The sequence below is a fragment of the Giraffa tippelskirchi genome, chromosome 8 (genome assembly GCF_054371585.1).
Source record: "Giraffa tippelskirchi isolate mGirTip1 chromosome 8, T2T-mGirTip1v1.2.pri, whole genome shotgun sequence".
In the NCBI taxonomy this organism is placed as follows: Eukaryota; Metazoa; Chordata; class Mammalia; order Artiodactyla; family Giraffidae; genus Giraffa; species Giraffa tippelskirchi.
Window position 1 is genome coordinate 17,747,505 of NC_137282.1, and position 564,467 is coordinate 18,311,971.

Genomic DNA, 564,467 nt, shown 5'->3' on the forward strand with positions numbered 1-564,467 from the left:
TTTTTTGATACAAATTTACAGTAGTGTTGTGCCATCCAACTTAAGGATTCTTTTTTTTTACTTAAATCGGTCATTAGACCAATAATTTTATAATTTTTGAAACTTTATATAATTCACAAGTCTGTGTCTAATATGACAAATACCTTTAATTTCAATATTTTCTGATTTTAACTGGCAAAATGTATTTTAACAGAGAACTAGGTTTGAGTATTTTCAGTGTTTGTCCTTGAGTAGAGACTTTAAAAATTTTTATGTTTGAAGCAGTTTTAGATCATGATATTGAAATTTAAAGCACATTGACACCTTTTTCCAGAAGAGCCCTTTCTACCAGATTCTTTTTTATTTGTATTTTACAATTGAAACGGCTCTTCTAGTGATTTTATAGCAAATAATGGGAATAATGTCTTTAGCTTGTGCCATTAGTTGAGTTATATTTCAGTAGTTAAATAATGCAACACAAATACAAGTTTTTTTATGGTGTGATCATAGATTTTTTCTTTCCTTTTCAACATTCCATGAAAGTAAAACTTATCTGAGTAATAATCATCGTTTAAACAACAGGGTTTAGTGTGTTCAGCAAGTGCTCTGCCCACCAGCAACCGTTCCCTGTTCCTGTAAGATCCAAGTCAGAAAGATCCCTCACAACCGGATAGACTTTCCTGAGTCTGAAAGTCAAAGTGTTAGTCGCCCAGTTTCGTCCCTTTGCTACCCCATGGACAGTAGCCCACCAGGCTACTGTCTGTGGAATTCACCAGGCAAGAATACTTGCAGTGGGTAGCCATTCAATTCTCCAGGGGCTCTTCCCCACCCAGGGAGCAAACCCATGTCTCCCACATTGTAGGCAGATTCTTTACTATCTGAGCCACCAGGGAAGCCCCTTTCCAAGTCTGCTGCTGCTAAGCCGCTTCAGCCGTGCCCGACTCTGTGCGACCCCATAGACGGCAGCCCACCAGGCTCCACCGTCCCTGGGATTCTCCTGGCAAGAGCACTGGAGTGGGTTGCCATTTCCTTCTCCAATGCATGAAAGTGAAAAGCGAAAGTGAAGTGGCTCAGTAGTGTCGGACTCTTAGCGACCCCGTGGACTGCAGCCTACCAGGCTCCTCCATCCGTGGGATTTTTCAGGCAAGAGTACTGGAATGGGTTGCCATTGCCTTCTCCCTTCCCAAGTCTAGTGGGCTGCCAAGTCTAGTGGGCCCTAAAATGTATTTTGCATTGGCTAAATCTAAATGACTAGCAAAGCTAAAGTGTTGTTGCAACTTTTTTTTCGCAACCTTTTTATGTTAGCTCACTTTTTATGTTATCTAGTATAGGTATCCAAAGAGAGTGTGATTCAGCCAAATTTATTGTAGAGTAGCTAATTTTTCAGTTTAGAAAAACACTTAAGATCTTCCAGGGTAAGTCTCATTAGTCACATTAACCAAATAAGATGGAATTCAGAGTATTTTAGGGTTCTTCTTTAACAAATAGATTTTAAAAGGGGAAAGTCAAGCAGTTCTTTGCTTGACTACAACTGAAACAGGAATTAGAAAAATACTTTAGAATTAAAGCAGTACAAAAATAACATAAACGTTTTGCCCAGATAATCAATATATTTGGAAAAATTGTGTACAACAAATCAGAACTCCTGAAAAGGTATTAAAGCAATAATATCAGCTGTTTTTCAAAGAATGACTTTGCCTTTGCCATTTGTTTAACGTTTGGTTAGGGAAAGATGTTGCAGATTTATTATTAAAATTTTTTCTGTTAGGTTAATCAAAAATTCAGTATTCTGATTAAAGATGCTTTCTTTAAACAACTCGCAGATTTTGTTGAATACTGGCTTTGTGATATTTTTATTTCATGAGTTTTAATTTCTTGCAAAAAAGGTAATAAAAAAACCTTATAAGTATTGAGTTGCATTTTAAAACCTGCACTTTGAAACAGAACATGAAAAAATAGAGCATTTTTTCCCCTCAAGTTTGTATTTTGGCTCTAAAAATAAAAATAGAACAAATTAAAATTTGAGCAAGCATTATTAACAAAAAACTGCTTGTCTATAAATATTATTGTCTTGGAACTTGAAGAATTATATGAATAAACTGAATTCCTTCTAGTCCTTCTAGTTTCATGGTTTTTTTTCCCCCTTTGTGTTTCTTGACTAATATGGAAATATATGGATGATCTTTGGTTTGTACATATGCTCATTGCAAGAAAAAGAGCCCACAGGTTGCTGACCGAAGGAGATTAAATAAGCTGTTGGGCATCCTTCTACTCCAGCTGCTTCTGCCTTCACCTCCTCTTTCCCTTTCCCAACTCTGACAAACTTCCTTCCTGCCCAGATTTCACAGAACCAGCCCAAGTCCCTGCCCTCATGCCATTCTCACTCCAGTCAAGACAGCCAAGTATCAATAAATATGTAAGTAATTTATCTCATATTGTGAGAATTGACACATACACAATAAAGTAATGCAGTAGAGCATGACTGGATGACCCATAAGCTGAGATGTCCAGGGGGGCCTCTTTGATGAGGTAATCAAATTAACTGCATATTCATATATTTTAATTCTGTCACTGCCTCCTGTTAATATACCTAGTGTAAAAGTGCTTCTAAAACTTGAATTCGGAATCTAGCCAAATGTAAGGCTATACTTTGATTTCTCTGATGAGAGAATTCCTCAAAAAAGTTTTTTGGTAAACTTAAATATATAAACTTTTAGAGATATGTATGTTTAAATGTCAATTGTGTGTTATATTAAAATGCATTAACTCATAAACAGATGTATTCAGAGTCCTCATGCATATTTGGGACTTCCCTGGTGGCTCAGACAGTAAAGCGTCTGCCTACAATGCAGGAGACCCGAGTTCAATTTCTGGGTGGGGAAGATCTGGAGAAGGAAATGGCAACCCCACTCCAGTACTCTTGCCTGGAAAATCCCATGGATGGAGGAGCCTGGTAGGCTACAGTCCCTGGGGTCGCAAAGAGTCGGAAACGACTGAGCGACTTCACTTTCACTTTCACTTTTTATGCGCATTTGACATCGTCAGATCCTTTTGGAGCCCTATTACAGAGCTTTCCAAAGCATATCATCCTCACTTCTAAATTCTTTGAGATATATGCTTTTTAAACCTGGATATGTATCTATAATTGCTTTTGGTTGAAGTCATTTCAAGTTAATTTCCTTCCCAAAGACCTTCCTTAAAGTAACGGTTGAAGTCTTCGAAATAAAGTAAGCCTCCATATTCTTCTCAATGGGTGTAATTTTAGGAGAAAAATGGACTTGCATTCAAGTATATGTGGTATTTTAAAGCTATTAAACTTTTTTACAGGCATAGTTTGATTTCAGTTCTTACCATATTGATATTGCTTGAGTAGCGTGATTAACATCCAGTTATCAATGCAGTTTGAAAAAAAGCATTGTGGAGGAAGAAAATTATTTTTACAAGACAAGTATTCCTTAACTTAGATCTGATGGACACAGTTCTAAGAGGAGTGACTGCAGATTCTTAGTAGAGCTGATGAAGAGAGACTGGGAAGTAAAGTGTTGATTAGTAATGCAATGTGGGAAGAAGATACAAGAACTCCTTAGACAGAGATTAAGATAGGAAAATTTTGTGATGATATAAATTATACTCATTCCTTGAAGTATAAGATCTGTTGTCTGCTTTATTGTTAGCATCATATTTCTGAATCTTTTAACCATTAAAGAATCCCTCTGGTATTTATAAGAAGTCTCCTTTAAACTACCCTGTGGAAGCCTTTAAACACACTGCATTGTTACTTGTCACAGGAAACTGCATTTATCTTAGGATTTATAAGTCTGTATTTAAGTCTGTTTTCCTTGGTTAGGTAAGAATAATTTAGATCTATGACAGATTCATTTCTTTTTCTTAAATGTGAGAATCTATGTTTTGACCTGGTATAGTCAGTTGAGCATGTTTGGTTATTTGAGGGTGTGTTCAGTCAGCAGTTATAGAACATCTGATTTGTGCTTAAAGTATGCTGTTCTGCTTGTGTGCGTGCATCAACTAATCTTTATATCAGCCCCATAAAGGCAAATGTTATTCCCTTATTTTATAAACGCATTCATGCAGAAGGCCCTTCAAGATATTTTGCCCCTCAAGTCTTCTTTGTGAACATCAGTTAATAGTCTTCAGTATTGTTGGTTTGAAAAGAATATAAGACCTATCTCAATGTTACTTGCTTTCTAATTCCAGTCATCAGCTTGTTAACCTGATACATATAATCCCTTGAAAATTTTGAATACACAGTGTGCAAAGAGCAATACAGTAACTTGAGATTCTTCACACTTGATTAAGAAACAATTACTCTGTGTGCATACAAATCTAGTCCCTTGGCAAAAATCATTTTAGTTATATTGAGAAGTGAATTATTTTTCATATTGAGAGTTATGCTAAACCAAGTAACTAATAACTCCTAATCCACTGATTCCCAACCAAGGTGTTTACAACTACATCTGAATATTAATGAAAACAATTTCCTCAAAATTGTCTGTGTTCCCACTTTGTCTCTTCAAATGCTATCCTGAAGATTATCCTCCAGTAAGCTTTGGTGAAAGGCAGACTCTCTACTTTCCATCCCTCCCTCCTTGTTTTCAGAACTAACCCAAGACCGTTCACTTCTGTGACAGTTTCTTAAAGATACACCCACCCTCTTAACCTTTCTTACAGGTCAGTCATTTTCAGTCAGTTTCAGATAAGTCATCTATTGAAAATGAACACAGAACCTGCTGAGTCAGCTACGTTACTTTTGTGGTCTTCCACCAATTTTTCAGGGCAAAATATTAGGACAGACTAAAGACTAATTTTATTGCCTGGCTTTCTGGTTCTTGACCCAGGAACCTGCAATAATGAAAAAATTTTTCTTACAACCTCTACTGGTATCCATCAAATGACAAAGTAAAAATACTCTGTTAATGAATAATATTTCATCATGAGTGTTTCTTTTGGATCAAACCCTCCCAGCACATCCGTGTGTTCACTAACTTGGGAGCTCCACAGAGAGTGAGTGAACGGAGTTTTTATTGGAATTTAATTACATGAACGTGTAGTTACATCCTCGGTCACACAAATGAGTTCAGTCCCCAGCCCTATGCCCTCCCCTAAGGTCAGGCTGGCCCAAAGTTGGCTGGCCTGACATGGGGTTGATCTTTCTGGTGACCAGCCCCTATCCTGAGTCACCTCATCAGTATCACAGATACTCCCCTCACTCCAAATATGAAGGATTTTGGCCACTCTGTGCCAGGTGATGGTTTAGTTGCTAAGTCTAGTCTGACTTTTGTGACCCCACAGACTGTAGCCTGCCAGGCTCCTCTGTCCATAGAATTTTCCAGGTAAGAATACTGAAGTGGGTTCCAGGAACCAGGGACAAAGGCCAGATATATTCCTTATTATGGCATTGCTGCTTATAAAAGACATAAATGGAGAGATGAACCTTACACTTGAATATTGGACAGAGATTCACCAGTTGTCTTGCAGAAAAGAAAACTGATGATAATACTAATAAAGATACATTAAGGAAAAATTTGAGAGCAATTATTTATAAAGTTAATATTACTATGAATACATAATATGTTAATATATTACACAGAATATTAAAGTGTAGTTCAAAATTGGAAAAAAATTTGCAAAAATATTTTAGAAACCCAGAAATGGACAAATAGGATTATTATGGGAGATTTTTCACCTTATTGACCTGTGACAGTAGATTGAGTAAAGCCATAGAAAAAATGACAATATATACAAATAGGCTTAGAGGAACTTTTGTCATTCTAGCATTTCAGCGTTACGATCAATGGGCTCATGTGCAAAAACATGGAGCAGTTTCAGGTGATTTACTCTCAGTATCTGTTGACTCATAGATATTGCTGGATACTCCTCTCAAATGTTCTCCATGTTTTTGCTTTATGTATCTCCCCAGAAACAGCTGTCAAAATCTCAAGCGATACATTAAGAGAAATAGTTCGCTTTTGCCTGTACTTAATGTATTTCCTGTTTTTAATTCTTAGCCACGCCATCTTGCTTTATGGTGCTCACAGTTGTAAACAGAATCACATGTCACTGTCCTCCCCTTTGGTTATCACTTTTTGGTGATTTGTATCCATGTTTCTGTTTGATCACTCTTGAGGTCTTTCTGGTTTCCAGTTTCCAGTAACTCTTAGCCTTCAGATCTTAATTTTCAAAGTGTATCTCAAGCCTAATTTTTAAACAACAATTTTATTATTTTTAAGGGAATAATAACCATTTAGTTTTGACATTTACTTCCTACCTTGCCAGTCCATTTTAGCATTTATAAATGTAGCAGGATGTTTCCTAATTACTCACTGGATTTTGGCATCTTCATTTCCTTGAGAGGTCAGGTGAGAACACCTGTGTGTTTGTGGTACACTGTTCTTCACCTCCCCATCAGCCATTATCCTTAGTCACAAACGGATTCTTTCCTGGATCTTACTGAGATTTGAATTTTTAAAAAAAAATTTTAAATTTAAGTTATTTTATAGTTATAAAATGACTTTGTACTCATTGTAAAAATTTCACCAATACAGTAGAGAATTCCAATACAGTAGAGAATAAAAATCTGACAAAACCTCTGCATCTCTCCCAAGAAATAGCATTTATTCATGTTTAGAGGAATATCCTTCTAGTCATTGTCTCTGTGGCATATGTGTGTCTGTGTGCGGTTTTACAGGAATGAGACCGTGCTATTTGGGCAGTCTCTTTTTTACTATTTAATATGACATAGAGATCTTTTAATAGCAATACATACAAGTCAATATATATTTTGATACCCATCTGGAATTTCAACAAATGTATTCCTTGGCTGTTAACCAAACCCTGATTTCAGATACTGGAAGAAGAGTGCTTGAAATTAGGGGGCGATACATCCCTGCTCCAGACCTAGGGAATTATTGGCGAATGAATAATAGTCATAGTAATCTAGTTTAGAAAAAATGAAAAAAGCAAAAATGTGAATTAAAAATACACTGAGATACCATTTCTCACCTATCATATTGGTTCTGATTCAAAGCTGGACCATGTTCTCTGTTGGAGATGATGTGTGGGAACAGGCCCGCTTCATGCTGCCTGTGGGAATGGAAACAGGTACAACATCTGAAGACGGTTTTCAGTATCTAATGAAACTACATATGCCTGTGACCCAGGAACCTTGCTTCCAGGGATTTACCCTGATGATAACTCTCCACTAATGTAAAAATATAAATGTATTACTTATAATTGGAAAATCTTGGAAATTATCAAAATGCCCAAACAAGACATTGATTGAAGAAACTGTTACACACACCAATGGAAGACCAGGAATTTGTAAACAGAAAATGAACAATCCATGTGAACCATTAAGGAGTGTTTTCTGTGAAATATTTAATATTTTTGATACAAAAGAATACATAAAATGTATTACCTGTTGCATAAGAAGAGATATATATGCATATTTTTGCATAAAATAACACAGTAAAAATGGAAAATAGTGAAATTGATTACTACAAAGAGTAAAGGAGAAGAGAGTGAAAGGGGTATAAGAAAAAAGTTTTCTGAATTCTCCTTTTTGTATATACTTTGAGAAGTTCCTGTAATGTTCTACAGACCAAAAACAAAAATCAATAAGAAGGGGAGTAAAACTATATGCAAGCAAAAATAAATTAGCCATTAAATGGCTCCTATAACCACACTGAAATGAGAGGGGAGAGACCATACTTGACCACACTCAAGTTACTAAAGTAACTTGAACACAGTCCTTGGGCCATAAACCCTCATTCTAAGGGGATTTGATTGAATCTCAGATGTCATTGGTTGTAGGGTGGGACTCAATTTCAGAGATATTAAGCTGCGAGAAAATGGAATCTTATATGGGAAAATGAAAATTAGAATTCAATCAATAGTCCAGATAATTCAAGGGTATCCAAACAGGACTTCCCTGCTGGTCTAGTGGTTGACTCTGTGGACCCCTAGTCGGGGAACTAAGATCCCACCTGTCAAGTGGCCAAAGAGGGGGGAAATTTTTTAAAAAGTATCAGAATAGGAATGCAAGTTGCATTTCCCTTGCATTCCTACACACTAACAATGAGAAGACACAAAGAGAAATTAAGGAAACAGTTCCATTCACCATTGCAACGAAAAGAATAAAATAGTTAGGAATAAATAAACAAAAGACCTATATATAGAAAACTATAAAACACTGATGAAAGAAAGATGACCCAAATAGCTGGAGAAATATACCATGTTCATGGATCAGAAGAATCAATATAGTGAAAATGAGTATACTACCCAAAGCAATCTATAGATTCAATGCAATTCCTATCAAGTTACCAATGGTATTTTTCAGAGAATTAGAACAAATAATTTCACAATTTGTATGGAAATACAAAAAAACCTCAAATAGCCAAAGCAATCTTGAGAAGAATGGAACTTGAGGAATCAACCTGCCTGACTTCAGACTATACTACAAATCTACAGTCATTAAGACAGTATGTTACTGGCACAAAGACAGAAATATAGATCAATGGAACAAAATAGAAAGCCCAGAGATAAATCCATGAACCTATGGAAACCTTATCTTTGACAAAGGAGGCAAGAATATACAATGGAGAAAAGACAATCTCTTTAACAAGTGGTGCTGGGAAAACTGGTCAACCACTTGTGAAAAAATGAAACTAGAACACTTTCTAACACCATACACAAAATTAAACTCAAAATGGATTAAAGATCTAAACGTAAGACCAGAAACTATAAAACTCCTAGAGGAGAACATAGGCAAAACACTCTCTGACATAAATCACAGCAGGATCCTCTATGACCCACCTCCCAGAGGAATGGAAATAAAAGCAAAAGTAAACAAATGGGACCTAATTAAACTTAAAAGCTTTTGGACAATGAAGGAAACTATAAGCAAGGTGAAAAGACAGCCTTCAGAATGGGAGAAAATAATAGCAAATGAAGCAACTGAAAGAGTTAATCTCAAAAATATACAAGCAGCTCATGCAGCTCAATTCCAGAAAAATAAGTGACCCAATCAAAAAATGGGCCAAAGAACTGAACAGACATTTCTCCAAAGAAGACATACAGATGGCTAACAAACACATGAAAAGAGGCACAACATCACTCACTATCAGAGAAATGCAAATCAAAACCACAATGAGGTACCATCTCACACCGGTCAGAATGGCTGATATCCAAAAGTCTACAAACAATAAATGCTGGAGAGGGTGTGGAGAAAAGGGAACCCTCTTACACAGTTGGTGGGAATGCAAACTAGTCCAGCCACTATGGAGAACAGTGTGGAGATTCCTTAAAAAACTGGAAAAGAACTGCCATATGACCCACCAATCCCACTGCTGGGCATACACACCGAGGAAACCAGAATTGAAAGAGACACGTGTACCCCAGTGTTCATTGCAGCACTGTTTACAACAGCCAGGACATGGAAACAACCTAGATGTCCATCGGCAGACAAAAGGATAAGAAAGCTGTGGTACATATACACAATGGAATATTACTCAGCTATTAAAAAGAATGCATTTGAATCAGTTCTAATGAGGTGGATGAAACTGGAGCCTATTATACAGAGTGAAGTAAGTCAGAAAGAAAAACACCAATACATTATATTAATGTATATATATGGAATTTAGAAAGATGGTAATGATGACCCTATATACAAGACAGCAAAAGAGACACAGATGCATATAGAACAGACTTTTGGACTCTGTGGGAGAAGCCAAGGGTGGGATGATTTGAGAGAATAGTGTTGAAGCATGTATATTATCATGTGTAAAATAGATCACCAGTCCAGGCTCGATGCGTGAGACAGAGCACTCAGGGCCAGTGCACTGGGATGACCCTGAGGGATGGGATGGGGAGGGTGGCGGGAAGGGGGTTCAGGATGGGGAACACATGTACACCCATGGCTGATTCATGTCAATGTATGGCAAAAACCACTACACTATTGTAAAGTAATTAGCCTCCAATTAAAATGAATTAAATTTTTTTTTTAAAAGTATCAGAGTAAATGCCAAGAAGCGCTTGTCAGGGTAAAGGCTCTTCTGATATTATAAGTAATATAGAAAAGTATGTGTGTGTTAGGGGAAATAGTAGATGATTGTTTACTCAGTACAGAGTTTCTGTTTCGGATGATGAAAAAGTTCTTGAAATGATTGTTGTGAGGGTTGCTCAACATTGTGAGTGTTCCTAATGCTATTGAATTATATGCTTAAAAACGGTTAAAATGGTAAATATATTTTACCACAATTCAAAAGTTCCCCCAAAAAAATTATTGTAAGGAAATTTTAGTAGAAAATTTAGAGTAAACCCTGTGTGTCATTTATACATGTATATAAAATACATAATAAGATATCCATGTAATCTTGAGGCAGAGGAGACATTTTAAATCTCCTTAAGAGTTATTGACCAGACTGATGGCAGAGCATAACAGACCATGGCCCTGGCTACCTGGGTTCATTTCCCAGCTCCAAATGTTTGGGCTCAGGCCACTCATTTATTTTCTCTACCTCAGTACCCTCATTTAATTAATTGAAACTATAATGATAGCACCTACTTCATAAGGTTGTAGTGACACAACTAAATGAGGTCACAATCTAAGAAGTCAGAATACTGCCTGACATAATAAATACTCTTATTATGAATGGCAAGACTCTTATAAACAAACAGAAAATCCAAGTAACACACTGTGTGAAATATTGAAACAAGTATGTCAAACAGCCTAGAAGTCAATAATAAGGATGTGAAAAAGCTAGTAAACACTCAATTCACATACACAGTATAGATGTCCAAAAAATATGAAAAACAATCATAATTTTTCACCTAATTATTTAGTCAATGCTAAAAATCAGTAGTATCTGAATTTATTATTCAGGCTTGTGCCTAGATGTCAGTAACAAAATCCCCAAAAGTGGCTTAAACAAATTATGAGTTTTCTTTTTCACTCATTTCTGAAGCATCATCCTCACAAACTCAGCTCCCTACTCTCAGTTTTAAGAGCATTCTCTCACATTAATCTCAAACACATTTGCTTGTATGTCAAGGACCTCCCTCTCTAAACACAATCTGTCCTTCCCATTTCTCCTCAAGGTACATTTTTTGTTCTCAACCCATCTTCTCTAGGAGCTCCAAAAATACTCTCATTTTCATTCTGAGCTTGCCAGGTTTAGCTGAAACTCAACTTCCTTTCAACCTTTATAGACGAACCTCCTCGGAGACCGCAAATCTCCTGAATCATGCAGGTACCTGGTTTGTTCAGTACTGCTTCGCCGTCTTTTCACATTCTGTCCTTCAACTGGCTTTGCTGCTATTTACAAGGCACTTGGGAACAGGAGCTTTCCAGCCATATTTCCCCATCAGACTGACTTCTGATGCTAGGAGTATTTATAGCTTACCAAACAGACCTTAGTCTTTCACACATTTGTCCTCTGCCACCGTCCAAAAAACAAATCTGTGTAATTTCTTTCCTCTTCTCCAGGCAACTTTAAGGTTTTGCCCCGGGGAGAAAAGCTTTCAGTAGCTGTTGCCTAGTAGGGATAATAAGGCAAAGAACATGCCTTCCATTCTGTTCTATTGGATAAGCTCTTGTAGAATTTAATCTTCGCAACTTGAAAAGGTAGATCTTACCGCACCCTTGTAACAAATGAAGACTCAGAGCCTGGGGGCAATGCGGGCATTGTCCAAGGACACAGGGAGGAGGCTGGCAATGCCCAGAGGGGGACCCTTGCCTTCTGATAAAGGATGCTGCCTGCCGCCACTTGTCTAGTAGAGGAGTATGCTTGGTGACCACCTGCTCTCCAGGATATCTGGCAGTTAGCAGTTGCTCGATGAACATTTGCTGAGTGAACAAATCATTAGAACTCGGTAAACACTGCATAAATGTGGTGAAGAATGCTGGAGCTGGAAGGGACACTGATTGATAATCACAGAATAATTGACTCGTTTTTCTGATGCTGAAAGGGAGGATTCCAGATGTCGGTGCCCTACAGCTGGTTAAAGACAGAGCTAAGACATGGAAGAATTTACGTACGTATTCAATAGATAATGAACGCCTGCTACCGGAGAGTACTCGAGTCTGGAGAGACTATGGTCAAGGAGAAGCACAAGCTTCCCAATTCCCTCTCCAGAGCGCTAAAAAAAAAAAAAGAAGAAGAAGAAGAAGAAGAAAAAAAAAATTCCCAGAGGAAAGGACGTAAAGGAAGAGCGAGGAGAGACTGATCTGGACCCCAGTGGAGAAGTACGATAGAAAAGGGAAAAGCGAAGACAGCGGCGCGCCCCTCGGCCTGTTTCTCCGCCGCTCCACAAGGGGGCGCTGCATGCCTTCTCGCATCCCGGGCCCGGCGGCGCCGCCCGCTCCCCTTTTTTCCCAGCGGAAATGCCCGGGCGATGACGGAAAGCCGGAGGGAGGGGAGAGAAAGAGCGAGAGAGAAGGAGTAAGGGAGGCGAGAGAGGCCGGCGGGCGGCAGGCGGCGGGTGCCCATCCTCCGGCTGCAGCTGCGCGGAAGCCCCGCACCTCCCCCCGTCCTTCACCGACTCCCGGGGCGCGCGGGCCGGCGGGCCGGGGCGGGCGGGGGTCTCCCGGAGGCCGCGCGCTCGTGGCCGCCCGAGGGGCTTGGGCGGGGCGGGGCGCGGGGTCCTCAGTGCCCGGCTCCTCCCTCCCCCGCCGGGAGCTGGCGGCGGCGGCGGCGGCGGCGGCGGCGGCGGGGGGCTAGGGGAGCGGCGCCCGGGGCGGGGGCGCGCGGGGGGCGGGAGGCGGCGGCGGCGGAGGGGCGGGGGCCGCCATGGACGACAAGGCGTTCACTAAGGACCTGGACCAGTGGGTCGAGCAGCTGAACGAGTGTAAACAGCTCAACGAGAACCAAGTCCGGACGCTGTGTGAAAAGGTGAGCGAGAAGAGGGGCGAGGTGCGGCCGGGGAGCCTTGGCTGTGTGGGGGCGGTGCGGGGACCCCTCTTACTCCCCCGCCCGCCTTCATCCCGGGCCGGGTCCAGGCACCCGCCGAGCTGCGTCTCCCGCTCCGGCATCAAGCCCCTGGGCGGGGCCGGGCCTTTCCAGGACCCCTCTCGGGGCACAGCCTTTTGGTTAGGCCCGGACCCCCCCCCCACCGCCCCGGATCCAGACCCAAGGCGTCCGGGTTGGGTGGGCGGGGGCTCCGTGGCACCTGGAATTCATCACCCGAGTGTGATTGTGGGGTGACCGGCGCTTTAGTGCGGATTGCTGACAACCCCAGCATTAACCCGGGCGGACTGGCAATCCCGGAGCTTCAGCCGCCAGGCAGATTAATCTCCTGCAGCCTCGTAATGGAAAAATGCACCGAAATGAGCCTGGGTGTTGTGAATTATCTACGCGCCTGGTGATAAACAGAGGCTTTTTCTCAGGTGACTCGGCCCTGCAAACATCGCTAATACTTGGTAATGCGTCAGGCATTTGTTTGTAGAGAGGTGGGTGTGATGGCAGACTGTGATCTTTTAAAATAGAAGTTCAGTCTAGTTGAGACAGATGGTGGCTGGTCTTCACGTTGAGAGGCTCTTTGGAAGCAAAAATGTTTGATTTTTCAGAAACAAGACGGCAAGTCTTAAGTTTGGCAACAGTGCTTACCTGAAATGATAAGTGGGGTATGTGTTTCTCCTGCAGGGTAGCACTTTTCAGAAGGTTATTTCTGTTTCTGTTACATGTAAGGTTTTTTTTCATTTCTAAAAAGTAATAAAATATGCAGATGGTTTACTGTTTTCAGTCTTTCTTGATTGTGTGATCGTAGACAATCTTCTGTATCCATTTTTTTCTTAACCATTGGAATTATTTTGGACTTTACATTTTTTCTCATTCATCTTTTATAGCCTAGACTATTTTTATGTAAAAAGGTCTCATATGAAGGAGTAACAAAATTATTCTTTAATGCTTTTGAATTGTTATGTATTTTTAAGCCATAATCCCTAAGACTTTCTTGATTTTGTTTGGAAGGCAAGATGCCTCAGAAAAGCATTGAAGGAAAGATTTTATTAATATTATTTATAGAGTACCCTTAAAATTAAATGTCTTAGAAATGGAAGAGTTAATACTAAGTTTAAAATAGTGTTTTGTTTTTTAAATTAAGTGTAACATTGTTTAGGGTCTTTATGTATTAACATTTTTTTTGAAGTACAGTGTTGCATTTAAGTGTTCAACAAACTTATTCAGCTATAAACATACAACATTCTTTTTCAGGTTCTTTTTCATTATAGGTTATTACATGACATTGGGTATAGTTCCCTGTGCTATACAGAAGATCCTTGTTGTTTCTTTTACATAAAGTAGTGTGTATATGTTAATCGCAAACTGCTGATTTATCCCCTCCCCATCCCCTTTTGGTAACCCTTAGTTTGTTTTCTATGTCTGTGAGTCTACTAAATAACCATTTATTGATACAGGAGGATGTATTTCTGTAAAGAGAACTGCCAAGCAAGTGGTATTTTTGTGTTTCTGAGACAAATTGTTTATGGACCGCTTCAAGTTCTGGCCGTATTCAATTTTCCTGTGTGATAACCTGTCATTTCACGTTTTAGAATTTATGTTTTCGATCGCTGCCTCTCTCCGGCTCTAGTGTCGGGTGAAATACCCAGCTCTGAAATTAGCCGAGTCAGTTAACCTCACTGGGAACAGTAGACGTAGACTTTAAGTGGTGGGCAAAGTTGGTCGTTGAATCAGTTTTTCCCTCCGACTGTCTAATAATTTTAAGATGTCTTTCCGGAGAATAGTGCACCCCTCCTCCATCACACATGATCCTTAATCACCTGAGCAAGCTTTCTGAATTTGTCCAGAGAGATTATTTTGACTTTAGCTCCTAAATAAATTGGACTGCCAATCCCTAGGATCTTTGAGGTATATTGAAGCTTATATCTTACCCAGTTTTTTCTTTGAATATTTGTACTTTTCCACCAAGCATGAATTTTTAAGTGGCAGTCCTCTGTCATTTATGTTTATCCTCCACTTTTGACGGGGATGTGGAGGCTGGAGAAGAGTGGTGTCCCCCCCCACCCCCCACCCCGCCCTTCTCAGCAGTGCTTGGTGCGGAGCCCCTTTGCGGCATCTGTGGCGAACCTTTTTGTGGTGTTGATTTTCTGTCATCTAACCTTAGAGTTCCATTTTACTTCCCTACCTCTGCCCTCCATTTTCCTACTGAGCACAGCATTTGTTTATAATGGAATCTCGGGGCCAGCCTGGCTCCACAGCTTGATGGCTGCCCAGCCCTGCCCCTCCTACTCCTTATCTCTAAGGCTGGGGTGATCGACGACCTCCTGGTTTGCTGACCTCCTGGGGCAGTTGTATTAAGACTCCACTGGGGTGAAGTCTTGACAAGAAATTTGCAGTAGATACTAAATGAAGAAAATCTAAAAAAAAAAAAAAAGCTGTTCTATCTTCTTTTAAGTGTCATCCTATTTTCTTTTGGAGGAAAATGCAAAATAAATAGGTGTGTCGATATGACTTCTCAGTGGAGAATATGCTTCGATAGGTTTTCCATCTAGTGGCTCTGCTGCTGCTGCTGCTGCTAAGTCGCTTCAGCCGTGTCCGACTCTGTGCGACCCCATAGACGGCAGCCCACCAGGCTCCGCCGTCCCTGGGATTCTCCAGGCAAGAATACTGGAGTGGGTTGCCATTTCCTGGCTCTAGAACTCTGAAAAATACAGTTTCGTTATTTCTTGTGGTCCCTGTTACCTGAAGCACAAACTGCTGGGATTAGTAGTAATTTTAGTAGTAGTTCCTCACTTGGTCTACGTAATATTTGTTCTCCCCTTCCAGGTCAAGAATGGCAGGCATATAGAAAGGATATAAGGGAAAATAAAAAGCCTAACTGTAAAAATCATCTTTTTGTGACTAGATTTTAGTTTTTTTAATAACATGATTTTTTGAGAGTCTATTAGAAATATTATTCTATAGAAAGTTACATCATAGGATGGTGATTTCTCCCTCAAAATTAAATTTCTATTCTAACTCAGATTGCCTAAATCACAAAGGAATCAGCTGAAATTAAAGACCAGAGTGATACTGGGAAATAGCCCTGTTTTGAGGTAGTGGCAGAATAAAATCCATCCAAATGCCAATTGGAGAATAACTACTGATACAAAAAAAAATATGGGTATGAATGATACGGTATGTCTGGCCTTCAAGGTTAGTTTCTGTCTAGAGAAAAACTGTTTGCATAAAATAGTTAAGGCATGTCTTCCAAGAAGATGACTAACTCTTAACATGCACTTAAATTAGCAGTCCAGGGGCTTCCCTGGTGGTCCAGTGGTTAAGAATCCACCTTGCAGTGCAGGAGACCTAGAGTCAGTCCCTGATCTGGGTCCCACGCGCCACGACTTACGAACCCACGTGCTGCAGCCAATGAAGCCTGCACGCTCTAGGGCCCGCACTCCACAACAAGGGGAAGCCCATGTGAAGCAGCGAAGACCCAGCACAGCCAAAAATTAAATTAAAAAAATTTTTAATTATAAAAAAAAATTAGCAGTCCAACTTTGGGGCCAGTTGCACATTTTGCCCCTCTTAGTGTGTCGAGAGGTTGCTTCTGCCGATTGTTCCTTCAACAGCAGCGTGCATGGCGATTTATAAAGATAGGGTGCCTGGAGAGCCAGCCTGGCACAGTTGAGGACATTCTGTGACTAGAACTATATTTAACGTTTGGTAGAGTCTCAGGAAGAGACATTTTTAGGCTCTTCGACCTGATAAACTTTTATTCTGTAGAACCTTGGTGATGATATTCTAAACAGGGAGGGAATTTTAGCCAGTGTGTGTGCGAGCAGAGCTTTATGCTGATGATTATACAGTGGCTACTTAGAAACAATTTGAGGTTTGTGTAGATAAATATGTAAATTCTATATTGGTCTAATGGATATGTTCCTGGGTCCTGGCCTGAGCCTTGAAAGAAGCAGAATTCCCTGTAAAATATTACTTCACTGATGTGAAATAGCACGTGTAAATTCCTGAATGCCTAAAACCATCTTAAAGAAAATTAGATCCTGGTAGAAATGATTTTTCTGAGTCGAGAAAAGCTCTCGAATAGTTTTCTTTAACAGCTTGTACCTAAAAGTGATGGTGTTAACAGCCAAAAAGCCTATTACTTTCATTTTAACTTCCCCTGAGCAAGTCTCAGTGCCAGCTCTGGTGGCCCATTGATACAGTTTAAAATGCAGTGATGTGGAGGACTTCCCTGGCGGTCCGTTGATTGAGCACCTGCCTTCCAGTTCAGGGTCGCAGTTTTGGTCCCTGGTCAGGGAGCGAAGATCGCACGTGTCGCAGCGAAACTGAGCCCCCGGGCCGCAGCTGCTGAGCTCCCCACAGCCAAGACCGGACACAGCCAGACACAAATGAGTAATTTTTAAAATTCAGTCATAGAGATAGAAAGTAGCTTGTTTCTTTCTTACTGTAACAAAAAATAGCATAACTACGGTGAAATATGAGGTTAAAACCCAGTATTACCAACGGAACAAATCATTTTCCGTGCTTATCGAAGCCATCCTTCATGTCGGACAAGTAAAGAAACTAGACTAGAGTAGCATGAACTACTGCTTACGGTGCGAAAGCAGCCTTTTTTAAAATCAGTTCATCATTTCTCAGTTGTCCATAGGATGTGTAAAATCATGTTCACAGATGAAATGAAGATACATTATAAACTACTTTCACATGGAGTAGTTTTATTTGCAACATATGTCATTTATTCTACTTTGAAGATCTTGCAGAGATTTTTCCTTCACTTTTTTTTCAGGATGAATGCCATGAAGGACTTGGTGGATGAAGTCCTCTTTGATTAAAGGAAATCAAAATGCCATTTTGACATTGAAGTGAAGCTAAAATTAATACCAAAACAGTCACTGCATTTTAGACTATATAAACTATGTGTATTTCCTGAACTTAGTTTTTCTAAGAAAAATTGCATTAAAATCAGTCGTCCTTTCCTGGCAGTCCAGTGGTGAGGACGCCACGCTTTCATTGCAGGGGATGCCAGCTGAGTCCCTGGTCAGGGAGCTAGGATCCCGTGTGCTGTGTGCTGCTGCCAAAAAATTAAATTAAAAAAAAAAGATCCTTGTCATCTTTCCAAGAAGGCTAGTTCAGAGCCACAGCAGTGTTTCACATTTAGGTTTGGGCTTTCCTCATATGTTTAAATTGAGATACAATTTACATACTATAAACGTTTGCCCCATAAAGTGTAGAACTCAGTGGTTTTAGTATATTCATAGTTTTGCAGTCATCCCTACCATATAATTCCAGAACATTTTCATCACCTCAGAAAGTAAACCTTGTGCCCACTAGCAGTCACTCCTCATTCTTCTTTCTCCATCCCCTGGCAGCCACTGATGGACTTCTGTCTCTATGAATTTGCCTGTTCCAGACGTTTTATATCAGCGTCATCACAAGATACGTAAAGTTTTGTGTCTGGCTAAAGATTCCACGTTGTAGCATGTGTCAGTACTTCATTCTGTTTTGCGGCTGAATGAAATTCCCTTATATGAATATAGCACTGTGGTGGTTTTTATGATTAGGTTATTGCCATGTAGAATTTGTTTCGAAGTTCAAAATGTTATTGTTTCACATTGAAAAAGTGTTTAATCACTAAGTCGTGTCCTACTCTTTGCTACCCCACGGACTGTAGCCCGCCAGCCTCTTCTGTCCATGGGTGTTCTCCAGGCAAGATTACTGAAGTGGGCTGCATGCCCTCCTCCAGGGGATCTTCCCCACCCAGGCATCAAACTTAGATCTCCTGCATTGCAGGACTCTTTACTGTCTGAGCCATCAGGAAAGCCCATTGAAAAAGTAATACATTTTTTTTTTTTAATTTAAACATCTCAAAAATTAGGGAAAGAAACCAACGCGCTCCACTGTTAAACCCACCTTCCCCTCCCATTACTGTCCTACCTCAGAGACAAACCTGAGGTTGTTTTCCAGGCCTTTGTTCTCTGTGTGCAAATAGCATGTGTTTTGTGGGCTAGGGAGGATGTTTGTGGTGTACTGTTTTTATTAAAATGGAATCACAGTTATCCTAAAACCTTTTTAACCAAACAGTGTCTTAGTCTGTGTACATATGCATGCCTCATTCTTTCTTAATTTTAACAAGAGTATATGGTTTTTTCTTACGTGTGTTTCCAAGCTTGATATTACTTGGCATATAGACACTTGACTGTCGTTGAACTGCAAGAAAAAGTTTGTTTCCTTTAAAAAAAAAAAAAGTCAATTCTCGTTTATGGAAGAAGCCTTGTAACTGCAGGAGGACGACAGGCCACCATACTTACATTAACCTTGCCCTATAGGATTTAGAGGGCTTCCCTTGTGGCTCAGCTGGTAGAGAATCCACCTGCAATGCGGGAAACCTGGGTTCAATTCCTGGGTTGGGAAGATCCCCTGGAGAAGAGAAAGGCTACCCACTCCAGTATTTTGGCCTGGAGAATTCCATGGACTATATAGTTCCTGGGGTCACAAAGAGTCGGGCACGACTGAGTGACTTTCACTTTCATAGAATTTAGAAGTTATTTAATCTCATCTTTTTCAGAGGTCACTCTGTTCTTTGGCTTTCTTTAGATGAATATGCCTAGGAGTAAGAGGTAACCACTTTTGAATAGATTATTTATGTGTAAATAGAGGGGAAAGGAATTTGTACGCTGGCTCTCCTGAAACCGAATGCAGTAGCTTTGTGCTATTTTGGCTCTGGTGATGGGCACCAGCACAGCGACAGAGAGAGAGTGTCGCCTGTTGAGGAGCTGGGGAGACTTGACATTTACATTCTCTGTCTTCTTAAAACATGGGTAGAGTGAAAATAAATAATTATATGTGAATTTACAAACTTTTATTTTCTCAGTTCTGTTTATAGATTTGACTTGATAGCAACAAGAAAGAATGTTTTAATTGGGTGAGAAAGGAAACAAGTTTGAATGGATAGGAATACAGCAGTGCATGCAGTAAGAACAGCTGTCTGCCTGGAGGCCCAAGGGGCATTTTCCATCACCACAGTCTTTCACTTCACAGTTTTAACTTGGTCTTATCAGAGTCTTGGGGATGGTCTTAATCACTGCCTCCTGTACAATGTCACAAACCTCCATTCATAGTTCTTTAGGTACTGTCTATCAGATCTAATCCCTTGAGTCTACTTTCACTTCCACTGTATAATCGTAAGGGATTTGATTTAGGTCATACCTGGTGAAGTGATCAAGACCATCCCCAAGAAAAAGAAATGCAAAAAGGCAAAATGATTGTCTGAGGAAGTCTTACAAATAGCTATGAAAAGAAGAGAAGCGAAAGCCAAAGGAGAAAAGGAAAGGTATACCCATTTGAATGCAGAGTTCCAAGGAATAGCAAGGAGAGATAAGAAAGCCTTCCTCAGTGATCAGTACAAAGAAACAGAGGAAAACAATAGAATGGGAAAGACTAGAGATCTCTTCAAGAAAATTAGAGATACCAAGGGGACTTTTCATGCAGGATGGGCACAATAAAGGATAGGAATGGTATGGACCTAACAGAAGCAGAAGATACTAAGAAGAGGTGGCAAGAATACACAGAAGAACTATACAAAAAAGATCTTCACAACCCAGATAATCACGATGGTGTGATCACTCACCTAGTGTCAGACATCCTGGAATGTGAAGTCAAGTGGGCCTTAGGAAGTATCACTACGAACAAAGCTAGTGGAGGTGATGGAATTCCAGTTGAGCTATTTCAAATCCTAAAAGATGATGCTGTGAAAGTGCTGCACTCAATATGCCAGCAAATTTGGAAGACTCAGTAGTGGCCACAGGACTGGAAAAGGTCAGTTTTCATTACAATTCCAAACAAAGGCAATGCCAAAGGATGCTCAAACTATGGCACAGTTGCACTCATCTCACAGGCTAGCAAAGTAATGCTCAAAGATCTCCAAGCCAGGCTTCAACAGTACCTGAACTGTGAACTTCGAGATGTTCAAGCTGGATTTAGAAAAGGTAGAGGAACCAGATGCCAAATTGCCAACATCTGCTGGATCATTGAAAAAGCAAGAGAGTTCCAAAAACATCTACTTCTGCTTTATTAACTATGCCAAAGCCTTTGACTGTGTGGATCACAACAAACTGGCCTCCTGAGAAACCTGTATGCAGGTCAAGAAGCAGCAGTTAGAACTGGACGTGGAACAACAGACTGGTTCCAAATAGGGAAAGGAGTACGTCAAGGCTGTGTATTGTCACCCTGCTTATTTAACTTATGTGCAGAGTACACCATGAGAAATGCTGGACTGGATGAAGCACAAGCTGGAATCAAGATTGCTGGGAGAAATATCACCAACCTCAGATATGCAGATGACACCACCCTTATGGCAGAAAGTGAAGAAGAACTAAAGAGCCTCTTGATGAAAGTGAAAGAGGAGAGTGAAAAAGTTAGCTTAAAACTCAACATTCAGAAAACTTAAGATCCTGGCATCTGGTCCCATCACTTCATGGCAAATAGATGGGCAAACAGTGGAAACAATGAGAGACTTTATTTTTTTTGGACTCCAAAATCACTGCAGATGGTGACTGCAGCCATGAAATTAAAAGATGCTTGCTCCTTGGAAGAAAAGTTATGACCAACCTAGATAGCATATTAAAAAGCAGAGACATTACTTTGCCAACAAAGGTCCATCTGGTCAAAGCTATGGTTTTTCCAGTGGTCATGTATGGATGTGAGAGTTGGACTATAAAGAAAGCTGAGCACTGAAGAATTGATGCTTTCAACTGTGGCATTGGAGAAGACTCTTGAGAGTCCCTTGAACTGCAAGGAGATCCAACCAGTCCATCCTAAAGGAAATCAGTCCTGGGTGTTCATTGGAAGGACTGATGTTGAAGCTGAAACTCCAATACTTTGGCCACCTGATGTGAAGAGCTGACTCATTTGAAAAGACCCTTTTGCTGGGAAAGATTGAAGGCGGGAGAAGGGGACGACAAAGGATGAGATGGTTGGATGGCATCACCAACTCAGTGGACATGAGTTTCAGTAAATTCCGGGAGTTGGTGATGGACAGGGAGACCCAGCGTGCTGCAGTCCATGGGGTCGCAAAGAGTCGGACATGACTGAGCAGCTGAACTGGACCGAACTATCAGAGTCTTCATGCATGTTCAGTCATGTCCAGCTCTTTGCTCCCTCATGGACTATAGCTTGCTAGCTTCCTCTGTCCATTGGATTTCCCAGGTAAGGGTACTGAAGCAGGTTGCTATTTCCTTCTCCAGTGGATCTTCCCTACGCAGGACTAGAAGCCAAGTCTCCTGTGTCTCCTGCATTGGCAGGCGGATTCTTGACCACTGAGCCACCAGGGATGCCCCTGTCAGAGTCTTAGAGATAATTAAACTTTGGGTCCTAAGTCACATCAAAGAAACACTCATGAGAATTACATGCAGAGTTACACAGTGTACAGAAAAGAGTTGGCACAGCAGCCCCGAGACCACTGTCTTTTTAAAGGCTGGGTGTCAAGGTTGCCTTTGGTGTCTCGAAACTTGGATTTGGGGAGGCTTCCCACCATTCCCTGTTGAGAATGGCTCACTGTGCCTAAACTATTCATGCAAACAGTGTGATTTATGCTGGACACGTGCTTTTCTTTGGACGTCTAGTCCTTTGGTACATCATAGAGGGACCCGCTCCCCGTCTGGGCGCTGAGTCCGAAGAGCTTGCCTGTAACTGGCAGGTCGCACAGAGGCGTCAGGTGCATTCTGTGCAGCTCCACCAGGAGAGGACTCGTGAATCCTGCCCTTGATGTGCTCAGGGCCGTGCCTCTGCGCCTTTTCCTTTTGCTGACTGTGCTGTGTCTGTTTTTACTGTCGTAAGTCATAACCGTGAGTACACCTGTGTGCTGAGTTCTGTGGATTGTCTTTTGTGAATCACCAGCAAACCTGGGGTGCTTTTGGGGACCCCTGACACACAGAGGTTTGTACATAGAGAATTCCAGCTATCAGGTGAACTGTATACTTAACTTCTGCCAGGCCAGCACACCCTTTGCTTGAAGGGACGCCAGAGTGATCGCAAATAAGAGGACTTTACGATAAAGGATGTGAATTATAAATCATTTAGGAACATCAGGGATCTATACCGTAAAGATAAAAATTTGGCCTGCTCAAGTACTTCACTGCCATGTAGATAAAAGCTCAGGAAGTATTGCTGTTATTATAAAGTAAACACACACTGTGAATCATATCTCTTAACTCACCTTCATAGTTTTATGAAACCTGTGCTGGGTTAAGATAACCACATGTACTTAAAAGAACAGTTGAGTTGGATAATATTTACATTTTGGTGCTTTTTATTTCCATATTTAAAGTAAGAAGGTACTGAAGATAGTGTTTGTATATGAAAGAGATTTCCTCTTTAGATTCGGAACCATCAGCTGAATGTTGAGGTTTTATTCCCAATAATAATAATAAATAGAAGGCATCAGGTCCAGGGACTTCCTTGGTGGTCCAGTGGTTGAGCATCCACTTTCCAGTGCAGGGGACGTGGGTTCAATCTCTGGTTGAGGAACTAAGGTCCCGCATGCCCCGCGGCAGCTCAGCCTGTGCACCACAAAGAGCCGGCACAGCCAAAAAAAAAAAACAAGACATCAGGTCCAACTGAACTCTGATGATTTATGTTCCTCAGTTTGATTTTTTTTTTTTTCCTGAACAAAATTAGGAAGCTCTTTTTATGGACTAAACTTGATAAAAATGCTGTTTCATTTGTGAACTTGAACATTTCTGAGCCATTTGTCAGACCTCATAGGAGATACTTGATAATCTCTAAAGTCCCCTTCAGTGCTAATCGCAGTTACACCTTGTAGCCGCTCTGCCCTCCTCCTTGCCCCGTCCCAGTGACTGGCGGGGCAGCAGGGAGCTTGTGTCTCGGTTGGTACATATACTTTTACCATATCTGCTCATTACTTCAGAGGATTTTTTCATTTACTTTCTGATTCTGGGCTCTTATTAGGAAAAGTTGTTAGATAAGTGAGGTGTCATGAACTTGAACTTGGTCAATATATTTAATTTGTCACTTTTTATATAAATTCTGTACTTTAGGGCCTCTGAACAGTAACTTGACTTATTAAATACAGATTAGTTGAAATAAAGAAGTTGAAAATTGTCCTATGAGTTGGTGTAAGGTGTTTGTTTGTGAAAGAACTTGAATAATTGTGACTTTTTCTTTAATATTGATATTTGTAACCTATAAATAATATTGTTCATTTAAAAAAAACAGCTTTGAGATGAAATTTCTATATCGTACAAGTCACTGATTTTGAGTGTTCAGTTCACTGGCTTTTAGTACATTGATAGATATGTGCACCCATCACTGCACTATTAGAATATTTTCATTACCCAGAAGAAATCTCATACCCCTTAGTTATTACCCCCCTCAGCCCTAGGCAGCCCTGATGTTCTGTCTCTGTAGATTTGTCTGTTCTGAACATTTCACATCAATGGAGTCATCCAGTATGACCATTTGTGACTGTCTTTCACTTAGTATGTTTTCAAAGTTAATAGTGTGTATCAGTCTTTCATTCCTTTTCTTTATTATCGAATAATACTCCATTGAACAAATAATACCATTATTTATTCATTAATTAATGGACTTTGAGGTGGTTTCCACTTTTTGTCCATTGTGAGTAATGCTGCCATGAACATGTGTCAGCTGAAGTTTTCATTTCTCGAGTGTCTGTCTAGGGATGAAATTGGTGGATCACATGGTAGTTGTGTGTGTAACGTTGGGAGGAACTGCCGGACTGTTCTCCACAGCAGGTGTACCATTCTAGATTCCCGCCAACACTGTGAGAACGTTCCCAGTTTCTCCACATCCTCAAAAACACTTCTAACTCTTTGTAATTGAGCCATCCTACGAAGTGTAAGGTAGTATCTTGTTGTGGTTTTAGTTTTATGATTTTATAGTGTACATTTCAGTTGGTTTTCTTCCTCCACATTTTCTTAAATAGACAAGAAATGATGCCTTCAGATTTGTGAGGGAATCTTTTTTTTAATTGTTGATTTCATTTCTTTAACAGGCTAAGGAAATTTTAACAAAAGAATCAAATGTGCAAGAGGTCCGTTGTCCTGTTACCGTTTGTGGAGATGTGCATGGTCAATTCCATGATCTTATGGAACTCTTCAGAATCGGTGGGAAGTCACCAGATACAAACTATCTGTTCATGGGTGACTATGTAGACAGAGGTTATTATTCTGTGGAGACGGTGACTCTTCTTGTGGCATTAAAGGTATGACTAATGAAATTCATTTTGTTTTTCCAAGCTTTAAATCAGCAAAAGACAAAGAGTGGGCATTGCTTATCATAATGTTCTAGTTTATGATCCATTCATTTTATAGCCCCTTAAAGTAATAGTTGATTTTACATCTTTTGGGAGAAAGATATGAAAATGATGCATTAAACATCTCTTGCCTACTTCTGGTAAATTATTGCTATAGGTAGTAATCCATAGGTGAAGTCTTGGAATCATTTTTAGTCAACTTATCCTGCATATGTAGTTAATTGATACTGTATTTTTAAAATTCTTACTTTGAGAAATGTTACTCCTGTGTTTTTTCTGTTTTTACTGTCATTTAATGTATATCTTCATTACGTCACTTTAATTAATACAATAATGTGGTAACCTACATTTCTGTCTCCAAAACCTGACCCCTCCAAATCTACCTTGCGTATGCTGCCAGATTAAATCTCTCATTTAACTTTCATCTTACTTCAGTGTTCCCAGCTCTTCAGTGATTTCATGTTACCTGTAGAATCAAGCTTTCGCTCCTTGATTGATCCTCTACTGTCTAGCCTGAATTTGCTGCTCAGAGTTGGTAGCATAAACTTTTTGCTTCAAATCAAGAGAGTTTAAATGTGCTGTCTATCTCCAAATATTTCCTTATCTGATTTCCTCAAAAGATTATTCTCTCTTATTTCTTACCCCTCTGCCAAAACTTAGCTCAAGTCCTACTGCTTCCATTTTAGCTTTCCTCTTTCTACTCGAGATTATCGTAAAACTTAATCTCACATCCCTTACTTACGTCAGGTAGTGGTTTATTGCCTTGTTTTATTTCTCCTACTTCCTTAAGTGAAATGAGTCCCCACCCAGCAGAATTCATGTATTATATTTCTGTGAAACTGGCCTCTAGCTTTGAACTCTGGGCTCAGTGTTGGACACACAGTGGCTGCTTAGTAAATACATGTGAAGTACGCACTTGCGGCTCTTTGGTTTACAGAGTCTGATGCTTTTCATACTTCTTATCAGACACATTCCTAACTAAAAATTATGCCATGAAGTACATCTCTATGTTCTGTCATGGAAAGGAAGCTATAAATACATCTGAAATCTTGCCCAGATTGTTCAGGGCCTGTTTTTGTGTTTTGTTGGCAAATACATTCTTCCTGTGGGAAATAAAAAGGAGGAAGAGCCTGTAGAGTTATCTCAAGTCCAGATCTCTGGTCTTTGTCCACTGAGCATTAAAAAGTCATAGTGTTCTGGAAAGCCTGGGAAGACTAATGATAATTTGAGTATGAAAAAAATGTTAGTGACAAAGAATCAGGTACAATTATCAGTTAAATAAGGAATTCCAGTGAGGGGAGTATGAGTACATATAGTAATGAAGAAAGATGACCATAAAAAAATATTTCAAAGTAATCGAGAGGGGACCTGGTGATGAATAGACAGTTTTTTATTCTGAAGAAGAATTAACATTTAATGTACTGGCCATTAAATGAAGTGGGTCAGAGGTTAATGTGCTTAACTAACACTAGTAACTCCCAGGTATACCATGGGTTCCTTTTCCTTTCTCTCCAGGTGCGTTATCCAGAACGCATTACAATACTGAGAGGAAACCACGAAAGCCGGCAAATTACCCAAGTATATGGCTTTTATGACGAATGTCTGCGAAAGTACGGAAATGCCAATGTTTGGAAATATTTTACAGATCTCTTTGATTATCTGCCACTTACAGCTTTAGTAGATGGACAGGTATGTATGTGGGGGTGGATAAAAGATTTTTTATTAGTAATTTAGGGTCTAGATTTCTGTGACATTCTTTTTGCATCTCCCTGGCCTTTTCTGTGTCTTTCCCTTAAAGTTTCAGAACAGGGCGTTGGGTAAATTTTATGTGCAACAGCAAATCCTTTTTTTCATCCTTCTTCACCTTCCTGCTTCCCTTTCCATCTATTGATCCATCTATTTATACACCATGCGTTAAGTGACAGTCTGATTCTAAGTAATAGGACAAATCTCCCTCCTTGGAAACTTGCACAGTCTTCTACTAACACTCATAGGGTAAAAATTATTTCCAGATAACCAAGTGGAAGTATGGTGCAAACTGAAACTTTTAGATGTAGTAAGGGATGCAATGCAAGGAAATGCGTTTATTTATAAATCACATTTTATCTGTAGAAAAATAGAAAAGAAATGTAAAATAAACATTTAATTCAAAGAATGAAACAGTAAATAAATTTAAAGGGTTAATTAAAAATAAAGCAGATGTGGGTACCAACAAATACAGAGTTGATGAATATAGCCAAAAGCAAGTTTTGAAAAGTCTGTTTGGGAAACCTATTAGTAAAAACTGATCCAGAAAAAGAGGAGGAGGTCACATAAAACACTGGGATTGAAAAATAAAGCATTACTCTTAAGTATGGAGGTACTTGCATATCACAGGTATAGCTTTACTTCAATAAACTTGAAAAGATAGGTGAAATTTATTATGGCAGAATATTATTAAACTGCTTTGAAGAATTTAGACCAATGTAAATAACTACCAGGCTAAGAAAAAACTGAAGAGTAACCAGATCTAGATAGTTTTATAGGCAAATTCTACCATACCTTTAAGAAATACAACATTTCCATGTTTTAGAGCTTAGGAAAAGATGGAGAGCTTAAAACTCACTCTGTAAAGCTAGTATATCCCCAATATAATGTCAGACATGGCAAGCACAGAAAGATAAAATCAGACCAAAACCATTTGAATGACGTGCTGTATCTTTGAAGCTCAATTAAGGAGTAAAATAGCATTAATTGTATTAAAAAAAAAAAAAAAAAAACACTGACTATACTTATCAGCAAAACATCAGAAACCTCTTCAAAATCTGGAGGAAAGTGTCCTCTAAAACTTTATTATTATCCCTAACTAAGAATCCCTGGAGGCTGGACCTGAGTACTGTCTCCCTTCTCTCCCACAAAATCTTTTTATTTTTCAATTTTGTTTTTGGAAGTCCTAGCCAATGCACTGAGCAGTAAAAAGAACTAAAGGTATAAACATTGAAAAGTAAAAGTGAAAGTCGCTCAGTCGTGTCCAACTCTTTGTGTCCCCCATGGACTATACAGTCCATGGAATTCTCTAGGCCAGAATACTAGAGTGAGTAGCCTTTCCCTTCACCAGGGGATCTTCCCAAGCCAGGGATCGAACCCAGGTCTCCCGCATTGCAGGCAGATTCTTTACCAGCTGAGCCACAAGGGAAGCCCAAACATTTGAGAAGAAAATAGCAAAAATATATTTGAAGGCAACATGATTATGTTCTTAGAAAACTGACAAGCTATTATATTAGAATCATTAATGGGCATCAGTAGGATCTTTGCTGTAAGAGAAATTTTAAGTTTTTATCTATCAGCAGTAACCAACAGAAAAGGTGGGTGGTCACAAACACAGAAATTGCATTCTAGAGACAGCAGAAACACACTCCATAAAATACCTAGGATTACAAAGAAAAAAGAAGAAATATATTTAAATATTTACTGCTTTCTCTGATAATGCTTTCTGGTTTTTTTCCATGGTATTTTATAAAATTTTCCACTATGAACATTATGAAAGATTATTTTAAAAAGAAAAGCTACTAAGGTTGACGTTAGTAAGTGTTATTTACTCTCTATTGACTTTCAGTGTTTAATAAAACAAGTTCATTTTCTTTTTAAATTCCTAAACAGATATTCTGCCTCCACGGTGGCCTCTCTCCATCCATAGATACACTGGATCATATAAGAGCCCTGGATCGTTTACAAGAAGTTCCACATGAGGTAAACTTAAACTTAGTTTTAATGAAAAAGAAAGAAGTATAACCACATTGTGGTAACCCTGGATTAGTCCCATATGAGTGCTAATAATGTATGTTATATACTCCATTTTCTTTGCCAGGGCCCAATGTGTGATCTGTTATGGTCAGATCCAGATGATCGCGGTGGGTGGGGTATTTCACCACGTGGTGCTGGCTACACATTTGGACAAGATATTTCTGAAACGTTTAACCATGCTAATGGTCTGACACTGGTTTCTCGTGCTCACCAACTTGTGATGGAGGTATGTCCTTCTCCTATAGGATGATGATCTCTGTTTCCAGTAAGTGTTTCTCTAGTAAGGCTTCATGACTTAGAATGTCAGAAACATCCCTTCGCATTACCTAGAGGAAAGGAGAAAAAACTTGGCTGGTTTTAGCACGTAAGGAAAATATTGTTGGCCAGAGCAAAATTGTCACTCACTTTAAGACTTAGAGAAAAGTTGCAAAAATAATAGTAACAAAAAAAATCCTTTGTCTCCTACTCTGCGATTCCTTGAGTATACTTTAATGTTTGCCTCATCATTCGGTCTCTCCCTTCCTGTTCCCCTTTCCCCTGACTTTCTTTGAACTGTTTGAATGTCAGTTGCAGGTGAGATGCTCCTTTACATCCAGATTTCCATGTGTATTTTGTAAGAATAAGTACTTTCTCCTAAATAACCACGGTATAGTTATCACAGTCCGGAAATTTTCGTTGAGAAAGTACTATTATCTAAATACTTTGTTCAAATTTTTATTATCTCCCCAGTGTCCTTTTATAGCTAAATTTTTTATAGCAAATGTAACTGTACGTGTGCGTGTGTAGTCTAATCAGTCTAATCCAGCCTCATGCTGCATTCAGTCCCCTTCGACGTGGACGTAACTCCTCAGATTTTCTGTTCTGGATAACCTTGACGTTTTTAAAGACTAGAAGCATTTTACTTTGGAGAAATAGCCTTCGTTTGTGGTTTGGCTGATGTTTCCTTATGACTCAGGACAAGCATTTTTGGCGGGCGTATCACAGTATGATATGACGCTTGTGTCCTTCTCGGCACATCATAGCGGGTCATGAGATCCGTCCCACTGCTGGTGGCATTAACTTGGATCACTTAGTTAAGGTGGTGCCTGCCAGATTTCTCTACCATGATGTTACTCTTTTTTTAAACACTAAAGGAATATAAATAGAATATAATCCTTCCAAACCAGTAGGGAGTGGCTTCAGGATGTTAGAGAAAACGTCACTAATCCAATAGAGGCAGGTAGGGTAACAGCATGGTAAATAAAGAACATGAATTCATGTGGTAAAGATAAACCTAATTCTGTCAGTCATCAAAGGGATGTGAATGGATGAAAATTTGTACTTCCCTAAAATACTGAGACCTTCAGACTGGATACATAATCAAACTTCATCTGTTATTTGGGATTTATCTAAAACATAGTGATACCACAGACCAGAAATAGAGAGATGGAAAATGGTGTGTCAATATGTCAATTAGATAATTATCCAAAGTATAGCTAATAATATGAACAAGGCTTTAGATGCTTAAAAAGAAGTCTTCACTGATGAAAACTGATCTGGTTCTACAGGAGGGAATAATTCTGAATTTTAATTTACCTAGTAATAGAGTCAAAATTCATAAAGCAAAAGTTGCCATAATTTATGAGGAGGAATTGAGACCTCTTCCGTCACTGTGGGAAAAATCTGAATACATATCCTAGCTGTGATCTCAAACGTAGACTAAGCAGAAAAAGGTACTGAGCTCTAAGTAACAGTACCCTGTGATTACTGTCCACAGCTGAGCCTCAGTGCAGATGTCTAATATAAAAGATGGACACCACATCGGGTGACACATCGAATACTTGTAACCTTCGTGTTTTTGTTTTCTGAACTTAACCTCTGTCAGCATCACAATTTTATGGTGAAATGCTGATTTTGATGGGTGGTTTTTTGTTGGTTTTTTTTTAATGTTGCAGGGATACAATTGGTGTCATGATCGGAACGTGGTTACAATTTTCAGTGCACCCAATTACTGTTATCGTTGTGGGAACCAGGCTGCTATCATGGAATTAGATGACACTTTGAAATATTCCTTGTAAGTACCTTTAAATTTTAATTGTATGGAATCACTTTTAGAAGGAGAACTATAATGTAGATTATGAAAATTAGAGGTAGAAGATTTCTGGGTTTGGATTAGTGGACCAAGAAACATAGCAGACCCTTTCCCCAACAGAAACCACCATTGGACTGAGAATGTTACTTTAAACTGTTATTTCATGTTTTTGAGATTTGTCCTAAATGTATACAGCAAATGTAGAAACACTGATTCCAGATCCGCTGACTCTCAGCATAACAACAGAGTCTGTGGAATTTGAGTCACAGTGTGTTCCCTCTCTCCCCGTTTCCAGATCCCTGGTACAGAAGCTACTCTGTAGGTGTGGTCAAGAAGACAGGGCTGCTCCCCCCACTTGCACCCCCTGCCCCAGTTACCAATCTGGGACTGGTTTCTTCCCCACACAGGCAGATGCCAGCATATCTCAGCCTCCCCAGTCCAGTTCTGTTAATACTCTTTGTGGGTACAGTCAGTCAGGCTGAGACTCCCTTCCCCTACCTGGTCCTAGGGTGGCGGCTTTATTCCAGTTGTACACGTTAGGAGTAGAGAATGCTGTATCCCTGGTTCTTAGCAGCACCTGCTCTAGAATAGGGGATGCCACTAAGAAGTGGGCCTTCATACCTGCCTGCATCTCTTAACAATGACATAAAAGTTCTGTTCAGAAAGATGCAGAAAAAAAGTTCCTCACCTCTGCCTGAGGGGACTGACCTTACTTAGAACAGAGGGTCAAGAATTGCAAGCCTACGTATTGTGTTGAAGACAGTGGATAATATGGTGGAGACCAATGAAGAAGGCTCTCATAGCTCCCACAATGTTAGTAGCAATAAACCAAAGAGGAAAGCAAGGAGAACTTTAACAGATAAAACCAGGAAAAAAGAAGAAGAGCTTTCCTGAGATCATCACAGTCAACTCTGGGAGAAAAGAAGGCTGTACACAGTTACTAGGCTGTATGAACACAGGAGTAGTCAGACACATCATGGTCAAAATGCTGAGAGTCTAAAAGAAGAAATCCTGGCGACAGTAAGAGAAAAATGACTTACAAAAGCGAACCTCAATAGAGTAATCAGCTGACATCTCCTCAGAAAGGCAATGAGACATTCTTAAAGTGCTAAAAATAAAAAAAATCCAGGTCATATCCAGCACAACTTCGAAACGAATGCAAAAAGAAGGGCATACTCAGATAAACAAAAATGGAGAGAATTCACTGCTAGCAGACCTGCCATACAAGATATACTTTCAGCACTTCAGGCTGAAAGCAAGTGACACCAGACAGTAAGTCTGCTACACACAGAAAATAGTAATTGCACCTTCTTAATGAATTTTAAAATCAGTTGCATGACACAGTATGGATGTATTTGTAGTATAGCTGAACTTATAAGAAATGGAATATACAGAAATGTAGATTTGAAAGTAACAGCACAGAAGAGGTCGGTGGGAACAAAGCTGTACTCATCTAGTCAAAGAAGGGAACTTTCCCATCCTGATAAAGGTCATCTACAAAAACCCCACAGCTAATTTCATCATTCTTAATAGTGAAAGACTGAATGCTTTTCCCTTAAAATCTAAAACAAGCATGTGTGCTCTCATTGCTTCCATTCAACTGATGATAATATTACAGACCTTTTATGTCAGACATGAGCCAGACAGCTTGTTAGCTTAAATCTTCACTGTAGCTCAGAGAACGCCTGCAGTGACCTACCCAGGGTCATAACACAGAAAAGGTGGGAGACGAGTACTGCTCTCTCTGCCTCAATGTCTTGTTCTTAATTGATTTGTTTGCCTGCAAAGTCAAAACCTGTAACCATTTGCTTTCTCTGTTTGTTTGTTGTTGTTTTTTTTGCCATTTATAGCCTTCAATTTGACCCAGCACCTCGTCGTGGAGAGCCTCATGTGACCCGGCGCACCCCAGACTACTTCCTGTAAATTGCTCTTGGGAAAACCTGCCTTTGTATGTGGAAGTATATCTGGCTTTTTAAAATATATATATATATATATTTAAAAACAAAACAACAAAAAAAGCAACAGTAATCTATGTGTTTCTGTAACAAATTGGGATCTGTCTTGGCATTAAACCACATCATGGACCAAAATGTGCCGTACTAATGATGAGCATTCAGCACAATTTGAGACTGAAATTAGTTCAACACTATGTTCTAGATCGGTCGGTCTTAACAGTTTGCCTGCTGTATTTGTAGTAACCATTTTCCTTGGGACTGTTCAAGCAAAAAAGGTAACTAACTCCATCTCTTGCACTTACTGGGAAATTTTAGTTAAGAGTGTTTAACTGGCATGGATTAATAGGGTTGGATTTTTAAGAAAAATTCACAAGCTAACTTCCACTTAATTCATTACCATTTATTTTATTGAAATGTATAATTAACTGAAAAAAGGATTCTTGGGAGTACGTTGTCATAACATTTAAAGAGATTTCCCTTCTTTAAAACTAAATTACTGTTTTATGTTGATCTGCATATTTCTGTATATTTGTCATGGTAGTGCTTGCATTCTACTTGGTGTACTGAGCAAATAAACTTTCTGTTTTAAACAAAAATGTGTTGAGTTACTGTGGTATACTTTAAATGAACATTTTACTCACTTGAAATTTCATAGAAGATTTCTGACCTGTAATAAATAGTTGTGTTGAGGTACTTTAAATGTGGTGTTCTTTGTATACATAGGACTTATTTTCAGAAGAAAAAAATTTTGATAGTACCTGATAACTTTTAGGCCATAAAAGATTATTATTTGTAAACATCATCTCATTAGGTAATTTGTATTATGCACATTTTTTAAAGTCTTTATTGAATTTGTTACAATATTGTTTCTGTTTTATGTTTTGGTTATTTGGCCACAAGCTATGTAGGATTTTAGTTCCTGGGTGAACCTGCAGCCCCTGCATTCGAAGGCAAAGTCTTAACCACTGGACCACCAGGGAAGTCCCCCTGTTATTCACATTTTAAACTATGGATTATATGCTAAAACTGTAGGATGACATATGGCTGGGTAGACTCTCTTAAATACCAAAATATGTTATTTTATCTTTACCTTTTAATCTAGAAATGAGAATAAGCTCCAGATAAACTTTAGTACAACTGGTAGGACCATTTAAGTGTATATAGTATAAATCCAAAGTAGTAGAAAGGAAAATACCGAGTCATTATGTGGTATGAGGGAGGAAGAAGGGGGGGGGACTTGAATTTTTTCATCTTTATATAAGAAAAAGACATGGTAAACATAGGTATAAACATCTCAAAATTATAACCAATGTGAATGAACTATATTTTCTAGTTGAAAGACAAAGGGTCAAGTTTGATTTTTTAGAAAATCCAGCTATATAACTGATACAAGACACATACCAATAGCAAATGATTTGGATAGGTTGAAATTAAAGATAGATTAGACCAAGAAAAGATGCTAAACAAGGGAAATCTGGAGTAGCTATATAAATATTAAAACAGACTTGGAGACAATTTTAAGAGTATAAGATCAATACAAATGGAGTTAACACATAATTTAAACTTTTATGCACATGCCAAAATAGCCTCAAATATGTTAAAAAGCCTTAGAAATGCAAAGAAAGATTGACAAGTTTGCATTACAGTGGCAGATTTCAACTCACTTCTCTGTTTATTATACAGTAAAACATAAACTGTGGAAGATTCGAAAACTTGAATAAAATTGATAGAATAGAAAATATATACATCTCTGTATCCCAATAGAGAATACACAGTCTTGTCAAATTTATATAAGAACTGATACATGACACCAAATCCTGACTGCAGTGCAGTTAATTTAGAGGTTAATAGTGAAATTAAAAAAAATAAGAGTCAAAGATGAATTAAAGGAAATTTAAAATTCTATAAAATAGAATTTATAAAAACTGGTTATGAAAACACATAAAATTATGTAAATAAAATGCCTAATTTTTTCTTTTTTGACCTCACCTTGGAGCACATGGGGTCAATAGTGCCCCAACCAGGGACTGAACCCACGCCCCTACATTGGAAGCCCGGAGTCTTACCCACTGGACCACCAGGAAAGTGTGGATGAAATATCTAGAACAGCCAAAACAATTTTGAGAAACAAGAACAAAGAGTACATTTTCTTCCCTATGTCAGAATTTACAGTTTTCAAGACAGTGTAGTTTAGGAGTAAGGATGAACATATAGATCAATGAACAGGATTGAAAGTCCAGAAATAAATCCTTCTGTTTATAGTCAACAAAAGTAGCAAGGCAATTCATTAAGGGAAGAATTGTTGAACAAATGGTGCTGGGAAAGTGATGTCCACGTGCAAAAGGGTGAACTGAGGTGCTTAACCTATCATACACAAAAATTGAGTAACAATGGATCAAACAAATTTAAGAAGAAAATACAGAACTCCTTTGAGAATGGGTTAGGTCAAGATTTTGTAAATAATACCAGAATAGTACATAAAATTTTTAAGTTGATAAACGACCTCTAGAATTCAAAACTTGTGTGCTTCAAAGGACAGAATTAAAAGAGACTAGAAGATTGCATCACATATCTAATAAGGTACTTGTACCCAGATTTTAAAAGAACTCTTACCACTCAGTAAGATAACCCAGTTAGAACATGGGCAGAATATGTGAATAGACATTTCACTAAAGAAGATACACAAATAGCCAACAAATAGCTAATAAGTACATGAAAAGATCAACATCATTTGTCATTAGGGAAATACAAACTAAAAGCACAATTGAGATTTCACACTCATCAGAAAAATTATAATGACTTCCTTATTTATTCACAAATAACAAATATTGGTGAGAATGTGGAGAAATCAGAGCCCTCATACATTGCTATCAAGTAATTTAAAAAGGTGCAGCCACTTTGGAAAACTTGACAACTTCATAAACATAAATTAACTATGCCCCAGCAATTCTATTCATTCATATCTTCCCAAGAGAAAATACATGTTCACACCAAAACATGCAGGCAAATGTTCATTAATTATAGCCCCAAACTGGAAACATTCTAAACATTAACTGCTCAGTGGATAGACAAAAATGTTACAAAGTGGTAAACCACCACCAATAGAACTTAACTGAAACATACAACATGGATGAACTTCAAAACATGCTAATGAAAGAAGCCAGCCATGAGACACTACACGTATTTCATTCCTAGGAGATGCCTAAAAAAGGCAAACTTATGAAGACAGAAGTAGATTAGTGGTTGCCTAGCCAGTGGGGATGGGAATTAACTGTAAATGGTCACAAAGGTACCTGTTAGAATGAAGAAAATGTTCTAAAACTGGTTTATGGTCATAATTGCTCCTTTTGGTAAATTTGCAAAAAATCTTTACCCTTGAAATGAGAAAATTCCATACGTAAAATATACCTCAATGAAGCTGTTCACAGAAATAAAACTTGTGCAATGCAACCAAACCAGGCTCTACAGGGAAATTTATAATTAAATGCTTGTAATAGAGGAACAGCTAAAAATTAATTGAGCTGTGTTTACTATTCCATAAAAGAAGAGTAAGAGCAAATATAAAAAATTTTTTTTAATTAAGAGCAAATATCAAAAGACTCAAAATATCAACAGAATGAAATTCAGTACTTCAAAAGATAAAATGAAGGAAAGCATTCAGGGAGCACCAAAAACATGAATTTTCAAAAGAAATGATTAAAACATTTAGATGGTAGTATGAATAATACTTGCCAATAACTTGGTTGGATGGCATCACTGACTCAATGGACATGAATTTGAGGAAGCCTGGAGATAGTGATGGACAGAGAAGCCTGGCATGTTGCAGTTCATGGGGTCACAAAGTGTTGGACATGACTGAGCGACTGAACAACAACAATGATAAATTTGAAAACAGAAGTAATGAGCAAATGACTAGGATATTTTGACCTTATCAAACTGACTCAAGAATAAATGAGTCTACACAGACATAAAGAACAGACCTGTGGCTTCCAAGGGAAATGGGGGGGTGGGAGAGAGGTGGCCTGGAAGTTTGAGACTAGCAGATGCAAACTATTATATATAGAATGGATAAACAGGTCCTATTGTATATTCAATATACTATAATAAGCCATAATGGAAAAGAAAAAAATGCAACCTACTGTTACTATTAAAGAAATTGAATCACTCATTTAAATCTTACAAAGAATACACGAGGTACCAAAGTTCTTAGTAGCATTATTCACAATAGCCAAAAAGTGGAAATAACCCAAAGGTCCATCAGCTGGCAAAAAAAAAAAATAAAGAAAATATGGTGTATTCAACCGTAGAAAGGACAGATTCTGACACATACTGCAACACAGATGACCCTAAAAGACATGCTAAGTGCAACAAACCAGGCACAAAAAAACAAAATGTTGTTTTAATTCCACTTATATGAGGTACCTGGAATTGGCAAATTCATAGATACAGAAAGTAGAACAGAGATTCCCAGGGACTGGGGAAGAAGGGAATGGGGAGTTACTTTTTAATGCCTGGTGTGTTTGGGATGATGAAAATATTCTGGAAATAGATGGTGGCACACCATGATGAATGTACTTAATGCCACCGAATTGTACACTTTAAAATACTAAATTCTGTTATGTATATTTTACAACAATCAAAAAAATTTTTTTTAGAATCAGCTTTTATAGTTATACATGCAGAAGAAAAAAAAAAAACACCTGCTAGGATTTTGACCAGGACTGCAGTATCTATCACTGGGAGAGAATAGATGCTTTCACATAGAGTCTTCCAGTTCATGGAGATGGCACATACCCCCTTTAAGTCTTAGTTTCTCTCAGCATCATACTATACTATTTGGTGTATAAATCTTGCCATCTAACATTGTTTTTTTGTGTATCTTTTTGTCCCTCAACAACCTCAACATTTGGAATCCTACACATGTGGGAACCAGGAGAAACTTTAAAAATCATCTAGCTATCTCCTTCCTTCCACCTTTTCCAGACTGGTTGATTGTGGTCCAATTTTTATTTATTTGCCAACAGTTTCAATCTTTTGTCTCCAGCCACAGTTTGTCCTCTGAACTCCAGACTGCTTCTGCAGTCCCTCAGCCAGGATGCCCCACGGTCCCTGAGTCTGAGCACGTCCAGGACTGGGCTCAGCACCTCCCCAACCTCGTCCTCCTCCAGGCTCCCCTGACCAGGTGAAGCACATCACCACCAGCCCCTGCTGCAAGGGCCACAGTTTGGAGAGGCCCCTTGCCACCTCCTACAGCCTCCCACCACCACCTCAAACATCACTGTTGGTAGTTTCTACTGCCTAATTCACAAAACCTTTCCAAGTCCCCTTTGCCTCCTTAGTTTAACTGTCTCATAGCTCTCAATGGACCCCTTGCAAAAGTCTCCTTATTAAACCCCCAAGTCTGTTCTTTCCTTGTTCCAATCTGCAGCTAGAACGACCTTTAAAAAAATGCTACTTTCTGATTTATAGTATCTCCTTTCCTGACAGCCTTCCAACAGTTCTCCACTTTGAAAAAACAAATTACTGTTGTTATTATAGTTAACACTTATAGAAAATTTATTATGTCCCAGGACCTGTTCTATGGACTTTATACATAGTAACTCAGTTAATCCTCATAACTCTAAATATTCCCATTATACAGATAAGAAAGCTGAGGCTCAGAGAACCACCTCCAAGGTTTTTGCATCAGCTCTTGCCCCACCCTGTTTCTTTTAGGCAGCATACAGTTGGGCACTAATTTTTTAAATCCAATTTAACACTCTGTCTTTAACTGGGAATACTGAGAGTATTTACATTTCATTGGGATTATCAGTACAGTTAGGTTTATGTCTGTCATCTTGCTATTTGTTTTCTATTTGTCCCATAATTTCTTTTTTTCTTAATTCTTCTGGATTAACAGAAAATTTTTTATTCCATTTATCATTTTAGTGGCTTATAGCTTATAGTTTTGTTACTCTGTTAGCTTTAGGATTTGTGGTATGCCTTTAACTTAAAACAATGTCTTCAAATAGTATTACACCATGCCACATACAGAATTAGAACCTTATAATATTTCTGTTTATCCCGGCCCAAACTTTGTACCTATTGTCATACATTTTTTTTGGGGGTACATATTAGAAATCATATATAATAATATTACTTTTATTTAGACAATAGAGTATTATTTGCTGCTGCTGCTGGTACTAAGTCACTTCAGTTGTGTCCAACTCTGTGCGATCCCATAGTCAGCAGCCTACCAGGCTCCTCTGTCCATGGGATTTTCCAGGCAAGAGTACTGGAGCGGGTTGCCATTGCCTTCTCCGGATTATTTAAAGAGATATAAATAATAATGTTTAAGACTTTTATATATGCATTTGCTTGTTTAAGTGTAGACTATTTCCGGGACTCCTCATACCTTTGTTTAGGTTCATATTTCCCTTTGGTATAATTATTCTTCTACCCTAAAGACTTACTTGTAGTGCAAGTCTGCTGGTGAGCAATTCCTTCAGCTTTTGTATGTCTTAAAAAGTATCCCGTGATTCTTTTATTTATTTATTTATTTTTGTGACCGTGCCTTGCAGCCCGTGGGATCTTAGTTCCCTAACCGGGGATCGAAACGGGGATCGAACCTGGGCCATCGGCAGTGAAAGCACCGAGCCCTAACTGCTGGACCACCAGGGAATTCCCTTATGATTCATTTTTTGAAAGATATTTTCACCAGGTATAGACTTCTATTACTCAAAGTCCCAGGGCCCATAGGCCTCAAATTCCATTAATGGTGGACAGGCTGCTGTCCCCTTGTGCTCAGGGTAGGGGCTGGGTGTCAGGTTTTCTAGGGACCCTGCACCCTCCTCAGCTTGCCATCGTCCCTATATACGCGCATCAGAGAGTCTCTCTCCAGGCTCTGATGCCGTCCCTGGTTGTCCACAGCTGTTGCTTGTGACTCGGGTGCTAAGCTCACGGTAGGACCAGGTGAGATGTGTTTTGTCCCAATTCAGCCTCAAATCTCAGGCAGGCCCTTTGCACTTTGGCTGCAGGGGTGAGGTTTTCCTGGCATTCCTGTTCCTCCTGCCTGTGGCCTCCAAATGCTGCCTTGTAACTGCGGTGGTCTGGGGTGGTTGTTTTCCACACACACACACCCCCCCCCCCCCAGGAGAGCAATCACCCAGTATCTGTACCTGCCCCCCCACCAGGAGCAGACTTCCGGCTTCTACCCTCCCCCTGGGGCAACAAGTCTTTGCCCGCGTTCTAGGAGAGGCAGATGGATTTTACTTCTGCTGCTTCTCCAGAAAGTACCATCCCCAGCACGTTATGACTAGGGCTCTGCAGAGGAGAGGGAATCCGGGAAGCTAGTGGGGCTTTGAGCTTGTTCCTCCACAGCCACCAGTCACCTCCTCAGTCCTCCAGAGCCCCCAATCACCTCCTTCACAGCCACCAGTCACCTCCTCAGTCCTCCACAGCCACCAATCACCTCAGCCCTCCACAGGAACCAATCACCTCCTCAGTCCTCCACAGGCACCAATCACCTTCACAGCCACCAGTCATCACCTTCACAACCACCAATCACCTCCGCGTTTGCAAGGGAGGTCAGCACCGCACTCTCTCCTCCTCAGGGACGCCTGGTGAAGGCGGAGGGCGAAGAGCTCTCAGGTAAGTGAGAACTCCCTTTGTGTCTGAGGACCGGCTTCAAGGTACATGATCTGTTGTGCATCACAGAGAGCCCACACTTTGAAGGTCCTTGCAGCTGCTTTCAGGCTCTGCCATCACCATCCTGAATTCTTTATTTTTGAGCAAAAGTTCTCATATTTTCCTTTTTCACTAAGACCCACAGATGAAGTAGCCAGTCCTGTTCCAAAGTGATGTGGTAGCCCATGCTTGGCCTTTACAGATGCTAGAATCTTTGCTGAGCTTTTCTTATCGACTTCTAGAGCAGTTACCTTTTGTCTCATCCATGTGAAATGGAAAAGTCTGTCCTGTCTCTCCTCCCAGTGGGTTATCTTTAGAGTTCAGTTTCTGTGGTTGCCTTGCAGCCTCTGAGGGCTCAAAAACGTTGCCATTGTGTCTTTCATCAAGCTGTTTTTAGGGTAGGAGAAACATGTTTTGCAGGTTTCTAAGGGAATTTTTTTCACATCCTAAGTGGAAGTCCAAAACTGCTGTATGGTTCAAAACTTGCTCTTTTCAGGATCTCAAAATTTCAGCCAACAGAACAATTATCTGATTAAGGCTAGTCTTCCCTCTCCCACCCTGGCTCCCCACCCCATCCCCCTACCTTAAAAGGAAATATCACATTTCTTTTAAAATTTCCTACAGAGAAAAGATGGTTTTGTTTTTTATTTTCTCTTCTGCCCACAACAAAATATGTGTTAGTGTCACTGTCAATAGTAGAACAACCTGAAATGACAATTGCAGTATTTTGATAATAAGCAGCTATGGTATCATTAAACCCAATTACTCAACTGATCTCCCCCATTAGCTCAAAACAGAGAGGGAGAAAGTTACAAAGTGAAGTATGAACAGAGAGGAGGAGTAATAAAATTAGGGGGAATTCTCTAAATAAGGATATATGGCTTGTGTGCTAGAGATAAATAGGTTATACAGTACACATATTGACTGCACACTCTTTTTAAATACTTGTGCCAGCTACAAATTGGCATGTGCCATCTACCTCCACAAGGATTAAATCATGAGCTGCTGCAGCTGCTGACCTTCAACACCCCCTGAAAAGAGCTCAGGGTGAAAACAGGTATGACCCACTCTGTGTTCTGGGAAAAAACTGGCAGAACAGGTCTTCAAATAGATATCTTCAGAAGATTTTATGAGCCCATCTTGCATCTCTTCATAATTAGAAAAATGCTGACATCATTAGTGGTGACACCTGCTCCCCATGACTAGCAGCAAGCCTCTGACAAAATATGAGCTTGACTGCACTGAGCCCTTCACTGAATCATATATTTCACTGACCTTCCCCCCTGCCTCTTGTTAGCGATTTCTCAGCGCAATTTGAAATGCTGTCTCCTGGGCTTTAGTCCTCATTTTGCCCCCAAATAAAAACATAACCCACAACTCTCATGTTGTGCTTTTTTTTCAGTTGACACTCAGACTCTTCGTTAGTATACTAAAGATGAATGTCTTCTAAATTTTTCAATATCGCTCCTTCACTGAAGGATATTATTCAAAACAATAATACATAGGCTAAGTTTCAAGTTAGTTTTCCCTCAGGCTATTCTTTTTTAAAAAATCTAAAGCATTTTAAGTGACACTTCTCTTATAAATCACTTGACAAGTTACAAGTCTGCTTCTTTTTTTGTCTTAAGCTGGTGATATCTTTAAACATTTTATCATGGAAAATTAAACAAAAGTAGAAATAAGAGTATAAGGTGCCTCAGTGTATCTTTTACTTAAATTTAATATTTATTCATCTATATCCCTACCTACTGTCCCCCTCTGATTATTTTGAAGCAGATTTTGACCATAATTCCTATCATATTGTAGTATGTATCTTTAAAGGCTTTCTTTTTTTCTCACCTAACCACAATACCATCACATCTAGAAAAAAATGAGTCCTTAATCATATGTTTCTAATTTTTCCAACTCATTGGAAGAAGACTACAGTATAAGAGAATGGTATTATTAACCAAGAATCAAGATTTAAGGCATCTGCAGTTTCCCTAAATTAAGAAGAATTAGCTTTTATCACCAAGGTAACAATTAACCATCTATTTTTAGCACTTTAGCTGTACATGCAACTCACAGTGTTTTTTCTTTGTGTTAAAAACAAATGTATTACCAGGCAAAGAAATGGCCTTAACATTTTTATGTTAGAAATCGGGGATTGGAGGAATATTTATCCCACAAATTTTAGGACCTATTTGTTAATGTCTGGAATTTTAGCTTTAAAAAAAAAAAACACAGATCTTTTTAAAATGGTAATAATTCTTTTCTGCAGCCAATATCCTTGGAAATGGATGTGGATGGACAACTGAAAATAGAACCTGTGATCAGAACAGGTAAATATGGAAATGTTTGGATTTTTTTTCTTTTGCATTTCTCTTTGCATTTGAATCTATTTCAAAGAATAATGGAAGCTTCCCGAGTCTTTGAAAGGGATCCTGATTAAGAGATATCAACAGCTAGAGGAACCAAAGAATCCAGAAAAATAAAAAGTCATTCCTAAGGATGAAGGTCTTTATATTGCTGGGGACAATGCCCTCAATATTGCTTGTACTAGTTAGTTATTGCCACATGACAAATTTCCCCAAAACAGTATAGCTTAAAACAATGTGTATTCTCTCTTCCACCATATCTGTGAGTCTGGAATCCCGGAGCACCTTAGCTGAGTGGTTCTGGCTCAGGGTCTCTGATTAGGCCGCAGTCAAGGTGTCAGCCAGGCCTGCAGTCTCTGGATAAAATTGAAGCTGGAGGATTCTCCCCAAGCTCGCTTACAGAGCTGTTGGCGAGAGGCTCCCATTGCCTGATCCATGGTCATCTCCATTAGGCTGCAAACAGTATGATTCCATCAGAGTAACTGATGAGACAAAGCCAGGGAGAGAAGCAGCTGTCTTTTATCATCTAAGGTGAGAAGGGACACAGCATTACTTCTAGTTCATCCTATTGGGCCTATGATCCACCCTGGTACATTGTGGGCGGAAACAGTACAGAAATGTGAATACCAGGACAGAGGGACCACTGGGGCCACTTGGGAGGCTGGCTCCTACAGCCTACCCCCTCCCAAGGAATATAAAAGTCTCCACCCATTCCGGCATCAGCTCGGCATCAGTCCAGAATCTTATCAGGTCCAGGTGCAGATGGAGCTATGAGGATGTATGCAGCACTTAAGCACAGTTGCTCTCGCTCTGTAGGCCTGTGAGTAGCAATGGTATTCCCCCTCCCCATGCCCAGTACACATGCTCATCAGACAGGATGATTCCTGCTCAGAAAGACAGAAAATGAGCAGCACACAGAAGTTACTGGTCTGTGAGCAGTTCTGAAATCCAGCTGGGCAAGTGTTAGAAATTCCTTGACCAGAACTCAGTCTTCCTGCCAGGAAATGACTTTCAAATGGCTCTTGACTTTGGCCCTCGGAGGCTTTGGCCTCATCTTCTGAGTCATCCTTTTACATGAAAGGTTTACAGGGGAGCCATTTTCTCAGCTTGCTTCCCACCAGTAGAATCTTCGGGGTCCAAAGGCCTCCCTGTATTTTCACTTCTCTGTCTCTTTCGGTCCAAGTTGACCAGGTTCCTGCTGATATATTTTTAAAACTTTGAACCTTCTTTGAGTCTTTTTCTGAGGCATCATTTTTGATCTTTTTTCAGATCTTAACAAATGACTTTACAGTTGTACTGTTGTGCTTTCCTGAGAGTGTTAGCTTCCATGATGGCTGAGAAGGTAAAGAATCTGCCAGCAGTGCAGGAAACTTGGGTTTGATCCTTGGGTCTGGAAGATCCCCTGGAGAAGGGAATGGCAACCCATCCAGTATTCTTGCCTGGGAAATCACATGGACAGAAGAGCCTGGTGGGCTACAGTCCATGGGGTCGCAAAGAGTCAGACACAACTGAGCAACTAACACTTTGACACTTCTGAGAGTGTCCTTGATTTAACTTTGCTCTGAAGCCATTTCGTTTGGCATTATTTGGGATCTTCCAAACCAGTGAACCCTGGTTCCTTTTTAAGTCCTTTCTTGAACTTCTCTTTCTTCTCAGTTTACTATAAGCAGCAAGAAGAAACAGGCTGATGTTTTCAGTACTCTGGTTGGAAATAGATTTAGCTAGATTTCTTAATTTGTTAGCTGCATTTTCCAATTCCCACATAACTGCACAAGCTCCTTACCCTTGCTGTTGGCTTCACTTCCTTGCCACACAGGCCTCTCCATGAGGCCACCCACAGTATGACTTCTTTCTCCATTTGAGTGACCAGAGACAACCCATGACAGAAGCCACAGTCTTTCATAACCTAATCTCAGAGTGACACACACCACTTCTGTTGAATTTTATTGACCACACAGACCACCCCTGGTACAATGTAGGAAACCACACAGTGTGACGGCCAGGGGGCAGGGATCATTGGGGACCACCATGGAGCCGCTCCCACATTTCCTAAGCAGCATCATTACTTGGTAGGTTTTACAATAATCATTTTTTCCAGAAGGTCTAAAAATATGAGGTCTTGTTTTTTTAATCTATGGCACGTAAGTACAGAAAAGTCTGGCAGGACCTACAGAATCGCAACGTCAGTCATACTTATTTCTGGTATTGAGATTATGCGTGATTTTACTTTTGTTTTTGTAACTTTGTTTCCAAATGCTTTTATAATTAATTTACAATCAGAAAACATTGTTCTTTTTTTTTTTTTCCAATGTGGAATATTCCAGGGAAAAAGAAGTTAAAGGTTGGGACAATTTATTATTTTCAAACATTCTGTATTAAGCACTACTAGACACTAGGTACTTCTGAAGGGAAAGGATGTAATCCTTGTTTTTAAGAAATTATGTATTTGGGAAAATATAGCTATAATACAGTGTAATAAATTCTACAGAAGAGGAATGAAAGCAGCTTAAATAAAGGGCAATACACAGAGGAGCCAAGTTAAACTGACCCCTTAAGATAGCATGTGGGGACTTCCCTGGTGGTCCAGTGGTTAAGACTTCCAATGCTGGGAGCATGGGTTTGACCTCTGATAGGGGAACTAAGATCTACATGCCTTGGGGCATGGCCAATCAAACAAACAAAAAAAACTTAAAAAAAAAAGTGATAGCATAGCAAAAGGAGTGGCTGGAATAGACAGTGTTTACACCATCCTTTGGAGAAGGCAATGGCACCCCACTCCAGTCCTCTTGCCTGGAAAATCCCATGGATGGAGGAGCCTGGTAGGCTGCAGTCCATGGGGTCGCTAAGAGTCAGTTGCTACTGAGCAACTTCACTTTCACTTTTCACTTTCATGCATTGGAGAAGGAAATGGCAACCCACTCCAGTGTTCTTGCCTGGAGAATCCCAGGGATGGAGGAGCCTGGTGGGCTGCCATCTGTGGGGTCGCACAGAGTCGGACACGACTGAGGTGACTTAGCAGCAACACCATCCTTGGAGTTTGAACTTGTTAATATAGTGTGTGAATACACCATTATAGAAGTCTAAGCAGGGAAATGAAGTGCCCAGATATATTTTTAAAACTCACCTTCATTTTGTTTTCATTGTTTTATCTTTAAAATACTGATCCACCTGGAATGTTGTAAATGTTACAATAAAGTGCAAGGCAAAATAAAATAAATCTCAAACATTACTTAAGTAAACATGAATACAATGTTTACTATCAAAAAGAGCTTTGAAACATTTTCAAAGTTTAATTTCTAGAAGTACAGCAGACTAAACATTCCTACTTAGAAGACCTTAAAGAGTTTGAATGGTGAAATGTTCACTATGGCAAGGCTCACTGAAAGGAGAAACTGATAAATGGCATCAGCTGGGGAAAATACAAATTAATGAGCACCTTACTGTATACATCTCTATCTCATCCTCATTTGGTACGTTGTAATATGGCACACTCCCAAAATTATTATATGTAGAGAGCAATCCTTTTCTAATACTTTATGTGCATACATTTCCACGGAGATCAACATTGAAATGTTTGCGGCCTTGAGCTCAATCAACGTATGGCATGATTTTAATGTGAATCCTCTATTGTCCTGTAAGGTCATGGTGTAACTGATTTCATGTAAAACAGGTTTCATGTAAAACTGACTTCATGTAAAACAGCTAGTTGGCATTTCTTAACTAGCTGCTCTGCTCTTTCTCTTCCACGTTGAGTACAGTATCCACAGTTATTCCAATGTCCTGCAGTGACCAGCCTCCCTCTACTTCCAGAGGCCTTCTGGGAAAGGAAGTAGAAAGGCTGTAAAGGGATGTGCGATACCCAATCTTCATCATCCAGTCAAATAAGACCTAGAAGAGAAAAAGCTTCGTTAAAAATACTGCACACAATTGTGTCCCTCATGATAATTTATGATCTCTCATTGTTAAATCATGCCCCTAGGAGTCATGAAACAGAACTTTCATGTCTTTCAAAGGAACTTTCCAGTGTTTAAAGCAAAACAGCATGCCATGAATTTTGAGATGTGAATGACCCTTGATACCTTTTGTTTCAAAGAAGGCCTAGGGACTACTGACACCTACAGGCAGCAGAAGCATTTAACAGTTAGGAAAGCTCCAATCATAGGGCATGGGGAGATTATTCACTAAAAAGGTTAAGAACAAAAGGTTAGCATTTGGGAAAAAAGTCATTTAGATTACAATCAAAGCCAATAGTCCACATCAAAATCACCCAGGAACAGTCAAGACAGACATGTTCACGTGCCAGAGACTCTGCCTTTTGATAATAGGCCATCCCTATGAATGTATTGCATTTCCTATCATAAAGATTCCCACTGTAATCGTCCAAATTTCCACTAAAACTCCTGCTAAAGGATGGTGTGTTGCTTTAGGAAGAAAGCTGAATGACGGAATGTTCTCAGGGGATGCTGGTATCAATTATACTTATATCAACTTATATACTTATATCAATAATTATACTTTATATAAAAGTGATACTTATATCAATTATAAGTAACCCCTGACTTCTACCACCTCCACGTACCTATTGATATTCCATGTAATAAATGTGCATTATGTCATACAATGCCATAATTTTACAATATATGAATGTGCCTTAGTTTAACCAATGGCTACATAAGCACTTATATTATTACCTTTGATCATTTGTCATTATTTCCAAAGAATAAATTCTCATAAATTACTGGGCCAAAAGATATATTTTTCAATATATACTGATAAATTATCCCACAAGAACAGCAGTCTAAATTACATTTACATGAACAATGTGAATGTAATATAATAAGAATCCCTGTTTTCTGCACACACTGCCCAAAACTGGTTACTCTTCTTTTTAATCTTTGACAATTTGATAGATAGAAAATGGTATCCATTTTAATATGCACTTCTCTGATTCTGAAACCAAACATTTTTTTCATGTTTATCACTTGGTTTTTAATTTTTCAAATTTTTTTAGCTAGCATAATCATCATTACTTTATAAATATTTATTAAATTGTTGTTGTTTAGTTGCTAAGTCATGTCCGACTCTTGCAACCCCATGGACCCCCACCAGGCTCCTCTGTCCATGGGATTTCCCAGGCAATTTTTTTTTTCTATAGCTAGCATAATCATTGCTTTATAAATAATTACTAAATTGTTGCTGCCAAATTTTTAACTTGATGAGCTTTATAGAATTTACACTTTTTATGTAGTCTAACCTACTAGTATTTCCTATTGTAGTTTATAGTAGTCTAGACATGGAGAAGGCAATGGCATCCCACTCCAGTACTCTAGCCTGAAAAATCCCATGGATGGAGGAGCCTGGTAGGCTGCAGTCCATGGGGTCGCTACGAGTTGGACATGACTGAGCGGCTTCACTTTCACTTTTCACTTTCATGCATTGGAGAAGGGAATGGCAACCCACTCCAGTACTCTTGCCTGGAAAATCCCATGGACGGAGGAGCCTGGTAGGCTGCAGTCCACGGGGTCACTAAGAGTCGGATACGACTGAGCGACTTCACTTTCACTTTTCACTTTTATGCATTGGAGAAGGAAATGGCAACCCACTCCAGTGTTCTTGCCTGGAGAATCCCAGGGACGGGGGAGCCTGGTGGGCTGCCGTCTATGGGGTCGCACAGAGTCGGACACGACTGAAGCGACTTACCAGTCTAGACATAGAAGGTTAAATGCAACAATAAAGAGAAAATTATTTAGACAATTACTTAGATTTTTAATGCATGCATAATGATAAATTCAAATGTACTTAAAATCAGAAATACCCCAACATATTAGTACTTGGCTTTGGTGTCAGATGGCAAATCAAAATTGTTTTTCACTCTAGTTTTCTATATTTTCCAAATCATTGCTAGTGAACACAATATTGTTTTTAAAAGAAAAAAAAAAGTCTATTCGAACAAAAAGAAACAAGCTTTAGAGAATTATCTGAAAACATATACAAGCAGTGGGGCTTCTTAGATTAATAATCCATTAGGGATAATAAGCATAGAGTTAATAACAGCTGCTTCCTAAAGATTTGAAAGCATCTTACCACAGAGCTGTGAAAATATAATTAAAAAACAAATTAAAAAAAAGGAGGAACTGAAAAAAATCTGAATGCAGAAATCACAATTCAAGGAGGCTCAGCATGCCTAATTCTCCAAATTTCTGTCATGTAAAGTGTACATAAATCCCATTTATCCTCACCTGATGGTAGTGCAGACAACAGAGAACACATTCTTCCAGCATGAGAATAAACTATTGCCAAATTCAACACAGATATTTCTCCAAATATGATTTTTCCTCACCTGTGAACTGCAAGACTTAAAAAACCTTCTCCTCAGCACACGCCCAGTTGGACAGCGGAGAGCTACAGTCACGACCTGAGGAAAAAAGTGTTCAGATGGGAATTCCAACCACCGCTCTTTGTAATTCCAAAATCACTACTCCTGTGAAACACCTGTACCTCATTCTAGGCACTCATGTGGGGTTTTGTAGAAATTTAGCTCTCAGAGTTGTACGCCAACATTAAGTTCCAGAGAAAATTCATCTTAAACACAGAAATAATTCTTCTGAACCGGAAAAATATCTTCCCAGTGCTTGAGGAGACCAGTGACAGAGTCTTCCAGAGAGGGCGCCAGAGACGCGAGGCTTCTGTCTGCCCAGACAATATCAAGACTGCAGCTGGGCTTTGAAAGAGGCCTTACCAAGCCAAGATGATCCAGGGCCACCTCAGAGTCTGCAGGCAAGACAAACACTGGACTGGAAGGAAACAAAACGTTACCCAGGCCACCCCATCATTGTAGGCTGGGCACCATGTCTACCTCATGGGAACAAGAGATGAGCCTGGAGTTAGTCCTGGCTGCTGGGGGTCTAGGAGACCCCCTGTTCCTGGGAGCAGCTTTGTTCTACATATTGAGTTCCCCCACAATTTTTCCTCTGATAAAAGTGTTAAATAGCTAAAAAGAGCTTGCAACATGCTAGTATTTTAAAGAACATTCTAAAAAAGAAAAGAGTGGGAAAGATCTAGAGATGATCATACTAATAAGCAAACTAAGTCAGAAAGAGAAAGACAAATACCATATGGTATCATTTATGTGGGGAATCTAAAAACAGATGCAAATGAACTTATTTACAAAACTGAAATAGACTCACAGACATAGAAAACAAACTTACAGTTACCAAAGTGGAGGGCTAAATTAGGGGTTTGGGATCAGTAGATACAAGCTACTATATATAAAATAGATGAACAACAAGGTCCTACTTATATAGCACAAGGAACTATACTCAATATCCTGTAATAAACCACAATGAAAAAGAATATGTATATATGTATAACTGAATGACTGCTGTCCACCAGAAACTAACACAACATTGTAAATCAACTATACTTCAATTTTAAAAAAAGATGACAACCCAGAGGGATGGGATGGGGAGGGAGGTGGGCGGGGGGTCCAGGAAGGGGAACACATGTAAACCCAGGGCTGATTCATGTCAATGTATGGCAAAAACTATTACAATATTGTAACGTCATTAGCCCCCAACGAAAATAAATAAATTTATAAAAATAAATAAATAAATAAATAAATAAATAAAGATGACAAATCAGTCATTAATTCTGACATTCATTATTCACCCTCAGGAAACCCTTTCTGATGGTCCTATGGAAAATGTTTTAACCCTTTCTTATGGGTAAGAAAGGCACACTTCGCAGACGAGGATGCTATCTTTTTCTTGTTTTTAACTTTTATGAATGTTATCCTAACTGTCCTGAGAGTTTTGTTGGCAGCACAGTTACAGAAATGGTGGAAATGGTGGTTTTATAGCAGCACCCACCTGCTTCAGGAAAGCCACGTTAGCAAATATTTCCATGCAAGAAGGTAGGGTGTTTGCTTCACATCCAGATTGGTGCAGTGTTGAGCTCTGTTACTACTTCTACTAAAGGAGAGTTTTATAATAAAACACAAACTAACAATCAGAAATTAAAAGCCAATTTTGCTTATTTGTAGAACAATAAAACCTAACTTTTACAGTGAGGTTTTGTCCAAACTTTAATGATCTGAGAGGAGAATTAAAGCCAAATCCTTTCAAAGAAACTAAGGTTAAAATATAGTGACTTAATGTTTACCATTATGATTAGATAAATACTTAAGAGAACAATCGTTGTTTGAAACCTAGTTACTGATTTATTTTTACAATTACTGTGAAAGGTGGGTCTGTAATTTCTCCTAAGATTACTAACAGTCTAGTGGACTGACCTATGAACAGGTCAAAGGCCTGGATCACAATCCAAATTGTAAAGTCAATCTCTGTCCCAAACACAGACTTTTAAATGAAATCTAAATGAAAAGGAGCAGCACTAATTAAAATTTGGCTCCCCTTAAAATGAAATAAGATAGCATACAATAATGAAAATAGTTGCTATGGTATTATGGTAATTACATGATGATTTACAAAACGCTTTTCAAATTATCTTAAATGCTACAGTTATTGTCTTTTCGGTTATTGTCTTTTCAGTTTAAAAGTAGAACAGTAACATGTGGTGACTATTCTATTGTGAATTCTAGACTACCATGAGTTAGTTCCTCCTCTCATTTAAAATATCTTACCAAATTATTTTATAACTCTTTCGATAGTTGTAATATGAAATACATAACAGGCACTTAAATCAGGGTATAAGGCTTAAGAATGGCATTGTTTCAGATTCCACCCCCCCTTTCAGAAATCCACGTCAGCCATTAGTTCACTCATCTATTAGTCTGCTCCTAAGTCCAAGGATGCTTCCACTATAACAGGAAATTTCTCATACAGCTATTGTAAAGCCTACAGAGCCACAGCTACTACATATACAGAATACACACAAACACAGTGAAAACTTCATACTGTTCTGATAACCTTTAAAACGAATGTTAGTCCCTTCCCTGAGCAACAAAGATTTATTAAGATGTCCCTCTATTCTGTGGGTGGCACCATACACTTAAAGGGCCTAACTTTAATAAGAAAATAGAGAATGTCCTGAAAATTAAAATCTCCAGTATTCCTAAAGGTGAAATCATTTTTTTATATATGGACTCATGAAACAGTTATGTGGCTTAGGGATTAAAATATATTAGTTATGATGGGCAAGCTTTATGTATGCTGATAGATCATGATCAGAGCAAAGCTTCAAAGTTGACAAAATACAAAATGGTACTTTGCAGAAAGCCAGAAACAAGTATGACTATGTGACTGACAAAGACAAACATCTTAAAATCTGGGGTAACTGTGGCATAGTGCTCATTGCCAACTCCAGGTGTGCCTTTTTAACTTTGAAAGCACTTTTTTAGGGTGATGGAGTGAAGGATAGGTAGGAAAGGCACACTCTCCAAACTAGAATGCTTCTTTTTTCTTGGTTTTAACTTTTATCATGATGATGACATTCCATGCCTAAGGTCTACTTTCATTATTATTAAACAGTCCAACTACAACAGAGGGGAAAGGTCAGGCAGACACCTGGAGGGATCAGGCTAATTGCTCAGAAACAGCTCATTAGATCAAAGAGTAGGGTGACCAAGTCAAGGAGAATAAACTGGAACACCCAGAGTCATCCCGGGAGGTAAAAATAAGGGCTGATGAATGGCTAGCAGGGAATTAGGAATTTACCCTTTGAATTCTAAGAAATCTATATGCAGTAGCAGCTGCACAGGTGGAAAATGCCTTGCCCAGTGATGATTCTGACAGAATCAAAATCTTCCAAAATTTATTTTCTTTTCTTGATTAGTGTAGAATAGAATACACTGGACAAGTATCAAGTGGTGTTAACTATACATTAGCAGCATTCTTCACAAAACTTTATTATATAATTTAAAATTGCTTATACCTGATTGATACTATGTATATATGTGTGTATACACATTTTACATGTGATCCTCAGGCAATAATTTTTTAACCTTAATTTTGTTGACTTTATTAGCCAAAAACAGCAAAGAGGACCAAAAATCAGAGCAAAGCCAGAGGAGAAGCAAATAGGAGCAAGGAGAAGCAAATAGGGATAGTATTGCTTCTAGGGTAAACAAGGCAGTTAAGGCAAGAGGTTTCACACAGCCAGAGGGCCTGGGCTCCCCTAGGAGGGACCTCAAAATCTTGCCTGTGGCTTCAGCCTCAAGTTGAGATGGGATGAGACATGATTGAGGTTCATCCCAGCTCTAAAACTCCACTACTGTGACGGACACTTTAATGAGCGTGGCACAGAAAGTCATCTGTCAAGTATGGGAAAAGAGCAGAAAAGAAACAAAACAAATAACTCTTGTAAAGTGGAGAGCAACACCGACTGCCTCCGGCTGGAGGTATCTTGACCTTTTTAGGGTTACAGACCTAAGATTCTGAACAAGAAGATCGTCCTTCCACCTGTAGTCGCAAAAAGGTACAGTTTCGAAGGATTTACTGACCACCTGACATCTATCATCACCTTTGGTGAGAGACTGGTGTTCTGTAGGAGTAAGGTCATGCGCTTTAAAGCCAGAGTAGATGGTGATTGCAGCCATGAAATTAAAAGATGCTTACTCCTTGGAAGGAAGGTTATGGCCAACCTAGACAGAATATTTAAAAGCAGAGACATTACTTTGCCAACAAAAGTCAGTCTAGTCAAGGCTATGGTTTTTCCGTGGTCATGTAGGGATGTGAGAGTTGGACGGTGAAGAAAGCTGAGTGCCAAAGAATTGATGCTTTTGAACTGTGGTGTTGGAGAAGACTCTTGAGAGTCCCTTGGACTGCAAGGAGATCCAGTCAATCCATCCTAAAGGAGATCAATCCTGGGTGTTCATTGGAAGGTCTGATGTTGAAGCTGAAACTCCAATACTTTGGCCACCTCATGCGAAGAGTTGACTCATTGGAAAAGACCCTAATGCTGGGAAGAATTAGGAGCAGGAGGAGAAGGGGATGACAGAGGATGAGATGGTTGGATGGCATCACTGACTCTATGGACATGGGTTTGGGTAAACTCTGGGAGTTGGTGATGGACAGGGAGGCCTGGCGTGCTGCAATTCATGGGGTTGCAAAGAGTCAGACATGACTGAGCGACTGAACTGAAATTCTTAAAAGGCATTCCCTGTCAACCTGAGCTGTACTTAGTTACTCCCATATTATAAGTGGTTGTCACAGATACCAACCCCGAGCTTGAGGAGAGGTGAGGATGTAGGAGGGTCAGGACAGACTATCATGGGTTTGGATGTGATAGGTGTTAACAGGGACGAATTAGACCTTTGGTTTTTCCTTAAACTGTGTTTCTCCTGGGACTGATTACACACTTCATTGTCTCTTTCTGTAAGGCTTTCAGAAGTTTCCTCAGTATTTTAGTATCCAAAATACTAAACTTATGTGCTGCAAATGTGCTGGCAAAAATGAGACCCTCCAGCGCATTCATGGCTGCCTCAGAAATGGTTTTCAGGGAGTATAACAGTCGCTGAGAGTCAAGAAATGGAAAACTATCCAGCTTTCCTTTGCCTATGCCATTTCACGGCTTTAAAGATGTACTTCTGTACATTAGAGACTGAGTGAAACTGAGCTGGGCAGCCGCCACAGATTATGGCAAAGCAGTCAGGCAGAGGACACAATGCAGAGTTGGGGTTCAGTCCAACTCTGACCCCAAACAGCAAACCATCTTTCAATTCAAACACCTACAAAGTAGCTACATCCTCCATTTTCTCTTTTTTAATGGGAAAACTACAATTTGAAGTCACCTGCCTATTCTGATTCTATTTTAATAGGCAACTCATTTGATGACCTAACATTCTGGGAAAGACCACATATCCAATCTCTGCCCGATGAAGTGGGAGGGCTTTAAAACACAAGCTCAGAAAACAGTAGGCTTCCAAAATAGTGCTTGACTGAAGCATTTGATACCACCCCATATTTGAAACAAGACCTAATCGTGGTGCAAACACATAAACACTGTACTATTTTTTCTTTCTAAACCCAAATGTAGGTAAGATGTACTTAACTTGATGTTAAAGAAAATTAAAAATACATTGATTTTCAAAGAAAAAAAAGATAAGCTTACTTCTTCAGCTGTTTCAGGAGGTTCTTCAGGTAAATCAAGAACCTAAAGAAAGTTAAGTATTTAGTAACAGGAATGTAAACGGAATAAGAAGAAAATAACCTTGAAGAGAAGAGTTCCTTTCAACATGGAGTTTGGACATATCTATGCTTAATGAAATCTTTTCTTTTAATATACATTTATAAAATGCTTACAAAGAGAATGAGACTCAATAAACATTTTCAGATAAGCAACTCTGTGCTAACAATACATCATAAAAACAGGATTTGAAAAAAAAACAGATCTCAGATGACAGCTGCTAATCTATACACATTTAAAGAATGTTGTGTTTATGCTGTTCTAAGATATTACATAAAAATGTACTACTAAAAAACAGAGGATAAAAATTAAGTTCAGTAAAACCCCGCAATTATTTAGGTTCACACATATATGCGTCAGGATGAGTACATATATATTTCTCTTCACTGGCGCCTTCTAAAGGGCTGGAAAACCACCATTCACTTTGGTTGCTTTCATGATTTATCCGTGTTTCCCTATTTCTGTTACTCTATTAAAAAAACAGATGTATACAGCATTTTCTCTCACTAAAACACTGTACAACAATTTCACCTTCAAGGGATGCTTTTTATTTTTTAATACCATAGATTCCATATTTTATAACATTTTATCTAACAAACATTCATTGCATTTATTAAATAATTTGTTTTTATTTGGTATCAAAAACATGTGACGGTCAATTAGAATTTACCATCAGCATGAGATAATCTATGCTATTAACAAATAGCTAAGAATCTTACAAATGTAATGAGTCCATGTAGCTCTCTAGATCTTTTTCAAATGTTAGGAACAGTTCAAAGACCCAGTTCCTACCCTCAAGCTCCATGAAGGGACCAGGAAACCTCAGACTGAGAAGCAACACATTGGAAACTACTTTTAGGGAACACATAGCTTAGCAGCTTTCCCTAACTCAATAGAAACACACTTATTTCAACCTTAGCCAGCTCCAAATCACAGTCTTCTTAGGGATTAAAGATTTGAAAGAAAAGAAGGAGTAATAAACCTGGACATCACTTTAGAGTGAATGGTTGCTAACTCATTCCCTAAAAGGGGCACTGAGGACAATGATATATTCATGTTAATAACGTTAGCCACTCAACTAAGCTCCAATACTTTGGCCACCTGATGTAAAGAGCCGATTCATTGGAAAAGACCCTGATGCTGGGAATGACTGAAGGGAAAAGGAGAAGCGGACGGCAGAAGAAAAGATGGTTGGAAGGCATCACTGACTCAATGAACATTAGTTTGAGCAAACTCTGGGAGATAATGGAGGACAGAGGAACCTGGCATGCTGTAGTCCATGGGGTCACAAAGAGTTAGACACAACTGAGGGACTCAACAACAAAATATATGACTTCATTGTATCTTAGCTGCCCAAAGGAATGTCTCCCTTAGTAAATATTGCATTTTTTGTTTCTACATAATTAAATTACTTCCTTAAAAAGAACTATTTACTAAATGTGCTATCATTTACCTTCCTGGATTCCTTGTAAGTTTGGCTCAGAATGCTAGTATTTTAACAAGAAAAGTGATTCTTAATGAAGACACCATCTGGATTCCCTCAATATACCACTTCCACCCAAAGAACAATATCCCTACTGTACGCAGATACAGCTCAGTGAACAGGTATTAAGTAATGGACCTCCTTCTTCGTGGGCTGCTCAGCGGGTGGTGAAACTTTGGTTACAGGCTTAGGCAAGTTCCGTCTCTTCGCTGCTTCTCTGTTTGCTGTTTCAAAAGATGTCGGACTCTCACTATTAAGCCCCAAATCTTCATCACCCTGGTCAAAAGCAAACTCAATTCAGAAGTGAAGTCACTACATAAAGCAGTTGCATTTTATCTTGCCATCTTTCACATTACCTTTCTTACCAACCCTTGATGGTTTCATGACATATTTACCATTATGAAATGGATACAAACATTTTGCTTCACTGTCAGAATCCTGTTTACCCCTACTGGATCCTCTTCTTTATGGGATGATGAAAGGTACAGTGTAAACAGAAAGCAAAAAAAAGTCTTTGGGACAGAAAGGATCTTACACAAAAAAATCTACAGCCAGTTCCTCTAAAAATGAATTTCTTTATAAATATCCTTTTTTCTCTGAAAGAAAACTTAACATTGTAAACTTCCACTTGCAAATGACAAAATTCATACTCAGTGCCAAAGAAAGAGAGTCAAAGGTCAATTTGGCTTCACAAAAACAGAGCTAAACAGAATGAATATAATGTGAGCTTATAATACCCAAGAGATTTGGATGCCCTCATATAAAAGGTGTGATTTAGTCAACAGTTTTCTCAAAGACTGTCTTAAGTTAGAACTTCTCAGGGATCTAAGTTATATGCTCTTTAGGCACCAAAAGCCACTTAAACATTTGACATACAAATATGATCAATAAAAACTAAATATATATATATATAACTGATATATAAGCATTATTAATAAAGACTCCTAAAAATAGACTGGAATAATAATTTGCAATTTTTTAAAAAATTAGTATATGTTAAAGGAAGCATACACAATAGCAGAATTCAAAATATGAAATGAGAATATTTTCTAACCCCAAGTTTATGACCATTGCTTAACTTCCAGGTTTCACCCGTCATCTGATAAAAGCGTTCTTCCAGCTTTTTCAATTTCATTTCCTGGCTAGGTTTTAGAACATTCTCTATGTATCTGCTGACCTGTTGCATAAAAAAAAAAAAAAATCAGGTGGCATTACTATATATTAACACCCCTAAGATTTTATTTACATTGTCTATAAAGTTGTAAATAAGAAGCAGGTAAGAAATGGTGTTTTAACACTAACTCAGTTTTGCCAAAAAAGCTACATCCCCCACTGTTGCATCACTCTCTAAAAATCTGCACATAATGCAAAGAAAAACAAATGTTCTGTACTTCTGCTTGTATGGCAGTGTGCCTATATATCCTTTAATGGGTTTTCAGTGCAACAAAAACTTACTGGGGGTTGGAGATATAAGTATGCCCAAGTGCTACCTGGCATTTCAAGGTCATGAAAATAACTGTTAGATGATCATCCATGGTAAATGCAACTTCTAGTTAGCAAAACCAATCTTGGATAGGATGAAGCAAAAGCAGTGCTCAGAGGTAAAGTTATAGCTGTAAATATCTAATTAAAGAAGAAGAAAAGATATCAAATCATTAACTTTACATCTTAAAAATCTTGAAAAAGAACAAGTTAAACACAAAGCTGGCACACGAAAGCAAATAATAAAGAAGACATAAAAACAGAGAATAGAATAGAAAAACAACAGAACCAGTGAAACCAAAAAGTAGTTCTTTGAAAAAAAATTAACAAACCTTTAACTTGACTAAGAAAAAGAGATGACAACCAAAATCGGAAATGAATGTAGAGAAAATGAGACCCTCAGAAACTGTTGGTGGACATACAAAATGGTATAGCCAGTGTGGAAAATAGTTTGGCAGTTCCTCAAGAAGTTAATATATAGAATGACCATATGACCCAGCAATTCCATTTCTATGTATATACCCCCAAAGAATTGAAAATAAGTTCTCAAATATTTGCACACAAATATTCACAGCAGCACTATCCACAGTAGTCCAAAGGTGGAAGCAACCTAACTGTCCATCAGTGAACAGATAAATTCTGATACATCCATACAGTGGAATATGACTCAGTCATAGAAGGAATGAAGTGCTGATTTATGCTATATGGATGAACCCTGGAAAACATTAGGCAAGGGAAAGAAGTCAGACAAAAAAAGTCACATGTTATATGATTTCACTTGTATGAAACATTCAGACAGATCCATACAAACAGAAAGCAGATTGCTGGTTGCCAGAGGATGGAAGGAGTGAGGAGTGGGGAAATAACTGTTTAATGGGTGTGGGGTTTTCTCCTGGGGTGAAGAAAATGTTTTGGAACTAGACAGAGGTAGTGGTTGTACAACACTGTGAATATTCTAAATGCCACCAAATTCGGGCTTCCGTGGTAGCTCAGCTGATAAAGAATCTGCCTGCAATGCAGGAGACCTGGGTTTGATTCCTGGGTTGGGAAGATCCCCGGGAGAGGGGAACGGCTACCCACTCCAGTATTCTGGCCTGGAGAATTCCAGGGACTGTATAGTCCATGGGGGTCACAAAGAGTTGTACACGACTGAGCGACTTTCACTTTCACTTCTCAATATTTATACCTTTTAATTCTTTTAGATGGGCTAAAAGGGTGATAGGCAGTAAGGCCAGGCGTGAAGTCTGAAGACGGCTCTCTGAAGTGAAGTAAAAGTCACTCAGTTGTGACTTAAATTTGAAATTCCCCCAGATATTTTTGTATTTTCTCTATATACTTTCCAAAAAGTAGGCTTTACCTTTTCACCCTGTGTCTCTTGTTGTTTTTTCCTCACAAGTTTTTGCCTTTTCTCATTCTTCTCTTCTTCTTCTAAGATATTAAAACATATAAGTGCTTTTTAATTCCCATGTATCAGTAAGTTGAATGTTATTTTCTCTGAAAATCATCTGTAGATCTTCACATTTGGGGAGAGAAAAGTCTTCAAAAAACGGACTTATTTTTCAAATAGTAAAGATAAGATAGACACAGACAGTTTAAACAAAGAAATCTGCAAGAAATTTCTTTCTGTAATGCCGGAGTCCAGCTCCAGCAGCCAGGGAAACGCTCTGAAGGGATGAATGGTGTCAGCGGAGAGAATGATGCAGCCTCTCACTCAAAGCACTGGACTGCATGTTTATTTTAAGCATCAGGTTTTCCTTTATACTTTTACAAAAGCATTAGGTCAGAGGTATGACATCTTCAGTTTCCCCTCACCCAGATTTACTGTTTCCATAAATCATTGTTGTCCTTCAGAGTTCCCTCTTAAGTGTCCTTGTGGTAACATTGTAACTCAAGTTTGTCTCTGGGCTGCATACCACATTCCTCAGTTTATTTATCTTTCTAAATCCTGCTATCCCCTAGTAACTTAAGCTCATTATCTCCTAAAAAGGCTTTTAGCTATTAGTATCTCTAAAATTCCTAGTTTCTATAAGCTATAGTAAAATATGCCAACACTACAACATACCTTAAACTTTTAGCTTCTAACTATTCTTAATTATTCCTAAATCCTAAACTCAGCAAACTACTTTTGCCATAAACATTTCCCTTACAAGCAGGTTTCAGATAACAATGTTTCCCATGGCCTCAAGCTGCCGCCTATGTGCTCATCCTGGAACATTCTTTGTAAAGGTCCTTGAACAAATGTAACTTTATGGATTATTTCCTGGGCAACTGCAGAAGGCTTTGTGCTTTCTCATGCAAGAACAATAAGCACCTTAACATACTTTCCAGCCAACTCAACCGAAGGAAGGAAAGGACAAGTCAGAATCACAAGACCTAACTCCTTCATCCTGGGACCGTGCCTGCGGGATGAGGAGAGGGGGTTGGGGCCATGCCTCCATTTTGTCAGTAATGCCTAACGTGGCTCCCAACACTGTAAGAAATGTCAGTCTGTAGGAAAAGGTCTGTTCTGAAACAAAAACTTTCTGACATGTATTAATATTGCATATTACAGTTTTGGTTGGGAGACTTCAAGAATAATGGGTTTTTTTTCTGCAGGTCCGGATAGGGTTTTGGCAGCTCTACAGAAGCCCATTGCCACACATGAGGTGTAGAATACTGTGCTGCATCCATTCGGTCACCCTTGGACATGATAGTAAAAGCAATATACCTAGATTCTCAACGTGGGATGTGAGTGGCAACCCTTGCAGTGACTTAACCAATATTAGATTATAAGCCACTGAATGTCAAGAGAAGGGATCTCTGCTATTGTATAGACCTTTTGAAGTTTGGGTTAGAAATGATATAGTTTCAGACATATACAAGAAAAAAGAACAATTTCTCATAAAAATATTGAGGTATAGCCCAATCAAAATTGTTAACTAAAGTTGTAAGTATTACTTTACCATAAAATTACACAGCACAAATTAATGGTAAAATGATTCTTATTGTGCAAAATTTCTAGAATAAAGGAAAGAAATTTCTGTAGAAAAGTATAAAAGGGTAGTATAAACAATAAACTTACCTTTCAGATAAACTTGGGAAGGTTTAAACGACTTAACCCATGAGGTAGTCACAGAAATAATTAATGTAAGAAGAGCAAGCAGTAGGAAAATCCGGCCACACAGCAAAATTAGATCTTTGATTCCTTATAAAGGTTAAAAAAAATTACAATTACAATTCAAACATCTTTCTTGATACTAATAATAAGTACTATAATACATTAGAAGATTATCTGTTCTAGAAAAGTACAGTAAAAGTTAAGGTATGTAACTGTCTTAAGATTTTTCATATAGTCTCCTTTGGGCAACAAAATTCATCATGACTGTCATTACCAAAACAAGTTTTTATAAAACAATTCTAGAACATCTTATCGAGAGATAAGGAGAAGGAATTTAAGTATAATCTGAGTGACTGGCTACATTATAAACATATGACTATCAATAATGCATAAATTCTGGTTTCCTTTCTGCTCAGAGAAGGAAAGAAAATAATCCACATAATTGGGAATTAAATTGTGATAGTATCATCTGATCAGATTCTAGTTCTATTTAAAAACAGCCACTCCCACTGAAACACCAAATTCTTCTCACAGGTAAATTATGCAATTCTGTACTTCTCTATTGCTCAATATTTACTTCATCATTTGTAAATAAATTTACTAGATACACGTTTGCCTAGAAAAAATTAAAATTTCAGTACTTGATTTTTATTATTTTAAGAACCAAATGAAAATTAATCAGCAAAAATGTAACAAGTACCTACTTTGTGTAATACACTTTGCCAAATGGTAGGGAGTGTACGTATAAAGTTGGATTAAAAATGGTTTCCACCCTCCACGAATTTCTAGTTTTGTTTTGTAATTCTCAAAAGTTACCAGGCAAAAGTATAGAGGAACCATCTTACCAGTGTGATGGGGGCTGGCAGTTAGTCAATTAACTAAGAATTAACAAAGGAATCATATATACAGACTTAAATATTTTATTTTTAACTGAAAACAGATACACACATACATATATATATATATATATATACACACACACATATTATATATCATCCTTAAAAAAATAAGCAATTTAAATTTGTTTAAAGTTTTTTTGTTTTCTTTTGCATTACAGCCCCTCCAACCTTTGCCAGCATTAACTACTGATTCAGGCATTGTTCAATATGACATGTAATTAACTCTAGAGTAACTATGAGCATTTCAAAAGTAATTTGACACCTAGAGTATATATATTTAGAGAAACAAATGCTTTATGGAATTTATGTTCCATAACACTGCTTTTTGTTCTAACAAGCAAGCAATTTCAAATGGGAATACAAAAGAACTAGATTTATGTGTACACCTCTCAACTAAGAAATTTTTAAATTAAGCTGAGATGTTTTGTTTATACTATGCTCAAGAGCCCATATGCAGGACACTTCAAAGGATAACAAATGTGATGAACCAGCATTAAAACACTTAGCTTAAGTATAAGTTAAAATGTATCAGCAATGAATGCTTTTACAGAGTAGAAAAAAAACACGGATCATTTCTCAATATATGTCCAAAAATATAGCACAGGTGAATGAATATGTCTGAATTCTCTTTGGTAATTCAACTAGCAGCTCCAGCTAAAAGAAGCAGGATCTCTAAGTCCTGGTCCAAACATAACTAGCCCTGCAGCTGTTGCACTGAGATGTATGATTTTTAAAATAGACTAAAATACTGTTACTGGATATTTGCAGAACTAGTAACAACAAACCAAAGTAGACAACCACCAGTTCACAGTTGTGAGAGGATTCTAGAAGAAAGGAGTTAAGTGAAAATGTATAAAACTAAATGGAAAGGCTACCAGGAGCCCAGTTGCATTTTCTAGAATTTTTTACTTTTATTAAATTAGATATTGTGATAAGTGATGGGAATACAAAAAAAGAAGAAGGGGGGGTCTCTGTCCTCAAGAAGTATGTTATCCTGTGGTCAGAGCTTATCGTGTGAACATCTTCCGCAACCCTGAGTAACTACCTTCTCACTGACTAGTGGCTAAAATAATAGTGCAAAGTAGATTACAGATGAGCAGAGTAATGGTGAATTCTGTAAGGTAAGGAAGCAGGTAGATTCTGGAATAAGTATGAATTTAACATTTCTGTCTATGATTTAGATAGAGGTCTTGTTAGATTCCAATATGGCTAGAAACTTCTAGAGAATGTAGATTTTTTTTAAAGGCATTTCAGTTTAATTTTTTATTTCAAGCAACGTTCTGGGTACCTGACTTCTTGGGGGTAGGGGTAAAGAGAGGAAATATACAAAGTTAAACTTCATCATGGTCTCTAATTCCCTTCCTCCCTCTCTCTTTCCCTCTCATCCATTCATTGATTTATGCATGCATGCAGCAAGTAGAGATTGAACCCCTGCCTTCCACAGTGAGAGTGCAAGTCCTAACCAATTCCCGAGAATTCTCACAGTGACCAATTTTAGAAGTGAGTTTAATAAGGGAGGCAGACATGTAAACAGATCATTAATATGTCAAAAAATGAACGGATTCTCTACCAGTCCACGTTTCCTTTCATTTTTCCTTTTATCACTGGTACCACTAACTGCTTGAAGTTGTTCTCTGCCACATGTTGGAATCATCCTTGAATCTGTCCTTTCCCTCACCAAAGTCATTAATCCATCAACAACCCTGCTGATTCTACTTGGCTAAAATCCCAAATCTGTGCACATTTCACCTCCTCTGTTATCCTAGTCCAGGCCAACTGTCATCATGACTTCCCTACTTCAGAAGCCTAACATGCCTCACTGCTTCTGCTGTAGCATCCTTGCAAAACATTCTCCACACAGAACCCAGTGACCTCTAAAAAGCCTTAAGGAAATCCCTTAACCTCACTATATCTCAGTTTCTGCCACTCTAATGACAGAAAGCAAAGAGGAACTAAAGAGCTTCCTGATGAGCGTGAAAGAAGAGAGTGAAAAAGCTGGCTCAAAATTCAACATTCAAACAACTAAGACCATGGCATCCAATCCCATCACTTCATGGCAAATACATGGGGGAAAGTGGAAACAGTGACAAATTTTATTTTCTTGGGCTCCAAAGTCACTGCAGATGGTGACTGCAGCCATGAAATTAAGACACTTGCACCTTGGAAGAAAAGCTATGACAAACCTAGACAATGTATTAAAAAGCAAAGACACCACTTGGCAGACAAAAGTCTGTATGGTCAAAGCTATGGTTTTTCCAGTAGTTGTGTACAGATGTGAGAGATGGACCATAAAGAAGGCTAAGGATAAGAAGAGTTGATGCTTTCCAGTTGTGGTGCTGAAAAAGACTGTGGAGAGTCCCTCGGAATGCAGGGGAAGCAAACCAGTCAATCCTAAAGGAAATCAAACCTGAATGTTCATTGGAAGGACTGATGCTGAAGCTGAAGCTCCAATACTTTGGCCACCTGATGCGAAGAACTGACTCACTGGAAAAGACCCTGATGCTGGGAAAGATTGAAGGCAGGAGGAGAAGGGGGTGACAGAAGATGTCATAGTTGGATGGCATCACCGACTCAATAGACATGAGTTTGAGCAAACTCCAGGAGATAGTAAAGAAGAAGCCTAGTGTGCTGAAGTCCATGGGGTTGCTGTCAACAAGTTGGACACCACTTAGCGACTGAACAACAAAAATAGGGATTATAACAGTACCCATCTTTTTGCCTTTTCATACTGATTGTAAAGAGGATTAGATGAGATAATAAATGAACAGCATTTAGAATTTGGTGCTAAATGAATGTTACTGATACTATCTTGCGCCAATCTCCCTGTATGTCTCCTTGATCTAGCCTCAATGGTCTTCATCCTTTTCCTCCAACGAGTCACAATTCCTTTGTCTGAAATGTTTTCCAGCTTTTCAAAGGGTTGATTCCTTATCATTTAAATCTCGGCTTAAATTCCTCAGCAGGTTTACCTTACGTCAGTTTGTTTCTTTCTGAGCATTCAACACAATTTGAAAGTCATGTATATGTTTGTTCCTGTGCTTTCTGGCTCTGTTCCCTTACACGCAACACCTCACCATATCTAGGGCGACTTTTTCAGCCACCGAGAGTCAACTTTCTCAGTGCAGCCTTGCTTTCCCTCTACCAGACTCCTACCCGGACCCCAACCCAGACGTGGATCCGGAAGAGGGAGGCCGGCGCGGTGCAACCTGGGAGTCGTAGTCAAAGCCGCCCAGAGGCCTCGCGGCTGGGAAACGGAAATTCAACGCAGTGTTCATGGGGCCGTTACCCGAGTTTCAGGGTCAAAAGGGAAAAGCCAACACTTACCCAGATCTGGGATCCCACGCCGGAGCTCCAGACACAAGAGGGGGAGAGCAGAGAGTAGAAAAATACCAACAACCCCACGAGAAGCCATAGTGACGGGAGCCCCGCTTCCGGGCGGAAGGCCCGCCCCTTCCGGGTGCGCCTCCCTGGCAAAGCGGAGTGGAGACATTGTTAAGGGAGGAATTTGGGGAGACAGCTAGACCCTGAAGCTGGGTCGTTGGTCAGATTGAGATGAGCCCAGGTTTTTGAACTCATAATCCCATTTGTAGCGTTAGAACAAATGCAGGACACCTCACGTCACGTGGGCGGTGAGACGGCCTCGCTGGCGCCCGCCTAGCCAAGTCCTGTCAAACGTGCGCTCTGTCAAGTCAAAAGTGGGCTCTGGCGAGGCTGGCCGCACCTGGGTTCCGGAGACTGTGAGAAAGAGTTGTCAAGAGTAAAATGAGGCGTAATAGAAAGGGTACGGGCAGTTGACTCTGTGAGGAGGAAGCCTGGCCCTTTGGCCGTGTGTCCGTAGAGGGTGCTTGTGGACTTTTGGGTCGGAGCAACTGAGCGCCACTCCGCCGAAGCACCTTCTTCATCGCCTTGGCGCTCTCTGGCCCATTTCGTGGTCTCTGGTTTTTGTGTAAAGATGATTCAAAAGTGGGTCCTGGCACCTAATCCTGGAGACCCGCTAGCCCTTCTCCACTCCTGGTCAGTTTTGCCAGCAGGGTTATTGTTAAGGACTTAACCCTGCCTCACAGTTCTGTGACCTCATTGCCATCCCGTGACTCACCTCCATGGCGCTTCTGCCAGCCTACAGCGCAATTAAGCTAGGGAGATCCTTGCAGTTTACAAGCTTTCATGCTTTGAAAGTTCATTTTCTGACCTAGCCATCAGTTTTCCCACCCTGGCATTTAGTTCAGCTAACATTTATTGAGCCCCACAGTCTGGTGCCCGGAGGGTTTATGAGACTCAAATACGTGTAAGTTAGTGAATTTGCCCTCAGGAAGCTCAGAAACTCAGTTTAGTAGCGCTGTAAACAGATAAATACAGTCAGTGCTTGAGTGTTGTGATAGGATGGGCACAGGGGGCTGTAGAACCCTATCCCCAGCGAGGACTTGAAGGCTTTCCCGAAGGAAATCATGCCTAAATTGTGTCCTAAAGGTTAGGAATTGGACAAGAGGAAGAGTGGGATTTCAAATTTAGTAAATTGAATGCAGAAAAGCCAGGAATTGAAATGTTGCAGTTTCAAGTTTGAGTGGAGGTGCCTGGAGGTAAGTTGCAGTTAGGACCACACAGGGCTTGGCTTTGTAGGCTAAGCACTCTATCCTGGAAGTGAAGGTGCAAAGTAGGAGGGTACAATCTCAAAATCAGTCTAGATGAAGTGTTACAAATTTTCATATGGCGTACCAATGAAGTAATTAACTATATTGACTCAGAGCTTCTTATTTGTTGTCTACATGAAGAAAGGAAAGAAAAGAAGTTCCACACTTAACTGTCTTCATTTTGGTGTGATTTCCTTGTTTAGGCATTTTTCTTCCTCTCTCTTTATTCCTAGTATAATCTGTTGATGACAGCAATGAGTCTCTGTTAGAACAGTAAAGTGGAGCTTCCCACATACTCTAAGATTTGCATGAGGTCGTAACACATTTCCCAAACTTTGTTGATTGTGAAGTCTCTTCACTGCAGTTATTGACTTCCATCCACCCCTTCCTTCCACCAGACCACTAAACTGACCTATTCAACTAAAACCAAGTTTCTCACTTACTCCATTAAGGGAGAACACTGATGTATCATAATCTTTGCGGTGTCTTAGAAGGGAAGTCAAAGATGATTTTTATAAGGCTTTTCAAATCTAGATTGGAATGGTTTAAGGTGGTCTTTTTGATATGGAGATCTTACTGGGATTGGACATAGTACATGGTAGAGCGGTTTAGTTCTGGTGGACATAGTAAGATGCAGGACTTGAAGGCAGATGTGGCCTCTTTTTGATAAGAACAGGAATTTGCCCAGTTGTGTGATCAATTCAGCTTCTTAGTACATGAGAGGGAAGCTTTTTACCCAGATGAGTAATCTGTTGTTCACATAATTAGATTTTCACGAAGTTTATAAAGCTAATAATGAAGACAATTAAGTTATATGCTGATTTACAGCTATCCTTGTTGGCAAGAATTTCCTGGAACAAATAGGAAAGTCATGTTGATTGATGTAAGGTCACAGTTCTCAGCGATCATAATTAAGCTATGATTTATAGGTGTTTCAGTTCTTGCACGGAGAAGGCAATGGCACCCCACTCCAGTACTCTTGCCTGGAAAGTCCCATGGACAGAGGAGCCTGGTAGGCTACAGTCCATGGGGTCGCTAAGAGTCGGACACGACTGAGCGACTTCACTTTTACTTTTCCCTTTCATGCACTGGAAAAGGAAATGGCAACCCACTCCAGTATTCTTGCCTGGAGAATCCTAGGGACGGCGGAGCCTGGTGAGCTGCCGTCCATGAGGTCGCACAGAGTCGGACACGACTGAAGCGACTTAGCAGCAGCAGCAGCAGCAGCAGTTCTTGCAATGTTCAGTTCTTGCAAGTTCTTATATGAACACTTTGAGTATTGTATAAGAGGAAGAAATGATGTATTAGTTGCTCGGTCATGTCCAACTCTTTGTGACTCCATGTACTGTAGCCCACCAGGCTCCTCTCTCTCTGGGATTTTCCAGGCATGGATACTGGAGTGTGTTGCCATTCCCTTCTCCAGGGGAATCTTCCTGACCTAGGATTGAATCAGGGTTTCCTGCATTGCAGTCTGATTGTTTACCATCTGAGCTACCAGGGAAACCCTGGTATAAGAGGAAGGGACTTTTAAATCTTGATAGTTTATATTAAGTCATTCTCTATTAACATTCTTAAAACACAAATTTCACATTTTTTATATTTTAGAAGTGATGCTACCAGTTTTCTTTATGTGTAAAAAAGTACGATTGTCGAGACTTCTGTGGTGGTCCAGTGGCTGGGACTCTAATCCCAGGGGCTGGGACTCTAAATCCCACATGCCACAGCTAGGAGTTTACGTCCTGCAACTAAGGATCTTGTGTTCCATAGCTGGGACCTGGTGCAGCCAAATAAATTTTTAAAAAAATTTTAAGTAGGATTGCCATCACATTTTAAAATCGAATCATATTTGGTTGGGGTGGGGGGAATGTGTATTAACATGTAGCCCGAATTGTATGTATTAAGAGTATCCACACTCCAGAAGATGGTGAAGGACAGGGAAGCCTGGTGTGCTACAAAGAGTCAGACACGACTGAGTGACTGAATAACAACAACAAAACTGCTTATGTGACCTAATATTTGGAATTTTTGTATTAAAAAAGAAATCAACTAGTTAAGTTTTTCGATAGCTGATGAAAATTTTCAGACAAAAAAGTTGAAAAAATTTACAATGACTATCCATATAGCCACATTTTATTATGTTGTTTGTTGTTTAACTGCTAAGTCATGTATGACTCTACGACCCCATGGACTGTAGCCTGCGAGGCTCCTCTGTCCATGGGGTTTTCCAGGCCAGAATACTGGAGTGGGTTGGCATTTCCTTCATCAGAGGATCTTCCCGATCCAAGGATCAAACCTGTATCCTTTTGTCTCCTGGTTTGGCAGGTGGGTTCTTTACCTCTGAGCCACCCTGGAAGCCCACATTTTATTATACATATTATCATATATCTGTCAATGTATCCATTCATCAATAGGTCTTATTTTGATGCATTTCATAGTTGGAGACTTTAGTACATTTCCCCCAAGATACTTCAGTGTGCGTATCATTAACTATATCATATGTGTCTGCATACTTCGGAAAATATATATACTTCAGCATGCATTTCATTAACTACATTGAAAAGCTCACATCTTAACCCTGCCCTTCCTTGGGTTCCAACATAATCGTTGTTAAAAGATAAACTGAAACATGTTAAAAATTTCGAGAGTCTGAGCAAAAGTTGATTCAAATCTTCTATCCTGATAGAAAGGAGCTCTGGGGAGCTGAGAAAATAAAGGACTTTACTAGCCAAAAGGGAACAGGAACATGGAAGTTATTTTAGGCAAAACAGCAGGTTGGTTATTGCAAGGCTATTTTAGAGGATGGCAGGGGTCCAAGAAGTAAATTCCCTAACTAGTGCTGATCAGGTGATTCCATTTCCGGGAGAGCTGAAGCTGTAAGTAAATTATGCATTTGGTGGTGTGGGGATTCGCATAGTCAATCCATTTTAGGCCTGTTGTCTTGTTTCTTAACCTCATATACTAGTGCAAGATACAAGATTTTTCCCAGAGTAACCATTGTTTTGATTTTTTTTTCTACTGTAGATTAGCTTTGTCTCTTTTAAAACATCTAAAATCCCATGGACAGAGAAGCCTGGCAGGCTATAGCCCATGGGGTTGCAAAGAGTGGGACACAACTGAGCAACTGAGCACACACACAGGACTTCCATAAACGGAATGATACAAAATGTGCTGTTAGGATTAAGCTTTGTACACACATCATAATTTTTTAAATTTTTTATTTTGAGATAATTATAGGTTCTGCTGCTGCTGCTGCTAAGTCGCTTCAGTTGTGTCCGACTCTGTGCGGCCCCATAGATGGCAGCCCACCAGGCTCCGCCGTCCCTGGGATTCTCCAGGCAAGAACACTGGAGTGGAATTATAGGTACACATACAGTTATAAGAAATAATACACAGGGAGCACATGCATTCTTTACTCAGTTTCCTCACTGGCAAATTCATTCATAATTATAGTACAGGATTTATATAAACAGGAAATTTATATTGACACAATCTATCAAGCTTATTCAGATCTTACTGGTTTTACGTACACTTATTTGTGGGTGGGTATTTAGCTGTATACAATGGTATTGCCTGTGTTGTTTCCTGTGATCACCACTACTCGAGATACATGACACATAATAGCTCCATCACTATCTCTTGCCCTACCTTTTTATAGCCACAGGCACTTCATTTTCTATCTTTCATCATCACCATACCCCAGGGAACCAGTAATCTGTTCTCCATCTTTTTAAGTTTGTCGTTTCAAGAATATTATGCAAAGTGAAATTGTACAGCACTCATTGAAGTGAAGTGAAAGTCATCTCAGTTGTGTCTGACTCTTTGAGACCCTATGGGCTATACAGTCCATGGCATTCTTCAGGTCCTTCTAGTCAAAGCTGTGGTTTTTCCAGTAGTCATGTATGGATGTGAGAGTTGGACTATAAAGAAAACTGAGCCCCGAAGAATTGATGCTTTTGAACTGGGGTGCTGGAGAAGACTCTTGAGAGTCCCTTGGACTGCAAGGAGATCCAACCAGTTCAGTTCAGTTCAGTTCAGTCGCTCAGTTGTGTCCGACTCTTTGCGACCCCATGAATCGCAGCACGCAAGGCCTCCCTGTCCATCACCAACTCCCAGAATTTACCGAAACTCATGTCCATCGAGTCTGTGATGCCATACAGCCATCTCATCCTCTGTCGTCCTCTTCTCCTGCTGCCCCCAATACTTCCCAGCATCAGGGTCTTTTCCAATGAGTCAACTCTTCGCATGAGGTGGCCAAAGAATTGGAGTTTCAGCTTCAACATCAGTCCTTCCAATGAACACCCGGGATTGATCTCCTTTAGGATGGACTGGTTGGATCTCCTTGCAGTCCAAGGGACTCTCAAGAGTCTTCTCCAACACCACAGTTCAAAAGCATCAGTTCTTCGGAGCTCAGCTTTCTTCACAGTCCAAATCTCACATCCACATACGACTACTGGAAAAACCATAGCCTTGACTAGACAGACCTTTGTTGGCAAAGTAATGTCTCTGCTTTTTAACATGCTGTCTAGGTTGGTCATAACTTTCCTTCCAAGGAGTAAGTGTCTTTTAATTTCATGGCTGCAATCACCATCTGCAGTGATTTTGGAGCCCCCCAAAATAAAGTCAGCCACTGTTTCCACTGTTTCTCCATCTATTTCCCATGAAGTAATGGGACCAGATGCCATGATCTTAGTTTTCTGAAGGTTGAGCTTTAAGCCAACTTTTTCACTCTCCTCTTTCACTTTCATCAAGAAGCTTTTTAGTTCCTCTTCACTTTCTGCCATAAGGGTGGTGTCATCTGCTTATCTGAGGTTATTGATATTTCTCCTGGCAACCTTGATTCCAGCTTGTGTTTCTTCCAGCCCAGTGTTTCTCATGATGTACTCTGCATATAAGTTAAATAAGCAGGGTGATGATATACAGCCTTGACGTACTCCTTTTCCTATTTGGAACCAGTCTGTTGTTCCATGTCCAGTTCTAACTGTTGCTTCCTGATCTGCATACAGGTTTCTCAAGAGACAGGTCAGGTGGTCTGGTATTCCATCTCTTTCAGAATCTTCCACAGTTTATTGTGATCCACACAGTCAAAGTCTTTGGCATAGTCACTAAAGCAGAAATAGATGTTTTTCTGGAACTCTCTTGCTTTTTCGATGATCCAGTGGATGTTGACAATTTGATCTCTGGTTCCTCTGCCTTTTCTAAAACCAGCTTGAACATCTGGAAGTTCACGGTTCACATATTGCTGAAGCCTGGCTTGGAGAATTTTGAGCATTACTTTACCAGCATGTGAGATGAGTGCAATTGTGCAGTAGTTTGAGCATTCTTTGGCATTGCCTTTCTTTGGGATTGGAATGAAAACTGACCTTTTCCAGGCCTGTGGCCACTGCTGAGTTTTCCAAATTTGCTGGCATATCGAGTGCAGCACTTTCACAGCATCATCTTTCAGGATTTGAAATAGCTCAACTGGAATTCCATCACCTCCACTAGCTTTGTTCGCAGTGATGCTTTTTGAGGCCCACTGACTTCACATTCCAGGATGTCTGGCTCTAGGTGAGTGATCACACCATCGTGATTATCTGGGTTGTGAAGATCTTTTTTGTACAGTTCTTCTGTGTATTCTTGCCACCTCTTCTTAATATTTTCTGCTTCTGTTAGGTCCATACCATTTCTGTCCTTTATCGAGCCCGTCTTTGCATGAAATGTTCCCTTGGTATCTCTAATTTTCTTGAAGAGATCTCTAGTCTTTCCCAATCTGTTGTTTTCCTCTATTTCTTTGCACTCATCACTGAGGAAGGCTTTCTTATTTCTCCTTGCTATTCTTTGGAACTCTGCATTCAAATGGGAATATCTTTCCTTTTCTCCTTTGCTTTTCACTTCTCTTCTTTTCACAGTTATTTGTAAGGCCCCCTCAGACAGCCATTTTGCTTTTTTGCATTTCTTTTCCATGGGAATGTTCTTGATCCCTGTCTCCTGTACAATGTCACGAACCTTCGTCCATAGTTCATCAGCTGCTCTGTCTATCAGATCTAGTCCCTTAAATATATTTCTCACTTCCACTGTATAATCACAGGGGATTTGATTTAGGTCATACCTGAATGGTCTAGTGGTTTTCGCTACTTTCTTCAATTTAAGTCTGAATTTGGCAATGAGGAGTTCATGATCTGAGCCACAGTCAGCTCCCGGTGTTGTCTTTGCTGACTGTATAGAGCTTCTCCATCTTTGGCTGCAAAGAATATAATCAATCTGATTTCGGTGTTGACCATCTGGTGATGTCCATGTGTAGAGTATTCTCTTGTGTTGTTGGAAGAGGGTGTTTGCTATGACCAGTGCGTTCTCTTGGCAAAATTCTATTAGCCTTTGCCCTGCTTCATTCTGTACTCCAAGGCCAAATTTGCCTGTTACTCCAGGTGTTTCTTGACTTCCTACTTTTGCATTCCAGTCCCCTATAATGAAAAGGACATCTTTTTTGGGTGTTAGTTCTAAAAGGTCTTGTAGGTCTTCATGGAACTGTTCAACTTCAGCTTCTTCAGCGTTACTGGTTGGGGCATAGGCTTGGATTACCGTGATATTGAATGGTTTGCTTTGGAAACGAACAGAGATCATTCTGTCGTTTTTGAGATTGCATCCAAGTACTGCATTTTGGACTCTTTTGTTGACCGTGATGGCTACTCCATTTCTTCCAAGGGATTTCTTCCCACGGTAGTAGATATAATGGTCATCTGAGTTAAATTCACCCATTCCAGTCCATCTTAGTTCGCTGATTCCTAGAATGTCGACGTTCACTCTTGCCATCTCCTGTTTGACCACTTCCAATTTCCCTTGATTCATGGACCTAACATTCCAGGTTCCTATGCAATATTGCTCTTTACAGCATCGGACCTTTCTTCTATCACCAGTCACATCCACAACTGGATATTGTTTTTGCTTTGGCTCCATCCCTTCATTCTTTCTGTAGTTATTTCTCCACTGATCTCCAGTAGCATATTGAGCACCTACTGACCTGAGGAGTTCCTCTTTCAGTATCCTATCATTTTGCCTTTTCATACTGTTCATGGGGTTCTCAAGGCAAGTATACTGAAGTGGTTTGCCATTCCCTTCTCCAGTGGACCACATTCTGTCAGACCTGTCCACCATGACCCCTCTGTCTTGGGTGGCCCCACATGGCATGGCAGTCCATTCTAAAGGAAATCAGTCCTGAATATTCATTGGAAGGACTGATGCTGAAGCTGAAACTCCAATACTTTGGCCACCTGATACGAAGAAATGACTCACTGGAAAAGACCCTTATGCTGGGAAAGATTGAAGGTGGGAGGAGAATTGGACGACAGAGGATGAGATGGTTGGATGGCATCACTGATGCGATGGACATGAGTTTGAGTAGGCTCCGGGAGTTGGTGATGGACAAGAAAGCTTGGCTTATTGCAGTCCATGGGGTCACAAAGAATTGGACACGGCTGAGTGACTGAACTGAACTGATAGTAAACACATTTTTAGTTTTGTAAGAAAATGCCATATTTATTTTTCAGAGTGACTCCAGAAATCTACTTGGGACCCTAAGCTCCACCTGTGGAGGGAGAACCTCCACAAGGGCAGGCAAAGACAGATCAGGGAGCTGTAAGGTGTTGAATCATACAGCTCACGTAGGTAAGGAAACATTTAGACTCCAACCGACCAGCATGGAAGTCCCCCCTCTAGGAGCGGAATAAACAAACATTTTATATAAAGGACCAAATAGTGGTCATTTTTATAAATGAGTAGATAGCAAATATTTTAAGCTTTGCAGATCATGTAGTCTCTATCTCAAATACTTAGCTCTACTATTGTGGCATAAAGGCAGCCTTTCATAATAAATAATCAAATGGTTATGGCTGTGTTCAATGAAACTTTATTTACAAAAACAGGCCATGGGCTAGATTTGGCCTATAGACCATAGTTTTCTGACTGTTCTGTGAGGCATTTATGAGACCACAAGAGAGTTTTACTTATAGGCTTCTTTAGAACTGCTCTAAAAAAACCTTCGAAAAGAAGTCACAAAAGGATCAAGTTGATCCATAAGTAACACTTTGTGCAAAAACAAAGAGCAACACTTTTTAAAGAAAAAGAACAAAATTCAGATATTCAATATCATGTCAACCGTTAAATTTTTAAAAACACTTTTTTTCTTTTTTTGGCTGTGGCAGCTTTTTTGGCTCTTGCAGCATGTGGGATCTAGTTCCATGACCAGGGATCAAACCTGGGCCTCCTGAATTGGGAGTCTGGAGTCTTAACACTGGACCACCAGGGAAGTCCCTCAGCCATTAAATTAAAAAATTACTAGGCATGACAAGAAGCAGGAGAAGGTGACACATAAGCAGAAAAAAATCAGGGGAAACAGACTCAGAAATTACATAGATGATTGAATTAGCAGACATGACTTTAAAATAGGCCAACAAGGAAAATGGCTACATCAGAGTGGTGAAATTATGGATGATTTTTTAAAATTTCAAGTTTCAAATGTTAGCATATTATATAACTCTAAGTAAAATAATATTGTTTTGAATACTTTAATATATTCTTTTCTCATTTAATGTTATGTTAAATTGTTCAAAGTTAATTTGTATAGCCCTAATTTATTTTCATTTATGCATAGTATTCCAATATAAGAACATGGATGTCTGTTTTTCTGATGATGGACATTTAATTCCAAGAAAAGATAAGTGTTAAATACCCAGTTCAGTATACTGATTATCTCTGAGGAGAGGAAGGAGGATAGAAAGGGATGAATATTTGGAGCTATACAGTGTGGTAAAACTTCATTTCTTAAGCCAAAATGTGTGGATGTTCACTGTATTGTTCTTTTTTCCCTTTTAAAACAATTGAAAAAAGGATAAATAAAAAAATTGAGATATAGTTGAGGTACAATATTATATAAATTATAGGTGTACAACATAGTGATTGACAATTTTTGAAGATTATACTCCACTTATAGTTATTAATAAATATTAGCAATATTCCCTGTGTTGTACAATATATCCTTGTAGCTTATTTATTGAATACCTAACAGTGTACATGTATTTGTACCTGTTAATCCCCTATTCATATCTTGCCTCTTCTTACTTCTCTCTCCCCACTAGTAACTGGTAATTTGTTCTCTATATCTGTGAGTCCTTTTTGTTATATACACTAGTTTGTTTTATTTTAGATTCCATATATAAGTGATATCATACAGTATTTGTCTTTTTTAAAAATATATTTTAAATTGAAAGATAGTAATTGCTTTATAATATTGTGTTAGTTTCTGCCATACATCAACATGAATCAACCATATGTCCTCTCCTTCTTGAACCTCCCTCCCACATCCCACCTCTTATTTCAATTAGCATAATACCTTTCAAGTCCATCCATGTTGTTACAAATGGCAAAATTTCATCATTTTTTATGACTGAATAGTATTTCACTGCGTGTATGTGTATATATATATATATATATAGTATACAGAACTAATTATATATATGTATATAGTTCTAACAGTTTTTTTGGTGGCATCTTTAGGATTTTCTAAATATAGTATAATCTGCAAACAGTGACAGATTTACTTCTTCCTTTCCAATTTGAATTGTTCTTATTTCTTTTTCTTGTCTGATTCTTAAATTACTGATTCAGTTTCCTTACTGGTAATTAGTCTGTTCATATTTTGTAAGTTTTACTGGTTCAGTTTTGGGATATTGCATATTTCTAGGAATTTGTCCATTCCTTCTAGGTTGCTCATTTTATTGGTGTATAATTGGTCACAGTATTCTCTTATGATCCTTTATATTTCTATGGTGTCAACTGCAATGTCTTTTTTCATTTCTGATTTTATCAATTTGGGCCTGCTCTTTTTTTTTTTTCTTGATGGATCTGGGTAAAAGTTTATCTGCTTTTTTAGTTTTATTCAGTCTTTTCAAAGAGCCAGCTCTTAGTTTCATTGATCTTTCCAAATGTTTCTTTAGGTCTCTATTTAATTTATTTCTGCTCTGATCTTTCTTATTTCTTTCCTTCTATTAACTTTGGGTATTGTTTGTTCTTATTTTTCTAGTTCCTGTAGGTATAAGGTAGGTTACTTATTTGAGATTTTTCTTGTTTCCTGAAGTAGGCTTGTATTGCTATAAAATTCCCTCCTTAGAGCTTCTTTTACTGCACCTCATAGATTTGGCTCAGGGGTAAAGAATCCGCCTTCGATGCAGGAGATGCAGCAGGGGCTGCAGGTTCAATCCCTGGGTTGAGAAGGTCCCCTGGAGAAGGCAACCCACTCCAGTATTTTTGCCTGGAAAATTCCATAGGCACAGGAGCCTGGTGGGCTCTAGTCCATGCGATTGCAAAGGGTCAGACATCACTTAGTGATTAAATAGCAACAGCAATAGATTCTGAATCATTGTGTTTCCATTTTCACATGTCTCTAGGTATTTTAAAAATTTATTCTTTGATTTATTCATTGACCCATTAGTTGTTTAGTAGCATATTGTTTAGCCTTCCATGTATTTGTGCTATTTTGCAGTTTTTTATTAACTTATAAAAGTTACATAAAAGCTCAGTTGTGTCTGACTCTTTGTGACCCCATGGAATAGTCCATGGAATTCTCCAGGCCAGAATACTGGAGTGGGTAGCCGTTCCCTTCTCGAGGGAATCGTCACAATCCAGGTCTCCCATATTGCAGGCGGATTCTTTACCAGCTGAGCTACCAGGGAAGGCCATTAACTTATAGTTGATTTCTAGTCTCATAGCGTTGTGGTAGGAGAAGATGCTTGATATGATTTCAGTCTTCTTAAATTTCTTGAGACTTGTTTTGTGGCTAGCATGTTATGTATCCTGGAGAATGTTCCATGTGTATTTGAAAAAAGAACGTATTCCACTGCTTTTGGAAGGAGTGTTATATGTATCCATCTGATCTAATGTGTTGTGTAAGGCCAGTGTTTCCTTATTGCTTTTCTGTCTGGATGATCTGTCCAGATATATCTGACATAATATCCAAAATATACAAAGAACTCCAACAACTCAACATCAAAGAAAACCAAACAACCTGATTTGAAAATGGGAGAGGATCTGAATGGACATTCTCCAAAGAAGAGATACAGATGGCCAACAGATACATGAAAAGATGCTCAACATCACTAATCATCAGGGTGATGTAAATCAAAACCACAATGAGATATCACCTCACACCTGTGAGTGGCTATTATCAAAAAGACAACAAAAACAGGTGTTGGTGATGATGTGAAGAAAAGAGAACACTTGTGTACTGTTGATGGAAATATAAATTGGTACAGTGACTGTGGAAAACAGTGTGGAATTTCCTCTAGAAATTAAAAATACGATGACCCTATGATCCAGCAATTCCACTTCTGGATATTTTCCCAAAGAAAACAAAAACACTAATTTGAAAAGGTATATGCACCCATAAGTTCATTTCAGTCTTATTCAAATAACCAAAATAAGAAAGCAACCTAAGTGCCCATGGATAGATGAATGGATAAAGAATGAAATGGAATACTACCCAGTCATAAAAAAGAATGCAATATTGTCATTTGTGATAACATGGATGAAACTAGAGGGTACGGTGCTATGTGAAATAAGCCAGACAAAGAAAAACAAATAATGTATGATTTTACTTATATGTGGAATCTAGAAAGCAAAACAAATGACACTCAAAACAGAAACCGTCATATACACAGAGAGGAAACAGGTGGCTGCTGGAGTGGGAGGTGATGGGTAGATGAATGAGCAGGTGAGGGAGATTAAGAGGCATAAACTTACAAAACAAGTAAGTCATGGGGATGAAATATACATTGTAAAAAAAGAAGTGATTACAGAAATAATAAAACACATGTTTAGATTCAGAACAGGTATATGTGTTATTTCTAAAGCTTTTTAATAATCTTCCCCACCCATATTCTTTGAAAATACATCAGTAAAACAATTAGAGATCAAAAGAGTGAAAAAGGTAATCAGTACATATATGATTTCTCTCTAGCTATATCTTCTGAGGGAGTGGCCCATTTTCCAACAAAGGAGCCTTGCTATTTCCCTTGGGAAAATTCCTTCCTCTTATTGTACAACTTGCTTTTTGTTAATCTCACATTCAATTATAGTTATTGTTCTCTGTCTCTTCAGTATTTATTCGTTTTCTCAATATGAAGCAATGAAATTGTGTAATCCTTATATTATTTTTCTCATTATTTCTATCCTTCTTATAAGTAACTAATTATTTTCACATATGCATCATGAGAAATTTATATTTCATTGAGCAACTGGGATGTGCAAGCTTCTTTGTGTACTACTATTTCCTATACAGGCTTCTCAGATTGTTTATTGAAGTACCATTTCTTCCTTCCTTCTAACAATAGCTCTTGACCTATTACATTAAAAGAAGACAGAGTTGTAATATAAATGTCACTTATGAGTCACGAATACATTTCCTATAAATTACACTTCAGAAAAAAATGCATAGGGAGAGAGAGAGGCTACAATTTTTTTAATTTATTTTTTTGGTTTTTTTTTTTTCATTTTAACAGTTTTTAATGAAAGCTGTAGACAAGATGACTTTATTCCTGCATCTTCTCAATTGTTTCTTCCTTATATTTGCCATTTTCCTTTCCTACTTGGCGAGGTTTGGCTTTACAAAGTTCAAGGATCTTTTTGCAGTCTTTGTCCAGTTTTAGTCTGGTGATAACCACCTTGCTGGGGTGAATGTCCACATGGACAGTCATCCCATTAGCCTTCTCCCACTGCACCCGTTCAATGTAGATGACATATTTCTTCCTGTAAATCTGAACTACTTTGCCAATTTGCTCCCCTCTGTAGTGCCCTCATACAACCTAAACTTCATCATCCTTCCGGATGGGCACAGATTGAACGTTGTACTTCTGTCTTAGCTCTTTAGAAAGAGGAGAAGACATAATCTTCCTGCAAATGTGGGAAGGCACATAGAAATGCCTTTTTCAGTTCTTGCTTCGGTCAGAAGTCACAAAGGGATTGAACTTCATTTTGGCCGATAGTGCTTCAGCGATGGCCACAGAAGGGAATAGCAGTTTTTAAAATTTATTTATTTATTGGTTGCACTGGGTCTTCGTTGCTGTGTGAGGGCTTTCTCTAGTTGTGGTGAGCAGGGGCTACTCTCTAGTTGCAGTGCTTGCGCTTCTCAATGTGGTGGCTCCTCTTGTTGTAGACCATGGGCTCTAGGCGCATAGGCTTCAGTAGTTGTGGTGCATGGGCTTAGTTGCCCTGAGGCATGTGGGATCTTCCCAGACCAGGGAGCGAACCAGTGTCTTCTGCATTGGCGGGCAGATTCTTAACCAGTGTACTACCAGGGAAATATGAGGTGACAAGTTCTTTTAACAAAATAAAAAGCGATATTCAACATTTTCTCCTACAAAACACACAAAAAAACACTTGAGAAAAACTTAGATCTTGTATTTTCACTGAGACAATACCTTTGATGATTTCTTTCCAGTAATGGTTAAGAAAATATGGTTTAGAGTCGGGCCTCCAGGATCTGAATCCCAGCTCTGCCATTCACCAACTGTGTCATCTTATTCAAGTTAAGGCATTTACTCTCCTTGCACCTCAGTCTCTATTTCCAAAATGGAGATGATAATATTATTTATTGCTTGGGTTCAGGAAGGGATAACAGGAAGCTCTTACCATCATGCCTAATAAAGCTATTTTTAAAATATATATATATATTTATTGATTGATTTGGTTGTGTCAGGTCTTATTTGTGGCATGTGGGATCTTCAATCTTCATTGCAGCTTGTGGGATCTTTAGTTGCAGCATGCGGGATCTAGTTCCCTGACCAGGGATCGAACCCAGCCCCCCTGCATTGGGAGCATGGAATCTTAGCCACTGGATCACCAGAGAAGTCCCTAAGAAAGCTCTTCAGGACAGTCCTTGGTTCAATCCATATTAATCACTGGCGAAATGGCAACCCACTCCAATATTCTTACCTGGAGAATCCCATGGACAGAGGAGCCTGGTGTGCTACAGTCCATGGGGTCACAAAGATTCAGACACAACTGAGTGACTAACTTTCACTTGCACTTTATTATTTTGACAAATATTTCACAGTGTCTTTGTGGAAATCACCTAAAATTGTCTAGTGGTCAAAAAGAAAACACTAATGATGAAATTATTAAAACATGAAATAGATACTTTCCTCTGGTGTTCCTTACAAATTATGGTAGATTATAACAATGTCATAAGACTGCCACACTTGAATAACTTGGTTGATTTTCATTCTAAGCATCCTGAAACTACCTCTTATTAGCTACATTTACTAAATTTTTTCTTTAACTGACATTTCTTTGCTTGAAGAAGAGAAAGTTTAGGTACAGTCTGAAATCTTCAAGTGCTGGGGATAAGGCTACCTGTTCCTTCCCACCTAAGTCAGAAGTTCAAAAAGGAAAAACATTTACATGAACATATTTTTAAAAATATTTTTATTTATTTATTTATTTGCCTGCACTGGGTCCTTAGCTGCATGTAGTATCTTCCATCTTAGTTGCAGCATGTGGGATCTAGTTCCTGGACTAGGGATCGAACCCGGGTCCCCTGCATTGAGAGTATGGAGTCTCAGCCATTGGACCACCAGGGAAGTCCTGAACATAAAATATTTTAGATTCAAATAATACATTATGAATCTTTGTTTAACATATTGCATGGGATTATGTACTTAGGTGATGGAAAGTTTTCCATGTAGGCCTTGACCTTCTTTCATCATCTTTATGTTTGGTTTATGGCATCGTTGTCCTCCGATATTTCCTGGTTCAAGACTTGTCACTTTTGACTCTTTTGCCCTCTCCCCAATCTGTCAATTTCACTTTCTTAGTTTGTCCAATCTGTTCCTTCCTGTGTGTTCTCAATACTGCCACCTATTAGCTTTGCCTCCTACACTGCCAGTTTCACCATTTCCAATCCATTTCATCTATTTCCAGGGAAAGACACCTTTGAGAAATCTCCAGAGACTACTGCCTGTGGAATAATGTCTACACACCTTAGCCTGGTTATTAGCAAGGCTTTCCAGAACTCTTCCACCCATCTCCCATCGCCCCCTTCAAGCTGCCTACAGTTCAACCAATCAGCACTGCTCTGCTTACTACTTCCTCTTACTGCTAGCTCACTTCCTCCACTCGAAGTTATTTTCTTTGTTTGACATGCCTGCCTTCTTTCGGTCAGCGTTCCTACTTCACACATGAAGAAAATGACTCTCAGAGGGATTAAGTGACTATGATAGTGCCTCTGGGGAGAGGGGTGTTGAGACAGATATGAAACCAAGTTTCTCTGACTCAGACTCTTCACTCCTAAGTACTTGCGCATATTTCTTAGGAACAAGTATATTCTCTTATTTAGCCACAGTACAAGTCTCAAACTCAGGAAACTTAACATCGATGTAGTATTATTGTATATTATACAGGCCATATTCAAATTTCACCAATCATCCTTTACAGGCAAATTTCCCCATCCAGAATCCAATCTAGGATCAAACTTTGCCCTTCATTCTCTTAGTTCTTCCATCTTCTTTAACTTGGAATAGTTCCTGAGCTTGCTTTGTTTTTAAGACACTGATAGCTTTTAAAGAGTACAGGCCAGTTACTTGTACAATGTCCCACCCTGTGGCTTTTTCTGAATAGATTCGGGTTATGGATTTTTAGCAGGAATACTACATAAGTGAGGTTGTATTCTTCTTCCTGCATTGCATCGCCAGGCACACAATGAGAGCTGTCCCACTATATTCACCTTTGACCACTGGAATAAGGTGGTGTGTGGACTACTGTAAAGCCACCAGTTTCCCCTTTGTGATCAGTAAGCAATCTTTGGGGACATATTCTGACTGTGTAAATAACTTTTTCCTCCTCAAACTTTCACCCAGTGGTTTAATGTTTAATGACACAGTGATCACTATGATGGTTGTAAAATGATTTTTTTTTTTTTAACTCAACAGTTTCATCTACATTTACTACATGGCAGTCTAGTGAAAGGAGGAACTTTCCCATTTTGTCCTCTATTCCTTTTTAATCAGGAAAAGAAAACAAAAATAATCCAAACAAAAACTTGAAGAATTGGATACTAGTCTAACTGGAGTGCGGTTGATGCTCCTTCCCCTTGCACATGAGGGACCTAAGCTTCTCTGAGACCGGACCTTTACTCCTCTGCCTACAAGGCTCTCGGCCTTGTGAGTGACGGGCGCTGGCCACACAAAGTGGTGTGGAGTTGAGAGTCTCCAGATATTCTAAAATGACACCCCAGTCTCTACAGCCTGGGAGGAAATGCCTTTGTGTGTCCACCTCTACTCTATGCTTCAACTTTTGAACACAAAAACATTTGTTCCAAAGCCTCCCAAACCGTGCTTAAAGTATCATCTGATGGTGGTGATGGGGGCTGGGTGGTGGGTTTAAAATGTAGATTGCTCGGGTCCTGCTCCAAAGGTTCCGATTTAGTAGATCTGCGTTAGGGTCCAGGGATCAGGTAGTCTGCGGATTAAACCTTGAGAAACATCACTCTCAAAATGATTGTGGGCAAGTCTCCTTTCCTGGAGAAGTCGGGCGCCACTGGCAACTCTCAAGGGGCCCGCTCAGAAAAGGCTAGGGGAACAAAAAGGGGCATTCATCCTTCCTCCACCTATCCGACTTCAGAAACCTACACCCGGCTGATGCCACTCGGGTGCTGGGAGCCAGGTGCTGGGGAGAACACGTAGGCAGCGAGATCGGGAAAGACACCCCTCTTTGGAGCAGGGCTTGGAGCAGGGCGAGCTGGCTCGCGGGCACGAGGGGACGCAGAGGGGTCGACACCGCCCCTTGGCGCCTATCCGCCCGAGTGCAGCCGAGCCCGAGGGCTCCACCCCCACCTCGCGCCGCGGCTGAGTGCTTAGTCACGGTGAGGCTGCGCCGGCCCCGGGGCCCACACGCCCCCCTCCTTCCCCGGGCCCGCCCCCAGCCGCACCCTCAGGGCGCGCACTTCCGCGCGCATGGCCCTGCTGCCCGGGACTCTAATCGCGAGCGCGGGACACGGCTGGCTGCGGGCGGCGCGCGCCTTCCCCAGCTCCGCGCCACCTCTGGCCTGGCCAGCCCGCGCCTTCTCCCGCGCCATGGCGTGCAAGCAGGAGCCGCAGCCGCCGTGCCCGCCGCCTGGCGCCGGCGCCGAGATCTCCTACGACTACCTGGTGATCGGCGGCGGCTCGGGCGGGCTGGCCAGTGCGCGCCGGGCGGCCGAGCTGGGCGCCCGGGCGGCCGTGGTGGAGAGACACAAGCTGGGAGGCACATGCGTGAGTATCCCTGTTCCTGGCGCTTCTCCTCGTGCCTCGGTCCCTGCCGAGCAGCGTTCCCGAAGCCCCGCTTTGTGTCCGCCGCTCTCTGCAGGAACAGCCTCTGTTCTTCCCTAGTGCGACCCACCCCCACCCCCGCCCCAGGATGGACCCCCCAGCCCCCCCATCAGCGCAGCGCTTTCCGCTTCGCCACCCCGGTCGGAGTCAGGATCCCAGGGGTGTAGAGGAAGGAAGTTTAAAAGGACTTATCCACGACCCCCGAAGCTAAGCCTGCATCCTTTCTGGCGCAGGTGTCATCCTAACGGTGGCCCGAGGTGATTAAATTTAACAGAACTTTCCTACATCCTCACTCCTCTGGGTGGAAGGGTATTATTGTATTCCATGCTGGATCTCAACACCAGACCCTTGAAACATAAAACTGCGTGGGGAATAATTGCCGCTCGCCCGCGTCTCTTTGGGGGGGGGGGGAAGGAAAGATGGAGCGTGTGCAGTTCACTGGGGATCCTGGGGCTCTCCCTTCAGTTTCAAGGGCAGAATGAGTTACAGCAGCGGTTCTCTCTCTTGGCTACACATTCAAGTCACCTGAGGAGTTGAAAAAAATTCTGCTTAACCCGGGTGCAACCTCGGCTTTGGTGATTCTGAATTGCAGCCAAGGTTGAGAATCACCAACTGCAGTTTACGTGGATGTAGGATTTACTATTAAATGATTTTACAGATCTTTCGTTTGGGGAGGGGGGAGGGGGCAGGATTTTAAAACTACCTCTCCGCCAAAGAGGGTTGTAAATACAGCGATTCAGAAACTATTCATTTAAAAAACAAGTTTAGTTTCCAAGTTATTGATGAGGGCTTTTCTTTCGCAGGACTTGGGTGAGGTACTTGCTGTTGGTATTAAAATGCTGTATCCCAGGGACTTTGCTGGCGCTTCAGTGGTAACACTCCACGATTCCGTTGCAGGCGTCGATTCCGTTGCAGGTGTCGTGAGCTCGATCCCAGGTCGGGGAATTAAGATCCCGCGTGCCCTACATGCGGCCAAAAAAAAATAAAAGTTGTATCTCAAGAGTTCCTTGGCTTGGAAATGGGTTCTTGAAGTTCCTTTGGAGAGAGATGCTTAAATGACACTACATTGGGAACTCCTTAAAGGCAGAAACGGATTTGTATGTTTTCAGCCTCTTATCACTTTAACAAAGTCCCTGCTCAGTAACCATGTGTGAATGAAACTCAAAATTAACAGCTGTGAAAGGTTAAAGGAGACAGAACACTGTCTCCAGTGTCCAGTGATCCTTTTTGAAGTTCAAAACGGAAGTGGGAACGATGAAAGGAAAAATCCCGGTTTAATGATCACCTTGCACCTTGAGACCTTAGTCCAGACAGAGCCTCAGAGAAGTCTGACGGCAGAAAGCAGATGGAGGGGTGCCAGTAGGAAGCCCCCCGGACAGCCGGTGACATCACTTGATAGCTGCCCATCTTAGTCCCTCTCTGCTTTTCTGTTTTCCTTCTTCCTCGTGAATGTCCTAATCAGCCTGTGGCATCCTTTATCACTGCCTTGATTAATTGGTATTAATCAAGAAGGGGATGCCCCCATTTTTAGATTCCTATTAGAAATGTAAATAGATGAATTAAGAGATCAGCTACTTCCAATTAAAAAAAAAAAGATGAACTACTTCAGAGAGCTAGCAAAGGACAGCTTAGAAGTTAGCCACTCTCTGCTTCCTTATAAAGAACCTGGCTTTGCTTATCTCGGACTTCCCTGGTGGCTCAGACGGTAAAGCGTCTGCCTACAATGCGGGAGACTCGGGTTCAATCCCTGGGTTGGGAAGATCTCCTGGAGAAGGAAATAGCAACTCACTCCAGTATTCTTGCCTGGAAAATCCCATGGACAGAGGAACCTGGTAGGTTATAGTCAATGGGGTCGCAAAGAGTCGGACACGACTGAGTGGGTTCACTTTCACTTTACTTATCTCATTCTGCTACCACAACTTAGTTTTCAGTAAACACTGATCTTTTGGGGAAAATACCCTATTTCATATTTTTATGATGTGCCATTTGGGCTTGTATCAAACTGGATTTGGTTTTGAAATGCCAGGAAGGGTGTAGTATGCCTTGACTATCAGAGGAGATAACTAATTGATAAAATGTGAGTTTAGATTTGTCCTGGGATTCTCGTTATCTGGGTTATCTGCAGTTGCCGTAACAAACTCCTTACGTGCAGTGATTTCCAAACAGGTGTAGGGAAAATTGAAACGCATTTCATTTGCTCCTGTCTTCACTTCACTTCTCTTAAGTGCGAAGTATTTGGACTGGAGGTGGTTGAGAGAAAAGGGTAGATACCAAGGTTTGTAGACAAAGGTATCTTCCCTCTAGAAATTTACAGTATGATAGGGGAGCAAAATGTATTGTAAACATTCAGGGACAACAGAGGATGAGATGGCTGGATGGCATCACCGACTTGATGGACATGGGTTTGGGTAGACTCAGGGAGTTGGTGATGGACAAGGAGTCCTGGCTTGCTGTGCTTCATGGGGTCGCAAAGAGTCGGACACGACTAAGCAACTGAACTGAACCCCAGAGTGCGGTGGCACCAGAGTAAGGTTCCCTTAGGGTAGTTGAGAAATGATCACTTCTGCTTGGGCACATTGGATAGTTTGGGGATAGAGATAATAATATCTTTGTGAACTTGAACTGGATGTATATCATTTTTTGACAGGGTAGGTCAGGGGCAGAGGCACAGAGGCAGGGTGTAAGTTGTGTAATCAAATTTGACTAGAGCAGAGCAGAGGTGTCTCCAATGAGAGATAGAAGCTGATGGGCAGGTGGTAGTAAACATATAGTGTTTCTGGAAGCACAGTTAACTATGGAAGGATTTTGAGCAGGAAAAGGACAATGTAAAAGTGGTTTTATGGTCAAGGTATCAATACTGTTGAGAGATGTCCCTTGGGAAATTGACATAGAAGTTTCTTTACTTTTGACTCTCCAACCATTTTTTTTCTTAAATATATAAATCTAGGGACTTCTCTGGTGGCACAGTGGATGAGAATCCTTCTGCCAGTGCAGGGGCATGGGTTCGATTCCTGGTCCAGAAATCCCACATGCCATGGATCAAGCAACTTAGCCCGTGCACCACAGCTACTGAGCCACGTGCTGCAACGACTGGAGCCCTGGTGCCTAGACCCTGTGCTCTGTAACAAGAGAAGCCACCACAGTGAGAAGTCTGCATGCGCAGCAACAAAGACCCAGAACAGCCAAGAATAATAAATAAATAAAAAATTCTTAAGAGCGTAAACTTTAAAAAATATATAGATCTCAAGCTTGGTGGATTTTTAAATTTTTTGCTGTGGGTGAATTCACACAGAAGTTTCAAGTTAGAGCCTTCTAGTGGTGGTGGTGATTTACAGGGAGTGCAATTACGTTTTGTTTTTAATTGTTTCATTATTATTTGCTTGTTTATTAGTATACCAGGTATATAGGTACATTTTTAGATGCTGTGGTCATAGCAACAGACAAAGCAGATAAAAATCCCCATCCTCATGGAGCTTACATTATGATCATTATATGTAATTTCTAAATTTTCCATGTGGTTTTTAACAAATAAAAAAATATACATTTTTGTTTTTAGCCTTCCTTCATGAAAGCTTAGACTCAAGGATTGATGGAGTTGGAAATGATTTTGGAGCTCTACTAATTCAGTCTTACTATAGTTTTTTTTTTTTTTAAATAGGAAGCACTAACATAAGCTTGCTGACTTAATTTTTTTTAATTACCACTTGAAAAAATTGTATTACTATCATTTTTATCAAGAATTTTTTCTATTAAAAATAGGAAGCTTATAATTTCAAGTAAAGGACAGTTCTTTCTTTATTTTTTTGGCCATGCTGTGCAGCTTATGAGATCTTAGTTTCCTGCCCAGGGATCAATCCCGTGCCCCCTGCAGTGGAAATGCGGAGCCCTAACCATTAGACTGCCAGGGAGGCCCTGACATTCCTTTAAATTAAATGCTTTTAGCTTTATGAAAATGGGGCATGGGCCTTGTTGTTTTCATTTCATTAAGGATCAGACTCACATAGAACCTTATAGGAATTTAGAAGCATTGTTCTAGCCTAGGACCCTCATTTTTACCAAGGAGCAAATCGAGTGTCAGCTAAAATGTGGTTGAAAACAAGCCAAGCATAAAATAATCTATGGAATTAGCAGCCCAGCCATCAGAAGCTATGGCATTGGTGTCATTGTGTGGAGTAATTTATGACTTGATCAACATTTTTAGTCATTCTTCTCAGCTACACAGAAGGAAACAACTTCTTCCTCTTAGGAACCAGTCATCATTTTGTGGCTAAAACTCTACTCTCCCAGTGTGGGGATCCTGGGTTCGATCCCAGGTCAGGGAACTAGATCCCACCTTCCAAAACTAAAGAGCCTGCATGCCACAATGAAGATCCTGCAACTAAGACCTGGTGCAGCCAAATTAAAAAACAAAGCAAAACAAAAAATGCTTGCTTTGGAATTTACCAGGTGGGTGTCCACTTCAGAGCTCCTGATTTAGCAGGTCTGGAGTGAACCCCAGCAGGTGTATTTTTATGAAGAGCCTGATTCTGATTCTAGTGTACTCGAGCCTGACACAATGCTGCAGGCTTCGTGGAAAGCAGGAATGTGCGAAGACTGAATTCAACCCCATGGAAGCACAAGAATGAATCTGGTGAACCCTGCACAGTTGTTGGGGTCAGATGATAATGAGTTTGGTCCAAGAGTCATTTCCTGGTTTCATAATTTCATGCTTCCGGAGTAAATGCCTTCCATGGGTGTATATGTGGTGTGACTGCTTGCCACATATACAGTTTTCCTTTTCCTGGATGCTTTTTGTCCCTTCTGTGATACAGTGGGGTCGGCCCCTTCCAAAGAGAAGATATTTTCAGGATGAGTGACCTGTGTTGGTATACTGAGAGTTCACTTTTCTTTCATGGAGTTTATCACTTTCAGCTATTAAGAAGCTCAGGTTTGAGATGACTGTGTCCCATACTGTGTTCTGTAGGGAAGGAAAAACGTTTTCTCCACCCTTTTATGTTCAGTAGCTGGGGCCTGCAAATTAAACTTGACAGTGGGCAGATTAATGGGAGAAAAGGTTTATTTCACATGCACACAGGAGTGTCACAGAAAGAATTGGGGAAAAAAGGAACTCATAGACCTGGAATCTTAATACAAATTAACAGAGGGTGACAAATTGTGGAAAAGTAACCAAAGGAAAGGGGATTTGGACATCTAGAGGCAATCAGTTGTGGAAAGGTAAATATATAGGGGGAAACTAATGGAAGAGAAGGGTTACTTTAGTAAGGTTTTGTGTCTGTGTGTGTGTGTGTGTGCAGATTCTTCTCATTGCTACCTTTCCATCTGCAGTGATAAGGGTTTTTCTCCTGCTGGTATAGGATGGGGCGAGAAACACCGTCACCAAGGGAAACAGTCGCTTTGCTTTTCAGCAGAAAGGTGGGGAGATCAGAGTTCCTCCTGTCTGCTGTTTCTAAATTGTCTTCACCTCAAAATAATGCCAGAGGAGTGGCATGGGCAATAGGGTGGCCCACTATTTGGTGGCAGCACATTATGTTGCCCTCAAATTCAATGTGGAAATAAGCAATGAAGGCTAGTACTGCTACTAAACATCTAGTGGACGAACTAGGTACAAAGGCTTGTGTAGCTCTAATAACATGAGTCCACTCTTAAATTAGTCTTTATTTTCCTGGTTCAGGTTAGACATTAAAAATGGGAAGCTGAAAGAAATCATGTTTCTCCCTAGGATTCAATTAGAAGTAAGTAATTTGTATTACCTATTGCAAGTCATTCATTTCTGAGGGCTGGAGAATACATGAGATAATTTTTGAGTTCATTTGGTGGAGTCTCCGAAAAGGTAAATAGGGACGTAACTCGTTTTGTAGCACTTTACAGATTCTGTGTTTGTTTTTCCTCTTTTACAAACTGCAGGCTTGTGGCTGCCCTGCGTTGCCCACATCTCCTTGTGCCATTTTTGCAGCAGCATTTGGTCACTTCGTGTCTCTGTGTCAAATTTTTTTAACTTCCGTGGTATTTCAGAGTTTTTCTTTATTATTATATCTGTTATGGTGGTCTACCATCAGCGATCGTTGGTTTTAACTACACGATTTCGTGAAGACTCCGATGATGGTTAGCATTTTTTAGCAATAAAGTGTTTCTTAGTTTTGTGCTTTTTTTCTCAGACAACGCTGTTACACACTTGACTACAGTGTGATGTAAACATAACTGTTGTATGAACTAGGAAACCAAAAACATTCACGTGACTCTTGGGGTACTCACTTTATTTCGGTGGCCTGGAGCCAAACCCGAAATATCTCCGAGGCCTGCCTGTATCATGCTTCTCTCATGATCAAGCGCAAACCGAGGGAAAATGCAGAGATTGCCCAAAGCCAAGGTGAACTAGAGCCTTCTGGGAGCTTAGGCACTGTGGTTCAAGGCCCTTCAGTTCTCTGCCCACGCAGATGTGGGAAGAGTAAGCTTGAGGAAAACGTTCTTTCTGACTTACTATTCCCTTGCCCCAGGGCCTGCAGGAGGACATATTCCAGTGTTCTTGCTGAGTGTACTGATGCAGTGATACAGACTAACCCAGTTTTTGTGTATCAGCTTGGGGTTCTTAACCAATGAGAGTTAGGGAGTAAGAGTTGATCCCTGGACAAAAAGTCTTTTTTTTAAATATATTACTTTCAGATAATTTGATATTTGTATATATTGTGAAATGGTCACCACCATAAATGTAGTTAACATCTGTCACAATACAGAATTACAAGTTTTTCTTGTGAACTTTTTTTTTTCTCTTTAAAATTTATTTTAATTAATTTATTTGACTGAGCTAGGTCCTAGTTGTGGTATGCAAACTCCGCTGTGGCTTGTGGGATCTTAGTTCCCCAACCAGGGATAGAACCTTGGCCCCCTGCATTGGGAGTGTGGAGCCTTAGCCACTGGACTGCCAGGGAAGTCCCCTCTTGTAAACTTTTAAGGTCTGTCCTCTTAGCAGCTTTCAAATAGTGATATTAACTGTAGTCACCATGCTGTATGTAGTTAACATCCCTGTGACTTACTTACTTTATAATGGAAAATTTGTACCTAGCAAAGTCTTTTTGATCATTAATGTCACAGTGAGCTGTGCTGTACACATCAGTGGGAGAGGCCAGCAGGAGGAGTGGAGGTTTGAAAAAAGGCCTGAGAAACAGCCATCTGGTAAATTGTTCTCTGTATTCATCTCGGCTGTATACAGGGCTTCCCTGGTGGCTCAGATGGTAAAGAATCTGCCGCCGGTCGGGAAGATCCCCTGGAGAAGGAAATGGTAGCCCACTCCAGTATTCTTGCCTGGAGAATCCCATGGACAGAGAAGCCTGGTGGTCTACAGTTCATGAGGTCGCAGAGAGTCATACATGACTAAGCAACTAACACTTCTTCACTTCAGGCCGCAAATAATTACATAGTAACAGGTAAATCATACACTAACTTGGAGGTTACTACCTCCAAGTACTACCATGTGCTTTGGTATTATAGTATCTATAGCTCCAGTAGGCTGAACATGCATATTTTTTAATGGTAAGAATACTTAACATGTAATCTACCCTCTTAACAAAATTTTAAGTGTACAGTACCGTATCACTGACTCAATGGACATAAATTTCAGCAAGCTCTGGGAGTTGGTGATGGACAGGGAGGAGGCCTGGCATGCTGCAGTCCATGGAGTCGCAAAGAGTCAGACACGACTGAGCGACTGAACAACAGTATTGCTGACTGTAGGTACAGTGTTGTACGACAGATCTCTAAAACTCATCCTGCTTATCGAGATTTGGAGCCCGTTAACTGGTAAATCCACATTGCCCTCTCCCACCCCCAGCCCTGGCAACCACCATTCCACTGTTTGATTCTGTGAATTTGACTGTCTTAGATCCCTCATGTAAATGGAATCATGCAATAACTATCTTTCTGTGACTGTCGTATTTCACTTATTTTAGTACATTGTTCCAAGGTTGGCTTCCCTGGTCACTCAGATTGTAAAGAATCTGCCTGCAATGTAGGAGACCCAGGTTCGATCCCTGGGTCAGGAAGAGCCCCTGGAGATGGAAATGGCAACCCACTCCAGTATTCTTGCCTGGAGAATTCCATGGACAGAGGAGCCTGGCAGCCTATACAGTCCATGGGGTTGCAAAGAGTCGGACACGACTGAGCAACTAACACTTTCCCAAGGTAGAACATGCATTTTTAAATGAACATTTAAGGAGAGCTCAGTTTAGAGAATCTTGCAATTAGCTCTGGAGAAGGCAATGGCACCCCACTCCAGTACTCTTGCCTGGAAAATCCCATGGACGGAGGAGCCCGGTAGGCTACAGTCCGTGGGGTCACTAAGAGTTGGACACGACTGAGCGACTTCACTTTCACTTTTCCCTTTCATGCACTGGAGAAGGAAATGGCAACCCACTCCAGTATTCTTGCCTGGAGAATCCTAGGGACGGCGGAGCCTGGTGGGCTGCCGTCTATGGGGTCGCACAGAGTCGGACACGACTGAAGCGACTTAGCAGCAGCAGCAGCCATTAGTTCCTTCAGTATTGACAAAGATCCCTCAAAAACAGAAAATAATCCTGATTGTTTCATGAGTTGAGAATGAGGCACACCTACGTTCATAAGTGCCAAAGAAAGGAGTGATCAGAAAGGGTGGGGTTAGTTGAAGCAGGCAAATCCTATTATTGAAGTCTTTCGATTTACCTGTTGATTGTTTAATCTTTTGCAACAGTCTTAGTAATGTTGCTTTGCCATCCACCTCAGAACCCACTTAATTTGCAAGGCCAGTAAAAGAAAGGCTGCCTCTTAATCCTTCAGAGTTCCTGCTTGCTTGTAAAAGGTATCTTGCACAAGTAACAACAGAGTTTTTCTGGTTGAGTGGAATTAAATAATTTTATGGAAATATGAGTGACCTTCGCATTTCTAAGCAGATTTCACACAGTCACAATTAATAACCATTTATTCACTGAGTGTTGCAACATGAGATATTAAATAGGATATGGCATCCTAGATCCTTTCTCTTTTGGGGGTGAGCAAGAGATGTGGGGCCAGATACCACTCAGTGGGTATCAGGTGGTAGAGAAAAGTGACACCCTAGAGGAGCTGGTCTCACATAGCTGAATCTGGTTTCCCCTGGTTGCCCCAGAGTAGCAGTTCATTTATGTTTGATCCCTGGGACTGGGAGATTGCATATTAATCTAAGGATCCACTAAAATAAGAATTGAGCTCAAACAATTTTAGTTCTGACATTTGACTACCTCTTATATAAGTTCATTTTCTTGCTTTAGATTCTGTTTTACGTAGAATACCTCTACTCTTCTTTCAAGCTAGATGCCTTCCCAGACTAACTTTCATCTGAAATTTGAAGGTAGAAGACATGGATATTGAGTATTTAATATGTGCCAGGGTGTGATAATTGGATTTATAATAAGAAATACGTATTTGATCTTTGTTCCCATTTCTGGCACAGAGCTCCTAAAACCTTTGGAATTTACTATATGATGAGTGATAAAGGTGCCTTGACATTCAGCCTCACCTGGGTTTATGTTAATGAGGTGTCTGATGGAAAGAACATAAGCATAGGTGCTGGTTGGCAAAAGAATCAGCCTAACCCCCTGACCTTGGGAAGGCAAGGACAAGGGTTTGGAGGTCGAATAACACCAGTGGCCAATGATTTAGTCAACCCTGACTGTGTAACGGAAGCTTTCAGAGAAAACCAAAAGGACAGGGTTCAGAGAGCTTCTGGGTTGATGAACACTTGGAGATTCGAGGAGAGTGGCATGTGTGCCCAGAGAGGGCATGAGGGCTCCACACCCCTTCCTGCATAGCTTACCCTCTGCATCTCTTCCATTGGTCTGCTCCTGAGTTACGTTATAGCTTTTTATAATAAACTGGTAATCTCGTGAGTAAAATGTTTCATCACACATTTCTCTAGGTCCTGTGAGCCACTCTAGCAAATTAATCAAACCCAAGAAACGGCGGTGGGAGGTGGGGTCATTGGAACCTTGGATCTGTAGCACGTTGGTCAGAAGCACAGCCGACAATCTGGACTTGTGTTGGGTGACTGACATGGGGGATGGGACAGTCTTGTAGGACTGAGCCCTTCACCTCTGAGATCTGATCCTGTCTCCAATGGATGCTGTCAGAATGGAGCTAAATTGTGGAGGAATAAAACACACATCGGGAGTGGTCAGAATTGTGAAGGGACGTGGGTAAGTGGTGTCCAGGGGCTTATTAGCTGTGGGTGTAAAGCTGGTGACACTCGCCAAAGACAGAGATGTTTATCTCTTCGGGTCATCAACACTAAGCCCCTAGAACAATGTCTTGTACAATACGATTGAAAGTTGTGCTGCAAGAAGCTGTTGATGAACCGATAGAGTTTTGCTTAGTGAATGACAATTTGTCATTTGCTAAGTGCTCCTGCCTCAGACCAGTCCTGAACTAGATTTTAGGCTGTGAAAAAGGAAAACAGATGGAAGAAACCATAGGCAACTCGTGATGGGAAACAGTAAGGGGGAAACCAGAGGAAGGAAGCTTACAGTTACTTAAGCACCAGTGACATTCTTGACCCGTGAGATTGCAGTTTAGCCAAGCTAATGTGGTTTTTACTTGTCTGGGCAGAATTGCAGGTTAGAAGGCCATACCTTGGTTAAATTGTGAAGCTCGTGAACTTGCCACAGGTATCATCAGACTCTCAGACTTCCCAGGTGGCTCAGTGGTAAGGAGTCTGCCGGCCAATGCCAGAAACACGGGTTCGATCCCTGGGTCGGGAAGATCCCCTGGAGGAGGAAATGGCAACCCACTCCAGTATTCTTGCCTGGAGAATCCCATGGGCAGAGGAACCTGGCAGGCTATAGTCTGTGAGGTCGCAGAGTTGGGCACAACTGAGCGACTAAGACACATACTTTTCCGTATGGCTTTTCTACACCGGAAGAGCCGGCAGACTGCAGAAATAATTCAGAGAGGTCAGTGGCATCATCAGAACTATCATGAATTAGAAAATAGGTGCTTTACATACATCATCTCTGATCATCTCAAAACTTCTACAATATAAGTATTATCAGTCCGATTCTATGGGATAGGAAACCGAGCTCAGAAGGGTTTAGAAACTTACCCCCAACAGCCAGCAAGTAGAGGATTCAAGCTCCTGTCTGTCTGACTCTACGTCTGTGCTCAACCTCAGCTAGCGAGTGGGAAGGAGGCTTGACCAGGGCTGCATAGAGCTCTCCACCCCGGCTTCCTCAGCTTTGTAGGTAACGAATCATCTTCTCTTCTTCCACGTTAAAGAGGCATCTGATAGTTGTGTTGCGCTGAAGTGTTCGAGGTTTCAGAAACCAGTAGAAACCCCTGGAGGCCTGTCACTAGGAGCCACCAAAATAGGAGGAGCAGTACTTCAAGGTCATGGGTTTCCATTCAGCCCTAGCCCCAGGTTCCAAAGTGTGCTAGACAGATTCTCTGGCTCCTAAAGCTCATAATTTTCTACCAGCTTCCTCCTCTGACTTCGGGCCCAAGAGTCTGTGATTTTAGGGAATATGGGTCATTCTGCTGCTGCCTCTGGAGTCGGCTTCTTGGACAGGCCAAGCACCTCCTTCTGGTCAGGACCATGGCTCCATGAGAGCAGAGTCTGTGTCCATTTAATGCTCTGTTTTGCATCATTTCTGGCATTAGTGAGTGAGCACTTAATCAGTACTTCTGAATGAATAAATGGTTAAATTTCTAAAAAATAAACTACTCGAAAGTCATACACTTGGCCTCAGACCTGTCTTGTTTAGGCATCCAGAGAGCCCGCCTAGTTCTCTGTGGTCGTGGTCACCAGAGCTTATGAGCACCTGGTATAAATTATTCCAATATAACAAGTGTTTCCATGTAAAAGAAAAATAATTGTATAGTAGAAAATACCGAAAATAGCTAAGAGTGATCAAAGAATCAACCATCTAAATTCCACTACCCAGATAAAATCATTTTGGTTTATTTTTTTGTCTAAATGAATTACACAAGTAAGGAATGACATTATAGAAAGTATATGGAGTAAAATATGAACATTTTCTCCCTCCCCAGAGATGACTACTGTAATAACATGTGCTCAAACAGTTTAATTGTATGTGCACATTTGCAAATATATATAAATGTAAATTGGAATATACAGAACAAATTGTTCTGCAACTTTCTTTTTGTCACTTAATATTCTAAGAATCCCTTCTGCAACAGTAAATAGAAATCACTGTGGCCTCGTGTCCGACTCTTAGCGACCCCATGGACTGCAGCCTACCAGGCTCCTCCGTCCATGGGATTTTCCAGGCAAGAGTACTGGAGTGGGGTGCCATTGCCTTCTCCGTGTGGCCTTTTAAAGGACTACAAAGTATTCTATAGGCTCAATGTACAGTAATTTCCCTATAATATTGGTTCCCTACTGATGGATAGTTACCTTGTTTCCTGTTAATCCCCATGACAGTGAATGCACATCCTTCTCTATGTATCTTTGGATGCTGGAATGTAATATGTGTCCGTTTAAGTGTAATAGAGTCCTAAATTTAGAATTGCTAAGCTCTAATGGTGTGTGCCAAACAGTATGTGCAGTTTTAATGGCTTACTCTTTAAAAAAAAATGCATATTTGTAATTGAATAAGTTTGATGTGTAACGTTGTGTAAGTTTAAGGTGTATAGCCTGTCACTTTGATGTATTTGTTGTTTATGATTGCCTAATGTAGGGATGTTTATCATGTTACATAATTATAGTACAATATTGCCACCTAAATACTAATTATCTTACTCTTAGCCACAGTTTTTTTCAAGTTATGAACTTTAGGATGGGATCAAAAGGAAATAAACAAATGTGCACAAAAATGTGTGTGTAAACATATACATCACAATTTACAAGGACTGTTGGGAGGAATTTCTCTCTAAGGAGTTTGAATAGTTATATTTTTTAATGATAAATAGTATACTTTTAAACAACTGGCTGGTTTTTTACTGAAATCTTACAGCTGTTTGTGGTCTCCTTTGTATTGGCTGCTAGAAGGCTAAGAGTCAAGTTTGTGGTCTGTTTCTAATATATAAACATATAGGTTTGTATATATACATGTATATAAGCATATATATAGTGTATTATCTCCATGTATATAAGCATAGAGAGAGATAATGGATGAACTTTGTTGCTTGATTCATCATCATACTTTGATCTTGAAAAAAAATGTAATTTTCTGCTATAGATTTTCTCAGAGGAGACATTCTGGGTGTTTTACCCAGCATAATAAATTTCTCAGAAATCCTCTAGGACAGCTGCTCCAATGGTTCCGTTGCCTTTATTCAGCTGGTGGGTCCTCTCACCGCTGCACTGCTCTTTTTCTTCGGCTTTGTCCCTCTTGGCTTGTGCAAGCTCTGACCTTGGCCACCTCCTGATCTATATCATCCCTGAAGTGCCTCCCTCCCCGCTGCCCTGCCTCAGAAGTGGAATTGTTCCCCCCTGCAACCCACTGCTTTTCTTGAGAAAATGCTGATAAGTAAAATTCTCTGCCTTCTCACACAAGGGAAGTATCGTTCATATCTTTTTCAACTCAGTACTAGAAAAAAGGGAGTAAATCTCCTGGGTGGATGCTTGGGTTTCATCTTTCGTGGGTTTCTTTGATGGTTTTGAATTGAATATTCCTAAAATATGTCCCTCTTATTTTTTTTCTAGGTGAATGTCGGATGTGTACCCAAAAAGGTAGAACTTTTGTTTCTCCTTCCTTTCATTCCCCTTGGACATATTTGGTGAATCATGATCAGAATAAGATTATTTTCAGATGTACCAGCTAAAATCTTTGCTGCAAAAAAGAGCTGAGAAACCTACTAATGGTGGCTTAAACCACAGGATAGTTTTTATTTGTGTTTTTAAATATCATTTGGGCTTCCCTGGTGGCTTGGTTGTGAAGAATCCACCTGCAATGCAGGAGATTAGGGTTCGATCCCTGGATCAGGACGATCCCCTGGAGAAGAGCATGGCAACCCACTCCAGTATTTGTGCCTGGAAAATCCACATGGACAGAGGAGCCTGGTGGCCTACAGTCCAGGGGGTCACAAAGAGTTGAACACAACTAAGCGACTGAGCATGGACAAATAACATTTATTAAGAAGCCTGGAGGGGGAGAAAAGATGCCTGGGGATAGAATATCTGAAAGACCCCTGGCTTCTCTCCATCTTTCCTCTCTGGTATCCTCGGTATATGATCAGTAGTATCATGCCCCGTCCCCTCAAGGCCACAGGATAGCTGGTGGAGCTCCAGGCGGGATGTCCTCACCCAGCACTTGCCCTGCAGATGGCTTTAGATTCTCCTGGCCAGGGCAAGCTACCCCTGCAGAGGAGACTGGGCAAGTGAGTAGCAGATTCAGCCTGGAAAAAGGGACGGAGGGGCTGCTGGAGAGAGAACCACAGACATATTAGCTCCTGGATACTAACTGCATCATACAGACAAAGGAAATTCATCCTGGCCATTCACCTTGTGGTTAAGTTTTCACAGTGACCAAGTTCCTTTGGGGACACAGTGGGGAGATAACCAGGAATAGGACACAGTGTCTGGTCTCCAACTTCTGATGATCTAGAAGGAACAAAGGCCAACGAAGTATCTATAGTCATGACATCAAAGAAAAGCATTATCTGTCTGCACAGGATAACCTTTTCTCAATAGGGAGGTCCAGCCAGGAAATAAAAACGATTATATCCAACTCTACATCCAGCTATAAGCCCAAGTGCCGAAATGACCAAGACCTAGTAGATGAGGGTGGCAAATGGATGGGTGTGCCACACACATGTGGCTTCAGTTAACACCTGGAACCCTCAGTGACTTTGCACAGGGTGGGGTGTTTGCCTCAATCCATCTGGTCTTTCACCTGCTCCAGTGCAGCTCTGATTTTTTTTCCAGGGAGACTAGAACAGTTTTTCTCCTGGAAAGATGTGTCAAGACTGTTGGTTTTGTTTGTTTGTTTGTTTTATCTTGATGTTGATAGTTTTTGTTTTTCAGCAGAAATCTATTGCCCTGTAAATTATCCATGTTAAAACCATGTGTCATGTGACTTGGGGTATCTCCTGACCATTCTAAAATTGAATTTCTCAAGTTGCTTGAATAATGTTTCTGAGGATAGTATTTGGATGCCACGGTGGGAAGCAGTTGATGGAACTGCTCCTCAGTTAAAGAGTCCAGCAGAGTCATCAGTTTATTCTTTTTGAGGCACACAGGGAGAAAAGCATAAAGAAGGTATCAAAGGCTTGTTAAAAGTGGAGTCTCGGGCATGTCTGACCAATAAAATGGCAGTTTGCCATCTAGACTTCTGGATGCCAGTTTTAATTCAGTTATCATGACAGTCAATTGGTATAAAAAGCTTTTACAGATTATAGGCTACATCCCAGTCAAATCTTGTGAGTTCCAGGTGTCTGATTACATATATCCTTACAAAGACATGTTTGTAGTTACCGAATATATAGTAGGAGTCTGGTCTTGTAAAATTTCCAGTGCTCAATTTTATCTCACCGTTTCCTTCTAAATCACTTTAAAGTTATAGATGCAAAAGCTTAAAGAAATCTGAAACGTAAAACGAATGTAAGCAGTAGTAAACAGAACTGTGAGGCATATACGATTCTGCTTTTATAGAGCTTGTAAACTAGGGAATGAATTCAAGAGCAGAAGTCATTTCCCCCAACATTTCAGAAGCCTCACTAGAAAATCTATCTGGTCATATTTCTGAACTTCTCTTTAAAAATGTTTAGTTTTATTTGTAATTTATTTATTTGTTTATTTAACTTATGGTTGATTTGTAATTTAAATATCAGTATTTTTATCTATTATTACATAGTTACCTTTCTATAGGAAAAAATTTCTCTTTTCTCTCAAGACTCATGCACCACTTTTTTTTTTTTTGATATAGGTAATGTGGAACACTGCTGTCCACTCTGAATTCATGCATGACCACGTTGATTATGGCTTTCAGAGTTGTGAAAGTAAATTCAATTGGCGGTAAGTATAAATGCTAAGATGGTTCTGTTTATAAGTGCAAATTTTTTCTTTCATAATGAAGTGAACCATGAACTTTTGGGGGCATATTATTTATTATGGTAAACAGTATATAACAAATGCTTGGAGGTGATGGATATGTTTATGGCATTGACTGCAGTGATAATTTCAGACATGTGTACTTATCTCGAAACTCATCGAGTTGTATACATTAAATATGTACAGCTTTTTGTATCTCAATCATACCTTGATAGAGTGGTTTTAAAATACATATACAACTTACAAGGTCCGTGTTAGCTATTTTAAAGTTGTTGATTCAGTGGCATTCATTAGCTATATTCATAGTGTTGCGCAGCCATCACTAACGTCCATTTCCAGAACTTTTCCAGCCTCCCAAGCAGAAACAGTGTACCTGTTAAACAGTCTTCCCTCCCACACGCAAACCCCTGGTATCTCTACTCTATCTTCTGCCTCTATGAATTTGCCTATTCTAGGTACCTTACACAATATCTGTCCTTTTGTGCCTGGCTTATTTTACTTAGCCTAACATTTTTAGAGTTCATCCATGCTGTGGCATGTGTCAGAATTTCATTCCTTGTAAGGCTGAGGGATAGTTCCTAATGTTTATATACTGTGTTGTATTTATCCATCCTTCAATGGACTCCTGGGTTTTTTCCATCTTTTGTCTGTTGTGAATAATGACGTTATGAACATCGGTCTGCAAGTCCTGTTTTCAGTTCTTTTGGGTCTACACCTAGAAGTAAAATCGCCAAGTCTTGTGACAGTTTATATTTTAACTTTTTTGGGGAGCTTTTATACCTTTTATTTAATTTTTATAGAAGTATAGTTGGCATACAATATTATATAAGTTTCAGATGTAGATCATAGTGATTCACAGCTTTTAAAGGTTATAATACATTTGTAGTTATTATAAATCATTGGCTGTATTCCCTGTGCTGTCCAATGTATCTTTGTAGCTTATTTTATACATAATAATTTGAACCTCTTAATCCCTCATGTTTAACTTTTAAAGGAACTGCCATAAACTCTTTTTTGGTCTCTTTTTGGCTGCGTCTTGCAGCATGCAGGATCTTAGTTCTCCAAGGGATTGACGCATGCCCTCTGCAGTGGAAATGGGGAGTCCTAACCTCTGTACTGCCAGAGAATTCCCTCATATAAATGTCTTTGAAGCCATACATTTAAAAAGTTAGCTTATTTATTCATTTATTGAGAAAATAATGAGTGGCCACGACATACTAGACTTTGTGCCAAAGCAGCACTCCTTGCTTTTTGTGCAGAAAGAGATTTATGAATGGTTTGGGTTAACTGAACGTTTTCCCTAGAGTAGATTAAGGTTTCTCTGCGTGCATACGGAAAGCAGACAGACACAGGGGAAGGGGCACCTGCCTTTAGAGACACTCACCCCCAGGGCTCTCGTGGACAATCTGAGTCTCTGCTCTGGGGTGTTCGGGGTCAGAGGCCCTAGTTACCACTGAGCAAGGAGACTCTGGATCCTCAGTACTGACTCTAGTTCATTGCAGGATTATAAAGGAAAAGCGGGATGCCTACGTGAGCCGCCTGAACACCATCTATCAAAATAATCTAACCAAGGTGAGTGTGTCGGGCTTTGAACTTTGAGAAGGAGCTGTTCTCTGCTGGAGAACTGAATCTGGCCAGACTGAAACACAGCCTTTACATTTATCTCTTTTCTTTCTTTGTGATTAATGGTTTTGATGTTGATCTGTCAGAGCATAAGTTGGACTCGGTAGATCAATCTTGTTTCTATTTCTGTGGCAAGATGGTGGTATGTGCCAGGTCTCACCGAATACCTGCCTGCACCTGTCTGACCCACCACTCAGTTCCAGAAACCAAGCACCAAAGAGCCTGATTTATGTAACAGTGTGCCAGTTTGTGGATTAAATTCAGGACCATTATCTGGCTGGAACGCTGCCACTGCTGACCTGCTTGGAACACCCTCGTCCTTGGCTGGATCCACTCAGCACATGCTGTGGTTCAGAAGGACATTTTTGTCAACGTAGTTCGGTCAACAAAATTAGGCAGACGTAAACTGGGCTCTAGATGTGCTCATTGCTACTACAGTGCTGTTGGTTTTAGGCCCTCTTGGCCAATGAAGAAAGGAAATACATGTGTTTATATTTATCTCTGTATATATTAATAAACATATCTATGAAGAGTCTAAAAGGAAAAAAGAAAATTAGGCAGAGGCATGTTTGCTTTCAGCACACTGTGCTGTTCTCTGCTATCCTGAGGCCTTTCCCGCTTTGTCTTTTACCGCCTGAGCCACCAGGGAAACCCCGCCTTTGTGCGTTCTGTCACACCTCTTCCACTGTACTGTTCCGGAGACATCGATGAACTGAGCACCATGAACCATCCAACTCTCCTTCTTATTATTTATTTATTTATTCTAAATTAATTTATTTTGGGCCACACGACTTGCGGGATCCTAGTTCCCCGACCGGGGATTGAACCCACACCCTCAGGCATTGAAACCTCAGAGTCCTAACCACTGAACCAGCAGGGAATTCCCAATTCTCTTGACAGCGTGACTCTCACCATCCTTCGCTGGTCTTCGTGGTCGCACTCTGCAGCTTCTAAGACGTCAGCATAGCTTAGGTTGTGTTAGATCACTATACTTGGGGTTATATTTGGGCCACTGTAATCTCCTTAGCAGCACGTTTATAAACCACTTTTAGGGTGAGTTACTTCTCTAGATGGCTAAACCTTATATATTTTTATATTACTTCTTATCATTCATTAGGTTTATTTTTGAGAAGGTGATATTTTCTGACCTTAAGCCCAGTTCAAGGGGAACATATTTGGTCTTCAGATCCCTGTGCACTGAGTTCACGGGATATTAAGGCTGCTAGATATGAATGTGAGATGCCATTTGCTATACTAAGACACCCAAGTTAAAAAAAATTTTTTTAATGGAACTTGTTTAAAATACTTTTGCAAAAGAGAATGGAAAATTACTCAGGAAATAACATTTTTTAATACTCACAAATCTTGGTGTGTAGCAGAATTTCCATGACCTCATATGGGAAAGGAACCATGGGTCATCCAGAAATTGAGAATAGGAAACTTTGTGTTAAATATCCTAGGAAATGAAAATTAAAATTTCATCAGTTTCTTTCCTAAATAATTACCTATATTTATTGCCACTCGACTCACTCCCTTTTTTGTCTAACACCGCATAGGAAATCATTACCTCATGAAGAAAGGTGTTTTGGGAGCCTTGTGGCTTTTGGCATCAGTCTTGTTTCACCTTGATTAAGCAGGGCATCTGCAGAACAGGCCTGGAGGGCTGATTAGAAAGGAGGAAATAGCTCAATTTAGAACCAGGTGTGCTCTAAACTTAAAACGTCCTGTTCTGTGATCGTGCTTACAGGATTCCAGTGTCCTTGTGGGTTGCCTGCATTTTTTGCCCATGCATGTATCACGCTGGCAGAAACTTGCTGGCAGTTCAGACTCAGTCCTAGGAATGGAGGCTGCCAGTGAGAGCAAATCAAATCTGAGTTCTCAACACCTTCTGGGTAAAACTTCACAGTCACGTAATTCTGATGTTCTTCCCCTCTTCGTTTGAGAAAAGAGAAGGATGGCATTTCCCCTGCTTGGCCAGAGTATTTCCTTTTGCCTCAGCTCCCTGCACCTTTATTCTTTTTGTTTTTCTCAGGCTTCTTTCCTCCAGACACATCATTCTTCAGTGTGTTTTCATTCCAAGTGAGGAATTCCAAGGTGAATTCCTTCACCTCTTGGGAACAAGCATGTAATCTTCTTCCTCATGGGATGAAGAGGACATATATATTTATGCACATATATATTTATGCACATATATATAATTATGCACATATATTTTTTTAGTTTCTGGGTTTTCACCCAAGATTCCGTCTTTATTTCTTCTTACTGTATACTTCAGCAGCAATGGCAACCCCCAACCTAACTATCAGTCAACAGGTAGAAGTTCTGCAGAAACTCGGACATCAGAGAGTTGTCTCGGCATCAGCAAAGCCATAAATCAAAATCCTCAGTAGAGACTGGAAAAAATCTGAAATTGCTGCAAGTTTTGTTTTGCTTTTGTTTTTTGGGGTGTTTTTTTTTTTGGCTCTGCCGTGCAGCTTAAGGAATCTCAGTTCCCCGACCAGGGATCAAATCCTGGCTCTGGCTGTGAAAACATCGAGTCCTAACCACTGGATCACTGGGGAATTCCCTTGTTTTATTTTTTTAGTCTTTTTATTTTTTCTCTTTTTAAAAAAAAAGTTTATTTAAGTATAGTTGATTTACAATGCTCTGTTAATTTCTGCTATAATGCAAAGTAACTCAGTTATACATATATTTTTTTTTCATATTATTTTCCATTGCAGTTTATCACAGGATATTGAATATAGCTCCCTGTGCTATACAGTAGGACCTTGTTGTTTTATCCATCCAAAATATAATAGTTTGCATCTGCTAACCCCAAACACCCAATACTTCCCTCCCCCACACCCTTGTTTTTCGGTCCTACAAACAGGCTAACGTTACCGTGTTTCCTTCTCCAGTCCCACATAGACATCATCCGTGGCCACGCAGCATTCACGTGCGATCCCCAGCCCACAGTGGAGGTCAACGGGAAAAAATACACTGCTCCTCACATCCTGATCGCCACAGGCGGCGTGCCCTCGGTTCCTCAGGAGAGCCAGATCCCCGGTGAGTCTTCCAAAGGCATCTACTTGTTAATAACAGTCAGACAGCACTTACCATTGTTTCCCACCATACACGCCACACCAGGGCACCTGCCTCTTGCCAGTTCTTTGTCTTGGACACATGAGAGGTTCTCTGCAGAACCTGAATGTAACTGGCATAAGTGGTGCCTAAGTGACAGGGCAGGGCTTCCCCGGTGGCTCAGATGGTAAAGAATCTACCTGCTATGAGGGAGACTTGGGTTCGATCCCTGTGTTGGGAAGATCCACTGGAGAAGGGAATGGCTTGCCCACTCATTTTCTTGTCTGGAAAGTTCCATGGACAGAGGCTCAGTGCATGGGGTCACAGAGAGTTGGACACAACTGAGCGACTAACACTTTGACTTTTCAGTGACAGGGCAAAGAAAGATATATTTCATCCAGCTCCAGGCTACAGGTCACACAGGAGGAAACATCAGCAAGTGCCCCATCCTTCCCCTCTCGGCACAGTGGAGGCTGTGTCCAGCCTCAGTTTGTTGTGAGATATTTACTGTTTTGTTTAAAGGAGAGAAATCTTGTATAGATGTAACTTCATCAGCTAATTAAGCCTTCTTATAGGCATATTTTTCTCTCATGTAAAGAATTAGAAATTATAGCAGTAAGGAATCTCTGATAGTCATCTGCCTTTGCTTTGTATACACAGAGATGAATCATAAGGTACTGCTTTGTTCTCTCATAGGAAATACTGTCTGTATCTTTTTCCCCAACTGGTTATAAGCTCTTTGTATTTAATAGATGATGATTGTGGTTTATACAACTTTTATATTCTCCATGGATTAGCTTTTTTTTTTTTTTGGCCATGCCATGTAGCACATGGGATCTTAGTTCCCTGACTAGGGATAGAACCCAGGTCCCCTGCATTGGGTGCACAGTCTTAACCACTGGACCACCAGGGAAGTCTCTCCATGGATTGGCTTCTGAAGACCCACAACCAACCTGAACTGATATGGAAAATTTTGAGTTTCTATGCATGTAGGTATTTCTTTCTCTCTTGAGAGGGAATCCGTAAAATTTCATGAGCTTTTAAAAGGGATTCGTGGCCCAAAAGCTAAAGAACAACTAGTGTAAAAAAAAAAAAGTTGAAGATACTGTTGTCAAATAGCTTAAAATTTAGTTGGTGAGATGGGATATAAACATCCTGTTAGGGAACAACTTTCAAAATGGATTGTTTAGAGAAAGAAAGCAATGTGCAGAACAATGTGTATAATATGCTACAGTTTGTGTCTTTTTAAAAAGGCAGGGAGACTGCAGATGCACTGGGGTCTCAAAGGGCACACAAAATCCTATAATGCCCACTCCCCCCTAGGAGAGGACCGGAGCTCTGGGTGGGAAAGCGACCTGCTTTTCACACAGTGGTCTGTGGTGCTTTTTGAGTTTTTTAAAATATACATTTGTTAAAAATGTAATAAAAATAAATGCAGAGAAATGTAAATATTCCAAGGTGATTGCCAGACAGTGAGCATTGGGTCGCTCAAAGGTGGGATGGATTACTATGAGCTAGCTAGCATGGACCAAAAAGACTTCCTGGGAGAAGGGCTTACAGATTTGAGTATTATGTGCTGAAGAAAAAAAAGGCCAGAAGAACCAGTGGGTGATAAATAGGTCTTTAAGGGACATTCAGTCAATTCAACCAGTTTTCTAGCAGTGAAATCTGGAAGCAAATACATTGAACTGGGACTTCCCTGGTGATCCAGTAAGACTCTGCCCTCCCAACGCAGGGGGCTCAGGTTCGATCCCTGGTCAGGGAACTCTGATCCCATATGCCACATGGTACAGCAAAAAAGCCCCCCAAAATACATTGAACTGAAACTGGAAGAAGCTTAGGGCCAAATTGTGAAGACTTATAAAGTCAGATTAAGGAGTCTCTGTCATTCATGAAAACCAAGTATTAATAGCTTATAAATGGGGTAGTGACAAGATCTAAGTGGTAATTTTAGAAACCTAATCTGACAGTGACTTACAGAGGAGGAAGTCCAGTTAGAAAGTTCTTACAGTAGAATGTGCAGGAAATGATAATAGGTTCTGAACTACAGTGTTAGTGTCTGAAATGTGGTGGAAGAACTCAGTTCAGCTCTGCAGACAGTTACTGAGCCACTGCTCTATGCCTGGAGAAGAGGGCAGACAGGAAACACAGAAGGAAAAGTCAGCTCCTGACTTTTTCCTGAAATCATTGATTCCAAGACACATTTTTTTTTTTTTAAATATTCAACACCTCTGAAAATCAAGATGTGTCCTTAACCACTGTGCATTAAATTTGGCAAAATGCAGTATTTTTAATAACTGATGAGATAGTTGTTGAAAGAAGGAATCACAGATTGAGAACTCAAGACTTTGGATTATTTATTTTCTTAAATTATTTTTGGCTGTGCTGAGTCTTCGTTGCTGTTGGGGAGAGCGGGGGCTACTCTCTACTTGTGGTACGAGGGCTTCTCATTGCGGTGGCTTTTCTTGTTGCAGAGCACGGGCTCTAGGGCACATGCGCTCAGTAGTTTTAGCTCCTGGGCTCTAGAGCACAGGCTCAATCAATAGTTGTGGTGCACGGGCTTAGTTGTTGTGGGGCGTGTGAGAATCTTCAGGATCAGGGATCAAACCCATTGTCTTCTGCATTGGCAGGTGGATTCTTTACCACTGAGCCACCAGGGAAGCTCGAGACTTTGGATTATTGATGGAAGGTGGTCTTTTTAACTGAAGTGGTAAATGAGAAAGGGATATAGTTTGGGAGATATGATAAAACTAAGGTTCAATTTGGAAAATACCAAATTTGAAGCAGAGTAGAATCTCATAGCCGGACAGTCAGAAATATGGAACTGGAGCCTGGGGAGAAGGTCAAAACTGAAACTATGCATTTGGAAGTCTCCCCCTAATGAAGGGAGAGTTGGTTAAAACCTTTGAAGGAAAAAAGGTAGAAGAGAACCAAGATAGTGAGCCATTTGGGGGTGGACCTGAGATCTTAATTTCTCAAAGAAATTTAATAGTTATTTCATCATCACAGCAGAGGAAATTAAAATGTTGACTTTGGGGAGATTTGATTGGAAGCTTCCAAGTGGAGACTCTAACAAGACTCATCAAAACAGTGATGAGCTGAGAAGGTGTTTGGTTCATGCATAGAATATGATTGTTTACAAGAGAAATCTCCATTGGTGTGACCTATATTGCCTTTCCTTACATAGGTGCCAGCCTAGGAATAACCAGTGATGGGTTTTTTCAGCTGGAAGAGTTGCCTCGGTAAGATGCTTTCCTCCGTGACCTCCATGTTCATTCTTCCTCAGTCTCCTAACATTTCTTCTTCTTCCTCTTCCCAGATGTTATGTGTAGGCATTTCCTGGATTCTCTTCTCCCACCTCTTTTCTTTTGATGACCCTGGGTCTCTCATCCATGAGCGCCCCTCAGTAAACGACTCAAATCTTTTCATGCTTTCAGTCCGAGGCTGTGGTAAGATGTTTAGGGCCCGACTCAAATGCAGGGGGGTTTTGAAAATAAGCGCTGAAATCCTAAAACTGTCTTCTCTCTTCAGCATGACAGAGCATCTGTTGATAATGTGTCTAAAGTGACTCATTCAGGTTTTCAGAGCAGCTGGTGCAGAGGCCTCTGGATAAATGACGCCTCCGTCAGTCCCACAAAAATAGGTTTCCTGAAAGTGTCATTTATACGTGTTTGTCCAAATAACCTTTGTAAACCTCTGCTACCAGTTTTGATACACACAGAGAAAAAAGATAACAAGGAAGATGATTTCTCTCTCTTTTTTTTTTGGCTGCACCACGCAGCACATGGGGTCCTAGTTCCCCAACCAGGGATCGAACCCACAGGCCCTGCAGTGGAAGCATGGAATTCCAGCTATTGGACCACCAGGGAAGTCCCTATTGAAGAAACTGCCAGTTGCAGGCTTCCTAGATGAGAAGGGTGCTCCCCTCACTCATGCTAAGTGTTAGGCCACCTGGGAACAGGAGGAGGGGCCCTGTTAGCCCAGAGACCGGCCTTTATCTCCTGTGAGTAGTGCTCACTCACTTCCAGAGTCGTCATTGCTCAACTCCGCTGCTCCCTCGGCGAGCGCTGCCAGTCCACTGTAAGGTCTTAATCCCCAGCTTTTACATAAAGGCCTTCCTGGCAGGTGACTCATAATCCCTGCTCGCTCCTTTACCTTGATTCACCTGGAGCCACAGACTGTTCATAAGGGACAAGAGGGCCTCTTGGCATTTTCGTGGCTGCCGTGAAAATGTCCCATTACAATATTCAGACCAGGTCATCTTCTGACTTTGAGAAGAGCAAGCAGGTTGTTTAGGTTTGCTGGGACGTGGCAGCGTGTGAAGAGAGCAGCCTTTCTTTCTTCATGATCTTGTTAGTTTTAGGGATGAAGGATATGAGACGTGAGAATATGTGCAGAAATGTGGTTGTGACTCATCATGTTTAAATGATATAATTCAGTCTAGACTCAGGCTTCATTCTAGATATCTGTATATTACATATTTTTAAGCCATTTATGAAACTTGCGTAGGTTGCAATGCATGTTTCAGAAGTGAATATATGTGCGTTATAAATAAGATTCTGGAACACGGGAAAATGACAATTGGTATATGATTTTTGTCTTTTTTTAAGACTCCTTTATCATTGTTATGTTGGTAAGTAAGTAAATAATCAAAGAAGGAACAAATTCTGTAGGTGAGGTTAACACATGCTCCAGGCTGTATGATCCAGCTTTTGCTCTCATTGGGCTTATGGTTGGGGGAGAGGCTGGAGCACAGACCCTGTGGAATTACTGTGAGACAGGGAGTTCCGAGGGCTGTAATGAGGGAAAGAGAAGAGCTCTGGGAACGCAGCAGTATATAAGACTGTTTGCACATGGTGGAGGCCTCCCAAGAGTGGCAGCCAAAGTGTCTGTGTCCCCAGGGTGAGCTGTGGCCACCCCCCTCCTCCCCTGGAGACTCTCCAAGACCTGCAGGCATTTAGGGTAAGAAGGAGAATGTGGAGGTTGTTCTTGGTTCACAGTTTTTACCTAACTTACCCAGTTTTTCATCTACTGAAGACTGATGTTTTAAATCAAGACTCCACAAGCCCAGATGTCCGCTCCCCAGCCTGAGCTTCAGCTTGTTAAGAGCATGCCACTGTGTCTTCATTCCTCTGGCAGTCTTTGTATCACAGCGTGGAGCCTGGGAATGAAGCCAGCATGAAGTGCAAAGCTGAGCGTCTCTAAGGGACCACAGCATCTGAGCACCTAGATGTAGCCATACCTGAACCAGAACTTCTTGGTTACATGAATCAATAAATTCATTTTTATGTTCTAAACCAAAGCAAATGAAAAGATTGTTTCCAGTGGTTACTTTAGTGGTAAGAAGTGGACAAGACGCGCCTGTGGGAGCTGAGGGGGGATCACTGAGCTCCTTGAAGATTTTTCGTCTCCTCTCTGAAGAAGCCAAGTCATTTCTCACCTGTTTCTCGTAGATCCTTTCTGCTGAGAATACATCTCCGAATCAGAAGCATTTCCTGTGCCTTCTCCCATTCAGGAACCGAGTGTCGTTCTCTGTGCTTTAGCGGGCCCGTGGGCATGTTTCCCCTCAGGAATTCCTCAAGTGCAGGGATTGCCACCCATGGCGTCAGCGCAACACTTAACAAAAGTAGGACTTAAATAAGAAATGTTTGGGCAAGAGAGAGAAGATGGAGAGAGAAAAGGAGGGAATCAGGAGCGAAGACCCAAAGGAATGAGTCAGCATATAAAAGGAAAAGGGATGGGAGAGAGGGAAGAAGAGCTACTTCCTAGTTTCCGAATTAGACGTTTCTTTTGTTGTACGCTGGGTTGTATAAGAGAGTTCTTACCTCTGATAATACCACAGCGGGGAGAGCTCCCTGCCCCGCAGTGTCCACAGGAGCCGTGCTCCAGCCTCCTCCCAGCCATGCAGGTTCATACCACATCCTGCATCCAGACCGAAGCCCTCTAAAGGCTGGGACTCACAGCATGGATAACCTGCCTGTGGTGGTGGTGGTGGTGGTTTAATCGCTAAGTTGTGTCCGACTCTTGTGACCCCATGGACAGAGGAGCCTGGCGGGCTACAGTCCATGGGATTATCTAGGCAAGAATACTGGAGTGGGTTGCCATTTCCTTCTCCAGGGGATCTTCCCAACCCAGGAATTGAACCCAGGTCTCCTGCATTGTAGGTGGATTCTTTACCAACTGAGCTACAAGGCAGGCCCACCTTACCTGTAGAAGACAGCAAAGAAAGGTTTCCTTTCTCCTCCCCGATTGCTTACTTCTTACCCAAGCATTGTACTAGTAGTACGACTGTGTTTGAAGCTTAAGAGAATTCCACCCCAAAGGGGGCTGAGGGGGCCCTTTTTCTGTAGGCTCCAGTGGGGAAGTAAGCACTAGGGGCTGGGGTTAGCTTCCCCGTTGTGGACTCAGACCTTCATCCAAACATTTATCTAGTGTTTAAGTTGCTTTCTCAGACCAGAATTTATTCAGAACATCTAGTTTCATTGCAGATCTATCCTACGAGTTAAAATGGCTTGCTTAAATTGGCCTTTCATCATCTTGGAAAGACTGATAGAATTTAACAGTAATCAAGGAGAAATACCGAGCCAGAGGGGAATAATGTGGTGAGAACTGTGCCAATTTTAGTTTTAGGTGTGAAGGTCATTGCATAAGGCATCATCTCTAGCTTCAAAGGCTTTTTATTTCCTCTCTGAAGGAAAGAAGCTAAGGAATTTTTTAAACACCTAAAAACATTTCCCTTCTATGGAAGGATGTTTTCTGCTTAAAATGACTATGTTATCCTGAATTGGACAGAAGAAGGAGATGAGTGGAAAGACAGATGAAATCTGAAAAAAAAAGTTTGGAGTTTGGTCAACAGTAATGTACCAGAATCAGTTTTGACAGTTGGACCATGGTTTGTTGCTGTTCAGTCACTCAGTCGTGTCTGACTCTTTGCAACCCCATGAACTGCGGCACACCAGGCTTCCCTTTCCTTCACTATCTCCCTAAGTTTGCTCAAACTAATGTCCGTTGAGTCAGCTGTCCAAACATCTCATCCTCTGTCCCCCCCTTCTCCTTTTGCCCTAAGTCTTTCCCAGCATCAGGGTCTCTTACAGTGAGTTAACTCTTTGTATCAGGTGGCCAAAGTATTGGAGCTTCAGCATCTTTCCTTCCAATGAATATTCAGGACTGATTTCCTTTAAGATGGACTGGTTGGATTTCCTTGCAGTCCAAGGGACTCTCAAGAGTCTTCTCCAGCACCACAGTTCAAAAGCATCAATTCTTTGGCACTCAGCCTTCTTTATAGTCCAACTTTCACATCTGTACATAACTACTGGAAAAACTATAGCTTTGACTAGATGGACCTTTGTCAGCGAAGTGATGTGTCTACTTTTAATATGCTGTCTAGGTTGGTCATAGCTTTTCTTCCAGGGAGTAGGCGTCTTTTAATTTCATGGCTGCAGTCACCATCTGCAGTGATTTAGGAGCCTAAGAAAAGAAAGTCTGTCACTGTTTCCCCATCTATTTTCCATGAAGTGATGGGACTGGATGCCATGATCTTAGTTTTCTGAATGTTAAGTTTTAAACCAGCTTTTTCACTCTCCTCTTTGACCTTTATCAAGAGGCTCTTCAGTTCCTTTTCACTTTCTGCCATAAGGGTGGTGTCATCTGCATATCTGAGGTTATTGGTATTTCTCCCAGCAATCTTGATTCCAGCTTGTGCTTCATCCAGCCTTGCATTCCGCATGATGTACTCTGCATATAAGTTAAATAAGCATGGTGACAATATGCAGCCTTGATGTACTCCTTTCCTAATTTTGAACCAGTCTGTTGTTCCATGTCTGCTTGCAACTGTTGCTCCTTGACCTGCATACCGGTTTCTCAGGAGGCAGGTCAGGTGGTCTGGTATTCCCATCTCTTTAAGAATTTTCCATAGTTTGTTGTGATCCACACAGTCAAAGGCTTTAGTGTAGTCATTGAAGCAGAAGTAGATGTTTCTCTGGAATTCCCTTGCTTTTTCTATGATCCAGCATATGGTGGCAATTTCATCTGTGATTCCTCTGCCTTTTCTAAATGCAGCTTGTACATTTGAAAATTCTCGGTTCACATACTGTTGAAGCCTAGCTTGAAAGATTTTGAGAATTACCTTGCTAGCATGTGAAATGAGTGCAATTATGCGGTAGTTAGAACATTCTTTGGCATTGCCCTTCTTTGGTATTGGAATGAAAAGTGACCTTTTCCAGTCTTGTGGAAACCATGGTTTGTAAGATGTTAACTTTTTTTTTTTTAAAGTAGAGTTGATTTACGATGTGTTAATTTCTGCTGTACAGCAAAGTGACCCATTATACAATATGCACATTCTTTTTGGTGTTGATTTTCTTTATGACTTATCCCAGGACATTGAATATGGTTCCATGTGCTACACTGTAGGACCATGTCCATCCACTCTACATCTGCCAACCCCAAACTCCCAGTCCATCCTTTCTTCATCACCCCCTCCCACAGCCATAAGTCTGTCCTCTGTGAGTCTGCTTTGTTGATAAGTTCACATGTGTCATATTTTAGATTTCACATGTAAGTGATGTCATAATGGTATTTGTTTTTCTCTTTCTGACTTATTTCATTTAGTATGATAACCTCTAGTTGCATCCATGTTGCTACAGAAGGCATCATTTCATTCTTTTTATGGCTGAGTAGTCTATAGTATATGTGTACCACATTTTCTTTACCCATTCATCTGTCGATGAACATTTAGGTTGTTTCCATGTCTTGCCTATTCTGAATAGTGCTGCTATGAATATAAGATGTTGTCGTTAGGAAAACCTGGGCAGGGATATAATTAGCTTTTCTGTAAATATACATTTATTCTAAAGTGAGCTTATTTACCGATCTTAACCCTCTGCTCTTGTAGCCGCAGTGTCATTGTGGGTGCGGGTTACATCGCTGTGGAGATAGCTGGCATCCTGTCTGCCCTTGGTTCTAAGACATCAATAATGATACGGCATGATAAGGTAAAATCTGTTCTTGCTGTTAATCTTTTAAAAATTTTACGGGGAGGACTTCCCTAGCAGTTCAGTGGTTAAGAATTTGCCTGCCAATGCAGGGGACTGGGTTTTGATCCCTGGTCTGGGAAGATTCCACATGCCTTGGGTCAGCTAAGCCTGTGCTCCACAACTAGAGAGTAGGCCCAGCTCGCCACAACTAGAGAAAGCCCGTGTGCAACAATGGAACCCAGCGCAGCCAGAAAAATGAAAAATAAATACGGGGAGCATCTCCTCTTACGCTGGCAATAAATACAGGGTGCAAAATGTGTACTCTGTTCCTTGTGGAGAGCTGCATGGAAGGCAGAGTTAGGACCAGTGTTCCTCCCAGCCACTAGCTGCTAGTTGAAAACAGTGAGCATGCTGGCTGGTGTTTCTGTCACGAAGTAGTGGGTAATATCCGATGCGCCAATAAGGCATACAGGCTTAAACATAAATATTAGTTAAATGGAGCAGACTGCCAGGTTAATTTTTTATTCTGAAAATCAATTTCATATGGTCAGGTAGATTATTAACATTCAGTCAAAATTTAGTACATTCTTTGCATTAAAAGGAAACGTCAAAGATACTTGATTACCTTTGTTCATCGCAGTATTATTCACGAGAGCTAAGAAGTAGAAGCAGCCCAAGTGTCTGATAACACATGAATAGATAAACAAAGATGTCGTATATCCACACAAAATGGAATATTATTCAGCTTTTAAAAGGAAGGACATTCTGACATATGCTACAACATGACGAAGCTTGAGGACATTATGGTAAATGGAATACGCCAATCACAGAAAGATAAATATTGTATGATTCCACTAATGTGTGGTGTCTAGAGTACCTATGCTCAGAGAAACAGAAAATGGAATGGCGTTGCCAGAAACTGGGGGAAGGGAAATGGGGAGTTGTTTAATGGGTACAGAGTCTCCGTTGTTTTTTTTAATTGAAGTATAGATGATTTACAGTATCATGTTAGTTTCAAGTGTTCAGCAATGATTCAGTTCTACATACATATATATTCTTCAAATTTTCTTCCCTTATAGGTTATTACACAATATTGTGTGTAGTTCCCTGTGTTATACAGTACGTCTTTGTGGGTTATCTGTTTTGCATAAAGTAGTGTGCATATGATAATCCCGACCTAATTTATCCCTCCCCCACCCCCAGAGTCTCAGTTTTGCAAGGGGGAAATTTCTGATTGCACAACAATGTGAATATACGTAACACCATCAAACTGTGTCCTTAGAAATGGTTAGATGAGTAAATTTGATGTTCTGTGTTTTTCACCACTGGGACTTCCCTGGTGGTCCAGTGTCTAAGACGATGCGCTCCCAGTGCGGGGGGGAGGGGCCAGGGTTCAGTCCCTGGTCAGGGAGCTGGATCCCACATGCTGCAGCTCAGTTCACATGGCACAACGAAAGATGCAGAAGAGCCAAATAAATATTTAAGAAGAATGTGTACGTATAACTGACTCACTCTGCTGTATATGTGAAATTAGTACAACATTGTAAATTAACTATATTTTAGTTTTTTTAATGGTTAAAAAAAACTCACAGTGTGGCCATGAATGAAGAAGAAAGAGGGAGATTGCTACTGAAATTTCCTCCCAGGTTTGTAGCGTATCTTTAATCAAGTTTTATTCTTTCCTGCCACCCATCCCTCGGCTGCCTCTATATACAGGTGCTTAGAACTTTTGATTCAATAATCAGTTCCAACTGTACTGAAGAGCTGGAGAATGCTGGCATTGAGGTGCTGAAGTACTCCCAGGTACGACTGATCCCTGGGCGAGCTTACCACCCTTGGTTGTCTATCTGTCCTGCACCCCACTAGTTTCATCAACACAAATTACATCTACCCCAGTCGGTTTATTCCTTTCTAGAGTACTTCCAAGTTTTTTTTTTATCCTAAGAAGCTGTATTTCACATTGATGTTTTAATGAAGTCTAAGGTATAAAAGATTAGGAATCTGGTAATTGAATTTAGTTTAGTTGAAACTAAAACGATAACTTTTGTGCTCCAACTCCTCCTTATCAGGGAGTCCTCATCTCCCTGATGGTCCAGTGGCTAAGACTGCACTCCCAGTAGAGAGAGCCTGGGTTCGATCCCTGGTCGGGGAGCTAGGTCTCACATGCCACAGTAAAGATCGAAGATCCCACGTGCCACAAGTTAAAACCCAAAACAACTAGATAAATATATGATAGATAAAATAATAAATGTTTTTAAAAAACCACAGTCCTCATTAAACATCCTTATATTTCAGGTTCATACTTTTTTCAGGAAATAGTATTATGGAATCTCTTTTGAAAGCATATCATTGAGTTTTGTAGATGAAAACAATGACAAAGTGACTGTATATATATTTTTTTATTTATTTATTTAATTTATTTTTTATTCTCAGGGAATCACCTACTTGTCAGATTTTTTTTCCCTGAGTATGAGCCTTGTAAAAATGATTTCCCTCCACCAAAGCTTTGTCCTTTCAGCATAGGCCATATCATAAGTAAAATAATAAATGTGAAGTTGCTTTGTAAATGCTGAAGTCTGGACTGGTGGTGAAAGTCAACATCAGAATCCCCTTGGAACTCTCACTAAACTTTGTATGTCCTTCACCCTCCTTACCTAATCTTACCCTCTTCCCCGATCCTAAGAGTGTCCTGGGAGAAGCAAGGATTGTGCAGTTTAGAAAATTCTTAATGAAGCTGCTATAGCCCATTTCCTCCCCAACTCCAGTTGCAAATCACTGTGCTTAGATTTGTGATTTAAAATTTTATCACAGCTTTGAAGTACACTTTAAAATACTTTGTTTTTAAGCTGAAGTGTTAGGGTCTTGGCATGAGTTGACATTTCTGGCCACTGGCTGGTTTGGGGTCACCGAGGATACTGTCTTGGCTCCAGAGAGTTATAGTGTGGGTGGCCTTTGGGCAGAAGTAAAGTTGTCAGCATGTAGGACTCATATGTGGGCTTCTCAGGTGACTCAGTGGTAAAGAGTTTGCCTGCCAAGCAGAAGATGCGGGTTCGATCCCTGGGTCGGGAAGATCCCTTAGAGAAGGAAATGGCAACCCACTCCAGTATTCTTGCCTGGAAAATTCCACAGAGGAGCCTGCCGAGCTACAGTCCATGGGGTCTTAAAGAGTCGGACACGACTGGGCACACACAGTGAATTCTGAATCATTTACGGGATTCAGTGGAGAGTTTTTAAATGTTAAGAATTCGAGTTTCCTGTTTATTTGCTTTCCTTCCCATTCCCCACACCCCCGGTTAATAACGTATTTGTCGATAGGTCAGAGAAGTTAAAAACACTTCTTCGGGCCTGGAACTCCGCATGGTCACTTCGATTCCTGGTAGGGAGCCCACCTTCACCACTATCGCAGACGTTGACTGCCTGCTCTGGGCCATTGGGCGGGACCCAAACTCCAGGGGCCTGAACTTAAACAAACTGGTAAGTTGACCAAGTCTGCCTCTGACATTCTTCGCCTCACCCAAGTTTTATTGAGAAATAGTTGGTATATATCACTGTGTAAGTTTAGTGAATACAGCATGATGGTATGATTTACGTATATTGTGAAATAATTAACACAGAAGGGTCAGCTAACATCCATCTTCTCATACAGATACAATAAAAAGGAAGTAGGAAAGAAAAAAGGAAAAATTTTTTCTCTGTCTGTTGAGAACTCGGGATTTACGTACACTCTTCACAGCAGTGTTGTCTATAGTCATCATGTACATTGCATCCCTAATACTTACTTATATTGTAGCCAGAAATTTGTACTTTTTGACCACCCTCCTTGCCTAAAACGTTCTTGAATCAGTTGGTAGTCCTGTGGTTTCCCCTGATCCAGTCCCAGACCCCCCAAAACTTGACTGGGTTCTGTTCGATTCTTTTCATTTCATGTGTCTAATTTGTCATCAAATCCCATTGCTTCTGCCTTTGAAAGTTTTTAAAAAGTTTTTTGTGTTTTATTTTTTTTTTCCATTTCTAGTGTCCTCACTCTAGATCAGGTCGTTGTCTTGCTATTTCCTGACTAGCCTCCTCCTTACCTGTCTCTTTAAAGCCCGATAATTATTCATTACTGTCTGCAGCTCTCATCATGATGGATAGGTGGCTTGTTCGGGACTTTGTGGCACTGAGGGGTGGGTACGCATGTGAAGCTGACCTACCAGTGCCATCATTCTTACTTGTCCTTTTAAATTTTAAAGGATAGTCTGGTACAGTAGCCTGGAGTGTGGGTCCCAGTGTTTGACCCAATTTTGAACCTTATACCAGTTTCATGGCCTTAGGCAAGTCACTTAGCTACTCGTCAAGTTTCAACTGCTTCATAGAAATATGGAAATAAAAATAGTACTTGTCACATTGGATTAGAGAGAAAGTAAATGAGAAAGGGCGTGCAAAGTAACTTGCCTAGATGCTGGCTTATAGTATGAACTCAGCAAATGTTAACCAGCTGCTGCTGATCGTGAGGATAATGACAATTGTTCTGATATGCTATACTCTTCTACTAGTAATAATAGAATATTTTATATATTTGGTGGAGGTTTATACAGGGTGGCAAAGAGTCAGACACGACTGAGTGACTTTCACTATATATTTGATGGACCCTAGAGTAGTGTGTGATAGTTTGGTTTATATTCTAATATTAGTATCTGTTTTAAGTTCCATCCCTTTTTCATTTCACTAAAAGGCATTTTTCATAATTAAAAAGAATAAAGTATCCAGGGACATGTTTTACTTGATTTTAATCTTATTATTCAGTGAAAGTTAGTAAAATTAGTAATCTATTTTTATGTTAATGAAGCTATTCATCCCGCTTTTCACCTTTTAAGAGATGTTGTGCCATCGTACAGACCTAAGCATTGCTAGTCCGTTTTCAACTATATTTGCTGAATTTTTAAAAAATGAGGCAATAATTTTCCCTCAGTTCAGTGTTGATATATTTTTAGACTGCAAATTGAATGATTACTCTGCATAAGTCTTAGCAACATGTCACTAGCCTACTTTAATCTTTAAAAAAAATTTTATTGGCGTAGAGTTGATTTACAATTTTGTATTAGTTTCTGCTGTACAGCAAAGTGAATCAGTTTTACATATACATGTATCCACTCTTTATTTTAGGTTCTTTTCTCATATAGGTCATTACAGTGTATCGAAAAGAGTTTGCTGTGCTATACTAGCCTACTTTATACTTGCCAACAACTGTTTTAGGGGTAAGGATGAGGAGCCCAGGGGCACAGAGATAAGAAATTGTCCACCAGGCTTGTAAACTCTGCAGGAAATAGAGATGTCTGTATTATTTACCACTGTATCCACAGTGACTACATTAATGCCTCCTTAAGAAGTACAAGTATTTGTCGATAAACGGGAGGTCTCATAACTATCAATAGTAAGTGGCAGAGCTGGGACTTGAACCCAGATCTCCATGCTCCAAAAGCTGTACTTTTCACCACTACACTACCTTCTCCCTATGCCTGCTGCCTCTCTGCTTCTCATTTGGGGATATATACACCTGGGATCTGCAAAACCACAAGATAAGCATCATACCTCTTTTTGGAACAAAAATTCAACTTGACGTATAGGCAAAGAAGTTTGGTTAAAGGCAACCTTGATATGTTTTAGAGTAGAATACAAATTTTGCTTGGGTTTTTAAAGATAAAACTGTAGGGACTTCCCTGGTGGTCCAGTGGCTAAGACTCTGTGCTCCCAATGCAGGGGCCCTGGGTTCAATCCCTGGTCAGGGAACTAGATCCCATATGCTTCAACAAGACCTGGTGCAGTCAAATAAATAAATAGTTAATTTAAAAAAAAAAAAAGATAAAACTGTAAACTTCAATGAAATCTGCTTTTGATGACTGCTTCAGGCTATGCCCGTCTGAAGTATGAGTTAGCATGCTTCAGGAGCAGTGCTTCCAAGGGAAAAATTGAAAATCACTGTCTTACATGGACTCCACAGGGATGCCAGTTTCCATGTCTGACAGCTCAGTGATTCCTTTTCAGGCTTGCCTGGCCTGCTGAATCGTACAATGCAAAGTCAAATTCTGTTAAAACTCCTCAAAACTGGATAAAATATTTACCTTTTAAGGTCAACAAAAGATACCCAACTTGCCAACTTGCAAAGATATTTTTCATCCTGTGTTTGAGTCTTGTGGTTTCTTAGAGATTCAGGCTGAAGAGGTGCCTGGAGTGAGGCAGATCCAGACATCTGAGCTGCTGTGTTTTGTAGATGGGCCAAATACTTACCTGACATCCCTTTACAATTTTAGGGGATTCAAACTGATGACAAAGGTCACATCATCGTAGATGAATTCCAGAATACTAACGTAAAAGGTGTCTATGCAGTTGGGGATGTATGTGGGAAAGCTCTTCTTACTCCAGGTAATGTTTCTTCTTTTGGGGGGATAAGGGAGGCTCTGTGTGTTACATAAAACTGTTGAGCTTTCTACAATCCAATCAGCTCAAGCAGAGTTAAAAAGATGAGTGTCTTTGTGATAAAAATGTTTTGAAATGGATGTCGGTTGGGTACTTGACATTTTCTGAATAATTTCCATTTTTACTTGGAGAATGCTTTTCATAGTATTCAGTTTTCTTTAAAAGATTTTAAAAATGCTTAGTGAAGACGGAAACTTTTGTACAGATAATACAGTCACCCTCTGAACAGTGCTGGAAATTAGAATCCGAGTTGTGTTCGTGACTGGAAGGAAGTGGGTTTGGGAAGTAGTGATTTAGAGTGGCTTTCTTATATTTTTATAAGAAAATATATATTTTAATCTTACGTATTTCTTACATACTATTTAGTCTTTTAAAAAATTTTACAGTTTTGTGTTAGTTTCAGGTGTACAGCAAAGTGAATCAGTTATACATATATACGCTCTTTTTCAGATTCTTTTTCCATATAGGTCATTACAGAGTACTGAGAACAGTTCGCCGTGCTTTACAGTAGTTCTTATTCAGTTTAGTTCAGTTGCTCAGTCGTGTCCGACTCTGCGACTCCACGAACTGCAGCACGCCAGGCTTCCCTGTCCATCACCAACTCTTGGAGCTTGCTCAAACTCATGTTCATCAAGTTGGTGATGTCATCCAATCATCTCATCCTCTGTCATCCCCTTCTCTGCCTTCTGTTTTATATATAGTGGTGTGTATATGTTAATCCCAATCTCCCAATTTCCTGCCCGGACTATTTAGTCTTGATACAACTTAAGATTGATCCCCATCCCCTGAATCCCATGCCTCAGCCTACTGTCTGAGTTAACTGCTGTCGTTTCAGGCTCTCTACCCGATTCTGTTGGCAGCATCCATCCATCAGCTTCATTCTGTCCCCTCTGGGGCCTCACCAGCCTTTCCACAATGGCCCAGTTCTTACTCACAATGGAAACTTCCTTGGTCACACACCCAAAGGCTTTCACCTCCTTTAGGAAGCTCTCTCAACAAAAGCAAAACAAGCAAAGTTTCAAAGACTTCATAACATAATTGAACAGCCAAAAGTTTTGTCGAAGTGAAGAAAATTTCTTCGATATCCTACTGATGCCTTACTTTGGAAAAAAACTTTTTGTCAGTTTGAAGTCAGTGAAATTGAAAACCAGTGCTTATATTGAACTCAGGCATTTGTTCTAAAAGACTGTTAGGAATAAAAACAGGCTAAGGAAGGTAAACTTTTTTAACAATTAAGAAGAAATAAAAATAATTTTTAAAAGAAGCTTAAAATATTCCTGTGAAGTAAGTGAAGTGAAGTCGCTCAGTCGTGTCCGACTCTTTGCGACCCCATGGACTATAGCCCACCAGGCTCCTCTATCCATGGAATTTTCTAGGCAAGAGTACTGGAGTGGGCTGCCATTTCCTTCTCCAGGGGATCTTCCTGTGAAGTAGCTGATTGTAAAGTAGAACTGAAGATGCTTGAAATAGATGCTTGAGATAGTTTCCTCCCTAAATATTGTATCAAAAAGCTAATATCCTCATTAAGAGGTAATTGCCACTGGAAGAGAATAGATACATGTATATGTGTGGCTCAATCCCTTTGCTGTCCACCTGAAACTAGCACAACATTGTTAATCAGCTGTTGTGTGTGCTTAGTTGCTCAGTTGTGTCCGACTCTTTGCAACCCCTGCCAGACTCCTCTGTCCATGGAATTCTCCAGGCAAGAATACTGAAGGCATTCCCTTCTCCAGGGGATCTTTCCAACCCAGGGATCGAAATCAGGTCTCCTGCATTACAGGTGGATTCTTTACCATCTGAGCCACCATGGAAGCCCTTAATAAGCTATATTCCAATATAAAATAAAAAGTTTAATTTAAAAAAATGGGTAACTGCCAGATGTTTGCAAGCTTGCAAATGTGTTTCTTGGATGTGGGGGGATCGTAATGGAATGTGTAGAATTCATATAAGCAAATTGTTTTGGATTGTTAACTAAGGCATTGATAGGTCTTTATTATATTGAAATGGATATTGTAATGAGCATTGATGAAAAACTTACAACTTGTGTGTTAAGCCAGATGAATAAATGATTAGTAGAACAATTCTGCTATGTTAAAGTGAACAATAAGCTAGACACTGATTTTAAAATATCTTTGTAGTTGCGATTGCTGCTGGCCGAAAACTTGCCCATAGACTTTTTGAGTGTAAAGAAGATTCCAAATTAGACTATGACAACATCCCCACAGTGGTCTTCAGCCACCCCCCTATTGGGACAGTGGGACTCACAGAAGGTAGGTGGTTAAAAACGAAGGTCATTTACAGTCTCTTCCCCTCCACTGCTAACTTTAGCTAGGTGTCTATCAGCTGACTAAATCTATCTCAGCCCCCCAAATTATATTTCTTTTTATTGGGTTGACTAAAAAGTTCATTCGAGTTTTTCCATAAGATGTTACAGAAACACCTGAATGAACTTTTGGGCCAGCCCAGTAGTTGGCTTCTTATCACATCTCTGGTTTCTTCCCCAACTGTTACTAATTTGAAAGTGTAATACCTTTTCCCCACTCCATTTTATCTGTCTGACTTTTTAAAGCTTTTTAGTTTGAACTAATTTCAAATTTGAAGAAGAATTGCAAAAACACCAGAGAACTCCTGTCTGCCGATTACATTTTTGCTTTATCCTTTTCTCACTATTTGCAGACACATACTTCAGTATCTGTTTCCTAAGAACAAAGCCATTGCCTTACAGAAGCATAGTTTTAAATGAGAATGTTTAAATACATGCAATATTATCTAAACTTTAGACCTTATTCAAATTTCCCCAATTACCTCAAATAATTTTATATTTAACACTTTCCCCCAAGTCCCAGATTTATTCTAGGATAGTACACTATATTTAGTTTTGATACCTCTTTGGTCTCCTTTAGCCAAGAGACAGAATTCCTTAGCCTGTCCATTGTCTTTCATGATATTGACATTTATGTTGTAGAATGTCCTTCCTTGTCGTTTCGAGTAATTTTCCCTCATGATTTGATTCAGGTTATGTATCTCTGGCCATCTCTCTGACTGCTCAGTGGAATTGTTTCAGTATCTGATAGGTGCTTTTCCCGCCCTGCCTTATAGATGAAGCCATTTATAAATATGGAAAAGAAAATGTGAAGACTTATTCTACCACCTTTACCCCAATGTATCATGCAGTTACCAAAAGGAAAACAAAATGTGTGATGAAAATGGTTTGTGCCAACAAAGAGGAAAAGGTATGGGTCAAGTCCAGTAAGCTGAAGAGTGTCTTCAAGATTAGCAGGGGTGGGGGGTGTTTTCATGAGGTGGGAAGGGAAGAGACCTAGTAGTGAAGCTTTTTCTGGTTCAGCCAGCACAGTTGCTCTTTTATCTGTCTCTCTATATTGGAGTTATTCATAATATTTCACATAGAAAGAAGGTTCCACTGCTTTGAAAATGTAAGGTGGAGAGGAATTCCCTAGCAGTCCGATAGTTAGGACTTGGTGCTTTCACTGTTGGAGTCTGCAGTCAGTTCCTGGTTGCAGAACTAAGATCCCACAAGCTACAGGGTTTGGCCCAAAAAGGAAAACATAAGGGTAAAAGGACATCATTGACCAATAGGCCAGAACAGATAGGCAACTCAGAAATATTGGTAAGTGCAAGAATTTAATGTAAGAAGTTTAGATTTAGCATAACCAATCAGTGGGGAAGAAGTTTATTTAGTAAAATGTTCTGAGATAATCAATTATCTTCTGTGGCTTAACGTTTTGAGGAACTGCCAAACTGTTTTCCAAAGTGATTGTACCATTTTATGTTCCCTTTAGCAACATATGAGGATTGCAGATCCTCTTTGCCTTCACCAATACTTGTTATTGTGTTTTTTTTAATTGTAGCCATCCTAGTGGATGTGACGTGGTATTTCATTGTGATTTTGGTTTGAAATTTAGCAGGTTTTTTTTTTTTTTTTAATAATTTTAAAAATGGATTTTGTTTTGATATTAGGTCAGCTGATAGGGCTTTTCCATAAATTGAATTAAATATTAAGGTGGAACTTAGCAATATGCCTTGGGAACATGGCTCTGTGAGAAATGATACCTGAAGATTCAGATGTAGTTTCCAACTTTTCTTATTAAAGAGGACATAGTTTGTATCGGAATCAGTGGCCCTTACACTAAAAGCCATGAGACAGGCCCTGGCTTATAAAAATCAATGTCACTGACAGTTAACAGAAGCAGAGAATCAGTATGAAGAGAAGTAAGTAGTTTGGCAGCAAAATAAAAGTTGGTGTTTCTTGCCCTGAATGTTCTCAGTAGCCTGAGATGTCCAGTTATTGAAACAGTGAGGTCCTTACTTACCTCTTCATACCTGTTATTTCTTTATACCATTTATCATTCATTCATCTGGTAAACATTACCTGACAGTCAACTAAAGGCTAGGAACTGGGATATGAACAGAAATAGCATAAGACTCATGCCATCACCAGAAGCTGTTTGTGAATTCAGTTTAGATCACAGTATCTAAAAATTTAGCCATGTTGAATATATACAGTATATGATTTGGGATTTCTTTGTCTTATATTGAGATATACTTTTTTTCAGCTGTTAAAAAAAATATGTATATATAACGTAAAATTTGCATCTTAACCATCTTTAAGTGTACTGTTCAGTTATATTTAGTATATTCCTGATTTGTTTTGAAGCACAATATTTTTGTGGTGAAACTTTATATTCTCTAACTTTGTACTTCAGCGGACTACTTACCCTAAAAATATTTGCTAGAGATGAACATTAACTAGTTTTTAAATATATTTAGATGAACATTAACTAGTTTTTAAATATATTTAGAAACCTCATTGGAAAGTGTGATTTGAAACAAATGCCTCTCGATGGTCATCTGTGCAGTCAGCCAGCACGTGTGGGTTGAGTGCCTCTAAGAGCTATCTCTGTGCTAGGCCAGATGGATAGAGTGGAAAGCAAAAGTGGACAGGGTCCCCTCCATCTAGAGATTAATGTCTGTTGGGAAAGACAGACTGTAATTGTCCAGTCCCCAAGTAGTACAACTTTGCAGTTGTGGTAGAACCATGATGGAGTAATACTGGGTCTGAGTGCTCACATGATGGATGGTTTAACTTGGTCAGAAAGACAGGTGTAGCCATCTGAAGAATGAAGGGACTTTAACACTTGAGAGGGGAGGAAAGAGTGTCCAGACAGGGAACAGCCTGTGTTCTGTCAGGAGAGAGCGTGGTGAATACTCAGGCTGGGAGGAAAGCTGGTGAGGCTGGAAAGCGGAGAGCCTTTGGGAGAGCTGAGTGAGGTGGGCAGTGGAGGGATGTTGGGGCAGAATTATGCAGGGCCATGTAGGGTGTTTTATGCTATATTAGGATTAGAGATGTAAGGTTTTTTTAGAGGTTTTTAAATACCAGGTATTTCCCATGACTAATAAAAATATCATTAGTGTACAAATGTGTGTGTGCATGTGCACACACGCCTAGAAGAAGATTTATCACAAGGAATTGGCTCATGCAATTGTGGAGGTACAAAAATTTTTTCTTTTCTTTTGCAGGTGGTTGGAATCCATATGCAGGGAATTGGATGTGATGAAATGCTGCAGGGTTTTGCAGTCGCAGTGAAAATGGGAGCAACAAAATCTGACTTTGACAACACGGTTGCTATTCATCCTACCTCTTCAGAAGAACTGGTCACACTTCGTTGAGAACCCAGAGACTTGTATGGCTGGCAGCTGGACCAGTAGACCTTCAGAAAGGAACCAAATCATCACGTTTACTTACTGTTCCCATTTTACGTATTTCTTTATCGTAATCAGAATCTTCCAAGTGTGGAAATTTTCAGTCAGCTTATTCATGTAATTAGAAATTTGTCTTGTTATTCAGGATTGATTTTTCACTTGGTCACATCTCTCAGTAATTACTATTTGTTTTATTAATAGCTCTGGGCTGGCTGGTTTTTTGTGTTTTGTTTTAGCCTCATCCCAAGTATAAAACTATATGAAGTACAGTTAAATGAATGTACCTGAATGAATATTGCTTGCTGATTTTTATAGAGGAAGATGACAGCTGCTCTTCACATTTAAAGAATGCAAGTACAGAGTCATTTTGTTTTTTATGAAGCCAGTACTGTGCTCTGCATGTTGCAAAGCTGTTTCAAGGATGTGAGTTTTCTCTAAAAATATATAACTTAAGAGGCATGCCTCCTGTATTTTATTCTTTCTTTTGTTCTAAATGATTTTAAATGATTCCTGTTAGCTTTTAATACATGAAGTTCATCAAATTTGGGAAAGATTTGAGGAGGCTGGTTGCATGAGGGACATTTGAGAAGTGAAACTGGCTTTCAAAAGGAGAGGGACTCAAATACTTCAAAAGTCCTTTCCTCTGCTAAGAGCTCATAGTTCAGTGAATGGTTGCAATTTTTGTATGTGTTCTTGTCATTTGATTTTTTTGAAAACTATTTCCAAAAATCTGAAAATAAAATCAGTCTTTTCTTCTTATAAAATTTGTTATGAGTTAATGGGTAACAGTTCATTTTCAAGAATATTTCAAATTGAAGGGTCAGATGGCCGAAGTAAGCTATGTTAAGTAGGCTTAAGGCCTTATGGAGAAGAAAAAGAGATTTTGATTTTATAAGACCAGAGGCATAATAGAAACATTTAGTGAATATAATGGTTGAGAAATCCTAAGTTTTTAGTATTTTATTTCCATTAGCCTTTAGCAGCTAGGTTAGGTAAGCTGCTTAAATTTTTCCATAGCTTTCAATCGTGACTTAGGACTACTGACTTCTGTCATTAAGCTTTTACTGAATGTCTTTCTGGTTAGCCATGGCCAGGTTGCCCCTGCACTGACGGATTAAGTAGGTCCAATCTCAACAAAAGAAAACTCACTAGTAACCAGGTTATATATCTGTCATGTCGAGAAAACACGGTCTAAAAACCTGGATGTGAACTGACATAATCACTGCCTCCACCAGCCAAAAGGTTGTGGCCTGCAGTCCTGGGCTCTGCTGACCTAGTGGGTTTCCTTTTATCTCAGGAGCCCTGTACACTGCCTTTTTTCTGGTTCCAGAGTAAACCAACCTGGAAATAACCTTTTCCAAGTGTTAGTCTTCTTTCTCATTAGTCCTCAGCTCAGTCCAGCCTGCAAGCTGATCACCTAAGTTGCTAGTGAAGGCTCAGATACATGAGGCAGCGCAGTGCAGGGGCTCAGTAGGGAGGAAAGCTATAGTACTTGGTTTCTTCAAGTAACCATATAATCTAGCATAAGAGGGAGAATTCTACACAAATAACTGGGATTCAAAGCAGCATGTTAAGCATAGAGTGACTGTATAATTTATTGACTAGAATGGGACACTTTGGGAAGTGGGAGGGGCACTCTTAATTAATTGGGACAGTAGACACAAATTTGTACTGTATGGGAAAAAGGGACATTGGCATCCTAGTGAGGCTTTGGAGAGGTAGAAGGATACAAGTTCAGAGGAAGCAGAAACCAGCAGTTTGCTGGGAAAACTAAGAAAGAGGTATGTAGGATTTGGAATTGGGGATTGTGGAGGAGGTCAGAGGATGTGGGAGGTACAGTGGGGCAGAGATGGCCATGTATATGTGGGAAATTATCGATAAAGTTCAACTTGGCTGGAGCTGAAAAGCACGTGTTCGCTGAATGTTCTTTCCCACTTGTTAACCTGATGATCTGGTAATGTACTGATACATAACGAACTGCCTGAAAACAAGGGCTTAACCTAGCAATCATTTTATTATACTTCACAATTTTGTGGGTCAGGAATTGGAGCAGGACTGAGCTTGCAAGGATGACTCTCCTGTTGATGTTGATAAAAATCAATTGGTGGTGTTCACATGGCAGATGGGCTGGTTTAGTGAGTCTCAAACAGTCGTCTGTGTGTTAGACATTTGGACAGGGATGACTGACTGAAAGGCTGGGCTCAGCTGGGGCTGTCAACCAAACCGCCCACGTGTGGCCTCTCTGGCATGGCCATCTCCGAGTTGGTAGACTTAGATGGAAGCTCAGTGCTCCCAGAGATTGTTCCAGGATTCCCAGACAGCCCTATGCAAGCCCTATGACCTAACCTTGGAAGTTCTAGAATGTCACTAATGCTATGTGTTATCAGTTAAGCAAGTCACAGAGGATTTAAGAGGGAGTGAATTGGACTTCAACCGTCACTGGGAAGAGTGGTAAATTTGTGGCCATCTGTAATCACACACACTGATGGCAATCTCATTTTACACAATGCTTGACTAACACCACCTTTGTGAAGACTTGTCTTTCCCATATGTATTCCCATAATTCCTTGTCACATTAGGTGGTCTACACTATGTGTTCACCTTTTTTATGTCACTTTCTACTTAGTGTCAATCATTTTCTGTATTCTTTTTTTCAGTTTTGTAATATTCGTGGTATATTATACAGCAAATTTGGCTGCACGAGGACAAAGGTATGTGACTGTGTGATTTTTGAGACTAAGATCTTATTTAAAAAGAGCCCTATAACCCTAACCGTAACATTTTAATCTTTAACTTTTTTGTGAAAAATGGGTAGGCAGGATTTTCAGGCCTTCAAACTTTTCATGAATTTTTGCGTGAATCTGACCTCCAGGGAAACAGGTAGATACAGAAAATGATTTCCATTGTGCTCTACTCAGAGAAATGCTCTTTTTTTGCCATTACCATTGATACAATAATTTAGCATGTTGACTCATCAATAAAGATCAGAGTCAACATTTTAAGGGTAAGAATGATTGTATAGTCATTTCTAGGTTTTATATAGTGTACTTTAAGTGCTATTTAATGTCTTAAGAGAAGTTTCAAAAAATGCTAGATGGTAGGTAGCACTGGCATTAAATCTAGATTTTACGTAAAAATTTTATGCAAACAATTACCCTTAAGTAGTATAAGCAAATATTTGTCCATTTTGCATGTTCAACCTCTAGACTCCATACATTTAAGGAATCCCAACCTTATAAGCCTCAGAGACAAAGCCCAACTCCCCACTTACAACCTGGAAATGCTAGGTGCATGACTTCCCAGGCTCCCTTGCAGCTAAAGAGGAGGCACTGACAGACTTGGCCAATCAGACGCACCCATTCCTGACCATTCAAGAAACTAGTGATGCAAAGAAACAGGGATAGGAGGATCCATCCTAGTGGCAGGTGATGGCAGTTGTGGCAGTAAAATCAAGGGGCAACCTGGCTGCAGTCCTGGCGCCTGCCTTGTTGGTTTCTAGCTATCGTGATTAGAACACCATGACACTAATGCTGACCTCACTGGCCCATTTCAGAGTCAAGGTTTTGGCCACTGTGACTCTGGCTGCCTAACTTCTAAATATGGATCACCAGTCCTCCCAAGATTTTGTGAGCTACCCTACATAGGATACCATTCCTTTTACTCAAATTAGTCCATGGTTATCTAAAAGTTACACTGACCCTGTCTTATTTTCCTTAAACCATCTTGAATTTCAAGAAAGCTTGTCTATCTAATAGAGCACTTGCTGTACTGCCATTAAATGTTTTTCCATGTATCTGTTCTTTGCTCCTTTCAAAGTCAGGGAGCACACCCTACACATTTTTGTCCCTTGTGTTCCTCCTGGTCACTGCAGCGTCCTGTGCTGTTGAGTGACTGGGAGCAGTGGAAGATGACAGTAGAAAATTAGGTTGTGCTGTTTGAAGAGAACCTTGATAAATGGTTGAGAAGATGAGCAACAAAGAATCATTGAAGATCGTCAGAGGAGGAAATGTCACCAAAGTGGGGTTAGAAGATGAAGGTGGAAATAGCAAAAAAGTAGAGAGCAGGATGGAGATCAGCAATGAGGCTGAGACTGTCTTTGTGTGAGTCCATAAAGGGCCCGGACTAGGGTGGTGGCAGTGGGAGTGGAAAGGAACACATGCAAGAAAAATTGTATTAAAATGAACCTGCAGAATTTGTGAGCTGATTGAATTTAGGGTTTGAGGGGAAGGGAAGAGTAAAAACTAGGCCTGACGTTTCCAGCAGGAGGGACTGGGAGAAAGATAATAGCATTCATAGAAAGGCCATTAATAAAATACCAAGAACAGGCAGAGGAACTGGTTGACAGGGAGCAGTTGCTCTAAGATTTAGGCATGTTGTGTTTGTAGTCTCAGTAGGGTCCTGGAGATAAAAAAGCTGGAGTTTAGAAGAAAAGTCAAGACTAGGGAGAGATTTGTGAATTACACACCTGGAGATCATAGGTAAAGCCACAGGTCTATCCATGACCCTTAGGGAGTGAAGAGAGAAGAGGCCAGAGCATCAATAATGCCCACATTTAAAGGATGGAGAAAGGGCTAAAATCTTGGAGGAAAAAGGAATAAAGTCATGGGGAAAGTGCTGAAAGAAAAGGGAGAAAAGTCATAGGTCACTGAACCTGAAGGCAGAGGAAATTTCACAGGAGTGTCAGTGTTCCTCAGCCAAGGAGCACAGGGATCCCATTTTTGAACAAGTTTTGCGTGCATGCTAAGTTGTTTCAGTTGTGTTCTACTCTTTGCAACCCCGTGGACTGTAGCCTGCCAGGCTCCTCTGTCCATGGGATTTTCCAGGCAAGAATACTGGAGTCGGTTGCCATGCCCTCCTGTTATACATACATACATACAATGGAATACTACCCATCCATAAAGAAGAATTAAATAGCAACAGCATGAATGGACTTAGAGGTTATTATGCTAAGTGAAATAATTCAGAGAAAGATAAATACTGTATGATATCGTTTGTATGTGGAATCTAAAAAATATAACAAACTAGTGAATATAACAAAAAAGAAACAGACTCACAGATATAGAGAACAAAGTAGGGTTGTGAATGAGGAGAGGGAAAGGGAAGGGGCAGTATAGGAGTAGGGAATTAAGAAGTACAAGTAGTTATGTGGAAAATAAGCTATGATGATATATTGTACAACCCAGGGAATATAGCCAACATTTCAGAATAAGTACAGGTGGAGTATAGCCTTTAAAATTGTGTATCACTATACTGTACACCTCTAACTTATATAATTTTGTACATCAACTATTCTTGAATTGGAAAAACAAGAATGAAGTTCAACACACTCTGTGGTGTTGATGAGCCTTTAACACGTTATTCTGAGTGAAATAAGCCAGACAAAGAAGGACAGATATTGTATGAGTCTATATATACAAGGTGCCCAGAATAGGCATATTCATAGAGACAGAATAGAGATTGCCAGGCTGGGGGGAGGAAGGTGTGGGGAGTTGACATTTAATGGGTGCTGCTTGGGATGATGAAAAAAAGTTCTGAAAATGGGGAGTGGTGATGGTTTCATAACATTGTGAATGTACTTAATCCCACTGAATTATGGACCTAAAATGGGTTAAAATGATAGATTTACTTTATATTTTACCTCATTAAAATTTTTTAAAATAATGCAGGGAATAAAATAATATCTGGAACTGCTGCAGCCATCTTGTGGCCATGAGGGCAAAATTATGCCACAGTTAGCAGATGTGAAGATGGTTTGTAATGACACTGTTCAGTTCAGGTCAGTCGCTCAGTCATGTCTGACTCTTTGCAACCCCGTGAACCGCAGCACGCCAGGCCTCCCTGTCCATCACCAACTGCTGGAGATTACCCAAACTCATGTCCATTGTATCGGTAATGCCATCAAACCATCTCATCCACTGTTGTCCCCTTCTCCTCCTGCCCTCAATCTTTCCCAGCATCAGGGTCTTTTCAAATGAGTCAGCCCTTCACATCAGGTGGCCCAAATATTGGAGTTTCAGCTTCAACATCAGTCCTTCCAATGAACACCCAGGACTGATCTCCTTTAGGATGGACTTGTTGGATCTCCTTGCAGTCCAGGGGACTCTCAAGAGTCTTCTCCAACACCACCGTTCAAAAGCATCAATTCTTCGGTGCTCAGCTTTCTTTATAGTCCAACTCTCACATCCATACATGACTCCTGGAAAAACCATAGCCTTGACTAGGTGGACCTTTGTTGACAAAGTAATGTCTCTGCTTTTTAATATGCTATCTAGGTTGGTCATAACTTTCCTTCCAAAGAGTAAGTGTCTTAATTTCATGGGTGCAGTCACCATCTGCAGTGATTTTAGAGCCCCCCAAAATAAAGTCAGCCACTGTTTCCACTGTTTCCCCATCTATCTGCCATGAAGTGATGGGACCAGATGCCATGATCTTAGTTTTCTGAATGTTGAGCTTTAAGCCAACTTTTTCACTCTCCTCTTTCACTTTCATGACACTGTGCTGTTGTTGAATTAATGAGACCCCAAAATATCTGTCTCTGCATTTGTTATGTGAGATTAGAAACTACATATTATTTCAGCTATATTTAGATAGATCTTTTGTTACTTACAGTCAAAACATTCTAAACCATAGAATACATTTCCGTAGTTCTGAGTTTGCTTATATTTATAAGCAAAAAATGAACTTTTTCTTGTAAAAATTTAATTTATAAAACTCTGCATTTACAAAATTGTAGGAAATACCTTTTACATTAAAAAAGCTAAATAGCAGGATTGTTTTCTATAGCAAGTTTCATATGTGAGAACACATGCAAATTATTAGCAGTTATCAGACATTTAGGTAATACTCAATACAAGTTCCTTTTTCTTTCGTGTTTTAAAAATATTTAAGTCTCAAAATTCTACTTATATAAAACTTCTGGAGTGTATTGTACCACTATTGAATAAAGTAACTGATATTATACAGAAAACATCTATAAAATACATAAAATTCATAAGACTTTCTGCTGAAATTTTTATTCAGATGAACCCAATATCAATACCCCAGGGTTTTAGTAATTTGAAAAAAAGGATATAAGTTATAGAATATGTAATAGTTCATAAATACTTTGAAAGCTCAATCTGCTTTAAAGATTATTGCTATGCCTAGATATCTCTTAAATTGTAGCCTGCTTTCTTTGTTTTTGCCCTCTCTTAAAAATTTCCTCCCTCTTTCCCTCCTGTTTGAGTGGCCTCTTTATTCATTGTCTTCATGGAGGAATATGTTAGGGAAGAGAATAGAAAGAACTTTGATTTTCAAAAGTTTAACTCTCTAGAATTTGAAGATACCCTTTATCTCCTTCTTGGCATACTTTTTTTTTTTTCCTGAATAATATCTTCTTCCTTTACTTTGAAAACTCAGATACAAACTCATCAGCATAGATGTTGTTAGTTTTTGTTTCCAATTTGACTAATGAAAATGACATCTCATTGTGGTTATGCTTTGCATTACTAGGACTTCTTGTGAGAGTGGATCTATTTTCATGTCTTTGTTGTGATGGGTTCCTGGTTGTCAAATGTCAAACAGGATCAGAATGGAAATAAGAACGAGGTGAATATAGAAACATGAAATTTGCTAGGCCAATACTACACTAGACAAGGGAACTTTCAAGAAATTTTGTACTTAGCATGGAGATGGAGGGTAGACAGAATCCTCCAAGTCAAACACTTGCAGTAAAGTAAAGCCGCAAAGCCTGCTGAGCAGAATGCAATCTGAGTGTCTAGAGCAACTTTGTGGCATATGCTGGAGGCTTAATTACTAACTGGGGGAAGGGGAGAAGACTGAGGTTGGTCCCCTGTGAGGTGGTATATAGGGTCTGGAGCCAGGGTGCCTGGCTCTGAACCTGTATAATACTGTTTATTTGCTGGATGACTTTGGACAAGTTACTTAATCTCTTGCTGCCTTCCTTTTTTCATATGTAAAATAGGGATAGTTAAAGTATTTACTTCACTGGGTTCTTGTGAGGATTAAATGAGTTAATGCAGGTAAAGAAGTTAGCATAATAACTGCTAAGTCACTTCAGTCGTTTCCGACTCTGTGCGACCCCATAGACGGCAGCCCACCAGGCTCCGAGGTCCCTGGGATTCTCCAGGCAAGAATACTGGAGTGGGTTGCCATTTCCTTCTCCAGTGCATGAACGGGAAAAGTAAAAGTGAAGTCGCTCAGTCATGTCTGACTCTTAGCGACCCCATAGACCATAGCCTACCAGGCTCCTCCGTCCATGGGATTTTCCAGGCAAGAGTACTGGAGTGGGGTGCCATTGCCTTCTCCAAGCATAATAACTAGTGCATAATAAACTCGGTTGCCCATGGCTATTCTTTGTCAGGCCAGTGAAAGCTTCATACAGGAGCCTGATTTCAAGATGTCTTCGAAGGGTGAGTGGGGTTATAAAAGGGGAAGTCTGAGTTAAGGCAATAATAGATCAGGTTCATTGTTTTAAAACATTTGCTGGGTTTCTTCTATGTGCAGGGCACTGTGCCAAGACCCAGAGGAGATAGAAGCTTCTGGTCAGGAAAGAAGAGGAGACTTTGCAATCAAACCAAAAGCTTGCAATCAAACCAAAAGTTGAAGGGTGGGAGGAGGCACAAAGGTGCTTTGAAGCCAGCAGGTCCTGTGCCCCTTGGCCTTTGGTCTCTGCCTCTCTTAGGCCACTTGCTGCCAAGGATGCCAACAGAGGTGGGGCTGAAGCCCTTCTGTGATAGGAAAAGGGAAGAGGACAAGCTTAAATTATCCTTCTGCAGGGGATCTTCCCAAACCAGGGATCAAACCCAGGTGGATTCTTTACCAGCTGAGCCACCAGGGAAGCCCTAAATTATTGCCATCAGTCCCTAAGTCGTATCTGACTCTTTGCGACCCCATTGGCTGTAGCCCACCAGGCTCCTTTGTCCATGGGATTTCCCAGGCAAGAATACCGGGGCAGGCTGCCATTTCCTTCTGGGGGTGGGGGGCACTTAAGTTATACTCAATCTTTAAAGTGTTGTTGTTTTGTTTTTAAATTTAATTTATTTCCCCGTGGACTGTAGCCCACTAGGCTCCCTTATCCATGGGATTTCCCAGGCGAGAATACTGGAGCGGGTTGCCATTTCCTTCTCCAGCAGGGCACTTAAGTTATACCCAATCTTTAAAGTGTTGCTGTTGTTTTGCTTTTAAATTTAATTAATTTATTTGACCATGCCACACGGCTTGCTGGATCTTACTTACTTCCCTGATCAGGGATTCAACCTGTACCCTCATCAGTGAAAACACAGAGTCCTAACCACTGGCCCGCCAGGAAATTCCCTAAAGGGTTGTTTTTAAAATGTACATCCTCTTTGTTGTCCTCAGGCAAACCTGGGTTTTTTCTCCTAAGAGTAGCTCTATCCATTCCCCAGATTGTTAGTTATCAGGAGGGAAAGCTGGCAAGTGCACAAATGTGGTGAGAACTGTGAAAGGAAAGCTCCAGGAGCTGCGGAGCAAACCAAGGACAGGCACGACCCGGAGCTGGGGTCCAAGGAGGCGTCCAGATAGAGATATTTGAGGACTTCGCTCCCTTCTCTCTCTGCATCATGAATTTCTTTTCCTTATTCAGTGAGAACCATCAGCATACACAGTTCTATACTCAGCTCCCATTGATTCCAAATCCTTTGTTAACCTTATATCCCTCTCTTGCTGCTGCTTCATTACTTTGAATCTATTTCTAGCAAAACCCTTAAAAGAGTTGTCGGGACGTTGGGTCAATTATCAGGCATTCATCCCCACCACACTATGATAACTACCTTTGTGAAGGTCACTGATGACTACATGGTCAACCTTTTCTTGAAACATTTCTTCACTTAGCTTCTGGGAAACCCACTCTTCCTTGGTTCTCTTTCTCCTTCATTCGTCCCTTCTCAGCAACCTTTCTGGTCTTTCTTCAAGGGACTTTGAACTCATTTCTTGTCTTTCTTTTCTATTTTCATTTACTCCCCAGATGAACTGATCCAGTTTCATGGCTTTAAATCTTTTTTTGGCCATGCCACATGATTTGCCAGATCATAATTCCCTGCCAGGGATTGAACCCATGGCCCATGCCCCCTGTAATGGAAATGCAGGGTCCTAACCACTGAAGCGCCAGGGAAGTCCTCAGTTCTTTGGGCTTGAATGCCATCTCTAAGCTGACTCCTGGGGCCAACTGCCTACCCAGCAGCTCCACCTAGGTATCTAATAGGCACTGTCAGCTTCATGTGGTCAAACAAACTCATTTCCTCCTCCAGAATCGCTTCTTTCCCATCTCAGTACGTGGATCACCACTCACTCAGTTATGCAAAATAAAGATTTGTAGTTATCCTTGATTTCACTCTTTGAAAGGTTTTTTGTTTTTTGTTTTATTCCTTTCTTAGATGTGCCATGTGTGATCTTAGTTCCCCAAACAGGGATCCATCCCATATCCCCTTCATTGGAAGGATGGAGTCTTAACCATTGGCCTGCTAGGGAAGTCCCAAGTGAAAGTTTTTTTGATGGCTTACAATGAAGTTGCTGCCAGGCAAAGGGTTATTGGGACAGCTGACTTTCATATACAGACCCTGCTTGAGAAAAGGATGGTATTGAAAGTAGTGAAAGTCAGTCACTCAGTCACGTGTATTCAAATCTTTGTGACCCTATGGACTGTAGCCCACCAGGTTCCTCTGTCCATGGAATTCTCTAGGCAAGAATACTGGAGTGGGTTGCCATTTCCTTCTCCAGGGGATCGTCCCAATCCAGGGATCAAACCCAGGTCTCCCGCATTGTGGGAAGACTCTTTACCAACTGAGCCAGCAGGGCAGCCACTGTTGAAAGTATAGAGACTAATTATAGCTGTTGTATAGGGAGACCAGGTGACCCCTGGGGAAGTGTCTCTGAGGACGTCAGTAGGATATAGGTTGGTACTTAGCTCTAAGGGCCCAAGGGCTAAGGTTTAGTGCACTCCTCTAGCAGGCTAGGGATGAACCCAAAAGCTTTCAACCATAAAGTTCATTTCTCACTCATGCTCTGCGTCTATTGCAGATGGGCCATAGCTCTATTCCATGTCATCCTCACTCCAGAATTCAGTAGACACAATGCCCCAGCCTGGAATATGGCAGGTGAAAAAAGCAAGACAGTGAATCACAAGCTAGCTCTTAAAGCTTCTTCTTAGTTATTACATGTGTCACATTCCATTAGCCTAAGCAAGTCACATGCCACTCCTATGTTTAACAGGGCGGTATAATCTTCCTTCAAGAAGAGGTGAATAATTATGAACAATTACACAACCTACCATAGAAGCCATTGGATTTGGCAATTGGGAAATCATTGGTGACCTCTGAATAGAATTTAACTGGAGACTTGGATTCTAATAATAATAGCTATAATTTGCTGATTCCTTGCTCTAATCCACATGCTCTGGTGAATGCCTTACCTTTATGGTCTCATTTAATCCTTGTTTGATAACCACGATGAAGTGTTCACTCACGTAGAGCCAGACATCCTAGAATGTGAAGTCAAATGGGCCTTAGGAAGCATCACTACGAAAAAAGCTAGTGGAGTTGATGGATTCCAGTTGAACTATTTCAAATCCTGAAAGATGATGCTGTAAAAGTGCTACACTCAATATGCCAGCAAATTTGGAAAACTCAGCAGTGACCACAGGACTGGAAAAGGTCAGTTTTCATTCCAGTCCCAAAGAAAGGCAATGCCAAAGAATATTCAAACTATCACACAATTGCACTCAACTCACACGCTAGCAAAGTAGTGGTAAAAATTCTCCAAGCCAGGCTTCAACAATATGTGAACTGTGAACTTCCATATGTTCAAGCTGGATTTAGAAAAGCAGAGGAACCAGAGATTAAATTGACAACATCCATGGGATCATTGATAAAGCAAGAGAGTTCCAGAAAAACATCTTCTGCTTTATTGACTACTCCAAAGCCTTTGACTGTGTGGATCACAACAAACTCTGGAAAATTCTGAAAGAGATGGGAATACCAGACCACTTTACCTGCCTCCTAAGAAATCTGTATGCAGGTCTAGAGGCAACAGTTAGAACTGGACATAGAACAACAGACTGGTTCCAAATAGGGAAATGAGTATGTCAAGGCTGTATATTGTCACCCTGCTTATTTAACTTCTATGCAGAGTACATCATGAGAAACGCTGGGCTGGAAGAAACACAAGCTGGAATCAAGATTGCCGGGAGAAATATCAATAATCTCAGATATGCAGATGATACCACCCTTATGGCAGAAGGCGAAGAACTAAAGAGCGTCTTGATGAAAGTGAAAGAGGAGAGTGAAAAGCTGGCTTAAAACTCAACATTCAGAAAACTAAGATCATGGCATCTGGTCCCATCACTTCATGGCAAATAGATGGGGAAACAATGGAAACAGTGACAGACTTTATTTTTGGGGGCTCCAAAATCACTGCAGATGGTGACTGCAGCCATGAAAACATGCTTCCTCCTTGGAAGAAGAGCTATGACCAACCTAGACAGCATATTAAAAAGCAGAGACAATGCTTTGCCAACAAAGGTCCATCTAGCCAAAGCTGTGGTTTTTCCAGTAGTCATGTATGGATGTGAGAGTTGGACTATAAAGAAAGCTGAATGCCGAAGAATTGATGCTTTTGAACTGTGGTATTGGAGAAGACTCTTGAGAGTCCCTTGGACAGCAAGGAGATCCAACCAGTCCATCCTAAAGGAGACCAGTCCTGAATATTCATTGGAAGGACTGATGCTGAAGCTGAAACTTCAATACTTTGGCCCCCTGATGCAAAGAACTGACTCATTTGAAAAGACTCTGATGCTGGGAAAGATTGAGGGTGGGAGGAGAAGGGGACAACAGAGGATGAGATGGTTGGAGGGCATCACTGACTTGATGGACATGAGTTTGATCAAGCTCCAGGAATTGGTGATGGACAGAGAGGCCTGGTGTGCTGCAGTCCATGGGGTCACAAAGAGCCGGACACGACTGAGCCACTGAACTGACTGAACTTAATCCTTGTTATGGGCTGTGTGTTTGTGCCCCCCTCAATTCATACAGTGAAACCTAACCCCCAGTGGGATGGTATTAGGGGGTAGTGTCTTTGGGAGGTAATTAGGTGGTTGGAGCCTTCATGGTATGGTTGGTGCTTGTAAGAAGAGACAGGAGAGAGCTTGGTTCCTTTCTTTCAGTCACTCTGTTCTCTGCCACGTGAGGACACAGCAAGAAGGCAGCCATCTGCAATCCAGGAAGTGGCTCTCACCAAACACTGGTTCTGTTGACACCTTGATCTTGGGTTTTCTGGCCTCCAGAAGTATAAGATATACATGTTTGTTGTTTAAGCCACCCAGTCTATGGTGATTTGTTATAGCAGCCCAAGCTGACTGAGAAAATCCTTTCCATCACAGGTGAGGAAGCACAGGTTTACAAGGATTAAATGTTGGCTCAAGGCCATATGACTACTAGTAAGTGGTGGATCGTGCTTCCTAGGTGGAGCTAGTGGTAAAGAATCCGCCTGCAGTGCAGGAGACCCGGGTTCGATCCCTGGGTTGGGAAGATCCCCTAGCGGAGGAAATGGCAACCCACTCCAGTATTTTTGCCTGGAGAATCCCCATGGACAGAGGAGCCTGGCGGGCAACAGTCCGTGGGGTCACATATTCAGACACGACTGAGCACACACAGAAGCAGTGGCAGCAGATAAAGAAAAGCTCTCTGGGGACTTTCCTGGCGGTCCAGTGATTAAGACCGCTCTCCCAATGCAAGGGGTACAGGGTTGATCCCTGGCCAGGGAACTATTATCCCACATGCCACACTGCATGGCCCCAAACAAGCAAAACAAAAAAAAGGAAAAGAGAAGAGAAGAAAAACTATCTGCTCTCCCTCTATTTGCCTAGAAGCGGGATATAAATTTGGGAAGGTTGCCCCCTCCTCTCTCTACCAGGAAGGTTGAAAGTTAATCATTGGAGACAACTTTGGATCCTTCTCAATCCCAGAGATGGCAGCAGAGGAAGGTAGGAGACAGACTTTACTAACAAGCCCTTCTTTTGCATTAGTTTCTCCAAATGTTTGCCTTTATACATTCTACCATCCTAGAAATTCAACGTCTTTTTTGCTCAAAAATCTCATCAGTTCTCTAAAGATGTATTGTTCTTTTGTTAAGATGCTAAGGGACTTCCCTTGTTGTCCAGTGGTTAGGACTCTACATTTTCAATGCAGAGGGTGAGGGTTCAGTCCCTGCTGGGGAAACTAGGGTCCCGAAAGCAGAACAATGCGGACAAAAACAAAAGGTGCTGAGTAACCACTTCTAACCACCTCTTTGGGTTACTCATCTCTTGGTACTCCTGTGTGTGTGTGTGTGTGTGTGTGTGTGTGTGTGTGTGTGTGTGTGTGTGTGATGCACATGCTAATAAACTAAACTTCTACTTTTTCTCTGGTTAGTCTGCCTTTTGTTAGTCTAATAACAGGACCCTAGTCTGAGAACTTACGATAGGGTAAAAAGACTTTTTTTTCCTCCCTTATTGGGTAAATGCTTGAGACGGAAGCAGGGTCCTAGAAAGATATTTTCAGGATTGGGCAGGCTGCATCAGAAGGTGGGGTAAAAGGCTCCAAGTGAGCAGAGACTGTCAATGCTAGAGAAATCTATTTACTTTAGCTCTTGATCTGTGTGGATGTGGGCTAATTTGTTCTGTTGGCCAATTTGTTCTGTCAGCTATTTTGGGAAGGTAGTTATCTATTTAATTAGTTGAGATGGATCAACTGGTAAGGAGAGTTGAAAGACAGTAATTATTTGATAGAATGAAGTAATTTTTTTTTTTGCCTTACCCAGTTTTCCTCTACCAAGCAATTATTTAGTGTGAAAAATCAAAATGTAAAATTCAATTCAGTTCAGTTCAGTTCAGTCGCTCAGTCGTGTCCGACTCTTTGCGACCCCATGAATTGCAGCACGCCAGGCCTCCCTGTCCATCACCACCTCCCGGAATTTACCCAAACCCATGTCCATCGAGTTGGTGATGCCATCCAACCATCTCATCCTCTGTCGTCCCCATCTCTTCCTGCCCCTAATCCTTCCCAGCATTAGGGTCTTTTCCAATGAGTGAACTCTTTGCATGAGGTGGCCAAAGTATTGGAGTTTCAGCTTCAACATCAGTCCTTCCAATGAACACCCAGGACTGATCTCCTTTAGGATGGACTGGTTGGATCTTCTTGCAGTCCAAGGGACTCTCAAGAGTCTTCTCCAACAACACAGTTCAAAAGCGTCAATTCTTTAAGCCACTACATAAAAAAAAATTGGAGTTCTGATATAGGCTACGATATAGGGGAGCCTTGAGAACATTATATCAAATGGAAAAGCCAGACACAAAAAGACAAACACGGTGTTGTTCCACTTATATAAAGTATCTAGAATTAGGATAAATTCATAGAGAGCAGTTTAGGGGACTTCCCTGGTGGTCCAGGGGCTGACACTCTGTGCTCCCAATGCAGGGGCCCAGGTTTGATCCCTGGTCAGGGAACTAGATCCTGCATCCTTCAGCTAACACCCAGTGCAGCCAAATCAATAAAAATAAATATTTTAGAAAGGAAGTAGATTAGAAGTGACCAGGCACTGAGGAGAAGAGGAAATGGTAAGTTATTCCTTAATGGGTACAGGGTTTCTGTCTGAGGTGATGAAAACTTTTAGAAATTATGATGATAATTTCACAGTATTTTGAATGTGATTAACGCCACAAAATTGTATGTTTTAAAATGATTGAAATGTCAAAATTATATGTATATATATATGAGACCCGGGTTTGATTCCCCAGTCTGGAAGATCCCCAGGAGAAGGAAATGGCAACCCACTCCAGTATTCTTGCCTGGGAAATCCCATGGGCAGAGGAGCCTGGTGGGCTACACAGTCCATGGGGTCACAAAGAGTCGAACATGACTTAGCAACTAAACCACAACCATAATATATATATATATATATATCACAATTAAATAAAATAGTAAAAAATAATTAAAACACTATATTGGAATTAATCTTGTGGTTATATTGAGTTGTTCCTTGGGGTAAGAGGGTTTGGATAGGCCAGGAGGGAAGAATTTTTTTTTTTTTTAAATATACAAAGCATATTTCCCTGGAGTAGTCACCACACTTTCTACCAAAGTGTATGCAGTGTATTTTAAGCATTCATGAGATAAGACATAAATTGCTATTGCATTAGTAGCTTGGATCCTTCTTCATATAATTTGACATTCACCACACCCTTCTGACCTGGAAATATTGAGGCTATAATAATTAAACTATCGAAGCATCAGTCATGGAGACGGTGTATATTACACAAATAGCCATCCCTTTAAATCGTCACGTCCCTCACCTCAGAGTGAAATGTTTTTCCTATTCCTTCCCTGAGCCCTGGCTAGAGGTTGCTTCAGAAGCCATCCACATGGTGTCTATATTGTATAACAAGGATGAGAAGGCAGAATGAAAGCCGGTATGTTTAACCTCACATCTTGAATTCTCTGAAATCAGGCTAATTTGGGCTGATATTTGGAAACGTGGTTATCATTCAGTCATCACATAGTCAACATTATCAGCAGACAAAAACAGAATCCTTTTTTAGTTCATTGGTAAGTGTGTTGTCCATGTGTAAGTGTTTGACACAAAAATGGCTTATTTACAGGCCATATAGGGACTTAATTTTTCGTATCACTCGAAGAGTACCTTCAAAGTACAAGATGTCACCCAAAAGTGTTTTGAATGAAGGCAGTCATTGCTTTCAGTGTTATGACTCAGTCACAGGAAATAGCCAGTATAAAGAGGAATGATGCCACTGGTTAATGCTGTTGATCATTTATTTATTTTAATGGTTTGCTGGGGTGTTTAGGAGAGGGTTTCAAGTTGGACAATGATAATAACAGCTATAATATTGGGGTAAAGGTGGGGGCAGTTGAGATTTGAGGGTTTGTATTATAAGGAACATATTCTAACATTGGCATTAGAAGGGTTAACATGTCCTATAGGTGTTCCAGGGCTTCTGGGCTGGCTCAGTTGGTAAAGAATCCACCGGCAATGCAGGAGACTTCTTTCAATGCAGGAGACCTGGTTTCAATCCCTGGGTCAGGAAGATCCCCTGGAGAAGGAAATGGCAGTTCATTCCAGTATTCTTGCCTGGGAAATCCCATGGACAGAAGAGCCTGGTGTGCTACAGTCCATGGGGTCACAAGAGTTGTGCACTACTTAGCAACTAGAACACCACCACCACCACACAGGTGTTCCAACTGGCTGAAATGAGACAGAATATTGAAATAAAGGAATGCTTGTGAGCATTTTGTCCAAGTACTTAAACAAGGAGGCCATAGACTTGGGTGGCTCCAAAGCCTTGGTAAGTCTACACGTGAAATGATAACCTAAGGCAGAGTCACTGGAATCCAAAAAAAATGAAACTTAAGAACTAATCAACAGCCAACTAGGATTTCCCAATAAGGCAGCCACTTAAGAGCTGTAAACAATCAATACTTTCTTTGATTTGCTTCCTTGTCTTCTCTGGAAAAAATCTTTCCCCTCGTTTCTGTCAGTGGAGTGCTCACCATTTTTGGCTTGGGGCTAATTTGAATTGGCATTTCTCAAACTCTTCAGAATTTTAATGTACCTTAGTTTATCTTCTAACTCCCTTGCGTGCTGTCCATCTGGTAAATCTAGTTCTGTCAAAGCATGATTCTCTAATTGTTAAAATCCTGTCTCAAGTGATTAGTAAGGAACATGTATGTATCCAAGTTTTATTAAACACTAGTGAAAAATGAAGACCACTCAAATGAGACCAGAGACCACATCCCTTGCTATAATGTTAAGCAAGAGAGTTAGCCACCATCTCTTGCATTTAGCAGAGATTCAAAGGCAATCATGGAGAGGGGAAGCTTTATAGTGGGAAAAAAAGCGAGGGGGGGGTGCGGAATGCTTCTGGTATTCGCTGGAAGGGGAACTTGGAGGAAGATGTCTGAAATAGGGAAGCTGGCAGCCTTTGAGTAAATCTTGACCATTCTGAGCTGATTGCTGCAGAGGTTGTGGCTTGGTTTCTCAAGTGGGCCAGAGTTTTATCAGCATATAAGGTCTAGCCACTGTTCATTTAAAGGAATTCTCTCATTCATTAAGAAGGAAGCTAGCAGAATGGTAGAACTGATTCCATGAGTAAATTGGGGCTTACATGGTAAATTGGGACTTACATAATCACTGGGGAAGGGATGAAATAAAAATAAATTTATACAAAACTGGCTCATGTTTCTCAAGACAATGCAATTTTAAGCTTTGGAATTTTTTTTTCAGTGTATGACTGCTCCTCCTCATTACACCTCATCAATCTTTCCTGGGTTATAAAACCTTTGAGTCCTAATAAATTGTTATCCAAATGAAGTTATGTTTCCTGAGGGTGTCAAATGAATATCAAGTGTGTTTATCACAAAATCCTATAGAATGAAATCAATTTAAAAAGTCCCTGTAGGGACTTCCCTGGTTGCCTTCCAATGAGGGGGCCATGGGTTCGATCCCTGGTAGGGGAATTAAGATCCCACATGCTGCTGGGCAGCTAAGCCCTTGCACCACAACTACAGCAGGAGCCTGCATGTCACAATGAAGCCTCAGCACAGCCAAAATAAATAAAATAAAAATGTAAAAAAACCTCACACATCATCTTTTGGCTTTATTTCTAAGTTTTGATTAAAAATTTATGTATTATCTCATTCAATCTTCACAACAGTCCAATGAAAGTAACCGATTATGGTAGTTCCATTATTATTCCCATTTCCCAGTTGTGAAAACCAAAACACAAGTAACTTGAGGAGTAACCAGCATTAAGTAAAGGACAGCTATAAAATAGTAGAGCACTGGCTATGCGGTCGCTTCAGGCTGCAGGAGTGAGGCAAGGCCAGCAGCACAATTTGACACGCTCCAATACATTGCAGGCTGTGGACAAGGGCAGTTGTCTTTTTCGCCGCTTTATTTATTTTATTTATTTATTTTTATTTGTTTTGCCATACATTGACATGAATCCACCATGGGTGTACATGTTTTCCCCTTCCAGAACCCCCCTTCCACCTCCCTCCCCATCCCATCCTTCCGGGTCATCCCGGTGCACCAGCCCTGAGCACCCTGTATCATGCATTGAACCCGGACTGGCGATTCGTTTCACATATGATAATTTACATGCTTCCATGCCATTCTTCCATATCATCCCGCCTTCGCCCTCTCCCATAGAGTCCATAATACTGTTCTATTTATCTGTGTCTTTTTTGATGTCTCGCATACAGGGTTATCTTTACCGACTGACAAAAATATGGAACGCTTCACGAGTTTGCGTGTCATCCTTGCGCAGGGGCCATGCTAATGTTCTCTGTATCGTTCCAATTTTAGTATATGTGCTGCCGAAGCGAGCACTGCCGCTTTATTTTTATTTTTACCCCTTTACGCTGCTGCTGAATCCCATATCCTTTTCTAAGAGAGTTTACAGGGACGAGGGTTCGGAGTTCAGAAACCGGACTTTGCTTCAGAATTTGCCTTTGCTAGCTGTGCTGTCTTGAGCCAGTCATTTAGTTTCACTGGGTTTCCTGTTTCACTCAGTTGTGTAGAGAGAGAGCTGGAACAATGTTCTCCGAATTTTAGGTGATGGTGAATGGCATCTAACGTAAAGTCGCACCATTTTAACTGCAGCTACTCAACTCCGGGAGTTGGTGATGGACAGGGAGGCCTGGCGTGCTGCAGTCCACCGGGTCGCGAAGAGTCGGACACGACTGAGGGACTGAACTGAACTGACTCAACTCTTAGTTACGTCCCGCCCCCAAGCATCCTCCCGTTGTCATGGAGATCGGGACGCCCAAGTTGGTAGATTTCCCTCCCGCGATACCTGGGCGGAGCACGGGATGACGCATGCGCGTTCTCGGCTGCCGAGGCGCCGCGGTGCCTACCGGGACTGAGCTCCCAGCCGCTCGATCAGGAAGTGGCGGGCGGAGCTGTGGGAAGAGCTGCCGCCTCAGTAGCCGCCGCCAGTGCGGAGACCCCCGAGCTGGCGGGACAGCGCTGGGCATGCGTGCCGGGCGGCGGAGGCGCTGACAACGAGCCCGAAGCGGCGACCACGCGGGCCTGGGCGGCTGGTCCAGGCGGAGGCGCTGGGAGGCGGCGGCGGGGCGCGTGGGGCGGCCCTCCTGGCTCAGGTAGGAGCTGCGGACGCCGGGTTTGGGGCGCGGAGCACCAGCCTGTTGTTCTTCGGGGCCTCCTCCCATCCCCGGGGGCACGCGGCCTCCCATCCCGCGGGAAGGCGGGGCTGCGGTTCCCTGCTCGAAAGCTTAACCCGGTTACAGCCTCTCGGGAGCTTTCTGAGGCCGGAGGTTCAGTGAGCAAAGTTTTGGGTTGGAAAGAGGAGAAATTGGAATTGGAGAGCTGGTCGTGCCTCTCCTGAGCCCCCAAACTTAACGTTAGCTGTAGCCGCACGGATCAGGTGTGTGGAGTTCGGGGAACCGCGGCGCCCAGCCAAGTAAAGTCTGTGATTTAGGTGCTCCTTCACGGATTTTTTTTTTTTTTTTTTCCAGCTCCCTCTTGGAAACCTAGTTTGGAATGATTCCTAACGTTGAGTTATAATAGTTTTCTGCAAAGTCTAAAGACATTTTCCAAAACAAGTCGCTGCGGTACTTTTTTCCCTTCCACCTCTACATTTCTGTCTTTTCAGGGGTAAGCAGTTTCTTATTCTTAGCTTGCCGTTTCTTGAAAGCAATATTGGCCCCTGCGAGGCTCAGGCAGGCAAATGAAGCAAGAGAGGAAAGAGAAGAAAGGTTGAAAGAAATCAAATGATAAAGTGGATAAATGATAAAGTCAAATGATAAAGTGGGAGGAATGTGGGCTTTGCAGTTAAAAGATTTTCACTGAACTTTTGGCTTCTCAGTGGGGGAACACGTGAACTTACTGAGTTGTGGCAGTGATGTGTGTTTTAATGTAAAACGAGGAGGTTGATGTGTCCTGTTTACTACACAGGTCAGTACATGTGAAACTCTGCAAATGTGGAGTAGTCTTCTGAGAAAAAGGTGGAAAAGTTAGGCAGAGCATGTGATGGTGAAAGACATTAAACCTTACGTTCTAGGGACCATTGAATTTTACCCATACCACCCACGTCTCTTTTGTTTTGGAGGCTTTTACCAGCGTTTTAGGTCTGGAATAAGGAGCACCTGGTTTAGGAATCAGTCTCCTGGCGTCCAGGCTGTGTACTTTCAGCTGTGTGATCTTAACTCTGCCTCTTCAGGTGTAACAGGATAAATACCTGGTATCTCATAGAGTTGTGAGGATCAAATGCTGTAAACATCCAGGTCTTTGTAAACTGTAGGGCTTTTATTTAAATCTTTGTTAAAATCGTGATTATAAAAGCCTGGGTTAATAATCTGTCTTTACAAGGTGAAATTAGCAGATGTTTTTTGTTTTAGGCTTGTTTCCCCCCTCCCTTCCCCCCACCACATCATTTGGGAATTCTCCTTTCTTGTTCTTTTCCTCCCCCAAGACTGTCTCCTGCCTTCCTCACCTGAGTATAATCAGTGGGTTATTTCTTTTCAGATTCAAGTCAAAATAATAGTTCTGAAATAACACATTGGTTTAGCTTTACTACTTAAAAAATCACTTTCACAAACATTTTCTCATTCTTACAATTGGGCTAGATGTAGACAGCGTTGGTAATATCCTCATTTTACTTATGATGAAATTGAATGTAAAGAGGTCTAGTGGATTCCCTAGGTCATATTACTGTTAGGGGTCAGAATTTAGGGAGGTCTTAGATTCGAGGTCCAGGGTCAGTGATTCTTCTCTTCTTAACTGAAGTTTGACAAGTTTATTTCTTATCAGTGCTTTTATAAAATTTTATTGAGGTACAGTTAATTTACAGTGTTTCTGATTTCTGCTGTATAGCATAGTGGCTTAGTTAAACATATACTCTTTGTCATATTCTTTTCCAATATGGTTTATCACAGGATATTGGACATAGTTCCCTGTACTGTACAGTAGGACCTGTTGATCCATTCTGAATAATAGTTTGCATCAGCTAATCCCAAACTCCCAACCCTTCCCTCCTCTACTCCCCTTCTCGCTTGACAACCACAAGCTTGTTCTCTACAATTGTGAGTCTGTTTTTGTTTCGTAGATGTGTTCATGTCATGTTTTAGATTCCACAAGTAATGAAATCATATGCTATTTGTCTTTCTCTTTCAGACTTTGCTTAATGTGATAATCTCTAGGTCCATCCATATTGTGCATATAGCAGTATTTCATTCTTTTTCATGACTGAGTGATATTCAGTGCTTATATTTTTAACTTTTAACACACTAAGTCACGTTTTATTTATTCATTGCTTTTTAAGCCAGGTGCTGAGTGCTTTCGTGTTCTCAAATGTAAGCTGCTTGAAGGCAAGGATTTATCTTCCAAAACTTTCCAAAGGTTGCAGTGCAGTACGGTGCCCCACAGACAGAAGACGTTTAATAAGGGCTTGTAAAACTATTAACAGTGAGGCTAGGGCAATTTAAAGATGTTCTTCTGTTAGTCATTTACAAAATATTTATTGAGCTACCCCATGCCTAAAAGCTTTCAAAGTGTAAGAGTCTCTTTTCTGTCACAGAAAGGTGTGTGGGGTCGCTGCTCAAAAGCCAGTAAGCAGGCCAAGTTGGTGGAAAGGAAAGTTTGCTTAATTTGAAATAAAGCAGGCCGGGAGAGAGGGCATATGTCTGTCCAAAGGCCAATTCACTGCGCCGCCCCTCCCCGCCTCCGCCCCGCTCCATTGGCGGTGGGGCAAGAGCTTTTATAGATAAAAGAAGGGGGCTGTGTGCAGAAACAGCACAGTCAGCTCGGACAGTCATCTTCCCATTGGTCATCAGTGGTCTGACCAGCGTCACCTAGGTTGCTTTAGGTACAGTTAATCTTCAGTTCCAGGGTCCATTTGTTAGCATTTCTTTGAGGCCAGTTCTTGAAATTGTGGGTACAGTCTGGTCATCATGTAGTAACTTCTCCCACCTGGGGTTTCAGTATCTGTAAGACAAGCTTACAGGATATGGCTCAGAATATTATCTGTAGTCCTTGAGAAGGAAGTGAAGGTCCTTGACTATGCATAATGACTACATTATTATTATTTAGTCTCCTTTGACTGTTTTCCTTTGTTCATTTCTCATTTCTCTGATTGAACTTTGAAGTTTTCCACAGACAAAAGGCAGGCAGAGGACATGGTGGGGGCAAGGACCATCGGGTCCTGCTCCGTTTCATTGCCTCTGAGACTTTGCTTATGAACTTATGAACACTAGTCTAAATAGCGTAGAAATCATTTACATAGTCATCTTGTGTACTTCTGAGACTCTCCATAGGGTTCTAGGGAGAGTTCAGACAAGAGAGGAGTGTTTTAAAATACTTGAATAACCTGCGGTTTCTCTGGTTGTACTGAAGTTGCTCAGAATGTTGAACTTGAAAACGGAAAAAAACCCAAAGAGATCTATCTAGTCCCACCTCCCTCCAAATCAGGAGTTTTCTGTAGATATTTCTTAACAAATATTAAGCCAACCTCTTCATTATTTATGATAGAGAGTCCACCAGTTTGAAAATATGCCTTTTAATTAACAACAAATTCTGATGGTTCTTTTTTTGCAGTGAGCCTAAATCTGTCTCCTAATTTCCGCCCAGTGCTTCTAAAGCATCATTGTCCATTAGGAATACTGTGTGAGCTGTGAGTGTCAGCCACGCATGTAATTTAAAATTTTCTAGTGGCCATAATTTAATAAAAAAGAAAAAATAGGGCAAATTAATATTTTACTTAACCCAGTATATCCAAAATGTTATATTAATCTCTAGTTATCACATAGTCCATTTAAAATATTTCAGTAATTTAAAACGTTTTTTCTCTATATTGAGCCTTTTTAGTTTTTTGGCTGCACCTCATGCCATTCAGGGATCTTTGTTCCCTAACCAGGGACTGAACCTGTGTTTCCTGCATTGTCAGTGCAGTCTTAACCACTGGAGTATCAGGGAAGTCCCTGTATTGAGTCTTTTTAAATCTGGTGTGTATTTTACACTTAGAGTACATCTCAACTTTGTCCCCACTTAAGGTGCTCAATTGGCACTTCGGCCAGTGGCGGTCATCTTGGACAGCGTAAGTTCTGGGGCTTTAGAGAATAATCCTGTTTTTCTTTACTAGTGCCTAGGGCAGTGCTTGGCACATAACAGGCACGAATTAAAGATTTTTTTTTTTTTAGTGAATGAGTAAGTGAATGAATACAAGTCCTAGAGAAATAGTAATAAAAGGCAATTTTGTTTGGGAAGTAACTTTTGTTGAGACCTGTGGATTTGGCATATAGATTTGAGTGACTTGAATCTGTATTAAAAACTTATTTTTACCTTTACAGCATTATGGATCCAAGCCTTTTGAGAGAACGGGAGCTGTTCAAAAAACGAGCTCTTTCCACTCCTGTAGTAGAAAAACGTTCTGTGTCTTCTGAGGCATCATCATCAAAGAAGAAAAAAGCAAAGCTAGAACATGGAGGATCATCGAGCTCTAAACAAAATTCTGGTTAGTAGAATTAACTGTTTAGTTTTTATTTTTCAGGGAACCACTTAGTCATGGTAAGTTCATTTTTTAGTTCAACATTCGTATTGATTCTTAAGTTTGTTAAGTGTAAGGGCTGGAATGATGAGTTTTTTTGCTCTTGAAGTGAAGTTGCTCAGTGGGACTCTTTGCAATCCCACGGACTGTAGCTTACCAGGCTCCTCCGTCCATGGAATTTTCCAGGCAAGAGTACTAGAGTGGGTTGCCATTTCCTTCTCCAGGCGAACTTCCAGACCCGGGGATCGAACCCGGTCTCTCACATGGCAGGAAGACGCTTTACCCTCTGAGCCACCAGGGCTCAGTAGGATTTATTTTTGCTCTTAAGATGTTAATACTTGTTTTGTAGTTAGAGTTTAGGTTATTATCTTTAAAAACACCTTCATTGAGGTTAAATTACGTACCTGATAGTTCACTCATTTTAAGTGTATAATTCAAAGATTTTTAGTAAGTTTACAGTGTTGTGCAGCTGTTACTGCATTGAATTTTTGAACATTTCCATCACTTTCAAAAGATTCCTTGTGCCAGTTGGTAGTCACTCGTTGTTCCCACCTCAGCCCCTCATAACTAATAATATGCTTTCTGTCTCTGCCTTTTCTGGACATTACATGTAAATGAAGTTGTACAGAATATGTTCTTCAGTATGTGGCTTCTTTTTCCTGGCATCGAATGAGGTGATAATGTTGTTCCTGTTCTTTGTTAGTACAGTGCTGTGTGCTGTGTTGTGCTCAGGCTTTGTGACCCTGTGAACTGTAGCCCATCAGGCTCCTCTGTTCATGGAATTTTCCAGGCAAGAATACTGAAGTGGGTTGCCATTTCTTACTCCAATTAATTAAATGGCAACCTACTCCAGTTAATTAATATGGTATTAATATTAATTGATTTTCAGATGTTAAGCCAACCTTTCATTCTTGGAATAAATCCTTCTTGGTCATGGTGTATAATCCTTTATTGTGTGATTCAGTTTGCTGATACTTTATTCAGTGTCCATCCATGTCATCCCATATATCAGCATTTCAATGCATTTTTATTGTTGAAGAGTATTTCACTAAATGGATATACCACAACTGGCTTATCCTTTTCCTGTTAATGGACATTTGGATTATTTCTACTTTTTGGCTATTATGAACAGTGCTGCTGGGAACATACATGTACAAGTCTTTGTATGGGTGTGTGTTTATTTCCTCTTGGAAAAAGATCTGAGTGGAATTTCTGGGTTAGGTGGTAAATTTATGTTTAACTTTTTTAAGAAACTACCAGAATGGCTGTACCATATTACATTTCACCATCAATGCATGAGGATTCTATTTTTTTTCTCATCCTTGCCATTTTGATTATAACCTTTCTAGTGGGTGTGAAGTGATATCATTGTGGCTTTAATATGAATAAAATTTCATGTGCTATTGATTATTCATGTGTCTTTTGAGGAAATGTATATTCAGATTGTTTTTGCTTATATGAAAAAATTGAGTTGTCTTCCTATTGATTTGTAAAAGTTGTTGTTTTTCTGGAGGCAGGTAGAGGGGCATGCTATGGCTTGCGAGATCTTAGTTGCCTGACCAGTGATTGAATCCAGGCCTTGGCAATGAAAGTGTGGAGTTCTAACCACCGGACCACCTTGTGGAATTCCCTTACATGTGTTTCTGGTGTCATATTTAAGAAATCTTTGCCTAACCTAAGCTCATAAAAATATTTACTCCTGTGTTTCCTTCTGCTAGTTTTAGCTCTCATATTTGGCCTGTGATCCATTGAGTTGATTTCTTAATGTGTGGTTTTAATGTAAGAGTCTAAATTCATCTTTTTGTGTGTGGTTATTCAGTTGTCACTGTGCAATTTCTTGAACGGTGGGGAACCACTTTCTTTTCACTTTTGACTTGCATTGGCATCCTTGTTGAATATCAGTTGACTACAAATGAGTTTTTTTTTTTTGTTTCTGGAATCTCAATTAGTTTGCATTGACTTATATGTCTAGCCTCATGGAAAGATGGGCACAATAAAGGACAGAAATGGTATGGATGTAACAGAAGCAGAAGATTTTAAGAAGAGGTGGCAAGAATACACAGAAGAATTATTCAAAAAAGATATTCACGACCCAGATAATCACAATGGTGTGATCACTCACCTGGAGCCAGACATCCTGGAATGGGAAGTCAAGTGGGCCTTAGGAAGCATCACTATGAACAAAGCTAGTGCAGATGATGGAATTCCAGTTGAGCTATTTTAAATCCTAAAAGATGATGCTGTGAAAGTGCTACACTCAATATACCAGCAAATTTGGAAAACTCAGCAGTGGCCACAGGACTGGAAAAGGTCAGTTTTCATTCCAGTGCCAAAGAATGCTCAAACTACCGCACAGTTGCACTCATCTCACACGCAAGTAAAGTAATGGTAAAAATTCTCCAAGCCAGGCTTCAGCAGTATGTGAACCGTGAACTTCAAGATGTTCAAGCTAGTTTTAGAAAAGGCAGAGGAACCAGAGGTCAAATTGCCAACATCTGCTGGATCATAGAAAAAGCAAGAGAGTTCCAGAAAAACATCTATTTCTGCTTTATTGACTACATCAAAGCCTTTGTGTGGATCACAACAAACTGTGGAAAATTCTGAAAGAGATGGGAATGCCAGACCACCTGACCTGCCTCCTGAGAAACCTGTATGCAGGTCAAGAAGCAACAGTTAGAACTGGACATGGAACAACAGACTGGTTCCAAATAGGGAAAGGAGTACTTCAAGGCTGTATATTGTCCCCTGTTTATTTAACTTGTATGCAGAGTACGTCATGAAAAACACTGGGCTGGATGAAGCACAAGCTGGAATCAAGATTGCTGGGAGAAATATCAATAACCTCAGCTATGCAGATGATACCACCCTTATGGCAGAAAGTGAAGAAGAACTAAGGAGCCTCCTGATGAAATTGAAAAAGCAGAGTGAAAAAGTTGGCTTAAAACTCAACATTTAGAAAACTAAGATCATGGCATCTGGTCCCATCACTTCATGGCAAATAGATGGGGAAACAGTGACAGACTTAAGTTTTTTTGGGCTCCAAAATCAGTGCAGATGGCGACTGCAGCCATGAAATTAAAAGACGCTTGCTCCTTAGAAGAAAAGTTATGACCAACCTAGACAGCATATTAAAAAGCAGAGACATTACTTTGCCAACAAAGGTCCATCTAGTCAAAGCTATGGTTTTTCCTGTGGTCATGTATGGATGTGAGAGTTGGACCATAAACAAAGCTGAGCGCAGAAGAATGGATGCTTTTGAACCGTGGTGTTGGAGAAGACTCTTGAGAGTCCCTTGGACTGTGAGGAGATCCAGCCAGTCCATCCTAAAGGAAATCAGTCCTAAATATTCATTGGAAGAACTGATGTTGAAGCTGAAACTTTAATATTTTGGCCACCTGATGTGAAGAACTGACTCATTTGAAAAGACCCTGATGCTGGGAAATATCGAAGGCAGGAGGAGAAGGGGACGACAGGATGAGATGATTGGATGGCATCACCGACTCAGTGGACGTGAGTTTGAGTAAGCTCCGGGAGTTGGTGATGGACAGGGAGGCCTGGCGTGCTGCAGTCCATGGGATCGCAAAGAATTGGACACGACTGAGCGACTGAACTGAACTGATGCCAGTACCACAGTCTCTTGATAGCTGTAGCATTCTGGTAACATTTTAGATTTGGGAGGTATAAGTCCTTCAGTCCTGTTGTCTTTTTCAAGGTTGTTAGGTTTCTCCTGGATCCTTTGTATTTCCATGTAAATTTTAGGATCAGCTTGTTTTCATTTGTGAGAGAGTCACCTGTGATTTTGATGGAGATTGCGTTGAGAATTGTTATCTTAACAATAGTAAGTCTTGCAGCCAGTTAATATGGCTGTCTTTGCATTTATTTAGGTTTCTTATTTCTTTCATCAATGCTTTGTAGTTTTTAATGTGTAAGTCTTGCTTTATTAAATTCTAAAATTTTTTTTGATATTGTGAATGAAATTATTTTCTTAATTTTGTATTTGGATTGTTAATTGCTACTATTAAAAGTACACTAAATTTTTGTACATTGATCTTGAACTCTGCAACTTTGATGAACTCATTATTTCTAGTTTTTTTTGTGTGAAGTTTTAAGGATTATCTAAGATTGGGGCTTGCTTCCCTGGTGGTCCAGTAGTAAAGAACCCACCTGCCAACCCGGGGACCAGGATCAATCCCCAGGTCAGGAAGATCCTTTGCAGAAGGAAATGGCAACCCACTCCAGTATTCTTACCTGGGAAATCCCATGGACGGAGGAGCCTGGTGGGCTACAGTCCACAGGGTCGCACAGTCAGTGCGGCTTAGTGACTGAGCACAAGCAGTGTAAGATTATGTCATTTGTGAATAGGAAGTTTCACTTCAACTTACCAGTTTGAATGCCTTTTATTTCTTTTTCTTGTCAGTATTGGCTACTAATAGTAGTAAGTGTGAATATCTTTGCCTTGTTCCTAACCTTAGGGGGAAAGCATTCAGTCTTTCATGTTGTAATATGATGTTGTTAGCTGCAGGGAGTTCCCCTCTATTTCTGTTTAGTTTGTTGAGAACTTTTAACATAAATGTGTCATGGCTGACATCATGTTTGTTCTTTTTCTTTATTAATGTGGATATTATGTTAATTGGGACTTCCCTGGTGGCTCAGACAGTAAAGCGTCCACCTACAATGCGGGAGACCCGGGTTTGATCCCTGGGTTGGGAAGATCCCCTGGAGAAGGAAATGGCGACCCACTCCAGTACTCTTGCCTGGAAAATCGCATGGACGGAGGATCCTAGTAGGCTACAGTCCATGGGGTCGCAAAGAGTCGGACACGACTGAGTGACTTCACTTCACTTCACTTCACTATGTTAATTGACTTTTAAATGTTAAACCAACCTTATATTCTTGGAATAAATCCTACTTGGTTGTGTTGTATAATCCTTTTTATTTGTTGTGGGATTCACTTTGTTGATGTTTTGTGCAGGATTTCTGTATCTCTATTCATGAGGGATATGATACGGTCTGTAGTTTTTTTGTGCCTGTTGGGGTATTTCTGGCCATAAAATGATTTGTGAGGTATTCCCTTTTCCTTTGTTCTCTGGAAAGGTTTGATAAAAATTTCTTCTTAAATATTTGATAAAATTCACACGGAAAGCCTTTGGGCCTGAACTTTCCTCTGTGGGATACTCTTCATAGAAATTTTTTCCTATAGATCGGTTCACATTTTCTGTTTCTTCTTGAGTTAATTTTGGTACTCTGTCTGTCTTAGGAGTTTGTCCATTTCATCATCTACATTGTCCAAAGTTTTTCAGACTGTTCTCTTACAATCTTTTGATTTCTGTATGATCAGTAGTGCTGTCCCTCCCCACTTTAGTTTCTTATTTTAGGAATTTTGTTGTTGTTTATTTGTTTTGGTTAGTCTTGCTTAAAGGTATGTCAATTTTGTTGATCTTTTTTTAATAAAAAAAACTAACTCTTGGTTTCATTGCTTTTTCTCTTTTTCTGGTTTTTAAAAATTTTATTTATTTCTACTTCATAATTTTTTCCCTTATTTTGGGTTTAATTTACTCTTAATATATTATTTTTTAGAGATCTAGATCAGTATAACTTAGTTCACAGCAGAAATTATTTACCTACTTCAAAGTGTAGCAGTAGTAATCTTTACTGATGTCATCTTGTTATGTGGTTTTCCGACTGTTTTACTAACTAATGTTAAAGCAGAGCCAATCTATCAAAGAAGGTTTATCATTCTTACTAGCACATACATTAGGTTTGATTATCTCTCCTTTTAGTTAAATCAAAATTCTTTTTCCTAAGTTTAATTTTTTGGCTGTCTTGTTCCTCCCAGGGATCCCGCCTGTGGCCCCTGCATAGGGAGCATGGAGTCTTAACCACTGGACTGTCAGAAGTCCCTTAATGAAATTCATATTGAGTTAATTAATAGTAAAGAAAATTTTGGGCTTCCCAAAAGGGGCTCGGTGGTAAAGAATCAGCCTGCAATGCAGGAGACGTAAGAGATTTGAGTTTGATCCCTGAGTTGGGAAGATTACTTGGAAAAGGAAATGGCAACCTACTTCAGTATTCTTAACTGGAAAATTCCATGGACAGAGGAACTGGGCAGGCTACAGTCCATGGGGTCGCAAAGAGTCGGACACAAATGACTGACTGAACACACATGCATGAAAATTTTAGAAACTTTTAAGCATTAGCAGAAATCTACTCTTAGAACTAGTCTCTTTTATGTACTTAAGAATATCTTTTGGAAAAGGAAATGACAACCCACTCCAGTATTCCTGCCTGGAGGATCTCATAGACAGAGGAGCCTGGCGGGCTACAGTCCATGGGGTTGCAGAGTTGGACACGACTGAGCGTCTGAGCAAGAATATCTTTGCTCCAAAATCTCAGTGGCTTTAAACAGCGAAGGTTTGTTTCTGTTTCATATCACATGTTTGTCATGTGTTGACAGGGGTCTTAATTCATTATAGTCCCTCAAGGATCCAAGCTGACATAGTAGGTGATACTTCAAATTTGTTGGTTTCAGTGACTGAGGGAAAGAGAACTCTGGAAAATCTTGCCTGGCAGGTAAATGCTCTGGTTTGTACTTCCCTGGTGGCTCAGATGATAAAGAATCCACCTGCAATGCAGGAGACCTGGTTCGATCCCTGGGTCTGGAAAATCCCCTGGAGAAGGGAATGGCAACCACTCCAGTATTCTTGCCTGGAGAATCCCATGGACAGAGGAGCCTGGTGGGCTACAGTCCATGGGGTCACAAAGAGTTGGACACAACTGAGAGACTAGCACTTGGAGGTGGCACATGTCACTTCCTCTCACAGCTCTTTGACCAGACCTCATCACAGGGCCATACCCCACCACTGTCGTGTGCTGAATAAGAGGGGAGCGGGAAATACTGGGTGTAAACACCAAAGACTGCCATACCACCCTAGCTTGGGTAACTATCACTGGATTGCCCAGTCAGCCGCTTGCCAGGTCTCCTGGTTTAGCCTCTTTACTGGCCATTCTGTTTACTACAGTCAGTGATTTTCTATTGATGAATCTGATAGCTCAGTGTTCTTATACTAGGTCCTAGTGTCACTGGCTTGTAGCCCCTCCAACATGCTTTGCTTTCTTTTGCCTCTTGGTCTTTGGTCATAATATTTCCTCTTCATGGAACATTCTTTCTTACCTCCTTCTGTCTTTCCTTTGGTGAGCTCCTATTTCTCTTTTAGGTTTCAGCCTAAAAGTCTTTCCCACTTGCCAATTTGTCTTCATTGTTTAACCTTTGAATTCCCACAGCACTCCCTGTTTTTGACAAAGCTGTTTGTGCTACTGTAATTGCATGATTGTGCATGCTTAGCCCACTCAGTCATATCCCATTCTTTGCAGCCCTTTGGGCTGTAGTCTGCCACGCTCCTGAGTCCATGGGATTTTCTCCATGGGAGATTCTCCAGGCCAGAATACTGGAGTGGGTTGCCATGCCCTCCTCCAGGGGATCTTCCCCACACAGGGATTGAACTTGCATCTCCTGTGTCTCCTGCATTGCAGGCAGATTCTTTATCCACTGAGCCATGATTACCTGTTTGCTGTTGTAACCTAATCACTCTCACATAGAAGCACGCAATACATACATTTTGAACGAGTTAAATAAATTACAGAGTAAGGTAGGGAAAAGATAGTGTTCATGATCAAAAAGTCTAGTTATTGAAGGACCTATATGCTTCCCATCTATGGCACGGACACTAAGTTTTTCAATTTATGAAAATATGGTTTTAACAATTGCTCAGAATTGCTTCTGTTTACCAAAATATTTTGTATATCTAAGTTTCAGAAGTCCTTTGAAAGTTGATTATGTGATTTGTGTTAGTTTCTAATGTTACAAGAAAAATATAGAAAATAAAGACTCTGGGTACTTCCCTGGTGGTCTGGTGGTTAAGACTTCACCTTCCAATGCAGGCGGTGCAGGTTCGATCCCTGGTCGGGGAGCTAAGGTCCTACAAGCCTAGTGGCCCAAAACATAGAAGCAATATTGTAACAAATTCAATAAAAACTTTAAAATAAACAAACACTCTGCGTAAGCGATTTCAGACTGGCATGTAGGGCTCTTTAAATTGAAAACGATATTTATTTTTCACTTCACATATCAAAATTTTTCTGTTTTGCCATAATTTTCAGTAGCTTCTTAATCTGTTAAGTTGATGTGACACATTTAGTTACAGACTGTTGCTTCCATTTTTGTTGTTGTTATTTTGAATAATGCTATTGTAAACATCTTTGTATCTTTGAGTTTTTTTCTTTTGAACTAATTTCTCAGAATAAATTTCTCGAGGTGAATGTTTCTGGCTTAAGGGCAGTTGTAGTGGTTAAAACCATACTTTGGTTTGCTCATGGCTTGTGGCGAAACAGTATCAGGGTTATAAAATTTAATACTGTACAGCCTTTGGCATTTCAAGAAATAAAACTTCCATATTAACAAGTGTTAAGTGGTCCTATCTTTTGACATTTTTAGCGGTCTTTTTGCACTGGGTATCTTAGTTCTTGAGAGTGTGAATATGAGACGCATAATGAAAGGACAGGCTTGAGAAGTGAGATTAGGAGGTGTCCTAGTGAGTTTCAGTTTGAAAACAGCTCATCTTAGTTCATGAATTTCTTACTGAAGAGTAAGTTGGTTTTATGAAGTGACCTTGTGACCTTACTGAGTATTTTGAGTCTTTCACACTAATTCTGCATAAAACTTAAGTCTTTAAAACTATATAAGTTGTCTGTAACTAACGAGAAAATATTGCTGCTTAATAAGTAGGGTCTTACATGTAAGTGGAAGTATTTTACTTTGGACTTAGATAAGCATTTTAATTACCAAAACATAATAATGACAGTACTGTTTTTTAGTCCACATGATTTGTTTAGGTATAAGTCATTTTGGGATCATTAGCCTTTCTTTTGTTTTTCAGTTTACTTTTTAATGCTTTGTATTGAATTCTAAGAATCTAATCCAGGTTTTGAAGTGTCATTTTACTTTATTTAAAAAAATTTATTCATTTGGCTGGACTGTGCGGCTTGTGGGTTCTTAGTTCCCCAACCAGGGATTGAACCCAGGCTCACAGCGATGAAAGCGTCCAGTCCTAACCACTGGACTGTCAGGGAATTCCCTGAAGTGTCATTTTAAACAGGTTGCTCAATTACTCACATTTGTCAAAGTTTTATTGTATATTTAATGAAATAGATACAGACACAAAAAGTGCATATTTAGCTTGTTTTTCCCTTCTAGTAGAAATCTTTTAATTATTCATAGTCAATATTATAACAGCTGGTCTCAGAAATTTTTCTTTTTTTTCTCAGTAGTTGAAGACTGTTTTCAGAGCTTTTGTTCATTCTGTGTAGAGTACTAGACCACTTCAGTTTCACGTTTTCTGATGTTGTCCATCATACTTCTAATAGGGTTTGGTTCATTTCTCAAGTCTTTTACAGTTTTGTTTTTCACACAGCAGCAGCAATCAAGCACTTCATAAAGAAAAGCCAGCACCACTAAAGAAACCACTGTAAATATAAATAAAAGCAGAATGACAAAGCAGGCAGTGTTCCAGTTATCATGGAAAGGGTAAATTTTTTGAACTTGAAAACCAAGGTACTGATAAACAGATGTAGTGGTTTCATTCCAGAGGCTGGAGCTCAGTGAGGCCATTCTTAGAGATTCCACTTATATCGCTCCTTTGAATCTATAGAAGGTAGAAAATGAATTATAGAAGTTAACTGCTAATGGAAGGAGAAAAAAGGCAGCTGAATTGGTTTAAAATTTGACTAAAGTGGTGGTCACAGAACTATTACCTAAAAGAAAAAAAAAGAAAACAAAACCAAAACTTAGCATTTTAGAGTTGTGTTCTTCAAACTGTCCCCAGGAAAGCTTTTCTCATACCCTTGTAGATCCTCCTCACCTTACTGGTTCAGTGTTTTCTCTCTTAGTTCCACGCCTTTAAACTTGCAAGACAAGTGATGTGAATCAGGAAATAATGGCTGAGTGAAAAATAGTAGAGAAAGAAAAGCCAAATGATGACAGTTTTCAGAACAAGGATAATACAATTTTAGATTAAAGTTGCCTATGAAGAGACCTTAATCTTAGGATTTTTTTGTTTTATATATATATGCATATGATAATCTTAAATGTTTCATAATACCTAAATGGCCTATGGATAGGAATAGTTAAGGAAAAAAAACAGGCAGATTCAGCATTCCACAGGTATGTATTATTAAATTTTTATTCCATTTAACAAAATTAGCTAGAGTCCCACTTCCCTAACTCAGTGACTGTTGTCAGTTTGTGTGCTTTCTTTTATGAAAGAAATGAATTGTTCAGTGTGTTTTTCTTTTTGCTACATAGTTGTAAGTAGACTTTTATTCTTGTAAATAAGTGTTTATTGATTACCTGCTATGTAGCAAATACTTTTCTAAGTGCTAGAAATAACTTGTGTGTGAGAGTGTGTTTCATTTATAGACAATTTCAAGGTAGTATGAAAGTGTATGATAAATACCCCCATACTTATAACACAGCTTCATTTCTCAACTCTTGGCCAGTCTATATCTCTGCCCACTTCCATCCCATGAAATGTTTTGAGGCAGATTCCAAACATCATGTCACTTCATCTAGGAATATTTCAGTATGTATATCTTAAGAGGTGAGGACTCTGTTTTTAAATGTAACTGCAGGATCATTTTCACACCAAAAAAGATGAAAGCTTAAACCCCTTGCCCCCTCCAGTGTAACAGTTTAATTCCTTAGATTTCTCTGTTTTCCTTATAAATATAACTTTAAAACTTTGCAGTTAATTAATATTTTCTAAGCTTTTTTTTTTTTTTCTTTTTTAAATCTGATTTGCTTGGCAAGTCATTTTACCTCTGGATGGTCTTGGTTCCTTCCTTTTCTTCTTTCATATATTTTGAAGGTTAAATTGATGATCTGGGGGCAAAAGGAAAGGTTTAAGTTCATTTTTTCCTGTTGAATTTAAGAATCCTTCCATTTTATGATGCTTGGTGACCTTTCATCTTGAAATAAGAGACAGGAGACTAATGGACAGTAATTGAATCACTTGCTTCTGGGAGATACAAAAACACATTGTCTGGCACATGGGTATTTGAGGAACTTACAGTTTTGTGGTGGTGGTTGTTTAGTCCCTTAGTTGTGTTCTACTGTTTGATTTGTTACCTCTGTTCTGCGCGACTGTAGTCCGCCTAGGCTCCTCTGTCCAATGGTATTTCAGACCATGTCAGGAGACCCAGCCTTTCAAAGTTACTCTTTTGTCTTTTGCGTTTTTCTTTTCCGAGTACACCCTAGTAGAAGGCAGAGTTTCTGCGTTGCACAGCTCCAGGGAGTACCAGTCATGTTGTGGTGTGTGGTGGGTGCCTTTCAGATAGAATACAGTGTACACTGGGGTTGTGCAGTGTGAAGTTCCTGATAGCCTACCCTTCCTCCTCTGCATGGTCGCTGCCTCTGATCTTAGCACCTTTTACACAAATAGTCAAGTAGCTATAGAAGCTAACTCAGATGGAGACAAGTTACCTTCTTTTGACCCAGCCTTGCTGATAGAGTAGTGTCATGTATGTGTGTGCACCAATGCCTAAATAATGAAAAAAAAATCCTCTTGAATTTTTAGCACTGCTAAAATGCAGATATTCCTTGGAGGGTAACACAGATTGTTAGTTATTTTTGTTTCAGTATGAATGAGTTTTAGGTTCTTTTTGAAAAGCAGAGCTAATAGAGGAGAGGGAAAGGAAGAAGATGAAGGCCTTGGGGAAATAGGGGATAGGGTGTCTTAGGTGGATGCATAAAAACAGAAAGAATAGCCTGAGCCCTATCTAGTAATTTTACCTTGGCCCACCTAGCCCTCTCCAGCACAGATGAAAGTATTCCTTAGGCCTTTCAGGTTGTGATTGCTTTTTAAAATTTGGAAATTTCTTTTGAAATTTCTCCTCTAAATCTGACATTAGGACTGACTGCAGGGAGAATAATGGTAGGGGAGGGAGGAGAGAGTAGATTGAGGCAGTTTCCACATTTTATCTCTCAAATTTAACCAATCCTATAATTAACTTAATTTAAACTTCTACTTTTCATGATTGGCTTCAGAAACATTATTCTAGCAATTTTAAATAAAGTATCATTTATAATCTTATCTCCCTAACATATCAAACTTTTAATTTTTTTTTCTCCTAGAAATTGGCTGTGTGAAATGTATAACTCATACCTGGTTGAAATTATATTTACTGCTTTGTATTTTAATTTATTATGAGTAAGTCTTTTTAAATTTGTGGTGACTTTTTAAGACTGGGGAGAAATTATAAAGACTAAATAATTAAGTTGTTATTTCAAAATGAAATTTTAGAATGATTAGAAAGTTGGCTTAAGGAACTTTGTATTCTATTTATTTTTGAGGTACAAGTGAACTGCTTTAAAAATTTTTCAGGTCCCCGTCTCCCTAAAAAAAAAAAAAGAGCGGGAGGGAGGGAAAGAGATGGAATGGGAGAGATGAGGGGAGAGAAGGGGGCAGAGAGAGACACACTACATTCACTTACTTGAGGCTCGCTTGTACCTGTCGTTGAACTGTTCTACTGGTTACATTAATACAGTATAGTCACACAATCGCATGTTATGCATGACTGTAGTGACCCAGAAAGATCTTTAGGATATGTTGGTAACTGAACAAAGTGCAGGACACGAAAAAGGGAAATAATATGTATTTTTAGTTACTTGTATCTGCACAGGAATCTTGGGGATATACAGAAGTTAATAACAATGATCACTTGTGGAGTTGGTTGGAGAGTCGAGTCAGGTGGTAGGGATGTGTGTGAAACTTCTCAAGGTGTACCTTGTTATAATCTTTTGGTTTTCGAACCATTTGAATGTAGTTATCCAAACCCAAAAGTACGCCTTGCCTTTGGCTTTTAATAGTTTATTGTGTTTAGATTACTTGTAAAACAGGATTAGTACATTGTGGCTTTGACTGGACTGCGTACTTTATCCACATGCAAACATGCTTATAATAATTATACTTGGAATAGTGACTATGGATAGAAGTATATGCCGCCTCCAAGGGTACTTGTAAGTTTTTTGTCTTGGGTGTCTAAGCAGTTTTCCGAGTATATACATAGCAGGTTTGTGTTGTGCGTGATGCTGCTGCTGCCAGTTTGCCATTTGTGAATGTGTTGATTAACTGATGAGCAACTCAGAACATGCACCCTTTAGTCAGCTTTTGGGCATAACCTGGAAAAAGGAAACCCTGTAATATAGATTTATTTTCCACCTTACATGTAATGTGGTTTATTCTTTCATAGTACACTAGAACTCTAATAATTTTGTGTGTTTAAGGTAAAATCTAAATTTTTGATGAATTAGACATAATTAGATATGTATGTAGAGGGGCTTCCCAGGTGGTACTAGTGGTAAAGAACCTGCCTGCCAGTACAGGAGACATACTGCTACTCCTAAGTCACCTCGGTCGTGTCCGACTCTGTGTGACCCCATAGATGGCAGCCCAGCAGGCTCTGCCGTCCCTGGGATTCTCCAGGCAAGAACACTGGAGTGGGTTGCCAGTTCCTTCTCCAATGCATGAAAGTGAAAAGTGAAAGTGAAATCGCTCAGTCGTGTATGACTCTTCGCGACCCCATGGACTGCAGCCTACCAGGCTCCTCCATCCATGGGATTTTCCAGGCAAGAGTACTGGAGTGGGGTGCCATTGCCTTCTCCGACGGGAGACATAAGAGACCTGGATTTGATACCTGGGTTGCGAAAATCCCCTGGAGGAGGGCATAGCAGTCCACTTCGGTATTCTTGCCGGGAAAATCCCATGGACAGAGTAGCCTGGTGGGCTACGGTCCATAGGGTCGCATGGAGTTGAACATGACTGAAGTGACTTAGCATGCATGCTGATATGTAGAATGTCATTTACCAATAGGATTTTCTTGTATTGTGATACTGTTTTTGAAATTAAAATGTTAATTTATATGAAGCAAATGCTGTAAACATGCCTTAGAGAAAGTGAGAGAAAACAGTCAAAGATGGGAACAGTCCTTTATACATATACATACAATTATATAGATAATTTTTCATTTTTTAAAATATAAATTTCCTTCACCTAATTTTCCTCCCATTTTAAGGCCCTAGTGAAATATTTACGGGTATAGGACTTGGAACTGTTCTGGAGCCCGTGAATTGCCAGATCGAAATAAAGTTATGCTTTGTTCTATTTATGGAAAAAGCCCTTGAATTGAATTTTCTGGTGCCTTTAAAAGCATATCCCTTTGAAATATGATCAATTAATCATAATAGCTTTTACATATAGAATAGCTCAACCAACTCTGGAACTGTCTGGGGTAGCCCATGTATCTAGTTAGCTGGGTGAAATGGCAATGAGCCTCCATCTGTATAACTATAGACAGTTACCAGTAAGATGTAGGCTGATTATAGAGTTAAGACAGTTTGGGAGGTAGGAGTTTCTGTCTGAAGTTTGAGTTATGAGTTATCTGTTCTATTTGACAGTTATTTTTATTTGATCTGAGACTGTTTTTGAGATCCCTTACTTTGGGTAGCAAGCAAGAATATTTCCTAAGCAATTAACCACATTGTACTGAGTCTGGAGAAATCTAGTGTCTTCTTACAGCAACCTTTGGGCTTTGTAGGGGATACTTTTCTCATGCTAGCAGAACACTGATTATTATAGAAGGAACAAAAATTATGAAAAAAAAAAACCTTCAAAATTTAAAACAGATTTACCAGCAAAGAAAACGGCAGAAGTTGAGTCTTTAGGTCAGTATATATACGTCATATTTTAGAACTCTTGCATTTACTAAATAGTTAAATTTTCATGCTTGAGTATTTCAAATGCATATAGGATTTGAAATTTGGTCAGCAAGTTGATGGTAATTCTTAATAGACATGAATGATGGCTCTGAGCTATGAAACTGATCTTATTACCTCAAAAGGTACCATCCTCCCTCCCTTAACCAATTCTTCTTAGGACATATTTTCATTTTGAAATGTAGTTTATCAAAAAAGACTTACTGTGTATTAATGTATAACTAACATTATATTGAAATACTGTGATAAATACGTATTTCTGTGGCATCTAAAAATGAAACATTAAGTAGATTTTTATTTAATAATAGCATGACTTGTATGTTACAGTAATATAGACTTTAAAATTTGACTGTAGGAAATTATTTTAATTAAAATGTATGAAAGTCTAAAGCTCTAGCTCTGAAAATCATTTCTTTGCTTACAGTATAATGCAGCCTAGTAATGGTACTTTTGTGGTCTTTTTATTTTTATATAAAAATCACAGTGTGATTATTGGCATTCTCTGCATCCACACTTAAAATCAAATAAAAACAATTTTGAATATATTCTCATAGCTTCTAAAATATAACAGACTTTAATATAAATGCTTTAAATTTGTATGTATAATCAGAAAGCTTTAGTCCTGGATTTGCTTTTAGCCTAGATTCTTCTTTAAGAAAAATCCTTTGTTAAGACAGACCAAACTGCTGAAATGAAATAGCTCAGAGAAAATGAAATTTGCAAGTAATCTCTTAATATCAAATGCATATGGCTTACTCTAAGGTCTGGATATAGATCAGGTTCATAGAAAATGTCATGAATTTTCCATTAAGGCACAGATGGTAAGGGTGCTTGTCAAATAGCAAAGGCAGTCTTCATATTTTCATAATAAAATCCTACCAGACAATGAAAAGAATAGAGGTTTTTTGGTCTTTAGTAGGAACAAAGCTTTCTGCTTGGGTTTTATGGTAAAATATTTATATTGTATCATAAGAACATGTATTATTAAATGAAAAGATCACAGAAACCTACCTCTTGTCTGAAAGGCTGCAGTTGAAGCAATGGTATCGTCTGTTTGTAACGCAGTCTGGTGCACAGCTAAGATGGAGCTGTGCTTCTATTGGCTGAACCACAGGGCAGCTGACAGTTTCCTCTCTGTTCATTTGCATTAAGTCCTGCCACCCTGAGTAAATCATTCATAAACTTGAATAGAGCTGTCTGGGTTCTCAACTGTCACCCCCTCTTTAGGCCTAATTTTTTGTTTGTTTTTAAGCTAAATTTCTGCATAGGAATTTGTGAGTTAGTAATAAATTGATGATTCCTTAGTGTTTAGCTGTAGAATTTCTGATCCTTCAGTGATTATTTAAGTGCTCAGGCTAGAAGCTAATCTCGAGAGAGGCAGTAACCCAGGAAACCAGCAGTCCAGGTTCTCCAGCGTGGTGTTCCCGCCACGAATTGTGCATAGAATCTCATAAATGATATTCTCTTTTCTCTTCTTTCAACGTGCCATTTATATAAATCTTACTCTCTGGAAGTGATTATTTCCATGTGGTAGTTTGATTTAGATGAAATTCTGAGGGAAAAGAAAAAAAAGGTTTTTATCTCTACTAATTGGGAGAGGGTTAATTTTGGTAGGTTCATCAGCGATACTAAAAGAAAACCGTCTGTGAAAGTAAAATTGCAAAAGAACCCTTAGTTGGATGTTTAGAGATAGAATGATGTTTTTATTATGGTTTATTAGAGTTGTGGTCTAAGTGTAACAGTCAAGGTTTTTATCTGTGAGAGTGGCTATTAGAACAGCAGCAGACTGGGTTAATGCTTGTTGTGCAGACTTATTTTTTAAAATTTTGAATAAGTCACATTTGTTTCTAGGACCAGTAAAGGAGTATGTGGAAATAATCTTATTATGTTCATTTGTTCAGCCAACTAATATTTATTGTTTACTACTCCTGGTATTGACTTAAACACTGGAGACCTTATGGTAAACAAAACTGTGTATGCTTCATGATTGACCATTTGCATGGTGCTTATCCTTAGTATATTGTACTTAGCTATTGTTCATAGTCTTCCCAGTTAGTTGTTTATTTAGTATATTTAGTATTATAGGATGAATGTATTACTTTACTAAGAATTCACTAAATATGTATTTATGAATTCCTGTATTCTGACAAAACATCCAGTTGGAGATGGAATAATCGTGTTAAATGCTAACTAATGATTCTAATACCAGGCACATCACAGTTTACCACTAGATTGGAATCTTTAGTCTGCCACTTATTAGTCTATTTTCTTATGTTTAAAATGAGACAGTAAAAACCTCTTAAATAGGATTTCTGGGAGGGATTAAGTGAGAAAGCCATTTTAGCATGATTCTTGGCAATAGTCAGTGTTCAGTGAAGGTTAGTTACTGTTGTTTGTTATGAGTGTCCTGAACACCTTGGGAAAATGAACTACATAGGAAGTATATCATAATTGAAATAGCATATATGAAGGCACACCTGTAAGGCATTCTTAATGTTATTTCAGAAAACATAAAGTAGACTTCAATGTGTCAATTAAGTTACATTAAAGTTGTAGCAGTTATTCTTATAGGAATATTGCATATGAGGTTTCATTTTAGTCTAAAAAAATCATATTCAATAAAGCCTTTCCACTAACTGATCTCAAAGGAATATTATGCTGCCTTCTAGAAGCTGTTCTTTTGGATCTCTTACAGCTGTTCCATTTGACTTGCGGTTATTCTAATGCATTCTTTTGTTTAAATTATTATTACCAAACTGGTGCCAGAAATTGACTCTCCCTGCTTTTATTTAACCTCTTCCATTGTGGATCAGCCACATGGGAACTTTATAACATGTGATCTGATTCCTTGCTAATAGAATGTGTACTTCTGAAATGTCTTCCTAGTATTTACAATGAATTTTTCACTCTTGCTACCTATGACTAATAGAATGCGTTTGTGATGCAATGGTAGCATTCGGATTTCTGCCTGTAAATATGCAGCAGGATGGTATATGTTCTGAACCAAATGATCTATGTGAATTGCTCCTTGTATCATGCTGTCATCATTTTAAAGTCTTCATGTTTATGCAGTGGTACTGCTTTCATTTTTTATTCCAATATATCTCTGAAGTTGACTTGAAAATAGTTATGGGATCATACTTTTTATTAATTCCCATTGATCAATACCTATTTGTTTTACATTGATAAGCAGAAATTGATGTAATTGATGATAAATTGAGCTTTTTATCCCTTAGAAGTAATCTACTCACTTCTCATGGTTTTAAGGTTGTTAGAAAAGCACTATGGATCAGATTGTGATTTGTATTGTCCTCTTGTTTAAAAAACCTTACTTTTAATTTTGGAGGAAATCTAGTCAGACTTGAGGAAAGAGTGAGATAAAGGTGCTTATAAAAGAAATATTTTAATGCTTTTGAAGTATTTATACTTTGTTTCCATCCTCAGAAAATAGATAGTTACTACACATGCAAAGATTTTGAATTTGTCACCAAAATTTCATAGGGTGGAATTTTTTAGATAGAAAAACTCAATAAATATTTTACAAGATTTAAAACCATCTTAGCTGCTAAAAAGTAGATAATCACATCTAATATGAAAATGTTGTAATTGTTTTTTGAACTTCATTTTCAGATCATAGCAATGGATCATTTAACTTGAAAGCTCTATCAGGAAGCTCTGGATACAAGTTTGGCGTTCTAGCTAAGATTGTGAATTACATGAAGGTAAGTACTTTTCTCAACTAACAAAAATTCTTTTGGCTTTTGGCAGAAGAGGGGGATTGGAATTTTCAGAAGTGAATTTGTATATACATGTCAACATTTATCAACTTGTATGTTTCAATGGTGGTTTATTGTATGCCTGTTATACCTCAGTAAAACTGTAAAAAAAATATTTAACGCTTCAGGCTTTTTACGTTATAGCAAGTTAGCTTTGCAGTGAGTCATCTAAGTATATTTTATTTACATTACAGTGCATTAGTTGAAGTACACAATGTGACCCCACCATTTCACTTAATAAAATTGTGCTCAGGCAGTAGAGATAGCCACCTCTTAATTAGTCAAGACCTGTTGGCAAAACCAGTGAAAAACTGTGAATGATTTACAGGATCTTACTTCCATTGATGATGAGAAGTAAGAGACACTACGTAGTTCAGGGAGATGGTGGTGGTGGCTTTTCTACGTCTTGGAGGGGAAAAATCAAGGTTTACTGAGGGTCTCAGAAAAGCCTTGACTTCAAAAGAATTAGAATTTAATGTTTGATGGGAGATTTAGTATTTTTTGAAGTAAATTTTGAAGTCTTGATGATACATTTTGTCTTTACTAATGATTCTGAACCTTAATTTACTGTATCAAAGTGAAATTTCATTTAGCTTAAATCAGATTTAACTCTTTGTCTGCCAAACTCATATTCTGTTTAGTTACTACTTGCACCTCTTGAAAAAAGTCATGGAAAATACTACTATATATTTGTTGTTATTTCATGTTTTAGCTGTTGGTTCCTTAGTATATAAATCAAATTTATGTGAAGGCTTTTCTTTTGTAATTTAAGAGACTTGGTATCTGTCTGGCGATATATGAAATCTGTGGTTTGTGTTTGATTTTTGGTAGAAATCTATAATTTCCCATTATTGAGTAATATACTCTGATATTTAGGCGTTCATCTTTCATTCCATCCATCCATTCCCCCACATGGTAAACAATTATTAAAACCTACTGTATCCTGTTAGGGGCAGCAGAGAATAAGATGGTTAGATAGCATCGCCAGCTCTGTGAACATGAATTTGAGCAAACTCCAGGAGATACTGGAGGACAGAGGAGCCTGGTGTGCTGCAGCCCTTGAGGTCGCAGAGCTGGACATGACTTTGCAGCTGAACAACACTATGTGCTAATTATGGCACGAATAGTATGAATACGCAGACGAATGTATGCCCTTGAGGCTGTCAGCCTTTTGAGGGAGACTGACATTTAGATCTCATGTTTTTGGTACTTTGCTAGAACAGTTTTCATTTATAGTTTCGTTAATCTAGGACAGTGATCTTAAAATTTTTACTCAAAAGTTCCCTGAAACAGTTTTGAAAAACCGTGCATTCCTTCGCACATATTTAAATTGATAAGTATAATTTTTCAGCAGAATTTTTATTTAAATGAAATATAGTTGACCCACTCCAGTATTCTTGCCTGAAGAAAGAGTCGGACATGACTAAGTGACTTTCACTTTCACAATTTGTATTTGTTTCAGGTGTATGGCAAAGTGATTCAGATGGGTTTCCCATTATAGGGTACTATAAGATACTGAATAAAGTCCCCTGTGCTATACAGTAGGTCCTTGTTGTTTATCTATTTTATACATAATAGTGTGTATCTGTTGACCCCAATCTCCTGTTACTCCCTGCCCATCTCCCCCTACCCACTGTGTTCCCCTTTGGCAACCATAAGTTTGTTTTCTATGTCTCAGTCTATTTCTGTTTTAACAAAAGTATACATAGTGACACAGGATGAAATTGCTGGCATATTTTAATATTTTAAATAAAACATGCATGCATGCATGCTAAGTTGCTTCAGTCGTGTCTGACTCTGTGCGACCGTATGGACAGCAGCCCTCCAGGCTCCTCTGTCCACAGGATTCTCCAGGCAAGAATACTGGAGTGGGTTGCCATTTCCTTCTCCCTTAAATAAAATATAGCACTCTTAAATTTATCTTAGGGAATCTAAATGCCATTTTTTAAAAATGTAAAAACAAACTTCAGTGGTTGGAAATTTTAATTATTTTCCCTTTCAACTTGTATGGTAGTTCTGTTACCCCTGCCAGATTTTATGCAAGTTTTACATATTTTAGTGTTCAGGAATCTTCTGTTGATCATCTATCAAACTTTGTCACGGCAATATGTATATGCAATAAGGGATATTTTCCCTATGACCATAAGACTTAAATATTTTCTGGTTTGAGTTATAACTGTTCTTACCACATAGTTGCTTGGAATAACATAAATACATTAAAATTTTGATTAAAATATACTTTGTAATAATTATACAACAGAAATCCATTTTTAATGACATAAATGGAGCTGTCTTTCTCCATTGGTTCTTGTATCTGTAGATCATATTTATTAGTAGAATGAAATAGGATTTGACATCAATTTCTGGTCTTATTTTGAGATTTTGTAGTGCTGAAAAATAAAAATGTTGATATAAATATGTTCATGCTAATAGAAATTTTGTGGTAGAAAACCTTCCAAGTTGTGTGCCAAAAATCACATAGTGACTCACCATCAAACATTTCTCAGTTGACAATTCTATTAATATTAGGTCCTCCTTCAGTTTTGTTGAATGCAGAAGAATGGGAATCGCCTAATTTGCTGAAGAATTTGTTACTTTGTCCTTAACCATTTGTTTAGTTCTATGACATATGTCAAAAAAGTTTTACCAAGACTCAGTAAATAAGTGATTATATCAGTTTCCTCCTCTTCTCCGTTTGGGCACTTTTTATATATTCAGAAGCAGTTGAAAAATAAAAACGTTAGTTTCAGCAGTTTGCCAATGCAATTTTTAATGAAATATTTTTATGTGTATAAATATATGTTTGCCAAAGCTGTCATGTTGAAGGTTTAGCATATTCAACTTATGGAAATTTTTTCTTGGTTAATAAAACTAGTTTCCACTGTTGGGCCAACGGTACATGTCAAACTTATTTTTTATCATTAAATTTCTTTTACTGTTGTTGTTTTGTTCAGTCGCTCAGTCTTCCAACACTTTGTGACCCTATGGACTGTAGCACGCCAGGCTTCCCTGTCCTTGACTATTTCCCAGAGTTTGCTCACACTCATGTCCACTGAGTCAGTGATGCCATCCAACGATCTCATCCTCTGTCATCCCCTTCTCCTCCTGCCTTCAATCTTTCCTAGCATCAGGGTCTCTCCAGTGAGTTTGCATCAGGTGGCCAAAGTATTGGAGCTTCAGCATCTGTCCTTCCAATGAATATTCAGGGTTGATTTCCTTTAGAATTGACTGGTTTGATCTTACCGTCCAAGGAACTCTCAAGAGTCTTCTCCAGTGCCACAGTTCGAAAGCATCAGTTCTTTGGTGCTCAGCCTTCTTTATGGTCCAACTCTCATATCTCTACATGCGTACTGGAAAAACCATAGCTTTGACAACTTTGACTCTGTGTACCTTTGTCAGCAATCACTGTGGACAGGGACTGCAGCCATGTAATTAAATGCACCTATAATCCATTGTCTAGGTTTGTCATAGCTGTTTTTCCAAGGAGCAAACGTCTTTTAATTTCATAGCTGCAGTCACCATCTGCAGTGATTTTGAAGCCTAAGAAAATAAAGTCTGTCACTGTTTCCATCCCCCCCCCCCATCTCTTTGCCATGAAGTGATGGGACTGGATGCCATGATCTTACTTTTCTGAATGTTGAGTTTTAAGCCAGGTTTTTCACTCTCCTCTTTCACCTTCATCAAGAGGCCCTATAGTTCCTCTTTACTTTCTGCCATAAGGGTGGTGTCATCTGTGTATCTGAGGTGATTGATATTTCTCCTGGCAATTTTGATTCCAACTTGTGCTCCATCCAGTCCAGCATTTTGCATGATGTACACAACATATAAGTTAAATAAACAGGGTGACAATATACAGCCTTGACGTACTCCTTTCCCTATTTGGAACCAGTCTGTTGTTCCATGTCCGGTTCTAGCTGTTGTTTCTTGACCTGCATATAGATTTCTCAGGAGGCAAGTCAGGTGGTCTGGTATTCCCATGTCTTGAAGAATTTTCCACAGTTTGTTGTATCCACACAGACAAAGGCTTTAGCATAGTTAATGAAGCAGAAGTAGATGTTTTTCTGGAACTCTTGCTTTTTCTATGATCCAGCAGATACTGGCAATTTGATCTCGGGTTCCTCTGCCTTTTCTAAATCCAGCTTATATATCTGGAAGTTCTTGGTTCATGTACTGTTGAAGTCTAGCTTGGAGAGTTTTGAGCATTACTTTGCTAGCATGTGAAATGAACACAGTTGTGCGATGGTTTGAACATTCTTTGGCATTGCCCTTCTTTGAAATTGGAATGAAAACTGACCTTTTCCAGTTCTGTGGCCACTGTTTTCCAAATTTGCTGGCATATTGAGTGCAGCAGTTTAACAGCACCATCTTTTAGGATTTGAGACAGCTCAGCTGGAATTCCATCACCTCCACTAGCTTTGTTCATAGTAGTGCTTCCTAAGGCCCACTTGACTTCACACTCCAGGATGTCTGGCTCTAGGTGAGTGACCACACCTTTGTGGTTATCTGGGTCATTAAGACATTTTTTGTATAGTTCTTCTTTGTATTCTTAATATCTTGTGCTTCTGTTAGGTCCATACCGTTTCTGTCCTGTATAGTGCTCATCTTTGCGTGAAATGTTCCCTTGGTATCTCTGATTTTCTTGAAGAGATCTCTAGTCTTTCCCTTTCTTTTGTTTTCCTCTATTTCTTTGCATTGATCACTGAGGAAGGCTTTCTTATCTCTGCTATTCTTTGGAACTCTGCATTCAGATGGATATAACTTTCCTTTTCTCCTTTGCCTTTCACTTCTGTTCATTTTTCAGCTGTTTGTAGGGACTCAGACAACCTGCCTTTTATGCCTTTCTTTTTATTGGGGATGGTTTTGATCACTGCCTCCTGTACAGTGTCACAAACCTCAGTCCATAGTTCTTCAGGTACTCTATCAGATATAATCCCTTGAATCTATTTGTCATTTCCACTGTATAAGGGATTTGATTTAGTACATACCTGAATGGCTAGTGGTTTTCCCTACTTTTCTTCAATTTGAGCCTGAATTTTACAATGAGGAGCTGATGATCTGAGCCACAGTCAGCTCCAGGTATTGTTTTTGCTGACTGTATAGAGCTTCTCCATCTTCGACTGTAAAGAACACAGTCAGTTGGATTTCGGTAGTGACCATTTGGTGATGTCCATGTGCAGAGTCATCTCTTGGGTTTTTGCAAAAGGGTCTTTGCTCTGACCAACACGTTCTCTTGACAAAACTCTGTTAGTCTTTACCCTGCTTCATTTTGTACTCTGAGGCCAAACTTACCTCTTACCCAGGTATCTCTTGACTTCCTACTTTTGCTTTCCAGTTCCCTATGATGCAAAGGACATCTTTTCTTTTTGGTGTTAGTTCCAGAGGGTCTTGTAGGTCTTCAGAGAATCATTCAACTTCATTTTCTTTGGCGTTAGTGGTTGGGGCATAGACTTGGATTACTGTGATATTGAATGGTTTGCCTTGAAACAAGATCATGCTGTCGGTTTTGAGATTGTATCCAAATACTGCATTTCGGACTCTTTCGTTGACTATGAGGGCTACTCCATTTCTTCTAAGGGATTCTTGGCCAAGTAGTAGATATAATGGCCATCTAAATTAAATTTGCCCATTCCCATCCATTTTGGTTCATTGTTTCCTAAAATGTCCATGTTCACTCGTGCCATCTCCTGTTTGACCACAACCAAACCTTGGATAGGGACCTAACATTGATTTACCTTGATTCATGGGCCTAACATTCCAGGTTCCTATGCAATATTGTTCTTTATTGTATTGGAGTTTACTTTCACCAGCAGACACATCCACAGTTCAGTTCAGTTCAGTTCAGTCGCGTCCAACTCTCTGCGACCCCATGAATTGCAGCACGCCAGGCCTCTCTGTCCATCACCAACTCCCGGAGTCTACCCAAACCCATGTTCATCGAGTCGGTGATGCCATCCAACCATCTCATCCTCTGTCGTCCCCTTCTCCTCCCGCCCCCAATCCAACCCAGCATCAGGGTCTTTTCCAATGAGTCAACCCTTCGCATAAGGTGGCCAAAGTATTGGAGCTTCAGCTTCAACATCAGACCTTCCAATGAACACCCAGGATTGATCTCTTTTAGGATGGATTGATTGGATTTCCTTGCAGTCCAAGAAACTCTCAAGAGTCTTCTCAAACACCACAGTTCAAAAGCATCAATTCTTCGGCGCTCAGCTTTCTTCACCGTCCAACTCTCACATCCATACATGACCACTGGAAAAACCATAGTCTTGAATAGACGGACTTTTGTTGGCAAAGTAATGTCTCTGCTTTTAAACATGCTATCTATATTGGCCATAACCTTCCTTCCAAGTAGTAAGCGTCTTTTAATTTCATGGCTGCAGTCACCATCAGCAGTGATTCTGGAGCCCAAAAAAGTAAAGTCTGACACTGTTTCCACTGTTTCCCCATCTATTTCCCATGGAGTGATGGGACCAGATGCCATGATCTTAGTTTTCTGAACGTTGAGCTTTAAGCCAACTTTTTCACTCTCCTCCTTCACCTTCATCAAGAGGCTCTTTAGTTCTTCTTCACTCTCTGCCACAAGGGTGGTGTCATCTGCATATCTGAGGTTATTGATATTTCTCCCGGCAATCTTGATTCCAGCTTGTGTTTCTTCCAGCCCAGCGTTTCTCATGATGTACTCTGCATATAAGTTAAATAAGCAGGGTGACAATATGCAGCCTTGATGTACTCCTTTTCCTATTTGGAACCAGTCTGTTGTTCCATGTCCAGTTCTAACTGTTGCTTCCTGACCTGCATACAGGTTTCTCAAGAGACAGGTCAGATGGTCTGGTATTCCCATCTCTTTCAGAATTTTCCACAGTTTATTGTGATCCACACAGTCAAAGGCTTTGGCATAGTCAATAAAGCAGAAATAGATGTTTTTCTGGAACTCTCTTGCTTTTTCGATGATCCAGCGGATATTGGCAATTTGATCTCTGGTTCCTCTGCCTTTTCTAAAACCAGCTTGAACATCTGGAAGTTCACGGTTCACGTATTGCTGAAGCCTGGCTTGGAGAATTTTGAGCATTACTTTACTAGCATGTGAGATGAGTGCAATTGTGCGGTAGTTTGAGCATTCTTTGGCATTGCCTTTCTTTGGGATTGTAACGAAGACTGACCTCTTCCAGTCCTGTGGCCACTGCTGAGTTTTCCAAATTTGCTGGCATATCGAGTGCAGCACTTTCACAGCATCACCTTTGAGGATTTGAAATAGCTCAACTGGAATTCCATCACCTCCACTAGCTTTGTTCGTAGTGATGCTTTCTAAGGCCCACTTGACTTCCCATTCCAGGATGTCTGGCTCTAGGTGAGTGATCACACCATCGTGATTATCTGTGTCGTGAAGATCTTTTTTGTACAGTTCTTCTGTGTATTCTTGCCACCTGTTCTTAATATCTTCTGCTTCTGTTAGGTCCATACCATTTCTGTCCTTTATCGAGCCTATCTTTGCATGAAATGTGTGTCATTTCCGCTTTGGCTCAGCCTCTTCATTCTTTCTGGAGCTATTTCTCTGCTCTTCTCCAGTAGCATATTGGTCATCTACTGACCTGAGGGGGTTCATCTTTCAGTGTCACATCTTTTTCCCTTTTCATACAGTTCATGGGGTTCTCAAGGCAAGACTACTGAAGTGATTTGCCATTCCCTTCTCCAGTGGACCACGTTTTGTCAGAACTTTCCACCATAACCTGTTCGTCTTGGGTGGCCCTACATGGCATGGCTGATAGTTTCATTAAGTTACACAAAGCTGTAATCCATGTGATCGGTTTGGCTAGTTTTCTGTGATTATGGTTTTCATTCTGTCTACCCTCTGATGGATGAGGATAAGAGGCTTGTGCAAGCTTCCTGATGACAGTACGGATAACTGGGTGTTGCTCTGGTGAACAAGGCCATGCTCAGTATATCTTTAATTCAGTTTTCTACTGATGGGTGGGGCTGTATTCCCTCCCTTTAGTTTGGCCTGAGGCCTAGTTATGGTGGGGGTAATGGCAGTAATGGCGACCTCTAATCTCTTCCAAAAAGACTTATGCCAGCAAGGCAGTGTCCCTGACCCCACGGCAGGCCACTGTCAACCCTCGCCTCTGCCAGAGACTCCCAAACACTCACAGCCAAGTCTGGCTCAGTCTCTTGTGGGATCACTGCTCCTTTCTCCTGGGTCCTGGTGAGCACACGGTTTTGTCTGTGCCCACCAAGAGTCTCTGTTTCCCCCGCCCTGTGGAAGTTCTATATCAAGTCCTGCTGACCTTCAAAGTCAGATTCCCTGGGGATTCTCAGTCCCTTTGTTGGATTTGCAGGTTGAGAAGTCTGTTGTGGGACCTAGAACTTTTGCAATAGTGCGAGAACTTTTTTGGTATAATTGTTCTCCAGTTTGTGTATCACCTTCCTGGCGGCTCTGTATTTTAGGGGCTAATGGTGACCTCCTCTAAGAGGACTTAAGCCACACGTCACCCCTCCCAGGACTGCTGCTGTCAGAGCCCCTGTCCCCAAGGCAGGCCACTGCTGACCCAGGCCTCCGCAGGAGACTCTGAAACACTCACAGGCAGGTCTGACTCAGTCTCCTGTCGGGGTCACTGCTTCTTCCCCTGGTTCTGGTGCGGACAAGGTTTTGTTTGTGACCTCCAAGCATCTCTGGCAGGTATGAGGTATTTGATTTTAAATGTGATTGTGTCCCTCCTACCATCTTGCTGTGGCTTCTTCTTTGCCCTTGGACATAGTGTATCTTTTTTTGGTGGGTTCCAACATTCTCCTCTTGAAGATTGTGCAGGAGCTAGTTGAGATTTTGGTGTTCTTGCAGAAGATGAGTGCCATCTTCTAAGGTCTAATAATCTTATGATCTTTTACTATCAAGTTTGAATGAACAGGTTAATATTGTAAGTAATAATCACTAAGAAATATAGTATGGAATGAATACTAACAGTTACTACTAAGGTAGTTGAGTTTAAAATTACATGCATAAAAAGAATGAATTTGTTCATTTTTATAATAATTAAATATGTGGTTTGCCATCATGTTCCATTGCATTGTTAAAAATGAAGTAATCAAATGTTTATGAAGCAAGGGTGTGTTAAATCATGTTACTCCTTTTCTAAATGTGTGTGTATGTATCTTCTAATCTCTAATATTCAGCCTTTAGTTATAAATAAAGGGAATGGTTCAGAAGTAACTGTAAATTTTATTTTGGGATGATTAATGAAGAAGGATACTTTTGCTGAAAACGAATTGGTTTTTTAGCTAGCTATGACTTATTTTTTCAATAGGAGGTAGAAATATTAAACTATTTAAAAGATGTAATGAGAATTGACTAATTAGAATAAAAATTTCATGGTATGATTTGATTGAGTAGCTTTTAACTACCACATTGAATAATGCACACTCAGTCTAAAACAGTTCATATGTGGTTTTTGCCTGTGCATTTTATGTAGTGTAATTTGAACATTTTGGTAGTCCCAGAAAATATTTGTCACATTTAAAAGAATCAACCTCCTTTACTGATTTTTCTTCAGTTCTTTAAATGTGCTTTTCCTTCAAGCTAATAAATGTTCAAGGAATGGATTTTGAGAATTACTGAAGAGATTACTTATCTGAAAATACTTGAAAAAAGTTTACTTTTATCATTAGAGGTTTCTTATCAATGGTTCCTTTCCTTGGAGATTCTCCCCTAAAAGCAAGGTGTTGTTGGACAGTATGGCATGAATGTGGGGTGTGTGGAGATGGAAGAGACAGAGTTATTGAAAGGTTCGGCTCTCAATTGTCCACAAACTGTAATTCATGAGAATTCAGAATTTAGAATGTCCTAGCAAGGGTCCTATTTTTAACTCGCAGAAAAATATTTAGAATGGGAAGAAGCCAGAAGCCCTGTCTATAGTGGATAGTTTATGATACTTCAATTATCATTTTTGAAGGCTTCCCCCAAAGAGCATTTTTTTTTTTTTTGACTTGAGTCCTGGAGTTTAATTATACCTTCAGGCAATGCATTATAAATTCTGGGTGGAGGTGAGAGTTAAAACCTTTTTTTTCTTTTTTTTTTTTTAATAAAAAGAGAGTGGCTCTGTTTTGAAAGGGAAAGAGTACATATGAAAGATGATCTGTAAACTCTTTCTTGAAAGTCTTCAACTCTGAAGAGCTGATAAAGCCAAGAACTTAGAAAGAAAGCAAAAAAGGCAACACAAAATGCTCCTCGTAGTTTATTCATTCAGTATATCTTTAATGGAAGAGCTCTCTTTATATATATATATATATCTTTATGTGTATCTTTGATGGAAGCTCTCTCTTTAATTGCTTAATGAGAATTAAGTAGAAATTATATGGAAAGGGTTCAGCGGACACCATTAGCTCCATATGGGACACTGTTCTAGTTCTCAGATGCCAAGTTAATGGTGCACTTTGTTTTTGATCGAATAAGTTTTCTCTTGATCTCACTATGTTACCTGTTTAGGTGGTTGTACCTCAGTTATGTAAAACATCATGCTGAAAACATGAGTGTGGTTTAGCCTAGCTCAGTGGTTCTCAAAGTGTCATTCTCCAACCAGTGGTGTCAGCATCCCCCGGGGACTTGTAAGAAGTGCATATTCTTGGGCCCTTTCCTAGGCCTACTGATCTGAAACTCGGGGGGGTGCAGCTTGGCAGTCTGGGGTTTCAAAAGCCCTTCAGGTGATTCTGATTCACACTGACGGTTGAAAACCACTCGGCTAGCTTCTGTCTGAATTAATTCAGGCAATCATATTTGAATTTCCAAACTCTGGAATTCAGAGAAATTAAATGACTAACTCATAGGCACAGCTTTGGTTGACAGCAGAGTTGGGTCAAGAACCTGGATTTATTTACAGTTTTAAGTGAATTTAAATTATAGATCAGTATCTTTCATAAATACAGGTGTAAAAATCCTTAAAAAGATAGGAACAAATCAAATCCATTCGTATCTAAGAAGTATAATATGTCATGATGAAGTAGAGTTTACTTTAAGAATATTAAGAGTTTTTACTATTTGAAAATCAATCAGTGTGAGCCATATTAACAGAACAAATAAAAATCATGGGATCATTTTAGATACAGACAATGCTTCTGATAAAAGCTGACACCTGTTTATGATAAAACTTGTAACAAGTTAGTAATAGAAGCACAGTTCCTTAGGACAATAGAATGGCCTTTCTCAAACTTGTTACTCTGAAGGAAGCCTTGAAATAATTTTTAGGTCTCAGGGAACTCTTGTTTAAAAAAATTTTTATACCTACAGCTCATGTACATTACTTAATATGTAAGTTGTGACTATCATAGCCAATAATAATTATTCGTTTAAGTAGAGAATGTGATTTTCTTTGTATGTATTTAGCCCTATTTATTAGCCTACTCTTTTTATATGTGTGAGGGTCCTCCTCTCCAGAAAGGATGTCAACTCTAATGCAAGTCGGTAGTATAGGTAAACTTCAGTTTTTTCTTTAATTTTTAAAAATTAGTTTGTTTTTGGCTGTGCTGGGTCTTCTTTGCTGCGTGGGCTTTTCTCTAGCTGCGGCGAGTGGGGGCTGCTCTCTCGTGGTGATGCGCAGGCTTCTCGCTGCAGTGACTCTCTTGTGGAGTGGGGATTCTCGGATGCGAGGGCTTCAGTAGTTGTGGCTCCCAGGCTGTAGGGCACAGGCTCCGTAGTTGCGGCACACGGGCTTAGCTGCTCCGCAGCATGCAGGATCTTCTCAGATCAGGGATCAAATCCACTGAGCTACCAGGGAAGCTCCTTTAATTTTTTTTCTTAACCTTACCCAGATAGACAGTTTACTTGTTCACAAATGAGCAGACAAGCCAGAGAAAGAAATAGTCCTTCAGCCAGGCATACTTTTTCATTGAAAGGGAGGGAAAATATTGTTTGATTTTTGTCATGTCGTCCTTCTACATCTACATTTCAGTAACACTTGAGACTTGCCTACCTCCTTCCTTGCTCTCAAGCCCAAACAGCAGGATTTCCTTTTGCTACATGATTTTTCCAAAGATTCTGTTTTCTTTTGAAAATCAGAAGTCACTGTAAGTCAGGACATTTTTTTCTAGAGCCTTGCAGAAACTTGTTCAACTGGTTCATATAATTAAAAAAAAAAAGAGTCTGCAAAAAAAAGCTGGCTTCTGCGGTCCTTTTTCATCTTCAGAGCACTCAGTGAAGTATGGTCTCCCATTTTCTTGAAAGCATTTCTGTAACTCACCTGTCAGCTTAAATGTTCTTTGAGAGAAATCAGCTAAGCCACTGGATTTCTGTATGCAGCAGGAGATTTCTATGCCCAAGTGTACTGGTCTTTGTGTAGTAAAGCAGACCATTTTTGTACCATTATTTAAGACATTTTTCATTTCATTTCCAAAGGTTTTTGATACTGGTACCTCTCTGAAGGAATCAGTATGTTGTGGTAACATCATTACTTATATATGTGTGTGTGTGTGTGTGTGTGTGTATTTTTATTTTTTTAAACAAGAGAGGTAAAACCTTGTACTGAGCCAGCCATTGATTGGACACATCAATGAGAATACTAGCACAGTTCTTCAAGAGAGACCTTTGTTTCCAGATATAAAGACACCACCTTAAATGTCCTTCTCTTTGCTTGTTCATGGTTGTTCTTTGCAGTAGCAAAGTTTTTCTTGAAATTCACCATCTTTAAAAACTTTACAGATGTTACTGCATGACATTTATTGGTGAAATCTGTTGGTTTGTCAGCCTAGATAGACAAGCTGTTGTTTCTCAGTTTATTAAATATGCCTCATCAGCATCATGTGATATGTCATCAGTTCGTTGACTTAAACTATTTGATACTTTTCAGTTTCTCATAATGCACATTTTACTCACTGTCATTTGATATGATGGCATTATTAAGGTTCCTGCTAGCAGTGGGATATCCCCCAATCCCCCTTTTCTGGGTAATAAGTTTTACTGTAACTTGCTTCCTGAGCCTTTTCACTGAAAGTAACTTTTTAAAAAGAAACTTCTACTCTGTTTGGTTTGAGGTTTCCAATAGCTATTTAAAATGGTAAGTACCTTGACTTGTCCAGTGCCTGTTACTTCTGCTTAAGTGTCTTTTCAGTTTTGTTGGGACCGTTATAAGTTGTTTGCCATAGTGGTGAATAATGGAATAGGACCCCATGGATTATCAGGCCAGGTAAAATACATTGGTTACTAGCTCTCATTGTAATGGTAGGCTCTTTTGGTATCTCTTGTTGCCCTGGTGCAGTGAAATGGCTTAGAAGATGATAGTTCTACCAACCTAATGATTAGAGAGGCCTCCCTGGTGGCTCAGTAGTAAAGGATCCATCTGCCAATGCAGAAGACACAGGTGCAATCCCCAGGTTGGGAAGATCCCCTGAGAAGGAAATGGCAACCCACTCCAGTATTCTTGCCTGGGAAATCCCACGGATAGAGGAGCGTGGTGTGCTATGGTCCATGGGATTGCAAAGGGTTGAACACGATGGAGCGACTAAAGAACAACAACCTGGTTAAGATTGTTCATGGGTTAGGCTTAGAATCTTCTTCTATCACAGATCTCACCTTCAGAAATTATCACAGTGAACTGTTGGACGTGTTTAGAAAACAGTCACTAATAAAAGATGAAACAACAAGTAATACTAACTTTACAAAAAATGTCTCCAAAAGTATGAACAACTCACAGAATTTTACTTTTATTACTACATGGTCATGTTTTGCAACATTTACAACAGCAGATCAGAAGGGGGCAGTTGAGCCCCAGTATGAAAGATTCCTTGTTTAGAATTTTCCCCAAATTTCCTGTTATATGAGCAGAGCTGCTTTTTTGCTCCTGTAAGTCATTTTTTTAAATCACAATTTCTAATGGTACACCTAGTGACATCTTATGGATCCCTAAATTTCTGTGGAACAATGGTGGGGAAACCCTGTAATGGGAGCGTGTCTATGAACACCTCCATACTTATGGTGAAAAGTGCTATTCCTCAGAAGTCGTTAAAAGATAGCTACTTGTCTCTTCTATACTATGCTGGAAGTCCTACCCAATGCAATAAAGCAAGAAAAAAGAAATGACAAATGTAAAAGTTGGCTTTTCTGTGTACTTAATAGCCAAGACAATTTGCCAACTGTTGGAATTAAGTATGTTTAATAAGGTTGCTACATACAGAGTCAGTATTGCTAAAATCAGTCTCTACAAAGTAACAAGAAAAAATTAGACAGTAAAATTACAAAGTGCAGTATACCAAAAATCATCTAATGACCAGGAAGAAATTGAACAAAGATGTGTAATACTCTTCACTGAAAACTGAAGTATTTAGCTTTATAGTATTGAGTGTTCTCTCTAGTTGCTCCCCCATTTTTCTTAGTTCTTGATCTAAGAGCAAGAAATAAAAGTAATTTTAAGTTTCTCAGGTTTATATCTCTTGTTCTTTTTTTTTTCTTTGCTGGGTCACTCATATTTTCTTATATCTTTTCCCTTGACAGTTTGATAGCTGTGTTTTTTGGCTTCTCTGTTTACATAGTTTGGAAATGGTTCGGTTCAGTTCAGTTCAGTCGCTCAGTCGTGTCCGACTCTTTGCGACCCCATGAATTGCAGCACGCCAGGCCTCTCTGTCCATCACCAACTCCCGGAGTCTACCCAAACCCATGTTCATTGAGTCGGTGATGCCATCCAACCATCTCATTCTCTGTTGTCCCCTTCTCCTCCCGCCCCCAACCCTACCCAGCATTAGGGTCTTTTCCAATGAGTCAACCCTTCGCATGAGGTGGCCAAAGTATTGGAGTTTCAGCTTCAACATCAGACCTTCCAATGAACACCCAGGATTGATCTCTTTTAGGATGGATTGATTGGATCTCCTTGCAGTCCAAGGGACTCTCAAGAGTCTTCTCCAACACCACAGTTCAAAAGCATCAATTCTTCGGCGCTCAGCTTTCTTCACCGTCCAACTCTCACATCCATACGTGACCACTGGAAAAACCATAGCCTTGACTAGATGGACTTTTGTTGGCAAAGTAATGTCTCTGCTTTTAAATATGCTATCTAGGTTGGCCATAACCTTCCTTCCAAGGAGTAAGCGTCTTTTAATTTCATGGCTGCAGTCACCATCACAGTGATTCTGGAGCCCAAAAAAATAAAGTCTGACACTGTTTCCACTGTTTCCCCATCTATTTCCCATGGAGTGATGGGACCAGATGCCATGATCTTAGTTTTCTGAACATTGAGCTTTAAGCCAACTTTTTCACTCTCCTCCTTCACCTTCATCAAGAGGCTCTTTAGTTCTTCTTCGCTCTCTGCCATAAGGGTGGTGTCATCCACATATCTGAGGTTATTGATATTTCTCCCGGCAGTCTTGATTCCAGCTTGTGTTTCTTCCAGCCCAGCGTTTCTCATGATGTACTCTGCATATAAGTTAAATAAGCAGGGTGACAATATGCAGCCTTGATGTACTCCTTTTCCTATTTGGAACCAGTCTGTTGTTCCATGTCCAGTTCTAACTGTTGCTTCCTGACCTGCATACAGGTTTCTCAAGAGACAGGTCAGATGGTCTGGTATTCCCATCTCTTTCAGAATTTTCCACAGTTTATTGTGATCCACACAGTCAAAGGCTTTGGCATAGTCAATAAAGCAGAAATAGATGTTTTTCTGGAACTGTCTTGCTTTTTCGATGATCCAGCAGATATTGGCAATTTGATCTCTGGTTCCTCTGCCTTTTCTAAAACCAGCTTGAACGTCTGGAAGTTCACGGTTCACGTATTGCTGAAGCCTGGCTTGGAGAATTTTGAGCATTACTTTACTAGCATGTGAGATGAGTGCAACTGTGCGGTAGTTTGAGCATTCTTTGGCATTGCCTTTCTTTGGGATTGGAACGAAGACTGACCTCTTCCAGTCCTGTGGCCACTGCTGAGTTTTCCAAATTTGCTGGCATATCGAGTGCAGCACTTTCACAGCATCACCTTTGAGGATTTGAAATAGCTCAACTGGAATTCTATCACCTCCACTAGCTTTGTTCGTAGTGATGCTTTCCAAGGCCCACTTGACTTCACATTCCAGGATGTCTGGCTCTAGGTGAGTGATCACGCCACCGTGATTATCTGGGTCGTGAAGATCTTTTTTGTGAAGTTCTTCTGTGTATTCTTGCCATTTCTTCTTAATATCTTCTGCTTCTGTTAGGTCCATTGCCGGGAGCCAGCTCACGAGATCCCACCCATGACAAGAGTCATGAGGTAGAGGGCTGATTGAGCACAGCTTCTCAGCCCTCAGGGATTCTCAGAAGGCTGCCTCAGCACTCAACTTGACGATGATATCTGTCTTTCTGATGTTTGCTACAATAAACCTCTTCTTATTTTCTGTGACTTAGAAAAAAGGCTTTTCCTGATTCTCTTCTAAAATAGATCAATCTGAAATCTCAATTGACAAGGCCCCTGAACGGTAGCACCCTAAATAAAATTATCTGGGATATAAAATATGCTAATCTAAATTCCTCTTGCTAGCATATTGGTTTGTTTAATAAATGTACCTGTGCCTTTGGAGCTAATGTGCTTGACTGCCCCTTAACAACAGAACAGCATTGAGAGCCTCCACACAGAAAGCCCCAATGGGCACAGAGCCCTTTGTAGGAAGAAAGGCTTGTTAGAAAATATAAGAAATGTTGCTTTATAAAACTGTAACTTAGTCTATACTTACTCATTATGCCTTTTCTACTCTTAACGTATTTAGCCTATATAATGAAAGCATAACAATTAGAGATTTGTATAAATAAAAGTTTAGCTTTAATACAAATAATAAGACAGTCATTAATTCAGCTGGTGATTTTGCTAAGAACTGACCTTTGTGCTATATTGTTTCAGCTTGCTGTACTATGACTTTATGGAACCACATTCTTTTCTGTTAAGCTCAAGGCATAGAGTAAATTACCGAAAACAGGTTTTACCTTGAAACTTTCTATTAATGAATTCTTTCCTGCTGTGCCTGATACAAAAGTGTCCTGGCTGATCAACCCTTATCAATAAAAGAGTCACAAGATGTTAGCAGGCCTCTGGGCCAGAAGATGATGTAAACAATTTTAAACCTTTTATAACTTAGAAACACAAACAGTGTTCTGGTTCCGATATGGATCAAAAACTGCTGATCCATCGAGCTGATCTGGCATGACTCTATACTTTACATTTGTTTCTATGTACCACTAAAAATATAAACGCTGTCTTAAAAACAATAAGGTCAGAAGACACTTGGAAACACCGAGACTCGCTGTGTCTTCTCATTCGTATCGCTGACGCCGTCCATCCTGAGGGAACCCCTGGACCTGCTGGAGCTGGACTCCGGCAGTCCATACCATTTCTGTCCTTTATCGAGCCTATCTTTGCATGAAATGTTCCTTTGGTATCTCTAATTTTCTTGAAGAAATGGAAATGGTTAGGGTTTCATATATTGAGTATTCCATCTTTGTACTTTTCTAATTTTAAAAGTCCCACTTATTTTAAATATTAAAATGAATAATAACAGACATGGCTAGTGGTTTCTAAATTTTTTCTTGAACTGTCTTCATTCTTACTTGCTTCTGTTTCCAGATTAACTTAGAGCCTTTTGATAATTTTACATATTATTATAATGGGGGAGAAGTTTTTAATGTGAAGAAAATGAAGGAAAATATATGAAATTTGATAATTAGTGACAATGAAGAATATGGAATAATTACTTTGAAGGACTTTATTTGGCTGTCCTTAGACAAGTAAAATAACCCAAACTCCCTTATTCCTTCTCCTTTAGGCTAGGCTTTTCCAGGTCCATATATCCAAAATACGTACAAATATATTACATACATCCAAAGTAAGCAAAATACTGGTGCAAAATGCTGCACTGATCTCCACCTGTTTTATTTATTTATGGCTCTGCTGGGTCTTCATTGCTGTGCATGGAATTTCTCTAGTTACAATGAGTGGGGGCTAGTTTCTAGCTGAGGTGCAAGGGTTTCTTGTTGAGGTGACTTCTCTTGTTGCAGAGTACAGGCTGTAGGTGCACGGGCTCAGTAGTTGTGGCCCACGGGCTTAGTTGTTCCACAATATGTGGGGTCTTAGTTCCCTGACCAAGGATCAAACCTGTGTCTCCTGCATTGGCAGGCAGATTTTAACCACTGGACCACCCGAGAAGTCCCAGTCTCCACCTGTTTTTGATTAGCCACCCCAAAATTAAATTTTTTCTGGCCTACTCTTTTTATATGTGCTAATGTACTACTGGCAGATAATGGGGAAACAGTGGCTGACTTTACTTTTCTGGGCTCCAAAATCACTGCAGATGGTGATTGCAGCAATGAAATTAAAAGATGCTTACTCCTTGGAAGGAAAGTTATGACCAACCTAGACAGCATATTAAAAAGCAGAGACATCACTTTGCCAACCAAGGTCCGTCTAGTCAAGGCTGTGATTTTTCCAGTGGTCATGTATGGATGTGAGAGTTGGACGGTGAAGAAAGCTGAGGGCCGAAGAATTGATGCTTTTGAACTGTGGTGTTGGAGAAGACTCTTGAGAGTCCCTTGGACTGCCAGGAGATCCAACCAGTCCATCCTAAAGGAGATCAGTCCTGGGTGTTCATTGGAAGGACTGATGTTGAAGCTGAAACTCCGATACTTTGGCCACCTGGTGTGAAGAGCTGACTCATTTGAAAAGACCCTGATGCTGAGAAGGATTGAGGGCAGGAAGAGAAGGGGATGACAGAAGATGAGATGATTGGATGGCATCATCGACTTGATGGACATGGGTTTGGGTGGACTCTGGGAGTTGGTGATGGACAGGGAGGCCTGGTGTGCTGCAGTTCATGGGGTCGCAAAGAGTCAGACACGACTGAGCAACTGAACTGAACTGAATGTACTGCTACACAGATAAAGTGTGTATGTTTTAAACTTGCACAGAATTAGGAATTTTTAAAAATTGAGATTAAAAAAATAAATGTTCAAAAATAAATAAATGTTTTCTTAAAAGCTCTTTTGCTAAGTGAAAGCAATATGTCATTCATCATGTCTGAAAATCTTCATTTAGCTTTTTCTGTAAAGTGACTTGTGTCTTAAAAATTAAGTTTAGTGTATTTGGATCCTGGGTTTTAATTTGCTTTCATAGCTGTAAATACATAGATTTTTAGATCTGCAGGGAAGAAAGTACTTATCTTGGTTTCTTATTGCTGCTGTAACAGATTACCACCAACTTGGTGGCTTAAAAGAACACAAATTCGTTATCTTCCAGTTTTGTAGGTCTGAAGTCCAAAGTCATTCTCATTGGGCTGTAGCCAGGGTGGTTCCTCTGGAGACTCTGAGGGAACTTTCTGTTCTCTTTCCTTTTTCAGCTTCTAGAGACCAGCTGTGTTTCCTGACATATGGCCCCTTCCTTCCATCTCTCCAGCCTCTTATTTCCGTTGTCACATCTGCTACTATTCACATTCACTGTGACTTTCCCCAGGACACTTGTGATTACTGGCAATGGAGTAAGCCACAGTAATCTATCTCAAGATCTTTAATTTAGTCACATCAGTGAAGTCCCTTTTGCCATGTATGGTAACACTTCAGGTTGCAGGGGTTTGGACATGGATATCCTTGGGGGAGAGGATGCAGTATTTGGGGGAGGGGATTCTCTAGTGACACAGTCACAGTATTACATTACAAAAATTTTTGTAGTTTTTTTTAACATTCGTGTCAACTCATTAGGCAATTTGGTTAGTACATTTCCATCTTTGCTTATGTCATTCAATTCATGCAAATATGTCAGAAGGATTTATAATTTTTTACATTTTTGATGTATTGATTTGAAACTCATTGAAGGGTTTTGTTTGGAAGCGTTTTTAAAAATAAAGGTTAAAAATAAATTTCTAAAATTTTGAAAATAGGCAGTTATAAGAGTTTTTATTCTTAAATATTTTCAACTCTGAAGTCACATAGTGATGGAAATATTTCCTAAAGGTTCTTTTTCAAAGTGCTCTTTGTTTAGCATAAATTGCTTTCCAAAATAGTTGCTTTGTTACTTTCACACTTTGTTAAAATGCAAGTTTTACTTTGAAGGAATTGCTAGCAAACTATGACTAAACCTCTCTAATCTTAGAAGTAGCTAACAAATTTGAAACACTTGCCTCTTTGTAAAACAAATTTGTGACTCAGGTTTAAGTGGGTGTTCCTTAATAGGTTAATAAAATCATTGTACAGTCTCTATTTTAAAGGTCTCAAAAAGATTCACCGCAGTGCTGGAATCTTACAGCAGGTAAACTGATGTGCTGCAGAAGGCTGAGAATGAATGACTGAGGTCATGTCTGTCAACCCCCTTGTCACATGGGATTCCCACTCTTTTCTCAGGATTCCTCCACGCACGTCACCATCTGAAATGTGGGTCATGTGACATGAAGCCAGGGGAGTCTTCTGGTGTCAGTTCACATTCAGTATTAGTAAAGCATAATTTTAAAGTGGAAATTTTAAATTAAAAAATTTAATAAAGCTTTCAAATGGATCGACCTTCGTAGCTCTGGATTGTGTACACTTGGCTTTGGAGCCCCCTGTGCTTGCTGTGCTACAGCCGCTGCTGCTTCCTGTTTCTCTAGTCTAGTCACCATTCAGAGGTTTGTCCACATTCAGCTTTCTCTTTCATTTCCTCTGAATGTCCCTGTTTTTTTGGCAGATAATTATATACCTAACTTCCATATATGTACATTTAGTTCTGACTCTATTTTGGGAGCTCTTGAAAGACAGAAGTGGTTTGCATTTCATTGTGTGTCTCATTGCAGTACTTTTGGCATATGGGAGTTATCAAGTAAGTGAATGAATTAACAGCAAATGCTCAATAAATGGTTCTTCATGGTATGTGTTCAGTTTTAGATATTTTTGTTTTTTGGCCACGCTATGCAGCATGTGGTATCTTAGTTCCCTGACCAGGGATCAAACTCGTGCCTCTTGCATTGTAAGCACCGTGTCTTAACCACTAGACCACCAGGGAAGTTGCAGGCTTTATAGCTTTATATGCTTTCTAAACATACCTTTGAAATATTTTTGTTCTAGTTGTATAGTGGCCTGACTGAAGCCCAGAGAGGCTCAAAAACCTGCCGAACAGTGATGAAGCTTAGGGCCTGGAATATTTCTTTTTAACTCTTTTTTTGTTTACAGTAAATAATATGTCTCTAAATATGAAAAACAATATGAGAAGGTATAAATGAAGAAGTCTTGTTCTTGGCTCTAATTCTACCTATTTTCTCTCCTTTATTTCCTATAGGTAGTCTCATTTATTGCTTTTTTGTGACTTTTTCATGATTCTTTATGTGAAAACAAAGTAGGAATATGTATTTTTGTTTTTCTCCCTATATAAAAGGTTTCATACTATGTGTTTTTTAACATAAGCTTTTTTAAAACATTTTAATTTTTAAAAATTGAACTATAGTTGACTTTGTATTGTATTAGTTTTAGGTGTACAACATAATGATCTGATATATGTATATATTATGCAGTGAAGTATAACTGTAGTTACTGTGTTGTACATTACATCCTTGGGGCTTACTTGTCTGGAAGTTTGTTCCTTTTGACTACCTTCACCGATTTTTCGTTCCTCTTATCCCCCATGCCACCTCTGGCAACCACTAATTTGTTCTCTGTAAGTTTATCTGATTTCACATATAAGTGATATCATATAGTATTTGTCTTTCTCTGTGTGACTTAATGGAGAAGGCAATGGCACCCCACTCCAGTACTCTTGCCTGGAAAATCACATGGACGGAGGAGCCTGGTAGGCTACAGTCCATGGGGTCGCTAAGAGTCAGACATGACTGAGCGACTTCACTTTCACTTTTCCCTTTCATGCACTGGAGAAGGAAATGGCAACCCACTCCAGTATTCTTGCCTGGAGAATCCTAGGGACGGCGGAGCCTGGTGGGCTGCCGTCCATGGGATCGCACAGAGTCGGACACGACTGAAGCGACTTAGCAGCAGCAGCAGCAGTGTGATTTAATTCCCTTAGCATAATGCCCTCAAGGTTCAAGCATGTTGTTGCAAATGGCAGGATTGCCTTCTGTTACTAAAGAGCATACCATTCTTCTGTGTGTGTTGGTACATGTATGTTAGTAAGTAAAAGTTTTTAAGCTGATTTTAGAGCAGTTTTAGGTTTACAGCATAACTGGACAGAAAGTATATATGTGTGTGTGTGTCCTCTCCAATCGCCCCAACTTCCAACACTATGGGTATCTTGCACCATAGTGGTACATTTGTTAAAATCTTTGAACCTACACATTGTTATCACCTGAAGTTTATAGTTGACTTTAGGATTCACTCTTGGTGTTACACGGATTGTAGGTTTTGACAAATGTATAGTGAATGTATCCATCATTTACAGTATCGTGTAGCATAGTTTCAGCGCCCTAAAAATCCTCAATCCTTTGCCTGTTTATGACTCCCTTCCTTTTAACCCTTGAAGTGAAAGTGTTAGTCGTTCAGTCATGCCGACTCTTTGTGATCCCATGGACTGTAACTCGCCAGGATCCTCTATCCGTGGAATTCTCCAGGCAAGAATACCAGAATGGGTTGCCATTCTCTTTTCCAGGGGATCTTCCTGACCCAGGGATTGAACCTGGGTCTCCCGCATATGCAGACAGATTCTTTACCATTCGAGCCACCAGAGAACCCTTAGCAGCAACTAAATTATTTATGGTCTCCATAGTTTTACTTTTTCAGAATGCCATATAGTTAATATGTTGTTGTTCAGTCACTAAGTCGTGTCTGACTCTTTGTGACCCTGTGAACTGCACCACTCCAGGCTTCTCTGTCCTTCACTATCTCCCTGAGTTTGCTCAAACTCATGTCTGTTGAGTCAGTAATGCCATCCAACCATCTCATCCTCTATCGCCCCCTTCTCTTATCCTCAGTCTTTCCCAGTATCAGAGTCTCTTCCAGTGAGTTGGCTGTTTGCATCAGGTGGCCAAGGTATTGGAGCTTCAGCTTCAGCCTCAATCTTTTCAGTGAATATTCAGGGTTGGCTTACTGTAGGATTGACTGATTTGATCACCTTGCTGTCCAAGAGACTCTCGAGTCTTCTCCAGCACCATAGTTCAAAAGCATCAATTCTTGAACACTCAGCCTTCTTTATAGTCCAACTCTCACATCTGTACATGACTACTGGAAAAGCCATAGCTTTGACTCTCTGCACCTTTGTGAGCAAAGTGATGTCTCTGCTTTTTAATACGCTATCTAGGTTTGTCATAGCTTTTCTTCCAAGGAGCAAGTGTCTTTTAATTTCATGGCTGCAGTCACTGTCCACAGTGATTTTGGAGCCCAGGAAATGAAGTCTGTCATTGTTTCCACTTTTTCCTCACCTATTTGCCACAAAGTGACGGGATGCCATCAAGTGATGGGACCAGATGCCATGATTGTAATTTTTTGAATGTTGAATTTTAAGCTAGTCTTTTCACTCTCCTTTTTCACCTTCATCAAGAGGCTGTTTAGTTCCTCTTCACTTTCTGCTTTTAGCATGGTATCATCTGCATATCTGAGGTTATTGATATTTCTCCTGGCAGTCTTGATTACAGCTTGTGCTTCATCCAGCCGGGCATTTCCCAGGATGTACTCTGCATATAAGTTAAATAAACAGGGTGACAATAAATAGCCTTGACATACACCTTTCCCAATTTTTAAAAAATTTATTTTCAGTGAAACAAAGAGGAATATTTTTAATGATTAAAGTACAAAGAATATAGACATCTTAAACCATTAGACACCTTAACAACAAAGAAACAGAGATATGTAAAGCAAAAATCAGATGAAATGTAAGGGAAAATAAAAAATATATAATCGTCATGAGACATTAACATTTCTCTGAGAATATTTTATCAAGTGCAGAAAAAAGAATAAAAAATAAATAAAAATAAAAAAATAATAAAAAAAGAAAAAAGAATAGGAGCATCTTGAATGATGGCATTAATGATTTAAATACAATAGATATTAATTTATATTAATCTATCCTACACAAATGTATTTAAAATTTTGAATGTCATACGTTGTTATTAGGTCTCCATAGGGCATTTTAGAAAAACTGGCAAAAAGATAAACATTACTAAATTTCAAAAAGTAGAATTCTTTTTTTTGTGTGTGATTTAGTTATACGTATACACATGTTATTTTTGAAATTATTTTCCATTATAAATTACTACAAGATATTGACTACAGTTCCCTGTGTTCTACAGTAAAAACCTTTGCTGCTTGTTGCATATCTATTTTTTTCAATTAGAAATTGAGCTTTCTATTTATACTAAGTCAAGCAAGTGGAATCAAAATGTCATAAATTTTTTAGGCAAAAATTCATAACTTTTCTAAATACATGTATTATACATATTATATATATGTATATATATGTATACAAAAGCTTTTCTACTGTACATATTATATATATGTGTGCGTATATATATGTATACAAAAGCTTTTCTACTGTGCCTGGTAAAGAACATCAAAAGAAAAAAAAGCAAATTGGAAAACATAAACTAAATGAGATCACTGAATATGAGATAGAAAAAGTGAAACAACCTAGATAAAAGTAAAAGATCCTCATATAGTTCAGTTGTTTTTAAACATGGCTGCTCATTAGAAACATATCTGGAGCTCTGGCAAAAAAAAAAATAAAGCATTTCCTGGACACTTGTATTGTTTCAAAAAATCAATAGCCAGACAAAAAATAAAAGATAATTACAATTGCAAGCCATGCTGGGAACGTGATTAACCTAGCAATATGAAATAATTACATACACTTTGGGGGGTCAAGCAGAGTAATGTGGTAAGTGGAAGTGCGTACATGCACGTGTTTTCATCTGCTCAGCCGGTCTGTGTCTTTTGGTTGGTGCATTTAATCCAGTTACATTTAAAATAATTACTGATATATATGATCCTGTTACCGTTTTCTTAACTGTTTGGGGTTTATTTTCTTTATGTAAAATTTTTCCTTCTTGTTTTCTGTCTAGAGAAGTTCTTTTAGCGTTTGTTGTAAAGCTGGTTTGGTGGTGCTGAATTCCCTTAACTTTTGCTTGTCTGAAAAGCTTTTGATTTCTCCGTCAAATCTGAAAGAGGGTCTTGCTGGGTAGAGTATTCTTGGTTGTAGGTTCTTTCCTTTCATCACTTTAAATATATCTTGCCATCCTCTTCTGACTTTTAGAGTTTCTGTTGAGAAATCAGTTGATAGCGTGATGGGAGTTCCCTTGCATGTTATTTGTTGTTCTTCCCTTGTTGCTTTCGGTATTTTATCTTTGTCTTTAATTTTTGTCAGCTCGATCACTGTGTGTCTTGGTGCGTTCCTTGGGATTATCCTTCCTGCGGCTCTCTGTGCTTCCTGGACTTGTTGGTTATTTCCTTTCCCATGTTAGGGAAGTTTTCAGCTATCGTTTCTTCAGATATTTTCTCAGGTCCTTTCTCTCTCCTCCTCCTGGGAACCCTATAATGTGAATGTTCGTTTGTTTAATGTTGTCCCAAAGGTGTCTTAGGCTGTCTTCATTTCTTTTCATTCTTTTCTTCTATATTCTGTGGCAGTGGTTTCCACCATTCTGTCCTCCAGGTTGTTTATCCATGCTTCTGCCTCAGTTGTTCTGCTATGGAGCCTGTCTAGTGTATTATACACCTCTGTTTGTTCTTTAGTTCTTGCAGGTCTCTGGTAAACATTTCTTCCTTCCCAATCTTTGCCTCCATTCTTTTCCCAAGATCCTGAATCATCTTCACTATCATTATTCTGAATTCTTTTTCTGGAAGATTGCCTGTCTCAACTTCATTTAGTTATTTTTCTGGGGTTTTATCTTGTCCCTTCATCTGGGAGGTACCTTCCTGCTTTTTCATGATGGTTAACTTTCTGTAATGCGGTTTTGTTTTACTTGCTGTGGGATTGTGGTTCTGCTGCTTCTGTCTGCTGACAGAGTGCTCTCTGATGCAGGCTGAGAGGCCTGTGTATTTCCTGACGGGAGAGACTGGTGGTGGGAAAAACTGGGTCTTGCTGTGGTGGGCAGGGCCTTGCTAACTAAAGTCAGTCAGTCAGTTCAGTCACTCAGTCATGTCCAACTCTTTGTGACCCCATGGACTGCACCATGCCAGGCTTCCCTGTCCATCACTAGCTCCTGGAGTTTACCCAAACTCATGCCTATTGAGTCAGTGATGCCATCCAGCCATCTCATGCTCTGTCGTCCCCTTCTCCTCCCACCTTCAGTCTTTGCTAGCATCAGGGTCTTTTCAAATGAGTCAGCTCTTCACATCAGGTGGCCAAAGTATTGGAGTTTCAGCTTCAGCCTCAGTCCTTCCAGTGAACACTCAGGACTGATCTCCTTTAGGATGGACTGGTTGGATCTCCTTGCAGTCCAGGGGGCTCTCAAGAGTCTTCTCCAACACCACAATTCAAAAGCATCAACTCTTCAGCCCTCAGCTTTCTTTATAGTCCAACTCTCACATCCATACATGACTACTGGAAAAACCATAGCCTTGACTAGATGGACCTTTGTTGGCAAAGTAATGTCTCTGCTTTTTAATATGCTGTCTAGGTTGGTCATAACTTTCCTTCCAAGGAGTAAGCGTCTTTTAATTTCATGGCTGCAGTCACCATCTGCAGTGCTGACTAAAACTTGACTCCAGTTATCTGCTGATGGGTAGAGTTGCACTCCCTCCCTGGAAGTTGTTTGGCTTGAGGCAACCCAGCCCTGGAGTCTGTGAGCTCTTTGGTCCAGTTAAGGGCAACCTCCAAGAGAGTTTACACCAAAAGGGACCTTCCCAGACAGCTGCTGCCAGTTCCCCTGTCCCTGTGGTGAGCCGCTGCTGACTCAGGCCTCCACAGGAGACTCTCCAGCACTAGCAGTTAGGTTTTGTTCAGTTTCTTGTGGAGTCACTGCTCCTTTCCTCTGATTCTTGGTGTACGCAAAGTTTTGTTTGTGTCCTTCAAGGCTGGAGTCTCTGTTTACCCTAGGCCTGTGGAAGTCTTAGAATCAAATCCTGCTGACTTGCAAGGTCAGATTCCCTGGGCATTCCCAGTCCCTTTGTTGGGCCCCCAGGCTGGGAAGCCTGATGTCGGGTTTCAAACCTTCACAACAGTGGGAGAACTACTTTGCTATTATTGTTCTCCAGTTTGTGGGTCACCCACCTTGTGGGTGTGGGATTTAATTTTATCCTGATTGTGCCCCTCCTACCATCTCACTGTGGCTTCTTTGTCTTTGGACATGGAGCATCTTTTTTTGGTAGTTTCCAGAATCCTCCTGTTGATGGCTGTTTAACAGCTAGTTTTGATTTTGGTGTTCTCGCAGCAGATGAGCACATGTCCTTCTATTCCGCCATCTTGAACCGGAAGTCCTCCTTTCCCAATTTTGAACCAGTTTGTTGTCCCATATCTGGTTCTAACAGTTGCTTCTTGACCTGGCTACAGGTTTCTCAGGTAAGGTAGTCTGGTATTCCCATTTCTTTTAGGAATTTCCACAGTTTGTTGTGATTCACACAGTCAGAGGCTTTAGCATAGTTGCTGAGGCAGATGTTTTTTGGAATTTCCTTGCTTTTTCCATAATCCAACAGATGTTGGCAGGTTGATCTCTGGTTTCTCTGTTTTTTCTAAATCCAGCTTGTACGTCTGGGAGTTCTTGGTACATGTACTGTTGAACCCTACCATCAAAGATTTTGAGCATTAACCTTGCTAGCATGTGAAATGAGCACAATTGTGCTGTAATTTGAACATTCTTTGGCATTGACATTCTTTGGGATTAAAGTGAAAACTGACCTTTTCCAGTCCTGTGGCCACCTGCTGAGTTTTCCAAACTTGCTGGCATATTGAGTGCGGCACTTTCATAGCATCATCTTTTCGGATTTGAAATAGCTCAGCTGAAATTCCATCACCTCCACTAGTTTTGTTTGTCTAAATACTTCCTAAGGCCCACTTGACTTCGCATTCCAGGATGTCTGGCTCTAGGTGAGTGACCACAGCATTGTGTTTTTCTGTGTCATTAAGACCTTTTTTATACAGTTCATGGTGTACTCTGCACATACATTGCATTTCCACCAGCAAGGAATTAGAGTACTGTTCCTCCACATCCTCACCAGCATTTGGTGTCAACATATTTTTCTTAATAGTTTGTATTGGACGTCTTTGTAAATCGCATTGCGAACATCTGCATTTTCTTTTTTAACATCTGTAGAGTAGCATCGATATGCTGTAATTTAATCAGTCCTCTGTTGATGGGCCCTTGTTGTTGTTCAGTCACTCAGTCGTGTCCGACTCTTTGTGACTCCATGAACTGCAGCTCCGCCAGGCTTCCCTCTCCTTCACTATCTCCTGGGGTTTGCTCAAACTCAGGTCCATTGATGGCCACTTGAGTTGTTTCTAATATTTTCTTTTTATAAAGGATGCTGCAGTTAACCTTGTTGCTTTTCTATGTTGTTGTTCTTCTAGGGTAAATGCTCAGAAGTGGATTTGCTGGGTCAAGGGTTTCAGTGCATTTCTGTTGCCAAATTACCTTCCAAGGAATCGTATCAATTTGCATTGTTTACCAGCGGTGTGTTAGAGGGCCTGTTTCCTTATAGTCTTACCAGTTGAGTTGTCAAACAAGGATTTTTGCCAGTGTAATAGATGAGCAATATCTTAGTGGAAGTTGAGTATCTTTTGTTCTGTTGATGATCATTAGCATTTCTTTTTTTGTGATTTGTATGTTCCTGTTTTTGGGTCCTTTTCTTGTTAGCTTTTTGGAACTGTTAAAATATTGAGAAGGTTAACTTTTTGTGATAAGAATTGCAAATATTTTTTCTCATTTTATTGTTTGATTTTGTGTACCTTCAAGTTTGAACTCAGTTCTGATTTTATAGTCCGTTCTCTTCATCACTATAATTGTATCAGTCTACATTCTACATTCTTGAAAAGATTCATTTACCGTATTATTTAATGCATCTAGCATTTTAAAACTGTCTTCAAATAGCAATTTCTTCCTTCAATAGACACGGCATCAGCGAGGAGATACACATCCTCTTACTTTAGAAGAAATTTTGGATGAAACACAACATTTAGATATTGGACTCAAGCAGAAGCAATGGCTAATGAGTGAGGTAAGAATAGTCTTAAATTATTGTAAAAAAATTTTTTACTGTAAGTTGGGTTTCATATACTGAAATCTGATAAGTTTTTTCTTAAAAGAATTGGTATAGGGTTTTTTTTTTAAACATACACATTTTGAGATTGATTTGTTTTCATATATTCTGTGTATCTTTTAGAATGTCAGAGACAGTAGCATTAAAGTTGTAAAGAAGTCAGTCACTACTAATTTTTTTTACAAAATAATTATGCTTATTTTGAATTGCTAAATTTGTAACGTATGTATTGACAGATTGTATTGTTTCTATGTTTTGGGACATTTAAAGCATGAAGTATTATAGGGAAAGCAAGATATTTTGTTAAGAAATGTATTTGTTGTACTGCTACTGCTATTATGAGTTGATAGTGATGTTACTGCCCCGGCAAGTCACTTGGAAAAGTAACCACGAGTATTTTGCATATATACACACAACATTGGAAGAAAATGACTCTCAACACAATCAATGACTGTTAATTTGGAAATAAGTAGCACTTTAAAATAAAAATTGAGATATTTGTCTCTTTTCTGGTTAAGTATGAAATGACAATTCAGTAAAACAACTTTCTAAGACCAGTGCTGATTTTAAAGGTGAAATGTAAACTTCCTAAAATAGAATTCAGTTTATTTTACCAAGCAAGATAGTCTTGATTTTCATAATGTAAAATGAACTAGTGAGGCAGTATCATTGTAGCTCATTATGTTAGTGATGTACAAATGGTGGTAATCCACATTTTTGATGCTTTTCCTAATTTTGAAGTTTCATGGATTACTGACATTAGGTAAAGGTTACTTTAATTATTGTTCTGTCCTCATTTCTTCTTTCTGTTTTTTTATCCTTTCATGGTCAGGCTGGCAGCTATAGAAGAAAATAAAATGGTTGCTCTTTCTTGAAGAGCTTTCCTTCTGGTATTAGCTATACAACAGGACTGACTGGGAACATAATTATATTCAGAAATTTCTGTATTCCTTCTCAGTTTCAGTCTCAACTGGCATTATAGGTAATTTCGTATCTTCACTATTCTGGTCCTTTTCAAGTCCTTCTACAGCTCTTAGTGCCATTTGATACCATGTGGACAGACTGATTTTTGATATGTTCATCCCATGGGACTGTTTCTCACATTATAATCCCAATATGTGATACTGTGAGGGTGGGTAGGCAGTGGCTATTGATGTTAACAGGTGTGTTTTTGATTCTCACCTCTTTTGTCTTCTGAAAGAATATGGGTACGTTTTCTTCAAAGCAGTTCTAATAAACTGGTTTCTTTCTTATCCAAAGATTCTATGTAAATAATAAACAGTTTTGTTTTTTTTTTAAATAAAAAGTGAGCACCATGCTGATCTCTGCCTGTTGTTTTCGATCCTGTTGATAGATAGCCTGTTGTTTAGATCTGTTGATATCCACAAGATACTTTTAATTTGCCTCTGTATTAGGTATTGTTTTTTTAATATTAGTAGAATTAAATAATGTATATATGGTATTACCTTTTGTTAATAAATTGAAATTGTATCACTGTTACAGGCACTAGTCAATAATCCCAAAATTGAAGTAATAGATGGAAAGTATGCCTTTAAGCCCAAGTACAATTTGAAAGATAAGAAGGCTCTACTTAGGCTCTTAGATCAACATGACCAGCGAGGCTTAGGAGGAATTCTTTTAGAAGACATCGAGGAAGGACTGCCCAATTCCCAGAAAGCTGTCAAGGTAACCTCTCTTTCTATACCTTAATATAACTTGAATTGATAATGTCTTTTGGCTTTAAAAAACATCAAGACTTAAAGAAAATATATTTTAAAATCTCCAGTTGAAGATTTGAAATTTGTGTTTTGTGCTACAGAACAGGACAGAGCATAGTCATTTTTGTGTAACTTTGACATCTTTCTTGTGTTGTTGTGTATAATCGATTCTTTAAAATGCGTCTGGAAAGATTTCCTCTATGGCATAAGTGTTTTTCTTTTAAGTTATTAATGTTTGTATTCAAGAACTCCTTCAACAGCACTTGTGCACATTGACAACCCGAGGGAACCAGAGGCTTTGAAACACAAAAGCATTGACTAGTAACTTGGTTTTGCATTCTGAAAGGGGCAGTCAGTAAAAGTGATAGAGATTACATTTCTAGTTTGAATTTTTGACTCTTGGGAAGGCTGCTAGTCTCTGTTAGTCACAATTGCTAATGATTGCTGCTAACCTGTAAGCTTTAGGTTCTTTTTTTTTTTTTTTTGGCTACCTGTGGAGAAAACTTGCTTCTTTCTCTCCTCTTACTTCTTGGTAATTCAGTTACATGTGTTAGGTCTTTTTGATATTGTCCCACTAGTGCTTTGGGGGGTGGGGCAAGGTGTGTGTGTGTGTACACGCATGTGTGTGTGTGTGTGTGTACACGCATGTGTGTGTGCCTCCTTTTGGACTTTGTCCTGTCGATCTGTTGTTAATTATACTGACTTTTCTTTTTTGCCTTCAATTTGTTATTAAGCCGAATTGGTGAATTCTTTTTTTTTTTTAATAGTAAAGATGTTTTATCAGTGTTCACAATCAATATCCAGAGAAAAAATAAAAGAACGTACAATTACAAGCCATAATGGGAACATGATTAACCTAGCTATAAAATAATCGCATACAATTTGGGGAGTCAAGCAGAGTGGTAAGCGGAAGTGCATACATGCACATGTTTTCATCCTCTCAGCCAGTCTGTGTCTTTTGCTTGGTGCATTTAATCCATTTACATTTAAGGTGATTATTGATAAGTATGATCCTTTACTGTTTTCTTAATTGTTTTGGGTTTGTTTTTTTGTAGGTCTTTTCCTTTTCTTGTGTTTCCTGCCTATAGAAGTACCTTTGGCATTTGTTGTAAAGCTGGTTGGGTGGTGCTGAATTCTCTTAACTTTTGCTTGTCTTAACTTTTGATTGCTCCATCAAATCTGAAGAAGAATATTGTTGGGTAGAGTGTTCTTGGTTTTAGATTTTTTTCCCTTTCATCACTTTAAATATATTGTGCCATTCCCTTCTGGCTTGTAGAGTTTCTGTTGAGAAATCAGCTGATAGCATGATGGGAGTTCTCTTGTATGTTACTTGTTGTTTTTCCCTTGTTGCTTTCAGTATTTTATCTTTGTCTTTAACTTTTGTCAGCTTGATGACTGTGTGTCTCGATGTATTCCTCCTCGGGATTATCCTTCCTGGGACTTTCTGTGCTTCCTGGACTTGGGCCACTGTTTCCTTTCCCATGTTAGGAATGGATGCTGTTGAACTGTGTGTTGGAGAAGACTCTTGGGAGTCCCTTGGGCTGCCACCAGTCCATCCTAAAGGAGATCAGTCCTGGGTGTTCATTGGAAGGACTGATGTTGAAGCTGAAACTCCAATACTTTGGCCACCTGATGTGAAGAGCTGACTCATTTGAAAAGACCCTGATGGTGGGAAAGATTGAAGGAAGGAGGAGAAGGGGACGACAGAAGATGAGATGGTTGGATGGCATCACTGACTCAATGGACATGGGTTTGGGTGGACTCTGGGAGTTGGTGATGGACAGGTTCATGGGGTCGCAAAAAGTCGGACATGACTGAGCGACTGAACTAAACTGGGGTTTTATCTTGTCCCTTCATCTGGTAGGTACTCTTCTGCTTTTTCATGATGGTTAACTTTCTGTAATGTGATTTTGTTTTACTTGCTGTGGGATTGTGGTTCTACTTGCTTCTTCTGTCTGGCCTCTGATGAAGGAGGCTAAGAGGCTTGTGTAAGCTTCCTGATGGCAGGGACTGGTGGTGGGAAAAACTGGGTCTTGCTCTGGTGGGCAAGGCCTTGCTCAGTAAAGCTTTACTCCAATTATCTGCTTATGAGTAGGGTTGCATTCCCTCCCTGGTAGTGGTTTGACCTGAGGCAACCTAGCCTTCAGGTCTGTTGGCTCTATGGTAGGGTTGATGGCGACCTCCAAGAGGGTTTACACCAGGGGACCTTCCCACCCGGCTGCTCCCAGTGTCCCCGTCCCTGTGCCTAGTCCCTGCCGACCCACACCCCCACAGGAGACCCTCACACTAGCAGGTAGTTTTGGTTCAGTCTCCCATGGAGTCAGTACTCTTCCTCTGGGTCTTGGTGTGCGCGGGGTTTGGCTTGTGCCCTCCAAGACTGGAGCCTGTTTCCCCTAGTCCTGTGGAAGTCTTGAAATGAAATCCCGCTGGCCTTCAAGGTCAGATTCCCTGAGGATTCCCAGTCCCTTTGTCGGGTCCCCAGGCTGGGAAGCCTGACATGGGGTTGCACACCTTCACAACAGTGGGAGAACTTCTTTGATATTACTGTTCTCCAGTTTTTGGGTCACTCACCTGGCAGGCATGGGATTTGATTTTATCGTGATTGTGCCCCTCCTGCCATCTCACTGCAGCTTCTTCTTTGTCTTTGGACGTGGGGTTTCTTTTTTGGTAGTTTCTAGTATTCTCTGTCAGTGGTTGCTCAACAGCTAGTTGAGATTTTGGTGTTCTCGCGGGAGGAGGTGAGCGCACGTCCTTCTGTTCCCAGTTGGTGAATTCTTTATTTTATAAATCATATTTTCAGTTTCAGACTTTTCATTCTTTCTGAATGAAATGGTTTCTGTTTCTTTGCTGAGATACTCTGTTATTTTTTTTCCGTTCATCACAAGCATATTTTCCATTACACCGTTGTGAATAATTTCTGTTGCTGCTTAGAAAAAGTGCTTTAAAATCTTCTAATTTCAAGAGCTGGCTCATATTGGGAATGGTCTGCCCTGAGACTTTGTTTCTTGAGTATGGCTCTTGTTTTACTGTTTCTTCAGATACCTAGTTTCTGTTGCATTTTGAACATTGTGAATTACATGACTCAGGATTCCATTATAGTCCTCAAAAGAGTGTTTTTGTTTATTTTGTTTTTAAGTCTTGATTAGACTCAAACTTCAGACTTTCTCTTCTCTGTGGTAGGTACCATATGACATGTTTTGTTCATTTAGCTCTTTTTTTCTTTTTGAGTCTGTTTGGGGCCATATCACACAGTTTATGGGATCTTAGTTCCCCAACCGGGGATCAAACCCGGGCCCTCACAGTGAGAGTGTGGAATCTCTAACCCCTGGGACTGCCAGGGAATTGCTTTTTTTTTTTTGGCGGGGAGGAGGCTTCTTTTTAAAATACCTTGTCCAGAGATTATAGTAGTTGTCTTCAAGTGGGCTCCAAAATCACTGCAGATGGTGATTGCAACCATGAAATTAAAAGACGCTTACTCCTTGGAAGGAAAGTTATGACCAACCTAGACAGCATATTAAAAAGCAGAGACATCACTTTGTCAACAAAGGTCCGTCTAGTCAGCGCTAAGGTTTTTCCAGTGGTCATGTATGGATGTGAGAGTAGGACTCTAAAGAAAGCTGAGCGCCAAAGAATTGATGCTTTTGAACTATGGTGTTGGAGAAGACTCTTGGGAGTCCCTTGGGCTGCAAGGAGATCCAACAAGTCCATCCTAAAGGAGATCAGTGCTGAGTGTTCATTGGAAGGACTGATGTTGAAACTCCAATACTTTGGCCACCTGATGTGAAGAGCTGACTCATTTGAAAAGACCCTGGTGCTGGGAAAGATTGAGGGCAGGAGGAGAAGGGGACGACAGAGGAAGAGATGGTTGGATGGCATCACCGACTCAGTGGACATGGGTTTGGGTGGACTCTGGGAGTTGGTGATGGACAGGGAGGCCTGGCGTGCTGTTCGTGAGGTCGCAAAAAGTCGGACACGACTGAGCATCTAAGCTGAACTGAACTGAACTTCAAGTGGGCTGGTTCCTTAGGAGCTACTTAGCCATTACCACATGAAGAACCCTTTTGAGATTTCAACTTAAGTGTCTAAACTTAATCCACACAAATGTTGCAAATAATATATGACCAAAGTTGATAAATTGCAGTTTTGTAGCATGTTGAAAGGTAGAAGTATTGAATCCTAGTTTACTAGTTGGGAGTTCTAGGTGCATTTCCTGCTCCATTCTTTTCCTCCATTTTTATAGGAGCCAGTATTGTTAGTCTTCAGTAGGCTTTTCATTACATTCTGAAGTAGAATAGTGATGTAAACTTATGATTGCTTATTCTATTTTAAATAATTTTGTGATGTAAAGTCACTGACATCCTGTTTTTAGTGGTTCTTTTCCTTAAGGAATTGAAGGGGTCATGAAAAGTGGACCATCTGTCATTTTGAGGCAGAATTATTTCTAAATTGTTAGAAACCCAAGTTTTTAGAAACCCCCACACTTAAGAAATGTGACGATGTATTCTATCCTAAGTAATTTCTCAAGGGAGAAATTTGGCGTAATTAAGTTAAATCCCTTCTGTGTTTCCTTTTCTTCAGTTCTTGGCAGAGATAGAAGACAACTATTACTGTCATTTTGTTGACCATACAGTGCTTTGAAGAAATGTACAGTATAATGTTAGCAAGGAACAAAAAGGAGTATGCCAAAAGCAAGAAGAGAATGAGAGAAAGCAGTGATTGTTCCAGATTATTCTTCTCTAAGTAGTTGTGTCCTGGAGATTAACAATGAAATGAAATAATGAAACCAGTATGATTTTAAATAGGCCATTCTGCATTTATGTTAGGATTTTAAATTTTAAGATGGTATATTGAATCAGCTACTCAGGGTTTTTTTTTTTTCTTTCACTTAAAGATTGTTTTTAATCTTTTAATTTAAAAATGATCATAGTAAGTCTGGTTAAATTTGTCACGATACGTAGTTATCAAAAAATTTATTTTGTGATAAGAACTTTTAAGACTTGCTCTTAACAGCTTTCAGATATGCAGTACAGTATTAACTGTAGTCATCGTAATGTGTAGTACACCCCCATGACTAACTAACTTGGTAACTGGAAGTTTGTATCTTTTGATCCCCTGCTTGCATTTTGCCCACCCCCTAAGAGGATTTGAATAGACGTTTTTCCAAATAAGACACACAGGTGGTCAAGAGGTACATGCAAAGATGCTTAACATCACTAATCATCAGGAAAATGCAAGTCAAAACCTCAAGATTATCATTTCATGCCTGTCAAACCTGGCTATTATCAAAAAGACAATGAGTCTTGGAGAGGATACGGAGAAAAGGGAACCCTTGTGCACTGTTGGTGGGAATTGTAAGCTGATGTAGCAACAAAAGCAAAAATAAACAAGTGAGACATCATACTCATAAGTTTCTGCACAGCAAAAGAAACATCAACAAAATGCAGAGGCAACCTAATCAGTGGGAGAAAATATTTGCAGATCATACATCTGATAAAGCTTTAATGGGATTTTTCATAGAACAGTGCTAAAATTTGGTAGCAACTAAGCAACCCCTTGTTTCTCGAAACCACCAACCAATCTGTTTTCTGTATCTGTAAGCTTTTTTTTTTTTTTTTGAGGTTCCACATATAAGTGAGTTCATACAGTATTTTGTCTTTCATATTTGACCTGCTTAACTTAGCATAATGCCCTCGAGGTCCATTGTTTATATATAACACATTTTTTTTATCCATTCATACCCCAGTGGGCACTTAGGTTGTTTCCCTATCTTGGCTATTGCAAATAATGCTGAACAATATTTTGTAAACATTAAACAAGGTGGTACATATATCTTTTTAAGTTAGTATTTTCACTTTCTTTGGATAAATACTCAGAATTAGCATTGCTGAATCATCTGGTAGTTTTATTTTTAAGTTTTTGAGGAGCCCCCGTACTGTTTTCCATGGTGGCTACATCAGCTTACAATTCCCACCAACAGTGCACAAGGGTTCCCTTTTCTCCGTATCCTCTCCAAGACCCATTATTTTGTCTTTTTGATAATAGCCTGTTTGACAGGCATGAAATGATAATCTTGAGGTTTTGACTTGCATTTTCCTGATGATTAGTGCTGTTAAGCATCTTTGCATGTACCTCTTGACCACCTGTGTGTCTTATTTGGAAAAATGTCTATTCAAATCCTCTAATCCTCTGCCCACTTTCTAATTGAGTGGGTTTTTTATTTTTTGCTGCAGAGTTCCATGAGTTTATGTATTTTGGGTATTAAAGCTTTATCAGATGTATGACCTGCAAATATTTTCTCCCACTGTTTAGGTTGCCTCTTCATTTTGTTGATGTTTCTTTTTCTGTGCAGAAACTTTTGAGTATGATGTCTTACTTGTTTACTTTTGCTTTTGTTGCTTTGCTTTTAATGTTGAATCTAAAAAACTGACAAAATGAATGTCACAGAGCTTACTGCCTGTGTTTTCTTCCAAGATTCTTACGGTTTCAAGTCTTACATTCAGGTCTTTAATCCATTTTAAAATAATTTTTTGCATATGGTATAAGATAGTGGTACAATTTCATTCTTTTGAATGTGGCTGTCCCATTTTCACAAAATGATTTATTGAAGAGACTGTCCTTACCTTGTTGTATAGTCTTAGCAATTTTGTTGTAAATTAATTCACCATAGATGGACAGGTTTATTTCTGGATCCTCTCTTCTGTCTCACTGATATGCATATTTGTTTTTATGTCAGTGACATGCTGTTTCAGTAATTTTCCTTTGTAATATTGGGAGTGCGATGCCTCCAGATTTGTTGTTCTTTCTCAAGATTGCTTTGGCTTGATAGGATCTTTCGTGATTCCAAATTTTAGCACTGTTCTATGAAAAATCCCATTGAAATTTTGATAAGGGTTGCATTGAATCTTTATATTCCTTTGAGTGGTAATAGATATTTTACCGGTATTAACTCTTCCAGTTCATGAGCACAGAATATCTCCATTTTTTGAGTCTTCTTCAGTTTCTTTCATCATTGTCTTATAGTTTTCAGTGTAGAGATTATTCATCTTGGTGAAATTTATTTCTAAGTACCTTATTCTTTTTGATGCAGTTGTAAGTGGGATTGTTAATTTCTTTCTGATAGTTGTTAATTTATAGAAACTCAAGTTTTGTGTATATTGGTTTTGTATTGTGCAGCTTTACTGAATTCATTATTCTAATAGCTTTATGGTGAAGTCTTTAGGGAGGTATATAAAATACAGTCTGTAAAAAGTGATATTTTACTTTTTTCCAATTTGTATGCCTTTTATTTCTTTTCCTTGTCTGACTGCTCTGGTTAGGACTTCACAATACTCTGAATAAAAGTGGCAAGAGTAGGTATTCTTGTCTTGCTCCTGATTTAGAGGCAGTGCTTTCAGCTTTCAATTGTTGATTTGGATGAAAACTGTGGGCTTGTCGTATATGGCCTTCATTATGTTGATATGTTACCTTGGTATCCATATTGTGGAGTGTTATGGTCAGTGTAGTTTGCCAAATGCTTTTTCTGCATCTACTGAGATGAGCCCGTGACTTTTATCTTTCATTTTGTTAATGTGCTGTATCATGATAGATTTGCAGATACTGAGCCATCCTTGTATACTTGGAGTAAATCCACTTGATTGTGGTGTGTGATTATTCTAATGTATTGTTGAATCTGCTGTGTTAGTATTTTGTTGAGGATTTTTCCATCTGTGTTCATCAGGGATGTTGGCCTGCAGTTTTCTTTTCTTGTTGCATATTTGTCTCGTTTTGGTATCAGGGTAGTGTTGGCCTCACAGAATGAATTTGATGTATCACTTCAGGTTTTTGGGAGAGTTTGAGAAAGATTGATACTGTTCTTTGAATGTTTGGTAGAATTCACTAGTGCAGTTGTCCTGGATTTTGATGGGAGATTTTTGATTACTTATTCTGTCTATTAATTATTGATCTGTTCAGAATTCCTGTTTCTTTATGGTTCAGTCTTGATAGTTTATACGTTTGTAGAGATTTATTCATTTCCTCTAGATTTTCCAATTTTGGCTTATGTTCATACTAGTCTCTTATGATTTTTTGTATTCTGTAATATTAGTTGTAATACCTATTTCATTTCCAATTTTTAAAAATCTATTTTTAATTGGAGGATAATTGCTTTACAATATTGTGTTGGTTTCTGCCATATGTCAACATGAATCTCATTTCTGAGTTAATATATTTGAGTCTTCTTGCCTTTTTTTCTTGGTTAGTTAAGCTAAAGTTTTGTCAGTTTTATTTTTTCAAAGAATCAGCTCATAGTTTCATTAATCTTTTCTATTGTCTTTTTTAATCTCTCTCAAATTTATTTCCACTCTAATCTTTGTTAGTTCCTTCCTTCTACTAACTTTGGACTTCATTTGTTCTTTTTCTAGTTCCTTGAGGTATAAGTTTAGGTTTTTTGAGATTTTTCTGGTTTTTTAATGTAGGCATTTAGAACTGTGAATTTCCTCTTTAGAATTGCTATTTTTTTAACCTCTCATAAGTTTTGGTACATTGTATTTCCATTTTCATTTTTTCAAGGTGTTTTTAAAATTTCTTCTTTGACCCAGCAATTAGCAGCATACAGTAAGTCCCCTACATACTAACTTTCAAGTAGTAAACTTTCAGAGAGGCAGTGTGAGTTTCCACGTCCGATCACAGAAGGCATGGGTGAAACTGTAGCTTGTCCTCCATCTGCTGTTGCTGACGATCCGTCAGCTCGGCTCTCTCCTACCTCCTCTCCCTCCTCCGGTCAGTAGCTCTTCTTGCCTGTTCACTTGGTGCCAGCCTGGAATGCCACCTGTTGTACTCTGCTACTGTACTTTTCATGAAACTGTACTGTAAGGTTAAAAATGTTTTGTCTTTTGTTTGTTTTCTATGTATTATTTGTATGAAAGGTATTATAAATCTATTACAGTACAATACTGTATAACCTGTTGTGTTAGTTGGGTATCTAGGCTAGCTAGCTTTGTTGGACTTAACAAACAAATTGGACTTAGGAATGCGCTCTCAGAACAGAACTTGATGTAGTGAACTTATTCTGTTATTTGTGAATCCTCCAGCTTTCTTCTTGTAATTGAGTTTTAGTTTTATATACCACTGTGGTCAGAAAAGGTGCTTGATGTGATTTGTTAAGGCTTGTTTTGTGCCTTACCATATTAACTATTCTGGAGAATGTCGAGTGGGCACTTGAGAATAGTGTATATTCTTTCTGTTGCCTTTGATGGAATGTTCTTTACATATCTGTTAAGTGCATGTGGTTCACATGTTGATGCCTAAAGTGTTAGTCGCTCAGTCATGTCTGACTCTTTGCAACCCCATGGACTGTAGCCCGCCAGGCTTCTCTGTCCATGGAATTCTTTAGGCAAGAATACTGGAGTGGGTAGCCATTCCCTTCTCCAAGGAATCTTCCTGACCCAGGGATCAAACCCAGGTCTCCCGAATTGCAGACAGATTTTTTACTGTCAGTGCCACCAGGGAAGCCCTTGTTGATGCCTAAGGTTGAGATTATTCATCTGTGATGTTGTCATCTAAAGGCTCATAGTTTGAGACTTTATTTCTGTGATGAATTTTACCATCATCGTTATAGTCCAGAGTATTATCAGATTTTTTGCATTCTTGTTTCTCATTAATTAATAATAATGAAATGTGTCAATTTTCTTGTCCTTGCTAGAGTAGTGAGTGAAAAATTTAATTGTCACTTGTGTTCAATCAAAGCTAAAAGACAACAAAAACTACTCAAGTCCTTTGTTTTTTTCTATAAAGATGACACAGTATTTTGGGCAGTGCAGTAAGAAAACTGAAGGGTGGCTATTTATCTCCTAGTCACACACAGTTTAGATGATTTAATCATTCTTCCATTATCTTACTGTTCTAGCTTTTCAAAGCATGACTGGAAATAATTGATGGATAATGATGAGTAAGTAACAAAATATTTCAAGGACAAGTAAGAACATTGAAATCCATGGGTTTTTTCCCACAGATGAATAGGAGTCCACTAGACCAAGTTGTAATTGTCACATGGATTGAATTTTGTTCTAATATTTAAAACAGTTTTTCTTCTTTTTGTACTGTGAAGGATCTCTAAAAGTTTCAAAATATCAATCCTTAAAATTTGAACTGTTCAAGAAAGAAACTTTAGAATTAAAATTTGGTCTAGTGGACCCTAATTGTATACTGAGAGTTAAAGAAACTGGAAATCCTTTGTTTAAAATAAAAAAAATAAATCTTGACATGTAATTTGGAGTTAACTGAAAATTTTTTCTTTATCTTTAAGGCTTTAGGGGACCAGATACTATTTGTAAACCGTCCTGATAAGAAGAAAATTCTTTTCTTCAATGACAAGAGCTGTCAGTTTTCTGTGGATGAAGGTGAGCCTTCTTTTCTAGATACTTTCTTTAACTTGCAGACACGTTACAAATTTAGGATGATAGAATTCATACTGTTTATAATACAATTGTAACTTAAATGGCATAATACTGCTGTTTTAGCATTATTATCTCCTAGAGCTAACAACTTTATATATCAAATGTATTTCTCGCAGTACAATTTGAAATGTGTAATTTGAAAGATTTTAGGTTAAATGTACTTACAGTATAACAGTTAGTAATTTCTTGTTCTCATACTTAAGCTGTACCAAACATGAGTTTATTTCTGTTTTGCAAATACTACTTCATATCTTGGTATGAAAGCTCGATCCATGATGGAAAAAAAAAAATACTAACTTTTTGTGGAGACTGATATTTTCTTAAATAACTTATGAATTTTTGGTTATCCAGTTGGATAAGAAAGGAGATTAATGTTTTTCTTTCTGGCAGTTGGTAGAGTTGCATGCTAATAAGCTCTATGCTGTCTTCTAAATGCGTGATACTTATATTTTGGATTTTAGTTTCAAATATTTCATCAGTATTTTCATGTAAAATAGAGGTTAAAGAGTTTAGTTTTGAGAAATTTCTAGACAGGTAGATATTCCCATTTAAGCAAATATCTTTTACTCTAAATTTGTATTAACTTTGAAATTTTATTAAAAGGCAAGAAAAACTGAGCATTTTAATTATAAAATTTCAAAAGTAATTCAAACTCCAGCAAAATATTTTAACAATATAGAAAGATGCAGAGTGCAATAGAGGTATAGACTCTAAACAGTGAAACTATTGCTGTCCCAGTTTCGTAATCATATTGACTCTTTTTATGACATTAAATAAAGGAGATTCTATTGAACGAGTATTTTGTAAAAGAAGTGCATTTACAAATCTTGTTCCTGGAGAGCCCGGTCTTGATTATGATTTGTAATTTGTACAGTAACTCCAGGTTTTGTTTTGTGTGTTATCTAGCTGTGGATACTCAGTCTTGTGGTGCCATAATTTCATCAACCTAAAGTTACTTGAATGACCATGATTTTTAAAACTTTATTTATTTTTGACTGTGCTGCATCCTCATTGCTATGCGTGGGCTTCTTCTAGTTGTGGCGAGTGGGGGCTACTCTCTGAGCTGCCATGTGAGGGCTTCTTATTACGGCGGCTTCTCTTGTCATGGAGCATGAGGTCTAGGGCATGTGGGCTCAGTAGTTGCAGCTTACAGGTTCCCGAGAGCAGGCTCAGTAGTTGTGGCACATGGGCTCAAATGTTCCAAGGCATGTGGGATCTTCATTCCCTGACCAAAGATCGAACTGGTGTCCCTTGCATTGCAAGGCGGATTCTTTACCACTGGACCAGGGAAGCCCCGACTTTGATATTTTGTAGGAAATAGAATGTTATATTTTTGTGAAAATCCTCATCAAGAGTGTGTTGTATACAGTTGGTTCTCTATTAATGTTTGTTAATTAAGTGAAAATTTGCAAAGTATTATGGCTCTTCTATAATGCAATTTCTCTGAATAAGCCTCCTGTATGTAAACAAGGTAGTAGTCAACTCCTCCTGTATATTGTAGTGATAGGTGCTCATTTAAGAAAGATTCAGCTGAGCAATTTTTGTTTTGCCTGTGTCTCTTTTACTTGGAGTTTTGCTGTTATGTAAATTTTTATAATTGTCAGATTGAGTTCTTCCTATTTAAAACCATAAAAATGGACTTGATCTTTAAGTCCTTCTGAGTTTAAATAAACAACTGATTCCTTAAGCATAATTAATCCATTTGAAAAAATTTTCATAGTCTTATATTTACCACTAGTATCACATTTTCAAATAGTAAGAAAGATCTTACAATAAAAAGCAGATGTACTTTTCCAGTCCCTTTCTTTTATGGCAAGTAACTGGTTTTACTTTAGATTCTCTTGGTGGTTTTTCCCATATTGCCAAATAATATGTTTATACTGTTATTTATTTTTAACTTGAAATATTGTCTAATGACTTGTTATTGTCCATCAGTCACTGTGTCGTGTCCAACTCTCTGCAGCATGCCAGGCTTCCCTGTCCTTCACTACCTCCTTGAGTTTGCTCAAACTCACGTCCATTGAGTCAGTGATGCCATCCAACCATGTCATCCTCTGTTGCCCACTTCTTCTCTTGCTCCCAGCATCAAGGTCTTTTCCAGTGAATCACTTCTTTGCATCAGGTGGCCAAAGTTTTGGAGCTTCAGCATTAGTCCTTCCAATGAATATTCAGGACTGATCTCCTGAAGGATTGACTGGTTGGATCTCCTTGCAGTCCAAGGGACTCTCAAGAGTCTTCTCTAACACCACAGTCCAAAAGCATCAATTCTTTGGCACTCAGCTTTCTTTATGGTCCAACATCCATACATGACAACTGGAAAAACCATAGCTTTTACTGTACGGACCTTTGTCTATAAAGTGATGTCTCTCTTTTTTAATTCACTGTCTAGAGTTTTCATAGTTTTTTCCCAAGAAGCAAGCATCTTTTAATTTTGTGACTGCAGTTACCATTGGCAGTGATTTTAGAGCCCAAGAAAATGAAATCTGATACAGTTTCCACTTTTTCCCCATCTATTTGCCATGAAGTGATGGGACTGGATGCCATAGTCTTTGTTTTTTGAATGTTGAATTTTAAGCCAGCTTTTTCACTCTCATCTTTGACCTTCATCAAGAGGTTCTTTAGTTCCTCTTCACTTTCTGCCACTAGAGTGGTATCATCTGCATATCTGAGGTTGTTGATATTTCTCCTGACAGTCTTGATTCCAGCTTGTAGGTCATCCAGCACAGCATTTCATATGATGTATTCTGCATGTAAGTTAAATAAGCAGGGTAACAGTACACAACCTTGATGTACTCATTTCCCAATTTTGAACCAGTCCATTGTTCCATGTCCAGCTCTAACTGTTGCTTCTTGTCCTGCATATCGGTTTCTTAGGAGACAGATAAGATGGTGTGGTATTCCCATCTCTTCAGGAATATTCCAGATTGTTGTGATCCACGCAGTCAAAGGCTTTAGCATAGTCAATGAAGCAGAGTAGATTTTTTTAAAATTCCTTTTGCTTATTCAATGATCCAGCGTATGTTGGCAATTGGATCTCTGGTTCCTCTACCTTTTCTAAATCCAGCTTGTACATCTGGATGTTCTCAGTTCATGTATTGCTGAAGCCTAGCTTGAAAGATTCTGAGCATAATCTTGCTAGCATGTGAAATGAGTGCAGTTGTGCAGTAATTTGAGCATTCTTTGGCATTGCTTTTCTTTGGAGTTAAAATGAAAACTTATCCTTCCCAGTCTTGTGGCTACTGCTCTGAGTTTTCCAAATTTGTTGGCGTATTGAGTGTAGCAGTTTAACAACACCAGCTTTTAGGATCTGAAATAGCTCAGCTGGAATTCCATCACCTCCAGTAGCTTTGTTCATAGCAATGCTTCCTAAGGCCCACTTGACTTTGAACTCCAGGATGTCTGCTCTAGGTGAGTGATCACACCATTGTGGTTATATGGGTCATGAAGAGCTTTTTTGTGTAATTCCTCTGTGTATTCTTGCCACCTCTTCTTAATCTCTTCTGCTTCTGTTAGGTCCATACCTTTTCTGTCCTTTATTGTACCCATCTTTGCACGAAATGTTGCCTTGGTATCTCTAATTTTCTAAAAGAGATCTCTAATCTTTTATATTCTATTGTTTTTCTCTACTTCTTTGCATTGTTCACTTAAGAAGGTTTTCCTATCTCTCCTTGTTATTCTCTGGGACTCTGCATTCATTTGGGTATATCTTTCCCTTTCTCCTTTGCTTTTTGCTTCCCTCCCTTTCTCAGGTATTTATAATTCTTCCTCAACCACTTGGCCTTCTTGCATTTCTTTTTTTTATCGATGGATTTGGTCACCACCTCCTATACAATATTACGAGTCTCTGTCCATAGCTCTTCAGACACTCTGTCTACCATATCTAGTCCCTTGAATCTATTTGTCACCTCTGCTGTTCAATCATAAGGAATTTGATTTAGGGGATACCTGAATGGACTAATGTTTTTCTTTACTTTCTTCAATTTGAGCCTGAATTTTACAATAAGGAACTGGTGATCTGAGCCACAGTAAACTCTTGTTTTTGCTGACTGTATAGATCTTCACCTTCGGCTGCAAAGAATATATATAATCAGTCTGATTTCAGTACTAACCATCTGGTGATGTCTACAGTAGTCCTCTGTTGTGTTGTTGCAAGAGGATGTTTGCTATGACCAATGCATTGTATTGGCAAAGCTCTGTTAGCCTTTGCCCTGCTTCATTTTGGACTCCAAGGCCAAACTTACCTGTTACTCCAGGTATTCTCTTGACTTCCTACTTTTGCATTCCAGTCCCCTGTGATCAAAAGGATATCTTTTTTGGTGATAGTTCTAGGAGGTCTTGTAGGTCTTTATAGAATCGTTCAACTTCATCTTCTTCAGCATTAGTGGTTGGGGCGTAGACTTAGATTATTGTGATATTGAGTGGTTTGTCTTCAAGACAAACTGAGATCATTCTGTCATTTTTGAGATTACAACCAAGTACTGCGTTTCGGATTCTTTTGTTGACTGTGAGGGCTACACCATTCCTTCTAAGGGATTCTTGTCCACAGTAGTAGATATAATGGTCATCTGAATTAAACTGCCCCTTCTCACCCATTTTAGTTCACTGATTACTAAAATATCCATGTTCACTCGTGCTGTCTCATATTTGACCACATCCAACTTTCAACAACTTAAACTTTCTCAGAGAGAATACGTAGTATTAATTCTGCTCTCTAGATGGCAGCATAGTGTAGCATATCTGTTCTGAAAGTAGATGTTTAAATTGAAGCAACTATTTATTTGATTTGGGGGCTTCCCTGGTAGCTTAGCTGGTAAAGAATCCGCCTGCATTGCAGGAGACGCTGGTTCGATTCCTGGGTCAGGAAAATCCCTTGGAGAAGGGTAAGGCTACCCACTCTAGTATTCTGGAGCTTCCCTCGTGGTTCAGATGGTGAAGAATTCACCTGCAATGCGAGAGAGACTTGGGTTCGATCCCTGGGTCAGGAAGATTCCATGGAGGAGGGCATGGCAACCCACTCCAGTATTGTTGCCTGGAGAATCCCCATGGACAGAGGAGCCTGGCGGGCTACAGTCTATGGGTCGCAAAGGGTGGGGACACAACTGAGCAACTGATAAGCACACAAGTGTTTGATAGGAGAGAGATTGCAGTAGTTCTGTAAGAATAGCCTGAATGTGTTTGTATTGTTTCTGGTGGTAGCCTGTCATGACATGTGTGTAGCAAGCAGGTATATATGATAAAACTGTTGCATAGTGCCTGCTCTCTGTGGAATTCAGAGGAAAATCCAGATTTCGTGATTTAACAGTGCCAGAAAATGCAAGCAACTATGGCACCCCACTCCAGTACTCTTGCGTGGAGAATCCCATGGATGGAGGAGCCTGGTGGGCTACAGTCCATGGGGTCGCTAAGAGTTGGACACGACTGAGCAACTTCACTTTCACTTTTCCCTTTCATGCAGTGGAGAAGGAAATGGCAACCCACTCCAGTATTCTTGCCTGGAGGATCCCAGGGACGGCGGAGCCTGGCAGGCTGCCGTCTATGGGGTCGCACAGAGTCGGACACGACTGAAGCGACTTAGCAGCAGCAGCAGCAGCCATTATTCAAGTAACAGTGGTGCTGTTTCTCTTTTGTGACCTTTTAGACTTTCGTTGCCCTAGACTTCCATTTTATTGGGAACTCATTTTCCACCTGCTCCTTCTTGACAGGGTATTTTCCTGCTTAAAACAGTTTCTAAATAAAATTCTGTATGTCAAGAGAAAAAATAGCCTGAAACTGTGGGTTTTCTTTATCTTATTTCATTGGAAAAATTGTAGGGAGTGCATTTAGAATTTAGTAGTAGCCGTCACCCTAGTCCTTATATCGGATTGTGATTTTTCTGTCCCTTGTGTTTGCTTTCTGGATACTTTTGTTTTAACTTTGCTCAGCCTTTTCCTGTATTGTACCTTTTACCTAGAGTTCTGCTCCCTAGTGTTAACCTGTTTTCATTTGCCATGTTTTATGGCCTCTACTGGCTTAAACTCTTCCCATCGCCTCTTTATTTGTCTGTAAAGGAAAAATGAGGATTTTCACTGCCCGCCCCCAGATTATATGTGCTTGTTAGATATATTTCTAGATATAAGTTCTGTAAATTTTTCCAGTTTATTTTCTCTGTACTGCAGGTATTCTGTGATGCTGTGTGACTGTTTAGTATTTCATTTTATAGATGTGTCTGATAGATGTATTTTCAAACATTTAATGTTGCTGCAGCAAATATTCTTACAACCCTTATACAGTGGGATATGTATATGTATTTTATATTAATGAAATACATATAATTTAGGATGCTATTAGGAAGATAAACAGTAAATTATTTTTGCATCTTTTAACATCTTTACTGGCATTGGTGAAATACATTACTAGATTTCTCAGTATTGAACCATCCTTTTAGTCCTAGAGTAATACTTGCTTGGTTTATGTATTTGTGTATTCTTTTCTTACTAATGTATTTAAGGATTTTTGCTTTTTTCTTTTGTGTGTTTTCTTATGGTTTGGTATGGGTATAATGCTGGATTCAGAAAAGGGAAGAAGAGTTTTTCCTCCCTTCCCTGCCTTTCCTCCTTACCTTTCTTTAGGAGAATATTGGATTCCTTAACAATTATTTGAAAGCATACACCCATGAATGTATCTAGCATGCTTTTTTAGACATTCTTAGTATCTTCTTTCGTTATGTCCTCCTTTAAGTATTCTATCTTGTGAATCAATCTTGGTAATTTGTCTTTTTCTTCAAAATCAATAATTTCAAATTCTAAAATTTAATACCATATAATTTGTGGTGTTTAGCTCTAGGAATTGTTTATTGCCTGTTATTTTCCCTTGTTATTGCTAACTTTTTGTGTTTGGGCTTTCTCCCTTATTTCTTTGTTTTAACTATTGGTTAAACTGTTTGGTTTATCTGTTTTACTTTTGTTGCGTTGTGTTTTTGTTTGAAAATATCAGATCCTCCTTTACATACTGACTTTTTGACATCTTGATATGAGCAGTGACTGAACAAATGTTAACATCTCCTGTTGCCTTTATATTTTTTGTTAATCTAGCCAGTACTTCCAGTAGTTACTGCTTTATATGTTTTCCTGCAACTTTCAGTTTATAAATGTTCTTGATAGTCATAGTTTAAGGATTGTATCATAATTATTAATTCAGTATCCCTCTTGGTCATATTTAATGTTATTTTACTTGAACTCTAGCTTTATATCCTGTTATGTCTAATCTGTTGCCTTTTAAAGAAAATTTTGAGATAGTTTTGCCTATTCTCTTACTTTGTACCTGTGTTCTTTTGTTTTAGATTCTTCGTTTGTAGATAGCGTATAGTTAGTCTTAACTTTCTGAACCAGTTGTGAGTGTCATTTTGTATTTACCATTTTTGTTATCTGATGTATCCTCACCATTATTTATTTGGAAATTGTATAATTTATGTTTGGTTATTCATATATAAAGTATTTCTCCTTACATCTTTAAGTAGTTTGCATATTCTTGGTATCAGTTTATTAACTTCATTCTGTTTTTACTCTCTAGTTGATATATTATGAGAGTTTTGTTACAATCTGTTATCATTTATTCATGAATCCATTTATTCAACAAATACTTACTGATTTCCTATGGCATTCTTTGGTCATTTTGCTAATATAGGGGGTACAGTGGTGAACAACATAGGATAGTTTTAGCCTTCGTGGAGCTTACTTATATTCTGAAGGGGAAAATAGATGATATTACACAGAATAAAAAGTGATTGCAGAGTGTATGTATCAAATGCTAGGAAGGAATTAAATGAGATATGTGCTGAGCTAGTAAAATAATAGGAAGGGTGGAGCTCAGAGAAGACCCCTGTGGGGAAAAAAGGTGAAGAAGGAGCTGGAGCCACCCTGGTGAGGTGTTAGGACAGTGCCCACGTGTGCACTTGTGCAGGGAGATGTCTTTCAGGTAGAGAACAGCAAACGCTTGAGGAATGACTGATTTTTTTTGTTAACCTGGTGGTTTTTAATTATTTAATCAGATTCAGTGCACTGTTTCTTTATACAGACCAAAATAGAAATGAAGTAGTTGTTTACATTTTTATGTAGAATTACCACTGAATGTTTTAGCTACAAGTGAACTAATGTATGATTCAATAAATGTGTTATTCATTCGTTTATGAAAATACCATTCATAATTGGTATTTTCCTGAAGTGATAATTCTTGGTAAAGTTCTAAAAAAATTCATACAAAGTATAGCTTTTCTGTGATATACAAAGGTTAATCATAGTATATTCATATACATTATGCACTGTATATTCCTAGAAAATCAAATGTGTACTTAACCAGTGTAAGAAATACTTTCTATATGTAAACCAGAGTTGGGTTCTAGCTCAGTTTATTATTTTGTTGTTCAGTTGCCAAGTCGTGTCCAACTCTTTCGCAATCCTGTGGACTGCGGCACACCAGGCTTCCCTGTCCCTCACCATCTCTGAGTTTGTCCAAGTTCATGTCTGTTGAATCAGTGATGCCATCTAACTGTCTCACCCTCTGTCACCTTCTCCTTCTGCCTTCAGTCTTTCCCAGCATCAAGACCTTGTCCAGTGAGTCAGTTGTTAGAATCAGGTGGCTAAAGTATTGGAGCTTCAGCTTCAGTCCTTCCCAAGAGTATTCAAGGATGATTTGTTTAAGATTGACTGGTTTGATCTTGCTGTCCAAGGGACTCTCAAGAGTCTTCTCCAGCACCACAGTTTGAAAGCATCAATTCTTTGGCGCTCTGCTTTCTTTACTGTCCAGCTCTCACTTCTGTACATGACTACTGGAAAAACCATAGCCTTGACTATGCGGACCTTTGTCGGCAAGGGGATGTCTTTGCTTTTTAACACACTGTCATAGCTTTTGTTTGTCATAGCTTTGCTGCCAGAAAGCAGTAGTCTTCTAATTTCATGGCTGCGGTCACCATCTGCAGTGATTTTAGAGCTCAAGAAGAGGAAATCTGTCACTGCTTCCACCCTTTCCCCTATTTGCCATGAAGTGTGCCATGATCAGGATGCCATGATCTTAGTTTTTTAATATTGAGTTTTAAGCTGACTTTTTCACTCTCCTCTTTCACCCTCATTAAGAAGCTCTTTAGTTCCTCTTTGCTTTCTGCTGTTAGAGTGGTATCATCTTTTATTAGTTATTAGTGGTATTATCAGTTTATTATAAATTGATATTTATCATTAATCGGTATACGTTTTACTCAAGATGGTTGGGAGGAAGCAGGATTTTTCAACCTTGGCAGTGTTGACATTTGGAGCTGGATACTTTTTGGGGGGTCACGGTTGTCACAGTGCATTGTGGGATGATTAGCAGCAACCCAGGCTGCTCTCGGTGCCAGTAGCAGACTTTCCCCCCCAGTGTGAGTCCCAAACATGTATCCAGACATTACCAACGGTTCCCTGGGGAGTGGAATTGCCCAGGTTGAGAGTTATATTAAAGGTATAGTTTACGCCCTCTCTCGCAACAACCAGAGAAAAGCCTGTGCAGCAATGATGACCCAGGACAGCCAAGAATAAATAAATAAATGAAGACTTACTGTAGAGAACATGGAGCTCTGCTCAGTGTTATGTGGCAGCCTGGATGGGAGGGGAGTTTGAGGAGGGTGGATACCTGTATATGTATGGCTGGGTCCCTTCGCTGTTCCCATGAAACTGTCACAACGTTGGTAATTGTCTATACCCCAATACAAAATTAAAAGTTTAAAATTTAAGAAAATACAAAATAAAATGTTATTTAAAAATTTTGTAAGTAAAAGATTCAATTTATTATAACAAAAAACCAAACAAACAGAAATGCTACAATATGTTGTCTTCAAGCTTCTTTTCATGCTTTCTTCAGCACATTCAGTGATAGCAAAGATAGCGAAGTAAATAAGATTTCTGTCCTTGAGCCCAGGCAGAAGGAGGAATGACGCGGGTACACATATGGTACAACATGTCACCCAGCATGTCGTTGTGGTGTTCATACAGTGTAGTAGAGACCCTGGGTGTCACAGCCATCCACAGGAATCTCAGGAGTAAGATGCCCGTTAGTTGAAAGGGTTGGTGTTGCCTTAATCACTTAATTTTAAAAACTGAGGTTTTCTGTTATTGACTTACATTATTTGTTTCCAGAGAAGATCTATTGAAAAGCAATGCATATCTTAACATCTGTCTTTCTCACTGTCCATCTGTCTCTTCTTGCATATTTTATTTCTCAAAATGTTTTGTCTTAATTGCGCTGATGAAATTATTTGTTTAAGCCCACTAGGTGGCAGTCTTAGCTGTAGAGAGGACATCTTGAGTGAGCAAGCTTTCCAGTCACACTGAAGACTCACCCTTCATTCGTTCTGTGATAGAAGCAGATGTCCAAAAATGAGATATAGCATAAGTAAGGAGAGAGTCTGTTGTATTGTAATTTAAAACATTAGATAGATAAGTGAACCCAGAGTAGTTGAACCTTGATATGTGTTTTATTTCACAGACGTGCTTATTTCCTTAAGTCAGAATCTTACACATTTAGAGGCAGTATAACTGCAGAGGTCAACAGGGTGGGCTGAGTAGTTAATCTGTTGGTGTAAATCTTGGCTCTGCTCCTTACTAGCGTAGACAAGATGCTTAATCCCTCTCAGGGTTAAGAAATGTGACATTTCTTATCTGTTGAGTTGGCCAAAAAGTTCGTTTGGGTTTTCTGCAATATGCTATGGAATAACTTGAATGATCTTTTCAGCCAATCCAGTATAAAACAGGAATAATGGTGTCTGTTTATCTGTGGTCCTTATGAGGTTTAAATGAGTAAGTATAAATAAAAATGCTTAGAGCTTGGAATGGAACCTGGCACATAGTAAGAATAATAGCAATATCAGGTTAGCTACTATTAGCAGCATTAAAAATATAAAATAGTACCAAAATACTTGGTGGTTTAATCTTAAGTCATTGAATCTGTGGCTTGGCAGTTGGTTAGTGAAGTGAGTGAAAGTCGCTCAGTTGTGTCTGACTCTTTGCGACTCCATGGACTGTATAGTTCATGGAATTCTCCAGGTCAGAATACTGGAGTGGGTAGCCTTTCCCTTCTCCAGCGGATCTTCCCACCCTAGGTCTCCTGCATTGCAGGCGGATTCTTTACCAGCTGAGCCACAAGGAAAGCCCAAGAATACTGGTGTGGGTAGCCTATCTCTTCTCCAGTGGATCTTCCTGACCCAGGAATTGAAGCAGGGTCTCCTGCATTGCAGGCGAATTCTTTATCAACTGAGCTACACAGACAGCAAAGAAACCAAGTCCGTTTAGCAGTTAGTTGGAGTTGCTGGTCTCTGGCAGTGAGGTAATGTTAGGTGGTATTCCTTGGAGGAAGTCTGATGACAATCTGGTTGTTCCTCCTGATTGCCAGTAAGTTGTTCTTTTCTGCCTGGAAGCTTCAGCAATTTCAACTTTATCCTTAGAATCCAGGACTCCTCCCAGTGGCTAGCCACTCTCCTTGGGGCCCTGATGCTGTCTTAGTTCATTTTCTAATAGCTATATGGTATTCAAAATATGACCATACTTTAAAACACTTTTTCTGATGCTCCACAGAGCGAAATTTAGGTTTTTTGCTATATGCCGTCATAAGCTTTATAAATAATGCTCAATCCTGTACATAAATATATTGTATGTACACTTTGCCCAGTTATCTTATTTTGTTTTCTTAACGTATAATTGATGGGACAAAGGGCATACTTGAAAAAATTTCAGTAGCCTGCCTAATGCCCAACCTATTTTGGGGGACCAGTTTTTATGCAGAGGTTTCCATTTCTTTACCTTCACCAATACTGGATGTTTTTAGTTGACTTTGCCAGCTTCACAGAACATAAAGATTATCTTGATTTTAATTTTTCTTTTCTTGCAATGATTTTAATAAAATTTACACCAGTTTTTTTTTTTGTACCTATGACAGAAAATCTGAGCATTTTCTGTCCCTACATACATTAAAAAGTAATTAAATTTGGAATCCTGTGAGATTCTGTCTCTATTTTAGGCCCTGCCTTCCAATGTTCATTTTAAGTATTTATGCAGCTGTAATACATTTAAATAGTAGATGTATTATTTAAATACTGCAATAGCACTGAGCTAAGGAAAGCCACGGATTAAAGTAGAAATGTCTTTTTGAAACAAAGACACTGAAGAGTTTTTATTCAGGTATTTTCCTCTGAATACAGTTCAAGTGATGTTTCTTTTAGTAAAAGGAAGTAGTTACATTTTGTTTTAATGTACTTTCAATTCTGTTGTACTTTGAAAAATGTATATATAGCATTGTATATTCTTTTTGGTGGTACATTAACAAAGATTGGCTTTCCCTATCATTGCTGTCATAGTGTCTCTGTCATTGTGTCTTGAATGCCCTGAAGTATATAAACTCTGTACATGTCGAGTACAAATTAAAAGTAGTTTGTCTTCAGGGAGCTGAAATTTTGCAATCCTGGCAACACAGAGGCTTCGTAAAAAGTGAACTGAATGAAATTTAATGCTGGGTGAAAAGTGTTTTTATTATACGTATTTTTTCTCCTTTTTTTATACAGAGAACTCCACAGTATAGCTGTTATACAGTTATATCATGTATTACTTATTCTAAATAAGTGAGTGCAGTTTGTACATGTTGATAGTTAGAATTTAGCAAGTCACATTTAAAATATCAGAATTGTTCTTTTGTGTGTGTGTGACATAATTCCTTAAGCAGCTATGGTAAAGTTGGCATGTAAAGTCCCAGTTATGATACACATTTTAAAACAATTTTGTGTGCTTTCTTGGAATTAGATGTTTTTATTGCTGATGTGGAAGTTTGAAGCTATTTTCTCTCATATATACCTGTTGTGATCAGACCTAGTCGTGGTAATCACATTGTTCTTCAAGTTTGGCTAAAAAGTAGATAGTTGGGACTTACAGCTTTCACTTAGAATGGAGGAAGCACTGTTCCCACTCTTGCAACAACAACAAACCCTAGACAGCTACAAATTTATGGTTTTCTTGACTCCATCAGGGGGCTTCCCTGATAGCTCAGTTGGTAAAGAATCCGCCTGCAATGCAGGAGACCCCGGTTCGATCCCTGGGTCAGGAAGATCCCCTGGAGAAGGAATAGGCTACCCACACCAGTATTCTTGGGCTTCCCTTGTGGCTCAGCTGGTAAAGGATGCACCTGTGATGCGTGAGAGCTGGGTTTGATTCCTGGGTTGGGAAGCTCCCCTGGAGAAGGGAATGGCTACCCACTCCAGTATTCTGGCCTGGAGAATTCCATGGACTGTATAGTCAGTGGGATTGCAGAGAGTCAGACACGACTGAGCAACTCTGATTCCATCAGAGAGCTGAGGTGCAGAACAGCCACCTAACCTGAAATTTAAGGAAAGACAGACACCAAGAAAAGATGGGCTACAGACACTTGTACACCTGGGACAGAGAACATGAATACTGGTGAGAAGAATTCAGTTTTAAAATGTTTAATGAACTGCTAAAGGCTTAGTGTGGGCTAGCAAGAGATATAGAACCCTTGGGGCTGCAGACACTTGGGAGTTGACATCCCCTCACGGCACTTCTCCACAGACTTCCCTGGGTTGCTTACAAAGCAGAGGCTAGGGTGGGGGTCCTGGCCCCGCTGGACAGGTCTGGAGAAGGGGACAGTAGACACTTAAGAAAAGACATGAAGCCATCTCCTCCCTCCCTGTCTTCTGTGAGACAAAAGTCTTAAACTTTGGTGAGAAGAAAAGAAAGAAAAACCTTCTGTCTAGGGGAAAGGCAGGAATATATGCTGGACCTAGAACTTGGCAGAGAGGACAAGGCAGGAACACTGAGGAGGCCCCATTTCAGATACGGTGGGACACAGGGCTTGTCTGAGGCCGAGGGTTAATCAGAATATCAGAACTCCCACCCCAGGCTGATAGATGTGCAGTAACAGGTAGCAGTGGAATTTTGTGAGAGTTGCAAGAGCACGGAGGCTGACAGGCCATTCAGGGTTATAGCATTAAGGGAAAACCTAAAATTCAAGTTGAGCAGATACTGAGGAAAAACCCTGTGGCAAAGCAGTCTCTCCACCGAACGCAGGGTATGGCTGGAGGAGTTTGGAGCCTGTGGTGCATTATGGGTAAACAAAGCAGCAACAGATTTTAAACCAAGTCACGTTCTCGTCATAGACTGCCTCGACCTCCACACACTGAAGCCCCAGCAGAAGGAAAGGCACGCCTAAATCCTGGCACAAAACTGTTTCCCTCAGTCTCAGCTGTTCTCTAGAGGATATTCTGCGATCAAAAAATTATGAGGCATAAAAAGAAGCAAGGAAAAACAAAGCGCTTTTGAGAGAAGAGAGTTAATAGAACCAAATTCTGAGGACACAGGTATTGGAACTGTCAGACATGAAATTTAAAATAACTCTGGTTGATATGAAACAGCAGAGCGCATGCATGATCAGGTAGGATATTTCAGCAGAAAGATAAACATTATAAGAAAATCAAATAAATTCTAGAAATGAAAAGCACAGTAAGAGAGACAGAGAATACCTTCTGTAAGCTCATCAGTCAACTTGGCATAACCGAGGAAAGAATCTGGAACCTGCAAGATGCTGCTGCTGCTGCATGCTCAGTTGTGTCCAACTCTTTGTGAGCCCATGGACTGTAGCTCACCAGGCTCCTCTGTCCATGGAATCCTCCAGGCAAGAATACTGGAGTGGGTTGCTATTTCCTCCTCAAAGGTTGCTATTTCCTACACAGGGATTGAACTCATGTTTCCTGCGGCTCATGCATTGCAGGCTGATTCTTTACCACTGAGACCCTGGGAGAGCCCAAACTGCAAGATAGGCCAGTACAAATTAAACTGAAATCACAGAGACAAATGGGAAGACATACAGCACAGTCTCAGTTAACTGTGAGATAACATCAATGGTCTGAATGTATAATTAAAATCTCATAAGAGAAAGAGAACAGGGTAGAAGAAATAATGGCCAAGTATTTTCTAAAATTAAAGATGAAAGTGAAATTCACTCAGTCGTGTCTGACTCTTTGCAACTCCGTGGATATACAGTCCATGGCCTTCTCCAGGCCAGAATACTGGAGTGGGAATCTAGTTCCCTTCTCCAGGGGATCTTCCCAACCCAGGGATTGAACCCAGGTCTCCCTCATTGCAGGCAGATTCTTTACCAGCTGAGCCACCAGGGAAGCCCAAGAATACTGGAGTGTGTAGCCTATCCCTTCTCCAGCAGATCTTCCCAACCCAGGAATCGTACCAGAGTCTCTTGCATTGCAGGTGGATTCTTAATCAGTTGAACTACAAGGGATACCCACCCCCCCAAATTAAAGATAGGCGCCAAAACAAAAGTCCAGGAAGCTCAGAGAACACAAGGCAAGATAATCCCCAATAGAAACAAATGACAGAAAAACATCTAGGCATATCACATTCAAAATGCTGACAACTGACAGTGAAGAGAAAATACCTGAAGTAGAGGCAAAAGCTCATTACAAAGGAAAAAAGAATTAGAGCACACTTGTCATTTGACCTTATGCAAACCAAAGCGCAGTGTTGTGACATGTTTGAAGTGCTAAAAGGGAAAAAGTTTTCAACCCAGAATTCCATCTGAAGCAAAAGTAATCTTTAAAAAGCGAAGTCCTGTCTCAGAGGAATATTCTCTCAGTATCACAGAAACTGAGAGAATTCCTTGACATCAGACTTGCATTACCAGAAATCCTCGGGCAGAAGGGGTATGATACTAGACAGAAACTTGGATATGTATAGGAAAATGTGCTAAAACTCGAATAAATGAAAATCAATGTTAAAATTCACGTTTGTCTAATTAAAATTTTTTAATCACTCAGAAAGATAGCTAACTATAAAGCAGAACTATTAAGAGATAAATTTGTGTTTAGAGCATATGTAAAAGTGAGGTTTTTGACAGTCACTATAGGTCAGATGCTGTTGTACATTATACATCTTCATATGTGATCTGGGACAATTTAATTGAAGTCAGGCTCTGGTTAACTCAAGGTGTGTATTGTAAACCCTAGGACAACCACTAAAACCATTTTTTTAAAAAGTAACTATAGTTAACAATACCATGTTGTACATTTGAAAGCTAAGAGAGTAGGTCTTAAAAGTTCTCATCACAAGAAAAAAATTATGTTAACTAAACTTACTGTGGTAATCTTTTCACTGTATATATATGAAATCATTATGTTATATATCTGAAATTAATGCAGTATTATGTCAATTACACTTAATAAAGAAAAAATAATAATAGAAATAAAGTGGAATCATAAAAATATGTTTAAAGTACATGAATTAAAAATAGACACAAGTGAAAGGAGAAATAGAAAAACCCATCATCAAGATTAAAGTTCATAGCATTCCTCTCAGCCATTGAACAAATAGATGGAAAATTAGTAAGCATATAAAAGTCTTAACTCTATTAACCAACTTGCCTAATTGACATTTATTATAAAACAAGATGACCTAACAATAGAGTGTATGTTTTCCAGTGCACTTGGAGTATTCACCAAGATAGATGGTATTCTACCACAGAACCTTAATGAATTTAAAAGAATTGAAAGCAAACAAAGGATGTGCTTGGATCATAATGGAATCAGACTAGAAATCAGCTATATTTGGAAACTCTCCAAAATATTTGGAAATCATATAACACACTTAAATAACTCATGGTTCAAGGAGGAAATCACAGGGGAAGTAAAAAAAAAAAAGTGTGTTGAATTAAGTGAAAGTGAAAGCACAACATATCAAAATTCATGGGATGTGGCTGCAGCAGTGCTTAAAGTGAAATAGAGCATTAAATGCTTACATTACAAAGAACATTACCAAAAAAAACCACTACAAAAAAAAAGAACATTACATTATGGATGTAACACTTTATTCATGCATTCACCAGTTGATGGACATTTGAGTTGTTTCTACTTTTTGGCTATTGTGATTAATGCTACTGTGAACATTCATGTGCAAGTTTTTGTGTGGCCTTAATTTTTCCTTTCTTTTAAGTATAGGAGTGGAATTACTGGATCATGTGGTAATCCTGACGGCTAACTTTTTGAGCAGTTGCCATACTGTTTTGCAAAGTGGCTGCCTCGTTTTACATTCCCACTGGCAGTGCATGAAGGTTCCAGTTTCTCCACATCCTTGGCAACACTGAGTTTAGCTATTTAAGATACCATTTAGTGAAATGGAATTTTATTGTGGTTTTGATGTGCATTTTTCTAAAGATCATCTTTTCATCTGCTTAATAGCCAGTTATATATTCTTTATTTTTTATCAAATTTATTTCATTTTTTAAAAAATTTTTTATTGGAGTATAGTTCGTTTACAGTGTTAGTTTCAGGTGTACAGCAAAGTGATTCAGTTATACCTGTGTATTGTCTTTTGGAAAATGTCTGTTTAAGTTCTTTGTCCATTTTACACTTTTTTTAATTACAGATTTTTAAAGAGTTCTTTATTCTGGATAGGAGTCTCTTACAAAATTTATACTTTGTGAATATTTTCTTCCATTCTGTGGATTGTCTCTTTACTTTCTTGTATCTTTTGTGATACAAAAGTTTTTTATTTTGATGAGATACATTTTATTTGTCTTTTTTGTTGCTTGTGTTTTTGATGTCATATCTAAGAAACTGTTTCCTAATCCAACAACACAAAGATTTACTCCTGTTTTTTTCTTCAGGGAGTTACTGTTTTAGCTCTTAACATTTAGATTTTATCATTTTGAATTAATTTTTGCATATAGTGTGAGATGTGTGTCCAGTGTTGTTTTTATTTTTGCATTATGATACGTGTAATTGCATGACCCAGTCATCCCACTCAGGTTTGTACCCGGGTTTGCTCAAAATCCATGTGCATATCAATTTTATTCATTTCCGCCAAAATCTGGAAACTCACATGCCCTTTAACTTGTCTCTTTGTCGCTCCCAAGTGTGGTACATCCTTACAGAATACGACTTTGAAGTAAAAAGGAACAAAGAACTGACGTGCCCAATGACATGGGTAGAGCTCAGATGTGTCATTCTTTCCTTAAAGGCATTAGCGTGCAGAAATAAGAAATGATCAACGTCAGATGATAATGGTAACTGAAAGATATAGATAGTGCTTTTTCCTTTGTAGGCATTAAACTCAGTGCTTTATATAAACCCATTTAATTGCCACAACTCTGTGAAATACATATTATCATCCCAGTTTTACAAATCAGGAAACTGAGGCAAAGAGGTTAAGTAACCTCCCTCGTGTGTGTGTGTGTGTGTGTGTGTGTGTGTGTGTGTGTGTGTGTTGCACAGTCATGTCTGACTCTCTGTGACTCCATGAACTGTAGCCCATCAGGCTCCTCTGTTCATGGGATCTCCAAGCAAGAATACTGGAGTGGGTTGCCATTTCTTTCTCCAGGGGATCTTCCTGACCAAGGGATCAAACCCAGGTCTCCTACATTGTAGGCAGATTCTTTACTATGTGAGGACATAGTCAAATGGTGTCACTGGGTTCCACATGCAGGCCATGTGGCTCCATACTCTATTCTGCTGCTTTTGTATGTCACAGGAAAGCTTTGGGTGCAGCCAAAGAGTTATTTGGGAATTTAAGCAAAGCCTTATTAAAGAATTTGCTTATTTTGTTTCCTTCCTGGCATACTTTCTGTTATACAGTTTTCAATCTTAGCTTCAAGTTAGGACAGGGTTCCCTTCCATTGAAAGGGTCAAATCTGAGTTCTAAATTCTAGCCTGTTTTCTTCTTTTCTGTTAAAATACAGCAGATTTTAAAACAGTTCCTGTTTTACTTACCGGTATAATTTGGAGCCTGACTATCTTGCATGATACTTGGAAATCTGAAACAAATCATTTGTCTTTAAATTTGATGCCCTCTAATTATTTGCTGTTTTCAAAAAAAGAAAAATGATTGTTAGAAAAAGAAAATAGGTTGCCTCGATCTTGGTTTCACAATACCATTCTCCAGTAAAAGGAGTCAGGACTCTTTGATTTCAAGTTTGGGGAAATGCACGCTGAGCTTGAAACATGCTTTGGTATCAGAAATTGAACAAGTGCTCAAAAAAACCCTAAAACAAGTAACAAAAAAGGGACAAGTCAAAAAGACACAGGAACAATTTGGAGGGACTCAATATCCAAAGCCAGGATATTTGAAGAAGAAAGTAAATGATAGTAATGGATTATAATCCATTGAAGTGAAGTAAAATAAATATCTATAAATGCATACTGAGTTAATTGAATAGATTGGATCGAGAATAGTCTCCTCCCTTATAGTGCAGTTCTAATCCATATGTATGAAAGGAATGATGAAAATAATGTGCCTTTAGGCAAACCCACAATTAACACTTGTAGCTGGCAAGAGGCATCGATGGATACTGAAATTAGTGAGCTAAACTATCCAGAGAAGCAGTAAGTTTGCATAGTCTTAGTGGATCTCTCCAGGGGATGCTTATTAATTACAGAGGGACAAGTAATAGCTTCATGGTGGAAAAATCTGACAGACACCACCTTAACCAGCAATCGGTCTAATAGCCCCAGTAAAAAGACATGTAAACATCATGGACCATTGATGTTATTAGGGCCCTGAGAAGGGCACAGTGTCGTCTCTGTGATGTTCTTGCCCAGAAGGTAGAACCTCAGTTTAATAACTATCGTAACTCTAAGGTGTCACGGTCCTGAGAGATGAGCAGAGGGACCGGGCATGTACTTAGAGCCTGGATCGAGGAGACAGCAGCTAAACACAGTGGGATCCTGGGCCATGATGGGGATGTTGCTGCTAAAGCTGGTGATGGGACAATAAGGTCTTTGGCTTAGTTAATAGGCTTGTATTAGTTTAAATAGTTTTGTTAAGGTTATATAATGTTAACATTAGGAAAAATGGGGTCAAGGCATGTACTGGAATTGGATATACTAATGTTGCAACTGAGGTTTAAAAATGTAAAAGGAACACAGATGTTCTCTGATGCCCAGACAATAGCATTTCATACTTTCATTGGTCAGATTGTGGAGGATGTGCTAATAAAGTTAAGTTCAGTGCCAACCATAGCGGAAAACTTATGAAATAGAATTCCCCCTCCCAAGGAGCTTCAAGAGGCTGAGAAAGTCATGCAAACAAATAATTGCCACCTGTTAAGTGGTTTCTGGAATCTATGCAGACGGAAGTTCAGGGAACATATAAGAGAATGAGCCCCTAATGTATCTATAGAAATGCAGAATATTTTTATTTAGAGATGTTTTGTATTGAAATAATTTTTGTGCTCAGATTGGGGACTTCCCAGATGGTCCAGTGGCTAAGACTCTGCACTCCTAATGCAGGGGGCCCAGTTTTGATCCCTGGTCAGGGAACTAGATCCCACCTGCTGCAACTAAGAGTGCGCATGCTGCAACTAAAGATCCCGAGCGCCACAACCAAGACCTAGTGCAACCAAAGAAATATTTAAAAAAACAAACAGGAAAACCTCCAAAACACTTTGTGCCTAAGTTGAATTCTTTGTAGTAGATTGTCGTTTTTGCATTTGGTCATGATGAACAACCAAAGTTTTTTCAAGACAGATTTCTTAAATATCACTGGCACCCCAGCTATTAGGGCATTGTTCGCTTCATGTAGTTTGTATTGAGACAGGAAAGAGAACAGTCTGGTCCAGCATGGTATTGTGTGCTGATTTTATTTACAGCTTGTGAATGGGCTGTACCCAAGGTCTACCTGAAGGTTGAGGGCTCTGCAGTGATAGTGACAGGTGGGGCGGTGCTGGCGCTGCATGGATTAGGCCTCCAGATCCTGTGGCAGGGGTGAGGCGATAGGGTGTGTGTGTCTGTGTGTGTGTGTGTGTCCTAATCTGAGCAGAAGGCTCACCTCAGGGCACCCAGGGAACTTTCCTTTTTTTTTTTTTGTCCTTCAGAGTACATTCATCTTCTAATTTCCCATCATAAACTTTTTGTGCGTTGGCAAGTAGATCATGTGCATTGGCAAGTAGTTAATGATGAGGTGAAACCAGGCTGTCTGAGCCTGTCTTTGTTACGTGTATGCTCAGTCGTGTTCAACTCTTTGCGACCCTATGGACTGGAGCCCGCCAGGCTCCTCTGTCCATTGGATTTCCTAGACAAGAATGCTGGAGTAGGTTGTCATTTCCTTCTCCAGGGGGTCTTCCTGACTCAGGGATTGAACCTGAGTTTCCTGTTCCTCCTGCATCTGCAGGCGGGTTCTTTACCACTGGTGCCACTTGGAAAGGGGCCTGTCTTTAGGGACAGAATTTAAAATGCACTTGAGTCTCATTCTGGATACATCCCAATTGTCATCCCTTTTTGTCTGCAAAAATAGTGATGTGGTAAAGGGGTCAAGGGTCTCTGAGAACAAGGTGTAGGAAGGTCTTTGTCCTGTTCTGCAGGGCATGCGAGAAACCAGTGTTACTGCCTCAGCCTCCCCCCCTTCACTTTGATGACCTCTTAGTCACCCATCCCTGGTTTATTTGATTTCAGAAGGCTCTTTTGCAAATAGACTGTTATAACTCCTCACTCTCATATAAAACTTTGGTTTCTCATCTCCCTGTGTGTTTCTCTTCTTCTGTAGGAGAGGAAGTGGATGTACTGGGCTCATGGGAGATGAGCAGGCATTTGAACTATTTCAGTGGAGAGAACTGATTTTGGGGATAAAAGGAGAGTGTCAACTGCCTTTCTTCCCAGGAAAGCGGGGAGGCCTCAATCACATGGCCCTTCATTTGTAAACTGTAAAAATAGAGCAGTGCTGATCTGGCCTAGGGATGCAGCTCACGTTCCCAGGCCCTTCTGCTGCTCAGTGTCCAGCATCTGAATGTTCCTGTCCTCCTTCATTTTTATAATGAAATCTCAGATGTGCTAATGCAGATCAGAGGAGATAATAAGGAAGCCTGATTTTGATCACCAAGATGTTACAGCTTGTAAACATCTATTGTACAGTAACTACTTCTTGTTGGCGCAGAGTTTCAGAAACTGTGGAGGAGTGTCACCGTGGATTCAATGGACGAGGAGAAAATTGAAGAGTATCTGAAGCGACAGGGTATTTCTTCCATGCAGGACTCCGGACCAAAGAAAGTGGTATGTAGTCTCTAGGAGAGAATGTAATGCTGTGCCCTTTGAACTGTTAGCCTGCTTCCTGTGCAGCTCTCGGAAGAGCGGGTAGCTGGTTCTTCCTTCCAGTTTTTGCTCCGTGTCCTAACCCTCTGACCTTGGTCAGATGCTTTCAGGTCATGTCTGGTGTACTCCTTGCCCTCAGGTGCCGCTCCCCAGGTAACGGGAGTGCTTCTCCCCTTGCCCCGCCCCGTCCTGGCAGTGCCTGCTCTTGCTGCAGCCGTGTGGACTTCCGGGCTCCCCTTGATGTCCTCTTGGTTTCTGCCGGGAGCCAGCTCCATCCCCCTGGCCTTCATGATCTTCACCCCCCAACCCGCTTCTTGCTGGTGCCTGACTTTGCCTTAGCGCTGATCACACTCAGTTGTCCTTGATGACACTCAGATCCTTTAGGAACCAGATTTTACTGTCTTGATAACCACAGATGCGGCTCATCTGGAAGGATTTGTAGCCAGGTGAAGATTTGTGAATTGCCTCGTACCAGCTAACCAGCTCTCTGCAGTCCAGAGACAAAGCCAGGATGAGGGATATTTCACTAACACCCTCCTTCCCCTGGCCACCATCGTGCCTTGTAGCTTGTCTTCTTTGTGACTTTTTTGTGTGTGCGTGTTTTATTTGGTGAAGTTTAGGACTCCTTTAAAGGGAAAATCTATTGCCAGTGATCTCTAAGAATTAGTGTGATTGCAGCACTTTATGGTTTCCTATCATTGCTTAGTTTGTTGATTTTTTTTTTAATTATGTGATGCAGTAATGAGAATAATATCTAACAACTCTTTCTGTGCCCATTCACTCCCCAATTTTGCTGTATTTCTATACTTTGTTGTATTTGCTTCAGGTTTTTGTTTTACGGGTAATTAATGGTGGATAAAATTTTTTAAACCTGATAATTGAGACGAAAAACAAAAGAGCTATACTGCCCCTCTTTTCACCCAGTTAGTGCCTAGCGTAGTTGTGGTCAGTTGTTGTGCCAGCCCGTTCTTTCCAGGTGGAAGTACACTCGCTTCACTGTAACGGAAACCGCTGGTTGGTCTTTGTGGTTGGGGGATGTGCTGTGGATTGGTGTGTGTGTGTGTGTGTGTGTGTGAGGATGGATTGAGGAACAGAGAAAAGGTTACAAAACCCTGCATCTCTTTGCTACATCTTTCGTATATCTTCCCCGTATCACTGCTTTGAGTAGCTGTCATTTCTGTTTTTACCTTTTCCTGTAGGCCCCAATTCAGAGAAGGAAAAAGCCTGCCTCACAGAAAAAGCGACGGTTTAAGACTCACAATGAGCACTTGGCCGGGGTGCTGAAGGACTACTCTGATATCGCTCCTGGCAAGTAGTAAACAGTTTGGTCTGAGAGCAAAGAGTTTCAAAGTCAAGATCTTCCGTGTTGACGCTGGCATCTGCAGACTGACCATCTTCCTGTTCTCCTACCTAGGACTGAGGAGAGGAGCAGTTCAGTTTACAGAACTAGGGCAAATTACCAAACTCGAAGCTTGTTTTCCTTAATGGGCTAATGAGAAATGTGGTGTCCCCTGTGAGCCTCCTGTCACTTCTTGGGGGAACGGCGCTCAGCATGGTGTGCAGGCATCTTTGCTATTTACCGCTACTTCTAAGTGGCTCCTGGTTCCATTTTTCCCCTCTTTTATTACTTTAGAACAAGTTTGCTGGTAGTCTTGAATGCAATATTTGTTTATTCCAAAAGATAATATTTATAATAAAATCATTGTGGAAGGAGCTCTAAGATGTCGGTGACTTTAGTTTGATTCTTTCCGTTCTTGGGAGTCACACGTGGTCTTTGAGTCCTGCAGGTGCTGGTCTGGAATGTTGTTGGAGACCGTGGTCTGGGCTGTGTCACTGAGCGTGTGGATTTCACAGGTGGAACCCAAGGTGTGCCTCTTGTTAGCAAGTGAAGCAGTAAAGGTACACTTGACGTGATTTTTAATGCTTTCTTTTAAAAGGATAAATCACTGTTTAGTCTCCTGGATTTCCCAAGTCATGTTGTCATGCTGTTTACAACAAGGATGGACTGAGTCTACTCGCCAGCCTGAACATCTGTGTTACGTACAGTGTCCCAGCCCTGGTGGCGCCTGGCCCTGAGGTTCTCACTGACTGAGCTCATGAGAGCTGTTACCACATATGTAGGTTCCTAAGAATCGTCATGACTTTTGGGGAGATCTGTGGTCATTCCAGCATTCTACCGTAAATGACCCATTTTCCTTCTCTGTGCTTGTTTATGGTTTGTAGTGGCCCTTTGGGTTGGTTGATAAGGTCCTCATGTCACAAATTGAACCTAGTGGATTATAAGAACAGGGTTTAGTGTTCTCAAAAAAGGCATAGTGATAACCCAGAGCAGTAACTACTTTGTACACATAACAAGGAGCCATTTTGTTGTTTTAATTTTTATCCTTTGTATTTACTTCTCATTGATTTTGAGTGTCATCTTACCTGTTTCTTATACCCAAGCCCCAAAATACATCATGAGAAGATGTAAAACTGAGATGCCTCACTGATTAATGATGTTGAGCATCTTTTCAGGTACCTGTTGGTCATGTGTGTATTTTATTTGGATGAATGAATGTTCAGATCTGTTTGGGTCCTTTGCCTGTCTTTTAATTGGATTATTTGTGGGTTTTTTGTTTTTTTTTTTGCTACTGAGTTGTAGGAGTTCTTTATGTATTATGGTCATATTAACTCCCTTATCATTGTAAGATAAATGGTTTGCAAATATTTTCTTTGATTCCATAGATTATCTTTTTTTTAATTATTTGCACTGGATCTTAGTTGTGGCATGCAGGATCCTGTTTGTTTTTGTTTTGTTTTTTAATCCATTCAACAGTTCTATGTATTTTTATTGGAGAATTTAATCCGTTTACATTTAAGGTAATTATTGAGAGGGGAGGACTTTGGACTGTTTCCATTTTGTTGTTTTCTGGCTGTTTTGATATGTGGGGAGGGAGATAGTCTTTGTGGCAAATTGTGATAGGAACCCAGTTGTGTTTGAAGGTTGTAATAGAAAGAAGTTCTTTACCAGTTCTTCTGGGTACCTAGAAACATTTCCACGAGAAATTCAAATTAAAGTTAAAGTCATGGTCTCACCTCTGCCTGTTTCTGCTGAGTCTGGGCTGTTTAGAAGAAGCAAGTTGGAATGGGCATGTCTGGGTGCATTAAAAGTTTAAGACCATCTTTAGTGCGTTTGATCTATAATTCATCACAATCAGCTGAGGCTTTTAGGGGATGGCTAAAAGGAATGTCTTTGAGCCCAAAGTGTAAAAAACGAACACTTGGCTGCTGCTGTCACATCCTGTAAGTGTGGTCAGATGATGGTGGGACTCGGGGGACAGAGGAGCCCTTGATACGTGTGAAGCCATGCCTGAGCAAGAAGGCAGGGCAGCTGCTTCCCGTTCCTGCTTACTCCATGGTTTGTAGCAAGGGAGCTGCAGACATAAAGCCCTGGGTTCTTTTGTGATGGGGTGTTTGAAGTCACCGGCAGAAAATACATTTTGGATGTGGGGATAGGGTATTTGGATTTATAAACTCCCCAGTTCTTAGCAGCTAACAATGGTTTCCTGAAGCATGGGAAATGAGACTTGATGCCCCCCCCTTCCTTCTAGCTACTGCTTTTACTTGCAAAAATTATTCATTTGTGGGTGATTTTTTTTTAAGGTTATTAGTGACTGTCCTTAACAAGCTGGGTCCACTACTGTTGCTGTGTGTCAAGGCTGGGGTGCTGTGTGGGGAGACAGCGTGATGACCTTCATCCCGTGATGCCACCCTTGGGGCTTCACGGAGGACAGTCCACCCTTTCCCCAGGTGTTTTGTGGGCTTTTCCTGAGAGAATGGGTGTTCTGTGGGGGAGAACCTCTTGGAACCAAAGGACCTCTTGGAAACCACTTCTCAGGTGAGCTGGACTTTGGAACCCCCGTCCCTGCCCTGTGAGCATGGTGTCGAGCACTTGGGAAGTGCAGAGCTGGAATAGGCCCTCACATCATGCTGTTGCCCTTCCTTCTGGCCATAGCTCAAGAAACAAAAGCCTATTTCTCTTCATAGTGGGGTTTCCATTGGAAAGACCTCCTAGTGCTTGCAGGCCAAGTGGCAAGGCTGCTACCATGGACCCTTTGGAAACAGGCCTGGAACACTCATCTAGCTCTCTTGGTTTGGAGGTGGGGCAGCATGTTCCTGTGACTCAAACCATGTGGGTTTAAGACCCTGTGAGAACACAGTAACTTGCCACCACCCAGAACTTTGCAGGGCTCCAAAGACCTTCAGGGCCAACTTACCTTATGGAGTAAACCATAGCCTGACCTTGGCAGGACCATCTCCAGAAACTCCAAGACCAGGTTTTATCTTGCACGTGAGTGTCAAGAGGCTTTGAACTTTTCTGTGTCCTACTAGTTTTAAGGAAAAAGTACTCTCTTGTCCAGGTAAATACTAATATTTTAACCTGAGCATTATTTCCTATTCCATGTAGGTGTGTCTTTTTGCTCTGAAGACAAGTTTGTGTTGAATTGAAGCATCTAACATAATTAAATTTGTTTATTGTTAATTAGCATGGCAAGAGAGTTAAACTTGCAATGAGCGGTATATGTGAGCAGTGGGAACAGGCTTCTCTGTGGTCTTGATTTATGGCCCTGTTGTTATGGTTCAGGGGCACAGGGCCCTTTTTCACTCATAAAGCAGGAAAGTGTGGTTTGTACCATGGAAGTACGGGTGAATCAGCACCCATGGGTCGCTGGAGAGCTGCAAAAAGAGGAGAAAACAAGATGGTTTCTCACAGCATATTGGCATGTAGGGGCTTGGGGTTGTTAACAGAGCCAGGCCAGTCTTGGGGAGTCGAGTACCATCCAGGACGGTTTGCAGTGGTGACAGAGCTTTACTGTGGCAGGTAAATGTTTCCCTGCTTAGAGAGGCTTATCAGTTAGTTGACAGCATACGGTTTTTCAGTATCAGAATCATGAGTTTGTAGTGTAGGCATTTTGAAGACCAGTGTTATAGATAATGTCATTAGTAACAGATACTCTTCTGCCTTCTCAGAATGTTGGACGATTGTTTGATGTCATCAGGAGGTGTGACAAAACAGGGGTACCAGTTGAAGAGTAAGAGCAACCGTGTGCTGATACTCGAACACGCTCGTCTCCTAACAGTTGGACGTCCCAGTGATGGATGGGGAGACAGTAGGGAGTCTGCTCGCATTCCTAGAGCTAAGCAGGCCTGCCCGAAACACTCAGAATCAGTTGATTCCTGTATGTCATTGTGACATAGACCCCAAGAATTGTTGGGGCATCCGCCATGCTTACTCTCCTATGAAAGTGGGTCTGCCATATATTCAGGTACTGGGTCCAGTGAATTTGAAGCCCACACATATTATTATACTGTAAGTATAAGGTACATTTTGCAAGTTTTACAGTTCTTTTCGAGATTCCTTTACTTTGTAATTTTGTTAGAGGTAGAAGGCATAGTTCTTAATTTCAGTAATAAATGCTGGTTTTATATTATAGCTGCATTAGTCCTGTGTTCAGAAGCAGCAGATCTTTACCCGCAAGGGAGGATTTACTCGATAACAAAAGACAGCCTAGTTATCGTTTTTCTGGATCCTGCAAACATTATGTGTGCAAGCAGAGGGAACAGACAGATCTGCCCTTTTCTTATCCCCAGTTCCCAGTTCCAGAAGATACACTGTTTCTGCTGTTCAAGCGACCAGACAGTGGGTTGTGCCTGGAGTTCACACTAGACGGGTAGGTACTCTCTACCCACTTGTCCCTTGCACAGTGATGGTGACCAGGCACTCCCTCTGAAAAAGCACATGGCAGTCACTGTGTTCAGCCTCTCCAGGGAGGCACACTCAGATCCTATGCCGCCTGGCTTGAACCTGGTGCCTTGGCATCAGTGGGGAAGTCCCAGATGGGCTGAAGGTGAAGCCGCGCGATCGAGCCTGTCCCAGAGCCATGACCCCTGAGCCGTGATGGGTGTGGGCTTCAGAGCCTGGGACCCACTTTTGGTGGCTGGTCTCCTCTGCAAAAAGGTACTTGCGATCCAAGGACAGAACCTAGAATGTCAGTGCCCGGCAAGACTAGTACCTGTTAGTGGTTGTTGCCCTTACTTGGAATTGAGCACTGTGACCTCCCTCCCCCTTTCTGGGGACAGAGGACTTGGTGAGAGTGTTATATGTAAAGCATTTTATTGCTTGGCTATCAATGCCTGTCTTATCACTTAATAGAACATATTTCTTACTCTAACATATTAGTCAGTAGGAAACCACAAATGTAGATTGCAGAGTCTTTGTAGGCTGAGGTGGATGTGCAGTCTGCTGAGTGCAGTAAAAAGACATCAAGAAAGAGGTATGTGTCTCCCCCGTGAACCTCCTGTGGGTCTGGAGGGCTCAGAGCCGCGGTGTCCCGGTAGGTCACCAGGCACCCCCAGTAGAGCATTTGCATAGGCTCTCCCATCCTTCCCTTGGTTGCTCCACCCAGACCTGAAAATGGGAACAAAATCTGCCACTTACTGGATTGCAGTGTGGGATGTACTTGGTTGGTCTTGCAAGAAGGAATTTGCCAAGCAGTGGTGTGACAGCTGGAATTAGCACTTTATTTTTAAAAATGACAATAGAAAAGTACCTTTAAACAGTTTATAAAAGCAGAACAGACTGTGGAAGCTGCTCTGTTTTCCTTGGAAACAAGAGTCCAAAACTGTCACCACGAACCAGGTGGCGCTGGAGGCCTCAGCAGCATTTGGGTGCACCAGGCACACCCCTTGCCAGCATTTCTCGTAAGTTTAAGAGCCTCTCACCCTTGGCTCTTGTTTGTTTTGTGATGACCTTTAAAAGCATCTTGACACCTTGATTTCTAATAGAAAATAAGGAAACTAAAAACCCAACACCAGCCATATATATATAATCATTAGAACATCAAAATCTTCAGCACACTGTGAGCAGATCAATAAGAGAGCTTGTGGTCATGTTTAGTATGTCAGCAGTTAAAAATTCGTAGGTTAATGTATGTTTACACACAAGTGCTCTTCCACGGTAGGGAGAGCATGAGGTGACCTGGGAAGAATGTCACCTTCCCACACGGGACTGACCCAGGCGTGGAGGGAGTCTTGAAGCAAGCTGACCTCTCCTCATTGCTCACGCATCTTCCCCCAGGCCAGTGTGGTCAAGTGTCCCAGTGAGTACAGCGGGATTCAAGGTCAGGTTTTTAAATGGTTCGTCTGGCCTGGTGCTGCCAAGACTCAGGAACACCAGTTCAGTTCAACCAATGTTCTGCAAATGGCTTGGGAGGTGCCCACTGCGGCCACGTCGGCAGGGCTGGGCCCCCAAGTGGAGGCTTCCCCTTCAGACTCATGTCCACTGGGGGTGTCGTGCATCAGCGGGGCTCACGCAGGAGCCTGCTGTTAGAAGAAAAAGGCAAGACCCAGAACTTCACACACAGTTTGTATAGTCACCTCTGGAGCTTCTGGGCGTGTTAAGGGTACACCCCGATGAGGAATCTGCACCAAGCACAGGCTGCTTTGCCCAGCTGGGAACCCGCCATCACACTGGAAGCTCCCGGAGGCTCTGATTGTCTTGCAGGGTGTCCTACCAGACTTGGAAGCAAACCTCAAGCGCCGCACCAGCAGTTCTAACCTCTAACGCTGTGTTACTCACGGACCCAGGCCAGGTAAACAGATTTCTATACATTAACCATATGATCCTGGAAATTCTGATAATATTTTAAACCATGCCTCAAACATGCAGCTTATTTTAGAGAAAAAAAAATTAGATATTTTAAATTACAAGCATTCAAAAGTCAAGCACAAAATGTGTGATCCAACCCAGTGTAAGATCATCCATCCTGTCACACTTAAAATGTTTGGTATAAAAATACTCACTCTCTTGGTTTTATCGTTGACATCTTTTATGTTTCATTTGAAAATATCTCCAAACTGTACAGAAATGGCAGACCATGCGTTCACAAATAACACACTATTTCTTACAATTATACAGTGTAAAAGAGTAAAACATTTTTTATTATATATATATATTTTTTCTTTGAGAAAAACAGATGTGTGATAGAGGCTGTGGCAAAGTCTTGAAGGGCTCAAAACTGGGCGAGGTGTTTTTCAAGCCTGAAACAGAAAGAAGGTGTGTAAGAGGAGCTGATCTCATAACCACGTACAGTCCTGAGCCGCAGGGCCGTCTGGAGACACCGGTGGATAGAAGTCCCGGCTGAGAAACCCCCGGCTGCTCCCCTTCGGAGTTGTGCATGTGTTCATATATGTAAACACAGAACACGCTCGCTGATCCTCTCCACACCAAGACCCTGCACCAGAGGATCGGTGGCCTCACAGTGGGGAGTGGGTGCTTAATTTCTATTTATCTTCCTCTTACTAGAAACCTGTAAGACCTCCTTCCTCTGCAATTGCAAGGAAACACTCATCCTTGCTTTGTGGCAGAAAAAAGGGCCTTTGGAGAATCAACAAGACTTGGCCTCTGCCAGAGTCCCGCCCTGGTCCCAGGAGTTTCTTAAAACACATCTCAGTTCTTTGTGTCTGAATTTACTCGGTGGCACTAGTGGTCAAGAACCCATCTGCCAATGCAGGAGACATGAGAGCTGTGGGTTCGATCCCTGGAGGAGGAAATGGCAACCCAACTGAGTGACTAAGCACGCGAAAAGGCTGCGTTGGTAAGTGTCATCCTCTTACTCATTTTACTTTCGTCTAACTCCCCAGTCCTTTCTTTTCTTACCAGTAGGTGAGACTCACATAAATCTGACTGCAGGAAAGGTACTAGAATTTTGTGTTTGTACATGGGAGGCGGCTGTCATTACACATACAGTTCAAGTCAAGTCCCCCATATTCGAACTTTTGAAAATTGTGATATCCAATCAGGTAAGTAAGTTCGTGTCTGCAGTAAACCGTCACGTGCATGCATCCTCTACAAGTGGTTGTGCTGTTGTGTACTTTGCAGTATAGAGGACAGTCATACAGTATATCTCCAGCCCAGGATGTGCGGAAGCAAGTAGCTGGTACTATTACGAAGCGCCAAGTGCTAGCAGTGGAAACAAAAGTGAAGACAACCGAGTGTGGATGTGGAGCAAAAGGAAAAGATGGAATTGAAGGCCCAGGGAAAGGATGGAGAGAAACCGAAGAGCTTGGAGAGATTTTCTTTGAGGAGGCACGGGATGGGAACGTAGAATAGTAACACAAAGGTTGCAGCAGCTATTCAGAGTACAATCCAGTGTTATCATATCATCTACTACCCAGATGTCACTGGATGGTTTTTCCCCAAGAGAATAGAATTGAACCAGCAAGGAGCCAGACTTGGTAGTGCCATCAACGTCAGGCATGAAGGAAACTGCACCTTGCCTTCATCTCCTACTGCTGAGGATCCTTCAGCTCTCTGCCCTCCTCCAGTCAGTAACTGTTCTTGCCCGTTCACTCTATGCTGTAGGCCAGCTGTTGTATTCCTGTACTTACCAAGGGGACTGTAGGATTAAAAGTGTTTCGTTTTCTCTGCATTGTTTGTGTGAAAAGTATTATAAACCCAGTACAGTACTGTTGTGTTAGTTGGGTACCTAGCCTAACTTCTTTGCACTTAGAGACATGCTCTTGAAGTGAAACTTACTCATATGTAGGGAACTTACTGTACTGCCCTGTGTTAAGACTTATTTAGGAAAATGTATTTAGCAAGGAATCCTGAAATTAGGAATATTAAGGTCATCTCATCAGCTATGTTTGGGAGTGTTAAATATATTTGTTTCTACCTAAGCCAGATCTGTACAGTGCCAGCTGGATCTGAACTATGACCCAATATATCTCTTCACAGCCTAGTTTTGGGATGACAGTTCAAACAGGTAAAAATAATGAGCCACAAGCTGTTAGACTGATGCAGCAATCATGTACCTAGGAATCATGGGGAAAAGTCCACAGAAGGGTGTTGGTTTCAAGAGTAGGGATCTGGTTCTCGGAAGTTAGAGTAGCACTTAACCTGTCTTCTCTTCAGCCTGTTGCAGCTGTTAACCAAATGACGTACTGACTGACGATTAGAGAGAGTGCCCGCTTGGGTTGAGAAATGCTTCCAACTTAAGCTCGGCGATCTCCACCTGCTCCCTCCACTTTCTCAGAAACACAGGACTTGTTCAGCAGGAGGAGGTGCCCTCCTTAAGGAAAACCCCATTCTGATTCCTTTGCTTCTCTCAGTGCCCAGCCCAGTGCCTAACCCCCGCCCCCACCACTCGCTCAATGATAGAGGACTCTAAGTGGGCAAAGTTTAACACTTGCATAATAGGAAATCAGAAACACAAGAAGCAAAAAAAAAAAAGTCATCCATATTCATGAGCAGTTTGCTGGCTGATGTGTCCTTCTAGGTCTCCTCTGTGTATTTTCACAATTAAGCGCCCACTTTTATGTAATTAAGATCATACAGCTATCATGCTTTTTCACACATCAGGAATATCTACCAAAGCCACGCGATTTTGATAACCAAGAATACACCACTACACCTGCCCCCCTGAATCTTTCTACCCAGTAGAAATCACGATCCGGTCTAGGTGTGAACAGCACGAAGCAGCCACCGTCCCTAATGACCTGTCAAGCTTCAGGCCTCAGTCTGCCAAAGGAGCGCGCATCCCCCAATCTCTGTCTACGGAGGAAGGGAACCAGCTCGCAAAACTGGAGGCAAGGCCAGTTTCCCTCCTTCACACTCTGGGCTCATCAGGCCTGAATTGACAAGTCCTCCGTCATTCCAAACTTGGCCCTGTGCCAGCAACCCAAGCTGCGGACATGGATCGCAGGAAACAGATTCTAAGGAGCAGCAGTTTCCACTTCAACTCACTGTGGACAGCAGCAAGCAGCCCTGGGAACCTGAGGGGCCTGCGGCGGCTGGCGCCTCCTGACAGAGCATGGGCCTGGAGAGCAGCCAAGACTGACGGCCTTCAGGGACTGCGCAAGCAGGCGGAGGACCCTTCCATGGTGGGCCCACAGCTTTAGACCCTGCAGGCACAGCCTGGCTGGTCTAGGTCTCCTTGCCCCTCGGGAGCTGGTGCCACCTTCGGGAAGTGCACCGTGCCCGCTCTGGCCTCTTTCTGGTTCCACAGCCCGCTACCCCGTTCCACTCACCTTTGTGCCGGATGTCTCTGCCACGACCACAAAGGCCACGCGTCTCTACTCAGACTCACCACCTTGCCTTCACAAACCCTGCACTCTTGGATCACCCTGACACCAACATTACCATCTGGGTTCACCTCACCTGGTCTGTTTCCACTTGATTCATTTTGCTTTGGCCAGCCAGATGACAGTTCGTAAAGCACCACTGCCCCGATTTTCAGTGCCTTCCCAAGACCCTCAAAAGCTTCGTTAAAATCCCCTTTCAGCAAGACCATGCTGTCTGTATTCGCACCTCCTCCCTTCGCTAGTGTATCTTCCGCACACACAGACCCTCCTATCGTTCAAAACTCAGTTGAAGCCCCACTTCCTCCAGCCTTTCCTGGTCCCTTCAGGGCTTTCTCAGCTCTTCACAGGCACTCTCCCTTTCCAGACCACTTACTCGGATTACACAAGGATCACCTTGGATTATTTTCCTCCCTAAGACCATCTCCACCTTCCTCTACTCCAGATATAGTCACTTGCATGTAGCAAAAATGCAGACACTTGGGACGCTAGAACAAACGAAACCGAAATGATAGGCCGTTAACGAGAGGAGGCCCAGAGACGCTGGCCCCTAGTCTTGATGATGCCGGGGCTGGGCTGAGAGCAAGGAGATGCAAGGAGCCCGTGTGGAGCTCTGCACACTGGCCCTGGGGGCGGAGCGGGAGTCACCACAGAAAGCTGACACAGGGACTGGGAAGGCACCCGCGCAGCTTTTTGAGAAGCCCACCTGGCTTCAGGATACTCTGTCCCCTTGCCGGGTTGCTGAGAAAGAAAGAAAGGTGGATGGAGCTGGTTAACCTAGGCTGAAAGACGGATCTTTCGGAGTGAAAAAGGACAACAAAAGGGGGTGCGAGTTGATCGCTTCCTGAGCCTTTCCATAACTGCTGGGTAAAGGCAGCTCTCACATGGGAAAAGAATGTGTCCGCATTGCCATAGCTGTTCCAGACTGAACAGAAGGTCAAAATGTGGCTATTTCAGTCCCTGTAAACAAGGAAGGGGGGTTAGCTAGAAACGGGAGTTCAAACCTTGGAATGTATTAACAAGGACATTTTAAACACGGCAAAGACATCCGGGAACACAGAGCACTGGGGCGGCGGTGGCGGGGAGGGGGTCAGGCCCCTCGGTTCAGACAGCAGACTCTCCTCACAGAGCCTTTCCTGACAGGGGGTCAGCTACAACACGCACGTGATGGGATAAACAAGGGAAGACAGTGACTCACGTGGCACCTGCCCAATTGGAAGACAATGGAGACCGTCTCCTGGTGTCTTAAGGCGTACGAAGCAAATTCTAAACCACCTCCCTTCAGCTGTGTCTTCTCAGTGCTCGGGGACAGCTGCTGCTGTGTGTGGGTCAAGGGCTGCCCTGCTGGTGGCGGTCAGTGCCGTGACCCGGGAGGGGCCTCTCTTCCCAGAGGTAACTTAGTAGGTTCAAGTCTATTGATCCAAGCACCTTACGAGCTTTTTTTTTTTCTCCCAGCAGTAAGAAAATCCTGTTTTCCACCAATCCATCCCTATATACTTGACCTGTTTCCTAATGATTTCTTCCCCAAGAGTTTTTCTAACATTTGTTCATTTTTACTAAAAGTCAAGTAAGGAATATTCCCTTCTACCCAAATCCCAACATCATATGACTAAGATTTTTAATTAATGAGTGGTTTAGTTTTCATTTCCTGTCAGGTTTTTTTTTTTTTAATGTTCATACTAATTTGTAATAAAAAGACTAGTTAACCTTTAAAAGGGGTCAGTCAAAATGTCCATGGTGGTGCAGTGGCTAAGACTCTGCTCCCAAAGCAGGGGAGCAGGGTTCGCTCCCTGGTCAGGGAACTAGATCCCATGTGCTCCACCTGAGTTCGCATGCCGCAGCTAAAGGTCCCAAGTGATGCAACTAAGACTCGGCGGCACAACCAAATAAATGAAAGTAAATATTACAAGATAGAAAGCTTCAGTCTAGAGTCTCTAGGGACCAGTCTTCTGTGACTCCTCCCTAACCTAAAGACGCTGCCCCCTCCATCTGTGTAGCCACTGCCCACAGGAACAGAGCGCGGGCCCAGCGGCCCCACTGTGGCCCCGGATGCATTCCAGCCCCCGGGGCCAGAGACCCTCCCCTCCGTCCAGGCCAGGCCTACCTCTGCAGGGCTGTCTGAGCTGGCCGGGGAGATCTTGTAACTCCCTGGGTGGCCCTGGCACCTGGAAGCCCCACAAGGACCATGGCTAGTGATGCCGACCCTCCTCCCGCATCCACGTTGGCACCGCCCACTCACTCAGGTTCATCTGTGGTCAGACTCCCACCTGCCTCCCCCCAGGACCAAGCCCTGGTTCTCCTCCCCCTTGTCACCAGGCCCTCCCGCTGTCCACGGACAGTCACCACAGGTTCCAGCTGCGTCCTGACGGGGCGCATCTGTTTGTGCCCCAGTGACTGAAGTCTGGGTTGATTTATTGCACTAAAAAAAAAAAATACCTACTCTAACCTGCTTCTAAAGTTATACATGGGTGGCTTTCAATTGGTCCTTAAATTTCCCCAGAGGAGGGGAGAAAGCAAAATAAAATCTTGTCTTTCTATTGAGTGGTAACATCAATAAGAATACTGTAGGCACTTCTGTTAAGGACCATGACAACAGGAAAGCCTGACCAATCAGAAGCCTGTACAACTGGTGGGTATCTGTTGGCTTTCCGCAGGGATGTGGGAAAAACGTTTACCTGCTAGGAAGTTTGGCTAGTGTCTCCTGCATTGCGGGCAGATGCTTTACTGCCTGAGCCACTAGGGAAGCCCCAGGTTAGTGTGAGAAACACTGGGAAAAAGACCCCAAGTGCTGGAGGCCAGCTCCCCACAGAGGCACCACACGCGCCTCTGGAGGACAGGAGAGGTGGTGTTCTGGGCACGCGCTTGCTCACCTCCCAAATGTGGTAATGACCTCCTAGGCCCGACTGCCCAATTCTGTCCTTAGCAGGAATTCTGTCCTTAGTGTTCTCTTCCTGACTCATCTTTGCTTCATAGGCCCCTCACAGGGATGCAATCTGCCACCTTATTTGGGCCGAGCCATAACTGCGGTTGGCCTGCCCCTGGCATTCCTGCTGTCCTAGGTCAAGCTTTTCAAAAAGACTGGAAGCCACATACACGGTTTGCCTCTGGGAACTCAGCTGCCCGGTGGAGACCTCACTGCACTGCTACAAGCAGAACTGAGCAGTGACAGTTGGTATTGACGGAAAAGACGGACAAGTCACCCAAATCTTCACCATCAGAAAAGCCCCACAGTTTAGAGGAATCCAGGGAGATTCCATTATAGTTCAGTCATGCTCAAGGCCCATCGCTCTATTTCTGAAAAGGCTCATCAAAATGTCTCGAGTCATAAGGGCTACACTATATTTAGCATAAATGGATTAATAAGAGGGATATACATACTATATCTGAAGATTTCCACCAAACCTTAAAAAAAAAAAAAAGCCTTAGCGCTTCAAGGGAAAAGCTTCATTCATACCTAAGTTCCCTTCGGCAGACGATCTCATCCCTGGATGCTGCTGGATGAGAAGTGTCAACTCTAAACCAGACATCACCCAGCAAAGCTGCAAGGACCAAGCACTGAGCAACACGCTCTTACGAACCTGCAGGGCTCACCTGCTCTCCTGGGACGACTTCTCTCAGCAGGAGGCGGCCGGAGGAGGCGACAGAGAGTTCGCCCCGATCCCAAGCACCCACCACAGCCAAAGGAGAGGCCCCCACCTAGCATGGGAGGCTGGTCCCAACCACACCGCTCTATCTATGTGGTCATGCCTGGCTCAGGACATGCTGCTTCTCAGGAGGAACTGTTCAGTCTTGCTTTGGAACTCACCAGCACGCTCCAGTTTTGTAGAACAGCTCAAGAACAGTAGCCACTTGAAGATTGCATTAATACCCACAAGACAGATTGCAGCCACCATCACACACCTGGAACCTGGGGTGGAGAAAAGAGCAGCTGTTAACACCAGTGACGTCCACGCCGGCTGGTTCCGAGGGCAAAGAGCTGAAAGGCAAAGGCCCCAGCACCAAAGGCCTCTGCCTGCTGACTCCAAGGACAAACACCACTAAAAGGGACCAGGACCATCAGGGCCACAAAGGGCCCATGATGCGGTGGAGTGGAGTGGAGGAGGCTCTGCGGGACAGGGGTGAGGCGGCCGGCAGCAGAGGGGCGCTCCCTGATAGCTAGGCCAGTGGGGAGGGCACCTGGAGAAAGGGGTGCCCTTCAAGAGCACCAGGGTGTAAGCTCCCCGGGGGCAGACTGGCAGGGCCTCTGTACACACATCCCCATGGGCTAGATCCCCAGGACTGGCAAAAGCCTCAGGTTCCCGGAGAGGAGGAACCTGAAACCAACTGCAGGGGCCACGCCAGACCTCAGGGTCAACTCTACTCAGCTCAAGGCCAAGCCCAAGGTTCTCCAGGAGAACCACCTACTAGAAAACAAAAACCCAAAGCAAACACTTGTGAACATATATCCTGCTATTCCCAAGATTTGAGAATTTTGAAACACTAAAAGGGACAGAGCATCAGCGGGCCATACATTTTTGAATATTCTTCCTGCAGGCATGGCTGCCTGTGAGCCGGCTGGTTTCATCAAGAATTCCTGGTGCTGAGGAAGCCCGAAGGATGGCCCACGTGGACCCCATTGCCCACGAGCATTCCTCATGTTCTCAGCACTGCTTCTTCCTGGGACAGAGCACCTGTTTCAGGTATGCAGGGCTGCGTGAACTGGAGGTCGACTGGACAAAGTTGACCCTGGGAGGCTGCAGGGAGACCCATGCCCTGCACTGAAAGATTGCCTTCTTAGGGCATCTCTCTTCTCAGAATCAAGGGGAAAAAAAAAAGTTTTCCCCAGAATTTCACTATAAAAAACATTAAAAGATAAATAGATGTGATTCTGCTTTCCTAGTAAAACTTGGGTTATCTGAGGACAGAAAAATAAATATTCACCCTGCAAACAAAACCTCTCCACTCACCCAACTTTCCCCAGCCTTGTCCACACTTGCCGGGCGCAGGCGAAGAAGGAGGGAGACCCAGAGAGGCCCCGGGGCGGCCAGACCAAGGCTGCATTTTTGGGATGCTTGTTGTTTAAAAAATCATACTTATCACCAGATGCTACTCAGCCTCTGGGCTGAAGCGTATTGTGCTGACTCAAGACTGGTGATTTAAGAGTCCTGGGCCCCTAGCTTCTCGCCCTGGGTTCTGGGAGCACGGAGTTTTTATCACCAAGCTGCTCTTTGCAGTTGTTAAAATCAGCAACACTTGTCTGCACACCAGGCGGGCAGACAGAATGTGTGGGACAGAGTCTGCTCTGTAGATACCTCAGGAGATGACTCCCCAAGGAATACAACAAACCAGAGGGGACTCCCAGGCATTCACCTTTAACTTTATGGGGAGCACATGGGCCTTCTGAACCTCCACCTTCAGCCAAGCGGAGCCGACGGTGTGAAGGGTTAGGGAGAGGTGCATGTGGGTTCCTGTAGGTGGCCCCACCCTGCACCTGTGGAGCTGCCCAGACAGCGTTCTGCTTTCTGTGAACATCTTCCAGGGACCAGACCGGCAGCTTCCTGGTGTGCATGCTCAGGGGTCTCCCAGCCAGAAATAGACTGTGGACGAAGGGCAGGGTCGGGGCTGTCACACAGTCTGGGTTTGCAGATGAGCTGGTGAGCAGACCCCTGGTGTGTTTGAACTCCCAAAGCTGGAAGGGATGCCGCGACCCCAGTACCTGGCAGGAGGCGGGTTCTCAGGCCCATCCCTACTTTTTAATGTACACAGGAAACAGAACAGACCCTAGGCTTCTGGGTGGGGAAATCATAACCAGGGCAGGTAGAGACCCCTCTCGGGGCAGGGTTCGTGAACTCGGGCCTCCCAGGTTTGGGAAAGCCAGCAGTGCTTTAAAGCTTCACCTGGCTCAAGCCTGTTCACTTTGATTTAGCAAAACGGGAGGTGAGCAAAAGAGAAGCAGGGAAGTTAAACTGTTCTCTAAACTTGAGTAAAGTGAGGTTTGTTGTGGGGTCTCCCAGGTGACACTAGTGGTAAAGATCCCGCCTGCCAATGCAGGAGACAAGAGACTCGGGTTTGATCCCTGAGTCGGAAAGATCCACAGGAGGAGGAAATAGCAACCCCACTCCAGTATTCTTGCCTGGAGAATCCCATGGACAGAGGAGCCGAGTGGGCTACAGCCCATAGTGTCACACAGAGTCGGGTACAACTGAAGTGATTTTAGCAGGTATGCACACACAGGTTTGTTCTAGAAAAGGAACCCCATATAAATAGGGCAAGCTTTCATTTCTGCTCCTGTGTACAAGGAAGCACCTGCTACCCTTGACTTTTGCCTTTTTTTCTCATTCTGCATTTCTCCATTAGCCCTTCCTACCACCTGACCTACCGTGTTTTAGTAGTTTATTACTCTCCTCCCTGTCGTAGAATGTCTCCACCAAGGCAAGGGTTTTGTCTGCCTCTGTCCACTGCTATATATGCAGCACCTAGAATAGCACCCTATGCCCTGCAGATCTTCACTGAATATTGATTGTGTTAATCTACTTTAGTGTGATTGAAAGACCTTGGTTCACAGAAGAAAGGGAATGGTCCTGAGGCCTCTTCTAGGGAGAAGGCAGAGGTGATGGCAAGAGCCACAGCAGCTATCAGGGCACCATGAAGACTGCCCTTCCCACCCTGCTAAACTCTTTAAGTTCTGCCTGGATATCCAGCTCCTGGACTCTGGATGATAGCCACATACCCAAGGCTCTCCTGTTCACAACCAAAGACAGACTAGGCCATTCCTCCCTGAAAGTAAACAAAAGGAACAAACAGCTTCAAATTCCAGCTTTGTTATCTCTCTTGCTATGTCCTCCTTTAATTTGGTGAGGCTGTAACTACATGTGCCTATAGTTTCTATGCTGTGGTTTTGGTCCATGGCCAGGAAAATTTCATGAGTTTCTAATGAACACCCTCCCACATCCACTCCAACTCTAACTCTTTCTTCCCCCATTTTTTCTGATTTCTTTAATTACATTTGGAAATGCAGGAAAACTGCATAACCAGGAACTCCAACCAGGATAACTGGGTAACCCTTATTCCTTCTAAGAAATGACTAAAGACTTGCTCGAGTGTCCTGTTCGCAAACCATCTGGGAAGTTGATCATTTCCAATCAGTATTATGTATTCTGGGGTTCTCTACCACATGGCTGAACCATCAGCAAAACTCTGTAGTGAGGTACACACATTGCAACCAGACTAAACACCATCTGTTAAGCAAGATGTTGAACAAATTAGAGAGTCAATAACACCCAACCATGGAACAACTCCTTTTCTAAAGGTCTTACTTACGCCACTGATGGCGGTCCACACACACACCAACCTCCTTAGGAGCATCCCGAGCGGTAATTCTCCTTTTACTCTGAAATGTGTTCATGGCTCTTGCCCATTAGAACTTAAGGTCTTCAGGGGCACAGGCCTAGTTTCACACATTTTTACATCTGTCACATAGTAGATACATAATGTGTTTATTTAAAGAATAGAGAGCTTGTTTACTTTTCTAGTCACTGATTTCCCTTTAGAAGTAAGAGCTCAGGTGGGTCAGTCAACAACTCAGATGTATTAACATGTCTTTTGTTACCCGAATGTTCGGTATTCACTTACATAACCAACCATTGGTCACAGGCACTAGTTTCTGCAACCCCCCTCCCCCCAGTAAGTAATGTGTTAAAAAATCCTTGAGGGCCCCCTGGGGGAACAGGCCTGGAGTCTTCAGGGTCTAGGAGGAGGCAGCCCTGAGGTCTCACCCAGCAGAAGTGACGGCCGGGCTGCTCCCAGGTCCTCGCGTCTGACACCAGATGTCACTCCCGCTCCTATTCTGGGGCCATCGTTCCAGGCGGGAAGGAAGCCCTTTCCAGTGAGTGTAGAAAGGCCACGTGGGTCACCAGTGGTGACACGGGTGCCACTTAACCTTCACTTACCCTTTCCAAGGACTCATTCTGCTAAAAAATGTTTGCCATTGCATCGGCACCACTTTTTCCAATTCTAACTTACATTTCCCTACGATTACTCAGCCTGGATTATTAGCTGTCTCAGAAAGGGCTTGGTCCAAGAGACTGGACAGAGCCTGAGTAATGGGGCCCTACCAAGCTGGTCTAACTTCAGGCAGGAGGGAGACTGCAGCCCCAACTGCAAGTGCGGTGTAATGCGCTCGGGGATCTGCCTTCCTCCCTAAGCACCTCCTCGCCCCACTCGAGTCCCTCAGACCCCAAGGAAGGTGCCTGGCCCATGGCCTGAGTTTCTCTCAGAACAAATGATGCAGCCACAGGAGGCATGACATCTTTATGCGGATCTGACAGTGTTTCGGAAGTCGTACTTCAAGGGGAGCGGAGGGGGGGCAACTGCCAGCCCTTCCCTGCTGGCCACGCCGCCACTAGCTCTCTGGGGAATGGAGCGAGATCTCTTCAACTGCTTACCGATCACATCTTCTCTTAAAGCAAAATCCTCCCTTAGGCCCTATGCCACCACCACCACCTTTGGCAACTGGAAATGCCAGCATCTCACGCAGCTTTCCTTCAGCACCTGACACTGTGGACCAGGCAGCTCAACACTGCCCTCTCCTAAGGGCCCGGGCGGCCCCGCTCCTGGTCCCTCTTCACTCTGAACAAGCCGACTCCTGACAGTCGGGGGAGTCCAGGTTCTGGCCCACTGGCCTCCCCTCCGATGTCATTCACCTCCTCAACTGTTAGCTGATGCTAAAAGTAGAAAGCCAGATCTACATTCCACTCCGTGATTTCCTTCATGAGCTTCACAGTGTGTGGTTTTCTTACCCTAGACACCTCTGGGTGAATGCCTACCAGCCTTCAAACATTAAGAGAGAAACACGGTCATGGAAGAGAGAGGTGCGTGGGACAGTGCCTTCTGGAGCTGCTAACACGACAGTGCTGGACCCGCGTCACCCGCTAAGGGAGGAGATTCCCAAAGAACGGAATGACTAAGGCTTTTCAGAACAAATACACAATGGCTGGGGATATATAAATCAAGCGTGAAAGTTAATTATGGGGACTTCCCTGGCAGTTGAGTGCTTAAGACTTCACCTTCCAATGCTTCGGGTGCCTGTTCAATTGCTGGTTGGGAAGCTAAGATGCCATATGCCTCGTGGCCAAAAAAACCAACCAAACCAAACCTCCCCCGTCCATAAAACAGAACCAGTATTGTAACAAATTTGACTTTAAAAATGGTCCACATTTAAAAAAAATTAATTATGGGCATGCATATGGATATAAAGTATGGACTTAGGAAATTCTGGACTTAAGGGACTCCAGAATACCTCAAAACTTAAAATTTGTGTTTTCAGGCAGGAAAAAAGGTCTCCCTTAAATAGCAAACTTTAAGATGTCACAAGATAGCAAAATATTTTAAAGGAACATTTTAGGTACCTACCATGAACAGCTGACTTTGTTTTTCAAAGACTGACAGTTGTATTTTAAAGGTTCTGTCTTTGAACATTACCATTTCATTCAAGTGTATTTTAACACACAGAGAAGAACATCATTCCAGAATAAAGGACAAATACAAGTAGCTTTAAGGGAAGAACCCTGGTTTTTCCTCTCTCATCACAGATTAGTGACAAGTGTTGACAGGTGACTTACTGGTCTGAGGGTTATAGGTATGGGTGCCACTGGTTTAGGTTCTGGGTAAGAGGTGAGGGCAAGGTTTCCCAGGGTGTGCTCTAAGTGAAACCTGAGTCTCCTAAGATTCTCTGAGAAAAGGGTTTCCTGGTCTCAAGTTTGAGAAATACTGCATCTTAGAGTTTCCTGATCTCAAAGATTCACAATGCTCACCTTGTTATAAAGGTTCTGAGAATTGCTTGGTGAGGAAATCTTTTTAGCTCCAACCCTGGAAGCATGTAAGTCTCTACCCGAGGACAAGTGCTCTTTGACCATACTCAGAGATACGTTGGGTCAGGGGAAGGGAAGGTACAATCCTGGCTTATTGAAGTTGATGTCTTCCAGCACAAAAATGTCATCCCTCAACTTACTTATTGGCAGAGGAAGAATCCTGTCGGGTCGGAGGGTGGACCAACACTGGCCACCCCTGGGGGGTGGGGTTTCTGAGGCTCTGATGCCCATCGCTAATCCTCCTGTTTGGCGAGGCTCTGGCCTTCTGACCCAGGACGAGCGCCCTCTGGAAGCCCTGACCTTTTATGGAACCCAGAATGTCAGCAAGTGAAACCCGCCTTCAGCAGTCCCCCTGGAACCGGAAACCAAGGGGACCTGAGCTACCTGCTGAGACTTCAGGTCAACAGGGCAACCTGCCTGAGGAAAGTGAACCTCAGGACTCTCTGGGCCACGCAGGGTTCCTGGGGTGAGTGGAATGACCTTGGAGGAGCCCAGGAAGTGGGCACTGGGGCAGGATGGGGGCCGCCCTGTTACAAACGTCTGCTCTGTTCTGGGCCCGTCCAGGTGCAGGACACGGTTCTTGTTGAAAGCAAGTACTTACGTAGGATTCAGCAGAACTGACGGGACTTCCAGCCCTGAGAAGTAGCCTCGGAGGGAGGGAGCCAGCGCATCTGGAAGACATGTGGGGAGAAGGCCGTGAACCAAGGCCCCCGACGCACCTTCACTCCTCACAGGGCAGGGCGGCCGGGCCCCTACCCACTTCCCTGTCCCCAGGTCCTTGCCTGCGGGCAGCTCCCCATGAGGGGCTGAAAAGCATCAGAGCCGCATCCTGAGAACGTCTCCACAGGACCATGCTCTCGGGAGCCCTGGGGGTGCCCTGCTTCCAGTCTCCTTTATAGTCAACAGCCACTGCCGGGCTGGAATCTGCCCAGGAGGCACCCTCCCCATGTTCACCCAGCGTCACCCAGGCTGGGGGGCCAGACTGCCTAACGGCTGGAAACTTGGCTCTGTTTGGTCAGGAAGGGACGGTTCCTGACACCATCCATGCCAGTGATCTGGCCAGGAGGGCTTTTGAGAATCTGCTCCTGTGCTTTTAGAAAAGGCCCCTAGGCACTGTGGGGGGTGTCTGGTACCCCGTGCCCTCTGCTCACTCTGTGGGGCCCCGCCTCTTCTGTTAGGTTTCCAGAATGCAAGGCCAGCCCTACCCACAAATGGACTATGATGCTGGGTGCGCTTGGCAGAATGTTCTCCATCCTGTATGGAGGAAAATGTGTTTAAAAAAAAAAAAAAAAAAAGGGCAAGTGCCCTTCAGCTTGAACAGACGTCCATCTGTTGGCATCGTGGGTTTTGGCCCCTAAGCGTTTGGACAGAGGAGAGAGATGAGAGATCCCCGTTTACCGCTGCTTCCATTTATACTCCCCACCAGCCCCTGAGCAACACAGGAAGCAGCGCTGGGGTTGGAGGAAGGTGGGCAAATTACAGCAAAGGCGGAGGCTGCCAGCAGAGGACACGGAGGTGGTACCCTCCCCAGCATGGCAGGAGGAAGACTGCTCTTTATTTTGGTTCACGGGAGCTCGTTTCTAGAGTAGAATGCGATGCTGGGAGGAACTTTACCCTGGCAAGTCAACTTCCGTGGTTTAATAAAATCAAATCTGCAGCAGAACCCCTTTTTCACAGCCATTTTATTCAGATCTCCAACGGGTGACCAGATGAAGCAGCCCTCTGGCTGACCCAGAGGTGCAGAGGGCCTGGGGACCTGCCGCCTCCTCTTACCTGATAGGTACAGGTGGGGAAATCGGCTGAGGGCTGGGTATTCTGAGTGGTGTCCACCATGGTCACAGAGCCCAGTGGGCCCGGGGCTGGGTCAGGATCCAGGGTTCAGGCTCCTCCAGCTCTAACCAGATTCTACAAGCTGGGCTGTCTGGGAATGGGCCCAAGAAGGCCCACACCGGACCCTGGCCTTTCCCTGTGGGTCACATGCAGAAGCCTGCAGAGCTCCCTTTGACCCCGCGGGCATCCTTCACAGAGTGACTGTGTCCCACTGACTGTCATTCTAGGGTGAGGGGCCACACTGGGGGACGCCATCCCTGCTCGGAGCAGAGGAGTCTGGCCTCGCTTACTCCATATACTAAGGGTGTATATGGAGCTTCTGCCTACACCAGGACTCACGGCTTTGTGCATCTGAACCCACTTGCTCAGTAAGCAAAGGGCAGAGTTGGAGCTGCCTTCCTGAGAAGCCCTTGGGCCGGCTGTGCCTTAGAGACCCACCAGGGCAGAACATCAGATATGACTAGAAACGGGTTTACCAGCCAAAGTGGGGCCCCCGTATCGGGAGGGTGAAGCTGTATTCCTGGGTGGGGGGGCCACCAGCTGGTACTGAAGCTCTTTAAGGGCTGAACCAGAGTCTTTTCAATACTCAGAGCAATGAAGGGGACACTGATCAAACCTTCGCATGCAGGTAGGCTAAAAACATGGGGAACTTAAGGGGGTGCAGAACAAAGGAGGGAGAAGTAGGGGGGGAAACGAGGGAGGAAGGCGCGGAAGAAAGAGAGGGAGGCTAGAGTACAGGGGAGGAGGGGGAGAAGGCAGAAGGGAGAGACGCAAAAGAAAAAACTCATACCTACCCATGGCTCATGGCTTTGTGCATCTGAATCCACTTGCTCTAAGCAAAGGGCAGAGTTGGAGCTGCCTTCATGAGACAGGAAAGGATGGGGCGGGGGCACAGCCCCGCGGCGGGTGGGGGGCTGGGAACCTAGACACACAGCGGAGGGGGATGGGTCCGTGCGCACCGGGGTCGGGGGAGCAGTGGCGGCGGCCGGTGATGCCCAGGTGCGGGGCTGGGGCGCGGAGCCCAAGGCACGCTGACAGGAGCCCAGGGAGAGGGGGGACCGCAGGGTGGATAGCATGACTCCCGATTCGGTGCAGGTGACGGTGACAAGGAAGCACACCCGCTCCAGCCTCTCCACGCACACACAGCCTCGCACTCTCCGGGGAACCTGCCTGCGGTGGGGACCGGAGCCCCGCAGGGGATGGGCAGGCAGCTGCTGACCCCGGGGGGCCAGGAGAAGCCGGGCTCAGCTGAGCAGAGGTACAGTCAGCCCACGGGCTGGTCCTCAGGGAAGGTGAGGGGGCAATGGGCCTGAGACCCACCGGGCCTGGCCACTCTTGCGCATGCCCAGAAGGTGGGCTCTCCCCCGCCGCGCGCCCCCCTCCCCCCACACCCAAAGGCTGCCTCCTTCCAGCTCCACGGGGCGCAGCGCCATCCTGCTTCCAGCAGGAGCCGGCCGAGCCTGCGCTTGTCCCTGTGCCCGAGGAGGGCAGAGCAGCAGCAGAGGTCACAGGGCAAAACCCCAGCACAGGCAGCCAGTCCCGGGGAACAAGTGTTCTGTGCTAATCGCCGCTCTCCTCTGAGAAAACAGGGGTCATCCTTAACGCCCACTCAGACTCCCCTTCTGCTGTGGTTTCTGGCTCCTGGTCACTCGTGGCCACTCCTGCCCCGCGCCTAGGGGCTACTCAGATGCGTCATAAACACTGGGGAAACCCATGACTCGCCGACTCTGGCTCGAGGGGCCATCGAGCATGGCTGACCTTTCTCCTAAGGCCACTGTCCTGATCAGCAGAAAAATGCACGTGTGCTCAACCCCACGTACACAACTGCACGCTCACAGTGTTGTGTGCAACTCCGAGGGCCTCAGAAGCCCCTGAAAGAACCCTTAACATAACAGATAACGATCGAAACTGATACTGCTCTTTGCTCTGCACCAGAGACTGCTAGACACAGCACGCAGACTGCGACATGAAAGCGAGTAAGCAACATGGAAGACCCTGGGCGCTTCCACTAGAACCTCATCCTGACAGTCATCCCTGTTTCGATTCACCATCCAGGGAACACACTGGGGTTCCGCCATCACGCTTCTTCAGGAATGCTCCTCCCCAATGCAGCAAGGGTAACCCTGGAGTCTCCACCACCTCAGCATCATACCAGCTCCAGTGACTGGTGACAGACAGGAGGAGGGGAGCAGCCAGAGAAGAAATGACTCGGTGCAAAAATAAAGTGCTAGAGAAGAGGAGGAGATGCCCATAAAACATCCATCCTCTTCCATGTATAGATGAGGAACTAAGGCCCAGAGGATTCAAATACAGAGACTTCACATCCTAAATAGTGTTGCCAAGGTTAGGAAGACCCTGACTGGGCTCCAGAGTGGGCTCCCTGCCTGACCCACTCACTCTCCTACAGTGTTTTGAGGTGCAACACGGTAAAGCACCCAAAGCGCTACTATTTCATTGTGCTCTTCCTTCCTAGCGACAACGCCATCATTATACCACTTGCCTCTAGAAACAGTCATGGGAAGTGCTTACTAGGAGGCTGGCTCAACTCCTGGGAGCCATTAATAAACATCCCTCGGTTTAGCGATTTTCTTCTCTGTGGACTGAAGGGGACAAGTCTAACCAGTGGTTCTCAGAACATGGTCCCCCGACCACCAGCATCACCTGGGACCATGTCAGAAACGCAGAAACTGTTAGGAGGAGGGCTCAAGCACCTGCATTTATCAAGTCCGCCAGGTAATGCTGCTGCATATGCATGCTCAACTTTGAGACCCTGCTCTTGAACAAGGTTTCCAAAAGGGCAGGCAGAAGAAACGAATCACGCTCTTCAGTCAAGTACGTTTGAGAGAAAAATGCACCGTCTCAGCAGATTCTAGATCCACATGAGTACGGGAAAGGTTTCCAAGAAGTTGAAACAAACCTGTCTGGCCTGATTTCATCCCGGGTTTCCCAAGTTTATCGGATCACATCATCTTTTAAATTACGTAACAGTGTTGAGAAATGCTGGTCTGAAAGGCGCCTTCCAGTGGTGACATTTGGTGGGCGCGGGAGGCTGAGCATGCCGATCCATCAACCAGCTATTGAACAAAACTAATCAGAACTGGGTGATCACCAGACCAGCTGGTTCCCTGGCTGGCTGATCTACAAGGCGCAGTAGTGATCTTCCCTTTCCTAAGGTGGGTGCTGGGCCTGGATGCAGACTTCCCGGCACCACATTCAGAACTGAGTTCTCTCTCCCCTTGAAGACATGGCGATTCTTAGGTGGGTTTCTCCCACTGTCCCCAACACAGAGCCCTGAAGACCCTGCCAGAGCTTTCTCAGCCACGAGCCACTGGCCACCAGCCACTCATACGCTATTTAATCATGATCAACTCTGCCCTCACTGGCTCCGGCTCGACGGCTCTGCTCTTAAGCGGTATCACCAAATAAACAGGTCAGGTCCCACAGCAAACTCCGCTGCAGGCTGTGGAGAGGCAGCCAAGTCAGACACCTCCTCTGGTCCAAGAAAGTCCAAACTCACCCAACAGACCCCAGTGATGATTTGCAATTACACAAAAGATGATCCTCATGATGGGATGAATTACAGGATTCTGTAAAACAGCAACCCTCCCCATTTCTAATAAAGCATTCGCCAAAACCAGAAGAACACTTGCCAGGAATTTCTCTACCCCACAATTTGAGGCCCATTGAGGAGCATTCCCTAAAGGAACGTCCACCCCCATGGTCTCCCTCGCTGCCTCCTACTCTTTCCAAGGACAAGGAGGACACAGAACTGCAATCAACATTTCTTACTATTTCTTTTACAATACTCTTTGCCTGGGGCGATTAAGCAAGTGGCTATTATCTAGACAAAAATGTCAAGATTTCTGTCAGCTGGTTCAAAGGTTGAAGTTTGCCATCTGACCCATCCCAACAGCCAGTAGGGGGTGCAGAGGAGGCTGAGGCCAGGCCCCAGCCCTGTGACCTCGCACCATCTTCGGGTCTGAACAGTGGGAGGTTGCTGAGGTCTGAGTCCAGGCATCCACAAGGTCTAGATCCCAAGAGCAAGGTCCTAGGCCAGTGAACCCCTCCCGCTAAGACCAATCAAGGCCGGGCTTAATTAAACATAACCCTTCAGGGATCGTCTTCTCTTCTGGCCTTTTCGGATCTCTCCCCATCTCTCCTCAGCACCAACTCAGCTCGTGCTTCCAAACAGGCATGCGAAATGTGCTCCGACATCCCAGCAGTTCACTCAAGACGCCACTCGGGTCGAAGGCACCCAGGCGTGTAACACCCTGTGTCAGCTTAAGTCCGCAGCGCTGGCTGGTCATCCATATTTAATTGTCAGTCTGTTAATTTTTAACTATGTTTGCTATCAAGGGCCATTAGAGGTCTACCAGGAGCCGGGGTCGGTGGAGCGAGAAGCGCTCGGTGGCAGAGCGGATGAGACTTGGAAGTCGGGGCGTCCCACTTTCCCATCCTGTCACCGAGTCCTGGCCTTCCCCACCGGCTGCGCCGGCCTTGAATAAAACATGAGCCCATTTGGAGCTCATTTTCCTTTTCGCCCCGTCACCACGGGTTTTCTTCATGGAGTTCACTTGCTTTTTATGGCGCCTGCATCTTTTAATTCCAAAGTTTCTTGGTAGCCTTCTTGGTTCTGCTCCCGAAGCAGTTTGAATCCATGTCCTCTCAGATGGGATCTGGGGACTTGTCCCACCAGAGGCCAAACACCTGGTGGACGGCCAGCGGAGCCGCCCCAGCCACCCCTCAGCTCATACCGCGGCCCTTCCCACCTGATTCCAGATGCTTCTCTTCTTTACCAAAGTGTGAAGCCTGGGCCCTCGGGTTTCTGCAGGCGGGGTACCAGTTCTGAGCCCCTGCATCCTAACTGCTTCTTAAGCTACAAAGGAAGGTCCCAGGCATCTCTTCTTGACCAAAAAAAAAAGGAAATGGAAGAGCTATTTTAACAGTAATTACTGCTCTATGCCAAGCACTTGACTCTGCCTCAAAATAACCCCGTGAAATAAGTGGTTCATTCTTCCTACTTACAGATGAGGAAACGGAGGCTCAGTGAGGTAGCAAGACCAACAGAACAAAAGCCTGCCTGAAACCTCAAAGTCAGGAGCATGGGTGGAACCTGTCATTAAAATTTGGCCTGTTGGATTTTGTACACTGACGCCCTCTGCACAGTCCCACTGCAACAGGCGGCTCAGCAGTGAACGGACGGTCCCAAAGGGGAGCACTCAGGTGAGACTCATGGAGCTTTGGAGGCTCTCCCTGCTCACGACGTTGGAGGGATGCAGGGTGGGGGAAACACCGTTGGGGGGATGTAGCCTAACAGCTGAAGAAAAAAATGGAACCTGGAAAACACAGCGCCCCCCAAATGAAGGCAATCCTGCCACCCGGCCCCCCATCAGGAAATCTGCCCAGGATGGGGGGTGGGGAGTCCGGGCCTCTGCGGCTGGAGCAACGGCTTTGATCAAAGGAACCACCAGACCCAACAACCAGATGGAACACCGGTTCTGGACTGCTCTGAGGCTGGCAAGGCCAGGGAAGAGGCATATGTCGCTGCCTTATGAAGAGACTCCTTAGGTCTTCAAACACCGAAGAGCAGAGGAGGGAAGGGCAAGGGACAGGACAGGTGGGACAGAGAAGGTAAAAGGGGGCCGAGTATCTCCTAGGCCAGGAGTTGGCTCCCGGGGGCAGGGGAGGCGGTGTTCAGCCACCAGACAAGGCACACAGGTAACCCCATCACCTGGACACCAGGCTAGGCAGAGTCATAGCAGAGAGACTGGAGGGACAATGAGCTAGAAGGCCCTGGAAGGACAGGCAGGCTGCGCAGCAGCTAAAGAGTTCAGGGACGATAGCTCTGAGTAAAGGAACACATGTGAACCACTGGTCTCTGGGAATGCAGCTGTTTCCTGTCAGGGACAGGTGTGTCCGAGCCTGGCCTCCCCCCGGGGGTTGGGGGGCTTCCTCTGGGGGCCACGTTCTCCCAGAACCAGCACCGGCTGCAGGGACCACAGTGTTGATGTGGGCAGGCAGCACTCGTGACGGTGGGGACTGTCATTCAGGCCTCATCACGCTCCTCAGCCACCTTCCCAGCCTCTGGTCTTTCCTCGGGCTGCAGCCACGAGGACTCTGCATTCCTGCAGGCGTTCAGATGGGCTAGACGTCCTCAGTGTCTGAACCAGCACAGTCCGCGGGGGTGGCTAGTCCTGGGCTCCCTTCTCCTTGAAGGTTCAAATGCACCTTGAAAGGCTAACATTTTCGAAGCCCTGACTGTGTGCCAGGCACCCCTGTTTTACATGAGGGATTATTAGCCCCACTTTGAGCGTTAGTTGCTTAGTTGTGTCTGACTCTGCGATCCCATGGACTGCAGCCTGCCAGGCTCCTCCGTTCATGGGATTTTTCAGGCAAGAATACTGGAGTAGGTTACCATTTCCTTCTCCAGGAGATCTTCCCGACCCAGGGATCGAACCCAGGTCTCCTGCATTGCAGGTGGATTCTTTTAAGGAACTTGAATCAAGGTCACAGAACCTGTAAATGGTAAAGCCCACGTCTGACCAAGGAGCCCCGGAAACCTCAGGCCTTATGGTGTTGGCAGGGAAAGAGCCCCCTAGGGAGGGGCTGGGGGGACTGGAACAGGAAAGAGGGCCCGGTGCTCACGAGAGGCTGGGCTGTGAGCACCACCCCTGCCCATCTTCGGTCTCCTATGGGAGCTGAGCCAGGGGCTCTTAGGTGACCAGAAAGTCAAACAAAAACAGGGAAGGAGACAAGGCTGGTGAGATCAGGAGACTGACTGCCAGGGCGTGGTTCCCCCGCCCCTCCTCTGACCTTCACAGAGTTGCAGGTTTAAAGAGAAAAGCAAATATGAGAGGATTAATAGTTTCATTTATGCCCAAGAACAATTCAAAGCCTTGAGCTGAACTGCCTCAAAGGCAGTCCTTCAAGGCAGAGACCAGCCCCAGGGCTAAAGGCAGAGAAGATGTGTTCGGGAAAGCCAGGCCTCAAGGATGAGGGTGTCAGGGGGAAGAGAAACCACGCCCGAATCTCCTGATGCCTCCCTTTCCTCTGGGAGGCTGGCAGCTGGTGAGGCGCTGAAGTCGCCTCCAGGGTTCTGCTCTCAAGCCCAGCATTCAACACTGGCTGCTGCCAGGAGAGAGAAGCTCAGGGAACAGAGTCCCTCCTGTGCGAGTCCCCAGGAGCACCCGGGTAGGAAGCAAGCGCCACTGACCTGCTGCCAGGCTGTGCACTCACCCAAGTCCACAGTTACACCTGCCTCCCTCACCACACCTCCTCTGACCAGCTACGTACAACATTTAAATCCGACTCACGCCAGACCATGCTGCTTCATCTCAGTATTCACTATGGGGGCTCACTGACAGAGGAGATGCTTAATGAAATCTGCTTAAAAAAAAGTTTACAAATGCAGTTCTAGAAAATGCACAGTGCCTGGGGTGAGGACCCGGAGGTCAGGACACCCACACATCACCCTAGGCCATCTCTTCCCCGTGACTTCTCTTCCCTGTTTGCCTATGTCTTTTCCCCATGGTCCATTTTGCCATTTATTTTAGGTCTAACCTTTAGAATTTTTCCAGTGTGTCACAAGGAGATCTCCCCAGGGGCCCGTCTTGCCCCGGGAAGTCTGTGGTTTCATTTGAAGACCTTCTGTTCGCGGGCAGGTGATGTGCTCCAGTCCCAAGCTGCAGGGCAGCCCCGGGAGATGACATGCAGAGACTCAGGGCAGACGGGGCCCGAGGAGGAGACAGGTTGGTAGCCAGGACCTGCTCTCTCGGTCCCACTTACCTGCGCAAGTTCCTGGCCCAATTCAGTGCGACTCTGGTCAAGGGTAAATGGTATTGCTTCTAGACTGTGGAAGAGGACAGTGTGTTTTATTGGCTTCCTCTCAGCCCCATTAGCAAGCAGACCAAAAGCAAAAGTGAACCCAGACTTAAAAAAAAAAAAAAAAGCTGAGATGTGTGAATATGAGGTAAGAGAACTGTGTGGATTCTCTTCCACGTGCATCTTTCCTAAAAGTCGTGAATGAAACCTTCCTCCCTTGTTCACAGTGACTCACGTAATACACTTAATACATTTCAAACACCAAAGACGGTGGAAAGCAAGCAGGATGAGCATTTCTTAAAATGTGAATGATCTTCTCAGAAATCAGCTGCTCTCTTATCTTTAGAAGTACAAAAGGCAGTACTGCGGCTTACAGTCCTTCTCCAATAATTCTTTACAAGTGGGATGTGATGTCCAACACGCATCTTCGATGTAGACGTGGAAGCACCATACAAGCCGGCCAGAAGTAGAGAGATGAAGCATCAACTCCTTTTGAAGCGATAATTTCTGTCTCTCCTGGATCTTCCTTCTGGATCAGACAAACTGGAAAAGACATCCATCCTTGTTGAAGTCACAGCTCCCGGCAGGTGTGACCCATGGATGCTAGAATGAGCAACTTCTAATATGCAACTCTGATGGTTCAGGAGCCCAAGAGGATACAGGCAGCAGCAGCGAGGCCTCAGCCCTGGACCAAGTCTCCCTGCGATGCTGGCTCCTTCTCCCATTTAGTGTACTCAGCGTCCCGGGCCCAGCTCTCCCCAAATCTCAGTCAGAGATAGCATTTTAGCTCCAAAGTCGCATCACCGTGAAAAACAAAACGCTGCAGTCTACTTGACATCATGTTTGCTCTAATTAAAATTTTTATTGAAATCTCTCAAACGTTACCAAGAAATAGTTTTTGCAAAAGGGAGGGAAGGGGGAAAAAAAAAACAAACACAGCTAACAAGCAAATTCAACATGGGAGCTCCCTCTGCTGGTCTGCAGTAGGTTGATATGTTACAAACACATTCCCAGAGACAAATCTAATTTGCTGGAGAAGTGGACAAAAGACAGGTGTGTTGGGCTTTGCCTCAGGAGAGAAACACTAGAAGAAAAAAAAAATCCATGTCTCAAAACAGAGCACAACATCACTAAGAAAAGCAAAATCATCTCAAAGCTGATCTCCAAAGACATATAGTAAGATTTCCAGAACAAAAACGGAATTAGCCACTAAGGGGATGCTCCAGTCTGGTCTTCCCCTCTGCTCTACCTCCAGTTAGTAAAAATTCTCTTAGGCCCTTTGGGTGAAGGTTAAGTTCAGAGTCCCTTGTCTCTGCCTCCAAGTCTCTTCTTACAGGCTTCTCATCTACTTAGAGAAGAAAAAGATCCAAGGAATCATTGGAACAAGGCCTCTCCACAATTCCATCTGGTGAGCCAGCACTGAGGTGTGGACAGAGCTGGGAATCAGGCGACCTGACTCTGGCCACGGCAGAGCCACCTGCAGACTTTGGACAACTCTCTGCATCTTCTCCGGTCTGTGTCCTCAAATTTGTAAAATGGGTCAGACCAGCTGATCTGCCAAGCCTCTCCCAGTTCATTCTACGATTCTCATATCGGACAAAGACATTTAAATAATCATACCTGTTCATCAGTCTTTGCGATACAGAACTCAAGCTTGTACTGGGAATGACTCCCAACAAGAAGCGGGGTTGAGTGCAAGGATCTCATACTGGTATCAGATGAGAATCCCACCAGCTCTAGGGCTGATGTAGCGATGCCAAGTGGATGCCCGGCTGGGAAAGCCTCAAGACCAAGGAACAGGTCACAGGGAACGTGCCACCATGGGCGGTACACATCCCCGTAAGTCAGAGCAGGCGAGTCCATTTATCTTGGCACCGTCTCTCCTCATCCTTTCTCACAATGGCCTGGCTTTCGGATCTCTCATTCCCGGTCCTTTTCGGCTAGTGTCAGTTCTTGCTTTTCCCAGGCAGTGGTGAAAAGGCTTTGTGGCTGATTAACCAAAGCCATGGGTATTTAGAAGACTATGCAAATTTGGCACCACTTCATGGTATTATTAACATGGCCTTGATGGTCAAAGGATCTGTATCTAGGCAGTCCAGGAAGAGGAAGAAGAGGGATCACATACCCCAGATAGCGGGGGTGGGCCACCAACAGAGAGGACTTTTTGAGTTGCTCCATGGCCTCTATGAAATTATACCTGAGGCCCCCAGGAACATTCTGATAACCCAGCAGAAGGCAGCTGCTGGTTCCCTTTCCCTTCTCCAGCCCTGGCTACCTGCCGTTGCAAGGTTGACCAAGCACTGATGTGGACAAAGGTGGAAAGGGCAGCAAGGGAAGGAAGAGCGAACAGCACGGACCATCCAGAGACCGGGGACCCGCCTTGAAGTTATTCTGTTTTCTGTGCCAAGTGCCGTCACCACCACCACCACCTACGTGGTTCTTTACTACTTGGACTCTTTCCACCCGCCTCTCCCAACTCTGGAGGTCCAGGTACCCAGGCTTTACTTTGTAGGTTGCCTGCACGGTACCTGAGAGGCCAGGTTGTCCATGCACGATCGAAGCATTGACAACTGAGCTGCAAGAGAACGGAAGGACGTCCACCTAACAACACTCCTGAGCCCGCAGCCTCCCTGTGAGAGCACTCACTGGGGCGGCTGGTAGGTGTCATGGACAACACAGTTAAGTTCTGTACCACGTAGAAGAGAGTTAAGTCAGAAGGGTTTTCTGGCAAGCTGTTGATTTCACCCAGCCTGGTCAATAAACACTAAGCAAAACCAACACCCCCCCAACAAACCTGTTCAGGCTGATGATATTTTAAAAACAGGCTTTTCTGCTTTTAGAGGAGTTACACATGGAATAAGACAAATGACAGCTGTATTTTTTCTCTCTTATTTGTTATTGATCATCACTCTGAATCCTAACATGGATTACTACTGCTTGCAAGAAAAGCAAAGCTAAGAGAACCAATTTTTTTCCCCCAAGGGAAGAGAAAGGTTGGTAAGTAGACAGTAATCTTTGTGAAGAAACACTGGAGTTTGTTTATAAAACTCAGGCTATTCTTAACGGAGAAAGAAAGCTGGCCAGATGACACACCTCCACCCTTACTTATAATTACATTTAAGACACCCTGTCGTACCTCCTTTCCCACAGGGTCTCTTAAAAATGAATGGAAGTGTGAATCTGGTCTTTGACACAAGTAGGATAGCACACAGCCTTCCTCCTGGAAACTCCTGAGATGCCTTCATCACTTGAGCTCCCAGAACACACGAGGAGAACTCTCCACACAGAGAACACACGCAGACACACGCCTCCAGGGCCATGCGCACGCCTCCCTCCGCGGTCCCTCCACACAACAAGGCACACACGTCTGTGCTCCGGGGGCGCCCTGAGCTGGCTGGGGGGGGGGGGACTGGGGAGGCCTAACCCGGGCCCTGTCTCCCGTGTGTGTGACATGAGGTGAGATCATTAAGGAAGAGAGTGGTGTTGTCTGGGGTGGGGAGGGGCAAACGTCAGGCAGTGGGTGATGTCATGGCTGTCAGACGGTCCTCAGAAGTCCCGGAGGAGTGGCAGCTGGATCGAGAGGGGGTCATTAATCTCTCGGAGGTGGATCTGTTAGCCGGAGAGGTGTTAGTCGTACGGTGTGCTCTGGGGAACCAGGTTGGAAAGGACCGGTGCTGGGGTGAGTGGAGTCGTGGCCGATGGGCATCAATTACCTGGGCATGCAGTGAAGCGGGGTAGGTGAAAGCAGGAGGAGGCAGCGCAGGCGCTAAGTCCGCTGGGTACAGAGGGTACGGGGCCCACACTTCAGGGCTACTGGGGTAAAGTGCAGGCACTGTGAGCTCATCTGCAAGACAAGAAGAAGGGGACAGTTAGTGGTCACCCCACCGCTGGCTCCGAGTCGCAAACAAACCCGTGCGCGCCCGAGCCCCCGTCCGCGGCATGGGTCACATCGCTCTCAGCCGCTGCATCACCTGTTGGCGCTGGTCTCCTGAACACTGATCACTGAACGGTAGATACAGAATTGAAAACAAAAAAGGCTCGAGGGCTGGGATGGACTGGGGGCGGTGGGAGGGAGGCTCAAGAGGGAGCAGGGTCTATGTCTCCTTATGGCTGATTCACATTGTTGGATGGCAGAAACTAACACTGTCAAGCTATTCTTCTCCAATTAAAAATAAATTGAAAATACATAAGTAATTAAACATATTTCATACTTATTTAAAAAGTATAATTTTATACCATATAAATTTAAATATAATTATATAGTATTTAAAAAAATCAGTAAGTAAAATAAAATTTAAGAAAAGCAGTAAGCATCTGCTTCCTGCCTGTCCTGCTGAGATCTTAGGCTCTGCAGTGGACACTCTCATGTCTTTCCAACTGAAATACGGGGAAACCCCTGAACAGTGGGGACTTCCTGAACCAAACAGCAAACAGGGTCCTCGGAGGAAGAGAGAGAACCAGTAGCGATCTTCCGTGAAGACCTACAGCAGAGCCTTTGGGAGAATAGCGGCCGCTTGGCAGGACCAGAAGGACTGGAGGACTCCTCTGTTCATTGGCATAATGATTACTGGCAAATCCCATGATCATCCAACATTTTCTGTTAAGAAGCACAAGGCCAGACACTGTGCCTATAGGGTATTTAAGGTGTTCTAAGTCTGGAGGATGGAAACGCAAAGTCTGGGGTGTTCAGATTCAAGGGGCGCTGTATCAAGATCCAAATAAGGGCGTTCACTACTGCTGCTGATACGGATTTCATTTTCTAGGGAAAACACGTGAGTTGTGATGCCGACCGGCTGGTCTCAATGTTCCTCGTTCGGCTCCGAGCCCACGCTGGTCAGGCTGCAGTTTTGCCAGATTGAAAGGCAAGTGCCGGGGTCTCAGAATGCATTGGGAAGCGGCCCGCTGAAGCCGCCACACACACGGGGGGGCGGGGGGGTGGGTGTCTCAAGGCAAAAATACCCACAGTCAATAGTTACGCATCTGGAACCCGTGAAGCAGCATCTCAGTACGTGCTTTTATCACCTGTCAAAGTCTGATATCATGTAGGCCAGGGACACTCCCTGGGACTGCCAAGGGAGTCAGGAAAGGTGACCCCTAAAGCCATTAGTGACTCTGCCATTCAGGACTTTCCAGAGGTTGACAGTGCACGTGACCCGCAGTCCAGAGAGTCACTTGCTTCCTTCTCACCACCTAAGCCACCCCTAGTCTTCATTCCAGGTCTCCCCTGTCTCCCCAGATTCTGACTCTGGGCAGTGTGGGGAGGGAGTTAGAAACAGATGAGTGCCATGCTGAGTGTGACACGGAGACCGCCCAACAGAACAGGAAGGCAGCCGAGCCCACAGGAGCATCTCATCAGTGAATGGGTGTGTGCGGGGCTTCTGTCTCCAGCCAGCGTGGAAGAGTTTTTGTTTTTTTTTAAATCAACGCAGTTGTCATTGTGATAATAGTTTCTCTCTCTCTTGTTTAAAATTATTTTTGATGTGGACGACTTTTAAAGTCTTTACTGACTCTGTTACAATATTGCTTCTATGTTTTGGTTTTCTGGCTGTGAGGCACATGGGAATCTTGGCTCCTGGACCAAGGATCGAACCTTCACCCTCTGCATTGGAAGGTGGAGTCTTAACCACTGGACACCAGAGAGGTCCCACGAAGAGCTTCTGAGAGGATGAGGGCGAGTCAAGAGCTGTTGATGATGACACGTTAGGGGCCAGGCAGGGGATCCCGACAAGGTGGGGTGATAGACTCTGGCCTCTCGGGCGCCCCAACTCCCTCCCTCTCAACAAAGCTGTTAAAGCGACCTCCTCGTGGTGCTGGGAACACAGTCTGCTGGTCTATCTAGGCTGGGGAGCCTAGGCCAAAAGAGGGGACGAACAGTTAATTATTTGGACGGGAAAATATTAACATCATAGTCCTCTTTAAAGTGACCAGGTCTCCACCACCTGCTTCCACAGTTCTAGGGTGTGGAGGTGTGTGTGTAATTTCTGGAAGGAAATGCCTTACCGAGGGGTTAGCAGAGCCCCGTGATTCCTGTGGTGATGAGACCATATGATTTCCATTAGAGCAACAACTCTTGTGAGAGCCTGGGCTCGTGGAAACCAACCGCTGCCAGAACCAATGCCTCAGATTTTAAACAAACAACCATTCTCAGGAATGGCAGGCTGTGACTGTGGCTGCTGTTGTTATTTCAGCTACCAGGTTATTTTAAGACATTCTGAGCCTTTTTTTTAAAAAAGTCAAGCAAGTCTCAAGACCCAGCACAGTCATCTTTCAGCCCATGCTTGTCCGGCCCCACGGTGACAGCAGGAGATGATAACCACCACCCAGGGGCTCTGTGCTGCCTGATGGCTAAAAGTGAGGAAGCATGGCAGGGTGCTCTGGGGGCTTCCTTCAGGAAGTTTCTAGAAAGTATGTCTTTTAAGGTATCTGATCCTAAAGACATAGGGCCTGGGTTTCGATCTCAGCTTGATGGAATTTGTGATTTCCAGATCTTCCCACATCTTGTCCTAAAGCTTTACTTCACACTGGACCAGTCACTGATGGATATTTGCACAAAACCTAGCCCATGGATTCCCTGGTGGCTCAGTGATAAAGAATCTGCCTGCCAATGCAGGAGACGTTGAAGAGACAATGCAGAGTTTGATCTGTGGTCCGGGAAGATCGAACATGCTGTTGAGCAACTAAGTCCATGCACCACAACTACTGAGTCTGTTCTCTAGAGCCCAGGAGAAACTATAGAAACCAGAACACCCTACAGCCCATGCTCTGCAACAAGAGTAACCCCCGCTTGCTGGAACCAAAGAAAAGCCCAGAAAGCATGGAAGACCCAGTGCAACCAATAAATAAATCCTAAAGCCTACCCCAGCAGAATGGGGGGCTTGCTTCCAAGTACTCTAAGCCAGGTGTCCCCAACCTCCAGGATCTAATGCAATAATAATAAAGTGCACGATAACTGAATGTGCTTGAAATATCCCAAAACCACCCCTTCCACTCCAGGCCGTGGGAAAATTATCTTCTACAAAACCAGTCCCTGGTACCAAAAACACTGGGGACTGCTGTCCTAAATCCCAACTGCAGAGTAATAGTATAGTCAGGTAGTGAAAAAGACCAAGTATTAGTCTATCAGTCGCGTCCAACTCTTTTGTGACCCCATGAACTGTAGACCACCAGGCTCCTCTGTCCATGGAATTTCGCAGGCAAGAATATTGCAGTAGGTAGCCATTCCCTTCTCCAAGGGATCTTCCGAACCCAGGGATCGACTAGGGGGGTCTCCCGCATTGCAGGCAGATTCTTTACCATCTGAGCCACTAGTGAAGCCCCAGTGAAGCAGATCCTAAGATAAGAGACCAGGGGGAATGTACACTGTGTAAATCCCTTGCTCGAGCTCATCAGCTCTCCCTTCTCTTCTTAGAATGGAATCTGGAGATAGGGTACATGTTAAGAGGTACGTGGAAGGTTGGTCAGGAGGAGGATGAACTCAGGGCCATCAGCGGAGATGCTCTGTGTGGTGAGTGCTGAGACAGGAGGGCAGTGAAGTGGTGACTAACAACATATCTTCCGGGCAGGAGCCAGGTCTTACTCAAGTCTGCACCCCTGGCCCAGCTCTGAGCCTGGCATTTAGCATGCAGTCATGCCTGCTGTACTGAACAGCACCTGACAGAAAATTCCAAAACTGCTTTAAAGAGATACCACTGTTTTCTTTGTGAAAGGAACTGAGCAAATAGCCAGTGGAACTAGATCTGAATTTCTCAACCCTGGCAATATCTGTCATATGCACCCAAAATATTGAGCCAAGGGAGGCTTAAAACAGAGCAAGTGTTCTGGAGCAGGAGTTTTCAAAGTTAAAAATAAAAGCAATAGAACCTTTCTTCAGACATGTTTCCCAGAAACTCTTTTTTAATAGAAGTCAAGCGGTCTGGGCTGACTCCCTGGTGGTCCTGGCTGGAGGAACTCAACTCCTATGACAGTTCCCTGAGAACTCCAGGGTTCCGGAGGTAACCGTTTGAAAACCGCTCCTCCAGTGGTTCTCATCCAGGGGCCAGTTTTTAAAGCAAGCTCCTCTTCCAAATCTCTGAAGTCCGAATTCATCCCTACAGTTCCTGGAAACCCCTCGTGGAGAGGGCGGACGGGCAAGGGGTAGTCAGAGCAGGGTGGGGACAAACCAAGAACAGTGAAGCAGCTGGGAGGGAACCAAGCAGGCCTCCTGGCCTGACTTCAGTGACCAAGGTACCAGGGTATGCCAAGGCCAAGGATTAATGACTTCCCTGGTGGCTTAGACGGTCAAGAATCTGCCTCCAACATGGGACACCCGGGTTCAACCTCTCGGTTGAGAAGATCCCCTGGAGAAGGGAATGGCAACCCACTTCCATGCCTAGAAAACCCCACGGACAGAGGAGCCTGGCGGGCTACAGTCCATGAGGTTGCAAAGAGTCGGACACGACTGAGCGACTAACACTTCGTGGCCTCATGAGTGAGGTGCTGAGAGATCTGACCCAAGCCATACAGCAGGTAAAGTAACAGGAAGAAAGGTAAACAACCCAGGTAGAGTTATTCACTCCCTTCCCCGTGTTCCCAAGGCGGAGCTGCCCAGCGGCACCAGCCCCCACAGAGCGCTGTGTTGGGGGCCAGTGCTTCTCAAAAGGTGCTCCCCAGACCAGCAGCTAGCAGCACGGGAGAAAGGCAAGTTCTCCGCTCCACCCCAGACCCACTTAATCGGGAATTCTGCCCTCCAGGTAATTCTGGTATACACTTCACTCAGAACTACTAACGTCAGTAGCTACCTGAGGAGAGTCTGGGGTATTTTGCTTTCAAAGTGCTGTGACATAGTATCTGTGGAATAAATGAATGAGACACTCCAGGAGAGAAGATGCAAATGAAAGCGATCATCCTGGACTTGTTCTGAGACCCAGCCCGGCAACCCTTGCTTGGCTCAGCTGTTGTTCAGTTGCTCAGTCGTGTCCGTCTCTCTGCGACCCCATGGACTGATGGACTGTAGCCCTCTAGGCTCCACTGTCCATGGGATTTCACAGGCAAGAATACTGGAGTGGGTTACCATTTCCTCCTGCAGGGGATCTTCTTGGCCCAGGGGTCAAACCCATGTCTCCTGCATTGGCAGGCGGATTCTTTACCTCTGGCCACCCATGAGTGACAGAGCCATACAGGCACCAGGGAGGCGGCCGGCCCTGGGCAGGATCACATCTGGAAAGGAGGAGTCCACAAGAACCCCTCCACTTCACGTAGAGGCTCAAACTCCCTGAAAACGTACATGCTCTCCTTTGACGCAAGAAAGTAGTAAGCTGAATGAGTTTTTTTGCATCTGTATCCTTATTTTGTTGTTGTTGTTGTTGCTAATGTGGTTTGAGAAAATTGTAATAGGTAAAGAGATGGGTTTTCCATAGAACAAGCCCTTCACCTGACCACACCCCTGAAAGGAGCAGAGCTCAGGTGGGCTTCACCTTCCTTAGTTTCTGCCCATCCTGTGCCAACTTAGTAGGAAAGCAAGGCTAAAACAAGAGAACCTCTGATGGCCTCAGCCCGTGGGGATGGCTTGGGAGTCAGCAAGGCTGAGTGAGCCCAGGGCCCAGGGAGCAGAAAGAGATCAGGAGGCCAGGGCTTTTGTCTGGGCCTACGTCAACCCTCTTGAGAGGCTAGCTCAACCCTTTCCCATTGCCCCAGATCTGGTCACATCCTTTCTCCTTTTGCACCACTGAGGATACATAGAGTTGTTGGGTCAGTATCCATCTGAATTGGCCTTTTTCTTAGCATAAGAATAGGCCACCAGAACAGTTCAAACTGAATTCTAATTCTAACAAACAAGGACTAGATTCCCCAATTCCACCCTCCAATCTCTTTGAAATGAAATAACTGCAAAGTCTCTGATGAAGGTTTAAACCCAAAGAGCTCCTGAAGATCACCCAGTCTGCCTTTTCTTCCTGATGAGGAAACAAGGAGGCAGACAGGGGAAGTTTTCCAGTCTAAGGTCACGCTGAAACTTAGGTAAAGATGAAGGACTCTCAGAAACAACGGAGATCAAGAGGAACAAGGGGAATCTCTAATGGACATAACCTTAGTACAGTTGAGAACACAAGGTCCAAGAACTTTAAAGTCATCATTTACTTTGTTTTTTGGATATTTCTATTTGGAAATATTCCACAGCAGTATCACGCTTGATATTTATGAAACGAAACACACTCCCTCCAATGGCCTGTCCTCCTTGGTCCCAGATTTCCGTAAAAGATGCTGCTTAGATGTCCAAGCCAGGGCGACTTGGAAATCAACCCACCCTCATCTAATCTTTCACCAAGATCCTATTGAATCTATCACATCACATCACTTTAATCCTAACTACGGTCGCTGGATTACTGAAAAGGACTCCTGCACCCAAGTCAACTTTAAAATATACGATTCAGTACTGTCATTGAATTTAAGTACAGTCCAGCTTAAAACCTTTCTATGATTTCCCTTTGATACCTGGATAGTTTATGAACTCCCAAGCTCCTCCGGCCCTTACTCTCACCTGGTTTTCCCTCCTGGTCTAGGATCAGTGAGTTATTTACCTGGCTTGACCACACATGGTTCCCTTCCCATGTCTAGGTCTAGTACACACATGTCCCTTCTGTCAGGCATGCGCCTTCCTTTCACCTGGTTTAACTCTTATTCATTCTTTAAAGGATTTCCCTTAGAGGTCACTTCCTAGAGGGTGCAAGGGAGGTGATGATGACCATCTTTGGGGCCATTAGAACCTTCTCTGTGTTTTTAAAAAAACTGTTTAAAAAAATATTTGTTTATTTATTGAGGTTGGGGAGAGTCTTTATTAGTTGCAGCGTGCAGGAACTTTAGTTGAGCCATGTCAGATCTAGTTCATGACTGAGGAGCAAACCTGGGTTCCCTGCATTGGGAGCAGAGTCTTAGTCACTGGACCACCAGCCAAGTGCCCTCTCTCTGGGTTTTGCTACGTTCTGGACTCCCCAGTCTCAGAGACTCAAAGTTTTCACTCTTTGCTTACCCTGATGCCTAGACCTAGTACATCAGAAGGTATCAAGAAGTCAGCTGTTTGTTGTATACTTGATAAACTGAATGGAGAAAAAAAAAGATAAATTGCCCTTCAGGAGGAAATGATCAAATTGTAGATTAATTCAACTCTGTGTGGGAGAGAAATAGGCAGAGAGAGAGGATGAATGTGAGAGCAGGCAAATTCTACTTTTTAACTTTTGGCTGTACTGCACAGCATGTGGGATATTAGTTCCCTGAACAGGTATTGAACCGGTGTCTCCTGCAGTAGAAGCACAGTCTTAACCACTAGACTGCCAGAAAGCCCCCAAATGCTACTTTTTAAGTAAGATTACATTTCAACGCTACATGAGTAGCACCTATTTTCATAGGTAAAGAGATGGGTTTTATATGCAGCAGAGAACGTACACATACATTTTATATGCAGCAGAGAACGTACACATCATTATTCTGAATCCTTATTAAAAACTCTGGAGAGAGACTTCTTCAGAGAAGTGGAGAAGACTCTACTCCAGTGGCTAAGACTCTGTGCTCCCAATGCAGGGGGCCTGGGTTCCATCCCTGTTCAGGGAACTTGATCCCACATGTTGCAACTAAGACCTCGCACAGCCAAATAAATAAATATTAAAAAAAAAAAAAAATCCTGGAGAAAGGGGCAAGAATGGATGTCTCATTTTAATGATGAGAAAAACTTAATGGTCTGAACTGGGATTAGAACCCAGGTCTCATGTCTTGGGCTTCCCTGGTGCTCAGACGATAAAGAATCTGCCTGCAATGTGGGAGACTCGGGTCCAATCCCTGGGGAGGGAAGATCCCCTGGAGAAGAGAATGGCTACCCAGTCCAGTATTGTGGCCTGGAGAATTCCATGGACAGAGGAGTCTAGGGGGTCACAAAGAGTCGGACACGACTGAGCGACTAACACTTTCACTTATTTCCACCCACATTTCATGGTTCAGGCTCCCTGGAGCACAAGTGGTCTTTGTCTCTAGCATTCAGCATACTCAATATACTAGAACAGACTCCACAAGAGCCTGCCTGATAGATGAAGAATTCAGCCAGAAAAACAGCAGCCATGTCACAGAAGGCCCAAGTATGATGAAAAATTCCAAACAAGAAAAATAAATCCAGGACTCTGTTAAGCAAGCAACTCCTACTCACATACCTCCGCAAGCAGTTGATCCAAGTTTGTTAAGCAAACCCTTCAAAAACCAGCCTTACGAGGCCCACACTTTTGAGGACCATCCCATTGGGACATGCTCTTCTGATGTTAGGGCTAAGAATACAGTCCACTCCCAGTTTCTGTGGCCGAGCACAGTGCACACAGGCTGTAGGGGGTTGAAGAGTGTCCCCATTAAAATTCACATCTGCCTGCAACCTCAAAATGTAACTTTTCGAAAACAGGAATTTTGGAGATGTAATTATTTAAGGATCTCGAGATGAAATCATCCTAGATTTGGTGGTGGTGGTGGTGGGCTTAAATCCAAAGACTGATGTCCTTATAGGAAGAGCAGAGGACATAGAGAAGCAGGTGACCTGAAGATGAGGACAGAGGTTTGAATGATGCAGCCACAAGCCAAGGAACCACCAGAAGCTATGAGACTCTCTGAGTTTCCAGAAGAAGCCAACCCTGTGGATGCCTTGACTTCAGACTTCCCTCCTCCTAAACTGGGAGAATATATCTCAGTTGTTTTCAGACACCCGTCTGGTGGGAATTTGTCGTCATCGCCCAAGAAAACCTTTGGTTCCCACAAAAGGTCACACTTCATCAGCTCCCCAAGAAGGTAAGTGTAGGGGGACCATCAAAAGATTCGGTGAAAAGTTCAAAAGGATGTGATACGGATCATGACTGTAGTTTGTGTATTCTGCACAGGGAGCCAGCTGTATTCAGTGCTGGAGACCCCAGGAAAAATCAACCTGTGCTCAGCCCCGCCTCTACCTGCTCTTTTTTTGAAATGAATATTTATTTTGCTGCACTGGGTCTCAGTTGAGGCACTCAGGCTTAGTTGCTCTGAGTCATGCAGGAATCTAAGTTCCCAGGCCAGGGATCAACCCCACAGCCCCTGCACTGGAAGGTGGATTCTTAAGCATGGGACCACCAGGGAAGTCCCTCTGTGTAGCTGCTCTTTATTCCAGTCCTTGGCCATTTTCTTTGCTTCAATTACTAATTCAATTTAGGATAATTCCTAAGTCTTCAGTGGAAAAAGTTACAAAAAGTGGAAGCAGTGACAGATTTTACTTTTTTAGGCTCTAAAATCACTGCAGAAGGTGACTGCAGCCATAAAATTAACACACTTGCTCCTTGGAAGGAAAACTATGACAAACCTAGACAGCGTATTAAAAAGCAAAGACATGCCTTTGCTGACAAAAGGTCTGTATAGTCAAAGCTATGGTTTTACCCAGTAGCTGTGTACAGATGTGAGAATTGGACCATAAGGAAGGCAGAGTGCCCAAGAATGGATACTTTCAAACTGTGGTGTGGGAAAAGACTCGAGAGTCCCTTGACTGCAAGAAGATCAAACCAAGGAATCTTTAAAGAAATCAACCTGGAATGTTCATAAGAAGGACTGATGCTGAAGCATCAATACTTTGGCCATTTGATGTTAAGAGCCAACTCACTGGAAAAGACCCTGATGCTGGGAAAGATTGAGGGCAAAAGTAGAAGGGGGCGACAGAGGATGAGATGGTTAGATATCACCACTGACTCAACGGACGTGAATTTGAGCAAACTCCGGGAGGTAGCGGAGGACAGAGGAGCCTGGCAGGCTGCAGTCCACGGGGTCACTAAGAGTCGGACACAACTCAGTGACTGAACAACAACAACAACAACAACATAAATCTACAGCTAAGATTTCCACTTCAGTGCAGACATCCTAAACACATTCAAGTCAACTCATCCAAAAATGCACTCACTATTGCTCATAAACCAATGCCTCTTTATGCCTCCCCACACTCCATTATCCCATCCATTCAGGTACAAGCCTCTTTCATTTCTCATATCCAACGACTCGAGTTTTCACACACTAAAGATGATGCCAGAGACTAACGATAATAAGAGTAGCAAGAAAGTAGCTACTGTTTATGGAGCATATCCTACATGACACCCACCGTGCTTGTACCCCTGGCGGGAGGTACTCACTCCAGCCCCTGTATGTCAGGAGAAAGCAGAGCTACTCACAGGTTCCATTCTTCGTCCACTGGCTCACAGCAAGTGACAGAACCAGGGTGTGAATCAGTCATCCCCAGACCCTCCACTTCTCTGCCTCTTCACATGGGTGACATTTCCTCCATGCCTTTCTCATAACTATCTTTCCCTTTACATCCTTATTTCTACCACCCAAATGAGGTTCCCAGCTGGACTCTTAACAGCCTCTTGACTTTTAAACTGGCTTCCTAATGACTTCGGCGGTCTTTCCACTCACCTTCTTCTCTCCTAACACATATTCCTAGAGCAACCCTTTAAACCTGCAGGCTAGCCCAGACCAAAAAAGGTGTGCCAAGGAAATTCCAAAAGCAAGCTGGTCTTTATTCAACTGGGGCACCTCCCCTCCAGGTTAATGATTTTTGGGCTGGGCCATGAGCAGTCACTGCTCCCAGGGTCCCGTTCTTTCCTTACTGGGCAGATGTCCCATGTCAAAATACCTTCCAGTCTAGGACAGAGGATGAGATGGTTGGATGGCATCACTGACTCGATGGACATGAGTTTGAGCAAACTCCCAGAGTTGGCGATGGACAGGGAAGCCTGGCGTGCTGCAGTCCATGGGGTTGCAAGGAGTCAGACACGACTGAGCAATGGAACTAAATTGACCCTTGATCTGGTTGTGGAAGGAAACCCAGAGAACAAGCTGGAGGAAAACTGTTTCTCTGATGACTTGATTAAAGTCATCACTGTTACTGCCTCTTGCTCATCAGAATGGAACATTTTCATACCTCTTCCTTCCTGAGACCTGGAACTGCAGGGTTGAGGATCACCCAGAATTTCCCCAGCAATTTCCTACCCAGACATCACAACTGAACTTTCAGAGTTTGAGAGCCGGTCAACAAGGAATTAACTGCAATCAAATCTAGATGTTTAACAGGGGCTCTATTTCCAGAAAGCATTGGTGGTTTTATGTTTGTTCATTTGTTTTTTTTTTAATATATTTGGCTGCACTGGGTCTTATTAACAGCTTTCCGGAACTTAGTTGAGGCATGCGGTATCTTGGTTCCCTGGGATTGAACCCCGGGCCCCTGGCATTGGGAGCATGGAGTCAGCCATTTGACCACGAGGGAAATCCCAAGCGTTGGTTTTCTATCATATAAATAACATAAAGGGTTTCTCTGGTGGCTCAGACGGTGGGGAATCTGCCTGCCAATGCAGGAGACCTGGATTCAATCACTGGGTCAGGAAGATCCCCTGGAGGAGGAAATGGCAGCCCACTCCAGACTTCTTGCTTGGAGAATCCCATGGACAGAGGAGCCTAGTCGGCTACAGCCCATGGCATCGCAAAGAGCTGGACACAACTGAGCAACTAATACACACACATACAACATAAAAACATCCACCCAGCTCTACTCTGGTAGAGACCCAGGTAAGCTTCATGAAGATAGAATACTCTCATGAATTCACTACTAGATATTCCCTACTAGTGATTATACTATTAATAGCTGTATTTACTAATGTGCCATTTTCACAGTGTCTGGAGCAAAGTAGGCACCCGATAAACGTTTCCTGAATCGATATACCCTTCCTTTTACACAGCACACCCCCTCCCTCCTTTGTATTCATCCAGAACTATACTGTCAGATAAAATGTTTCTTCTGCCTCTTTTGCTGCCCAAACAGACTACTCCATCTGTGGTAGGTAATTTAATTATAAAGGGATCTCAGAACTGTCCAAAAGAGTGGATGTGTGGCTGTCTATGAGACCAGCCACATAGCAAATGGTCATAATAAGGGCATTTATACAGTACATACTTGGTGCAAAATATTTTCCAGACTTAACCTATTTATTTGCCAAAACATCCTTATGAGGTACTGCGATTATTACTCCATGTCACAAAAGCAGGATCTAACTAAGGGTTTAGAGAGATGAAGTGACAGGCACAAGGCCACGCAGCTGGGAGGAACGGGGTCATGATCTGAATACTCACAGTGCGGCCACAGAGCTCATGCTCTGACCCACTGTTAAAATGGTGGGTTTGTTTTTTTTTCCCTAGCCAAATATCTTCCCCACAAGCCATAAAGTTTAACTTTGCAAGTTAGAAAAGACAGGTCACCACCTTCAAAAACAAAGAAGGAACAAAACACTACTTTAGGGTGGATGAATAAATATCACAAGAGGTCATCTTGGCAACATGACAATTCTGGTCTGCTTCTCTGGGCACTGATGATGTGTAATGAACACTTAATTTTTAAAATTTATAATAAAAAGAAAAGCAGGGTCATAAGGTAAAATTTTTAAAACCATTTCTTTGATGCGGACCATTTCTCAAGTGTTTATTGAATTTGTTACAATACTGCTTCTGTGTTGTGTCTTGGCTCCTTGGCCAGAGGCGGAACCCACCACACCCCCTGAACTGAAAGGCGAAGCCTTAACCACTGGACACCAGACGTCCCCAGTCATAAGGTAATTTCGACACGAGTTTTACAAAACTCGTTAGGAGACATACAATATGTATATAAGCACTAAGTAAGGGAGAGAGAAGGCATGAGAAATTACAGGTGTGGAGCACAGAGATGGTAGATGAGAAATGATAACAATGTGTGCTTTACTGAGAATACTGGCGGGGTTAGAAAGAAAGCAGAAGAAATTTCTTGCTCTGTTTAAAAAGTATTTAAGGAAAAAATAACCACTTTGTGCTTCAGTAAAACTTCCACTTGCCACTGACCTTCCTGGGGCATAGATGTATTGATATCATTTGTTGAGGGAAGAAAGTGAGCAAGGGAGAGATGTTTACAAGAACGTACAGGCATGGGTGTCTTTTAATGAAACTGCTGTTTGGATACATCTCTACTTAGTTATTGGAGAAGGAAATGGTAACCCACTCCAGTATTCTTCCCTGGAGAATTCCATGGACAGAGAAGCCTGGCAGGCTATTGCAGGCTACTGTCCATGGGGTTGAAGAGAGTCGGACACAACTGAGCAACTAACACTACGCTATTTAGTTATACAAAGAGATAATCTACAAAACTGTTTCATTAAATGATAAGCTCCCTGAGTACAGGGCCTGCGTCTCTTTTGCTCCCCACAGTATCCTCAGTGCCTAATATAGTACATTTATTTACCTAACAGAAATTCATCATTTTTTTTTCTTTTTGGTTTGGCCACACCACAGGCATGTGGGATCTTTAGTTCCTTGACTAGGGATCAAACCTCCGCCCCCTGCATTGAAAGTGCAGAGTCTTAACCACTGCATGGCCAGGGAAGTTCCATTCATCATTTTTTGACAAATGCTCTGTTAGGCATAAATCTTTGCATATGCTGATTTTCTCTGAGATAAAGTCTAAGACCAAAAACGACTATGTCAAAGGTGATGAGAATTTTTAAGGACCTTGATACATCTTTCTGTGTTAAAATGTTTCAATAGGTATTCCCAACAGAAATAGAAATATTTGTACCAGCTTTTAGTATGACAATATTGGGGATTATTATTAAAAACAAAACTAAACAAACATGGACAATTTTAGAAGCAAAAATCCTCTCCATTATATTAATAAGTTAACAAAGCTGAACTCACACATTGCCAGATTCTTATTTGGGGCAGGTGATGCCTAGGAAAAAGTCTTCATTAACACAGGCTGCTCTCTTTAAAAAAACCCAGGATGGACCAAATAATCTTCCTGGCAGCTCCCATAATAGCATGGGTACCCTGACAACTGCATCTATCACTTGCATTGAAAATGATCTCTTTCTGTATCTTTGTCCTTCCCCAAGTTGTAATCTCCTACTCCCATCACTTCTGTCTGGCACACAAAAGATACTCAATCAAAGTTTATTAAACCTAGGGAATTCCCAAATGGTCCAGGGGCTCCTCTCGCTTCCACTGCTGAGGGTGCCAGTTCAATTCCTGGACGCGGAATTAAGATCCAGGAGGTCATGAGGCATGGCCGAGTAAAGTTTACAAGAGAATGTGCATAGTTTTGAGGGAAATAGTACGACATTAAAACAAAGTCTGTTAAATTTAATTGATATTACTAAGTGCCTGCAACTTATTACACTGTCAAGCACACGTAAAACTGAGAAATAATCAACCCAAACGATGTAAAATTTGTCACATTCCCTTGACTTTTAAGAAAATATCAGTCTAAATCTGCACAGGCTCTGGTCCTGGACATAACAGCAGACATTTTAATAATCTGTCATAGCTGTCCATTTTTAAGAGCTTGAAGATGACTCAAGAAGCTGATGAAGCAGAACCGCAAAATACACCTTAGGCAGTGATCCCCAACCCTTTCTGACACCGGGGACTGGTTCTGTGGAAGACAATTTTTCCATGGACAGGGGTGTGGGAGGGGTGGGGTGAGGATGGTTTCAGAATGATTCAAGTGAATTATATTTATTGTGCACTTTATTTCTATTTATGACTTCCCTGGTGGCTCAGACGGTAAAGCGTCTGTCTACAATGCGGGAGACCCAGGTTCGATCCTTGGGTCGGGAAGATCCCCTGGAGAAGGCAATGGCACCCCACTCCAGTACTCTTGCCTGGAAAATCCCATGGACGGAGGAGCCTGGTGGGCTACAGTCCACGGGGTCGCAACGAGTCGGACACGACTGAGCGTCTTCACTTTTTCACTTTATTTCTATTATTATTTTAGAGGCTCCATCTCAGTGCATTAAGTCATTAGATCCCAGAGGTTGGGGACCCCTGCCTTACAGTACAAACAATACAAATCCACACACAGGCAGGAGCACAATGAGGCATTTCTGAATGAAGCTGTGCGTCTGAATGGAGCCCCTGCTCTCATCCCTTCCCACCTCCTGCTCTATGAGCTCAGGAGCTCTGTCCCTCTCGGTTCTGCATCCATGTCCACTGCCGGCCCTGGGTTATGTGCCCTGGACTTATCCACGGGGAAAGACAAGAATATTCACAAGTCACTGGCAGAGGGTCACATCTTGAGCGCGCAGACGAGAGGTGGGTGGGCCGGCCTGGTGAAATCTGTCATCCCTGCTCCATTCTTCCTGGTTCTCTCATGTCAAATCAATCGCAGTCTGTAGTTTACTATCCTGAAAATAATTCTGAGTTCAAGATGCACGACTATGTCAAAAAGTCCCAAGCATACTTGGTAAAACTCAAGGAAATTTACCCATCTTTTGGAAATAAGGAAAAAAAATTGGCACTAGCTTATGCTAATGTTGTTGTATCTCAACGGGCCTTTCCAATCACTGAAAAGGTACAGGCCTCGAGACCAAAAGGTGTTGGTCCTACATAAGGCCCACTGAAGTAAAATGTCATCATCTCTAGAGACAGATGGACATTTTAGAGTTTCTCAGGTGATACTATATTTTGGACTCCTAGAAATTGAAATTCAAACTGCAATTATAAAATTGAACACACAGCAAAAACAAAAACATAACACCCAAACATTAAAAACAGAATAAATATTTTAAGAAATTCAATAAAGACTTTAACAATGGTCCATATTAAAAAAAAAAAAAAAAAAAACCCTCTATAAAAAATAAATAAAATTGAGCACATTACTTAACCTAGAGGCAGCTGTCTCATTTGTCACCTTCCTGATTGAGGCGGCTTGGGCACTTTACTACAACCACTGCCATCACCATCTCACCCCCACCCTCCAGACTCTCAAAGCCCAGGAGGTATGATAGTCACATTGCATGCATGGTGAATGTCAAAAAAGCCCCTACATGAGCATGCTTTCCCAAGCTCTCCTTGCCCTGGTCCCTGAATGGCACCTGGAAAGTGAGGAGGAACATTTGAAATAACGAGGCCACTTATTCCTCATGGCACTGTGGTGATATTAAAAAGCGAACCGAGGGACTTCCCTGGTGGTCCAGTGGTTAAGACCACCTTCCAATGCAGGGGCTGCAGGTTCAATCCCTGGTCAGAGACCTAAGAGCCCAACATGCCTTGAGGCCAAAAACCAAAACATAAAACAGAAGTAATATTTTAACAGATTCACTACAGACTTTAACAATGGTCCACATTAAAAAATGAACTGAATGGAATATCATCATCACTGTCTTTACTTAATATCAGATTATCTCAGCACCAGAACGCTGATGGATATGGCAAAGGCTGCTTAAACATTTCTCTGTGCCAAGGTGTTTTAACATTTCTTTCAGGAGGTTAGAAATCAATCACTTAAATAGGAAGTCTCATACTTCCCATTACTGCGAACTCTCAAAAATTTATAGGAAGATAGCCGTCAGAACACTTCCTGTCCACAGGTAACACAGTTGAGAACAGGTAGAACTTGCTTTCCTCGATGCATTCAGTTTTATAATCTGGTGACCTCAGAGGAAAACTAATACAAACAAAATCCCACTTCCAGAAACATTTGTTGCAAAAACTGCTCTCCCTGGTCCCCTGTGCTCTCAGAAGTGACACAGGTCTCACTTTACCACTGAAGGGCACACTCTAGGGTGGCACTGAATAAACTGTTTTCTGAGAGGGCTGAACCTTGAGCCACAAGCTGGATGACATAATTGGTGGCCTCCAGCTAACAGCAGCAATGAAGACTAAGTTAGTTCTTAAATACAGCTCTGGGCCAGCATGAATGAATACAGCCCACGAGATGCAAAAATGTCAGTTTAGTCAGGGCTCAGGTGGTGCTAGTGGTAAAGAACTGCCAGTGCAGGAGACATAAGAGATGAGGGTTCCATCACTGGGTTGGGAAGATCCCCTGGAGAAGGTAATGGCGACCCACTCCAGTATTCTTGCCAGGATAATCCCATGGATAGAGGAGCCGAAGTTACAATCCATAGGGTCACCAAGAGTCAAACACGACAGTATGGACACTGCCACTTTTTCTCATGTTTGATATCATCTCTGTCAATGGCTTCAACACATATTTGCTAAGTACCTACTGTGGGCCAGATGCCAGGTGAATGCCATCATTTAAAACTTCTCCAGCCCAAATTCGGGACAGGAATGATGAGCCACGGACTAACCTCATTATCTACACAATTGAAATGTGTGCTGTGCTTAGTTGCTCAGTTGTGTCCGACTCTTTGCGACCCCATGGACTGTAGCCCGTGAGGCTCCTCTGTCCATGGTATTGGGATTCTCCAGGCAAGAATACCGGAGTAGGTTGCCATGCCCTCCTCCAGGGGAACTTCCCAACCCAGGGATCAAACCCAGGTCTCCTGCATGGGCAGGCAGATTCTTTACCAGCTGAGCCACCAGGAACGGTAATTCCTACTTAACTGAATGTATCTTGGTGATCTTGGGGTGGGGAAGAATGTACTTGAAAAACAACTATTTGGAAATGGAAATTCTTATTCATTTCAAGATGGCAGGCTTTTAGGATGATGTGATCTGTCATCTGGAAAGTGTTGGAACAGCTTTAAAATCTCCAGGGAGTCAGCAAATGGTCACCGAAAAGGACTGGACAAGGGAAGAATAAATGACCTTCTTGGATCAGTAGTACACACGACATAACTCCAAAAATACGGTGAAAAGTTCCCATGGTACAAAGGAGCTCAACTCAATGCTCTGTGATGACCTAGAGGGATGGGATGAGAGGGAGGTGGGAGAGAAGCTCAAGAGGGAGGGGATATATGTATACATAAAACTGATTCACTTCAGTTATACGTACAGCAGTTATAGGTACAGTTATATTGTACAGCAGAAACTAACACTGTCATGCAATTATACTCCAATTAAAAAAAAAGTTTCACCTGAAAGTCAAACTAGTGTTTCTCTCCTGCATCTCAAGTGTAAATGTTGCTAGCTGTGCCATCTTGGACAATTTATCTAATTTCTCTGAGCCTCAGCTTCCTCAGATAAAAATACAGACTATCATACAGGATCAGCATAAAAAGGAACTGAAAATATGGGATGCAGACAGTAAACGTACTGTATCACACAGTGGTAGCTAACAATAACAATATAACCCTATGACATCACCATAGGAAAGGAGGTGAGGACAAGGTCTGGGAGTGTAAATGATTGTCTGTGCTATAGGAAATCTATGCTAATGACAAGAAATTCCCTTGGTTCATCAAATTGTCTGGGGTTGTACCTTCCTGGAGGAGACAGCAAGGAGTGGTGCTTTGGAATGTGTGCCCTCAGCCACTTTTCACGTTTCTTCCTCCTTCTTCCGTGCCTCATTTTTGTCGCTGTTGTTGTTAATGTTTTAGCTGTACCGTGTGGCGTGGGGGATCCTAGTTCCCTGAGCAGGGACTGAACTTGTGTCCCTGCAGGTCCAGGTTAACTGCTGGCTTGCCAGGGAAGTCCCTTGTGCTTCTTATTTCCTGTTCAACTCTTTTTACTGAAGTAAAAGTTGCTCAGTTGTGTCCGACTCTTTGTGATCCCATGGACTACACAGTCCGTGGAATTCTCCAGGCCAGAATACTGGAGTGGTTAGCCTTTCCATGGACAGAGGAGCCTGGTGGCTACAGTCCATGGGGTCACAAAGAGTTGGACACGACTGAGCAACTAATACTTCTTTTCTTTCTCTCTTTTTACTAGGAATAAGTTCATGATCACTAGAAGATACAGCTTTGTTAACTAGATGACATTTACTCTTTTATTTTTAAAACAACAGTTCTATTTTTTTAATAGCACAAGGCTTCCTTTCAAAGAAGTCTCACTGCCCTTCAGCTTCTCTAAGAGAATCTGATCTGCTCAAAGGTCCATTTAACCTCATAAACATAACTGGCCAAGTCCTCTGGAAACTGATCTAACCTCCCCCATCACCCAATTCCACCAGCTACGACAGGACTAAGTTACAACAGCAGCTCCAAAGTTGATGCACCTCAGTCCCTAACTGGTCAAACTGTATTTTCCCTTCTTTCTCCATCTCTTTGCCTCATAAAAATCAGAAAGATTTAAGCACCAAGTTTAAGAACAACCATAAGAAAAAGCCTGCATCTTAATTGTGCAGGAGGTGAATAGCCACAGTGTTGATTTTGCAGTAAGATAAACAGTAAAATCTTGGCAAGCACTACTTATACAATCTCCCCTCCCCACCCGCCTCATTCCTGAAGATTGCACTCATTCTTGGGATGTGAATGACAGGAAGAGTTCATCTGAGAGAACAGGGCACCCTAACCTGGTTAGAAGACCTGAAATACTGAAAGACAACTGGAGGCTTTAACCTAACCGAGCTTCACCATTTGAGGGGAAAAGTATCTCTATTGCATGAGGATCTCAGGTCTGGGATGATCAGATTACCTTCAAACTCTAAAAGGTCGCCTGTTTGTTGTTTAGTTGCTAAGTCATGTCCGACTCTTTGCAATCCACGGACTGCTGCATACCAGGCTCCTCTGTCCTTTACTATCTCCCAGAGTTTGCTATCACTCATGTCCACTGGGCCAGTGATGCCATCTAACCATCTCATCCTCTGTGGTCCCCTTCTCCTTTGGCTTCAATCTTTCCCAGGGTCCTAAAAGACCCTTCAGTCAGGGTATTTTCCAATGAGTCCTCTCATTGCATCAGATGGCCAAAATATTGGACTTCAGCATCAGTCCTTCCAGTGGAATATTCAGGGTTGATTTCCTTTAGGATTGACTGCTTTGATCTCCTTGCAGTCCAAGGGACTCTCAAGAGTCTTCTCTAACACCACGGTTTGAAAGGATCAATTCTTTGGCGCTCAGCCTTCTTTATGCTCCAACTCTCACGTCTGTACATGACTACTGGAAAAACCATAGCTTTGACTAGACAGACCTATGTCAGCAATTTGATGTCTCTGCTTTTTAATATGCTGTCTAGGTTGGTCGTAGCTTTCCTTCCAAGGAGCAAGTGTCTTTTAATTTCATGGCTGTAGTCACAGTCTGCAGTGATTTTGATTGGCTATTAGTGTTAGTGTTTTCCAGTTTAACGTTAATACATAAAACTAAGGAAACCTGCATGCGAGTCAGGAAGAAGGCTGGCTCGCTGGCTCTGACATGACTTCTGAGCCTTGGTAGGTGATCCATGCAGGAACCAAGGAGTCTGTGCAACTTCTCCACCACCTCAGAGTCAGACACCAGAACACCTTGACGGTAGAAAGGACCTGTCCAAACCATCCTGGTGCCAGGGCGATTTCTCACAAATCTAGAACTGGGAGCTGGTTAACCAAGGTTTTGTTTTGTAAACTGAGGGGGGAGGACCTTATTGTTCAAATCTGGAGTGTGGTTAAATAATCATAAAATGGTGTATTATTATAGCCACTGAAAAGGATGATATGAGAAATCTGTATCAATAAATACGGAAAATGTTGACAAAACAGTAAAAAAGAAAACAGGTTACAGAACATGAGGTCGCAAAAAAGCTGGACATGATTTAGGGACTAAATAACAACCACAACTGGAGTAAGTTAGTAACTCCTTTAAGGCCAAACTTCCTTATCTCAAAATTATTAAAGAGAAAAAGGAGAAGAGAAGGAGGAAGGGAGGGCCTGCTCTCATAGGCTGTCCTGAGAATTAAATAAGGTAATGTATACGATTTAGAAAAGTCCTTGTGGATATAACACATATTCAATGATATCATTGGGATTATTCAGGATAATGGATTTTACATTTTCTTAATTTTACACTTGTTAAATCTTATGTCAGTAAAAATATACAGAAGAAAAATATCTAAACCCCAGCAAATGAGCCACTTAAAAAACAACTGCTAAAAAAAGGGGGGTGGGGTGGATATATGTATCTATATTTACTTTGCTGTATGCCTGAAACTAACACAACATTGTAGATCAACTATATTCCAATAAAAATTAAACGCACACACACACAACTACTAGATATTATGTGTCTCAAAATAAGCTTGAAGGGCAGGTATAACTGCTTCCATGTTAGAGACTGAGAAACCTCAGGATGAGAGAAGCTGAGTAACTGGTCCTAATTCCCACAACTGACATGTGACACACCTGGATTCCAGAACTCAGAACTGCCTGACTCTTGAAAACACTACTAGAAAAGTCAGTGCGATGCGGAGTTAGATGTAACAAGATGCTATGCCCGCGACTGAAGACAGGAGATTCCACCCTGGGGTGGCCCTCAGTTTAGGCTGTAATGTATACATGCCAGTTAAAACTTGGGCTCTGCACAACAGCCAAAAGGTGGGAACAACTCAAGTGTCCATTAGCTGATGAATGGCTAAACAAAATATACTATATCCATTCAATACACCTTTCATACTCAGCCATAAAACGATATGAATTTCTAACACATGCTACAACATGAACGAACCTTAAAACATTAAGCTAAGAGAAAAGTAGCCAGACATTAATGGCAAATATTACGTGATCCCAGTTACAGAGGAATTATCTAGACTAGGCCAAATCAGAGAAAGAAAGCAGATTAGACTCCTGAGGCCTGTGGGAAGAGGAAATAGGGAGCTATTGCTTAATAATTGGTTTCTGTTTTGGGTAATAAGAATGTTTTGGAAACAGACAGTGGTAACGGTTGCAAAACTTTGTGAATAAAATCAATTATCACTGAATCGTACACCTAAACTGGTCAAAACAGCCAATTTTATGTCATATATATTTTACCACAGTATAAAAAATAGTATACAAAAACCTCAATGAACTGTACGCTTTAAATGGGTAAACTGTATAGTATGCAAATTATGTAACAATAAAGCTATTAAAAGCAAAAACATCTCATGCTCTGTAGCCCCAGAGGCCTGGTTTTGAACCCCAGAGGGGTTTCCCTCATAGCTCAACTGGTAAAGAACCTGCCTGCAATGCAGGAGATGCTGGTTCCAGAAGATCCCCTGGAGAAGGGATAGGCTACCCATTCCAGTATTCTTAGGCTTCCCTGGTGGCTCAGCTGGTAAAGAATCTGCGATGAGGGAAAACTGGGTTTGACCCCTGGGTTGGGAAGATCCCCTGGAGAAGGGCAAGGCTACCCACTACTCCAGGATTCTGGCCTGGTGAATTCCATGGGCTGGATGTATAGTCCCTGGGGTCGCAGAGAGTTGGACACAACTGAGCGACTTTGATTCTCACTTTTCACTTTGGGCAGCTTAGCAAATGTAACCTGGGACACCTTTTTACTTGAGCTTGATTACTCATTTGTAAAATGATGATAATAACTGTATTTACATGACAGGTTCTTGTGAAGAGTAAATGACATAATGAATATAAAGAACTTAACAAAATCTCTTGAATAACAACTGCTGCTATTATCATGTTTAGTTGCTAAGTCTTCTGCGACTCCATGGACTGTAGCCTGCCAGGCTCCTCTGTCCATGGAATTCTCCAGTCAAGAATACTTGAGTGGGTAGCCATTCCCTTCTTCAGGCATTCTTCCAGACCCAGGGACCGAACCCGAGTCTCCTGCATGGCAGGGGGATTCTTTTCCACTGAGCCACCTGGTAAGCCACATGTTATTATTATAAACACTGTTATTTTTAGACGTCTCATAACCGAAGATTCCCAAAGGTCAGATGTGCTCTAGCTAGTAACTCCAGGTTTTATCAGCTCTCACAATTATATAATATAAGACCTAAGATTCACCTTGATATCAAGAAAAGATACGCCCTGGTTCCTCAACCAGAGTTTATCAGGCAAACAGGCTTGCATGAGCTCTGCCCTCCCTCACGCATCATCAGCTAACCCCTCTTAGCCACCAAAATTTCACAGTAGAGGAATAGGAACACAGGGAGCAAGATCCTACTGAAGAGTGTGTGAGCAGCTCAGACCACCGTGTCCTAAGTAATTTAACAACCAAAAAACTAAGATTATGGCATCCAGCCCCATCACTACATGGCAAACAGATGGGGAAAAAACAGAAACAGTGACAGACTTTATTTTCTTGGGCTCCAAAATCACTGTGGACAGTGAATTGACTGCAGCCATGAAATTAAAAGATGCTTGCTCCTTGGAAAAACAGCTATGCAAACCTAGACAGCGTACTAAAAAGCAGAGACATTACTTTGCTGACAAAGGTCCATACAGTCAAAGCTATGTTTTTCCAGTAGTCATGTACAGATGTGAGAGTTGGACCATACAAAATTGATGCCTTCAAACTGTGGTGCTGGAGAAGACTCTTGAGAGTCCCTTGGATGGCACGGAGATTAAAACCTAGTCAATCCTAAAGGAAATCAATCCTGAATATTCACTGCAAGGACTGATGCTGAAGCTCCAATACTTTGGGCACCTGATTTGAAGACCCAACTCATTGGAAAAGACCCCGATGCTGGGAAAGACTGAGGGCAAGAAGAGAAGGGGGTGACAGAGGACGAGGTGGTTGGATGGCACCATCGACTCAACGGACATGAATCTGAGCAAGCTCCGGGAGATAGCAAAGGACAGGAAAGCCTGGCGTGCTACAGTCCATGGGGTCTCAAAGAGTCAGACATGACAGAGAATCTGAACAACGGACAACACCACAAAGAGTACATCACTAAATAAGGAATACAATTGTTTAAAAGTATCTTTATGGACAATACGGTAACTGCGATGAAAACGAATCAAGCAATGGGACTGTGGACTGTTCTTTTTCAACCTCTTGCCCTGTCCATCTCTTTCTCAGAGCTGAAACTACGCACTTCCTTCGCCCTTTTCTCTTTGCAGCTCCTTTCTCCAATCTTTCAATCATTTTCTTTGTGCTGGATCCCATCAAGTTTTTCTCTTCTCAAACAGCGCTGAGGCCCAGCATAGGATGCAGGAGCTGGAGACGATCAGCTAAACAAATTATGAAGCCCGCAGCACATACAGTTTGGGGCTCAGATGATGAACTATGAGAAGACGAGGCTGTGACTGTAACCAATGGCTGCAGGTCAGCCAGTGGGAGACAAGACAGTAGTTTGCAAATGTTTCCCAGACGGAAGAGAAGCTGTTTGGAGAGTTGCTTCTGGACCTTTCATGAGAACTAATGAACAGAGATGAGAATGGAGAAGAGTTTGAGTGGAATGAGATGGAAAAGAGATGAGTTCAGAGACCTGGAGAATGAGTGGCTGGGAGAAGAACCACCTTATGCAGGGTGAGGCTGGAGTCCCAGAAGATGCCTCTCCGGGTGGCTGTGAGGTTGTGGCTAGAGCCCATGGTGTGGAGACCTCACACTGGCTCCCGGGAAAGTTCTGTTCATTCCTCTGATCCCATTGCGAACGAAGAACAAGAAGCCAGCCTGAGGGTTTATAGTAACTTATCACAAGGTTTTGTTGGTAAAGTTATTTTTTTCCCACACTCAGAATATCTTTAGATGAGAATCAAGTCCAAAGGGGCAAATGGTGCTGGGAAATAAACAGGGGCCGGGGGGGCGGCACTGGGAACATTTCTTGAGAGTATGTGTCCGAGCAACAGGCTGACATGCCCTTTTTAGGATGGAGGCAGAGAGTGTTATCTGAATCATCACCCTGGTACTTTTGATGATGCATTAAAAACTTTATTATTGGAGCACAATTGCTTTACAATGTGGTGTTCGTTTTTGCAGTACAAGGAAGTGAATCAGGTCTACGTGTATATATATCCCCTCCCTCATAAGCCTCCCTCCCAACCCTGCCATCTCACCCCTCTAGGTCATCACAGAACAAGATGATGCATTTTTAATCATTATGCTTAATTTCAGGGGATGAGAAAAAATACCTGAAATAAAGCTACCTCCTTCAAAAACCTAACGCTGAGTTCTTTCTGATCAAGTCGTTTACCCTCCTTACACATTTCTAATAGATTACAATTTCTTCTGCATCAAAGTCACTCCTAACTGTAAAAAGGATTTCCATTTGCTCCTTCCTTCCTTCCCAACTCTCTCCCCTACACACCACCACATAACTCACCTCTCTCTGGGTAAAGTTAGTTAATGATTTCTTGAAAAAAGTTATTTTTGCCATGGAACATCAAAATCATTCCTCCTCTTCCCTGGAATGTAATTTGTCTAAATCTGGGGGTAGCCATGCAGGTCAGAGTGCATTTCCTAAGGTTGTCTGTGCTTCCAGACCCAACTTCAGAGCTTGCCAGGTATCTTTTTTTTTTTATTTTATTAATTATTTATTTGGCCACGCCAGGTCTTAGCTGTGACATGCAGGATCTTTTAGTTGTGGCCGATGGGCTTCCCTGGTGGCTCAGCTGATAGAGAATCTGCCTGCAATGCAGGAGGCCTGGGTTTGATCCCTGGGTCGGGACGATCTCCTGGAGGAGGGCATAGCAACCCATTCCAGTATTCTTGCCTGGGAAACCCCATGGACAGAGGAGCCTGGCGGGCTACAGTCCATAGGGTCACAAAGAGTTGGACGTGACTGAGCGATTAAGCACAAGCATATATGGTATCTAGTTCCCAGACACTGAACCTGGGAGTGTGGAGTCTTAGCCACTGGACCACCAGTTATTAAAATAAAACCGAGCTTGAAAATTTGATCTCAGTGCAATATCTCTACTTTTAGTAACTTCTTATACCTACCATCCAACTTAAATGTAGTCAGTATTCACACTTTTAACTGCCTTCCATTAGAAGGAAAACTGTAAGATCTTTGCTTACCCTTCTTCAGCAGGAAAGCTATACAGCGACCGCTTGTGTTCAAGTAGATTAAGTGTGTTCTGCCCACGTGTAAGAAACCACACTTTCTGGAATATCTCATTTTTTTCCTGGAGAACTATCTGCCAGAAATCTAGATTCTGAAGGGTTAGCATGTAAACATGGAATCAGATTTGTACCATGAGGCCCAAGGATTAAAAACAGGTTGCTGGGTGGAAGTTTTGGTGAGTTACAAGCAGAACTGAAGAATTAACCTAGTAAGTATTTATAAACTACTACTGTGTCTAACACTACATCCAGTCTTATTACTCAGGAAGCTTGGAGATTACAGAGGGGCGGCAGAGAGTAATTAGCGATTTCAATACATGATCCAGTATGATGTATACATACTATTACGGAGACATTATGAATACAGTATGACAAGTTTTCTCTAAAAGAATGACCCCAATTCCACAGCAAAAACTCATCTAGTAAGGCAGTTAATCCAATGGGGCACAGAATTCCTCTCCTCTGGAGAGTCAGACAGGTTTTCCTGAAGAACAGACTGGTAAGGTGACTTCTACAGGACAAGAAGCTAATTTGCAAAAGGACTGAATTGACTGTCAGAGAATGGGCACTGAGCAAAAAGCCTGGAGGCAAAGAGGGGACATGAGATGCCAGCACAGCCCAGGGGCTGTGTGTTGCCAAGAGGGGCAGGGTACCACGGTAAGGAGGTGAGACTCTCCCCAAAGGACAGTGGAGTTCTGCTTAGGCCACTACGGGATCTATGAAAAACAGCTTTCCATCAGAAAGCTATTTTAACTGCTATTGTACTGCTGCTAACCTGAGATGTAAATGCAACAACTATTTTTAAAACAAATCAATATGTCACCTGAGTGTTGAGGAACTTTCACACACCGTACAGTATGCAGGGGAGAATTCAACAGAGAAGTGGTGAGAGGCTGGGAAGGCTTGAAGTAAGTAGACAGGGCTGGAAACCCAGCTGGAGGAGCGGTCATCAGAGGCAGAGGTGGGAGCTATTTGGTTTGATCCTAAAGTCAGCAATCTACTTGTCTTTGGAAGGGTCTGTGCACCAAACACTATCCATACCAAACATACAAACAAACACCAAACATACGAGGATGTATATACCTGTAGTCTCAAGGAACCTGGATTCTCCTGAACTAAAATCTCATGACTCATTCACTTAGAGTATCACTTAAAGGAGTAACACAATCCCTTCTAGAAACTGGGGGTGGAGTAGGGGGGTGGGGAGTGCTCCTGTGGTTTCATTTAATCATTTGAAGGCACTTAATGTTTCTCAAGTCGAGAGCCTCCCACTTTTATCTGCTGGTTTGTATTATGGCTCCAGAATTTTACATGACTTCACAGAGGAAGCCAGGGAACTTTGAAAAGACATCATTTACATTTGTTTGCGGTATCAAGTGGCACTTAAAATATATAAACAGGGAGATGTGGAGAAGAAAAACAAGAAGATTTCTAAAGTTTCCACAGGTTTACTGTAGATCCTTTTTATTTGGGGGTGAGGGGGGTCAAGTGGAAAAATGATTATATGATTTCAAACATTTAAAAAAAGAATCACATAGTTTCCTGTTTGCACATCTCTTTTGGCATTTGTTAATATCAGAGTCTAGGTCTTGGGAGAGGCCAGTGTATTTTAGACTTTTAAAAGTTCACTTCGATTTGAACTAAAAGTGGGAGACAGCTAATTCCTAAATTTAGCTTCTATGCAAAATCACTACGTTCAAAACTTAGCTCAACCTTTGAGGAATAAGTATTTGCCAGAAGTCAAATTAAAAGGCTATTTTCGGAAAAGAACTTAAGTGGAACAAGTTTGAGAAACATTTACTATATAATAAAATGCCTTTTGAAATACCTTTAAATGACATGGCTTATTCTTGTTTATTAAATTTTTCGTAAATATATCTAGATTAAATTTCTCCATAAATACATCCACTGATAAATTAAGAGAGATATGTTATGAAAAGTGGTGTGTTTAGGTGAAAGGATGGACTACACTTGTCATGTTCCCACAGGATTTCAACTTTACTATTTATTGTCATGTTAAAAACGGTCTTTAAAGGGCGTGGGAAAAGGTGCTTCAAAAATGTAGTTTTTCTGGCAAAGTTTGAAATTGAGACTCTAGAGTCACTAATGTTTGGTCAAACACAGGATCAGGCGATAAATCAGCAGTCCTAAGCAATGATAGTCAATGGCTGGGCAAGCACCAGGGAACCAACTGACAGGATAAACTGGGGAGGCCGCTGGAAGCCACTGTTCCCTCTTTAACTCTCCTGGGCTAAAGGTTCAGTTCCTTTCTTTGAATCTCTCACCTTGCCTTCTTTAGCCTATCATTTCTTCTAAATGAAGAGGAGCAATTAACTGGGGCTGTGAATAACGAAAAGAAGGAAGCAGACGTTATGTATGAGATGGAGGCAAGACCCATACATTGAACTCTGTTGTTGCTGTTTGGTCACCAAGTCCTATTGGACTCTTGGTGATCCCATGGACTGTAACCCAGCCAGGCTCCTCTGTTCAAGGGATTTTCCAGGCAAGAAAACTGGGGTGAGATGCCATTTCCTTCTCCAGGGGGAACCTTCTTAACCCCGGATCGAACCCAATCCTGCAGGCAGATTCTTTACCGCTGAGCCACCTAGGGAAGCCCATATTGAATTCTAGGTACCGTATTTTGTGACCTTGGGGAAAACTGTCACTTCCCTTAAGAAAGTTAAAGTTTATGTACTCTGATACATGGCTGTATACTATATAAATTGATATAATCTTTTATACAGGGTTACATAAAGTGTTTTTTAAAATTTCATGAAAATACATTACAATAACCAAGGTAAGTAAATAACTAAATACAAAAGGAATGGACCATTAGATGAAGTTCATCAATGGCTGTTAACATTACAGAGAGAGATTAGGATATAACTAATCATTATGTGGTCCTACTGCCAGTATAAGGTATTCTTGCCCTCTGACTGCAAATTCAAACCCAAATCTGATCAAGCTTTCCATTACTAAACTACTAATTTACAGAAAAGTCAGAAACAGGATCACACTAAACATCACCACAGAGACACAAGCAGCAATACCTTACAGGGAATTGAGGGACAAGCAATTTGGGTTCTTCAGTAACTACAATGAAGGGAAAAAAAAGAAAATGAGAAGGAACACAGGGATGACTATATGAGAAGAAATTTAAGAGACTAATCAAATGTAAAGACTGTATATAGATTTGTATCTTGATTTAAGCAAACTGTTATACAAATCATTATGCATCAAAACATTATGCAAATAGCCTTTACATTTGCATATGAAGTATTCCAGAATAAAAAGTTGAAAAATCTAGGAGATCGCCATTAAAAAAAAAAGGTTAACACTGAAAGCAAGATAATTTGTAAATGTAAACCCTTGTCTATCCTCTTGGTTATCTGACTATTTCCCCCAACTCGGAGTGTAAATACCAAGCGGCCATTATAATATCACAATTTGTATCTATATGGAGTATAATGCAACCTAGGGACTTTGTAAGAGCCCAGGAATTAAGAAAAAAGTATTTCTCGAGGAACTAACCATGTTCTAAATGATCCTGAGTTTGAGCCGACTTTCAGGTTCTCCTGGTGAAGCAGTACTATTTGCCATGTGCCCTTCTGTAGTGCTTAACATATGTCAAAGTACATTTTCTCATTGTGCTCCAGATAGAGCTCTGTGAGGTCACGAAGAACAGGGAGTTCATCATTATTTTAAAGGGAAACCACCAGCTGTGACGGGTGCTCATGTGATCAATTTTTATGAGAGAGAAAAAAGAAAACACAGAAACTACCAGATTCTTCTTCAACCAAATGATAAAGAAATTATCCAATGAAAATAAACCACAAGAGTGAAGAATACACTGCTTTTTTTAACAGAGACATATCAGTTAAGGGAAACAGGAAGCAGATACATAGAAGAATACCACTCTTAAATGGCCAATGCATATATGACAAGAAACCAAGTTTATTTATAAGCAAAACGCCATGTCATTTTGGCCTATCAGACAGAAGGAATCTGTTTATATATACGATAATAGCCCCAGAGGAGGGGGAGAGTCAGGGAAACAGGCATCTTTAAGCCTACTAAGTTTCCATCTTTGTGCCAGTCACCGATCTTGGTGATAGAACCAATCTACCCTTCAAAAACACAAGATGAAAAAGTCAAGTAAGATCAACCTCAGACTCAAGTGTCCAGTCTTTTTGAAGGAAAAGTCAGTGAACCCAAACAGATTATTACGGAATGACAGATCGGTAACATCTTGATTCTAGAAAGTCACCAAAATTTCCATGGTATTAAAGGGAGTGCAAAGCAACAATGAAAGGACTTATACAAACAAAGAGAAAATGTCAAACAAACCCACCCACATCACGGAGTGTCTTCCACACTATACATTCCATCTCAGGGACCAAGGTCAGGTGTTAAAACAAGCAGAGGAGACATGTTCCAGGAGTACTCCATCAATGGTACACTGCTACAAAGCTAACATTTCACATTAATCTAAATATTTAACTTTCTGCCCCTGAGCCTATTTTAAAAGTATCTAGGCAATATCATTGCTCAGTCTGTTTTACTTTTTTTTTTTTTAATGTGCATAATCCAAAGATACTCTTTTTTGAGATAAATTTCATTTCTTTTTGATGACCATTCTGGCTAAGGAATGTCCCATGTTTCCATTTTTAATTTCATTGCTGAAAATTGCAGGACATGTAAAACTACTTTTCATTATTCTTTTGTTCACATAAGAAGAAAGTAATCAATCCCATAAAATGACTAGTAATTCCAGTGCTCTACTACAGTTCTTAATTAAGGAATATGAAGAACTTAAAAAACAAAAAATAACAATCTCTTTTCTAAAAATCTTATCCTCAGTGAGGTCATAAGTGGACCTTTTTTGAGTGGATTAAAAAAAAAAATGTTGATTTGACCAAACTAAAAAGAATGGAGTTGGAGGAGCCATACTCCGTGACTTCAGACTATACTAAAATAGACAAAGCTACAGTCGCCAAACAGGATGGTACTGGCACGAAAACTGACATACAGATCAATGGAACAGTAAAGAAAGCCCAGAAATAAACCTATGCACTTATGGACAATACTTTGGAATGTAATGACAGATCCATACTTTGGCTCTGTCAAAAGCTCCAATACTTTGGCCACCTGATGCAAAGAGCCAACTCATTGGAAAAGACCCTGTGCTGGGAAAGCTTGAAGGGAAAAGGAGAAGGAGGTAGCCGGGGATGAGATGGTTGGATGGCATCACCGACTCAACGGACATGAGTTTGAACAAACTCCAGGAGATAGTGAAGGACAGCCTGCTGTGCTGCAGTCCATGGGGTCACAAAGAGCAGGACATGACTTAGCAACCAAACAACAACAACAATCTTCAACAAAGGAGTCAAGAATATACAATAGAGAAAAGACAGTCACTTTATAAGTCATGCTGGGAAAACTGGCAGATATATGTATAAGAATGAAATTATTAATGGAATATTCTCTAACACCATATACAAAAATAAACTCAAAATGGATTAAAGACCTAAATGTAGGACCAAATACTATAAAACTTCTAGAGAAAAACAAAGACAGAACATTCTTTGAGATAAATCACAGCAGTATTTTTTTTGGATCCATCTCCTAGAGTAATGGAAACAAAAACAAGAATAAACATTTTGGACCTAATTAAAAGCTTTTGGACAGGAAAGGAAGCCACAAACAAAGACAACCTACAGACTGGAAGAAAATATTTGTAAATGACGCTACCAACAAGGGATAAATCTCCAAAATATACAAAAAGATCATGCAGCTTAGTATCAAAAAAACAAACAACCCACTGAAAAAGTGGGTAGAAGACCTAAGTAGATATTTCTCTGAAGAATACAGATGGCCAAGAATCACATGAAAAGATGCTTAATACCAGTAATTATTAGAGAAAAAGAAATGAAAACTAGACTGAGGTATCGCTTCATACACAGAAGGCCACCATCAAAAAGTCTACAAATAATAAGTACTGGAGAGTGGAGAAAAAGGAACCCTCCTACACTGTTGGTGGGAGCGTAAACTGGTAGAGCGACTATGGAGAACAGTATGGAGGTTCCTTAAACTAGAGTTGCTTTATGACCCTACAATCCCATTCCTAGGCTTGTACCTGGAGAAAACTCTAACTTGAAAAGATACGCGCACCTCAATGTTCACAGCAGCATTATTTACAACAGTCAAGACATGAAAGCAACCTAAGTGTCCCCTGACAGATGACTATATAAAGAAGATGTGGCACATATATAGAATATAGTAAACAGAGTAACGCTCAGCCATAAAAAAGAATGAAATAATGCCATTGACAGCAACGTGGATGGATCTAGAGAATATTCATAAAAGAATGAAATAATGCCATTGACAGCAACGTGGATGGATCTAGAGAATATTCATTAAGTAAGTGGTATCCACTTATATGTGGAATTAAAAAATTAAATATATAAATGAACTTACTTACAAAACAAAAATAGACTTACAGAAATCACATTTATGGTTACCAAAGGGGATGGGGAGGGTGGGTAAATTAGGATTTGGGGATTAACATATGCACATTACTATATATAACATAGATAAACAACAAAGACCTACTATATAGCATAGGGAACTGTGTTTAATGTTTTGAAATAATCTATACTGGAAACGGAGAAGGCAATGGCACCCCACTTCAGTACTCTTGCCTGGAAAATCCCATGGACGGAGGAGCCTAGCAGGCTACAGTCCATGGGGTCGCTAAGAGTTGGACACGACTGAGCGACTTCACTTTCACTTTTCCCTTTCATGCACTGGAGAAGGAAATGGCAACCCACTCCAGTGTTCTTGCCTGGAGAATCCCAGGGACAGCGGAGCCTGGTGGGCTGCTGTCTATGGGGTCACACAGAGTCAGACATGACTGTAGCAACTTAGCAGCAGCAGCATCATACTGGAAAAGAATCTAAAAAATAATATATATGAATTTATAACTCGAACACTTTACTGCAACCTGTAAATTAACTATACACTTCAGTTAAAAAATGTTTTTTTTAAAAGATGCTGCCCCCAGATATCAGAAAGAATAATGATTGAAATAAACTGATATACCTTGAAAATATAAACACACAAGTTCATTATGATATTGAATAATACAGCAAGTGAAAGCAAAAAAGTGACAAACACCCCACAAAACAGTGATCACCAATGTAGACAACCAGGCACCAATCTCTTAGGCTCAAAACCAGCAATGAAAGGGAAATAATCAGTATTCATTCCGCCTTTTTGTTTTTGGAAGAACTAACTATTTCAGAGTAAACAAACAGAACTGGTAAACTCACCATTTTTCAACCCCTAACTAAATAGTGAGGGAAGGATCAACAGAGGAAACCAAAGAACTGAAACCTTTAATAATGGAATTTGAATCCACAGGTCCACCTTAGCATCAACAAACTCAGAGTAACCCTAACATTAGTTACTTCATAATGCAATGCCATAGGAAGTATTCAGTACCCCACCTGAGATGGTGATCCTTGACAAAAAAAAAAAAAAGTGAAATCTAAATTCTATAAAATTCAAATCTAATCAAACTTTCAGTTTGCAATAAATTAGAAGGAACACAAGAACAAATCAAAGGACATCTCAAGAAATAAACAGAAAAGCTCAGGAGGATGTTTTTTTCCCAGTAAAACTGACACTTTTTTCAACAAGTCAATGGAATAAAAAAAGAGAGAGTGGAATAATCTCTTCTAGATTAAAAGACACTTAAGAGACTTAACTAAATGCAATATACTGACCTGGTATGAACAATCTCAACTGTAAAAAGACTTGAGTTACATATTTTAATATTTGTGATGAAAAGCCATACAAATATGCACATAGTGATATGAACGTGCTTAGTCATTCAGTTGTGTCTAACTCTCTGTGACCCCATGGACTATAGCCTGTCAGGTTCCTCGGTCCATGGGGATTCTCCAGGCAAGAATACTGCAGTGGGTCGCCATGCTCTCCTCCAGGGAATCTTGCCAACCCAGGGATCGAACTCAGGCCTCCCACATTGCGGGCGAATTCTTCACCATCTGAGCCACCAGGGAAGCCCTTGATATCAATGGAATTATATATTATGTGACGCTGATACTCGCTTTCATTCTCTGTTCTAGGCCTCATTTTTCCACATCAATAAATATGTAGCCAATCTGTAACAATGGATTACCATGAAATCAAGGCTCTTTCCCTTGAGAAAAAGACTAGCAGAAGTGGTGGTTGCTTGGGGGAATAAATGAAATGAAAAATGTCAGACTCAAAGTGTAACAGAGTTCATGCTTTGTCATCTTCCTCTTCATTCCACAATGTGCATAACCAGTCGGATTCTAGTTGTCCCAAGAAATGATGGAGCTGGGGCCAGAAGAAGCTTGTCTACTTGAACAAAACAATCTGATCAGGGGCTGAGGGTGGAGGAGTGTCTTTCTGCCTTTTAATTAAATCTCTCTCAGGAGGTCAAGGAGATCACCCTGGCCAAACATGCACAGCTCTATACAGGAAATTATGGTGCATTCCTGTTCCAATTTTCTCACTTGAATTTTCAGCAAACATTTGAGGGGAGGGGAGGTAAAACATAGAATGAAGTCCTGTTCTGGTCTCAAGATGTTTACAATTTAATAGGAGTAACAGGTCTGTAAGTGATAGGGACTTCCCAGGCGGTCCAGTGATTAGGACTCCACACTTCCATTGCAGGAGGCATGGGTTTGATCTCTGGTCTGGGAATGAAGATCTCACATGCCGAGTGGTGTGTCCAAAAACTAATAAAAAATTTTTTTAAGAAAGAAGAAGGCGGCAAAGCAAAACTCAATGTATGAACAATGCTGTGTGCAAATGAAGAAGCCAATCATTATGCAGAGAATGGGGAAAAGACGTCTTGGGAGCAGGCTGACCCAGTACATGAGCACGGGAAAGATTTTAGAAAGCAGAAAACATGCAAAATGACCTAAAGACTGGAGGGGTGACTGGCGTGATGATGAAAACTGTGAGGGAACAGGAAGGAAGGGACCCGAGGAGGGCTCGAGGATCTGGGGAGGCAGGAGGGGTGCACAGAACAGGGCGACAACATTGGGCAAGGGTTTGTGTGATTGCAGGGAATCCTGGTGACAGGTCTTGTTCTGTGAGCAGGAGGAAACCGTTCTAGGTTCTCTGACCCCATCGCAGCACACATCTGATCAGCAAGCTGCTGTAGTCATAGATAAGCACTTTCAGAATTAAGCAAACTGATAAAGAAGGATGGATTTAAAGTCTTTACTGAATTTGTTGCAATATTGCCTCTTTTCTTATGTTTTGGTTTTTAAGAGGCATGTGGGATCTTAGCGGCCCAACCAGGAATCAAACTCTGACCCCCTGCACTGGAAGGCGAAGTCCTAACCACTGGACTGGAAGGAGTCCCTATTGGTCACAATTTCAAGGTCCTCTGCTCCTGGTCTTACAGACCTGAGATCAATGTGCTGAGTGAGCTGCCATCTCATCTAATCTTCCATGCCCACACACTGGTGGTAGATTCAACGATCCTGAGATTGAGGCCACCGGCTACGAGCATGAATTTTGTTTTAAAGCTGTCATTAATTGAGCCACTACCATGTCCACAACACAGGCACGTAAGTACATAATCGCTGACCTTTCACAACAACTGTGCATGACAGTTCTGCCCCCACTGGACAGATGGAGAAAAGGGTGCAGAGCTAAGTGGAATGCTTTTTTTTTACCCCCTTCCTGATAAGCAGAGAAAGATTCTCTGTGTCAGCTGTGCCTACCTTCTGTCCATTACTCAGAAGCCTGAATTTAATTGGAAAGGAAACCTTCATTAAAAAGTCTCATTACCCACAGACAAAGAAAACAAACTGATGGTTACCAGAGGGGAAAGGGAGTGAGGGAGGGATAAATTAAGAGGTTGGGATTCGCAGATACAAACAACTAGATATAAGGTAGATAAACAACAGGAACCTATCTTGTAATAACCTACAATACAAAAGAATATGAAAAATATATAAATACATGTATGTGTGAACCAACTCACTTTGCTAAACACCAGAAACTACACAACATTGTAAATTACAGCTAAAAAAAAAAGTCTCTTTACCTGTGAGTCTAAGGATTGAGAGTGGGACATGTTTGTAATTAAAAACAAACAAAAAATCCTGTGATGAAAACATTTGCTGGATAACTTGAATCAGTAATTAGGAGTCCATCTCACAAAATCAGTGTCTCCTTGGGCAATTTTACCAGAGAGATCATTTGTTGCATTTAATTTGTAAAATAAACAGTAGGTTAAATAAAAATAGTAATATTATTAAAAACCAATGAACATGAGGAAAACACATGTGTATTTTTAAAACTGTTAAAATGTCGCAAGCCTTTACACTTAAAAAAGTCTGCCAAGTTGTGCATTAAAAAACACAAAGGAAATACGAAAGAGTTTTATAGCACGTGTCTTTAGGACCTTAAAACATTAGCTTTTAAAAACTCACATTCTGCCAAATGAGCTCCTATTACTTTGGGGAAAGGGAGCGGGGTGCGGTGGGGGAGGAGTCAGCGTTTCTGAAAGGGACTCAGCCCTGCCCAGGCCTGTGTGAGGGTCTCTGAGGATGAATTGGTGGCGTATTGTCCAGCTATTCAAACCACCACTGATGTAGTTATTCCTGGGCTGGTCTCCACACAGTAAGCGGCAGAAGTGGAAGCCCTCAAAGCTGAGGCTGGCACGGAGCCTGCAGGGTCCCAGGCGCTGCAGGAGCAATGTTTCCCTCCAGTCTAGGCCAGACTGGCTTTAGCTGCTGAAGCCAAACAGTCACTGGCCCCAAATCTCTAGTTGTCTTCTGGTAACCACGTCATCTCCATACCCACTCTACCCAGCCAGGAATAAAATATTAACTTTAAACGGTTAAGACCCGTGGACTTCCCTGGCGGTGCAGTGGAGAAGAATCCACCTGCCAATGCAGGGCACAGGGGTTTGATCCCTGATCTGGGAAGATTCCACACACACCGGAGCAGCTAGGCCCACGCACCACAACTGCTGAACCCACGCTCGAGAGCCTGCAAGCCGCAACCACTAAAGCCGAGTGCCTAGTGCCTGTGCTCCACAGCAAGAGAAGCCACCGCAATGAGAAGCCCAAGAATTGCAACTGGAGGAAACCCCGAGCAAGGCAGTGAAGACCCAACGCAACCAAAAAAATTTTTAAAAGGTTAAGATTAGACTTTTCTAAATTTTTATTTCAATACCTCTTTACCCTAGTAAAAATTGACGATGTCAAAGAATTTTTATTTGGGGTATATCAATTGATATCCACCATATTAAACATTAAAACCAAACCATTACATACTAAAATAAGATATATTTTGTGAAAAACGTATTTCAAAACAAAGAAAAACTTAAATTCTACATTTTTGCAAAGCTCTTTAATATCTGGTTTAATAGAAGACAATTTGCAGGTGATATGATATTAGCACACAGAAAATCGTAAAGATGCTACAGGAAATCTACTAGACCTTATGAATGAATTCGTTAAAGTTGCAAGATACAAAATAAATACACAGAAATCTGTTGCACTTCTATACACTAACAAAGAACAAACACTCTGACATAAATTCCAGCAAAATCTTTTTCGATCGGTTTTCTTGAGTAATGGAAATAACGCAAAAATAAACAAATGGGACCTAATTAAGCTCAAAAGCTTTTGCACAGCAAAGGAAATCATAAACAAAATGAAAAGGCAAATGGGAGAAAATATTTGCAAATGATGTGACTGACTAGCGATTAATCTCCAAAATTTACAAACAGCCCATGCTGCTCAATATCAAAAAACCAGACAATCCAATCAAAAAATGGGCCAAGACATTTGTCCAAAGAAGACATACAGATGGCCAAAAGGCACATGAAAAAACGCTTGACATCACTAATTAATAATTAGAGAAATGCAAATCAAAACAAAAATGAGATTATCAACCCACACTGGTTAGAATAGCCATCATCAAAAAGTCTAAAAGCAGCAGTGCTGGAGAGGATGTAGAGAAAAGGGAACTCTCCTAGCACCGTTGATGGGACTGTAAACTGGTTATAGCCAAATATGGAGAAGAGTATGGCTTGTCAAACTCGCTACCATATGACCCAGCAATCCCACACCTGGGCATATTCGAAAAACATGGTTTGAAAGCCTGCATGCACACCAGTGTTCATTGCAGTGCTGTTTGCAATAGCCAAGACAAGGAAGCAACCTGCCCATTGACAGAAGAATGAGTAAAGATGTGGTCCATATATACAATCAAATATCACTCAACCAATAAAAGGAATGAGATATTGCCATTTACAGCAAGATGGATGGACCTGGAGATTATTATACTAAGAGAAGTCAGAGAAAGACAAATATCATATGTGACATCGTCACCCCGATATATAATAAACATTTAAAAAAAAGAAGACAATTGAATTTTCATATCTGCTTCTAAATCAGTGTATTACAAGGAATTGTACTGGCTGCAGCATATGGGGGAAAAAGGCCTCACAGAGATAGGTAGCTTATGAAGGAATGGGTATTTCTATGTCTTTTTACATGTAACTGTGGACATTTCTTTTTTATATCACACCAAAAATTTTGTTGCACTGTGGTATCTGAAAACTTATCAATAAACTTTTTGTATTTTTACATTAAATTCCACTTTATATTTTACATGTTTGTTTTTTTTTTAACCGATAACCATGTTATTTTGTAACAGGATGCATTGGTCATTTGGAAAATACTAGTTCTCTGCATTATGGTGATCTTCCAAATGCTAATTTCATTATTCAAAAAGAAATTCATTAGTATCACCATTAATCTCAACTAAAACAAAGTCTTTAAGAGTTGGCAAGTTGTCAAACTCATGGTAGTGAATGTTAAGTTTTCAAAAATTCTAATTTTTTTAGGGTGGATTTCCTTATAATTCAGATGGTGAAGAATCTGCCTGCAATGCAGGGGATCTGGATTTGATCCCTGGGTCAAGAAGAGTCCCTGGAGAAGGAAATAGCAAGCCAGTCCAGTATTCTTGCCTGGAGTGGGCTACAGTCCGTGGGGTCACAAGGAGTTGGACATGACTAAGTGACTAATACACACAATTTTTTAGAGCTCTAATTTTATTGTTGCAACAAACTCTGTTTTTCTTAAAAGGATAGGCTCATTTCATTAATTTTCATAAAAAAACAACAAAAAAAGCCAAGTACCATAGTCTGAATAACCATAATTGTCTATCAAGTTATTCTTTCAAGTAAAAATGGGAGCTGCTTCAGCTTACAACATAACTTTACTGTGTACTGCCCCGTTTTGTCAAAAAGAAATCATATAATGACTTGTACACTCAGTAGTGCCCGACTCTTTGTGACCCCTTCAACTATATTGTCCATGAAATTTTCCAGGCCAGAATACTGGAGTGGGTAGCCTTTTCTTCTCCAGGGGATCTTCCCAACCCAGGGATCAAACTCAGGTCTTCTGCTTTCCAGGTGATTCTTTACCAGGTGAGCCACAAAGGAAGCCCCCCAAATGGGAGCCGGTTCAGCTTACAACTTAACTTTACTGTGTTTATCGTGTTTAACTTAAAGTTAAGTTACAACTTAACTTTACTACCCCATTTTGTCAAAAAGGAATTATATAATGACTGGTATTTAAGAGAGGAGATTGAACAAAAGTAATAATTTTATTAATTCCTAGGACAGTCTTAAGGGAAACTTTTTTAAAACTCAGAGTAGGAGGTAGTGAAGAACACGGTGGTTATGAGTTTGGTGCAGCTGTCTTGACATGCACTCACCAGTTGTGTCTATCACGACACAGTAAGAAAAACAAACTCTTCTCATGAAAACAGTTCAGACCCCGTGAACTCACTGAATGGGTCATGGAGACCCAACCAAGGGGTGGCAGACAAATACATTTGAGAACTGTTGTACAAGAAAATATGTCTATCTGAGGATTCCAAGTGCGTGAAAAAGCAGAAGAAACAGGAAGCCTGCATCAAACTCTGACAAAGAGATGCCTTCCTTTTAATAAGCAGGTGAGGAGAGAACATGGCCTTAAAAGAATGAAGTCCGTACCAGCTGTTTCTTCTGGACTGTTCCAGTAAATTAATAACCTTATTTTCTCATTTCTCTGCCGAGGTAATGAATACATTAAGTTTACAAAACACTAAAGTTGGGGCCGTTATCTACATTACAAAAGAAATCTCTGACTTCCAAGGAGATTTGACTTCCTAGGAGATTTGACTTCCTGAGTTCTTAACGCATTTGTTTATGTGCTTAGTCGCTTCCAACTCTTTGAGACCCCAAGGACTATAGCCTCCCAGACACCTCTGCCCATGGAGGTTCTCCAGGCAGGAATACCGGAGTGGGTTGCCATGCCCTCCTCCAGGGGATCTTCCCAACCCAGGGATCAAACCCAGGTCTCCCACACTGCAGGCGGATTCTTTACCATCTGAGCCACCAGGAAAGCCCAAGAATAATGGAGTGGGTAGAGTATCCCTTCTCCAGAGGATCTTCCCAACCCGGGAATTGAACCAGGGTCTCCTGCGTTGCAGGCAGATTCTGTACCAGCTGAGCCACCAGGGAAGTCTGCTGATCAATGATCAGATAAACAGAAATCTAAAGAGGGGTGGGATAGTGGTAGGTAGGATGGAGTTTCGAGAAGAAGGGGATGTATGTATATATATATATAATTGATTCACTTTGTTGTACAGCAGAAACTAAGACAACACTGCAAAGCAATTTAAAAAAAGAAATTCAAAGCAAAATGTTAACTAATAGCCACTGCTAATCGAAGATTGTTCCTATTGTTTAGCCGCTAAATGTATCTGACTCTTTGCAACCCTGTGGACTGTATGTAGCACACCAGGCTCCTCTGTCCAAGGGATTCTTCAGGCAAGAATACTGGAGTGGGTTGCCATTTCCTCCTCCAGGGGATCTTTCCGACCCAGGGATACAACCCACATCTCCTGCACTGATAAGCAGATTCTTTACCGTTAAGCCATCAGGGAAACTAATCAAAGGTAGGTTATTCATTAAATCATGATTAAATAAATTGGATCAGAATAGCTGACCTACTGATGCTATAAGAAGGTACTTCCCACATAAAATAAAAGATAATATCACATGGAAACTGTTCTTACCAAACCCACTGCCTAGTATTTTAACATTATTGTTACACTTAATTATTAAAATTATGCAATTACGTACATTAAGCAAAAACGAGGAATATATGCAGGTGAGAAGAGAGAGATGGAAGCGGGCTGTACCTCTGAAGGAGGCTCAGTACATGTTTGATTCTTCTTTTTAAAAGGAAAAATATGCTTTTGCTTTTTCACAGTGGGACATATGTGGAAATAAACATTAATTTAGGTCTCTGGTTTCTAACAGGAGAAGGAAATGGCAGCCCACTCCAGTACTACTGCCTGGAAAATCCCATGGACGGAGGAGCCTGGTAGGCTACAGTCCATGGGGTCACAAAGAGTCGGACACGACTGAGTGACTCCACTTCTGGTTTCTAGGAGTATTTTGCTGTCCTTATTTACTGTAGATTTGTTCTGTGTTTTTATTTCTCAGAATGTCCAGAGGGCCTAGGCATCTGGTGCCCTTATATGTCCTGAGTGCCAAATACATGTCCTGACTTATGACAATCGGGCTTACAAATGCCTGCTGGTACTGGGCGGGGGGGGGGGGGGGGGCGGTGCGTGGTGAGTGTGTTCTGAGATGCTCAGGGGGTTACTCAATTATCATGGAGTCTTAGTACATAGAACAGAAGTCACTGGCATGTTTCCGTGAACATCACTTCTGATAGCTTCAAAGCGATCCAGCTCAAGGGCAGAAATCCTCAGTGGGAATCCTTGACAGTCTCCACTGTAGAGCTGCCTCAGGGGCAAAAGGCGCATAAGTCTAGTAAGCAGAGTCCTGCAAGTTGATAGCTTCCATGCTCAGACGTCCCCATCTCCTTCCTCTGAGAAGCTGGCTGACTCCTGTCTCCTCCCGGTGTCCACCTCCTGACCTTTCCTTCACGTAATGTTTCCCAGCGTCTCTGACTGCCAGACGCCTCATTACTGTCTTTCTCCAGAACCTCCTCTTCACCCTTGGGCTCTTCTCTTGTCTGGGAAGACAAGAGAGGGAGCAGAAAGCCACCTCCTGAAGGGACTTCCAGTGGCATTTGGAGTCATATTTGGCAAAATCTGGGCAAGTGCCTCCTCCCTACTATCCAATTTCCTTGTCTACATTAAAAAAAAAAAAAAAAGATTTTATGGTGTTCTGTTCCCTCTCTTTTCTTCCCAGACAAGAGGAGAGCTGAATAGTCTGTCTAAAAGAAGGACAGTATGTGAGAAATGATAAAGGCAGCATGGTCCTATGTTGTAACACTAAACTGAACAAAATCTACCTGTGACACTTTGTATTTTCATACGCATATGTATAAATGTATAGCCAGGTACACAGAAAGAGAAACAAAATGTTAACAGAGGTTATTTCCAGATGGGAGGAAAATCTATCATTTTAACCCTTTAAATTTCATTTATGACCTCCTTACTTTTATAGCAATAAAATCGATCAGGCATAATCATTTTAAAAAATAAATTAAAACACAATTTTATAAATTTTAGTGTAAAGAGAATATTCAAGCTAAAAGGATACTGCTTGAAAAAGGGCCTACTTCTCAAATGTAGATGGGCTCAGATTGTAATCATATCATCAAACGTCTGTCTCCAGGATGGTCCCTAAGGTAGTCTGAAATCTTTTATCTCCTCAAATAACAGACCCAACATCCAGTGAGACGATCCCTCACAGTTCTGTGTTACTTTTACTTTAGGAAAAAATTGTAGAACAAGGCCTCTCAATTTTATCTTTAACATAAAGAACAGGCGAGGTTTCTGGCTGATCTGTTGAATCACTTTGAAAATTAAAAGTGAGAAATTTCCTGCAGATTGCTCATCAGCCTCATGAGACTTTACAGCAAGGCACCACTTACCCAGCATGCTATCTACTTAACCACAAACTGGTGAGTCTTTATGCTGGTTTCATACTATCACTGTGTCAAAGAGTGGGCAGGTGAGGTCTTAGAATCCCAAACAATGTAAATATAACAGGGCTGTTTCACACGCCTTTCCACCCAAGCTCACTGCCACTTCCACCCGAACGATCTGAAAAGCCTCCTACGTGACCCGTGTGCATGTCCTCCAAGTATACAGCAAAGAAGCCAAATATCCTTCCTGAAGGATGCCTGAACATGCCATTATTTACTGAACTAAAATACATCAACTCTTGAAAGGGGTCACTCTTATTTTCTGAAATAATGACTCAGAATTAAGTACACCAAAACTAAATAAAAACTGCCGAGTATTTCAATTTGGTCAGCTACTTAAGAATACATTTTAGAGTTAACGCACTCTGGCCATCAATCAAAATTTGATACTTCAAAGAGTTAATGCTGAAGCCTGGTACTTCCTTGGCGGGGTCCAGTGGTTAGGAACTCTCAAAGCAGGGGGCATGGGTTTGATCCCTGGCTGGGGAACTAAGAGCCTGCATGCCGCAAGGTACAGCACCCCCTGTCGAATACTAAAGCTTGCTTTTCACTAAGTAGCAACCTGCTCTGAAATCTTGCCCTTACAATTTGATGCAGGCCTCTGGGTTCTTTAATATAACCACCCTAAAAAACTTTGATTTTAAAGCACCTCCTAAGAAGGATCTTAAAAATACCTCCAGCCAAAAGCATCAGTGGGCTGTAAGTTATGTAGTACGGTACAGTGAGGCCAGAAATGGGCTTTACAGCCAATTAGATTAAAACTGAGCTGTGTGAATCTGGGGAAGTTACTCAAACTCTCAGTGCTTCAGTCTCCTTAGCTGGAAAATAAGTATTTTACACACAGGTCTTAAGGGTATATAGAGCATAGTTGCTCGATAAACATTTGTTCCCTCTTTTCCCATCATTTTCTTTTTTCAATTTTTTTGGCCATGCCGCACTGCATGTGGATATTAGTTCCCAGACCAGGGATTGAACCTACACCCCCTACATTGGAAGTACAGAGTTTTATCCCCTGGACCACCAGGGAAGTCCCTGTTATCCATTTAATAAAAGCAACAAAGGTCCATCTAGCCAAAGCTATGGTTTTTCCAGTAGTCATGTATGGATGTGAGAGTTGGACTATAAAGAAAGCTGAGCGCCGAAGAATTGATGCTTTTGAACTGTGGTGTTGGAGAAGACTCTTGAGAGTCCCTTGGACTGCAAGGAGATCCAACCAGTCCATCCTAAAGGAAAATCAGTCCTGAATATTCATTGGAAGGACTGATGCTGAAGCTGAAACTCCAATACTTTGGCCACCTGATGCGAAGAACTGACTCACTGGAAAAAACCCTGATGCTGGGAAAGATTGAAGGTGGGAGGAGAAGGGGACGACAGAGGATGAGATGGCTGGATGTCATCTCCGACACGATGGACATGAGTTTGAGTAAATTCCAGGACTTGGTGACGGACAGGGAGGCCTGGCGTGCTGCAGTCCATGATGTCACAAAGAGCTGGACACGGCTGAGTGACTGAACTGAACCGACTGATGAATCATTCAATCAACCTCTAGAATTCCAGCAGCCCAGAAGCTTTCTGGACTCACTTGAGACATCAGATAGTTAAGAGAGCCAAACAGACACATCTATTCCAACTCCTCTGGTTCTAGCAAATTATCTGTGCCACCTGAATACACAGTGCCCTACAGCAAGCACAATACAGAGAGAAGGGTTATGAGAACCAGATTAAATGGCCCTGCCAAGCCATTTAATCTCACTGGGCATTGAAACTTTGTCCTAAAGGGGTGAATGAAACGATTTTGAAATTCAAAAAGCAGACAGAGATACACTATCATCATATGCATGCTAAAGGCATCTTAGGGTGACTGCCTCAGGCTGGTAGAATTGTACTGACTTCTTTTCTTCTATTTTCCTGGACTTCCTAAAAATATTTTTCCTCTGAAAAGCATGTAGAATTTTTATCATCAGAAAGAAATAAAATGATCTGCATGATGAAACATAAAACACAAAAATGCAAAGAAGTTGCTTTTCCGAGTTTAAAAAAAAAAATCTCGCCTTCCTCCCCAAATGACACCTATGTCGTCCTTCCCTTGCCGCCCTCCACCCGGTTTCACCAGGTCTTCCCCAGGTCCAGCTGCCATCTTTCTTGGTGGTCCCCCCTTGAGGACAACGGGTATGGGACACACAGCATCTGGTACGGGTGGCACTGAGCGCATTTTCAGAGCAGGGGTGAGGACGGTCAAGTCACCGGTGATCCTTCAAGCGGCACACGCTGTGCACGCTGCCCTGGAAAACGCAGGCACACAGGCTGCGTTCCCCTGGGCACAGGGAGCTTCAGTCCGGGCCCCAGAAGGCGCCCCCTCGTCCACAGAGAGGAAGGTGAAGAGATTTCATATTTGCTGACTTGTCCGTGGGAGGGCACGTGCCACGTACTTTGAAGATTTTTCTGAACATTCACAGGATCCCTTCAGACGTCAGACAGAAAACTCACTTTCCGATGGCTGGGGTGAGTATAGGACAGGTGGGAAATTCCGGTGATATGCTGAGAAAACTAGGCAGTGGCCTGATTATTCGCCAAACGGTTATGTGCTTACGGTGTATTTAAAAGTATCGAGCGAGGAGAGCAGTGGTTTTCTGTGAGCGGAGGGGACACGTCAGGGAAAAGAGGGTGTGAGTAGTGAAGAGAACTTAACCGTACAATTTCTTGCTCAGCTGGTGATTCTCAAAAATGATTATGTATCAGTTCCTATATCTCTATTTGGACACCTGAGCATGCACAGAGTTCTAATTTAATTTTCTGGCCAACAGGTCCCCCAAGTAGAAATCACTGTCAAACAGTGCTATTGAGAATCAAACGAGTTAATTCACATAAAACGCCTAGCAGAGTGTCTGACACACAGTATCATCATTTTACAGAGGAAGAAAACAAACCTCCAGAGGGTGACTTGCCCTGTGTTCATCTCTGAAGTGGACTTCTTGCACTACACAACACTATCTTCCTCCACAGCCAAATACATCACCTAGCACAATTTTATGTAATTTATACACTTCATACATCTCTTGACTTTCTGCTTTGTCACAGTATTTTTCTTTTTTTCTTTCTTTTTTAAGATTTTGTTTGATGGGGAACATTCTGAAAAATCTTCATTGAATCTGTTGCAATATTGCCTCTGTTGTTTATGTTCTAGAGTTTTTGGCCATGAGGCATGAGAGATCTTAGCTCCTAGACCAGAGATCAAACCGGCACCCCCAGCATTGGAAGTGAAGTCTTAGCCACTGGTCCATGAGGGAGGTCCCTCACAGTAATTTTCTTTATTACATAAATGCGAGTAAACGAAGGAGAAGCTCAAACAAATAAAAATTTATTGAAGGAAGTAGACTACTTTCCTGGGATTGGATGCAAGTTTCATTCATCTTTTCTCCTAATTTGGAAAGGCAACTGGCTATAGCCACATAGAGATGACACCTCAGAAGATAAATACCTGTATTTAGCTCTCAGGGGGAAAAAAACTCAATTTTTTAAAATTAAGATTATCCTTTACATTTGCCTAGTCCTCTACATATAATACACCTATTTAATCCTCAACACCATCTTATAATATCGTTTTATTTAGCTCTCATAACAATCACGTGAAAATGGTATTATTCCCATTTTTCAGCCAAGGCGAGGGAACAGAGGCATAGCAAGGTTAATAATTTTTCTTTAAGTTTCAATATTTGGGTTTCTCATCCTTCACACTTGGCACAGAGCAGGCACTCAGCAAATTAGGCAGTCTGATTTGGGGACATTTAAACTAAGCTGTAATGAATCTCTTATACCCTTGACATGTGCCAAGTGTCCTAACAACTTTGATCACCACCAACCCTTTGGATTGACAGCTCTTTTAAGGCAAAAATCACAGTCCCCTTCCCTCCCCTCTGTGTCAAGCACACCTGGTGCTCATTTAGGTTCAACAGATACTGAAGAAATGAGAATTCAGATAAATATTTGTTTGTATAATCAAATCACATTCTTCCTTGAATGCTGGCAGTGGGTATTTTTCAGCCACCACTGTATAAAAAACATCAACAAAAAGAAGCATTTAGGATTTCCTGGTGGCTCAGAGGTCAAGAATATAGCTGCCAATGCTGGGAACACGGGTTCAATCCCTGGGTCAGGAAGATCTCACATGCAGCAGAACAACGAAGCCCATGTACCACAACTACTGAGCTGTGGTCTAGAACCTGGGAGCTCCAAGTACTGAAGTCCCTGCACCCTACAGCCCGTGCTACACCACAATAGAAACCATTGCAATAAGAAGTCTGCACTGCAACCAAGACCCAGCACAACCAAAAACAAATAAATAAAATCAATGTTTTCTAACTGTGGTGCTGGAGAAGACTTTTGAAAAGTCCCATGGACAGCAAGGAGATCCAACCAGTCAATCCTAAAGGAAATCAACCCTGAATACTTGTTGGAACGTCTGAGGCTGAAGCTCCAATACTCTGGCGACCAGATGCAAACAGTCAACTCAATGGAAAAGACCCTGATGCTGGGAAGATAGAGGGCAGGAGGAGAAGATGGTGTCAGAAGATGAGATGGTTGGATAACATCACCGATTCAATGAACATGAACTTGGGCAAACTCCAGGAGATGGCGAAGGACAGGGAGGCCTGGCATGGCTCCGCAAGAGTCAAACATGATGTAGCAACTGAACAACTCTGTGTGTGTGCGCGTGTAGCATTTATAAAATCTCTCGCATGGTCTGCAACGGAGACATCTACAGGCCTTTCCCAAGTCTCAAATCCAATGATTCCATCAGTCTACTCTTGGTTGGCAGATAAATTCACCACCTCTAGCACCAATTACAGGCACAACACCATTGAATTCGCCAGGGCAGAACCACTGTCACATTCTTAAGTCTGTAGAGTGCTTTGGGGAAAACATTTTGCACAAGTTACAGAAAAGCTCCCAATTTCCAGAGGGAACTGAAATGGATGATAAGGTCAGTCTCAGTGGCCAGTGTAACTGCTGTCTGTCAAGGTCTCTACATCATAAAAAGGAGCTCTATTAAGAGAAATCACACTAAATTGTTTTCTCAAGAATAGACTATAGTGTTTGGGTTTTTGTTTTTTTTTTAAAAAAAGCTTCCAGTTTGTTTTGCCATAAGGTGCCAGGCAAGTTTTGACCCTGCCATGGAAACTATCTGACAGCTTCTGAGAGGTCCTGTACATAGGCAAGGCGGGGAGCCAGGGCCGGCCAGAGCAGTGCTTAAACCTCTGCTCTCAGCATTCCTGAACTTCAACGCCTCATGTGTGAACGTCCAGATTATTCATCTTTTTGTTTTCATGGACCCTATTGTGAACTGGCTATCACCTCTTTGACTAACTACTTCACAGAGATGATGTAATAAATTTAGAAAAAACAAAACAACAACAACAACAACCCAAACTCTCAGAAAGAAAAACATTCAATAAAGAACTAAAAGGATAAAGTATTGTCAGCATTTTTACACTTCTTGTCTGAATCAAGCTTTTCAAAGTACTCTGAGATCTGGTGCAAATTCACTAGGAAAGTAAAGACTTACCCTAGGTTCTCTTTTCTAAGTAAAGGTATCCTACAAATACTCTTTTCTGATGCCTTAGAGAGGACATTTCAGAAAGAAGAGGCATACAAATGGAATAATTCTGCAAATAGCCAAATTAAAAAATATGAAATTTATCCACTTCTCATCACTAATACTTACTAGATACATGCAATATACAAAGCACTGGGCTAGATGCTGTTAATGACACATAATTAGCATTAATAAGAAATATCCATATATCCTCCTTAGATGTAATTGCACCCTAAGATAAAACTTCTGTTTAATTTTCCCAAATAAACAAAGGTTTTGAGTTTCCCTAGGACATGGAAGAACTATATATATATATATATATATATATATATATATATATATATATATATCTTTCTCTCTATTATGAATTCCTGAATTCACAGAAAAACTGTCCAATACACTGAGGGAGAAACTCTTCTTTTATCTACCAGTTTCCATTGATAAGCAGCAGCCTTTCAAGAATGACTGAGCTACAGAATGACTATAATTTCCACAACAACCTGATTAAATCTGACACGCACAAGACATGAGGGAGAGAGGACCCCTGCGCCCTTCAATTTCAATAAGAAAAGTTGAAGCAGACTGTCGGGGAAAGCAGAAAGAAGATCAAGATCATGTGGCTTGGGAAAAAGATCAAGAACCAGAGGGCAGAAAGATTCCAAGTAACATCAAGCACGTGGGGTTCCCTGAAGGCCCTGGCATATGCAATCCCCCACGGTCATGCACTAACAGGGTAAATCGCACGCCTCGCCCCTTCTACTGATTGAGCTTGACAAAGAAAATTAAGACAACCTTTCCAAGTTATTCCATCAAAGGCAGAAATCGCAGCCTGGGCATTTAGGAGAATGAGCTCATTAGGTGGGGGTAAAAGACTTGTTCTGCAATTAGTGTCTTTTTACCCAATTCATTTAAAACAGGAAGCCCTGAATTTCCTTAAAGCGTTGCCTGCATTAGTTTGGTAGAACTGACTGTTCTACTATATAAATTCTTTGTGTATGTTTACTTCCCCCCCCCTAGATTTATGGCCAAACTGTTCTCAAAAATAGAACGAACTTCTTATGATCTGCTTCTTTCAAGTTTAACATTGTATTTTCCCAAAGCCACAGAACTGATAGTCTTCAAAAAATGAAATAAAGGGAATGCTGAGAACCAGCCCTCATGGTCCAAGGTTGGGAAATAAATAAGGATTTCAACCCCAAGGCAAAGAGGGCATACTCACAATAAGGTCAAGATCATATATTTAGGAAGCCTTCAGCACTTAAAACTAAGTTTTGTAGTCACAGTTCTGATTGAGCCGAACCACCTTTTGGGACAGCCAGTCAAGAACAAGATTGTTGTCTTTGGAATTCAGACAGCAAGAATAGGCAGCCTCTTCTCAGAAATGGAAAGTGACACTCAGCCAGCTCTGTGTCCCGTGGTGTGATCTCACATGAAGCACTTGAACAATTCTCCCCGTCCCCCCAAATGGAAAGTAGATCGACTTACATGGCTCTCTGGCAATGAACTGAGGTACAGTGTTGGGCAGAGGAGTACTAGGGTTTGGAGTCCCTACTAGTTTGTTCTTGGCCATCTTCGTGTTTGCCTTAGCAAACTCGAGTCGTAGTGTTTGCGGAATTTCAGGATCGAAGCGGATGCCCTTTAGAAATAAAGAACAAATGGAAGATGTTTTCATTTCCTTAGAATCAAACCGGAATGGTGACAAAATAAACATACCAGTCAACCCAGCCTATCAGGAAAAAAAAAAAAAGTCAGCAAGAGCACTCAGTCTCACTGCCTATACCAAATACATGAAAATCTGTGATACAACATGTCCACAAAGTTAAGGAGATTTAGTTTACTCTATCAAAAATTTAATTTAGTTGCATGGTTTTCCAACTATTCCTTTTCTTTTTGGACTACACAGTCAGGTTCAGGGTTTTTTTTTTTAATGTGGACCATTTTAAACATCTTTCTTGAATTTGTTAAAATACTGCTCCTGCTATATGTTTTGGTCTTTTTGGCCAAGAGGCATGTGGGATCTTAGCTTCCTGACCAGAAATTGAACCTGTAGCCCCCTGCACTGGAAGGTGAAGTCTCAACCACTGAGTTACCAAGGAAGTCCCTCAGGTTCAAATTTTAAATCTAGACCAACAAATTCCTAGTGTGGCTAAAAACTAATTAATGCAAAGCCCTGCACAACGCTGGAAACTCTAATACCAAAAATCATAAGAAGGATTTGACCAGTGTTTAAAACAATGTAATTCTTCAGTGCTCTAGTTTCATCACCTCTAGAGGGGGAAAATTCCCATCTTTTTCCAACTGGAGAACTTTCGTATTAGTGAGACATGTGCTCTGAATTACTAAGTACACAAGAACTAAACAGTTTTAAGATTTCAATATAACTAGTTATCATTTCATTCCAGTTAGCTTGTAGACTGATAAATTTAGATGAATGTCTTGATGTGGTAAGGTCCTGATTTTGACTATAGCTGGCTCATTAGCAATATGGATGGACAGACAACAGATTACCGGGGCCAAAGAGAGGCTAGTAATTTCTACCCTTAACTCTATTATTACAGTTTACCTACACAAAACGTATTCAATAAAATAAGTCACACACTAGAAAACACAAGATATTTTTTTTGGATGTAGACCATTTTTAAACTCTTCACTGAATTTGTTACAATATTGTTTGTTTTTTTATGTTTTGGATTTGTTGGTCACAACGCATGTTGGATCTGAGCTCCCTGACCAGAGATCTAACCCTCTGCATTGGAAGGTGAAGTCTTAACCACTGGACTGCCAGGGAAGTCCCTATGAAATACAAGATTTAAGACAAGATAAGTCTGTTCTGAAACCGCCCCCCCACCCAACACCATCATTCAAGAAGGTCTCTAGTACTGAGCATACTGCATCATCTCATGAGATCTATGTCCAATGCTATGGAATCTGGATAACGGTATGAAAAAGACACCCCAGTGTGTAATATGGTACATATTGGTGTGCTCAGAACAGACTTAGGCACCCTGTTCGTCTGTGTGGCATGTTCTAGAAAAGGAGTGAGTTTTGAAAATGAGGGTCTTAAGAACACAGGTTTTCAGTTTAGCACCCACAACAGCCTGCAGGCTCCAAAGCCCCTTTCTTCACTTTATTAGCTTGAATTAAAGAGCAATTTCCACCAGAAATTAGTCAGAGTCTCTAACTCTGCAGACCAGCCTGGACAACTCTGAACTTCACAGGCTCAGCTCCAAAGATGGGAGGAAGAGCTGTGACTTCATGGTAACAACAATAAGAAAAATGAGGGGAGGTGAGGGGGAGAGAAGTCCTCGCGGAGGCATCACAGAAGCCATAGAGCCCTGACCCACAAATGTCCCAGAGTGGGTGGAATTTCCTTCTGAGCCTGATCTACACACTTTCTCAGAAGAAATCAATTGCAGGAGCAAGCAGGTTGGAGTGAACAAGGAATCCTCTTGGGCAGCCCTAATCAATGACAAAAATGAAAAAGGGGGCAGCCGTATGAAATGTAAAAAGCAATTCTTTAACTGCCCTTAGTTTTTGTTTTGATTGAGGAAACCTCAGGACCGTCTTGCCAAAAATGTATATATGGGGAAAAAAGCCAAGGCAGCCTGTGGAAGTCATGTTTGCTTCCAACCACTTCCACGGAGAACATCTCCCTCCATCAGAGCTGGTATCACAATCGAGTAAAAATGTCCAAATATGGATCTGAAGAGCTGTGGTCTTTGCTGGGAATTGAGCACAGTTCCCCGCTGCCCAAGGTGTGCTGTGGAAGGGCCTGCATATTCATCTCACGTTCCATCCAAATGCACAGAGAAACAACGTTCTCTCACTTGCAGAGTGTCCCCCTTGGCGCGTAACTCCATCATCCTTCTGTCAAGAAGCACCTGTCCTCACCCTGAGCCCACATCACCGTGAGCAGCGTGGGAAGAGCATCCTGGTCAGGGGTCCTCTGGAGTTTCTAGTCCCTGAGAGGAGGCTCTCCGTCTACATTCGATGCCTCAGTTCTTTTCCTGAAGCGCTCGAGTTGACTGAGACTCTTACACAACCTGGTCTCGTGACTCAGGTCCTAAAACATGCCTGAGTGGCCCCAACTCCTCACCACCCCCCTTCATACTCCTCCTCCCTCTGTGAGCTAAAATAACACCATCATCATGTTCCAAATCAAAGTTCCAGCTCCTTATTAAAAAAAAAAAAAAAAGCTCAGAAGTTAAAATGACCTAATTTGTTTGGCAGCTTATTCAGAGGCCGGAGGCTTAGAATACAAGCCACATTCCTCTAACATCTTTAGCAGCAATACCATATTTGGTAATCAATATCCTGCTCAGCTCAGTTTCTATCCAGAGGGATTAGCCAAGCCAAAAACATTTTAAATGTGAAAGGATGAAGAGGAGGCAGAGGGAGGCAGGGATGGGGGAACATGGAAGTGAGGAGGAAGAAGGAAGAGAAAGATGAAAAAGAGGAAGACAGATAAAGAAGGAGACGTGAAAAAAAAAAAAAAACCAACCCCTTGTGCTTTTAATTAAAGCCTATTAAGATTATTCTCTGGCCACAGTGACTTCAACATTAAATGCTATCAGGATAAGATTACTACTAAATCAAATGAGGGAATCTGTGACTTTCAGAATCAACTTTTCCTTTATTGTCTAAAATTGACCAAAAACCCTTCTGATAAGTGAATAGAAACCTTTTCTCTTCCAATTGTAAATGGTGTCCAGAAAGGACAGTTTCTGGATATCAGTATGATGCCAATTTGAGAAGCAATTCACAAGCAACTCAACCTGACTGGCTATAGAGACAGCCAACAGCCTCTCCAAGATGGTCTAATACACTCTGACCAAAGCAACACAGGTTCACTGTGATCCACAAAGGTGAACTCCCTACCCAAGGGGCCAGAAAGTATCCTTAGTAGTCTACTGCTGCTCAGTCGTGTCCAAGTCTTTGTGACCCAATGAGCTGCTTGCAACATGCCAGGCTTCCCTGTCCTTCACCAACTCCCAGAGTCTGCTCAACCTCATGTCCGTTGAGTCGATGATGCCATTCAACCATCTCATCCTGTCGCCCTCTTCTCCTCCAGCTTTCAATCTTTCCCAGCATCAAGGTGTTTTCCAGTGAGTAGGCTCTTCGCATCAGGTGGCCAAATTATTGGAGTTTCAGCTTTAGCATCAGTCCTTCTAGTGAATATTCAGGGTTGATTTCCTTTAGGATTTAGCAGTCTACTAAATAACACCAACGGAGAAGGCGATGGCACCCCACTCCAAGTACTCTTGCCTGGAAAATCCCATGGACGGAGCAGTCTGGTAGGCTGCAGTCCACGGGGTCACTAAGAATCGGATACGACTGAGCGACTTCACTTTCACTTTTCACTTTCATGCATTGGAGAAGGAAATGGCAACCCACTCCAGTGTTCTTGCCTGGAGGATCCCAGGGACGGAGGAGCCTGGTGGGCTGCCATCTATGGGGTCGCACAGAGTCGGACACGACTGAAGCGACTTAGCAGCAGCAGCAGCAGCAAATAACACCAAAGATTGTATCAGGGCAGTTGCAAATCCATAAGCCTATATGTTACCGACTAAATGAATGTGTTCTCTCAAAATCCACGCTGAAGACCTAACTTTCAACATGATGTATTCAGAGGGAGGGCCCCTATGAAGGGATTAGTGCCCTTGAGAGAAGAGGAAGAGACACACGAGATCTCTCTCTCCAAGAGCACCCACCAAGGAAAGGCCACGAGAGGAGATGGTGAGAAGGTCACAGTCTGCAAGCCAGAAGCAGGATCCTCACCAGATACTGAATCTGCTGGCAGCTTGATCTTGGACTTCCTAGCCTCTAGAGCTGAGAGAATTAATGTTGTTTACACCACCTTGTCTGTGCTATTTTGTTATGGCAGCCAGAGCTAAGATACCTTAATAACACGGTTTTGTTTCTTGCACCATAGTTCCTAAAATAGGCCACAGTACTCTTTCTGAACTTTCTGGAGTCTCGAATCCAGGTGATCTCCTCTTCTCCACCAGCCCCAGCCCCAAGCCCACCACTCCCCTCTCTGCAAGTGACTCAACCCATAGGAACAGTTTTAGTCAACCATCTGTGTTGATGTCTGGGATTACTAGAAGTCTTAACAATTCAATCTCAAAAGTGACAAACAGCAATGAGAGACTGGAAGGAAAAGTCAAACTCTGCATTTGCATACAGTAATGCTCTATACTCACTTTATTGAGGCAGTTGCAAAATATCTTTTTATCCCTTCTCTTTCTCCTCAAATGAAAGGTTAGAACTATCTGTAAGCAGAAAATCTTGAAAAAAGAATTTTCAGAACTGTCAACATAGACCCCCTTAATGAAAATCTGTGTTTCTTATTTACATTGAATTTAGATTCTAAGCAAGCTACAGAGCTTCAAAATGCCATTTTATAGCTCTGCAGACTATATCAAAGGCTGGCATGTCAGAAGGACAAGGGAAGAGCTAGTATATAAGAAAACACAATAAAATGGGCAAACTGAAAGGACATCACAAAATCTTGAAGACCCAAGCCTACAGAAATCTAGAGAATCACTGGAAATGGGCTGTAGCTCTTCCAGTGTCTTTCTGGAAGACAGGATGGAAAAGCTATTAATTAACGTGCTGCAAAGCTCCCCAAGATGCTCTCGTGTTCCTCTAGCTGTTGCAATTCTGGTTTCTTAGGCCCAGTGGCTGTCCTGGAACAATTTACTGGCTGCAAATCATGGGTTTGGAATCATGTTTATTCTACATAAAGGTTCAACATCATTCCAACCCGTTAGTAGTGTCACTGGTATTAATGTCATCTTGCAAGAGTGGAATAAATATTAGTCAGCAGCTTATTCACTGAATAATGGAAGGAAAAAGGAAAGAGAAGGGCTATTCTAGAATGATTAAAATATCCTTAGAGGCCTAGCCTCATATGCAATGTTTGGTCCTTGACTGAACAAACCAGATGTGAAAGACTTCTCATGGGAATATGAAAAAAGCTGAATATAGGATGAGCATTAGGTGGTATTTGGAAACTGTCAATTTTATTAGGTATGATAATATGATAATGTAGGAAAATGTCTTTCGATTTTCTTGTCATCTCAAGAATGTTTTTCTTGTGCATAGTTTAAATTTATTTCTTAATTGGGATATAATAGCTTTATAGTTGTGTTAGTTGCTGCTGTACAGCTACACGGATTCAGCTCTAGGTATACATATATCCCCCCTCCCCACCTTGAGCCTCCATCCCACCCCTTCATCCTGCACCTCTATGTCAACACAGAGCACTGAGCTGAGCTCCCCATGCTATACAGCAGCTTCCCAGCAGCTATCTCTTTTACACATGGTAGTGTATATATGTCAATCTGTATCTCCCAATTCGTCCTGTCTTTAGTTTTTGGTACTGAAATACAAAGCATAATGACAAATATAACAAAATGTCCCAACAGCAAGTATTTTACTTTAGAATACTTAGGGGGTAAAAATGGAAGCAAATGCAACAAAATGTTAAGTTGGTAAATTCTGATGGGTTTGTGGATATTAATTATTATACTCTATTATCTTTTGGTGTGCTTGAAATTTCAAAGTAAAAACAGAACAGATTTAAGCAAGCACGGAACAGTTCTATGTGCTAGAGACCTAAGAATCCGTGAAGTCCCTGCCTTGAGGAGTTCAGAGGGCACACTCTGGTGGAGGAGCTGTACAGGCAAACTGATTGTTAGATGAAGAGGTGAACACGAGCTTCAGAACTCCACGGGAAACAGAGCCAAGGCCCGGAGTGACCGATGACCAGGAAGGCACCACAGAGGAAGAGCCGAAATTTACCAGGTGGCAGTCCAGGAAAGAGCTCAGCAAAGTTCTGGAGATAGGATGCGGAGAGGGCGTGGGTGTGCTGTGTGCAAGCAAGCACACGTGTGCTCGGCTGTCTTCGACTCTCTGCGACCACACAGACTGGAGACCGCCAGGCTCCTCTGTCCGTGAGATTTTCTAGGTAAGAATACTGGCATGGATTGCCATTTCCTCCTCCAGAGGATCTTCCAAACCCAGGCGGGTAGAACCCAGGTCTTCTGTGTCCCCTGAATTGGCAGGCGGATTCTCTCCCACTGAGCTGCTAGGGAGCAGGGGAGGTTGGTAGATGACTGCATGAGCAGGGGGATGAGATCATCAGGACCTTTTAGGTCATGAGTGAGGACTCTGGAATATTTGCATGGCTGAGCTGCTAAAAATGTTTTAAACTGGGGAAATAATATGATCGGATTTATGTAGTTGAGCGTGATCCTCAAATGTGAACGGTTATCAGAATCATCTGGAAGACTTCCTAGACACAGAGTGCAGAGCCCTCCTCAAGAGTTTCTGGTTCAGTAGGTCTGGGATAAGACTTGCGAATCTGAATTTCTAACAAGTCTCCAGGCTGATGCTAACGCTCATGTAGAGACCACATCTGAGAATCACTGCAGCCGAGGATAACTCCAGGGGTGGAAGGGTGGCTGGATTTAAGAGAGAGACTGGAACAGACCAGACATGAAGCAGTTAGAACAGCCTGAGAAGGCAGCTGGGATCACGGCTCTGCTGGCCCTTCTCCGGGAAGCACCCAGAACCTCAGGCCAGGTTCAGGGGCTCTTCACTCCCCTAACAACAGCTGACTATTTAAAAGGACAAACATGCTTTTTTTTTTTCTTCTGAGGATTTCAACCTTGAGTATAAAAACAGAGAAAATTGGGGCTTCCCTGGTGGCCCACTGGTAAAGCATCCACCTGCCAATTCAGGAGACACAGGTTTGATCCCTGATCCAGAAGATCCCACATGCCATGGAGCAACCAAACCTAGTGATCCACAACTACTGAACCTGTGCTCTAGAGCCTGCAAGCCACAACTACTGAACCCATTTGTCCTCAAGCCTGTGCTCTGCAACAACAGAAGCCCCCACACGGCAACAAAAAGTAGCTTCCTACTCGCTGAAACTAGAGAAGGTCCACACAAAGCAACAAAGACCCAGGGCAGCCAAAAATGTATCAATAAATTCAGATAAAATGGAGGTGGCTGGAACTGAGTTACCCTCCATGATCTCCCACTAGAGAAAACGTCTCCAAATTCCAGTCACTGAGGTCAACAGAGCTGCCCTAATGCCTGCTGGGAGTCTCATTTATTTGGTACATCCTTCAAATCTGTGAGTTACAGTCCAGTGTGTGTACAAATGGTTCACCATTAAAGTAAGTGGGTTTATCAGCCCTCGACACCTAGTTTTATAGACAAAGAAAGCATTCACTTGGAGGGGAAAAAATGTTAAAGAATTAGGCAAAGCTATGCTGATGGTGACTGCAACCATGAAATTAAAAGACACTTACTCCTTGGAAGGAAGGTTATGGCCAACCTAGACAGAATATTTAAAAGCAGAGACATTACTTTGCCAACAAAAGTCCATCTAGTCAAGGCTATGGTTTTTCCAGTGGTCATGTATGGTTGTGAGAGTTGGACGGTGAAGAAAGCTGAGCACCAAAGAATTGAGGCTTTTGAACTGTGGTGTTGGAGAAGACTCTTGAGAGTCCCTTGGACTGCAAGGAGATCCAATCAATCCATCCTAGAAGAGATCAATCCTGGGTGTTCATTGGAAGGTCTGATGTTGAAGCTGAAACTCCAATCCTTTGGCCACCTCATGCGAAGGGTTGACTCATTGGAAAAGACCCTAATGCTGGGTAGGATTGGGGGTGGGAGGAGAAGGGGACGACAGAGGTTGAGATGGTTGGATGGCATCACCAACTCGATGGACATGGGTTTGGGTAGACTCTGGGAGTCGGTGATGGACAGAGAGGGCTGGCGTGCTGCAATTCATGGGGTCGCAAAGAGTCAGACACGACTGAGCGACTGAACTGAACTGAACTGATACATACACACTGAGAAAGATGTGCATGACAACATTAGATTTAAAAAAAAAGGATACTCAACAACGTTTAGTTGTCTTAGAAGGAGCAGACTTTGTATCCGTACATGTGTGTGAACACATGAGTGTATCCTAGTAAGCCCAGGAATGTTTACAATGTGACAACCAACCTGTCAATAATAGTGGTGGCTTAGGTGGTACTGTGGGGAGTGGGGAGGGGATTTCTAATCTGTATAATTTTGTATCATTTGAATTTATTACAAATATGCATAATTTTAAAGATCTGGTATAGCTTAAAACAAGGAAGATAGAGGCAGGGGGTAGATTTCCTATGGAATGCTAGTGGAGCCAGGGCAGAGCTACTGGCATCATAGCATTCAACCAGCTATGTGGGTGTTTTCTGTTTTTTTTTTAAAAAAATACTTATTTTGAAATAACTTCAGATGTATAGAAAAGTTGCAAACATGGTACAGAAAATCCCTATGACCATTTGCCTAGATTTCCACACACATTTCCCCCCCCCTTTTTTGGTCCTCCCTAAACTGTTCAAGAATATGTTGAAAGCAAGGACCTCCTGTAAAGCACAGGGAACTCTGCTCAATGTAATGTGGCAGCCTGGATGGGAGGGGAGTCTGGGGGAGAATGGACACATGTGTATGTATGGCTGAGTCCCTTTGCTGTCCACCCTAAACTATCAGATCTATTTCTGCTTCACTGACGACACTAAAGCCTTTGACTGTGTAGATCACAACAAAATGTGGTAAATTGTTCAAGAGATGGGAATACCAGACCACCTCACCTGCTTCCTGAGACATCTGTATGCAGGTCTAGAAGCAGCAGTTAGATCCAGACATGGAACAATGGACTGGTTCCCAATTGGGAAAGGAGTACGTCAAGGCTGTATATTGTCACCATGCTTATTTAACTTATATGCAGAGTACATCATGCGAAATGCCAGGCTCGATGAAGCACAAGCTGGAATCAATAAGCTGGGAGAAATATCACAAGCTGGGAGAAATATCAATAACCTCAGATATACAGATGATACCACCTTTATGAGAGAAAGAGAAGAGGAACTAAAAAGCCTCTTGATGAAAGTGAAAAACAACATTCAAAAAAGTAAGATCATGGCATCCGGTTCCATCAATTCATGGCAAACAATGGGGAAACAACGGAAACAGTGGAAACAGTGACAGACTTTATTTTCTTGGGCTCCAAAATCACTGCAGATTGTGACTGCAGCCATGAAATTAAAAGACGCTTGCTCCTTGGAAGAAAAGCCATGACCAACTTAGACAGCATATTAAAAAGCAGAGACATTACTTTGCCAACAAAGGTCCATTTAGTCAAAGCTATGGCTTTTCCAGTAGTCATGTAGGGATGTGAGATTTGCACCATAATGAAAGTTGAGCGCCGAAGAACTGATGCTTTTGAACTGTGGTGTTGCAGAAGACTCTTGAGAGTCCCTTGGACTGCAAGGAGATCCAATCAATCCATCCTAAAGGAGATCAATCATGGGTGTTCATTGGAACACCCTAAAGGAAATCAGTCTTGAATATTCACTGGAAGGACGGATGGTGAAGCTGAAGCTCCAATACTTTGGCCACCTGATGCGAGACCCTGATGCTGGGAAAGGTTGAAGGCAGGAGGAGAAGGGGATGACAGAGGATGAGATGGTTGGATGGCACCACCAACTTGATGGGCATGAGTTTGAGTAAGCTCCAGGAGTTGGTGATGGACAGGGAAGACTGGCATGCTGCAGTCCATGGGGTCGCAAAGAGTCAAACATGACTGAGCGACTCAACTGACCACAACTATCACAGAATTGTTAACCGGGTATACTCCAATACAAAATAAGAAGTTAAAAAAAGAAAATAACATTGAAAGCATGATGCCCTTTTAATCAGTTTGGTTTCGTAAAGCAAGGACATCTCTTTGCTTTCCTGATCCAGGATCTAATCCAGAGTCATACATAGCATTTAGCTGTGATCTCTTAGTCTCCCTGAATATTTTCCTCAGGCCTTGTCTTCCATGACCTTGACATTTTGGATTTACCTGATTTGCTTCTTGATTAAATTAAGGTTATTTGACAGGAATATCACACAAGTGTCATTCTCCATGCATCCCATCAAGGAGACACATGATGTCATTTTTGTCTCATTATTAGTGATAATAACTTTGATCACTTGCCAAGTTTCCACTGTGAGGTTACTATTTCCCCCCTTTCTAGTTAGGAAGTATCTCATAGGGAGGTACTTTTCAGACTAAATATTTTCTCAAAGTTTCACCCATCAGTTTTAACATCTATAAATACTTTTTACCTGAAGCCGTCTTCACCATTGGGATTGCCAAATGGTGATTTTTTTTCCCTAAGCCCATCATTTCTTTCACATTCATTAGTCTTCTACTCCAAGGAAACACCTACCCTCTGCCCTGTTTATTATTTATTCCTTCCTACATTCATTTATTCATTCATTCACTCACACATCAGTACTGATTCATACCTTATTTTACATTATAATTACTAGCATTTGGTTGCATGCTCCAATTGTCCCAGATTTATATGGAAACACACACATGCTTTTGCGTCTACATCTATATCTCTGTATCTACTTAGATGTATTAAAAACACAAGTTAGCACTGATAGTTCCATTTCCAATCCAATACCATTAGGTTAATTCTAGCCTCCCCTTTCCGTTATTTTTAACTCCACCTCTGAATCCTAGCATTCATCATCCACTATAGCTTTGCTTATCTGCTCAATACAGGAACACTAACAAAAAGTTTCAGAAGTGCTAGACAATATCAACATAAAAAGAAAACCTATTGACTATAGTTCGGTATTTACAGTTGTTTTTTTTTTATCTTTAGCCCAAAAGTATACAGCCAATATGTGCATCTGAGAATTATTTGGGAGATTGGGATCGACACATATATAATGTATAAATTAGGTAACTAATGAGAACGTACCATAGACTACAGGGAACTCTACCTAATGCTCTGTGGTGACCTGAATGGGACGGAAGTCCAGAAAGGAGGGGTTCTATGCATATGTATGGATGATTCATTTTGCTGTACAGTAGAAATAATACAACATTGTAAGCAACTATACGCCAATAAAGATTAAAAAAAAATAATTATTTGGGTCAGTTCTCTTTCCAACTTTACTATGGCTGTACTATTCATTTGAAATAGTTAAGATTCATTTGTTTCTCTTTGCCTTGCTTGGAGTTTCTCCCTGTTCCTGTCATCTTCACTTTCTCCCTCTACATGTTCACAGCAAGTAAAACTTTAACCAATTGAAAAGTCAAAGTTGATTCATCAACTCATTTATCTTTTACACATTTCTGAATTTCTGATTAGGAATAATTTTACGTATATGGACTAAAAAGCTGAGGACCCAGAATTTTAACATCCTCCCAACCCGCTATGACTTCCCAAGAGGCCTAATCTTTTGAAGGAAGCTCCTAAATAACCCAAGTTTTCAATGTTGTTTCTTGCACTTAATATTTTAGTTAATTTTCAATTTCTAATTGAAATATATTGAAATGTTAAAAAAAAATAAAGGGAGGGGGAGTAAAGACAACTGGAACTAAAAGTGCTGTCATAAATACTGCTATAAAGATGAATTTCAAGGCCTGAATGAACCTGGGTTTTGCATGATGCCTGGTTTCTACCAATTCCTGGGTCAAAAGCCTTTACCAGGTCCTGATACAAGCAAGTTCAAATGTTTAAGAACATGATTCCATTCGGGTGAACCACACGACCCTCCCCTGTAAGGCAACAGGCTGCTTCTACCACCTACCCCACGGTCAGTGCCCTCTTCTCTCCTGAGCCACCGGGGGCCGACCTCTTCTAGAGCATAGGTCATTTCCTATCAAATCTGGTGTTTCACACAGGCCCCATTCTGAAGCCGTAATCTAGTGGATCTGAGGCTTCTGTATTAAATCAGGCAATTTTATAGTATCTGTTGTTGAACCAGATACTTTTTTGTATGTAGAATAAAAAATAGTACAGTGGCAGCAATCTCCTAAGTGTCAACTTAGTATAACTGCTGAGTTTCTTGGTTGATTCTAATAAGCTTCTTACTGCCCTTTTCTCTATACCCAACTCCCAACGAAAACCCACTGCTGCTGTAAGGAATGCGGAGCATCCAGAAAGACTGGCTAGCCATGTATCTATACTGAAAGGGAGAAATAACGTTCCTTGTGTAGGTTATAGGTTTTAACCAATTCATTCGGACTTTCTAATATAGAGTGAGAATAATTTGTCACCAGAAACTATATGATGTACAATAAAATCCTGGTGTAGGAAAACTCGTTTTCTTTCATAATCATCTGCTCAGTTCTTGTCTGGCCTTTAGAATCTTCATATCTTTACAGATGAGGTCAATGAAATCCTCATCTTTTAAAAAAAAGTATTTTTAACTAAAGGATATGAAATTCCTATCTTATGAGAAGAAAAGGAGCTCAAATCAAAGTCAAACTTGGTAATAATACCTCTCTGATCTTTTAACATTATCTCAGTACCTGGATCCTATCTTCCTGCTCCACAGCACCCTCCTTATCTTGGTTTCTGGTCCTAAACCCCAGATCCTCTGAAGGATGGAGTTCTGATACACCTCTCCAGCCTTATTCAAGCAGAGACCCCAGTAAATATCCAGACTTGTTTCAAAAACTGCTGTCAAAACCACCAAGACTTGGAGCTCCACCAGGTGGTCACTAATATACCTGGTACCCACTGACCTTTTCAAAAAATTTATTTACTTTTTAATTGAAGGATAATCGCTTTACAGAATTTTGCTGTTTTCTGTCAAACTTCAACATGAATCAGCCATAGGTATACATATATCCCCTCCCTCGTGAACCTCCCTCCCATCTCCCTCCCCATCCCACTGCCTCTAGGTTGATACAGAGCCCGTTTGAGTTTCCTGAGCCATACAGCAAATTCCGGTTGGCTATCTATTTTACATGTGGTAATGTAAGTTCCCATGTTACTCTCTCCACATACATCATCACCCTCTCCTCCCCTCTCCCCATGTCCGTAAGTCTGTTCTCTATGTTCTTTCTCCATTGCTTCCCTGCAAATAAGTTCTTTGGTACCATCTTTCTAGATTCCATATATATGTGTTAGTATATGATATTGATCTTTCTTTTTCTGACTTACTTTACTTTATAATAGGCTCTAGGTTCATCCACCTCATTAGAACTAATTCAAATGCATTTCTTTTTATGGCTGAGTAATATTCCATTGTGTAAATGTACCACAACTTTTTGTCCATTCATCTGTTGATGGATATCTAGGTTCCTCCCATGTTCTAGCTATTCTGAATAATGCTCCAATGAACATTGGGGTATATGTGTCTTTTTCAATTTTGGTTTCCTCAGGGTATATGCCTAGGATTGGGATTGCTGGGCCATATGGTGGTTTTATTTCTAGCTTTTTAACGAATCTCCATACTGCCACTGACTTTTCTTATTACTAAGCTGTGTTACGGTTACTTAACCTTTTTTTTTTTTTAAAGGTAGTGACTATCATCCTACAAAGCAAAAGAAATCAGACAGTACAGTAGGATTAGGGAGTGGGAGGTAAAGTGATTTCCTTCTCAATAATCAGAACTATAAAGTTTTAAACAGAGAAGTTCAACAAACACTGCTCATTTCTGTAAACAGTGGTATATAAAACAAGATGCATAGGGAAGAAAGAACTGAATCAATTCTCTGGAGTAATGAAGAGAAAGGCATACTCTGCTGGTGATGTGAGGGGTTTGCAAAGCATTTATATTCCAATTCATTGAGATCATGAGTTAGTTTAGCTTCAGTAAACAACTACCCAGTTTCTCAGGAACCAAGAAACCAAGATGACAAGAAACTCAGGGCTCCAACACCAGTTCCCTCCACTATGGTTGATCAGGACAAGCTAATAAGTTAATTCCTTCACCTACTGATGACTCAAACAAGCTAATAGATAAACGAGAAAATGATTCTTATTAGTACTTATTCTTGTACACAATGTACTCAAAAGATTTCTAGTCATAATAGTATGTACAGGAAGATATAGGCAAGATCTTCAGAGGTAGGAGGTGGCTTAATTACAACACTACATTTAAAAATTTTTTTAAACACAAAAATGTAGTTGAATCCCTTCCTGCTAAGAGACGGGGGTCTCTTATGACTTAAGTTTCTACTTAAGTTATTTAATGTCAGCCTAACTAAAAATTCAATGCTCTCCAAGTTTCAATAGTAGTTTCTCCTATTAGAGATACACTGCATAAAGCTGTTATTAAAACTAATTCACAGGCTTCCCTGGTGGCTCAGTGGTAAAGAATCCACCTGCCAATGCAGGAGACTCGGATTCGATCCCTGGTCTGGGAAGATGCCCCATGCTGCAGAGCAGCTAAGCCCATGCACCACTACTCAGCCTGTGCTCCAGAGCCCGGGAGCTGTAACTACTGACCCCACCTGCCACAGCCACTGACGCTCGGGCACCTTAGAGCCTGCCTGTGCTCCACAAAGAGAGACGTCACCGCACTGAGAAGCCTGCACACTGCCAACTAGAGTAGCCCCCAATCACCACAACCAGAGAAAAGACCAAGCAGCAATGAAGACCCTGCACAACCCCAACTAACGAAATAAAATTTTAAAAATAAACACAATTCACACACCAAAGTCACCCTTTCACATTAAATTGAATGATTTTTAGTATAGTCAGACTTGTGCAACCATCCGCACCGTACAGGTTGAGAACGCTTTCATCACCCCAAAAGGGCACGGTGCCCATTAGCAGTCACTGCCTACTCCTCCCTCCCGCTCCACTTCACTCACTCTCCTCTCCCAACCACAAATCCACTTTGGTCTCTGTCCCTATCCATTAGGGACATTTCTTATAAATGGAATCCTACAACATCTGATCTTTTGAAACTGTTTTCTTTTCGTCGGAATGTTTTCAAGATTCATCCACTGTTAATCGCTGAACGTATCACATTTTATCCTTTCACCAACTTTTTTTTGAAGGACTGTGAAACTGTTTTCCAAAGTAGCTGTACCATTTCAATCCCACCATCAATGGAGGAGGATTCCAATTTTTTCACATCCTCGCCAACGCTTGCTATTGCTCATCTATATTTTCGCCACCCTACTGGGTGTGAAGTGGTGTTTCAATGTGGTTTCGATTTTTATATCCCTATGCCGTTATATTTTAAAACATTCTGTAAAGAGGGTTAAGAGTAAAAGGCTTCTATTTTCAAAGAGCATTTTGGTCACAAGGAAAAGATATAACTTGGGGACCACAAATCTTTCAACATATAAAAAGAAATGAAACTGAAAGAATTTTTACCTTTTAGGGTTAAAAAAAAAAGTTAGAAGTATTAACTTTTCTGAAAATTACTGATAGACATGTTACTCCCATCAGATAGTAAGAGGAGGTTAAATACATACTTCAGAGATGGTCTGCAGTCTCAGGGGAATATATTTATAGTTTTCTGAATACATCTTTCTCTTCTAAAGGCAGCATAAAATATTCAATAGAATTAGAAGCAGACTCTAGGCAAGGTATATTGAAAAGTTTCCCCAGGATTCTGAAAACAGTTGTTACATTCAGTCAGAGCCTTAAAACGGCTCAATGACCAGCCAAATAGAAACACGCCTCGGTAACCTGTTACTGTGGAGTGGATGGGGTTCATTCAGAGACAAGCGTGGACAGAAGTTAAGGGAAGATGATTGGAGGAAAGGAAATGGTGGGGGGAAGGGGGACCAATGCCACAATTTCAAAAATTTCTCCCAACTCAATACTGTTTCTGAAAATGAATCAATGAATAGAATTTTTCTACCATTTACAAAACGTCATTGTACCAGAAGTGAAGACTTGTGATGCCCAAACATTAAAACAAAAAAAAATAAAGCAAACTACCTGAGTGAAGATCACAGAAGAGGGGAACTGAGCGTGAATTGGGGTAGGTTCTCAAATGCTAAGTATTGAGTGTGTAAAGGATAAAAGTCACAGAATTTGGTACTGCATATTGGTGACCTCCTAACCTAGTAGTTTTCAACCATGGGTACCTGTCCCCCATCTCTACTACCCTGCACATGTCTTAGAGATATTTGGAAATGTATGCAAGTGCTTTTAAGCAAACGGTATTAAGGATGTTAAACTCCCAGAATGAGTAGGACAGTCGCACATGATGTAAGAACTGCCTCATCTGAAGTTCCATAGCCTCCCGAACATACATGAAGAAATGAAGGTGCAGAAAAGTCAAGCAATCTCCCTCAAGTCCTGATTAACTATTGGTAGAATCCAGATTAGAATTTAATTTTGATTCTCGCTGATTGCGTGCTTGTGTATACATTACAGTTCCGTGAAGAAGGCATTATTTTCACCTAAGAATGGAGCTTGTTGTTCAGCTTCTGCTGTGCTAAAATTTAGGTAGACATGAATTCCAACAGAGAATGAGTAAGTGAAGAGAAGAATCCATCCGATGTAAACCATATTTCATACTTTTCCTAAATAAGGGCATTGCTTGCAGAAACAACAGGACTGTTAATACAACAGCTCGTGCCGCTGGGTCACTGCCCATTGAGAAACCCTCAGACCGATTATGCCTTGTTCTTTTTCTTAATCCAACTACCTCAAAGTGCTTGCCCTGGATTTACCTTAGAATAATCTGATTTACGACTCACTGCCCTCCTCGCCTAAGCAGAGTCATCTGGAAAGACTGTGTCCCTTTCCACAGTAACGTATCTAGATCAAGCTTTCAGGAAGAGACCCCATTCCAAACGATGCAGTCTGGGTTACATGGTTATGCCCACCAGAGCTGGCCTCTGACTCCCTCCACTGACTGATTTAAAAGTCTTCCAGGGACTTCCCTGGAGGTCCAAAGGTTAAGACTTTGCCTTCCAATGCAGGGAGTGCAGGTTCAAACCCTGATCCAGAAACTAAGATCCCACATGCCTCAGGGACAAAAAAACCAAAGCATAAAAAAGAAATAATAGTGTAACAAATTCATTTTCAATAAAGACTTTTGAAACATAGTCCACATTAAAAAAAAAAACTTCAAGTAAAAATCTTCCAATAACCATTACATTTCTAGATGTCTTATGTTTGTGTGCGCTCAGTCATGTCTGACTCTTCGCGACCCCACGGACTGCAGCCAGCCAGGCTCCTCCGTCCGTGGGATTTCCCAGGCAAGAAAACTGGAGTGGGTTGCCATTCCCTTCTCCAGGGGATCTTCCCAACCCAGGGTTTGAACCCAGGTCTCCCGCATTGCAGACAAATCCATTACCATCTGAGCCACCAGGGAAGCCCAGATGTCTTATAGACCTTCACTTTTAACTCTTTGAATTGAGAAAAAAAAAAAAAAATGTAGAATTCCGTTTCTAAACCAGATATTCCTTAAAATACAATGAAGCTTTATCTTGTTTTGAGAAGTTCAGTGAAAGGAATACTGTGTCCACATCTAGACTAAAATGTCTCCTGAGGTTTACCCTTGATTTGAAGCTTATGTATTGAATAATTCTCTGATAATACTGTGGAACCAGCTCAGGTCTGAGTGTCATAATGGATCCAGCTTGGCCAAGACAGAAAAACCCATGATTATCCCACACTAGCCAACCTTGGCCTGGAATAAAAGAATTTTTATATTTCCTAGGCCACTTAGTAAAACACAGTCTATCTCTGGCTTCACTTTTGTGTGAAGAGCAGAATTCAAATTCAGAGCATCTCAACAGTAAGCCAGACTCTTACAGTAAAACCTACAACTAGTTAAGGTTAGGTTTTATCTAACACAAAAACAAAATGAGGGAAACCTTGTTTCTGATGCCCCTCCCCTGCAGCCAATCTAGAAGGATCAGAAAAACAAACAGAAAATTGTCTTGGTGAATCCCCTTCCACACACTGGTGAAGGAAGTAAGAAAACAGGTTCTCCAGAAGAACGATCAGTTATAGTGAATTATAATGACAATTATAAGAAGATACTCCATTCAGGGTCACGACCAATTTTGCGAAGAACCTCCCTCCCAAAAGAGACTTAAAATATAGCAACTGTCTAGGTTTTGAAGTCTGCCTGTATGCATTCATATCGACCTCCACTACTGATCTTGGGTGTGTTTTTTAACTTTTGTGCCTCAGTTTCCCAATCTATGAACTGGGAATAATAGCAGTCCATACATCACAGGGTTGACTGTAAGAAAAAACGAGTTCTTCTCCATGGTTAGATTAACGTCAGCCTATGAAACACTCCTGCGGCCCAGCTAACATGGACTGATGGGTTTCCTCTCCACTGGACTTTTGGGAACGGTGCTTCTACCACGTGCAAAAGAGAAGGATGCCATTCATATTCCATTATCAGACTTCCTCCAACTGCAGGACGCAGGCTATCTGAGCTGCTGATTGAGAAGCTAGTGCTGTATAGGCTCAAAATATTCTTTTATTCTCCCTGGTTTCACTTCCCCCACAGAGAACGGATGTGTGACCTTGGAATTCTCTAGCCCATGTCTACTGGTTTCTCACAGTCTCAGCAGCTCTTGGGTAACTCCAGAGACTGGATCCACCATGGAGGAGTACTAGGTAAAAGTCCTTTGGATCAGGGTCTCCGTACCATTCACTCTGGCTAAATTTATTTCTTTTCCAGTAAAGCACACTTTTTGTTAGGCAGCTCTCCCCACCCCCGCTCGTACATAACCATGCCCTGGAAGAATCTGCTTTGTATAGGATGACTATAAAGTCCTGACAGAGCCTTTGAAAACACTATAAACTCCATCTTTAACTTGTCAACAGAATCAGAGTCAAACGGAGTTTATTTTCCAAAGGGTTGAGAGGGCATGATTGTTTGAACTTCTGCCACTATGTTCTCAAACTGTCCTGAAAAGCATGATTGAGAGAGCTGGGCCCTGACAACGTTAGGAAGGGGATGTCTCCACTTCAAGCGCAGTCAGTTAACCTGTTACAGCACTATTTTACAGTGACGCTCGGAGACAAATAATATTACACGGAAGGCAACACAGGCCAGAGTGCAGAGAGCATGCGTCCATTCAGGAATCCTGACGTTAACATTTTCCCTCTGAAGGTACACGGGGTCAACTGTTCTGGTGGAGACAAAGGCATCTCTTGGAATCCTTAAACCACAAAGGCCAAATGTGGCTTGTGCTGCCAGCAGTCCCTCTTATTGTTTAGTCCCGAAGACTCTTCCTCTCCTGTCTCATTAATGGGACAGTGACTGTAAACTTAAGCATCTCCTCACTCCCCCTGGGGGGGGCAGTAATAGCGGGAGTAAAAGGCGGTCATTCAGCTAACTGCTGAACGAAGGAAGGCACGGAATGGCTCTCACAGTGAAAGCTTAAAAGAACGCAGATACTCGGCCATGGTTTTTATTTAAGTTTCTGATTCTGGGACGATTTTTTTTTAATTCGAGGATAATTGCCTTACAATGTGGTGTTGGTTTCTGCCATACAACATGAATCAGTCGTTAAGTATGTGTGTTCCATCCTTACTGAACCTCCTTCTCACCCCTCAAATTCATCACGAGCCCTGTGTTGAACTCCCGGTGTTATACAGCCACTTCCCACCAGCTATCTGTTTTACATATGGTAATATGTTTCCATGCTACTGTCTCAATTCATCCCCCCCTCAATATGTACATAGACCGTTTCCTTCCCCTACTGTGTCCACAGGTCTGTTCTCTAGGCCTGCGTCTCTATTTCTGAGATCTTATCGTGATATGGGGCAAACCTACACACAGTCTTTTGACGGTCCACATCTGCTTGAGGGCGGCCTGTGACATTAGTCTGATGTCTGTTGCTCCTCCACTGGACACAGGAGGAACCTCAGAATTTTGATGGTTAACTTATTTGAGGAATCAACAAAGAGGTTCTGCCTTAACCAACTACTTGGTATTTGTCCAAAACCTTATAGCTCTCACAGCAAAAATTTCAGGGATTAAAGAGGTAGCCTAAAGAAATGTAAAAGATAAATTGTGCTGCTGCTAAGTCGCTTCAGTCGTGTCCGACTCTGTGCGACCCCATAGACGGCAGCCCACCAGGCTCTGCCGTCCCTGGGATTCTCCAGGCAGGAACAGTGGAGTGGGTTGCCATTTCCTTCTCCAATGCATGAAAGTGAAAAGTGAAAGTGAAGTCGCTCAGTCATGTCCAACTCTTCACGACCCCATGGACTGCAGCCTACCAGAAATTGTGCTAGGCCAAGGTAAATGATTCCTAGGGTGTGTGGTTCATCTCTGTAAAGCCCAGATCATGAGCTTAAATCAGCGCATCTGGCACTGAAGAAAAAGGAAAGCTAAATGGTAAAACTAACAAAAGAAATCCCCTATTCCTAGCCATGGTGTATATTTCTAAACCAGCCAGTCTAGAAAATATATACAGCTGGTCACACAGTATATCTGATGAAAAGGCAAGAGTGTTTATGTTCAAATTCCTATCAATTACAACTGGAAAATAATAGTGTAAATCTCCTTTCCCAGTGATGGCAAATTGAGGGCATCACTTTCATTAAGGCCACACACATGTTCATACAGCTTGTGCAAATCACAAAACCCAGAATTAAACTACAAAGGAGTGTATTTCTAAATGCTTATTAATTCTGCATCCAATGTATCATGAATAGATGACTTGGTCCTTTAAAGATAAAAGGGTTACTGGTGTTTACTGGTGTTGAGACTAAAGTTTCAAGAGTGGGGTCAGTTTTGCAAGGCAAAGAATAATCATACTAATTACACACTAATTTTCTAATTACTGCAAAGAAAGAAACCAACATGCTCTTGCACCTAACACGTATTAGGTGCATGCCAGGAAAAATAAAGACAGTGGAGATATGCGAGTTTGTGTTATTAAGGTTACTTTTAAACTCTGAGACATGTTGAATGATGAATACTGTGCAATATAAACAGTCTTGGAATTATAAAAACCAAGTATTTCTATGTCTATGTAGAAATGCCTATGAAGAGAAAGTCCTTTTAGAATGCATTTAACACACTCTTCTTTCAGGTTCACGGACAGTGCATGTTAAGTCATTTGAGCACCCATCTTAACTTTCTGTATATGCTTCAAGGATCGCTGTGCAAAGTTTACTTTGAGTCTTTATTAGTGACTGGTGCAGAAGCAAAAAGGAGGGGTGGGGGGAGAACAGTGGTGATATACACAAACCCTACAACTGAAAAAAAGGCAGTTGCCTAAACGTTCCAAAACCATTTCGAAAAGACTTCCATTTAAAGATCAGATACAGCCCACAATGGGCCTCCGAGAATATTTTTACAGTCCTGTTTCTGCTCTCTAGTTTATCAGCAATGAACAGCCCTCACCCCAACAGGATCCAGTGGACTGTCCCATACACTGTGTGTGTGTAACCAAATTTAGGATAATCTTAATGAAGTGAAATACCAAGAAGAGTCAAAAACATGTACCTCCAAGTTATGTATTTTTCAGCTACACATCAGGAAAAAGATGAGTCTTTAGAAAGTAAAGGTTTCATTACATTTAAAGATTAGAAGTATTTTAAAAAGTCAATGATGGTATATCCTCAACATTATAGAGGATAAAAATGAGTGGTTTTTTTTTAACCAATAAGTTACTTATTTGGTCCCCAAAGTCACTTATTAACATGACAACCGATAAATCGATCTGTGGGTGGGAAACGTGTTCTGATGAATACAACAAAAATACAGAAATTAAAAAAGGAAGATAGCATTTACTCCTGAAACTGGTTTTTAAAAAAACCTCAAGCCCAGACCATCAAATGGCTTGCAGGCTCTTTCCAACCAAGAATCTGGGGCTTAAGCAAGAGTTAGTTGAAAAGAATGTAAACAGTGAAGTCCAAACTTCGGAAGTTCACTGCAAAGTACTTCCTGTGCTGCACAGGGAGCCAAAATAAAGTGAGTCAAAGCGGATCTCATCTCTGAGCGACGTGAATCAGCACACTTCCTCCTCTCTAATGCGGCACCTCAAGGACGCTTACCGGGATCTGACAAGGCAGAGTCCAAATTTCTCCCTCTCTAAAAGGCTCGCCTAGACACAAAACTCTAAAGAATCTCACTGGCTGTTACATAAGTTCCTATGGAATTGATGGGGGGTGGGGGGAGAGTGAGGGGGGTGGGAGGGGCACTGTCTCTGGTTTTAAACAGATTGGACTGGAACCGGAAATGGAGAAAGCCGTGTGCATAGTCAGCTTAACAGAATAAACGTGAGATGAGAGTGGGCCTATTGGGCTCACAGTATTTTAGAGGCTTTTTTTCCTTTTCTTTTTTTAATTGGCAGAGAATTGCTTTACAATGTTGTGTTTCTGCTGTACAGCAACATGAAAGGGCGGTATGGATACATATGTATGCTGCTGCTAAGTCGCTTCAGTCGTGTCCGACTCTGTGTGACCCCACAGACGGCAGCCCACCAGGCTCCGCCATCCCTGGGATTCTCCAGGCAAGAACACTGGAGTGGGTTGCCATTTCCTTCTCCAGTGCATGAAAGGGAAAAGTGAAAGTGAGGTCACTCAGTCGTGTCCGACTCTTAGCGACCCCGTGGACTGTAGCCTATCAGGCTCCTCCATCCATGGGATTTTCCAGGCAAGAGTACTGGATCCCCTCCCTTTTGAGCCTCCCTCTCTGGATACTTGAATATTAAGGACAACGCTACTACTTTGTTTCCCTAAAAAACTCCAAAACTCCAAGGATTGATGAATCAACTTACCATTAACAATACTATAATACAAATAAATGTTTAGAAGGACTCTAAACCCAGTATAATTTGGGATTCCACAGAAATTACTTTTAAATCAAACTGCAGAAAAGGGGACTTAAGGAATTAAAACCAGTTCTTTTTGACAGTTATCACCAATTATCAGAACTTTTACCATTTATTGAGTACTAGTGGCTTTAAAAATACCTACATCATTTAATTTGATGGCCTAACCTTTTGTGATAGGTACTGTCAGTATTAATGGAAGGAAAATTTAGGTGCAGAAAACCTCGATTTAGTAAGTAGCAGAACCTGGATTTGAGCCAGGTCAGCCTGCTTGACACCTTTATTTTATTACACTGCCTTTGACCAGAAAGCCCTTCAGACACGCTAAGTGGTTACCAAGAAGACAAATTTTCTGTTCTCCTCTCAGCCACAATTTAGAGATTTAGCACCTTTTCACAGGTATACACTTAGTGTTATGCACAGATACACAAAAACCACCCACCTAAATCAAATACGCAATATACTTTTAATATCAGTGAATTAAAATTCATTCTTAGGGATGTGTTAAGTATGTCTTTACACTTTGGTGAACACCCCCACAGATAAGCTAAGAAGATATAGCAATGGTTGGCAAAAATCTACTTTTTACTATGAACTTTCTAAGAGTTTGCTCCATTTGTCATTTATGGAGCATTCTAAGGTGTGTAAAATAGTCGGATTCTCTTTCCTAATCTGGTTGTTCACTTCTGTCATTGAGGTCTATCTATGACCTGTAAACTAGGATGGGCTTTTCCTGCCTTCTATTCGGTTTTCCTTTATTGGCAACATTACACCGGCCTTCTAAATGAACGCTAAAATTCTATGAAAAACAACAATTCCATTTACCATCACGTCAAAGAGAATAAAATACCTAAGAATAAACCTATGTAAGAAAGCAGACGACCTATACTCAGAAAACTAAGATACTGATAAAAGAAATCAAAGATGATACAAACAGATGAAGAGATATACCAAGTTCTTGGACTAGAAGGACCAATATTGTGAAAATGCCTATGCTATCCATATACAAATTCGGTATAAACAAGTACAGTCACCATGGAGAACAGTATGCAGGTTCCTTAAAAAACTAAGAATAGAGATACCACATGCTCCAGCAATCCCATTCCTGGCATATATCCAGAGAAAACCATTAATTTAAAAAGATAACATGTACCCTAATGCTCACTGCAGCACTATTCACAATAGCCAGAATACGGAAGTAACCTGCACTTCCATCAATGGAAGAATGTTTAAAGATGTGGTACATATATCCAATGGAGTATTGCTCAGCCTTTAGAAAAAACAAAATAATGCCATTTGCAGTGACATGGATGAACTTAGTGTCATGCTGAGTGACGTCAAAGACAAATATCAAGACAAATATATGATGTTGCATGAAGTCAAAGACAAATAGATGATATTGCTAATATGTCGAATCTAAAAAAATATGATACTAGTGAGCCTATTTGCAAAATGGAAACAGACTCACAGATGCAAAAACAAGCTTATAGTTACCAAGGGGGAAGTTCACACTAGGAATTTTCTACCTGACTGTATTTCCCAGGAAAATTATTTGGATCTTTTCACTTAAAAACAATCTTTCAAATCAACTTGCCACAATGCCTAGAAAACCAAAACATACATCCTTTTATGCAATGTCAAGGTTACTCGATGTATCCCTTAATTTTTCCAAACTGTTTTCTATTGAAACTTATCACTACAGTTTCAGAAGAGAAATTTTAGTCAATATATTTCATGGTTTCTTTTTCTACAGATGTTAGCATTTTAAGGCAGATTTTATTATTTTTAACATTCTAAATTAGTCAGTTTGATGTTCACTAGAATTATTTTATTTCTTATCCTCTTATTACCATGTATGTAATGCATTAGATGTATGCTTCACATTCTAGAAACATTTACTCTATCTCCTCCTATTTTTAGGTACAAAACAATCCTTGACTATTTGTGCTTCTCTCATTTTTTAAAATGTTTCCATGTAGTAATAATTAAAGCCTATTGAAGCAGCAAGAAAAGTTTGTATTTAATCATGAAGAAATACTGTATATATGTGAAAGGAAATAAGAGTAGAATAATTTACAAATGGCCTGTCAAAATAACCTATTCCGCGTTAAGTCCTACCCCTCCCCCGCCCCAGGTTTTAAAATGTTCTAATGCATTTTAATTATGGAGGAAGGCATAGAGTTTCAACTTTGTGGACCAAAACTTCAAATCTGCATAGATCGTCAGAAACATTAAGCCATTGTCATTATGATGGTTTGATCATTCACTAAGAAGTAGAAGAGTGATTTTACAGCAAAGACTTCCCTGGTGGCTCAAATGGTAAAGAATTTGCATGCAGTACAGGAGACCTGGGTTATAATTCTGGGTTGGGAAGATCTCCTGGAGAAGGAAATGGCAACCCTCTGCAGTATTCTTGCTTGGAGAATCCCATGGACAGAGGAGCCTGGTGGGCGATAATCCATGTGGTCGCAAAGAGTCAGACGTGACTGAGGAGCTAACGCTTTTTCACTTCACTGGGGTTTAAAGCCCCAAAATATGCTGCACTGCAGAATAATCAGGAATGTATATGGCCTAGAGTGTCAAGATCTTTGGTTCTAGAACTAGCTTGGCTTCCTGACCAAAAAGAATCCTAGCCGATAACTCATTCATTGCACTACAGGATCTGCAAACGCTAACAATATTTTCTACTTTCATTTACAACAGGGGCAAAGAGCTTCTCAGCATTTCTGAAATATCTGAAGAACCATGGAGAAAGGGCAAGCACGGTCAATACAAGATAGCCTTTTAAAGAGAGTTGAGATAAGTTTAAACACGTAGATCCTAGGGGGGAAAAAGACAAGAATGTGAAGTCTGAGGGCGGTTTCACACAGCCATGTAATACTTGATGAACTATTTCACTTAGAGAAAAGCTGGGCAGAGTTGAGATTTCCACACGCACGTGTCACTGGAATAAACATGGGTTTATGTACAAGACCCTGGGCTTCTATCTGCCTCTTCCCTTGGGGAACGGGTGATGCAAACACTTCCAGCTACTTTTCCTTCTTCAAATGTCCTTAGAATGTCTTTTACTAGCATCCCAATTCCTACTTTCCTACATGAATGCTTCATAGACTTAAATAAACTCCTTTTCTTCAAAGAGTAACGGAATTCAGCAAATTCCTCACATTCATCTTCAATTGCTCTTTCAGAACAACTTTTAATTTCTACGTTGCAGTATCCTTAAAGAGGTTCTGTAACAACCCAAAACTACAAGAAAGAGCAGACCGCAGCCCCCTCCCCCCACACACATGAAAAAAAGGGGCCTACTTCAAATTTCTGTGGGGAGGGTAGCCTAATTAAGATGTTGGCCAAGCCCCAAAGTGCACACAGTTGTTGAGAAAAAGAGGAGGATCCAGTCATCAAGGAAGGGCACAGGCAGCCCCCAACTCAGAGGCAGCCCCCAACTCAGTGAGGTCAAATGGCTGCTTCCAAACTGCAAGTCAAGAGTAAGCAGTTATCAACAGATTTAACAGATAAACACTAGATCAGACGCATGATCTCATCTGGCAGCCCTGCACAGTTCCCAGCTGGGATCACAGTAAATGGGCCTCTTCAAGCGCTCTGGGCAACAGGCTAAGAGAAATTCAGGGTGAAATTTTTAAACCTGATAAGAAACACATTGACAGGGTGCCTGGTGAACGGGGAGCTGAAATAGGCCATCTGGATGCTTGTGCACGCGAAAGGTTTAGTGGAAACAATTCACCTAACTCGTAAGCTGTACAAATACTAAGATCAAAAGTCCTGACTTACACAAACTGTCAGCAAAACCTGTGATACAGGACACAGAGACTGTCTTCCAAACTTGTTTCTGTGTGGCCAGTACCTGTCTCAAGTTCCCCTGCTATCACTCGGTGCTCAAGTTTGTACATCTTTTCATTGAGAAAACACACTCAGGTAATGGGTTCAGACAGACATCACTTTGCCAGCAAAGGTCCGTCTAGTCAAGGCTATGGTTTTTCTAGTAGTCATGTATGGATGTGAGAGTTGGACTATAAAGAAAGCTGAGTGCTGAAGAATTGATGCTCTTGAACTGTGGTGTTGGAGAAGACTTTTGAGAGTCCCTTGGACTGCAAGGAGATCCAGCCAGTCCATTCTAAAGGAAATCAGTCCTGAATATTCACTGGAAGGACTGATGCTGAAGCTGAAACTCCAATACTTTGGCCACTTGATGCGAAGAACTGACTCACTGGAAAAGACCCAGATACTGGGAAAGATTGAAGGTGGGAGGAGAAGGGGACAACAGAGGATGAAATGGTTGGATGGCATCACCGACTCAATGGACATGAGTTTCAGTAAACTCAGGGAGTTGGTGATGGACAGGGAGGCCTGGCGTGCTGCAGTCCGTGGGGTTGCAAAGAGTCAGGCAAGACTGAGTGACTGAACTGAACTGAATGGGTTCACATTGAGAACATCTGCTTCCCAGGTGGTGCAGAGCTAAAGAATCTGCCTACAATGCAAGAGACTCGGGTTCAATCCCTGGGTCGGGAAGATCCCCTGCAGCAGGAAATGGCAACTCACTCCAGTAATTCTTGCCTGGGGAAATCCCATGGACAGAGGGGCTAATAGTCCATAGGGGTCATAAAGAGTCAGGTACCACTGAGTAAGCATGCAAGTATTTTTCCTTGATTTCCCTTTAACATTTTTGGAAGTAATATCCGTATTTCACAAGTGAGAAACCTGGTATAGGAATAATGAATGAATTATATGCAAGTGTTTAAAAACTCAGTAGTTGGAGAGCTCAAGCTATTCAACAAAACTTAAGTTATGCACAAGGTCAGAATCACTGTGATATAAATAACTGTAATGCTTACTTCAATGCCAAGAATTTATGGAGATGAAGAAAACTGTTTTCCTGATTATATCAGTTTTTTTACACATGGGGCACTACCACGTACCTTTTCAGCATGCTTTCTTACAAACTATCAAAGATTTTTCTAAAAATTCTTTCTACCACACAGTTGAATAAATGTCCTCAGTAACCAAGAAATAATTTAATACTATATATCCTCCAGTCTTCTTCATTTTCCTCTTACTAAGATAACTGCTACATTTTCCCTCTTCAAAATCAAGTTGCTTTTTTCTCTTTAATCCAAGGTCTATTGAGACCTTCAGAAAACACCTTTTCTTCATGTGTGGCATATTGTATATGAGAGAATACAAAATCCTAGTCTTATCTTATTAAATGAATCATCTAAGGGTTGGCTCTTCCCTTCCCTTCTTTTATGAACAGGTAAACAATTATAGGCTTCCCTGGTGGTTCAGACAGTAAAGAATCTGCCTGCAATGAAGGAGACCTGGCTTCAATCCCTAGGTCAGGAAGATCCCCTGGAGAAGGGAATGGCAACCCACTCCAGTATTTTTGCCTAGGAAATCCCATGGACAGAGGAGCCTGGTGGGCTACAGTCCATGATGTGTCAAAGAGTCAGACATGACTGAGCGACTAACAATTTCACTTCTCCACTTTAAACTATTTAAGGGTAACACAGTTCCATCACTTTTAACTGACATCACAGAAATGTTACTAATCCCATTAAAAGAAATAATATTTTAACTCATATGGGATTCCAAGAGAAATCAAATCTGCAACTGAAATGATCAACTCTACTACTGAAATTAGTCAAAAAGTACTTATCAAGAAACCAATTACCACTGCACACCTAGTATGATGGCTGTTATTTAGACAACAACAAGAGAAAACAAGTATTAGTGACAATAGTGAAAACTGGAATTCCCATACATTGCCAGTGGAATATAAAACGGTACTGCCAATATGAAAAAGTTTGGATGTCTCTCAGAAAGCTAAAGATATTAATATCATATGACTCAGCAATTCCACTTCTAGGTATATGTCCAAAAGAACTGAAAAATAAGGACCCACATACTTGTAACCCACCGTTCATTGAAACATTGTTCTCAATGGCCAAAAAGTGGAAACAACCCAAGTGTCCATCAACAGATGAACAGATAAATGTGGAATATACATCCAATGGAATACTATTCGGCCATAAAAAGGAACGATGTTCTGATATCTGCTACAGCATGGAATAATCATGAAATCATCATGCTAACTGAAAGAAGGCAGACACAAAAGGACAAGTATTTCAGTTAATAGGCCAGTTAAGAGATACAGAATAGACAACAGGTTACCAGGGGTCAGAGTAAGGGAATAATGGGGAGGTGTTGCTTAATGGTTACAAAGTTTGTGTTTGGGATGATGAAAAAATATAAATAGTGGGGATAGCTGCACAACATGGTAAATGTATTAAATTTACACTTAAAAATATCATACAAATTTCAAATTGGTATATACATTTTATATACTTAAAAAATATAACATACCAAAAATCATTGAGTTGTACCTCAAGAAAGCTACTTTAAAAAGAATCCAATAGACTTGAGAATGAAGTGATAATTAGAGATCACTTAAGTCAGTGAGTTTAGACTGGAGAGTAAAGCAAATTATTGTGACATCCCAAGCAAGGTTCAGCTGTGAAGGCAATTTGTAGTGATGTTCATGGTTACACGGCATCACATTTCTCAAGTTCTGATAAATTATTAATGAAGCCTAGCCCAATGACAACTATTTGAAATGAGGTGAGAAGGGGTATCCAACAAGATGGCACACAGACTCAACAGGCCACACACAACTTTTTAAAGTACTCTAGATGCTGCTGCTGCTAAGTTGCTTCAGTTGTGTCCGACTCCATGTGACCCCATAGACGGCAGCCCACCAGGCTCCGCTGTCCCTGGGATTCTCCAGGCAAGAACACTGGATTGGGTTGCCAATTCCTTCTCCAATGCATGAAGGTGAAAAGTGAAAGTGAAGTCACTCAGTCGTGTCCAACTCTTCGCAACCCCATGGACTGCAGCCTCCCAGGCTCCTCCGTCCATGGGATTTTCCAGGCAAGAGTAATGGAGTGGGTTGCCATTGCCTTCTCCGACTCTAGATGAGTGAATCTCAAACACCAATATAAGACATTGCCTGCCATGGAAATGGACATAAAACAGAAACCACTAACAGGTCTGTGGATTTTAAGTGTTAACTTTCAATCTTTCTTGTTTATGAAACACAATTCCGGCTACACAGCAATGGCAATATTAGGGTTTCCACAGTTGGCAGCAGTAGCCAGAGATGGTTTATTTCACCTCTGCTCAGGGTCCTTACCTCCAGGCCAGTCTTGTTTCCTATGTTTCTTCATATTTTTACTAAGTTAAGACTGTTAACTGTCAATATGGCTGTACTTGATTTACATCCCAAAATTAAAAATAAATCTGAAAAATAACTAGACAGTTTGGATTATCAGCTCCCTCTTCCATTAGCATGGAAAATGGAGAAAGTCTAGCACAGCAATTATAAATGTGAGTGAAGGTAAAGGACAGGTTAGATATTCTGCTGTCGGGTTAAAGAATGGATGGGGTTTCTAGTCATGTGGATTAATGAGATAATAGATAACCTGAAGGCAAGTCTGGGTTTGGGCTATTTTTTAGCCTAACTTGAGTGTTTTTACTATAAAACCAAAATATACTGTATTTACTTTAGAAGATTTGACTAACCCTCTGATAAAAGTTCAGTGTTACCACTTAATTCAGTCTGGGCATGTTTTTCCATAAAATTATCAAACTGAATAAAGCATAGTCCAAAACTGGAAAAAAAAATAAATGGATTTAAAAATCACTTCAAGTCATTTTGGGAAAAGAGTACTCATAACTGAAACAGACAGTAACCAAGAGAGCCAAACAACAAGAAGAAATGCTTTAAACATGGACAAGTGGTTTATAATACTGTGAACGACTCTACAAAGAGGGACTTACCGGAATGAGGCTTACGTTTCTCAATCGTGGAAAACAAAACATTACAACACGGAACTTTCCCCCAAAGGAATGCGATGAAAAGATTTTAAGGGAAGCCTGGATGAATTTTGTAATGGTTATGAGCACCGTATGTTTTTAATTCACCAATTAGAGAAGATGATGGTAAAAAAGATCACACTAGATTGGGTCACAGAGATGCGTCAGCTTCATGATTAAGTATGCTGTCCTGAACAGGCCCATGTTCTCTGTAAAGAGAAGAAACCCTGCCCCACGGTCCTGCATCAAACTTTATCGTGGGCATCTGTCCTGGACAATGAGACTTAAATCATCTGTCACTGCCACTAGGAAAATGAAGCCACATTCCAAGGACCAAGCAAACAGCAAGATGTTGTATGAAGCAGACAGAACTAAGACCCAGGAGGCTTCCTTCTAGTTGTAGCTGTAAACCTGCACTTCCTGGCTGGGCCATCCATCCTTTCTGGTCTCAGCATTCTTAACACGACAGTTTCTAAGGTAACAAAAACTCTTTAATACAATACTTTTATAAAAGTTAAAAATATCAAGAAACAGATCACCAGCACTTTAATAGATGCTCTAAATTCACAAGTCAACCGCTTAGCAGAAGAAAGCTCAGGTTTAAAACTCCACCAGTAAATATTCAAATATGGATGTGAGAGTTGGACCATAAAAAAGGCTCAGTGCAGAAGAATTGATGCTTTCGAACTGTGGTGCTGGAGAAGACTCTTGAGAGTCCCTTGGACAGCAAGGATATTGAACCAGTTGGAAAGATTGAAGGTGGGAGGAGACGGGGATGATAGAGGATGAGATGGTTGGATGGCATCACAGACTCAATGAACATGATTTTGAGCAAACTCCGGGAGTTGGTGATGGACAGGAAGGCTGGGCATGGTGCAGTCCATGAGGTCACAAAGAGACGGACACAACTGAGTGACTGAACTGAACCCTCAGCACTAAGAAAAAATGACATGATGCTTGCTATACTCTTATTAAGGCAGAGAAACAATCTGTGACTATGACCATTTAAACATCTAAAAAATAAACTCTTGTTAGGGGGAAAAAAAAAAAATCAACCTAGAATCAACCCACTATAAAAACCTATTGTTTTTCAGACAGTGGGTCAGTAACATGTTTCTACACAGAGGAGAGATAAAGTAAGGAGAAGGAAAGCCTGCTTTGTGAACAAGCTTCAGCTGCTGTTATTTCCTTTATAAGAACAATGAAAAAAAAACCTGGTGTAAATTTCATCTAACGACTGTGAAGGACCGAGAATATCGCTGCACTTAGAAAGAGGCCACCAACGGGAATGTACATTGGTGTAGCCACTACAGAAAACAGTTTGGAGGTTGCTCAGAAAACTAACACCAGATTTGCCATATGATCCAGCAACACCACTTCTGGGCATATATCTGGACAAAACTATAAATTCAAAAAGATACAGGCACCCTACATTCATAGCAGCACTCTTCACAATAGCCAAGACATGGAAACAACCTAAATGCCCACTGACAGATGAATGGATAAAGAAGATGTGGTACGTCCATGCAATGGAATACTACTCAACTACAAAAAGAATGTAATAATGCCATTTGCAGCAACATGGATGGACCTACAGATTACCATATTAAGGGAAGTAAGGCAGAAAGACAAAGACAAATACCATATGGTATCACTTACCCGTGGAATCTAAAATATAACACAAATGAACTTCACTACAAAACAGAATCAGACTCAGAGAACAGACTTGTGGTTCCCAAGGTGAGGGGACAGGGGGAAGGAATGGATTGGGAATTTGGGATTAGCAGATGCAAACTATTATACATAGCCTGGATCAACAACAAAGTCCTACTGTACAGCACAGGGTACTATATTCACTATCTTGTGCTAAACCATAATGAAAAAAAAATGTATATGTACATATAACAATCACTTTGCTATACAGCAGAAATTAACACAATATTATAAATCAACTATACTTAAATAAATTTTAAAATTAAATTGTTTTTTAATTAAAAAAAATTAAAAAAGAAAAAGAAAGATGCCACCCAGCTAGAATGAAAGGAAACACTGCCTAAATAGAAATCCGTTTTAAGTTTAAAATTTGGTTATACTGAGAAAATTCTGACTGTATCTGTGTAATGTAAAATTCACAAAACCATTTTTCTATCAAAATATTTAGTTATACACTGTGCCTCAGCATGTACAAGTAAAGGAAATAATTACATTTTGTTCTGTGGAAGAGGAACAGAGTAAGCAGTTATTCTGACCAGGAGGTCACTAGTCCAAATCCAAAAATCCCTGAACTCTCTGGACTTCCTGGATTCCTCAGATGTTCCTGTACACTTTCACGAAAAACCAACAATAACGAGCAAACCGTTCTTCTGAGTGCACCTGTTTTCCAAAGCTGAAAACCCTTTCAAGACTGTGTCACAATGACACCAATACGCCAAGTAAACAGTCTCCCTTGGAGGCCCTTTCCCTTGGGTCTCCAAGTCATGAGGAAGGGTCCCCCTCCTGCAGCCCCCCTCACCACAGGGACCCTGGGCCTCCAGGCACCGAGAAACAGCTGGCAGGGCACCTGCAGGACCCACAGCCGCAAGTTCACATAAGCCAACCCTCCGAGAAGTATCCCAACACTCCTGGCAGCTGTACTCACACCTCATTCACAGCTGCTTAAGTCAACTGTCTGGAGAAGGATGGAGTCAGGCTCTTCACTGAGATGCCTCACCTGGATCGGGCCTTGGCACCCAGAACTAAATTCTGCTTCCTACCACCTTCTCTCGGGTTGATTCCCCTTAAATTGCTTTTTGTTTTGTTTTGTTTTTTAAACATACCAAAGGGGGGGGAGATCTTACTAAAATAAAGCTAGTAAAAAGCCTTAAAAATATGGCAAACAAAATGCTTACAAACCAAATACAGGTTATCTCTACTCAATTATAGTTGACTATCCTTTATTATATACCACAATGCAGAACATCTTCTGGGAAAGCAGTATATGCAAATTTTAAATCAATCAGAATAAAGACTACAACCTTTTTTTTAAGTCACATACCTTTTTTAAAAGAATATTTTTAGGTAGCCCTACAGCATGTGGGATCTTAGTTCCCTGATTAGGGATGGAACTCATGCCTGCTGCATTGGGAACAGGGAGTTATCTTAACCACTGGACGGCCAGGGAAGCCATTAAAAGCCACATAACTTAAACAAAAACCTCATGTGTAAAGGAAAGCCAAGATTTTGATCTATTCTTGACTTGGGCTTAGCCACTGAGAGTATCATGGGGGCTGAAGTAACCGGCATACCACCATGGGATGTGACTGGGCTGAATTAAAATAAAATCCCCAGCATCAGGTATCTTGAGCATTACAGTAAGAGTTAGAGACGAGCAAAGTGTTATTTAATAGTCTGCACATCTAACCACAATTTTAGGGAAAATCTCTTTATGGGGCTAATTAAATTAGAGTCCGTTCCTCTTAGATCAAGCAGTCATATCCCTTCCATTTGCTTTCCTGTCCAAAGAGGTTCTATTACTTTCCCTTCACCTCATAAGGAAACCCCCAAAGATGAACATGGTTCATACTTACATTCAAAGCATTCTTGGCAGCTTCTGCTTCTGAGCGACTGTCAAAACTGACAAAACCTACGGGCTAAGGAAAGAAAGAGAAGTATGAAGAAAAAAATATCAGGGGATGTCTCTGTTTCTGGGTCAAAGGTGACATCAAACCAAAGAGCTCAGATAAAGAAATGACCGCAGGCAATGGGTGGAAATCAGAAAGCCAGTCCAGAAGAATCATGACTCAGTGGCTTAGCCAAATTTCTAACATGGATCAAAGGGATGGTGAGGGTGGTTCTTCAAGGGACAGCTGGAGATTTAGAGAATCATTAAAAAAAAAAAAAGTCTAGAAGGGGCTGGAAGGTGAGCAGCAGTGAACAAGGGAACAGAGGAAAACTTGGGTGGAGAGGCTCTACTGTCCTAAATCGAATTCACTGTACCTCAGTATCTTCATCTTTTAAAATGGAAAGAGAACCGAATCACCTTTTGGTACACTGTAAGTGCAAGGAATATAATGACACAGTGATAAAAGCCCTGTAGTCTCACTGCATGATCAAAATTATATAATGAACATTTTAATCTCAAATCCCAAGGGATGTTTTTAAAAAGTTCTGTGTTTAATTAGGTGTGTAAACCATACTGTTCCAACTAAAGAGAGGGCTCCTAATTGCTTTGGACTCAGTATCTGAGTCCAGAAGGATGGTTGCAACATAACTTATTCCTAATGAACCAGAGAAGACCGTATTGAGACGACAAGTGACCCAAAGTAAGATGCCCGTTGCTCAGGATTAAAAAAAGTACACAGTTAAAAAATTTCAAGGCACTTGCAGCCACTGTCAGGGTCCCTGATTACTACCCTCCATTCTGTACCTGTGCCTTTTATGCTCCATTCTAGATTTAAGACTCTGCATGTGGTTATTAAGGGTTTGAGAGAAAGCCTGATTCTTTACCATCAACTTCTCACACCGACTGTCAATGAAAAGTCTATTTAACTTTATTTAGAAAAAAAAAAAAAAACAGGAAAGAATTGGCAGTAAAAGTGAATCTGGACAATAATTTCTTTTGAAGATACAGATCAATCCCAATATAACCATGCTGGAGGCATTACATTTGCCTTCCATGAGGATAGTGTCAGACACTCTAGCTGGAGGCTTTGGAATTAGGAATCATTTTCCTCGGCTAATTCCTAATGGATCTCACGCTTAATTTTAGAGCAATTTAAAAAAAATTAAATCTTAATGGAAATAAAAAAAGGATGTGAGCCCTTGTGACATTCCTGAAGAAAGTCAATCCAAACTTATTCTAGAAGTGATCATTTATGTGCAAGTTTGAAATGCTTACCTGCTTAGATGTGAGCTTTATAAGAGAACCCTCGTAGCCCTGAAAATAAAGAACCGGATTTAGACCACAAAAAAGCATGCCAGGAAAAAAAGCAATTGTAATACCATCTTGCTCAAGTGACAGTGAGTCCTTTATGACCAGTGACTAACTCTTCTTACAAATGTCTGTTAACTATAAAACAAGTTTTACACACACACACGATGTATATGCCTATGTATGTATATATGTGCTGTGTGCTTAGTTGTGTCTGATTCTTTGCAACCCCCTGGACTGTAGCCTGACAGGCTTCTCTGTCCATGGAATTTTCCAGGCAAGAACATTGGAGGGGGTTGCCACTTCCTACTCCCGGGGATCTTCCAGACCCAAGGATAGAGCCCAAGACTCCTGCATCTCCTGCATTGTCAGGTGGATCTTTACCACTGAGCCACCTGGGAAGCCCAGACCTGGGCCTAAAAGAGATCAAGCCCTGAAACTCACGCTCTTATGTTTCTTTTCTATGTTCTTATGAAATTGGGAAATAGTAGGAAAATGGCATCTATGTCAACAGCAGGTCTTTTTCATTTTATAGGATAAAGGGCATTCCACTCCAGTATTCTTCCATGGAAATTCCATGGGCAGAGGAGCCTGGCAGGCTACAGCCCATGGGGTCACCAAGAGTTGGACACAATTAAGCAACTGAGCACAGCACAGGAGAAGAAAGGGGGTTAAGAAGAGTATGTGATGACTTGTTCACACCGAAAAATATATTTGCAATAAAACAACAACAAAACACTGATAATGTACTTAGTAGAACTTGTCAATGAAAATTTCAAAATTGCCTGGAAAAGTTAAACAGACAGTGATGCTCAATTCTGTTATTTTGCTGATTTATTGCAGCCATCTGTTTTCATGCTGGTATTAGGACTGGGAGATGCAAAAATTCCCTGTTGGGTTTTACTCTAGCTCATCCTCAAAGAAGATGGAAGCACTCCCTTTTACTCCCTTTCTGATCCCTCCTGGTTCCCCAGGATGAAGATGACAAAGTCTGCTAATTTCTGAAAGGTATCAATGGCAGGTGGCTTGCACTGATAGATGACACAGGAGAAGGAAAAGAAAAAACAAAAACACCACTTGACGTGATTGACCACAGCACAGCACATACTGGTCCAGAGACAGATCTGCAGATGAGGGTCAGCACCAGGGACTTTAATTAAAAAAGGGTTGGTAGGAATGTACCAGGGTCCTGACTTTCGCACTGGGGTTTCTGGGCAGCGTGTTTCAATTGATTCACCCTCCTGTCTTCCCAGCAGAGAACTATGTTACCAATTAGCTACTATAAACATTTTACCCCAAAGGCCTTGAGCTCTTCTGGCACAAGAGGTCATGATTCACAGCCCTGCCTCTTCCTTTTTCAAGGTGCTCTTGCTCTCTGAAAAACGTGGAGGTTTAAACACCCGAAGGCCTCAGAGGCAGAGGACAAATGGGTATTTCACTCAAGTGAAAGACCACTTGTAGGGATATACTGTCTTCTCAAGTCACAGAAATCACAAACAGTATCACACAGTAGTTCAGAACAGGGATGGCAGAGTCAAACTGCTTGGGTTTGATCCTGGCCCTGCCATTTATTATATGTGTGAACTCGAGCAAAATGTATTCAGCTGCTCCAAGTTTCATTTTCTTTCTTTGGGGGGGAAAAAAATGAGGCTAACCCACTTTAAAGGACTGTGATGAGCATTAAGTGAGATAATTCTTAAGGGGCTTGCTGTTAGATCTCTCCATATGCATACAGAAACATGGCTGTTTTGTGCATTAAGAGGAATGGTTAGCTTAAAAAGCCCTCATCCTACAAAAACTGCAATCCTGCAGAAGAAATGGGAAATTCTGCCAAGTTGGCACTCTTCCCACAGCACCTTCTCTTTCTTCCCCACTTCCTCTAGCCAACCTCTTGGCTAACCCTTCTGGTTCCCTCTGTAACGACATCATTACCGTTACATTAAAAGGAGAGCTATCTTATATACACTACCGTATGTAAAACAGATAGCTAGCGTGAAGCTCCTGTAAAGCACAGGGAGCTCTGTGGTGACCCAAAGGGTGTGACGGGAAGATGAGGTTCAGGAGGGAGGGGATATACGTGTATACATAATGCTGATTCTCGATGCTACAAAGTAGAAATCAACAACATTGCAAAGCAATTATACTCCAATTAAAAAAAAGGAAAAACCAGCAAAAAAAAAAAGGAGAGCTGTCAGAATGGAGTTATGTCCATTATCACCTGGTGCCTATTTTATCTTTGTTGGTTTTCACTGGCTGCCCCCTCAACTATCTTTCTTCCTCTCCTACCCAGCTGTTTTCAGCTGTCACATTTACTCTCTCTCCCTAGAAGCTAGACCCTATCTTGCCTCCGTGGCTTGGATCCTGCTTCCATCAGAATGGATCTTTAACCAGCAATCAATTCGGTCCATCACACAGCCCTAAGTGTGGCCCTCGTCAGACACTGCTGCTGACATGTCCTCAGCTGACATGACCAGCTCAGACACAGGCCCTGAATCTGCCCTGACTTGCAGGATCACTCCTTGAGAGCCAAGGCCTCCAGCCCACACTGTGCCCAATCCCAGCTGTCTCTGACCCTCCAAAGGCTAACTTTCAAGGTTTCTCTGTGGAGTATGGTTATTTCAGCCTTAGTTCAATTTCCTGTTAAATTTTCAATCCCAACAACATTAATGATCTCTAAAGTAAATTTACCTTGATAATCACAATGGACAGACAACTTGTATATTCAATATTTTACCAGGTGGCACAGTGGTAAAGAATCTGCTGGGCAACACAGGAGACATATGGGATGCAGGTTCGATCCCTGGGTCTGGAAGATCCCCCAAAGAAGGAAAGGGCAACCCACTCTGGTATCTTTGCTGGAAAGTTCCATGGACAGAGGAGCCTGGCAGGCTACAGTCCATAGGGTTGTGAAGACTTGGACACGACTGAGATCCTGAGCACACACGAAGCACCAGGAAGATGTCCCTCAACTTTTCCCAAGCAGTACTTTAAAATTCTGTTCTACTGTTTCAGCAACGTTGGACATTTTGCCAACGAAAAAATAATGGTGTTAAGTTCCTCGTCGAGTTTATAAAAGCTTATTTAACCTATTATGTCTTCTAGGAATTGTATGAACAGCAGTATTTCGGCTAATAAGGAACCTCCTAGGGGTAGAGCTTTGACTTATACTCCTGCGTTTGAGATATAAATGTATAATCAGTCACTGATCATATCTGGGGTGATCTGTACTCAAAATACCCCCAACTGGCAGAGGATACACAGGGAGGACACTGAGGCTGTTCTAAATTAGGACAGATTAGCTTCTTGAGATTAGCGGCTGGGAGGACAAAAGGCCGTTTCAGCATTTCCAAAGTGAGAATATATATTAGAACTGAGTTCTTAAATCTTTACTCACTAACCACTTTAAAACTAGGAGTTTCTCAAACATTTCATTTCTTTCTCCAGAAAGACCCATGGAGCATATATAGACACTTTCTGTCTCCTTTTACGATTTCTAAAAGATAGAAAAGGTACCTTAAATGGTCTGAAAAGCAGATATAGCTCCCGAGGTTTGATGTCCAGAGGGAGACCGCTGACAAAGAGAGTCCGGACCTGGAAAATAAATATGAGAAGCGATCAAGGCGGGGACAGTCATAGAACAGTTCACTTGAAATCGAAAAAAACATGTTTCTTCAAATATTCCACAACTCCTAATTCATGTTCTTTTTATGACACGGTGACTAATGTTAAGATGCTCTTAAGCCAACTCTTAAATAGTTGTGTGTGAATTATCAGAGTGGATCACTTCTAGCCAATTTAAATTTACAAACTGACCTCTCCTTTCCTCGCCATTGCTTGGTTCTAAGACTGTGAGGGGAAGAGAGGGTCCATCATTAAAATATTAGCTTAAGGGGGGGAAAAAAAGTGTCACGGGGACAGTAAATCTACCACCCCTCTGCTGTGATCAAAGGAAACACAAATGTAGTTCAAAACCACAATTGAAAAAAACATTTTTAATCGTAAATTATTTTTAATTGCAGGATAACTGCTTTACAATATTCTGTTGGTTTCTGCCAAACATCAACATGAATTAGCCATAGTTATACGTATGTCCCCTTCCTCTTGAACCTCTGAAAAAAAAAATTTTTTTTTTAATTTCTTTTTTAAAATTTCTTGTCCACACCTTGTGGCATGTGGGATCTTAAGTTTCCTGACCAGGGAATCAAACCCAGGCACCCTTCATTGGAAGTGTGAAATTTTAACCACTGGACTGCCAGGGAAGCCCCAAAGCAATTTTTGTTTTCTTTTTCTTGTCATTGTTTCCTTCAAAGGCATTGATAGTAGAAATTTTAGTAAGTGAAGAAGTTTATTAAACAATTGAAATGCATCTACATATCAATAGTAGCTAAATGAACAGCCTTATGTCTGTTCAGTTCTGGTAAAGCAGGGCAGACATGGCCAACCTATATATACCCATAAGGCCCAGGGTACAAAATATGTACTTAATGTGTGCCAAAACACAGAACACAGGGGACATTTCCGGATGGGAGGATCAGAGTATGTTTACTCAGAGTACGTTGGCGTCTGGATGGAACCTTCAAGGACAGGTAGGAATTTACCACATAGATATAAAAGGGTGAGGTGGGGAAAAGCACAGGCAGAAAAAAAGCATTACCCAGTTAACAAAGAGGGGGACGGCAGAGTGCATTCTGGAAGGGCCAGCCAAAACTGAACAGGAAATGGAGGCTCAAACCACAGGGACAGCAAGTCATCAGCACATTAATATGGTCTTAATTCAATCAGCAAGGAGTCACTACTGAATTATCACCACCACAATTTGTTTCTACTTAGTGTGTTTTTAAAAACTTTATTTGAAACTTATTAAGAAATACATATACACATTTTTTATCTTTAAAAAAGTTTTGAAATAATTTTATTGGGGTATACTTGATTTACAATGTTGGGTTAGTTTCTGCTGTACAGCAAAGTGAATCAGTTACATACATACATATACCCACTGCTTTTTAGATTCTTTTCTCATATAGGCCATTACAGAGTATTGAGTAGAGTTTCCTGTACTGTTACTGAGTCTTAATAGTTATCTATTTTTCATTGTATCACTTCTTCTAGCAGTGTGTATTTGTGAATCCCAATCTCCCTATCTATCCTTCCCACCCCCCTTCCCTCTTGGTAACCATAAGTTTGTTTTCTATATCTGTGACTCTTTTATAAATAAGTTCATTTGTGCCATTTTTTTAGATTCTACATAAGTGATACATGGTATTTGTCTTTCTCTGACTTCACTCAGTACGAAAAAGGTACATGTATACAATGGAATATTACTCAGCCACACACACACAAAAAGAAATAATGTCTGTCTTGTGTGCCTTTACTCAGTCCCCTGCTCCCCTAGCTTTGAGATATAGCTGACAGGTAACATTAGGATGTATGTCACTGCCATCAAATCGCATAACTACCGTTTCTTTTTCTATGGTGGGAACATTTAAGATCTACTCTCAGTAACTTTCAAGTTCACCTATAATACAGTACCGTGCATTAGGTTCTCCAGAACTTATTCAAATTCTAACTGACGTTTGCAACCTTAGACCAACATCTCCCCATTTTCCTCACGCTCCAGTTTCAGGTACTAACCATTCCACTCTGTTTATGAGTTCAATTTCACCTTCGCATTTTCTATTCCTCTTCTCTACTCAAGCTGATATGACATGATTGAGTTCCTCATGAGAAATCAAGTTACTACTCAAAGGAAAAAAAAACCAGTGCTGAATTGTAAACCATGTACAACTGTGGAAGATTCTCCCTCAGTGAGAAACAGGAGAATATTTTCTAGAATCCTAACACTTTGCATTGATTCTGGCTTGAAGAAGCACAAAGCAGCAAGCAGGACCCTTTTGTTGACCCAGCAAAGTATATGGAAAAACGTTATGCCATTTACATGAAGGTGTATAATAAACATGATGATGAAGTAACCAGAATCATGAATGCCTATCATCTGTCTATTTATATTTTAAACAGCTTTACTGAGATATAATTGACATATAACTAAACATTTGGTTTACAAGTTTTGACATATGTTTAACCTATGAAACCAATATTGTTTTCATAACAATCAAGATAATGAACAAACTCATCACAACCCTGTGATGTTTCCTTGTCTCATGGCTCTGTAATCTTCCATCTTTATCCTTAGGCAATCACTCATCTGTCTTCTGTCACTAAAGAGTATGCATGTTGTAAAGTTTTATACAAATGGAGCCATAAAGTATATGTCCTTTTTTGTCCAACTTCTTTCACTTTAACATAATTGAGATTCATCCACATTGCTGCACATATCAAAAGGCTATTTTGTTTCTGAGCAGTATTCTGTGGTACGAATACATCACAGTTCATTTATCCATTCACTTGTTTATAAGACATACAGGTTATGTCTAGTTTCTGGGTTTTACGAATAAAATGACTATGAACATTTAGGTATCAGCGTGTACAAGTCTTTACATGGACCTATGCTTTCTTTTTGGATAATTAGCTAGAAATGGAGTAGCTGGATGATACGGTAGGAATATGCTTAAAACATTTTTAAAAATGCTTTAAAAAAGGGCTTCCCTGGAGAAGGAAATGGCAACCCACTCCAGTATTCTTGCCTGAAAAATTCCATGGGTAGAGGAGCCTGGTGGGCTACAGTCCATGGGGTCTCAGATGGTCGGACACGACTGAGTGACTAAAAATTTCCAATTTCCAGGGAAAAGACAAGATGAGCTCAGAAAATCTTCCAGTGCCAGAAAGTAAGAAAGGATTAAAAAACCAAAACCCAACAGCCTGAAAGAGCAAGTGATGGGCAAAGCTGGGGCAATTTGAGCTACAAAAGAAATAACATAGTATTGGATTATAACCCAAAGTGTAAAATAAATATTATATTAAATAAATAAATGTTATATTGGATTATAAAAAAAAGGGGGGGGGCTTCCCTGATAGCTCAGTTGGTAAAGAATCCACCTGCAATGCAGGAGACCCTGGTTCAATTCCTAGGTCGGGAAGATCTGCTGGAGAAGGGATAGGATATCCACCTCCAGTATTCTTGGGCTTCCCTTGTGGCTCAGCTGGTAAAGAATCCACCTGCAATGCAGGAGACTTGGGTTCTGTCCCTGGGTTGGGAAGATCCCCTGGAGAAGGAAAAGGCTACCCACTCCAGTACTCTGGCCTGGAGAATTCCATGGACTGTATAGTCCATGGGGCTGCAAAGAGTTGGACACACTGAGTGACTTTCACTTTCAAACTTTTAAGAAACTACCCTCTTCAATTCCTTGTTTTGTGGCATAGAACATGATAAATATTGAATGTAAAACAGATGTATATTCTGTTGCTATTACAAATAGTGTTTTATAAATTTCAATTAAGGTCAAGTTTGTTGTTCAATATACCTTTTGTCTCTCCCTTCTCTCTCAACTTTGCCAGTGATAAACACTGTTTCCAGAGAAATGGGTTTTTGGGGTTTTTTCCTTAGCTATGCAGCATGTGGGATCTTAGTTCCCTGACTGGGGATTGAACCTGTGCCTTCTGCAGTGGAAGCGCAGAGTCTTAGCCACAGGATTGCCAGGGGAGTACTCTAAAGAACTTTCTTTATCAAAGCTGCTAAGACTGAATTACTGACAACTGCCAAAGACATAGTCAGAGGAATCCTGCTACCCGGTGTGCCCTCCCTGCGACCCACACCCCCTTCCCACATTCCAGAAAGTGAACACCATCTGTTCTACTTGGCCGTCCTGGCCAGGACAACCTGGACACAGGGAATTCCAGCCTCCACTCATTCATATTTTGTTGAGTGCCCACTGTGACTGGCACTATGCCAGGTGCTGACCAAATTATAGAGATTGCCATGGAAATAATGATAAGCAGATGCTGTGTTTTAAACACTGGAGCACCGTTTGTCCAGCTGGGAAGCTTAGCCATGTGACAGGTATCAATTAGGACCTGGGAGTTAACTCAGGAAATGAGCTACCATTTATAGCACTATTCTAAAGAAAGAGGCTTTAGAAAGTTGTAAGTCAAACAATTTATCAAAAAAAAAAACAAAACACCCACTGGAAATCTGGGAGTTATCAACAAAATATTACCTGATATAAATTAAGGTTTATCTACACCCATTGAATGTATTATTATGCAACCAATAAAAATTATGTTCAAAGAAAAAGTACATTCAGTTTTATTCTATAAAGCAAAAAGCCAACACAAGTGCATATATGGAAGGGGGTAAAAATACCTTATAAGATATATATGCTTAATAAGCAATTTTGTTTTTTTGGTTACACTGTGTGGCAAGTGGGATCTCAGTTCTGGGACCAGGGGTCAAACTCGTGCCCTCTGCAATGGAAGCGTGGAGTCTTAACCTCTGGACCACTGGGGAAGTCCTAATAAGTGATGTTACTGTTTTTTATGAGCTTGTTTGTATTTTCTATCTTGCTATAATAAGCACGTTTTATAGTTTATTGTTAGGTTGACAACAGCCTAGATTGTTTTTTATTACTTTGCTCTACTTAGAAAACCATACATAACGTCAATATTTGTATCAATAAAAACTGCGAAATTCATAGAGAAAACTTTATCTAAGTATTTCAGAATTAGAAGATTAACTTAATATTTCAACAGCAAAGGGTTATACATTGAAAAAAAACAAAAAAGTGACCTCCTATTAGGCTGACATTTGCCACTCACTCAAGCTGCTTACTTTTCGTTGTTGTTAATCAAATTCAGTTCAGTTCAGTTGCTCAGTCATGTCTGACTCTTTGCGACCCCATGAATTGCAGCACACCAGGCCTCCCTGTCCATCACTAACTCCCAGAGTTCACCCAAACCCATGTCCATTGAGTCGGTGATGCCATCCAACCATCTCATCCTCTGTCGTCCCCTTCTCCTCCTGCCCTCAATCCTTCCCAGCATCAGGGTCTTTTCAAGTGAGTCAGCTCTTCGCATCAGGTGGCCAAAGTATTGGAGTTTCAGCTTCAAAATCAGTTAGAGGCAACCAAGATGTCTGGCATTTTATTTACACATGGACATAAATTACATTTCCTACATTTCCTAGAAATTAATGAAGCCCATTATTTTCTCAGAAACCTGCCAAAATATCACTCACTGAAGAGCTAATCCCTCCTCTGACGGAACAGATAAGACTGAGTAGGAGAAATAGATCTTAAATACCTAGGTTATGGAAATATGATGACAATTAAAGGTCTTTTAAATCCGAATCTTGGAATCGATGTGTTCTGAATCCTTTCTAGACCTCCCCAGACTAGGAAACTTCATTAAGTTAAAAAAAAAAAAAAAAAACTTATTTAATGAGTCGGGGTGATGAGGAACTCGGAGTGTCTAATTCATACTTATCTACAGTGACTGGAACCTAGGATCATGAGGATGTTGTAAACATTTTAGGGACTTCCCTGGTGATCCAGTGGTTAAGAATCCCTGCTCCCAATGCAGGGTCCCAGGTTCGATCCCTGGTCAGGGAGCTAGATCCCACCTGCCACAACTAAGACCCAGTGCAGCCAAATAAATAAATAAAAGTAAATATTTTTAAAAAAATTTTAAAAAGATTTTAGTTTTTCTACTTTTCTTACCACCACTCATTTTATCTGAGCCATTAAACAGCAAAGCATTTTGAGGTTTTGCCTTTGCTGTGTGTCTATGACGATCACCAAGGTTAGACATGATACTTGCTCGCAGGGAGCTTAATTGTCACTGCAACAAGAGAAAGCTTAGCTCATTCAGAGTAACCAATTAGAACCCAAACAGTGAGCTAAAAGTTTAAGAGACATGTAAATCCATGATCAAATACTCAATAAAACTGCCCCCAAACAGCAAATGAATGACGCCATGTGAACTTTGTGGCAGGTCAATCATTTTCCAGGACGGCCCTTCATTTAACAGCATTGTCTCTGGACACAGATGTGCCTGGCACTCCGCCTTTGGCACTGCAGATGTTTACTTTATCAGACACACAGGGAAACACATTTCTTAGTCAAGGACACAACATGCCTCATAGAAGTTCGAGACGTGAAGCTGTTGACAGCTCTATCCCAAAGGGATGCTAATGGATTCTGCGGATGTACCTCCAACTTCATTTCTCCCCCAACAGGACTGAAAGAACAAACGCCAGGAGAAATCATCCTGTCAGTAAGAGCCAGGGCCTTCTTGACTCAGCCATGACCAACCATTCCTGCGGAGCCCACAGTTATATTCCGGATAAAACTGTGTGTTTGGAAATGGCATTGCCAGCTCCCACGAGGAAACAAAAGCCACATTTCAGTGACTGACTTCCAATTTAATAAACTCTAATTCAAGAAGTACAGTCATTGTGTGAGTCTTGGGCTTTCCTGGATAGCAAGGCCAAGACAGGCCTCAAAACAGAAAGGCCCTCCCTTTAACAAAGAACACACATTATCTTACAAGATAATTACCTAGACATCGGGCTTCCAAGGTGGCTCAGTGGTAAAGAACCCACCTGCCAAAGCAGGAGACTCGAGTTTGATCCCTGAGTCGGGAAGAGCCCCTGGAGAAGGAAATAGCAACCCACTCCAGCATTTTGGCTTGGGAAACCTCATGGACAGAGGAGCCTTGCAGGTTACAGTCCATGGGGTTGCAAAGAGACAATGACATAGCAACTAAACAACAACAACAAAATCTAGACATTAAAATAAAAACCAACAGACAAATGCTTATTAATTTCAACACACAGTAGAAAATAGTCACGCACACTTTTCAGCAGTCACATCCAATAAACATTGTGTCCAAAGACTATGGCATTTTCTGTGTATGTTTTAATTGTTTATAAAAAAGATTTTCGTCATCATCTCCAGCTGCTCTGAGCTGACCTCTCGAGGTTTCTCTTAGATTCATAGGATTGGGAAAGGCAACTTTTCATTTTCTGATGACTCACAGATAACTGTGTATAATCTCTCATCTGAAACATTCTAAAACCCACAGGCGTGCTTCAGTGATCATCTATCATCTGCAAACTTTCTCTCCACCTATCCATGTTCTCACACAAACAGACTCCAAAAGCAGCTTTCAAATGTGCTGCATGTTTAAATCATTCTTTTGGAATAACTACTTTTTGAGACATGCCAAGTGGATTAACAGGTAAGATCCTGCCGTGGGCATTTTAGAGTCTGAAAGTGCTGTTTTGGGGTAGTGTGTAACACAGTCCATGCTGCTGCTGCTGCTAAGTCGCTTCAGTCGTGCCCGACTCTGTGCGACCCCATAGATGGCAGCCCACCAGGCTCCGCCATCCCTGGGATTCTCCAGGCAAGAATACTGGAGTGGGTTGTCATTTCCTTCTCCAATGCATGAAAGTGGAAAGTGAAAGTGAAGTCGCTCAGTCGTGTCCAACTCCTAGCGACCCCATCGGTCTGCAGCCTACCAGGCTCCTCCACCCATGGGATTTTCCAGGCAAGAGTACTGGAGTGGGGTGCCATTGCCTTCTCCGAACACAGTCCATAGGTACAAGATATAAAAATTTCCCTTGATTTTAGAAATCGACAGAATAACATCGTGTATTCAGGGGAAACAGTAAGTGCTTGCTTGTCAACACTTCTAGTGATGATCCGGGCAAACAAAATGAGGTGACATTAGTTAAAACATCAAATGATAAATACTCATCTGACAAAAATGCAGAAGAGATTACAGCATAGAGATCAAAATTAGACGAAAAAGAGGAATGAGAAAAAAACAAGGTCAAAAAAACAAAAAAGAAAAACAGACTGAAATCACAACAGACCTGAAAAGTCATAAACAAACCACAAAAAATTCAGGGCTCTGAACCTATTAACAAGGAGAGAATAATCAATATATGGGAAATAGTTTAAAAAAAAAATCACATTTCTTACAACTGATGACTGAAACATCCTTATGTTTGTGTAAATAAGTTCAATTTCAACAACAGTGAGAAAATGCTCAAATTCTTGCACATTTAAAATGGTGAGTAGATATCTTTATCTACTGATAGAGAACAAAGTTTCTGATTATTAAGTTTAAAAAAGCACCAGAAATTGTTCATAATCCCAGTAATTCTTTTAGTGTTTTTATAAATTAGTACATGCTCTTTTTTTTTTTCTAAGTTTTTAAAGACTGTATACCACATTGAAAGTGAAAGTTAGTTGCTCAGTCTTGTCTGACTCTCTGCAATCCCATGGACTGTAGCCTGCCAGGTTCCTCTGTCCATGGAATTCTCCAGGCAAGAGTACTGGAATGGGTTGCCACTTCCTTCTCTAGGGGATCTTCCCAACCCAGGGATTAAATCTGGGTCTCCTGCATTGCAGGCAGACTCTTCACTGTTTGAGTGGAGAGGGAAGGTGAATGAAGAGAACTTTCATTTTTACATTTATATACTCTGGTATTTAAACATTTTATAAGCATAAACTTTCTTTTTTTTTTTAAAGAACAAACACAAGCTCAAACGGATTTTTTTTTTTAATGTACACCTTGAGTCCTGCCCATCCACTTTTGTCATTAGAAATGCTCTATAGGTACAAACTTGATCTAGTAGAAATATACATTCATACTAACTAACTTCACTTTTCAAAATCTAACAACGGGTGAGTGTTTCTTCGTACTTAGTCTAAAACTACAATCTCACCCAAAAAGGGACACTGATGCCTCAAGGTCCTCGGAGCAGGAGGGTCTACCCTAACTACAGGCAAAGGACTGTTGTTGCTTTGTGATCAACTTACTTCTCACTCGAACAAGAAAAGAGGGATCACTCACTTTCCAACATTTAAGGAAGTGCCTTATCTCTTCCGAGACGATAAAATAAACATAGTTCCAGGGACAGAGAAGTTGAAAAGAGCTCCACTCATGAGGAGCAGTAGAAATTCCAGAGCTGGGTTGCTTACACACATGAGGTTGGGATAGGGGAGCTGTGTGTTCCAGAGCCTTCTCAGTTTCACACACTGGTTCAACTATTTTATTCTTTTTAAATAAAGTGTAAATGAATTGAGTTCTTTGCTTATTCTATAAGCACAAGCTGAAAAACCAAATTGCAAGACTGAACCACACTGAGGACTGCCGGTCCTCTCAGTTCCAAAGAAGGCTTGGCTGGCCTGCAAGATTTCCCATTTGTATCTTGCCACCACAAAAATGGATGACCACAATCATTAAATGGTCTGCCAGGCATTTAATTCTGGTTGCAGCTCAGTAGAAACTGACCAGCCTTTGGTCAAGCTCCAGTTTCTTCTTCGCGTTGGCTTCAAGATGGAACAGGTGGTCAAGTTCCTTGTTCCTGACAATGGCCACCTACTGAACCTAAAAGACTTGCTCCTTTTCTACCCCTGGGAAAGTATGCGTTGGTTCATGAGGCCACATACAGATACCAAGGACTGACTAACCATAGGATAAATGCTGTTGCTATAAACTCCCAGGTTTGTTTTAGTTTTAAAGGAAGGATTGTTCTACCCTTTCTTAAAGAAAATAGCCACATCATTACCCATGATGTGCACCTCCCTAGTTTTGAGGGATCCACTTGTATTTGCCCTAAGAGCTATTCAATAAGATGGTTGGATGGCATCACCAACTCCATGGACATGAGTTTGAGCAAGCTCCGGGAGTTGGTGATGAACAGGAAAGCCTAGCGTGCAGCAGTGCATGGGGTCACAAAGAGTCAGACACGACTGAGTGACTGAACTGAACTGATCTGTATAACCAAACTTATACCTGTTTGGGGTCTGTGGAAACCAGGGTCATTTTGCCAAGGTGATAAAAAAGTTTCCATTAAGTATCAGGGATGGAGAAGAAAATGGCAACCCACTCCAGTATTCTTGCCTGGAGAATTCCATGAGCAGAGGAGCCTGGTGGGCTACAGTCCATGGGGTCACAAAGAGTCAGACACGACTAAGCGACTAAACAAGTATCAGGGAAAGGAGGAAGACTCAGGGAAACACATGGAAGAGAAACACCACGTTTCATAAACTTGTATGTACAGGGCTCAGAACAAGGACAGGGAGTTGGGGTCCCAAGTTAGCATGACATACACCGTGCTTCTACTTTCGTTATGGAAGAACTTTTCCCAATCCAACCCAATGTCACTTTATAATCAGATGATCTCAATCTCAAACCTTGATAGGACTTCTTAATATCAAAGTCTTATTGAGGCCCTCTCTCTCATTCTGTTGTATTTTTTTTTTTAATGTGGACCATTTTTTTTTTTAAGTCTGTATAGAATCTGCTACAATATTGCTTCTGTTTTCTGTTTTGGTTTTCTGGCCACCAGCCATGTGGGAATCTTAGATCCCCAACCATGGATCAAACTGGCACCCCCTGCATTAAGGCAAAGTCTTAGCCACTGGACCAACAGGGAAGTCCTGTATTTTTAAAAGGATAAGACAAACCAAGACTTTCAAGGGTTTGAAACTGCCTAAGCATATAGGTAGATGTGTCTGGACAGGTAAGCACTTTGCCTCATTACCAAGAAATTCACTAAGTGCTGTCACACAAAGAGAGGTGGGTACCAGAGGCAAATCAGGAATTTAGGATCTGAATTAGCCTAGATAGGAAACTAGATATTTGTGTGTGTGCATGTGAGAACTGAACCTCATTATTAAGAAATTCACCGAGTGCTGTCAAATACAATATATGGTTTTCAAGTCCTTAGAGGTCAACGGGAAGTTCCTTATAAAGGCAGGAAGCTTTACCCTTTAAACACCCCACCCTGGCTCCTCTAAGTTCCTTTAGTTAACTTCTGATGGCTTATCCTGTTTTAATACTAGTTAGCCCATGGAATCCCACTCTTTGTTCAATTACACTGCACTGCTTATGTTGTTATAACATGAAGATTTTTAAATGGATACATTAATACAGTATGTTATAAAAAGAAGTGTGCATTAATAACGCTCTAAAAGGTAGTGATGTGTGTATATGCTCAGTCATGTCTGACTCTTTGTGACCTCATGAACTGTAGCCCACCAGGCCCCTCTTTCCATGGGATTTCCCAGGCAAGAATACTGGAGTGGGTTGCCATTTCCTTTTCCAGGGGATCTGCCCAACCCAGGGATCAAACCCACACTGGAGTGGGTTGCCATTTCCTTCTCCAGGGGATCTGCCCAACCCAGGGATCAAACCCACACTCTTGTGTCTCCTGCTTGGCATGCAGATTCTTTACCACTGAGCCATCAGGAAAGCTCAAAGTGCATTTACACTTAAGGTTTTTTTTTTTTTCAATCCTATAAAGTACCTCAAAATTATATGTCAAAAAGATCCCTTGGGCTACCCCTAATATAAACTTTTCCATGGCCTAACGAAATGAAATATAAGCAGAAAATATGAAGATATATAATCAAAATTCTAAAACCTCTCTCTTTTAGCATAGTTTTAGTGATTGTGATTGTTATTTTACAAAGCGATTCTGTTTAAATTAAAAAAAAAAAAAAAGAAGTCATTTTACCTCTCCCACACTACACGGGAAAACTACCCCAGATAGCACCGAGTTCTTTATGGTCACTTAAAAGTAACCAGAAAAAATTCACAGGAGCCGATTATGGTACTGAAACTACCTGGGGTCTAATGCATTTATTGTTTTTACTATCAGTAACAGACAAACTCCATCTGAGGAACGTGATCCCACTGTCCACTTCAGCTCACAATGCACCATTGTTGTTGTTTAGCTGCTCAGTCGTGTCTGACTCTTTGCGACCCCATGGACTACAGCATGCCAGGCTTCCCTATCCTTCATCTCCCAGAATCTGCTCAAGCTCATGTCTGTTGAGTCGGTGATGCCATTTTGCAATTTTGTAATTTTCACACTTTCTGTAGTTGTTAGAACCACAATGCACCATAGTTCCAACAACCACAGAAAGTGTGAGGATTACAAAAATAAAAAGCTGAAAGCTGTGGAAAAAAGGTTTGCTTCCCAATGTTTAGTTATGGGAAACTATCCAAAATACACCTTTAAATTCTTTGGTACCAGGTCAATACACCTTCAAAATGAAAGTTCTTCCTCACATGACAGTGGTGAGCATCCCAGTATATAGTAATAGATGCCAGTATTCTACAGAATGAACTAAATGAGTATTAAATCACAGTACCAGGAGGGAGGCATTATAGAGCAAAATAAACCATAAATATTCAGATATGGATGACTATGAAGAAGTAAAGTCAGTATGACTTTTCAACATGCACTCAACAGGTTAAGGTCTCCGAGCGGTAAAGTTTCACTTTCACTTCCAAAGGTTAAGGACTCTGGGCAGTAAAGCACACACAGTAAAAACGATGCACAAATAGAAAGGGAAAAAAAAAAAAAGGATTCATGAGGAGCCAGGCTGCTGTCATTTAAGCCCCACTTTTCCACCTAGCTACACACCTTGGACCAGTCACTTAACTTCTCCAGTCACAAGCTTCCTCACCTGGAAAATCGAGAAAATTCTAGTAACCCCACATGTGGCAATTTAAAATTATGTCCAATCTCTGATACCCCTCCATGTGTAACATAGAACTTAATTCCTTTGCCCTTCAGCGTGAGCTTCACTTCACGACTCACTCCTAATGAAGAGAATGTGGCCAAAGTGACTTCTAACAACCGGGTCAAAAAAGGCACTGTGGCTTCCTCAGGAGAGGACTCCCGAATCATTCACTCTGGGTACCATGATGAGATGTAAGAAGCTCTGTGTGGAGGACTCCATGGTGATGGACCAAAAGCCATGCCAGCAAGTCATCTTAGAAGCAGATTTTCCAGCTCTAGCCAAGTATTCAGATGACTGCAGCCCTAGGGAAAACTGTCTTGAGGTTTATCAATTTTATTTATCTTTCAAAGAACCAGTTTTTAGTTTCATTGTCCATTCTACTGTTTTCCTCCTCGTCTCCACTTCATTCATTTCTGCTCTGACCTTTATGATTTCTTGCCTTCTACTAACTTTGGGTTTTATTTGTTCTTCTTTCTCTAGTTGCTTTAGGTGTAAAGTTAGTTGGGAGAGGGCTCAAGCCAATAAAATCAGAAATGAAAAGAGAAGTTACAACAGACACCACAGAAATACAAAGGATAAGCGACTACTGCAAGCAACTATATGCCAATAAAATGGACAATCTAAAAGAAACAGACAAATTCTTAGAAAGGTACAATTGCCCAAGACTGAAACAGAAATAAATAGAAAATATGAACAGACCAATCCCAAGTCCTGAAATTGAAACTGCGACTTAAAAACTCCCAAAAAACTAAACTCTAGGACCAAAAGCCTTCATAGATGAATTCTATCAAACATTTAGAGAAGAGTTAAGACCTATCCTTCTGGAACTCTTCCAAAAACTGCAGAGGGAATACTCTCAAACTCATTCTATGAGGCCACCATCACTCTGATATCAAAACCAGACAAAGATACCACACAAAAAAAGAAAATTACAGGCCAGTATCACTGATGAACATAGACGCAAAAACCCTCAACAATACATTAAAAGGATCATACACCACAATCAAGTGTGATTTATCCCAGGGAGGAAAGTATTTTTCAATATCTCTGACAAGGGATTAATCTCTGAATTTACAAACAGCTCAGCTCAATATCCAAAAAACAAACAACCCAATCAAAAGATGGGCAGAAGGCTCAAATAGACAATTCTCCAAAGAAGACATATAAGATGGCTGGGGGGGCGGGGCATATGAAGAACAATGCAAGTCAAAACCACAATGAGACGTCACCTCACACCAGTCTGCATGGCCATCAAAGTCTACAAACAATAGACAGAGAGGGTGTGGAGAAAAGGGAACCCTCCTACGCTGCCGATGAGAATATAAATTGGTACAACCACTATGAAAAATATGGAGGCTCCTTAAAACACTAAGAATAGAACTACCATATGATCCAGTAATCTCACTTCTGGGTATGTATCAGGCGAAAACCGTGGTTTGAAAAGATACAAGCCCTCCAATGTTCATTGCAGCACTGTTTACAATAGCCAAGACACCATCGACAGATGAATGCGTAAAGAAGATGCGGTGTATATATAAATATATATACAGTGGAATATTAGTCATTAAGAAGAATGAAATAAGGCCATCTGCAGCAACACGGGTGGACCTGGAGATTATCATACTAAATGAGGTCAGTCAGACAGAGAAAGACAAGTATCACATGGTATCACTTACATGCAGAATCTTTTTTAAAAAATGATACAAATGCACTTACTTACAAAACAGAAGCACTTACAGACTTAGAGAATGAATTTATGTTTACCGTGGGGAAGAAAAATAGGAGGAATAGTTGGGGTGTTTGGGATGGACATGTATACATACACATTGCTGCTAAGTCACTTCAGTCATGCCCGACTCTGTGTGAGCCCATAGACGGCAGCCCACCAGGCTCCCCCGTCTGTGGGATTCTCCAGGCAAGAACACTGGAGTGGGTTGCCATTTCCTTCTCCAATAACATACATACACATTACTATACTTAAAATAGTCAACAAGGGCTTAATGTACAGCACAGAGCAAAAAAAAGTCAAGTCCATACTCATGAGACATCCTGAACTATACACCTAGCTAAGCCATGCCTAGATTTCTGACCCTTAAAAACTGAAATAATAAATGGGATAAAACGGCATACAACAAAACACACGCATGTAAAACTGGGGAAATCTAAACAAAATGAGTGGATTGTACCAACCTCAATTTCTTCGTTGTGATATTGTGCTATAATTTTACAATATGTTATCATTAGAGAAAACTAAGCAAAGAGCACAGGCTTCCCAGGTGGCGTTAGTAGTAAAGAACGCAGCTGCCAACTCAGGAGACATTAAGAACCACAGGTTCGATCCTTGGGTTGGGAAGATCCCCTGGAGAAAGAAATGGCAACCCACTCCAGTATTCTTGCCTGGAGAATCCGATGGACAGAGGAGCCTGGAGAGCTATCGCAAGGAGTTGGACACAACTGACGTGACTTAGCATGCACACACACATGCAGGCAAAAGGCAGCCAGGATCTTTCTATATGTACTTCTTAGAATTGTATGTAAATTATTTCAAAGTCAGTTGAGTTAAACAAATTGAACTGCGTCTTTTTTAAGGCTTTGACATAAGTAATCATATAAACATTAACCAAGAGATTTATATCAGTCAGTAAAACTAAGCAGTGAAGCTAGGTGGTAGTTACAAATTCACACACATTTCTATTTTAAAGCACTATCAGAAGAAGACTGGTCTTTTTCCTATTAAGTTTTTAACTGATAAGATTCAGTACTGTAAAAGACATTAGAATGAAATGTGACTTTTTTTAAAAAAAAGTGTATTTTACTTAATTTTAACTTTCCTGATTTGTTCAATCACTACCTTTTATTGTATTATACATCTTAGTTATATTCTATTTTAGTATCTATATCTCATTCAACATTCATTGCATATGATGTGGAAAATAAAAATAGCAAGTATAAATTTAAAATATTTTAAACCACTACCATGTGAAACACTTGGAAGGTCAAGCCCAGTGATTTCCACAGAGCACAGAAATACACATACACAGGCTTGATGCCTGTGCCCTGGCGGTCCAGTGGTTAAGACGCTGCACTTCCAATGCAGGGGACATGGGTCTGATCCCTGGTTGGCCAACTAAGATCCCACAATCTGCACCATGTGGCCAAGAAAAGTCATAAGAAAGAAAGAAAGAAAAATATATGCATAGGCTATATTTTATATTAACAGGGCTTTGGTGAACTCACCAAGAACCATCCACTTTTCTACATCTGTTTCTACATAAGAATTTCAGCCCATACTGGTTTGTATGTGAAATACCTCACGATTGAAATAAGACTTTTTAAAAACACAATCTGTTTTTAATTTATTTATTTTAATTGGAGGCTAAGTACTTGACAATATTGTGGTGGTTTTTACACTGACATGAAATCATCGATGGTGTACACATGTCCCCCGGTCCTGAGCCCACCTCCCTCCCCATCCCATCCCTCTGGGTTGTCCCAGTACACCAGCTTTGAGTGCCCTGTTTTATGCATCAGACTTGGACTGGTCATCTGTTTCATAGATGGTAATAAACATGTTTCAATGCTATTCTCTCAATTCATCCCACCCTCACCTTCTCCCACAGAGTCCAAAAGTCTGTTCTTTACGTTTGTCTCTCTTTTGCTGTCATACATATAAGGTCATCGTTACCATCTTTCTAAATTCCATATATATGCGTTAATATACTATATTGGCGTTTTCCTTTCTGACTTACTTCACTCTGTATAATAGGCTCCAGTTTCATCCACCTCATTAGAACTGATTCAAATGCATTCTTTTTAATGGCTGAGTAATATTCCATTGTGTATATGTACCACAACTTTCTTATCTATTTGTCTGCTAATGGACATCTAGGTTGCTTCCATGTCTTAGCTATTTAAACAGTGCTGCAGTGAACATTGGGGTACACATGTCTCTCTCATTTCTGGTTTCCTCAGTGTGTATGCCCAGCAGTGGGATTGCTGGGTTGTATGTCAGTTCTATTTCCAGTTTTTTAAGGAACCTCCACAGTTTTCCAGAATGACTGTACTAGTTTGCATTCCCACCAACAGTGTAAGAGGGTTCCCTCTTCTCCACACCCTCTCCAGCACCTACTGTTTGTAGACTTTTTAATAGCCATTCTGACCGGCGGGAAATTGTACCTCATAGTGGTTTTGATTTGCATTTCTATGATAATGAGTGATGTTGAGCATCTTATTTATGTGTTTGTTAACTATCTGTATGTCTTCTTTGGAGAAGTGTGTTTAGTTCTTTGGCCCATTTTTTGATTGGGTCATTTAAAAAACACAATCTATTTTATGTTAGCTACTTTCTCTAATTTATAAACTAGTTAGTTTACTGCAAAGTCCAGTGCTAATAATGCATTTTTCCAGTAAAAGAGCAAACTTCAATGTTGAAGTTTGGACCACCTCCTAGTTTTTCCAGTGGTAGAAACTGTCAATTCTAGAATACAGTCAATGTATTGACATGATGATTTATCATCTCCCAGGTGGCTCAGATGGTAAACCATCTGCCTGCAATGCGGGAGACCCAGGTTCGATCCCTGGGTTGGGAAGATCCCCTGGAGAAGGAAATGGCAACCCACTCCAGTATTCTTGCCTGGACAATTCCATGGACTGAGGAGCCTGGTAGGCTCCAGTGCATGGGGTCGCAATAGAGTCGGACACGACTGAGCAACTTCACTTTCACAGACCACTATATGTGAACTAACTCTCTAGTGAGATACACTTGTTTGGTTTGATAACCATTTATAATCATATCTACTTTCCATTTGTGTGGTCATTTCGATAATGTCAATATTAAGTTCATACATGACTTACGTGCATGTATTGTAAAGGGATGCAGGTCTCAGAAGACTCGGCATGAGTAACAAGCAGGACAATATATGTTGGTTAGAAGTATTGAAAGATGTAACAAATGTCAGAAAAGAAATGATGAGGTTTGAGGTTGAGAAATAGCCTAGATTAATAAAAGCATAATATATGCTTTCCAAATGGATCTAAAATATTTTAGAGTTTCTTAGTTATTTAAGTTGGGTTCCCATAGCACTGTAACTTTTCAATTTCTATAATGAAAGGAAAAGACCACTAAGTTGAGCCTACCAGTTTAACGCACATTTCTGCTTCAAAACTAGCTGTTGAGGTCTTGGGCATGACCGCTCTGAGCCTCAACTTCCTTACTTAAAAAAGGCAGGTATGGAATAGTTCACCTCTAGGTCCCATCCCAACTCCAAAGGTACAGCGAAAGGAAAGGCTTTGGGTAAAAGCATACTGGAGTCACAGCCAAATAAATTAATTAAAAAAAAAAAACCACCACCACCACCTAGTCCTTGCCATTGAGGACCTCTCAATCAAGCCAATGGAGCACACATTTCATTGTTTTTATAAATACTTTTTTTTAATTGTTTTTTATTTACAGTGATAGAGGATAATGTCATCTTAAGCCACAAATTTAAAGAATTCGCAGACTTGTTATTAGCAAACAAGGTAAATGGGCCCCAGAGTTCCTGACAGGTAAAATTATTTGATGAACTGATGGCAAAACAGTCATGATGGAATCTATTTGCATTGGTTTTTTTCCCTTGGGAGAAAGAGTGACTCCACAGAGCACAGTGTTTAAGGACTCAAACTCGGGAGGCAGACTCCCTGAGTTTGAATCCTAGCTTCCACTCCTATTAGCTAAACAATCTTGAACAACCTAGTAACTAATTAGAGCCTCCGTTTCCTCACTGGTAAAATGGGAAATAGAATAAAACCTGGTTCTTACGGTTGCTAATAAGTTCAAATAAGTGAATATTTGTAAAGGATAGACAAAAGCACCTTGCACATAAAAAGCATTATGTAAGTTTTTGTTAAAGTAAAATAAATACAACCTCTCAACTGCTATCTGGTAATATTTTCTGCTGGCAGGGCAAAAAGAATATTCAAATATGAAATTATTCAAGTGCAGAACTTAGGACTTCATTTAGCCAGTTAAAGATACTTTGGCGGCTTGCCTGGTCACTGAGTGGTAGAGAATCCACCTGCAAATGGAGGATAGGAGAGTACAATCCCTGGTCCGGGAGGATCCCACATGCCTTGGAGGGGCTAGGACCATGCACCACAAGTACTGAGCTTGTGTTTTAGAGCCTGGGAACCGCAACCACTGAAGCCCGCATGGCCTAGAACCCGTGCTCCACAGCAAGAGAGAAGCCACTGCAATGAGAAGCATGTGCACTGCAAATGGAGAGTAGCCCCTGCTCACCGCAACTAGAGAAACACCCTCACAGCAACAAAGATCCAGCACAGCCAAAATAAATTAAGAAAAAAAAAAGAAACCTTTGAAAAATTACCCAAAATAGTTTTTCAACAATAGCTATTAAGGGGAAAAAAAAAAAAAAACTGAACAAACTGCATACACTACTTAAGACACAAATTTATTGTTGTTGTTTAGTTACTAAGTCGTGCCCAACTCTTTGTAACCCCATGGATTCTAGCCTGCCAGGCTCCTCTGTCTGTGGGATTCTCCAGGCAAGAATACTGGAGTGGGTTGCCATTTCCCTTTCCAGGGATCTTCCTGACCTAGGGATCGAACCCTCGTCTCCTGCATTGGCGGCCAGACTGAGCCACCAGGGAAGCCCCAAATATTCCATTATTAACAGTGAATCTCCAGAGTGAAAGGCTGCTGTTTACACGACCTCCACTCCCTTCCAGGAACTTTTTAGAATTCTTCTTCAAGGTTTAACATGTGAATGAAAATATGCATTTCTGATAAAGCATATTTGTAAAGAACACAAAACAGTACACTTTCCAGAAACCAGCTTTATATTATCCATTTTGTGACTTTCAAACAGCTCAGGTGGTTCCAAAACTGTTCATCTCCAATTGAGGAAGAATTCTCAAACTGTCAAAATCTGGGGGCATGTGTAGGCTCTTTCATAGTGGACATGACCCAGCCTGTCAGCGATCTCCCTGGAACCCGGTGTGCCAGCCCAGGACACGGGCTAAAATATGCACAGCCAAAACATTTCTCCCCGTGCCAGAGTCTGTGTTCTAATAAGACCAAATAAAGATACAACCAACTTTCCAGATTTTGCTGTTCTGTTGTGCCAAAACTTCTCGATCAAATTCTTGGCCATTCCAAATGGCCACATCTCAGCTATTCAAATGTAACTTATTTGGAGCCTAGTGAAACAATTTCCTAATGTTCCAAATACAATTGAAGATAAAATGTCACCAGAAAATTAAAAGACAGTCTGTATTATATTGAGCTACAATACACCAATGATTTGAAATCATTTTTAGTGTGTAGTGTATGCTATACACCACAAGCAATGTATCTCTTTGCTCACCAAAATGGTGTCACAGGCACTATGAACCCAGGGAAGATGAAAATGGATCTTTAACCTCAAGCCTCATCCGTTCAACACTATCCAAGTGTAAGCAGTGACTGGACATCGGCCCATAAATCTGAGATGACCCTGTAAGGCAAACGTCTTAATCTGTGCTAGAGAATTCATCAGAACACAATAAAATTTTAAATTATCAGAAATTTTAAATTCTATTTTCAAAGTCTTCTTACGGCTCAGAGATGTTAAAACACAGAATATCAGATCCACATACAAATAAATAAAGACAGAGGGATAGGGGAGGGAGGGAGGTAGAGGGGCTCAGAATGGGGACACTTGTATACCTGTGGCTGACTCATGTTGATGTATGGCAAAAACCATCATAATATTGTAAAGTAATTATCTTCCAATTAAAGCAAATAATTTAAGTTTTTTTTTAAAAAACAGACACAAACAAAACGAGTGCTTTTCTATCTAAGCTGACAATCAGTACTGCTATAATATGCAGCAGTTTCTTCCTACTACATCAAAATTCCCAAGCCTCCGGCCTTCCAATTTTCATAATTGTGATTCCTTCTCTTTTCTGCAACACTACTTCCCTGGGCTCTCCTAGGCCAGTCTTAATATCCACCATATCTTGCTTGTTCCTGACTAAAAGTCTTTTGTTGTATAGTTATTCTTTACTTGAGTATAAGGCTCACTTCTGGACTTAGAAGCCCAAATCAAGTCTCCTTCCTTCACCAAAGCAGTAGCATTTCATGACTGCTCCATTACTTCCTTCTTTGCTCAACTCCTACTACACTGCTTGTAGCAAGATCCTATGCCTGATTCCATCTCTAATTGTTTCACGGGCTTTAAGTCTTTTCCAACTAAACTATGCTTTCCTTGAGAGCAGATACTGTACCTTACTCACCTATCACTACCATCTTCAATTAGGGATCTCAATGTCCCAAGCCAAGGGATTGAAGTTTCCTTCTGGAAACTTACAGATGACACACTCACTAGGGGGAAACCCACAATTGGATAGTATTTAAATTATTTCACAGAAATGGTCAAGATCTATAAAGTAGAAGACACTGAACATTACTTAACAGTGGATTTACACAAGCAAAACAGATTCAGTGATTTTATGACAGTACAATTAAGTATTAGATTAATTCTTGTTTAAAGCTCAACATTCAGAAAACTAAGATCATAGCATCCGGTCCCACCACTTCACGGCAAATAGAGGGGGAACACAGTGGCTGACTATTTTTTTGGGCTCCAAAATCACTGCAGATGGTGACTGCACCCATGAAATTAAAAGACGCTTACTCCTTGGAAGGAAAGTTATGACCAACCTAGACAGCATATTAAAAAGCAGAGACATTACCTTGCCAACAAAGGTCCGTCTAGTCAAGGCTATGGTTTTTCCAGTAGTCATGTATGGATGTGAGAGTTGGACTATAAAGAAAGCTGAGCGCCGAAGAATTGATGCTTTTGAACTGTGGTGTTGGAGAAGACTCTTGAGAGTCCCTTGGACTGCAAGGAGATCCAACCAGTCCATCCTAAAGGAGATCAGTCCTGGGTGTTCATTGGAAGGACTGATGCTGAAGCTGAAACTCCAATACTCTGACCACCTGATGCAAAGAGCTGACTCATTTGAAAAGACCCTGATGCTGAGAAAGATTGAAGGCAGGAGGAGAAGGAGATGACAGAGGATGAGACGGTTGGATGGCATCACCGACTCAATGGACATGAGTCTGAGTAAACTCCAGGAGTTGGTGATGGACAGGGAGGCCTGGCGTGCAGCAGTCCATGGGGTCACAAAGAGTCAGACACGACTGAGCGACTGAACTGAATTCTTGTTTTAATGCTTGAGATACAAGGATCCCTCTTTATCCTAAAATAGTGTTAAGTGTTAATCACTCAGTTGAGTCTGACTCTTTGTGACCCCATGAACTGTAGCCCTACATACAGACTCCTCTATCCATGGGATTTTCCAGGCAAGAATACTAGAGTGAGTTGCCATTCTCTTCTCCAGGGGATCTTCCGGGTCTAGGGATCGCACCCAGGTCTCATGCACTGCAGGCAGATTCTTTACCATCTGAGCCACCAGACCTAAACTAAAGGTTAACATAATTTGTTTTTTTAAAAGGAAAGGACCAGATTTCTTCAGCAAAGTTCAAAAAGGATGGCACATGAATTATCTAATTATAAGAAATGAAAGCATAACTCATTTCTCTAACATAGTCATAATAATAAAAATTTATCTGAGGTTAAAGCATTCAAGAGTTAAATGTAAAGAAAAGGAGTTCTAAGAGATGACAAGTCACATATTCAAGCCTCCAACCCATACCCACCCCTCAAGTATTTTCTGATGTTTCACCATCTTACATCCTCACAACACTTGTCATCTTTATGTTTTCAAGGAACACAGTAGTAGGAAATTAATCTTTAAGTCTTTGAGAAACAGTATTATGCAGTACTTATTCACATTTCTGATTTGCAGTTCTAAACCGGTCATCCTGAGCAGCTCTTGGGGGCAATGGACAACATACAGGAGAAAACACAAGGGATGACAAAAAATATCATCAGGAAGGTAATCTGCTTGGGGGAAGATCACATGATCCAGTGTTTCTCAAATAGGCCTGATTACAAGAATGTCTGTCTAGAGTGTCAAAAAAAAAACAGGTTGCTGGGATTCTCCCCCAGAAATTGATTCAGCTGACCTGAGGATGAAGCTTTGGTGTCTGAATTTTTAACAAGGAACACAGATGATTTTCTTGATCAGACACATTTGGGAAACACCAATGGAACAAGCTGCCACATCCAGAGGAAGGTTTTCTGGTCTTAAACACCCAAAACAATATTCACTTATGTTTGCTCCCACTGAGACAAGGCTGTGGCCCTTGAAAGCTCCTTACCGCTAAGTGCCACACAGGCTGTTGGGAAGACCTGGCTTCATCTTGGACGGAGCAGAGGCCTTTCAACCAGGCCCAGGATGAATCTCACCCAGGCAGAGAAGAATTAGACCCTTTCATATGAGAAACTGATTTGTGATTGTATTTTATGAGGTACTTCGGCATTTATTTAGGAGGAAAGCACAAAGTCTGCACTTAAATTAGTGACACAATGAACTTTCACTGTAATTTTTTTACTGAAAATAATGGAATAATTCTGAGACACTCCCTAAATTTCCGAAAAGCTGAAAGTAACAGCCATTTTGTTTTAGAAAAGTCGAATATCTGAGACACAGATCAAGGAACCATAGGCAATGATTAATTATTGAGAGCTTACTGTTTGTATGGAGTTGTAAAGCAGTGTGCATATTATCTCAAAGGAATTTATTAAAATGTAGATTGTGATTCAGCTGACCTAGTGTGGGGCCCAAGATTCTGCTTTTCTAACTAGTTGCCTGGTCCACAGAACAGACTCAAAGGTTCTACAGGAATGACTGCCCAAGCTTTAATGAATGGGAGGGTCACAGGAAGGGCAGGATGGTTGTTAAAAATGAAGACTTTTGGTCCCCATTCCTGGATAATCGATTTGGCCGGGCCCCTGGAATCTGCATTTTTTAACAGGGCCCCAAATGATACCGATAAGAGGCAGAACATGCACTGAAAATTACTGCTATGGAGGTCACAAAGATGAATGAAAGTTTGGTACATCTTTCTGAGGAATTTACAGGATAGGGCAAAGAAGACATCTGTGCTAAGAAGCCATACTTCAAAGCAGTATGAGATACTTGTTAACAATAGCACTCACAATTTGCTCCAAAGTTAGTAGATATTGATATTTTAGAAAGGGAAAGATTTTGAAGTTTTGACTAGCCAACAGAAAACTATTAAGTAGGAAAAGAACAGTTTTTAGACCAACTGCAGAAGCAGACCTCATATGACAAAGAAATGTCAGAAATCAGCTCCCCCAATTCTCTGACAAGAAATGGCTGCATGCCGAAGCAATGTATCCTGGTGTAGGTTTTGTAGCAGAAAATACTACAAACATCTCATAGTTGGGCAGGAATTTGAGGCCTAAGAATCCCTTGGTACTCTTCCTCACCACCCAGGCAACATTACAGATATCAAAGATGATGGAACAACAGGTAATAAACCAAAAGAAATGAAAGAAGGACCAATCCTATGCAATAAAAGAAAAAAAAAAAAATCTGGGACTTCCCTGGTGGTCCAGTGGCTAAGACTCTGCACTTCCAATGCAGGGGATCTGGGTTCAATCCCTTGTCAGGGAACTAGATCCCACACGCTGTAACTAAGACCCACTGCAGCCAAATATATATTTTAAAAAAAGAAAAAAATAAAGAAAAAATTCTTATGGGAGAGAGATTAGAGGTGGAGAAAAATAATCAATCTAGCTACAAGATCATGTTCACCTACTGTCTGAACAAAATGCCACTGTGAAATATCTAATTCCAGCCTACTGATTCTTCACCTCTCCTCCCCTAACATCTAGCATTTTAAAATTACAGTCTGGATGCCTTCTGAGTGGTAATGGCTGGTACAATCATCTCTGCACATTTAACATGAATTACTCATTCCTCCCTGCTTTCCTACTAGACTTGATGGAACTGGGTTTCTTTGGCCACCTCTAAATAGAGATGAAAGGCCACTGGAATGCCCATATTTTTTATCATAACTAAGCAATAATGACTGCAAAATACATTTCTGGCTACTGCCTCACTCTCATTGAAGTTCAACTGATGTTGAACTTCGTACAACTTGAATTGACGATCTCTTAGAAACAGGAATGCAGCCTCGTTGAGGGAGCCCATAGATGAGAAAGGTAGTGATATGGAGGAAAATGCACTGGACGGGGAATTTTGAGTTCTGTGTTCTAGTACTAAACACCTCTGATCACTGCTTCATCCCTAAACACTGCTGTCCATGGATGCGCCATCTTTCTAAAGATGCCTGAAATAATAATGCAATGGAAATCATGATGGAGAAGAAACCTAGAAGCAACCACTTGACAGTGGTTCCAGGCTAATGACTTCCTGAATCAACACTGATCTAGCTGCCAACTACTCTGCATTCCTTAGAAGATGGGAGCCGTTTGTATAGTTATTTTTGGTTTTTAAAAACAAATGGGCTAGCCTTTCCCTGATAACTCAGTGGCAAAGAATCAGCCTGCCAATGCAGAAGACATGGGTTCGATCCCTGATCCAGGAAGATCCCACATGCCACGGACCAACCAAGTCCGTGTGTCACAACTACTAAGGTTGTGCTCTAAAGCCTGGGAGCCGCAGCTACTGAAGCCTGCGTGGCCAAGAGCCCATGCTCTGCAACAAGCGAAGTCTCCTGCAATGAGAAGCCTGCAGAGTGCAACCAGTGTAGCCCCGCTCGCTGCAACTAGAGAAAAGCCTGCATAGCAACAAAAACCCAGCACAGCCAAAAATAAGTAAATGAAATTTAAAAAAAAGAAAAAAAACGGTTAAGTGTCCCCCTAAATAAAATCATCCCCCAACTCTACCCAAAACTCTCCAGCTTCTCCCTTGTTCTCCTTTCTTATCAGTATGTCCATCACTAACACACTGTTTCCTGCTGGGAAACGTCAGTAAAATGACAGTTTCCCCTGAGAAAAGACACTAGCCCCATTCATACTTCTGGAGAGGCTGAAATCACAGGAGTTATTTCCAAAGAGAAGACTGGGGGTAAAGGGAGGTAATCCATATCTATCAAAATCTCAGTTTCTGTACAAAGCATTCAGGCCTTTCTTGACAACCTTCACATGACCTGTATCAAACTGCCCACTAAATAATGAAAGACAGCTTAGTCTTGTGAAATCAACAAAGCCCCATGAGTACAGACTTGTGTCAACAGCTGCAGTAATACCCGACATACATCACTTTACACATGAAGTTTATTAGATATTAGCTTATGGAGGCATGAAAATGAAATTTTCGGAGGCTTAGGGTCCTGGGATGGCAAGTGTGACTCTAAAGATCTCAGGAGCCCAGGCCAGTGAAATGGGTCAGTCTGCCTACTTCTGCTACAGAGCAGGTCATGAAAAACTAAAGGCCTCCTATGTTGCATCACTCCGGGTCTGTCCAAGACCCCAGGACTGAAACATTTTGGGGCATGCAAACGATTACATAGTCCACCTCCAGGGCTTTTAAAGCAGTCCACTTTTAAACAAATATTAAATGCTGGCTAGTCACCATGCTCATCATGTTTTCTACCCATTTCTACACATGTAGCAGGATTTTTGCTACACCTGCCTTTCATCAGTATCACAAGACTAAGGAAAAATTGTTCTACTCTGAAGTTTCTCTATTATTAAAGAATGTTTTCTCCAATGGAAAACCTAACTTCTACTGCTTTCAGTCAAAGGGAAACCAGATAAAATAAAAAATGACCAATAAATTAACAGCCACATTCACCCCTGCTGCAATAGGAGACTATGCTAGCTTTTAGATTGCCAGTTATATATTTTTTTTAATTTTTATTTTGTTATTGGGGTATAGCCAATTATCAATATTGTGACAGTTTCAGGTGGACAGCAAAGGGACTCAGCCATACATAGACATGTAGCCATTCTCCCCCAAACTCCCCTCCCACCCAGGGTGCCACATCACATTGAGCAGAGTTCCCTATGTTATACACCAGGATCTTGTTGGTTATCCATTTAAAATATAGCAGTGCATACATGTCAATCCTAAACTCGCTAATTGTCCCTTCCCCATGCCCCCAGCCACACTCCCACCAACCATAAGTTTGTCCTTTAAGTCTGTAGAACGCCACTTATTTTTTCATAGTCATGCCACTCTGGAAATATTATGCAGCATTTTATGTGATGACTTCTTCCCATTCAAGTTGTCATGAGTTCCAAGGCGGGAAGTGGGACTGAAAGCCTGAACCGGCTGTTTATCAGAAGTTGCTATGTGTTCACCATGTGGAGTTCCAGCCACAGGTATGGGCTTGGCTTTCTGCTCACAGCCTTCTAGCCCCTACCCTAAAGTGACCTCCACTGGTGTCTGTCTTACCTCCCCTTCAAAGTATCGTTCTGGGAGTAAGGAATAAAAGCAAATAAATCAGGTTGTAACCATCCAGAGCTTCCACCAGACTGCAAGAAAGTCTACTTGGGTAGACTGCAAGTCCATTTCATGCTGAACTGCTTAATTATTAATTCTTAGGAACTAGCAAGCAAGCGATTTAAATATTCTACCTCCAGGGCTTTTCAAGCCATCTACTTTTAAAACAGTTATTAGAAGGCTGGCTAGTCACTGTGCTTCTTGATTGTAAAGGGACTAACTGTAGCAATCTAAAGTTCTGTACATTTAATCCATTCTCCCACCCTTCATTTTAAGAGGAAAGTTCTTTGGGAGAAGGAAACTATGCATTAATTTATTTTGGTGTGGCAACCTGTCTTCCATCTGTGTCCCTTGTAATACCTCCATTTGTTTAAAAGAAAGATAAACTGTTCTTTAAAAAGGCTGGGAGCCCTGCTTCTAACAGGACATGCGAGTTGACTTAGGAGTATAACTAAATGTAAATTGTAATTTTTCATGATTTGCTGTTGAAACTAAACTCTGCCCATAAAACTGTAGGCTCTGGTACTCAAGAAGCTCTTTCTAAAACAATGGAAAAGTACTCTGAAAGACAAAACGCCTAAGAGACTATCAGAGGGGCAGAAACCCCCTAGAGTATATTTTCGGGTCAGTTTCGCCGGGACTGTCTCTCCCTGTCCAAGGTGAGGTGCCAGGGCTGGCATCCTGAGAGGAGGTGGTACGTGAGGAAGACAGACTTCATGACCTAGAAGAACTAAAGGCTGAGGGGAAAAGAGGACACAACTTGAGTGGCTTCTGGATATAAGAATACAGGACTATGTCAGAAGAGGAGGATCATGTTAGAGATTCCCAGTATTTTAACCAACACCCCAAGTTTACAAATGCTAAAAACATAAGAGTGACTTTTAGGGCTTGATCTCTTTTAGGCCCAAGTATGGGCTTCCTGGGGAAGGAAATGGCAACCCACTCCAGTATTCTTGCCTGGAGACACCCATGGACAGAGGAGCCTGGCGGGCTGCAGTCCATGGGGTTGCAAAGAGTCAGACACGACTGACAGACTGAGCGTGTAGGCATACATTGGTAACAGTGGTGGAGGTGATCCTTGTGCCAATGGTAAAAAGGACACAGGGGCCAAACACTGCGAGTGCACAACCTCACAGGCATCTTGGCATCTTCCACCAACACTGTCACGCTATACATTTTTTTAAAAAACGTGCAAAGGACTTCACACATCCTTACTGTTACAGCATTTAAATAACAAGTGAAAAATACCAATTCTTCCAATGCTTTACTAACATACAATCTGTTCCACTCTAATATTCTAATGAACAGAAAGGAGTTACACAAAAGTGATCCAGAATTTAAAAACAGATCTATTTTTTAATGTTTCACCCTGAATTGTTTAAAAATGGTTCACGTTAAAAAAAAAAAAAAAGTCTTAAAAGTCTTTACTGAATCTGTTGCAGTACTTTTGTTGTTTATGTCCTGGTTCTTAGCCCTGAGGAGGTGGAATCTTAGCCCTCCGCCAGGGGTTAAACTGCACCCCTGCATTGGTAGATGAAGTCTTAGCCACCGGACCAAGGGAAGCCCCTCATTCTAAATTTAACAAAAACACCTCAGTTTTTGTTTGTCTGCTTTTCATGCCAACAGCCTCTGACTTAATAGCACATGTATTCTCAGAAAAAATTTAGAACACTGAAAGACCAAGCTATACATTTCTGAGGCAAGAACAAAATGAACTAAGAAGCTTTATAAACCTCCTGTTTTAATCAGGGAGCTATCTATAATTCACTAACTAACAAAAAAAAAATGTAATCACAAATGAAGTATGTGACAGCTACATTAACAGCACTGTTTAAAAATTCCCCAAATAGACTAACAGATACACACTACTATATATAAAATAAACAACAAGGACCTGCTGTGTAGCACAGGGAACTATATTCAGCATCTTGTAAAAAACTATAATGGAAAAGAATCTGAAAAAGGATCTATATATAACTGAATCACTTCACTGAACACCTGAAACTAACACAACGTTGTAAATCAACTCTACTCCAATTAAAATTTTAATTAAAAAATCCCCCAAATAATTGCTAAATAACATTTTGTAAAGTGAGACAGAGCTATATTGCTGATATAGAAAGATGCTGAAGATTCAAAAACATGATGAGGGTGTAATTTTGTACAACGACATAGTGAAGCTCTAAAACTATTTCAAAGCAAATTAGATGAAAAACTTTTACTTTTTAACCTCTATTGTTTTGATCTTATTTTTTTAAACCATATGTTTCTTTTTTTTTCAGTGACAATTTTCTCCTTAGAAAGTCTTTCCTAAATTAAGAATTAGGAGATCCTTCTCTACATGCAGGGTTTCCCCGATGACTCAGCAGTGAAAAAATCCACCTGCAATGCAAGAGATGTGTGTTCAATCCCTGGGTCGGGAAGATCCCTTGGAGAAGGAAATGGCAACCCACTCCAGTCTTCTTACTTGGGAAATCTCATGGACAGAAAAGCCTGGTGGACTACAGTCCGTGGGGTCACAAAGATTCAGACATGAGTGAGTAAACACACATGCATGCTTCTCTATACATGACAGATTTGTAAGGAAATATCCTTCAGGGTTATCCAAGACTGGTGATGTATAAATCCCAATGGCTGTATAACACTCAGTCAGTCAGTTCAGTCACTCAGTCGTGTCCAACTCTTTGCGACCCCATGGACTGCGGCACTCCAGGCTTCCCTGTCCATCACCAACTCCCGGAGCTTGCTCAAACTCATGACCATTGAGTCAGTGATGCCATCCAATCATCTCATCCTCTGTCGTCCTCTTCCTCTCCCGCCTTCAATCTTTCCCAGGATCAGGGTCTTTTCCAGTGAGTCAGCTCTTTACATCAGGTGGCCAAAGTATTGTAGCTTCAGCTTCAGCATCAGTCCTTCCAGTGAATATTCAGGACTGATTTCCCTTAGGATGGACTGGTTGGGTCTCCTAGCAGTCCAAGGGCCTCTCAAGAGTCTTTTCCAACACCACAGTTCAAAAGCATCAATACTTTGATGCCCAGCTTTCTTTATACTCTAATTCTCACATCCATACAGGACTACTGGAAAAACCATAGCTTTGACTAGATGGACCTTTGTATAACACTGGTGGGTCTTTTTTTCTTTTGGTAAATACTGATGAGTAGCCAACGTTAAGAAAACACTGCAATTAGTATTACACACTTCAGTAGCAATGGCTGGTTTACTACAGTATCTCCTCTTCCCGTTTTATAAAGTAATATATTTTAGTTGGGTACATGATTTGCCAAACTCCCTTGCTCGTTAAGGTTATACTCTTAAGGTCAGCACTGCCTGCAAGTTCTGAGTTGTCCCATAAAGGCACCATATCTCTTCCCTCTTTTCTGCTACACAGAAGATATGATGGTGAAAACTGGAGTAGTCATCTTAGACCATAAAAGCTACCTGTTGAAGATGACAGAGCAACAAAATATGGTCCCCGATGAATGTACACCGAGCATACAGACAGATCACAGACCACTTTTCAGACTTTCGTGTGAGAGAAATGAACATCTGCTGTGTTTAAGCCACATGCCTTGTTTTCCCTTGCTGCAGTCAATGTCCTACTGCAAGCTTGCACACACGCACACACATACACTCAAATCCTATAAATCTCACTTTAAAAACAAGTTTATTAAACTAAAAACTAAAAGTTAATCTACCTGTGTTAAATCTTAAAATAGAAAACAAAAGCAGGAGAACCTAAGATATCTTGGTTTCTTTCTTAAGCTCCTTGGGTTTTGAGCAGCGAGTTTGAAAAACAGAGCAGCCTCACCCTGAGCGATTGCTGGCCTTGGTTCCTTACTTGGGAAAGGAGTAAAACGTTAAGATTTAAAATACTGTGAGACTACTAAAAATAAAATGTACCAAGTGACCTAATGTACCTCACAGATTAACCACAATAAAGACAAAAGTGAACTTGGAGCAATCACTAGACACATAAACTATACTAAACTATAAAATCATCTTTAAAATTAATACCCCACATCACTATGATGCGAAGCAGCAACCAAGGCAACTTTATACAAAGAAACAAGGCTTACTTCAGGATGGTTTCTGGCACTTTTGATCTAACTTTCCAAGTCATGTTTTTTTATTCTTTGTGTGTGTGTGTGTGGCTGTGCCAGGTCTCAGTTTTGCCATGCCAAATCTTAGTTGCAGCCTGCAGGATCTAGTTCCCTGACCAGGGATCAAACCTAGGCCCCTTGCACTGGTAGCACAGAGTCTTAGCTACTGGACCACCAAGGAAGTCCCTCCAAGTTATTTTTAGTGTGCCACATTGGTATGTCTTAAAGAGGCAATGGAATCAAAGTCCTCACACAAATATATTTACAGGCAGACTGAAGGTAAGTGATAAAGAAATGTTAGAGAACAAGAATCTAAAAACCCCAGTATCAGCTTCACATCTATAGAGAATTAGTTATTTTTAGGAACCAATAGAGTACTGATTTATAAATGAGTAAAAGTGGAATTGGAAGTTCTTCAGAAAACAGATATACCCCAGCAAATTAATCTAAAAGATTTTTCTCCTGTAGTGTTTAAATACCTATGTATTTAGTTACTTCTGTCAATGTTTCTTACAGACTTAAGGATACTAACATTTCCTTTAAAATTTTAAATTTGCCTTTCATAGAGTACAGTTTCTGCTTACAGTATCTTATCTTTTCAAAAGCATACATTATTTTTTCAAACATTCCACATTGTCCTTTTGGTCAGGTTCTGACTAGCAAATACATGCAGTAGGTAAAAAGATGATGACAATATAAAGGTCTATTTATTTTCTAGTATAAGCTTCAAGAGATTTTCCAATGGATTTTAACAGATTTTAAATGGATTTTTTAAATAGAATAAAACATACCAGATTGCTAGACATTCAGGCCAAGTTTAATACTAACCATGAGTTTATACAAGACAACTAACCCCACAGTCCTAAGCTCAGGAGGTTCCTCTCTTTGGAAAAAAAAACTCAAGTCTGAAGTACACTTAATTTATTTAAAATTTTTCTACACCAGATATTCTAGCAATGATTCGCTGGCAGCAAAGCAGATGAAAAGATTAAGATTTACTGGGCAGTTTTCTGTTCTTAATGTGTACTACAGAGGAGAGGTAAATGAAAGCAGAAATCACAAAACACATTTCAGAAATTTTAAATCTTTGAAAGAAATGGTTTTGTTTCTGGCCTCTCCCCGTGGCTTGAGGAGGACTCTTAGTTCTCCGACCAGGGATCGAACCTGAGCCTTCTGCAGTAGAAGTAGAGTCTTAATCGCTTGACCACCAAGGAAGTCCTAGAAAAAGATATTCTTAAAAAAAAAAAAATTGTTTGGAAGTTCAGAAGAACATGGCCTGTTTCTGGCACTTCTTGTCCTCCATCTTTCTAGTTTATTTACAGTAGGAAAAAGGGGTAGACCTGAAACCCAAATGAAATAGTAATGTGTGAAAAAATACATAAAAGTACAAGACCCCCAACATATTCACTTTAAACCACAATGATTTAACTGTTCTTATAATGACAAGCCAAAGGTCATCACGTATAGAAAGAACACAGTTCTGCACATAATGAACATTAACATGATGCTTACAAATGTATGGATCCGATTCCTAAATCAATTCCAAAACCTAAATGCTCATAAAGCCTAAAGTTGTGTGTGTTGGGGAAAAAGAGTTGTGTATGTAAATGCACTGAGCAGCAAAACATGACCCAAAATGATGAGTTTTCATGTTTCCCCCTCAGTGTATTTCTTTCACTGGAGAAACGTTAGTGTGCTTAATTAAGAGGCTCTACTTTAGACCTCACTGAGGGTATTGTGTTATCAGCGGGTTATACACACAAAATGTGGTCAATACACACAATGGAATATTATTCAGCCTTGAAAAGCAAAGAAATTCTGACCCATGCTACAATATGGATGAACCTGAGGACATGATGCCAAGTGAAATAAGCCAGTCACAGAAAGGCGTACTGTATGACTCCACTTAGACACAGTTATTTGAAGCAGACAAACACAGAGAAACAAAGTAAATGATGGCTGCCAGGGACTGGGGTCGGGGGCGGGGAATGCAGAGCTGTTTAACAGGTATAGAGTTTCATGTTTGTTAGAAAAAAACGTTCTGAACACCTATTGGACAACATTGTGAATATACTCAACATTACTGAACTGTACACTTAAAAAACGGTGCCAAATTTTATCTTTTAACCACAATTAAAAAAAATTTTAATGATATAAAGGAAGAAACAGCTGGCAAGAGAGAAGCCAATGGAAGGTTAACTCTCTACAGAAGAACTTCTGTCTTGCTCACTTTCAGAATGTCAAAAGATTTCTCACAACATTCCTTTTTTGAGATGTTCACTGCAAACCAGCCTATTTAAAGTGCTGTTAGGTTCCAGAAGGGGTCCTTGTAAACTGAATCAGTGTCTCCACGTCATTAGGCTATCCTGGAAAAGGGATCTCCAAGGAGATTTTTGCTCTATGAATTATCAAAATTACTTTTAAGTTCTTGGTAAGTGCCGATTCATGACTCCTTCAACTTCTTCCTGTAAGATCCAACAGGAAACACCAAAGAAAGAACATATCCTTTCCATTTGGCTTTAGGATTAAAGAGATTTACTTTTCAGTGACGCACACACAAAGTTTATCCTCCAAACAGTATTTCACATTAGTGACTGATCACAGCTCACATTAACTTTGTCTAAAATAAGGTCAAAATAACCACTAGTATTACAGTATCAGAGTATTTTTGACATTTTCAAGTAAATTCAGATACCTCCCCTCTGCAAACAGACATTTCAAATAAGATCGTATCTTTCTATTTCTAGCTCTGTATGTAATAAATACAAACTGCTATTTTAGTAATATATATCGTAATGCAAAGGAAAAGAAAAACAAAAAGGTAGAGAAGTATAGTCTGTACTTGAAACGCTTCTCCTTTCACCTTCCAACATATGTAAGGATAAAGGACTAAATAATTTAATTCCAAATGCAGAACTAAATGGTAATTCTTATTCCTCTGTGAAAGGTAACCAGTTACACCTTCGCTTGAACAAGTATTTCCTCTACCAAGTCACTCAGAAGTTTCAGGGAAAATGGTATTTCTGGCTGTTATCGTCTTCCTTACCCCTTGCAATAATGACCACCATCAACTTCTGGTTCTACATAGTATCAGTCTACTTAACGGCACAGACAAGACAGAAGTGGCAAACCTACCCAGTTATATTCTGTATCTGATAAAGGTTGTAACGACCATCCTAAAACCTGGGAAGTAAGAGAATCAGTTGGCTCAGAATTTTACAATAGATATTCAGAGAACCCTGATGATTTGCTGTTATTTTACTAAAAGCCACTAGGCTAATTCATCAGTAAGGGAAGAGGAAGATAGTTATTTGCTTAGTGTTCATTCCTATCTAAAATTATGCTTTAAGACAAACTTCCATAATAGATAAATCATTTCCTAAGTAAAAACAACAGTTTTTTTTTTTTTAAGCACTCAGAGTTCACTACAAATTCTTCTGAAGTGAACTTGTTTATCCAAATAGCAGGCTTTGACAAGATCAATTTTAACGTTTGACCTATAATCCCGACAACTTCAGGTCAAATTGCTACACATATCATGACGAAGAATATAAACATACAAAGGTTCATGACTTATTCACTTCAAATTGTTCTTACTTACGCGAATGTTCAAGAAACATGAAATCCCATGAACCAGGATCTCTGCTAGTACAAAATCCAATCATATGAATTCAACACAATGACTCCAACTTTCTTTTGAAAATAAAAACACAGGCAAACCAAAACTGCATGAAAAAATATAAGGGTACCAGCAAGCTGTAACAAACCAGACGCCCCAGTCTTGGGGAAAAAAGTGAAACAGGCTGATATGTGCCGAGGAAAACCAATGTAGTCCTAAGTGACAGCAACATCAGTGGACAAAGGAACAAAAATGGTGTCAGCCAATCTTGAATAGAAGGCTGTGCTCAGAGCACAAAACCCCACCTGCAGACTTCCCAGAAGAGCAACCCGGTCAGAAAAGGAACTGGGAACTACGGCACATAAAAATGGCTGATCAAAGTAGACATGTTTATCCTGAAGGGAAAAATACAAGGCTTGGGAGAAAGTTGACAGCACATTTAAAATATTTTTAGAGCTGCCCTATTGACTGAGTGACTTCACTTTCACTTTTCACTTTCATGCACTGGAGAAGGAAATGGCAACCCACTCCAATATTCTTGTCTGGAGAATCCCAGGGACGAAGGAGCCTGGTGGGCTGCCATCTATGGGGTCGCACAGAGTCGGACGTGACTAAAGCGACTTAGCAGCAGCAGCAGCAGCATTCAACCAAATGCACACGCACGTTCAGTCGTGTCCAACTCTTTTGTGACTCCATGGACTGTAGCCCGCCAGGCTCCTCTGTCCGTGGGATTCTCCAGGCAAGAATAGTGGAGTGGGTTGCCATTTCCTCCTCCAGGGGATCTTCCTGACCCAAGTACCGAACCCACATACATCTCTTGTGTCTCCTACACTGGCAGCAGATTCCTGACCACTGGTGCCACCTGGGAAGCCCCTATACAAGGAGCAGGTTAACTATGTCATCATCCAACTAGGCAGGAATAGCACCAACCGCGGAAGGTCACAGTTCCAGGTGTGTAGAACCACTGAAAATGTCTATAGTAAAATGGAACACCTTGAAGAACAGAAAGCTCCTGGCAGTAGGAAATGCTTAAAGGATTCAGAAAAATGAAAAGTCATTACTTTTCTGAACCTCTAAACATTTTCTGGTGCCAGAAGCTTTCTATTCTCCAAGTTAGTCTGTTTTACTATGAACAGATATTTCCTTCAAAAGAAAAAGGGGGATAACTATTGGAAACAAATTCCAAATAAGGACTTAAGGAGATGTCAGAAACATTGGTTCCTTTTCTGTATTTATCCATATTCCAAATTTTTCCATCTCGCATCAGTATATAACTGATTTAAATAATCTAACCAAAAATTGTTTTTCTCCCAGTCACCAACTTACCTTTGAAACCTCTTCAAGATCATTTCTGATAAGAGTCTTCCATAACTCATCACCCTATCACCACGCACACACACAGACTGTGCACACATCCTCATTGGCAGCTATCTCTTTAAGCTTCCATGGTTATCTGTGTATATCACCAACATACTACTCGTTGCCCCGTAAGGATTATTGATATGAACAGAATTCTAAGAGCTTAAGACTTTGACTTTAGAAAGTCATGTACCATAAAGTATTAGTACTACCGAATTACAACAATCTATGAAATTTATGAAAGAACTAAAACAAAATGCAATGCACCTTATAACCAGAGAAAACCATATAATTCAAAAAGATACATACACCTCAATGTTCACTGAAGCACTATTTACAATACCCAAGACATAGAAGCAACCTAAACGTCCATCAATGGAGGAATAGATAAAGAAGATATGGTACATACCCACAACGAAATACTACTCAGCCACGGGAAAAAAAAAAAAAAAAATTATGAAATAATGCCATTTGCAGAAACATGAATGGATATAGAGATTATCACACTAAGTGAAGCAAATTGGAAAAATAAATATCCTATGTTATTACTTATATGTGGACTCTAAAAAATGATACAAATGAACCTATTTACAAAACAGACTCACAGACATAGAAAACAAACTTATGGTTACCATAAGGGAAGGGTGGGGGGAGGTGGATAAATTAGGAATTTGGGAGTAATATATACACACTACTATATGTATAACAGATGAACAAGGACCTACTGTCTAGCACAGGGAACTGCATTCAGTATTTTGTAATAAGCTACACGGGAACAGAATCTGGAAAAGAATATGTATGTAAACAAATATGTATATATATACATATATACATGTATATACACATATATAAAACAGTAACTGTGCTATATATCTGAAGGTAACAGAACATCTCAGATCAATTACACTTCAATAAAAAATTAACTTAAAAAAAGTAATACACCTAAAAAGGTGACCAGAGAGTATGTGTTCTACCTTGGCATCCAAGGAGTTAGGGACCAATTGGATCATATGGTATGTGTCTTCTTTGAACATCTGTCCCTTAGAAACATGTTCTAGAATCTTTGTTGTTTTATATAGTTCAGCATTGCTTAGATTTTAAATTACTTAAGGATGTAGAGGTCTTCCTTTCCCAGTTCCACAAGTGACCTTAGGAGCTGGTTAAATGAAATTCCATAAACTGCTCACAAATAGAAAAAAAAACTTACACTTGGAGAACTAAATCATGTAATAGAGTGTGTGTGTGTGTGTGTGTGTGTGTACATGAGATGAGGGGGTGCTTACTATTTTTGAGAATCTGGTAGAATCAGATTTTTTTCTTTTTCTGTTCTTGTGGACACAAAAGACCACTGATAGTAACTCCCTTACCTCCAACGCTCATGTAATAAATCCTTGATACACCTAATTTCCTACAAGCTGCGGAAATTAAAAGTTTCCAGGATTCTATTACTGGGTCTAATGCCAGTCACAGAATTTCAGACTTAGAAGGTAACCTAGAGACCATCTAACGCAGTTCCCTCATTTTACTGCTTAGAAAAGTAAAATGACTTGACAATGAAGGATTCTGAACAGTTTTCTCACTTTTTCTTTTCAAACCACGAATAAAATACAGGTTCAATTATCTCATAGAAGACATTGCATTGGTTTAGGACCACCTGAGATTCATGACTGCTCAGTTATTTTATTCTTGAAGGAACTCACACTTGGAAGTCATCACCACTTAGACAACATGGGTACAGTGACAAGTCTTATGTGCTCAATGGCAAAAATCACAACACAGGAGTTCCAGGTCCAGTCAATAATTATAATAATGAATCAATTATGGTAAAAACAGCTATCATGTCATAAACTCCTACTGCATCTTAGTTGATTCAATCCCATACATACAGTATCACATGCAATCATCCCAATGACCCTGCAACGGCAAATAAAAGACCGATGAGGCCAAAGAGACTCATTCAACCCAAAGACAATGTCTCAAAATGCAGAGTCTGGATTTAAACCCCAGCCTGTCTGACTTCAAAGCTTGTCCACTCTCTGCTGTGCCACTTTGACTGCTGCTGTTTAGTTCCTCAAAGCTGTTTCAATTCTCGCAAGTGAAAGCAAAGTGAAAGTGTTAACCGTGTAGTCAAGTCCGACTCTTTGTGACCCCACAGACTGTAGCCCACCAGGCTCCCCTGTCCAAGAAATTCTTCAGTTCTCTAGCAAGTTTCCAAATGTTCAGAAAGGCATACCTAATAAAAACAAGCAAGGTTCACGAAAACAAGCAAGGACGTAGAAGCCAGGCCCACTAGGCTTAAGACTCCTGACACCATCACTCACTGGTTCTGAATAACCCAGGGCACGCAGATTAGAGAGGTATTATGAGAAGCTTAACAGGGCAGAATTTTGAGAAATGAAGTCTTACTAAGAGTTACTCATAAATCATCACCCTTAAAATTCACAGAAGAGTATAATCTTCGGATGGAACCTGATAAATCATTCCGAACAACGGATGACAACCCTAGAAAGAAAAAACTCACCCCCCAAAAAAAGATATTTTAAAATCCAAACATAAGAGACCTCTCTCTTTTGCCTCTCTTGTGGGTGTTTATTTTGTTTCACAATTAAGTGGCCATTGGAAGAATAAGTTTTTCAAAGTTCTGGAAAGTCATCTTAAATTAGGCCCCGGAAAGAAATGGAATCTCTTTTAGTAATGACTCTTGTTTTCTTTGAAAGTTCATGTTTGGGTCAGCCAAGTCTTAAACGGTAAAATTATATTGCTGTGTTGTTATTCAAGTTTGGGGGTGGGGTGGGGGTGAGGCTGCTAGCTGTTTGGATCACTGTGGGACAGCTTATCTGGTTTCTATACTGAAAGAAGGGTCTATTCTTAGGCAAAAGTCATCATCATTTTAGAGGAGCAGAAGCTTGCATTGGATTTCTATTGAACACTCCACACGGGAAAACTCAGAAAATCTAGCTCTCCAAATAAAAGCTGTCTTCAGAGCTTGGGTGATTTTTCTTGAGTCAATGGAATGTCCAAGCTCAAGAGTTTTGCTTTTGTTGTTTTCCTGCATTGCAACATAGCCAGATAGAAAGCAATTGTGTAAGGATATTTTCCCATTTATTTATTCCTTGCCTTGTTCTATCAAGAATAAAGCTGCAAATAGTAACAATAATTGAAACTACCAAAGTTACCAATAAGCCAAGAAGCTGTACTTGGTTTTATTACAATAGCTACTACCCTGATCTTAAACTATTAGCCATATGACTAATAGGCATACCATACTCTCATGCTATATTTAATGAAGTCTATCTGATTTTAATATTGTCATCTGCTTTTAAAATAACTACCTTCATGGAGATAGTCACTGCAGCCAAAGGAACAAAGGAAGTGGCTTGGTTGACAGGAAGGCAAAACAGGTAAGCAACATTAAGTTAAGGCAATAGTCCTCAAGGGATAAAAATCACTCCAAGGAGGATTTAAGTAGCCCTTGGCACCAACGTCATCAAGGAACATCAAAAGAAGTCACGAGCACCTCTGCGGTTAGTACTTGTCACTGCCAGATCCGAGGTCCTGGTGGAAGATGTCTTGCTTAAGAGTAAAAAAATAAATAATGCACATGAGATGCAGGGTTGCTGACTTGTCTGCAATTTCCCATCTAACCAAAGACTCCAGACATCTCATCAAAGGGACGGAAAATCGTAATTTTCGACCAAAGAGTCACTTTAAACAACCATCAGATAATGTGTCAAACTAAAGACTGGTGCTAAAGAAAAGTGATCATTGAGAGGTTAAACCAAAAAATTTTAAGTCTTTTCCTTTTTTATTATTTTTGGCTGTACTGGGTCTTCGTTGCTTCGCAAGCTTTTCTGTAGTTGCAGCGCGCGAGCATCTAATTGCAGTGGCTTCTCCTGTTGTGGCTCCCGGGCTCTAGAGCGCAGGCTCAATAGCTGTGGGGCACAGCTTAGCTGCCCTGTGGCATGTGGGACCTTCCAGGACCAGGGATTGAACCCACGTCTCCTGCGTTGGCAGGTGGATTCTTTACCACTGAGCCACCAAGGAAGCCTTTAAAAGTGTCTTCTTGACAACAGAACTGTATGATCAGTCATTCATATGCTGATAAGCACTCTAATTCAACGCAAGAGAAGAGAGTGAATGGAGTAGGCCTTTTCCATTTTAAAACCACTTTTACTTATATAGTAAATCATACCCACAAGTAATTACTTATCCTCCTATATTGTCACCTGCTTCACTTCTCATCACCTTCACTAAGAAAATCGCCTAGTTTCTAAGTTTCAGCAGCTTGCACATTGCCAAGCACATGGGAGACACTTAATACATCTTACTGGAAAAAGTGAATTATAAGAGATGGGTTTTAAAAAAAATGCACAGCATGTTCATCCATAGCTCAAGAAAAGTAAATGAAGAGGAAGCAAGAAGCTGTAATTTTGCCCTTTAGGAGAAATTACTAAATAAGGTGTTACTCAAGAGGGAAGGGATATATATATCTTATCGCTGCTTTGCATTGTCCTACAGTAGAAACCAACAGAACATTGTAAAGCGATTATCCTCCAATTAAAAAATAAAAAGCCCAGTATCCCATAAAAAATAAAGAGCGTTAGTACATGTCTCTCAAAGCTACCCATAAATTTTCAAACACATAAAAGGATTATTGCATGATTATGCCACTTTTTCTAATTAGTAACTGAGATAGCTACCAGGAACTCAAAACACTGGTTTCTCCATATAATACTTCAATACCACCAATTTTTAAAATGCTGTTGTTATTGTATTTCTGTTCTTTGATATGCTATTTACTTTGTAACATACAGTGGAGGAACGGATCCAAGTTATTCAACAACTCACTAGAAGATTGGCTCTTTATTAGATTCTGAAAAACGTGTCCAAAGAGTACATTTCAGGGATATGCATAATGAAGTCTCTTCTCTGCGTTCACCTCTCAAATATCCTGATTCCACCTGAAGCAGAGAATCATGACATGCAACTTGTTGTTTCTTAGAGAAATACTACAAGTTTAGAACAAGAAGTACAGCACTCTCCTGTGCTGCCAAGAGTGACAAAGGGAATTGTGAGATTTCACACTTCCAAATTTGCCAAGTGTAGATTATATAACCATACAGTTACAACAAAAGGAATGTTCTGTGAATCAAGTTACTAGGGCTCAGGAATTTAACTTATAAATCACTAGCATTTAATTACTTCTAGAGTACTTTTTCCTTCCCTTCTTTCATGTGAAAAGTAGTTTAAAATTCACAAATTGACCCACACTTTGAAAAAGGAGACAATAGCAAGTGTATACCATTTTTTTAAAAGCATAGAAATCTGGAGATAATAGTACCATTTATTGGGCTGCTGAGCTTATAAACTGTGTAGACACCAAGAAGCCAAAACATGAAAAAGAGACGCAAGAACCTGATGAAAGGGGGGAAGAAGGCTCAAGAGGGAGGGTGTATGTACGTGTATATGTGTGTATGTGACTGATTCACCATGTTGTATGGCAGAAACCAACGCAGCACTGTAAAGCAATTATCCTCCAATTAAAATAAATAAAAGAAATTGACAAAAGGGATCTTGCTGGGTGACCTAAGGACTGCCTCTCCCCCACAAAAAAAAAACCTTGATACGGATGTATTGAGACCTACTATAACTGATTAAACTTTGACTGAAAAATAAGATTACAGACTTTTTTATATTTCCCTACAAATATTGGGTGACATAGATATTGGTCACTGAATGATGTAGTCAAAGCTTCCAACACTGTCATTAGCTTAACTGTTTTACTTTTTTAAAAGGGAAAAATAAATACCCTTCCAGGAGGTCTGGATTTCACTGCTTTTAATTTAGATATAATTTAGTTTTGACAGCATAAAGGAGATGCTGCCCGGGGAGTCCAGGAAGGCTTTCTAGAAGCAAGCTGCGTGCTGTAAGGCAGACGCTCTCATCCTGCGCGGAGACCATGGGCTCTCCAGCACCCTCTCACCCTGAGCCAGCCACATGGCCATCCATGTGACTCACGTGAGGACGGGTGGCACAGAACCATCCCACCTCCAGACATAATGTTACATGGCAAATCAAGCCACTCTTTGGACCTTGGTTTCCTTATTTGAAAAAAGGAGAAAAGGCTGCACCAGTGATGCTCCTTCCAGTTCTAAAACAGGATTATGACATTTATGACTTTAGCAGGATGTCTCTAGCTTGCCTACAAACAAAACACACACAGGAAAAACTTCGAAGATGTTTTCTTCTCACCACCTTTGACTTGTCTTAGAACCAGAAGCAAATGCTTTTGTGATTAAGTGTTTCTTAGGGATTCCCAAAGGGCCGAATGTTACTGGTGGGGCCACGCGTGGTGGTGACCCGTCCCATTTCCCAAAGCTTGCTAGCGATGCTCTGAAAGTGATGTGAAAAACACAAGGTTGTGAACACATTTAAACTGTACCTTAAAACAGTGTGCATTTTCTTTAGGGAAAAAAAGAATCTTATATTCCCACAGTACCTATTTTTTTAGTTTTTTATTTATTTTATATTGGAGTATGGTTAATTCACAGCAGTATGTTAGCTACAGGTGTACAGTAAAGTGATTTCAGTTATATCCACAGAAATATCCATTCTTTTTCAAATTCTTTTCCCATTTCGGTTATTAGAGAATACTGAACCGAGTTCCCTGTGCTACACAGTAGGACCTGGTTATTTAAGGTCTATTTTTAAATGTGGTAATGGGCACATGTCAGTTCCAAACTCCCTATCTATCTCCCCTGCCCCTTCTCCCGGGTAACCGTAAGTTCGTTCTCGTAAGTCTCCCACAGTACGTACCTACTTCTAACTGTTTTAAAGCCCTCACATAGATCACAGTTAATACTAATACGGAGATGGATAGTAGGCTGAAAGTAGGGTGTCCTACCAAGCGCCTCTTGGGGTGCCCTATAAATACTAGAATGGTTGTACAGTACAGCATTGACTAAACTTCTTTAAATAATGTTATCTCCAATTACAGCAGGATTACTTAAGAGCTTTTCACTCAATGATATAACTGCTTAATATTATGATTAATCATGATGGTTAGCACTTGCTGACTAGTTTACCATGGGCCAGACACAACAGGCATCCACCTGCCCCCAGGAGCCTACAGATTAGGAAACAGAGGCAGAGAGAGGTCATTTCCTCACAAGGTCGTGAAGCAGAATCTGCACTCCGCCTTCCTGACCCCACAGTCTACCTGTCTAAACGTTGGATAGCAAACCTACCAAGCATCCGACACCGTTCTGAGTGAGCAAGATAATTAAGACATGTGCTTGGTTTACAGGTGGTGGAGGCTGCCAAACATTAAAGAAATAATTACAACACAGTATGTGCGCTGTAACCCAGGCCTTTAAACATTGCTGGGGCAACACAGGAAAGAGCGAGAGAGGCTGCCTGGGAGTTCAGCCAGGCTTCCATTTGAGCTGGGTATTGAAAGATGAGCACGCATTCCTGGGGAGCAGGAAGAATGGAAGGGCATTCCAGATGGAGAACAGCATGTGCCAAGGTACATAAAGGTGAGTGAACCCACGGAATCCAGTGGGGCAGGAAGGGAGAAAAGGCAGGCCAGGGACGGGGAGTTTCCAGGCTCGCTCACTGGACCCCTTTCCGCCTCATCCTGCCTGACTAAACGGTGGCTAGGAAAGGGCCCACTGACAGCTATCTCCTACAGCAACGGTCCCCAAACTTTATGGCACCAGGGACCACTTTCCTGGAAGACAATTTTTCCATGAATCAGGGTGAGGCGATGGTTCTGGGATGATTCAATGCATTACATCTGTTGTGCACTTTACTTCTATTATTATTATTATATCAGCTCCATCTCAGATCACCAGGCATTAGATCCTGGAGGTTGGGGACCCCTGTCCTATAGGAGTAATATCTGGTGGAGTTTAAAGGAATGTCTTTTCTTCCTTTCTGAAATAACACTTCCCCAGAGTCAGGAAGCCTTTAAAAAGCAAATAGTCCTGGGATACAAGCAAGAATGTAAGTGTGACAGACCAATCAGTTAGCTGACATTCTTAGAGCCAGACAGGCAGAAGATGGCACATAGAAGGGGAGGGTAACTGGCTCCCATGATGGATTTCCATCAACTCTAAAGTCTAGGTCTGTGGCCCTTAGGAGATTATGAACAAAACCGTGTGTGTGTTTTCTAGGGAGAATATCCACAGGTTTCACCAGATTCTCAAAGGGATCAATGACCCCTCAAATCAACAATCACTGCTTTCAAGCAGACCAGACTTCCCCGTAACTTATAACACCAGGGGCAACCCTAAGACATAATAAGTTAAAAAAAAAAAAAAAATCAGTGCAAGCAAAATGAGAAAGTATCCATGCCTCTTCAGCTTTACTTGAAATGCTGACAAACACGTTACCTTAAGGCTCTGTTCAAAAGGCCTTTAAGATCTGAGATAGTTATGTTTGCCTAACTTTACTCAGGTCATATTATGCAAGCCAGCCACCTATTCAGGACCCCAAATGTTCATGATTTACCGATAAGGCATAAACTCACTTATTTGTAATCTAACTCTCCTAAGAAAACCTGCCCTCTAAACAGTGAAGGCACGGAGGAAATCCAAGACTCTGGACTCATAGGCTGGGTACTTAATTAACTTCTTGAAACTAATATTTAAAAGAAAACTTAAAAACAAACCATACTTCAGTGAGACTCGCTCTTAATTTTCTACCACAAGATTAAAAGGATGACTGCCCTCTGAGGAATAATAATCACCAAAGAGTCTGAACACAACAAAGCTTATATGCAGATTGGCGACTGGGTCCCCCGGTGGAATGTGAACATTGCTAACCCAGCATGTCATCAGCATCACATCTTACATCACATCACCAGCATTGCAACATATCACAATTCTTCTGTTGTCAGCATCTTTTCTATTTCTGTTCAGTTCCATGATGCACAAAGCCAAGGGATTAGAAGCAACTTTTCATGAAAGACACAGAGAGACTAGCCTTTGGGCATGCAGCATGCCCAGCACCAAACGCAGAGCAGTGGTCCAAGTTCACTGCCAGCCTGATCACAGAGCTGTGTGAGCTCTGCTAAGTTACCTGCCCTCTCTGTCCTTTCTTCAAGTATGAAATGGGGATCATGGTTTTAACTCCTCATAGGATTGTTATGAGAGCTCGGTAAGTTAAGGTTCGTAAGATGTTTAGAACAGTGTCTGGAAGCTAGTGTTTGACAAATACATGAAATCTCACCAAAATTCCTTGGTTAAGGAAACGAGCTGTTCCAACAAAACTGAGAAAGACAAGTCATGTTCAGTAACATGCCAATATCCAGGGTAATAAGCCTCCTGGTTCAGTGCGAAACAAAACACCAAAATAACCACTACAAGTGCAAATACCGTAATTCTCCATGAAACAAAAAACATATTTAAGAAGAAAAACATTTAAAAATCACAAAATCAAACCAAGTTAAAGAGACATGTACTGAGCTACTACCACATGTTCATCACTAGGCTAGATGTTGGTGGTAAAAAAAAAAACATTATTCTACATATATGTCTTTACATCACAGGAGCAGAAAATGCTGAGAATAGTATTCATGCCTATATCCACTGCAATACACTGAAGAGCTAGGCTTAACTTTTGAAGGAAGATAAATTTCTACCCAAGTAATAATGGAGCAGTGTAGGGCCTTCCCTGGTGGTCCAGTGGTTGAGACTCGATGCTTCCAATGCAGAGGATGTGGGTTCGATCCTTGGTCAGGAAACTGAGATTACACATGCCATATGATATAGCCAAACAATTTAAAATAGGTTTTATGGAGTAGTGTTCCTTAATAATGGGCTCATGCTATTGTTCACTACGTATATTTTCTCCAGGAAAATAAAGCAGGAGTGTCAAAAGTTTTGGAGTCAGCCATCTTTCCAGGAACAGAGAGTATGCTGATATAATTGTAACTGTAGAATTTATTGCTCTTTTACCTTAAAGTTTAGTAAGAATTAAAAATAAGATCCTTTAGGTCAAGCTTTGAGTCAGACACTCTGCCACATGTTTTACATACAAGGTTACTTTACAGTTCCATGAAGTAGATATTATCATTTTCTTAAAAACAGATGAAGAAACTACCGTTTAAGAAAGGTTAAAGGTCACCTAGCTAGCAGGCAAAACAGATTATGAACCTAGTTATGAAGCCAACATAACTGTACCTAAAGTGATTTTATTTTCTTCAAAAAATGCATTTAGTATTTATTTCTTTGGCTGCGCCAGGTCTTTGGTTGTGATATGTGGAATCCACCCTAACCAGGGATCAAACTCAGGCCCCCTACATTGGGAGCATGGAGTCTTAGCCACTGGACCGTCAGGCAAGTCCCCTGCAGCAAGTGATTTACAATTAAATGTTCTACGTCACAAAAACTGGGCTTATTGGCCGATTTCTCCATAATCTCTCCTCATCTACTTCTCCATGATAACTCCCTTCCAAATAGATAATAATAGTAGTAATAATAATAATAGCTTTGTACTTGTTGAACAGATATTTACAACCTAAGGAGGCATCCTCTCAATTACTTTTGCTACAATCCGTATGCAACCTTGTGTTAGTTGCTCAGTCGTGTCAGATTCTTTGTGACTCCATGTACTGTAACCCACCAGGCTCCTCTGTCCATGGAATCCTCCAGGCAAGAATACTGGAGTGAGTTGTCATTCCCTTCTCTAGGGGATCTTCCCGACCCAGGGATCAAACCCATGTCTCCCTCATTGCAGGCAGACTCTTTACCATCTGAGCCACCAGGGAAGCCCATAGGCAGCCCCCTATGTGGTAGACTTTGTGATTGCCAATTTACACAGGAAGACAGAGCCTCCGAGAAATCAAGTAACTTGCCCAAAGCAACACAGCTATTAAGTGACAATGCCAGCAGAGGAGAACAGGATTCAAAACCTACACTGGCCGGATTCCAAATCTCAAGGCACTCTGAAGAAGTCGAAAGGTCATCTAAGGTTTCTGAACGCAGACCCACAGTAAAACTCTCCACCAGCCCAAAAAGTTTCTTTCCAACTGATCCCTGAAGTCTGCTTTCGGAAAAGTTAAATCTTATTCTTTCAGCAAGTTCCCACCCCGCCCCCCACCCGATCGACTCTGCAGATTCTTGGGACCCGATCAGCACTAGTGGGTCTGAGATAGAAGCAGAGATGAAGAACTAAAAAGAGAAGAAAAAGAGGGAATGACCATTAAAAAGAAATGGAAGGGAAGTGGCTGTTTCCCCAGCAATAGATTTTCCCTGGGCCCTTGGAGCTCCACCCACCCTGGAGAACAAGGAGAGTCAGAGTTTAACCCAGACTTCAGGCTTCCCTTTCTAGACCCTTCCTCACTCTCCCTCCGAGGCAGCTGGGCAATCAGACCCCACGCACACAAAGAGGAAAACGGTGCCAAGCCCTGCCACCAGGGTTTCCAACAAAAGCAGAACTGGTGACCTATAAATACCCGCAAGGTGACGGAAACACGGAACAAAGAGATAAGGGACACATCGTACAGATGTCTGAGCGTCTGGATCTCTAGTCCGGGTAAGAATTTTAAAAGCCCTGGTTAGACACTGGTGGGCAGAAAGTTGGAGGGCTAGGTAGGGACACCAGATAGCTAAACTCATGGCAATGCTGTTCAAGAGCAAAGGGGCCGGAAGTGAGGTTGAACAGCTGTGCTATGAACAGAGCCATGAAGGAGGGGGGGCGTGGGCTTTGTAATATATACCTGTTTCAGCCGCTCCAAGGTCTTTGGGCAAGGTCCTGCTTCTCAACCCTACTTTTCATTGTTGTTGTTGTTTTTTTTTTAATATGGACCATTTTTTAAAGTCTTCATTGAATTTGTTACAATATTACTTCTGTTTTATGGTTTGGTTTTTTGGCCAGGAGGCATAAGGGAGCTAAGGCTCCCCAACCAGGGATCGAACCCAAGCCCCCTAGCATTGGAAGAGAATATCTTAACCACTGGACCATGAGGGAAGTCCCCCTCAACCTGACTTTAGATAGTGGGGATCAATGGACACATGACCTCTTCAAAACAAACTAAATTGGAAAGGCACTTAATGCAGACAGTAAGATTCCTGTTTAATGAGTTCCTCTAGCATAAAGAGTGGACAAACACTAACTGAAAATGAACACACATCCATTCAATACCATGAAGAATGTGATCTTTCCATTTTAAGAAGGGGCTTTTTTATTTTTTAATTTTTTTACATATTTGTTCTGCAACTTCTTGTGTGTTAGGCTACACAAGAGAACAGAATGGTAATGAGCCCAAGTAGAAGGATTTCAAAACCTACCCTCGTATGTCTAAATTTGCTCAGAAAGACTCATCTGGGTTTCTCTTGCACATTAAGTTCCTACAAAAGGAAGTGCCATGGGACTCTCTCATGCCTAAACAAAGCCCAGGTTTGTGTATAAAATAACAGTAGATAATCCAACACATCCCTGCCCAAACCTACGGTTTCTAACAAGCTTTCCTCAATACCCGGCCCAGCAATTATTTTTATCTGTTATAGCAATTAACCTTTTCTAACCTCTGTTTGGCTCAGACAGTAAAGAATCTGCCTATAATGCATGAGACGTGGGTTTGATCTCTGGGTCAGGAAGATCCCCTGGAGGAGGGCATGGCAACCCGCTCCAGTATTCTTGACTCTAGAATTCCATGGAGTCTGGGGGGCTACAGTCCATGGGATCGCAAAGAGTCGGATGCGAGTGAGCAACTAACATTTTCAACCTCCGTTTAATACATTCCACCTAGCCCACAAGCGACCTGAGGGCACTGCAACAGGAAGTACATAGATTTACATAGAAATCTTCTAAAGAATCATCTATGTGATACTGTACTTTCAAATTTAAGAATATAGTACTCAGATATGACATTTGTACTTTAACGCATCTTTAATGGGAAAGACATATGTGCACACATCAATGACAAAAACCCTGTAGAAGATGCAAGAAAACCTCACCAGAAAGAGAGAGCCAAGTAATGCCTATATTTGTTCAAAAAAATTTTACTTCAAAAATGATTTAGTTCAGATGTGCCTGTCCAGAACTAAAGTTACATGAGCCCGGTAGCTGCTGCCTGGTGATAATTTTCTTAGTGCCAGGAAGTTGGTGAGTATGTGATTAGACATGATTCTGCTCCTAGCTCCACCCAAGATGCTATCAGTTCCTTAAACAGAACATTCTGCAGCTGACCAGCCACAGTCAAAAAAAAAGGGGGGGGGGGGAACTGTGCCAAATTTTCATACAAGTCACTACAAATTCTCCACACCCCTTTCCCATCCATGCACCTTTTATTTTTACAGCACAGCACACATTGAAAGCATAAGGAGGAAATCAACGGGAAATAAATTAAAATTGGTCATTGTCATGACTTCCAACAGATCAATATTTGAAACTTTTAACTCGCAATATCAAGAAAATACTAACCAACCTGTCAATTGATTTCAAATTTCTAAACTATTCCTACTTCCTGTTCCTAGACACACCCCAGAACTCACCTTCCAGCCCTGCACCTCTGAACTACTGAGTCACCTCCACCAGGAAACACACCACAACACAAAACGCACGTGAGCGTGGCTGACGCGTGCAAGCATCTTTTCTAAACTCTATTCAAGCTTTGTGAATGTTCTGCAAGTTGATTCTCTGAATGCATACTTTTCCTAAAATACTCTTTTTCAGATGACGAAACCAGAAATCCCCAAATGGAGTTTTGCTCAAAGTTAGAATGGCACGCCATCCGTTCAAAAACTGAGAAAGATTTTTCTACTTCATGAAAAATGACCTTATCGAGCTCTATTGACCACCTTCAGCTGCTCATTTCACCTTTCTGGACTGCACTGTCCTCAATTAGTGATTTGTCTGTTTCAAATGCTGCACTATATAAAAAATTTTTTAAAAACATTTTGAAATGGATTTCGCTATCTGGTGAGGAAAGTCCCCATTCATAGTTCTTCTTTTTCAAAATTTTCTTGGCTGTCTTTACATCTTTAAGTCCAATTGAACTTTAGAACTGGTTTGTCAAATGCTTTTAAAATTACTTTGAAATTTTTTTTGGAATTTAATTTATATATCAATCTGGAGGAAACTGGCAACATTACAATATACATCCAGGAATATAGTTTCTGTCTCCATTTATTCAGGTCTTTTATGTTCTTTACAATATTCTTCATGTTGTTCTTTCAAGTTTGTTTTACTGCTGCCAAAAATGTATCTCTTAAAATTTCTAGTTAATTAATACTGCTTTCCTATGCTGGTAGGTTAAAAAAAAAAAAAAAGCCTTGTGATTTTGTGCTTATCCTGTTTGGCCAACTTACTGATGTTTATTATTCTAGGTTTTTTTTCTTTTCAATTGATAATTCTGGATTTCCTAGGCAAACATCACACCTTGACCTATTCTTAAAAGACAAGCAAAAAACTAGGGGAAATATTTCCAAAACACTTCAGAAAGTACATACATTAAACAATGTTTGTAATATATAAAGAGAGCCTAGAAATCAATAACTTAATAGAAAAACAAAGACTATAAATATAGTGAAAGTGTTAGTCACTCAGTCATGTCCGACTCTTTGTGACTCCATGAACTGTAGCCCTCAGGCTCCTCTGTCCATCGGATTTCCCAGGCAAGAATACTGGAGTGGGTTGCCATTTCCTCCTCCAGGGGATCTTCCTGAACCAAGGATCAAACCCAAGTCTCCTGCATTGCAGGCCGATTCTTTACTGTCTGAGCCATCGTCTTATTTGTGAAGGATATATTCTAAGACTCCAGTGGACGCCTGAAACCCACAGTCTATATATGCTTCTTCCCATTCTAACTGGTGGGTGCATGCCCAAGATGGATACATTGGATAAAGGGATGATTTACACTCTGAGTGGGACAGAGTGCGATGGCACAAGACTTCATCACGCTACTCAAAACAGCATGAGATTTAAAACTCATGAGTTGTTTATTTCAGGAATTTTCCATTTAATATGTTGGGTCTACAGCTGACTGTGAGTAACAAACCACAGAAGCAAAACCTTGGATAAGAGAGGACTACTAACCAAGTTGTTTAAAAGTGGAAAACCAGTGAACATATGAAAATGTTCAACTTCATTAATGAAAATACAAATTAAAGTGGTGAAATGCCTTTTTCCCAGCCAAAGACTGCAAAGAAAGTTAACATCTGATGTTAGAAAGGAGGTGAAGAAATGAACACTAGATGGAACTGCATATTAATGAGTCTTTTTTAGAGGAAAATTCAGTATCATCAAAAAATTAAATGCGCATCCAGATTTTCATCCAGAAAATCGAATTCTAGGAATCTTTACATTACACTCGTGTTCCAGAGTTAGAGTAAATTTTAAAATGACATATGGTAAAAAAAACTTTTTAATCTTTAAATACCCTTTAAGTTGTCCAAGTGTATGTAACCTACTAATTTGAATATGCATAATATACATAAATATAAACTTATTTACTGAAGTACATATATCATAAAGAACATGTAGGCAAAATAAGATTTTACATCTTTAATTACATAAGAGCATATTATGGTTGAGTTCTAATGAGTTAAATGCATTAAATGAAACTCTACTACTGTTAGAAATACCAGCACACTCCTGTCCAAAGATGTATACATAAAAGATGGTTCCTGAAATAGCATTAGTAATAGAAAAAATACTGAAAAATAACTTGAATGTCAGCAGGAAGTAGTAAAACACATTAGTGTACATCCATAAAACAGATACTATATCACTATTAAAAAGAATGAGGTAAGGCTATACATTCTGATACACAAGATCTAAGATTTATTGTCAAGTTAAAATAAAGAGGGACGAAATCATATGTACTGCATGTAAGACGACATTTTTTATCTGCATCTAAGTGCAAAGAAAGATGCATATTATATCATTAACTGTGATTACATTTTTGGTACAGGATAGAGCGGGACATTGAGGGGGAAATTCCATTTTTTTGCTGCATGTATTTCCGTATTTTGACATACAAAAATCACGTCTTATTACTTTGTACATTATAGTAACAATGGAAAAATGAGGAGCCATTGTATTTATGGTCCTTTGCAGCTCTCTAACGGAGAAGGCAATGGCACCTCACTCCAGTGTTCTTGCCTGGAAAATCCCATAGACAGAGGAGCCTGGTAGGCTACAGTCCATGGGGTCGCTAAGAGTCGGACACGACTCAGCGACTTCACTTTCACTTTTCACTTTCATGCACTGGAGAAGGAAATGGCAACCCACTCCAGTGTTCTTGTCTGGAAAATCCCAGGGACAGGGGAACCTGGTGGGCTGCCAGCTATGGGGTCACACAGAGTCGGACACGACTGAAGCGACTTAGCAGCAGCAGCAACTCTCTACAAGTTTATGAAAAACAGGTTTTCTGAGGAGTCCCCATGTTGATTTCAATCACTGATTGATATCAGTTCTCTGGTACTGGGTAGGAAAAGTCCCTGGGAAGTGGAGACAGTGAGAAAGAAAACAGAACGCATCCAGCGATTGCAAACATTCTGTAAACGCTTAAGTACCCAATCAATGTGATCTATTCTGCTCTGCTTCTGTATGAAAATAAATCACCTGAACATTTTAACCAACTTTTCAGAGATCACAACACCATCAAAAGGTTTTACTGTATTCTGAGATTAGGCAAAAAGATGTTATCATGTATCTGTCCTTCTGAAGCACAAGCTTCTCCCACAAAAAGAAAAACATATTATGAAAAGACATCAAGACAGTAGAATGAGGGTCAAAGAATGGATCTGTAGGACTGAAGAACACTATTTCCTAAGGATTAACATTTACACAAACACTGACTTCACTAATGGAGGGCCTTTTCTACTCTTTATCATTTTGTTTAGTTTATCTGGCCAGGATGATGCAAAACAAACCCAAGACGAAGCAAGGGATGTGGCTACTATATATGCAACTCTTTTTAAGTCGTTAAGTCACTAGTATATCCAGAAGCAACACTCTATGTCCTGGCTCCAAAGGAATTTCCCAACTCTGAAAATCCCACATTGCATGTAACATGACTTGCAATGTTACAAAAAGGAATTACTGTATTACATGAAAATTCAGCCCTATCCGTATTCATTTTAAGTATAAAGCTAACACAAAACCACACTGCCAAACCTCAGACACTGAATTTTTGATGAAGAAATCAGATGTCCCTTCCTCCTCACAATGTGCTTCTCATATCTAGTCCTTCCAAGGAGTCATCCTGCAAAGTCCTGAAGAAATGCAAGCTGAAATACTCGCCGCGTGCCTTCTTCACACCAAGCACTGTGCTAGGCACAGAATGGACAAGCACTGCCATCTAACACAGAAAGCAGTGAACTTCATGGTTCTGGCCCAGGTTTTCCCAAAAACAGAGGTCTTACAGCCATTCAGGGGAGCCCTCCCTCAGGTGTATCCTGACCCCTTCCCTCATTCTCCTTGGAGCACGTTGCCAGAACCTATAACAGCATCTGCCATGGTAGCTACTCAATAAAAATGCTTCCTGAATAAATGAGACGGTGCACTACTAGAGAAGTGAATGAAGTTCAGGATGATTAAAAGCAGAATCTGCAGGAGACAGTGTCACAGGTGAGGTTACCTAGTGAGAGGATATGGCCAAAGGTTTTAAGCAGGAGAATGGTAGAGCATATTTCCAATTTTTGAAAGGTAACCCCGGCTGTCCTAAAGATCAAGGACCATGGAGTGGCAACACTAGAGATAGAAAGGTGTTTCAAAAGCTGGCACAGAAGTGCGGAAAGCTTTTGACCGTGGCCCTCCTGAGAGCAGCAGGGAAGATGGAGAGAAGTCAACACACTTGAGAGACGCATGGGAGGATGAACTGTTGGACTGCAAGACAGACAGGGAGGGAGGAGGAAGAAGTGGGCATCCAGGTAAAGGGGGGCTCGGATGCAGAATACAGGGGAGCAGGTTCAGGCGGGTGTGGATAATGAAATCAGTTACTGGTCATGGTAAGTTTAAGGGGACCCATCCAACTGGAGGTGGTGTGGACACTCAGATATTTGAATCAAGCTGAGGAGAGAAGTCTGGCATAAGGACATCATCCATGGAAGAGTAGGATAACGAGAAATGAAGACAGAACAGAGGGCCAACGGATACTATCACTTAAGAACCAAACCAAGGAAAAAAGATGAAAAGGAGTGAGGTTAAAGCAGCGGGGGAGAGTGAAAGTCCATGGTATCATGAAAGTCAAGGATAGATAGTGTCAAGAATAAGAAAAACCCAAAATGTAAAATCTGTCAGTAGCAGGATAAGTGATTTTTTTTATTTCCTTCCTTATGCTTTTCTGTTTTTTCCTAGGATCCTTGATAGTGATGCATTTTGTTATTCCTCTGAAAACTTTAACTGTGTAAAATGTCTAACTGTTATGATAGACTCATAAATTAAAGAGCCACAGATAGTCTTCTATCCTTAGGGCATGTGTTTTGAATTCGTTCTCTGGGCCTGGTGATCTATCTGCTCCAGCTTCGTGACCAGCGACACACATGGCCCAGCCTCCTGGAATCCCAGCAGAGCAGAGCTGGCTGGCCTACACACAGATGGTCCACTGACCTTGGGGTCATGAGCATACTGTTCTCATCAAATGAGCTAACCAGCAACAGACCCAGCCTACTGTGTCCCACTTCCCACCACTACTAAGGCCAAAGTTCCCCAACTCTGCACCATTTCTTATAAACAAGATTGCCTATAAACATTCACACAGATACAGGAGGTACAAGGCTCACCAAAAATATTTGTTCATTGCCTCTAAATAGGACTTAGGTTTACTTAGAAGGTACTGCCCTGGCAAGCAGAAGTGTATTATTAATGAAGATGATGTTAACCCACTAAGCCAGTATAGATAGTTACCAATGACTCACTATCTGTTGTTCTTTTTTAATTAGCTTTTCAATTTTTATTTTCTTTTTTTTTGTACACGCCATGGAGCATGTTGGATTTTAGTTCCCTGACTAGGGATCAAACCCATGCCCCCTGCATAGAAAGCTCAGAGTCTTAACTACTGGACCACCAGGGAAGTTCCCCACAATACCTGTTGTTCTGATGATACTTTCAAAAAAAAAAAAAAAAAAAGGAAGCCAGGCTTGAGCCAAGGCTTCAATACTTCTAGAGATCAATGAGGATGTAAGAAATAATATTCTAACCTTCTACTCCCTGTCTCTAGATCCCAAAACAACATTTTGGACTATTTATACCATTCACCTTGATAGCACCTTTCTTGGAGTAGGCTGAGAGTAGCTATCATCCCCTCTACTTTATAAATTAACCAACTCAAAATATAAGAGTTATTCTGCTTGACATCAAGGGACCCAGAAAGAGACACAAGGGTCAATTAAAATAGCACGGTCTTACAAATAGAATGGGCTCCAGACCCAACCTTGGGCTTAGCTGACTCACTGCTCAGAAGAGGGTGTTGAACAAAAGCACTTCCTGGGTGCCGTCAAGCTCCAAAAAGCTCTGATAAGCATAAATGGACATGTCAATGGCCAGAGTAAGAAGAAAGACCTTTAAAACCGGCTCTCAAACACATAAGTTTCCATGTTTACATACTGCGATTTGAAAAGCAGTCTGTTTCACAAAAGAAAAATGAACAAAAGTTCATAGTCCTCTAGATTGAATATCCATGCATTTTCACCAATTATTTTAGGAGCCCTATGAGAAAGTCATATCTGCTATTTCTTTTTTTAAATACAGCATTTATTTCAAAAAAAAAAAAAAGGAATTCATTTACTTCAAAATACGTCTTGGGATGAGTAGTCTTCCTTTCCAAAAAAAGAAAATTTAAAAACTTTGACTGGGTTATTTTGTTCAAATGGATTTTACTATACTTGGTTTTCACAGGGAAAGAATCACCGAGATGAGGAGCTAAAAATAGATGCAATAAAGCTGAGGGTAAAGTGTTTGTGAGGCTGACACTAACAATTAGGAAGAAAAAAAAAGTGGTATCACCAGTATTAAAATAAGAAATCGGAGCCCATTCTGGGAAAACTGTCACAGCCTGCCACAGCCTCACGGGCTGGCCCAGCTCCCCAGCAGAGGTCCCTCGGCCCAGTGGACAGCCTTATAAGGCAACTATGCCCAGAAAGGAGATAAGAACACCAGGCACTTAACATTTCCAGAGGCCTCTACAAATGTTAACTCTTGAATCCTCACAGGTCTCTGGGATAGCCATTCTACCACCATTTCCAAAAGAGGCTGGGCAAGCTAGACACCTGACCTCACAGGTAATTATGGCGCATTGCATGAGGACCTGGCAGGTTTTTTAAAAAAAAAAACAACTTTATTTTCAATTGGAGAAGAGCTGATTAATAATGTTGTGAGGGACTTCCCCGGTGGCCCAGTGGTTAAGATTCTGCGCTCCCAATGCAGGGGACCCCACTTCGAACCTCGGTCAGTGAACTCGAACCCACATGCCGCAACTACGACCCGGCACAGCCAAAGAAACAAAAACACAACAATGCTGCGATAGTTTCCCACGGAAAGCAAAGGGGCTCAGCCATACATTTATATGTATCCATTCTCCCCCAAACCCTGCTCCCAGCCTGGCCTGGCAGCCCTTCTCGGGCGCCTTCCCCAGGGCCTGACAAGCGTCAGCTTTATTAGGAACCAAGTAAACGCTTTCCTCCTCATGAACAGGAAGGAGGAGGAAAGCGTCTGAATTCTCAATTCTGACAGTGACGAACAGACTCCGCCCTCCCTCCTGTCTCTCCCCCAGATTTCAGTCCTTAGAGAAATAAAGACTTCAGACTCCAACAGCCCAGCAAGCTCAGCAAAGGAAGACGACGCTGGCAAGGGTCTGGACTCAAGACATGGCGTAGAGGAGGAGAGACTTGTCCTCTGCAAGCTGGTTTCCAGTCTCCAAGGGGCCACTTCACACCCATCCTCTCACCTTCAGGAATCAACTCTGAAGCTGCGATTACAGTGCCAGTAAGAAATAAGACAGCAACCTATGCCATTCAGAGAAGATTAAGTGGCCTCATTCAATTTTTAAGTTAAGAAAATCTCAATGCAGTAATTATCAAGTAATGTTTACTAAGACTCTACACTGTGATATCTTGTGGTCAGGTGGAAATCTAAAAGAATAGCAGTAAAATATATATGTATTTAATAAGGCCACCTAAGAAGGAAATCCAAAAATATATATATATGAATAGCTGATTTACCTTGCTGTACATGAACAACAGACTGGTTCCAAATAGGAAAAGGAGTACGTCAAGGCTGTATATTGTCACCCTGCTTATTTAACTTATATGCAGAGTACATCATGAGAAACGCTGGGATGGAGGAAGCACAAGCTGGAATCAAGATTGCCGGGAGAAATACCAATAACCTCAGATATGCAGATGACACCACCCTCATGGCAGAAAGTGAAGAACTAAAGAGCCTCTTGAAGAAAGTGAAAGTGGAGAGTGAAAAAGTTGGCTTAAAGCTCAACGTTCAGAAAACTAAGATCATGGCATCCAGTCCCATCACTTCATGGCAGACAGATGGGGAAACAGTGGCTGACTTTATTTTTCTGGGCTCCAGAATCACTGCAGATGGTGACTGCAGCCATGAAATTAAAAGACGCTTACTCCTTGGAAGGAAGGTTATGACCAATCTAGATAGCATATTAAAAAGCAGAGACATTACTTTGCCAACAAAGGTCCATCTAGTCAAGGCTATAGTTTTTCCAGTGGTCATGTATGGATGTGAGAGTTGGACTATAAAGAAAGCTGAGTGCCGAAGAATTGATGCTTTTGAACTGTGGTGTTGGAGAAGACTCTTGCGAGTCCTTGGACTGCAAGGAGATCCAACCAGTCCATCCTAAAGGAGATCAGTCCTGAGTGTTCATTGGAAGGACTGATGTTGAAGCTGAAACTCCAATACTTTGGCCACTTCATGCGAAGAGCTGACTCACTGGAAAAGACCCTGATGCTGGGAAAGATTGAGGGCAGGAGGAGAAGGGGACGACAGAGGATGAGATGGCTTCATGGCATCACCGACTCGATGGACATGGGTTTAGGTGGACTTAGGGAGTTAGCGATGGACAGGGAGGCCTGGCGTGCTGCAGCTCATGGGGTCACAGAGTCGGACACGACTGAGCGACTGAACTGAACTGACAGTAAAAACATGACATTTTAAAGCAACTATATCCCAATAAAAATTAATTTAAAAAGTTAAATAAAAAGTCACCTAAGTTCTGCTAGAATCTAATGTCCCCACAAAGGTAAGGCTCTTAGCCTTATTCACTGATTTATCCTCAACTCTGTATTTGTTGAGGAGAAGGCAATGGCACCCCACTCCAGTACTCTTGCCTGGAAAACCCCATGGATGGAGGAGCCTGGTGGGCTGCAGTCCATGGGGTCGCTAAGAGTCGGACACGACTGAGCAACTTCACTTTCACTTTTATGCATTGGAGAAGTAAAGGGCAACCCACTCCAGTATTCTTGCCTGGAGAATCCCAGGGACAGCAGAGCCTGGTGGGCTGCCGTCTATGGGGTCGCACAGAGTCGGACACGACTGAGGTGACTTAGCAGCAGCAGCTGTATTTGTTGAACGAACTATCTTTAACAAGCAAGTGAGTCTGAGATCCAAATAAACACATGTGTGTAGATGTTTATGAAAGGACAGAAGTAAAAATACTAGGTAGCATATTCAGGGTGCTAAGTCAGAGACTAACATAATTGTTCTATGGGGGAAAGCCATACAGTCCAGCAAGTAGGAAAGCCCACAGGGAAGCCTGGAAGTGGGGAGGGGATGAAAATTCATGGAGAGGACAGAACAAAGCAGGCCAGGCACAAGCAAGTCAGGGATCTGGGGGTGGAATCGTCACTTTCTAACAACAGGGTGCCCAGAAGTTGATAAATAACACTGAGTTGATAAACAACTCAAATGTTTATCAACTGATGTATCTGCCAACAAAATACAGTATAAACAGACAATCAGAATATTATTCAGGCATTAAAAAGGAACAAAGCATGAATTCATGCTACAACATGGATGAACCTCAAACATTAATGCTAAGTGAAATAAGTCAGATACAAAAGGTCACATTTTGTACTATTCCATTTGTACGAAATGTCCTTAATAGGCAAATCCATGAAGACAAAAGATTAGTCTAGTTGCCAAGGGCTGGGAAGAAGGGTTAATGAGCACAAGTTTTATTTTGGGAGGGAAAGGGGATAGCAAAATATGTTCTAAAATTAGAGTTGTGATGGTTGCACAACTCTATAAATAAACCAAAAAAAAAACCAACCCACGACTGAATTCTATACTTCAGAAGGGTGAATTTTAAGGTTTGTGAATTATACCTTCGTACAGTCCATGGGGTTGCAAGAGTCGGACATGACTTAACAACCAAAGAGAGAGAGAGAAAGTTATTAAAGAAGAACGAACCAAGACACCATCACTCAGCTAGATGCAGGGATGAAGGTTAAGAAGAGAGAACGCACGCAGGCAGGCACCAAGTTTGGAAATGCAATGAAGAGCCTGACCACTGAGAGCTTTAAATGTCAGCTACGGACATCGGGATCCTACCCACTGCTGCTAAGTAGCTTCAGTCGTGTCCGACTCTGTGTGACCCCATAGACGGCAGCCCTCCAGGCTCCGCCGTCCCTGGGATTCTCCAGGCAAGAACACTGGAGTGGGTTGCCGTTTCCTTCTCCAATGCATGAAAGGGAAAAGTGAAAGTGAAGTCGCTCCGACGTGTCCGACTCTTCGCGACCCCTTGGACTGCAGCCCATCAGGCTCCTCCGTCCATGGGATTTTCCAGGCAAGAGTCCTGGAGTGGGGTGCCATTACCTTCTCCGGCCTACCCACTAACTACAACCAAAAAAACGGCGGCAGACAGTGCTCTCCAGTTTTCAAAGTACTTCCCTAGACATCAGATGCTTTGACCAAGAAGCCCCCAAATGTTTTCAGGTGCTAGCTGATTTATGAGAAGTAACACCTCCATATAGTCAAAGCTATGGTTTTTCCAGTAGTCATGTGAAACTTGGACCTGTTTATAATTTTATATTTACTGGTGCTTTTGTTTAGTATATGCTTCCTCACTACACTGGAAGTTCCAAGAAGGTCAAGGACAATGTCTAAGTTTGTTGCCCCTTTTATCACCAGGGCCTAATACATTCGGAGTTTAATATATGTGGAGTGACGACATCACCGGGGAATTATACATTCAATTTCTAAAGCTGAGGGCCACTATGACTGATTAGCAGCCACGCTATTGCAGAATGAAGACGAAAAGCAGCAAGTGCCCTCAAGGTGTAAATGACTCCATCGAGGAAGCTGAATGGGAAGAGTCAAAGATGAAATTGTTTCATTTTTCCAGTATGCTAATCTGAACAGCTAGGTGGCTTTGCAAGCCATACATGTTTTTTAAAAATAGAATTAGAAGAATAAAGTGCTAGTCACTCAGTTATGTCTGATTCTGAGACCCCATGGACTGTAGCCCCCCAGACTCCTCTGTCCATGAGATTTCCCAGGCAAGAATACTGGAGAGGGTTGCCATTTCCTTTTCCAGGGGATCTTCCCAACCCAGGGATTGAAGATTGCATTGCAGGCAGATTCTCTACCCTCTGAGCCAGCAGACAAGCCGGGCTTTATGTGTTGGCATTGTGTTCTGCAGGTGGTTATACTTGTCATTTATGGAACAAGTCTGGTTGAGGAACCAATGAAAACTGATAGAAATTCTTTAAAATACCCTCAAGGCTTCATCATCACTCCTCCATTCATTCAAAGTGAACAGCCAGAAAAGGCTCCTCCCTGCCACAGAAATATGCCACATTCATTCCTACTCCCGAACCCTTTATGATGGTGAACCTCCTCTGCAATCCCCAATTCTCTCTACCTATTTAAATCCTCCCAGTTCATGAAGACCCATCTTTCTTTCGCTTTCTAAAAAGTCTGTTTCCCGAATTCGCCAGTCCAGGTTCGGTGCATGATACAGGGTGCTCGGAGCTGGTGCACGGGGATGACCTGGAGGGATGGGATGGGGAGGGAGGTAGAAGGGGGGTTCTGGAGGGGGAAAACATGTATACCCACGGTGGATTCATGTCAGTGTATGGCAAAACAGATACAATACTGTAAAGTTAAAAAATAGATAAATAAACTAAAAAATAAAAATAAAATAAAAAGCAAAAATAAATAAATAAAAAGTCTGTTTCCCTCTTATCCACACTGATCTCTTTGAATTACTAAGCCGTCTGTCTATATTGCACAATAGTGTCAATTTACAAAGGAACTCCTGTATTTTCCCACTGTCTTCTGTGTTGACAATCTTTCCAAGCAGACAAGAGAACTCTCTGTAGCACTTCCACATCCCACCTGAACGGCCAAGACAAGAACCAGCGATAAGGAAGAAAGAACCCCAGGGAGATGTACCTCTTTCACCACTAATCAAAGTTCTCTCCACCAACTCCTTCCCCATCAGTCAACCACAATCAAGGCCTCAAGGAAAAGGCATGTTTTTCTTTGCAAAAGAGCTTCCAGTTCCTTTCAGAAAGGTGCTGCATGCATAAAATTCAGGATTTCATGATCTCAATGGGAATTTGCCCTGAAATAGTGTTCGAGTAGATGCAAAATGAGATGCAAATTCCATTCATATGGAACAGTCAGAATGAGTCAAGACGGTGGTTTCCATTACATCTGCTCATTTCCTAGAGCCACACTCTAAGAACATCTGTGTAGGCTTTGTGGAGGGCGTGTGCTCTGCAGGAATGTTCTGGAAACAATTAAGGAGACCTTGTGGGCTGGGGTTAATGGTGACTGCCCAACCCACATGGGGAGACCTGAGCCCCGCTCCTCAGCCGCATGTAGCTCTTGGTACATTATGGGCATCACGGTGAAAACATCCCCTCTGGGGCAGACAAAAAACTCCTGATGGTCCCTCGTTCAGACTGAGGAATCCTCATGACAGTATCTACACTGAGGTCCAGGCCCCCTCCTCTATCTAAAGGGGAGGAAAAGGACCACTGGAGGGTCTATGCCTAAGGAAAGGCATTACTGTTTTAACTGTGTCCATAAAAGTTCTTTTCAGGGATATAACTGACTAACTGTCCACCAAAACTTATGTCAGATTGACCAGTGTGTCTCCAAGTGTCTCTATGCTTACCTCAAGCCAATGAGACAAGAAAAGGAGAGTTACAAGGACATATCCACCAGCTCTGACATCTCCCCACCAAGTAACATCTCTGAAATCAGGATGCATCTTACAATACAGTTTAATCAGCAGTGCTACTGGTTCACTAGATATTGCAACCAATGCAATGAAATTCTATCCAGGCGCACAGAGCACCTGAAGTACTGGCCTTACCACCCAGTCATTACATTTTTAGCCAGAATATACATCAAGGACCTAAATATACATCAAAGATCACAAAATCAACACTTTTCATTGGGTTCAAGGGAACTCAAGAATAACAGTTCCAGAAATGAACTGCTAAGTATTTTAGTGCCTACAGCAGTACCTGAAACAAATGGGTTGTCTTGAAGTGGGGTTAAGTCAATATAGAAATGTGGCCCTCCCAAGGTAGGGGGCCCAGTTATGAATCCCTGATGGGGGAACTAGATCTCACATGCTGCAACTAAAAAGATCTTGTATGCTGCCAACGAAGATGGAGGATCCTGTGGAGCACAACGAAGACCCATGCAGCCAAATAAATAATCGACACTAAAAAAAAAAAAAAAAAAAATCAAAGTGTAACACCCAGGTGTTGTACAGATCAGTGTGTGCTGTGTTCAATTGCTTAGTCATGTCTAATTCTTTGTGACCCTATGAATTGTAGCCCGCCAGGCTCCCCTGTCCTTGGGATTTCCCAGGCAACAATACCGGAATGGGTTACCATTTCTTACTCCAGGGGATCTTCCCAACCCAGGGATCAAACCTGAGTCTCCAGCATTGCAGGTGGATTCTTTACCACCGAGCCACTGGGTGAAGAAGCAACTTTTTTTAAAATTGCAGTGGCAGGGGATGCAGGACAATGGGCCTGCTAATATTCTTGGTGGGAGTATAAAGTAGTACAATTGTTTCTTGAGAAGATTTGGCAATAAACATCAAAATGTCTTTTAAAAGGAATGTAAGTCCTTTAACCCAGAAATTCCAACTTCTAAGAGTCTAAGCGAAGGAAATCACTAAGAGTGTACACACAGATTTAGCTAGGAGGATATACAGTTTATATCACAAAGCTGGAAACAAACTCATTGCTCAGTAACAAAAAATGGTTCAATATATGAAGGCACATCCTTACCACAGCACAGCATTAAGAATTAAAGAGGGGACTGAGAACAAATATAAGGACACCAAGAGGGGGAAAAGGGAGGTGGGATAAATTGGGAGATTGGGACTGACATATATACACTGCCTGCTGCTGCTGCTGCTAAGTTGCTTCAGTCGTGTCCGACTCTGTGCGACCCCATAGACGGCAGCCCACCAGGCTCTGCCATCCCTGGGATTCTCCAGGCAAGAATACTGGAGTGGGTTGCCATTTCCTTCTCCAGTGCATGAAAGGGAAAAATGAAAGTGAAGTCGCTCAGTCGTGTCCGACTCTTAGCGACCCCATGGACTGTAGCCTACCAGGCTCCTCCGTCCATATATACACTACTATGTATAAAATAGATAACTAATTAGAACCTTAGAGAAGAAAAACAAAGATGGGGCTACACACTGTTATCCACTGGCATGCAATACTCATAACGTAATATCAAAAGAAAATCAAATTTAACTAAACACTATTATGGTATGATCTCAGTTTTGTAAAAATAGAGGGGAGTAAGTGTGATACACACAGAAAAGCATATAAATACGATATACACCAAAATATTAACACTAGTTGTAAAGAAAGGAACTATAAGATTTTAACAAAAAAAAATTTTTAACAAATTTTATAGCTTTTTTTTTTGCTTACCTTTATTTTTGGAATGAGAAGGGGAAAAAAAAAGGATAAGTAAACTTTTTGCTATTTAAAAAAAATAAAAGATATATTTTGGGGGCAGAAAAAAGAAGTGAAGAAATTTGGACCCACCCAATGTCATCCAATTAAATCAACAAGTGGTTTATGCATTTTGGTAGTCTCAATAATACAAATCAGATAAATTAAAAATCCAATGGAGCTATTATTTTAGTGTTGGGAGAAATGACTGCAATGTTAAGTGCATAAAAGGATTTAAAATATGCAGCAGTAACTCAGGAGATCACCTAGGCTGTACACTGAAGCTAAGCTGTGGCCCATTGCAGGAGTGGGGGCCACAGATATCCAAAACAACAACAAAAAATGGAATTAACATCCTACAGCTTTGGACAAAGGAAACCACTCCAGGATTATAAAATGAACAATATGCTTACTGTTCATCCCAAACCTATCTGTATGGCTGCAAATTAACCCACTGGGGGTGGGAAGTGATGTATTTACGGTATACCTTTTCCAAGGAATATGACTGCAGTTTCAATCTGGAGAATATAATGCCTTTAAGTTTTGTGGCAAGATGTCAGAGCGCACGGGGATGACCGGAGGACTGAGGTCAAGTTGCTGGATTTCTATGCCTGGGTCTCCTTGAGCAGCACCCAAGCTTTTTACCTGGGACTGACTTCATTAGTGAATAAGGAAGTCATGTATGAATGTGAGTGCTAACTGAGTGCTCAGTAGCTTCAGTCGTGTCTGACTCTTTGCGACCCTGTGGACTGTAGCCCGCCAGGCTGTCCATGGTATTCTCCAGGCAAGAATACTGAATGGATTGCCATGCCCTCCTCCAGGGGATCTTCCCAACCCGGGGATCAAACCTGCGTCTCGTCTCCTGCATTGGCAGGCAGGTTCTTTACCACCTAGCGCCACCTGGGAATGAAGGTGACAGATGGACCATAAAGAAGGCTGAGCCCCAAAGAACTGATGCTTTTCAATTGCGGTGCTGAAGGAGACTCTTGAGAGTCCTTTAAACTGCAAGGAGATCAAACTAGGCAATCCTAAAGGAAATCAACCCTGAATATTCATTGGAAGGAATGATGCTTAAGCTCCAATACTTTGGCCACATGCGAAGATCCGACACACTGGAAAAGACCCTGATGCTGGGAAAGACGGAAGGCGGGAAGAGAAGAGGTCGACAGAGGATGAGACGGTTGGGTGGCATCACTGACACAGTGGACAGGAGTTTCAGCCAACTCCAGGAGATAGTGAAGGGCAGGGAAGCCTGGCTTGCTACAGGCTGTGGGGTCGCACAGTCAGACACGACTTAGAAATACGACTTGTTAAAAAACAACAAAAGAAAAAACACTTTATGGTGAAATTCAGAATAAGCTCAGACCAATAAGATTTCTGTATAATCATGACCCATGATTTATAATGTAATAAAGAGCTATTTTCATACTGGTTAATTGTTAATTAAAACCGGGGGGCTTTGGGAAGGGAGAAGGGACAATTTAACGGTTAAAACTTCTCAAATGATCATCTGCCAAAACCAGAAACTCACCATATTCCAAAGCCCCACATGTATTTTTGAGTTCTTTGCTCCCTCCCTACTGGCTTTTGTTTTTAAGATACAGAGTCAGCAGGCTGGGTGCACTATGACCAAACAGCAACAGATGCCCGTCTTGCAGAGGGCAAGACGCTTCCTTTTGATCATCCAAGAACATTCCTGATCAGGACATTTTCAGTTTGTTTCAAGGTTTACCAGGAGTTGCACGAGTGAACAGAGCTATGGAAAAAGCTGTTCCTCCACCCAACACAATCAGACACACTTCATTCCCAAATCCTGATAAACTACACACTAACCTGTGTAAAAAATGCAGGTTGGGAATTTGGTCCTAGTCACCACCAAGACGGATGCAGAATGGTTCTCAAAGAACTCTACTGGCCAGACACTGTAGTTAAATAAGTGCTTAAATGCAGAGAGCAGATCATCGCTGGTATTTTAATCTTTGTAAAAATAACAAGTGATGTTACACAGATAACTGAAAAATAACTCATCTTTCGCAAATGAAAAACACATGCCAAATGTATACCATAAGCCTCCAAAGGAATCTAAGTCAATGTGTAATTTTCCTGTCTGTAAATTACTAACACTACAACAGTAACCCTTCTCTCAAGTTTATTAAGAAAATGAGAAAACCTACCGATGCATCAGACACTAGAATTTAACACGAGTAGTTTTCCCCTGTAAACCTTGGAATTTACAATGATACTACACTCAATTCCTATCTGAGATACAGAGTCTTTCAACACATGTAACATCCAGACAAAATCCTTTCATTCTGGCTTTAATCTTATCTCTGCGATTCTGTTAAGTGTCTGGTGCTGTGACAGAATCCACTTCTCTATCCTTCTCCGCACCACCCCCCAGCCACATGGTACCCACCAAACACATCAGCAGGCCTTTCTAAAAATACAGTTACAATATAAAGCCTAGGATAGTAAGCTAAGGAAGTTTCCTAGAGAAGATGTTTGTCGTTTTCACTCTGAAAACCACAAAATCATTTTCAACAAAATATGTGTTTCTAATTATTAGTGGGAAGATTTATATTCCTTTAAAAAAAAAAAAAGTGGTCTGCCTGGAAGAAGTTCATTGCTGCAAGTCAGCAAGAATTTGTAAAAGCAAAATAATTTTTGATAAGACAGAACTATTGATTCTTTCCTAGCAATATAAATTGAGAATCCTGCAGTATAAATATTGATATAATGGTCATTTTTTATAATTTATTTTTAACACCAAGATCAATTTGTATTGGGGTATAGCCAATTAACAACACTGTGGTAGTTTCAGGTGAATAGCAGAGGGGCTCAACCCTACAGATACATGAATCCAACGAACAGTCACTTTAAAAAGAAGCAGCATGCCAAAGCGGGGCAAGGCCCGACATTTCTTCATATGGGCTTGCCATCTAACACAGAAAAGCTTAGAAATGCCTTGTGTTAATCAATTGGCAGAAGTCACCAGCTCTTATCTGTTAAGATTTAGAAAAATGAAGACTGTGGTTAATGCAGTATTCAAATCTTTGATTTATTTATGGGGGTGGCTCAGCTACTAAAGAATCTGCCTGCAATGCGGGAGACCTGGGTTCGATCCCTGGGTTGGGAAGATCCCCTGGAGAAGGGAAAGGCTACCCACTCCAGTATGCTGGCCTGGAAAATTCCACGGACTACCCATGGACTCGCAAAGAGTCAGACACGACTGAGCGACATTCACATTATTTAGCAAACCTCAGCACCCCATTGGAGAAGGCAGTGGCGACCCACTCCAGTATTCTTGCCTGGAGAATCCCAGGGATGGCGGAGCCTGGTGAGCTGCCGTCTATGGGGTCGCACAGAGTCGGACACTACTGAAGCGACTTAGCAGCAGCAGCAGCACCCCAACTAATAGATCACACAAAATATTCCTTTCTTCTCCTTTCCCCATTCTGCATTTTGCTGGTGATGGGTTTTTTCAAGCAGCAGCTGAAAGCCAAGGTTAAAGCTGAAGGTCACAGTGGGTTAATTCTGCCCAATCTGGTTTTTCTTTGCGTGTTGTGGGCATGAACGCACACTGGCCCAAAGGGCCGCCTTGCTCTTAAACCTCTCTGGCACTCACAGTGGGTACTGGCGGGTGCTTTGGACATTTAGGAGGGCGAGCAGGGAAGGAACCTTCTTTCTCCCCTCCCCCTCCTAGAAAGGCTAAAAGCAGAGATTAATTTCCTAGCTCTGGTTTTCTGCATAACCCCTACTCAAGAAACACAAAGACTCAGGATGGGCCTTAAAGAGTCCTTTTGTTTAGAGAGGGTCATTTCCTGCCGTTAGCTCACACCCAGAAACTCCCACCCAGTTCTCCAGAAGAGGCACTGATTTGCTTAGTGAAAAACAAAAACAAAACAATCTCAGGCTTAAAACCTTTCCTCCCAAACAGTCTCTCCCCCTCCACCCCGGATGTATCTCGGCCGGCGGGCCACCACAGCACTTGGCATCACACAGAGGAGATGAAAAGTGGGATGAAATAGAGAAACTTACAGTTCTTTGAATGCACAGCAAGCATTGTCTCTCCACCTCTATATTTTTAGTTAAGGAAGCAAGATACTTAAGTGACTCGTCCTAGGTCCCTTAGAAAAGGGAAAAAAGGTATAATAATTTTTTTTAAAGTGTGTGTTAGTCACTCAGTCATGTCCAACTCTCTGCGACTCGCCAGGCTCCTCTGTCCATGGGATTCTCCAGGCAAAAATACTGGAGTGGGTTGTCATTCCTTTCTCCAGTGGATCTTAAAAAAAAGTACTGATGATTTATTTGGTCAAGAACCGACTAATATAAAGATTATATACCACTGGTTCCAAGACTATCAGCCACTGGACGACGGTAAAGTTTAAAAAGTTTGCTCTTGGAATTTCGCTGTGGTCCAGTGGTTAAGACTCCGTGCTTCCACTGCAGGGGATGCAAGTTCGATCCCTGGTTGGGGAACTAAGATCCCACCTGCCGCACAGGTGGCCAAAAAATAGAATAATAAAAAGTCTGCTCAGCCTCAAGTATTAGACCTGAATGCCATAAACAAGAATATGCCAATGGCCTGCGTTTTCATGAGTGCCTTCGTGGGCTTGATTAACAGGCAATCCAATGACCAAAGTAAGGATGACTTAGATGTCTTTCATCCTAACCTGTCATCTGTTATGTTTTACAGAGAATAAAAGCAGCTCCTGAGTCTCTGAGGCTGACCAGTGCCTGTGAGGTGCCTCCCCAGGGTTCACAGGGCTCAGGTTAGTGGAGGCCTCGTGGCTACCACACAGGTGGTCAAGGCTAGACGGGGCCAGCTAAAGCCCCCAGCGTCCTGCATTGCATGCCTTCTCACTTTGCAAAGGGAGGAAAGCACAGAGCTGGAGGCTAGACTGAATCAAAGGCCTGTGTGTCTATCTCCAAATCAATTCCACCTGGGCTGTTAACATTAACTCTTTGTAAACCACCAGCACATCTGCAAAGCAGGAATCCAAGTCACCCTGGCTCCACTCAACTTATCACTCTCTGGGCGGCCCACACTTAACTCCTGCTTCTGTGGAAATATGTACTTGGTTTCCAGTTTTACTGGACAAAGGAAAGCAGTCCTTTACATGTGAAAATCAGCTTTTCTCTCCCACCCTCTTCACCTCCATGAGACTCATCACTTCCCATCCAAAATTTCTGGGTTAAAAGCTCGTGGTAATCGTCCTTTCTGATGTAATTAAATGGGAATCCAGAAGTGATCATCTTAAAGGCAGCATTAAGATTTAATCTAAAAACTGCTGGGAAAGGTTGAAAATCTGGGAAAGATCGAAGGCAGGAGGAGAAGAGGACGACAGAGGATGAGATGGTTGGATGGCATCACCGACTCGATGGACATGAGTGTGAGCAAGCTCCGGGAGTTGGTGATGGACAGGGAAGCCTGGCGTGCTACAGTCCATGGGGTCACAGAGAAGCGGACACGAATGAGTGACTGAACTGAAAAACTGCTGGAAAAGGTTTAGGACGATGGAGTGTATTGTACAGGCCTCAGAATTTGACAAGTTGGTTTGCATTCCAGTCATTTAACAAACAACAAATGTATTGGGCAGTTCCACTCATTGTTCTAGGCACTGGAATTACTGCCTGAAACAAGACCAGAGTCACATTCCAGGAGTACAAGGCTAGTACATAAGGTAACTTCAGTGAGGAAGAAGTCCTGTGGGGAAAATAAGAGGAATCTGTCAGTGATTGGGAACTGGGGCTCCTTTGAACTTGGAGGTCAAAGGTCCCTCTGGGTAACATCTGAACTGAGATCTGAATGAATGACAAGGACAAGGCTGCCTCATACCTGGGTGTATGGTTTCCCAAGCAGAAAGGAGAGCACATACAAAGGCCCTGAGGCAGGAACAGGTTTAGCAAGTTGGAGAGACTTAAGGCTCAACAGCTGAAGCATAATGAATGAAGCTGTGATTCCTGGTGGATGAGGTCAGGGAGACCAGCAGGCCCAGATTACATGAACCTCACATACCACTATAGAGATTTTCAGCTTCTACCACCACTTGCAAATAAAACCTCAAATTACTTAATCTCTCAGAGCCTCAGTTTCCTCATCCCTAAACATGAGAACTTAGGCTTCCCTGGTGGCTCAGAGGTTAAAGCATCTGCCTCCAATGCAGGAGACCTGGGTTCAATCCCTGGGTCGGGAAGATCCCCTGGAGAAGGAAATGGCAACCCACTCCAGTACTCTTGCCTGGAGAATCCCACAGACAGAGGAGCCTGGTAGGCTCCAGTCCACAGGGTCGCAAAGAGTCGGACACGACTGAGCGACTTCACTTTCACTTTCAAACATGAGAACACCTCATTGTGTTTGTTAAAGTGCACGCTATGCTAAAGTACACACTGCTATATTTAAAATATATAACCAGCAAGGACCTACTGTATTCCACAGGGAACTCTGCTCAATATTCTGTAATAACCTAAATGGGAAAACAACTTGAGAGAGTAGATGCATGTATACAGATAACTGAATCACCTGAAAGTAAGACAACATCATTAAACAACTATACTCCACAAGAAAAATTTTCGAAAAGCAAAGTGCAGTGCTTAAAACAGAAGACATTTGTCCACAGATGCTTAGTGAATTAATGTGCCAAGAATCCATAAATGCTTTTATAAGTTTGATTACACTGGGGCCATGCACCTGATCTTCAATTATCCCTCCAATTTTTTTATACCTCTTAAGACTAAAAAAAATGTTTGCAACAAAAATGGTCTCTGCACTGGCTCTGACCATTTTTTTTTTTTTTTTTTGCTCAATACTGGGAAAATGCTTGGAGTGCCTAGAAAAGAAAGAAACAGGCTTAGAAGGGTAGAGAGGAGAGAAGGCAGACTCAGGACACAGTGATCTGGCACGGGGCGGCTGACTGGACACCAGGAGAGCTTGTGTTTCTTCTCAGGATAAGCAAGGCCCAGAGAAGCAATTACCGACATTTTCAGTCTCTTGTCACCCAGCATCCCACGGAAAGCACAGGACAGGACGGGAAGTGTGAGTGTGTGTCACAGTGGAGAGAGTTGTGTGTGTGTCCCCTCCCTGGCCCAAAACACACCCTGCCGGCTTAGAGGGATACTGTATTTAAAAACAGATGCTTCTGGAAACTCACACATTTTGAGGCCTGTAAATCACACATGCTGGGTAAAGTAATTACACTTTGTAGCACTTCCCCTCTGAGCACAAAGGAAATTCTAGTACTTCTGTAATAAGATAGCACTTTCTGTGCCGTCCCTTCTCTCATGAGGCCAAAACTATCCATCCTACAGGTGGGCATCAGAAAAATAAATGTTCACAAGACAGGATCCTGGGGATTTGAGGAAAAAAAAATTTTTTTTTATCTCTAGGATTTCTTAGAATAAAGTTGGCCACCTGCCATCATATCTACCTGGTGACATAAGAATTTAGGAAGAGCAAACAATGTTTAAGAAAAAAAACTCAACTCATGAGAAATAAAGATTAACTGAAAGTAGAAATTAGTCTCTAACTTCTTTTTGTGAGCTCATGAGATGTACCACGATTTTGAGATGCCTCGATTTCTTTGTATCTTTGCAAAGCCTGAGGCGGGTGACAGAACTGAGCTATGCTGTGTTAGCAACCCCTCGGCGTTTTAAATTTGTGTAACAATACTGCATTACAGCCTAGAATTTGGAACCATCTTCCTTGGCCTGATTGGCATTTACTACTGCCATTTCCTTTTTTTTAACTCCCGTATTCTACATAATGTGCATCAGAATGGTTGCAGTAGGGTTAAAACCTGTGAGAAACGCAATTGTTTGTTCTTAAATTCCTGGACCACATTTCTTCTTCATAAGCTGACACTTAGCTGCGAGCAGAAAAAGCAGCAAACGAAATGAATAAATTGAAAATATAACCCACAGAAGAGACAACTTTGGGCTCTAGCCAAAGACTCATTCTAACTCCCCCAACCCCTATGAAATGAAAAAGAACAAAGCAACTTGGAATTTTCTTATAAAAATACTCAAGCCTCTTCAGACCTTCCATCTTTACCTTCCAAACCCATTTGCAAATTTTATGTCCCTTCTAGGTACAGGTTTGGGAAAAGAAAAGTTTAAGTAAAAGCCTAAGAATAAACTGCAAATTTTAGAGGAAAACAATGTTCAAAGACTGCGGATGCAAGAAAAAATAAAAGGATATGAAATACACTATCTATACCTCGACTTTATAGGCTTCCCCAAATCAGGCTTTCAAATGGTTAAGTATACTGAACACTAGTACAACTAGGCAGATTATATGCAATATATTTTTGTGTTCCTCAATGAAGAGTGCATTTAAAATTTTGCTTTAACTTTTTCTGAGAATGTCCAGCTCTCCCCCTCACCCCGCCTTAAAAAAAAAAAAGCTTCAAATTTTAAGTCAATTGTCCATCTTTTGCTGCCTACCCTCACAAGGTTTCCCAGGAACTGGAGTCCCACACCCTCTCCAATTTTCTGGGCACTCAGTTCATATTTACCCACCTTTTTGATGACCAGCTACATAATCTTTTTGTTGCTGCTGAGGCCCTAAGTTATGTCTAACTCTCCTGCAACTCCATGCATGGACGCTAGTCCACCAGGCTCCTCTGTCCATGGGATTCTCCAGGCAAGAATACTGGAGTGGGTTGCCACGCCCTCCTCCAGGGGATCTTCCTGAGCCCAGGGACTGAACCCACGTCTCCTGCACTGCAGGGAGATTCTTTACCCCTGAGCCACCAGGGAAGTCCCACATAATCTTGAATTGTTCCGAAAATTTCTTTGCAAGATCAGACCTCTGCATCTCAAATCCAACCTCTTCACCTCCCAGTTGCCTTCTTTTCTTCCCCTTTCAAGGTAAATTTTCTGGCTGCTACAAATACAACCACCATGTAGCTTATCATCCAAAAGAGAAACCCAAGAGGCTCCACGGAGGGAGCTCCTAGTCTCCTCTCTGGAGCATCTGACAATTACTTCAGCCCATGAACACCTCTCCCGCCCCAGCCAGGCTCAGTCACCACCAGCAGCCACTGTCTTATTTTGAGAACAGGGTTCCTGCAGTGTTAGCCTCCAAACCCAATGCATCTGCTTCCTCAATGGAACATCCCAGGATGCCATGTCCCCCTTGCACAGAAGTCTGCTCCCATCACAGGAAGAGTGCTGGTCCCTGGCGTGGAAGGGACGCCTCCATCCTTCCCCCTACCCCAACCATCTGTACTTCCCTTCCTCCCCTGCTTGTTTTACCCTCTTAAGCCTCTGTATCTTCATAGAAGGCCCGATCCCTTTGACTGGACCATCTTTCCCCTAACGCCTCAATCCTTTCCTCTCCTGGAAAAAAAAAAATATCCCAGTATCACCTTTTTTAAAAAAAGTTTCCTTTGACATAGCTCCATGACCCTCTCTCCCCTTAGGGTGTTGACTGGTTCCCAGCTCAAACTACTGCCTCACTTAAGTGAGCACGGTGCTAGATGGTACCTGTGCACACAAGGCCCTCTCCACTAACCCTGGGAGCACCTTAAGAGTCCAGAGCTTTGTCCCAGATCTTGGCTTCCTCAGAATCTTCATGGTCCCAAGTCACTCAGGATCTCATTCACCTCCCCGTAGAGTAAGTTTCATCATCGCCCTGATCCCTACATTAGCTCGTTGTGGGGATGAGTCACAAGATATATATAAAAGTGCTTGGCCAGTACTCAGCACAGAGTAAATACTCAAAAGTTAATCATTCTTACCTGGATGAATGGCTAAAAAGATTTCCGAAAATTTCCCAGGATCAAGTATTTCAGTATTTTCTTTTTTCTGCGCTCAGCAAAGATGTGCGTGCGTGCTCAGTCGCTGAGTCGTGTCTGACTCTGTGTCCCCAAGGACTGTAGCCCGCCAGGCTCGTGGGATTTCCCAGACAAGAATACTGGAGTGAGTTGCCATTTCCTTCTCTAGGGGATCTTCCTGACCCAGGGATTGAACCAGAGTCTCCTGCATCGGCAGGCAGATTCTTTACCACTGAGACACCTGGGAAACCCAGCAAAGATGACCAGGCCACAAACTAGGTAACTCTGCTCTGATCAGCTCTGCAGTCAAGCACTCCCCACTTGCCCCCAACACACAACAACGCACTGAAGTGGTTTGCAATATCCTCCCCACACACTTAAAGGGAGAGACATGAGTTGGTGCAATCATACCCAAGTTATCCCCACAGGGCAGATAAGGTCATCCCCGATGACACCCTCCAATCAACAGAGCATCACTTTGAAGACCTGGTCCCAGCTGGCCTCAAGCCCACAGAGCCAGGCTGCCACTTCTGCCCCAGCTATTAGTAAGGTTCATTCTCTTCATTCCTTCCTAAATTTTTCCTTTGACCAAAGCAAGCACTGTTCAAGAGGACCATTTGCATTCCCTTTCCCCTACCCCCGGGCAGACACTAAGGTGCCAAATGAAAAAGAACACAAACATTCCAAAGTGGCACTCACACAGGTCACACAGAGCAGGCTCATTTGGGAATGTTTCTCTCGCATCGAACCGGAGCTCCCAGAAGCCCCTATCCAAAAGGTCAGAACGAATCCCACAGCAGAAACCACATTCTAACAGTGAAGACCCAGCTGCACCTGGAGGTGAGTGGGCTCACGTTGTAAGATGGACCAGGCACACTGGCCTCTGGGCACAGAGGAAGGCTGCAGGTGACAGGTGGGGGAGGTCACTTCTGAGGGAGGTGGGGGGGTCCACCACAGGCTCTAAATTGCACATGATGTTAGGTGACTGCTTTTTGAGAGCTTACCTATTCAAGGTCATGGCCACCAACCCTACCAATAAGAATATTTCATATGTTCATAAGTTGTTCATAAAGAATCATATGTGCACACAGGTGTGTGTGGGGGTGGTACTTACCTGGGGAGGTGATGGGGATCAGAAATACTCTGGTAAGATGGCACAGATTTTTTTTTTTTTAAAGGTAATGATCCAGGAGTTAAATGTTGATGAAAGAATGTAACTGCTGGAATTCTGAGGAAAGTCATCTTTTGGGGATAAGACATTCAGGTGATGGGATCTTGCAAAATGCAGGCTGAACCTTGGCTTTTGCCTAGAAAGCAGCTCATACTCAACTGAGAGGGGAAAACTGGTTGAAATAAATGGTGTGCTGAATATTACGGAGCACCCAAGAACAATCTTGAAGGTCATATTTGAACTTCACCAAGTGCTGACGGAGTTGGGCATCAGAGCACCCGGCAGTGTATGTGTGGATGGATTGAGAAAGAACATCAGAACAAGGAGAGCAGGCTAAGGTCACTAGGAACAGACAGGACAAGGAAATGAGTGAGATAAACATGCTGTGAGGAATGGAGGCCTGATTCCTGGGGCAAGGCTTGGGAGCAAAACGAAACGTGGCCAACACAATGGTTTTGTGACACCTACAGATACTGCAAGGGCATTTAATGAAATCTTCTAAGCAAAGACCTAGAACTGCTTCTGTGCCTATGTTCATTACAGAAAATTTAGAGAACACAGAAAAGCATCAGAAGGCAAATACAAAGACCTATAACCCACCACATCGTTTGTATTCATATTTGGTTATTTTTAAAAATTGGCATCACATAATAGCAAACTTTTATTTTTACTTTTTTCACGTAATGTCACGGGAATTAACGCCTCAATTAAAATGCAGACAGTGGAATAGAAAGTAGGATTCTCCACTACAGTATTCAGAGAGAGGTAAACACTGATTCCAGATTTCTAGCCTCCAGAACTGACAGAATAATGTTTTAAGCCACCCCCCACAAAAAAGTAAATACACATAGGTACATTCTTTAAAAATGTGGCTTTTAATGGCTACATAATATTCTGTTTGAGAAATTACACAATTTACTTAGCAACTTCCTTATTAGTGAAAATTCACAGACTCTATATGTCTATCATAAGTCACCAATACTCATCCTATAAATAAATCTTTGTGCATGCTTATTTCCTTAGGGTAAATATCTAAAAATAAAGGCACGGAATAAAAGGGCTTGAAAATTTGACACAGAGCGCCAAAGTCCTTCCAAAAGCCACAGTAATTCATGCCCTCATCACAGCACCCCAAAATTCCCACTTTATTGCCCCATCACCAATGTCAAACAGTTCTATCCCCAAAGTGGAAAATTAAGATGAACCTGCAAAATTTACATGAAAGCATTTCCAATGAGAGCATTAAACACACAAATGCCCTTAGAAACAGATGACTGCATGTGAGCATCAGGGTTTATCATGGAAATTTTAAAACCACTACTGGAAAACTAAGTGCATGCCATATTGGCAGTGGTCTTGCAGCATCATTTTACTATGAAATCACCACATTTTCATCCAAAATGCTGTCACCAAATCCTATTTATGACTGAAATATAAGTTTACTGTATTTGATTTGATTTGAAGTAACAGACTCCAAGCTTGGTTAAACTGTACAAAACCATTCTGTATTTTTCCCCAGGTCAAAACACCGATTAATCCTAATGCTCAATGAAAACCTGAGGTTGCCACATCAAACCACCACACACTTCTCTGTGTCATATTACATCAGAAACAATTTTCTTCATGACCCCAGTTATTTGGGAAAAATTACAATGCACTTTAAAAGGTAGAGTGCGAGGTAAAGATCTGTATTAAACTTCTGAACACCTGACTTTGTGATTTCTGACCACCATCTGCCAAACATCTTTTTGATCAATATTCCAACAAGGCCAAGTTTTGTTTTAAAGTACAAGAATGTTCACAGCAATTTAAGGAGAAAACTAACACCAGTGCTTCAACGTAATAAAACACCTTCTAGAAATGATTTGTAATCAGCCTGAAAAGTGCCCAATGGCATACCATAAAAGTAAAAATAAGACCAAATTATTTATCTGATTTCCATTTTGAAAGTCCGGGGATCCGAAATAGTATCTACTACTAGACTGTTTCAATATACAGAACTTCAAGCCAAAAAATTATGTCTCTTACATATTAACTGTAGTGAAATTTGTCAAGTGTGAAGTATCTGACGAGAAGAATGTCTAGTCCAAAAGTAGAGGTAAATTCGAAGAATTTTTTATTAACTGTAAAGCTATGTAAGAAAAGCTCCACTGCCCTGTTACTCAGCACCCAGCATGTCTGCCCTACACAAATGTATACAGAAGCCTTGTAAATCTCAGACACCATTAAGATTTTGACAACCGGTTCTTCTTTACTGGGACAAGTTGCATAGGAATACGCATGTACAGCACACGAGAAGCCAGAAAGCCAGATGTATCCTCTCTCTTACACTACTGGCTAGCCAAACCTTAAAATTATTTTTCCTCAAAGTTTTAAATATTACCCAAAGCAGTCTCAAAAACTTTCATCCTTAAATAGCTGCAGAAATGCTCCTAGGTCTCAAGACTGTTCCTTCTATAGGGCTGGAACTAAAGATAGTGTTTCAGCATCATTGTTTCAGAGTGAGCTTCAGAAGCTCTCAAAGGGGGAGGTGGGCCGCTGAAATGTACCGGAAGATAAAAGGAACACACTTAAATGCGGGGGGTGGGGGTGGAATAAAACCTGGATTTTGTCAATAGAGAAAGTCTAAATAACCCTGATGATCTAGGAAATGAACTATTTTCCCTTAAAGATGACTGGACTTACTCTTCCTCATCAGCTCAATGGCTACCAGAAGCTACAAAACACTCGTCATTATGTGTATATACATTTATGTGGGTGTGTTCTGTTTACTGGAATCCCCCACCGCGCCTTTCCAAGGACAAACTGCTGATCCCTGGGTGGGCAAGGGAAAGGACCATTCAGGTGGTTTTGTATATTGCTGAGCACATTAATGGGACTCATGTGTTTTACTTGTGGCTTTCAGGGTTAGGCAAAAAAGGAGTTTTTCACAAACAAAACATAAACCCCAAACAGGGAATTAGGGCAAAATTACCTAGATCATTCAGGCCAGCTTACTTTCTTTTCCCAAATTTTTAACATCATAAAACCTCTCCTTTCACGGTGTATCTGTTTTGTCTGCTCCATCTCTTGTACAGCTTGAGTTCTAAAATTTTTTAATCTGTCCCCTTATTTTTAAAGTAACAAGTATCTTGCTAAAAAGCCAGATACTTTCTGGAACCACGAGCCATTACCACCTGATTAAAGACTTAAGGCAACAGGACAGGTTAAGAGACAGCGATTGTATTGGGATCACCTGTCATTTTACTGGTACCCAGCCTCGCACATAAAGACACCCGGGGTTCGGGCAAACAGGCCAGTGCTGCAGGCAGTTACGCTGAGCTGGGTCAAGCAGAAAAACCTGAGTTTTTTCTGCTTAATTCTGTCAAATAGGTTAGTGTGTGGACACTCAAACCAAAAAAAAGTCTTTGGTTTACCCTGATGAACTTTTACAAGTTTCTCTTTCAGGTGAAGAGAGAAAGGTGGTTTCACGTGGTATATTCGTACCCTTAGAAGTCAACAGATCGCCAATCTAAGTGAAATAGAAAGGTTTCTGAAGCCATTGCAACTTCTTAAAAGCTACCTTTTTTATTAATTACAAAAATAAAATACTCCAGCATTCTCAAAAAAAAAAAAAAGCTACCTTTTAAATTTTATTTCAGTGGTAGGGAAAATAAATAGGAAAGCAGCCAGTGAGATTCAGGGGAAAAAGCGGAACTTGCAATTCAAGTCTGCATCTCTGAAAGAGAAGGAATGTCAGTAGTATTCCATCACTTGCAATTTAAAAAACCAGCATGTAAAAACAATGCTTTTCAGAACAGTTTATAATAATAAAGGCGATTTGCTCAGGTGAGACGGCAACTTCAGGCTCAACAGCATTTCACCTGGGTTGCACCCACAAACAACTGTGTTAAGAGTATTATCTTGTGTTATTTTGCACAATGTTTGGCTTGATCTTGGGGCTCTCCTCAGTCTTCCCCACTTAAATAGTTCCCATTTTACAAGGGCTGAGGGCTTAAATGTTTAGGTCCTCCACAACCTTGGGTTTCACATCAGAATTTTAGTTTACATACAACATAGTATTTCCATAATCATCTCAATACCCTAACCGCTTAGGAATCAGTTCACCTTTCTGTAAGAATGCTTTTATCTCGACTGCATACTTTCTTGTATCTACACACACTCTAAAGTTCCTTTTGGAATGTTTCAGAAGTCAATTTCCTGGGCTTTTCAAAAGGTAGACGGAAAACAGTGTTTACTGGGTTCTAGAAAACGCACCTAAAGAACAGAGCCCATCTAACAGGATAACGCAAATATCCCAACTACAAAATTCTGAAACAATTGTTCAGGAGTTCCCCCACACGTACTGAGTTTTGTTTCTACCAAAGGAACGCTCTGCAGCCGCAACATTTTTACCGTTGTTAGGGACGCACCACATAAAATTACGCTCAGACGTCAAACTCCTATTAAAATAGTCTGGATCAACACTTCGCGAGTTGCAAAGTCTGAAACTCCAGCATGCTGCGCCCCACAACCGCAACGCCCCTAAAGTTACAAAACCTAATCAGCCAGGTTCGGGGTCTTTGACTCATCAGAGAAGAATGCGGCTGATGAGTTATCTATTAATCCAAAACGCCTTAGCTGGGAAAGATATTTCACCGAGAACTTTTCGCATAGAAGCGGGGGGCGGGGGGGTAGGGAACGGAAGGTCTTTTCAGGAGAACTTTCCCCGAGTTTCTTCCCTAAACCACACAAACACACACCCCACAACTTCCAGCCCCTGACGCAGAACTAAGTGCTGACCCTCCGGGTCCCAATCATCTGAGGTCACCCAGGAGTCAGCTCTCGATTCCGCTTTTAAAATCCGGGGCAAACAAAGCTGACCATTATACTTGCAGAGATCTCGGGAAAGTCCTCAAAGTTACGCAATTTTCAGGCACGCAGACGCGCGTGGACCCACCAAAACACTCTCCGGTGATACACCCTCATCCCGTGGCCGCAGTCAGGGGCTGCGTCTCCGCGCCAGGACGATTCCCAAACCCTCGGTGCCCCTTCCCCAGCGCAGCCCGGCGCCCCGGGACCCGCGCCCCGCCGGTGGCCGGCCACCCATCCGCACTCTGGGCAGAGCCCGCGGCCGCCGTCCCAGGTCGTCCCCGCCCCGGCACCAAGCCGCTCCGTACCTCTTCCTCCTGAAGGTTGGCCTCGTTCGGGGTGTTCTCCTTCTCGGCTTTGCTGCCGTTGTTCATCTTCCCGGTCCTCCCTCGCCGGGCAGGGCTGGGGCGCGGGGCTGGGCGAGGGCGCGCTCGCCCACTTCTCCCTTCCCCGGGCGCCGCGGGCTAGAGCCGGGGCAGCGGCGGCCGGCGACTCAGGAAGTGCGAGGGGGAGACGGGGCAGGGCGAGGCGCCGGCGCAGCGCGGAGGGCACGGAGACAATCGCGACCCGAGAGGGAGACCTGGAGAGGGCGGGCGGGCGCGAGGGAAGGCAGGAAGGAAGCAAGGATGGGGCGAGGACGCGCGTCCCGGGAGAGTCCGCAGAGTTGGGGATGTGGCCGAGAGGGGCTGGGGGGCGGCCGCTGGCCCGGGCGTAGCAGCTGCTGGAGGGAGGGGGCGAGGGGTACCCCGAGAGGTGCAGGAGGGAGGTGCGGGACGGCGGGGCGCGGCGGGGACCCGGAGAGCCGCTGAGTGCGCGCTCCTGGCTGGCTCTGGGAAGTCCGGGCTCCAAGCAGCTCCCCTTCTCTCGCCTGCCTGCCTCCCTCCCCCCGCTCTCTCCTCCCTCCCCTCCCCTCCTCCTCTCTCCGCCCTCCCTGGACGTGGGCTGCCGGCTGGAGCCCGGAGGGACGGGACGAGGGACGGCAGAGCCCCCCGCGGGAGGAGGGGCCGCGCCGAGGGCTGCGGCCCCGCGGCCGGATGGCGCGCGCTGGGGAGGGGCGGCGGGCGGCGGGCGGAAGCGGCGGACCCCGGCCCCCGACTCCGCGGTAGGTCGGAGGGCGAGGGCCGAGGGGGGAGGGCAGAAAGCTGGGTCCGCCTGGCACCTGGAGGCCGCCGGGCCGTGCGCGCAGCTTGGAGCGGGGCTCCGGCCACCGGGAAACGTGATGTGTTACTTTTGTTTGCTTGCTCGCTCTTCACGAGGGATTCGCTCCCCAATCCCTCCCCCTCCTCTTCAGCACCTAGTGGGCAGCTGGTCATGACAGGATGCGGGAACTGGGCTGACGTCCGGGGCCAGCGTTTTCAGGGCGCATCTTCAAACCCCACCTCCACGCCAGGTCCTCCGAAACTTCGGCCGCCCTTGCTCGGACTCCTCCACGGCCCTTATCAGACTGTCCTGGAATTGTTTACCTGGCTGCGTCTCTCACCCTTTGGGGAGATCCTTCTTGGAAGACAAGACCCGGCCCTGTTTGTCTTTTGAATCCCATGGCAATTTGAAAACGCTACCTGGTATATCGTAGGCGCTCGATAAATATTTGTTGGCTGAGGAAATACTTCTCACTGCCAGCCGAGCTGGAGGCCAAGACAGATGATCTTCAGAGGGTCAAAGCCGCTGAAGGAAGGGAGACTCAGCATACTGGGAGGTCAGCGTACTATGCCTGTTTGCTCACCACCCGCGGCAGGAAAAACTGCCTGGTTTCTGCTTCCTCCTCTGTGAAATAGAAGTAGTTCTATTCCTCTCCCAGGAGTTTGCTATTAGAGGAGATTGTAAATTGATAGATAAAACTATAGCACCTGACACCCAGTCGGACCCAGTTGTTGGCTATACTTGGAAGCTGACATGGTTAATTTCCACTTTTCCTGCGCCACCGAGAACTTTTCCAATATTGTATCATTTAAGCTTTCAAACTGAGTGACTGCTACAAACACATAATTTAAAACTTCAATCTTCGGTAGATTCTCCTTCATTTCTCACTCCCGGGATTTCACACAGCACGCTATTCCCTTCCAGCCCCAGCGACGATCACAATTTCTAATTATTTATTGACTCGCTTCAGTCTCCTCCCCTCCCCCTTCTGCCCCCGCCCTCCTCCCCTACTGGACATTCTTCACCCTGGACTGGTTTAAGTGCTCCTGGGAATGGGACGGGGTTGGCGACTGAATTGAAGATAAGGCTTCTGCTTTTAGGGAATTTAAAGTGGTGCCCTGCAGACAAGATACCCTGAACAGCTCCGCGGCAACATCACCAGAACCGCAGGCCCTGGTTCAACGTAGAAACCGAAGAAAATAATTTGCTTTGAGAGCATTTTTAAAAGAAAAAAAAAAAAAAAGCAGGAGTGATATTTGGATTTACATATTAAATTAGACTTATCTGGGGTTGGGGTGGAGATTTTGATAAGAGATTTCATTGCTGTCATGATGTCATTTCTCTCTATGGGAAAAAAAAAATGTACCCCGGATAAAAATAAACCAAGAGACTATCGAAATTGCAGTTGAAGTTCAAAAGAGGTAAGAGAAAACTTAATCTGGAAACTGGCCCTTTGCACTTCCAGTTCCTCCCTCAGTTATGTAAGGAACCACGAGGGGGCGATGTCTTTCTGAGCAATGGCAGAGGGGTGGTCTTGGCCCCATGTGCTGACCACCGATGCCAGCCACTGGCCATTCTTTGCCCTCCTTGGCCATTCTTGCCTGTTCCTGAATACACTCCACAGAAAGACATTGTCTAACTGGAGCCTGGCAGAGGCCCAGGAAAAATGACAATAGACCTAGTCTCTGAACGTCCCCATCAGACTCCACTTAGGAGTAGGTGGGTGTCCTGTGATTCCAGGACTTCCCCTAGACCCATCCAAGAAAATGTGCCTTAATCTCAAACACAGAACCTGATGCCTTTGTCATTAAGCCAAGCTGGCACCTTGTCCGTTGTTAAAAGTCAAAAACCTCTGGAATAAAAAAATGAGAATATGTTCCATGGAGGATCCTTGTCTGGCCTGTTTATTATTGTGTTCACCCAGCAGGTAGTAGGCACTCAATAGTTATTTCGGAATGAATAAACACATTCTTATCACGTATTAATTCTAGGGCGTGAATGATACGAACAGATCCTTCCAAGACCTTGCAGGAGGGACTGAATTACTGGAGGTCTCTCCGCATGGAGAGCACCACAGAAGCACTAGGCAGGTTCCTGGTAGTGGTCTTTAGTCATTGTTCTGCAGTGGGACACCCTCAATGGAGAGCTTGTGCAGGATGGGATAACTGATGAGATTTCGAAAAATAAAATCACACCACTCAGACCGTCAACTGACGGACACATCAGGCAATTTACAACAAAGGAAAATCTACAACATATAGTCAATGGTGAGGGTGAAATTCATGGTGTAATATACCAGGAAAAGAGGCACTCCTATTTTGTCCTTTGTATGAAGAATAGTTTAGGCTTACTTGGAAGAACAATAGAGTTAAGTTGCCAACAAAATTCAGTGAAAATCTGTAAATAGACTGGCTATTTATAAAACTTTGTCAGTGAAGCAAAAGAGTTAGTGAGGAGGACAAATGGTTGAATCAGGATATAAATGATCTTTATGACCTGGTTTACTACTTCAAAGAAAGACAGTATCAAAATGAGATCTCAGTAGCAATAGTTTCCAGACATGCTAAGAGTTATCAGACAACAAAGGGATTTTATATTCCTAGAAAAACAGGGCTAATGACCAAGAAACATCTGCTTACCCCCCCTGCCCACCGCTTTGTCTCATTGCTTCTGGCCTGCAAGGTTCTTTACTAGATTGAGAGGGAAATATTCTATGCACCTGCAGTTTTCATTACTCATCTCTGTTTCTCTGGCAGTGTTCATTTTGAAGTTTGCTTTAAGAAATCCAGACTTATAATTATGTCTTAAATGTTCCTCTCTGGCAATTGCAGACACTAAAGGTCTATTTTGAGGCAATTTGCATGGCGTGGGCTTTGTAACTCTGTTAGCACCCCTGACAGAAAGCTGCAGGATCTACCACAAGTGTTATGATTGTCCTTTAACTCTTTTACATCCTTTCCTGGACCAAAAATGTTTTTGAAGCCACAGGATGCATTTGATTGCTTTTTGTCCTTAGCACATCTCTCTGCCTCACCCCGCCTCCATCCACCTCCAGACCATCACCACCTTCCCCTGATTTTGTTTATTAATTTTTAATTGTGCCTAAAAGCACGCAACATAATATGTACCATCTTAACCTCTTCCAAGTGTAGGGTTTAGTGGTGTGAAGTATATTCACATTGTTGTACAACATCCTGATTTTTACCTCCTAAAATAATTCTGAGATTCAATTACTTCCCTCCAACATTTATGGAGGCCCACACAGCCACATGAAAAGGCCCAAGTGGAAGAGAATTAGGTCCCTGGCTTACAGCTGAGCTTGCAGCAGACAGTGGGGAGCAAATGCCAGACTTAACAAGTGAGTTATCTCGCAAGTGGACACTCCTGTCCAGTTGATCTGCCCCAGCTGACACCACACGGAAGAGACGTTAGCTGTCTTCAATGAGTTGTTCCCCCTAATTGCAAAACTGTTAGCCAAAAAGCAAATACTGTTGAAAACACTTCAATTTTGGGGTGGTTTGTTATACAGAAATAGATAACTGAAATATAATTTGCATACCTAGAAATGGGATCCTGGTGTCACAGTGACAAACCCCAAACAAGTGGCAGTGGCTTTGGGGTCAGGTGTTAGACTGAGGCTGGAAGAACTTTGAGGAGCCTGCTCATGAAAAGCATTTTTTTTTTTCTTTCTTTTTTGGCCACACCCTGAGGCTTGCAGGATCTTACTTCCCCGACTAGGGATTGAACCTGTGCTTCCCGCCATGGAAGCCCAAGTCCTAACCACTGGACCACTGGGGAAGTGCCAGAGAACTTTGTTTAAGGACTGTGAGTATTGTCACTGCAGGCAAGAGAAAAGGGGACCCCATTTATGTATTGGAAGAACAGTTAGCCAAACTAGCCTGCTATTATGTGAAAGATACCTAATGAACATGTGGCTCTAGCTAGATCTGGATGGAATGTCAAAAGAATTGGATAGTTTCTTTTAGATGTTTTTGATTTAGCACAAGAGAAGTGAGGTGAGCTAAAGAAAAAAGGAGCTGTTCCATTTTCAGTCAGAATGTGGGGGGAAATCTAAAGAAGCCAGGACTTAATGGATTTGAAATAAAGCTGCTTTATTCCTAGATTCTCCACTCTCAAAATAAAATATGGCCCCGGGGTAAAGCTCAAAGGCAGGGTGCTATCAGAAAAATCTGGCCTTAGGTAAAGTTCAAGACAAGGATGTAGGGGACTTCCCTGATGGTCCAGTGCTAAGACTCCCAATGCAGGGGGCCCAGGTTCTATCCCTGGTCTGGGAACTAGATCTCACATGCTGCAACTAAAGAGTCCACAGGCTGCAACAAAGATCAAAGATCCTGCATGCTGCAACTAAGACCCAGGGCATGGCCTGAAAAAAATAAAACCACAAGGATGTAGTTAGAAGACCCCCCGTGGTAGGCAGCATCTATGATGGCCCCAGTGATCCCTACTGCCTGGTACACAAGCCCTGGTATAATTTCTTCCCCTGGAGTATGGGCTGGACACGTGTGCATGCATTCTCAGACCTTTCAATTGTGTCTTTGCGACCCCATGGACTGTAGCCCGCCAGGCTCCTCTGTGCCTGGGTTTCTCCAGGCAAGAATACTGGAATAGGTTGCCATGCCCTCCTCCAGGGGATCTTCTCCACCCAAGGATTGAGCGCATGTCTCCTGCATTGCAGGCAGATTCTCTATCACTGAGCCACCAGGGAAGCCTGGGCTGGACATAGTGACTTGCTTTTAATGACTAGAACATAGCAACAGTGATGGATATCACTTCCGAGATTATATTACAAAGAGACCTCAGCTCCCGTTGTACACACTCTCTCTTGCTTTCTCACACTTTCTCTTGCTTGCCTCTGAAGGAAACCAGCAGCTATGATATTGGCTGTCTGATAGAGAGGCACATGTGGCAAGGAGTGGGACACCTCCATCCAAGGGTCAGCAAGGCACTGGGGCTTTCAGTCCAACAATCCATGAGGAGCTGAATCCTGCCGACAACCATGTGAGTAAGCCTGGAGGCAGATCTTCCCCTAAGTGTAGCCTTGCTGCTGCTGCTAAGTCGCTTCAGTCGTGGCTGACTCTGTGCGACCCCACAGAAGGAAGCCCACCAGGCTCCTCCGTCCCTGGGATTCTCCAGGCAAGAACACTGGAGTGGGTTGCCATTTCCTTCTCCAATGCCTGAAAGTGAAAAGTAAAAGTGAAGTTGCTCAGTCGTGTCCGACTCTCAGCAACCCCATGGACTGTAGCCTACCAGGCTCCTCCATCCATGGGATTTTCCAGGCAAGAGTACTGGAGTGGGGTGAGTGTAGCCTTAGATAAGACCTATTACAGACTGAATGTTGGTATCCTCCCCCAAGTTCATATTATGAAGCCCTAATCCTCAATGTTGAAACTCCAATACTTTGGCCACCTGATGCTGGGAAAGATTGAAGGCAGGAGGAAAAGGGGACGACAGAGGACGAGATGGTTGGATGGCATCACCGACTCAATGGACATGAGTCTGAGTAAACTCTGGGAGTTGGTGATGGACAGGGAGGCCTGGTGTGCTGCAGTCCATGGGGTCGCAAAGAGTCGGACATGACTGAGCGACTGAACTGAACTGAAATGAGCCCCCAATGTGATGGTATTAGGATGTACAGCCTTTGGGAGGTAATTAGGTTTAGATGAGGTCACGAGGGTAGAACCTCTATGATGGGATCAGTGCCTTGATAAGAAGAGACACCAGAGCTTCTGGCTGCTCTGCTCTGTGAGTATACAGATGGCCATCTGCAAGCGGGGAAGAGGGCCCTCATCAAAAGCTAAATTGGCCGGCACCTTGATCTTGGACTTCCCAACCTCCAAAACTATAAGAGAAAAAAAAAAAAGTTTAAACCACTAGTCTATGTTATCTTATTATTGGAAACTGACACAGATCAGGTTGGCAAGATCATAGCCCTGGCTGACATCTCAGTTTACAACCTTTGAGAGACCTTGAGGGCAGAGGACCCAACTAAGCAGAGCCTGGATTCCTAGCCAACAGAAAGTGTGAGATAGAACAGTTTGAAGCCATTAAATGTTCGACTAACTTGTTATACAAGAACAGAATATCTCAGAAAAATTTAAGGTAGTACCTTATAGATCCTTTCAGTTAGACAGCAGGGCTTCTGGGGATCTAAATGGTGTCCCTCAATAGTGTGCAAAGGTTAGAGAAGGTAGAGAGGGGTCTGTCTTTCCTTTTTTTGCCTGTACCTGGTGGGATCTTAGAAGTGTGGAGTCTTAACCACTGGACTGCCAGGGAAGTCCTTGAGAAGGGCCTGTCTTGATAAGAAATATGAATACAGGTTTTGCCTAAGAGAGATGATTATAACTTTAAGTATATGACACTTCTAGCTTTTTAAGAATTTCTACTAGTTAATAGCTGGCACTGAAATAGAAACTCTTCATATTGAAAAGAGGCCTCTGGACCTTCAGTATTATAGACAGGCTGAGGAAACTACTCATTTGCAATGATGAACTGTTTCCAAAAGGGAAGATAACTCACGATGCATGAAAGAGTCACTGAGAATTACTCCTAAAGGGCAGGAGTGGGCATAATTAAGGAAGTGATATCATTTGACAAGATGGGTTTCAGAATTGCTAGGGACCAGCATCCATCTCCCTCTCATATTCTTCCCTTTGTAAATGGGAGTATTTATTATGGAGTTTCTGTCCCTACCTTACCATTAGGTGTTGGGTAGGTGAGAGACAATTGCACTCATCTCACATGGTAGCAAAGTAATGTTCAAATCCTTCAAGCCAAGCTTCAACAGTACGTGAACCGAGAACTTCCAGATGTACAAGCTGGATTTAGAAAAGGTAGAGGAACCAGAGATCAAATTGCCAACATCCACTGGATCATAGAAAAGGCAAGAGAATTCCAGAAAAACATCCACTTCTGCTTCATTGACTACGCTAAAGCCCTTTGACTGTGGATCACAACAAACTGTAGAAAATTCTTCAGGAGATGGGAATACAAGACCACCCTTACCTGCCTCCTGAGAAACCTATATGCAGGTCAAGAAGCAACAGTTAGAACAAGACATGGAACAATGGACTGGTTCCAAATTGGGAAAGGAATACGTCAAGGCTGTATATTGTCACCATGCTTATTTAACTTCTATGCAGACTACATCACGTGAAATGCCAGGCTGGATGAAGCACAAGCTGGACTCAAGAGTACCGGGAGAAATATCAATAAACTCAGATACGCAGATGACACCACCCTTATGGCAGAAAGCAAAGAAGAACTAAAGAGCCTCTTGATGGAAGTGAAAGAGGAGAGTGAAAAAGCTGGCTTAAAACTCAACATTCAAAAAACTATGATCATGGCATCTGGTCCCATCACTTCATGGCAAATAGATGGGGAAACAATGGAAACAGTGACAGACTTTATTTTCTTGGGCTCCAAAATCACTGCGGACAGTGACTGCAACCATGAAATTAAAAGATGCTTGCTCCTTGGAAGAACAGCTATGACAAACCTAGACAGCTACTAAAAAGCAGAAACATTACTTTGCCAACAAAGGTCCATATAGTCAAAGCTGTGGTTTTCCCAGTAGTCATGTATGGATATGAAAGCTAGACCATAAAGAAGGCTGAGCACTGAAGAACTGATGCTTTTGAACTGTGGTGCTGGGGAAGACTCTTGAGAATCTCTTGGACAGCAAGGAGATCAAACCAGTCAATCCTAAAGGAAATCAACCTTGAATATTCATTGGAAGGACTGACGCTAAAGCTGAAGCTCCAGTACTTTGGCCACCTGATGCAAAGAGCTGACTCACTAGAAAAAGACCCTGATGCTAGGAAAGATTGAGGGCAGGAGGAGAAGGGGACGACGACAGGGGATGAGATGATTGGATGGCATCACCGACTCAATGGACATGAGTTTGAGCAAACTCAGGAAGATAGTGAAGGACAGGGAAGCCTGGCGTGCTGCAGTCCATGGGGTCACAAAGTGCGACACAATTAAGAAACTGAACAACGGCAACAAATGTGAGAGACAGATATTTTGTCTCGTAAATCCACTGATCTTCAGATCAAAAGAAATTTTGTCTGAGGAGCCACATGTACATTTGGACCTGACTTAGATACTGATATTCTCGACCAGGGACTGGCAAACTTTTCCCGTACAGGGCCAGATAGTAAATATTTTAGGCTTTGCAGGTCACATGTGTGATCCCTGTTGCATATTATTCTTTGTTTTTGTTTTTTATAATCCTGTATAAATCTAAAAACCATTCTTATCTCAGGGCAGTACAAAAATAGCCCACAGATGAGGTTTGGCCCTCAGACTGTGACTGGAAAAGTGACAGTGACTTAGTCGTGTCCAACTCTTTGTGACCCCATGGACTGTAGTCCACCACGTTCCTCTGTCCATGGGATTCTCCAGGCAAGAATACTGGAGTGGGTTGCCATTCTCTTCTCCAGGGGATCTTCCCTACCCAGGGATCAAACCCAGGCCTCCAGCATTGCAGGCAGATCCTTTACCATCTGAGCCACCCGAGTCCAAATAACAAAAAAATTAAACGTGGCCCCAAATAGCATCACTTTCTGGTTCATATACACCACTCCTGCCATCCAGAGGTAAAGGCTTGTTTCTACTTCGAGCAATAGTATGTGGAGGAAGTGACAGTCTGGCAATTCTGCACCCAGGCATAAAAAACTTCTGGGTAGGGTTTCCCTGGTGGCTCAGTGATAAAGAAACTGCTTGCCAATGTGGGAGACACAGGTTCAATCCCTTGTCTGGGAGGATCCCACACGCCTTGGAGCAACTAAGCCCTCCTCCAGGGGATCTTCCCGAACCAGGGATCGAACCTGCATCTCTTGTGTCTCTTCCATTGGCAGGCAAGTTCTTTACCACTGGGAAGTCTAACATATATACACTACCATGTGTAAAATAGATAGCTAGTGGGAAGCTGCTGTATAGCATAGAACTGGGAACTCAGCTCCCTGCTTTATGATGACCTAGAGGGGTGGAATGGGGGTGCGGTGGGAGGTCCACGAGGGAGGGGATATATGTATATGTATGGATGATTCACTTTGTTGCAGAGCGGAAAGTAACACAACACTGTAAAGCAACTATACTCCAATAAATTAAAAAAAAAAAATCTGGCATCTTCTGTTTCCTCCCTTTTGAAACCCAGCTTCCATGTAATAAGAAAGCAAAAGCAGGCACCGGGAGAGGCCCACGTGGAGGAAACTCAAGCCCCAGCCATGCTCCTTCAGCCTCACTCACAAGCTTCGTCTGAGTTCCCGGCATCAGCAGCCAGCCTTCCGAGTGAGCTGGCTTGGCGGTGGTTGCTCTACAGTGAGATCCCCTGGCTGACACCACATGGAGTAGACAGGCTATCTTAGGATATCGCCCAAATTTTAAATACCCTTGTGAACAGGGCTTCCCTGGTGGTGGCTCAGATGGTAAAGAATCTGCCTGCAATACAGGAGACCTGGGTTCGATCCCTGGATTGGGAAGATCCCCTGGAGGAGGGCATGGCAACCCACTCCAGTATTCTTGCCTGGGAAATCTCATGGACAGAGGAGCCTGGAGGGCTACAGTCCATGGGGTCACAAAGAGTCAGACACTGAGCAACTTTCACTTCACTTGTGAGCAGGTAAGTGATTCTTGTTCTAAGCCACTAGCTTTTGGGGGTGGTTATTTATGTAGCAATAGACAATGAAAACACTGGAGGAGGAAAGAAGGGAAGCCAAGCTCTGCAAACCAGGAAGTACTGGACATTCTTAAGGACGGGCCAGTATGGTAACCCTTGACCCAAGAGTTAGATTTGTAAAACAGCCAAGATCACAGATGCCATTTCTGGCATGTACTTTCCTTTCCACAACATGAAAAGTGGAATTGAAAAAAATATGCGGTCCCTTCAGAACCTCAATAAACTTCGCTAAATCCGTGATGATAAGTAGAAAACAACAAAGCCAGATTGAGGTGTGGCTGTAGGGCAGTTGGCAAGCACACTTTTGATAAAGTGACTTTTTTTTTGTAATCGATTTTATAGCTGTGATTTGAATTTGTGCTTCAGGAAAATAATAAATTAGCAAATGTCTCTGGCCTTTTAGAGACTCACTTATAAACAGTCAAAAGTCAAATGCTAAAATAAACATGGTAAATGCATACTGTACTCTAACGTGTCGAGAATGTAAAGAATTTATACGTGAGTATTAGGGATCATTGAAAAAGCAAGAGAGTTCCAGAAAAACATCTATTTCTGCTTTATTGACTATGCCAAAGCCTTTGACTGTGTGGATCACAATAAACTGTGGAAAATTCTGAAAGAGATGGGAATACCAGACCATCTGACCTGTCTCTTGAGAAACCTGTATGCAGGTCAGAAAGCAACAGTTAGAACTGGTCATGGAACAACAGACTGGTTCCAAATAGGAAAAGGAGTATGTCAAGGCTGTATATTGTCACCCTGCTTATTTAACTTATATGCAGAGTACATCATGAGAAACGCTGGGCTGGAATCAAGATTGCCGGGAGAAATATCAATAACCTCAGATATGCAGATGACACCACCCTTATGGCAGAAAGTGCGGAAGAACTAAAGAGCCTCTTGATGAAACTGAAAGAGGAAAGTGAAAAAGTTGGCTGAAAGCTCAACATTCAGAAAACTAAGATCATGTCATCTGGTCCCATCACTTCATGGGAAATAGATGGGGAAACAGTGGAAACAGTGTCAGACTTTATTTTTTTGGGCTCCCAAATCACTGCTGATGGTGATTGCAGCCATGAAATTAAAAGACGCTTACTCCTTGGAAGGAAAGTTATGACCAACCTATATAGCATATTTAAAAGCAGAGACATTACTTTGCCAACAAAGGTCCGTCTAGTCAAGGCTATAGTCTTTCCAGTGGTCATGTATGGATATGAGAGTTGGATGGTGAAGAAAACTGAGCGCCGAAGAATTGATGCTTTTGAACTGTGGTGTTGGAGAAGACTCTTGAGAGTCCCTTGGACTACAAGAAGATCCAACCAGTCCATCCTAAAGGAGATCAGTCCTGGGTGTTCACTGGAAGGACTGATGTTGAAGCTGAAACTCCAATACTTTGGCCACCTCATGCAAAGAATTGACTCATTGGAAAAGACCCTAATGCTGGGAAGGACTGGGGGCAGGAGGAGAAGGGGACGACAGAGGATGAGATAGTTGGATGGCATCATCAACTCGATGGACATAGGTTTGTGTAAACTCTGGGAGTTGGTGATGGACAGAGAGGCCTGGCGTGCTGCGATTCATGGGGTCGCAAAGAATTGGACACGACTGAGCGACTGAACCGAACTGAACTGATTAGGGATAAGGCTGAAGATTTCATTCATTTAGTCATTGTTAAGAACTGCCTGAGGGACTTCCCTGGCACTTCAGTGGTTCAAACTCCATGCTCTCCAGTCTCTTGTCAAGACTGACAAGGGCCTGGGTTCAATCTCTGGTTGAGAAACTAAAAGCCAACAAGCCCCACAGCGTGGCCAAAAATTAAATAAATAAATAGAAATACATTTTAAAAAAACAAAGAATTGCCTTTTAGAAAGAAATCTTTAGTGGCTTGTATAGATTTGAGTGAAGTGAGATGGGAGATGGGAAACAGGAATGGTGAATGGTCCATGGACAAGCAGAGAAAAAAGAATGGACGTGATCGCCATTTCCAATGGGGAAGATATGTGATGCGACAAATGACTGAATGTAGGAGCTAAGGAAGAATAAAGCATCTGACCTAAAAGCCAGGTTTCAAGGCTTCAAGGATTTAGTGATGCCAACTCCAGAAAGAAAAAAAGAAAAGAAACAGATGTCAGGAAAGAATTGGTTGTACGATTAGATGAGCATCAAGTTCAACATCAAGTTTATAAGGTTTGCAAGTGTCAGGATCAGGCTGATGGCTGGAAAATGGGTCTGTAACGCAGACGAGATAGGAGCTAACATGTATATTTGGGTGCCATTGGAATTGGAATCATAGGTGAGCTTTAAAAAAATAAGAGATTGGAGAATAGAATCTAAGGAAGTTGCTATGCTAAGACATGACAAGGAGAAAGACTAGCCAGAAAAGATGCAGACCAAGCAGTCAGATATAAAAGGGGAACAAGCACACTAATAAAAATAATACCAGCTAAAAGCACTGGCCAGGGAAGGGTGCTTCAGACTTTATGTGGATTGTCACATTTTATTGTTTGAAGACAGCAGGTGAAACCTACACGTTTCTGTTCACTCTGTTGCAAAATCTCCAATAAAAACATAGAAAAGATTTCTTGCTGTGGTGGTTACCATTTAAGACGTAAATTAACAAGGATAAAGAGAATGAAAGAGAACAACAGCAATAAAACTGGGGGAAGCTAAGAAAATGAAATCCTAAGCCTGATGGGAGAAAATTGAGAAGCAGCCTTACACCGAAGAATCCCCAAAGCCTTGAGAGCAGCTGGTGGTGCGGAAGTGAGAGTGAAAACAGGGCGCTAGCCTGGAGGATTGATTGAAAGGAAAGTGGTTTGTACCCAGATTCCTCTTTTTTTTTTTTGCACATTGTATTATTAACCTTTTAAGTCTCTCTCCTCTTTTTAGGAATATCCAGCAGGAAAAAGAAAAACAGCATGTTTTCCTATTTATCAGAAATTAATTTCTCTTCTAATGAAAAAAGCCTCATTGAGACTTCGTTGGCGGTCTAGTGGTTAAGACTCTGCACTTCCACTGCAGAGGACATGGGTTCGATCCCCGGTCAGGGAGTTAAGATGTCACAAGCCACGAAAGTGAAAGTCGCTCAGTCGTGTCTGACTCTTGGTGACCCCATGGACTATACAGTCCATGGAACTCTCCAGGCCAGAAAACTGGAGTAGGTAGTCGTTCCCTTCTCCAGGGGGTCTTCCCAACCCAGGGATCGAACCCAGGTCTCCTACATTGCAGGCGGATTCTTTACCAGTTGAGCTACCAGGGAAGCCCCCACATGCCATGGGGCCTGGCCAAAAAAAAAAAAAAAAAAGCCTCATCAAATCAGTTTAAATATAAAGTAAGTATATAAAGTTTTAAGAGGCAAAGAAACAGGACTAATTAGATAAGATAAACATCAGTGGCTGAAAAGTTGCAAAACTAGATCTGTGTGTGTGTGTGTGTGTGTGTGTAAATTTAAGGTCTCAGTAATCCTAAGCATTACCAAAATTTTCACCCTAAGTGACCTATATTAAAATGTATGTATGACTAATCTTTGTAAATGTAAAATGGACATTGTCCAACTGAAAAGGTTCAAAACTAGAGGCTGGATACATTCGTCTTGGTCCAATAGATTTTTTGAACAGTTTGTTTCAACAATTTATTTAATTGGTTTGTTTTAAATTTATTTTTTAAATCAATTTTACCATGTATTTTAAAAGTTATTATTATATACTAATACTCTCTACCTGCTTTTTAAATTAACCATGTTATGAATGTTTATCTGTATTAAGACACCTTAGATTTTCCTATCTAATCTTTTTTTAAGCTTTGAAGAATGCCCCTATGGGTGTTCAACTTGTATATGAGTGAACATTTAAGTTGTTGACATTTTCTTAATATTAAATAAGGAATATCCATGCAGAAATGTCTTCATACACTGCCTGATTATTTTTCTTGAATACATTCTAAAGAAATTGCTTGGTCACAGTTCCCACTACTGGGCATATACTCCTGTGCGTGCATGCATGCTAAGTCGCTTTAGTCGTGTCTGACACTTTGTGACCCTATAGACTGTAGCCTGCCAGACTCCTCTGTCCATGGGATTCTCCGGGCAAGAATACTGGAGTGGGTTGCCATGCCCTCCTCCAGGGGATCTTTCTGACCCAGGGATCTAACCCATGTCTCCTTTGGCTCCTACATTGCAGGCAGATTCTTTACCACTGAGCCACTGGGAAAGCCCATATACCCTGAGAAAATCATAATTCAAAAAGAAATGTGTACCCCAATGTTTATTGCAGTACTATTTACAATAGCCAAGACATGGAAGCAACCTACACATCCATCAGTGGAGGCATGGGTAAAAAAGTTGTGATATATACATACAATGGAATATTACTCAGCCATAAAAAAGAATGGAATTGCGTCAGTTGCAGTGTGGTGGATGGACCTAAAGTCTGTCATACAGAAGTAAGTCAGAAAAAGAAAACATCGTATATTAAAGCTTACATATGGAATTTAGAAAAATGGTACTGATGAACTATTTACAGGGCAGAAATAGAGATACAGACATAAAGAACGAACTTGTGGACAAACTGGGGGAAGGAGATGATGGGATGAACTGAGAGAGTGGCATTGACATATATATATTACCATGTGTGAAATAGATAGCTAGTGGGAACCTACTGTATATCCCAGCGAGCTCAGCTAGGTACTCTATGATGACCTAGAGGGGTGAGATGGGGATGGATGAGAGGGAGGCTCAAGAAGGAGGGGATATATGTATACTTATAGATGATTTATGTTGTTGTACAGCAGAAACCAACACAACATTGTAAAGCGACTATACTCCAATTAAAAATATTTTTTTAAAAAAGAAATGAGTTACAAATGAGTTCTTCATACTAGCTGTATTTTAACGAATATGTTTTTTGAGCTGTACATCATAACATATGAACAATTGTTTGATATCACAGATTTACTGCTTACTGTCGATTTTTATTTTTGTGCATGAGCCTGGTATCATGGAAATCAAAGCAAATTTGGCAATAGTGCCTCTATGTTGAGCCCAAGTCCTGCCACCTATAAGAATCAACTTTGTGAAAGGTGCCTCATCTCATTTAGATGTGGTTTCCTTATTTGTGAAGTCGGACTGGTGACAGTGGCTCACCTTCTTCTCAGAGCTGAAGTCAAGACCATTTGAAAGTCAATACCATATTTATTTTAACAGAAGTACAAAGTTAGGACACACATTGCCAGTCCATAAGCTCCTTGACCGATATGCTTACACATGACCACATGAAATAAACTTGCCATAAGCCAAGTCCATACAATATGCTCTGCAATGCTAAAGCAGAGCCTGCTTTCTGGAGATTAACTCAGCTAAGGACTTGGGATGCTTCTTCAGTCTTTATGAGGAAATACTGACTTCCTATTAAAAGATTCATCCTTTTTGAAAAGGTAGAGTAGGATGAGTCTTTAAAAAAACAAAATCCAGATGGTTAAAATTTAGGTCTGAAGCCCATTCTGAGAATATCCTCTGGCGCTGGGCCCACAGTCCTATATATTTATGGTTTTTTTTTTTTCAGTACTATATTTTATTGGATTTTGAACTGCATGTGATTTCTTCACTTTAAACTCTTACTTTTCAGAATGTAGTTGTTTGTGAGATAGTGACTATAATCACATTGACCTATACAGGTCTTCCTCCTCTTTTGATCAACCTATTTCTTTTACCTGGGTGTGTGCTATCGCTCAGCCATGTCTGACTCTTTGCAGCCCCATGGACTGTAGCCTGCCAGGCTTCTCTGTCCATGGAATTTTCCAGGCAAGAATACTGGAGTGAGTTGCCATTTCCTCCTCCCAGGGATCCCCTGACCCAGGGACTGACCCACATCTCCTTCGTCTCCTGCATTGGCAGGAGGATTCTTTACCACTGTGCCACCTGGGAAGCCCATTTCTGTTATATTTTTGCTAATTAATACAAATGTTATTTGCTGAAGTACTTTCCATAAAGACCTAGACAAGAAATATTGATATTTACAGCCATATGAGCCTTTTTGTTTCTCTTCATTTAAAGGATTTTCTTTCATCCATTAACCACAAAGAAGTGTTTGAATATCTAAGTGTTTCATCCTGTTCCCACATCTGACTATAAATCTGGAACTTTTCTGGTTTTCCTCTGTTTATGATGTGTTTTTTTTTCTTTTTCTTTTGAAACAATTTCAAACTTACAGAAAAAATGGCAAGAACAGTACAAAGAATTCTCATATACTATTCACCCAGAAACATCATCAAGTTTCATGGACAGTCTGTCTCAATGAAAACGTGTGAAACTGAAGGAGTTAGTCCCTTAGTCATGTCCGACTCTTTGTGAACCCGTGGACTGTAGCCTGCCAGGCTCCTCTGTCCAGAGAATTCTCTGAGCAAGAATACTGGAGTGGGTTGCCATTCCCTTCTCCAGGAGATCTTCCCAACTCAGGGATCAAACCCAGGTCTCCCTCATTGTAGGCAGCTTCTTTACCATCTGAGCTACCAGGGAAACCCCATCTGTCTCAATAATGTCCTTTAAAGCAAAAGGATCCAATCCAGGGTCTTGTTATGTCTCTTCAGTTTTCTTTGACCTAGAATAGTTTCTCAGTTATTTTGTAGACTATCCTTCAACTGGATTTGTCTGGTGTTTCTTTTTTCATGATTACATTATTATCCATTTTTGGCAGGGATATCAGAAAAGTGATGCTGTGTTTTTCTTATTGCATATCAGGTAGCTCATGTCAGAGGGTCTGAAAATAACGTTAATAGTGTCTGATGGTAAGGTTACTCTTTTTCCTCATAATTAATCATTATTTTGTGGGAAGGAACTTTGAGGCTGTGTAAATATCCTGTTCTCATCTAACTTTCACCTTCCAGTTTTAGCATCAATTGATGTTTCCTGCCTCAGTTAAAAATCATTATAATGACTGACAACTGGTAATTTTCTAATTCAACCACTCTTTTTAAACTTGTTAGCTGGCCTTCTCCCCGTGTGTTTACTCATTTGTCTATTGACAAACAGTGTGGACTGGTGGATTCCTATTCTATTCAATGGAATATAATCTGTTACTGTCATTATTTATTTATTTGTTTTTAAATATTTATTTATTTAAGGGCTTCCCTTGTAGCTCAGTTGGTAAAAAAATCTGCCTACCATGCAGGAGACCTGGGTTCGATTCCTGGGTTGGGAAGATCCTCTGTAGAAGGAAATGGCAACACACTCTAGTATTCTTGCCTGGAGAATCCCATGGACAGAGAAGCCTGACAGGCTGTTACAAATTTATTTATTTGGCTGCATCGGGCCTTAGTTGCAGCATGCAGAATCTTCGTGGTATCACGTGGGAATTTTCACTGAGGCACACAGACTCTCTGGGTCGAGAGTTTAGTTGCTCCATGCAGTATGGGATCTTAGTTCCCCGACCAAGGATTGAATCCGAGTCCCCTGTATTGAAAGGCAGATCCTTAACCAATGGACCAGCAGGGAGGTCCCTGTTATTCTTTATTTTGATGCTCAGATTTTCCCAGATTTGAGCCCCATTCAAACTGACTCCTATATCCCTTTGTTACATCCCATCAGTCTACAAGCACTTCCTTACATTCTGGTAAAAGAAGATGTCACAGACTCAAATTGTACTTCCCATGCCCCAGACCTGGAAATCAGCCATTTCTACAAGGACTCCTTTTAGTGGAGAAAAGGAATTTAGATACCAAGATCTGGGTATTAGGTGCTCTTTGCTACTAGTTCTCTTAGTGAACAAAGCAAGGGAATATATAAAAGTGTAACACTCACACTTAGATTTTTGCACACACACATGTATATATACATAAAATATATATCTTCGTTTCTACATCTCTGTATTCCATACCATTAGTTCACATCAATCTCTGTAACCCCAATCCAACATACAATGCTCATTCTAGTTTTTTCTTTCTCTATATTTGTAATTCCCTTCTCCAGCAGTGAGAAACCTGGCTCTCATTACCCTCAGTGTATTCACCTATTGCTCAGTTCCACTGTACACGCTCTTCTAATGCCTGCTAGGCTGCACCCTGCTTGGCTGCCTTCCTCCTGTGAACTCCAACCACCTTCCATGCTAGGACCTGCATAATATTTTTAAAATTAAATTACCAAGGGACTTCCTTGGTGGTCCAATGCAGGAGATGCAGGTTCTACCTTGGTTGAGGAACCAAGATCCCACATGCCTTGGGGCAACTAAGCCCTTGGGCCACAACTAGAGAAGCCCACGTGTCACAACAAACACCCAGCGCACCCCCCCCCAAATAATTTCTTAAAAAGATGGCTCTGGAGGCTCATTTCCTCTCCCATTTCTGTAGCTTAGTAAGAAGTTGCTTTAGCAGGTCTACCATAGTTCAGCAAAAGGATAGCTTTTTCAGCAAAAGGATATCAGAAGATGAGCTCTGGAAGTTCCTCTTTGAAATAAGCTAGTTTCATTGATTGGGAAGCTTTTATTCTCGTGGTCTAATTTCTCTACAAATGAGCTATACCTTGCTCAAACACATTTATCCACAGAATAGAGAGAGGATGGCAGGGGGCAGACCATTCCGTTTGCTCTTTCCATATATTTCCCAGTAAACATCATATTATATTTACACATACCTCTAGTGGTGTACATATCTGTGCCTTTTACATGGCAAAATGAACGTCTTTTAAAATGTTTTCCCAAGCTGGTAACAAAGCAAGGGGAAAGCCTCAGAGGCCAAAAGTAGAATGCCAGAAACCAAAAGAAGAGATTTGCAACCAGCAAAGAACTAGTAGCCAAAATATGTGAATGATTCAAAAGCCAGTAAGAAGACCTATAATACAATGGGGGGAAATGGACAAAAGAAAAGAATGGGGAATTGACAGAAGAAAATCATGGAATACATGAAAATCTTATTAGTAATTAGGGAAATAGAAAATGTAAACCGCAATATTATTTTATATTTATAGAAATTTTAAAGTTTGGCAGTTTGTCATATAAAATGCACCTCAGGCTAACCAAATAAATGGTGAGCAGAAGTTTCTCTTTAAAGAAATATTCTAGCTAATAAATGAAAAAGGATGATAGCATCTGACAAGTCTGCAGCCTCCAGTGAATTAATGAATTAAGCAGTGATCATCGATGATTTCTGCCTTTCCAACAATCAACAGAGACAACCTTCTTCCTAATAGAAGACCATACCACCACTTACAAAATGCTCTTGCCAGAAATTTGATCCTGAATCTGATCCAGTCTCAGGATGCAACAAACACATTTCTGGAAACAGGGAACAGAGGAACCTATGAAACAGCACCACAAGAATGTCTCCAACAAAACTCAGGCCACGGGAAGCTTCAGAACAAACTCCTTGTTCATCAAATAAACTGCAAGAAGGGGCAAGAGGTAGTTTCTTACTTAGATCCTGATTTGAGCAGGCTAATGAAATAAAATGAAATGAAAACAAATAAATGAAATAAAAACAATGAACAGGACTAATGATATGAAACAAAAGCAGAAGAAACTCAAACACTGACTCGATATTTCATGATATTAGAAAACTGTGGGACTTCTCCAGTGGTCCGATGGTTAAGAATCTGCTTTTCAATGCAGGGGATGCGGGTTTGATTCCTTGTTGGGGAACTAAGATCCCACATGCCCTGGGGCAACTAAGCCCTCGACCATAACTAGAGAAGCCCAAGTGCCACAACAAAGATTCTGCTTGCACAACTAAGATCCAAGGCAGCCAAAAATACATAAATATTTTAAAAAAGAATTGTTATCCAATTTTAGGTGTGGTAGTAGTCTTGTCCTTGTGTTTTTATAAGGTCTTTTATAAGGTCTTAGGAAGGTTCTTAAAGCAACCTTCTGGGTGAACTAGAAGCATTCTAGGTGTTGATCTGGGTGGTAGTTTCCCAGTTGCGGGTATGTGAGAAAATTCATTCACTGAATGTATTTTAAGATTTAATCTTAAAATAATCTGTAATCTTAAGATTTGTGTACTTTACTGCGTGTAAGTCTCACCTCAGTTTTTTAAAGGTAGGATCTTTCTAAGGATACATTGTGAAATTTTTACAGATGAAGTGATATTACGTCTGTAATTAGCTTTAAAATACTCCAGGATGGCCCATGGAAGATCCACTGTGGGTCAGTAAGTGTTGAAGCTGAAGAATGCTTATAATATAATTCTTGTTCATGTTTGAAATTTTCTATAATATAAACTTGGAAAAAACCTGCCAAGGTACTGCTGCCAAGGACGTGGAACAATGGAAATCCTCCTATGCTGCTGGTGAGGATGTGAACTGAACACTATCTCATATTGTCTAGTAAAAGTGAAGATGGTATATTTTATATTAATAACTCAGAAATTTCTCTCTGGGGTTATAGCCTAGAGAAACATTAGAAAATGTGCTCACACATGTGTACATGTACGATAATTCATACAACACTGCTTATGAGAAACCAAAATAAAAAGAGATGGAATCATCTCAAATATCAATTGACAGGAGAATAAATAAATGAGTGCTAAGTTCAGTTGTGTCCGACTCTTTGCAACCCTATGGACCATAGCCTGCCAGGCTCCTCTGTCCATGGATTCTCCAGGCAAGAATACTGGAGTGGGTTGCATGCCCTCCTCCAGGGGATCTTCCCGATCTAGGGATCAAACCTTCGTCTCTTATGTCTCCTGCACTGGCAGGCAAGTTCTTTACCACTAGCACTACCTGGGAAGCCCTGAATAAATAAATACATTGTGACATATATATAAAGGAATTCTGGCTATACTTATTGACATGGATGAATCTCACAAAACTAACAAGCAAAAACTTTACAAGTTGCAAAAGAATAGTACAGTTGTATTAACTAAATGTTCAAAATATGCACAACAGTATAATGTATTTTAGGGGTATATTTATAAATATGAAGTAAAATTATAAAGAAAAGCAAATGAATGATAAATACCAGATGGTACAATCAGGTAGAGCTTTCTAAGGACTTCTGAGGTTCTGATAATATTCTACTTCCTCAGCTGGGTAATGGGTATTTCATACCTTTTTTACCCAACATATATGTTATAAAAAACATATGTGTAGAAATATTTTATAATATTTTAGAAACCACTTCGTGTTGCTTTTCAGCAGTCTTAAGACCTGACTCATAGATAGTAGTGTGGTGTGATGCTGGACCATCAGGAATTTGGAAAACTTGGGCTTTAGTCCCAGCTATACTACTAAATGGGCTTCTCTGGTGACTCGGCAGTAAAAGAATCCGCCTGCCAATGCAGGAGACCCAGGTTTGATCCCTGGGTGGGGAAGAGTTCCTGGAGAAGGAAATGGCAACCCACTCCAGTATTCTTGCCTGGGAAACCCCATGAGAGAGGAGCCCGGTGCACTACAGTCCATGGGTTCGCAAAAGTCAGACATGACTTAGCAACTAAACAACAACAACAAGCATTACTAAGCAGCCCTGTGACCTTGCACAATTGATAAAATTCCCTCATCTAGAAAACAGGCTGGTCAGCACTTTCCAACCATGTTCTTCAGAACATTAGTTCTAAGATATATTACTGGTATTTTGTGGCAACAACAATAAAAAAGCTTTGTGGTCAAATTCACTTGAGGAACTCTGGGTTAAACATTAAGAGGGTTTCCCTATACCAAGACTTCTCAGAGCCATTTTTACCTCACATACATGTTATAAAAAAAAAAAAAGTATATGTGTAGAAATATTTTATAATATTTAAAAAATTATATCCTGTTGTTTTTTCAGCAGTCTTAAGACCTGACTCATAGGTGGTGGTAAAGTATGATGCAAAGAACATACTTGAATATACAAGCATGAGTTGTAAATCTCTGGGAGGAATACAGAATTTTCAAAAGTAGTTTACCGCAAATTCAGGTTTATCTGTGTGAGCATAACCACTATTAAAAAAACATAGTTTATATCACGGGGAACTCTACTTAATGCACTGTGGTGACCTGAATGGGAAGGAAGTCCAAAAGGGAGAGGATATATGTATATGTGTAGCTGATTCACTCTGCTGTACAGTAGAAACCATCACAACATTTTAAAGCAACTATATTTCAATAAAAATTAATTCAACCCAGGGATCAAACCCAAGTCTCCTACATTGCAGGCAGATTCTTTACTGTCTGAGCCACCAGGGAAGCCCAATTTTAAAAATAAATAAGGGGAGGAAGGTGGGAGGGGGATTCTGGAAGGGGAACACATGTACACCCATGGTGGATTCATGTCAATGTATGGCAAAACAAATACAATATTGTAAAGTTAAAAAATAGATAAATAAACCAATTTTAAAAAAATAAATAAATAAAATAAAATGCTTGAACAGTGAAAAAAATAAAAGGAAACTCTGTGTAAAGGGAAAAAAAGAAAAAAACAGTTTTCAAAATCCCAGAGTAGCTGTTTTCTAAGGTCTCCTTCAACCTATAACTTGGATAAATCTGCAGTTCTCAGGATAACCCTTCCTGCAGGGTGTATGCTGAAGTGCTGGGAAAGAGATGGGAGTTGGGATACTCAGGAGGGTATTGTGGAGGTCTAGGTACGGAAGCTTGATGACGTTAATGACAGTGAAGTAACAGGCAGGGAAAGGGAAGGACAGAGCCAGGAAACATGGCTATGGAACCGTGAAGCGGGGCCAAGCACAAGGCCACCCCTTGTCTGGTTCAAGTCCACACAGCAGTGCTGGTCAGGGAAAACCGCAGTGTTTGCGCCTGCAGTGATCAGTTAACCGCTCTGAACCTAGCTGTGGCTTTGCAACACGTGGCTATTTTTAGAATCGGAAGGGCTGATCGGTTTCGGTTCTCGTGCTTGCATGTGAACATACTGTCTTCCAGAGCCTGACTTCCCCAAGGTCACTCAGCTCATTAGAGTCCAGAGCAGTCCAGCTCCAGCCTCCTGATTCCTAGCCCAGCCTCTCCGATGACACCCCGCCATCCTGATGAGCCTGTATTCACTTCCGTTTCACTAAGGATCTTGTGCCACATCGCACTTATAAAGTGAGGTGGTTGTTATGTATCCAAGCATCCCAGAACCGAGAGAGGATAATGGGTGTGAGGAGGTGGATGCATTAAGCAAAATCTGCCACGCCGTGAATAAATAAATAAAAAGGGGAGAAGAGACAAATCTCCCATGTATGATTCCAAATAATTTATACAAATATCCTGCCTGCAAGGGAACTGTGAAGAAGCATAGCTCCTCCGTAAGTGTGGGCTACAACTAATAAATTCTTTGTCTTAGTATTAATTTATTTCTTATTTTTGGCTGTGCTGGGTCTCTGGCGTGTGCTGGCCTTTCTCTGGTTGTAGTGCACGGGCTTCTCATTGTAATGGCTTCTCTCATTTCGGAGCACCCGCTCTATAGCCTGGGCTCAGCTGTGGCACACGGGCTTAGTTGCCCCAAAGCATGTGGGATCTTCCCAGACCGGCGATCAAACTTGTGTTCCCTGAACTGGAAGGTGGGTTCTTAACCACTGGACTGATAGGGAAGTCCTGGGCTACATGTAGTAAATTCTTTCCAAAAAATAACATGGAAAGTAAGGGTTTACATTTACAGTGGAAAAGGCTGGCAAACAACACCTCAGCCAGGTGGTCAAGGTCAACATCAACAGTGGTAAATCGTGTGGATAATATGTATTAATAACGCTGATAAGGTGTGATGAAACTGGCACTTTACCTCTGTGTTCCTCCTCTCCCAAACCAATAGCCTCACTCTAATCTTGAGAAAAACATCAGATAGTTCCAATGGAAGGATAGCCTACAAAATATCCGGTCAGTACTCCTCAAAACTTTTAAACTCATCAAAAATAAGTCTGAGAAACTGTTAGAGTCGAGATAAAGCCTAAGGAGACATGACAAACACAATATGGTAACCCCTAGGCGGGATTCTGGAACAGAAAAGGGACACTAGGTCAAAACTAAGGTTTTCTGAATAAAGTATAGACTTTAGTTAATATTAACGTATCAATATTGTTCATTAGTTACAATGAATGCACCATGCTAATGTAAGATATTAATAACAGAGGAACTGGATACATGGGAACTCTCTGTACCACCTAATTTTCCTATAAATCTAAACTGTTCTAAAAAAAAAAAAATCTATTTTTTAAAACTACGCTTCTCCTCCCCCACCTCACCCCACCCCCAAAATCTTCAGGATCAGATAGTTTCACTAGAGAATTCTACCAAACACTTGAAGAAGAATTAAGACCAATTTTATACAATCTCTTCCAGGAAATAGAAGAGGAGAGAACATTCTCTAACTAATTTTATGAAGCCAGTATTACCCTGATAACAAAAGCAGATAAAGTCAGTAAAAAACAAAAAACAGAACAACATCTCTCAGAAAAAGAATTATGAACCATGAGCAAATGAGATTTAGTCTAGGTATACAAAGCTGGTTCAACATTCAAAAATAAATAAAAAAGTAACACAACATTGTAAAGCAACTATACTCTAATTAAAAATTTTCTAAATAAATAAAGATAATGTACCAGATCAACAAGCTGAAGAGATATCAACTTTATGTAGGAAAAACCATTTGGTAAATCCCAGAACTGATTCATGATAAAACTCTTAAAATGTTAGAAATAGAAGGGAGATATCTAAGCTTAACAAATAGCAACTACAAAATACCCTAGAGCTAATAACACACTTAATGATGAAAGAATGAATGCTTTCTCTCTAAGATCAGGGAAGGGTGACTTCCCTGGCGGTCCAGTGGTTAGGACTCTACTCTTCCACTGCAGGGGGCATGGGTTTGATCCCTGGTTAGAGAACTAGGATCCTGCATGCCACGTGGCATGGCCAAAAAAGTTGTTTTTTTTTTTTTCAATTTAATAAAATAAAAATAAAGAAAAAAATCAGGAACAAGGCAAAAAAGTCTACTCTCACTCTTATCAACATAGTCCTGGAAGTTCTATCCATTGCAACAAGCAAGAAAAATAAATTTTTTTAAAAGGTAGACAGATTAGAAAGGAGGAAATAAAATTACCTCTATTTGCAGATAACATGATTGTCTATGTCAAACCTCAAGAAGTCTACAAAAAATCTTTTAGAACTAATAAGTTCAGCAAGGGTTTAGGATATAAGATCAACACACAAAAAAACATAGCATTTCAGTTTGACAGTGAACTTAACAAAAATCAAACTTAAAACACAATGCCACTTACAATCACTCAAATAAAGCAAAAATATTTAAATATACATAAAGCATGATCTGTATGCTGAACATTACAAAACTTCAGTGAAGGAAATCAAAGGAGATCTAAATAGTGAATACACATATTGTGGTTATAGCTAGAAAGGCCAACACATTTAAAGTATCAGTTCTCCCCAAACTGACCTATAGATTTAATACAATTCCTATCAAAATCCCAGCAAGATTTTTTTTGCACACATAGAGAAGCTTATTCTAAAATCTATATAGAAAGTCATGGGCTTAGAACAGCTAAAACCATCTTGGCAAGAATCAAGTGGAGGAATCACTCACCTTATATTGAGGCTTACTGTATAGCTACAGTAATCAAGGTAGAGATATAGATGCAGCAATGGAACAGAATAAAGATTCCAGAAACAGAGCCACAGAAATACAATCAATAATTGTTGGTAAAGGTGAGAAAGCAATTCAATGGAGGGAGGAGAGCCTTTTCAACAAATGGCACTGGAGCAACTGGCCATTCAGAGGCCAAAAAATAAATAAAAGTTTGACCTAAACTCTACACGTATACAAAAATTAACTAAAAACGGATCACTGATTTACTGTAAAATATAAGGCTATCACTTATTTTAGGTATAAACGTAAGAGAGAATCTTGGTCTAGGGCTAGGCAAAGAGCTCTTTGACTTGACATAGAAGCACAATACATAAATGGAAAAACTGATAGATCAGCTGCTGTTGCTGCTGCTAAGTCGCTTCAGTCGTGTCTGACTCTGTGCGACCCCATAGACGGCAGCCCACCAGGCTCCGCCATCCCTGGGATTCTCCAGGCAAGAATACTGGAGTGGGTTGCCATGTCCTTCTCCAGTGCATGAAAGGGAAAAGTGAAAGTGAAGTCGCTCAGTCGTGTCCGACTCTTAGCAACCCCATGGACTGTAGCCTACCAGGCTCCTCTGTCCATGGGATTTTCCAGGCAAGAGTACTGGAGTGGGGTGCCATTGCCTTGTCCGGATAGATCAGCAGACTTCATCAAAATTGAAAACATTTCCTCTGCAAAAGACCGTGTTGAAATGATGAAAAGATAAACTACAGACTGAGAATGAGTATTTGCAAATCCCATGTGAGACAAAGGACTAGTAAATGAAACATACACACTCAGAAAACTTGCAAAGTTCAACAGTAAAAAAAGAAAGGGTCTATTAGAAAATGGGCAAAAGACACGAAAAGATCTTTCAATGATGAGGATATACAGATGGCAATTAACCACATGAAAGATATTCAACATCATTAGCCCTCAGGGAAATGCAAATCAAAATTACAACAAGATATCACTACACCTCTACAAGAAAGACTAAAATTAAGAAATCTCAACACTAAATACTTGTGAGGATATAGAGAAACTGGATCACTTGTATATTGTGGGTGGGAATGTAAAAAATACAGCCAGTCTGGAAAACATTTTGGCAGTTTCTCAGAAAGCTAAACATGCAATTACCTTATGATCCAGCAATTGTACTCCTGGGCATTTATCCCAGAGAAATGAAAAGTTATATTGACACAAAAACTTGTACATGAATGTTCATGGAAGTCTTCTTTGTAATAGACAGAAGCTGGAATCAGCCGAGATGTCCTCCCACAGGTTAATGGTCAGATAAACTGTGGAACATCCTTACTACCACTCAGCAATAAAAAGGAATGAACTACTGATACCCAGGACAACTTGAATGACTCTCCAGGAAATTATCCTAACTGGAAAAAGCGAGCCCCCAAAGGTCGCATAGTATATGATTCCGCTTACATAACATTTTTAAAAATGACAAAACTTTAGAAACAGGAGAAAGATGGATGTCAGAGTAGGGGACTTGGGGCTGGGGGTAGGGTAGGGCAGGAAGGAGGTGGATGTGGTTTAAAGGTGCATCCTTGTGGTGTTGGAATATTCAGTATTTTGACTCTGGTAGCAAATATATGAGCCTATTCAGATGATAAAATTGTATAGAACTTAATAAACACACAGACATGCAAACAAATGAGTATCAATAAAGCTAGGGAAATTTGAATAAGATCAGTGGATTGTAGTCATGTCAATTACCTGGTCATAATACCATAGTATAATTTTGCAAAGTGCTACCATTAGGGAATACTGGATAAAGGATAAATAGGCTTCTGTGTATTATTTCAGACAACTGCATGCAAATCTACAGTTATTGCAACAAAAAGTTTTCAATTAAAATATGTTGTGTAAATACCTAGATGCCATGATTTTCGATGGGTTTTGATGTTACAGTAGCTTAGAAGAGTAAATGATGGCACACAAGGAGAAAGGAATTTGGAAAGGGCAATTTTAAAAAACAAGGAAGAGAAGCTGTAAGAAATGCCTGACAGAGTCTCTGAATTTTGGAAGTATGGATAACATACTAAGTTGCTAAAAGTACTGAAATTTCCTCTCTACATATTGTCTACTTTCAATTTCTGACTCTTAGAGGAGCTGGTCTATTTGTAATATACAGGTATGAAGCTCCTAATGCATCTGGATCTAATTTATGGAATTCTCTCCATTTTAAGATGGGTATATCTTCTTCCCTTGACTTTCAGTGTCCAACTCAAGCAGTGTTAAACATTTCTGGCAATGATTCATTTACTTCTGATTTGTCAAGTGCAATCCTGTAATTTTCGGTTTTCCTTCCAATCTTTTGACTTTGTGCTTCTTGACGTAAATGGTTTACCTTGAAAATTGTCCAGTGTTTCATAAATGTATCCATATAAGGCATGATCAAAAAGCAATGCCTCCTCATTTTTATCTTCCTTGTCATTTGCCAAAAATTATTCTTTGATGTCCTTGAATCTTCTGTTTCTAGTTCTGAAATTACATTAAGGGCCAGTGGTTGGAAGCTAATTAAAAAGAGCTTTGTAGCAAAGTGATTTTAGCTCAGCTGCATCTCATGATCTACCGCTTTTTAAAAATATCAGATGCTAGGCTCTACCCCATGCTTACTAATTTTATCTCATTAACAATTATTTGAAGTAGGTTACTGTTATTCTCATAATTTTATAGACGAAGAGACTTAGGTCAGAGAAGATAGATAACTTGCTCACAGACACACACAGTAAGCCAGGGAGCTGGCATTTGAACCCAGTCAGGCAGTCTGACTCCAGAATCTATATTCTTGACCTCCAAAACCTCTTACACTTCCTGAATCACAGTCTCTAAAGTGTTGGTCCAACAAAGCTCTGTCTGGTCTAAGCTATGGTTTTTCCAGTAATCATGTATGAATGTGAGAATTGGACCATAAAGTAGGCTGAGCTTCGAAGAATTGATGCTTTCCAATTGTGGTACTGGAGAAGACTCTTGAGAGTCCCTTGGACTGAAGGAGATCCAACTAGTCCATCCTAAAGCATTGTTGTTGTTCAGTCACTCAGTCATGTCCGACTCTTTGCGACCCCATGGACTGCAGCATGCCAGGCTTCCCTGTCCTTCACTATCTCCCGCAGTTTGCTCAAATTCATGTCTATCCTTGTCCTTCACTATCTCCCGCAATTTGCTCAAATTCATGTCCATCGAGTCAGTGATGCCATCCAACCATCTCATTCTCTGTCGTCCCCTTCTCCTCCTGCCTTCAATCTTTCCCAGCATCAGGGTCTTTTCTAATGAGTCAGTTCTTCCCATCAGGTAGCCAAAGTACTAGAGCTTCAGCTTCAGCATCAGTCCTTCCAATGAATATTCAGGACTGATTTCCTTTAGGATGGACTGGTTGGATCTCCTTGCAGTATTATCAACCCTGAATATTCATTGGAAGGACTGATGCTGAAGCTGAAACTCCAATACTTTGGCCACCTGATTCAAAGAGTTGACTCATTGGAAAAGACCCTGATGCTGGGAAAGATTGAAATCAAAAAGAGAAGGGGGCGGCAGAGGATGAAATGGTCAGATAGCATCACCGACTCAATGGACATGAGTTTGTGCAAACTCAGGGAGACAGTGAAGGACAGGGAAGCCCGGCATGCTGCAGTTCAAGGGGTCACAAAGAGTTGGACACAATTTAGCGACTAAACAACAATAAAGTGTTTGTGTCTGAGTATGTCATTTTATGACACAAATATATCTCTATCTTTCCAGATTTGGAGGCCTCTAGATTAAAAACTCTTCTATTGGAGAAGCTGGTGATCTAAGCTGCTGAAACTCAGTCAGGAGCTAAGAGCTTCCCACTGACCCATGTGGCTCTGCTGAAAGAGGTATCATTTATTTATTTATGACCGTGCTGGGTTTTTGTGGCTGTGTGGTCTTTCTCCAGTTGTAGTGTGTGGGCTTCTCACTGCAGCGGCTTCACTTGCTGTGGGCCCTAGGGCGCACAGGCTTTAGCAGTTTTGGTGCACAAGCTCAGTTGCCCCGGGGCATGTGGAATCTTCCCAGACCAGGGGTCGAACCCATGTCCCCTGCACTGGCAGGCGGATTCCCAAGGAGCCCAGGTAGCATCTGTTGTGGTTATTTTACATCTGTTTTCTCCTTACAACTGCCCTTCGAAGTAAACATTATTATCCTTGTTTTATAATTAGAGAAACTGAGTCTTGGAGAAGATAACCTGCCCCAGGTCATTCTCAGTAAGTGGCGAGGCAGAACGGAAACCCAAACCTCTTCCATTAAAGGTCCACCAGTTAATCTCAATCAACTGGTTAGAGCGCCTGCTTGGAGGTATTAGAAAATAAGTCTTCCCAGAGACGCTTTGCAATCTTCAAAGCAGAACCATAAACATGATTAGCTTTCAAGACTCCAGGGGAAAACGGTAATGGTAGCACCTCGGGCACTGTGATAAATCTATAGGAAAGATGGATGCAACTAGGAGATCTGCTCCGTGCCTTCTCTACAGCACCTCTGTGGAGGTGTCTGTGGATACCCACCTGCCCCCCCGACCCACAGAACTTCCTTCCAGTAAAAGAGTAAGCCAAGGAGGTGTCTCCTTCTGGCCTCCCCACTGTCAATTCTCTCTTCCTTTTCTTTTTTCACATCTACCATGAAACTTTGCCATATGCCATAGAGTGTTTTTAAAAAATGTTCTGGATATGGTTGTTAACGTTTGCCCAGTTTAAATAAGACACTGTTCATTGGCTTGTACGTAATGATGAAACTCATTAACTGCCAAATGGCTTTATACTCCCTGGTCTAAAATATAGAATATTCTCAATATTAAAAATTAAATTGATCCATCAAAATCTAATGGCTAAATAGGGATATTAAGAAGTCAGAAGCATCATTTCGATCTGTGTAAAACTGTCAAGGGGTTCATAAAAATCACTGGCAAATTTTGACACAGCTCAGAGCCTGAGGTAGAAATAAAGTCTCACGCAGACGGAATCACAAATCCGTGATGTCCACTTAGTATAAGGGTTCGTCTAACTGTACCCTGGTCTCAGCACGATGGAGTCATCAGCTCTGTCCCAAGTCTCAGCCGGGTCTCTTCAAGGGTCACCTGAGGCACATGTGCCAGCCCCAACAGGGGGTGATCTGGCTGCAAATCAGCCAAAGGCTTCCCTGTGTTGGCATTGTCTTCAGCTCTTTGTAATATTTTATTCATTTCAAAATCTTTCCGGTCGAATCTCTGCCTCACTTAGTGAAACCTCCGTTGCTGTTTGTTTGTTATTAAAACTTATTTCAATTTCGCTGCACTGGTGTACTGAGTCTTTACATAACTAAGCAATAAATGAAGTACTGTGTATGTAGTTTTTTTTTTACATTAGTTTAATGCTAACTTTAAGGCTTAGGGCTTTCTGCTCATTCCTCAGGGAGTTGTAGTTGATGACCCATGATTTCTTGGTCATTTATCAGTCTTTTTAATCATACCAGAGCTCTTAAGATGTAATAGAAAGAACATACCATCTTTGAAGATGAGAAAAGAAAATCTTTTATTTCACTCACTAATCCGGAAGAAGAATATGGATTTGATCCTTTTGAACTATACTTTTTTTAAAGTTTATTTTACAATTGTAACTAATATATGCTCATTTCAGAATATATGAGAAATAGATAAAAGTGGAAGAACTACCATATATTATAGAATTCCACCACTGAAAGATAATCTCATTTGAAATTTTTTGTTTATTTATTTAAAGTTATTTTTCTCTTCTGTATACTATTTTTTCTGAACTACACTCATAATGGGCACCTAATTTTTAATCTAACTTTTAAAACTTAACATTGTAAAAAGGTACTTTCAAATATTATATGTGATATTCTAAGAAATTTATTCTGCTGAATAAATATATATAATAATGTATTCAAAAATTTTTGAGCAGTTTAGACTGTTTTCAATTTTTTTACCTTTTTTTATTCTTAAAAAAATAAGGATCTTATAAAAACAAGGGTTTTAAACATTTTGTTAAAAAAAATAATATGGGCTTCCTGAGGAGCCCAGGGCTGCATCAAACAGTTCTTTTTTTTTTTTTTTAACCATTTTAAAAACAATGCTTCAATTAATACCTTTACATAGTAAACTTTCTCTATATATATAGAAGTTCATTCAGAATTCATTTCCAGAAGTAGAACTACTTTGAAAATGAGTGTCCTGTGTTCTGGTATATCTTGTGAAATGCCTTTCTAAAAGGATTGTGCTGATTTACATCGCCAGATAGCTGTTCAAAGGTTTCCAATTCATTACATCCTCAAAAACATCAGCTATTATACAGGTTTAAATCTTTGCAATTGAATAAGCAGAAATTGGGCTTCGCTGGTGGCTCAGATGATAAAGAATCTGCCAGAATTGCAGGAGACCTGGGTTTGATCCCTGGGTTGGGAAGATCCTCTGGAGAAGGGAAAGGCTACCCATTCCAGTATTCTTGCCTGGAGAATCCCATAGACAGAGGAGTCTGGTGGGCTATAGTCCATGGGGTCGCAGTCAGACAGGATTGAGTGACTAACACACACACACACACACACACACACACACAGAAATTGGGGGACTTCCCTAGTGGTTCAGTGGTTAAGAATCCAATGCAGTGGACAAGGGTTCCATCCCTGGTTGGGGAACTAACATCCCTCATGCCCTGGAGCAACTAAGCCCTTGAGATGCAACAGCTGTTCGGAGTGCTCTAGAGCCCATGCACTTCTGCAACAAAAGATGCTGCCTGCTGCACTAAGCCTCATGCAGCTAGATAAAATAAATACATATATTTTTTTAAAAAGAGGCAGGAATTGATATTTCACTGTTGTTCTAAAACCACATTGTTTTTAGAAGTAATTATAATCATTAATATTATTTTCTTAAAAATATTATTTCTAGATACAAAATTTTAACTGTATCAACAACAAAAGAAAGCAGAATTCCTTTAACTTCTAACTAAGTGACTTGAAATCATTTAACTTTCACACTATTTACCAGCTTTGTGACACTGGGAAAATCATTTAGCTTCTATTAGCCTCAGTTTCCTTATGCATAACATGGGGATAATAATAACATCTCCCTTATAGGGCTATTACAAAGATAACATTAGATAATACTTGTAAAGCTCCTGGCATGCAGAAAGCAGTCAGTAAATGACAGTTATAATTGTTACTAAAGCAAAAACTAGTACATTATAAGCAATTATTTTCCAACTAAAAATAAAAAGGGAAAAAATAAAACAATTTAAAAAATAAAAATATAATCATTACATTTATCTAGTTATTCAACTATTATTGGCCTTTTGTGGTAAGAATATTTGCTATTTTAACCATTTTTAGGGCCATGTTGTGCAGCCATCACCACTATTTCCAAAACTTTATCACTCCAAACAAGATTCTGTACCCATTAAGCAGTAACTTCCCATTCCCGTTCCCTCACACCTGAGTAACCCCTAGTCTACTGTCTGTCTGTGTGAATTTGCCTTTTCTAGGTATCTCATCTAAGTGGAATCATACAAGATTTGCCCTTCTGTTTCTGACTTATTTCCTTAAGCATAGTATCTTCTAAAGTTCATTCATGCTATAATATATATCAGATGTTCATTCCTCTTCAAGGCTGACTGCTATTCTCCATTGATGGCTATACCACATTCTGTTTACCCATTCATCTGTGAGGGACACTTGGGTTGCTCCCGCCTTTTGGCTATTGTGAGTTATGCTGCTATGAATATTGGTGTATATATCTGAGTCACTACTTCCAATTATTTTAGGTATACACCTAGGAGTGCAATTGTTGGATCGTTTGGTAATTCTATGTTTAACTCTTTTTAGCAACTGCCAGACTATTTTCCAATGTCCACACCATTTTATATTCCAATCAGAAATGTATATATCTGAGTCCCTACTTCCAATTATTTTAGGTATACACCTAGGAGTGCAATTGTTGGATCGTTTGGTAATTCTATGCTTAACTCTTTTTAGAAACTGCCAGACTATTTTCCAATGTCCACACCATTTTATATTCCAATCAGAAATTCCAATCAGAATTTCCCTTGTACATTCTTTATTATACCATCCTGGTAGGTATCAAGTACTATCTCACTGTGGTTTTGATCTGCATTTCCCTGATGACTGGTGATGTTGAACGTTGTTTCATGTGCTTATTGGTCATCTGTATATCTTCTTCGGAGAAATGTTTGTTCACATCCTTTGCCTGTTTTTAAATTAGCTCAGTTATCTTTTTGTGGTTGAGTTCTGGGAATTTTAAAAAATATAACCCAGGAAATTCCTTGGCAATCCACTGGTTAGGACTCCGTGCTTCCATTGCAGGGGGAACAGTTTCAGTCCTTGATTGGGGAACTAAGATCCCACAAGCTGCATGGCGTGGCCAAATGAATAAATAAATAAATAACCCAGATATTGAACCCTTGTCAGATATGCAATTTACAAATATTTTCTTTCATTTTATGGGTTGTCTTTTTATTCTCTTGATAGTATCCTTTGAGGCACAAAAGTTTTTAATTTTAATCAAGTTTGATTTATCTATTTTTATTTTATTGCCTGGTTTTGGTGTCATTTTAAAGAAACCGCTGCCAATCCAAGGTCACGAAGATTTGCCTCTCTATTTTCTTCTAAGAGTTTTACAGTTTTAGCTTTTAAATCTAGGTCTTTGTCCATTTTGAGTTAATTTCTATATGTGATATAAGGTAAAGGTACAATCTTATTCTCTGGCATGTTGATATCCAGTTTTCCTAGAACTGTTCATTTAAAAGACTATTCTTTCCCCCTTCAGGCTTGATATCTTTGCTGAAAATCAATTCCTGACTTTTAAATGTTAACCCATTAAATAAAATTTATTCCTGTGTCTGGATGAGACAACTGTCTCATTGAGAATAAAGGCTTCCATATTCTTGCAACCTACCACCAAGAACTGATACCAGCTTTTTACTCCCACTTATCTCGCCCATCCACCCACTTCTCTCCTCCCATGCCATTGTCATCCACTGCCTGGACCAATGTAATTGCCTGTAGCAGAACTGTCTTCTGTCCCCACTCTGCAGCTCTAGAAATAATCATTCCTGGCAAAGTGGCTGGAAGAGTGTTTTAACAGATGAATCTGATTATTTCTCCTCTTCTTTTTCGGTAGTTCCCCTATCAGGGATCAAACCCACACCCCCTGCATTAGAAGGTGGGGTCTTAACCACTGGACCACCAGGGAAGTCCTCTCTCTCTTCTTAAATTCCTTCAGTAGATTTTCATTGCTCTTGGGATCAAGACCAAAGTGACTACCTCCCCAGGTCCTGAGTGGTCTGGCTCCAGTCTCTTCCTGTTCTTCCTTCTTCCCTATTATTTTTTGCTACATGGGGCATTTCAAACATTTCAAGTCTCCAGGCTTATTTTTACATTAAGAACATTGTATGCACTGCTCCCTTTGACAGTAATGCCTATTCCCTTCTCCTTTCTTCTTGCTTTTCTTCTCTTTTTTTCCCCAGTTAACTCCTACTCATTTATAGATCTCAGCTATTACATCCCTTCCGTAGGGAATTCTTCCCTGATCTGACCTCCTCCTCTGAGCCCCCTTAACTCCTTCTACTTTCTTCCTTCAACTTACCGTAAGTTATTATTATATATTGTGTGATTTTTAAAATTGGAGTTTAGTTGCTGGGAGTCCACGAGAATGCTTGCTCTCTTGCGACTCACTCCTGAGAGGAAGAGGAAGGACCTGAGACAAACTCTTCATAGGAAGGAAAATCAATATTGAGTATAGTGGCTTGCCTGGTGACTCAGTCCGTAAAGAGTCCCCCCGCAATGCGGGAGACCTGGGTTCAATCCCTGGGTCAGGAAGATCCCCGGGAGAAGGAAATGGCAACCCACTCTTGTATTCTTGCCTGGAGAATTCCATGGACAGAGGAGCCTGGTGGGCTATATATAGTCCATGGGGTCACAAAGAGTCAGACAACTCTTTGAAAGTGACTAACTTTCACTTTTTCATAATTACTTTACACTGTTAGTTTCTGCAAAGTGAATAAGCTAGCATACACATATATCCCCTCTTCCTTGGGTTTCCCTCCCATTTAGGTCATCACAGAGCACTGAGTAGTTCCCTCTGCTATACAGTCAGTTCTCATTAGCTGTCTATTTTGTACATAGTATCAACAGTGTATAAATGTCAATCCCAATTTCCCAATGCATCCCACACACCCCCTTATTGTGTGATCTTTTAAGGTCTACTTTCTCTCTAGGCTCTCATGGGAGCCACAGGGCCATGGCTGTTTGCCAGCTCTTGTGTTCCCCAACAATGAGCACAGTCCCCAGTCCTCAGAGACATCCAGCCAATAGTTACTGAATAAGCAAAAGGCAAGCTCAACTTGAACTTCTGCTGTTAAGCCAGAAATGCTCTCTCCCTCCTCTGAAAACCTATGGCACGGGAATTCCCCACCACTCACTCCCATGGCAGTTACGACACACTGCCTTGTAGTGTAGCTAACTGTACACGTCTGGTGTCCCCCGCTGGACTGTGAGTGCCTGAGGACCAGGAATCAGAGCATCTATGCAACTGTAATTCTCACAGTGCTTAGCCCAATTTCTAACACTTGACATGTGCACAGTAACAATTTATTCAAAAAATTAATAAAGATGTTGGCTTGTCTTTTTCTGTTCCTAGCAACGTTGGTGGTGTGATGCGGGGAAGTTATAATTCCCTTATGTTTGGAAATGCCATAGAGACCGCATTTTATAGGTTAGAGCTAGGAAAAGATATTAGGATGTGGTCCTTTTATTGCAAGAACATCTCTGCCAATTTGCTTGGCAAAGCAAAGCCTTTTCTGAAAACACAGCAACTGGTTCTAATTTTATGCAAAAAAGTTTCTATTTAAACCCAAAGGTGAGCTGTTTTTATTCATTCACTTGAATTATATTTTATTATATTTATTTGCTAATGATCGTATACCTGTTAAAACAGGATATAACTGTTTCATCCTTTAGCTTTTCACTCTCCTTCATAGTGGAGGAAGTGGGGCAAGGGTGTCAGAAATGTGGGATGAACAGGCCAGAGCCAAGGGTGTGGACAACCACAAGAAGGACCAGGTCTCTTTCTGGGATACATTGGGCAAGCCTGCCTGTGCAAAAGTGCAGAGATTCTCAGCCCAGGGCCCATTTAACCTGAAGCAGGGTTTTTCAGAGAAAGGGCTGTGTCAGAGAAAGCTGCAAACCCAGCCGGAGGAGACCTGGATTGTGAGGGCAAGCGGAGCAAGTCAGAAAGGGAGGGCAGAAAGTTTAATGAGTAAGGAGGAAAGAGATAACATGTGATGGCTTTCTCTAACATCCCCCTCCAGGGCCCTGTCTCTCAGCTCACACTCAGCTCTGTCTGTGTCCTGGAGCAAGGTCCTGCCCTCCCCAAGCCCAGGTCAAACCAATTCAGATCTGGTTGAGAAATGTGCACGTCAAGAGCCTGCTTGGTGAGGGCTGGGGAGTGAGGAGGTTGCCTGGGGGAATGAAGAGAATGATGTGGGTGAGGAGAAAGGTACATTGAGGGAGAGGTCCTCGGTTTAGTATTAGCAAAATGAGTCCTTAATTTTGGGGACACTCAGTAAACTCCGCTTTCATTCAACCCAGGTTGCAGGAAGGCTGGAGCAGTTCCTCAAGGGTTCCAGGGTAGACTATGAAGGGGGCAGGCAGGGGTGCTTCTGACACATCCCTGCCATTGAGATGATAACAATGTAGTTCTTTGCAGATGGTCAAAATCACAACTGACTGTAAGAAAAGACACTAATTCACATGTGGGAAGGTACACGTCCGGATGCCTGCTCCAAAGCCCGAGATATTGGATGAACTCTGAAGAGAGTATGTCAGAGCTTCTGAAATTATACACTTGGGAATGTAACCCTGGTGGAGAAGCTCAGAGAAAACCATCACGTTAGCTATTTCCTCCTTACTCATTAAACCTTCTGCCCTCCCTTTTTAACCTGTTCCGCTTGCCCTCTGATGGTCTTCTGCCTGGATTCCACCTCCTTGGAGGACCTTCACAACAGCGCTGCCTTTTGAGTGTGTTTTTAATTCTCAGCCCTGTCTCTCTGCTCATGCTTAACTCCATGATCTGTGTCCTGGAGCTGGGTCCTGCTCTCCCCAAGCCCAGGTCAAACCAATTCAGATCTGGATGAGAAATGTACACATTAAGAGCCTGCTTGGCAGGACTTCCCTGGTGGTCCAGTGGCTAAGACTCCAAACTCCCAATGCAGAGGACCCAGGTTGGATCCCAGTTCAAGGAAGTAGATCCTGCATGCTGCAACTAAGAGCTTGCATGCTGCAACCAAGATCAGACATCTTGCATACTGCTACTAAGACATGGTGCAGCCAAATAACTAAAAATAAATACTAAAAAAAAAAAAGAGAGCCTGCTTAGTAATGGTATTGAATTGTGTATTGTTCAAAGTGAGTTAGACACATTCTTACCCACTGTGAGCACGTAAGCTAAACCAAAATAGAGGACGCAGAAGAGACATAATAACGGACTACACACCAGAGGAGAAGGCAATGAAAAGATTTATATTATAAAAATCAAAGGGATTGTCATCATTCTCCCTTATCTACTCGAAGCCTTAGGCATCAGCCCTGTGTGGATGACTACTAAATGTCTGTCTCCAGTGCGTGCGTGCTAAGTCACTTCAGTCGTGTTTGACTCTTTGCGATCCCATGGACTGTAGCCCGCTATGCTCTTTTGTCCATGGGATTCTCCAGGCAAAGATACTGGAGTGAATTGCTATTTCCTCCTCCAGGGATCTGCCCAAGCCAGGGGTCGAACCTGCGTCCCTTTGGTCTCTAATTCTCCTGCATTGGCAGGCGGGCTCTTTACCACTAGCACCACCTGATTTACTTACTGCCTTATTCAGCTTCCAGTTGGAAATCTGCAATTGCATCTGAACATCTGCTTAAATATCTCACCCTCCAAGGTGGGAATTTCCCACCCAAATGCATTACTCTTTGACCCAATGTCCCTTTCCCAGAATTTCTCTTCTCAGCTGGTTTCTTTGTACCTACACCAAACGTGGACATTATGTTAGCGTTTATAGATTATGTCTTCATAACTGAACTTATTCATTTCCCCAGTTGCTTAAGTTTAGCACCTGGAGCATCAACATTAACTCCTGTTTCTCTTCCATCCCTTCCATCAAATTTTGTACCCATGTTCTTGGTTCAATCTACAAATAGTGTGATTATCATTATTGAGAAAAAGGAATGTCTCATTTATTTATACAGAGAGAACCAAAGGATCTTTGCAAACTGAGCTATCCAACATTGAACTTAGGCAGTGCTGCAAATTTGAAACCAGGCCCCAGTGCAACGCAAGGCTTTCTAATGTAATGGGCCATCAACAGGTTGTTTGAAGCTGTTCTTGATTACTGATTTTATGCATATACAACATCCACATAATAAAATACCATTTGATTTTTTGTAATGGAAACTCATGTTTTAGCCCAATGTTCAGTATAGCACTATTTACAAAAGTTAAGAAATGGAAACAACCTAAATGTCCATAGATAAATAAAGAAATGATAAATATATACATATATATACACACACACAATGGAATGGATATATATGTGTATATATATATGTGTGTGTACACATATATATGTGTATATACACACACACATATATATATACACACACAAATATACAATGGAATACTACTCAGTCATAAAAAAGAATGAAATAATACCATTTGCAGTAACATGGATGGACCTAGAAATTATCATACTAACCAACTCAACGGACATGAGTTTGAGCAAACTCCGGGAGATAGTGAAGGTCAGGGAAACCTGGTGTGCTGCAGTTCATGAGGTCACAAAGAGTCAGACACAGCTTAACAACTAAACAACAACAACAACAACAAGTGAAATAAGTCAGAGAAAGACAAATACCATATGATATCACTTATATGCAGAAACTAAAAATATGACAAATGAACTTATCTACAAACAAGAAACAGACTCACAGACACAGAGAACAGACTTATGTTTGCCAAGGGGGAGTAGGTGGGGGAAGAATGAACTGGAAGTTTGGGATTAGCAGATGCAAACTACTGTATATAGAATGAATAAATAAGGTCCTACTGTATAGCACAGGGAACTATATTCAATATCTTGTGATAAGCCATAATGGAAAAGCATATGAAAAATAATAAATTTATATATGTGTAACTGAATCAATTTGCTGTACACCAGAAACAAATACAATACTGTAAATCAGCTACACTTCAATAAAATAATTTTTAAGAAAAGAAAAACAGAAAGTTATACTTTAGTAGACCCTGCTACAAGCTCAATTATACTTCTCACATATTTATCTTCATAGCAACAGGTTCATTCTCAGTACCATTCACCTCCATAACCCCCTCTTCTTTTGGGGGGGATATTTTGCCACTTAGAACTGTTCTGAACAGCTCCAAGAAGTCATGTTAAATTCAATATTTAAGCTTTCAATCAGAGAGCTAACTGGAGGAGGAGAAAGCTGAAGGCAATAGATTTCTGGGGAGAGGAAGGAAGAACCTAAGGTAAACAGAATTTTGAGGAAAAGGTAACCCAGTGGACTAGAAGATAGATTCACAATTTCCCATGGTGGGAGAAGACTTGGACAGAAAAATGCCAGCGTGGTGAAGAGTAGTCAAGACAGTGCTGCCTCCACAGGTATTTCAGCTATTTGGGGAGGATATTTGGGTGTCTTTCGACCTTCCGGACCCACTGTCCAGGGTCGGCGCTGCTAACCAGTACAAAGCAGGTTAGATTCAATCAAGGAGTCTCATGTTAAAGGCAATTGAAGAAAGCGTTTCGAATATATTCTTAATTTGGAAGCTCTGCTTAGTGTAAAGCTTAACAAGCAAAGGGCTGAGATTCAAAATTACTGATAACAACTTGTCACAATAGAAAATCATAATATACTCATTTATAGAGCTTGTATTCTTCACATGCCTTAACACCAGATTCACATTTATAACAATATAAATTGTATAACAAATGATATACTTATCCAGATATTTCAGGAGCTATTCTGAGTCCCTGAGATACACTGTGTTTTGATTTTTGCGAGACTAATCTTTTATATTTTTGGAAAAAAAATCATTCAGGTACCAAATTCTCTTCTATTTAACTTCCTCTTTCTTTTGCTTTTGGAAAACTCCCTAAAAGTCCACTTGGATGTTTTTGATCACTTTAAGAATGGTGAAAATATTTCCTCTTTTTTTTTATTTGGAAAAAAAAAGCAGATGCGATGCATTTTTATTTTCCTAACTAAAAAATGGCTTTGTTTTTAATAATATTGGCATGTACTAAATATAGTTGCAAATGAGAAGAAAGACCTTATTTAAAGAAAGTCCATTTTGACTACCTATATTTGTAAATATGAAACAAATTTATTTCTGTACAGACTCAATGTGGTGTGTTACTTTTATTTAAGTATGTTACTGTCCTTTTGCCTATGTTTACTATAAACATAACTCACTGATGACTTGCTTCTGTAAACAACAAAATTTGAAAAGTATGTTACCTGAGTCAATATGAATTTTCTAAAATAACTAGGTTCCAGGAAAGACTCAATGATCCTTCCTGATATGAGTTTATGAGACTAGGTTGTAAATTGTTACAATACTTTCAGCTAATGGATAAGCAAGAAAAGGGTCACCTACAGGATCAAATTTGAATTAACAGAATTCTTCATTATTAAGAGATCATCAGGGGCTTCCCTGGTGGTCCAGTGGCTAAGACTATGATTTCCCAAAGCAGGGGACCAAGGTTCAATCCCTGGTTGGGGAATTAGATCCCACATGCGGTGAATTAACCCTAACCCTAAAGATTCTGCCTGCCACAGCTAAGACTCAGCAGAGCCAAGCAAATAAAAATAAAATAAAGAAGTATTTTTAAAGAAGAAATCAGTTTGATCACTTAATAAATATACAGTATCTTGAACCGATGATTACCACGATGTTGTCAAATGCAGGTCTGCTCCTTGGTCAGTACAGACATTACCTGAGTACTTGTTATCACCCCCACGTGACTCAAAGGTGAGCAGAAATTGAGACATGCAGTCTTTCCGGAACTGGGACTTGCTCTCTTTTAATTTTATTACTACCTCATCTTGGTGAGAAACAGAATCATAACGCTACATGGTGATGCTGCCAGACAGAGTCTTCAAATGTGAGAAGAGCTTCCTTGCACAGGAGCTCAGGCAGTTAGGCGGCATTCAGGCAAAGGCCGTGCATACCTCTCTCCCATACCAGAGCCCACGGGAGAGAAGCCGAGGAATGAGGGACCCCAGGTGCTGCTGAGAGAGACCATGAAAGACCTTAAACAAGAGTACTCTCCTCCCAGAGAGCCTAATGGCGGTGCCACGACCTCATGTGGAAACTAACTTCATCCACAAACAGCTTTTTCTTTTAGGAAATGCATTCTTTCATTGAGCAAATTTTGCCTAATTGCAACACCCAGCCATCAGCCCTATTCCACGCCACACCACCCCTACTGTATGTATCTTCAGATTGTGTATCTTTTTAAAAGCTACCTCTGGAAGTTCCCTGGTGGTGCAGTGTTTAGGTCTGTGTGCTTTCACTGCTGTGGGCTGGGGTTTGACCCCTGGTCGGGGAACTAGGATCCCCTTAAATCCTGTAATGTGGCAAAAAAAAAAAAAGAACATTCCAGGATCAGATACATTAAAAAGAAAAGTCTAAAAGCTACCCTTTTACCATGAACTCGTAGGCAATTAAAACATTCCCAGGGTTTCTGTTTTTTTAATCAAAGTTGATATTAGGTTCATTCTCCTGCAGCTTACCCTTTGTCTATTTTAAGATAAGGTGTGTATTCTATTATATTATGTTTTGGATTTTTAATCTATCAATCTCAGCTATCAAGATAATATTGAATCCCAGCCCTTTCTAAAGATTAGAAGGAAATCCACATTTACTGAATCTCTCTCCTGGGTGTTTCACTTCTGCTGTGTGGTCTAATTCTCACAAAGCCTCTAGGAGATATTCTCATGTTGCTGAGACTCAGAGAAGGAAATCGAAGCCCACAGAAGCTCCCATAGCCCATGCATGGACGCCTGGGTGGAAGACTCCAGTGTGCCAACAGTCCCTTATAACGTGGCGTCAATCATAAACATGATACATGGTCTTCCGTGTGTCCGTTGGGAGGCTAGCAAAAACAGTTCAGTGAACAGGACATTCAGAAAACTAAGATCATGGCATCTGGTCCCATCAGTTCAGTTCAGTTTCAGTTCAGTCGCTCAGTCGTATCCGACTCTTTGTGACCCCATGAATTGCAGCAAGCCAGGCCTCTCTGTCCATCACCAACTCCTGGAGTCTACCCAAACCCATGTCCATCGAGTCGGTGATGCCATCCAACCATCTCATCCTCTGTCGTCCCCTTCTCCTCCCACCCCCAATCCTACCCAGCATTAGGGTCTTTTCAAATGAATCAACCCTTTGCATGAGGTGGCCAAAGTATTGGAGTTTCAGCTTCAACATCAGACCTTCCAATGAACACCCAGGATTGATCTCCTTTAGGATGGATTGATTGGATCTCCTTGCAGTCCAAGGGACTCTCAAGAGTCTTCTCCAACACCACAGTTCAAAAGCATCAATTCTTCGGCGCTCAGCTTTCTTCACCATCCAACTCTCACAACCATACATGACCACTGGAAAAACCATAGCCTTGACTAGACGGACTTTTGTTGGCAAAGTAATGTCTCTGCTTTTAAATATGCTATCTAGGTTGGCCATAACCTTCCTTCCAAGGAGTAAGCGTCTTTTAATTTCAAGGTTGCAGTCACCATCAGCAGTGATTCTGGAGCCCAAAAAAATAAAGTCTGACACTGTTTCCAGTTTCCCCATCTATTTCCCATGAAGTGATGGGACCAGATGCCATGATCTTAGTTTTCTGAACGTTGAGCTTTAAGCCAACTTTTTCACTCTCCTCTTTCACCTTCATCAAGAGGCTCTTTAGTTCTTCTTCACTTTCTGCCATAAGGGTGGTGTCATCCGCATATCTGAGGTTATTGATATTTCTCCCGGCAATCTTGATTCCAGCTTGTGTTTCTTCCAGCCCAGCGTTTCTCATGATGTACTCTGCATATAAGTTAAATAAGCAGGGTGACAATATACAGCCTTGACATACTCCTTTTCCTATTTGAAACCAGTCTGTTGTTCCATGTCCAGTTCTAACTGTTGCTTCCTGACCTGCATACAGGTTTCTCAAGAGGCAGGTCAGATGGTCTGGTATTCCTATCTCTTTCAGAATTTTCCACAATTTATTGTGATCCACACAGTCAAAGGCTTTGGCGTAGTCAATAAAGCAGAAATAGATGTTTTTCTGGAACTCTCTTGCTTTTTTGATGATCCAGCGGATATTGGCAATTTGATCTCTGGTTCCTCTGCCTTTTCTAAAACCAGCTTGAACATCTGGAAGTTCACGGTTCATGTATTGCTGAAGCCTGGCTTGGAGAATTTTGAGCATTACTTTACTAGCATGTGAGATGAGTGCAATTGTGCGGTAGTTTGAGCATTCTTTGGCATTGCCTTGGCAAATAGATGGGGAAACAGTGGAAACAGTGGCTGACTTTATTTTTCTGTGCTCCAAAATCACTGTAGATGGTGATTGCACCCATGAAATTAAAAGACGCTTACTCCTTGGAAGGAAAGTTATGACCAACCTAGACAGCATATTAAAAAGCAGAGACATTACTTTGCCAACAAAGGTCCATCTAGTCAAGGCTATGGTTTTACCAGTGGTCATGTATGGATGTGAGAGTTGGACTATAAAGAAAGCTGAACGCCGAAGAATTGATGCTTTTGAACTGTGGTGTTGGAGAAGACTCTTGAGAGTCCCTTGGACTGCAAGGAGATCCAACCAGTCCATCCTAAAGTAGATCAGCCCTGGGTGTTCATCGGAAGGACTGATGTTGAAGCTGCAACTCCAATACTTTGGCCACCTGATACGAAGAGCTGACTCATTTGAAAAGACCCTGATGCTGGGAAAGATTGAAGGCAGGAGGAGAAGGGGACAACAGAGGATGAGATAGTTGGATGGCATCATCAACTCGATGGACATAGGTTTGGGTAAACTCCGGGAGTTGGTGGTGGACAGGGAGGCCTGGCGTGCTGCGGTTCACAGGGTCACAAAGAGTCGGACACGACTGAACAACTGAACTGAACAGGACTCGGGCCAGACAGTGGGGAGCCCTCTTTAGGCTCATTGCAGGGCCAACAGTCCACTTAGTTGTTCTGTCAACCACGGACCCCGTCACTTCTACATGGCGCCCATGAGTCTCCTCTGACCAAGAGACCCTAAGAGATTTTGTTCCACATCTATTGCAAATCATGGCACACAGGACACAGCCTTCTCTATTTTTTAAATTAATCTTTAAAAAATCTTTTATAATAACTGAAGCTAGTTTGTTTGTATCTTTCACTTGTTCCTTTTCTCAGTGTTTGCTTACCATCTGTTATTCACTAATTTTTAGGTTTTGCTGGGAATCAAAATCAAACCAATTCTGGTCTACATTCTCTGGAATACACGTTTCTTCCTTGGTTGAATTTTTGTGCATTTGGTTGCTCTCTGTTTTAAGTGTGTAAATGATTACTGAGAATGGCTCAGATTACATTCTTTTTTTTCCAGATTACATTTTTATACAACCATTGGATGTACTTCAAGTTGCGCTTTTTTTTTTTAATGGAGGTATAATTGACGCAAAACATGATATTGTTTCAGTTGTACAACATAATGATTCAATATTTGTACATATTATAAAATAACCAGCACAATGAGTCTGGTTAACATCCATCACTATACAAAGTTTCAGAATTTTTTCTTTCAATGAGAACTTTTAAGATTTACTCTCTTAGCACCTTTCAAATATGCAGTACTGTATTATTATTTATAGTAATTTGGAAGTTGTACATTACATCTCCAGGGCATATTTATTGTAAAACTGGAAATTTGTACCTTTTGACTCTGTTTCCCCATTTTACCCACCCCTAGTCCCTGTCTCAGGCAACCACCAATCTCTTCTCTGTAAATCTGGGTTTTTTCTTTTTAAGATTCCACATGTAAGTGAAATCATATGGTATTTGTCTTTCTCTGACTTATTTCACTTAGCTTAATAGCCTCTAGATCCATCCTCATTGTCACAAATGGCAACTGTATTTTTTTATGGCTGAGTCATATTCCATTGTATTTATATACACACCATTTTCTTTATCCATTGCTCTATTGATGGGCACTTAGGTTGTTTCCATATCTTGGCAATTTTAAATAACACTGCAATAAACATGGGGTGGGCTTCCCTGGTGGCTCAGATGGTAAAGAATCTGCCTGCAATGCAGGAGCCCTGTGTTCGATCCCTTGGGTGGGAAGATCCCCTGGAGGAGGAAATGGCAACCCACTCCAGTATTCTTGCCTGGAGAATCCCCATGGACAGAGGAGCCTGGTGGGCTACAGTCCATGGGATTGCAAAGAGTCAGGCACAACTGAGTGACTACGTGCTCACAAACATGGGAGTACATACATCTTTTCAAATTTCATGTTTTTGTTTTCTTTGGAAAAATACCCAGGAGTAGGATTGCTGGATCATATGGTAGTTCTATTTTTAGTTTTTTTAGGTACTTCCATCTTAAAGGAAATCAACCCTGAATATTCAGTGGAAGGACTGATGCTGAAGCTGAAGCTCCAATACTTTGGCCACCCGATGTGACAAGCTGACTCATTAGAAAAGACCCTGATGCTGGGAAAGATTGACGACAAAAGGAGAAGGGGGTGGTAGAGGATGAGATGGTTAGGTAGCATCACAACTCAGCGGACATGAATTTGAACAAACTCTGGAGACGGTGAAGGACAGGGAAGTCTGGCGTGCTGCAGTCCATGGAGTCACAAAGAGGTGGACACAACTAAGCAATTGAACAACAACCATATAGTTTTCTATAGTGGCTGCACCAATTTACATTCCCACTAGCAGTGCATGAGGGTTCCCTTTCCTCATGTTTCTTTGACATTAAAGTGACAAAGGTTTCATATCAGAAGTGTCTCTGCTATTCCTGGTCCCATTAGAAAGCTATCTTTCTCTTCTAATACTATTTTAATACCCAGGTTTTTTTTTTGGGTTTTTTGTTACCTGACTTCAGGGTTATCTCTCTATAAACAGAATCCAGGGACTTTCCTCCTCGCCCTTTCACTGGCGATATTCAGAACTGAACTAAGTGTCAATGAACCTCTGAGAGTCATAGCTGTTGTGCTTAGTCTTCCACAAAACCCTAGAGTGTGAGTCAAATTCAAGTTCAAGGTCAGACTTACCCTTCTTCTTTGCAGTCTCAAGTGTGCCTGGGTGATCTCTCTTCCGGTTTTCTTGTCACATCAGTGTGCACAGAAAGCCAGTGAGATGAAACAGCAAAGGACCGGTGTTTGGCTTTCCAAACGTCTGAGGGTTAAGTGAGTCTGAAATTGGCTCAGCAGGGTTGCCTGTTGTGGCGCTGCTACTGACGGGCCTGCTCGTCCATCTGGGTTCACTTAAGACGCCTTAACTGCTTATCTGCTCCCCCATTTCAGCAGGGCTCTTCCCACATTCCTGACAGCACTTAGCTCGACCTAATGGACAGAATGTGAATCCCAGATGGTACCGTCTCATAAATCCAACCTACCGACCATGCATTTACGTCTTCAGCGGGCACGGAAACTACAAACATACTCAATCCAGGTGTCTTACATTTTAAGATAAGTCAGGTGCCCTTGCAGGGAATTTGAACTACTTTAGAGCAAATCCACAGTTTTGTTTGCTGTTTCCACTGGTGTGGGTTGGGTGACCCTGCTCAACTAAGAGGGCTCCCCATGGGCAGGGCCAGTGGGAAGCTTGTCTGAAGCTGTGAAATCTTCTTGTCTCTGTGTCATCCAGAAAGGTTGCCAGGAAGCCTTGACCAAGGAGAGGAGAGCGTGTGTGCTTCCATGAATGACGACATTAATGGCCCAATTATAGGAAAGTTCTTAGCGCCAGATACCTGTTCACTCAGTGCATTGGGAGCCTAAAATACAATTCTGCTTTAGGACTGTCTGACTCTGTATGATCCTATGGACTGTAGCCCCCTGGGCTCCTTTGTCCATGGATTCTTCAGGCAAGAATACTGGAGTGAGTTGCCGTTTCCTTCTCCAGGGGATCTCCCCAACCTAGGGATTGAACCTTTCATCTCTTATGTCTCCTGCATTGGCAAGCGAGTTCTTTACCACTAGCACCACTCTGAAAGTTAATCACTCAGTCAAGTCCAACTCTTTCTGACCCCATGGACTGTAGCCCACCAGGCTCCTCTGTCCCTGGAATTCTCCAGGCAAGAATACTGGAGTGGGTTGCCATTTCCCTCTCCAGGGCATCTTCCCTACCCAGGGATCGAACTCAGGGCTCTGGCATTGCAGGCAGACTCTTTACCAGCTGAGCCACCAGGGAAGCCACTCTAGAGGGCATTAAAATATACATGATGGGTGACTTCCCTGGCAGTCCAGTGGTTAAGACTCTGTGCCCCCACTGCAGGGGCACCAGTTCAATCCCTGGTCAAGGAACTAAAATCCTGCATGCCATGTAGTGCAGCAAAAAAATTAAGAAAATAAGAAAATATACATGATGGACTCCAACTAAAAGGCGAGTGTAATTTTGCCCTTCGGTTTAGAGCCTCTGGGTGTCATGATTTGCGTTTGGCAGTGTGCTGTGTAGGTCCTGCCCCTCTTCCATGTGACAGCCTCTCCTCAATCTTCAGCATCACTTCCCTGAGAAGCCCACCCTGGGGACCTTTGTGAAGTTGTCTCTTCCCTCCTCCCACCCCTGTGTATCACATCACCTCGCTTATTTAATTCATGGCATGGACCACAGTTTATAATCAGAAATTTGTTTACCTGCATGTGCATTTTCTGTCTCATCTATTTGTTTATCATCTCACAATCTCAGGAACCCTCTGTTTTTCTTCCTCTTACTGTATCCCCAACACCTAGCACACAATGCCTTATCGATACTTAGTAGGTTCTTGATAAATACTGAATTAATAGATGAATCCATCCATTCAGTAAGTAGCACGACTGGCATTCAGTGATGAGATCCCTTATTTTTTAATCCCTTATTTTTTAAAGCTTTCTATTTAGTTGTTATAAAGTAGCATAGATTTTATTGTAAGATTTTATTCATCATACTTTTCAACTGGTTTGGGAAAAGTTGCTCAAATCACAACTTCCCATAGATCTACCTTTTTTCCAGAGGTAGTAGTGTTTATTAGATACTCCCATTCTCTTAAAGCCTGGTATGTTTGTTCCTATTATAGTCGCTCCAATATTATCAGACTGACCTCTCTGTTGCCAAGAGCTGTGGACTCTCGGTGAGCATTCACGTTGAGGCCAGGGAGGGAGGGGTGAGTAAAACTATCCAAGGAGCTTGGAAAGAAAATACTGGAGTTTCTGTTTATGTACTTTTGCCGATAGATAAGAAAGAAATTGAACTTTGTGACTATTTTATATGTTTTGACAGTAATTTATGTGTGTGCATATTCAGTCACTCAGTCATGTCCTACTCTTTGCGACCCCATGGACTGTAGCCCACCAGACTCCTCTATCCATAGAGTTTTCCAGGCAAGAATACTGGAGCGGGTTGCCATTTCCTTCTCCAGGGGATCTTCCCTACCCAGAGATCAAAACCACGTCCCTTGTGTCTCCTGCATTGGCAGGTAGATTCTTTACCACTGCGCCACCTGGGAAGCCCCAGTTCAGGTATAGATTTGTATATTAACATACAAACATTAGGGGTACATACCCAGGTTACTTATTTTTTTTACAGATGGGTTTCTCATTTTAAACAGTGCAGAAGCCACTAGACTGCAACATTATGTTAAGGTAAATTTCTTGAAGGCGTAGCTGTTGGTGTCACTGATGAGGCCAAAGATCATGGATGCTGCTCAATTCAGCATAATTCACTTTCCATTGGAAAATAGGAAAGCTATAGTTTGTACCTCTGGCCTGTCTGTAGTTCTCCACACCATCACTTTGTAAACACTTAGGATCAGTCCTAGGAAAAGAACTGACAATGGAAGCCCCGCTGACAGCGGGTCAGTAAAATTATCTTAGTACATGGAGGGCAGAATATTCTATTTTTACCATATTTTCCCCTCAGGCCTCCGTGAATCAGAGGAACTGTGTCTGTCCCTTGGGTTGATGCGTAATTCTGCTGGAGCTGGTGAAGGTCAAACTGGAGGATCATTTATGTGATGGAAATTTACAGGCTTTGCTTCCATACTTCTAGTGGTGTGGGACTCACCGCCTCTTGCGTACTGTATTCCTCATGTCAGCCTGAAGTCTGCTCTTCCATAACTTCTGTCCATAGGTCTTCCCAACCCACTAAACAAGCCCAACCCGCTCTCAAATGAATGCTTCCCAAGGGCTGGAGGAGAGTTTCTTGGGTCTCTGATAGGTTGTTCTGCTTCAGACCAGATATTCCCAGGCTTTTCAAGCTCTTCCCATATTCCATGGTCCTTAGTCACCACATATCTTCGTTATCCTCCTTGAAATGGGCTCTCATCTGGCCTGAGGTGCGGGGCCCAGAACTATCTGTGATTACAGAGAGATGGCCCAGTGAGTGTAGGCCAGGCACCCCCTCCCCTTGCTCTGAACACTGTGTTTCTATCATGTGGATGAGCTGGCTACTGGCTCTTCCTACAGACACATTACATTGCAGACACGCACTGAGGAAATCCCCTCTCTCCTCACTGGGAACAAAAGTGAATGATGGATCTTTTTTCAAGGTACTGTGGAGTTTAGAAGGGAAAAAAAAAATGCTATAAATTTCGAGCACCAGCTATCTGCAGCATTCTGTGGGCTTCTGATCCTTATCGATGAGCACGCAGACTGATTTATGTCCGCGGTCAGAGTGTACATACTCTTTCACATTCTTTTCTTTTCTCTTGCGATTATCTTACATGTGCCTTTTGATGTATGAACAGAATCTGTAAACTCAGTTCCCTTTAATAGTAACATAACATTCCATTGTCTTAATGTACCATAGTTCGCATAACCTTTTCCTAATTTGGGGCTTTGGGTCATGCCCCATTTTTCCACTGTTGTGAATGGTGTTACCGTAAACCTCTCGGTGCTATTTGCTTGCTTTTCTCTTTTGCATATTTCCCCTGGGGTCTATTCCACAGCGGGACCATTGGGTTAAAGTGTAGGAACAGTTTTATAGCTCTCTTTTATATATTGCCAGCCTGATCTCCAGAGGCGATGGATATTTTTCAGAAGTACCAAAGAAGACAACCAGGGCCTGGAGAGATCATAGCTTAACTGGAAAAGTTGGTCCTGTATGTTGCTTCAGGTTCCTCTCTAGTCCCCTCTCCAGCGCTAGTGATGGAAATGTGAAGGAGGGGACTTTAGGAAGACCAGCACCCTCTGTACCCAGACGTGTTTACCCAGAAGTGCAATTGCTTCCTTTCTGGTTTTTGTTTTTTTTTTAATGTGGACCATTTTTAAGGTCTTTATTGACTTTGTTACAATATTGCTTCTGTTTCATGTTTTAGTTTTTTGGTCACTAGGCATGTGGGATTCTGGGTCCCCGACCAAGGACTGAAGCTGTACCCCCAGCAAAGTCCTGACCATTGGACCACCAGGGAAGACTCTGCTTTTCTGTGAGGGGATTTTTATCTTCTGAAAGGAGGTTTCACTGCCTGACCTAGGTTCTAATCTCAGCTTTACCACCACCTCCAGCTGTGTGCCATTAGACAAATCCCCTAACCTCTCTGAGTCGATTCCTTCTTTGTCTGTGAAGAGGTTAAATGATAGTCCTTACTCAGGGAGTTTTGAGAAGGTTTGTAGAGTTCTGGGCTCTTGTCATTACCTATGATTCACTTGGTGTGAAGGGTCTACGAGTTCCTTCCTTCCTTGTACTGCTAGGAGCCAGCTCTGTTTGTCCCTGGATTGAGGGCAATAAATGTCTGTCATGGAATGCATGGATTGTCTTCACCCATAACCTTGCTTCCCTGTGTTTAGGAACTGGAAAACATTGTGGAAAAGTTTATGAAGAATTATGTCTTTAACAGGTGAAGAAAGGCCCACACATAAATGTTTATAGGATGTGCTGGGTCTGAGGCCTGTGCTTTGGTTTCCTCATCAATTTCCTCATCAGTGTGGCTGCAGGAAGAGCATCTCTGTTTTTTCAAGACCTCCAGAGGTATATGACTTTGTAGACGAGATGGGCTGAAAGCTTAGGGAGGGAGGTCAGAGAGAGCTCTTCAGTTCAGAAAAAGGTACTCATAGGGAAGGCCCTGAGCCTTCAGGTCTCTGGGGCTGTTTGCAGCACCCTTGAGTCCCTGGGAGAGGTTGGGAGGGTGTGTTCAGGACCAGCCTTTGGGACTTCCCTGGAGGCCCAGTGGTTAAGACTCTGCCCTTCCACTGCTGGGGACACAGGTTAGATCCATGTGTCGGGGAACTAAGATCCCACACGCTGTGCAGTGCTGAGGTGGGGGTGGGGGCAAAAAAAAAAAAAAAGACCCACCTTTCATCTCTCCAGTCTCCTTCTTGCTATTGCAGAGAAATGAAAACATGCTTCTGCAGGTGGCTGCCCTCCACTGGGGGGACATTTCTTCCATTCTCCAATGGCCTAGGTTAATGGGGCCACAAATGCTTGCTCCTTCTTCCACCAACAGGGCTTCCCAGGTGGCTCAGTGATAAAGAATCTGCCTGCCAAGGCAGGAAACATGGGTTCGATCCCTGGGTGGGGAAGATCCCCTGGAGGAGGGCATGGCAACCCACTCCAGTATTCTTGCCTGGGAAATCCCACGGACAGAGGAGCCTGGTTAGTTACAGTCCATGGGGATGCAGAGAGTCAGATAGGACTGAGCAGCTGAGCACACACTTCTCCCGTCTAGAGGTGGAGTCTCATGCCTCTACCCTTGGAGCTGGCCTGTCCTTAGTGACCTGCTTGACTAGTAGAATGCTGTCCAAGGGATATTCTAGAACTTCTGGGGGTAAAGACCTAAGAAGTTGTGCAGTTTCCACCCAGGTCTCCTGGAACACTTTCTCTGGGAGCCCTGGGCCACTATGTGAGAGGTTGTCTGCCCTGAGACCTCCATGCCATGTCTCGGGAACACGCTCCGCTCAGCAGTTCCAGTCAAGCCCACCAGTCTCGAGACATGTGAGTGGAGGGTTGAAGCCATGGACCCTCCAGCTGAGACCTCCTGAGGTGATACATGTGAAGCAGAAAAATCGCCCAACTGAAATTCCCCGAAATCCTGACCCCCAAGGTCATGAGACGGACTGCTGTTTTAACCTGCTAAGCCCTGGGGAAGTTTTTATGCAGCCACAGATCAGAGAACACCAGAGCTACCTGGGCTGAGCTGAGTGCCTGCTTCATGCCCTCCCCTCAGCCGTAATCTCGCTTCTCACTCTTGGGACTAAATATCAGAGGCCATGCAGAAGTCATTGACGTCAGCCCTTCTCTTTGACAGGATTCCCCAGATGTATTTTTGGCCTCGAGTCTATTATTTATGATCCCCTGTTGAATTTTACAGTCAGATAGGACAGGAAGCATCGGCAGAGTTCCAGAATCCTGGCTAAATGGACTTTTCTGTTGTATTCAAAGAGGAAATGACAAAGCAAAAATCTCCAGCGCTCTTCCTGTTATATGAGTCGTCCCTGATACGTGTGGGGTGACTTGATTCTCTGGCAACCCTGTTTGGAGAGCCTCAGATCTTAAATGAGGACTTGTTCAGAGCACCCAGATATTTAAGGAAGTCCAGTACTCCTGCTTGATGATGCTCATCCCTCTTCTGGTATCCCAGGAGATCTGTATTTGCATTTATTTTATTTGAATTTATTTAAACACGTCAGACAGAGAAGGCCAATGGCAACCCACTCCAGTACTCTTGCCTGGAGAATCCCAGGGACGGGGGAGCCTGGTAGGCTGCCGTCTATGGGGTCGCACAGAGTCGGACACGACTGAAGCGACTTAGCAGTAACAGCAGCAAACATGTCAGAAGCGCACCTTTCCCCTGCAGATGTTTCCCATGGTGAATATTAACAGGACCCAGACACACACGAGAATCTGAAATAATGAAACAATCGCCATTTCAGTTTTCAGGCTTCTCTGCTACGACATGTCAATTATTAACTAAAGAAATTAATCATTAAGGGCATTAATGAAATTGGCCCAACCGTCTTGCTGGGCCACATTGCTCCTTACACAATGGAGCTGGTTAACTTCTGGCTTTTTCCATCCCTTTCGTAGCAACCTTGTTTCTGTGGGCTGTGTATTTTGAAGGGAGCCAACTCTTTCATTTCTACTTATTTCCGTGGCTGGTACTAGTGACTGTCAGGGACATCAAAACCAGCACTTCCTCTAACCTTCTGCCCTTCCAAAGCACATTCTCAAAGGTCAGTAGTTCTACACTGACTCATTTCTTTCTCCATTCATTTATTTTTTTTCCCACCGTACATTTATCTACTTATTCAATAATCATTGATAAAATGCTTGAAATGTACCAGACATTGTGTTAGGCATTTGGGATAGAAGATGAAGAAGACCTGGCTGTGCTTGACAGAGGCTCACGGTACTTAATAGATGTTCAATAAACAGATAAGGAATCCCTCTTCAAAAGGCCATGCTGGGAATTCTTGCTGGGGAAACTGAAGCTCTGTTTAAGTAACTAGCTGGACAATAACAAGGCAGGAAGGAGCGAAGGCGTGTCTGCCTCTGCATCCTGACCACATTGCTGTATTCCTTTCCCTCCTGCTCTGCTCTTCCTGGTCCTTCCACTGCCCGTGGTCATAACATTGATTCAAAGTCTGAGACTTCAAGCTCTGGGATTATACTACACTGTCTCTTGTCTTCAAGGCAATGCATACGAGAGGATCCTACTGTCAGTTCTAGAACATTCTTTATTAATCTGTTATGGAAAAGCAACAACTGTATTCCAGTGAAAGCAAAGATGGCTCAGGAGAAACTTGAGTCCATGAAAGATGCCAAAGCCCATCTTAGAAGGCAAGGCAAAGTAACCCCTTATCTTCAGAGCTAGTGACTTGGTTGGCACTAAAAGCTTGCTCAGGGTTACTGTTGTGTAAGAGGTCTGGAAGTCCTGAAGCTCAGCATATGATTGCACTGGGCATAGACCTTGGAGACCTTGAAACTGAGAATAATATAAAACGCAGCTGATTCAGTAGCGTTAAGGTCATTGCCCTCACCCAACCTACTATTTTAACATTGCTCAATCCTTTCTTTAGAGCCTTTTTCCTTCTTCCATTCTGAGCATAGGCATGGCTTATCAAGGCCAAAGCTCCAGAAGACAAGTGAATTGATTGGGAAAGCAATTGAAGAAATTCCCAGAGGTGGTTACTAACGAGGGTTTACATGTCAAACATCTGTCATGACTCACTTTCAAACTGTGGCTTGGCTGCCCAAGTGACAGGAAGCAATGCACAGCTCCAAGCTGACAAATGAGAAAGTTCCCTGAGTTTCAGAACAGAGACTGGAGGCGCCATCTAGCAGACCCGCTGGACACTCAGACTGGGTGAGTGGTATTGACCTTGATGTCTGCATGGACTCTCAACCTTGCCCTGTCCTTTGCCCACATGGCTTCTGTCTTAAGAAGTACCCAAAATGCCTTCTACTTTGGGTTCCTGGTCCTAACTCTGTACCAACAGGCAGGTGTTCAGATGGAAAGAGCATCACTGGTCCAATCTATGCTGATGCTGACTGCTGTCTCACCCAATAAGTGAAACTTCTGCCTATTCTTCTGCCATCTCCCCTGCTGATCATGGCTGCCAGCTGTCAAGGGCTCCCTCTCAACCCCTTCTCCTCCCGAAGTCCTGAACCCCTTCCTACCACTTTCCAGAACACATGAATCGCATCTTGCCAGGCAATGCTGTGAATCATCACAAATTGGTCTCAACCAAGTTGATTAAGAAATATTAGACTTATATAGTGGAAAGGGCTTGTGCCTAGGACGAAATCCTGTTTTTAGTGAGAAAAAAGGACATAAAACTGTACAAGGTATCATAAACTTAGACTTAAGTTACTTAGAAGAAATAACAATGCTTAATGTATATGTGCCTAACAGCAGAGCCTCAAAATATGTGAAGCAAAACTGATGGAATGTAAGGAGAAATTGCAAGGAAATGAATCCACTACACCCCTCTAACAGAAATGGACAACTCCATGAAGCAAAAAATCAGTAAGGACGTAGTTGAACTCAATAGCATCATTAATCAACGGGATAGAATAGACATCTATGGACTACTTCATCGAAGTGCAATGGAATATACATTCTTCTCAAGCTCATGTGGAACATTTACCAAGATAGAACACCTTCTAGGCCATAAAACATACTGCAGTGGTTGTGAACGAATAGAAATCATACAATGTCTGCCTTCAGATCTCGCAGGAATTAAACTAGAAATAAGAGTAAAAAGATAGCTGGAAAATCCCCAAGACACATCTGAATAACACATGGTTCAAAGAAGAAATCTCAAGAGAAATTTTAAAATATTTTGAACAAAATGAAAATGAAAATACAGCTTAAACTATGCAGCAAAAGCAGTGCTTAGAGGGAAATTTTTAGGACTTATATGTGGAATCTAAAAAAAAGATGATGCAGATGAACTTATTTATAAGACAGAAACATATTCACAGACATAGGAAACAAACTTATGGTTACCGAAGGGGAAGAAGGGAGGGAAGGGATAAATGAGGAGTATGGGAGTAACAGGTACACGTTACTGTATAAAAAAACTTAGATAAACCACAGGGACCTACTATATAGCACAGAGAACTATTTTCGATGCCCTGTAGTAAACCTAGAGGAAAAGAATCTTAAAAAGAATATGTATATATATTTATATATGTATATCTGAATCACTTTGCTGTACACCAGAAACTAACACAACATTGTAAATAAACTATTCTTCAGTAGAAAAATACATTAAAAAAAGAATGTATCACTTAGATATTCAGAAAAACAACAATATTTATTTTTAAATAAGAAATAATGAAAGAGCACGGAGTTTGAACTCAGGACCGAATTCAGTCTGGGCTACACCCCTTAGTAGCTCTGTGACCCGTGAGGCCCTTAGCACGATACACCTCAGTTTCTGCATCTGTAAAATGAGGGTGATAAAACCTACCCCACAGTGGTTTGCATGTGTATATCTGCATACAAATAAAGATAAAACTATACAAGGAAAATGAATGTGAAAGGTGCCTGAGGGATGCTCAATATGGATTGATTTCCAAGCCCTTTAAGGATATTTGGGAGTTGGTAGGTTCCAAGGAAATTTTGCTGGGCACACACAAGGCCTTTTGTTCACCCTTCTCCCTTTCCCATCCTGACATTCCTGATGACATAGACAACCAGCCTGGGGCTGCCCACCCCTCTAGGCACCAAGTGTCTCCATTTTGGAAGAGATAGGGGAGCCCTGGAAAAGGAAGCCGTTTTCTACTTTGAAAACCCCAGAAAGCGCAAGGCTCTGGCAATGGCTGATACTGTCTCTTTTCTCCCTCTGCCCTGCTTTAAAGAACGTTCTGGGCTTCCTGTCCCAGCCTGAGGGAGAAACCAAGGGTACACGTCACTAGAAAATAACTATGGGGCCAGAGCCTTACACGGGAACTTGGATCCAGAGTGGGCTTCGGGCAGACAAGGAGGAGACTGTTGCAGAGCTGGGATGGTGAGGAAGGGTGCCCAGGGCCCCAAGGGGGACGGGAACAAAGGACTTAGTCTCCCAACAAGCCTGGGCCGGGTCAGGCGGAACTGGGGGAGTCGTGAGCGGAAAACCACTTGGGCCCCTCCAGCTAAGGGCGAGGTGTGGAATGTGAGAGGAAGGTGAACTGAATGGCAAGAAAGGCCTTCGGTTCTGATTCACATTCAGTCTGACTCTGAAGCATTCCAAAGGTGGTGGGAACAGAGCCTGTCTGGAGAGGATTGTTATCTGAGGACAGAGCAGGATGAAGGGAAGGGTGGGGGGTGATGGCTGACGGCTGCAGAGAGCATTCCAGCTTGGAGATAAGTGAAGCCAGAAGGTTAGGCATGATTCAGCGGAAGTCTGAAGAACTGCCCGTTCCACTCCTGATCTGAGTTGAAATGAGACACATCAGGGAGAACTTTTGAGGCTACCTGGGTCCTTTTGTCATGCTGGGCTTGATCAGGGGCTGTCAGATTTCAACTCAAGACGTTTCCTCTTACTCTGAATTTGCATTCCAGGAAAGGTGCCTGTTCTCTTTTGTGTGTTAACTGAAAACTTCCCTGGTGGCTCTGCAATGCAGGAGACCTGAGTTTGATCCCTGGGTTGGGAAGATCCCCTAGAGAAGGGAATGGCAACCTACTCCAGTATTCTTGCCTGGGAAATCCCATGGACAGAGGAGCCTGGAGGGCTAAGGTCCATGGGGTCGCAAAGAGTTGGACATGACTGAGCGATTAACACACACACTACCCAAGGCTGGTTCCTCTTACTCTAAATTTGAATTCCAGGAAACTTGCCTTTTCTCTTTTACTTCTCTAATTTTCATTGGTAAGATAGAATTTCAGAAGCTAAGATGATTCGAGTTGTACAGCAGAAACCAATACAACATTGTGAAGTAATTATCCTCCAATTAAAAACTAAGAAAAAAATACTAAGAAAATTTAAATGAAAGCTGTCAGTGATGGTCGTGTAATGGGGGACTGAAGGTGACAAGAGAGTAGCAATAAATGATGGCAAAATTCCATTCAGTTCAGTCCCTCAGTTGTGTCTGACTCTTTGTGACCCCATGGACTGTAGCATGCCAGGCTTCCCTGTCCATCACCAACTCGTGGAGCTTGCTCAAACTCATGTCCATTGAGTCGGTGATGCCATCCAACCATCTCATCTCATCTCATCCTCAAAATTCCATAGGCATCTTTCAATGATAAACTTGACTCCCTTGTCTTTTGTCATCTTAGCCCTTACCTGCCTCCAGCAACACTCCCTTTTGTCCCATGGGCTCCTCCTGTGCTGAAGGGTACAAGCCACTTCTTGGAGTGGAAATGAAAGAGAATGGTGGCTCGTGTACCCTCAGCATCACCCGTGTACACTGACCACCGGGGTTCACTGACCACCAGGAGGTAGGGGATTCATTCTCTGTTTCCAGTGACCTTACACCTTGTTCTCAGGAAATGTAAGAGTCTCCAACATTTTAAAAGGATGGACTTTGAGGTTATGGAGGACATCCATGAGAGGTGGATGGGTCATTTCTTCTTTTTCTTTAAAAAATGTTTTATTCATTTGGCTGCGCGCAGTCTTCATAGTGGCACACAGGATTTCTGATCTTTGTTGCAGCATGTGGGATCTTTACTCACAGCGTTTTAGTTGTGGCATGTGAACACAGTGTTTTAGTTGCAGCATGTGGAATCTGGTTCCCTGACCAGCGATTGAACCCAGGCCGCCTATATTGGGAATGCAGAGTCTTAGCCACTGAACCACCAAGGAAGTCCCATGAATGCATTATCCCGCTGCAGACTCTCTTTCCCTGACCTTCCAGGCTTATTGTATTAACCCACCAAAATGTTGTTCTGGAGGAGTGAGCAGCTTTGGATGTTCTGTTTCCTCTGCTGTAAAGCACTTCCCCCAGATCTCAGCATGGTTCACCCCCTTAACCCTTCACCTTTGGGGTTTTGCTCAAATGTCATTTTGACAATAAAGCTTTCTGATAAGGGTGACTTGTGTCCCTTCGGAATATGTTGAAATCCCAACTCCTAGTGCCTGTGACTATGACCTTATTTGGAAAAAAGATCTTTGCAGACAATCAAGAGAAGATGAAGTCATTCATTAGGGTGCGATCCTAACCCAACATGACTGGTGTTCTTGTGGAAAGATGACCCGTAGAGACAGATGCATGCAAAGGAAAGATGGTGTGAAGGCACAAGGAGAAGACAGCTATCTACCAGCCAAGGAGCACCTGAGGTTATCAGAAGCTACGAGAAAGACACGGAACCAATTCTTCCTCACAGCCTCAGAAGGAACAGACCCTACCAATACCTTGGATTCAGACTTCCATGAGACAATATATCTCTGCTGTTTAAACCACCTAGCTTGTGATACTTTATTACAGCAATCCCAGTACAGTACCTTGCTTGAACCGCATTATTTAAAATTGCACTGTCTGTACCTCTTATTTTCTCCAGAGTACTTATTACTATCAAATATCTCCGACTCTCTGCAACCCCATGGACTGTAGCCCACCAGGCTCCTCTTTCCATGGGATTCTCCAGGCAAGAATACTTGTGTAGGTTGCCATTCCCTTCTCCAGGGCATCTTCCGACCCAGGGATCAAACCCAGGTCTCCCACATTGCAAGAAGATTCTTTACAAACTGAGCCACCAGGAAAGCCCCTAAGTATACTATATATGTAGCTATTTACTTTTTGCTACGTATTTGCTTATAGTCTGTCTCCCTCCCCTGGAGTGTACACAACATGAAGGCAGAGATTTTGGTATGTTTCTTCATGTATTCCCTGCATCTGGAATCAATACTGCCCTTACACCCCAACAGGCTGTAGGAGGCTCTCTCTGGCCCTTCTCTAGTCGTGCCTCCCTCACCTCCTACTGTCGAGGTGAAGAGTCTGTGTGGGTAAGCAGCTATGCCACATGGAGCTCACGCCCCTTCTTCTAGAATATGCACCAAGAACCCACATGTTGGCCTCAAGCCCACTTCCAGAGTCTGCATCAGCCTCTTCCTTGGGTCTGTCCTGCTAAGACTCTAGTGAAATGGGTGTGGATGGAGCTTCGACAAGCTGGCTGGAGCATCCACACAGTTTGCAGAGGGGCCTTCCTGGTGTGGGAGAAAGTTTCAGGGTGAGGTGAGAAGAAGAGGGGGACACAGGCCGGGGTCTTCCTTTGTATTTGCCTCTTGCATCTCAAAAGGTAGGGGATTAGGGGGAGACTATACCTTGAATAATGTCTGGCACACAGCAGGCACTTGGTGAACATGAATAAATGAATGTGTGAGTTACTCTTAAAAGCTTTTTTTCTTTGAATTACACAGTCCTTTAAAGAAAGCATCGGAACTTCCCTGGTGGTCCAGTGGTTGAGACTTCACCTATTTTTTAATTAATTAATTTAAAAAATCTTTAGAACATAATTGCTTTACAATATTGTGTTAGTTTCTGCTGTACGATGAAGTGAACCAGCTGTATGTATAATACATCCCCTCCCTCTTGGAGATCCCTCCCCTCCCACCCCCATCCCACCCATCTAGGTCCTCACAGAGCATTGAGCTGAGCTTCCTGTGCTTTATAGCAGATTTTCACCAGCTATGTACTTTAAACGTGGTAGTGTATATCTGTCAATTTCAATCTCCCACCCTCCCCTTCCTCCACCGGGTCCACATAGCTGTTTTCTGTGTCTGTGTCTCCATTCCTGTCTTGGAAATAGGTTCAGCTGTACCATTTTTCTAGATCCCACATATATGTGTTAATATACAATGTTTGTTTTTCTCTTTCTGACTTACTTCACTCTGCATGACAGACTCCATCCATGTGAGACTTTGCCTTCTAATGAAGGGTGTGTGGGTTAAATTCCTGGTCAAGCAGCTAAGATCCCACATGCCTCATAGCCAAAAAACCAAAACATAAAACAGAAGCAATACTGTAAAAAAATTCAATAAAGACTTTAAAAATGATCCACATCAAAAAAAAATCTTTTTTTTTTTTTAATTAAGAGAATATAAAATCCTCAATGATTCAAATCAAAAGCAGGGCATATTCCTGGCTTTCAAATTCGATCCAGCCTCCTTCAACTGTGAAATCCACGAGGCACCCCCATCCACCAGTGCCCTTCATCTTTGTCATCCAACCTTCTGGGGGCTGGGATAAAAGAACAATTACATCAGTTCACAGGAGCCTGCTAATAATACAGGTAGTGAGAGAGACTTTTAAAACATTGCAGTAAAAGAACTGTAAGGAAAGGTCAATAACTTTACTAAAAGCATGAATTTCTAATGAGGGAATTTGGGGGGATGATCTGTGCCGTCTGGAATATGGGAGGGGAGGTTAGGTTTTGGAGCTTGTTATCACCTATCCTGCACGTGGCCCACCTGGTTCTTGCTGCTCAGGTAAAACCAGAGTAGAAACTCCTTCCTTTGCCAGTAAACTGTTGGGCAGATGGGCTTCCCTTGTGGCTCAGATGGCAAAGAATCCTCCCACAATGCAGAAGACATGGGTTCAATCCCTGGGTTGGGAATATCCCCTGGAGGAGGGCATGGCAAGCCACTCCAGTATTCTTGCCTGGAGAATCCCCATGGACAGAGGAGCCTGGCGGCCTACAGTCCATAAGGGTCACAAAAAGTTGGACATGACTGAGCAACTAGTTGGGCAGGTGATTTTGTTTCTGATGTTCACCAACCTGGTTTGCCAATTCCCCCACGTGAGGAATACACATATGATCATGTTTGGGTGTAAACATGTAATCATGTTTGGATTTTAAGTCAGTTTTTAAATTGGGATTTGGGGCAGGGACGTGAGACTATTTATGCTAACTACTACCCAAGGCTCCCTGACCCAGGAGAAACCTCTGAAATTTCATAGGAAGGGGATCCTTGAGATGTTGGGCCCTGAAGACTCACTGTAGTTCCTGCAGAGATCTAAGGACTGTGGTTGGAAGGTTCAGGGTCACAGAGACCCTGAGCCTTGCAAGTCCCAGGGCCAGTGTCCTGCTGCCTGTGCTGGCCTGCAGCTTTGATGTCTGTAGTCAGCTCACCAGCACAGCCCAGAGAGACCCAGGAGCCAGGTCTGCTGACTTTCAACAAGTTAAACACTCACCCCAGAACACTGGCTTTGGAGCTTCATCAGATGGAATGAGTGAATGAAGAATGCATACAACCAGGATACACATCTCATTTCTTTTCTTCTTTTAGAAATGAAGACTAGAAACTAGATTCATAATTTCTGCTAGTTTCCACCTCAACCTCATAAAAGCAACTATTGGAATACTTTCAAAGGTAATACTCATAAGTACTATTTATTGAGCAGTTACTATGTGCCAGGTACTTTGCCCATGTCATTCACTCCTCACAATGAACTGTCTTGGTGGGAATGATAATTCTCCCCATTTTATGCAGAGATAATGGAATAAGACATTTATTTACTTTAAAGATCTTACCCAAGGACACACAAGTAATCATCTAGGAATCTGCAGATTGATCCAACTGCACAGCCCATGCTGTCGACTGCTAAACCACTTTGTCTTTCTGATGTGGTTACATTCTCACATTCAGTTATTTTATTCCACATGTGTGCCGAGGGCCTGCTCTGTGTAGGGCACTTTCCTCCACTCTGAGGACTATGATGGTGAACAAAACTGGACCCAGTCCCAGACTCATAGAGCTAACAGGCTGTGAGGAGACAATCAGATACCCACACATATAAAAACTGCACACGTGAGCTTCCCTGGTGGCTCAGTCTGACAATGCAGGAGACCTGGATTTTATCCTGGTCTGGGAAGACCCCACATGCCCTGGAGCAACAAAGTCTGCAAATATTGAGCTTGCGCTTTAGAGCCCTGGACCTGCAGCTACTGAGCCCACGTGCTGGAACTACCGAAGCCTGCACGCTCTAGAACAGTGCTCTGCAGGGAGAGAAGCCACTGCAACGAGATGTCCAAGCACCACAACTAGACAGCACCTCCCGCTCACCACAACTAGAGAAAAGCCCACCTGACAATGAAGACCCAGCACCGCCAAAAAATTAAAATAAATAAATAAAAATATTTTAAAAAATAAATGACACATGTGACAAATGCTGTAAAGGGGAGATACAGGATACTATACAAGCTTATCGTGTTTTTGTTTTTCAATTTTTTACAGCTTTTAAAAATCACACGAGATAGTTTTTTTTTAAGATTCTTGGTTTTTGATGTGGACCATTTTTAAAGTCTTTATTGAATCTGTTACAATACTGCTTTGGTTTTGTGTTTTGGTTTTTTGGTCCTGCGGCATGTGAGTTTAGCTCCCTGACCAGGGATCAAACTGCACACCCTGCATTGGAAGGAGGAGTCTTAACCACTGGACCCCCAGGGAGGTCCTAAGTTTGATTATTTAAATCCCTATATTATTCTGTAATTGTTTGACAGGTATCCATTTTGTTATTAAGACGATAAGCTATCTTTGGTTGGAACTGTATCTTAGAACTGAACTTCCACAGGTCTGGGCACACAACAGATTGTCCAAAAATACCCCTCTAACATTTCTCATTAAATATTCTAAAATATAAACAATGATGTAGAAAATATCTGATCAAATCCTTCCAACATCTGCAGAAGCAAAGCTGAGGATGGGTATCCCAGCACTCTTCTGTGAGTCGGGTTTTACATGTAAGCTCGGGCATGTGTGGTCAGTCACTAAGTCATGTCCAACTCTCTGTGACCCCATGGACTGCAGCCTGCCAGGCTCCCCTGTCCACGGGGTTTTCCAGGCAAGAATATTGGAGTGGGTTGTCATTTCCTTCTCCAGGAGATCTTCCTGACCCAGAGATCAAACCCGCATCTCCTGCATTGGCAGGTGGATTCCTTACCACTAAGCCACCTGAGAAGTCCCGCATGTAACCCCACCCATCTGCTAACCACTCCCACATCCGTCCCTGACAGAACCATCCTCAGTTGAGCCCAGTTAGCAGCACAAAGGTAGGTATCAGCCTGACCTCAGAAAGCAAGTTGAAGCTGAGCTTCTGGGGAGGATGGGTGGAAGCCTGGGGAACGCTCTTCATGTGGCAATACATATGTCAAAGGGTGCTCTCTCTGTCACGTCTGTGTTCTCACTGAATTCATCCTTCTTACAGTCAGACGTTTATGGCACTTATTACCTCTCATCATATTGTATATTTATGTGTATTGTCTGCTCTGATGGAAATGTAAACTTTTTGAGAATAAGGACTTTTTATTTCTGTGTTTTATTTGGGGGAGCATTTTATTGAAGTAAAGACACAGCATGCACGCATCATAAACCTTATAAATTTTAAAATGTATTTGGCTGCTCCCAGTCTTCCTTGTGGCATGCAGGATCATCTAGTTACAGCACGAGGCACCTTGTCCAGGCCCCCTGCATTGGGAGCGTGGAGTCTTGGCCCCTGGACCAGCAGGGAAGTCCCCAGCCTGGTAAAATTTTGCAACATAAACACACCTAGGTAACCAGTACCTGTTTACCTGGAATAAAACATTCCCTCTCCCTAGAAGCTTTGTCATACCAAGACTCCCAGGACTGCCTTTGTTTTGTACACTGCTGTAATCCACCACCTCTTTCAGTACCTGGCATGCAGCAGGTGCTTAATAAACACAGACAGTTCCCAACTTATAATGGTTTAACTTACAGTTTTCTTTTTTCTTTAACTTTCTGATGGTGTGAAAGAGATACACATTCAACAGAAACCTCACTTGGAATTTTGCTCTTTCCGCTGGGTATATACTCTGATGCTGGGCAGTGGCAGCGGCCACAGCGCCAAGTCAACCACGTGATACACTTACAACCATTCTGGACCCATCAAGCATCTGGTTTTTTACTCTCCGTGTCATATTCAATAAATGACATATACCCAACACGTTACTATAAAATAGGTTTGTGTTAGATGATTTGACCCAACTGTAGGCTAGTTTAAGTGCTCTGAGTATGTTGAAGGTAGGCAAAGCTAAGCTATGATGCATTTTATTTTTATTTTCTTGGCCATGCTATGAGGCATGCAGGATCTTAGTTCCCCAACTAGGGGTCAAACCTGTGCCCCTGCAATGGAAGTGTGGAGTCCTACCCACCAGAGAATTCCCTATGGTGCATTTTAATTTTTAAAAATAATTTTATTTATTTACTCTTGGTTGTGCTGGGTCTTGATTGCAGCACAGGCTTTTTCTAGTTGCCAAGAGCGAGGGCTACACTCTAGTTGGGGTGCTCAGGCTTCTCACTGCAGGGGCTTCTCTTACTGGGAAGCACAGACTCTAGGGGCACATGGACTCAGTCATTGCCGCTCCCAGGCTCTAGAGCACAGGCTCAGTAATTGTGGTGCACTGGCTAAGTTGCTCCAGGGCATGTGGGATCTTCCCAGACCAGGGATTGAACCCATGTCTCCTGCATTGGCAGGCAGATTCTTTACCACTGAGCCACCAGGGAAGCCCCTTATGATGCATTTTAAACTGACAATATTTTCAACTTATGATGGGTTTACTGGAACATAACCACAGCATAAGTTGAGGAAGATCTGTAATTGTTAAATAAATAAATCCATCCATTTATGCATTCATATTTATTAGGGGCCTAGTCTTTGCCAGGCACTGTTCAAAGTGCTGAATGCACAAAGAAAAATAAGTCACTCTCCCTTTCTTTAAAGATTCTCAGTCAAGTGAACTCTCAGAGAACTGTTGAAAAGATGTATCCCTGGAACCCTGTGGAGAAGAAGAGGCTACTTTGAAGGATGTTTATAGCTGGAGAGAAGGAAGGAATGTGGCCTGTAGCTGTGCAGAATTCCTCTGGTGGTTTCAAGTTTTGCATACATGGTCATCTTTTCTGATGTAGGCGATCCAACTTGGTTGCTCACATCTCATAGCAGAAATGTTTACTTTTCTGGTGCATTCTTAACAGAATCATTGAATGTTTAAGTCTCTCATTGATCATCACATTGAAATTGCAACTGTATTAGTTAGGAATCTTTTGGTTGCAGGTAACAGAATATTCAACCCCAACCAGTTGACATAATAAATGGAATTTACTGGCTCCTATAACTGTTAAGTTCAGCTATGTGGTGGTTTCAAGGCAAACCATGATCCTAGGCTCAATAATTTCAACACTGATCCAGTTTAATTTCATGCCTTTCTCTGCCTTCCCCACTACCTGTTATGTCCCAAGCCTGGCTTCTTCATCACCTCAAGATGACTACTAGCAATGTTCCTGGACTGAATCTTTTTCATTCATATCCAGGTGGATAAGAAGTCACTTCCATAGAAAAGTAAGGAAGTTTCTATTCTTGCAGTCTCCAGCAAATGTCATCTCCTCTTGCATTTTATTGGCCTGGAGTTGGATATTTGCTCATTTTGAACCAAGCACTTTGACCAGCAACATGGCATGGCAGGATGTGACGACTGACTTAAATCAAATAGGGCTTGCCCTTGGTTATGGCTGATTCAATATATCAACTTGACTGGGACACAGGGTTTCCACATGCTGATCAAACATTATTTCTGAGTGTGTCTGTGAGTGTGTTTCTGAAGGAGATGAACGTCTAAATTTGTAGATTGAGTAAAGTGGATTGCCCTCCCCGGTGTGGGTGAGCCTTGTCTAATCCATTGGGGGCTTGAATCAAACAAAGGTCTGGGGGGAAAGAAGAATTTGCTCTCTCCCTGTTTATGAGCAACAACATCAGTTTCCTCTTGTCTTTGGACTTGAACTCAATCCATCCACTCTCCTGAGCTTCCATCTGCAAGCTCCATCTTAGCCTCCATGAGCCAATTCTTTATAATTAATCTCTTTATATATATTTGTTCTGTTTCTCTGGAAAACCCTGACTAATACACCCCTGGAGCCAGGAGTAGGATCAGATTTTTCCCAAGGGGTATTGACTGCATGAGCAAGGAATGGATAAGTGATGAAAATTGGGATTCTATTGTCACTGAAAGGAAGGGAGAAAGGAAGAAAAAAATTGGCTAGAGAAAAAGAACAAGCATCTGTGATGCTTGTACCTCTCCTGTTCTTTTTTTTTTTAAAGATTTTTATTTTATTTATTTTTTTGGCCTCACAGAATGTGGGATCTTAGTTCCCTGACCAGGGATTGAACCCTCACTCCCTGCATTGGAAGTGCACGGCTTTAACCACTGGACCACCAGTGAAGTCTCACATCTCTTCTGTCTTTAGTATCAGAGCCTTAGTACTTAATGGTCTACACTCCATACTGCCTCTTGTGATTTATTGCCTGTCCAGTGGTAGGGCCTGTGGGAAAATAAGGCCTCCAAATGTTCAAGAAAGTAGAGTTTAATATGATATAGAAGGCATCCACAAACAGCTACAGTGGAAGGTAGTGTCATCAAAGAAAAATCAGTAGGGCGCTCTCTGAAGAAAAACTCCCCCCTCTGGACACATGGTACTCGCCTCCTTAACTGGGTGGCATACCACTTCCTGTATGGGTGCCAAGCATCTTTACCCTGTGGACAGGGGGTTTCACAGAAAGAGCACATTATGCAATTTTCCTTAAAACTAAGATGAAAGGGACTTCCCTGATGGTCCAGTGGTTAGCAGTCCACTGGCCAGTGCAGAGGACACAGGTTCAATCCCTGGTCTGGGAAGATTCCATATGTTGCAGGACAACTAAGTCTGTGTGCCATAACTACTGAGCCCACGCTCTAGAACCCACAAGTCACAACTCCTGAGTCTACCTGCCTAGAACCCATGCTCCACAACAAGAGAGGCCCCCACAGTGAGAAGCCCGAGCGCTGCAATGAAGAGTAGCCCCGCTGGCTGCAACTAGAGAAAGCCCACAAGAAGAAACGAAGATGCAGTGCAGCCCAAAACAACCAAACAAATAAATAAAAATTAACATGTAATATGAACTAATATGGATAAAATGCAAATCTTTCATGTCCAGGACTCTTACCACATCCTTTAGAAAAACTGGAGGCTTAATTGAGTGGAATATTATACAAACTTGAGCTTTCAAATATGCCCCTAAGTCTCCAAACATATTCCTGAAATAGTTTTCCCTACATGGGAGAATATTTAGTAAGAACTTTTCTTTCTTCCAGACTCCTAAAATAGTTGTTGTTGTTGTTGTTTTTCACATCTCCCTGCTCAACACTAGAGAGGGGACATGATTTTTTTGTTCTGAATTTAATGAGTTATATTTTAAAAAATGCTTAACCTAGTGTCTTGTGCCTAAAGGGTCCTTGATCAATGCTGATTGAACCGAGTCTACAGCTACAAATGATAATCATATCTGCCTTCTCCTTAAGATATTCTGCTTAATCATGCTGCTCAATATAAAAAAATACCCAATCAAAAAAATAGGCAGAGGACCTAAAGAGATATTTCTCCAAAGAAGACATATGGATGGCCAAGAGGCACATGAAAAGATGTTCAAATTGCTAATTACAAGAGAAATGCAGAGCAAAACTACAATGAGATATCACCTCACCCTAGTTAGAATGGCCTTCATCAAAAATTTGCAAACAATGAATGCTGGAGAGAGTGTGGAGAAAAGGGAACCCTCCTACACTGTAGATGGGAATGTAAATTGGTACAGCCACTATGGAGAACAGTATGGAGGTTCTCTAAAAACTAAAAATTGGGCTACCATATGATTTAGCAATCCCACTCTTGGGTATACATCTGGATAAAAACTTGGTTTGAAAGAATAAATGCACCCCAGTGTTCACTGCAGCACTGTTTCCAATAGCCATGACATGGAAGCAACTTAAGTGTCTATTGACAGATGAATGGATATTTGCTGTATGACTCATGGAACTCAAACTGGGGCTCTGTGACAACCTGGAAGGGTGGGTTGGGGAGGGAGGTGGGAGGGAGGTTCAAGAGGGAGGGGACTTAGGTATTCCCACAGCTTATTCATAACGTTATGTGGCAGAAACCAACACAATATTGTAAAGCAATTGTCCTTCAATTAAAAATAAATAAATTAAAAAAAGAAGATGTGGTACGTATATACAATGGAATATTACTCAACCATTAAAAAGAATGAAATGTTGCCATTTGCAACAACATGGATGGAACTGAAGACTATCATACTAAGTGAAGTAAGTCAGACAGAGAAAGTCAGATATCATATGATATTGCTTATGTGCTGAAGTCCTTTATTATATATATATATTATATATATGCTGCTGCTGCTGCTAAGTCACTTCAGTCATGTCTGACTCTGTGTGACCCCATAGACAGCAGCCCACCAGACCCCCCCATCCCTGGGATTCTCCAGGCAAGAACACTGGAGTGGGTTGCCATTTCCTTCTCCAATTCATGAAAATGAAAATAATTTATATATATTAATAAATAATTAATATATAATATATTAATAATAAACAATAATTTATTATATTAATAATTATATTATAATTAATTATAATATAATATAAATCAACAATTGGCTAATAATTATTAATAATTAATATACTAATAACATTAATATATTGTTTATATATATAAATGAATTTATTTACAAAACAGAAACACACTCACAGACTTAAAGAATGAACTTTACTAGGCTACTAGAGGGGATGAGTAGAGAGAATAAGTAAATTCGAAGTTTGAGATTGACATGTACACACTGCTATATTTAAAATAAAATACCTTTCCATGTAAAAAAAAAAAAAGCAGCACCTGCTTAAGCAGCACCTGACTTTCAAGTCTTTCTGGCTAAAAGTTTCATTCTCCTGTGCTATTTAAACAGAAGTTATCATCTCCTCCCTGGGCTCATTCTTTTGGGTACCTAATACCATCACTGCAGATGGTGACTGCACGAATGAAATTAAAAGATGCTTACTCCTTGGAAGAAAAGTTATGACCAACCTAGACAGCATATTAAAAAGCAGAGACATTACCTTGCCAGCAAAGGTCCGTCTAGTCAAGGCTATGGTTTTTCCAGTAGTCATGTATGGATGTGAGAGTTGGACTATAAAGAAAGCTGAACGCCGAAGAATTGATGCTTTTGAACTGTGGTGTTGGAGAAGACTCTTGAGAGTCCCTTGGACTGCAAGGAGATCCAACCAGTCCATCCTAAAGGAGATCAGTCCTGGGTGTTCACTGGAGACTGATATTGAAGCTGAAACTCCAATACTTTGGCCACCTGATGTGAAGAGCTGACTCATTGGAAAAGACCCTGATGCTGGGAAAGATTGAAGGCAGGAGGAGAAGGGGACAACAGAGGATGAAATGGTTGGATGGCATCACCGACTCAATGGACATGAGTTTGGGTAAACTCTGGGAGTTAGTGATGGACAGGGAGGCCTGGCGTGCTGTAGTCACAAAGAGTCAGACACGACTGAGCAACTGAACTGAATTGAACTGCACTGAACTGAATATCATCTGTCTCAAGGGTTGCAAGCTCAAATAGCTACAGGGGCTATAAAGCAGGTAAATAATAAAATAGGGCTTTATAAAGCAGGTAAATAATAAAATAGCGAAGCAGTTACGGTTGGCTTTCTGTAAGTAGTATGATCACAATCTTGACATCATATTCGTTACTTTTTTACATCTCCCTCAAACAGAGCCGATGAACACAATAAGGAGAAATCATTAATTAACAGTAAATTTTATGGAGAGAAGGGCAAAGCATTTGAATGCCAAGAGACGAGACCATCAAATTCTTTATCTTTCCCTAGAAGATCTTCCCTGCCAGCTACTTTCCCTTTCTGTCTCCTCTTTCCCGTACAATTTCTATGTGGATGTAGCAGGTTCTGAAATAAAACAAGGCTAGAACTCAACTCAGGTGCAAATACCTGTCTTTTGAGCAGACTCTACCTGTGAGGAATAAAGTGTGGTAAACAGTCTACCGTGATGGATGTGGGACCACAGGGGAAAGGCTGCAGGAGACAGTCACCCATCAGATGTTTCCTCTTTCCAAGTGTGGAGCTCAGATGTAGATTGAGCCCTTCTAGTATTGGATAGAAGAAGTATCAAGAGACTCCAGAATGGAAATTCTTCCCACTTTCAAGTCCTTTTAGAATTATTTGCCTCAAGACAGTTATAAACCTCTAGTCCTCAAAAATCATTCAACATTTACTGACACGAAGCAGACCGTCTTGTCTCACGGCAGGAGGTGCTGTGTTGACTCTCCCTGAGAAAAGTGACACTGGCTGGAGGCCTGAGGAGCAAGCGTTCAGTCTCTGTGGCCTGGCCTTGTTCTTTGTGGGGAGTTAGCTTATTCAGAGTTACCCTTTGGCTAAGAGCATCTAAAAACTATGAGGGAAAAAAAAATGTTTCATAATCTTCATGAAAGCATCAAATTACTGATCAAATAAAAACAACGAAATCAGGCCAAAAGCTAAGAGAAAGCAAAAATCCAGAGGTAGACAGAGCACTCTTCTGTTCTCACAGAAGCCAAATCGTTCTGAGGAACTGAGCAATGGTTCTCACAGGCTCTCAGTGTGAGAGGGACAGAAACTAAAGCCCAGGACAAAGGTTTAGATGGAAGCCTCCAGAGGAAGCGGGACTTTCAAAGGGGACGCCACCTCCCTGCTTCCACCTCCATGGGGTTTGAGGAGATTAAACTGGGCCAGAAGGAGCAAAGGAGCAAAATAAAAAGCGTGAGAAGTTGTAATTAGAGGTAGTTACTCCCACGGATTCAAAAGACTTGGGTGGTCTGAGAAATCTTAAACCCTGAATGAAGTTAAAATGGTACCAGACAGAAGGGTACCTATGGGCCCGAAAGAAGGAAAGACAAATTCAAATTCTCCTGAGGAAGAGACCCTTCATCTTAGGTCAAAGAGCATCTCCATAAACAGTTTTCTAAGGCAGTGAGCAGCATATAATTTAAAATATCCAAGATATCCAAGCACACACGGAAACCAACAGAAACAACAGAGAACCATAAAAAGAGCCGTGTAGATTCTAGATGATTAAGTTAGAGATTATAAATTATAAAACATCCTTACTTAGTGTTTAAAGGATATATTTTAGAAATACCTGCAGATATTAGTAAACCATAAAAAGTGTCATTGGGCTTAAAAATAAAAAAGTTTAAGTTTTAACTGAAATTAAAAATTCAAGGGATAGATTAAGAGCGCAGTTGAAGAAACAATTATTGAAAGAGCAATGAACTGTTCTGAATGCAACACAAAATAAAAAAGATGCAAAATATGAAATAGAGGCTAAGAGACATGCGAGATGATGTTACAGAGGAATTCCAGAAGGAGGGAGAAAAGAATTGGGCAAAGGCAATATTTGAAGACATAATGCTCGAACATTTTTACCACTGCTCCAGATACCTATCCAGAGATTTAGGAATCTCTGAATCCCAAGCAAGATAACATACTTAGATATATTCAGAAACATCACAGTGAAGTTGTAGATAACTAAAAATAAAGAAATTCTTAAAAATACTTAGAAAAAAAAGAGAAAAGATTGCCAGGAGCTAAACTGACAGCAAGCTTTCAACAACAAACAATGGACACCAGAAAAATAACGCTATATTTTCAGCATATTAAAAAAAACAATTTGCCAGCCTACCATTGTATATCTAGTGAAAACAAATCTTTTAAGAATATGGACAAAATTGGGACTTCCCTGATGGTCCAGTGGTTAAGAATTTGCCTGCTAATTCAGGGAACACGGGTTAGATCCTCGGTTTGGGAACTAAGATCCCACATGCCATGGAGCAGCTAAGCCCATACACAGCAACTACTGAAGCCCACATGCTCTAGAGCCTGTGCTCAGCAAGGAGAGAAGCTGACGCAATGAGACGTCACTGAATCCCAACTAGAGAGTAGCTCCTACTCACTGCAACTAGAGAAAGCCCTCTGTGTGTGTTAGTCGCTCAGTTGTGTCCGACTCTTTGTGACTGCATGGACTGTAGCCCACCAGGCTCCTCTGTCCATGGGATTTTCCAGGCAAGGATACTGGAGTGGGTTGCCATTTCCTTCTCCAGTGGATCTTCCTGACCCAGGGATCAAACCTGGGTCTCCTGCATTGCAGGCAGATGCTTTATCATCTGAGCTACTAGGGAAGCCCACGCAGTAACAAAGACCCAGCACAGCCAAAAGTAAATAAATAAATAAATTTTAAAAAGAATAAAGACAAAATAAATAAATATTCTAGGGAAATAAAGACTGTCCACGCCTCACTAACGAGATCTCCTAAGTGAAGTGAAGTGAAAGTTGCTCAGTCGTGTCCGACTCTTTGCACTCCCATGGACTATACAGTCCATGGAATTCTCCAGACCAGAATACTGGAGTGGGTATCCTTTCCCTCCTCCAGGGGGATCCTCCCAACCCAGGGATTGAACCCAGGTCTCCCGCGTTGTAGGCAGATTCTTTACCAGCTGAGCCACAGGGTAACCCAAAATCTCCTAAAAAAAATGCTAAAACATGTACTTGACATAGGAAAAAAAAAAAGTGATCTTATAGAGAATGTATGAGACACAGGAAGAACAAAAAGCAAAGAAAATGGCAAGTGCAAATGAACATTGGCAATATAAAATTGTAGTGAATAATTTTAGGTTGTGTTTTAAAAGTTGAATTAAAATATATGAAAAAAATCAGTTTACAAGTATGTAAGTGGGAGTGGAATTTAAGTATTTAAGGTCTTTATAATGCCTGAAAAGAAGGTAAAGAAACTGATTAACCTAAATTTTGTAAATTAAGCTGGAATTTCTAGGTTAACCACCAGAAGAATAGAAATCAAGTATGTAACTTCCAAATTAGTGTTTGTGAGAAAGATGGAATAATTTAAAATTCTCAGTTAAACCAAAAGAAGGGATATAATTGTATAAGCATCCAAGAAAACAGCCTTTCCAGATAGTGTTGAGGTATACTGGAGGCCTGGAAAGAAGAGGTGATTCTGCCATGAGTCATGTCTGTACTATCTGGCTGTCCACAATGGGTAGAGAACCCTGGATTGAGCTGTACTAGTAAGATTCTCTCGTGGGAACTTGAAAACATGACCAGGATGATAACTAAGGCTAAAACACATGAGAGCAGCAGCTAAGAAAAAAAAAATCTATGAGCTTTGGCCCCCGAGGTCCCTGGAGAAGCCCTGGTCTCTGTCCCCCTGTCCTTCCCAAGGCCTAGCTGGTCAGCTCTTCCTTTGAGTCTGTGAACTTTCCCCTGTGCTTGCAATACCTTCTCCCATAAATCCCTTTCCCCACATTCTCTTTTTTTTTTCTTCTTGCTTAATCGGCCTTGATTTGCTTTAAAACAAAAGAAACTTAACTGATGCCAAGAACCATTGGCTCATGCCAGAAGTATCTTCACTGTCTTACATAAAGTCCAAATGTTTGGCATGGATGGCGAGGTTGTCTTCTTAGCAACAACTTAATCTGAACTACAGCTGGATTCTCTAACTTATACCAAACATGTGAGATGAACATTCTCAAGATGCAGCCCAGATGGGTGGGCCTCCCATGGGGGCCCTGACTCTTACTTTACACTCGCTATGAGGCCATGCTCACCGCTCTGTCATATCCTCAAAAACACATCCAATACCACAATGTACTAATGAGAAAACTGATGTTTTATTGGGGATTCTTTGGAGCCTGTGAAAGAGGGATCACGTCTCACACATATCACTGGGCAGAAACTGAATCCATTACCCCAGGGGACATCTTTGTCTCTTCCCATCAAAGAGCCCAGCTCTGCTGGTTGCCTCTTCTCTCTTCTTTCTCTCCTCCCACTCAACTTCCCTTTGCTTAGAAAACACCTTATGGTTACCAGGAGGGAAGGGGAGGGGAGAGGAATAGTTAAGGAGTTTGAGATCAACAGTGTCCTCTGCTCAATAGCGTGGGGAACTCTGCTCAATGTTATGTGGCAGCCTGGATGGGAAGGGAGTTTGGGGGAGAACGGACACGTGCATATTCAAAGGCCGAGTCCTTTTGCTGTTTACCTAAAACTATCACAACATTGTTAATCGACTATACTCCAATATAAAATAAAAAGTTTTTTAAAAAAAGAATATGTTTCTGTTATTCTAAGAAAGTCAGCCTTTGCCCTCAGCTTGTATCCTCCACTCAGCAAAACAAAACCCCTGATATTTAGCAGAACACAATCCCTTGGGGTTGGGGATCTTGGTGTCTTTTTACCACCTTATTGGATGTGTTCTTCCTTGATCAATTGCAAGTCCATCTACAGCACTCCTAGCACCTTGAGTAGTGCCTGCCACAGTAGTCTTTTCAGAGAGTCATCGATGAATTTCATCTGTCTTTGTACATCTCATGGGGCTTCCAAGGTGGCAATAGTAGTAAAGAATCCACCTGCCAATGCAGGAGATATAAGAATGTGAGTTCGACCCCTGGTAAGAAAGATCCCCTGGGGAAGGAAACGGCAACCTGCTCCAGTATGAGTGAGTGAAAGTTGCTCAGTGGTGTCCTACTCTTTGTAGCCCCATGATCTATACAGTCCATGGAATTCTCCAGGCCAGAATACTGAAGTAGGTAGCCTTTCCCTTCTCCAGGGGATCTTCCCAACCCAGGGATTGAACCCAGGTCTCCTGCATTGCAGGTGGATTCTTCACCAGCTGAGCCAAAAGGGAAGCTCAAAATACTGGAGTGGGTAGCCTATCTCTTCTCCAGCAGATCTTCCCGACCTAGGAACCGAACTGGGGTCTCCTGCATTGTAGGTGGATTCTTTACCAATTGAACTATCGGGGAAGCCTACTCCAGTATTCTTGCCTGGAGAATTCCATGGACAGAGGAGCCTGGTTGGCTATGGTCTGTAGGGCTGCAAAAAGTTGGACACGACGGAAACGACCTGGAATGCATGCATGCATCTCATAGAGCCTAGAAAGGAGCATCACAGGGACTATGCGTTTGACAACTGGTCCTTGATTAGATGACTGCATCACAACTATTTAGGAGATTTTGTGAGAAGAGTAAAGGTTGTGACACTGGCCTAAGCACTACAACGTATTCAAAGTTAGAGGCAATCAGATTAGCAATGAGCGTGCTAACGTAACAGAGTATTAACTCAATTTATCCATTGATTAAACTGCTTTCGGGTTCCGTGATAAGGATGTGAGCCATGTGGATTAAAATTTGGAATTTAGAAGAGCAGTCAAATTTTTCATTTCAAAGATAGTGGAAAGATAAACCATGGGAAAGGCTTCGTTTCTATGTACATATACCTTTTTAAAATTTTTATTTATTTATTTATTTTGGTTGCGCTGGGTCTTCGTTGCTGTGAGTGGGCTTTCTCCAGTTGTGGTAAGTGGGGGCTACTCTCTAGTTGCGGTGAATGGGCTTCTCATTGCAGTGGCTCCTCTTGGGGAGCGCAGGCTCTAGACCATGCGAGCTTCAGTAGTTGTGGCTCACAGTCTCAGTAGTTGCGGCTTCCAGGCTCTAGCACACAGGCTAAATAGTTTCGGCTCATGGACTTAGTTGTCCCACAGTATGTGGGGTCTTCCCAGACCAGAGATACAACTGGTGTCCCCTGCATTGGCAGGCAGATTCCTAACTGCTGGACCACCAGGGAAATCCTATGCATATATATCTTAAAAAAAAAAAAATTATTAACTTACAAGTAATATTCATACTGTGTCTATATAAGGCCAAAGTATCTAATCTAAGTGGAACTACCAGATAAAATACAGGACCCCTGATTAAATGTGAATCTCAGATACAATAAATTTTTTAGTATAAGTTTGTCCTAAGTATCATTTGGGAAATACTTATAGTTTAAAAATATCAATGTTTATTTCAAATTTAAATGGGCATCTTATATATGTTTTGCTAAGCCTGGCAACTCCAAATCTATGAAAAAAATACTCAGTTCATGGCATGGTCTAGACATTTGACATATCATCTGGATAAATTAATCTCCTTTTCATATAGATGTTTGGCTATCGTGTGTAGTGTTAAGAGTCCACTTTCTGCTATCCTTAACATCTCTTTGCTTCTCTCCTCTCTTAATCATAAGTATTGGTTGAAACAAAAGATTTTTCTTGCTATCCCCCCAGCTTCCAAGGACTCAAAGACCAGAGGTTCTGGGTAATTCAGATCTTATTGACTTTCAGTGGAGGTGACATTGGTAAAAGGGGTCAAAATGGTTAGTAAAGATTTCAAAGTGTGAAAAAGCTCAAAGTGAGAAAACCAATTCACCCTTGACTTACTTTCCAATCTGAGTCTCACAGCCCTGGCCATGAGGGGCCACACCAGAAAAACCAGTCTTGAAGAATATGTTCATAATTTTTCATAATGAATAATGTTCAATCTGAGCAAAAGAAACAAAGATGCATTCTACATAGCAAATCCACAAGTGCTGGGATTCAAGGTATAGGATGTTGATGAAAGTGGAAGAGAGAAAATCGGTCAAAAATACAAGGAATTTGTGTACAACAGCCAAAAGCTATAATAAGCTTGATGCCATTTTTTCACTGGGGTCCAGATACATACACATGGAAATTTCATCAACCCATTTTAGTTAGAGGTAAAGTTTATCTAGATTAGAGGAGTTTGATTTTAAAGGTCCTTTAAGGAGGAATTCACCGATGGCCCATTGGTTAGGACTCCATGCTTTCACTGCCAAGGGTGCCGATTCAATCCCTGGTCGGGAAACTAAGATCCCACAAGCCTCAGGGTGTGGCCAAAAGAAGAAAGAAGGAAAGAATCCGTTTTCTTCCTTTCAGGTGTATGTTCTATTAGGAATGAGACTGACAAGCGGAATTATTAAAAGTCCTACTTTAATGAATAGAAATGAGCTTCCCTGGTAGCTCAGCTGGTAAAGAATCTGCCTGCAATGTGGGAGACCTGGGTTCAATCCCTGGGTTAGGAAGATCCCCTAGAGAAGGGAAAGGCTACCCACTCTAGTAATCTGGCCTGGAGAATTCCATGGACTGTATAGTCCATGGGGTCACAAAGAGTCGGACATGACTGAACAACTTTCTCTTTCAAGAAATGGGTACGTGGTTAATATGACAAGAACAGCCCTAAGCAGTTATTGACTTCTTAGGGCACTACTACATAATTCTCACCAACAAAAATACTAATAACACATTTGTCATAAATTTATTGGATACAAGAGTGCTATACTACTCAACCATAAAAAATGAAATAATGCCATTTGCAGCAACATGGTTGGACCTAGAGATTATCATACTAAGTGAAGTAAATCTGACAGAGAAAGACAAATATCATATGACATCACTCATATATGGAATCTAAAATATACAAATGGACTTATTTACAAACAGAAATACTCACAGACATAGAAAACAAACTTATTGTTACCAAAGAGAGCTGGGGGAGGGATAAATTAGGAGTTTGGAGTTAGCAAATATACATTTTAATATATGAAATAAACAACAAGATCCTACTGTATAATACAAGGAACTATATTCAATATCTTGTAATAACCTATAATTAAAAAGAAAATTATATATATACATATATATATATGAGTCACTTTGCTGTATATCAGAATCTAACACAGCATTGTAAATCAACTATAGTACATTTTTTTTGAAAAAGGAGAAAAAGAATGCTATAATTCTTGGGGTGAGTGCATGGCTCATGAAAATTCCTCTTTTCTAAAAAACAGCTCCAGAACCCAGGAGTGAGCTCCTGAAAGACTGAGTCATCCAATCAACTGGCCAAGCCGATTGATCAAGGGAAGCCCTCTGGTCCAGGCTGGACCAATCAGAGTAGTTCTCTAAGACCATGTTTCGAACTGCAACTTAAAATCCAGCCCTCTCTGGAGGTGGCAGCCTGGTATGTAAGTCTTGGGAGCTCTCAGTGCCATGTGGAGGGATCTTGATCACAGCAGGGGAATGAATCCAACATGTAGGGAGAAGCAAAGACATGGAGCCTGTGTCCTGCTGAATTCCAGTCCCTGGTTCCAGCTGTCGCCACGCCCGGCTGTCCCCCTGTGCCTCCCACTGCTGTGTGACCTGCTGTGTTTGTTTGTCTAATACATTCTCTTTTACTTGCCTGTTAGCTTGGTTCCTGTCATTTGTATAAAAGCATCCTGAGTAGTCCAGCATCGTGTGTCATGTACTGTGCTGCTTGTAGGGGGCATGCAGAGATGAACAGACAAGCATGCACACCCTTAAAGAACTTACAGTTCTGTGTGTCAACCATAATACAGGGTGGAAAATTAGAAATGTTTTAAGAGGACTCAAAAGCTGTAGGAAAGTAAAGGTGGGAGAAATTACTTCTACGGGGAGGGTTTAGGGACAACTTCTTGTCTGAGATGGCTTTTGAACTTGCCTCTAAGGTAAGATAAATTTTGCTCATGTGGCCATGAAGGAGAGAAGGCCCTCAGGATGGAGAAAAGGGACTTCCCTGCAAGTCCAGTAGTTAAGACTTCACCTTCCAATGCAGGGGGTGCAGGTTCGATACCTGGTCGGGGAGCTAAGATGCCACATGCCTCACAGCCAAAAAACCAAAACATAAAACAGAAGCAATGTTGTAACAAATTGAATAAAAGACTTTAAAAATGGTCCATATCAAAAAAATCTTTTAAAAAAAAGAGAAAAGAACATGAGCAAAGATTAAGCAGCAAAGTGGGGTATGTATGAAAAATAGGCATGCCCAGTAAGTCAAACCATTGAGCCTCAGTGGGGAAACACGAAGATTTTTAAGCAAGACAGGAATGTGGTCTTTGAACAGTAGGTTGGAATGGAGCAGATGATGGGATCATGCAGCTAGGAGGTTCTTACAGTGTGCCAAGCTGAAAATAATAAATGTTCTGACTAGGAGAAGGACAATAGGGAATGGGGGACGTGAGGAAACTTCGGATAATCACAGGGTTTTCAGTCCAGAATGATATCTGAAGAGCAGGGAACAGGGATGGACTGGGGACCCACAGGGTGAAACAAAGGCTGAGACAGGCCCTGTGGGGAGTATGTTGTTGTTTAGTCGCCCAGTCATGTCTGACTCTTTGTGACCCCAGGGACCAGGCTCCTCTGTCCACGGGATTCTCCAGGCAAGAAGACTGGAGGGGGTTACCATTTCCTCCTCCAGTGCGGGGTTTGAGGAGTGACGGGTGTTGCATCATTGACATCTTCCTTGAGACTAAATAGTAAGAACTAGGAGTAAAACCAGGAGCCAGGAACCAGGCTCCACGGTGGTGGCCTCACAGCAGAGGAGAGAAGATAAAAGGAGCAGGTTCCCCACCCAGGGACCTCAGGAAGCCTGCGAAAGACAAACGCAAAAGAATCAAAAAACAAGAGGCACAGGGAGAACCTTGTAGAAACAGTGGAGGTTGGGAACGGCTTACATGGGGAATTGCGTGATTCAGAAGTGAGAATTTTCCAGCCTGGGTGAAGATGCAAGGGAAGCCAGGAGGACATTCAAGCAACAACGAGAAGGGCAGAATTCCCTGGAGGTCCCGTGGCTGAGACTCTGCGCTCCCAGTGCAGGGGGTCTGGGTTCCCTCCCTGGCCCAGGAACTAGATCCCACCTGCCGCAACTAAGGGTCCCGCTTGCCGCAACTAAGACCTGGCATAGCCAAATAAATAAATGATTTTTTTTTTAACAAAGAAAGAGAAAACAATGAGAAGGGCTCAGAAGGCATGAGGGTAATGTGAGCGCCTGCAGAGCCCAAAGGAGAATTTCCAGGCTCCAGAGTGTGGGCCGGGAGTGATCCTGTTTGATTATCTACTTGTGTCTTGATGACATAAAGCAGTGCAGATAAAGCTCTCTCGACCCCAGGAGTCTGAGGAACTCTAAGAAAAGATCTATGGGTGTTTCTAGAATGGTGAGGAGCAAGAGACATCCGAAGAATACCTTAGAGGGTGGGAGGCAGGAAGAAGGACTGGGGAAGCTGAGGAAACAGAGTGGCGTAGACTTCCTTAGAGTTGATGATGGACAAAAAATAGTCAGGAAGAGGAACCGGGGAAGCAGGCATCAGGAGACTCATGTCAGTTTGGAATGGGGAGGGTGGGGAAAGGCGGTATGTGTGTGGAATGCTGTGCAAAGAGAGGAGGAACGTATGCTCCTGCAGATAAAGTCAGATTTTGACGAAAGTGAGGTGATGAAACAAGCATTTGAGGCAAAGATTGAGGGTATCAGATGGTTTATTTCCAAGAGATGACTGGTTGCCCAGGGGGCCTGGAGGAGAGCTCAGACTGAGCTGCAGAGAACCAAGAATGCAGGGAAAAAAGATGAGCTCGGTTGATAATTTTTACAGTAAGTTTAATGAAGTGAGAGTAGCTCAAGACTCTTGTTAATGATAAAGAAGCAGACATAGGAGGGAGTCAGGGAGGGGGGCTGGATGAAGAGGGTCAAAGGGGACCAATCTCTAGTTAAAAGATAAATAAGTACCAGGTATAAATAAGTACCAGTACCAACATGATAAATATAATTAGCCCTGCCATATGTTATGTATGAAAGTTAAGACAGTAAATCCTAAGAGCACTCATCAGAACGAAAAAGATTTGTTTCTATTTTTTTATGTCATACTTATATGAGATGATGCACATTCACTAAATTTATTGTGATAATCACTACATGATGTAAGTCAAATTGTTACACTGAACACCTTAAACTTTTATGTTGCTGTGAGTCAGTTATGTCTTAATAAAACTGGAAGTTAAAAAAAAGAAATCAATTTTTTTTAAAAAAACTTATAAACGTCATTTTGCAAAAAGGGCTTCCTTGATGGTTCAGTGGTAAAAAGTCTGCCAGCCGGTGGAGGAGACATGGGTTCGATCCCTGATCCAGGAAGATCCCATGGAATATGGGGCAACCAAGCCTGTGCACCATAACTACTGAAGCCCGAACACCTTAGAGCCTGTGCTCTGCAATAAGAGAAGCAATCACAAGAAGAGACCCGTGGACCACAACTAGAGTAGCCCCTACTCACTGCAACTAGAGAAAAAAAAGCCCTCGCAGCAACGGAGACCCAGCCAAAAATGAATAAATAATAATAAATTTTTTAAAAATGTCATTTTTTTTTATAAATTTATTTATTTTAGTTGGGGGCTAATTACTTTACAATATTGTAATAGTTTTTGCCATACATTGACATGAATCAGCCATGGGTCTACATGTGTTCCCCTTCCTGGACCCCCCACCCACCTCCCTCCCCATCCCATCCCTCTGGGTCATCCCATTGCCCCAGCCCTGAGCCCTTGTCTCATGCATCGAACATGGAATGGTGTTCTGTTTCACATATGATAATATACATGTTTCAATGCTATTCTCCCAGAACGTCCCACCCTCACCTTCTCCCTCAGAGTCCATAAAATTGTTCTATGCATCTGTGTCTCTTATTCTGTCTCGCATATAGGGTTATCGTTACCATCTTTCAAATTCCATATATATGCATTAGTATACTGTATTGTTGTTTTTCTTTCTGGCTTACTTCACTCTGTATAATGGGCTCCAGTTTCATCCATCTCAGTAGAACCGATTCAAATGTATTTTTTTAATGGCTGAGTAATATTCCATTGTGTATATGTACCACAGCTTCCTTATCCATTCGTCTGCTGAAGGACATCTAGGTTGCTTCCATGTCCTGGCTATTATAAACAGTGCTGCGATGAACATTGGGGTACACGCGTCTCTTTCAATTCTGGTTTCCTCGGTGTCTATGCCCAGCAGTGGGATTGCTGGGTCATATGGTAGTTCTATTCCCAGTTTTTTAAGGAATCTCCACACTGTTCTCCATAGTGGCTGTACTAGTTTGCATTCCCACCAACAGTGTAAGAGGGTTCCCTTTTCTCCACACCCTCTCCAGCATTTATTGCTTGTAGACTTTTGGATAGCAGCCATTCTGACTGGTGTGAAATGATACCTCATTGTGGTTTTGATTTGCATTTCTCTAATAATGAGTGATGTTGAGCATCTTTTCATGTGTTTGTTAGCCATCTGTATGTCTTCTTTGGAGAAATGTCTGTTTAGTTCTTTGGCCCATTTTTTGATTGGGTCGTTTATTTTTCTGGAATTCAGCTGCAGAAGTTGCTTGTATATTTTTGAGATTAATTGTTTGTCTGTTGCTTCGTTTGCTATTATTTTCTCCCATTCTGAAGGCTGTCTTTTCACCTTGCTTATAGTTTCCTTTGTTGTGCAAAAGCTTTTAATTTTAATTAGGTCCCATTTGTTTATTTTTGCTTTTATTTCCAATATTCTGGGAGGTGGGTCATGGAGGATCCTGCTGTGATTTATGTCGGAGAGTGTTTTGCCTATGTTTTCCTCTAGGAGTTTTATAGTTTCTGGTCTTACGTTTAGATCTTTAATCCACTTTGAGTTTATTTTTGTGTACGGTGTTAGGAAGTGTTCTAGTTTCATTCTTTTACAAGTGGTTGACCAGTTTTCCCAGCACCACTTGTTAAAGAGATTGTCTTTTCTCCATTGTATATTCTTGCCTCCTTTGTCGAAGATAAGGTGTCCATATGTGCGTGGGTTTATCTCTGGGCTTTCTATTTTGTTCCATTGATCTATATTTCTATCTTTGTGCCAGTACCATACATAAAAAAAGGAGATGTAGAGGGACTTCCCTGGCCGTCCAGTGGTTAAGACTCAGAGCTCCCAATGCAAGAGGTTAGGGTTAGATCCCTGGACAGGGAACTAAGATCCCACACACCTCTTAGGGAAACCAAAAAAAAAAGATGTAGGCAGATGAAATTCTTTTTACAAGGTTATTTTCACAAATGTGGACACATTCCCCCTCTTCCATGCTAGCATGTTTGAGGCCTATATTTGCTTGGCAAATCGCATGTGTGTACAGATGCATGTGTGTGCATGCATGTGCATATGTGTTACATGGGTATGCACACAAGATAACAAGAGCTCACCGGACCTTTGCTATGCTTGGAGATAAGGGACCTGTGTCCACCCTTTTGATCACTGAGGTAGACAGAGAAGCATAAGATCCCGAAGCTGCTTCCCTGACTCTCTTCTTTATTCTTTTACCAAAAAAAAATAACGGAACGCCAGGGCTGAAGGTGGAAGCAAAGCTTATCCAGGGCCACTTTCAGAGATAAGCCCATTTTCCCTTAACGGCTTGTCTTTCCCAAAGCCTCATGATCTGAGGATTATCACCCCTTGGGTCTTCTCCCAGCAGCGTGGATGGAAGATAACCCTGCTCCACTCATTTTCAGATCCCATGGCTCCAGTTCCCATGTCCCAGATGCAGGGAACCTGCTGGGTGTGGATAGAGTCCTACATACCGCGACTCAGGCACAGGTTCCCCAGGTACGCCCAGAGTTCATGAAGGTGCCCTGCTCTTTCATTCCCTGCTAGCATCTGCCACCTGTGTCACTGATGGGGTGGCAGCACAGGGCAGTGATGAGCTCCCCAGCTGCACCCCCCACTGACTGTGACCTTTGGCAAGGTTAGCCTTCTTGGAGACTTGTCCTCACCTGGATCACGGTTATGATGGTCATCTACCTCATTTGTGATGACAAACGGGCATGGAGTGGAGAAGGAAATGGCAACCCACTCCAGCGTTCTTGCCTGGAGAATCCCATGGACAGAGGAGCCTGGCAGGCTACAGTCCAAAGGGTCCCAAAGAGTTGAACACGACGTAAGTGATGCACTCGATGGGCATGGAATACCTATTAATACTTAGCATAGTGCCTGTGAGGAGGAAAGTCGCTGCTGTTACTATTGTTATGCATTCAGTAAGCTTTCAGCAGGAAGAAGGAGGCATGGTGAGCATGGTGTTCAAGGACAGGGGTGTAGACCTGGAGCACTGGGCTGGCGGGAAGAGCCCAGGTTCATGGAGAGGACGAGGAGGCTTACAAACAGAGAGGGACAGAGGACAAAGCCTTCAGGTGTGCCCTAGGTGGTTCTGTGTTTCTGTAACAGGTTCCCTGGGGTCAGGCCTCACTGCTCAAAGTGTCATCTGGACCAGAGCTCTGGTAACCCCTGGAGGCCGGTAAGAAATGCTGATTCTCAGGCCCCACCCCTGGCCACCGGAATCAGCATCTACATTTTATTTGTATTATTTATTTATTTTTGGCTATGCTGTACATGCAGGATCTTAGTTCCCTGACCAGGGATGAATCCCGCAACCTCTGTATTGGAGTTTTAGTCATTGGGCCGTTAGGAAAGTCCCAGCATTTGCATTTTAAACAAGATGTTCAGGTGGTTCATGAGCACTTGGGAGTTTGGAGCTGAGGGACCCAGCTAACCCCATTTATTAACCAGCACCTCCTTCCCTTGGAGCTCACAGCCCTCCTGATGTTTCTGGGTGACTAAGAGAAGGTGCTGGTCAGACAAGAAACCTCCAGGCTGGCTGCCCCCTAGTCAAACACCTCTCAGTGGCCCCTCTCCAGGAAGACCATTCTTACGGGAAAAGAGGGGGACAGATCCCCTGAAACCCTGAGCGGTGCCTGGTGAAGGGAGACTCCTGCATAACCGATGCAGCAAATTAACCTCGTCGCAAGACTGAAAGCACCACAGCCTTGGTCAGCCCCAGAGAGGCTGTGTTTGCAAAGTGCCTGGAGCCTTAGCTGTGTGTGTGTGTGTGTGTGTGTGTGTGTGTGTGTGTGTGTGTGTGTGTGTCTGTGTCTGTTGTGTTGTAAACAATCCTCTTCACAATATGCATGGTGAGGAAAAAGGTCTGCTTTCTTTCATAAACAGAACCGCTGTGCCTGCGTAAAAGGAAATACTAGTTGATTAAGACCTTTTCTGAGAGGGTACAGAAACCTCTCTCTCCAAAGAGAGGGAAGGGCTTTTTCTTTGCTGTGAAGTGAAACCAGTGTCTGAATCCAGCTTTCTCTTTCTCACTGTCCTGTCCACAAGAGATTTTCTCTGTTGATATTTTTAACAGAGAACATACGTTTCCAGTTGACAGAGGCCACGATCTGCTCTTTCACCGAACACTGGACACAAGACGCAGACCTCTGGTTGTCCCGTGAACAGACAGGGCAGGGGGACACCAGAGACTTCCAGCAACGGTGCTACCCCAGTCGGGTCCCTCCCCAGCGCCTCTGCAAGGCGCGAGGCCCTTCCTAAGGGTTGTTCCTCCAGGGAGCGGTCCTGGCGGGGCCCCCGAGCCCGGGGCCTGCCCTGTGTGCTCTGGGCAGAGGCCCTGTCCATCAGTACTCCTCTGGGGTCTGTCCCGTTTTAGTCAGGAATGTTCCCCAGATAAAGAACCCAGAGGAATGCAGGCCCTCTGTCGCAGTGACCCAGGGACAGCGGATCTTTATCACGCACTGGGCAAGTGCAGGCAGCCACTCAGACTTCTCCGCGTGAAACCCCCAAACGGGGATGACGCTGAACTCAGGGAACTGAGTCCAGGAAAAGAAGGCGCTGGTGACGCCTTCCCCAGCTCACCTCTGACCTGGGGGTCCCAACACCCACTCCTTTCCCGGCCTAGCTCCTCCTCTGAGCCTGACCCCCCGGGACTGCAGATTACTGAACAGTTATATTTAGCAAGTCCAGGGAAGGGACAAGCCGGTCCAGCCCGGGAGCCCTCTTCCTTCAGAGACCAGGATTCCTTTGTCTTCCCCCTTCCCCTCCCTTCCTAGTCCTTCCTGCCGGCTGGCCCTTAACCCCTTCCTGGCCTGAGGACTTGCCTACAGGCCTCACCCTTACGCAGGACAGACTCTGAGAGGTGTCACCCAAGTGTCCAGGGACCCCAACTCCCGCCTGAAATTCTGCTCCATAGACCTCTCTCCTGGAACCTGAATATTTTTCGTCATCCAGTGTTTCCTCATAAAATTATGCAAGTACCCTTGGGAAGGGGAATGACAAGCTTTTCTTTTATCGGCTCACAGACGCTGAAGAATGGGTCCAAGTCAAGGCTTTGGAGGAGAGAGAACACGCTGGAGACTGAGAAAGCCGACTTTTGGTGACAAGAGGAGGATTGATGATTCTCCCAAATCCACTAAAAGGGAGCGAAGAAGTGAAAGGAAAAAAAAAGCATAAATCCGCATGGACCAAATCAATGGACGAGTACTCAGAGGAGAGAGTACGTGATTTTGCTTCAGCTGCGAATAAAACAAAAGGTCACCAGAATGGAAACCCTCAATGTGGATTTAACCAAAGTTCGTGAGTGGGATGAGGGGTGAGGTGGGGTGCGGGGGAGGCAGTGCACATGAGAGCCCTAACGTTAGGGGAAACGCTGACTGAAACCGCCCACAATAACCATTTGTGTGAGGTGCTTTGTGACAGGGAGATCCTGGTAAGGAACACAGGACTAACAAGCCACCACTGAAAGGTCAAAAAGGAGACACCAGTCCCTAAGTCTTACCAACCTCCCAGAATCCTTCTTACTGGAATCCATCTTGGCTGAACAATGCGTGTACCACCAGGAAGGACCCTGAGTCAGAATGATTGGCCAGAGACAACCTGGAGACTAGTAGCATCACCATAATACCAGCTAGATGGCAGAGAAGTCCTCCTGGGTTCCCTTACCCTCCTGCTCTCCGCCCAGCTGCCCCCTCCCAATAAAGTCTCTCATTTTGTCAGCACGTGTGCGTATCCTTGAACAATTCCTTTCCTGGTGTCAGACAAGAGCCCTCTCTCTGGCCCCAGAAGGGGTCCCCCTTCCTGTAACCCTTGATCTTGCTTTTCCACTAGGAAGGCAATAGGCAATATCTAAAACTGAAAAATCAAGCTGAAGTTGAGTAGGCTTATATTTCAAAACTACCGAGTAAATACCAGAAAAAACAGCTTAAAAGCAGAGGCCTCAGAAGTGCAGAGGGCTACATCAGGGATTCCCGCTTTTCCTTCCAAATCCAGCAGTGTTCAGTTTTCCAACAAGTTAATGTTTCTTCTTGTAATAGACATAACATTCTTCCCCTCCCCCCCCAAAATGAGAGAAATGAGAAGGAATAAGAGAAATGCTTTTGATTTCAGGTTTCTACCTGGGGCTGGCTCAGCTGCGATGTGCTGAGGTTTGACCATTCTGAGGCTGACTTGGTTGAAATTATCACCATCACACCCTCGGGAGGAGGGCACAGAGCCCTGCCAGTGTTGTTCTGAAGAAATGGGACTGAGAAGACAGTATTCTGCTTTTACCCTGTTTGGTTTGAAAGGTGTGAACCTATAGGCTGCGAGTCCAGGTGGAGGGGTGGGGGAGGGAAGAAGGGGTTGGTGGGGGGTGGGGGGGAGCTATGAAGAAGGCTGAAAAGGCCAAATTCAAAAGGAAGAATTTGCATCTCCTTTACTTCCCAGGGGTTTTCTATCTTCCTGGATCCCCAGGCTAATAACTCAGAAGTCTTCATCCCTCAGGGCCATCGTACCTACCTGCCTGGCAAAATGCTTACGAGGGAAACAAATTGGGACACTCTAGTTTGGGCAGCCTTGCAAAATGTGTACAATGAGAATAAAATAAGATGGTTTGGACCACTTGAGAAAACCCCTGACATATCGTCAACATTCAATAAAACATCCCTGACTACTCTGATAATAACTGCTGTCACCTACTTCGGCCAGGAAATGTGCTCGAAACCGATAAATCTATACTGTAGTCATTTACCAGAAAAGGCTTTTCATTTCTTAATTAATTAAAAAAAATAGTTTAATAAGTCCATTGTTTGTTGATAAACACATCCCTGGATTCCAGAGGTTTCAGCTTTGTAACACTGTATGTAAAACAAAACATCCAATCCTGGCAGAGCTAACTGGAACCTTCTCCTCTCCTGTCTGTCTTTGTCCTAACAAAGGCAGCTGGGAGTTCCCTGGCAATCCAGTGGTTAGAAGTCCCACTTTCATTGCCAGCCTGAGGCCTGGGTTCCATCTCCAGTCTGGGAACTAAAATCCCGAAAGCCAAAAAAAAAAAAGAGAGAAAGAAAAAACAGAAAAAAAGAAAGGGAGTTAGCTAGATGATCTAATATTTTGCTGAGTGAACCTGTCACAATTTTTGTAACCATTCCCTAAGTGCTAGGTATTTGCTTGTTTCTTACTTTTCACATTACTTATTATGCTGGCTGAGCATTTTTGTTTCAAAAGTCTTTTTCCATATTTAAGATGATTTCCTTGTATCAGAGTCACTACAGGGAGCTATTAAAGGGGAATCAAGATTTTTAAAGGCTCTTGAATTTTACTCCCTAAGACTTGTGCTAATTTATAGTCTCAGTGGGAGTATTCCCATTTTATTGGATTCATTTAAAAAATAAGTTTAATTATTTGAAAAATAGAAATGGCATTTTCTTTTAACCTAGAAGTATTTATTAGGCTAGTGAGATTGAACAGTTGCTTGTATGTCTGCTAATTACTTTTATGTCTATGTGAATTTCCTGTTCATCTCTTTAAGGCACTTGTGCCTATTTAGGAACAAATATGATAAACATAAATAATTATTGGGGCTTCCCCTGTGGCTCAGTGGTAAAGAATCTGCCTGCAGTGTAGGAGCCACAGGAGATGCAGTTTCAATCCCTGGGTGGGGAAGATGCCCTGGAGTAGGAAATGGCAACCCACTCCAGCATTCTCGCCTTGAGAATCCCAGGAGAGTGGGCTACAAGTCCATGGGGTTGCAAAGTGTCAGACATGACTGAGCGAGTAAGCACACACACGGCACACAGATATATATTCCCCTAAGATTAGTAGGTTTTACTGTGACTAAATTCCCCATCCCCCTTCTCTCTTTCTCTATACACATTACATGCCTGCACTTTTTTCCCCTCATAAACTTACTTTTACAACCTCCATAAATCATCCTAAGGTCAAAACTCTAAGGATTCACAATAGCCCAGGGGGTTGGCTGTGCCATTGCAGAGTTTGAGGAAAAGGCAGCAGACAGCTTCCTGGGTTTTTCCCCCCTGTGTGGGAAACTAAGCAACAAAAGTCTGTTGTAAACACAGAGGGGGAAAAAAAACTAGATTTTTTCACAGGGCCATGAACCAGGAAATACTGTGAAGTCTACAAAGTTCTGGCTCTCACTGACCACACATTAAACCTGGAGCACATGTGAAGTCAGAAGAGACTAGAAAAGGCTGGGAAGAGAGTTGGGGAGCTGGCTGTCAGAGACCAGAGTGTCTGTGGACAACCTCAGGTTGGTCTTCCAGGACCTTTTCTGTAAGGAGGCAGGCAAGATGCAAATACTCCTGTAGGACAGGAGAACGAATGCTTAGAATAGTGACACCCTTGACCCTGCAAGATGTTCCACTAGAAGAAAAGATTCATTTTGTTGTATTTAGGCAAGGAAAGTAATTTAAACACTTGAGGGGTTTTCGTTGATAAATATTGGAGTCAAGGATGACCCAAGAGTTCAGCTAGCCAGAGAGCAGGAAGGCACCCTTCTCTGAGCTTCTGGATCTCCAGGATCTGGGTCTGTGTTCTTTCAACTGCTGCGAGTCCAACCTTGGGCTTCCCTGGTGGTCCAGTGGTTAAGAATCTACCTTGCAATGCAAGGGACACGGGCGGATCCCTGCTCCAGGAAGATTCCACATTCCAAGAGGCAACTAAGTCCATGTGCCACAACTACTGAAGCCTGGGGTCTAGAGCCTGTGCTCTGCGACAAGTGAAGCCGCTGCAACGAGAAACCTGAGCACCGCAACTGGAGAGTAGTCCCCACTTGCTGCAACTAGAGAAAATCCCCCCGCTCAGCACAAAAGACTCAGCCCAGCCAAAAATGAAAATAAATAAAAACAAACAAAAACAACCCTTCAACTGGGACTTCTCTGGCCATCCAATGGTTAAGACACTCCACTTCAACTGCAAGGGGGGTGTGTGTGTTTGATCCCTGGTGGGGTAACTATTCTTAGATGCACATATATATACATATGTGTATATGCATGTGTGCATGCTAAGTTGCTCAGTCATGTCCGACCCTGTGGGACCCTATAGACTGGGATTCTCAAGGCAAGAATACTGGAGTGGGTTGCCATGCCCTCCCCAGGGGATCTTCCTGACCCAGGGATTGAACCCACATCTTTTATTTCTCCTGCATTGGTAGGTGGATTCTTTACTACTAGTGCCTCCTGGGAAGCCCATATGTGTGTGTATGCATTTGTAAACATATACATATATATATGGAATTCTATTGTTGCTTGAGCATAAAAGAAGCAACCCAGCGCAAGGACCTGTTAAGAAGATGAACAGTGTCTTATGACCATATTGCCTCTCTGACTCCCTTTCCCTCTCCTAGGAAATCCTCATCTGACCTCCCAGGGGACAGGGCAGTCCAATTCTTTATCTGTTCTCTTTCCAGTCTATTGTTTAAGGCACAAATTTTCTCATTCTTTCATGGTTTTGTTTTTGACGCTTAAAAACCAAGCGTTTGAAACTAAAAACTCCTTTCTCTCTCTAAACGGCTGTCATTTAAGATTTCAGGTTTCCAAGTTGGGTCGCTGATTTAGTTTCTTTTGACTGCTGTAACAAATGACGACATGCATGGTGGCTTAAAACAATACATGTACATTATCTTAGAGCGCTGGAGATCCAAAGTCTAACACAGGTCTCACTGGACTAAAGTCGAGGTGTCGAGGTGTCAGCAGGACTGTTTTCTTCTGGAGGCTCTAGGGGAGAATCCCTTTCTTGCCTCTTGCAGCTTCTAGAGGCAGCTTACATTCACTGACTTGTGGCCCTCTTCCTCTGTCTGCAAAGCCAGGACATGGAGCTGAGCCCTGCTCACGTTGCCATCTTGCTGGTTCTCTTTGCCACTTCTCTTCCACTTGTAAGGATCCTTGTGACTACATTACCACCAGAATAATCTCCTCCACTCAAGATCAACTCATTACAAACTTAATTCCATCTGTAACTTTACTTCCCCCTTGCCATGTAATCTAGCATGTTCACAAATTCTAGGAATTATTGTGGATGTCTTTGCAGGGGGACAGTATTCTGCTTCCCACAGTCACACCAAGCTTTATCCAATTAGCATAATCCATTGTCCTGGCTACAGTCCTAGGCAATAGCCTAATGCAGTCCAATAAGAGTGAATGTCCATTCTAGCTGGAAAGGCTGGGACAGAATGACTTTTCCTCTGTTCTAGATCTGTCCTGCCCAGTACAGGAGCCACTGGGCACATGAGGCTATTGAGCACTTGAAATGTGGGTGCTTTGATTTACAATGTTCTTTACGTGTAGTGAAAGTGAAAGTTGCTCAGTCATGTCCGACTCTTGGCGACCTCATGGACTTTACAGTTCATGGAATTCTCCAGACCAGAATACTGGAGTGGGTAGCCTTTCCCTTCTCCAAGGGGTCTTCCCAACCCAGGGATCGAACCCAGGTCTCCTGCATTGCAGGTGGATTCTTTACCAGCTAAGCCACAAGGGAAGCCCTCTTTAAGTGTAAAACACATGTAAAACACACGCTGGGACATCCCTGGTGGTCCGGTGGTTAGGCCTGCCATTGCAGGGGACCTGGGTTCCATCCCTAGTCTGGGAAGATTCCACATGCCAGGGGGCAACTAAGCCCATGCACCACAACTCCTGAAGCCTGAGCTTAGAGCCCGTGAGCCACAACTTCTAATGCGCACACCCTAGAGTTTGTGCTCCACAACAAGAGAAGCCACTGCAATGAGAAGCCTGCACACTTCTAGAGAGCAGCCCCATTTGCTGCAACGAGAGAAAGCTCTTGCACAGCAATGATGACCCAGTGCAGTCAAAAATAAATAAATAAAAATATAAAATAAATACTTTAAAAAACACTGCATTTTGAAGACTTAGTGCAAAAAAATGAATGCAAAATAGGTTATTAATTTTTTAATGATTACACATTGAGATAATATTTTGTATACATTGGGTGAAGTAGCATATGCTGCTAGAATTAACTTCACCTTTTTCTTCTTGCTTTTTAAAAACACAACTACTGGAAAATTTAAAATCACACATAGGGCTTGCATTATATTTCTACCTGACAGTGCTGTGCTAGATGGTGCAGTGCATGGATGTGAAGCCTGGAATTATTGGAGCAGTTTGTGCCAGAATGTGGGGAGTCAGCTTTGGATGAAGCGGAAACTGATGATGGCAGAACAGAGAGAGGAAGAATTCAGCTCCTTGATAATATCACTGGGCCACTAGTTTAAACAACCTAGAACCTTCCAACCATAATCTTTCCAGTCTAACAACCACCCAGACTGTGGGTCCCCTCTTCTTCAGCCCCCTGGACTTCCCCAGGCTGCATCTCCTTCCTTTAGTCTCAAATAGAATGTTTAAGTACATCTGTGAGTAATTACAATTTTTTTTAAAGTAGTGCTTTATAAAATGTTAAAAGTAGCACATATTCATTGTAGAGAGTTCAGCCAATACATTAAAATAAGAAGATAACACTTCTGATCCTGCCACTCAGAGACTGCCTTTGCTAATGTTGCTTCTTCCTAAGTCAAGCAAACGTTCAGTCCTGGAACATGTAACTGAAATGGTGTTTAAGTCAAAAGGACAACAATCATGACATCATCCAGTGACCAGCATTCAGAATGTGTTTGCCCGCAAGACAGAGCAGCTGAGAGGGGTGATTTCCTACTTCCTTCTTCTGGTACCTGCTCCTTTTCTCGGTCCCTCTGTTCATCTCTAAGACTTCTGATGATTTGGGGTCTCAGTCCTCAAATCATGTCATTGCCAACTCATCTTCAGGGCACACAGCTGCCACCTCCTTGAAGATAATGGGTTCCCTTGTCCTTCTGCCTTTCCGTGGACTTTCAGCCCCTTCCAAGCCTGTTCTGTGGCTCCCATCATTCAGAGTTCCTTTCACTGCTGAAGGATGTGGCTAGTTCATCCCTACCATCAACAGCTGAAGCTCGTCTGTAAGCCTCCTGTTTTCAGAGCCTCCTTCAATTCCAGTGGCCTTAAAGCAGTGTCTGCTTCCACCCAAGCAGAGTTTAGGATGCCTTAGAAAATTGTTGATTTTTCAAGATTGGAATAAAGCTTTGCCCGTAATGATACAGAAATCCCATAGGCGTAGGGTGAGAATCTCACAATGACAGAGACAGCACGACACTGAAAGCAGAAGACCACCCTGCCCCAAGCCCCGCCCCCCGCTGTGTGCTCTTGCTTATAAGTAATTGCCAAGCCCAGAAAGCTTCATGTCCCCAAACATAATGCAAAGTTCTCTGTGTCTCCAAAATGATATTTTGCACCAGTTTAGAAGGGGGTGACAGAGGATGAGTTGGTTGGATGGCATCACCGGCTCAATGGACATGAATATGAGCAACCTCCAGGAGACAGTGGAGTACAGAGGAGCCTGGTGTCCATGGGGTTGCAAAGAGTCAGATATGACTGATGGACTGAACAACAGCATTGACCCAGTTTACCTGTTTTTCAGGAGTGACTTTTTCATGTGGCTGGGAGCAGGTGCAAATCAGAGATCTGAAATAAGGATATTCTAGGACATTTTCTATTCAGTTACATACTAGGTTTTACTAAAAAGTTTAAATTCCTTTTTTTGGATGTTGAGGGTTTTTTGGTTAATTTTAAATTTCTTTTTTAATTGAAGGATAATTGCTTTTCAGAATTTTGTTGGTTTCTGCCAAACATCAACATGAATCAGCCATAGGTAGGCATGTGCCCCTTTCCTTTTGAACCTCCAACAACTCAGCAGTTATTTTATTCATAAATAGCTTTAAGATTAAAGTTATTCTAAGACTTTAGAAAGATTCTGTATTACTTAAACAAAGGCAGTATTAGAAGTTAGAGGTTTTGCCAGTGTTTGTATCATGCCCATAGGACTTCCTCAGTCCTGTGGCCCACAGCTCCAAGGGGCTGTCTGCAGGGAAGAACACTCAGATGCAAAACAAAGCATGATTTGGTCATAGTTGGCCAAGCCCTCCATACCTGCAGATGTGGGTTGTTTGGGGGGAAATGCACTGGAGAATATGGCTTAGACCAGAGAGACACAGGGGAACTCTCTGATCTCTGCCTTCTTGAATCCAAGAAGGCTATCTGCAGAGCAGCCTCAAGGTAATCAAAGCCCACTGTAGGCAGAGAGGAGCAGGAACAGAGTCTTGGACAAGCCTGATTGCTCAGAGAAACTGTCCTTGACCCTCTCTGCTAATTTTCCTAGGATGCACAAGGCAGAAAGAGCATGAATCAGCCTGGGGGATAAAGCCCCTACTGCGGGTGCTCACTGCAAAGGAACAGAAAGGATGAAGGGAAGCACTGGGTACCGCCTTGATCCTCAGAGCTGCCCCACGATGGAGAAAGTCTTAGTCCCAGTTACAGGTGAAGAAACTTAAACTCAGAGAGGTTAAGCCATGTTGTGGTTAATTTTATGTGTGAACCTGACTGCCTAAGGTATGCACAGAGGCCAGTGAAAACATGATTTCTGGGTGTGTCTCTGAGGATGTCTTCTTGTTGGCCTGCGGGGATGAAAGGAATCAATCTGAGGATGAATTAAGTAGAAAGAAAGTTGCTGGCCTAGCATCTTATAACGGCAACTATACTACATGCGGAGAAGGCAATGGCACCCCACTCCAGTACTCTTGCCTGGAAAATCCCACGGGTGGAGGAGCCTGGTAGGCTGCAGACCCATGGGGTCGCTAGGAGTTGGACACGACTGAGCGACTTCACTTTCACTTTTCCCTTTCATGCACTGGAGAAGGAAATGGCAACCCACTCCAGTATTCTTGCCTGGAGAATCCCAGGGACAGCGGAGCCTGGTGGGCTGCCGTCTATGGGGTCGTACAGAGTTGGACAGGACTGAAGCAACTTAGCAGCAGCAGCAGCATACTACATGCAGAGACATAAGTCTTCCAAGAAAGCAAAGATTCCTCTATATGTGATTGGGGAAGGAAAATTAACTGAATTAAAAACATCTGCTCCTTTCTTCTAATGAGATTATGGAGAAAGAAAAGCAGAAAGCTTTCTGAGTAGGTGTTTAGAGGAACAACTTACGATCTCTTATGAAACAGAACTTCTAGCCAAGTGCCATGAAGACATTATGGCCCTGGGGACGGGATGATGACCCTCTATCTGCCTGGAATCCTAAGTATGACAGCAAGTTAGTTGTTCCCTCTGCCATTCATGGTCCTAGTTCTTCCTCCTAGCAACCAGGATGCCCAGAGGACGCTAGTCATCTCAATGAAAGCCTCAAAGTTGCTTCAATTCCGTTCTCTCTCTCCTTTTTTTTTTTTCTTGGCCACACCTTGTGGCATGTGGGTCTTAGTTTCAAGACCAGTGATCAAATCCATGCCCCCTGCATTGGTGCATTGGGAGCATGGAGTCTTAACCACTGGACTGCCAGGGAAGTCCTTCATTCCCTTCTTTACTCCCTTGGCGTGACGCAGTCCATGGGGTCGCAAAGAGTCGGACATGCCTGAGAGACTGAACTGAACTGAAGGGTACCTATCTTGGACATCTAGTTTTTCTGTTGATTCCCCATCGCTTTTCAGATGACAGAAGATGTGTATTTCCTTCCCAGCTGAAAAGCACACATTTCTAAAAGCTCCCTAATTGGTGTTCTAATAGTAGGAACTTTAGTGTCTGCAGAAAGCTCCAAGGGAGAACTGGGAAGTGAGATGTTAGGTCAGAACTTTCTTATCAGGCTGGAATTGTGGCTAAGGCTGAAAGGCAAGGACGAGAGGAGCTAATACTGACACAACTAGCCAATAACTGGGACCAGACACATCCACCCCGCCCCCTGGAGTTCACAGGAAGTGGGCGTTCACAGGTTCTGCTACCATCCCTGTGCTGCTCCAGATGAATTCTGTCCGAGACTAGGGAGGGGTCAGGGTGCATAACGAGGAGCGGTTCTCTCCCCACCCTCCAAGGGAGGGAGATGCTCGCGTTCTGTGAACCCCAGCAAAGAGACGGTCCCTCCTACGGCATCACTTACGGGCAGTGAGGATGCCCGTGAGAAGCCCTGGTCGGGTCACCTCATTTCCCACCCTGGACATCAGCTTAGATGGCAGACTTCTGGCCGCCTGTGTTCTGGTGGGAGCAGCAACAAGAAAGCTGGAAAGCGAGCTGGTCTGGGGGAGGGGCGGCAGCTGGGAGGCTCCATCCCCAGAGCCATCATGCTGCCACGTGGCAGCTTTGCAACCTGGCAGGGCTGAATGAGGGCTCCCACAACTCCCTTTCTCTGTGTTTCTGGTGAGGGCTGCCCGCAAGAGGCATCTGCACGTGATGTGGAAGATGGAGGTGGAGTGGTAGCTGTGACTATTCCCAGAAGGTCCAGACAGGGCAGGTCCGGTCACACCTCACACTGGTTTTTGCGGATCCAATAGATCTATTACTGGTGTGGGAAGCAAATGGGCTGAAGCTCTGTGGGATCTCTTCCTCCAGCTCTTTCAAACCCTCTCCTGCAGGTCATGGTGACAATGGAGATGGGGTGGCCTGATGTGGACTTCAGTGAGGGGCAGGGGGAGGTCAGCTGCCCCCTTTTCTCCCACTTTGCATTCATCTTACCTTCTCCATCACCCACGCTGAGACTTTGGGCTTGGCCCCAGATCCAGGAGGAACGGCTGGACTGAGACTGTTTAACTAGCTTTCTCAGTCAACTTAACCCCCTTATTCAACATCCTTCCTAGTGATTCTGCTTCTCGGAGCTAGCACTGCCTGATGCATGTCGTTTCTTTCCAAAACCAGTTATCAGACTTCCAGATCACGCACGTAGGGAAACTTGGCACAATAAAAACAGCACGGTTCTGGGATTCAGATATGTGTTCCAATTTCATCTTTCGACTGACTTGCTGTGTGACTTCGGTCGTGCCACTCAGCCCTCCAAGTGTCGGTGACATCACTGTTACATAAACAGGGTGTGAATTAGGTGTTCTCCAAAGATGTTCTCAACTTTAAACATATAAGGAAACACATGACATTAGATTTGTGGTTATCAGAGGCAGCAGGTAGAAGGAGGGAGAACTGGATAAAGATGGTCAAAAGGCATAAACTTCCAGTTATAAGATAAATAAGTACTGGTATGTAGTGCACCATATTGATAAGTGTAATTAACACTGCTGTATGTTATATATGAAAGTTAAGAGAGTCAATCCTAAGAATTCCATCACAAGGAAAACAATTTGTTTCTGTTTCTTTACTTTTATATCTATATGAGATTATGGATGTTCACTAAACTTCTTACAATAATGATTTCATGATGTATCTATGCCAAATCATTATGCTGTACATTTTAAATTTATACAGTTCTGTGTGTCAGTTTTATCGCAATAAAGCTGTAGGGGAAAAAAGGAGTTTCTGAACTCTTTAAAAACAGTTGTGAAAATTAAGTCATAACAGAACTATCACTAATGGTTAATTCCAAATTTTAGTAACAATTCTCCTGCAACTCAGTTATGATAAACACTTTTGAGGACACGTACAAAGTGCAAACCCTGCTATTCTCCATCCTTTGGGAACTTCCCCTGGCTCACGGTGTTACTATTATGTGACCAACTCCTCCCCTTGCTCTTGTTAATTAGACCAGAGGGGACACCTGGCCCCCAGGTGGGCCCCAGGTTCTCTCTCCTGGGAATTGAGAATTGGGACCAAAAAGCTGCCTGTCAGCCTCTGTGGGTATCTCAAGCTGTGGAAATACCAGGTGGCCATATTTCCATAATCCTCCTGGAGGGCCAGAGAGGCAGAAAAACCATGTCCGAATTGAGAACAGAAAGGAGACCACAGCACATGCTCAGAGGGAAGCAGAGACAAGAACTGGGGTGAACTTGTCCTAATGGTTTCTGATCCTAGCCTGGCGGCCTTCTGCTCCTTGGTTCCTTGAGACAACCTGTGATTTTATTTATTCCTCCTTTTGTTCTATGCTAACCCAGGTTCATCTTTATTACTTGTCCTTAAAGAACTTCAACTGATAACCCAGTAGGAAGATATATTTTTTCTTTTTTAAACTTTCAGTTCAATTCAGTTGCTCAGTCTTGTCTGACTCTTTATGACCCCATGGACAGCAGCACGCCAGGCTTCCCTGTCCATCACCAACTCCCAAAGCTTTCTCAAAGTCATGTCCATCAAGTCGGTGATACCATCCAACCATCTCATCCTCTGTTGTCCCCTTCTCCTCCTGCCTTCAATCTTTCCCAGCATCAGGGTCTTTTCCAATGAGTCAGTTCTTTGCATCAGGTGGCCAAAGTGTTGGAGTTTCAGCTTCAGCATCAGTCCTTTATGTATTTATAAATTTTCCTTATTTTTATTTTGACTGTACTGGGTCTTCCTCTTGGGTGCACGGGCTTAGTTACCCCGAGTCATGTGGAATCTTAGTTTCCTGACCACGGCTTGAACCCGAGTCCCCTGCATTGGAAGGCAGATTCTTAACCACTGGACTATCAGGAAAACCCCAAGGTATATTTTTTCTGGATAAAAACTAGCTTTAAACTGCTCATTGATTCTTTATTATTATGCTTCTTCATCCAAAACAGAAATTTTGGCTATGAAAAGTTGCCTAGCTCTGTTAGAAAATGGACATTCTCAAACAGCTAATAATACTATGTTTGTCTGATAGCGAGAGTGACAACTGTTTCCTTAGCATTAGTGTTTCTGTGGCAAGAAAACATTAACCACCCACCTGAACGTTCTCAAACAAAAGCACAAGGAGTCACCAACAGCCTCATACTGGCACAGTGAACTTGGCACACAAATGTAGGGTTCAAGTCCCAGTACTGCCATTTCCTATCTGTGCGCCCTTGGGTAAATGTATACACTCTCTGGCCTGCAATCACTCCATCTATTAAACAGAAACAATGCCTTCTAAACAAAGCTGCTGTGATGTTTACATGAACTGCTGTATGCCAAAGAACTTTATAAATTATAAAGCTCTTGCCCAATGAGAATGGTAGATACTGAACATTCTGCCTGTGTTGAAATAGAGTAGAAATACACACACAACAGAAGGAAGACAAAGGAAATACCGTCAGACAACAGGCTTCCAAACGAACAGCCAAAAACTCAATGGAAAATTCTCTTCCCCCACCCCCCAATCAATGTAAAATAAGAGTAACTGAAGCAACAGAAAGGAGCTCCTTCTTCATGTTTACACTGAGGCAGAGAAGTCGTGTCATTCTGTCCCAGAAGGCCATCGTGTGGACGTGGGCACGAGCAGAAACTCTAGCCTACAGACTCAAACGCACGTTCCTGCGGTTAGCTCCGTGAGCCGTGGCACGTCATCCAGATATACAAACACCTCTGAATGTATATAATGCCCTTATAGGGTATACACATGTTTGCACAGAGAGTGGAGCGTCCAGAGTGAGAGCCTAGCTGGGATGTCCCCTGGAAATTCAGACATGTTCAGACATGAAAGAAGGGCCAGATGTGAGGCCACCCGGGATCTATTTACGTGAGATGGTGCATGCAAGGGGCAATGATGGGACATGCTGGGATGGAGAGCAGACCCCTCCAAGAATAAGACCACCTGTCTTTCGGAAACAGAGCCACTTAAGAGGCTTTGGTAATGAAATGAAGGGCAGAAGATGTAGAAAGGGACATGTACACAAACCCACAAAAAGAAAACCACATAAACGCATGTCTAATGTGTCCAGGGGTCATAGTCAAAGAGATCCGTCAAGCTCTCCTTGGCGCAGTTGGTTCTGGAACTTTAGGGTGCGGTGGAGAGCCAGTTCCCTGCAGCATGAATATGCCGCATTGGTGTCACCCAGATGTCCTCAGGATCCCTCTCTCGTGACCAAGAACTAAGAAGACGGCTACATCGCTAGAGTCTGTGCGGGCCAAGTAAGAGCGTAAGAAGATACTGGTGGATCTCATTGCCTCCCCGCTTCAATATGGTGCCTGTTTATTAAAAGCAACAAAAACAAGAAAAAGAGAGATGATTGAGAGTCCATTGTGATCCAGCCCCGCTGATCTCTCTAGCTCACATCAATCTCCTCTCACTGCTTACCTGGCCAGTGTCCATGGCAACTTCCTCCCCACCCATGGGTGAGGCTGCCTGCACCCTCCAGAAAGACCCTTGTGACTCCACTCGAATGCAGAGGTTTGCAGGGCCACAGTGTCCTGATGTACTATGACCCCCTCAGAGTGATGTAGTCCTAACAGGACACATCCACTATCCTTTAATACTCAAAACACTCTGTCAGCTCCTGAAGAAAATAAAACCACTAATTTGAAAAGATAGACAAACATTGGTGTTCACTGCAGCATTATTCATAACAGGCAAGACATGGAAGCAACCATTGCCAGATGAATGGAAAAAGAAGATGTGGCATATATACACAATCGAATATTATTCAGCCATAAAAAAGAATGGCTGAGAAAGACAAACACTATGATCTCACTTATATGTGGGATCTAAAAATCAAAGCAAACAAAGAAAGAAAACAAAACGGAAACAGACTCACAGAGAACAAACAGGCAATTGCCAGATGGAGTGAGGTCTCGGTGAAATAAGTGAAAGGCATTAAGATTTACAAACCTCCATTTATAAAACAAGTCACGGGGATGTAGTACACAGCATAAGAAATATGGTCAATAATATTGTAATAACTTGTATGCTAATAGGCTTATTGTGGTGAACATTTCCTAGTTTATGCAAATATCCGATCACTATGCAGTACAACTGAAACTCACATAATATTGTATGTTAACAATATTTAGATTAAAAGAAAGACTTACAAGAATGGGTGCACAATAATGGAAATGAATTTAATATCCCTGAACTGCACACTTAAAAATTACTAAGATGGTGAAAGTGAAAATTAGTTTCTCAGTCATGTCTGACTCTTTGCAACCTCATGGACTATAGCCTGTAAGGCTCCTCTGTCCATGGAATTCTGCAGGCAAGAATACTGGAGTGGATAGCCATTCCCTTCTCCAGGAGATCTCCCCAACCCAGGGACCAAACTCAGGTCTCCTGCATTGCAGGCCAATTCTTTACCACCTGAGCCACCAGGGAAGCCCAAAGAAAATATACAAATGGCCAATAAGCACTTACAAAAATGCTGGATATCATTAGCCGTCAGGGAAATTCAACTAAGATGGTAGTTTTATGTTATTCTATTTTACCATAATAAAAGAAAGACATTTCCTTCAAAAAAAAACAAAACAAAACACGCCACTAACCACTTAATGGCTTCCCAGCTTTTTCTCTTCTGGATCACCAGAGTCAAACGGATGACACCACCCACCTTGGGAGGAAGTGCCATGGAAGGGAAACAGGACAGGAGATAGGAGGCCCAATCCACTGCAGCTGGAATATCTCAACTGTGTAAATTAGAAAGTGGGCGACAAGTGAGACACGACCAGGCTCCTCTCGGGGCTTAGAGGGGACACCTGAGCCAGCGGGGGCCCTGGTGCTCCACAGGGACCCCACCCCTGCTCAGTGCCTTTCCTGTCTTGCTCCAGCCACAGGGGCCCCCTTTGCATGAACATATCAGCTCCCTACTCAAGCTTTTGCTTTTGCCTGTCTCAGCCTGGCATTTCTTCCCTCAGATACCTATACAGTTCCTTCCACATTTCCTTCAGGTCTCTGCTCAAAATACCACTGTCAGAAAGCACTTTGCAGGCATCCTGTACGAAGGATAACCGCCACCATTTCCTTCCCTCTCACCTGCTGTATTCCTCTCCCTGATACGATATCAAGCTGTTTGCCGTCTCCCCCATCAGATGTGACAGAAGAGACCCTATTTCATTCACCGCTTTATCCCCAGTACCATCACAGTGACTGGCACATGGTAAAGGGTCAATAAATACTTGTTGAACCAGTAGATATTTTAATAATTACAAGTATTACATTGTGAGTACTTGTTGACAGGCTTCTACTAGGTGGTATGATTCTCAAGAGCAGGGAATTTACTTATTCTTTCACTTGTTTTTTCCACCAAAGTTTCTGTGCCCTCCATGTGTACTAGTCTGCTACAATAAAATACCATGGACAAGGTGGCTTAAACAACAGAACTTTAATTTCTCAAGTTCAAGATCAACCAGCTGTCAGGCTTGGTTTCTGGTGAGAGCTCTTTCTGACCTGCACATGGCTGCTTTCTCCCTGTGCCCTCACATGGTCTTTCCGCTGTGTGCACACATGGAGGATATCTCTGTCTTCCAGTGTCTCTTACTCTTATGAGGACACCAATCCCAGTGGATCAGGGCCCCGCCCGTATGACTTCATTTATGACTTCACCCTTAATTATCTTCCTAAAGGCTCTAGCTCCAAACTCAGTCACATGGAAGGTTAGGTCTTCAACACATGACTTTTTGAGGGACACAATTCAGCCCATTAGCACTATGTTAGGAAGTGGAGGTGCAACAAAATAGTCCTGACCTCAATCTGCATGGAATTTGCAACATTTACTACAAAGAGTAAAATGTGACAAAAATGTTCCCAGGTGGGGAGTTGCTAAAGGCAGTTTGTCAAAGGGCACTGTAGGGACATCCCTGGTGGTCCTGGTAGTTAAGACTCTGCACCCCCAATGCAGGGGGCCTGGGTTTGATCCTTGGTCAGGGAACTAGATCCCATATGCCGCAACTGAGACCTGGTGTGGCTAAAAAAAAAGCACAGAGAGCTCATACAGGGATTTAAAAACAAAAAGCACTGCAGGAAGCAGGTGACAGATACCAGCAACAGCAACAATAACACTAGCTGATGTTTACTCTGTACTTCCTACGGGCCAAGCAGTGTTATAAACAAGAAACAATGGTGAGGTAGACACCACTGTCCTCCGTCTACTGCAGAGGTGCAGAGGGGACACACACCTTGTCAAGTTCACACAACTAGTACCTGGCTGAGATGGGATGCAGACACAGGCAGCCTGATCCCAGAGTCTTGCTTTTAACCGTTGTGCTATAGAAGCTTTAAGAACCATCATGTCTCCCCTTACTATACAGATGAAAACCACATGATTCTTTTTCCATCTCCGGCCTCTGAAGTGTTGAAGTGTTAGTCACTCAGTCGTCTGTGACCCATGGACTGGGGCTTGCCAGGCTCTTCTGTCCATGCGATTCTCATTCTCCAGGCAAGAATACTGGGACAGGTTGCCATTTCCTTCTCCAGGAGATCTTCCTGGCCCACGGATCAAACCTGGGTTTCCTGCATTGCAGGCAGACTCTTTACCATCTGAGCCACCAGGGAAGATCTCTTTGTTGGCTGAGTTGAAGTGACATCCCCACACGGTCCGTAACCTACAGGATCAGATACGTACCGTCTTGTACCGTTTGGTTACTTACAATCTGATTATTCATAATAACTGGTATTAGTTCAGTACTTGGCGAGTTTACAAAGCATTTTCATATGCCTTAGCTCAGTTAATCTTCATAATAATACTGCTTGGTAGGTATTGTGATCCAAGTTTAAAATTTTTAATTTATTTACTCATTTATTTATTTATTCATATTTTTTTTTGCCACACCATGAGCGGCATATGGGATCTGAGTTCCCCCACCAGGGGCCAAACTGCGCACCCTGCATTAGAAATGCAGTCTTAACCCCTGGACCACCAGGGAAGTCCCGTGACCCCATTTTATAGGAGAAATTGAGAGTAAGAATAAAAGGAAAAGAAATGAAATGTCAGGAAACAAAATGGCTTTTCCTTGAATGAATGGAGGCTTTGGAGGCACCTGACTGGAATCCCTGACCTTAGGTTTGGACTCCACTAGCATGAGATCTTGAGCAAGTTGCCTTGTCAAGGGAGTCCTTTCCTAAGCCCAGGCTTGTTACCTGGAAGCAGGGTTTCTCAGCCTCGGCACCACTGACATTTGTGGGGGCTGTGCTGTGTGTCCTGGGATACACAGCATCAACCCTGGTCTCTGCCCACTAGATGCTAGAGCACCTTCCTCCCCACTTTGACAACCCAGGATGCCTGCAGACATCTCCCAATGTCCCCTGGGGATAAAACTGCCCCTGATTGAGAACCACCTTAGCAAGAGGCTGGGGAGAGCCAAGAGTCATAGAAGCTCATCCCCCAAAACATGGCCATATATAGAGACAGGGCCCTGCATCCTCTCAGCTCTGCACCCATCAAAGGTCACCTTGATCTTCAAAGTAGGAATCCATACTTTGCACTCAGTATGTGTTTTATTAATGTATAATGTTATAAATATTTATACCCAGTTCTACCACAGTCCCCCACACACCTTGGCAACATTGGAGGGGCCAGTCATGGCAGCTGGGAGAGGGGTGAGGGATGTGGCCAGACATAGAACAAGCGACGGGCTGATGGACTGCCCCATCTAGAGGATCCTGGGCCCACCTGGCCTTGGAGGGCTGCTATTGGGCCCTAGGGAGCCCTGCGCACCTTCTTGGATAATTGACTTGAAGATCTGGGTTCTAGTCTGGGTTTTGTCTCCTGTGTGATCGCTGTGAAGTCCTTGCTGGGTCTTGTCTAACCTCGGATCAATGATAACCTGCCTCATTCCCTCAACTGAGATGGAGCACATAGAGACTCTTTAAAACTAAGTTTGCTGTGGCAAAGAATCTGCCTGCCATGCAGGAGACACAAGAGACACAGGTTTGATCCCTGGGTCGAGAAGGTCCCCTGGAGGAGGAAGTGGCAGCCTGCTCCAGTATTATTGCCTGGAAAATTCCATGAACAGAGGAACCTGGTGAGTTGCCAAGAGTCGGACAAGACTGAGAACACATGCTCTTAAGGAAAATGAAAAAAACGTGCTGTGCACCAGCTCTCGACATGAAGAACGCCTGCTCTGGTTCCACAAGCCTCTGACTATCACCGGAAATCATGCCAGAGACATTCCTTTGGTGAAGACAAGTCCAGAAAGAATCTGAAATCTGTATCTGCTGCTGCTGAGTCGCGTCAGTCGTGTCCGACTCTGTGCGACCCCATAGACGGCAGCCCACCAGGCTCCGCCGTCCCTGGGATTCTCCAGGCAAGAACACCGGAGTGGGTTGCCATTTCCTTCTCCAATAAGAAACATACTTCTGGTCAAATAAATCAAATATTACATAAAATTTTAAAGTAGAAAGGGGAAATCACCCATAATTCTCCTCTTCAGTGATAAGTTCTATCAAAATATTCTTTCAAAGCTTTTTTGGTACACAAATATGTATGTTTTGACAGGGCTTTCTGGAGACCCTGTGGAGATCCCTTAAAAACAGAAATGAAACAGAAGAGTGAAAGGTTCCAGTCTGGGATTTGTAGCTTGCCACATTTGATGTATTCAGCTGAACCACGTGAAACTACTAATATTCAGCTGTTTTTTTATCTACGAGCACAGCAGTTTTATATGGTTCAAATCAATGTACATGAAACCTAGACTGTCAGATCTGATTGAGTCCTTAGAGACTTTCAACTATTTCAATTTTCCTACTATTTCACGGTTCTGAAGAAGGACAAGAGTCAGAAAAAGTGTCTAGCCAGATCATACACCACACTGGTAGCAGAATCAGGGCTGGTTCTCTTTCCACTAAATCAGGTACCTGCTTCTTTTAATATGATATCTTCTCGGTGTAATAATAATTTTCTAGAAGCAAGATTTCAACTTGGTATCAGGAAATTTCTCACAGAATTCAATCAAAATGTTAGAAGCTGCCTTAGAGGTAGTGAAATCCCCAGGACTGGCAATGGGGCTGGGAAGGACAGGGGGACATGGCTGGAAGGGTACAAGAACCATGGAGCTAATGAGGCTTGACATTCAGGGTTCTGTACTTGCATGGCTCCTTCTTAAGGTCTTAGGAGGTATTAACAATGTATTAACATGCTGATATGCTTTTGGAATATTCGCAAAAATAAGATATTTGAAAATTATTTTTCTTAAGGAAGACCTCCTAGAATTATGTAAATTTCAGGCCTAGATCCACTCTTAGGTAGCACAGAGTTTTGCAAAGCACTAGGCAAGGAGACCAGAGATCCTGGATTCCAGTCATGGCACCACTCTGGCCCAAATGGGCAGAAGAGCATTTGCTCTCCTTCCCTTACAGGGGGTTAACATCACAAATGTTGAATGGGCTGAAAAACATAAAATGCGAACAACTATGAAAAAGCAACATAACTTAGATTTCCTATCTGTGATATGGGATAATCATCACCGCTTCTCATGGTTGTTGAAGATAACACATCAAAAACCTGTGTCCTCAGGGTATCTTCCTATCTCATTTCCCTTTGCTATGACAAGTCCAGAAAGAATCTGAAATCTGTATCAGCTTCCTGGAATTCTAGCCTGGCCTCCCAGATCTCACACCATCCAGCCCTGCCTTTACCATCGCTTGTCTCCCTGCCCCAAGTGTCCCAGAGAGACACCCACTCAAGCTGCAGACCCTTCTAGAAGGAGGTCAGGGAAATCTGGGAGCAGGAGTCGTTCCTGCCACCACAGCTACCCGGGTGATCAGGAGCCATTCCCAATTTTACTCAGGACATCTGGGGAACCCAAGGAAGCCGAATTGTCTGTGTGAGCACACTCAACCGAGCTAAACAAGAAATGGTTCAAAACACACTTCTTTTCCCTCTGTACTTCACTTGGATGTTAAATTACCCCTTCTCATTTTAGTGTTTTTTTTCAGAAATGGTCGATATGAATCTGCCCTTCCTTCCTTTCTGCTGGAAGTTCGTTTTTCTTTTTGTAGCAAACCCCACCCATGCCGCTCAAACATAGCATTCGAAACTGGCTCGGGGGCCGAATTCAGTGAGTGGACTTACACTTACTTTTTTCTTTTTTTAATACATTTACTTTTTTAAAGTAACAACTTCAGATATGCAGATGATACCACTATAATAGCAGAAAGTGCAGAGGAACTGAAGAGCATCCTGATGAGGGTAAAAGAGAGTGAAAAAGCTGGCTTAAAACTCAACATTCAAAAAACGAAGATGATGGCATCCAGTCCCTTCACTTTATGGCAAATAAATGGGGAAAAAGTAGAAGCAGTGACAGATTTTATTTTCTCCAAAATCAATGCAGACCATGACTGAAACCGTGAAATTAAAAGACACTTGTTCCTTGGAAGGAAAGCTATGACAAATCTAGACAGCATATTAAAAAGCAGAGACCACTTTGCCAACAAAGGTCTATATAGTCAAAACTATGGTTTTTCCAGTAGTCAAGTATGGATGTGAGAGCTGGACCATAAAGAAGGCTGAGCACTGAAGAGTTGATGCTTTTGAACTGTGGTGCTGGAGAAGACTCTTGAGGGTCCCTTGGACTGCAAGGAGATCAAACCACTCAATCCTAAAGGAAATCAACTCTGAATATTCATTGAAAGGACTGTTGCTGAAGCTCCAATACTTTGGCCACCTGATGCAAAGAGCCAACTCTGCCCAAGACCCTCATGCTAGGAAAGATTGAAGGCAAAAGGAGGAGAGGGTGGTAGAGGGCAGAGGATGAGATGGTTAGATAGCATCACCAAATCTATGGACATGAATTTGAGCAAACTCTGGGAGATAGTGAAGGACAGGGAAGCCTGGAGTGCTGCAATCCATGAGGGCACAGAGTCGGACATGACTTAATGACTGAACAACAATTTTTTTAAAGTCTATTTTTTTTTTTTTAATTGAATTGTTGCTTCACACTTTTCCTTCACTGGAGGTAAATCCTTTATGGCTCAGTGTCTCTGGAGACAAAACCTCCCAACTCTTGTGTTTTAAAACAAATTTTCTTTGGGACAATTTACTCTCAATTGGAAAAGAAATTTTTAAATTCCTGAAATCAAGGCTAAAAGGAATAGAAAAAGCAAGAGGAGAGAAGCTGTCCTATTGAGTCAGGCTCCTCTCTGGGGACTTTCAAAATTGTTGGTATAAAGCTATAGGAAAAAAATTAACAAATCAAAATGAAACAAGCAAGCAGATTTGGCTGAAATGAAAGAGAAATTTTCTAAGTGAAAAATCTGACAAAGCTACTTAGAAGTGTAAATCGATTTTAAGATTAGTCTTTAAGTTCTCGAATTTTGACCTATTTGTTTAATCAAAACACGTGCTTCTATGAACTCTCGCTTGTTCTTCAGATAATACATGATTCATTGTTCATCACATTTAATGTTTCACTCCCTGGTGCTCCTTGGAGTCCCTGGAAAAGTGTGGAGTCCATCTTTGGTCTCCCTAACCTCTGCTTGCTCATTCATTCATTCAACAAACATTGGTTCAGAGTTTTCTGTGCCTCAGATACTGTAAAAGGTTGTGGGGACTCAGACCAGGAAGAACTCGTAATAAAGGGTGAACACCAAATAGTATACAGGAAAGAGCTACAGCAGAGAATTACCTGTGAAATATTGAGTGACCACAGCTGAGGATCCATGGAAGTTCCACTGAGAGCATGGGATGACTTGGCCATCGAGGTCACACTGAACTATTTTAATATCTCCTCCGCCCATATTATCTGACTCATTCATCTTCTCCATGAACACGCAAACAAAAATAACCTTCCCTTTGCTTCTCATTGAAATATAAGTATGAATTGGAGTTCTCTCATGAGTTATGTTCCTCCTCGTATTCTAGGTCCTCCCAAGAGGAGCCTGTGATCCAGTAGAAGGTCACAGACTTTGGAAAAAAAATTAGAATTTCCCACTATTTAATTGTGATGGACCTGGAAAGTGAAAAGGTTAGTTGCTCCAATATATCTGACTCTGTGACCCCATGGACTACAGTCCGCTAGGCTCCTCTGTCCATGAGGATTCTCCAGGTGAGAAGACTGGAGTGGGTTGCCATTCCCTTCTCCAGAGGATCTTTCTGACTCATGGACTGAACCCACGTCTCCCACATTGGCAGGCAGATTCTTTACAATCTGAGCCAACAGGGAAGCCCTTGGGCAAGCATAAGTTACTTGAGCTCACTGGGCCTTAGATTACTCATCTGAAAAAGACATGACAAGAAAAATTAGGTGGCAGGCTGCTGTCTGTCAAGATAGCAATAACGCATATAAAATTACAGACTGTTACACAGATGGCTCCAAGTGATTCAAGCCCACTAGTATTCATGGCATTTATGCCCTTGGGTAGCGTCTTCCCACACTGACACTGGGCTTAGCCTTATGAATTGCTTGGCTAATGGGACACAACTGTGACACAGCAGAGGCTTGACACGCATGTACACACTGGGGCTTACGCTCTCAAAATCCAGATGACATGTCAAAAGAGAGGTCCCAGCTTCCTGGCTGTCTCCACCAAGCGAGACCTTCCAGCTCCAGCCAATCCAGCTGCTGGAAGCAGTTTCTTTTCCTTTTTTTTTTTGGCCACACTGCAACACATGCAGGATCTTACTCCCCCAACCAAGTATCGATCCTGTGCTCCCTGCACTGGGATCACAGAGTCTTAGCTACTGGACCACCAGGGAAGTCCCTGAATGCAGCATCTTGATGGAGTCCAGGCAAGACCAGCAGAAGAACACCCAGCCAAGCCACAAAATCATGAGAAGTTATAAGCGGTTTGTTTTAAGCCACTAAGTTTGGGATGACTTGGTAAGCAGGAATACATAATGGATATATTAAATTCTACTACTACGATTTGTTTTTACTCAGAATACTTCTGATACCAAATATGTGAGGAGTTTTCCCACAACAACCAATTTTCCAACTCTCTGGACACCAACTGGGTTTCCTCTATTTAAGTTGATTGTGACACCAACTGCCTGAAGTTAGCGCAGACCTGATGGGATAAAGGCTCAGTCCCAAAGACCAATTGCAAGCCCAGGCCTCCCGTACTTCTTTCTAACCAATCAGCCATAAAGTTGGGTGGTGGGGTCTCACACTGCCTCTTCAGGCTCAATTATATGCTAGAATGGCTCACAGAACTCAAGGGTACAACTCAGGAATAGCCAAATGAGAGATACATCCCCAGCATGCCCTCTTAGCACCTTGATGTGTTCACCAACCTGGAAATTCTCCAAACCCTGCACTTTCGGGGTTTGATGACGGTTTCATTACATAGGCATGTATGCGTGAATGCTAAGTCACTTCAGTCATATCTGACTCTGTGTGACCCTATGGACTGTAGCCCGCCAGGCTCCTCTGTCCATGGGATTCTCCAGGCAAGAATACTGGAGTGGGTTGCCATGCCCTCCTCCAGACATCTTCCCAACTCAGGGATCTTCTCCTGCATTGGCAGGCAAGTTCTTTACCACTAGTGCCTCCTGGCATAATTGATTAAATCATTGGCCCTTGGTGATTAACTCAGTCTCCACAGAAGTCAGGGGTTGGGACTGAAAATTCCAGCCTTTTAATCACAAGATTGCTTCCTCTGTCAGTCAGCTATCTAGGAATCCAAAAGAGTTACCTCAGTAGAATAACTCAGGTATGGTTGAAAGGGTATTGTTATGAATAACAAAAGACACTTCTCTCATACCTATCACTCAGAAAATTCCAAGGAAAGTGTTGGCTAATTACTATGCATTTGTGAATGTTCCAAATTTCCTTCTGCTATTATAATTTCATTTCATTGTGGTCAGAGAACACAAAAGTATAATGGCACATTTACCTATATGTACCTATGGTGTTCTTTATTTGTATAGATCAGAGTTGCTGTCTAGTGTACTTTTATTTCAGCTTGAGAAACTCCTTGAGTATTTCTTGCAAGGCAGGTTTGCTAACAAGCAATGCTCTTGCTTAAAAATATCTATAAATGTCTTCATTTCACCTTCATTTTAAAGGATAGCTTTGCTGAATATAGAATTCTTGGTTGACGGTCTTTTTTGCCCCAACACCTTGAATATGTCACTCACTGTCTTTTGGTCTCCATGGCTTCTGATGATAAATGATCTGTTAATCTTATTGAAGATCCTTTCTTTGTGATGAGCCGCTTTTCCCTTGCTATGTTCAAGATTCTCTTTTTGTCTTTAGCTTTCCATAGTTGGATTAGCTGAGTGTTGATCTCTTAGAGTTTAATCCACTTGGAGTTTGCTAAGGGTCTTGAATGTATAGACATCCAAGGACAGTTTTTATGAACTGTTTTTCCTCCTGTGTATAGGTCATGTTTTTATTTATAAAAATGTAGTTTGATTTATGTACTTTTTAAATTTGTGTATTTATTTTTGGCTGTGCTGGGTCTTTGTGGCTGTGAGGGGTTTTCTCTAGTTACAGTGAGCAGGAGCTACTCTGTAATTGTCATACACGGGCTTCTCACTGCAGTGGCTTCTCTTGTTGCAGGACACAGGCTCCAGGGCATGTGAACTTCAGTAATTGCAGCACATGGTCTCAGCAGCTGTGGCTCCCGGGCTCTCGAGCACGGGCTCAATACTTGTGGTGTTAGGGCTTAGCTGCTCCACGGTATGTAGGATCATCCCAGGCCAGGGATTGAACCTGTGTCCCGTGCATTGGCATGCAGATTCTTTATCACTAAGCCACCAAGGAAGCCCCATACTTTTCTGCTTTGCTCATATCTGGTAATTTTGGTCAAACTGGACATTTTAAAAACTATAATCAGCAACTCTGGAAATCAGACTCTCCTCCCCCAGGGGGAGGATATTTTTTTTTCTCCTCTCTCTTTCTGTTTTGCTATTTGCTTGCCTAGTGACTTTCCTGAACTAATTCTGTAGAGTTTGTATTTTTGGTCATGTGTGGCCACTGAATTCTTTGTTCATTTAGCTTAGTGGTCAGCTAGTCATTGGCTATTTTCTTAAATTCCCCGAACCAACATACACCAAGAGCAAAAATAAATAAGTGAGACTACATCAAACTAAAACGTTTCTGCACAGCAAAGGAAACCATCAACAAAATGAAAATGCAACATACTCAACAAGAGAAAATGTTTGCAGATCGTGTATCTGATAAGGCACTAATGTCCAAAATATATAAAGAATTCATACAACTCAATGGCAAAAAATAAGCCATCTGATTAAAAAATGGACAGAAGACCTGAAACGATATTTTTCAAAAAAGTAAACACAGCTTGCCAATAGATATTACATGAGAGATGTCCTATATCATTAATCATCAGGGAGACACAAATCAAAACCACACTGAGATATCACCTTAGAATGGCTATTATCTAAAAGATTATAAATAGCAAATGTTGGTGAGGATGTGGAGGAAACGGGACCCTTGTGCACAGTTGGTGAGGGTGTAAACTGGTGCATGGGTTTGGGTAGACTCCGGGAGTTGGTGATGGACAGAGAGGCCTGGCGTGCTGCAATTCATGGGGTCGCAGAGAGTCGGACACGACTGAGCGACTGAACTGAACTGAACTGAAACTGGTGCAGCCACTAGGAGTATGGAGTTTCCTCCAAAAAAAAAAAAAAAATAGCACTACCATATAATCCAACAATTCCACTTTGGTATGCATCTAAAGAAAATGAAAACACTATTTCAGAAAGATATATGCATTCCCATGTTCACAGAAGCATTATTTGCAATAGCCAAATAATCTCAGTGTCCATTGATAGAGAAATTGTGTTATATGTATATAATGAAATATTATTCAGCCATAAAAGAAGGAAATCTTGCCATTTGTGACAACATGGATGGACTTTGAGGCATTATGCTGAGTGAACTAAATCAGACAGACAAAGACAGATACCATATGATCTCACTTATACATGGAAAAGATTGATGGTTGCTAGAGGTGAGGGGTAGAGAATGGGAGAAACGAGTAAACGGTTTTGGGGTTTTTTTGTTTGTTTATTTGTTGATATAAATTGAATGAGAAAAGAATTCAAAATCCAACTCCTGGGCATATATCCAAAGAAAACTATAATCCTGAAAGATACATGCCCAATATTCATTGCAGCACTAAAGACATGGAAGCAACCTAAACGCACATCGACAGAGGAATGGATAAAACCATGCAGTACGTGTGGAATATTACTCAAGCATACAGTGGAGTATTACTCAAGCACTAAGAAGAATGAAGTAATGCCATTTACAGCAACACGGATGGACCTACAGATTGTCATCCTGAGTGAAGCAAGTCAGACAGAGGACAAATATAGTACAATGTCACTTATATGTGGAATCGAATAAAAATTATGTAAATGAACTTAATTACAAAACAAAAACTGATTCACAGATGTCAAAATCAAACTTATGGTTACCAAAGGGGAAAAGGAGGGAGAGGTGATAAATTAGGAGACTGGGATTAACATATACACACTGCTATAAATAAAATAGATAATAAAGACTCACTGTATGGCACAGGGAACTCTACTCAATAATCTGTAGTAACCTACATGGGATAAGAATGTGAAAAATATATATATGTATATAAAACAGATTCACTTTGCTGAACACCTGAAATTAATGCAACTGTAAGTCAACTATACTCTAACAAAGTCTTAAAATTTTTTTGTTAAAATTTTCTTTGTAAGCAAAGAAAATTTATTTGCTTTGATTTAAGGCTATATATATGCATATTTCATGTATTACAGGTCATTTATTATAGACACACAGAGAATTCAGGAGCAATTTGGTTGGGTTATTCTAGCTCAGGGTTTCTTACTTCGGTCAGATGTCAACTGGGACTGCAGTCATTTGCAAGCTTGGCTGGGCTAGAGGATTCTCTTTCTTTTATATTCAGCTCTATTGAGGTATAATTCATATATAAAAAGTGGAACATAATTAATGTACACGATTTGGTGAGACGATTCACTTTCACTGTGGCTCATACACTGTACCAAGTTGGTGCCAACTGGCAGCTGGAGCCCCAGTTCCTCTCACTGTGGACCCCTCCTTGGGGCTGCTGGAGTGTCCTGACAACATGGTGGATGCACCTCCCTAGAGACCAAGGAGACCAAGGTGAAATCTGCAGAACCATTCATGATCTAGCCTTGAAGGCCACATGAAGTCATTTCTGCCATATTCTATTGGTCCCACAGGACCAGCTGTGATTCCCTGTGGGAAGGGACCACACAAGGGCATGAACACTCGGGGGCTAGGATTACAGGGGGATGGCTACCACATTGCCCCATGGATGGGCTCAATTCCTGGTCCCACGATTGTGCCAGCACCACATCGTCTCTTAACTTCCTAGGTCTTGAGTGCTGCGGGGGTAGTTTGCAACAGTAGCCCGGGGTCCTCAGGACTGCACCTGCCTAAGTGTCTTCAAGAGTTCTGAAAACTGTGCTTCCTATTAGCAAACCCTGACCCCCATCACTAAGCTAATGCCAAGCATGACTTACCTGCTTGCTTCTCTAAGGGCTTTTAATAGATAGAAATGAGTTAATGGCCTAGTACATCACCTGTCTGTTACACTTTTGATAGGCAACATGGAAGTGTGATTTTTTTAATTAATTTATTTATTTTAATTGGAGGCTAATTGCTTCAAAATACTGTAGTGGAGAAATGTGATTTTTTTTAAAGAAAAAAAATCCCAGTATTTTTATTTAATTCTTAAATAACCACAGTTACTTAATATTGGTGTGTGTGTGTCTTTATTGGGCACTGCATGGTTTCTCAAAGCCCAGAGTCAAGTTTAATATTTCCTATTCCATGGTGACTCTTACATAGTATTTTTTTATTTTGAAATAAAAGAAAAAAACTGATGAACACTTTGCTTTCAATATGGTATCATTACTAGCAATATTCCAAAGAATGTCTCATACATACATCCTTTTTTTATTGGAATATAATTGCTTTACAATGTTGTGTTAGTTTCTGCCGTACAACAACGTGAATCAGCTCTAAGTACACGTATATCCTCTTCCTCTTGAGCCTCCCTCCCACCCCTATCCCACCCTCTAGGTCATCACAGAGCACCGAGTTAAGCTGAACTCCTGTGCTAAGATAGATAGCTTCCCATGAGCTATCAGTCTTACAGATGGTAGTGTATATATGTCAATGTTCCTCTCTCAATTTCCCGCTTCTTCCTGCCATGTAAGTCAGAAAGAGAAAAACAAATATCCTGCATTAACACATATATGTGGAATCTAGGGAGAACCTATTTGCAGGGTAGGAATAGAGGTCCAGGTGTAGAGAACAGACTCATACACACATCCCTATTCACGTGTGGGAGTGGAATTGCTGGGCATACACATTTTCAGTCCTACCAGACAACACTGCTCTCCATAGTCACTGTACTAATTTATGCTCCTACCAGCACTGAAGAGTTTCCCTTTTCTCTATGTCCTTGTAAACTGAATAGTATTAAACTTCCCAATTTCTGCCAATCTTATGGTTATAAGTGCACCTCATTTTTAAAAAATTATGGCAAAACACACAGTTAAACTTTTACCTGGATCTCACTTTTAATTTAAATTTTAATGGAGATAATTATAGATTCACATACATTTATAAAAAAATAAAAGAGAGATCCCTCGTTTAATGAATTTTTATATATGAATATAGCCACATAACCACCACTCAAATCAATATATAAAATATTTCCAGCACCTCAGAAGGCTCCCTTGTATGCTCGCCCATCACTTCATCAAAGGCAAGTTATGGTGGTTTACATTTTTATTTCATGATAATAATATACTGTATTCATTAAAAAAGGGGGGAGTTGGATCTGGTGAGGTTGAGAACCTTTGGGTCTAGAAAGACTTCCTACAGCTGGTGGGTTAGAGAGTCAGGAGATGCTCTTCCCACTCTTAACTTATTCCCAGTGTCTGTCCTAGACTGTGAGTTTGGCACTGTACCCAGATAAGCACCACATTCAATGAGAATGTTATTTTTTTTAATAAGAATTGATGATGGTCTTAGAACCCCACCACAACCACCAGGCTGTTTCTCATTCTTGCAGCTTTTGTGCATCTAGTAGCTCAGTCGGTAAAGAACCTGTGTGCAATGCAGGAGACTCGGGTTCAATTCCTGGGTCGGGAAGATCCCCTGGAGAAGGAAATAGCAATCCACTCCAGTATTCTTGCCTGGAAAATCCCAAGGACAGAGGAGCCTGGTGAGCTACAGTCCATGGGGTTGCAAGAGTCGGACGCGACTTAGCAACTAAACCACTACAGTGGGGAAAGAGCCAGAGGAGGAACACAGTGGCCCATCTAAGATGTCCTAAGCCCATCTTAGAACACCAAGCAGAAGTCGGGCATCATGTGATAGCAGAGAGTGACACGCAGGCTGCGGTGGCCTGGGACCAGCCGTGTTCTCAGTATTGTGGTTTAGCAGTGGTGGGTCACTTCTGATTACAGAGAGAAGGCAATGAAGAGTTTCTGGAAGTGAACGTGTAGACCGCGCTGGGCTCCTTGTGTTGATTTTCTCATTGGATTCTCACAACTATAAAGCAGGCGTCACCTTTCTCTTTCTCTGGGTAAAATATAAGAGCAGTTCTTTTGAATCAGGCAAACAGGGATTGCATCGTGGCTCTGCTGGTGAAACAGCCATGCCCTCGGCTGAATCAGCCACCTTCCCTGAGACACGGGCCTTGTCCACTCACTGAGCTGTCTCCCATCTCAGACTAGATAACATAGGTGAGAGCTTTTACTCCATGAAGTGAACATATGTAATATCACCAATCACTGATATATATTTAAAACGCAGCTTGAAAAAAGTCAAAGTGTTACTTGCTCAGTCGTGTCCTACTCTTTGAGACCCCATGGACTGTAGCCTGCCAGGATCCTCTGTCCATGAGATTTCCCAGGCAAGAATACTGGAGTGGGTTATCATGCCCTCCTCCAGGGTACCTTCCTGACCCAGGGATTGAACTCGGGTCTTCTGCAGCTGGTGGATTCTTTATCGCTGAGCCACTGGGGAAGTCCATAGAGTGATGTATACATGATATATATCTCATAAAATGCAGTATAAATGTGTGTTCACTATCGTGTAAGCAGTACTAATTTCTCTCTGAAAAAGTCAAAGTGTTAACTCGCTCAGTCGTGTCCAACTCTTTGCAACCCCGTGGACTGTAGCCCTCCAGGCTTCTCTGTCTGTGGAATTCTCCAGGTAAGAGTACTGGAGTGGGTTGCCGTGCCCTTTTCCAGGGGATCTTCCTGACCCAGGGATCGAACAGGGGTCTCCTGCATTGCAGACAGATTCTTTACCATATGAGCCACCAGAGAAGCCCAAAACATGGCTGCTAGAGGTCTCACAAGGGCGTCGGGGCTTCTGTGAGCAGAACCCCTGGCTTCAAAAACGAAAGAAAGCCTCCAGAGGCAGAAGCAACGTGGGGCAAACCCCAGTCCTGTCCTCTTCCTGGCCCTGTTCTTCACCAACACAACCTAGACGTGAAAATAAACACTCCTTGCTGAGTAGAACTGCCACACTGGCCACCCCCCCCTGGTGGCCTGTCGCCCCTGGCTGAGGAGAAAGCCTGCCGCCAATCAGCATCTTAACACTCCAGGCTTCGCTACTCTTGGGGGGCCTGGTGTCGCCTGCCTGTGGGGCCGACCAGCTCTGATTAGGTGTCCCTGATGGGGAGAGAGCATGCCTGCGGTGGAGAACTGTTCAGAGTCAAACAGGAAAAAATGGTGAACGAAGCTTCCTTGCCTCCGCTCATGCCTCCACTCCCTCCTGCTCTGCCCGCTTCCCGGAGCATGCTCCGGTGGTCCCAGGCCCCTGCCCACTCTCCACTGGTTGATGTCCCTCTTCCCTCTGCACCCTCAGAGCCTTCTCTTCACCACAGCACGTACTCCACAGTGAATTCTTCTCTCCTACGAAACTATCCCTTAACCAGTTCTTCAGACTTTCACATTGGCCCTTTGAGTTCACTGATAAAGGCACTAGCTCTGGGCACATGTATCTGCTGCAGGACTTGCCTCATTATATGTAAACCAGATTTCAACGTAGTCTCTTCCCTCACTGGCCATTTTGGGCAGTGCACTACTCGCACAACTGTATGGGGAAGCCCTGTCATCAGCTGCTGGGTTTTACTCCTCTGTGCACTTCCCACTGCCCACCATTCGGCTTGATCTCAGTGAGCATTTATTGGTTGAATCCGTGCATAAATTGATGACCTACTGAGTAACACTACCAGGTTTGCCAGTCCACTCACTCTCAAAAGCACGGTTTTGAACCCACTCTACTCTCCTCAGATCTCCTCACTCAGGAAGTGATCTTGCTTCTGTTATACAGAGAAACAGAAATGGGTGGGACAATAACAGCCACCTCTTCTTCCCAACACCAAACGAAAGCCTACCTTTTCCTTTCTTGTCCTCTCGTTATGGCAGGGATGACAACTCTCCCATGAAAGCGAAGTCCTTCAATCCTGCCTTGAATCTTGGCCAAGAGCCCTTCAGAGGAACATAAATCTTCTCTCTCCTGTTCTCAACCTTACCTTAGGCTTCTGGATCTTTCCTATTGATTTCATAATGCACACAAGTAATTTCCAATAAGAACAAAACAACAGGCACACACACATACCTTTGCTACGTTATTGCCACTCACGGTCTCACAAGTCAAACGGTTGGGTCACATACTATACACTGGCTGCCAGGAGCCCACCCACATACAGTGACAGAAAGTTTGGGACCTGAGCGTGGCTCTTGGACTGGGAAGTACCTCCAAAGCAACCACTTTGCAGAGTAAAATCCAAGTTCCTTAGTTTGGAGTAGGAAGCCTAGCACAATCTGATTCTATTCTATTTTTCCATTTTCTCTCCTGCCTCCCTTCCCCATATACATACTCACACCCCATAACCAATGCACCACGATAGCTTGCCTCTCTATGACTACAGGTCTCTATAGATGCTGTTCACATTCTAGAATGTTCTTCCTCCTTTCCCACCCGAACAGTCTCAAGAGACTAACTCAGATGTCATATCTTCTTGAGTAGAAAAAAAACTGGATTTTAAGTTTCATTTCACTGAATTTTATCAACTCAGTTGTCATTGTGGTCATACGTTATCATTTCTGCTGGGCAGAAATAGGTACGTCTCACGAATATGAAACATGCATGGTAAACTGCTATTAGTCACCACATATTTCCATGAACTGGCATTCCTAACCCCTGACAGTACAATTACTATTGACAGCAATGTAGAAGATACATAAACTATTTCATGACTCCATTAGGTTGGGGGCTTCCCTGGCAGTCCAGTGCAGGGAGCACAGGTTCCATTCCTGGGCCGGGAACTCAGATACCACATGCTGCAGGGCTCTGCTGAAAAATTTTTTTTTTTAAAGTTTAAAGAAACGTAAAGTTAAGTTGTATGAAAAAAGAGATGCTTTTGACCAGACTGGTATTTGCAAGTTATTGCTAGCTGGGTGTGCTGCTGCCTGGATAAAGACTACATTTCCCAGCCTTCCTTGCAGCTAGATGTGGCCACAGGACTAGGTCCCTGCCCTGGAATGTGAATAAAACGGTAGGTGCCACATCTGTGTTTGCTGCTTGAAAGGAAATTGCCCACCCTCCTCTTTTTCTCTTTTCCTTTCTTAGGTTGAAGCATGGATATGGTTATGACCCAGCTTTGACTGTGCAATTAAGGATAATATCCTTTCCAGTCCTGAGGAAATCAGTCCTGAATATTCATTGGAAGGACTGATGTTGAAGCTGAAACTCCAATACTTTGGCCACCTGATGCGAAGAATTGACTTATTTGAAAAGACCCTGAAGCTGGGAAAGATTGAAGGGGGGGAGGAGAAGGGGACGACAGAGGATGAGATGGCTGGATGGCATCACTGACTCAGTGGACATGAGTTTGAGTAAACTCTGGGAATTGGTGATGGACAGGGAGGCCTGGCGTGCCGCAGTGTTGCAAAGAGTCGGACACGACTGAGCGACTGAAGTGAACTGAACTGAACTAAACTAAGGATAATATCCTACAGATGATGACACACAACAGGATGAGAAGAAGCCAGAACTCCAGCTGACCCACCAATCTGGACCACTGTGGTCTCTGGTATGAGAAATAAATTTAATTTTCTTTAAGCCACTGTGTATATGTGTGTAGATAGATGTCTCTTTAACATAGCAGCTTAACCCTACACTGCTTTCTGAGGTGGAGTAGGCAGAGAGCTTCTCCAAAGCAAAGATGAAATCTCTGTCATCTTTTTATCTCCAGCCCCCAGCAAAGCACCTGCTTAAAAAACAACAACAAAAATTCAATAAGCCTTTCCTGATTGATTGAATGGATGCCTGAACTGGTAAGAACTAAGGCCATAAAAAGTGAATTGGATTAAATCTGAAGGGCCTGGGATGTCCTGGTTAGGAATTTGGACTTTACACGGTCCACATTAAGGGTCCATGGAAAGTTTTCAGAGAAAAAGAATTTCACGGGTCCTGGCGTCTCATAATCGTGTTAGCTGGCGACACCTGCTGGCCACGTGGAGCCCTGCAGCCTAGCGCAGGCTGCGACTCCAGGGAAGAAGACATGAAGTAGTTGTTAAACACTGTTTAAAGTTACAAATGGGAGGAGAGCGACCTTGTGATAAATAAGAAAATTTTGGAACTACTCTGGGCCAGTCGTTGTGATGGGTGCTGTAGGGAGGAGGCAGCAAACTTTAGACATGGTTCTTGGTGTGGAAATTTTAGATTTTTTTTTTTTTTTTTTACTGTTTCTGTCCTTTACTCTTGATAAGCTTATAAAAAATACCTGTTCAACAGCTGGTCCAGCTGACACAACAGCTGGCCCAGACAGGGAGACACCTGAAGAGTCTGACAGCCCGGCTGGACCCCCTTGTTGAGCGGTGACTCGCCTGGCTGGAGCCCAACAGGAGCTTTTCTGCACATAAAACTACAAGGTCATCCACCAGCTGCAACAAGACAGCAAGCCAAACAAGGGTGGAGGTTCCACAACCAGAGGCCAGCATACCGTTTCCTGAGGACCGATGTATAGAGGAAGAGGCTGGTGACAGTCAGGCCTGGGAGGAGCCCCTAACCAGGAGACAGGGACAAGGAACCTCGCGACCCCCAGAGAAATGGAGGGAGGCCAAGGAGAAGATGCAGCAGGGTGCCCAGTCACAGCCCCTGCTGGGAAGGATGGAGGACAGCCAACAGCTTAATAAAATGGTCTGTTCTGGGGGGGGGGGGCAGCCTCTTGTGCCCTTTCCTGCCTCCTGTCTTTCTTTCTTGTCTATTTGCATTGGCTTACGCTTTTCTCAGGCTTCCCTGGTGGCTCAGACAGTAAAGAATCTGCCTGCAATGCAGGAGACCAGGGTTCAATCCCTGGGTTGAGAAGACCCCCTGGAGGAGGGCATGGCAAACCACTCCAGTATTCTTGTCTGGAGAATGCCATGGACAGAGGAGCCTGGTGGGCTACAGTAAATGGGATTGCAGAGTCGGACACGACTGAGCGACTAACACACACACACACACACACACACACACACGCTTTTCTCATTTCTATTAAAGGAGTAAGTTATTTGAGCCAGCTTGTGATTTTGATTTAAAAAAAACAAAACAAGGAACCACAACCAAACCAAACAAAAAGCCCACACTGTCATAAGAGATTAGCCGTTTCCTCAGATGAGACGGTACACTGAGGTCTTTGGCTGGACCCATAGGGGAGATTTTTCTCAGTTTCGTTTCGAGAAAAGATGTTCTATTCCTAAAAACCAGCCTGATCACCCCTAAGGACACCGTGCAGCCCCTGCAATGGTCCTTTGCCCTTTAACTTCTGCCTCCAGAAAGGACATTCAGAGAAACTTCTGGCCCCTTTTAGCAGCTGGATGAGACTGTCCATTTCTCTATGACAATATACCTGAGTTTTAAAAATCTTTTCAATTTCATATTTTTGTAAGCCACCACAGATTTCTAACACAACATATGACTAAACTTCAAATGACTGGCCAGATAAAAAGTGCTTAGGGAATGGCAGGAAGGGAGATGGATGCAAGATGATGAGGCCCCTAGGAGAGGGTCTGTGCATGGAGAGTGGGCAGTTGGTTAAGCCTTGAAGGGAAAACAGTTCATAGTAGGCTCCTACCCATTCCTATCCATTCTCCCACCTTAGAACTCTTCTCCTGGCCTCTGCAAATGACAAAATAACTAGTTTTTGAGATGATTTTTCAAATGCTTGATGAACTGGTAACTGGCCACCCCCACTCCCCACCCAAGTCTGTCTAACCAGGCACCAGCATTCCCTCCAGCAGTCTCCATCGGAGAGCCCAGTGACTGAGTGTCTAAAATAAAGGGACTCAGCACTACTAGAAGTAGGAGTCCCTGCCTGGACTGTGCAGAGTTGGGTTTTTTGGGAGGGTGGGGGGGTGCTTGGGGTGGGAGGATTCCTACAATGAATTAAATTACAAGTAGCAGGCAGCTGCAGTAGGAAGGGGCCTGAGTTTTCTGCCAAAGGGTTGTAATCTGTTTTGATGGCTACGCATCCCTCATGCACTGAAAAGGTGCTTTTCTGAGTCCTTGTTTCCAGCTGCTGGCCCTCACTCACCAGGCCAGGCTTCCAGACCTGGGCAGGAAGTGAAGCTAGGCTGAAGGCTTCCCAGTCAATGTCCAGTTCCTTTTGCCTCATCCCAGACTGTTCCTGGGCCGGACTCGCTGGGGTCCGGGGTTGCTTCATCAGATCAGCCAGACCTTCGGCCCATCACTGGCTCTGTGACCCCATGCCTGGCCGCGTCCCTTGCCTCCCTCCTCACTGCAGCGAGAGGCTCCTCATTGCACGCTGGCAACATCCTGATGCAGAAGACTGTCGGACCCGACAGTGAACATTCAGAGTGACCGGTAATGAGGCTGACCGGTTACTGTCTAGAGCAAAGTGTCAATTTCTACCCTGGGGCCAGTGAGCACTGGGGTTGGGGGACAGTTGTGTGGCTTGGGGTTGGGTGGAAGGCCCCGTTAGCTTTCCAAGGTCTCGGAATAATGAGGCTGCAGAGCTGAGAGGGGAGTGGATCTGCACCTGGACCTAGCACTGCCGTGGGGGTCCTCCGCAGCCCCGACCTCACCCTGATGCACGCTCAGAAGGTCAGGAAGGTGAAGGAGACGGTCACACCCGAGTGAGAGGCTGCTGGGCTCGGAACCTGGTGACACTCCACTCGCACATTCCATAGCCACATCGACTCCAAGGTAACAGATATTGGTCGTGCGAAGCCACTCAGTTCTGAGGTTACACGGCAAACGATGAGCAACACAGAAAGTGATGCTGGGACCTTCAGAGGACGTGAAGGCCCCTCTGGGGAGGTGTGGCCCGCCTGCCTGCGGTGAACCCCAGGAGCTCTCTCTTCTCCCACAGACCACACCCTCCCTTCCAGATTCCATTCACAGTAGTCCGGGGTGACTGTTTTCTCTTGCCACTCTGACCCCAGAGTTCAGGGGTCCCCAACCTCCAGGATCCAATGCCTGGTGATCTGAGGTGGAGTTGATGTTATAATTAAGTGCATGATAAATGCAATGTGCTTGAATCATCCCGAAACCATTCTCCCTACTCCCAGTCCATGGAAAAATTGTCTTCCATGAAACCAACCCCTGGTGCCAAAAAGGTTGGGGACCGCTGTCATAGTCGTAGGAACAGTCATCAAGCCCCTTTAAGACTCGGCTCTCCAGCACCACCCCTACCCCAGCCCCACGAAAGGAATCCCTCACCACATACCTGCCTCACGACCTTCTGGAACCTTCTAGCCCCTTAGAGACAATGACTCCATGGACCCCTGAGGCGTCCCCAGGTCTCGCGCACTGAAAGTTATCGACAACATCCCACTCACACTTTGCTCACCAACCTTGAGCCTCAGCCTCTTATCTGAGGAGAACCTCTCCATCAGCAGTCAGCTTTTACAGCAGATACAGCACCTCTCTTTTAAAGGAGGTTTTGTGACAATATTTTCCTTAGGACAGTAATCTGAGATCATTTTGGAAAAAGTAAAAAATCCATACAGCGATCGCTGTCAAGGTGTGCGTGTGTTGTCAAAGCAAATTCACTACAAATAGTGAATAAGACACGAAGCGCTGAAGTAATTTGTTTTGTCATAGCCAGAGCTTGGAAATGAACCGGTTTGCACCCTCGAGGCTTTGTGTAATTAAGGCATTTCCTGGCAAACAACAACTTCTAGAAATGTTCTGGACGCAGATGTAAGGGAGCAAAGGGATCTCTGTGGGCCTGTTTCTGTCTGACCAGAAAGAAACGGCCATGAGGGGGGAGGATGGTCGCGAAAGGAAACAACACAAAACACCTGCGCTCAGTGGGACCTTTGCTCAATACCTGACGCCCGTGATCCCCGAGGCTCTCCCTCACCCCCCCATCCCACAGGGGGAACCATGACGGCTTCCCCCACTCAAGCGCCAGAGCTCTGCCTATACCCACGACCCTCTGAGACCACAGCCTGCTGCATTAGTTTGCAAGCACTGCTGTAAAAAGTGCCATCACCTGGGTGCCTTAAAAGAACAGAACTTTATTCTCTTACTGTTCTGGAGACTCGAGGTCCAAACTGAAGGTTTCGGCAGGGTTCGTTCCTTCCTGGGGGCTCCGAGGAGCATCGCCCCTTGCCTTTCTCCTGGTGGCCGCCGGTGGTCCCTGGCGTTCCTTGGCTTCTAGACGCATCACTCCAACCTGTCTCCACCCTCTTGTGGCATTCTCCTTTGGTGTGTGTGTGTCTCCACGTGGCCTTCTTTCAAGGACTCCAGTGATTGGACTAGACCCCCACTTTAGTCCTTAATGAGCATGATCTCATTTTACCATATTACACAAGCAAAGACCCTACCTTGAAATAGCATCTTCTCCTGGGGCTCCAGGTGAATCTAATTTGGGAAGGATGCTACCCTGTACATTAACGTTCAAACAGTCCACATTTTAATCATCAGTCTTGACAGCCCCTGAGTTATACCCACTGGATTATAAATCCTCCATCGTGAGAAATAAAGGCAAGGGAAGAGAGCACGAAAAGAAAGGCTTGACACCCAAACTCTGATGAAACATGTTGGATTAAACAAGCTTTCTGGAGGCCCCAGGAAAGCCTGGATGAGGATTTTGCGGTCTTCCTTGTTGCTTGGAGATAGCAGGGGAGCAGTTCTTTGCAGGAGGAAAGTTTCTAAAACATGGAAAATGAAAGTAAATCTCCTGGAATCCTAAGGGTGGATCACAGCTACCTTAGGCAAGAAAACAGCGCACTGAATGTTACACAACCTATAACACTGTCTTTAAGAAGAATTTTAAGGACATGGGAAAATGCTTACACTGTAACGCAAAACAAAAAAGCCAGGACTCAGAACTGCACCACAGCACAAGCTCGACTATACAATAAAGAGGAAACGTTTCCAGAAAATAAGGATGGTGCCAACTGTGAGGTGGGGAGCTGAGGTAGAGACCTATTGCCTTTTATTTCACACACTTCCGTGTTGCCTGAATATTTTTTCCCGAAACTTGGATGCAAGTGCTCAAAAGATATAAACTTCCAGTTATATGATAAATAAGTACCTGGGATATAAAGGATGATTCATATAACTAACCCTGCTGTACATTGTATATGAAAATTTGTTCTATATGAACATTTTTAAGAGAGTGTATCCTGAGTTCTCGTCACCAGGAAAAGTTGCTTCTTTTGTTTTGTATATATATATGAGTTGATGGATATTCACTAAACTTATTGTGATAATCATTTCGTGATGTGAGTCAAATCATTATGCCGTACACTTTAAACTTATTTGGTGCTGAATGTCAATTATATCTCAATAAAACTGGAAGAAAAAATTAACTTTAAATTCGAAAATGGGTTTAGATTTACAGAAAAGTTATAAAGATAATAGAGAGTTCCCATATATCCAGTACCCATTTTCCTCTATTATTAAAATCTTGCATTTGTTACAAATAATGAACAATTTTAGTTAACCAATGTCAACTTTTTTTGGCTTCATGGCATGTGAGTATCTTAAGTTTCCCCACGAGGGATTGAACCCACACCCTCTGCAATGGAAACACAGAGTCTTAACCACTAGACCACCAGGGAATCCCACCAATGTCTATTCTTTCACAGGATTTTTAAAGTGTTTAATGTCTTTTTCCTGTTCCAGGAGGAGCCCATCCAGGACACCGGGTGACGTTGGTGACTGTGTCTCCCTGGGCTCCTTTAGACCGTGACACTTTCTTAGGCCTTCCTTGTTTCTCATGAGCTTGATGGTTTTGAGGCGTTCTGGTCAGATATTTTGTAGAAGGTCCCTCACTTTGGGTTTATGTTTTCCCTCATGATTAGATTGGAGTTATGAATTTGGGGGAAAAATCACAAAAGTTAAGTGTCATTCTCATCACATCATAGCACGGAATAGATTACTTCTTAAAGAATTATTTGGTTTGTTTTTATTTGTTTTGGTCACACCGTGTGGCCTGCAGAATCTTAGTTCCCTGACCAGGGCTTGAACGAAGGCCACGGCAGCGACAGGGCCAAATCCTAATGCCAGACCTCCAAATAACTCCCTATATTACTTTTGAATGAAACATACAATAAAATATATTTTAAATAGGGATCACGCTACAAAAATAGCAGTGTCTGACTCTGAGTGCAGATTATGGGGGTTTTCTTAATATCTTTCTCTACAGCCTTATATAAAAAGCATAAAGTATGTTTCATAATTGGAAAAAGAATTAACAACATCAGAAATCCAAATGCAAACATCCAGGAAGGGCAGCAGAGGGGCTTGGCCGTGGGGACAGGGCAGGGAGGGAGGAAGCAGGTTGGGTCTGGTGCGGGAACAGATGTCAGCGTGATGGGGAACACACCAGGCTGGCTGCTGG

The 564,467-nt window shown here is 41.7% G+C and overlaps 6 protein-coding genes, 9 long non-coding RNA genes, 2 other non-coding genes and 1 pseudogene across 39 annotated transcripts; 12 read left to right on the top strand and 6 right to left on the bottom strand.

Moving 5' to 3' along the window:
- The first annotated feature begins 12,665 nt into the window (after window positions 1-12,665).
- Window positions 12,666-33,653, top strand: PPP2CB (protein phosphatase 2 catalytic subunit beta). Its single transcript, XM_081523515.1, has 7 exons — window positions 12,666-12,887; window positions 24,988-25,197; window positions 26,764-26,937; window positions 28,888-28,977; window positions 29,096-29,257; window positions 30,966-31,084; window positions 32,953-33,653. Exons 1-7 carry the CDS (start codon window positions 12,786-12,788, stop codon window positions 33,023-33,025), a joined length of 930 nt encoding a protein of 309 aa, XP_081379641.1. The 5' UTR covers window positions 12,666-12,785; the 3' UTR covers window positions 33,026-33,653.
- Window positions 33,654-40,607: 6,954 nt separating this feature from the next.
- LOC145518695 (uncharacterized) lies at window positions 40,608-62,063 on the top strand. The gene is made up of 4 exons (XR_014063150.1): window positions 40,608-40,686; window positions 41,677-41,779; window positions 42,983-43,043; window positions 60,784-62,063. It is a non-coding gene; the product is annotated as an uncharacterized LOC145518695 (long non-coding RNA).
- Window positions 40,655-46,574, bottom strand: LOC145518696 (uncharacterized). Its single transcript, XR_014063152.1, has 2 exons — window positions 43,365-46,574; window positions 40,655-43,323 (listed from the first exon to the last, which is right to left on the bottom strand). It is a non-coding gene; the product is annotated as an uncharacterized LOC145518696 (long non-coding RNA).
- UBXN8 (UBX domain protein 8) lies at window positions 46,674-66,191 on the bottom strand. Of its 7 annotated transcripts, XM_081523525.1 has the most exons (9): window positions 65,797-66,191; window positions 65,509-65,651; window positions 61,250-61,372; window positions 59,546-59,616; window positions 57,761-57,883; window positions 56,845-56,982; window positions 55,149-55,190; window positions 49,420-49,494; window positions 46,674-46,967 (listed from the first exon to the last, which is right to left on the bottom strand). In XM_081523525.1, exons 2-9 carry the CDS (start codon window positions 65,594-65,596, stop codon window positions 46,800-46,802), a joined length of 828 nt encoding a protein of 275 aa, XP_081379651.1. In that variant the 5' UTR covers window positions 65,597-65,651; window positions 65,797-66,191; the 3' UTR covers window positions 46,674-46,799. The 7 variants fall into 7 exon arrangements, with proteins under 7 accessions (XP_081379651.1, XP_081379652.1, XP_081379654.1 ...); XM_081523526.1 differs by lacking the exon at window positions 55,149-55,190; XM_081523528.1 differs by having other exon boundaries at window positions 61,250-61,261; window positions 65,509-66,191.
- Window positions 66,192-66,303: 112 nt separating this feature from the next.
- GSR (glutathione-disulfide reductase) lies at window positions 66,304-126,747 on the top strand. Of its 6 annotated transcripts, none has more exons than XM_081523520.1 (13): window positions 66,304-66,761; window positions 97,806-97,832; window positions 100,027-100,115; window positions 101,654-101,723; window positions 104,672-104,819; window positions 108,022-108,076; window positions 113,725-113,824; window positions 115,523-115,609; window positions 117,122-117,280; window positions 120,097-120,208; window positions 122,401-122,532; window positions 123,362-123,495; window positions 125,801-126,747. In XM_081523520.1, the coding sequence occupies exons 1-13, from the start codon at window positions 66,702-66,704 to the stop codon at window positions 125,948-125,950; spliced, it is 1,323 nt and encodes a 440-aa protein (XP_081379646.1). In that variant the 5' UTR covers window positions 66,304-66,701; the 3' UTR covers window positions 125,951-126,747. The 6 variants fall into 6 exon arrangements, with proteins under 6 accessions (XP_081379646.1, XP_081379642.1, XP_081379643.1 ...); XM_081523516.1 differs by lacking the exon at window positions 66,304-66,761 and adding an exon at window positions 83,762-84,085; XM_081523517.1 differs by lacking the exons at window positions 66,304-66,761; window positions 97,806-97,832 and adding an exon at window positions 83,762-84,097.
- On the bottom strand, window positions 79,370-79,810 carry LOC145518694 (large ribosomal subunit protein uL24 pseudogene; annotated as a pseudogene).
- An 18,524-nt stretch (window positions 126,748-145,271) lies between the features above and the next one.
- On the bottom strand, window positions 145,272-145,378 carry LOC145519228 (U6 spliceosomal RNA). Its single transcript, XR_014063645.1, has one exon. It is a non-coding gene; the product is annotated as a U6 spliceosomal RNA (small nuclear RNA).
- Window positions 145,379-145,932: 554 nt separating this feature from the next.
- On the top strand, window positions 145,933-234,179 carry GTF2E2 (general transcription factor IIE subunit 2). 4 transcript variants are annotated; one of them, XM_081523533.1, is made up of 9 exons: window positions 145,933-146,151; window positions 146,527-146,665; window positions 150,355-150,522; window positions 169,006-169,097; window positions 198,072-198,179; window positions 199,725-199,907; window positions 210,222-210,315; window positions 232,305-232,420; window positions 233,659-234,179. In XM_081523533.1, exons 3-9 carry the CDS (start codon window positions 150,486-150,488, stop codon window positions 233,773-233,775), a joined length of 747 nt encoding a protein of 248 aa, XP_081379659.1. In that variant the 5' UTR covers window positions 145,933-146,151; window positions 146,527-146,665; window positions 150,355-150,485; the 3' UTR covers window positions 233,776-234,179. The 4 variants fall into 4 exon arrangements, with proteins under 4 accessions (XP_081379659.1, XP_081379657.1, XP_081379658.1 ...); XM_081523531.1 differs by having other exon boundaries at window positions 150,355-150,518; XM_081523532.1 differs by lacking the exon at window positions 146,527-146,665.
- On the bottom strand, window positions 159,799-168,292 carry SMIM18 (small integral membrane protein 18). Of its 4 annotated transcripts, none has more exons than XR_014063154.1 (5): window positions 168,128-168,271; window positions 166,387-166,927; window positions 161,422-161,484; window positions 160,466-160,544; window positions 159,799-160,249 (listed from the first exon to the last, which is right to left on the bottom strand). XR_014063154.1 is itself a non-coding variant. In XM_081523540.1 (5 exons), exon 5 carries the CDS (start codon window positions 160,213-160,215, stop codon window positions 159,919-159,921), a length of 297 nt encoding a protein of 98 aa, XP_081379666.1. In that variant the 5' UTR covers window positions 160,216-160,249; window positions 160,466-160,544; window positions 161,422-161,484; window positions 166,387-166,927; window positions 167,853-168,292; the 3' UTR covers window positions 159,799-159,918. The 4 variants fall into 4 exon arrangements, 1 of the variants encoding a protein (XP_081379666.1); XR_014063156.1 differs by having other exon boundaries at window positions 159,799-160,070; window positions 167,853-168,271; XR_014063155.1 differs by having other exon boundaries at window positions 159,799-160,070; window positions 168,128-168,250.
- Window positions 188,684-193,032, top strand: LOC145518706 (uncharacterized). The gene is made up of 2 exons (XR_014063161.1): window positions 188,684-190,739; window positions 191,902-193,032. It is a non-coding gene; the product is annotated as an uncharacterized LOC145518706 (long non-coding RNA).
- On the top strand, window positions 219,076-226,630 carry LOC145518705 (uncharacterized). The gene is made up of 2 exons (XR_014063160.1): window positions 219,076-223,410; window positions 225,636-226,630. It is a non-coding gene; the product is annotated as an uncharacterized LOC145518705 (long non-coding RNA).
- Window positions 234,180-237,513: 3,334 nt separating the features above from the next.
- On the top strand, window positions 237,514-241,929 carry LOC145518702 (uncharacterized). Its single transcript, XR_014063157.1, has 6 exons — window positions 237,514-237,809; window positions 238,091-238,170; window positions 240,003-240,090; window positions 240,475-240,554; window positions 240,804-241,095; window positions 241,380-241,929. It is a non-coding gene; the product is annotated as an uncharacterized LOC145518702 (long non-coding RNA).
- RBPMS (RNA binding protein, mRNA processing factor) lies at window positions 238,995-437,183 on the bottom strand. Of its 6 annotated transcripts, XM_081523536.1 has the most exons (9): window positions 436,661-437,183; window positions 356,243-356,320; window positions 352,697-352,735; window positions 351,387-351,449; window positions 316,824-316,974; window positions 266,793-266,923; window positions 254,030-254,099; window positions 247,386-247,487; window positions 238,995-240,538 (listed from the first exon to the last, which is right to left on the bottom strand). In XM_081523536.1, exons 1-7 carry the CDS (start codon window positions 436,724-436,726, stop codon window positions 254,037-254,039), a joined length of 591 nt encoding a protein of 196 aa, XP_081379662.1. In that variant the 5' UTR covers window positions 436,727-437,183; the 3' UTR covers window positions 238,995-240,538; window positions 247,386-247,487; window positions 254,030-254,036. The 6 variants fall into 6 exon arrangements, with proteins under 6 accessions (XP_081379662.1, XP_081379664.1, XP_081379663.1 ...); XM_081523538.1 differs by lacking the exon at window positions 266,793-266,923; XM_081523537.1 differs by lacking the exons at window positions 238,995-240,538; window positions 247,386-247,487; window positions 254,030-254,099 and adding an exon at window positions 263,111-263,622.
- Window positions 297,253-301,536, top strand: LOC145518703 (uncharacterized). The gene is made up of 2 exons (XR_014063158.1): window positions 297,253-299,036; window positions 299,089-301,536. It is a non-coding gene; the product is annotated as an uncharacterized LOC145518703 (long non-coding RNA).
- TRNAG-UCC (transfer RNA glycine (anticodon UCC)) lies at window positions 380,685-380,757 on the top strand. The gene has a single exon. It is a non-coding gene; the product is annotated as a tRNA-Gly (tRNA).
- LOC145518704 (uncharacterized) lies at window positions 406,958-410,311 on the top strand. The gene is made up of 2 exons (XR_014063159.1): window positions 406,958-407,272; window positions 408,911-410,311. It is a non-coding gene; the product is annotated as an uncharacterized LOC145518704 (long non-coding RNA).
- A 29,308-nt stretch (window positions 437,184-466,491) lies between the features above and the next one.
- LOC145518707 (uncharacterized) lies at window positions 466,492-524,749 on the top strand. Its single transcript, XR_014063163.1, has 3 exons — window positions 466,492-466,576; window positions 515,923-516,092; window positions 524,054-524,749. It is a non-coding gene; the product is annotated as an uncharacterized LOC145518707 (long non-coding RNA).
- Window positions 524,750-532,014: 7,265 nt separating this feature from the next.
- Window positions 532,015-534,814, top strand: LOC145518708 (uncharacterized). The gene is made up of 2 exons (XR_014063164.1): window positions 532,015-532,120; window positions 532,224-534,814. It is a non-coding gene; the product is annotated as an uncharacterized LOC145518708 (long non-coding RNA).
- Window positions 534,815-564,467: the final 29,653 nt, after the last annotated feature.

Bases quoted from the DNA above. Each gene is read 5' to 3' on its own strand.
- PPP2CB (XM_081523515.1), top strand. From the start codon at position 12,786: ATGGACGACAAGGCGTTCACTAAGGACCTGGACCAGTGGGTCGAGCAG. The intron at 28,978-29,095 runs GTAAACTTAAAC...TTTCTTTGCCAG, and splicing joins TACAAGAAGTTCCACATGAG to GGCCCAATGTGTGATCTGTT. The intron at 31,085-32,952 runs GTAAGTACCTTT...TGCCATTTATAG, and splicing joins GACACTTTGAAATATTCCTT to CCTTCAATTTGACCCAGCAC.
- UBXN8 (XM_081523523.1), bottom strand. From the start codon at position 65,674: ATGTCTCCACTCCGCTTTGCCAGGGAGGCGCACCCGGAAGGGGCGGGC. The intron at 61,373-65,508 runs GTAAGTGTTGGC...AACCTTTATAAG, and splicing joins GCGTGGGATCCCAGATCTGG to GAATCAAAGATCTAATTTTG. The intron at 56,983-57,760 runs GTTAGAAAATAT...GCTTTTGACCAG, and splicing joins GCAATGGTCATAAACTTGGG to GGTGATGAAGATTTGGGGCT.
- GSR (XM_081523516.1), top strand. From the start codon at position 83,789: ATGGCCCTGCTGCCCGGGACTCTAATCGCGAGCGCGGGACACGGCTGG. The intron at 100,116-101,653 runs GTAAGTATAAAT...AGTTCATTGCAG, and splicing joins GAAAGTAAATTCAATTGGCG to GATTATAAAGGAAAAGCGGG. The intron at 113,825-115,522 runs GTAAAATCTGTT...CTCTATATACAG, and splicing joins TAATGATACGGCATGATAAG to GTGCTTAGAACTTTTGATTC.
- GTF2E2 (XM_081523531.1), top strand. From the start codon at position 150,359: ATGGATCCAAGCCTTTTGAGAGAACGGGAGCTGTTCAAAAAACGAGCT. The intron at 150,519-169,005 runs GTTAGTAGAATT...CTTCATTTTCAG, and splicing joins GAGCTCTAAACAAAATTCTG to ATCATAGCAATGGATCATTT. The intron at 232,421-233,658 runs GTATGTAGTCTC...CTTTTCCTGTAG, and splicing joins ACTCCGGACCAAAGAAAGTG to GCCCCAATTCAGAGAAGGAA.
- SMIM18 (XM_081523540.1), bottom strand. From the start codon at position 160,215: ATGGCCTCACTGAGCTCCAGCCTCTGGAATGAAACCACTACATCTGTT.
- RBPMS (XM_081523534.1), bottom strand. From the start codon at position 436,726: ATGAACAACGGCAGCAAAGCCGAGAAGGAGAACACCCCGAACGAGGCC. The intron at 356,321-436,660 runs GTACGGAGCGGC...TTTATTTTCCAG, and splicing joins CCAACCTTCAGGAGGAAGAG to GTCCGGACTCTCTTTGTCAG. The intron at 351,450-352,696 runs GTAAGCATTTCA...TTCTTTCCTTAG, and splicing joins TAAAGCTCACATCTAAGCAG to CCCGTAGGTTTTGTCAGTTT.